The following is a 455260-nucleotide window of genomic DNA, read 5'->3' on the forward strand; positions in this document are numbered from 1 at the left end:
ACCCACAAAGCGCGGGATCATGACCTGGGCCGAAGTCAGACACTCAACCGGCTGAGCCACCCAGGTGCCCCATAGTCCTGTAATGATTTATGCGACCTTGATTGCTCAACTTAGAATCACAGAAATTGTTACATAAGGTGTAGACCCATGCGTGACTCAGGGAATAAAGTTTAACAAGACTTTTTCTGTTTTGAGTGGCTTCAAGTCTCTGCTGTGGAGGTAGGAAAAAGGTGGGGTCTGGACTGAGAGGCACAGACTCGAGAACATTCCAGACCTAGCCCTTCGGTGGCTGGCCAGTAGTAGGTAAAATGGTCAGGTTTGTGAGGCAAGATAGTTGACGCCTGTGATTTTATGCTGTGCTGTGGGCCCAGGCCTATTTGGGTGTAAAGCCAACTTGACTTGGAGGAAAGTCTTCGTTCAGAATCTCTGTATAATGGCTGCACCAGCCTGGAATGTAGCCCCAGAAGCAGGGGATCAGGCCTCCATCATTCACAGGGCAGAATCTGTTTTAAGATACTTGGTGACACTTACTCCCTAGAGCCAAAAATCTCTGTAACTTTCCACTTTGTAGATAGGCTAACCAGCACCAGCTTCCCTTCAGCAGCCGGAGAACCGCTGGGCCAGCCTAAGCTGGAAGGGTGAGCTGAGCAGAAATGGGCCCTGTTTCCAATGACCTCAAACTTGGACTTTCCTGAGGATCCTGGTGCCCGAAAGGGAGGGGGCCCAGGCAGGGGAGAGCCTGGATCTGTCCCCTGAGAGCACTCTGGGGATGACTGGGGCACCTTATACCCCAAGTCACAGAGAAACACCCCCACTGCTCCATTAAATGTGACACATTGAGAGCATGTAAAGCAACCTTGACATTGTGATTCTAAGAAACAGATGAAGGGGCGCCTGGCTGGCTCAGTCAGTAGAGCATGTGACTCTTAATCTCGGGGTTGTAAGTCTAAGTCCCACGTTGGGTGTAGGGATTACTTAAAGAAAAAAAAAAAAAGTGAAGGCATTCCTTTTTGCTTCTTGCTTTCAGAAATAACACTTTAAAAAAAAAATCATGGTGGAAATATGCCACTCTGGCATAAGGATTATTTTGAGCCGAAGGCAAATGAGAATTAACAGATGTGAGGAGGAGCCTTCTAGGAGGTTCCCTTGTGTGACTAAAAGCAGAAACTTTTGAGAAATGAGGACTGTCACAAATCCCCCATTCTGGGAAGGGTTAAGTCCATGAGGAAGACAGAAAGTGGGCGTCGAGATGGGTCTACAAACAAACCTTAGGAAAGAACCTCATCTTCCATTAGTTTCCCACCTATATTTACGTCCCCACAGTGGGCCACCCCTGAAAACCTAACCCCCCTTTCTTTTGCCTTGTCATTTCTCTACAAACTTATTTTTCTTTGTTAAGATGCTATATATATCCCAAGTTCTAATGACCCCTCTGAGTTACCTATCACTGAATTTTCCCACACTGCATGTGTTGATAAACTGTTTCTCTCTTGTTAATCTGTATCAGTTGAATTTTCTTTTTTTTTTTATTATTTATTATTTTTGAGAGAGAAAGAGTGAGAGAGTGTGTGCGTGTCAGACGGGAGGGGCAGAGAGAGGGAGACCAAGGATCCCAAGCGGGTTTGATGTGGGCTTGAACTCACGAACCGTGAGATTGTGACCTGAGCTGAAATCAAGAGTTAGACACTACCCACTGAACCACCCAGGCACCCCTCAGGTGAATTTTCAAGGCCCAGCTAGAGAACTTAGCAGGGTGGAAGAAAAGGATTTTTTTTCTCTCCCAAATGTGATAAAATACATGTAACATAAAGTTTAGCCTTTTAACCATTTTTTTAAATGACTTTTTTTTTTAAGTTTATTTATTTTGAGTGAGACAGAGACAGCACAAGTGGGGGAGGGGGCAGGGACAGAGGGAGAGAGAGAGAGTCCCAAGCAGGCTCTATGCCATCAGTGCAGAGCCCAGCGTGGGGCTCGAACCCACAAAGTCCTGAGATCATGAGTCAAAACCAAGAGTCAGGCGCTTAACCGACTGAGCCACCCAGGTGCCCCAAACCCTTTTTCCCACTTTTAAGTGTACTGCTCTGTGCATTAAGCATATTTACATGGCACAACAGCAGCAACCATCCCTCTCCAGAACTTTTTCATCTTCCCATTAGACAGTAACCCCCGTCCCCCACCGCTTCTGCTCCCCACGGCGCCCCACCCTTGGCAAGGGCCAATGTCATTTCTGTCTCTGTGAATGTGACCACTCTAGGTACCTCACAGGACTGGAATCACAGTGTTTGTCTTCCTATGACTCTCAGTGTTTCTGGACACCAGTGTGTGGGTTCCCACACCGCCCGGTTTTCTGGTTCTCGAGACACCTACCCGGCGTCCTATAATGTCACCCAATTCTAACACCGCCTACCTGGAGTTAGCGTCAGACCCCACAGGTCCAGGCTCAGCCCCACAGGTCTGCCGGCCCCTCCCCCACCTCAGAAGCCAATCCGCTGCAAGGGGAGGTTGTCATCCGTGCTTCTGACCAACTGGCTGTGAATGGGGTTCCCATAACCCCCTCCTCGGGTTCGGTAATCTTCTAGAGGGGCTGGCAGAGCTCAGGAAGGCGGTTTACTAGCTAGACGTTCATCATGAAAGGGTACAAGCTCAGGAAGGCCAGGTAGAAGAGATGCCTAGAGCCCGGGATGGGGGACGGGGTGTGGAACAGCCACCCGCAAACCAGGGGCTCCGCTCTCAGCCCCTCCCCATGTTCGCCAAGCCCGAGGCTCCCCGAATCCCTTCGTCAGGGCTTTTTATGGGGGCTGCGTTTCACAGGCATGATTGATCACGGCATTGGCCATGGTGAGTGACCTCGGCATTGGCCATGGTGAGTGACCTCCGTCTCCAGCCCCTCTCTCCTCCCCCAGGTGGGGGGTGGGGCTGAAAGTACCAACCCTCTAATCACCCTTCGGTTTCCTTGACAACCAGACCCATCTTTACAAAAGTCAGCTCATTAATATACCTCAGGTGTGGTTGAAGGGGGCTTGTTAGGAAAACAACTGGAAAAGGGCTGGTAATTAAAGACATCTTACCACTCTTCGTGCTCCTAAGGGTTTTAGGAGCTCTATGCCAGGAAAAGCATGAAGGCCAAATATATAGTACTTTTACTTTTCTTTTTTTCTTTTTTTTTTTTTTTTTTTTTGAGAGAGAGAGAGCGCAAGTGAGTGAGGGGCAGAGAGAGACAGAGAGTCCCGACATGGGGCTCGAACTCACCAACCGTGAGATCATGACCTGAGCCGAAGTCGGATGCTTAACCCACGGAGCCATTCGGGCCCCCACACATTATCTATTTCTAATTATAAATCACAATATTACAGTCTTCAAGTCTCATCCATGTTGTTGCGTGCGTCGGAATTTTCTTCCTTTTTAAGGCTGATTAGTATTCCATTGTCTGTTTCCACACTTTGTTATTCATTCCAAAAATAACACTTTCAAGTGCACTTACTTTCTTCCTATAAATATTGACTTATATTCAGATGGGTTTCGTAGATGGGGAAAAAAACCCGAAGTTACTTGTTTCCTTCTTGTGTTGATACCCATGTATTAGTTTTTTGTTTTTGTTTTTGTTTTTTTGAAGGGCAGAAAATCGAACCAACAGGATTCTTTTTCCCTTATCTCCTGAAGATTAGTTTACTTTTTACATGTGACTAGAGTAGTGAGTGTATGTATTCAGCAAATACTGCTGATTGGTAAATAAAAGCTGTTGCTCTGTGAGTGACTGAAGTAGCTTATTCGACTCTAGGTAATTGTGCAACGTGTGCCATTTTTAGCCCTGGAGGTTCAAATAGACTTTCAAGTTGTGTGTTCTTGGCCTGGGCAATTTTTGCAAAACCATGCCTTGCTGGACAAGTTGCTTTTTCTGCCGTTCTCATCGTTACGTCTGTGCTCTGAGCTTTGGAGAGCACAGCATTCCAATCGTTCAACCCAGCAAGTTTCTGCTGACCCCGTTTCAACCTGCCCGAGGCAACTGTCGCTTCTACAGCCCGTCTTCAGATGCGTCCAGCTTTGTGGTTCTGAATTTCAGCAAGCACGTCAGACACGTTGACACAGCGACCATTCCGACCATTCCTTAACTTTCTGTTTCTGACTCCAAAATAATCGGTGAGGATGGAGAGGGAGGCAGCCGATGGGCTATGGGGGGTTGACATTTGGGTTCAAATCTTATTTTGTTTTTTCTCCATCGTGGAGACTTGACTTCACCGTTCTTTCAACTTGTCTGAACTTTATTATCTGTAAAGAAAGAATAATGAGACCTCACAGTAGTCTTGCGAGGACTTAGATGATAAAAGGGTAGTACAGTTGCACATTCAATGAACGGTAGCTGTTGTTTCATTCGTGAATGAAAAATATCATGCTTTGCCAAGCAATTGTCTTATATGATGTAACATTTGGTCTGAAGCATAATTCTAGATGATTCTAAATTTCTTGGAAGCTTGGATTTTTAGTGTGTTTTTCATGTGGATATTGGTATATCTGCTACTAGTTGCTGAGAAAGCTGACGTGGTGATGGTTTTATTTCGTAAACAGGTTTTGCTCTTTGAAGGCTAACTTCCAAAATTCGCGAAACCTCTGCTAATCTGTAGATGATACTAACAGCACTTCTTTTTTTTTTTTTTTGTAACGTTTATTTCTTTTTGAGACAGAGAGAGAGACAGAGCATGAACGGCGGAGGGGCAGAGAGAGAGGGAGACACAGAATCGGAAGCAGGCTCCAGGCTCTGAGCCATCAGCCCAGAGCCCGACGCGGGGCTCGAACTCACAGACTGTGAGATCGTGACCTGAGCTGAAGTCGGACGCCTAACCGACCGAGCCACCCGGGGGCCCCTAACAGCACTTCTTAAATAATTTTTTTTTTCTTGGCGGGGGCACCCGGATGGCCCATTTGGTTAAGTGTCCGACTCTCGGTTTCAGCTCAGGTCTCACGGTCTCAAGGTTTTGTGAGTTCAAGCCCCACATCGGGCTCTGCGCTGCCAGGGAGCAGGGAAAGGGGTAACGTTAGGCAGGGAAATGTAAGGGGCCTTCAGGGAGGCAGCTGCAGCTCCAAGTAGGGGGCTGAGGAATCCTCAGCGGCAGCAGAGTTTGGGGAAGAAGAGGAGACGATAAATGTGTTCCGGACCTGCCCGAGCTAGGTGTCATGTGTGAAGCCTCACGAACTTTCTGATGAGGTCCCAATAAAAAGTCAGGGACAGAAATCCTCAGCGGCTACCCAGTGGGGACCCCTCTCACTCTTGAAAGCTTTATCCTTTCCCTCAATAAACTTGATCGCTTTGCTCACTTTCTGTCGTCAGCGAGATTCATTCTTCGACTCCGTGAGACCAGGACCAGCCTCTCTCCCACCCTTCTGTTAACATCAGCGCAGAGCCTGCTGGGGATCCCCCCACCCTCCCTGCCCCTCCCCCACTCACAGTTTCTGTCTCTCTCAAAAGAAATAAACTTTTTAAAAATTAAAAAAAAAAAATTTCCCTTGGGGCACCTGGGTGGCTCAGTTGGTTAAGTATCAGACTTTGGCTCAGGTCGTGATCTCAGGGTTTGTGAGTTCAAGCCCCACATCCGGCTCACTGCTGTCAGCCTGTCAGCGCAGAGCCTGCTTTGATCCTCTGTCCGCCTCTCTCTCTGCCCCTCCCCCGCTCTCTCTTTTCTCTCTCTCTCTCTCCCTCTCAAAAAATAAATAAAACATTTAAAAAATGTGCGGGTAAAAAGATTTGTTTTAGTTTTTAATCACCCGTAATTCCACAATATAGAAATAATTACTGTTATCATTATGTAATATTTTCTTCTGATGTTTCTTAGTTTCATGCATTCTTGTACATAATTGGTACACTGGTTTCATGTCATTATATGATTATTTTCTGTTGTCTTAGTTTGGGTCCCTAAAACAAACTCTAAGACAGGAATCTGAATGTAAAGAAGTTTTTTGGGAGGTGAGCCCAGGAAGCAATGATAATTGAGTGCCAAGTGACACAGGAAAGGGAATGAAGACACGCTATCAAGCACATTTCCGGCATGGGCTACTGGCGTATAATGCTGCTGGGGAACTTTAGGAGACAGTGTGGGACACAAACCTGGGCATTGGGGGTATTTGTTGTGAAAATTAATGCAAGGGAACTTCATTTAGGGTGGAGTTGGAAGGCCGGGGGAGCGCGCGTGCCCCACCACTCCTTGCCAATGGCAGACCCAACAGAAGAGACCCACCTTGCACTGGTACTATTTTATTGCCCCAACAGGAGGAGGAAAGACTTTCCTCCTCCCCCAGCAACAGCCCAGCCAATGAGAAACTGTCACAACTCAGCCAATGAGAAGCTTCTATACTTCTCCCAGTACACTCCAATAGACTTTCGGTTTGCAACAACTCCTCCCAACTCTCCCCCACCCCCTTTCCTCTGTAGGAGAGCTTTCCTCTCCTGTGTTCTGGGGTCTTGCTTTCTAGTATGCTTGAGCCTGGTGGTAATTTTCTGCTCTTCCTGAAGGAACCCATTTTTTCGCTGGTAAAATAATTGGCAGTTTTCTTTTTAAGGTTAACATTACTTGGTGATGAGAGGTGGGATCCAGAGAAGACCCCCAGCAACTTCGGAGGTGAGCCAAATAGGTGGCGCCCCCCACAGATCTAGTTGGGTTCACGCTCTTTCGCCAACCCCGGAGTTGGAGGGTATGTCCTCGCCTGGATTTCGAGCTCCATTCTTTGTATTAGAGCCGTCCAAACTTTATGTGAGATCTGTTTTAAGGCTTGTTCTCTCGGAGAGGACTGATTTGGCCTTCAGTCGGACTCCTTTTTGCCATTGGATTGTTCCTGTTGGAATTGTGCCAGTTTGAACTGCGTTGGTCTTTGGTCCAACTCTTTTTTTTAGGATCAACCTCTGCCTGTTGGAACAGTGCTAGCCTTCTGTCCTACTCTTGTTTGGAACTGGACGGTTCCTCCTGGATCGATGCAGGACTTTGGTCTGATTCCTTCTGGAACCAGGCTGTTCCTGTCGAAATCGTGCTGTTTAGGAATTTTTCTCTTTGATCTAGAGAAAAACCTCCAAGAAATGGGATCCCAGTCATCAAAATATTTTGAGCCCACCTCCCTCCACACCCTCACTCTGGCGTCTGGTTTGATGTTTAAAAACTATGTGGCTTCACATACACATTTATAACTAAATAGACTGACTTAACCAAAAATAATTTAGAACTTCCGTGGCCATTATGGGGAGCTTTTGCTCTCCCAAACTTGTTTTACTCAAAATTTAATTGGAAAGATGCAGCTTCTAGGAGGGAAAAACTGAGATGCCTATTTAAAAAAAATTTTTTTAATGTTTATTTATTTATGAGAGAGACAGAGCATGAGTGGGGGAGGGGCAGAGAGAAAAGGAGACACAGAATTTGAAGCAGGGTCCGGGCTCTGAGCTGTCCACACAGAGCCCAACGGCTGGAACTCACGAACCCTGAGACCTGGACCTGAGTCGAAGTCTGATGCTTAACCAGCTGAGCCACCCAGGCACCCCTGGGATGCCTATTTTAAATGGTTCCTTGAGGCTTCCAAATATTTTCAAATATTCTAAGTTTGTCTCCCTGCAAAATGCTCTTGCTAAGTTAACTTAGACAAACAATTGAAAGGAGTCAAAGTGGTTTCTAGGCCTCTTTCCCCCACTCCCCTATCTTCTTTGTCTGCAACCACTTTGTGGTCGTGCCTGCCTCTGTGTCATTTTCCTCTGTTGTCTCTGCTGAACTTCCCCTTTTCCTTTGTACCTCTCCCACCCCCCTCTCCTTTACCTACTAAAACTGCCTCTTTGAAGTTAACTCTCCTGAGGATCCAAAGAAACCCCAAATTTGTTATGTTCCCTGGACTAAGGCCAAGTTAAGATCCATAGTTAGAGAGTTGTTTTTTTTTTTAATATGTGAAATTTATTGTCAAATTGGTTTCCATACAACACCCAGTGCTCATCCCAAAAGATGCCCTCTTCAATACCCTTCACCCACCCTCCCCTCCCTCCCACCCCCCATCAGCCCTCAGTTTGTTCTCGGTTTTCGAGTTAGAGAGTTTTCTAAAGTAACTGAGGAATCCCATAAATTTGCTGAAGACTTTAGCATAGTTGTTTAAATTTAGCAACTGGCTTCTCAAGATTCATGTTAATTAGTCCACATGCTTGTTGGTGAGGGCCAGACCAAATATTGGATGAAACTAGCCCAGTGGGAACAACCTGAAAGGGATTTATTTAGAGAAACAGACTCCTAACTTTTGGCAGGATGCTAGAATGCTTGCTGGAAATCTCCACTGAGCAATTACAGTAGCTTTTCCTAAGCCTGTTGATTAGAACAAAATTCAGGCTGACACACAAAACCCTGATGAACACATTCATGACTGAAAATCGACTCCAAGTTGTCTCTTAAGAAAGTTCAGGTCTTCCTTTAGAGGTTGAACCCACCAGGCAGCATTTAACTCTGTTTATTAATGGACACAACCCAGATCTTTCTCCTTTAGTTAAAAGGACCAGGTTGGAATGGGAAACTATTCACTAAACATTTAGTTAATTTGGCAAACCAGCTCCCTCACATCCAAATGAAACAACAACAAAAACCCATCTAGTGCCTGCTGTCACTGGAAAGAGCCAGGGCATTGGTAAAAAGATGATTACAAATGTAAGTACTCTAGGCACCTTCAGTTTTCCACTGAGTCCAGTGTGTTTCTAATGCCCAGTATCTGGGCTCTGAGGAGCTTCAGGGCCTCTTCCCAATCCTCCCCTCTAACTGGCCCCAAGAAACTACTCCGGATTGGGAATGACTCTCGAGCCACACTCCATGCCCAACCCTACCGCTATAAAGCAGCCCCTGCCTTGGAGTTACTGAATCAGTTCACATAGCGGGGGTCTCAAACCTCAACGGATTTCTGTCTGAACCCGTTCCCTTTTGTCTGGCCCTTTGAGAGTTATACACCCTTATCCTTGTAGTTCCTCTGCCTCTATTCATTTATTGGGCTAAGATTTCTTAGAAAAGAATCATGCTGGAATTTTCTTTTCCCCAAAGGGGGAATAATGCTAAAATTCGATCATAATCATCAAAATAGCCAACTAGGTAAATTAAATGGTCCTTTGACATCTTTTATTTGTTCTATCTTTAAAAGATATTTTATTTTAAAGTTTATTTATTTTGAGAGAGAGAGAGAGAAAGTGTGTGTGTGTGTGTGTGTGTGTGTGTGTGTGTGCACAAGTGAGGGAGGGGTGGAGAGACAGAATCCCAAGCAGGCTCCACACTGTCAGTACAGAGCCCAATGCAGGGTTTGATCTCACAAGCTGTGAGATCATGACCTAAGCCAAAATCAATAGTTGGACCCAACCGACTGAGCCACCCAGGCACCCCTAAAGATTTTATTTTTAAGTAATCTCTATACCCAATGTGGGGCTCAAACACAACTCTTTTTTTTTTAATTTTTTTTAAAATTTTTTTAAACATTTATTTATTTTTGAGACAGAGAGAGACAGAGCATGAATGGGGGAGGGTCAGAGAGAGAGGGAGACACAGAATCTGAAACAGGCTCCAGGTTCCGAGCTGTCAGCACAGAGCCCGACACGGGGCTCGAACTCACGGACCGCGAGATCATGACCTGAGCCAAAGTCAGCCACTTAACCGACTGAGCCACCCAGGCGCCCCTCAGACACAACTCTTAAATCAAGAGTCACATGCTCTACTGACTGAGCCAGCCAGGTGCCCCTATTTGTTCCATTTTTGATGGCTCTATAGCCGAGTCCAGAGACACGGATTATTTGTTCCTATTGGAACAGGTGCCATCCTCGTTGTGGCAAAATCTTCCACCGATATTTCCCTACCAGTATTGACGATCATTTTGTCAGTAGACCAGTAGTTTATCCTGAAGATAAAGATTTACCAGAATTGAAGCCGGTGACATCTGACAAGACCACTTCCCCAAGATGTCCAGACCAGGCCTGTATACTTTTTTTCTCACTGTTGCTTCTTTCTCTCTCTCTCTCGTGGGAAGACAGTGCCTCTGTCGGCATTTCCCAAGCCCTTGTGAAAGGGGGAAACCTTCTGATTATGGCCTTTAAGAAATAGCCTCCTCGTGATCCTGGGACAAATTAATTTTTCACTTGCTTTTTCTGAAGGGTTAGAAGGTCCAGAATTCACAAAAGTCTTCTTTCATTCGAACTGTTAACTCACTTTGGATTCTTATCCAAATTCATGGTCTCTGAATTTGCAACCCTACAGGCTGTATTATCAATAACATTTTTAGTTCCAAACAGTTATTTTGAGATAACAATACTGTTTTAAGATGTCTTTGACGTTTTAAGATGTTCTGCTCTTTTGCAAAAAGTTCATCAGCTGTTGCTTCCCATTTATACCTGGACTGCTTCTCCCCAGATGGACTTGTGTTCTTCCTTCAGTGTTGTCTTGCAGTATTCACTATTATGCTTTCATGACTGCTTTAAGCAGAGACTTCCAGGAGGCATACATGACTATGGTTTGCCTTCAGAAGGAGAATTTTTCTCCCCTGTCAGAATAAATATTTCAGTTGGCTACTTTCAGCCCTAGAGTCTTGTTTTAGAACCATCCGTCATACAATTTGGAATTATGCTACTTCTTCTGTTTTTACGTATAATTACTTAAGTTTTGTATTTTGTCATCAAACTTTAAAAAAAAATGTACCCTATAAGGGGATGCTGGCTCAACACTTAGAGATGATCTCAAACTCTTATGACCTTGAGAAGATCTAGACTTTAGATGGGAAGTGCCTGAGAGTCCCTCCCTCCAACCCTTCCTTGTTATTCAAATGTGGCCTTAAGTGGTTTCCAACAGCTATGGACTTTGACATAGGACAGGAAAACCAGGAAAGGTCCTTCCTGGCACTGAGGGACAAAACCACTAAATATAAAGAAATTGACTACTGATTAGAGAGGCTTTCAAAGAAAGATCTTGATTAAAAGAGGGAAATGTGAACATTAATAAAAGGAAATTTTGTTTAGAAATGGAGTTGGGAGGACAGGCAGGGGGAGTGCGCATGCCCTATCACTCCTTGTTCATAGCCGACCCCACGAGATGAGACCCACCTTGCACTGGATACTATTTTACTACCCCTTCAGGAGGAAGAAAGGTTTTCCTCTTCCCTTGGCAACAGTCCAGCCAATGAGAAACTGTCACAGATCAGCCAATGAGAAGCCACTGTACTTCTAACTCCCAGTTTACCCTAGTGGACTTTTCCCGTCTAACAGCCCCTCCCAACTTCCCGTTTTTTTCTCTAAACTTTTTCTCCTTTGTTTGGGGGACTTGCCTGCGGTTTTGCTGTAGCTTGCTTGTCCCGGGTTGCAACTCTCTGCTATTCCCAAATAAACTCTTTTTTCCCCCCTGGGGAAATAACTGGCAGTTTTATTTTTAAGGTTAACATCGCACACCAGCTCCTATCCGCCTATTGATTGAAGGCTTCTGGGGAAGAGAGCAGAGGGAGACTTGAATCCCCTGGCATTCCTGGCCTGCCTTGTACTTGGGCAGAGCAGACGGTGGTGATGGAGAAAGCCCTCCCGCAGAGCTGCAGGAAGTCAGGCCCAGGGCTGAAGGGCAGGTGCCGGCAGCATCCACCACACCATGGTATTAAAGACCGGCTGTAGACTAGTCTAGATGGTGGATGAATGCCTTCTCAGGGGTTACACTCCTGGTAATTATTTCTTTTCTGTTCCTCCTAAGGGTAAAATTTCTCAAAGGAGTTCTGGATAATCATTGTCTCCACACCTTCTCATGCCTTTCCTTCTTCAGTACATTTTTTATAGGGTTTCTATCGCCCTCTCTTTGAAATACTGCTTTAATTTACCCAAAACCCAAAACCCCCATCTTGCCAAATCTCATCATTACTCTTCTGTCTTCAATTTACTAGCCTTTCAGAAGCATGGGATCCAGCCTTTTCTTCTAGAAACACTCCCTTTGTGTCTGTGACTACATTTTTGCCCCCATCTGTCTCCTTGGGTGGGTTCTCTACCTGGAAATGTTGGAGAGCCTCAGGGCTTGGTCTTCGGCTTCTCTCGCTTTGTTAATTTTTGGGGTTCTCATCTTATTTCGTTAACAAACATTCTTTTTTTTAACATTTTTTTATTTTTTTATTTTTATTTTTGAGACAGAGAGAGATAGAGCATGAACGGGGTGGGTCAGAGAGAGAGGGAGACACAGAATCCGAAACAGGCTCCAGGCTCTGAGCTGTCAGCACAGAGCCCTACGCGGGGCTCGAACTCACTGGCCATGAGATCGTGACCTGAGCTGAAGTCGGACACTTAGCCGACTGAGCCACCCAGGCGCCCCATCGTTAACAAACATTCTTAAGTAAATCTAGCAAATGTCAACATTAAAAAAGTTTTCTTTTTATGTTTTTATTTTATTTTTGAGAGGGAGAGAGACAGAGTGTGAGTGGGGGAGGGGCAGAGAGCGAGGGAGACAACAGAATCCAAAGCAGGCTCCAGGCTCTGAGCTGTCAGCACAGAGCCTGGCATGGGGCTGGAACCCACAAACCCGTGAGATCATGACCTGAGCTGAAGTCGGATGCTTAACCGACTGAGCCACCCAGGAGCCCCCAGATGTCAACATTTCATATAATCTTGGGATATGTGTACATTTTTAAAGTAACATTTTGGGGATTATTTTTAGTATTCTTGAAATATTTTATATTTAAAGAGGAAAGAGGGGTGCCTGGGTGACTCAGTTGGTTAAGCGTCCAACTCTTGATTTGGGCCCAGGTCATGATCTCACAGTGTGTGGGATCAAGCCCCATGTCAGGCTCCGTGCATGCTGTCAGCATGGAGCCTGCTTGAGATTTTCTCTCTCCCTCTCTCTCTCTCCCTCCCCTGCTTGCATGTGTGCTCTCTCTGCTCTAGCTCTCTCAAAATACATAAACAAACAAACATTAAAAAAAATAAGAGGAAACTTTTACAAATTGTTTAGGAACATGTAAGCCATTTGTAAACCAAAGCACATGATAACATTCACTTCTCCAGCTGTCATTCCTTTTTTTCTTTTATGTTTATTTTTGAAGAGAGACAGAGCATGAGTGGGGGAGGGGCAGAGAGGGAGGGAGACACAGAATCCAAAGCAGGCTCCAGGCTCCAAGCTGTAAGCACAGAGCTGTCAACACAGAGCCTGACGTGGGGCTCCAACCCACAAAACATGAGATCATGACTTGAGCCAAAGTCAGACGCTCAACCGACTGAGCCACCCAGGCTCCCCTTCCAGCTGTCATTCTTCAGGCAATTTCATCTCACAGAGGACAACTGAAGACAAGAGGCACCTAAGTTGCCAAAATTATATGCCCAAACTAATAATTATTCCTAGGAGAGATCCTCAGATCCTTACTTCAAGCCTATTAAACTGTACCTTAAAAATAGTGAAAAGTGAAATATTATTAGAATCAGGAGAAGGAATAAAAATATAAGAAAAACAGACATGAAACTTTAAAGAGTTAAATGGCCATTATTAAGTATATGTAAGGAAATCCATAAACCCCTATCCCTGTGTTTCATTACGCCTTAAGAGTACTGCATCAAATGGCATAATAATATATGCTGGTAATGAGACCAAATAATAACAGTTGTCATTCCGTTTTGCATACCTTAAGGGTAGAAGAGCATTAGCAATACAGTTTAGAAAAGTGCCCTTCAAAATTAACATTTTTTTGTTTTAATATTGAAACCTGATGGACTTCATTTCTGTCATCCACCTTATAATAAAAGCCTTAACCCAAAGATGTGACTCCAAGAATGGGAATCACAGACACAGATTGGAAACCCTGTGAGGGCATGAAACATGCATTTCAGTTAGATGCAGTTTGCTGCTTTCGTACAAACAGCTTCCCCCAGCGGGCAATTGAAAAACTTAATGTTTATTTTTGAGAGAGAGAGACAGAGTGCGAGTGGGGGAGATCAGAGAGCTGGGGAGACACAGAATCCAAAGCAGTCTCCAGGCTCTGAGCTGTCTGCACAGAGCCCAACACGGGGCTGAACTCAGGAACCATGAGATCATGACCTGAGCTGAAGTGGGTCGCCCCCCCCAGAGCGCAATTGAAAGTAGAATAACCAGAGGGGATGAGGGGAAGTCTCTTGTTAGAAAACAAAAAAGAATTCCAAAATTTCTTTATGTATTGAAAGTACTCCAGCTTTTTTTTTTTAAATATATGAAATGTATTGTCAAATTGGTTTCCATACAACTCCAGCTTTTTTTAAATCCCTGAATGTCCTACAATGTATCTGAATATCCAAAATAATGACTGAACATTAATAATATGCAGTGCAAATTCATTTCACAAATGTTTCTTCAAATTCTATTTCTCTTAGTTTAACTGAAGCCATATTTAACAAACAGAAAAAAAAATTAATGAAGAGAAAACAGACCCACTGATTTAAATCGCCAAGGGTTGGGAAGGAGATTATAATGATAACTTCGGTAGTATTTCATAAATCATTATTTTTTTATTTTTTTTAATGTTTATTTATTTTTGAGACAGAGAGAGAGCATGAACGGGGGAGGGGCAGAGAGAGAGGGAGACACAGAATCAGAAGCAGGCTCCAGGCTCTGAGCCATCAGCCCAGAGCCTGATGCAGGGCTTGAACTCTCGGACCGCGAGATTGTGACCTGAGCTGAAGTCCGACACTTAACCGACTGAGCCACCCGGGCGCCTTCATAAATTATTTTTTAAAAATTGACAGGATAAAGGCTATGTCTGGCTTTCTAATTTTCTTTTTTTTTTTTTTTTAAGTTTATTTATTTATTTTGAGAGAGAGAGCATGGGGGAGGGGCAGAGAGAGAGAGAGAGAGAGATTGAGAGAGAATCCCAAGCAGACTTGGTACTGGTAGCACAGAGCCCAATGCAGGGCTCAGTCTCACCAACTGTGAGATCATGACCTGAGCTGAAATCAATCATCAGACACTTAACCAACTTAGCCACCCAATTTTCTTGATTGAGTCAAGGAAAGCTGTATCTCTATCAGATGATGTATAAGTCTGTGAATTTCTCTAAGGGATCATTGGGATACTTTATTAATGTGGAATATTAATCTATAAATTATAAAAAAAACCTCTCCATTTCCTCTATTATTACCCTTCACCTTTTAGATACATAATCTTCACCAGTATTTTATCAGTATTTCATAGACTTTTTCTTTTCTTTTTTTGAACGGAAGGTACAGAGATTTCCTGTACGCCTGGTGCCTGCACATACATAGTTTCCCGCCCCCAACATCCCGAAGTAGAGTGGGTCCATTTGTTACAATTGATTAACCTACACTGAGGCAGTATGGTCAGGCAAAGTCTACAGTTTATAAGAGGGTTCATTCTTGGTGTTGTCAATTCTATGGGTTTGGACAATTCTGTAATGAGGTCTCTATCGTTATGGTGTCATACAGAGCATTTTCACTGTGCTCCACCTATTCACCCCTCCTCCCACCCATCCCCCCGCCCACTGCTCACCACCGATTTTTTAACTATTTCCATAGTTAGCCTTTTTGAGAATGTCATGTAGGTAGACTCATATACTATGTAGCCTTTGCAAATTGGCTTCTTTAACTTAGTAACATGCATTAAAGTTTCCTCCATGTCCTTTCATAGCTTGGTAGCTCATCTCTTTTTAGTGCTAAATAATATTCCATTGTCTGGATGTACCACAGTTGATTTATCCATTCGCTTATTTTTTTTTTTTTAACATTTTTTATTATTTATTTTTGAGACAGAGAGAGACAGAGCATCAACAGGGGAGAGGCAGAGAGAGAGGGAGACACAGAATCTGAAACAGGCTCCAGGCTCTGAGCTGTCAGCACAGAGCCCGACACGGGGCTCGAACTCACGGACCATGAGATCATGACCTGAGCCGAAGTCGGACCCTCAACCGACTGAGCCACCCAGGCGCCCCTCCATTCACTTATTGAAGGACATCTTGGTTGCTTCCAAGTTTGGGCAGTTATGAATAAAGCTGCTGTAAGTATTACACAAATTAAAAAAAGAAATTCTTGTCCTTCAGAATTGCTCAACCAGTTTCTTTCCAATATGTATCCACACCAAACAGAAGAAGCACCTCCCCTGGTCCACTTCATGCTCTCTCCATCTTTGCCTTAATTGCATTATTGCGAGTTGATGTTTGCATATTAATTTTCTTATTTATTTATTTATTTATTTAAAACAATTCAGGAAAATATAATAAAGCACTCAAATGGATCTGTAAACAAGTGCTTTATTTATAGTGCATAACTGGTTGTTTTACAGAAATGAAACAAGTTGGTAGGCAGAGATGGATGGCGACCTTGATATTCAGTTGCTGGATGAAAGTCTGAATTTGAAATAAGAAAAGTGATGGTGTTAGGGTAGCAGAGTAAAGGTTGAGGTTCCATAGGACACACAGATGTGTGCTAGAAAGAGCCTGCCTGTCTGTTTTGATTGACAAGTAAAGACTTAAGTAGTCTGGCTGTTGAAAAATGAAAAATTACACACAGACACCCCAGTTGGTGAAACTTCTGGTCCAGAATTTGGTCTCAGTTTAGAGAGAGTGGTATCACTTACTGGGTACTAGCAAGCTGAAGCACATCGTGTGACTCTGAACTTTGCATAGATACATGACATGGGGTTAAATGTGTCCTTACAGACCAGCTCATTTGAAGAGGTGACATATCAGCTTTCTTAGCAGAGCTCTGGGCTGAAGGCCAGCTGCCCTTTTTCACTTGTTTCTTATCCAAAACTACTGTCTTATCTTGTTTCCTCCTTCTTGTAGACTGTGGGCAGTGGTAAAATACCCATTACCAGGAAGAATCTGGTGAAACCCACTGCAGGAAGTAAAAAAACAAAAAAACAAAAACCCAAAAATCCACCTTAGTCACCAGGGCTCAGGCACAGTCAAATGGTCACATGTTAGGAATCCAGAAAGAATCTACAGTTGAGTCAATAAAAGGTATTAGCCATTAGTGCAATGAAAATGAATCAATATACAAGTCAAATAGCTGGCTGGTCCTGAGTCCATAGATGAGGTGATAGCATGTGTTTACCACAAAAGAGAAGTAAAGGATGAGAAATGGGTAGAGTATAACCCTCTCTGCTATAGTCCCTCACCACGTCTCTGTTGCTTTTATCCCTGCTCCTAAGATACACCTTTTGTGGGTGCCTGGCCGGCTCAGTTAGAAAAGTATCGACTCTTTTTTTTTTTTTTTTAATGTTTATTCATTTTTGAGAGAGAGAGAGAGAGAGAGAGCAGGGGAGGGGCAGAGACAGGGGGAGACACAGAATCCGAAGCAGACTCCAGGCTCTGAGCTGTCAGTACAGAGCCTGATGTGGGGCTCTAACTAACTGGCTGTGAGATCATGACCTGAGCCGAAGTGGGATGCCCAACCGACTGAGCCACCCAGGTGCCCTGAAAAGTGTGTGACTCTTGTTCTTAGGGTTGTGAGTTTAAACCCAACATTGGGTGCAGAGATTACTTAAACATAAAAATTGCTTAAAAATAAAATCTAAAAAAAAAAAAAAAAAAAATAGGCCTTTTGAAAGTTCTGCTTCCATTCTGGTCATGATTCCAAGCTCTCAATACCATTTTATTGGTTCCCCTTGCATGATTGTCCCTTCCCTTACTCCTTCCATGCTGTTTCTTTACATAGATCTGAATCTCTGACCTACATTATTTTCCTTCTCTCTAAAGAACTTCTTTTAACATTTTTTTGCAAGGCAGGTCTACTGGCAAAATAATCCCCCGATTTTTGTTTTCCTGAGAAAAACAAAATTTTTGTTTTCCTGAGAAAAACAAAATTTTTGTTTTTCTGTATTTTTTCTTCACTCCCAAAAGATCATTTTACAGGGTATAGAATTCTAGGTTGTTGTTGTTGTTGTTGTTTCCCTCTGCACTTAAAATTTTCACTCCACTCTCTTGTGTGGTTTCTGAGGAGAAGTTGGACGTAACTCTGATCTTTCTTTTATAGGCAAGGCCTTGTTAAGGTTTGAGTGTTCTGGCATATTTCAAAATGGTTCCTTTCCCCTCCCCCCTGCAGGAAGCCTCTCTGATACCAACTGTGGGAACCTGATAAAGCTCTGGGAAGTAAATGTCACGATATTGTGGGCATCCCTCCGTGACTGGGTTCCCCCGGACTTTTTAACTTTCAGACTTGTTCACACTGAGCCTCCGGCAATTCGTCAGCTACAGTTCAGCTGGTCCCTCCAGGCCAGGGGTCCTGGGGTTCCAGGATTCACCTGTCTGCCTCCTCACTCTTGGGAAAATGGTTGACTGTGAGTCCTTCTCTCTCTTACAGACCTGGGAGGAGTTCTCTTTCTCATTTTTTTTTTTTTTAAAGCTACACTCTCCCCCTAAGTTATACTATATAATGCCATGGATTTTTAATTTTGGAATTTTTGGTGTTTTGCTCCCAGATTTATACAGGCTGGCTCCTTGTTTCAGTTCAAGCCTATCTTCTGAGTAGCATTCCTCACTAGGTAACTTAAATCAGCTGGCCAGCACCTTTAAGCACTCCCTTTCACATCCTATTTTCCTACATTGTCCTCACCAAACCTGAAATTATCTTGTTCGCTAATTTACTTACTTACTGTCTTTTATAGTTTACTGTCTATTTCCCACTATTGACCCTCAGCATTTTGAAGGGAATCTGATGTATGGTAGGTGTTCAAAAAGTACTTGTTTAAAAGTGAGTCATAATTTACTTAAACATTCTGCCTTTGCTTGGCTTTTAGCTGTTTCTAAATCCTATGCTCTGATAAGCATATTTATACATAAAGAAATCTGTACATAAATTATCATCTGTACTTTCCATTTATTTGTTTGTTTGTTCATTTATTTATATTTGAGAGAGAGAGAGAGAGAGAATATCTTAAGCAGGCTCACATTCAGTGAAAAGCCCAAAGTGGGACTCAATCCCACAACCCTGGAATGATGACCTGAGCCAAAATCAAGAGTCACATGCTTAACCAACTGAGTTACTCAGGCGCCCCAGTACTTTTTCCCTTAATAATCCTATAAATGGAATTCCTATAAGTAGAATTACTGAATCAAGAGGATGAATATTTTTAAGGATCTCAAATGTATCTCAAATGTAAGTATTGCCAAATGTTTTCTAAAAAGGCCATTTTAAGGGTTCCTGGGTGGCTTAGCCGGTTAAGCATCAGATTTCAGCTCAGGTCGTGATCTCACAGTTCATGAATTCAAACCCTGCATTGTTAGCACAGAGCCTGCTTCTGATCCTCTGTCTCCCTCTCTCTCTGCCTTCCTCAGCTTTGCATGCTCTCTCTCTCTCTCTCAAAAATAAACATTAAATTTTTTTTTAATTTTTTAAAAATAAAAAAATAAAATAAAAAGGCTATTCTAATTTACCTTTTGCCAATAGTATACTACATACAGTGCCTCTTATGTTTTGCCTTCGTTAACATGGGGTACATTGTTTTTTAAAAAAAAATCTTTGCTAATTTGAAAAATAAAAAACCTTTGCTAGTTTGATAGGTGAGAACAGATGTATTTACATATTTATATTTATTATTTGTATAATTTTGGTATAAGTTACTTTTTACCCATTCTTTTTCTAGATTGCAAGGCTGGAAGTAGGGATTTCATCTTTTTAGGTGTATCTTTTTCTGAAGACATCTTGATCAACTTTTAGCAGTTTCTGGACAACGAATCTCAATAATGGATTGATTTTCCAAACGACTGAAAGCAAAATAACTTGAACTTTTGATATTATTATCACATCTTAAAGGAAGACCAGGTAAAATATAGCGAACCAGGCTTTGTGAATGTTTTAACTATTTAACTCTTTACGATAGCATCATAACGTAGAAATGACTAAGATCCAATGGGAAGTGACACAAGTACTTCATTACTATTAAGGAAGTTCTGAAACCTAAGGATAACCTCTTTTTATGAACTAGAGCATGTTCAAGGTCACTTGTATAGTAACACGAATCTTATTTGCTTGCTTTCTTGAGTGGGAAAGAAATTAGTGGTGTTCGAGCCTATCCATTGATTACAGCAATGCTGTTCACAGAAATATACACTGAGGGGGCACCTGGATGGCCCAGTCTGTTAAGTGTCTGACTTCAGCTCAGGTTATGATCTCACGGTTTGCGGTTTCGAGCCCTGCTTTGAGCTCTGTGCTGATAGTGGACAGTGGACAGATGATAGCTTGGAGCCTGGAGCCTGCTTCAGATCCTGTGTCTCCTCTCTCTGCCTCTCCTCTACTCGTGCTCTCTCATTCTCTCTCAAAACTAAATAGACATTCAAGGAAAAAAAAAGAATGTATTTAAAGAAATATACAGGGGCGCCTGGGTGGCTCGGTCTGTTAAGCGTCGGACTTTGGCTCAGGTCATGATCTCGCGGTCCGTGGGTTCGGGCCCCGCGTCGGGCTCTGTGCTGACAGCTCAGAGCCTGGAGCCTGTTTCAGATTCTGTGTCTCCCTCTCTCTGACCCTCCCCTGTTCATACTCTGTCTCTCTCTGTCTCAAAAAAATAAATAAACATTAAAAAAAAAAAAAAAGAAATATACAGTTGAAGCCACAGCTGTAATTTTATGTTTTTTAGTAGTCACTTTAAAAAGGAACATGTGAAGTTGAAATCAATATTAGCAAGATATTTTTAAACCAGTGTGTCCAAAATACTACCATTACAATATGTAATCAATGTAAAAAGTCACTGAGACATTAACATATATTTTTGTATTGTGTTTGAAATCCAGTGTGTGTTTTTTACCCTTATAGCATATCTCAATTTGGACCACACGCATTTTAAGTCTTCAAAATCCTCATGTGAATAGTGTCGCTCCTTTGAACAACCCAGAGTTTATACTATTTGTTAGGATTTTAAGGGTGCAAGACGATGAATATAATTTTCAGTAATGGGAAGGATATTTCCTTCCCATTTGTCTTCATTTGGGTCCTCATAGTAGTAAGCCGAGATGAGGATTTGAGTGGATGTAGTTTATTTTGGAGGTGATCCCAGGACAACATTTGCAGGGAGTGGAGAAGTGAGACAGAGAAAGGAAGGAAGAAACAAAGGGTGTATTAGCTTGCAAGTTACTGCTTAGGCAGCTGGGCTCCATCCTGCTGGGGAGCACTGGGAGACAATTATTGTAGCTGTAGACAAGGAGATTGGGCATTCATCTACAGCTCCCCATCACTGGTTGAGGGTTGATTACAGGCTTTTGGCTTGCCTTGCGTATGGGCCCAATGTCCTTCCATAGCCAGAAAAAGACCCTTAAGCAGGGAGTTGCAAGTACGCAGTAAGCTGCTGTAGACCTGGAGATGGGCACAGAGGATATGAACTGGAGAGTCCTAGGTCCTGCTACGGAACGTCACACAATCTAAGTAGGGATCCTCTTAGCTTCAGGATCCGCAGAGATCTGTTACCACCAAGACTCTCTCTTGTATTACTCCTCTTGTTCTTCCTTCCTGGAATCGTTCTTGGTACAGTAGGTGTTTACTAAATAGTTGTTGATTGCATGCCTTTCCATTGGGTACCTGCTTTATTCTTTCAGGCCTCTCCACATACATGGGAGACATGGCCACCAGCAGTTATGGGTCATATCTTTACAACTCCCTGATCAGAAAGGAAAGGGAGGTTTTTCCTTTGTAGCTCCAGCAAAAATAAATTCTCAAGAAAGAAAGCCAGTTGGCTGGCTTGGGCCATGAGCCTGTTTCTGGGCCTGCCCCTCTGGCCATGGCCATGGCATATTATGATTGGCTGCTACATTTGAGTCGGTGCCCACCCCTAAGGATATGGAGGTGAAGACTTACTAGAAGGTGTACTGATGGAGCATTTGTGCTCAACCCATTGGAGTACGTTTAAATTGTGAATGCCATTTGTTCCATATGTCTTGGGAGAAAAATGTTTGAAGAATAGCACTGTCTTAGCTGAACCAGCTTAGTACTGCATTATTAGCTCTTATACCTACTGCAGATTTAACACTTGATGCTTTGAATATTTGAGAGGGATCCTGAAGACCATCTAGTAATTTATAGCTTGTAAAGGCACACTATGCATCATGTCTCTGAGGTTTGGGAATAAATCAGGTATAAAAAGATTGAATGTCTCCCTAGATGTTTGCTCTTTGCTCCTCACCAGTCAATGACTGACTTCATTCATGCAGCATATTTTCAGTGTTCGTGCCTGTTATAGCAAATGTCAATGTCACTCCTTTTAATAAAATGCCAGATAATATTTCATTGGATGTAAGACCACATTCTATTTATCCATTCACCAGTGGGTGAGTTGATGGACACTTGGTTCTCACTCCCCCCAACCCCAACACACACCTTTTGGCTTTTATGAGTAGTGCTGCTATGACAATTTTTTTTTAAGTTTATTTATTTATTTTTGAGAGAGAGAGAGAATGAGCAGGGGAGGGGCAGAGAGAGAAGGGGAAGAGGACCTGAAGCGGGCCCTGTGCTGATAGCAGAGAGCCCAATGTGGGGCTCCAACTACAAACTGCAAGATCATGACCTGGGCTGAAGTTGGACGCTTAACCGACTGAGTCACTCAGGTGCCCCTGACATTTGTGTCTAAGTTTTTATTTATTTTTACTTTTAAGATTTTTAGTTTTATGTAATCTCTATACCCAGTGTTGGACTTGAACTTACAACCCTGAGATCAAGAATTGTATGCTCTACTGACTGAGCCAGCAGGTGCCCTTGTGTCTAAGTTTTTATCGTGCAGACATGTTTTCATTTATCTTAGGTAGACAGTGCTGGGGTATGTCGTTGAAAAGACATGACCATCAGTTGACCCATGAGCTTCACCCCAGCCATTGGAGTCTCCTCACCCCCTTCCTTGTCCTCGGAATGTGGGCTCCCACTCCCAGAGGCTGCCCCAAGGACACAGCCTTGAGATAGTGATGTGGTATTGAGAGAATCTGCATGTTATATGTGTCTGAACCTAGTTAAGGCCTCTTCACAGATTTAAGATTTGACTGGTGGGTGTGGGGATCCATTTTTCTTGCTGCCACTCAAGACAAGCTGTATAAAAGTTCACTTTGTTTATGAACACTGCCACCTACCAACTGGAATGGGCTGCCTCTGTCTTCGGTCTCTCCCTGCCCTCCAAGTACAGGGGACAGTTTCAGGTTACACCAGGGGAGCTCTTGGGATGCCTCCAAACCAACAGATACCAGGAGTGGACTTCCTGGGTAAGGTGGTAATTTTGTGGCTGTACCATGTTACGTCCCTGCCAGCAATTTGATTGCTCCACAGCCTGTCCGATACTTACTGCCTATGTAGTTACAGTACTGAACTATTTATTTAAGATCAGTGAACATGTAGGATGCCTGGGTGGCTCAGTAATGATCTGGTGGTTCATGGGTTCGAGCCCCACGTTGGGCTCTGTGCTGACACCTCAGAGCCTGGAGCCTGCTTCAGATTCTGTGTCTCCTGCTCTCTCTGTCCCTCCCCTGCTTACACTTCTGTCTCTCTCTCAAAAATAAATAAACATTAAAAAATATTAAAAAAAAATCAGTAAACATGTGCAGGTAATGCTTTGCATGCTCTGTGCCTGGCCTCGTGGTCATATACTTAAAAGGCATTCACTAAGCATTTGTTAAATGAATGAAAAAAAAAAACCCTTTTATTTATATGTTGCCTTAGGTTTTACAAAGTACAGTTATGAGTTGTGAGGCTCACAATAACTCTGTAGGAAGCAGGAAGAGGGGGGCATATTGATTCCCGTTTTAGACCTGGGGAAAAGAAGGGTCAGGAAGTTTAGGTAATAAGTGAAAAGTCTGTACGCCTGGTCCCCTGGTTCCAAATCTAGTCTTCTCCCTATAATTTAACACTGGTTCTCATAATCCTTCTAAATACCATATTAGTTCATGTACAGGAAATAACGGTAAGAGGTTTCAAAAGATCTTAGTTTGAAAAAAAAAAGGACTCAGCAGAAGCTGAAGGGACAGAGTGTTTTTGGCAGTTTGTAACCAGCTAACTATAATTCTGGGAGTTGTAGGGCTGGAGAGTGGCCTGGGGCAGAGTGACAAGGGAAGTCACTTGACTTCTAACTTTAGAGAGCATGGCCTTCATCTTGACTCAGACCTGCTGGCTGAGCATTTAGGCTGGAAAATGTAGGGAGTTTCAAGAACTATAATCAGGGGAGGGCTGATTATTTAGGTTTATAGATTGCATTATCTGAGAAAGAGCTAACACAGAAAGGGAATAATTGAATAATTATAGTTTTCTTATAATATTGAGACCTAAATATCTTCCTTTTTATAATGGAAATTATCAAACATACATGAAATATCAAGGAGATAGTATAATAAACTCCCATCACCCATCAATTAAACATGGTCAACATTTTGCTATTCTTACACATTTGACTTATAAAAAAATGAATATAGTAAGGCTTTCTTTTTGTTTTGAAGTATACTTATTTATTTTGAGACAGAGAGAAAGAGAGCACAGAGAGGAGAGGGGCAGAGAGAGAAGGAGAGAGAAGGAGAGAGAGGAGAGAGGAGAGAGAATCCCAAGCAAGCTCTGCACTGACAGGGGCTTGAACTCATGAAGGGAGATCACGACCTGAGTGGAAATCAAGAGTCGGACACTTAACTGAGCCACCCAGCTCAGCCCCAAGGCTTTCTTTAAAGGTCATTTCTCTCCTGCTTTACTGAGGTATGAGTGACAATCAAAAAATTGTACAGAAGGTGTACAACTGAGACTTGGTATACATCTACATTATGAAACATTTACAACCAAGCCAATCAACATGTCCATCACCTCACATCTTTTTGTTTAAGTCAAGAGAGACAGAGACAGTGTGAGCGGGGGAGGGGCTGAGAGAGAAGAGAGAGAGAGAATCCCAAGCAGGCTCTGAGATGCCAGCTGCTGAGCCTGACAAGGGGCTCGAACCCATGAACCGTGAGATCATGACGAGCTGAAACCAAGAGTCGGATGCTTAACTGATGGAGCCACCCAGGTAACCCCTCCCATCATCTCACATCTTAACCATTTTTCTTTTTTTCCTAAGAGCACCCAAGATTTGCTCTCTCAGCAAATTTCAAGAACACAGTATACTTGACAGAATAGTATTGTCAACTATAGTCACATTGGTCTACACCAGTTTTCCAACATTTTTCATATTGCATAACTGACATTAAAAATCATTTTTTATTCAAGTATAATTAACACTGGTATTGTATTAGTTTCAGGTGTATATAATGATTCAACAATTCCATACATTACTCAGCGCTAATCATGGTTAAGTATATATATTTTTTTAATATTTTATTTTTGAGAGAGACAGAGCACGAGCGGGGGAGGGGCAGAGAGAGAGAGAGAGGGAGATCCAGAATCTGAAGCGAGCTCCAGGCTCCGAGCTGTCAGCACAGAGTCCGACACCGGGCTCGAACTCACTGACTGTGAGATCATGACCCGAGCTGAAGTTGGAGGCTTAACCGACTGAGTCACCCAGGTGCCTGGCAAGTGTACTCTTAATCCCCTTCACTTATTTCACCCACTCGCCTCCCCTCTGGCAACCAAAGCCATTATCGATAACACCATTTTAGCCAAGGTAAATGGGAAATTATTAAAAAGTAAAGTGATCTTGGGGCACTTGGCTGGCTCAGTCAGTAGAGCTTGGAACTCTTGATCTCCTGTGGTGTATTTGAGTCCCACCTTGGGGGTAGAGTTTACTTAATTAAAAAAAAAAAAAGTGATCTTGCTGTAAGTATTTTGAACTGAAACCTTTGCTTTTTCTTCAATTAGGGTTGAAGGGAAGAGAAGCTGCTGAGCTGGTAAGATGGCCACACAACAACCAAAGACTTAGGAGTGGGAGTCCAAGGTTTTGTTCATCAGGTCCTGCAATCATTCATTCATCCCACCAGCCTATTTGGGCACTTTTCACGCACACTGACCATCACTAGTGGGGCAGCCCATGCTGGACTCTGACTTGAGTCCAAATTGGGTTTCATCATTTATGGACGATGTATAAGTTCTGTCCTTTAGTCTTATCTTTCTCATCTGGAAAACAGGGATAATAAATAACAACACCTTCTTGAATCTGGCCTTGTTAAAGTTAGAAGGGAGTCAAGGCCCCCCTGTAGTGCAACTAACCAGTGTTCTGTAACATGTTCCCTTGGCTACTTTTACTCTGCTGGGCTCCCAGGGCATGATGAATGAAACCATAAGGCCGGCTCTCTCCTCCCTACCGGCCTTTCTCAATCTCAGAGGGCAGCAAAAATCTGCCAAGAGCTCCTTCGTGCAATGCAACAGGTGAGATGGGAAAAGCTTCCCCCAATGACAGCATGCATTCATCTTCAATCCTCTATTACCTTTCTTTAGGTCTTGCAGCTCTACAAAGATAATCTGTGCTAAATCCTGCTGTTGTCTGAGGTCAAACGTTTGGCTCGCAGGCTGGACCACCTGCCCTAGCACCCTTGTTTGGTCCTGATGAGGGCAGCCAGCCCAGAAGGCAGGCGAAAGCCGTCCCGCAGCTCTCAAAGCAGCAGCCCAGGGGGCGCGTCCGAGCCGCGGGGGCGGGCAGAGCCGGCGCCTCCCCTCGGCACCCTCAGCAGGGTGCCGGGGCTGGGAGCCCGAACTTATGCAAAGTTTGCATCCAGGTTTGAGCACGTGGGCGCCTCCGCGCAGGGCCCTGCGGGCCGCGAGCTCGGCCTACCCGCCTTCATCCAACGGCGTCGCCTCGCACCTGCTCGGGGTACGGGCAGCGTGGTCTCCGCCGCCCCCGTCCCGCCGCCTCGCACGCGGCGCGCGGCTCCCGTCTCCCGGCTGCAGCAGCTGCGCGGCCCGGGGGTGGGGGCGGGAACGGGGCGGGCCGCCGGCGCTCTGCTCCCGGAAACGGGTGGTTCTTGGGCTCCCGCCGTGAGGACCCGCGCGGCACAGGAGCTCCGGTATCCCCGCCCGCGTCTCCGGGAGAAGCACGACCCCGCCGGCAAGATGCTGCCCGTGTACCCGGACGTGAAGCCCAACCCGCTGCAGGACGCGAACCTCTGCTCGCGCGTATTCTTCTGGTGAGCGCCCCGCCCGAGCTGCGACATCGCGCCGCCGCCGCGCGCCTGCCTGTCGCTGCCGGCGCCTTCTGGGGCTGGAGGGCAGAGGGTCGCGGCGTGGGAGCTCTTGCAGCCGGCGACGGGAGCACGCGGCTTCCAGCCGCCCGTGGGGCCGCCCCACGCCGGCCGCGTGGTCCCCGTCTGCGCCCCGGCGCCCAGGGCGGGCGCGGGAACAGGGCCGGAGAGGGGTTCTGGGGACCAGGGGATCCCTGCCTTGGTGCTCGCGGCTCTGCCAGCGTCCAGTGCCTGGGAGCAGCAGCAGCAGCAGCAGCAGCAGCAGCAGCAGCAGCAGCAGCAGCAGCGACCGCCGCCGCAGGAGTCGGAGCAGGAGCTGGGGAGGGGGAGAGCCGTAGCTGCCCGGGGAGAATTACTGCCTAGTGGGAGAACCGACTAGACCCTTCCCCCCCTTAGCCCACTTCCCCCGTGCCGCTCAGGGATTCGCACTTCTCATGAGCTAAAGCTGCACCTTTTTCTTCCTAAGCAAGCAGCTTGTGAACAGCTTCCTTTATCTAAACTTAACCGCAGTTTAATTAGTGCCCTGGACCATTGCCATCTCCCCCACGGCGTTCCCACCTCTTCCGATATTCCTTCTGTGACACTGAGCTGCAACTCCACCGGGCTCCCTTGTGTGTTTGTGTGGCTGTGACCATGTCTCTCTCTTCCCCTTCCTCTGTTCCTGTGTGTCTCACACCGTGTCCTGGTATCTAGTTGTGGCATATTTCGTGTGGGTAAAATAACAGCTTTTTTATTTAATAAATGGGAACACTGCTCTTTAACACGTTTTTATCCTGGCCACACAGAGCCACAACTGGAGCATGTCTTTGAACAGCCGCTTTCCTTATTGCAATTATTTCCATTTCCACCTTTGAGGACCGCTCTGGAGATGGGGTCCTTGAAGCCTGTGGTCTCTGGATCTCTAGCCTTTGTAGAAGTGATCCGTGGTCTTAATGCAGGTAGTCTTCTCCAGGCTCCCTATGGACCTAAAATTATTGGAGGGTCCCTGAGCTGGGAGAAAACACAGGGGTGAAAAACGGCTCAGAGAGGTGAAGCTCTTGGCTAGTTTTCCATGTCGTAGCTGGGACTACTAACTAGGTGGGCCTGAACCTTTGGACTTAAATTGCATTTGCATTAGATCTTTTGTTTCTTGACCCCAAACTAACCTGAAGGCTCTAATCTTACCCACATTCTGATAATTTACTCTTTTAAATGGGGTAAGCCTAGGAGATCCCAAGGGGGTGAGTATGCCTACGTTTGTTTTGATTGGTGTATTCACTTTGTGTGGGAACATCTCTTGGCCCTTTGGCCCCTCTGAAGGAAAGAGGACTATGGGTAGAAGAAGAAATTTGGATGTGGGTATGGTCAACAGTGGTGAAGCAGGCAAATGTCTCCTTAACTTCAGGCAGGGCAAGGAATTCTGAAGCACTTTCTGTTTGTGGATTTTTCACGTGAAAATGGGAAGATGAGGATTTTGGATGAAGCTATTTCCAACTTCCTTACTGCAGGGGAAGGAGTGCTTCTCTCTGTTTTACACCTGACAGTCCTGAAGCAGAGGTGAAGTTGCTTGGGATCACACAGCTATTTAGATGTAGAGCAGGATCCCAAAGCAGGCAGTCTGGCTCCTGAGCCTGTGTTTGTAACCGCTGTACTGAGCTGCTTCTGTTTGGACGCTTGTTCTTTTTTTTTTTTTTTAATTTTTTTTTTTTTTAACGTTTATTTATTTTTGAGACAGAGAGAGCATGAACGGGTGAGTGTCAGAGAGGGAGACACAGAATCTGAAACAGGCTCCAGGCTCTGAGCCATCAGCACAGAGCCTGACGCGAGGCTTGAACTCACGGACCGTGAGATCATGACCTGAGCCGAAGTCGGCCACTTAACCGACTGAGCCACCCAGGCGCCCCGGGACACTTGCTCTTAAATACGTGGAGAAGGCTAGTCCATACACACTTTTGGTCTTGCAGGCCGGAGTTTCTTAAAGTTACTGCTGTTGGAGATGAGATGGTGCTTGTGAAAGCTATCACCATGCTTTAGGGCACCTGTCCTCAAAGCCGGGCTCTTAACGGCTTTAGCATCTGCATCACCTGGGAGCTTGTTAGGGATGCAAATTCTCCAGCCCCCATTTCAGACCTGTTCTGTAAATTATGTAGAAACTCGGGGGGGGGGGGGGGTGGGTTTGAAACAGGTGCTGCAGGTGATGCTGATGGAAGGTTGAGCCTGGCTCGCTGCTTGAAGCCACCGCCCCCAGTGGCATTGTTATTCCAGTTTTAAAAAAGGGTTGTGCAAGTCTTTTGAGGTCAGATTGACCGTGATTGCTATCCTACGTTGGTTTATTTACCTTCTGCAATTCTAGGGCTTAAAAAAATTTTTTTTAAGTGTTTATTTAACTTTGTGAAAGAGAGAGATCATGAGCGAGCAGGGGCAGGGAGAGAGGGGGATACAATCCGAAGCAGTCTCCAGGCAGGCTCCAGGCTCTGAGCTGTCAGCACAGAGACTGACGCGGGGCTCAAACTCACATGAGATCATGACCTGAGCCAAAGTCTGATGGTCAACCAATTGAGCCACCCAGGCGCCCCTGCAGTTTTAGAGGTTTTAAAGTCGGAGGCCACCTTAGTGATTTCCATGTGTACCCTTCTGGCTGCAGGTGGGAAAGCTGAAATGAGCCCAGTCAGGGAGTACTGCCTGGAGATAAGGCCCAACTTGTAGAGAAAAGCCCTAGTTTTCAGCTTCTCATTGGATATTTGCTTTTCTTAAATTTCATCTGCTTTCTAAACTTGTGAACTGGTAGCTGTCTATCCAAATGATGCTGATAACTAGCTTTACTGACTTCTATACAAAACCCCCTTACTGGGGTTTTGGTGTTTTCACAGCACACTTTGGTCTTAGAGTCTAGGGGTCATACGTTTGTGGCTATTGGCAGTTGTTGTGGATTTTTGCTTTATTTAAACAATTTTTAAAAAATATTTATTTTTAAGTGAGAGAGGGTGTGCATGCAAGTGGGGGAGGGGCAGAGACAAAGGGAGACCCAGAATCTGAAGCAGGCTCCAGGCTCTGAGCTGTTAGCACAGAGCCTGACGTGGGGCTCCAACCCACAAGCTGTGAGATCATGACCTGAGCTGAAGTTGGACCCTTAACTGACTGAGCCACCCAGGTGCCCCTGTTCTATTTTTTAAGTAGGCTCTGTGCCCACCCAGTGTGGGGCTTGAACTCACAACCCTGAGATCAAGAGTTGCATGCCCTACAGACTGAACCAGCTAGGCATCCCTGTTAGGAATTTTTCAAAAGAATATATATATATATTTTTCTGTTTTTGTAAGAAATTTAAAACTACAGAAAAAGAAAGGAATATGGATGGTTTATTTTACAGAGAGCGTGAGTGGGGGGGGGGGGGGTGGGGGGAGGCGGAGAGAGAATCTTAAGCAGGCTCCTCCGTAGTCAGCATGGAGCCCAACTTGAGGCCCCATCCCATGAGCCTTTTGACCATGAACTGAACTGAAATTAAGGATCCAATACCCAATTGACCGAGCCTCCCAGGTGCCCCTGGATGATTTGTTTTTATTAGCCAAGTATATCTGCTGATGTTTTGGTTGTGTTTTCGTCTTCCTCCTAAAACTCTTGTGCATGTGTCTTTTCTACAAAACCAAGTAGTCCCCCCCCCCCCCCCCCCCAGCCAAATAGTTTTGGATCCTGATTCTTTCTTAATTTCCAATGGTTAACATTTATATATGGGCTTAAATCGTCAAAACAGTATATTTAATGATTGTGGTTTATTCAGTCTTTCACTTGTGTCGAGTACAGTTTATTTCTGATTATGATGCAATGCACGTCCATGTATCTTTGTGCGTCTTTCCTTTTTCTCTATTCCCCGAAGTAGAGTAAGTGGTGAAAGGCAAAATGATTTCTCAGTTTTGGACCAGTTGACCCTCAATATCGGCTTGTGTGCATGTTTCATTGTGAACTTTAAATACCTGAATTAAGGTGCTTAAAAGGTTAAAAATATCAAAGTTTTAATTTGAATTTGATTCATATAGATGGAGCTTTTTTTAAATATCTTTGAATTTGTGTTACATTTTTTCCCATGAGGCATTTATACCTTTTGAAATAACTTATAATAGTGCTTATCATATTTTTTCAGATTTTCATTTGTCTCAATTTAGATCAGAGTTGTTTTTTTTTTTTTTTTTTTTTCCAAATAATCTCTACACTCATTGTGGGGCTCAAACTCACAACCCGGGGATGAAGGGTTGCCTGCTGAACTGACTGAGCCAGCCAGGCACCCCTCCCCTACATAAATTTATGTGTCATTAATCGGGCTTTTCTTTCTGGTTTTTCCTTTTTTTTTTTTCTTTCTTTCTGGTTTTTCCTGTTGCTTCTGTAATAGATCTTTTTTAGATTCTGGCGTCATCTAAATCTCCATAAGCATTTTCTTTCTAATGTTAAAGGCAGCTAGAATTTCCTTTTGTATTTGGTGTAAGAGAGGCCCCATTTTTCCCCAGACAGCCCATTTTCTCATCATGGTTTATTGAATAATTCTTCCTCTTTTCCCATTATTGGAAGTAAATGGTGTGGTGTATCCAGCTGGGCACTAGATCGTCCTGTCCCTCAAGACTCCCTGGACATGTCCCCGGCTCCCCCGCTGCACAGCATCCCTGGGGGTGTGCTCTGCATTTATCCATCCACCCTCCTGCCTGTGGTTAGCAGCTCAGACCTGTCCCCAGAGAATGGGGTTGAGGAGGGTTTGGGCCACCGGAGAATGGCTTACATTCTCACTCCCCTGACACTGGCACAGTCGGTGAACTGTCATCTTGCAAAGTGAATGCTGTTGTGGAGATTGCCACTGGTGCCAGGGTAGACTCTCTGGAGACTTCTCAGAGAAGGCTGAGGATGCGAGGGAAGTGCAGATAATGCTGAGTGCTGTAATGGTTTCTAGAGGTTGGCTGCATTGGGCCCTCAGTGATTGGGAATGCAGACGTGTCATGTATTCATTTAGTTTAGTTTCTTTCCAAACAGTGGCTGTGGTGTATGTTATTAGGTAGCTGATAGTATTTTATTTTTTTTTTTTAAGAGAGAGCATGAGTGGGGTAGGGAGGCAGAGAGAGAGAGAGGATCTGATTTAAAAAAAATATATATAATTTATTGTTAAATTGGCTTACATACAACACCCAGTGCTCATCCCAACAAGTGCCCTCCTCAATGCCCATCACCCATTTCCCCTCTCCCCCCCCGCCCCCCCCATCCACCCTCAGATTGTTCTCTGTACTTAAGAGTCTCTTGTGATTTGCCACCCTCCCTCTCTGTTTGTAACTACTTTTTTCCCCTTCCCTTCCTCCATGGTCTTCTGTTAAGTTTCTCAAGATGCACATATGAGTGAAAACATAAGGATACTGTCTTTGATTTATTTCACTTTGCATAATACCCTCCAGTTTCATCTACACAGTTGCAAATGGCAGGACTTCATTCTTTCTCATTGCCAGGTAGTATTCCATTGTATGTATAAACCACATCTTCTTTATCCACTCATCAGTTGATGGACATTTAGGCTCTTTCCATAGTTTGGCTATTGTTGAAAGCGCTGCTATGAACATTGGGGTGCATGTGCCCCTGTGAATCAGAACTCCTGTATCCTTTGGATAAATTCCTAGTAGTGCTGTTGCTGGGTCGTAGGGTAGTTCTATTTTAAATTTTTGAGGAACCTCCACACTGTTTTCCAGAGAGCTGCACCAGTTTGCATTCCCACCAACAGTGCAAGAGGGTTCCCGTTTCTCCGCATTCTCGCCAACATCTGTTGTTGCCTGAGTTGTTAATGTTAGCCATTCTGACACGTGTGAGGTGTTATCTCAGTGTGGTTTTGATTTGTATTTCCCTGATGAGGAGTGATGTTTAGCATCTTTTCATGTGTCTGTTGGCCATCTGGATGTCTTCTTTGGAGAAGTATCTATTCATGTCTTCTGCCCATTTCTTCACTGGATTACTTGTTTTTCGGGTGTTGAGTTTGGTAAGTACTCTATTGATTTTGGATACTAACCCTTTATCTGATATGTCATTTGCAAATATCTTTTCCCATTCTGTCTGCCTTTTAGTTTTGTTAATTATTTCCTTTGCAGGGCAGAAGCTTTTTATCTTGATGTGGTCCCAATAGTTCATTTTTGCTTTTAATTCCCTTGCCTTTGGAGATGTGTCGAGTAAGAAATTGCTGTGGCTGAGGTCAAAGAGGTGGTTGCCTGCTTTCTCCTCTAGGGTTTTGATGGTTTCCTGTCTCACATTCAGGTCCATTATCCATTTTGAGTTTATTTTTGTGAATGGTATAAGAAAGTGGTCCAGTTTCATTCTTCTGCATGTTTTGCTGACCAATTCTCCCATCACCGACTGTCTTTTTTCCATTGGATACTCTTTCCTGCTTTGTCAAAGATTAGTTGGCCATACATTTGTGGGTCCAATTCTGGGTTCTCTATTCTATTCCATTGGTCTATGTGTCTGTTTTTGAGCCAATACCATGCTGTCTTGATGATTACAGCTTTGTAGTAGAGGCTAAAGTGTGGGATTGCGATGCCTCCTGCTTTGGTTTTCTTCTTCAATTATTTTGGCTATTTGTGTCTTTTGTGGTTCCATACAAATTTTAGGATTGTTCTAGCTTTGAGAAGAATGTTGGTGCAATTTTGATTGGGATTACATTGAACGTGTAGATTGCTTTGGGTATTATTGACATTGTAACGATATTCTTCCCATTCATGAGCATGGAAAGTTTTTCCATTTCTTTGTGTCTACTTCAGTTTCCTTCATAAGCTTTCTATAGTTTTCAGCATACAGATTTTTTACATTATTTGGTTAGGTTTATTCCTAGGTATTTTATAGTTCTTGGTGCAATTGTAAATGAGATCAGTTTCTTTATTTCTCTTTTGCTTCATTACTGCTGTATAGAAATGCAACTGATTTATGTACATTGATTTTTGTACCCTGTGACTTTGCTGAATTTATGTATCAGTTCTAGGAGTCTTGGTGGAGTCTATGGGTTTTTCCATGTAGAGTATCCTGTCTGCGAAAAGTGAAAGTTTGACTTCTTTGCCAGTTTTGATGCCTTTTATTTCATTTTGTTGTCTCATTGCTGATGCTAGGCAGGACTTCCAACACTATATTAAACAACAGTGGTGAGAGCGGACATCCCTGGCATGGTGTCCCTGATCTCACGGGGAAAGCTCTCACTTTTTCCTCATTGAGGATGATATTAGCTGTGGGCTTTTCATAAATTGCTTTTATGATGTTTAAGTATGTTCCTTCTATCCCGACTTTCTTGAGGGTTTTTATTAAGAAAGGATGTTGTATTTTGTCAAATGCTTTTTCTGCATCGATTGACAGGATCATATGGTTCTTTTTTTTTTTTTTTTTTTTTTTTTTAACTTTTACTTATTTTTGAGACAGAGAGACAGAGCATGAACCGGGGAGGGTCAGAGAGAGGCAGACACAGAATCTGAAACAGGCTCCAGGCTCTGAGCTGTCAGCATAGAGCCTGACGTGGGACTTGAACTCACGGACTGCGAGATCATGACCTGAGCTGAAGTCGGCTGCTTAACCAACTCAGCCACCCAGGCAGCCCTCTTTTCTTTTATTAATATGATGTATCACATTGATTGATTTGTGAATGTTGAACCAGCCCTGCAGCCCAGGAATGAATCCCACTTGATCATGGTGAATAATTCTTTTTCTATGCTGTTGAACTCGATTTGTTAGTATCTTATTGAGAATTTTTGCATCCATATTCATCAGGAATATTGGCCTGTAGTTCTCTTTTTTTGTTGGGTCTCTGTCTGGTTTAGGAATCAAAGTAATGCTGGCTTCATAGAATGAGTCTGGAAGTTTTCCTTCCCTTTCTATTTTTTTGGAATAGCTTGAGAAGGATAGGTATTATCTCTGCTTTAAATGTCTGGTAGAATTCACCAGGGAAGCCATCTGGTCCAGGACTCTTTATTTGTTGGGAGATTTTTGATAACTGATTGAATTTCTTCACTGGTTGTGGTCTGTTCAAATTTTCTATTTCTTTCTGTTTGAGATTTGGTAGTGTGTGGGTGTCTAGGAATTTATCCATTTCTTCCAGGTTGTCCAGTTTGTTGGCATCTAATTTTTCATAGTATTCTCCGATAATTGCTTGTATTTCTGAGGGATTGGTTGTGATAAATCCATTTTCATTCGTGATTTTGGGTCCTCAGGAGAGAGAATTTCAAGCATGGAGCCCACCGCATAGCTCAATCCCAAGACCCTGGGATCATGACCTGAGCCAAAGTGAAGAGTCATACACTTAACCTTCTGAGCCACCCAGGCACCCCCCAGAGATGTTTCATTTTAAACTAGGGCTTGGCACCATTTTCAAGATGCCCCCCACTTTTTTTTAAAGATTAAAAAAAATGTTTACTTTTGAGAGAGCACGCACAAGCAGGGGAAGGGGCAGAGAAAGGGGGGTCAGAGGATCCAAGACCGGTTCCCTGCAGAGAGTCTGATGCGGGGGCTTGAACTCAAAAACTATGAGATCATGACTTGAGCTGACGTCAGATGCTTAACCAACTATGCTACCCAGGCACCCCTGAAGGTTTTTTTTTGTTTTTTTGTTTTTTTTTTAAAGTACACTCTACACCTAACATGGGGCTCAAACCCACAACTTGGAGATCATGAGGTGCACGCTCTTCTGACTGAGCCTGTTTGGCATGCTCCCAAAATGCCTCTTAATGTTAATCTTCCGTTGTTTGTTACCAGAAATCCAGATGTTACTGATGGAGGCTGGGTTAGCTTTCCAGGGCCCTTTTTCTGGCCTCAGCCTGTTTGTGTCTTCAGCATTTAGTTTGAGGAGTTTTGGCAAATTTGTACAATAACTACAGCCTGAAGCAAAACACCCTTGTTGAAATTTACTAAGCCCCTGCAGTGAAATAAACAGTGTAACAAAATTTACTAAGTTTATCTCCTATAGCTTAAACTTAATTTTTTTGGGTCTTTATCTCTATAGTTTCTGCATCTGCTCAACATAAAAGGGGTTAACTAGTGTTCATTCAGCTAATTTGCCTTTCTGAGTCCTCCAGGGGATCCCCTCCCTCCTCGCACATCTCCCAGGCTGCACCTGCTCTGTGGGGTGTGGAACCCAGGGTCCTTGTGTGCAACATGAGCCTTTATCCTAAATCTTAACCTGTAACTTTTCAGTGGAGCCAGGACACCCTGTCTGATACCACCAGAATGTCTCTGGGCAGGGGGGGGGTGTTCTTTGTGTGAGCTCTGAGCCTGTGCAAGTATTTTCAATGTTTCTATGCTGATGAATTGTGCAGAAGTGGTTGGCAGTGATGCAGTGGGAAGGTCTAGGCTTTGGAATGGACCCAGCTCTTATCTCTGGCCCTGCAAGTTCTTTGTGGCTGCATGTAAATGAATATCTGAGCCTTAAAATTGGGAGACGGGGATGATCGTTAATGCAGGTCACCTAGAAGTCACCTAGTCCAGAGTTAAAGCCTCAGGTTGTTATGGCCAGGGGGCTCCTAAAGACTGGAATATAAGTTTTAGATCCATTTAAAGATTGATCCAATTATTTTTATTTTAAAAATATTTTTAATCTCTACATGCATCGTGGGGCTTGAATTTGTAATCTCAAGATCAGGAGTTGCATGCTCTACCAACTGAGCCAGCCAGGTGCCCCAAAGATTGATACACCCAAAGAGATTAATTCTTTTATATATATTTATATATTATTATATATTATTATATTATATATATATATTATATATATTAATATATATTATTTATATATATTATGTACATACAGTGACACAACCAAAAGTATAAGTTAGAGAGTAAGACGAATGTTTTTTAGAAGTTAAAACTCACGTTATCTGTTTCAGCAGTATTTTATGAGATGCCCATAAAAATACAGATGAGGAACCTTCCCTTTCTCTAGGTATTCTAGTTCTGATTGGTGTGGGTGGGATTTGGGGATCTACATTTTAAGTTCCTGCTGGGCACTTAGGGGGGTGGAGGATGCTTAGTCCTCCTGAGATGGGTCCATTTAGATAACAATACAGATCGTAACTAACACCTATTGGATGCTTCCTGTGGGCTCAGAATTTTTTGCTCACTGGTTTACGTTTAATGTCCCTGTTAATCCTCAATTGTATAAGACCGTGAATATGTCATACTGGAGGAAATCCAGGCCCAGAGGGGTTATGTAACTTGTCTGGGACCTGTAGCGAGGAGGAGGGGGAAGTCACTGCCCCAACTGGTACCCTGCCCACAGTCCTCAGCACACACAGTGGCCACCTGTTCTCAGGTTCCTGTTTTTGTCTGCCTGCCTTTAGCTCCGACAGGTTAACACTGGTTGACCAAAGAAATAAATGAGTATGCTGACTATCCAGCAGATATTTAAAAGTCATGTTAGTGAGTGAATTTGCTCTTCACAGATGTTCGTCTGTGAAACACATTTTCCTACCCTGTCTCCATCATGCCGTCTCCTGAATTGCCATGTGTTTTCTTGTCCATCCAGTTATTAAGACATGAACCTGTCCATTTTTTTAAAAATTTTTTAAATGTTTATTTTTGGGAGAGAGAGAGAGAGAGAGAGAGAGAGAGAGACAGTGTGTGAGTAGGGGAGGGGCAGAGAGAGAGAAGAAGACACAGAATCTGAAGCAGGCTCCAGGATCTGAACTGTCAGCACAGAGCCCGAAGCAGGGCTCGAACTCATGAGCAGCGAGATCATCACCTGAGCCGAAGTTGGACGCTTAGTCGACTGAGCTGACTGAGCCACCCAGGGGCCCAGAACCTGTCTGTTCTCAAGGACTTTGTCTTCTGACATCAAATCCCATTGATTCAACTTTAGACATGCCCTTTGAGTCCTTCATTCAGCAAGTGTTTCCTGAATGTGAGTGTGTGAGCCCAAGGGAAGGTGGACACCTCTGAGCCTGTATCCCTCTCCTGTTCCAGCCTCAGCTCATGCTCTTGGCTTTTCTTCCTCCCAGCGGATCTTCCTACTTCCAGTCTTTACCCTAAAACAAATCCCTGCCATCCTCCTGCTTAAAAACCTCTGCTACTCCTTACTGCTTTCAAGAACAGTTCTTAAGAGTGGTATTTAGAATTCTTCAGAACCTGCTTTTTGAGTCTCCTCTTCAACAGTTTCTCACTATGAGAGTTTTCTGATGAGGTGAGGCAGATTTTGTAACTATTCTGCCTGTGCAGGTCCCCCAGAGCCAGGATTGGGGTCCTGACTGAAGAGAGGCAGCTGGCTCTCAGTGAACCCCTGGGTTCACAACCAGGGTTGTGGGAGCGGATGGGGGAGAGCAAGGCTGAAGCCTGTGTGGCTTTCCCAGCACCATTGCCCGAGGCACATTTATACAGCACTGAGCCCTGATCCTGGTTACAGTGGAACAGCGCGCCCCATCTGAAGCTAAAAGTGCCTGGGGATAAATCTGACTCTACGACTCCCCTGACCATGGGCAAATGAAGTGGGAATAATCGTCCGCATCCCATAGGGTTGTTGAGAATATGAAATGAACCAGACACTGGTAAACAGAATGGTGTCTGGCAGATAGTGAGCAGTGAATACATATGAAATGGTAGCTATGTTACCTTAGCGTTTGTAACCTAACATTTTTGTTTGTGTATTGCCGTACTTTATTTCCTAGGTAGCGAATCAATGTAAATTTCAGAATCTCATTTCTTACCCAAGGAACATAATCTGGGGCTTGGGGGGAGAGCTGTTGGCATCCTGAAATCAGAATTTTTTAACAGGATTCTGGGTGACTCAGATGCTTAAGGTTTGGGAACCACTTTTCTGAACTCTTTCTCAGCCCTTAAAATCCATCTCTGTTTGAGAGCACAGTGGGAGGCCAGGGGTACTGATTCAGCCCCTTTGTGGTTTAGGTAATTCGTTCAGCCAACATTTGAGTGCCTTTTTCATTGCGGCATTCAAATTCATAAAAATAACATTCCTGTTCTCAAAGCGCTCACACAGTCTTGTCTGTTTAATTCTGTAAATAGTGCTAGTTGCTGAACAAAACAAGCCCCAAATCTTAGTAATTGAGTTAAAAAACAAAACAAGCCACACTTAATCTCATGTTTATAGTCTGTTTGGGGTTGGTGGCAGTGGGGAACCACACTGTACATTTGTTCAGTCGCTGGACTTTTCATGTCTTGTGGCTTGGTCCTTGGGTGCTCTCCATTGAGTCCTCTTTATTCAGCTGGAAAGAAGTTGTATGTGGCTGGTTTCTGTGTTCGTGGCGTGGAAGTGACCTACGTCATTTACACTCACATTTCGTGGGCCAGGTGTCAGTCACCTGGTCACCTCTGACCATAAGGTGGACTGGGAAGTGTGTTCCATGTGTCTAATCACAACACGTCAGGTGTGCGCTGTTGTAGGGCAGAGTTGTGCTCCCATGGTAGCGGTTGCATGAGGAAGGTGGGCGTGTGTGGGACACAGATTTGTGGAAAAGGGGTAGTGTGTCCTGAGAACATCGAGAAGTGTTGTGGATGCCCCTCAGTCATCTTGCCCCTCCCTGCCACCTCGTAGTGTTTGATACAGTCGTTCAAGACCCCTTTTACATCTTAGCCAACCAACTTTCATACTTACCTCTTCTCCCCAGTCTTGTACTGCATGGACTTAGTTTCTCATTCCATTTCCTGGTTCCATGGCCACTTCTCTGCTGGCCTCTTCATGGGGCTAGTTTCTGTCTGCTCTTTTTCCCCAAGCTAGCTCCTGTCTGCCCTACTTCCAATGTCAGGGAATTATATGGTTGGACAGTAGAGTTCTTCACTCATACTCAGTACAGGAATCCCTTCCAGACATTGTGCAGTGGGCAGTGTCTCTTATGCCTTCATACCGAAATACCAGAAATGTTGTATTAAGCCAGTTTTCTTTTGGGCAGTTTCTAACCATCTGTATCTCGTGTGTGTGTGTGTGTGTGTGTGTGTGTGTGTGTGTGTGTGTGTGTGTGAGAGAGAGAGAGAGAGAGAGAGAGAACACAGCACATTGACTCCCCCCCCCCCCCCCTCACATGGTGGCCTTGTGGTATTCAAAGACCACTGTCATGGACCCATTAAATATTTCAGAGAATTGTCTCTAGTTCCTAGGATGCCTTTAAATGGCAGGGTTTTCAGACCCTCTTCCATCTGGTCGAACTGAATGTGCCTTGGTTTATCAATGTCTTTATATTAATGTGGCTTCTAGAACTAGACCTACTATTCTAGGTTTGCCCTGGCCAGAGGTAGTATTTTAACACTTTGACAATTTAACAAATATTTTTGAGTGCTTACTACACTCTAGGTAATGTTCTAGACTAGGGGTTGGCAAACTGTGACCTGTAGGTCACATCCAGCCTACTGTCTGTTTTTGTAAATAAAGTTTTATTGGAATGAGGCTATGCTCATTCATTTGTATATTGTCTGTGGACTACAACAGTGGAGTCAGGTAGTTGCAACAGAGACTGTATGACCTGCAAAGCCTAAAATATCTATTTTTTTATTCCTATTCTATTTCTATCTGTTTCTAGCCATAATTATGATCTAGTTCTTTATAGAAAATGTTTGCCTGTCCCTGGTCCAAATTTTCAGGATATAACAGTGAACAAGATAGGTAACAGTCACTGCCTTCACTTGACTTAAATTCTAGTGGGAGAACAAATAATAAACAAGATAAATAGGTAAAACATAGTAGGTTATAGGTGCTAAGAAGAAAAAATGAGGCAGGGAAAGGGGTCAGGAGTATGTGTATGGGAAAGAGAGGTGGCAGTTTTAGTCAGGGTGGCAAGGGACAGCTTCACAGAGAAGTCCTGCACATTCTGGGGGAGTAGCCAGTGCAAGAGAGGAGGTCTGGAGGGCTCTGTTGGCCATTGGAGGTCTTTGGCTTTACTTGGAGTGAAGTGGGGACCACTGGAGAGTTTTGAGAAGAGACACGACATGGTCTGCTCAGGATTTAGTAAGATTATTCTGGCTGCTGTATTGAGAATAGACTGAAGAGCGCCATGGGCAGAAGCAGGGAGACCGGCAGGAGATTCCATGGTGGTTCAGGCAAGAGGTGAAAGTGGCTTTGACCAGCAGGATGGTGGGAGTGGCGGTGGTGTGGAGTTGGATTCAGGGAAGAGCTTATTCGAAGGTAGAGCTGGGCATCTTGGATATTAGGCTGTGGAACTTGAGAGGAAGAGACAGGCAGCGTTGCCTCTGGGTTCAGCCTGAGCACCTGGAAGGATGGAGTCGTCATGAAATTGAGCTGCTGAAGGCTGCAGGAGGACCGGTTGGAGAAGAGCAGGAGTTTGGTTTTGATCATGTTAAGTTTGAGATGCCTGCTGCACACTTAAGTAGAGAGGTTGAGTAGGCAATTGGTCATGAGTCGGGGCTCAAAGGAAGAAGTCTGGGCTGGAGGTGAAATTTCGGTATTGTGAGCAGTGTGTGCAGTTGGGATATATTGGACACACGGTCAACTGACGTCAGAGTCCCTGGGACTTATCCACACGCAAACCTCTGTTGTATCTCTGTTTAAGTTCATTTTGTTGATGTCAGAGTTCAGCATCTCATTGTTGTCAGTTGGAAGTTCTTTGAAAACTTTTGTAGTCTGAATGCCAGAAAGGGCAAGTCTTGGAACAGTCCTGTGGGTTGTGGCTCATCCACTAATGAACACTGGGGAGTAGATTAAGTTGGCCACAGTTGTTGGGGGAGGTCATGTTATCTGTCTTATGGGAGTCCAGAGGTATTGTATCTACTGGGTAGTCATTCTGAAATCCTACAAAAAAGGAATTGAGGTTAGGTTGGCATGATTTCCCATTTTGTTAAAAAAAAATTATTTTAATAAAAAAGCTTTTAGAAAGCATGTGAGCAAGGAGAGGGACAGAGACAATCTTAAACAGGCTCCATACTCAGCACGGAGCCCGATGAGGGGCTCAATCCCACAACCCTGGGATGATGACCTGAGCCAAAATCAGAGTCGGATGCTCAACCCACTGAGCTACCCAGGTGTCCCATGCATGATTTCCTCTTAATGCAAGCTGGCTCTTGTGAAGTCTTGCTTAAATGTACTTGCAGATGCCTCCTTCAAAAGATTGTGGATGTGTATCATTTCTATTAAGCTTGCTAGTTCTCTTGTGTGGTAAGTTCTTACTAGTTAATACATAGCAGTATCTCAACCCTCACAAAAAATGAATTGCCTGGGCCCTCCGTAGGTAAACTTGAATTATCTCTGGGGGTGGAACCCAGGCATCAGTATTTCAAAAATATTCCCTGTGAGTTTCTGATGGACACTGAAGACCAAGAACCACTGACTGATTAACAGTTTCCCAAAGATCAGTCACCTTTCTGTGCATATTTCCATTTTTCTGGTCAAGGGTCCTGAACTGCTCTCATCCTCAAAGCATGAGATCCTTTGCTGCAGGTTCCTCTCAGAGCATGAGAACTGGTACCATAGGGTGTATTTTCAACCCCATGTGGACTCAGCAAGTGATTGGAGAGGAAGGGGGCTTGGTATATGGAAGTCTTAGAGATACTCCGTTCTTAGATCTTTATCTAACTCCTTGTTGAAGCTGGCCGTGTCCTCCTTTTGCCCAGACAGGACATCCGGGAGCTTGGAATTGAGTCAGGTCTGACTGTTTCCAGAGCACGAGCTTCCGCCTCCATGTTGCTGTGTTTATTTTTTCCTCCTGGTCAGACAAGGATGCCTGGATTGATTGAGTTTAGGAGGGTAATTGAGTGGCTATCCCACATTTGTCAATTAAAAGCTTGTGAATATAAAACTGCCCACTTAGGCGCCTGGGTGGCTCAGTTGAGCGTCCAACTTCAGGTCAGGTCATGATCTGACGGCTCCTGAGTTCCAGCCCTGTGTTGGGCTCTGTGCTGAGAGCTTAGAGCCTGGAGCCTGCTTCAGATTCTGTGTCTCCTCTCTCTCTCTCTCTCTCTCTCTCTCTCTCTCTCTGCCTCTCCACCACTTGCTCTTTTTAAAAAAAAAAAAAAATTTTTTAAAACTACCCACCTAATGAATTTTATTTGCAGATGTTTATTGGTACATTCTATTGGTCAGAAGGTGACTGAGATTGTATGATAAGCCCAATTGACCACCTCTTTTAAAGTCTTCTATTGAAGCCATTCTTCACAAAGTGGCCCGTGTGCGTTTCTGTCTGTCCTTAATGTAAGAATTTGTAGAAGGGAGATTTATTGATGGCCTAAAATTTTAGGCTGGGCCTTCTTCTCAGTGTCACAGAACCAAATGCGGTATTTATGAGAACTCTGAATGTTCATTATACGCTATTTGTTCACCTGTAAAACAGATAAATGTATTTTTATTTTTAATTAGTTAATTTTAAAGTTTATTTTGAGAGAGAGGGAAAGAGACAGCAGGAGTAGGGGGAGGCAGTTGTGGGGGGGGGGCAGAGAGAGGGAGAGAGGGAATGAATGAATCTGAAGCAGGGTTCTGTACTATCAGCGCAAAGCCCAATGCTGAGCTTGAGCTTCCAAAACGTGAGATCATGACCTGAGCTGAAACCAAGAGTCAGATGCTTAACAGACTGAGTTGAGCCACCCAGGTCCCCCCCCCCCCCCCCCCCAGCCCCGACTCCCATTTTAAGTGAATTTTCCGTTACTCGGTTTCCCAGGAGAGAGCATCAGACTAGAGCCAGAGGACCTGGGTGCTAGTCCGTGATCGTGTACTTATTAGTTGTGTGACCTTTGGCAAGACACATAATCATTTCAGGCTTCAGTATTCTCTTCTACAAATTGGGAAAATTAAACTTAATCTCGGTATGTTCTCGAAGTTATGTTTTAAGTATAATAAACGAATAGAATTCTCTACACTTATTTTTCATCCCCACTTGTAGTCTGGCAGGGCAAGTTAGCAGGGAGGTGTTGTGGAAGTGGTATCGTGTGTAATGTCTATCTCCGATGCATGGAGAAGTGACCTGTTCGCAACTGCTCCACAGAGATTAAGATCTATTAAAAAAAACAGCCACAAAGGAGAATATAATTTATACCCAGAACTGGGCAACTAGCTGTGGAAGCACTTTGAAAATTATAAGGTGAGGGGCACCTGGGCGGCTCAGTCTGTTCAGTGTCTGACTTTGGCTCAGGTCATGATCTCAGGTCATGTTCTTGAGTTCGAGCCCCACATCAGACTCTGTGCTGACAGTTCAGAGCCTGGAGACTGCTTTGGATTCTGTGTCTCCCTCTCTCTGCCCCTCTCCTGCTCATGCGTTCTCTCTCTCTCTCTCTCTCAAAAAAATAAAAACATTAAAAAAAGAAAGAAAATTATAAGGTGGTGGTAACTACATCCACCAGAAGTCTTCTAGAAAGCAGTTTCACAGCAGAGCAAAGTGGTTGAAACTGCTCAGGTCCTAGCTTCTGGCACCTGCCTTTCCGTTAATGGTGCCAACACTCTGATCTCCAACCCTGCAGAGCTGTGAGAGACTACATTTTTGTTGTTTAAGTCACCCTGGCTGTGGTATTTTGTTAGGGAGCCCAAGCCGACCGAGGCACCCCACATGCCCCACGGAGATCTTGGTTGGAGTTAGTGCCCCTGGTTGTCATTGATCAGAGCTGTTTTGTTTTGTGGTCATTTGTGCGTTATTACACTGAGTCACTAAGGATTCTGACCCCGCAGCCTTAACCTTCTACTTGACCTGCTTATCATAGACCTGCTGACTCCCAAATTTTGATTCGAATTCAGGTAAAAATCCCCGAAACTTTTCAGACTTGGTGGCCATCCCCTTCAGCCCTTCAGAGTACCTTACTCAGGAGGAGAAGGAGTTCTGTCCCTGGACAGGCAGGCGGGTGTTCCAAGGACCATTCCTGCTCTTGACGTTAGATCACTCACTACTGTTGCTGTTAGTGTCCCAGAACCAGGTTTGTGCATCTGGTGAAGGGCCGTCTAGTGTAAGTTAGGTTCTTTAAGGCGGTGAGATAACTCAGACTCGTGCTCTGAACTTTCTCTCTTACGTCTACATGCAAATTTAACCAAATGGTTTTGCTTCTGGGAAAGCCCCATGCAAGTCCTTCGTGTATCCAGTATTAATATTGGGTAACAGATGGCCCGGTTCGCGGGCAAACCCGGAAGCCTCTTGCCTCTCCCCCTTTTGAATATGATGCATTTTACGGTTTTCCTTGAAACCAGTATCTTGAAGAGAAAATTAGTCCCTCTGAGTAAGCCAAATTAGGATCCTCTCCCTCCTTTCTCCTCTCTCTGTCTCTCTCTGTCTCTCTCTCTCTCTGTCTCTCTGTCTCTCTCTCTCTCTCTCTCTCTCTCTCTCTCTCTCTCTCTCTCCCTTGAGTGGATGTTGGTCATCTCTGCTAGGAGCCGCTCAGAAAGTGAATTGAAGTCTTGCAGGGAAATTCTTTGCGGCTGCCTCATCTGCACGGTTCCTCGCGAGGGCGGGATTCCTTTCCTGTAAGGGGGAGGCACCGGCTCTGAGAAGCTTCCAGGAAGGATGAGGTGCAGCAGGAAGGAATCCCACAGAGCAGCCGACTCACACGCGCTTTTGAAGAGGGAATGAATCGCCTTTGGCTTCTCGGAAGCCCCGTCTCCCCCTCCCCCCCCCCCCCCCAGGGCAGAGCAGAGCGAGAGCAGCGTCGCTACTAAACGTCAGGCCGCGGGGAAGGTGGTGCGTGAGGGGGCGGGGCTCGCCTCGGTCAGATGAAACTCGGACTGGAAAATTTGAGGTGAACCGGAGGCAGGCTGACATGAGCTAGCCCTGGGTCACGCAGACAGAAGGTCTGGTTCAAAGCCATTACGCGGTTTCCTCTCTCACAGCAAATTCCTGGCAAGAATTTCAGGCAAGAGGTGGACGTGAGCGCGGCGCCCTTTGTGCTGAGGGGCCGCCCGCACCAAGCTGGGTGGACACTGTAAAGACGAGGGAGGCTGGCACGTTCTTCCAGGACCCTCGCCCCCAGGCGGGCGGCCTAGTGGCCGCAGCTCCTCCCCGTGGCTCCTGGGGAGCTGGTGGCGGCTGGGGGTCCCATGCCACGCTTCCTGCCCGTTCTGTGCTCCCTTCTTCCTCCCGCCCCGTGTTCCCACCCGTCATGCTCTCTGGAACCATCTCTGCTCCCTCCGCCCCGTCGCATGCTCAGCCCTGTTTACTGGTTTCCACGGAAATCCATCGGCAGTGGGGTTTGGGGATTTTTGGAGATGGAGGTGGAGGAGTATTGGGTGGGCTTTGCCCCGTTCCCCTCCATGTTCTCTCAGTTCCCTTCCCTCTCTGATGTTCCCTCCCACCCCCCCCCCCCCCCCACCCCCCATCGTGGGCACAGCCCTTCTGATCACTCCAGGACTTTGAGCAGTTTTCCATCTTACTGTGTCAGTTCCTGCAGAGCTACCTCAACCGTGATAACGTTTGCCTCCAGCCGAGGAAACAGGCGCAGAGGTTGAATTTTGCGCCCAGAGTAACGCGACTTAGTAAATGGAGCGGACGGGGCTGTGTGGCCAGCTTCAGCGGCAGAAGTCACATGCAGAGGTCCTCGGAGGGCAGAAGAGGGAGAGTTACATTCAGGCGTGGGTTAGCATCAGGAGCTGGTGTGGTGCAGGAATGCCTTCTGGGGACAGGTGGTGCTTGTAAAACTACATGGTGTTTTAGTTTGTGCAGAAATTCTCCTTCCTGTCCTTAAATCCCTAAAAGAAGCGCACCTCCAGAAGCATATTGCATTACAGACAATGACTTCTTTCCCTGGGCTGAGCGATCCCGTGTGGATATTCAGGCCCTGCCTTGACTTCAGACGTGGCCCCTGGCTCCTGATGGATTTTATCAGCCTTGGGTCCGATTGTAGAGAAAAGGGTTTGTGTTCTTTGTTATCCGGGTCTCCTAATAGGCCACCATCCTATGTGTTATTCTGGCATCTTTGTTCTTTAAGGATGTACATGGTTTGGTGTGCCAGCCCTTCTCCTACCCCCGCCCTGGCCACAAAAGGAAAAGAAACCCTACTTTGATTGGGTAGGAAATCAGATTAATAATAACATTTTGACGGCTGAGAAAGTTACAGGGAGAGCGTGTGGTCCTGGAGGCGGCCCTTCACAGACCAGGCTGCAGGAGCGTTGACAGGAACGTCTCATGGGTGGTCCAGTTCGTGCGGGCTGGAGGGACAATACCCAAAGGGTTCTCCCAGGGTGTATGTGAGTCCAGCCGTTGTAGTCAAGCACTTAGCTTCGCAGTGTGAGACAGAGCAAGCTGGACAGGAGGCCACGACCAGGGGTCTGTGCTGAGCTGTCTGGGAACCAGGAAAGTCCCCCAAGGTGACACAGACCTTCACTGTCATGGCTGGCTTGGCTGATCACCTGGTTCCAGAACTTTTGGGTGGGCTGATGCCTGAGGGGCCCTACACTTGGGGTCTGCGGAGCTGATGGAGGCTGAGAAGTGGTGTGTTTCTACTTCACCATGGCCAATTAACTGTGTGTGCTCTTGGCCAGATCCAGTCCGAGCCAGTTTCTGTATTCATCGATGGAACATACTGCTTACTAGTAACTCTGTGGGTGGACAGGAGGGGTCCTGAAGCCCAGCCACTGCTCCCAGATTCCCTCATTCACTCCCTTCTCCAGGACACTACAGGACAATCTTTTCTGACCTCTGCTCAATTAGAGGCAAATGCTTAGTGTTTCGCCCTTTTTCTGTAAGTGCCTTAGACCTTAGGGCTTCCTACTTGCTGTTCTTTTTGCTTGGAACACGCTGACCCTGCTCTCGTCCTTGGGGTCTTGGTCCACGCCTGGCCTCTGAGAGCCCGGCCTCCTCTCCCTAGCCAGCCTAGCCATCCCGTCCTCAGCCACATACATCTCTTTGCTTTATTTTCTGTCTGATCATGGTCATTGTTCTGAACCTCCCTTAGTTTGGTTGTCCCCTGCTTCCCTTCCTGAGTGTGAGCTCTGTAGAAGATGCTATCTGTGGTCTAGAATCTAGAAAAGTGCTTGTCCCGTGGTGGACAAGCACTTAAGACTTCATTTGAATTAGTGAATGTTAAAATTCCTGTTTCTTACAGTCCTGTTGTTGAGATTCCTGGTTTAAAAAAAAAAAAGTGAGTTGGGGGTTGCATTTTATTTTTTAATTTTTAAAAATTTTAATTTTTTAAAAAAATTGTTTTTAATGTTTATTCATTTTTGAGAGAGAGAGCGCAAGCAAGGGAGGGGCAGAGAGAGAGGGAGACACAGAATCCGAAGCAGGCTCCAGGCTCTGAGCTGTCAGCACAGAGCCCGACATGGGGCTTGAACCTACTAACCATGAGATTGTGACCTGAGCTGAAGTCAGACGCTTAACCTGTTGAGCCACCCAGGCGTCCCCCCCCCCCCCCCCCGCCTTTTTAATTAATAAAGTTGTCGCACACATGCTGTGCTTTGAGAGCGTTGGAGGGCTGCTTCTGCAGGGATGAGGGAGGAAGATGTCATTTGGCTCTGGCCTCTTTGGAGGGAGAAAGGAGGTGCATCTCCTCTGCTCCTGGGTTACACAGTTGGGTGCTCACTGTTGTTCTCCACTCTTGCAGGGCGTATGTGGGAGGAGCAGTCTGTCTTCCCTCTGAGTCCCCTTCCTCCTGATGAAGTGCAGGTGACCTTCATGGAGGGATGAGGAGCAGAGGGGCTTGCTAGAGCGACTCGGATTTGCCTGGGAACGGCATTCAGATGGCTGGGGTTGATTTAGGACGGGGGACAGAGGACGGATGGGAACCAGGGGTGACAGGCCGTGTGTAAAGTATCTCCGTGTGGTATTCCCTTCACTTACTGACTAAACCCGCTTGTGTTGTTTTCAGTTGTCTTTTTTTTTTTTCCCACCACTGAATTTTTGTGGTTATAGGAAACGTTTTTCAAAGCGAATGGGAGGAGATCCTAAGATTATTAAGAAAGCTGTTTTAGCATGTCCTGAGATTCCCTATGGAGTTTTCCCTCTTCTGCTTCCTACGGAGTAAGCCCTTTAACAGACCGTGTACAGAGGCTTTTCAAAGGATATTTTTGTTCTTTCTGAATACGCAGCTATTCAAGCTGAGGGTTGGTATGTTTGTAGTTGACCTAATGTTTCAAAGAATGAACTAGTTTAGCTGGAATTTTCCTAAAAGCTGTCCCATTGACATAGTATTGCCTAAATAGAAAAGTGTATGATTTATAATTAGCTTTCCCCCCCCCCCCCCCCTTAACTCTGAATAACAGGCAGAGAGGTTCTTACATTTTAAGTTGGTGTTATCGTTTTTGGACAGCTGTTCTCCATGTTGTGTATAAAATACGGTACACACCGGTCTTCTTTTTTCTGGTCCAATTGTTTTTGCTTGTCAGAAGTGGCCGACGCATTCCGTATTCCAGGTCTGGAATCACTGCTGAGAGTTCTAAACCGATGCCTAGAAGAGAGATGGAAGGGGATAGTCCTGGAGGACTGATTTGGTGTGGAAGAGCAGTTTCAAGTTCAGGGCCAGCCCGAGCAAGCAAGCACCCGGAGACTTTTTGATCACACCTTCACTTCTGCCTTGGGGCTGTGAGAGCCTTGTATGTTTTGTTTATGGACTTTAAGCAATCTGTTATTACCTTGTGGATAATTACCAGAAATATGAAATCATATGTGTTTATTAACCCTTTGCCTTTTCTCCTAAATCTAGGGTGGGGACATTATAAAAATTAAAGGAAAAACTAGGCTCTACTATGTTAATTTGTTATTGTGTTTACTTGAAGTAAAATCTTAGCTGTGTAACCACCTGTCCTTTCCCTCCACACTTCGTACCGTTTGCCAAAAAATAATTTTGGATTGTACGGCAACCCAGGCAAGGGGCTGACGTCTCCATCAGTGTTCCACTGGGGCCTTAAATAATAAAACTCGTTTTGCTGTGTGATGATCTAGAGAGAAATCTGATGGCCAGGCCAGAGGAGAAGGGAGCTTGGGCAGAAATAATAGCCCAAGCAGACACGTTAATAAAATCCTGGCATCAGCTGGAAAAAGCCTGGAGAGAGCAAGAGGGTCTGTGGTGCTAAACCAAGTTCTAGGCCCCCGTTCACTCAGTAGAACAGAAGGACACGCACCAAATACTACCTCTGGATGTGTTGCCTTTAATTTTAACTTTTTGTATTTTTACTGATCTGCTTCAGGGAATTGAAGGCATGACTTTGCCTGATAGGTGGGCCTGAAGAGTCATGACCCCAAGGGAGGGGACAGGCACAAAAGGAAGCAATAACGAGGGATGCCATTCAGGACTTCACACCCGAGCCAAGCTGACAGAGCTTCCGCGAGGCTGGGCGAGCTGGAGCTGCCCCTGAAATTAGGCCCGGGATCCGTGAAGGCTGGAAGAGTCACCAGGAAAAGAAAATGTTTAAGAACCATAACACCACATGCTGTTTGGAGACTTCAGGAAAAAAAAAATGTTGGGAAGTTTTTGGGGAGATTTCCAAATCTAAATGACTTTTGAATTAGAGAAAACTGATGGCAGTAGATACTTCTTCCTGAAGTTTTTGGGCTAAATGTCTGCCTTTCTTTTTTTGAAAGCAGAAAATCAATGAGTTCACACATTGGGTGTATGTGTGTTATTTCTGGGTTAAGTGGAAGGTGTGTAGATTTGTCTAGCATGTGCTGTTCGCTATACCAGGCACTTGGGAGGAAGTGAAAAAAGTAGAAACAGCCTGTGGCCTGGTGGGGCTTCTTGTCAACTCCGAGTAGAGGGGATTGCTCTTGGAGCTCATGTTTGCTTATGGAATTTGTGGAATTTCAAGAGAGGCTGGGCCGGGCACTGCCTGTGAAACGTTGTCTGAGGCACAGGAACGTGGAAAACCTTGTGAGTGTATTTCACCACAAACACCCGATGTGCCCCCTGCTAACGTTCTTCTCAGCTGAACCCTAAGAGCATCTCCCCCAAGGAAGCTCCCTCAGGGGTGTCCTTGACGTTAACCAGCCTGTGCTCTTTGAGTGCGGTCAGTAATTTAGATTTCTGAAAAATTCAGAATTTAGTAATTCAGTAATTTAGATTCAGTAATTTAGATTCAGAAAAAGCCAGATTCTAATGGCTTTTTCTTAGTGGGCAGAGCTTGCTTGGAACTCTTGGGTGGATGGGAGCTTCTTGGCTGTGGGGCATGTTTTCCAGGATTTTGGCTAATGGCGATGGAGGGCAGACAGAGTCCTCTTCCCCTCCTGCAGGTTCGTGTGAAGCCACACCACGCGTAGGCCCGCTGTCTGTCCTGTAAAAAGAAAAGGATGGATAATAAACAAATGAACGAACAAACATTTAAAAAAAATAGGAAAACAACCTAAAGTTTTTGTTAAGTATTTTGAGAGAGGGAGAAAGAGCATGTGTGAGGAGGGGAGGGGCAGAGAGGGAGAGGGAGAATCCCAAGCTGACAGCACAGAGCCTGTTGCGGGGCTCGATCTCACGACCGAGATCATGAGCTGAGCCAAAATCAAGAGTTGGATGCTGAACCGACGGGGCCACTCAGGTGGCCCAAAGTTAAGTAAGCTTGAACTTCAACCCAAGACAGTCCCACTGCGTTCCAGAGCGTCTCAAAGTATCGTTGGGGGTTACTACCAAGTTCTCATCTGCTTCCTGCAAATCCAGGACAAATAGTGGTATTCCAAGGGCTAAGGTGATACAAATATTTGCCGAGGTTTTATAGGCAAACCATTTGTTGATCATCGCTGTGGCCTCGGGGAGTAAACAGTCTCCGTGGGGGTTTCTTTCTCAAGAACAGCGTGGCTGGTGGAGGGACTGTGAACCCAGGGCCCCCATGTGACCTTTGTGCTCTCTCCTCCTAGGCCAGCTACTACGGTTTCCGTGCGGCGGCAGTGACCGTCTTTGCCAATCTCACGGTTGACAGCCCCGTCCTCTGACTCAGGGTAGCAGATACTGTTGTTGATAGAAGCCGGCCAGCCCGTATCACATTGCACACACTAATGTAATCTGTCTGCAGTTGTCTTGGCATTCATTTGCAAGCTGTGCTTTAAGACTGGAGTTAATCATAGGTCTGAGCTGAACTTTGTCACAAGTCAAGAGAGGCAGGCCAGCTGGCTGTTTTCTCGGTTGGGGCTTTTATGCTGTGCTTGCCACTGCTCATGATTTGATCACCGTCTCTGAGGCATCGGAAAGGAGAGCCTCTCCTGCAGGGGGCTCTGCCTAGGACCCTCACTCCTGCAAATGTGGTCCGCAAGCCAGGCCCATTGCCAGCACCTGGTGCTTGGAAATGCAGAGTCTCAGGCCGGGCCCTATTTAGTGAATCAGAATTCGCCTCTTAACAGATCCCACGCGATGCACCTGCGTGAACATAGGCCGGGCTCCTGTCGGTTGAAGCTGGGTTGCTACGTCCTCCAGGTTTGGGTGGGTGGGAAGAGGGGGAGTGTGGAGAGGTGTGTAGAGTTTTAAGGCCTGAGCCCTGCATGTGAGTGGCACGCATTCCCTCCTCTCTGGTGCCACATGGTTGCACCTAACTGTAAGAGGAGGCTAGGAAATAGAGTCAGACCCTGAGCAGGGAATAAGGGGAGAGGGGGAGAGACTCCCAAATGGGCCAGGGAGTGGATTAGGTGGGCTATGCTGTGGGTGTGGTTCATTGCTCAGCAGATGCCCATCTGTGCTTCTGCTGCTCCTTTTCTAGTGCTTTTTCTTTCTTTCCCTTTGTTTTATAAAAGTTTATAGGTAAACTTTTTAAAAGCTTATTTACTTTGAGAGAGAGCACACGAGTGGGTAGGTAGGGGCAGAGGGAGCAGGAGAGAGAATTCCAAGCAGGTGCCGTGCTGTCAGTGCAGAGCCCGATGTGGGGCTCAAACTCCCTGACCTTGAGATCACGACACGAGCCAAGGTCAAGAGTCGGACGCTTAACCGACTGAGCCACCCAGGCGCCCCTCTAGTGCTTTTTCTTTCCTTTCTTTTCCATGCCTTAAATTTGTTTGAGAGCATGGAGGAGAGGGGCAGAAGAAGAGAGAGAGAAAATCTTAAGCAGGCTCCATGGTCAGCAGGGAGCCCGACTCGGGGCTCAATCCCATGACCCTGGGATCATGACTTGAGCCAAAATCAAGAGTCGGACCCTCAACCCACTAAGCCACTCAGGTGCCCCTCTAGTACTTTTTCTTTTAATATTTTTATTTTACTTATTTTCTGAGTGAGAAAGTGCGCCAGCATGCGCTAGCTGGGGAGGGGTGGGGGGAGAGAATCCCAAGCACTGACAGTGCAGAGCCTTATGTGGGGCTCAAACTCATGAACCGTGAGATGATGGCCTGAGCTGCAATCAGGAGTTGGATGCCTAACCCATTAAGTCACCCAGTGCTCTCCTAGTGCTTTTTCTTAGATCACTAGATTAATTAAACTATTTAAAAAGTATATTTACTGATGATTAGAGAAAAACAATACTAATTTTGTTCCTAACTACAAATGACATTGATTTAATAGTTGGATGACTCACTTTTATAGAGAAAATACCCAACATCTAGGACCCACACAGATGGGATTTTCCTCTCGTTTCCCTCTCTCCCTCCTTTTTATGATGGAGAATGACCAGCATATTCTACAGTAGAGGGAACAGTGTAATGAACCCCTGAGTACCATCTATAAGTGTCTGCAGTTTTCAGCTCATGGCCAGTCTTGCCCCTGTTCTGTTCTTGACCTGGATGTTTGTGTCTGTTCTTTTTTTTTTTTTTTTTTTGGTAAGGCTGATGTGTGAACAATTGTGTTATGGGCTGAATTGTGTGCCCCCAGAACTCATGTTGGAACCCCATTGCAGGCCTAGTACCTCAGAAAGTGATGGTATTTAGAGAAGGGGCTTTTAAAGAGGTGATTAAAATGAAGACAGTAGGGTGGGTCCTAATCCAATCTGACTGGTGTCCTTAGAAGAAGAGAAAATTTGGACACACGTAGATGGTGCCTGTACACAGAGGAAAGGCCATGTGAGGATACAAAGGAGGCCATCTGCAAGCCAATGAGAGAGGCTTCGGAGGAAATTAACTCTTCCAGCACCTTGATCTTGGACGTCTAGCCTCCAGAGCTGTGTGAGAAAGTAAATTTCTGTGTGTAAGCCATCTTGTCCGTGGTGTTTTGTTATGCAGCCACAGCAGCATTATATGAATAGTGATGCTGTTTCTTTTTTCTTTCTTTTTTTTTTTTTTTAAGGGAAGGTAGCAAAACCTGCTTTTCTTAATAGGTCACTGTAAACATTCGTTATGTGATTTTCACAAGTATTTCTAGGAAATGGTCAATATATGATTATATGTAACATACACTGTTAAGTTATCCATTGTACCTCTCATTTAACATCAGTTTTGTAAGCTTATGTCATAAAAGAGGCACGGAATATTACACAAAATAAAGGCATAGCTTAGAGAATTATAAGGTTAGCCTCCTTGTAACTACCACCTAAGTTCCAGAATAAGATTTTGCCAGCTTTTCTTTCCCACCTGTCCCCATATCCTGTCCCAGTCACAAGCCCTTTCCGTCCCTCAAAAAGAACTAAAAGTTGCCTTCAAACTCTCCATGGTATTTTTTAAATCTTAATAGGCGTATATTTTTTGTCATAATTTTTTATATTTATATTTTATAAATATATTTATATTATATTTATATATTTTATATTTATATTTATTTTTATATTTATATATTTTTTATATTTATATTTTTTAAATTTAATTTTTAATTTTTTAAAATTTACATCCAAATTAGTTAGCATATAGTGCAATAATGATTTCAGGAGTAGATTCCTTTGTGTCCCTTACCCATTTAGCCCATCCCCCATCCCACAACCCCTCCAGTAACCTCAGTTCTCCATATTTATGAGTCTCTTCTGTTTTATCCCCCTTCCTGTTTTTATAGTATTTTTGTTTCCCTTCCCTTATGTTCATCTGTTTTGTCTCTTAAAGTCCTCATATGAGTGAAGTCATATGATTTTTGTCTTTCTCTGACTAATTTCACTTAGCATAATACCCTCCAGTTCCATCCATGTAGTTGCAAATGGCAAGATTTCATTCTTTTTGATTGCCGAGTAATACTCCATTGTGTGTGTGTGTGTGTGTGTGTGTGTGTGTGTGTGTACACACACACACACACACACACACACCCCACATCATCTTTATCCATTCATCCATCGATGGACATTTGGGCCCTTTCCCTACTTTGGCTATTGTCAATAGTGCTACTATAAACATGGGGGTGCATGTGTCCCTTCGAAACAGCACACCTGTATCCCATGGATAGATGCCTAGTAGTGCAGTTGCTGGGTCTAGGGTAGTTCTATTTGTAGTTTTTTTTTGAGGGCCCTCCATACTGTTTTCCAGAGTGGCTGCACCAGCTTGCAGTCCCATCTTTTGTCGCAATTTTTAAAAAGATTTTCTTTTTGAGTAATCTCTACATGCAGCGTGGGGATCGAACTCACAACGATCCCCGACCCGAGAAAAAGAGTCGCATACTCTACCAACTAAGCCAGCCAGGTGTCCCTGCTTTGTCTTATAAAAACAAACAAACAAAATTATTGTTTTGAGGAGGTAGGGGGAGAGGGGGGGAGAGAGACAATCCAAGGAGGCTCAGTGCTGTCAGCGCAGAGCCCCACATGGGGCTCGATCTCATGAACCATGAGATCATGACCTGAGTGGAAAGCAAGAGCCAGACGCTGAGCTGACTGAGCCAACCAGGCGCCCAAATTCTTTGGATTCTTTAATTCTGAACCATATAATCATTCTTCGTGAAAATACATATTCAACACCTTCTCTGCCCCAGGCACTAGCCTGGGCACTGGGGAGAGAAAGTAATGGGCTTCTTTCACAGGATTTAAAGCTCAGTTTTGTGGAGTAAATTTCTAAAAGTTAAAAAAAAAAAAAAGGATGGTTGGAGGCAAAGGATACTCTGGCTTTGTAGGTTTAGTCACATATTCCTGAATTGTTTTAAAGAAAAATTGGATCAGTTTGAGATATTACAGTCTTGTAAATGTGTCTGTTAACTCATAGCCCAGCCAATATTGGAATGAACCCCCCCACCCCATATATATATTAGAACATACATGTAAAAATTGGGTCTGGCTTGGTACCTTCAATTTATTCTAATTGTGACTCTCGGCAAGGCTGATGGTTTCCCAGCGTGATTTACTGCTGGGTTTTCTGAGCATGTTGGCTGCTTATCTGCAGCAGTAAGGTCGGGTCAGGTTTTCTCCTCAAAGGTGCCCCTGACTTGAATCCTACCTTCTTCGTGGTGGCGTGGCAAAGCCCAGGTGCTCACCTTCCCTCCACCAAGAGTCCTTTCTCCTCATGCATGTTGCTGTTGTCACTTTGCATAGCTGTCTGGAGCCTTAGCCTGGTTCTACCTTGAGCCAGTGGGCAGTAGTGACATGAACTGACAGGAACACCAGGGCCTGGTGTCCTCATTCAGTAGCTGGTCTGCTGGGCAGTGTCCACAATCCCTGCTCTCTGCTCTTCCCTCAGACATCTACGGTTCCTTTCTGGGTTTCCTTGGGCCAGGTTCCCCAGAAGCCTGGGATTTTTGGTCCTAGTTCAGTCATTTAACTGACCTTGATGTTTGATGTCTTAGGCTGGGTTTTCTCTCTGGGGCTCACGGGCTGGGCTGCACCAGATTTTCTAAGGTGTGTTCTCTAACACCCTGTGATTAAAGAATCATTTACCACCCACCTTCATATGACTCTCTTGTCTGGAACCATAATTAAATCTCCATGCAACTCAGACCAAACCAGTGAGGAGAGCTTGTTTAAAATGCAGATTGTCTGGGCACCTGGGTGGCTCAGTTGGTTAAGCGTGCGACTCTTGGTTTCGGCTCGGGTTATGATCTCATGATTTGTGAGATCGAGTCCCGCGTTGGGCTCCACACTGACAGCATGGATCCTGCTTGGGATTCTGCCCCCACCTCTTCTCTCTCTGCCCCTTCCCCTGCTCACGCGTGCAAGCTTGCTCTCAAACTTAATAAAATGCAGAGTCTCTGTTTCTGCCCCAGATCTTGGGAAACAGAACCCCAACGAGTGGGGTCTGAGTTTATTTTTAATAGCTTCTCAGGTGATTTCGTTGTAGGTTAAATGTGGCAACTGCATCCTAGAATTAGAGCATGTGGTCACAAGGCAAAGGGAGGGAGCTTTTACCATATATTCCTGGTCTTTTGCTTCTGGCAGAAGTGTTCACAGTGACAGTGATGGGCTGGTGGGCACCAGGTCTGGGACTATAGTTTTGTATTAACTGAGGTGAGGACGAGGAGACCATGGGGGAAAGAGGCAGAGTGGAGGGGCCAGTGGGGAGCTGACCTTGAGGCCAGAAGGAGCTAAGGAGGTGGTGTCCTGAGACGGGAGCATCTGGTCTTGAGCTCTGGGGAGAGTGTCCCCTGCACGGAAGCTGGCCCCAGCGACCTGGAATTCAGGCAGACCTCACAAGTGAAGGGCGCAACCCTCCATGAGACTGCCCAATTTTCAGACACCTCTCTTCAGTTGCAGGTTCGCAGGGTCCCCAGGCCGCCTTCATTTCTGACCCAACTGGCTACAAAGTCTGTTCCCCAAACCCACTTAGGCTCAGTAATTTGCTACAACATGCAACTCAGGAAAGGGCTGTACTTACAGTGCCAGATTTATTATAGCAAACGGATACAAATTGGAATCAAAGGGAGGGTGAGGTCTGGGACGGTCCCAGACTTGAAGCGTTCTTATCCCTGTGGAGTTGGGACATGTCACTCTTCATTTCATCAGTGTGTGACGGTATTCAGAATACTGCCAACCAGGGAAGTTCCCCCAAGCTTTGGTGTCAGAATTCCTGTTGTGGTTCGATCATGTGAGCATCATCAGTAGACTCACTGATGATGCTATTGATTTCCATCTCCAGCCTCCTCTCACAGAGATTGTCCTGTCACTTACAGGCTCAACCCTCTGGTCACGTGGCTGGTCCTTGGAGCTTTGCTAGTTCCTATCCTGAGTCATCTGTTAGCATAAATTCTTTTGGGGCCACCATGAGTCACCCTTGTTAGCATAAACCATCAGGGCCCATACTCTCGTTGCTTGTAAAATTCCGGGGATTTAGAGGAGCCAGGACAAAGTCCAGGAACTGGGGACAAGCGCCAGCCAAAGTCTTTTTTCCACCCAGCTTTGAGGCATAATTGACAAAACTGTAAGGTATTTAAAGAGTACAGTGTGTTGATTTAATATATGCATACGTTGTGAGAGGAATCTCCCACCCTTTAGTTAATTAACACATCCATCGCCTCATAATTACACCTCCCCCCCCCCCCCCCCCCCCCGCCCCCTTGTTTTAGGGAGAGCATTTGAGTCCTCTCCTGGCAAATTTCCATGATACGGTACCGTGTTATCAACCATAGTCGCCACGTTACACATTAGAGCCCCAGCCCTTACTCATTTCATAGCTGCAAGTATGTATCCTTTTTCTAGTCTTTTTATTCCCCCTCCACCCCCTCACCCACACTTCTGTTTCAATGACTTCAACTTTGTTTTAGATTCTACGTACAAGTCTCTGTGACTTATTTCATGTAGCGTAATGCCCTCCACGTTCATCCATGTTGTCACAAATAACAGGATTTCCTTTTTTAAAAAGGTTGAATAACATTTCATCGTGTGTGTGTATACATAACACGTTTATATATGTACACACAACACCACATCTGATGTGAATACTGTGGTGAACATGGGAGTCCAGATTTCTCTCGGAGGTAATGATGTCATTTCCTTTAGGTGCAGAGGCGGGATTGCCAGATTAGGGGGTGCCTGCATCCTTAGTTGCTTGAGGATCCTCTTTTTCTAGAGTGGCGACACCAGTTTATGGCCCTACCAGTGGTGTATGAGGGTTCCTTTTCCTCCACATTCTCTCCAACACCTGTTACCTCTTTTTTTTTTTTTTTTTTTTTTTTTTGTCTCTTTGGTAGTGGCCATGCTAATAGGTGTGAGGCAATACCTCGTGGTTTTGATTTGCATTTCCCTGATGATGAATGATGTTGGCCATCTTTTCATGTACGAATGAATCTATTGGCCATCTCTATGTCTTCAATAGAAAAAATGTTCAGATCCTTGGCTCATCTTTTATTTACTTAATGTTTTTATTTATTTTTGAGCAGGCATGAGTGGGGGAGGGGCAGAGAGAGAGGGAGACACAATATCTGAAGCAGGCTCCAGGTGCCGAGCCATTAGCACAGAGCCCAGTGCAGGGCTCGAACCCACGAGGTGTGAGATCATGACCTGAGCTGAAGTCGGACGCTTAACCGACCGAGCCATCCAGGCACCCCTCCTCTGCTCATTTAGAAAAAAATATTTTGAGGCGCCTGGGTGGCTCGGTCGGTTAAGCGTCCGACTTCGGCTCAGGTCATGATCTCATGGTCCGTGAGTTCGAGCCCCGCGTCGGGCTCTGTGCTGACTGCTCAGAGCCTGGAGCCTATTTCAGATTCTGTGTCTTCCTCTCTCTCTGCCCCTCCCCTGTTCATGCTCTGTCTCTCTCTGTCTCAAAAATAAATAAACGTTAAAAAAAATTAAAAAAAAATATTTTGGGGGCACCTGGGTGGCTCGGTCGGTTAAGCGTCCGACTTCGGCTCAGGTCACAATCTCACTGTTTGTGAGTTGGAGCCCTGCATGGGGCTCTGTGGTGACACTCAGAGCCTGGAGCCTGCTTCAGATTCTGTGTGTGTGTGTGTCTCTCTCTCTCTCTCTCTCTCTCTTTCTTTCTCTCTCTTTCTCTCTCTCTCTTTCTCTCTCTCTCTTTCTTTCTCTCTCTTTCTCTCTCTCTCTCTCTCTCCCCCTCCCTCCCCCCCTTCCCCGCTCACGCTCTCTCAAAAATAAATAAATGTTAAAAATTAAAAAAGAATTTTTAAGTAATCTCTATATCCAACACGGACTCGAACCCATAACCCCCAGATCAAAAGTTGCGTGTTCCACCGACTAAGCCAGCCAGGCACCCCCTTCTGCTAATTTTTCAATCAAATTATTTCTTTGCTGTTGAGTTGTAGGAGCTCTTTATATATATATTGTATGTTAAACCCTTGTCAGATATGTGATTTGTAAATATTTCCTCCCATTCAGTAAGGTTGCCTTTTCATTTTGTTGATGATTTCCTTTGCTGTGTGGAAACTTTTTTTTTTCTTTATTGAAGTGTGGTTGACATACAGTATTCTTAGTTTCAGGTGTACAACATAGTGATTCAATATTTATATACATTAGGAAGTGATCCAAGTGACCAAGATACATTTATTCAAGTGACTAAGATTTATCCAAATGACTAAGATAAATTTAGCTACCATCTGTCACCATACAAAGTTGTCATATGTTATTAGCTATATCTCCTATAGTATACATTGTGTCCTTGTGTCTTACTTTATGACTGGAAGTTTATATCCTTTTATCCCCTTCCCCTACTTTGCCCATACTCTCATCCCCTCCACTCTGGCAGCAACCATCTGGTTCTCTGTAGCTGTGAGTCTGTTTTGTCTTGTTTTATTTTAGAGAGCACGCTAGAAGGGGAGAGGGGCAGAGGGAGAGAGAGAATCTCAAGCAGGCTTAGTGCAGAGCCTGAAGTGGGGCTCGATCCCAAGACCCTGGGATCATGACCTGAGCTGAAATCAAGAATTGCTGCTCAACTGGCTGAGCCACCCAGGCTGTTTGTGTTTGAGATTCCATGTATACGTGAAATCCTACAGTATTTATCTTTCTCTGACTTATTTCACTTAGCGTAATACCTTCTAAGTCCATCCATCCATGTTATTGCAAAAGAAGCTAAACTAAGACTTTTTTTTTTAACTTTATTTATTTATTTATTTATTTATTTTTGAGACAGAGAGAGACAGAGCATGAAGGGGGGAGGGGCAGAGAGAGAAGGAGACACAGAATCGGAAGCAGGCTCCAGGCTCTGAGCCGTCAGCCCAGAGCCCGACGCGGGGCTCGAACTCACGGACCGCGAGATCGTGACCTGAGCTGAAGTCGGACGCTTAACCGACTGCGCCACCCAGGCGCCCCTAAGACGTTTCGATATAGTCCCACTTGTGTGTTTTTGCTGTGTAAAATTTTCTTTTTTAACATTTATTTTTGAGAGAGGGAGACTGAGCGTGAGTGGGGGAGGGGCAGAGTGAGAGAGGGAGACACAGAATCTGAAGCAGGCTCCAGGCTCTGAGCTGTCAGCACAGAGCCCGATGCGGGGCTCGAACTCACAAACCGTGAGATCATGACCTGAGCCAAAAGTTGGATGCTTAACCCACTGAGTCACCCAGGCACCCCGTTGTGTTTTTGCTTTGTTGCCTTTGCTTTTGGTATCAAATCCAAAGTATTGCTAACACCAGCATCAGGGATCTTACTGTCTATGTTTTCTTCAGGGAGTTTTCTGATTTCAGGTCTTAAAGTCCATCTTTAATCCATTTGAGTTAATTTTTGTGTATAGTGTAAGGTAGTGGTCTAGTTTCATTCTTTTGCATGTGGCTGTCCAGTTTCCCAACACCATTTATTGAGGAAACCATCCTCTCCCCATGGTATATTCTTGCCTCCTTTGTCGTAAATTAATTGACCATATATGTGTGGGTTTATTTTGGGGCTCTCTCTTCTGTTTATGTGTGTATCTGTTTTTATGCCCATACCATACTGTTTTGATTACTGTAGCTTTGTAATAATGTATTTTGAAGTTAGGGAGAGTGATGTCTCCTGTTTTGTTTTTCTTAAGATTGCTTTAGCTACTGGGGGTCTTTTGTGGTTCCATACAAATCTTAGAATTATTTGTTCTGGGGCACCTGGGTGGCTCAGTTGGTTGAGCGTCTGATTCTGGCTCAGGTCATGATCTCATGGCTCTGTGCTGGCCCCTCAGAACCTGGAGCCTGCTTCGGATTCTGTGTCTCCCTCTCTCTCTGCCCCTCCCCTGCTCACACTCTGTGTCTTTCTCTCTCTCTCAAAAAGAAATAAACATTAAAAAAAATTTAAAGTTAATTACTAATCTCTAAAAACTTTCTGACCACCGAGTCTTTGAAGTGATTATCTTCAATAACTTATCAGCAGAAGTCACTCCCATCCACAGTATCATTAGAATACAGCATTGCAGTTGATTTTTGTTTATGTATTACACATCTTACAACTTGCCCGTAGTACCTTTGTGTTGGACTTTCTAATTTTGTAAAACTATATAAAAACCTTATTTTTCTCTGTCTGCTTCCCCACCACTCCAACCTTTGATAGCTGTTAGCCAGTATGGGATGAGCCATCCCTTTCTAGTATCTTCCTTTAAAGGGAATAAATTTAGTGTGTTTTGCTAGAAAGCAGAGTTGCTCACAGATGTAGTTTTTTACATATTTATTAAATATATTATAGAATTGTAAAATATATTTTAGAATATGTTACTGCTATGGTAATTTTAAGGAATTCAGAATAATTGGATACGGAGATGCTTCAGTTTATATTAAATAGGGTATTAAAAAGTTTTTTTAAAGAATGGTGTGAGTTGCAATGTTTTTCTCTTGTTTTGATAGAGTAAATTAGTAATAGGATATTGAATTTTATCTATTAAAAATTTTAATGTTTATTTATTTATTTTTTGAGAGGCAGAGAAAGACAGTATGAGCGGGGAAAGGACAGAGAGAGAGGGAGACACAGAATCTGAAGCAGGCTTCAGGCTCTGAGCTGTCAGCACAGAGCCTGATGTGGGGCTTGAACCCACAAACTGTGAGATCATGACCTGAGCTGAAGTCGGATGCTTAACCGACTGAGCCACCCAGGTGCCCCATAGGATATTGAATTTTAAACTCTGATTTCTGATCATGTGGTTTATCTTTATGGGGGAGTGGCAGTCCCAGAGTTAGGACCAAGCCATGGGAAGTGACATCTGTTAGCTACAGGGGAATAAGGCTGGGAGAGGGACCAGGATCTAGTTTACTTGCATGAAGGAATGTGGCTTATTGCACTGTCTTGATGTTTCTCGCAAATCCAATTCCTGATTGGTTTCCTTGCCTTCCAAAGTCTGTCATCTACAAAGTGGCTTGAAAACTGTATTGGGCGCCTGGAGGGTGAGCTCAGTTGAATAAGTGTCTGACTCTTCGTTTCAGCTCAGGTCATGATCTCACGTTTGTTGAGTATGAGCCCCAAGTCAGGCTCTGGGCTGAGTGGCAGAGCCTGCTTGGGATTCTCTCTCCCTCTCTCTGATGCTTCCCCACTTGCTCACATCCTCTCTCTCTCTCTCTTTCCCCCCTCTCAAATACACTTAAAACAAAAACCTTGTACTCTTTCTGTTTTACGGGATAAAAGATAATGTTCAAATTCTTACATTTGGAGGATAAGACCTTTGGATAGTTACCCCATTACCACACCAAATCCCATGTGGTTTTGAACCTGCTGTCCCTAGGCAATATGTCTTTGCATGTCTGGTTTTGTTTTTCTGGAAAATCCCTCTTTCTCCCTGCTCTCCTCAGTGGGCTCCAAATGATTCTTCTGAACTTGACCCCAGCTTTGTCTCTTCTTGGTAGCCCTCTCTAACCTCCTTTGAGGCTCTCCAGGTTCATACACTTTCCACTCTTCATTGTGCAGATGGCTCCTTGGACTGACCAATGACCAGAATTGGCAGGGCTTGGGCGGCCTTTTGAAAAGGCCGCTAGTGGCTTCTAACTTGGCTTACTCTGATTCAGTCATTGGATGGGGCTTCGATATATTTTGGTCTTGGGTTTAAAATGCTCCAGGCCAAGACTGGGATTTTACTCTTTAGCCAGGGTTGGGACGGTTGGGACTGGTGATATAAGGACCACACAAGAGCTTCCCAATGGTTATGCCAAAACACACTGTACAGCACAGTCTTTTTATTATTACTATTTTTTAATAGAAATATTTTATTATTTTTATTTCTTACGTATTTATTTTGAGAGACCATGTGCGTGTGCACGTGCAATAGGGGAGGGGCAGAGAGAGGGGGAGAGAGAGAGAATATCTGAAGCAAGCTCCCACACGGTCAGTACTCGGGGCTCAAACCCTCTTCCCGTGAGATCATGACCTGAGCTGAAATCAAGAGTCAGACACTTAGCTGACTCAGTACCCAGATGCCCCTGTATGAAACATTCTTAAACTTGGGCATCCTGGAAGAGTTGGTAAGACACAGAGTTGTGACACTCACTGTAGAGTTTGTGATGCATAGTTCTGGGGTCTGCATTTCCAACAAGTTAGGGGATGCTGATGCCGCTGGTCTAGGGATCTCATTTTGAAAATCTTTGCTGTACAGAAGATTGGTCCTTGGCGTGTGGGGTATTGATCTCTTACCCCTATGGAGACCCTGCAGAAAGCCAAGAAGCTGATCTTCTTATAGCTCATGACCACCTCTGCCATGTCCTGCTGTCATTCTTCAATATAAATCCCTCACCGGACTGTGAGTTCCTGGAGGAAATTTGGACCAATGAGTATGAAATGGGTTTATACTGTTACCCTTGTTTCGGTGGCTAAGGGACGACTATGAGTGGCCTGTGGGTACTCTCTGGGGCCAACATTTGAAAGAACGTTTTATGGCTTTTCTAGAAACACAAAAAGCTTGGGACAGTGGTTCTGGCCCAGGGGATTTTGCCATCCAGGCAACGTCTGGAGATGTTTTTGGTTGTCACAACCTGGGGTGGGGAGATGCTCCTGGCATCTTGAGGGTAGAGTCCAGGGATGTTGCTCGTCAGCCCCCTACGACTAAAGCATCCAGCCCAAGATGTCAGGAGTGCTGAGCATACGAACCCCTGCTTTCAGTGGAAGGGTGTTCAAATAATGTAGGGTGGGTCTTTTTTTAAAACATTTTTAGTTTATTTTGAGAGAGAGATAGCACAAGTGGCGGAGGGGCAGAGAGCGAGGGGGAGAGAGAGAATCCCAAGCAGGCTCCATGCTGTCAGCGCAGAGCCTGATACAGGATTTGAACCCATGAAACTCTGAGATCATGACCTGAACCAAAACCAAGAGTGGGACGCTGAACCGACTGAGCCACCCAGGTGCCCAAGGTAGGGTGGGTCTTACTGTGAGATCTGTGTGCCTCTCATTTGTCCCTCCTCCCAGTCCCTGCTCTGGGGTGTCCTTGACCCTGACCACTCCACCTCCCTCCACCCCCTGTCCCCCCCCCCCCCCCCCCCCAGCTCTGCCCAGGTTGGGCCACAGGAGTTTCCAGTGACAGGTTGGCAGAATCTCCAGGGCAAATTAGCCAATGATTAATAATTAGCCACAGGTAGAAGTACTTTAAAATACATTCTTTCAACAACAAATGACTTATTTGAGTGGGGTTAGGGCATTCGTTGAATGATTTACTGACCTCAAATGACCTGCACATTCCCCTTCTCCTACAAGAGCTTAGCCAGGGTCCTAAGAATGTTCTCTGCCCCCACTTCTCAACCAGGGGAGAGTTTTGAGTGACTGACTCCCTATGTGCCAGGCACAGGGAACACCACAGAAGGACTGTCTTGCCCTCATGGAACTCTTGCTCTAGAGGGGAGAGAGATAAATCCACAAAATAAATGGATTTTTTTTTCTCTCTCAACAGATTGTAGTAAGTAGGTAAAGAAGGTTAGAAGAGGGAAATAAAGGAGGGATTCGTATGTGTTTGGTTTTTTAAGAGACGGTAGCCTAGGTTTTGCGGTGGAGGTGGCTGTTAGTTTGGGACCTGGAGGAGAGAAGGCACAGCCGTGGGAGAAAATGGGGAACAACATTTGTTCTCAGCAAAGGGAACAGCAAACAGGACCTGGGAACCACTGAGGCCGGTGCTGGAACACCGAACAGGGATGGGGGTGGGGGACTAGGCTGGAGATGGGGCTGGTGATCCAGGAGGGACCCGGTCATGCATGCCACCTCGGTAGGAAGGAGGTTAGGTGTAATTCTGCTGCGGCAGAACAGCATAGCCTTGTGTTTTTAAGAAATCATTCTGGCGTTTCTGTAGAAAGACAGGGAAACCAAGAGTGCAAGCAGGCAGGTGAGTTAGCAGGCTGCTGCAGCCCCGAGACCCAGTGGGGGGAGCAGAGGTGCCAAAAGTGGATGGGGTCAGGAGGTAGCAGCTACGGGAGTAGTTGGTGGGTTGGCTGAGGGGCAGGGAGGCATCCAGTGACTACCAGGCTTCAGGTTTGAATGGTGGGCTCTTGTTTTGGAGGTTGATATTTACAGAGATGGGGAAGAATGGTTTTGGCGGGGAAATCAGGAGTTCCGCTGTAGACGTTAAAGGGAGCTACCTCTTTGGCATCTGAGAGGAGATGACAAGTGGGCATTTAGCCCTGGGAATCTGGGGTTTGGTGGGAGAGGTCTGACTGCCGGCAGGTGGATGGTATTGGAAGGCAGGGGGTGGATTGCTGTCCCCTAGGGAAAGCACAAGGCTGCACTCCAGGGAGCGGCTTGCAGAGTAAGTAAGAGGATGGCAGGTGCACAGTCACAGGCACTGATGAGCATGGTGGGGTCTGGAAGCCCATCTTTGTATTCATCAGAAGATTGAGAGGAAGGTTCCAGAAGAGATGAGAACCAGAATGTGAATAGCTGGGGTTTGGGGTGCTGTTTGTATTGGGTTTGGAAGCCACTTCCGGTGATGCAGGGAGTTGGGGTGAAGGGAAGCCCCGGAAGAATGACAGTGACAGAGAATGTTGTAGGTGCAGCAGTGATAGCAGGTGCCAGGGGTGTTTACGGCTAGGAGGCATGGACCGGGTATGAGGCTAGAAAACAGAACTGGGATCCTGAAGGGCCATCCTGAGGCTGCAGGAAAAGTTGTGTCCGAGGGGCCAGCCAGGCGTGTGCTAAGAGCAAGGAGCTGAGGGCCCAGGGGGGTTTGCTGGTCACAGGAGAGTTTCCTATGGAGGGCTGGGAGGGAGAGTTGGGGACGGCAGTCAGACTGCTGATGGCAGCTTGGAAGGAGGAACTTCCTTTATGGGGATAAAGTGTCCTCCTTTATGAGGGATGAGGTTTAACAGCTTGGAAGAAAGCATTTGATTAAATGGGCACTCATGGCCAGATCTTCGCAGAAGAGTCCGCATCAGGCGCTCTTGGGCTCAGAGGGGATCTTGGGTGATGACTGACTCCTCAGTCTAGTGGTAGCCATGCTGGCTATACTAACTAGATAGGGTATCACCTGCTGGTTGTCTCCTTGCTGGTTCCAAACAATGGTGATTTAATCCCTTTAAGACCTTGTGAGTTGACTAGCAGGAGTAGGATCTTACTCATGATTCTTCTCACTTCCTGCATTGAACACAATATTTTTTTAAAGAAGGGGATTAGGACAGTAATCCATGCATGATGGTTATATAGTCTCTGTGTTGGTGATGGTGCGGGGGCAAGGGACCCAATAAAGAGATATGGATTAGCTGGTGGGAGTGGAGGAAAATAGGAAGGACAGCTGTGAGCCCTGGAAGCCCCAAAGTCGAGGTCAGGGCCCGCAATATGGGCCCAGGGGTGGAGGGAAGTGGGGTAGTGACCCATTTTGAGATAGCTCACCTGCAGGGTAGGTGTTCCCGTATTGCACTGGCTGGATTCTTGCACTGGATGGATTCCTGGGACATCTGTGCCCAGGCACCATGACATACCAGGCTCTGTGCTTGGGAGTGAGTCCAAGTGGTGTGTGAGTCGTCATTGCCCTGAAGGGCTGACGGTTTGGTGGACTGGAGGAAAACGCACCGCTGTGTTCAGTGCTGTGCAGGAGGCAGGAAGGAGAGAGTAAACTGTGGAGGGAAGGACTGTTGGGGTGGAGCTGGGTTGCTGGACGGCTCAATCCCCAGTGGTCTGGAATTGTTGGCTAAATGTCCCCGGGGAGAAAAGATAAGTCGACATTCAGAGGTCTGTTGTCTCAGGTCTCTGTGTCCAGTCCTTACTTAAGTACCTTTGCCATCAGATGGAAAAGCAAGCTTTTGGCCTTTTCTGGTGTCCACGGGGCTCAGCCTGGCTTTTTGGGATTTGGGCATTGGGAGGGCTGTAGTGAAAGAAAAAGTTTGCTTAATTAACTTCATCTAAGTTATTAGAGCCTTTTTAAGGGGGCCCAAATGTGATTAAGAGCTGTGTCATCATAACTGCTGGTATTTGGTGTGTTTTTTTTAAGAGGGTAGATTTCGTGTTATTTTTATTTACTTATTTAATTTAAATTCAAATTAGTTGACATAGTATAGTGTTGGTTTCAGGAGTAGAATTTAGTGATTCATCACCAGTGCTCATCCCCACAAGTGCCTTCTTTAATGCCCATCTCCCATCTAGACCCTTCCCGCGACTAACCTCCCCTCCAGCAACCCTCAGTTTGTTCTCTGTATTTAAGAGTCTCTCATGGTTTCCCTCTGCTTTTAAAAAAAAAATATTTTAATATTAATTGTATATAATATATAATTATAAATTATATATATTATATAAATATTTAAATTAATTTTTAAATTTATTTTTGAGAGAGAGACCAAGTGTGAGTGGGGGGATGGGCAGAGAGAGAGGGAGACACGGAATCTGAAGCAGCCTCCAGGCTCTGAGCTGTCAGCACAGAAACTGAGCCAGAACTGGGAAATCGTGACCTGAGCGAAAGTCAGACACTTAACTGACTGAGCCACGCAAGTGCCCCTCCCTCTCTGTTTTTATCTGATTTTTCCTTTCCTTCCCCTATGTTCATCTGTTTTGTTTCTTAAATTCCACATAGAAGTGAAATCATCCAGTATTCGTCTTTATCTGACTGACTTATTTCACTTAGCATAATACACTTGTTCCATCCATGTCGTTGCAAATGGCGAGATTTCACTCTTTTTGATGGCAGAGCAGTATTCCAATGTATGTATACACCACATCTTCTTTATCCATTCGTCTGTCAGTGGACATTTGGGCTCTCTCCATAGTTTGGCTGTTGTTGACAGCACTGATATAAACATCGGAGTGCATGTGCCCCTTCGAATCACTACTTTTGTATCCTTTGGATAAATATCTAGTAGTGCAGTCGCTAGTTGGTTAGTTAGTAGGTAGTTCTATTTTAACTTTTTGAGGAACCTCTATACTGTTTTCCAGAGTGGCTGCATGTTGGGTGGGTTTTGTGGTATTGAAAGAAACCCCGGCTGACGCCCTCAGCAGCCTTGGGAGGTGTTCTCCCTGTTTCCCAGAGGCCAGTACTGAGAGATTGTGTGGCTAATTCAAGGTCATACCACCAGAAAGTTAGCAAAGTCTGGAGTTCCTCCGGTGGTACACCTAGCAGAATTTTTTTCTCATTAAATTAAAAAAAAAATTGTGGTAAAATACATGTAACGTAAAGTTTGCCATCTTTTTATTTTTTTAAATATTTATTTATTTGAGAGAGAGGGATAGAACCTGAGTCGGGAGAGGGGCAGAGAGAGAGGGAGAGAGAGAATCCCAAGCAGGCTCTGTGCTGTCAGCATGGAGCCCAATGTGGGGCTTGAACCATGAACTGTGAGATCACGAGCTGAGCCGAAGTCGGAAGCTTAACCGACTGAGCCACCCGGACACCGCCCCACCCCCCTCACCATTTTAAGTGTACAGTTCAGTCGTGTTAAATGCATTCACACTGTTACCTAACAGTTTTCATCTTGCATTGGTGTTTCGTCAAGTGCGAGCTTCCAGTTTCCCCTTCCTCCCCCGGCCCCCCGGCAACCACAGTTCTTTCTGTCTCTCCATATCTGACGACTCTAAGTACCTCCTGTAAGTGGAATCGTAATATTTGTCCCTTGTGACCCCACCATTTTACGTTTCCACTGCTCTGCGCCAGGGTTCCAGTTTCTCCATGTTCTCACCCAACTAGATATTTATTTTCTGACAGTAGCCCTGCTGATATGTGTGAGCTGATGTCTCATGTGGTTTTGATGTCCATTTTCCTAACGAAAAGCATCTTTTTCTCTTCAAAACCAGAATTTTAAAGAGGGCCTTTCAGGGCAGGGTGTCCTCATCTGGGTAAGTTCCACTGCTAATTGCATGAGCGTTTTCTGCAGGGAATAAATGACCCAGTATGTTTCAAGCTGTTTGGTGGTTAAAGCTCACAGATCTGTACTTTTCTCTTGGAAGGAAATTGAGACACCGAGATACTAGGTGACTGGCAAAGGGTCGTGGAGGTGCTGAATTTGTAGAATTGGAGCAGGGGGCAGTCTGGGACCAGAATCCAGCCTTCCAGCTCCTGCACTGGGCTTCTTTGGAGGTACCAGGCTACCAGGGTTAGCAAAATCTGAAGGTCGGTTTCTCTTTTTTGCTTCATGATTCGTAGACATGCATTTATTCAACAACAAATTCTGGAGCACCTCTTTGGTATCCAGTATCATGCTAGGGATAAAGCAATGAATAAGAGAAGTAGAATCTCTACTTTCACAGGCTATTATTGTCTGGCCTCAGAAATTTCCTTACCCTGGTGAATCGGTGAAATGGTGTTCATCGTTAGGCCGTCTCTGCATATTAATTATTGTCATCTAAATAATACATAATGGATTTGCAGAGGTTTTTTTCCTTTTAATCTTTAAAAAAATTTTTTTAAGTTTATTTTGGGAGAGACAGAGCAAGCAGGGGAGGGGCAGAGAGAGGGGTTGAGAGAGATTCCAAGCAAGCTCCTCACTGTCCGCGCAGAGCCCAATGTGGGGCTCGAACTCACGAACTGTGAGATCATGACCTGAGTCAAAGTCGGACACTTAACTGATTGAGCCACCCGGGAGCCTATGTATAGGTTTTTTTTTTTTTTTTTGATCCTCTGTACAGTTATTATTTTTTTGTTTCATAATTAGTAATTCGTAGAGATCATTTGGAATTATACAAGTACCGTGTTCCACATCAGACTTACACCCATGAGTTTTAACTTCATTGGTAATTTCCTAACTCCATGGTTCCTTCTATATTTGCATTCTAGAATGCAAGAGCTTTCTCTTCTCTCGCGTTTCTGTGGCAGTAAGGATTCATGGATTCTTCTGTTACTTAATGGTTTGACTCCTCGCCATTTATTACGTGATGCTGGGAGCATCCCAGATTTGTCTGGTGAGAGCCCTTTGCACAGTCTCCTCTGTCTTTTGGACGCATCTTCGTGATTCCTTGAGTGTAAGGTGTTGTGGGCTCATCTCAAGCTTTCTCTGCCTGTTCTGTGCTCGTGTCAGCCTGTGAAGGGAGGTGCCCTTGTCAGGAAAGCCTGGGACACCGCTCACCTGGGCTCTGCTGCTTTTGCGACAGCCCCGCGGGCATTGTCCCTTTTGCAGCCGGTGTTGTGGTCGGACCAGCCCGTGTGATTCTCGTGGTTGCAAGACGCGTCTCAGCGATAACCATCAGGGAACTTTAGAAATGACAAGGTTTATTACCCATAGGTTCTAGAGAGTGCACGGCATGCCTGGGCATGCACACACCTGGATCTGGGGTTCTGCCTCTACAGAGGTTGGGTAGGGTGCCTGGGGTTTTGCAAGTTCACTCTTTCTTGGTGAACTGAGAGCATAAGTGGGAATAAAGGCATGGGAAAAGCCAGCGGTCAGAGATGGTCAGTTATCTCTGTCATCCTGAGTTTTCTTTACAAAAGAAATTTTTTTTAATGTTCATTTTTGAGAGAGAGAGAGAGAGAGAGAGAGAGAGAGGCACAGCACGAGCAGGGGAGGGGCAGAGAGAGGGAGACACAGAACTGGAGCAGGCTCCAAGCTCTGAGCTGCCAGCACAGAGCCTGATGTGGGGCTCGAACTCATGAACCGTGAGATCTTCTTGACCTGAGCCGAAGTTGGACGCTTGACCGACTGAGCCACCTAGGCACCTCTAATCCTGAGTTTTCTTACAAGAAGAGGGAACTTTATGGGTGGTGTAATGTGGCTCTTGATCCAGTGTGGCTGTCTTTATTTGAGATGGAATGACTCCCAGTGAATGCCTCAGCAATCAGAAGCTTAATGCCAGGCACTTACATGACAATTAGAAAAGCTAATCGTCAGGTGCTTCCGCATATTGCCCAAACCTGGAAATGAGACATTTCTTCAAGGAGACCTGGTTTCTTTAGGGAAGAAAGATACTGAAAAACCCAGGATCTGGGTGCAGGAGGCCAAAAGGCATAAACTTCTAGTTATGAAGTAAGTAAGTCCTGGGGATGTAACGGACGGCATGGTGACTATAGTTAATAATTCTGTATTACGTATTTGGAAGTTGCTAAGAGAGTAGATCTTAAAAGTTCTCATCATAAGGAAAACTATTTTTGTTTTTCCTTATGGTAAAAAAAAACAAAACAAAAACAAAACCCAGAATCTGGGCTCTGGAATGCTTTTTGCTGCTGGAGTGTCAGTGTTCCCAGGGTCTCTCAGTGGATAGAGCTGTGTGTGTGTGCGTGTGCGTGTGTGTGTGTCTACTCACACACACATTTATTTTCCCCTCCATATCTCTATATTTAAAATGTATACTTTCAGGGGCGCCTGGGTGGCTCAGTCAGTTAAGCGTCCAACTCTTAATTTTTTTGGCTCAGGTCATGATCTCACAGTTGCTGAGTTTGAGCCCTGCACTGGGCTCTCTGCTGTCAGCCCAGAGCCTGCTTCATATCCTCTCTTGTCCCCTGCCCTCCCCACTTCGCCCCTACTCATGTTCATGTGCTCTCTCTCTCTCTCTCAAAATTAGACATTTTTTTTTAATGTTTATTTATTTTTCAGACAGAGAGAGACACAGCATGAGCAGGGAAGGGGCAGAGAGAGAGGGAGACACAGAATGTGAAGCAGGCTCCAGGCTCTGAGCTGTCAGCACAGAGCCCGACGCGGGGCTCGAACTCACGAACTGTGAGATCATGACCTGAGCCGAAGTCGGATGCTTAACCGACTGAGCCACCCAGGCGCCCCTAAATAGACATTTAAAAAAAAGTTTAATAAAATGTAAACTTTCAAAAAATTTGAAGTATAGTTGTCACAGGATATTACTTTAGTTTCAGGTGTACAGGTTATGCTGTGCTCACCACAAGCTTGGCGACCATCTGTCACCATACATCACTATGACAACACCACTGACTGGGAGCGCCTGGCTGGCTGAGTGGGTAGAGCATGCAATTCTTGACGTTGGGGTTGTGAGTTTGAGCCCCACGATGGGTGTAGAGATTACTTAAAAATAAAATCCTAGTAAAAAACTCAACACCATTAACTATATTCCCGATGCTGTGCTTTTCATCCGTGTGACTTCCTCATTCTGTAACTGGAAGCCTGAACCTTCAACCCCACCTTTTGCACAGCCCCCTCCCTTCTGGCAACATCAGTTTGTTTTCTGTATTTATGGGTCTGTTTCTGCTCTGCTTTTTGTTTGTTCATTTTGTTTCTAGATTCCACATATAAGTGAAATCGTACAGTATTTGTCTTTTGGAGCCCCCCCCCCCCTTTTTTTTAACAAACCCGATGAATGTAAGTTCTAACAAGACAGATGTGTAATTTGGATCTGTGTCACTCTTCTTTTCTCTTAATTTTTAACAGGTGGCTGAACCCCTTGTTTAAAATCGGTCACAAACGGAGGTTAGAAGAAGATGATATGTATTCGGTGCTTCCAGAAGATCGCTCAAAGCATCTTGGAGAGGAGTTGCAAGGGTAAGCCATGGGCAGGAATGAGCCGGGTGAGGAGGAATGAGAATTTCTAAGTGTGTGTCTCCTGGTTTGGGATGGGTCTGGCCTGAGCTTCCTTTCCTAATGCGGTACACTCACCTCCCCTCAGGCTGTCCCTGGGCTTAGCCTACTTTGGTGGCTGGGGGAAAGCATGTTTCCTGTGCATTTGTGGGGTGGCAGTTGCCAGCAGCAGAGGCCCTGGATGCCAGGATCTGTCCCGGAGACGGTATCACTGGAGGAGGCTGTCTGGACTCAGGTCTGCCTTACTGGCTTGCTCATGGTGCTGTAAATCCAGCAGCGCTTGGCCGTGACTTGTTTCCTGAGACTGGAACTTTCTCCCTCAAGGCATGTTTTTCTGGTGCTTCAGGTTCCGCACCACACATCTTTTAGGAGCCCTGCACACGTTTAGCAGTGCCAGTGAAGCAGCCACAGAGTGCCCTGTGATAAACAGAATGTCCTGTAAACACATAGCTTTTGATTTGTCCGTCCCCCCTCTTCGGCCCTGTAGCCGGGTGTGTGGTTTCTCACTGTTCTTTTGTTTCTCTTGCAGGTACTGGGATAAAGAAGTTTTGAGAGCCGAGAAAGATGCACGGAAGCCTTCCTTAACGAAAGCGATCATAAAGTGTTACTGGAAATCCTACTTAGTTTTGGGAATTTTTACGCTAATGGAGGTAAAACTTCTACACACAGTGTGTTGTTTTCCATTGTGTGCGGATGGGTACACAGATGGCAGCATTGCCGGGGACAGGGGCAGGTGGGTTACGGTCTGACGATAGAACACGTCTGGGAAACATGATGTAGCTCAGCGGTCGTGTTCATCTTCAGAATGGGCAGATACTTAAATGGGCCTCCGGCGGGGGCGGGGTGATACTGTTTTTCTTCTAACCAATCGAAATGCAGTGTTGCGGAAGGCTGGTGCTCTGAAGTTTTATGGCATGTTGGGATATTGCTGGTGCGTGGGAAGGGTTAGAAATGCTAACAGTGATCCTTGACCCAAAGAAGACTCTACAACCTCAAGGAATATGCGTGCTCTCGTTTGGAGGAATTCACTTTGGATAGAGCCCGGGGTAACACAAAGCATTTTACAGGTGCTCAGCGAATAGCAGCTAATTTGACCTGGCCAAATCTGATGAATGCTTTCCCAAGAAGGTATTACTGCCTCCCCCTTCCAGGGGAGCAGAGCCCCGGGGCTCTGTGTGGAGGGTGGAGCCAGCCAGAGCTCCCGAGAACACATGTCTCTCTGGGCTGTTTGCAGAAGGACATGTACTACGAGCCAAAACCCCGTCTGTGGAGGAATTCTGGAGGATTCACACACGACCCATTCTGGTTTCCTGTCCCCGGTTACTGGGGAGGATTGGTGGTTGGAAGGAGGAGCTTTGGTAGCCCGGCACTGCAGTGCACGTAGGAGTGATGTGCGGAGGCAAAGCAAAGGCAGAAAGTCATCAGGTCCTTGACCTCCATTACCCTGAAGCGCCTCTGTCCAGATCCTCCAGTAAGACTGTGTTCTCCTGGACACGGTGTCGGTGAGCCTGTGCCTGTTCTGGGCTGCAGCCTGCTGGAAGCATGCTGCAAACCCACCTGGGTGGCTCGTGCTCTCTGGTACCTCAGTACTGCCTTAGGGACGTTGGTGGCCCTGTGAGTGTTTGTGGGTCGAAGGGATAGAAGTTGTGGTTGCTGGGAAAAGGTTGTTTTATTTTATTAAAAAAAAATTTTTTTTTTAATGTTTATTTATTTATGAGAGAGAGAGAGAGAGAGACAGAGCATGAGCAGGGGAGGGGTAGAGAGAGAATATGAAGCAGGTTCCAGGCTCTGAGTTGTCAGCATAGAGCCTAACGTGGGACTCGAACTCACAAACTGTGAGATCATGACCTGAGCTGAAGTCGGATGATTAACCGACTCAGCCACCCAGGTGCCCCGGGAAAATGTTGTTTTAGATGGAGAAGGGCGCTGACTTGTCCTGAGTGCTGGGCGTGAGATGGGTGGGCTGGTTGGTGTGTATGGGGGAGGGGCAGCTCCCATGTAAAAGGCTCTGTTGTATTGAAGGGCAGTGGGTGTAGGTAGGTGATCTCTGTCCTGTGTAATTGGAGGAAACCACAGGGTCTGTCAGCTGACAGGGGACTGGATGGTCCTGGGAGATTGATGACAAAGGCGGGTTGGCCGGAGGGTGGGGACAAGTATATGGGGCGCCCATCACCACCTAGATACTGCTGTGGCTTGTTAAGGGCAGGGGGGAGATGCAAAGCAGTGGGACTGACAGGGTGGGGGGTGGGGGCGGTTGGTGGGAGAGGGTACAGGAGCTCCTTGGGCAGCCCCAGCTTGTCACTGACCTGTGGACAGGGGTCCCAGTGATGGTGTTTCCATGGGGTCACAGCAAGTCTCAGTTTGAAATACACAGGGTGACAGGTTGGTGTTGTCGTGGCCAGTGTGTGTGCAGGATTTCCTCATCAGATATGGGTGCTGACCTTGCAGAGCATCCAGCTCATGGATTCTGCTTGGCGGGGAGTCCCGCAGCCTCGACGTGGGCCCCGTGTCTGGGTGGGGGTGGGCAGGCACGTGTGTCCTTGGACCTTGGGGCCGGACGGCGTCCCGGAGCAGCCTTCCTCTGCTGCCCTCGGTTCTGTACTTTCCCTTGGTGACAAGTCCTGAAGACGAGGGATCAGAAGGGTGGCCCTTGTGGCTGGGTTTGGACCACGCTCTGGCTTTCCTCACTGTAGTGCGCTGCGGCCGTCTTGGGGTGGGTCGCTAAGCCCCACACGGTGACTGGAACCCATCTCAATATGAGCTGCATCTTTGCTGCGTTTGGGAGAAGAGGTATGAGGTGCAGAGGCCGGGCTTCCCCCTGAGAGGATAGGCCCCACTCTGGTGCAGGGAGCACCGATTACTGAGTCGTTGAGCCTGGGAATACCTACTGCTGGGAGAGCTGGGGGTGCTGGGATGGGGGGCTAGATGAGGGTGCAGCTGGTGAGAGTGCCGGCCTCTTTTAGGACGTTGGTTATCCGGGAGTGGAGTCTGGCAAACGTGGGGCTCATACCCGGTAGTAGTCGCGGTGGTGGTGGGAGGGGCTCATACCCGGTAGTAGTCACGGTGGCGGTGGTGGTAGGGCTCATACCCGGTAGTAGTCATGGCGGCGGTGGTGGTGGAGGTGGTGGGAGGGGCTCATACCCGGTAGTAGTCACGTTGGTGGAGGTGGTGGTAGGGCTCTTACCCAGTAGTAGTCACGCTGGTGGAAGTGGTGGTAGGGCTCATACCCGATAGTAGTCGCGGTGGTGGTGGGAGGGGCTCATACCCGGTAGTAGTCACGGTGGCGGTGGTGGTAGGGCTCATACCCGGTAGTAGTCATGGCGGCGGTGGTGGTGGAGGTGGTGGGAGGGGCTCATACCCGGTAGTAGTCACGTTGGTGGAGGTGGTGGTAGGGCTCTTACCCAGTAGTAGTCACGCTGGTGGAAGTGGTGGTAGGGCTCATACCCGATAGTAGTCGCGGTGGTGGTGGGAGGGGCTCATACCCGGTAGTAGTCATGGTGGCGGTGGTGGTAGGGCTCATACCCGGTAGTAGTCATGGCGGCGGTGGTGGTGGAGGTGGTGGGAGGGGCTCATACCCGGTAGTAGTCACGTTGGTGGAGGTGGTGGTAGGGCTCTTACCTGGTAGTAGTCAACGTTGGTGGAAGTGGTGGGAGGGCTCATACCCGGTAGTAGTCGCGGTGGTGGTGGGAGGGGCTCATACCCGTTAGTAGTCATGGCGGTGGTCGCGGCACTGGTGGTTGCTCAGCCTCAGCACCGGGATTGCTAGTGTCAGCAGCAGCAGCAGGACTCACACTCAGTAGTAGCAGCAGCGGTACTGTTACTGGTAGTATTACTGGTGTTACAGCAGGAGCGGTGAGACTCCCACTCAGGCGCGTTAGCAACAGCGGCAGAGGCTCATACTCTGTAGCAGAAGTTTTCTCACTGGTGGTATTGCTCCTCTTGGTGGCAGCGGAGCGGTAGAGCCTCCCACTCGGCAGTAGTATTAGTAGCAGCGGTGGAGGCTCATACTTGGTGGAAAGGGCAGTAGCAGTAGCAGTTCATACTCAGTGGGAGTCGTACCACTAGGAGCAGTTTCCGCAGGGGCCCACACTCGGTGGTAAGCTGGCTCTGGTAGCATGGGAATGACAAGGACTTGAAACTGTCAGCAACTGCTACAAGCACTTTACATGGAACATTACTTTCATTCTTGTAGCCAGCTCCCACACGGTGGCGAGTATTACTGTTTTCCCCACTGTAGGGCAGAGGACGCACAGCACCAGGTAGTTCTGTGGTGTGCCCGGTGTCCCACAAAGCATAAAGGATGGAGCCGAGACTCAGTCGTGGGTGCTCTAACTTAGGAAACCTGACCGTCTGGACGACTGAAAGCTCATCCGGTGTCGGGAAGGCTTGTTCTGAGGACTTCGACTTCAGGGTCTCAGATGCACACATCTTGAACCTGCCTTAGGCTTAAAAGTAAAAGGCTAAAAACTCCCTGGACAGAAAACGAGATTAGGGGTCGGGTAGAGCTCAGGTGACAGTGTCCCCTGGGAGCTGGAAGTGGCTAGGGTGCCGACACTGGCAGTAGCAGCATGGTGTCTTCAGATCAACCAGGAGCCCTTTAGAAAGCCACCTCTACTCTTTACTGTCCCTAAGTGGATGAGGGTGTGGTTGCCCTGTGCCTAAGTCTTAAACATCCATCTATACTCTTGTTTTGCTTTGCTTTGCTTTGCTCCCCTCGCCTCCCCCTCCCCTCCCCTCGCCTCCCCCTCCCTTTCCCCCTCCTCCCATCTCCTTTTTTCTTCTCTTTACTTCTCTTCTCTTTTCAAGTTTATTTACTTATTTTGAGAGTGTGTGAACAGGAGAAAGGCAGAGAGAGAGAGAGAGAGAGAAAATCCAAAGTGGGCTCCACACTATCAACTCAGAGCCCAATGTAGGGCTCAAACCCACAAACCGTGAGATCATGACCTGAGCCGAAATTGGGAGTCAGACGCTTAACCGACTGAGCCTCCCAGGCGCCCCACATCCATCTACATTCTTGAGACACCATTCTAGATGAGCTCCTGGAGACCGGCCAGCGGGAAGACTGGAGCCTCAGAAGGCACTTGGATGATCTGAGCAGAGGCCGAGTTCTCTGTTGTTACCAGCAGGTACACCTGGCTCCCTGCTGAGAGATGGTGTCTCTGTGAGCCTCCGAGTGGGCGTGCGTTGGTGAGGTTGAGAACCCCGGTCAGTCCCTGGTGTGTGGGCGTGTTCCCACGCACAGGGTGTGCAGCCGGCCTGAGGTAGCGCAGTGACCGTCTGGGGTGGACTCCGTGCCAGCAGCGGACACGTCAGGTGTGGAGTGGACCCGGGCTGCCGCCTGGAGGGCGCTTGCTCCTTCGTGCTGTGATGAGGCCCGTATCTTGGCGGTTTCCCGTATACAATGAGACGGTGGCCTCCGAGCCCGGTGACTAGCTCGCTTCTCACTTCATGTCTTTAAGAGAACACGCGCCAGAGCCCTTACTCCTGTGGCGGGAAGCTCAGGCAGCTCCCGGTGTTAGAGCTCAACCGGAAGTAAACCTTGAGTTCTTTTCTGACAGCGAAAGGAGCCTGAAATCCAACACACATGACCCTGTTTTCCTAGACTTGCCTGGTTGACACACTGCTGTTCTGGAGAAGTTAGAAATGACTTTTGATGATGGAGCTACTAAGGATCTGTTACATTTCAAAATCACTTTCAGGTGCTATTTTGGGTTTTCCGTGACTAAAGGTAGTTATTCAGTTTGATAGGATGAATGTTAGTTTATTATTTTTATTTTTTTACTGTTTATTTTTGAGAGACAGAGACAGACAAAGCGCAAGCGAGGGAGGTGCAGAGAGAGAGGAGGGACACAGTATCCGAAGCAGGCCCCAGGCTCTAAGCTGTCAGCACAGTGCACCCCGAACCCACAGCCCGCGAGATCATGACCTGAGCCGAAGTCACACGCTTCACTGAGCCACCCAGGTGCCCCGGCATGTTAGTTTGATAATAAACTCTATGAAGCAGCTTCTTGTTTTGTGATCTTCTGTGCTGCTTGTTGCTCTTTGTATTTTAGGTCGTGGAAGATCTGAACTCAACCATAGGATTTTTGGAAGAGCTTGAGGCTTGCTGATTATGCATGGTTTCTAAGCGGTGCAGGGTTCCCAGCCAAAGCGTGGGCACGGCCTTTCCCGGGCACTACCGGCAGCACCAGCGGAGAAAGGCAGGGCGTTCGATGCAGGCTAGGGCGAGGCTTTTGAGGTTGGATTTCACAGGAGCGAGAATCTCTGTCCCATGATGATTGAGGAACGATTGTAATGCTCGCAGAAACCGGCTCCGTGCTGATGTTGAACACAGCGTTCTTGCAGGCCAACGCGAACTCGAATGGAACAGCCAGCGAGTTCCCGGCCCGCCTGGTGCCTGTGTGCACCTCCATGGGGACGTGGTGGGGACCGACCAAGTCTCCTTCTGCCCAGAGGAGGAGCCTGAAGCCTCCTCGGGAGCAGGCCTCAGACAGTAGCAGGGACTGCCTCCCCATGCCACCCGGGGCCTTTGCTGTGAGAGGCGTGGTCACTGCCTGTTGTGTTGGTGGGGAGGCCGCACATTGCCGGTGTGCTCCCAGTGCCCCTGCCCTGACAGGGGAAGGGTGCCCGGGGGTTAGGTCTGCTACGTGGGATGCTTGGAAATAGCCCCAGGCGGCTGCCGGCGTTGGCCAAGGCCACTTTTGCTGATTGTGTGTGGTCCAGGTGGAGGCTGTAGGGAGGCGAACGTTTGCCTAAATCTTCAGGCTGGAACTCAGCTGATGGGCAAGAAGTAAACAAAATCCTTTGAATTCCCCAGTGTGGTTTATACCCCAACTTAGGGCTGATTCCAGGAGAGCTGCTCCTGGGTTTTTGCATTTATTTTTTTTAACATTTTTTTAAGTTTTTTTATTTTGAGAGAGAGAGAGAGAGAGAGAGAGAGAGCATGAGCAGGGAGGGGGAGGGAGAGAGAGAATCCCAAGCAGGCTTCGCACTGTCAGCGTGGAGCCCGACTCAGGGCTCGAACTCACACACTGTGAGATCATGACCTGAGCCGAAATCAAGAGTCAGAGGCTTAACCGACTGAGCCACCCAGGCACCCCAGGGCCTTTGCATTTATGTCCTAACTGATCCTTCCAAGAGCCCCTCGCCTCTGCTCAACCCAGGGGGCTGAGGAGTGGCTGTTGGTAGCTGACACGGTGGGTCATGAGTGACCATTAAGGACTGCTTGGCGAAGGCGAGGTGAGGAAGTGGACAGGAGACCTGCTGGGTGCACCTGCTGTGTACCCGCTGCCGGGTCTTGGGTGTGTAGTGTTGTTAGTATCCACAGTGATGACCGCCCCCGAGTCATAAATAAAGGTGATGCTTCTCATGCGTTTTCTTTAAGATGTCAGGGAAGTAGGTGACTGGTTACCGAAAAATTTTTTTAATGTTTATTTAGTTTTGAGAGAGAGAGAGAGACAGAGACAGAGTGCGAGCAGGGGAGGGGCAGAGAGGGAGACACGGAACCGAAGCAGGCTCCAGGCTCCGAGCTGTCAGCACAGAGCCCGACTTGGAGCTCGAACTCATGAGTGGTGAGATCATGACCTGAGCCGAAGTCAGACGCTTAACTGACTGAGCCACCAGGTGCCCCTAAGTGACTTGTGAGTTCGAGTCCTGTGTCGGGCTCTGTGCTGACAGCTCGGAGCCTGGAACCTGCTTCGGATTCTGTGTCTCCCTCTCTCTCTGCCCCTCCCCTACTCATGCTCTGTCTCTCTCTGTTTTTCAAAAGTGAATAAATGTTAAAAAAAAAAAATTAAAAAAAAGTTTCACTCACTTGGAGTCCTTGTTCTCCATTGTCGTTTGTAAGCAGCAATGGATTTTCCAAGCCTGTGTGAAACTAGCCTCTGCCACTAAGAATAGAATAAGTCTCAGGGCACCTGGGTGGCTTAGTCATTTGAGTGTCTGACTTCGGCATAGGTCATTATCTCAGTTTGTCAGTTCAAGCCCGGCATCAGCCTTTGCGCTGACAGCATGGAGCCTGCCTGGGATTCTCATTCTCTCTCTCTCTCTCTCTCTCTCTCTCTCTCTGCCCCTCTCCTGCTTGTGTATATGCTCTTTCTCTCTCAAAAAGTAAACACCAAGAATAGAATAGGACTCTATTCTACAGGACTCCTCTGTAATAAGGGTGATCTTAGTTTATACTTAGTTTATGTTGGTTTTAGGGCACTTTGAGCAGTTGTATCTCATTTAGTTGTGCCTGGATTCCTCTGAAGTAGACAAGGCAGGTATTTCTATGCATCAGGGTACAGGGGCCCAGGAGGGCATGGATGGAGTTAGGGTCATGTGATGTGCAAAATGGCTGACCTGGTTTCTGAAGCAAAGCATTCTGATCGCCAGGCTGGTGGTCTTTGCATTCTGTCCTGACGCCTTCTCCTGCCAGAGCCCCCACCGACAGTGGTCGGAGAGTCAAGAGTAGGTAGGTATGTGGGTTTTGTTTTCTTTGTTTTTTTTTCCCATGACAACAGTTCTGTGCTCCTCTGTCAACTGCTCCATATACTTTTTGTCCCCCCCCCATATACTTTTTAAGAACACTTCAAAAATACAAACATAGAATATGATTGAAGGGTAACAGAATATGCCACCCCAGAATATGCCTCTTTGGCATACAGATTATTTTTGAGAAGCATCAGACAGGAGAGGAGAAGCCCTGAAGACAGAGTAGAAGTTACTCTTGTGTAACAGACAGTTACATTTATAAAGGAAATCTACATCTGTAAGGGTGTCTCCCTCTTTGTGCCAGAAGACAAGACTGGCTCTAAATTACAAGACAGTCTTGTCAATGGAGAAGTCTTTTTTTTTTTTAAATTCATTCATTCATTCATTCATTCATTCGGAGAGAGAATGGGAGCACAGGTAGAGAAGGGGCAGAGAGAGGGAGGGAGGGAGAGAGAATCCCAAGCAGGCTCTGCACTACCAGTCCAGAGCCCGATGGGGGGCTCAAACCCACAAACCATGAAATCCTGACTTGAGCTGAAGCTGGATCCTTAACTGACTGAGCCACCCAGGTGCCTTTGCTTAAGCAATTTTTGATGTTGCTCCTGCTACCTAGAAAGTTTTTATTTGGTTAGTTCAAGTTTGAGAATATATATTTTACCAGTTTTATTTCTTAAGTTGTTGAGGGTGAGGATGTGTGGGAAGGCGTGGGCCATGAGCTGGCCTTACTCATTAGTGAGCCTATTGGTTGGCTGGATTATTAAGTACTATCAGAAAAATCCAGGTGCTTAGGTGGCAGTGACCTGCCTTTATACTCTTTTCGCTGGATTTGTTGCATCTGTCAGTTTTCTCTCTGATGGGTGACTCCGATTATATTTTCCTTTATCCACACCCATGTTAGGCTCAAATGGAGAGCTGAGGAACAGACAACAGTGACTCCCAGACACGATCCTCCATTTTAGGAATGTTTGGGACGGCGGGTGTTTACCGCTCGGCTGCTGGTGGTCGGCTCCAGGGTGTGTGCTGCCCGCCAGGGCTGGGACTGTCCATAAGTACAGTTGGGAGTTTTTGCTTCACTGTGTAAGCCTCCAGATTTTCATCTCTGTAATCACCTAAATGGTCAGTTTTATGGCCCGTTGTGTTTGGGTTGCTTTCTTAAACTCTTAATGCTTCTTGGGATGAATGATTGGGCATGCTGGAAACGTATCAGTGAGCCTTTGTGTTCTTGAGATCTGATTGTCGTCTTTAATAAACAGCATTTCCTTGTAGAAGAGAACTGTCATGATGTCATGAAAGACAAGTCTGTCGGTGAAGCCTGAGAACGTGCGTGTGCATGTGTGTGCGGTGTTGGGGTTTAATGGCACACCCATGTGATGGATGGGAACATCTTTCTATAAATATCCTGAAGGGGTGCTAGTTGGTAGGGAAGAAAATGCATTTTAGTTTTGTTTTGGGATTTGTTTTTTTTGGGTTCCCTTGCCCTTTTGTGCCATGGGTTCCTCGCTTGGGACAGACAGAAAGAAAACCTGTTGGTTATTTGCCATGTCTGGGTTAATAAGGAGAGATTGCTTGAGGGGAAACGCTTGTTTCAAAGTCTAGTGCTTGAAGTATTTCCAAGCTTTTGGCATTAGAGGAAATGATGTTGAGGGCCTGTGTGTTTACTTTTGGTGATGTGATGTGGGCTTGCATTGAGTGTTTGATATTCTTTGATGCCAGGGGAAGGTACCTCATAAGAATGGAAGTAAGGGCACCTGGGTGGCTCAGTCAGTTCAGCATCCGACTTCAGCTCAGGTCATCTCACAGTTTGTGAGTTTGAGCCCCATATTGGTCTCACTGCTGTCAGTGCAGAGCTTGCTTCGGATCCTCTGTCTCCCCCTTTCTCTGCCCCTCTCCCACTCTCTCAAAAGTAAAAGAAACATTAAAAAAAAAAAGTGGAAGTAGGTTGTGGGGTGAAGCGGCCATCTGGCAGGGAGGGGCAACTTTTGCTGTTTCTTTGCCTTTTAGTTTTAGGGAGAAGAATTGCTTTCCCGAAGTCTTAGGAAGGAAGCCCCAGTGCCTCCTCCCTCATTGGTGTAGAATTTTAATTTTTTGCCTCGGGGTGTAAAATAGATGATGGTAAAAATTCTTCAAAACTGGCACCTGCCATGTGTGGCTGATAGGGAACCACTGATGGCATTCTTTTGAGTTTGGCTTGTGCTGTGTTAAACTCCTGACTCCAGGAGGCGGTGCTCAGCTTCACCCCTGCTATGGAGAGCCTGGGAACCTCTCAAGCCTGGTCCTTTTTCTTCCTCCATCAGAAGTTGGAGCATGGACTCCGTTCTCCGGACCTACCGGCATGTGGAGTTTGGGTTGGGAAAGATCGGAGGGTTCCCTCTTTGGAGTGTGTTTGGTTGCAAGGGTGTGCCTCCCACAAGTGAGCCATTCTTGGCTTTGCTTTGGGCTGGGACGTTGAGAGTGCAGGTGAAATCGGTGGGCACGCTGTGAGCTGGGGCTGCCACATGTGTGCACATCCCTTACTCTTTTTTTTTTTTTTTTTTTTTTTTTTGCTACTCTTTTCCTTATTCATTATAGGCCAAGACTTATTTGATAGTTTGCCAAATGCGTTCTGAAACAGTGGTTGTAACATTTATGGAGCATCCACAGTGTACCCAAGCACAATGTACTAAAGCTTTATTGCCTTTGCACTTCAAATTTTGGCTTAAGTTTAAACTATTACTGGCCTGTCTTAAAGAAGAAAATAGTTCTGTTTTGCTTTGAGATTAGTGATGAACGTAGTACTTTGTTAAAGTGCTTTTTTTTTTTTTTTTTTTTTTTTACATGTTAGCAATAAAAGCAAAGCTCGTGTTACGAAAAACTGGTATGACCTGTATTTCTAATGAAGGCTTTTTTTCTTTCCTTTCAGGAAGGCACCAGAGTAATCCAGCCCATATTTTTGGGGAAAATCATTAATTATTTCGAAGACCATGATCCTGCTGATTCTGTGGCTTTGCGCGAAGCCTACGGCTACGCCACGGTGCTGACCGCCTGCACGCTCGTTCTGGCTATACTGCACCACTTATACTTCTATCATGTCCAGTGCGCTGGCATGAGGCTAAGAGTTGCCATGTGCCATATGATTTATCGGAAGGCAAGTGTCATTTGCTATCGTGTGTACCTCACCTGAAGCATCTCGTTGCGGGGGGCGCCTGGGTGCCTCGGTCGGTCAGGTGTCTGACTCTTGATTTCAGCTCAGGTCATGATCTCATGGTTGTTAGATCAAGTCCCACGTCGGGCTTCAGTGTGAAGTCCGCTTAGGATTCTCTCCCTCTTCCTCTGCCCCTCCCCCACTGGCTCTCTTTCTCTCGGGGGCGGGGGGGGGTGGGGAACAAAACATTTTGGGAAAGTTCGTACATTAAAATTTTTGTATATAGCATCATTTCAATATCAGAGAAGCTTGGTACTTACATCAGGCTAGTGTGTGTGTGTGTGTGTGTGTGTGTGTGTGTGTGTGTTTTCCTTTAAGTGAACTTTACTGATATATAATGAAAGTTTTCTATTGGGATCATATCAGGGCTGCCTTTGATAACAGGGCTGCAGGCTGTTGCAAAATACTCTATTTGTAACGGAGTCTAATTAAAAAGTATCTTAATTAATTAAAAAGAATCTAATTAAAAAGTATCAAAAATAAGTATCAAATTGATTTAGGCATGAACAATGTCCAGTGTTTTCACACCCTAAATCTCCTAGTTGTATGTATGGAAATGCTGTTCATTAAAACTTTTATTTACATCAGAATTGTATTTTACGAGTGACCTTCTGTGAAACTGGATCTATAAAATTGAAGCTGAGAGAAAAGATTCTATTTGAGACAGGGAATAATTTTTTAAATGAACCATTTAATCATGTTCCGTCTAATTGTGTTAATTAAAGAAAAACATAAATAGAATCCATGCCAAGCACATTCACTATGTTCCATAGTTGTGGTTGTTTTTAATAGTATTAAAGAAAGTAGTTGGATGTTTGGGATGAAACTTTAAATTTTACATTGTTTTTAGTAATTTGGGAGAGAACTTATAGTTTCATGTGCTTTACGTTGCTTTCCATTCAAATTATTATTTTATGCAGTATTTTCTTCTCCCTTAGTGTAGCAGTTTTAATGACAGGACCTGATTTGATGTGTTCAGTGTTTTTGTATGCAGAAAATGCCATAATCTTCACTATTATGAAGGGAGGGAGGATCTCAGGTGTTTTTACAAAGGAGCTGCCACAGACATACCAGTGACAAGAGCTCAAGGGCTTTGCACAAATTTGATCCCGGATATATCTTTGCCTTGGGCTTTAAAAACAAAACCACAGGGGTGCCTGGGGTGGCTCAGTGGGTGGAGCATCAGCATCTCTGACCTCAGCTTAGGTTAAGTCAAGCCATGATCTTGAGGTTGGTGAGTTCGAGCCCCACATTGGGCTCGCTGCTGTCAGCCTGTCCACACAGAGCCCACTACAGATCCTCTGTCCTCTTCTCTCTGCCCCTCCCCTGCTTGCGTTCTCTCAAAAATAAGTAAGTACGAAAAAATAAAAACACAGACACCTCATTTTAACTGTATTGTATATGTGAAATTTGCTAAGAGAGTAGATCTTGAGTGTTCCCACCACACACACACACACACACACACACACACAATGATAACCGAAGTGATGGATATGTTAATTAGCTTGACTATAGTTCTCATTTCCCAATGTATAGCTATATCAAAATATGACATTGTACACCCTAAATATATAAAATTTTGTTTGAATTTTTTGAGGTTGAAGTAATCTCTACACCCAACATGGGACTCGAACTTATGACCCCAAAATCAAGACCCTCATGTTCTTCCAACAAAGCCAGCCAGGCACCCCAATATATATAATTTATATTAAGTCCTTATTGAAAGATAAAACCAAACCGTTTAAAATATTGCTTCTTGGGGGCACCTGGGTGGCTTAGCCGGTTAAGTGTCCAACTCTTGATTTTGGCTCAGGTCATGATCTCATCATGTTGGGTTGCGTGATCGCGCCCCATGTAGGCCCCTGTGCTGAGCATGGAGCCTGCTTGGGATTCTCTCTCTCCCTCTTCCTCTGTCCCTCCCCCGCTTGCTCTCTCCCTCTCTCGAAGTAAATCAATAAACATTTAAAAAATATTGCTTCTTGAGGCACCTGGGTGGCTCAGTCGGTTGAGTGTCCCAACTTCGGCTCCGGTCATGATCTCACAGTTCATGAGTTCGAGCCCCGCATCGGGCTCTGTGCTGACAGCTCAGAGCCTGGAGCCTGCTTCGGATTCTGTGTCTCCCTCTCTCTCTGCCCCTAACCCACTCACATTCTGTTTCTGTCTCTCTCAAAAATAAATAAACATTAAAAAAAACTAAAAAAATATATTGCTTCTTTTACCTAGTTGCTGCTTATATAGAGCTTCTGTTTCTTGTGAATACTTTCCTTGGCAAAACGCAAGATGTCTCCTCCACGTTCTTCCTTTGAGCAGAGTCTTATTAATCTTGGAATTGTGTGAATCTCAGAGGCCTCTTACTGCCCGTGTTATGACATGTAAACTCCGGGTCCTCTTCTGTGACCTGGAAATGGTAGTAGTGCTTGTATGCTCTAGTCAAGGGGTCTTTGCTCTAGTCAAGCGGTCTTCGTTGCTGTCCCCCCGCCCCCCCCCCCCCATTACTCCATTGTAGTCCATTGTACCATTTAGGAGAAGAATAGTCCGATTTCTCTGTAAATTAGCTAGATTTTTGTTTTTCCAGGTCATGCTTATTAGCTTCCATAAATAAATAGGAAATTCCACTAGGGCTCTACCGTGAAAACCTGCAACATGGAAGTCAGGTTTGAGGTGACATTTCAGTCCAGCAGAGCTCTGCTGCACAGGTTAGTTGTCGTTCACCTGTTTTTCTTCCTCTTCTCACTAACTTTGGAAAGTTACCTTTGGGAAATCTGATCTGACCTGGCACATTTGCTTACCTGGATGTAAACATCTCTCAAAGGTGTTAATTTGCTGGCTTGATTATCCTAAAAGGATTGTCCCCTCACAAAGAGGGTTAAACCAGTAGGCGTAAGCTGAAATTCCAGAAAGGTGGGAAACACCAATTTCTAGAATCCTGCTAGGTGAAGACATAGACATTTCAGCAGCTCTGAAAGCCCTCTGTGAACATTTGTGCCTTAGGCTCAGGCCCCACCTCCTGATCCCCGTCCTGGGAGAACACCAGGTTGGGTGTTGTCACTAGAGTAGCTATAGTTTATAATAGTGAATGGTGTTGAGGGATGTATCGTATATATAAATGACTTGTCATTTGTCTACCTTTGCACAGCTTTGGTACAATTACTCTTTAGGAGCTTTGAGATTTTTTTTTTTAAGATTTTATTTTTAAGCAATCTCTACACCCAGTGTGGGGCTCAAATTCACAACCCTGAGATCAAGAGTTATATAAGCTCAGGAGCAGGCATTGCTTGATTGTGGTAAAATATGCATGACATAAAAACTTCCCATTTTAGCTCTTTATGTGACATTAAGTACATTCACATTGTTGTGTGGCCATCCTCACTATTCATCTCCAGAACTTATCTTCCCAGACTGAAATTCTGTACACACTAAACACTGAACTCCCCAGACCCCTCCCCCACAGCCATCACCTTTTTACTTCCAGTCCCTAACCCTAACCCCTGGTCTAGGTACCTCCTGTAAGTGGATTCATGCAGTATTTGTCATCTTGTGTCTGGCTTATGTCAGATAGCGTAATGTCTTCAAGGTTTATCCGTATTGTCAGAATTTTACTCCTTTTTAAGGCTGGATACTATTCCGTTGTATGGATGTACCACATTTTGTTTCCCCATTCATCTGTCAGCATTTGGGAGATTTGTCTCCATCTCTTGGTGATTGTGGATACTGCTGCTGTGAATGTGGGTCTACAAATACCTCTTCAAGTCTGTACTGGCAGTTCTTTCGGGTACATTCCCAAAAGTGGAATTGCTGGGGTATAGGCTTAATCTTTTTGAGGAACTGCCGTGCTCTCTTCTGCGGTGGCCACATCATTTTACGTTCCCACTTGATCATTGATTTTTCTCTTAAATTTGATTAAATTAAGAGGAGTTTTTATGAACTATGACATGTTGCTTGGATTAGTGTTTCCAGTTGGTGGTCTGTAGAAACAGCCCATGGTGGTCTGTTGAGGTTCCTCAAATTTCTAGGGCATTTTTTTCAGAACTTTGTAGCAAGTCATGGGATTGTGCAACACAGGCTGTGTTTTTGTAAGGTCACCAGATTGGCGTGAAGAACACAGGTTCCTCACCTTAGTGGTGTTTTGAACATTATACTTCATCATTTTAGAAAGTCCCTGCCAGTCACGAGTCATTTTCCCAGCATGGATTGCTATTACCTCTATGGTGGGACTAGTGGTTTACTTACCGTCTTTGTTCTTGGCCAAGACACAGAAAAGCAGGACATGTCCAGCTTCAAATATCAAGGGGCTACTTCCTCAGCTGAGAACACAGGAGGGTAGGTGCCAGGCTGGGGGGAGGATGGTACCTTCAGACGAGGTGTGCACGGATCAGAGGACAGTCTCCAGCCCCGTCACTAGTGGGGATGGATCTCTCATTTGCCAGCCTGACCTTGGCTTCAGGCCCAGGTGGAAGTGAACCTGAATGTTATAGGTCTGTAGTCCTGGGGTGGGCAGGATGGGAGTCTCAGTAATCAAGACGGTCTTGGCCTGTGGTACAGAGAGTTTCTTGTATTGCAAAATGCATATGGCACAGAGGTTTTTACTGAAGATCTTTAGTCCGATTGGCTCTGGGTTTCTTGACTTTGTGTCCCTGTTGGTGGTTGGTTTGCTCTGAATGCCGGGTAAAGCCAGAGCTGGCACTTTTTGAGTTCATGGATGTTGTTTTTTGCTACTTGCTTCCTGGTGCAGACTTCTTACAGAGTTGGATCGGTTTGACCATATTTCTTCTTGTGGCTAAAGTCTTGTCTTCACTTTTTTAGTTACCCCAAAGGATGATTTGTGAGAGTATTTTTCTTCATTTGAACTTCTAGGATGAGCTGATTCCCTGCAAATATCCTGGTTTCCTTTTATCCTCTGTTGTGGATCTGTCTTGCCAGAATTTATATACAGTCAATCCTCATTATTCACAGACCCTGTAGTTTGCAAATTTGCCTACTTGCTAAAATTTATATGTAATCCCCAAATCAGTACTCGAAGCTCTTTCATGGTCATTTGTGGGTATGCACAGAGTTGCTAAAATTTTGAGTCACTAGCTGTCATACTGTAAATAAGTGCCTTTTCACAGTCTATTTATATTTAGTGCCTGTTTTCTGCACTTTTGTCCTTTTTGTTGGTGATTTTGCTGTTTAATATTGTCTCACATAGAGTGTGGAAGTGCTGTCTAGTGTTCCTGAGCACATGAAGGCTGTGATGTGCCTTGTGGAGAAAATATGGCACATACTACAGGAAAATGCCTGTCTTAGATAAGCTTGGTTCAGGTATGAGTTGTGCTTTTGGCGTGAGTCCAATGTTAATGAGTCCACAACGGACAGTAAATATGGTGTCATTAAATAGAAACACACAACATAAGGTTATGTGTGTATTGATGATAAAAATGTTATCAAAGGCTGGCAGGAACCCAAGTCTGTGTTTTCCCAGGAGCAATTAGGATTCACCAATTCATGGTCACAGTGACTTTATAGCACACACCTACCACAGATAAGGAGAGTGGACTACTGACATTTATGCAGTGCATCTCACGGGAAGGACATCTGTAGAGCAATCTTCTATGTAGAGAAATAATTTTACTTACCCCAAGTGTATTTTTAGTGGTATAGCTGTGTTCAGAATTCTGTAATTTGGAGAAAAAGACATGCTTCTTGTATCTATACTACTTAGATCACATAGTCTTTCTCAGTGGACTCTTCCCCTTTCTTCTGATCTTTTCCCTTAAGACCCTCTTCTCTTGACCATTTTACTTCTTCTTTCTAGACCCTTCTCCAGCTCAGCCGTATTGTAAGATCAGCAGTCAGGACAGCAGGCACACTTTATTACAGACTCTTGAGAAGGAAGTAGAAGGGGACCGGCCAGGAGGCAGAGTCAGCTTGCTGACTTCTCCTGAGCAGAGTCTGCAAGAAATGGAGCTGGAGTTAAAAAGCAAAAACCCCGTGCAGCAGAGTGTACTGGTTGTGAGAAGGGAAGGGTCCACCCCACTTGTTCACCTCCCCCTGAATTCACTCTCTACACTGTGCAAAGTTAGTTGGCATCTCAGCCACATGGTGTCATGTCCATAGTTCTCAGACAGAACTTTGTTTTGTTTTTACTTAAAGCTAATTTTGTTTCAGTATAGACACCCTGCGTTTTGCTTTATATTTAGGCTGGATAATACGAGATTGCAGATATTCAACTGTTGAGGGCTTAATAAACAGCAATTTCATATGGCTCAATCCAGTATTTTGGCTATTAGTCTGTGGTTACATTTTCTTTCTGAAAATGTCTAGGGGCTAGCATCCTGAGAATACGGTCAAGAGTGAAACTGCAGTATTAATGGAAATAGAGCATTCCTAAGAAGTATATTTGGTTGGAATTTCTGTTTCTCTTTGTAACATTCTGACAAAATTAGAATGAGGTAGTAATGCATCTTACATTGTTTAACACTTTAAAATCTTTTAAACATATTTCCCCCTCCATTTTCCCCCTTGGATATAAACTTGAGTTGGACCTGTGCATTTTGTGAAAGAAAAGTTCATCTCTAGGGGCGATTTGTCAGTGTTGTAGTTGGCTAGGGAAGAGCAGTGTATCCTCACCAAGACTTGGTATTGTCAGTATTTTTAATTTTAGTTATTCATGGGTATGTGTAATAGTATCTCATTATGGTTTTGGTCTTCACTTCATTGTTGAGTAATGATGCTCAGTATCTTTTTATGTGCTTCTTTGCTGTTCGTGAATCTTCTCTGTGAAGTGTCTATGCAAGCGTTTGCCCCTTCTCTTTTATAGTGGGGTTTTCGTCTTGATGAATTGTGTGAGTTCTGTATATGCAGGAGGCTAGTCGTTTGCCAGATGTATAAATTGCCAACATTTTCTTTCAACCTGTGGCTTGCTTTTTTATTTACCTAATAATATCTTTTAAGGAATGGAAAGTTTTTGATGAAATCCTGTTTATCAGTTTTTGTGGTTTTTTTTTTTTTTTTTTATGGTTATCGTTGCTTGTATTCTGTCTGAGAAACCTTTGTCTGTGTTTTATTCTGGGTGTTTTATGGTTTTAGATTTAGATTTTGGTTTGCATTCATAGTGTATTAATTTTTATATATAATGTAAGGTAAGGGTTGAATTTTATTTAATTTTGATATAAATATTTAGTTTCTGCACAATTTATTGAAAAAATTACCCTTTGGCCCTTTGAATTTAATTGGAAACTTTGTCAAAGATTAAATGACTATATGTGAATCTGTTTCTGGATTCTTATTCTATTCTGTTGATTTATAGGTCTATCCTTTGTCCAAAATGAAATTCTCTTGATTACTGTAGCTTTATAATACATCTTGAAATCAAGTAGTGTAAGCCCCCATCTTGTTCTATTTTGGTTACTTTGGTTATTCTAAGTCTTGTGTTTTCATAGAGGTTTTAGAGTCAAAAGATGCTATTTGGATATACATTGGAATTGCACCAAATTTTGTAGATCATTTAGAGAGAATGGGTGTCTAAATATTAGTTTTCCAAAACATGAGTGTGGTATATCTCTTTAAAAATTTTTTTTAAAATGTGTATTATTTATTTTTGAGAGAGAGAGAGAAGGACAGAGTATGAGCAGGGGAGGGGCAGAGAAAGAGGGAGACACAGAATCTCAAGCAGGCTCCAAGCACAGAGCCTGACTGGGGCTCCAACTCACGAACTGAGATCATGACCTGAGCTGAAGTCGAATGCTTAACCAACTGGGCCACCCAGGCGCCTTGGTGTATCTCTTTATTTAGATGTTCTTTAACTTCTCTTGACCATATCTTATAGTTGTCAGTATTGAGGTCTTTAGATCCTTCATTTAATTTATTCCTTAGTATTTTATGGGTTTTTTGGGTATTATAAATGGTATTTTTAATTTTCATTTTCCACTTCTTATATAGAAGTACAACTGACTACACACATACACATGCGCGCGCACACACACACACATTTTTTGCTTTGTTTCCTGAGACCTTGCTAAGCCCCATTTAATTGTAAATTTTTGGGTAGATTGATTAGGATGTCTATATAGATAATTATGTTGTCTTTGAATAGAGACAATGAGAGCAAGAGATTAAACATTCTCAACTGTGAGAGGCGGTCCATTTTCCTCTTTAGTCATGAAGTTTCTGCATCCTGACTTTTGAAGTCTCTCATTAGCTTTGTTGGCATTTCAAATTGAGTTGTAATTAATTAACCTTCACCACCATACACTGTTGTTACTTATGCTTTAAATATTCATTTCTTCAGAATTTAAAAGAAAAGGAACTATCATTTTTATTTGTCTAATGACCATTGTACTGCTTTTTGTTCCTTCACTGCCAAGTTTCCATTTGGTAGGATTTCTTTTCCACCTGAAAAAAAACATCCTTTAGCATTTCTTAAGAATAGGTCTACAAGTGATGAATTCTCAGTTTTTGTTTATCTAAAAATCTGTTTTTCTCCCTTGTTTCTGAAGGATATGCTGGCTGGATATCGTATTCTGGATTGATAGTTCTTTTATCCCTTTTAAGTATGTTAAGGGTATTGTTCATTGTCATCCGGCCTCCATTGTTTCTGATACGAGTCATTCCTCTTTTGTGTCTTTGTTTTCCTCCTTGTTTCTGTTTTCTCTGGCAGGCTTTAACATTTTATTTTATTTTTTAATTGATTTTTCAGGAGAGTGCTACCTAGGTGTAATTTTCTTTGTATTTATGCCTCTTGGGGTTTGCTGAGCATTTTGATCTTTAATGTGGTTCTTTTTTTTAAAAAGTTGAGAAATATTTGGTGATTATATCTTTTTTTTTTTTTCAGTTTATTTATTTTGAGAGAGAGAGAAAGTGTGAGTGGGGGAGGAGCAGAGAGAGGAGATAGAGAATCCCACGCAGGCTCTATACTGTCAGTGCAGAGCCCGATTCGGGGCTTGAACTCACAAACCATGAGATCATGATGTGAGCCAAAGTTGGATGCTTAACCAACTGAGCTACCCAGGCGCCCCAAGGCCATTATATCTTTTAAAATACTCTCCTCCTCCTCTTTTTTTTTTTTTTTTTTTTAATATTTTATTGTTTTTGAAAGAGAGAGAGAGTGTGAGCACAAGCAGGGGAGGAGCAGAGAGAGAGAGAGAGAGAGACATAGAACCTGAAGCAGGCTTCAGGCTCCGAGCTGTCAGCGCAGAGCCTGATGTGGGGCTTGAACTCACAAACCATGAGATCATGACCCGAGCTGAAGTTGGACACTTAACTGACTTAAGTCAGGCACCCCTAAAATATTCTCTTCTGATCTGTTCTCATTTTTTTCTCTTTCTTTTTAATTTTTCTCTCTGTTCTTCAGATTGGGTAGTTTTCTATTGATCAACCTGACTACTTTTTCTTTTATCTTCAAACTGTTACTAAGCCCAGTTTTTTTTTTTTTTTTCCCCTTCCAGTTTTGTACTTTTCAGTTACAGAACGTCCACTTAGCTCTTTTTTAGAGTTTGTGTTTTTCTGTGGAGAATCTGTTTATTCCTATTTCTTTTCAATTCTTTGAACATACTTCCCTTCAACTCTTTAAACATAAAATTTTAAAAAATCCAATGCCTGGGTCAACTTGGGTTTGTTTTTATTCTTATTTATATATTTTGCTTTTTATTATGAAGACTGCTTTGCTTCTTCCTGTGGGTTACATTTTCCTGTTTTGTTTGTTTGTTTATTTTATTTTTTGCATGTCTAAGACTTAAGATTTATTGGACATCATGAATGCTACGGTATAAGTCTACATTCTGATAGTCTTTGAGAATGTTGAATTTTGCATTAATAGGTCACTTAGTGGCTGATCTCTTTGAACTTGGGTAGGCTTGATTTATGCTTTGTTAAGCTTACATTTTTGGAAATTCTATGGTGTTTTCTCTTAAGCGTCTCCAAGTTGGTGGGTCTCAACCTTCAAGCTCTGTGTCCTTTGTGGGTCCTTGTTAGGCCTCTGTATCTTTTCTTTCTTTCTTTCTTTCTTTCTTTCTTTCTTTCTTTCTTTCTTTCTTTCTTTTTTTTTTTGCCTCTGTATCTTTTCTAGGATGAGTCTAGAGCAAATCTGTTTTGTGGAAGAGATTCTCAACTTCACTACTGCATTTAGGGCTGTGTAATTTTTTATTGGGTGGGGAATGAAGGGAAGCTCATGCGTGTAGGATGTTGAACAGGAACTGTGGCCTCTACCCACTTGATGTCAGCAGCATCTTTCTAGTTGTAACAGCTTGTAAGGTCTTCAGACGTTGCCAGATGCCCCCTGGGGGCAGGGGATTAGGACCAAAATTGCCCCAGTTGAGAATCACTGCTCCAGAGTGGTCTTTAATTCTGAGACCTGTTCTTTCTGGTGTGTCAGCTGCGTACCAGCCTTGTTCATGATACGAAGGTTTCTCCACTCTGGCTGGGCAAGAACTCCAGTGCCCTAACTTGACCTTCGAGTATCCGTGTTCTGCTTGCTATTCTTTGCATCAGCTCTCTGGCGACCTGGGCCTTTGTAGCCCATCCCTCAGCTAAGGCCTTCCAGCAGCACCCCTTCCTCGCCCTGCCCCAGGACTTTGGGGACCCTTTCATTGATCCTCGAAGAATCTGACCTCTGACTCCTCAGCTCAGTGGGGCTGCTGCACTGTTGGACTTGAGCTCACTGCCACGGTTGAAAAATGGTCTCCCGGCTGAGAGCCAAGACAACGGTAGTGTTTACCTCTTGAGTGTTTACCTCTTGAGTGTTTCTTCTCTCAGGGGTCAGTCTTGCACCGCCCGTTATCTGGAGCCTGGAAACATAATTTTGCCCAGTCATGTAGCTGCGTATGGCAGAGGTGGGGGCTGGTCCCCTATCAGTTACTCAGCCATTTGTCAGAGCAGCTGTCTGCTCACGGCTTTTAATAGCTGGATGTTTATGGGCCTTGCAGCTGGGAGCTGTGTGAACACTGCAGGGCACGGTTAGGATCCCCTGGACGACATACCTGTTCAGCTTCCTTGCCGAGCAGATCAAGGGTGAGGCAGACATATGCTAGGCTGTGGGTCACTAAATTCTGTTATGAGTCATCTTTGTGCTTAACAAAAAACCCTCCAACCTGGGCTTAACCCCAGACCTACTCCCTCAGGATTAAGAGAAACCCTGGAAATCTGTATATTTAATCTGCGCCCCAGGGATTCTTACCATTAGGAAAATTGAGGAATCATTGTACTCCAGAAGGTGAAGGAAACGAGGGGCAGGGCAGCAGGGGCAGGGCAGGGCAGCACAGCGGTAGATGGCCCGGGGGTGGGGTGGGTGAGGCAGGGGGAGCCTTCTTGGCACGTGAACAGGCAGCATGAATGTCTCCATTCCTTTCCCCGGGATTTATGCTAGAAACAGGACTTGATACTTAAGTTTTAAAAATCCAGTTTAATTTTTAAATTTTGATGTTGGTTGGGGCGTCTGGGTGGCTCAGTTCATGAAGTGTCCGACTGTAGCTCAGGTCATGATCTCACAGCTCTTGAGTTCATGCCCTGCGTCGGGCTCTGTGCTGACAGCTTGGAGCCTGGAACCTGCTTCAGATTCTGTGTCTGCCCCTCCCTCCCTCACTCATGTGCTCTCTCTTTCTCTCTCAAAAATAAATAAATGTTAAAAAAAAGTTACCAAAAGATTTTTTTTATGTTGTTCTGAAAATGTTTTTATTTCTTTGTTATTTTAAGGTATTTCTGTAGGTTTAGAGTTTTGGTTTTAGACCACGTTTTTCCCAGGTATTCAAAGGTAATCACTTTTGATTGATTTTTTTATTTTTAAGTAATCTCTGTACCCAAGGTGGGCTTGAACTCACAACCCTGAGATCAAGAGTCACATGCTCTGCGGGGCACCTGGGTGGCTCTGTTAAGCTTTCGACTCTTGGTTTCAGCTCAGGTCATGATCTCACAGTTTGTGGGTTTGAGCCCCACGTCTGGCTCTGTGCTGACAGTGCAGAGCCTGCTTAGGATTGTGTCTCTACCCCTCCCCTCCCCCCCCCAAATAAATAAATAAAGTTAAAAGAGTCACATGCTCTAATGACTGAGCCAGCTAGTGCCCCTCATTTTGTTTTTTATTTTTTATCTTTATGCTTTACTTATTTTTGGGGGGTGGAGAGAGGCAGAGAGAGAGAGGGAGACAGAATCTGAGACAGCCTCCAGGCTCTGGCTGTCAGGGCAGAGCCCAACGCAGGGCTTGAACTCACGATCCGTGAGATCATGACCTGAGCCAAAGTGCGATGCTTAACCGACTGAGCCACCCAGGCACCCCTCATTTTGGTTTTTAAATGTTTAGTTGTGGTCAAATACACATGACTTAAAATCGACCACATTTACCATTTTTGAGTGTACAAGTCAGTGGCCTTAAGTACATTCACATCCTTGTGCAGACATCACCACTGTCCACCTCCGGAACTCTTTTCTTCTTGTAAAACTGAAACTCCGTACCCATTAGATCAGTTTCTCATTTCCCTCCCCCCAGCCGCTGGCGACCACCATTCTACTTCCTGTCTCCAGGAAACTGACTGCTTAGGTACCTCATGTGAGTGGAATCGTGCAGGATGGGTCCATGAGTGACTGGCTTATTTCACTTAACACAATGTCTTCAAGGTTAACATCATTTTTTTTTTGAACAGGTGCAAATCCTATATTTACTCAGTGTTCATTGAAACAATGACAGTTCACCCTGATCCTCAGCAGTGGTGATAAACTTTCAGTTGCCTGTGGAGGAAAAGGAAGGCATTTCAAAGAAGACTGTACCCCTCTCTGGTTCCCTGTGCAGAGCAAGCAGCTCTGTCTTGGTTATGTGTTGAAGACCTTGTTTCCTCCCTTCTCCTCCTCTGGGACTCATTAGTTGAACTGACCGGGTTATTTTCTTTGGTATCTCTGAGACTTAGCAGCCGTTGGTACCTGGCTGCTATTGGTTACACCCCTTGCCAGTGAGTAGGAGAGTGTGGAATTGGGTTGAGAGTGTGATGGGTTGCTTTGTGAGGGAGCATTTTCTTGCTCTGTGCACTTTTCCATTAGTCGCTTTGTGTGTACTGGTGATAGATAACAAGGCATTGCTGCTTTTAGTAAGTTTGGTTTTCAAAATGTATGCTGTGAAAGTCATGATTTAGACCGTATCTCCTCTCATTTTTCTCCTGCACGGATTGACTCACTTCCTGAAAACTTCAAGCATGGTGTTTACAAGTGAATGAGTAATGCAACTAGTTTTGTGACCTTACAGAAGTGTGCAGTGTTGCTTAGGTGTGCTGTATATCCAACTTCCTTAAGCTCTGTACTTTGATAAATATAAAACATTAGAGAAAAGGAAAATCCCGTTTGTAAAACACTCTTCATTTTGACGGTAAAATTATGCACCATGGATGAGTTCGTAGAGGGCATATCACTTCCCTCCTGTACTTTTGGTCTGAAGGAAGGCACATGATGAGCAAAATTTAGAAGCTTCTTTATAGACAAAAGAGTTCTAATTCTAAGTATAGTTGCCATAAAAGACTTAGCATATGGGGGCGCCTGGGTGGCTCAGTCAGTTAAACGTCTGACTTGGGCTCGGGCCATGATCTTGTGGTTCGTGGGTTTGAGCCCCACGTCGGGCTCTGTGCTGACAGCTCAGAGCCTGGAGCCTGCTTCGGATTCTGTGCCTCCCTCTCTCTCTGCTTCTCCCCTGCTCATGCGCTCGCTCTCTCTCTCTCTCTCAAAAATAAATGAACATTAAAAACGAATTAAAAAAAGACCTAGTGTATGGCCTCACGTATAAATTTTTAAGACTAAACATGCCACTTTTCAGAAATGTTTATGCTCACATTTTTTGTTATAATTTTTAGAAACAGAAAAGTGTATTAAAAGATATTTTTAAAAGTTGATAGAATTTTTTTCCTTCTATTGGGAATGTACTTCATTTTTATTTTCTCATTAAGATAGTCTCTCCTCTAACCCTAAAGTGCATGTTTGTAAGTGTGTGTGTGTGTGTGTGTGTGTGTGTGTGTGTGTGTGTGTGTGTGTGTGTTGCTTTCCTTTCTCTCCTAGTTACTGGGTTTTTCATGCTCACCGTATTGTTACTTCTTCCTGCTACCCCACCAGCTCACCTTTGGCACAACTCTTTGTGCTGCTCGTCTCTCTCTTCTCCTCTCTTGTTTAGGAAACCAGTCACATGGGGCTTCTCTTTCAAAGCAAGAAATTGGTGATGGAAGGGTGTGAGTTGGGGGGAGTCTTTCATTATCTGGGGACGTGACCTCACTTTGAACATACTACCATAATTAATATAGCCTTACACATTCGGGGACTCATGGCCATTAGGGGTGATGAAGTCAGGGAATGTGGAGTCGGTCTGACCTCAGAGCAAATATCCCAGGCCTCCAAGTGGTTCTTGGGTTCCACAGTGGGGCCCTTGTGCTCAGGTCTTGTGAAGTCTGTACGTGTCTTTCTGGCCTCTGGACTCCAGTAGGTCACCATGGTCGAATGAAAAAGAAAAGGCCAGTGGAGCTAAAAGAAAGCTAAATGCCAAGGCTTGCCGAGAGCTTTCTGTATAGGTGAGCTGGTATGTGTGCCAGCCATGGAAAACCAGGCAGGAAGAGAAATAAAAGGCAGTGGAGCTCTCAGATTATAGACAGCAGCAGCTTGTTGATTTTGTGTGCATCTTGGTTTCCATTTCCTTGAATCTGTTTTCTTCTACAGAACCCCATGGGTTCATGGGGACGGAGAATATTAGGCTATCCCTGGGTCCTCCTCTCAGAAATGGAGTTTAATCTCTAGATTATGTCATCATGAAAGTCGGTGGGGCAGCATACTAAGCAACTCCAGGAAACAATATTGGAAAAACACAGGCAACTTTCTGCTTCAGATGAGCTCAGCATACTCCTCGCACTAGCTTGTTGTGATACCCAGTGTACCTGTAAACCGCATGGCCTGGTAGGCCCAGCTCTGCCGAAGGGCCACAAACCAGGAAGTAAACCCCAAATGCGACAGAGGTGATACAAGTACTTGATTTTTTGTTCTGCAGTTCCTTTAGGTTCTTCCTCAGAGCCAATTTACTGTGATTTTTCCTTAAAACATTACAAAGCTGTATCCTAGTTTGGAAAGAGCGGTAGGTACTGGTGAGATGGTCCACTGAAGGGAAGCCTGGCAGTGGGGAACAGAACGGATTTGTGACGTATGCAAAACTCCAAAGACTTGGCCATTTGGGGCGGTCGGTTGGAAGAGTGTCCTCCACACGTACTGAGGATTATTGACGTTGGGTAGGAGTCAAGTTGGTGATGAGGAATCTGCACCATGAGGAGGTGAACTACAGTTTCTGCTTTGAAGGACAATTAGAGAAGCGATAGTTAGATGTCCATACTTGGGTTTTGTGTTTCATTTGTACTGATGAACATAATTGAGAAAGAAGAAACTGTATTTTTCACATGAATGACGAATATTACTTGATTTATTATGTTTATTTTTTATTTTTTATTTTTAGTTTTTAAATTTACTTTAGAGAGAGGGAGAGAGAGGGAGAGAATCCCAAGCAGGCTCCATGCTGTCAGTGCAGAGCCTGATACAGGGTTGGAACCCATGAAGTGTGAGATTGTGATTTGAGCTGAAATTAAGAGTCACATGCTCAACCGACTGAGCTACCCAGGCACGCGCTTGCTCTATCCTTCCTCCCTTCCCTTCCCTTCCCTTCCCTTCCCTTCCCTCCCCTCCCCTCCCCTCCCCTCCCCTCCCCTCCCTTCCTTCCTTCCTTCCTTTCAAGTATTTATTTATTTATTTTTGGGGGAGAGAGAGAGAGAGAGAGAGAGAGACAGAGAGAGAGAGAGAGAGACAGCATAAGCAGGGGGTGAGGGGCAGAGAGAGAGGGGAACAAAGGATCTGAAGCAGGCTCTGCACACACAGCACAGAGCCCAATTTGAGTCTCGAACTCAGGAACAGTGAGATCATGACCTGAGCTGAAGGCAGATGCTTAACTGACTGAGCCACCCAGGCACCTCACCCCTTGACTTATTTTTAAAAAATTGATGAAAATTAATGTTCTCGCCCAGATTATACGGTTGTCTTACACTCCAGATGTATTTTCACGCCCACCCAGGGAAGGAACCAGCTGTAAATGGATGCGTGCTCACATGTAGTTTGCATTCCGCAGTTGGCAGTGTTGTTTCTAATGGCCACACATATTCTAGCATAACCGATAATTAGATGGTTTTCCAGTTGTTTATATTAACAGATGTAGTGACCAAACCAATTAGATGGTTTTCCAGTTGTTTATATTAACAGATGTCAGTGAATGTGACCAAAGTGAAACCTTTGGAGACATCCTTAATTTTTCAGGGTATATACATCTCAAGGGTTTTGAATGCCAGATTTCCTTCCAGAGTTGGTAACTCTTTACAGTCTCTCTGGTGAAATGAGATGGCCCCACACCCTTGACAAAGATTGGATGTTCTGGTTATTATTATTTTTTTTGTCTTTGCCACACTTCCAGTTTCTAGATGAAAAATTATACTGCTCTGTTCTTTTAATTTACATGTCTGAGTCAGAATGAATTTGAGTATTTGCAAATTTTCATTAGCCATTTGTTTCCCATAGTGAATTTCCTGCACATATTCCTTGTCTCCCTTTTTTAAATTGGTAGACTTTTATAATTCTTAATGATACTAGGTGTTCTTGATTTATTATGATACTATTCTTGGGTCCAGAAGATGGACTGAGACTGCAAATACTGATTGTGGTTTCTTTTGTTTGCCTTCTATTGCTTTTATGGTGGAACTATTTTGTTTTCACAAGGGAAACAAATTTAACCAAATAGTATCCTCTTATAACCTGTCAACTTAAGGAAATGTGGAACCAAAACATTAGCAGAATGATGACGCATTAGTACGCATTAATTTGTACATTGTTTTTCTCTACACCGGCTATGAACTGTTTTTAAACTATAATGCATACAATTTATCAGAAACAAACTTCAGTTTTCTACATTACGAAGAAGAGTGGTAATTTTGCTTCATTAGAAGAAAAAATACAGTGTTCTCTGTGAGGCATGAATATGCTCAGCTTATTTTCTCATCTGCAAAATAAGGGATAATTTTTCCTTTGTAAGGTTGTTTCCTTTTTTTTTTTTGAGAGAGGGTGCAAGTGAGCGAGGGACAGAGAGAGAGAGAATCCCAGGAGGGGCAGAGAGAGAGAGAAGTGGGGCTTACTCAGGTGCCCAAGATCATTTCCTATTCAATTGTCTGGGTTATAGTAGGTGCTCATTAAAAGGTGACTGTTTTTATGATGCTGCTGATTGTAAATGAATATGACAGGGTTTGTGCACTCAGTGAGCCGATAGTTCCAGGGCGGGGGGTGGGGGGCAACACACAGATCTTTGATTACACTAGATGCTCTTCTGGAGGTATGAACAGAGGTGTGTGTGTGTGTGTGTGTGTGTGTGTGTGTGTGTGTGTGTGTGTTCGTTCCTGTTTCTTTGGTCTCAGTCAGAATCTTTGATCATCAATTTTATACCTTTCTTTCTTTTAATGTAAAACATTTAAAGCTAGAAGTTTCCTCTAAGGCTTGCTTACCTGTATCTTTACAGGTTATAATGTGGTATATTTTCACTTTCATTTATTTAAAAATAATTCTGATTTCTCTTATGGGGTCTTCTTTGCCACATAGCTATTTAGAAATATGTTGTTAATTCTCAAATTTTTGGGGTTTTTAGAGCTATCTTAGTGATTTCTAATTTAATTTTTTTGATATCGGAGAACATTCTGCAGAACATTTTTGTGTTTAGACATTTATTGAGATTTATATACCAGCCCCGGCATATAGGGTCTATGTTGAGAAATATCCAACGTGTACTTGAGAAAACTGTCCTGCAATTGTTGGGTGTGGTGTTCCACAAACGTCAGTTAGATTAAGGTGGTTACTAGTGTTGTTCACATCTTCTGTAGCCTTACTCTTTTTTTTTTTTTTTTTGGTCTACTTTTATCAGTTACTGAGAAAGGGATGTTGAGATCTATGATTGTGTGTTTTCTGATTTTTCTCTGTAGTTCTGTTTTTGTCTCATATATGTTGAAACTATAATTTGATCCATACACATTTAGGTGTGGTGAACTGACTTTATCATTATGATATGTTCCTTTTAATCTCTGGTCATATTCCTTGTCTCAAAGTCTGTGTTGTCTTATATTAATAGAGCCACACCGCATTCATTGTACCCGTTGTTTGCATGGCATATCTTTTTTATCCTTTTCACTTTCAACCTGTTCGTGTGTTTAAAGTATATCTCCCTTATACAGCAACTTAGGTCGGTCCTTTATTAATCTGTTGTGACAATTTCTGGCTTTTAATTTTTTTGTTTTTAACGTTTCCTTTTTTTTTTTTTTTTTTTTTTTTTTTTTTTTTTTGAGAGACAGAGAGCATGAGTCGGGGGGAGGGGCAGAGAGAGAGGGAGTCACAGAATTGTAAGCAGGCTCCAGGCTCTGAGCTGTCAGCACAGAGCCGGACGCGGGGCCTGAACTCACAAACCGTGAGATCACGACCTGAGCTGAAGTCCGACGCTTAACTGACTGAGCCACCCAGGTGCCCCTCATCAGATATATTTTAGTATTCCATTTTGATTCCTTTATTGGCTTTTTAGCAGTATCTCTTATGTTTTTAGTGTTGACTTAAGGATTCAAATAGGCTTCTTAGCTTGTCACTGTCTGTATAGTCCTACTGTTGGACTACTTTACCTAAAATGTAAGAAACATGCAACCATAAAACTCTGCTACTCTTCCTCATTCACTGTGCTATTGGTGTGAATGTATTTCACCTCTACATATACCATGGAGTGTTACCATTTTTTGCTTTAAGCAGCCAGTTGTCTTTCAAATAAATTGAAAGGAGATTTTTAATCTTTTATGTCTACCTGCCTTTTTGCCAGTTTGGTTTCTCTTTATTCCTTATGGTACATCTGAGTTTTTAGTCTGTTCGGCACCAGTTCCCTTTAGCTTGAAGACTTTCTTTTATAATTTCTTAAAGTTTTGTTTGGCTGGTGATAAATTCTCAGACTTTATTTGAAGATGTCTTAATTTCACTGTCATCGTTTGAAGTACATTTGTGTTGCTTATAGAATTCAGTTATTGTTTCCAGTCTGTTAGCTCTCGATAGATGTTCCACTGTTTGTGTCCATTGTTTCGGATGTCGGCATCACTTGATTGTTTCTGTGTGTGTAATGTGTTATTTTTCTTGGCTCCTTTCATGACTTTGTCTTACTTTCTGGTTTTTAGCAGTTTGTGATGTGCCTAGGGAAAAGTCTTTTTTTTTTTTTTTTTAATGCTTCTTGGGGTTTGCTAAGATTCTTACGTATGAAAATGAATATTTTCTACCAGACTTGGAAAAATTTCAGCCATTATTCCTTCAAATATTGTTTTCTTCCCAGGGTGCCTGGGTGGCTCAATTGGTTAAGTGTCTGACTATGGATTTTGGCTCAGGTCACGATCTCACAGTTTGGGAGTTTGAGCCCTGCATCAGGCTCTACACTGTCAGTGTGGAGCCTGCTTGGGATTCTCTCTGTCTCCCTCTCTCTCTGCCCCTCCCCTGCTCTCTCTCTTTCAAAAAAAAAAAATTAATAAACTTAAAAAAATTTTTTTTCTTCCCTATTTTGTCATCCTCTTCCAGGACTGCCAATTACATGTGTCTCATTCCTTATTATTGCCCCACTGAACCTTCAAGCTTTTTTTTTTTTCTTCAATTTCTTTCTGTCTTTTCTTCTATTTTTCAGATTGTAATCTAAAAGGGTTGATGAATCTGGGAAGAGATCAGTGGAAATTTTCTGGTACTAAAATTATCTAGTGAATGTTTCATATTGCTCCTTTTTATTTATTTATTTATTTATTTATTTATTTGTTTATTTATTTATTTATTTTTTTAACGTTTATTTATTTTTGAGACAGAGAGAGACAGAGCATGAACAGGGGAGGGGCAGAGAGAGAGGGAGACACAGAATCTGAAACAGGCTCCAGGCTCTGAGCTGTCAGCACAGACCCTGACGCGGGGCTCGAACTCACGGACCATGAGATCGTGACCTGAGCCGAAGTCGGACGCTTAACCGACTGAGCCACCCAGGCGCCCCTGAAGTCGGATTCTTAACCGACCAAGCCACCCAGGCGCCCCCATATTGCTCCTTTTGATAGTGCTCATTTCTCTCCTAAAATTACCCATTCTAATTCCCTTGTTATAACCAGGTTTTCCTTTAAGTCCTTGGACATAATTTATAATAGTTGTTTTCTAGTTCTCATCTCTAATTCCTAAATCTGGATCATGTCAGGCTCTACTTCCATTGCCTGTGTTCTTTCTCCTTGATAATGGGTCGCTTTTTCTTCTTTGCCTGTATAATAACTATTTACTGTGTTGGATACTGTGGGGGATAACATGATAGGGAGTTTTGACTAAAGGGTATTGATTGAGCTTTTTTCTTCTAAGCGATTCCTGACAGGTCAGTCCTGTCAGGAGTGGATCTCTCTATCTACCTGTGTAACTATCCACCTTCCTACTCTAGGTACCTGTGTATCCGTCTAAAATGGTGTTTCCATTTTAGATGAAGTCCAGGTACGTGGCTCTTACTCTAGAGTATGATCTTTATTACTAAGGCATGGCCCTCCTGGTGTCTAAATGGAGTATTTGAGGTGCTTATGAAGATCGTTTTATTCTGGTTGGGCAGAAACTCTGTGACCCCCGGCATGACCTCTGGAGTCTCTCTTGAGCCCACAGCTACCCCCCGCTCCTCTGCTAAATCCCTACAGAAACTTCTGGGGCCTACCCTTCTGCCACCTGGCTTGCAAATTCCAGACATTTCTGCAACTTGAAACAGCTGCCTCTTCCTCCTTGGCACAGGGAAACTACAGTTCTGCTGGCAGATGCCCCCAGGCAGGAAGCCGGCTGTCCCAGGGCTCTGCTCTGGTGTTTCCCTTCTCTCGGCGCACAGGGTCCTGTGGCGCCCGTGGTTCCTGCCTGAAACAGTGGCCTCCTATGTTCCGTCCAGTTTCTTAGATTTACGGGCGGGGGCAAGGGTGGGGGGGTGGGGGCGGGAGTCCGGGACCAACCATTCTTTCAGGGGTGGAGGCAGCCTCCACCCAAGCAGTTTGCTTGGAAGGTGTGTCTTCCTCATTACCAACATTAATGACACTCCACTGTTTTTTTTGTCCTAGTCAGAGTGTGACTGCTTTTCTTTGGACAGATGATTAATTTCTGTGTTGGCTGCAGCGTTGTCCTTAACTTACGTGTCCTTCTGTTCCGGAGCCAGCCTTTGGTCTGTTACTGTACCTGGTCACAGACATAACTGAATGACAAGTTGTCCTGATGGCCCGCTGAGAAGAGCTTGGTCTTTTGCACAAATTGTCATCTGCACCCTCTTACCTGTGGTCCTCATTGTCAGTGACAGTCTGTCCGTGATGATTCTAATTGGGTACAGTAGTCTTGAGAAGTTTTGAAAACGATCAGTCAAAAAAAGTTTTTTTTTACGTTTGCTTATTTTTGAGAGACAGAGCGTGAGTAGAGGAGGGGCAGAGAGAGAGAGGGAGACACAGAATCCAAAGCAGGCTCTAGGCTCCAGGCTCCCGAGCTGTTAGCATAGAGCCCAACGTGGGGCTCGAACTCACGAGCTGTGAGATCATGACCTGAGCTGAAGTTGAATGTGTAACCAGCTGAGCCACCCAGGCTCCCCGAAAATGATCAGTTTTAGAATCAGTTTTATGTGCTATTGACTTACTTTAATTGTTAAAATTAGTTATCATGTATCTACTTCCATAGTGTATCTTCTACATGAGGGATTCACATGTATTTGTATGTAAAATTGGCTTTAAAAATACTTTCAAATGAGCCTTCGATAATTAAGGCACCGAGGTTTATTTCTTCCTGTAGGGGCATTTCTTTCTTTTTTCTTTATAGTTGGGGGGGGGGGGGCTGTATTTTTTGTGACTGATGTACTTATATTTATGTAACACTTTTTATTTTCCAAAGTGTCTTCCCTTATATCTGGCCCTTCCTTTCCATTCACATTCACACAGCCCTAGCACACCGTCTTTTTACCCTTGCCTGGACCATCAGTGGTTCCTAATCCTCCCTTCTTATAAGAGTCTCCTGGCCAGTAACTTCTACAGTTGAATCTTCATAGAGTTGCGTTTCTTGCTCTAATGTAAAAAGACATTTCCTGCTCCATTCTGTTTTCCAGACATTAGCTGCTTTCCATTCTACTTTTCTAGCCGGATTTCAGGTACTCTTTACTCAGCTGCTTCTACATTTCTCTTCCCTGACTGCATGCTGTTCCTTCCAGTCACAGTGTTCTTCCCTTCTCTCCATAGTTTCTCCTCCCCATTGTCCAGGGTCTGTCCTGCCCACAGTGTCACTCAATGGAAACTGTCGCCAGTTCCCTGTGCTGCTGTCGTTACTGTCCATTTCACGCTTGAATTACCGGTGCTTGTCCATATCACGTCCTATCTCTAAACAGGGAACACGCCTCCTCAGTCACCCTATCTACTGGAGCACTTGGTGTCCTCCACGTAGTGGATAAAGAGTATCTGGCATCCCACTCATAGGGACCCTGGGGTCTGTCCAGGCAGCATCTGGGCTTATTTACATTTCCAGAACCAGGAGACTTAAGACCCAGACGTTGCATGCAGAATTAAGGACTGGTTCCAGATTTCTAGCTAGTCCGTCTCCTAATTTCTGTCCTTAGATAGCCTCTTCACTCTCGTAGAATGTGGCTCAAAATTACTTTAGTTGACTCCTGAGGACATATCCTTCCATACTTGGGGCTTGTCCAAACTCATCAAAACTGGTCTGGGGGAGTTGGCTTCTGCCTCCGTTGCTCTCGTTGATCCTCCAGGGACGTGGCTGCCACCACATTAGTCGAAGGCTGACCCCAGGTCCCTAGAGCCCTGCTGTCACAGGTCATCCTGCTCTCCCGACGTCACGCAAGACCCCATAAAAATACACTCCATGTTCCTAGTTCTCTGAGTGTGGCTTAGTATCACTGTAGGAGTATAATTCTCCATTCCCGTCTCTGCCAGGCACTTCGCCTTAGTAACAAGGCCATGGGAAAGACTACTACCGGCCAGATCGTCAATCTGCTGTCCAATGACGTGAACAAGTTTGACCAGGTAAGCTGCCCCTGAGGGGGCCTCTTTCCTTCCCACCGCTTACTCGGTTTAACTTACTGGAGTTTCTGGTGCCGGTTTTGGGTGTAGGCCAGACTTCTGTTGGGGACAAAGACGAGGATACCTTTTATCCGCGTCTCATTTCTTCTGTGTGCAACTTAGCTATGATAATATGTGTGGTCCAGCAGGTAAGAGTTCTGTTTGCTTAATGTGTTTACAGCATACTTACTTGAAGACTTCATAAGCAGACAGCAGTGTTCTCGTCCCGCTTGGTTAAAGGGTCCTAATAGTCCTTCAGGAGTGGGGCTTCTGAGCACACTGTGTTGGTATTGCTGAATTGTCTTCCTCCCTCTCTGGATGTTGACCTTCTGCTGGACAGGGATTGTTCTGGGCCTTCTAGAGTGCTTGCTACATAGGAAGTCTTTGATTAAAAAATGCCACATGGGTGATCCCTAGCCAGAAACAAACTGTTCTTCTGTATCCCACCGTGTTGCATTTACATTTACCTTATGAATATATCACACTTTCTGGGGGATCGTAGCTGCTGGTTGGATCTGTATGGCACTAGACCACTTCTCTTTCAATTATGCATTCATCAAACATGAACTAAGGTTCCTATTCAGTTTCAGGGATGAATAAGGCTTAGTTTCTGCCCTGGGGAAGCACAGCCTATCAGGGAGAGAAATGAGCAAGTAATTACTAGAGAGCATGGTAGGTAGCGTAATACAGGTTTTTGTGAGGTCCTGGGGAGCCCAAGGGAGGTGGGCCCAAGGGAGGTGGGGCTGAATTTTGTAGTAGAGGAAATTTGGGGGAACCCTGGGCCCATGCGTGGGGTAGACAGAATTGAAATCTTCCTTCTTTTTTTGGTTTAATTTTTAACGTTTATTTATTCTGAGAGAGAGAGTGTGCACGTGTGTATATACAAGTGGGGGAGGGGCAGAGAGAAGGAGAGAGAATCCCAAGCAGGCTCCGCACCATCAGAGCAGAGCCTGACACGGGGCTCAAACTCGAGAACTGCGAGATGATGATCTGAGCTGAGATTAAGAGTTGGACGCTTAATGGACTGAGCCACCGGGGCGCCCCTTGAGATCTTCCTTCTAGTACTGGTGGTCGTGTTCTCCCTGGATGTCCCTGAAGCCTTCCCTGTGTCCTGGAACAGCTTCATCTGGGGCGGATACTTGGGATCTTGGCGTTAGCAGGTTTAAAACCCACTGTGATCATTTCTGTGTAGGTTCCTGACTGTTCTTTGAGAGCAGATTGTTTCTGTCCTCACTGGTTTTGTGTTTCTGTAGTCCTAAGAAAGCTTTGTCTTTTTCTTTTAAGGTGACCATATTCTTACACTTTCTGTGGGCAGGGCCACTGCAGGCCATAGCAGTGACTGCCTTGCTCTGGATGGAAATAGGAATATCCTGTCTGGCTGGGATGGCAGTTCTAATTATTCTTCTGCCCTTGCAAAGCTGCATCGGGAAGTTGTTTTCATCACTCCGGTAAGAGAAACACTGGTTCAAAAAATAGGTAATATGTATTTGTTAATATCCATGGTCTGCTCCATGCTTTTTTTTTTTTTTTTAAGTTTATTTTGAGAGTGAGAGAGTATGAGAGAGCAGTGGAAGGGGCAGAGAGAGAGGCAGAGAGAATCTCAAGCAGGCTCTGTGCTGTTAGCACAGAGCCCGACTCGGGGCTCGATCTCAGGAACTGTGAGATCATGACCTGAGCCAAGATCAGGAGTTGGATGCTTAATCAGCTGAGCTACTCAGGCACCCCTGGCCCCTGCTTTTGTTCAAAAGCCAAACAAATGTCTTCTGTGATCTCTCCTTTGTGTTGGCTGTTCAGGCTTGGCCAGTGGAGGCTCCAGCTTTAGGCTGGAAAGGTGAAGACATCCACTGGCTCCTCCTGGCCAGCTTTTTGGGCACTGTGCCTTGTAAGTAGTGTCTTCAAGCAAATTTTACATATGATGATGTTATTTAAACATGTATTAAATAATGCGACAATTTAATTGTCTATTTAGAGGCCCAGTTCTGGCTGCGTATATTTTTGTTACGCTTGTGTTAGAGCTGTTTCCAGGTGTGTATGTGTGTGCCTTGTTTGTAATTCAGCGTGTCCACTAAATTTTATAAGCTCCCCAAGGGCAACGCCAACCTCAGTTATATCTTTATACGTCCCACAGTCCTAGCAGCATACATGAGAGAAAAGTGGCTGGTGATGCAGAGCTTACTGGGGGTGAAGCAGGTGCCAGAGGACTGGGAGAGGGTCACGGTCAAGGTTGTCAGGTGGATGATGATGCGCTATTTGAAGCACATTGAGTTCTTCTGTGTCTTTACCGGTGGTGTTTTCTCTATTTGAAATTTTCTTTCCCCTCTTAGCCATGGAGATATATTCTTTATCCTTTGGGTCCTGTTCCAAAACTGCTGGGACTCTGAAGCTTTTCTTGCTCTCCCCCTCGCCCAGTAGAATCAACAGCTCTTTCTTTTCTGCTCTGAAGCACTTTGTTACCATGTTATTATACTGCAGCCAACTGTATTATTGTTGTTAGATTCAGGCGCCTTTCTGCCTTCCCTACCCACTCATGACCTCCCAGAACAGATGGTTTGTATCTGACTCTGATGTCTTCCTTAGCCAATGTTGTAAGTTCTCCAAAAGACTTCTTGAATTGGGATGAATTGTTGACTTCCTAACTGAAGTCTTTTTCCATTTGTATTTTGAGTAGGAACTGCCTCTGCTGTCTGGGCAGAGTTGCTGTAGGGAAGCATTTGATCCCTGGTCTCTGACTGTGCCAGCTGCTGATAAGCAAAGTGGGGCTGTGATGGCTGTTATTCATCTCTCACGTCTGTCCCCTTAGGAATAAGACTGCGACTTTCACAGACGTCAGGATCAGGACCATGAATGAAGTTATCACTGGCATAAGAATAATAAAAATGTATGCTTGGGAAAAGTCATTTGCAGACCTTGTCACCAGTTTGAGAAGGTAAAGTTTCTGTGTATTTCACATCACGTTTCTATACTTTTCGATCTCCTGCTTTCACCGAATTGTTTGACAAGTCTCAATGAAGTTTTCACATTAAAATGTGAATTTAGGGGCACCTGGGTGGCTCAGTCGGTTAAGTGTCCGACTTCTGCTCAGGTCACAATCTCACGGCTTGTGAGTTCGAGCCCCACGTTGGGCTCTGTGCTGACAGCTCAGAGCCTGGAGCCTGCTTTGGATTTTGTGTCTCCCTCTCTTTCTGCCCCTCCCCCTCTCGCACTCTGTCTCTCTCTCAAAAATAAACATTAAAAAATATATATATATTTTTAAATGTGAACTTAAATACTATACACCCCACCCTGTGCTTCTGCTACTCCAAAAACAAAATTTCAAATGTCTCTTAATACCCCAGATCCCAAACCAGCCATGATGGTAGTATTTGCAAATATGACATTTACACTGACGCTATAATTTGTGCGAATGTAGCACAAATAGGAAAATTATAGAGATTGGGCCAAACTGTCAGAATCACTATGATTCATTCCAGACAGAGACACAGATCCATGGGAACACTGGTCCTTTTTGTGTGGCTTTACGTTTGTAGAATGTTTTCAGTCTGTGAGTTAAATATTTGATCAGTTGTGTGCCCCCCGCCCACGGCCCCTCTCTGACAGCCCTGTGCTTCTGTTCCCTCTTGCACTTACTTCATAGGTACGTCTTCCTCTGCTTCGAGTGCACGCAGCTTCATTCTTCCCTGGCCCCCACCAAGCCCGACCACCCTGGCTCGTCCCCCCAGGTTCCACTCGCACGCGTCCGGCCCCGACTCCACTGTTCTGAGGGAGGCACCTCTTCTCTGTGCACCCACGGGGCCTGCACTCACTGTTTCTGTCCAGTGCACACATTTTGGGTTGCTTAGTCTCTTCTCCTTATGAGTTCATGAGTTCCCGGAGAGGACAGGCTGTGTCTGTCATCAGCAAGGTGCCCAGCACAGGACTTGTGGTCACGCGTGCTTGTTGAGTGAATGTTCAACCTGGTCTGATCGACCCAGAATGTTAACGTGCGACATTACGCCTCTGTTTAGTTAAGGTGAGCGGAGTGGTTCTGAGCGTGTGGTCCTTATGTTGGAGCCTGGAAAGGGGCCACGGGCAACAGGCGCTTGAACAGACGACCTGGACGTTGATGCTTCCTTCAAACCTATATCCTCTCTTTTCCAGGAAGGAAATTTCCAAGATTCTGAGAAGTTCCTACCTCAGAGGAATGAATTTGGCGTCATTTTTCGTTGCAAGCAAAAACATCGTTTTTGTGACTTTCGCCACCTACGTGCTTCTTGGACACGTGATCACAGCCAGCCATGTGTTCGTGGCAGTGACACTGTATGGGGCCGTGCGGTTGACGGTCACCCTTTTTTTCCCCGCGGCCATTGAGAAGGTGTCAGAGGCGGTTGTCAGCATCCGAAGGATCAAGGTTTGGCAACAAATAACCTTGTTTTTTAAAAAAAAAAATTTTTTTTAATGTTTATTTATCTTGGAGGGAGGGAGGAAGAGAAAGAGAGAGAGAGAGAGAGAGAGAGAGAGAGAGAGAGAGAATCCCAAGCAGGCTTCACCTTGCTGTCCATGCAGAGCCCAACAGGGGGTTGGAACTCATGAACATTGAGATCATGACCTGAGTCGAAATCAGGAGTTGGATGCTAACCCGACCGAGCTACCCAGGTGCCCCGAAACACCTGCTTTTAATTTGGTGTCCTCATGCTGTGGTTTAACTTTCTCAGCAGCCAAGCCCGTAGTCATTCCAGAATGTTGTACGTGTTCCCCTCCCTGTCTTCTTGGGGGTGTGCCCTACAGAGAACTAAGTGGCTGATCATTCATGGGGGCAGTGATAGCAGTGGCACAGGGCCTTTGATCACCTGCAGGGTGATGAAGATGTCTGAGGCAGGAGGAAAACGAACAGATCTCCTCTCTTGTGCCAACTCAAATGATTCAGTAGCGACAGTATGCAGTTTTGGGGGAAGAAGATTCCTCTCTAGGTCAGGAAGGAAGGAGCTTGCAGAAGGGCCCTGGCTCCTTGGGTGGGGAGATGGCCTCAGCCTCACCGTTACTTCTCCCTGATTGAAGATGGGTTCTATCCCCCATGGATGCCTGCCTTGTGGTCTCTGAGTAAGTCTTTGGATCTCCACCTTTTGTCCCCTGTCCCCCTGTTTACTTGTTTTCCTGCCTCAGCCCATTTCTGGGAAGGTCTTTCAAATATGTCCCCTGCTTCCTACACCCCCCCCCCCCCCAATACTGCTGCCTCCTTTTCCTAATTAGCTGTCCCTACGTTGCCCAGGGCAAATAATATCACCAAGATGCAGGCCGACGCAGTGGGTGCTCAGGTGTTTGTGTGTTTATAAATAGCTCTAAAATGAAGATAAATACACTCTGCTGACGGGACCTAGGCACGAACTTGAGTGCCTGGGCTTTACAAAAAACCTAGTTTGTTTTGTTCCTGTTCCTCCACAGTGATGGACGTGTAGTAGTATGTTTCTACTGAAGTTCTATGGCTCTGCGTGTGCCTTTTTTTTTTTTTTTTTTTTAGTTTTATCATAAAAGCTGAGATTTTTTTTTATGATGAATTAAAAAAAATTTTTTTTAATGTTTATTTTTGAGAGAGGGAGACAGCGTGGGCAGGGGAGGGGCAGAGAGAGAGGAAGACACAGAATCCAAAGCAGGCTCCAGGCTCTGAGCTGTCAGCACAGAGCCCAATGCAGGGCTTGAACCCACGAACTGTGAGATCATGACCTGAGCTGAAGTTGGACGCTTAACCGACTGAGCCACCCAGAAGCCCCATAGCTGAGATTTTTTATCATGAAATTTCTGTCCTGTAAAAAAATATTACTCATGAGAGAGATCAGTCTTAGGGGGCCAGTTCTGGTCCCCAAGTTTGTCATGCTTCCTCCCAGGGGCTTCCAACAACTTTGTTAAAGTTGTGGCCCATGCATTTCAATAAAATTTCTGTTTTGTAGCATTTGCATCTTGAAAGAGCACATCTAGGAAGATACTTTGGCCACAGTGATGTTCTAAGCATACCTAGAACCTTTCCAGATGCCAGCTTCCCATGCACATTTTGCTGTCATTTTGTGACTGTCGCTGCTGCAGCCAGCGCTTAGTGAGGTCCAGGCACATTGTCTCGGGTCATCCTGACAGCAGTTCGTGAGCACTAGTGTCCCCACTTGACCGGTAAGGACACCGTTCCTGCAGCAAGTGAACCAGTGTGCCCATCCTCACACAGCTTGCACACGATGCACTAGGATTCTTCCCAGACCCTGGTTTCTTACCACTTGTTACGTCACCTCCACTGCCTTCCTAGGACCTTCCGGCACGAGTATTTCCTCACGTGTAGTTTTCATCATCCAGCCTCATTCTGAAGAGACCTGCAGGGGTTCCTGCAGAATCAAAATTTTAAGCTCTGGGTTTAAGCTCAACTGGCCCGTGTTTCCCAGCGCACGACCCTCCATTCTGGCCCCGGATGTGGGGGAGGGGAAGGGCTTGTCTCTGTGATGCACCACATTCATATGCGCTTTAGGGTTTTTGCCCATGCTGTTCATCTCAGGGGGTTGCCTTTTTTTCTGTTCTTGATTTAGGTAAATGCTGCTGAGTCCCCCAGCCCCCCGCAATCTTCCTCCAGCACTTTTTCTCATGCTGACCTCAGGGTTCCATATTAAAAAAATTTTTTTTAAGTTTATTCATTTTGAGAGAGAGAGAGAGACAGATTGAGAGAGAGACAGATTGAGAGAGAGAGAGAGAGAGAGAGAGAAAGAGAGCAAGAGAGTGAGCAGAGAAGGGGCAGAGGGAGAGAGAGAGAATCCCAAGCCCCAGCGTGGGGCTCTATCCCATGACCCCGGGATTATGACCTGAGCCGAAATCAAGAGTCAGGTGCTCAACTGACTGAGTCACCCAGGCTCCCCAAGCTTCCATATATATGTGCAAGGCCAGTACCACACCGTTCAGCATCATGGCATGTGGCTGGTTCTGACTCGACAGGACTATACTAAGCCCCCTGACAGCAGATGATATCTGATAGTTCTTTTGCATAGTGGCTGGCCCATGTTGGGCATCTACTGGGCCTCAGATAAATACTGAATTAGTGGAAGCAACACTAATTCAGAGTCAGTGTAGACTCTGCTGGCCTGGCTTCTGGCCTGGGCTATTAGGTCTTATACATAGTTAGAAGCATCCGTCTTCTTTGGTTAAAAACATTAGTTTTACTGGCCATTGTGTAATAAAGGAAGATGAAAACCATGTGGCTTTATGCTAAAGTGCATCTTGAATCCAAAGGCAATCTAGAGACAGAATGCTCTCTTTGAAGGTCAGTCTTTTCTTTCCTCTTAAGGTCTTCAACTGATTGGGTGAGGCCCACCTACCATCATGGAAGATAATCTGCTTTAAAGCCCACTGATTTAAGTGTCAGTCTCATCTGAAAGGTACTTTCACTGTAACATCCAGACGTGTTTGAGCAAATGACTGTGGCTTAGCCATGTTGACCCATAAAATTAACCATCACACCCACTGGAATCTCCCGTCTCCTCCTTCGAACTCCCCGGATGTGACTTTGTCCTCACTTCCCGCATGTGTGGGATGGATGTATTCTCCTCCCCGATCTCCAGGCTTCTGAAGACAGGCGCGGTGCCTTGTCCATCTTTGCATTCCTCACCGCACATGCTCAGGAGATGTGTCACTGTATTCTCCACGTCTGTGAGATGCTGCAGGCATCCAGCAGTTGAGCGTTGTTTTGTGATACATAAAATCACATAGCATGAAAGGGATCTTGCAGAAGGTTTTGAGGGAGTTGTATCCAAATATTTGGGTGGGACTTTTGATTGCTTTTCTGCTAAAATGCAGCTGAACTGTGTCTGAGGCTGGAAATTCTTCCCATGGAGATGTGTCCAGTAGCATCAAAGGTATGACTTGCTGAGAACTTTGAATTTTCCTGGGTCTGACTTTGTCAAGCCCCTTTGTATCCTGATGAAGCATCTTTGATTTGGGCTGAAAGCCCAAGTCTTCTCTCCTCTGTATAAAGTTTCTGGCAGAAAGGTGGGCCTAGGGATTTAGAGTTTGTTGAACAGAAGTTGTTTTCAGTAGAGGTGGGACCAGTGGCCGAGAAGGTTGGTGAGAAAGGGGTGGTTAGCATGGCAAACTGCTTCATGGTGGCTTTGAAGTAATTATTGAAGTATCTTTTTTTCTTTTAGATCTTAGACTTTTTTCCAACCCGTATGGTTTCTATAACCCCTTAAGAAATTTAGATCTCAAGTACATCAGAATCACCTGGAGGGCTTATGAAAAGTAACTCATGACAGTTTGGGGACTCTGAGTCTCTGGGTCATGCAGGGCCCGAGGTATCTGTGTCCTAGGCAAGTGTGCCTGTGTTACCTGAAAACATGCCACACGTGGGAAACGTTGCCCCAGCTGCGGGAAAAAGCACACAAAGCCAGAATGTGCTTAGCAAAATGTAAAAGATGTCAGGGTCATGTTAAGACTAAAATCAGTGGACGGGAGGAACTAACACCTGTCTTGGTTTGTGCTAGACTTTTGGGGGGCCCATTTAGAAGTCCTTCAGTCACCCCACAAAGTAACTGAGCGCCTACCTCAAGCCTGGGGCTGTGCTAGATGTGTATATACAATGATAAGCAAATGCACAGAAGGCTTGCCTGCTTAGAATTCCTGAAGCATCGAGAGGGAGTTAATAAATGCTGACACAATGACATTCACTGTTAATGTGTGTTTCGTGCCATCAGTCAGTCTTTGGAAGAAAAAGTCTGATGGGATGCCTGGGTGACTCAGTCGGTTAAGTGTCCAACTTCAGCTCAGGTCATGATCTCATGGTCCATGGGTTTGAGCCCCATGTCGGACTCTGTGCTGACAGTTTAGAGCCTGGATGGAGCCTGCTTCTGATTCTGTGTGTCTGTCTCCCCCTCCCCTGCTCATGCTCTATCTCTCAAGAATAAATAAACATTAAATTTTTTTTTCTTTTTTTAAGAAAAAGGCTGAGGTCCTATGAGGTGCTTTGTAGACACTGCTGTAATTTTGGAGGTGGGGCTTCCTGGGAAGGCTGAAGGAGTTCCGTGGAGAGTTACATGTGTGTGTGTGGGGGGGTGGGGGAGATAGGAGGCTGATACTCTGCATTTTTGGGGGGATAGTTATGTGGCAGAAGGTCTTATTAGAAAGCGCTTGGTGCACCAGAAGGAGATCCATGTATTTGACGATGAGGGCGCAGAGAGAGGCCTGAGCAGGGGGCAGAGCACCTTATAGACCACAGGAAGGTTTTTTGCTTTTGCAGAGCTCACTCTGGCTGCAGCCCAGGGACCGGATCCGAGGAGGTCGGGGTGGGGATCTAGTGTAGAGCAGGAAGTGTTCAGAGGCTAATGCAGTCCAGGAACCGGGTGATGTGGTTTGGATTAGGCTGAACTAGACGCAGTGAGATTTGAGAGCCACTCAGGAGCACGTACCTGACACAGGTAATAGGCAGTGAATATAATGGACTGATCCAGTGTTCACTCCTCTTTCCTTCCCTGCCTCTCACGTGTTTTGTGCAGTGAGAGGTAAAAATGGCAGCAGGCGAGGAAGAAAAGATGCGCTGAGGACACTCACCAGGTAGTTAGGACTAGGCGAGGTTTGGCTCGTAGAGGGTCAGAAGCTTGGGAGGTGCCCCGAAGTTTGCTGTGACACTGTCTCCTGCAGCCTGGGACTCAGATGATGTTTGGGAGTCCCAGAGGTAAATGCAGCACACCTCTCCACCTTGAAGGTGGCGCTAGGATCCCCAGCCCTGGCGTAAAGCCAAACGTGGGCTGTAGAGTGTATGTCTTCTTTTCCACACACACTTGTCAGTTTCCTTTTTTTCCACGTACTGAAAATGAAGGATTTACTACGAGGTTATAGGCCCAAGAAGTTCCTTCTATTTTTCTCTTAGTGACATTGAACGAGTCCAATAGGATTATAAAAGATCTTGTCTTAACTTCAAAGCAGTGAAAGTCTTAACGATGTCTACACCCAGTAAAGTGAGGTTATAGTGTTCACAAAGCTGCTTAGGTTTTTGCCTAGCAGCCACTGTGAAGTCAATCTTGTTGGCGTGAGTTCTGACGGCTGATGCTTTCCCGCATGACCTGTTCTGGGTATGCACTTCATGGCTTTAATGGCAATTTAATGTCAGCTTTTTCATCAGCCTGAGCACTCGAGAAAAATCCAGCCAGCACATCTGGCACCTTTGTAAGCCGTTCATGTGTTGAATGGAGCCTCATTTAACCACCGGGAGACTGTGACTCCTTTCTCCACTCAGACCTATTATTTACGGACAAATGCTCAATAGATTTACTTCCTCACTGTGTGCATGGTTTCTCTTTTCTTTCTTTCCTTGAAGGTGCAGAATTTCTATTCTAATATGCACATACTGAATTTTGAATTTTATGTCTTGGTAATATGCTTAAGCTAAAATTTGAGTTTTATTCTGTCTAGACAAGATTTATGACACCTACAGCCTTCTGCTTGTTGCCATCTTAACTCATACTGTGTAAGACTGTAGTGATCTAGTCAGTGATTAGATTCACTCGAACCAGCCGTAGAGTCGGGTTCTTTAGGGGTTATCGTGACATGCTGACCCTTTGCTAGCCTCAGTGTAGGGTTTGAGTTGGGCTGTTCGTAAGTGCGTGAACGGCATAGTCTTCTCCCTCGCCATGACTTAATATCCCTTTGGGGATTCAGAAGTAGGGTGGGCAGTGCCAGCTAGGGCCCTTGTGAGCTGGTTCCCAGGAGGATTAGCATTTGAGATGGGTTAGGAAGGAAGGGTTGGTTCAGTACTCAGAGTATCAAGGTGGAGGGCACTTGGGGAGTGTGAACTTAGGTGCTCATGGGTCACTGAAGGGTTTTAAGCATGGTGGACGTTCTCAGAGGTGTTTCAGTGAGATCATGAGGGAGTGTGGGGCGCCTAGGTGGCTCAGCTGGTTAAGCAACTGACTTCGGCTCAGGCCATGATCTCCTGGTTCATGAGTTAAAGCCCTGCATCAGGGACTCTGCTGTCAGTGTGGAGCCTGCTTCGGATACTCTGTCCCCTTCTCTCTGCCTTTGGCCCACTTACGCTCTCTCACTCTCTTAAAAATGAATAAACGTTAAAAAAAAAAAAATAGGAAGTGGTGTTAGGTTTGACAGTGTTGGGGATGCTGGGGAAGGAATCGGGAGGGTATAGGGAGACAGCAAAAAATTGTGTCGGTGTTGTAAACGATTGGTGGTGAGATTCCAAAATTACGTTGTTTCAAGAGGAATGAAGAATTGGAGGGATCGGAATTCTTGCAGAATAGGCAAGAGTTGCTGTCTGGGTGACTGTGGGAGAGCTGGTGTGGAAGAGAAATCAGGGCCATGCTGGGTTTAAAGCCTGCAAAGGAAAGAGTCCTCAGACCATCGTCTGTCCATTCTGCTTCCCTGTTAGACATGGGCATGGGGCAGAGAGGAAGGTTCTCAGCGAGCCTGGACGAGTGGAAGCATCTGTGAGCAGACCTCGCCTCCCGCAGGCTGCGTCTTTGAGAGAAATGCACAGGAACACGTTTTCCTTTTCCTGCACAGAAGAAACTTTGCATATTCAGCTTTAATCACATTTGTAGCTTTGCAGCAAGATAGATAAGATTTTAATGACTTAAAGAGTGTTTATGGTTTTTGGAGTAGCAGTTGACTTCTGTGTTGTTCTCCTGAAACATTTTCACATGCTTATTTCAGTTGCTTCCTATGTTGGTTAGGATGAGGTTTGCCCGTGGGTCCTAGAATACCCATGTTAAAGCTGCTTACACAGGTAGTTCATTTTTCTTTCCTGAGCAAACCTTCGTGAGGTTGTGTGTCAGTTTGCTAGCGCTGGGGCCGCAAAGTTGCCACAAACTAGGTGGCTCAGAGCGACAGGAATGTGTTGTTTCACGGTTCTGGAGCCAGAAGTCTGAAATCAGGGTGTCCTCAGGGTCGTGATCCCTCTGAAACCTATAAGGGAGAATCCTTCCTTGCCTTCTCTAGTTTCTCGTGTGGCTGGCACACCTTGGCGTTTCTTGGCTTGTGGTTGCCATCACTGTGATCTCTGTCTTGGCTGTTTCCTATCTGTATGTATCTCTCCTCCTCCTTCTCTTCCTCCTCCTCTTTGCCTCTTTCCCTCTCCCTCCTCCCCTCTTCTCCACCTCTTCCGCCTTCTTCTCCTCCTTCTCCTTCTCCTCTTTTCCTCTTCCCCCTCCTTCCTCCCCTCCTCTCTGCCTCCTTCTCCTCCTCCTCCCCACTCCTCCTCCCCACTCCTCCTCCCCACTCCTCCTCCTCTTTGCCTCTTTCCCTCTCCCTTCTCCCCTCCTCTCTGCCTCATTCTCTTCCTCCTTCCCACTCCTCCTCCTTCTCCTCCTCTTTGCCTCTTTCCCTCTCCCTCCTCTCCTCCTCCTCCTCCTCCTCCTCCTTCTTCTTCTCCTTCTCCTCCTCTTTTCCTCTTCCCCCTCCTTCCTCCCCTCTTCTCTGCCTCCTTCTCCTCCTCCTCCCCATTCCTCCTCCTCCTCCTCTTTTCCTCTTCCCCCTCTCTTCTCCCCTCCTCTCCGCCTCCTCTTCCTCCTCCCCACTCCTCCTCCTCCTTCTCCTCCTCTTTACCTCTTTCCCTCTCCCTCCTCCCCTCCTCTCTGCCTCCTTCTCCTCCTCCTCCCCACTCCTCCTCCTCTTTTCCTCTTCCCTTCTCCCTCCTCCCCTCATCTCCACCTCCTTCTCCTTCTCCTTCTCCTCCTCCTCCTCCTCCTCCTCCTCCTCCTCCTCCTCCTCCTCCTCTTTTCCTCTTCCCCTCTCCCTCCTCCCCTCCTCTCCACCTCCTTCTCCACCTCCTTCTCCACCTCCTCCCCACTCCTCCTCCTCCTCCCCTCTTCCTCAACTCTTGTTTTCCTTTAAACATTTTATTTCTGAGTAATCTGTGTGCCCAACGTGGGACTCAAACTCACAGCCCCAAGACTGAGAGCTGCACGGTCCACTGACTGAGCCAGCCAGGCGCCCCATTGTGTCTTCTTATAAGCACACAAGTCATATTGGATTTAGGGGTCACCCTACTCCAGTATGACCTCATCTGAATCAGCCACATCTGCAATGACCCTATTTGCAAATAAAGTCACATAATTGAGGTAACTGGGGTTATGACTTCATCCTGTCTTTCTGGGAGGGCACGATTCACCCCATAAGAAGTTCCATGGCTAGTATGCTGTTCTGTGGCTTTAGAGGCCCAGACGCTTTCCTTCTTGCTTGTGGCCTTGCCCCGAGAGTCATGGGCCAGAGAGGCTTTTTTTTTTTCCAGGAAGCAACCTTATTCCTGCCGGCACCGCTCAGTTGGGTTCGTACCTGAAGAACTGAGCCCCGAACGCCGTGTGGCATAGTTTTTCATACATTTTTTACTTCTTTGTCTCTCATATGTAGTAACATACAAACATGTAGTCTGATTAAGTGGTCTCATGTTACAAGGTCGTGAGGGATGTGGTCACGTATGCATATAACCAGGTTGCCTTGAGGGTTTTTTTTTTTTCCTTTTCTCTTTTTTCTTCTTTTCTGAGGGAGGGGACCCTACCACAGCTTTGGCTAAGCTGCCGACTTCCAAGGCCCAAGCCATTGGGTGGAGGAAGGTTCCTGGGCATGATCACTTTCCACTGGCCTAAACTTAATCACCTGACTCTGCATAGCTCTGTGGGAGGCTGGGAAGAGGGGTCCCTTTCCCAGGCTGCCATGCTCTAAAAACAAGGAGTTTGTTTCCACAGAAGAACGAGAGCAAGTTTTGAGGGCCGTTAACAGTCGCTGCCACACATTCAAAGTTTTGGGGGTAGAGGGGTATTGGTTGTTCATTCTATTTGTACCAGTGTAGCTTTTCCCGTTGAATTATGTCTAGCATTTGCAGAGCAAAACCGAGTTTTCCTGTATATGTGATTGTGTTAGGTTTGTAATGGTTAGCATGACTTGGTTCGATTCAAATTGCACCACCTTGCTGCTATCTGGTGTGGACAAGAGCAGGAAGCGTGGAAAAATACCTTCTCCTGCTGTCGAGAGGGTATTTGCTAAGGAGAAAAGACAAGTGATTATGAAGAGATGCTTGTAAAATATATATATGTGTATATATATATATAATATATATACACATATATATATTATATATATATAAATATTTATAAAATATATAAATAAATGTATTTATTTATATATATAAATTTATATATAAATATATATTTATACTTAAGTAGGCTTCATGCCCAGCGTGGAGCCCAACATGGGGCTTGAACTCATGACCCTGAGATCAGGACCTAAGCTGAGATCAAGAGTCAGATGCTTAACCAACCAGGTGCCCCTAAAATTTTTTTTTTTTTTTTTAGAATGATGACAAGTGATAGCTCATGACAGGAAGGATGCATTGCTGTGATGCGTATGGGGGGAAAAGCAAAGTGTACCCAAGTGCCCAGGGAAAGGGCAAAACAAAGAAATGGACAGAACCACGTTTTTCATTCAGAGTCTCTCTGCCATTGGTTCTGTGTTCCCAGCCTGTCCTTTTGCATCAACTCGATTTCTGGAGGCCTGGGGGTGGCCTTCGTCTGGGTGCCCAGCGTCTCACGTGGTGCTTGGCACATGGTGGGATTAGATAAATATTTATGTAATCATTTCCTACCAACTCCCATGTTTATTGTTAGTAACACAGGAGTAAAACCGTGACAATGTCCAGGTTCTAAATGTGTTCGCTGCTTGGAACTATATTTTCTCTTGAGGGAAGAATCCGTATACTTGTTGAGAAGGTTACAGAGTTAGCTTTGTGAACTCAGAGAGAGAGAGAGAGAGAGAGAGAGAGAGAGAGAGAGAGTGTGTGTGTGTGTGTGTGTGTGTGTGTGTGTGTGTACTATATTATATAATTACATAGTACATACTGTGTTCTGATGTGAGTCCCCCTTGTAAATACAGTTGGTAAAATGATACACAGGCTGCGTAAAATGCTACGTTGCAAATTCCAGGAAAGCAATTATTCTTGCTTATGCTTTGTTCCTACAGCTCAACCAGCCTTTTTCCTTCTTCTGCAGAACTTTCTGTTACTTGACGAGATACCGCAGCGTACTCCTCAGCCGCCATCAGATGGTAAAATGATCGTGCATGTGCAAGACTTCACTGCCTTTTGGGATAAGGTAACAAATCCTCCCTTGCAAGATCACAACTGGTAAAAGACAACCGGGGATGTAGATTTAATAGAGAATTTTGATTTTTTTTTTTTTTTACACACCATATAAAATGTGACTTGCATTGTTTCCTTGAAAGTATATTATAAACATTCTCAAAATCAGGAATAAGGTTTGTAGTTAATGGGGATTAAGTATAAAATCAGCCCAAGGCATATGACATGTTCTTTGTCCCATTGTTAGGAGAACTTTCCAAGTATGATCACGTTGTTTTCGGTGATAAGTTTGCAATGTCCCCATTTACAGGATTGAGCAGACAAGTGATACAGTCCGGAACGGGTTAGCTAACACGTACATCACAAGCTGTTACAGAGGAGAGACTGGGAAATCAGTGTACGTTTTTTACCCTGACGCTATCAGACCATCTCCTTACATATGGAGTGAGGCCCATGACGTGGATATTTCCTATAGGGTAGTGTGAGGGCTCCCGTTCTAAGCTTCTGGAAGGTGCTGGCTACTTTGGGGGCAGGCAGGGGCAGGGAGGAGGCAGCTGGTGGGCACAGTAAGTGCCAGTGATTCCCAGCTTCAGGGTTCTGTGTGGGAAGCTGACAGGTAGGACAGGTGAGGTCACGAAGGTTTTCTGACACTTGGTTGATTTAGGACATTTAGGCAAATGGGAAAAACCCTTCCTACCTTACTGCAGCGGATTCCCTCCTGCTTGGTAATTCTCCACTGGTGCACTTGAAGCACTTCTAGAAAGCCCTGTTCCAGTTCCCTTCTGTGAGTGTTGGGGAGTTAGGTGGTGCACTGAGGTAGTTCCCACACACCCTGTATGATGACCCATCACCACCTTTCTTTTGTATGAACTGTGCAACACTGTAAAATGAGCACTTTTGTTCTTCTTCCCAGAACTTAATCACTTGTTCCCAGACTTTTCCTTCAGCTTTTGCGTTGTAGCACAGAACACCCCCCCCCCCCCCCCCTTGTCCTGTCCTTGCCTGGGGAAGGACTGTGCCTCTCACTGGGGGTGATTAGGGGCCCTAGGGTGAGGGAGGGGCACAGACATTGGGGATTTGGGAAGGAAGCTGAGGCCACCGGGCTGGGAGGCAGAAGGATGTGCGTTTTCGAACCACCCACTAGACAGCTGGGTGGGTAGGTGGGCAAAGGTCTTCGCCCCCACCTGGTTTCGTTCATGAAAGGAATGCGCTCGGTTTCAGTGTCTGAGCTTGGAAGTGTATGGTCCGGTGGGAGCCTCTAAATCGCCGCAGGGCAGGGGTTTTCATCCTGTGATTCACTGCTATGTCCCCAGGGCCTACCCCACGGCTGGGCTGGCTGGGCTGGCGCATTGCATCAGCCTCTACTGAGCCCCAGGGCACGGGGGCCTGAGCACCCCTGAACTGTCACATGCTGCCCCCTTCTGGTCACGCTCGAGCAGTGCCTGACCCTGGAGCCCGGGCCAGGAAGCAGCAACTTGTCTGGCGCTAACAGGAAGCTCTGAGGTGCAGGGAACGGGAAGCCAGTGTCGTTCTGTGGCTTCTTACTTTGTAGATGTAACTGAGTTAAAAAAAAAGAAAATGTAGTCAAGTAGGAACTGGTTCGTTGTTAGACATGAAGAGAGGAGTGGAAAAGCTTAAAAAAATGTTTCTATGTATTGAAATCCACCTTAATGACAGTTTTTATAATTCGCTAAAACCTGGGGCTGGTTTTTTTTGGTGTGCGTGCGTGCTTAAATGTAATTGTCCTTGTTTTAGTATGTACCCATTTTATGGGTACCAATTATTCCAGAGAAGGTTTTCATTTTGAAGATCACACAGACCTTTTATTTCTCCTGCTGTGCCTTTAGCCTTTCTGCCTTGTGTTAACGGTATGTACACATTCCCAGCATAGAGAGAGGTCACGCAGCAGCCCAGCTCTGCACCTGTGCGTGGGAAAGTTCGCTCAGCTGCTTTTGGTTATCCATGGGTTGGATTCTTCCTCCCATCATCCCACGTAGTTGAACTTGCAGGGAATGTTCTGAACAGAAGCTCTGTACGTTTCTCTGCCCTTCACGTATCTATCTGGAGGTTTGTCTTTGAAGAACCCTTTTCTAGAAATGTAGAAGGTAGCAGTGCCTTAGATCAACTCACGGTCAGTTTCCTGTGATCGTGGGAGGACATTTCTCCAACTGTGTTTGCAGAACACTAGCCCCTTACAAGCCTTCTTCAGAAAGGGTTTGGGACTCACACACATTCACGAGATCCTCAGTCCTGGGGCCATGCATGGTCAGGACTCCCAGAAGCATCCCACGGGGAAATGAGGTGGAGATTGTAACAGTGGGAACGAAGCCCACGGTGTCAGCACAGGAGCTCAACGCAGGGCTCGAACCATGAGATCATGACCTGAGCCAAAACCAACAGTCAGACGTTTAACTGACTGAACCACCCAGGTGCCCCATTTATTGAGAGTTTTCTTAACACTAAATCTCCTTATTGTAGAATTTATAGAATGTTTACTTTATCCTTTTCCGTTGTGTTGGATTCTGTGCTGTAGTGCACGCTTCCATGTGTGTTTTTTTTTTTTTTACAGTAAAAGTACTTTGTTGTACCTGTTTACTAGGACAGGTAATGCATGGTACGGGTATAAGACAGACTATTTCTCTGGTCCGTGATACCATATACTAACTTACTTGTTATTTTTGTTGGTGTTAAATTTGAGCTCTGATTACAGCCTTGACCACCACGCACAGGAGCCTTTTTGCCAAGAGTGATCTTACAATGCCAAGTGCCTTCTAGCTTTGTGAGCGTTACTCAGATTCCTTCCTTATTAAACGAGAATGGAGAGGTTACGGGAGATTTCCAGTTACTTAGTAGGAAAGGGCCTGGCATGCCGTGTACTTATACTGCCACCTTGTGGGGGTTAATGGAATAGATGATTAAAACCAAGGGTCATAATGTAAAACTTGAAAACTTCCCATACTGAATATTCTGTTAACTGTATTCTTTTAATATTAGTGTGCACCAAGAAGTTTTCATTTCAAAAGGGTGCCTTATCATTTCTACGACTTAAATTTTGTGGGTGTCTAGAACTGGGTTCACATGCAAATCTGATAAGAGAACAGGTCTTCTGAAAAGCAGCTAGGCCCCAAAGAAATATAGTTGAGGGGTGCCTGGGTGGCTCAGTCGGTTGAGCATCCAACTTTTGATTTTGGTTCAGGTCATGATCTCACAGTGTGTGAGATCAAGCCCTGGGTTGGGCTCTGCGCTGACAGTGTGGAGCCTGCTTGGGATTCTCTGTCCCTTTCTCTCTCTGCCCCTCCCCCTTTGCACTCTCTCTCAAAGTAAATAAACATTAAAACATATATGTATATATATATTTATATTTTTATATTTATATCGTATTTATTTTTATATTTATGTATATATATGTGTGTGTGTATATATATATATGTATATATACATATACATATGTGTGTGTGTATATACACACACACACACACACACACACACACACACACACACACACATATGTATATGTAGAGAGAGAGAGAGTGTGAAAGGGACTCCAGCACATGGTATCTTCAGATAGGAAGGGGGAGAGATGTGGGTTATGTTCACGTATCAGTGACTATTACAGTATTTTCTTTTTGACGTAATTGGTGTTACTTTATTGAAACGTGCCTATTTTTGTGAACTTGAATTTGTAGGCATCAGAAACCCCAACCCTACAAGGCCTTTCCTTTACGGTCAGACCCGGGGAATTGTTAGCTGTGGTCGGACCTGTGGGAGCAGGAAAGGTAAGTCATAGTGCCTTTTGACAGCTCGCTGCCATGCCACATCCCATATTAAATTCTTGGGGTTGGGCTGTGTGTAACACAAGTTTGAATGGGTATATCCAGAATGGCATTTCTCAAAATGTGTTCCATGGAGCATTGGTTCTGCAAGAAGGTCACACGGCCGCATCAATCTGGATCATGTGGTTGTGTTTTTCTTGGTGCTTCAAGTGGCACAGTTCGGAAATGCTTATCTGGAAGATGGATGTCTCTGTGAAGGAAATTCCTTACGTGACTGCTATTTGGGATGGAATGACTAAGAAAATGGAGACTTCTTTTTGTCAGAGCAAATTCTACAGGAGGTCTTGGGGTTGTAAAGGCTCTTCTGGGAAGCTTTAAACATTTCCTTATGTGGCTTACCCAAGTCACGTCCGCACACAGTGGTGAACGTATGGCCACGTGCATGGCACTGTGCTAAGAGCAAAAGACACGGATGTAAGAAGGCTCGGGCTGATTGCCCTCTAGAAGCACCCAGGTCCTGGGGCAAGACAGGTACGCGAAAGGATGATTTTGGCTCAGTTCTGAGCATTCTGTTAGTGGTAGGCACAGAGCCACCACGTCCGTATGTTGTGAAAGACTTGAAGGAGGTGTGTATGTGCACTTAGCCCTATGCATCTGAAACAATAGAATAGGGAATGCTACGCGTAGGATGAATAAATGATCGAGCCATCATTTGATGGGTTTTTGCTTTTTGGTAACCTGACCCCCTTCAGAGTCCCTTTAATCTTTCCTGACGCATCGGATAGATTATTTACACACAGCTTTTCAGAAACGAGGATAGCCGGATGCAGGACCACCTGTGTGAAAACTCAGACAGAGGAAGTGTGTATCATGCTAGCCTCCCCTGTTGGGAATGGCCAGCAGTCCGTCTTTGAGCACAGCGTTTCATCTGGGGGGAAACGCACTCGGGCAGAGCAGCCGGGTATCCTCTGTTTTGTTAGCATTCGAATTTGATTTTAAATTTGTAAAAAATACGTATTTATTTTTGGGAGAGGGGAACAGAGGATACCCTGCGGGCTATGCGCTGACAGGCTGACAGCAGTGAGCCTGAGGCGGGACTCGAACTCACGGACTGCGAGATCATGACCTGAGCCGGAGTCAGCCGCTTAACCGACTGGGCCACCCAGGTGCCCTCCAAGCATTCACATTTTTTATTGCACCTTCCAGGGCTGTACTTGAGTCTGTTTTAAGTGGAAGTGCACTGATGTGTATCAGACCCTGGGGCTGGGGGAGGCGGGATTGGGAATAGCAGCGGCTTGTCTGTGCCCAGTGCTGCTGGCACACACTTGCTTGTTTCCAATCTGTTTCAGTCGTCGCTGTTAAGTGCCCTGCTGGGGGAGCTGCCCCGGAGCCAGGGGCTGGTCAGCGTGCACGGAAAAATCGCCTATGTTTCTCAGCAGCCCTGGGTGTTTGCAGGAACTGTGAGGAGTAATATTTTATTTGGGAAGAAGTATGAAAAGGAACGATACGAGAAAGTCATAAAGGCTTGCGCTTTGAGAAAGGTAAGGACTTTTGAGTTACACACGCTTGAATTTCAAGTAATAATAGTGTTGATTGAAATGACAAGGTTGAGTTCCTTTTTTTTTTTTTTTTGAAAGCTCTTTGGACATTATTTAATGCTTCAAGCTGGTCTTGCGGGCAGATGCACCACATGTAACTGCACAGAGGCACTGCTGTTTTAATCCTGATGTCATGAGGATCACAGGATGCTTCTCTTGTTTTGTGAAGTTTTATTCACTTTGCACTTTTTAAATGGACAGTTATAAAAAAAAAAAGAGTAGCGTAAAGAGCCCTCATGTACCCATCCCCCAGCTTCAACCATGCTCTGCTGGGGGAGGAGGAGGAAGGCTGACCATTCCCCCTGCCCTCTGCCAGCCTCACCCACACCCCGAATTATTCTGATGCAGAACGTAGCCCTCCTGTAGTTCGTCTGCACGTGTTTCCTTCATTATCTCTAAAAGATAAGAAGTCCTCTGAAAAGAAACCATGTTATCACCCTTGAAAAGTGACCACAGGTCCTTAATATCATCACTGTCCTAGTCCACGTGTACATTTCGTTAATTATCTCAGCAGGAAATCTGGTCAGCCATTGGTTTGAGTCAGACCCCACGTAAGGTCTGTACTTTGCTCTTGGCTGATTTATTTCTGGGGTCCCTTTCAGTTTCTAGGTTTCTTCTCCACTTGATTTTTAACTTGCGATTTATTATTTTAAGAAAAGGAAATGCTTTCAAATTTATTTTGAATATTACATCATTGTTTTTGCAGAAAATGGCAAGATGAAATGTTGAACTGTACTTGGGATTTAAATAAAATTGATGAATGAATGATAAAAACTGAACTTACTTGATAGGACAGTATAATTTAGCAAAAAGGAAAACAAAACGGTCCGTAGTGATAAATATTATGTGACTCCCTTTGGGTTATAAAAATCAGTGGATAATGGCGATAAAGGGCTCTCCCTGGGGTCTGCTCGATGCAGGCTGGACATCCGACTGTTCTTTTATACTGTGTGGAAAAGGCCAGGACAGACTTTTAAAGGTATGGAATTGAAGGCTCCCAGCCAGAGTAGTGAGGAAATAGTAATTTTGCTTGAACAATGTCTTGAACATGATAGATTTTATCAGGCGAGTAGCATTTTATGATGTGGACAAAACATAATTGCTTGTTTAATGGGCTTCTATTTCTTTCCCCTGGGTCATTGTTAATGAGAGATTATGTGTTTTCAGAAATGACATCAGGTTAGCAGTGGTGAGCGAGATTTTTTGTTCAATGGTGTATACTGTGTAAGGAGAGGGAGAAAGCAGTGGTGATAACTGCCATTTATTTGGAGTCCACGTGCTAATCACTTTTTTGCCTGTCGTGCGTGCGCCCACCCACCCACCCACCCACGCACACACACATACCAGTTTTTAATCTTTTACCAGTGCTTTTGATGGCATGCACCACCCTCATTTTATAGTTGCTAGAACTGAGGCTTATAGAGATGAAACAATTCACGTAAACATCTGCAGCTCAAGTTCAGATTTTTCATGACCCCAGATTCCATGCTTCAAGTTCAGATTTTTCATGACCCCAGATTCCATGCTTCACGGGGCCATGACGCCTCCCAGCAGAGGGAGTTTATAAGGAAGAGCGATTTTTAAAGTTGGGTAATTGAGGCGGAGACCAGTGGTGACACTGGTGAGAAGCCAGACGCCGAGAGGCAGTGGCCCCAGTAGCCCATCTGCAAGCCTGGTGGGCGAGGGTAGGACGTCAGCTGTGCTCCAGGAACGGTGTCGTGGAGCATTTAGAAAAATGGGGATGATGCAGCAGTTAACATCCAAAGCTGGATTCGAGGATGTCAACTTCGAGCATACAACAGGCATGTACACAGAGTAGCAACAGTTAATTCAGATATAACTGGAGAAGTTCCTTAGGCAGACACCGTCATCAAGTACTTGTGGACGTGGCATGTGATACCATGGGGGTGAGTCTCCTCAACGCAATGACTGCCGGGAGCGAGGAGCTGAAGAGGCCACCGTGTGGCCCATGTACCTTGACGTTGTGCACGTGTGAAGATTACAACCCTAACTGGGTACCAGGAGCTGAAGTTTTCCTTCTCATATTTACACCACTGCCTTTTCAGCTCATAAACTACTAGGTAACCTTATTCGACATAACTACTGTTTAATTTAATTTAATTTATATTTTATATTTTATATATTTTTATTATTTATTTATTTATTTATTTTGAGAGAGAGAGAGAGAGAGAGAAAGAGAGAATGCACACGCAAGTTCTCAAAGGGCAGAGAGAGGGAGAGGGAAAGAGGAGCGGGGCTCACCTGGGCTCTGGCTCACCCAAAGCAGAGTTCATGCTCACCCAGTGTGGGTCTCGAACTCAGGAACCATGAGATCATGACCTGAGCTGAACGAAGTCAGATATTTAACTGATTGAGCCACCCAGGTGCCCAATGTAACTACCCTTTAAATGATTTAAATAGAGGTTCTATGAGCGTCCAAGAAGAAGATTTTTTAAGAGTAATAGAAAAGTACTGAAATTCTGTGTGGCCAAGAACATTCAGATAGATACGTATGTGCTCCAATCAGGAACAGTGTTTTCACATAAGATAGAAAAGGAAAAGTTTTTGCCTTAACTTGCCTCCTTCAACACTGAGCCAGTTGTAAATGATATGTTTAACTCTTGGCCCCTAGCACGAGAAATTATATTCCGTTGCCACAGAGGCTGGGAGAGCATTCCTGAAAAGAGGGACATTAAACTTATTTTAGCCCAAATACATGTCACTTACTAAATAATGAGTAAATTATGTGATTTTTTTTTTTTTTTTTTTTTAATGGGACAATTGAAGAAGGTGGGGTGTGGAGTATGCGATGAACAGAACACAGGCGTTTTCTTTTCACCTTCCTCAAGCTTAACTCCTGATGCCCAGAGCAGACTCCGAAGAGCCAGGCCAGTGCTTGCCTGTTTCTTTGCACGGCCTTGCTTTTCTGGTGATAGCTCAGCCCTGCCTTTCTACTCCCCACATTTGACCATCCCTGGAGAAAAGCACGTGTTGGGACGGTGGCTGCCATTCAGCGTTTTCCCCAGGGACTGATGCCTTTGCCACCGCCACAGGGGACGACTGGACCAGTGTGTGGGCCACCTCTGGGGCACGTGGACTCTGGCGGCAAGGGCCCCTGCAAGGCGGGCTGTGCTGCGATTCTTGTATTCATGGCTCCATGTTGATAAACATGGTCGGTTACCTGTTCTGCGTGACACGGCATGTGGGGTCAGGGCCCCTTGTGCTCCTTCCCTCCTGGACAGAAAAGGAGGCCGGGCGTGAAGATGTAGTGAAGGGTGGAGTCCTGGCCCCAGCCTTGTCACTTCAGACACATCCTGTTACCTGTCTGGGCTTCTCCCGTCTGCTCCGAGTGACGACAGTAGGTCCGAAGATTTCCAAGAAGTTTGGCTGCAGTTCTGAAATGCCATCTATGACTCTGTTTAGTGATTGGTAAGGGCTTTAGGAAACCACAGAACCACCTGATGAGTTACGAGATCTTTTGCTTTTCTCCTCTTGGAACCCATCTGTCAACGGATGGGCATAAGATGGCTACAGAGGGTTGTGGCATCCTGGAATTATGTTGCCCGTAGATACAAAGACTGCATGTGTAGTAGAAAGGCCTTGGCCTTTGGAGAGAGACAGTCTCGAGAATTAACTTGGGATGTTAGTCCATTTCCTTATTAAATGGTGGGCATATGGGACTTCTGTCGAGACTAAGCAGACATGCCGGGTTTTTGAAAAATGGTAGCTAGTCCTTTTCTCTAAATTCGTATATACATATAAGTATAATAGAGATTTCTCCTTACAGCCTCCCCTAAATCTGGAGGGAAAACAAAACAAAAAAGGGCAACATTTCTTATGTTACGTGTATATTACTAACAACTAGATGTGTTACACTAGACCTAATTGAAGTTAACTTAAGTCGTTGAGCAGATAATATTTCTGAAATAAAATAGGAGGATATGAAGTAATCACATTTAGCAACATCCATTGAGACTGATGACATACTCAGAGTGACACTGTAGCAAGTTACAGAGTATAGTTTAGGGAACAGCTGGTTAAGTCCAAGGCCCTGGAGGCAGACAGTTGTGGATTGAGTCTCAGTCTATTTACTAGCTGTGTGATTCGGGTTACAAAGCTTGAGTTTCTTTGTCTATGAAATGGAGATGATCAACCTCATGTGGTGTTTTTTAGGACGAAATGCAATAACTTTCTTAAAGCACCTGATTGCTAGGGACGTAACAAGCATTCTATAAATGTTAGAATAGTGTTGAAGAGATACTGCCTCTTAATAAAAGAGCAGCCAGTTTTGCGTAGAATCACCTCTATAAAATGTGACATGTTAGAAAAGAAGGTATTTGAGTATATAACTTCCATTATTTGAGGTGATGTTTGTTATAGGTGCTCTAATGTAGTACGTTACATAAACCACCAACAAAGATAGTGTCTAACAGAAGATAAGCAACGTATCACATGACATTTGTCTGGCTATTTTACGTTGGAAGACTTTTTAGCATTTTTGGGTAATACATACTTGAAGGTGTAATATTGATAAATTCAAATTTAGTATTTTCTCACATAGGTCACTCGAATTTATAAGACTCTCTGGGGTGCTCACAGGCTTACAGTTTCTTCTATTTACTACATTTCTGCCAGCTTGGACATTTTCTTTTCTGATAACATTGACGGTTGTAGAATGATTATTGTTTTATCTTTAGTTTTTCATCTCTCACTTGAGATCGCTTTTACCTATGACATAGGAAATAAATAAGTACAAAAGGGATCTATAAGGCTAATCAAAATATGGAGACCCTAAGTTTATCGATACTTGTGTGTGTATAGAGAAGTCTTCAAGTCTTAATTTTGATATTATAAGTACACTTTTTGTTTTAAATATACTTTAAAAAATGTCTGTTTATTTTTGAGAGATAAAGAGCACAAGGAGGGAAGAGGCAGAGAGACAGAGAGACAGAGAGACAGAGAGTCCAAAGGAGGCTTGGAGCTGTCAGCACAGAGCCCGACGAGGGGCTCGAACTCATGAACTGTGAGATCATGACCTGAGCCGAAGTCAGACTCTTAACCAACTGAGCCACCCTGGTGCCCTTAAATATACTTTTAAATATATTTTTCAGTAACCACTTGGGGCAGCTTGATGAGGAAGGAAGAGTAAAAGGCTATGAATAGAGACAAACTTCATTCAGATTCCATCCATTCCATTTAACAGCTGGCAGTCCTCAGACTGTTATGTAACCTCATCTCAGTTTCCCCATCTGTGAAGTGGGGCTAATTCTTTGCAGCTTGTGAGGATTAGAGATAATCACTGTCAGACAACCGGGCACCAGGCTTGGTGCATAAATCTTACCCTCTTGGAGCTGGGGGAGATAAACCGTGCATGCGTGTACAAATTATGAAGCAGAATACGGTGGGCCCTTCCTGAGAAATCAGGGTCTTGGGAGTGTAGTAGAAAAAGGGTGAGTTCTGATTCAGGAAGCTCGAGGATGGTTGGGGAGTCGACAGGCCATGATAGGAAGGCCAGTCATGGGAGAAATGTTAGGAACAAAGCCTCGGAACTCAGGCTGTTTGACTCGGGATCCAGCCCTCCTTTGCCCCCCAGGCCTCGAGTCTGGCTCTCCTAGACTGTCAACAGTCTGCTCAGTGGTATTTCTACTGAAGTCTCCACCATTGCCAGAGGGCACTCGACACAGGTTTTGGGCCTGGTGGCATCAGCCCAGCATCGCTGTTTCTTGGCTTTCCTCTAGTCTTGTATGTGTGCTTTTTAGTGAAAACCATTACAGAGGAAAGAGTTGGTTAAATGTCACTGTGATGTAACTAACATTAGAATATCTTCTTCCCACTGGGAGATTGGGAGAATTTGCAATATTATGCTCAACTCGGGCTTTTCTCCTTTAACTGAAACAGAAAAATTATGGTTCGAAAATTAGCCTGACTCAGATTTCACTTCATATTCTTTGAAATGTTGTCCCCACTCCCCTCCGCCATCCCCCCATCTGATGCTTGTCCATAGTTTGCAGAGTCAACAACACACTCAAAATCCTACTACCGGGCTCAGAGAGTGTCCGTTCCGTGTTCCTTAACTGTGCTAAGTGAAAGGGTGGATTTTAAGTGCCTTCTCTAGAAAATGGCTAAGGTTGCTCTGCCACAGTCTGGTGCTATTTTATTTTATTTTATTTATTTTTTTTTTTTTTTAATTTTTAACGTTTTATTTATTTTTGAGACAGGGAGAGACAGAGCATGAACAGGGGAGGGTCAGAGAGAGGGAGACACAGAATCCGAAACAGGCTCCAGGCTCTGAGCTGTCAGCACAGAGCCTCACGCGGGGCTCGAACTCACGGACCGCGAGATCATGACCTGAGCCGAAGTCAGCCGCTTAACCGGCTGAGCCACCCAGGCGCCCCAGTCTGGTGCTATTTTAGAAGGAGAACAAAGCAATATAAAATCAAGGCATAAAAACCTAAGAACACTTTGCAAGGACTGTCAACAGTGACTTGGAGGCCAAGTAAACTGTGTGGGTGGGTGGAGGCTGGGAGCCTATCTCAAAATGGCCCATTGTTTTTAATGGAAAGCAAAAGCAAGCGATGGTGTTGACTTCTGACTTCAGCAAAAAAAAAAAAAACAAACCCGCGTGAAATAGTGGATTTTCATGATTGAGCAGTTGCTGCCTTTCATTTACCGTAATCCACTTAGGCTCTGAGCATGCAGGGAATTCTGGGAGTCTTTGTACGCTGTCAGGGAATGGGTTAGGATGGGGTGCTCTCTCTCCCTTCTCCTTTTGGTGGTGTGCTTGGCATGTTGTGATTCACCCTGAGGGGTCCCACTGTTGGTTTGATCAGAAAATCTGTATCAGCCACGAATAGCAGGTCATGATGATTTGTGTCCTTTTCCTATGTATAGAAGGTGTTTGTCCACGGTTTTGATTGTCACGGCATCCTCGAGCTTAGCCATTCTTGTCTCTCCAGCACATCTTGTAGAAGAGGAAAAAGAGGCTTAGGGAGATCATTGGACATGCTTGTCATGGACATTCCAGCATGCCGCTTGCTTTCTCCCCGATTTGCCAAAGTTAGAGACGAAGAGATGAGGGTTTATCCGTAGAAAGTGTTGCTGTGTATCCTAAGTCTATGCTTGAGAGGTGTGGTAGGTAACCAGCAAACTCCCCCACATTCTGCTTGTCGATGCTAGGACCTGTCTAGTGACAATTACAAGCCATCTAAATAAAGGTTTCTAATACAAGGTAATTAAACCTGTTACCCTGTCCTTTAGGGGATGTTCTTATTACTCCCTTTTTTTTCTCCAGGTACTATGATTGGTTCATTTCTTTCTTTTTTTTTTTTTTAAATATAATTTATTGACAAATTGGTTTCCATACAACATCCAGGGCTCATCCCAACAGTGCCCTCCTCCGTGCCCATCACCCACCTTCCCGTCTTTTCCAACCCCCATCAACCCTCAGTTTGTTCTCAGTGTCCAAGAGTCTCTTATGGTTTGCCTCCCTCCCTCTTTGTAACTTTTTTTTTCCCCCTTTCCCCTCCCCCATGGTCTTCTGTTAAGTTTCTCAAGATCCACCTATGAGTGAAAACATGTGTCTTTCTCTGACTTATTTCACTTAGCATAATACCTTCCAGTTCTATTCATGTTGCTGCAAATGGCCGGATTTCATTCTTTCTCATTGCCAAGTAGTATTCCATTGTGTATATAAACCACAACCTCTTTATCCATTCATCAGTTGATGGACATTTAGGCTCTTTCCTTAATTTGGCTATTGTTGAAAGCGCTGCTATAAACATTGGGGTACATATGCCCCTATGCTTCAGCACTGCTGTATCCCTTGGGCAAATTCCCAGTGGTGCTATTGCTGGGTTGTAGGGTAGATCTGTTTTTAATTTGTTGAGGAACCTCCACACTGTTTTCCAGAGAGGCTGCACCAGTTGGCATTCCCACCAACAGCGCGAGAGGGTTCCCGTTTCCCGTTTCTCCACATCCTCGCCAGCATCTATAGTCTCCTGATTTGTTCATTTTAGCCACTCTGACTGGTGTGAGGTGATATCTGAGTGTGGTTTTGATTTGTATTTCCCTGATGAGGAGTGACGTTTAGCATCTTTTCATGTGTCTGTTGGCCATCTGGATGTCTTCTTTAGAGAAGTATCTATTCATGTTTTCTGCCCATTTCTTCATTGGATTATTTGTTTTTCGGGTGTGGAGTTTGGTGATCTCTTTATAGATTTTGGATACTAGCCCTTTGTCCGATGTGTCATTTGCGAATATCTTTTCCCATTCTGTCTGCCTTTTAGTTTTGTTAATTATTTCCTTTGCAGGGCAGAAGCTTTTTATCTTGATGAGGTCCCAATAGTTCATTTTTGCTTTTAATTCCCTTGCCTTGGGAGATGTGTTGAGTAAGAAATTGCTGCGGCTGAGGTCAAAGAGGTGGTTGCCTGCTTTCTCCTCTAGGGTTTTGATGGTTTCCTGTCTCACATTCAGGTCCTTTATCCATTTTGAGTTTATTTCTTAAATAATATTCATATATAACTTGATAGATTCCCAGATCTTCACAAGAAAGCATGAAGCTTCTTCTTAGCTTTGAGTTCCATCTGGCTTGTGTGGAACAAGCATCTACTTAATTCAGCTGATCACCTCAGTGTCTCTTGAACACTTCCCTTTTGTTTTTCCTTTCCAGACTACTCTTCTCATTTCTTGTACAGATCTCGTGAGTCACTCTATCACCATGCCTTAAATGTGAAGACAAGGGGGCCGCCTGGGTGGCTCATTCGGTTAAGTGTCCGACTCTTGGTTTCGGCTCAGGTCATGATCTCACAGTTTGTGAGACTGAGCCCCGCGTCAGGCTCTGTGCTGTCAGCATTTTTAAAGCGAATAAACCTAAAAAAAAAATGTGACGGGGTGCCTGGGTGGTTCAGTTGTTTAAGTGTCCCAACTTCAGCTCAGGTCATGATCTCATGGTTCACGGGTTCAAGCCCTGCACTGGGCTCTGTGCTGACAGCGGGAAGCCTGCTTGGGATTCTCTCTCCCTCTATCTCTGCCCCTCCCCTGCTTATGGTCTCTAAATAAATAAATAAACAAACAAACTTAAGTAGAAGACAAGGGTCAGGTGTTAGTTAACCTTCTCTGAGGGTGGGAAGCTGAGGTCGAGATCAGCAAACTGGCTGGTTAAGACACACTTGTTCTTTTAGGGGCGCCTGGGTGGCTCAGTCAACTAAGTGTCCGACTTTGGCTCAGGTCATGATCTTATGGTTCGTGAGTCTGAGCCCTGTGTCAGGTTCTGTGCTGACAGCTCAGAGTCTGGAGCTTTCTTTAGATTCTGAGTCTCCCTCTTTCTCTGCCCCTCCCCTGTTCATACTCTCTCTCAAAAATAAGTAAACATTAAACAAATTAAAAAAAACCCCACACTTGTTCTTTGATAAAGGAAGTCCCGTGGCTTTCCAAGTCATGTGTGTGCTGCCAGCTTGCACAAGTAGCCCTTGGCACAGACCTCCAGAGTTGCACGTCCAGCTGCAACCTGATGTCCTCCGTAGGCATCTTGGCTTGCCCATAACCACGATCTCAAGTTGCATCTGCTGTCTTGCCCAGCTCAGTAGCCGGTGAGGCAGTTCTTCCCCTTTCTCACATGGAGGACGATACATCGCTCCTCTTCTGCCACCACGACCCCACCCCTTCATCCACAGGTGTTACAGGCTCGACCTTTGAAATTTGCCCGGAACCTGACCACTGCACTCCATTTCTGCTGTTCTCACTCTGGTTCCAGCCACAGCCTGCTCTCACCTACGTTCTTGCAGAATCCTCCTGATGTGTGCCCTGCCTTCACCGGGTGCCCATACCATCTCTTTTCCACAGAGAGGCAAGAGGGATTTCTCAAAACCCTAAGCCAGGTCATGTCCTCCTCCCCATTTCACTGGGAGTGAAACATGCCCCCCGCCCCTTTACCTCTGCCCTTGCTCTCCCCATTCTTTTCTCATTTTGTTTAGCTCTGCTGGCCTGCCTGCTAGTCCTCCAACACCTTGGGCACCCATCTGCCCTATGGCCTTTGCGCTTGCTTGTTCCTGCACATGGAATGCTTTTCAGTTTCTGCAGGTGCACTTAATCTGTCTGTGAAAGCCCCTCTGATCAGAGACCTTCCTGACCCCCATGTACGATGCACTTCCCCTGCCCCTCTCCCCCTGAGCCGCCTTTGTTTTTCTTCTTAGGACTTGCACTCATGCTAATTTTTCATAGTGTCAGTCTCCCTCCACGGAAACTCAAGGGACTGTCTTCCTACAACCAAATTCATTGTGCCCAGAACAATGCCAGACATACAGTCGATGTTCAATAAAACATCTGTTAAAATGGTGAAATGCATAAATACTGTGGGGAAAAGCTGCCGAATGAAAACAAAAAGCCCTGAGTTTGTTGGAAAGGTTCAGGGTTACAATTTTGTCTCTTTGAAATATCATCTATTGTAGTTGATCCCATGGAGTATGAAGAACCGGTGCTGCAAGTCTAGGACGACAGGAGGATATATTTTACATCGTTTTCTTCTTTGTGTCTCCGTGCAGGATTTGCAGCTTTTGGAGGACGGAGATCTGACCGTGATAGGCGATCGGGGAGCCACACTGAGCGGGGGGCAGAAGGCCCGGGTCAACCTCGCGAGGTAATCGCGGTTCGGTTGCCCTCCCGCGCCTGTGCTGTGTGCGGCTCCCAGGGGCGCCTCACCCGAAACCACCTGCAGCTGCATTGGGGGGGGGGGTGCGCCGTGGGAAGCACGAATCTTGCATTATTACGGCGGCTCTCGGCATGAACGCGACCCGAGTTGTTGCTGAACGCCGTCAGGCCTCGGAGAGGTGGGGGTGTGGGGCGTTCTCCCGGCTGACAGCGCTTTATGTTTCTAGAGCAGTGTACCAGGACGCCGACGTCTACCTCCTGGACGATCCTCTCAGTGCCGTGGATGCGGAAGTGGGCAAGCACTTGTTTGAACTGTGAGTTTGCCTGCTCCGGTCACTTCTGCTAAGAACCGCGTGGGGTTTGGGGAAGAGGGCTCAGGAAAGCCTGGACGCCTCGGTAGACTCTGCTGCTTCTGCTCAGGCGGCCGTCTTTCTCCTCCCTTCCCTCCACAGACGATCCGTTTTAGAGACATTTTCGGGGAACAAGGGGGAAGATGCAGACGGTGCTTACTGCGTCGGGGACGGGGCGGTGAGTGGAGAACAGGCTTTAGGGGGTTAAGAAATAGATGGCAGATTTCCCCTTGCTACTTGTAGGTGATAAACAAGACGTTGTTGGTGGAATAAGAAGGATGCTGGACGGTTTTCTGAATTGAAGAATGGGACTCGGTAACGTGGTGCTTGGCTGCCAGGTTCTTTTCCTTCATCATTTTTGTTGATGGCACATTTAGAAGTGCAGTTTGCTGGTTTGTGCTAATTATCCCGTAGGTTAGGAAGTACTTGGTAAAGTCTAGAATAGTTTAAGAATGACTTACCCCGTATCACAGGATGGTTTCAATAATTGAGTGTTGCTTCATGGATTCTTAAAATTAATAGGTAAGGGCCCCCACATGTAGGGGTAACTTGAATTTGAAACTAGATACCCAGAATCTAGCTTATCTCCTGGCTCTCACTTTGTGTTTCGGGAATTGGTTTTCATCGGCTCTTGCTCAGTCGTGAAACCACTGATGTAAGTACTGGAAGCTAACATACGTGACTGATGCTTCCTGTGGACTGAGTGTAGACTGGCGTATGCAGAAGCATCGTGAGCTCACTCTTGCTAAAACGGCATCCAGATCTACCCCACAGTTAGCTTACTGTTATTAAAGCCGGTGAGCACTTTCAAGTGCATTTCCTGAAGCCCTAATGTGTGCATGGAGGTAGAGGTTCTTGCAAATGATGTTGAAAGTCCAGACCAGGGTGTCGGCCCCTTCGTTTCTCCTGAGACCTCTCTCCGTGACTGGCTGATGGCCACCCCCTTGCTGTGTCCTCACACGGCCCCTCCTCTGTGCACATGCACCCACGGTGTCTTTCTCCTTATGTCCTAATCTCTTCTAAGGACACCAGTCAGATTGGATAAGGACCCGTCATCAAGGCCTCATTTTCACTTAATTACCCCTTGAAGGCCCTGTCACCAAATTCTAAAGTATTGGGGGCTTAAGGCATCAACGTGTGAATTTTGGGGAGGACACAGTTCATTTACAACAAGTCCCAAGTAGCAAAGTAAAGAGATTCTAGCAGAGAGAGCAGTGTGAGGCAGCTCTGGGTTCTGGATACGAGGAGCTGGGACTCCGTGTCCCCTGAGTGTGGGTTCCTGTCATTTCTCCCCTAGAGCGTGTATGTACCAAGTGTTTCGTTTTGGGATGATGACAAGTTCTGGAGATGGGTGGTGGTGATGGTTGCACAACGGTGTGAGTGTCCGTAATGCTGCTGAGCTCTATGCTTAAAGATGGTTAAAATCGTAGATCTTCTATTTATTTTACTGTAATTAAAGAAAAAAAGAAGCATGGCAGCATTGAATTTTTCAGAATGCAGAGAGCCGAGCAGCTGATACCTGACATGGCCTCCAGCTCTTTGATCCGACCTCCTTGCCCATCCCTTCCTGATCGCCACTGGATGAATTTTCCCTTAGGGAAGTGCCTTGTGGCTTGTTAGTGAGTTCGGTGACAGAGTTCCAACCCCCTCCCTCGGTGGCATCAGGAGTAGCCCAGCCTCCCTGTCCCCAGTGCCCCCCCACCCCCGGGCTCACAAATGTGTCTCCCCAACCTGGGTGGGGGGCGGGTATTGCGCACAAGCTCTCTATCGCTGTAAGAACAGTTTCCGCTGGCCATTGAGTTTGTGTCACTTGGGAGGGGAGAAGATGACCTTCTAATTGCCAAGTATCAGTGTGCTTATCACAGAAACTCTCCCAGGTTCTTCTTTGAACCCAGGAGGTATTTATAAAGTCCTCTCGCACCTTTCGGGTTTAATGGCTTTGGATATACACTTGATAGAAGCAAGCTTGTTAAAATTGTTGTTTGCTAATCAGAACCACGTTCTTTGGGGAAACTTAGGGCAGGGAGCACGAATGCAATTTAGGAAATCACTCAGCAGCAGCTGGAGAATGTTCTCAACGAGCTAGAAAATTGGACTGAACAATATACTATGAAAGATGGCGGTTGTGTTGAAGCTCAGAGATGTGAAGTGTTTTGTATTAAAAGTGAATGAGTTACACTTCTACTTGCCATTAGCAGTTTACTTCGGTCGTGAATATATATCCAAGGTTATTAAGGTTTGCGAGTCTTACAACTATATGCTGTAAACATCGACGTGGATTCTGTCACATGTGGAAGGTTGGAGGCCCTCGGGTGAACAGAAGCGCATGTAACCTCTTGGAGCGGTGGATCCTGTCTTATTTTAGAGAGCCCCATATCCCTAGACCCTCACTTCTGCGTAATCAGTTCGAGTCTGTCCTAACTGGATCTGCCCCACTACTGCCTACTCTGTTCACCTTTGCCGCCTCAGGCCTCCACGGACCCCCTTCATGCTCGGGGCGCAGCTCAGCATCTTCAAGTGGCGAAAAAGATTCTTTGCAGTCTGACCCATTTGCATTTCCAGCACTTCCTCACGCAAACTCCCTACTCTGGCCACGCTGGCTCTCGTGCAGTGCCCTGAATGAGCTGTGTCCCTTCCTCCTATCTGCCTGTCTGTACAGATCCTGTTCCTTCTGTCCGGGAGCCTGGGGGCCAGTGCGCCAGGACAAAGAAGATGTCGCTGCCACCTTTCCCTCCCGTTTTTCCAGGGGGTGGCCTGTGCCCTTTCATCTTCCCAGAGCCCTCAGTGGGCTGTACTTGAGCACTGATGAGTCCCCCCTACCCCTGACTCACTGTGAATGCACGAAGGCACCTTTGTGCAGCAGGTTTCTCTCCCAGAGCCGCTGCACCTGCTGTACCTTCTTCCAGGAATGTTTCCCCCAGATATGCTCATGGTCCGTGTGTCCCCTACATCCAAGATTGCAGCCCTCACCTTGCTTTTTCCTTACAGCATACATCACGACCCAAGAGTGCACTTTCTGTATTTATTTAATGTGCCTCCCTCTTCACAGTGTCGTCCGTTTTCTTGACCTGTAGATGTCCTTGGCACTTAGAGTGCGTTGTACCTCAACAGAGGTCTGTCGATTGAATGAATGAGGGTAGTGACTGTCTTATTTGTATCCTCTCTACCATAGTACATGTGCCCTCTTAACACAGCCCTTACACAGGATAAAGGTTAAATAACTTGTTACTGATCCTTCATTTTTTTTTTTTTTTAATGGCATGGCTTGGAAATTTTTACTGTTAAAAATTTGGCAAGTAGAGTATTTTCCTAGAGATTTTGATTAAAAAACATAATTTAGAAAAATTTAGAGCCATCACCTGATAACATCATTGTAATTCTTTATATTTCCTCGTGTTTGGTGGAATGTTAGGAAGAAAACATTTTAAAAGTTTTGCATTGGCCCATCTTGGACGCAGCAACCCATTAGATGTGGTGGTTAACATCTGTCTTCAGGGATTGCCAGCAGGGAATTTTGAATTAAGAAGTAACAGTTCCCTTAAACACGCTAAGCCTGAAGAGGGGTTTACTCGCTCAGGAAACTTAGGAATAAAAGCCACACCAAGACCTTTCAAAGGGGAAACATTAATCCTCCTGGATGTAAAGAATGGAATAATAGTATATATACCTACATCCTGGGGTCTTGCTTCTGATCTCAGGTCCAGTCTCAGAAGTGTCCCCTGAGGACTTTTCTGTCCTGAGTCCAAACCAAAGGGCCACTTGTGGGTTAGGGAAGGTGGAGAATGGACCTAACATTGACTGAGTGGATTAGTGTTCTTAGAACATACCTATGGGTTGTCATCGGCCTTATTTTGAGATGAAGGAACTGAGGTTCAGAGAGAGGTCCGTTAGCTCATCTGACATCTCCAGGCTAGTAAGAGGGATTTGAACTGCAGTCTGGGTGCCTGCAGAACTCTTGATCTGACCTACCTCAGCAGGTTGAGCTGGGGCCCACGTTCCTGAGATTTGCTGTGCAAGGGGCTCTCTCACCCAGAGCATATGCCTAGGGCCCTGCCTCTGGTCAGATGGCCCCGTCTCAGGCTATGTGCTGACCTGGACAGGTTGTGGACCATGGTGGGGTACAGGCTGGAGTGCAGTTCCTAGGGGTGTGCATTTAAAACGAGGAGCACTTTGAGGAGTTACTGTAAAAAACCTACTTGAGTGCTGGTGGGGCTCTTGGCTAAGAGGACTGGTGTGTCCTTTGAGCTGTTGAATGATTTCCACTATGATTTCGGCCCCTTGGATTCTCTTCTTTCGTATTCATATTCAGAAGGTTTTCAGTCCGACTGAAAGATGGTTTAGTGCTCTGGATGGGACTGTGGGGATATTGTAAACACTAATTGAGGACATGCCAGTCTTTGTTTTCTAATTGTATTTAGGAAGTGTGTCTAGAAAGTGTCTAGAAAATGCACTTTGGGAAGGTTACTGAGAATTTAAGATTTTTTTTTTGGTTAATATTACATCATAAATCAATTACCTAGCAAACTAAGAAAAATGTACATTTTTGTATAACTTAGATCCCTCCTTCACCCAGTCATACACAGGGGTGAAACACTAGTATTTTCATTCAGTCCGGTTTTGGAATCTCACTATTGCTCAATTGTTTTTTCACCATGAAATACATAAATAATTGTTAAGCTGAGTTTTAGGGGGGAAAAATGTTAGTTAGCTCTTGGCGTCTCCTTCACTGGACTGCTTTTTGGAATTTCTTAGCAGAACTAGACTCAAGTTGGTGGATAAATTCGAGGACCTCGTTAGGTTCCCAGTGATTTACATTTGTATTTGATTTGTATCTGTATTTATATTGGTTTTTAAACTACAAATCTTTGACTAGTGTGTTGTCTTTGTCTCTATGTGTTTTGAAAATGTGTGTTTTTCAATTTGGAGCACCCCCATTAACGTGGTTTTTGCTTACTGTACCTTTTATATTTATAGGTGTATTTGTCAAACCTTGCACGAGAAGATCACAGTCTTAGTGACTCATCAGTTGCAATACCTAAAAGCTGCAAGTCAGATTCTGATATTGAAAGATGTAAGTAATTTCTAGACATCTGTGGGACTTGCTAGCACTCAGGTGTGTTGAAGGTGAGACCTCCCAGCAGGTCTCTTCTTAGGTTTGTGCCAAACTCCCTCTCCTTCCTTCGTTTTGTACCCTGTCCTGCCCAGAGCTGGTATTCCTGCTTTTAGGCATGAATCCAGACATGTAGAAATGGAACTGTTCCGCTCTAGGCCATATTACCCTAAATATATAAAATTGGTGCCTCAGAGTTCTAAATTATAACTGTTCTAGTAAAATTGCTTGGGATAGTGATGCTGTTTTATTTAGAACTTTTGTTTTCCTCTTCTTCCACGTAAATCAAAGTGTATTATTTGAAAATTAGGGAGACTGAGACATACTTGTTTCTATTTGTCTTCTGCAGTTTAGCCAAAGAGCATCTTCCATTAGTGACAGAAGCGTGGTTGGAAAGCTGAGCGCCCCCGGTCGAGACATGCAGTCCTGCGTGTAGCCAGTTGCTAGTCTCCTGGCATAGGGTTCTATGTGTGCCCCATACGTGTGAGAGCCGGGGCGGTGATAAGTAAAAGTCCCTGCCATCGTGGGGCTTCCATTCTTGTGGGGATAGGGGTAACGTGTGGGGCAGGGGGCGGCGCATACCATGACAGCCTCCCCAGGGAGCTGGTGCCTCAGGGGACCTAAGTGACATGAAGGTGCTGGCCGTGCAGTCACCTGGGGGAGGGGGGTTGAGGCAGGGGGTCCAGCGGTGGGGTCCTAAGGAAGGAACTGACCTGGCATGTTGTAAGAATGTCTGGAAGACCCGTGTGTCTGAGGCACTGTGGGCGAGAGAGTGTGAGGGAGGTGGGCTCAGAGCAGTGGGCGGCTGGCCCGGAAGTGGGTTGGAAGCCATTGGATAGATCAGAGCAGAGGGGTGATGTGGTCTGATGCATGGTTTTAAAAGATCCCTCTTGGGGCACCTGGGTGGCTCAGTCGGCTAAGTGTCTGACTTCGGCTTGGGTCATGATCTCACGGTTCGTGAGTTCAAGCTTTGCATCAGGTTCTGTGCTGACTGCTCAGAGCCTGGAGCCTGCTTCGGATTCTGTGTCTCCCTCTCTCTCTGTCCCACACCTGCTTGCACTCTTTCTCTCTGTCTCTCAAAAATGAATAAAGGTTAAAATAATTTTTAAAAGACCTCTCGATGTTTGCTGGAGGGGCAACAGCAGAAGCAATTAGAAGTCTCAGTAAAGTTCAGAAGACGGAATCATGGGCTCAGATTAGCGTATCAGTTTCTGGAGCTGCCATAACAAATTACCACATACGGCATGGATTAAGTAACAGAAGTCTGTCATCATCACCCTTCTGGAGCCTACCAGTCCAAAATCAAGGTGCTGGCAGGGCCATGCTCTTGTGAAGGCTCTTGTGGGGAATCCTTCATCACCTCTTCCAGCCACTGGTGTTAGCCAGCTGTCCTTGGTGTTCTCGGCTTGCCACTGCAACACCGTGGTCTCTGCCTCTCTTGTCACATGGTGTTCACCGCGTCTGAGTCTTTCCTCTTAGAAGGACGTCGGTCATACTGGATTTGGGGTCCATCCTACTCCAACATGACTTCAGCTTGATCACATCTACAAAGATCCTATTTCAAAATTAGGTCACATTCGTAGGTATCGTGTTTGGGCCTTGAATGTGTCTTTCTGGTGGAGCCATCATTCAACCCCCAAGAGCTAGCATGGGTCCCAGGGTGGAGGTTACTGAGAATTTTCCAGGCTTAGTAGTTGTTTGATGTTTCACTCCTTGGCTTGTTTACCTCTGAGCCTCAGCACCTCGGTCATGAACCCTGGTCTGCTCCAGCTGGCCCTCACTCAGATCCTCACGACATCAGATGAAATTCTGCCCTGAGAAAGATGATGAGAGTGCAGAGTGTCTGCCTCTTGGGAGCAGTTACCTGTGTCGACTCCTGCAGTCCTCTGGGAATAGGACGCTCCGATTCCCCGAACTGGAAAACATTTAGTTTCATGTGCAGAGGGGATGATGGAGTCAGGTAAAACCCCAGTGTTGGTGGGGTTATGAATATAGAACCAACAGCCTATTTAGCCAGAGTCTGGATGTTTCGGGGTCCCCTTACTGTTTTTTTCTGAGGACATTACTCCCAACTTTACTACTGTCAGAGCAAACCGTTTGTCTACCAGTGAGCTCCGCTGGGTGAGTTGTTTATTTTTATTTATTTATTTAAAAAAAAATTTTTTTTTTTTTTAACGTTTATTTATTTTTGAGACAGAGAGAGACAGAGCATGAACGGGGAGGGTCAGAGAGAGGGAGACACAGAATCCGAAACAGGCTCCAGGCTCTGAGCAGTCAGCACAGAGCCCGACGCGGGGCTTGAACTCACAGACAGTGAGATCGTGACCTGAGCTGAAGTCGGACGCTTAACCGACTGAGCCACCCAGGCGCCCCTGAGTTGTTTATTTTTGAGAGACAGAGCGTGAGTGGTGGAGGGGCAGAGAGAGGGAGACACAGAATCCGAAGCAAGCTCCAGGTTCCCAGCTGTCAGCACAGAGCCTGATGTGGAGCTCGAACCTGTGAACTGTGAGATCGTGACCTGAGCCAAAGTCGGATGCTTAACCAACTGAGCCACCTAGGCACCGCTGTCCTATAAAAATTTTAGGATTGTTTGTTATAGCTCTGTGAAGAATGCTGGTGTTATTTTGATCTTTTTGCTGCTTTAAATGCCTGTGGTAGTTACACTTTTTTTTTCTGTTGTTAAAGTTTATTTACTTAATTTTGAGAGGGAGAGAGAGACAGAGAGTGTGTGTGTGTGTGTGTGAGTGGGGGAGTGGCAGAGAGAGAAGGAGAGAGAGAATCCGAAGCAGGCTCTGTGCTCATAGAGTGGAGCCAGATGCAGGCTTGATTGTGCACAGACTGTGAGATCATGACCTGGGCCGAAATCAAGAGTCTGATGCTTAACCGACTGAGCCACGCAGGCACCCCGAGTTACACATTTCTTATATGACCCCCAGCACCTACCATAGGATTTGACTGAGAACGGAATGCTCCATTCTGTGTCCAGTTGAATTGAATGAGATGTGTCAACCAGAATTCCAGACCTAAAGATAATTTTCTTACGAAAATTCTAATGTGAGACCAGTTAAGTATTTTTGATTAGCATTAGTTTAATGTTATCAAATGTAAATGAACCATCAAATTCTTTTATTTTTATTTTAGGGCAAAATGGTGCAGAAGGGGACTTACACTGAGTTTCTGAAATCTGGGGTGGATTTCGGTTCTCTTTTAAAGAAGGAAAATGAGGAGGCTGACCAGAGTCCAGCTCCAGGATCTCCCGCTCTGAAGAATCGGAGCTTCTCGGAGTCTTCTCTTTGGTCTCAGCAGTCTTCCAGGCCCTCACTGAAAGATGGCCGTCCAGAGGGCCAGAATGTGAGTTCTCCTCTTGCAGCACGGCCTGGTTGTGTCTTCTCTTGTGTCCTCATGCATCTTGAGTCCGCTCTGTCTCTGACACCTTCATTTGTCCCAGAGTAGATTCTGAGGTTCCAAGGCCTTGTTGCATGCAATGGGTAGAATTAATGTAGAATGAAGGGAGCAAGCCTGATTAGGGTTCTCCTTTGGGTGTTGGACGGAGGAGGAGCTTGCGGGGCTCAGTAGTGGGTGGACTGCTATAAATTCCTGGGGGTCGGTGGCTCATGCTGCTGGTAGGGCTCTTGAATTTACCATAGGTAAATCTTCCTTGCTCTGGAGGCCCCAGGCTACCCTTTTGCATCCAGACATTTGATTTGAAGTCTCCTCCAACTGAGTCCTGCTGTGGTCCATGTTAAGTCAGCTACTTTTCCTATGTGGTGGAATGTTCTGCTGCTGCATGTGACCTTTTGTATTATTTTGCCCCATTGTCCGATGGTTGGTGAGAGGCCAGAAGTAGCATGTGTGAAGGGTCTGGCACATAGCAGACACTTTAGAGTTAGCTCCCATCTTCCTTTCTTACACAAGTTCAAGAACCACATGGTATCCATCTTTGAAACCATAGAGGCCAGCATACAGCCAAGGACATCTTTTTTTTTTTTTTTTTTTTTTACATTTTATTTATTTTAATTTTTAATTTTATTTATTTTTTTAACTTTACATCCAAATTAGTTAGCATATAGTGCAACAATGATTTCAGGAGTAGACTCTTTAGTGCCCCTTACCCATTTAGCCCATCCCCCTCCCACAACCCCTCCAGTAACCCTCAGTTTGTTCTCCATATTTATGAGTCTCTTCTGTTTTGTCCCCCTCCCTGTTTTTGTATTAGTTTTGTTTCCCTTCCCTTATGTTCATCTGTTTTGTCTCTTAATGTCGTCATATGAGTGAAGTCATGGTTTTTGTCTTTCCCTGACTCACTAATTTCACTTAGTATAATATCCTCTAGTTTGATCCACGTAGTTGCAAGTGGGAAGATTTCATTCTTTTTGATTGCCGAGTAATATTCCATTGTATATGTATACCACATCTTCTTTATCCATTCATCCATCGATGGACATTTGCAGCCAAGGACATCTTTGGCTTATGTGAATCTACAATGCATTCTCAGTTCTCCGGATAGAAGTGCAGAAATATACTAGATCTCCCTTAAAAATATGCACAGGTAGTCCTCAATGTCCAAACTCTCACAGTCCAAATCTAGGGGCCTGGATGATTCTGGTAAGGGTTTGGATTAGTCCCTCACATTCCAGACTGAAGAATCACTCTTTGAAATTCAGGAACCAAAAAAATTCAGACCACGTGTTATCCGTTGCTGTCCAAACTCTCCCTCTTGTTGTTTGAACTCCGTTTACTGTATTTGGATAATATTTTGAGCTCCTACTATGTTTTATGTTCCCATTATTTAGTGGCACAAATAATCTACAGAGATAGCTCCATATCATTTTGTATATTACCGTGGAATAAGCTTCTGCATTTATACTTGAATTGGTTATGTTGTACACGTGCTGGAAATGGTTATGTTCTGCTTCAAACAAAATCACGCAGTAGTGAGTAACCTCGTACAAACAGTGTTTCCTTTTTGCTGATAGATTCCTAGAAGTGGGATGGCTGGGCCCAAGGGTGAACGCATATGTGGTTCATCTAGATACTTCTATACCCTTCTCTGCAGGACATGTACTATTTTGCACTCTCGGCGTGTAAGATGTGTCTGTTTTCTCATGGCTTTGCCAGCGGAGCACACCATTGACCTTTCAAAGTTTTGGGAGTATGGTGTAAAGGTTCATCTCTCGCTGCTTTTTCCCCTTGCCAGACTGAGAATCTACAGGTTACAGTGTCAGAGGAGAGGCGTTCAGAAGGAAAAGTTGGTCTTAAGGCCTACAAGAGTTACCTCACAGCCGGTGCTCACTGGGTCATCATCATTTTCCTTATTCTACTAAACATCGCTGCTCAGGTAAGTAAGGACATTCATTTTGTCTTGTGGCCTCAGCTTGATGTTTACAGTGTGACTCTACTGTATATATTTACGACACTGTTACCGTTATCACTCAGTCCACTTGGATTTGCATTGAAGCATGCTATCTTGGGGAACAAAATAACTTGATGTTTACTGTGTTGTGTGTGCTCTTAGAGAGCTTCTAGAAGAAGAAGGATGTCTTTCAAAGATTTAATTTTTTTTTTTAATGTTTATTTTTGAGAGGGAGAGAGACCGAGCATGAGTGGGTGATGGGCAGAGAGAGAGAGGGAGACACAGAATCTGAAGCAGGCCCCAGGCTCAGAGCTGTCAGCACAGAGCCCGATGCAGGGCTTGAACCTACAAGCCATGAGATCATGACCTGAGCCAAAGTCGGACGCTTAACTGAGTGATCCACCCAGGCGCCCCTCTTTCAAAGATTTTAAAATGTAACATGCACTTACTTGAGGTGTTGTTATCTGGGATGTGGGGTTTGGCTCAGACCTGAGCTGAAAGAATCGTGTCTGATTTCCAGAGCCTTTCAACATTCCTTTTGGGGGAGTGAGAGAGTTGAGGTGCTAGGCGGTGCTTGATATTTATGTTTATTTCTTCGTGCTAGGTTGCCTACGTTCTCCAGGACTGGTGGCTCTCCTATTGGTGAGTTGTTTCCGGTCTGATATGAGGTGCCCCCAAATTGGCAGGCAGCCTCTCTTTCCCACAGAGTCGGGTTTGTTGGGCCTCCTGTCCTAATCCTCCCTTAGTTTCCCTAGAGCAAAAGAGACATTGAAGTTCTTGCTGGTGGAGTGTGACCCTCCCACGGTCTCTTCCCACATCTGACCCTCAGTGTCTATACACAGACAGTTCTGAGAACTGAAAGTGTCACGATGCAAGTTGAATTTGTATAAAGAGGATGTACATGGGGCCCTGCATGCTTGGAATCCTTTCCAGCATAAAACATGTCTCCCAAATTGAGGTTAATTTTTTTCTTTTTGTATTCATCTAAATTCTGTCAATAGCTTAATATTTTTTTTCCCCCTTTTTCACAGGGCAAATGAACAAAGTGCCCTGAATGTCACGGTAAATGGAAAAGAAAATGTCACTGAGAAGCTCGATCTTCACTGGTACTTAGGAATTTATTCAGGTAAAGTTTAATCATTCGGTTTATTATCCGGGAGTCTGAGGTGCTTACAATGAGCCTGTGTGAGTAACTAGGGCTTCCAGGAGTAATTCAGTAATGTCTTAACAGATTAAGAGTCTGAGTCGCATTTACTCTGTGAATTAATTAGAATAATTATTTTTAAAATCTACCAGAAGAAAGAGGTTGAATGAAGACTCTTAATTTGCTCTGTACTGGATTTTGGAAGTTAAACCAGGATTGAGCATTCAGAAAATCAGCCACTGGAAATATGTGGCTATTGTCTATTCTAATAGGTTGCTTTAGCTAAATCTTATATCATTATTTGGATGGGCAAGGGGATTAGAAACGGATCCCCACCCTGTGGTTCGGATTGTTCCAATTCTGTCTGAATAAACCCTGGCTTTTATTGAACTTGGATGAAATCCTCTGGCAGCGAGGTTCCCCCACATAAAAGCATTATTCCCTCACAGGTATGCAAAGCTCCCTTCCCCGTACTGCTCATCTCCTGGGCTTCACTAATGACTTAAGAGACAAGCTGAGCAGGGAAAAATCCAGTGTCTGGGAATTAGGATTCCTTCTCTCTCTTACCTTGAGATCACAATGTTATCGCGTCCCCAACTGTGTGATTAATTTAACATTTGGCTTGCCAGACTAATATTAACACAGCGCTCTGCTTTCACAAGAGTGCTTAGAATATATGTGGCATTACATACTTTTTAAAGGAAATCCTCATCTGAAATTTTAAATATTCTCGCCGGAAACGCTCATACAAGCTTTCCGCAAAGATAGAGCGAGTGATCTTTGTGAAAACCTACTCACTGAAATGTGGTTATTTATTTCGTTGATCACATGCTAAAGAACCCTGAATACATGAGCTGTTTCCCTTCCACACGGGTGGGCCGTGAGAGGCCCGGTGGCAGGGAGGGGGAGGGAGGAGCCGTTCTGCTGCACAGCCAGGCAGGATGGGGGCCTCAGGAAAACGCCTCTGGATGGCGGTTAGGACTCTGAGCAGCTTTCAGAGTGGAGACAACAGTGATGTGTCATGTGAGGGGTAAAAATGGACTTGATGGAGTATTACTCACAGAAGTTATCTCCCAACTCTCTTTAGCATGTGGAGTTCAGGAGATGATAGGAAAATGATGTTGATTTTTATGCCCATCATAGGTACTCATTTATGCCATTGACAAAAAGCTATAATTTAAATCAGTTGTGTTCATTTAAAAAGGCTTTGTGTTTGTATAAAATGCTTGGTGTTGGAGATTAGTTGCTCACCGAGGTTATTTCATGCTAATGTATAATTTGTATTTTCTTGCACTTCCGTTGAGAGATTTTCTACTTGCAACTTAATATGGTATTTTCATATTCTTTAAAGCCACGTGGGCATTTTCTACAAGGAAATGGCATGTCATTTCCCTTGTTCCCTGTTAATTCACATGCTGGTGTGAGAGCATACTGGAAGTTTTAGATTATGAGATGTGTAAATAGGGTAGCAAAACTTGAAATGTGGAGAAGGGAAGATCAACGAGTTTTTGTAATTATCTCTTTTTCTTCTTTGGTTTTAATAGAACTTGTAATTGAATCAGGAAAGCCTAGTATGAAATTATCATTTACACCTGATTTTCTTTTACATACAGTTTTTATTTAATGAGAGAAAAGTAAATGATATACTTCTTTATAAAAGTATCTTGCAAATGCATTGCACTCTTACAGAAGCCACATGTCTTATGACACAGAATTTCATCAACTGCCTGCCATGCTGTGGCTTCGCCAAAGAAAAGGTGGGGATGTTGTGCTCTGAGTGATGTTTCTTTATTTCAGGTTTAACTGTGGCTACTGTGCTTTTTGGCATAGCGAGATCTCTGTTGGTATTCTACGTCCTTGTTAATTCCTCACAAGCTTTGCACAACAAAATGTTTGAATCCATTTTGAGAGCTCCAGTGTTGTTCTTTGACAGAAACCCAATAGGTAAGTCAGACACCAGGTTTCTTTGTAAATCTGCCTCGTTGACACTGTTTGTGTCTGATCACTTTTCAGCATTGAGAATGGAGGAGACACTTGGAAGAAATCGCTGTGTGTGTTGATTCATTGTCCACAAAAAGCTTCACTGACAGTTTTCTACTACCCGACAGAATCTGAATGTGGGGTGCATACGAGCTGCTTTCTTTCTTTCTTTTTTTTTTTTAGTTTTTTTAAATGTTTATTTGTTTTTGGGAGAGAGAGAGAGAGAGAGAGAGAGAGAGACACTGAGTGCTAGTGGGGGAGGGGCAGAGAGCGAGGGAGACACAGAATCTGAAGCAGGCTCCAGGTTCTGAGCTGTCAGCACAGAGCCCGATGTGGGGCTCGAACTCTTGAATCTGGAGATCATGATCTGAGCTGAAGTCAGACGCTTAACTGACTGAGCCACCTAGGCACCCCAGGTGCATGCAAGCTTCTATTCCGATTTACGTGCGTGTGGAAAATAAACAGGTTTAGGAATCTGTTTGTTGTGGGGCATATGAAACACCCTTCGTTGGATGCAGGCGCATTTAAATGTTGTTGACCAGTTGCCAGAACATTGACTGCATCATGTGGCATTAAACTAGGTCATCCTGGACTTGAAGGTGTACCTAAAATTGTAATGAAAAATTAATTAAAACCCAAGATTGAAGTGTACACATCCTCTTCGATAGAAGCTCCTCACTCTAGCTTTAAAGTGGACTTTTGTTTCCATAATTGGAGGCTTTGTGGCACGTCGCACATAAGTTCCTCAACGTGAGCACACCTGGAGGGTGTCTGAGTGGTTGATGCCCCACCCTGAGGTCTTTGACATGTCTTGCTGCTGGGGGTGGCCTCCTGACCTGGGTCCCCAGGAAGAGTTTGTTCATCAACACGTGCTCCCACCGTTCAGGCCCAGGGAGGCTTGGTTGACGCAGGAGAGGATTGAGGGGACCCATCCAGGCAGGGAGGGAGGCTGGAGAGAGCACAGGAGTAGGCTTGGCCTGGCTGTTAACTAGCCGTGTGACCCAGGCCACAGGTGTACATACCGCTGGGCAGGTGACTCTCAAAGCGGGATGTTGTCGTGGTTAGAAGTGTGGACTGTGGATCCGGCTGCCTGGGCTCACACCTGTGCTAGCTGATCATAGTAGCTGGTTATGGTTCTGTGAGTACTCAGGTGCTAGTTACTTAATTTCTCTGTGCCTCAGCATTCTTAGCTGTAAAATGGGGATACTCTTGGTACCTCCCTTATCCAGACAGTGTGGGAATAAAGCAGATCGGTACATTCACACAGCCTAGAGCAGTGCTTGGCCCGTGGTCAGCACCTAATGACTCTTGGCCACAGTGACGCGTGGTGTCTCGGAACTTCCTCACCTGTGAAATGGAAATGCCAGCTGCCTTTCCTGCTTCACAAGGCTGTCGTGAGGGTTAAATAAGACTGTTCAGGAAAGCATTTTGCGCTGTTTATTCAGCACGTTTGTTTAGCGCAGGCCGGGTGCAGAGCACAGGAACGGTGATCTGCAGAGGCCCCGACTCATCTGTAGTCTTGTTACAGCCGCGGTTAGGAGACTGGAGGGCGCACACATCTGACGGCCGGGAAGTTGCTGCACTTTGCCAGTTAATTTGAAAACTGTGGTCATAAAGTTGAGAGCATTAAGTAGGACTGCGTTTCTGTTATCACAGCCTCTGAATGCTCATGGCCACAGTTAACCAGGTTCTTCCTGTTCAAGACCTGTAGGCTTCTCCACATGCTGATTTATTTATTATTCAAGGATTTGGGACCGAGTCTAAATCTTCAAGGTCGCTAATCTTAGAGCCACACACTAGTGTTTATCTTGCTCTCCCCCTCCTGGATCTGTTAACAGGGCTTCTTTTCCTTCAAGAAAATAGAAACCCAAATAAGCACTCCAAAGATAGGCCCAGTTTGTCCAGAATGTTCAGAGGGCATGAATTATTTACTGTTTTTAGTGATAGATTAAAAAAAAATTTTTTTTAATTAGAAAAGTATTTTAAGTGGTAGATTTTAAATTTCCATTTGGATATCATTTTTATAGTTTTTAAACCAATGGGAAGAACACACCAAAGCTGTGCTTCATAGGGAACATCATGGATCGTATATATATTTTAATGGTTCTATAATATTAAAAAAGCAATTCCCCTCTATAGTAGAAGGGTAGGCATACTTCATTTTTTTAAAAGTTTATTGAGAGAGAGAGAGAGGGAGGGAGGGAGGGAGGGAGGTGAGGGGCAGAGAAACAGAGAGGGGGAGAGAAAATCCCAAGCAGGCTCACACTGTCAGCTCAGAGCCCAACACAAGGCTCAAACTCCTGAACCGTGAGATCATGACCTGAGCCGAGACCAAGAGGCAGACATTCAACCAACTGAGTGAGCCAGGCACCCCTAGGCAGACTTGATTTTTACGTTAAACATCTGTGCCCAGTGATCCCACTCCGAGTTACAGAGTGCCCTCCGAGCAGCATGGAGAATCCAGGAAGCATATCATTCTCTTCTCAGTACTTTGTTATCCAGAGCACCTTCTCAGGGAGATGTCAGTAAGTTTCCTAAGAGTTCGTGGTCCTGACAGCATCTTGGAGTTTGGAAAAGAGGGGATGGGAAGGAGGGGAAGGGTGTAGTCTCCTGCAAGTGAGGCCTGGGGTGGCGACGGCATCTGCACACACTATAGCCTGGCTTGGATTTGCAGATGTCTGCCAGGGTTCCCTTCCACAGCCACCTGCAGTTCCCGCTTGTGCTGGAATATTCCCAGTGAACCCAATCCGGATTGTGGAAGTCTCTTTTTACATTTGTTCATGGGTGTTTCCACCCCAGATGGGCTGATTCCCTTTTCCTGCTTCTCCCATTTTGTTGATCAGTGGGAGATCCTTTGACCTTGTGCAGAGAACCAGGCCTTCGGTGAAGGGTCCTGAAACACTGGCTGCCCCTTGCCCTGGCCCAAAAGTCCCAGGTTCTCTGACTTGGATTTAGGGAGAAGGACAAGGTGAACCCGGACAGTGCATGTTCCTTCTTGCTGGCTAAGTCTCTCTGGCTGCTCTTGAAGCACTCCAGAGCTCTGGTTTTTAAGAAGGCGCCATCTTTCCAAGCTTCACGACTAAGTTTCTCTTCATTTTGAACCCATGTATGGTTGCACGGAGTTAACTTATTTGCTTATATAATGCAGTACTGTTTTACCCACTGATTTTTTTCATAACCCAGTCAGTCTTAAACTGGGTAAAATTTCAGTCAGCTAAGTGTGTTGTCTTAGAAGGGCAAAAAGCTACTTTTCTTTTCCTCTTTTTGCCTTCCTTTATTTTTATCCTTCCCTTCTCAGTGTATTTTGGTGACCGTATTGTGTGTCTGTTAAAGGGCTGCACGTTTTCAGCTGCCCCGGCATTTCCTGCACATTCTGATTGCAACAACTTGAGTTGAGTAGTGCCTGTTTAGATGTGGTCTGTGTGTGTTCCTGTACTGAGGGCCACACCTACCTCTTCCATGATCAACATTTGTCTTCTGTCCTTTCTGTTCTATCAGATCTTAATGCGCAGGGAATACAGGGAAGCAATTCAGAAATTAGAAGATTATGTCTATATTCAGCATAAACCATGTTCTCCTGAATTTGTTTTATTTTTTACGTCTGGCACAAGAGGGCAGCATGATCTATATTATTTCAGGGATATACTGTAAGGGCACCTTATTGCAAAAACCTATTTTTTTTTTTTTTTTAATTTAAAGCTTAGAAATTCCATTTTTTATAGCTGGAGTCTTGTGTTTTATAGTATTGGTGCAGAATTTTAAATCATTGCTGTAGTTTATTATGTTTGAGATATTAGACTCTTTATTAAAGAATTATTCGCAGTGTTGTCCCAGAATATCTGGCGTTTCACACAAGGATATGTGGATTTCTAAACTGGAATAGTACTTGGAATGGGTAGCCGCTGACATCTCGACTGGATATATTTTAATCCCTGTGGGCAGAATATGGCCGCCTGTATGACCGGAGTCAAACATGAGTTTAGGGGAAAATATGACCAGGCAGTTTCTTCAGTTCCCTTCCACGCGAGCAGAATGGGTAGAGGTTATCTAGAATTTCACCCTTCACTTTGGAAACAAGATGAGTGGATAGTTGTTCTGTTTCTTCATGCCTAATAACAGTGACCTAACACTTGGCTGAATGAACTGACTGTAATGGATTCCAGATAAATAATTTGTTTATTTGCTTTCAGTGTGTTAATTCGGCTTTAAGAAAGTGGGCCACCGATGTCAGGAGATACTGGTGTTTGTTTATTCTCTCAGGAAAGTGCAAAGTTAATATTGGGTTGTGGCCTTTGTGTTCACCTCACGTGACTGGTTATCCTGCAGTGGTGTGTGTGTGTTCACTTATTTAGGCATCCGGTATAAGATAAGTACAAATGCATATCGTTATTTTTTCCTTACAGATTAAGTTAGGGCCAGAGTACTATAAAAGGAGAAAAGCAAATGGACTAACCTCTTCTTTTGTCAATTTTATTTTTTTCCGATGGAAGTTTCTTGTGCTCATTAACGTATGGAACTGAGAGACATATTTGTGTACCCCCCAATCAAAAATCTGGAATTGCTCAAAGGGATAGGATTTCTTTTCTTTTTTTCCCCTTAATGTTTATTATTTGAGAAAGAGACAGAGGGCAAGCAGGGGAGAGGCAGAGAGAGAGGGAGACACAGAATCGGAAGCAGACTTCAGGTGCCGAGCTGGTCAGCGCAGAGCCCCACGCAGGGCTCGAACCCACAGAGCGCGAGATAATGACCTGAGCTGAAGTCGGCTGCCTAACCGACTGAGCCACCCAGGCACCCCAAAGGGTTAGGATTTCTAATTTGCCCACACGTAGATGACTTCGCACATCTAAACTCCTGAATTGGGATATGCGTGAGTAAGGAGCTGAGGGTTGTGAAGCAGGAGGCTGGGAGAGGTTTGAACTATTGTTTTGTTTCTTCAACCTTGAAAGAGACTCCTCAGCATCCCTTACACGTTGTTCATAAATAACTTGTGGAGAAGTAAAAAGTGAACTGAAAGCACCACGGTGAGCTTTTTGGACTGTCAGAAAAACTTGCTGTACTGTTTATAAAATCAGTTGTCACAGTACTGCTGCCCTGCTAGAAAAAAGAGTCATCAGTAGAGAAGAAAGATAATTGTAGGGAGATCTCTCTGTTTATCCAGTTCAAATGACCACTGGAGTTAGTGCTAAATGCATATTTTTAACAAGTATAATATTTCAGCACCGTCAAAATTACCTCGACGATAATAGGCCTGTGAAATTACAGCTCTGTAAGTTAGGAGGGGAGGTGGCTCTGCTTAGCACAGACTCATCTGTGCCTGTCCACACAAGTGATTCTGCTGAGCAGGTAGCATGTTAGAACAGGAAACACTGGTCCTAAAACTTCTGATTTATGGTAGGTGTTGTTTTGACACAGCATCGAGACGATTTACAAGGCAAGACTTCGTGTTAAAATATTTTACCGGTGTCCTCATTCGTCACCGACATAAATATTCAGGAGTGATGCTGGAAAATTGGGAATGTGCCCATTCATGCCAAATCACTGGCTGTGTTTCCTTTCAAGTGAGATCTGTTGTGTGGATATGGTTAAAAGAAACTATGGTTTTTCTTTCTTGAGAGCAGATGAGCTGTAAGAAATTGGGAGTAAGAATAACATCCATCCTGACAGCTTTCATGTATTCATCTTGCTTAGGTTGCTTTTAATTCTGGCTTAAGTCCTACAGTCTTGTGTTTTTGTTTTTTTTTTTCCCTTTCCTTGCTTGGTGCACATTGTAGAGAACATATTTATATGTACATTAGTTAAAGAGGCTTTTTGTGTTCAAAGGAAGAAGTTAGTCATCATCAGAAAAAGCTTTGTTGCAAAACAGAAACACACATTTCCCCTTTCTTTTTTCCTTGTTAATAATAACAAATGCAAGTGACTATAAAGGGAATAACACAAAAGATTGCATCAATCATAGTGATTCTCAATAGCTACATATAAATATTGTTTTTTCAGGTTTGAATGAAGCAGCTAATAGTTTGAAGTAGGTGTGGTAATTAAATCCTGTCAGGTTGTCACACATTAAAAATAATGTTTTTTCACATAACAATGGTTATATGTACTTAAACTCTTATCATGGTGATATTAAGTCATATTTTATGGGAGTTGCTCATTTACTGCTAATAGTATCATAAAAGCCTTTGTTACGAGTTTAAATAGTTACATAGTTACATATATTTGATTACTATTGTTATTTTGTCAGTAATCTCTATAAGGGTGATTATTATAGCTCTTGTCCAGAGCTGGTAAATATTGCACCATTTTGGTATACATTTTTAATCTACTAGAATGTTCTGATTACTCTTATTCCTGGTTTTTCTCTGTAATAATCCTACATGGAAATACTGACAACTTAGTAACCGAGAAAGCACTGTTTGTGGTTGTCCAATAAAATGTTAATAAGATAAGATTCGGGAAGCTTGTGCCTTGTTCACAGTGGTAGTCATGTAATATCTCGGGAATTTCTAAGTACGACATTTTACTTGTGTTCTTTCATTTCCTAATAGAGTACATATTAAATGATATATGTATCCTAATATGTAAGTTCTCCACTTCACTCTAATATTTGTGGCTATGAGGTTAATACCCCCAAACTCTCGGTTTTTATTGATTTCATATTTGTTGTCTCAACCTTAGCCAACTTGGAGCTAGGCAGTCTTTGGTACTGAGGACTTCACTAGTGTGTCCCACTGTCGGGTGTGAGTGTGCCCAGTAATTTGGCATTACCTTATGGGGTGTGTGATTTACAGTAATTCAGATTACTGTTATTTAAAGGCCCCCCCCCCCATCACACACAGATAATTACTTCAACTTTGTAGCTCTTTGTGACAGTCAGAAAATGCATCAAAGTATCTTTATGAGACAGTTTATTGCTTTTGTACAACCATTTCAAACTGGAATAGTATTTCTGGGTCAGATTTCACACAACTAAATATTGATAAGCATATAGAAAGCATAGTCTTCTGACATGGGGCGGGAGTAGATAGAAATTTGCTGGGTTGAAATCCCCTATGGTTTTGCTAAACGGTTAGTTGTTTCCCCTCAACCATTTGATTTTGGAGCTCTCTTAACGATGCCGTGGTGTGAACTTTGATTTTCATCTTCATCTTCTGTTATCATTTCTTCCCTAACCCCCTTATTTTAAACATTGTTATTTATTTTGATATGAAGAAAATGGAAAAAAAAAACCCCAGATGTTTACAATATTGAGCCTGTGACATTTTCGTTCATATAAGTTTAAAATTTGGTTATGTTTTAAATCACATCTCTATAGTACTTGTCCCAATTGTGGTTAAATTATAATTTAGGTAATTATGTGTTGACTCCCTGTCTCTTCTCTTAGCCTTGGGCTCTCAGACCTCATGGAGCATATCTGTTGTTATTGCAAAAGCCTCTGAAGCCAGGATGGGACACTTTGTAGCTGATTAGTAGTTGTTGGCTGGATAGAAGAGGGGATGGTTTCAGGAGTGTATTTGCATCTCTCTGTGCCACGCCCTTTAAGAACAATGCAACTTGAGAGTGTTGAAATAGAATTAGAGCCTTTTTGTCTTTGCGCTCAGTGTTCACGTTAAATTGAACCCTTCCCTATTTATTTTCCAAAGTAGAGTTTGCAATAGATTATTTATGGTAGTCTTTGTTTCTGGTATGTGATGGCATGAAGAAGAAACCATATACATTGGTTCTTTGGAAGCTGTGGTTCATGGAGCTACGCTCTACAAAGTTCCAGTTTCTGTTACTTACCAGTCAGGGAAAGGAAACCGTCAAATACCCAGTGCATTTCCTTGGGGTTTAGTTGTGCATTGAAGAAAAATGTTAGAACTTACATGGGTTAAATATTTGGTACTTGATAATTTTACCTTATAAACTACATATTCTTAAGAGGTAAAGAAAAATAATTCATTTTATTTACTTAGTGTTTATTTTTTTTATTTAGAGAGAGAGAGCTCAAGTGGGGAGGGGAGGGAGGGGGAGTGGAGAGAGAGAGAATCCCAAGCAGGCCCTGCACTGTCAGTGCACAGAGCCCAGTGTAGGGCTCAAACTGATGAACTGTGAGATCATGACCTGAGCTGAAGTCGGATGCTTAACCGACTGAGCCACCCAGACACCCGCGAATTCATTTATTTTAAAACATCAGTGGACATTTTAAACTGTTACTGAGTGGGGAGTTGAGATGTAGGTTGAGATGTGGCAAAGACCTTGTTCTGCTGCCATGTAGCTTTGGAGTAGCTAGGACGGTCCCTTCACTTCTGGCCTCAGGTTTCACAGGTGAAAAGAGGGAGGCCTTTTCACTCCTCAAGCATTTTTACTGGTCCTCTCCTGGTTGTAAGTTGTGGTCCCCAAGCACTAGGACAAAAAGCCCCTGTTTTCAAGGCATTTGCAAACTGAAATATCTGCAGACAGTGGATTGTTTGTAAAACAAAACAAAAAAACCCATCCAGTATCAGTATTCAATGATTCCATGTAGAAAAGATAGAGACTCAGAGATTTAATGTAGCTGTAGGGCAGGTATCTCAATTCACATGTACACACAACACGCATACACGTAGCCCAGGGGTATATTTCTTTTTCATAAACTGTTTTGTTGGAATTTCAGGACAGATTGTTTCAAAATGAAATCATACCAGTTGGAGAGTGAGAGCGATTTAGGAAACAAAAGAAAGCGATGTATTTGAGATAATGACCTCTAAGCTTATAGCAAACCCTGCCCAGCATCTAAGCAGGGTCTTGATGATACTCACCTATCCTGACCCGTCAGGAACCATCCAGGTGTCAGAGCTCATCTCCACAAAGTGCGTCAGGGAAAGAAGGAAGTCGTCCTTTAATGAGTATCTACACATAACTTCTCTTTGGACTTTTAGAAGTGTGTTACAAATGCTTAGACAGTGGGTAGGACATAAGCAATGGCAGCTTTCTCCCTGAGAATGTTGTCATGACATGAGCCATGATCTGTTGGGTGTTCTCATTCTTGGTAACCAGGATCATCCTTTTAGAAATTTCCCTCTCATTTAGGTGGACACTCTTTAACATCTAGAAAAAAGACAGCAAGGTCCAAACGTTCAAGGACACTTTGAATGGAAGTTCATCTAAACACCATGGTTAAATGGAAAGCTGTCAGAAAATCAAGGTCTTTGCTGGAAATATTTTCCTTTTATTTCTTTTCTACATTTGCATTTTAATAGATTGTATCATGTGGGGAAATATTTCAACCTCTTGAAAACCTGGAAAATCTATTTTGGACTTGTTAGGTGTTTAAAAATCTTCATCCAGACGTTATTCCAAATACAGTCGTGCTCTCCGTGATGGGAAAATCCTGCCTCCAGGTTCGCTGTTGGTTGAAGAATGCTGTAGAGCACTGTGTTGTTAAAAACATCAGCAGAAACCAGTGTGTCAGCTTAAGTCCCTGATTTTAGGATGTTTAAGTCAATACTTAGTTAATGATCTTGATTTGTCTGTAAACTTTATGTGGAGGTTTCAGGAAGTGTTCTTTTGGTTCAGTGACTGTGGTCTCATTCTTTACTCTGTTTGAGGCATAGAATCAAAAGGTATAGAAATTTTGAGAGTGTGCTAAGAAAAACAGTGTACCTGCTTCTTTTTTATAATTTTAATTCCTGTACAGTTGACATACAGTGGTGTTATATTAGTTTCAGGTGTACAATATAGTGAGCACCTACTTCTTTTTGTTGTGCATAAACATTTGAACAGGTACCACAGTGTATGTGGTTTTGTTCTTTAAATATATTTTCTCACATACATAATTCCATATGTCTAGATCACAGCGGTGCTTTGCAACTAAGAATCAGGGATTAATTTTTTTCATTACCTTTAAATATCTAAAAGTAGATTAAGAAGGAAATGGTTGTTTTCTTGTATATAGTCATTTCTTTTAGAACTTTTTTTTTTTTCTTCTTCCTTTAGTGTCAGAATGGCCTGGGCTCATTAAATTAATTTCCTCTGGGAGAACTATAAATTTGTTATTTTAACTTTTTGGAGAATAAGATGGTAGTAACATCTTAAAATTATATCTCATGCTAATGTAAATCTCTATACTCTCCCTCTTAGGATAAAAATGAAAAGGGAGTCAAATGTAGTTGAATGAGTTCTATCAGTAAACTGTATTGTAGACAGAAGTGTTTGTTTTTGGTGCTGGCTTTGAAATGTTGGTCTTGACTTATACTCCTGTATATAAAAGGAAAATAAACCCCTGTTTCAAGATGGTGAGTAATCAGTGTTACTAGAAAATTGTTCTTCAAGATTAAATAGTTGTTGACATAAATAGCCAGAGTAATAAAAGGCAACACCTGTGTAACCCAGACAGTGGTTATCGTACAATCAGGTAACCTGTTTATTAACGAATTGTCAAGTCTTTAGACCAGGTGAATAGATTTGTTATACGTTAGGGAATTCTAAACATTGAATGAAGAAGCTTGAATCCTTGATGCCAAGTGTTCTGACCACTCACATCTTCTTTCACAAAGGAGACATGACAGGAAGGTAATGCTTAAATGATCCGCCTTCAGGTATGTGTTCTTGTCTTGGTTCTTGCTCTGTCAGACTAGCCAAATTTTCTAGATGAGGTTAGGGTTTGAAATTTTAGGTGACAAAATGAGTATCTTGTAGGTTTTGGATAAACATGGAGTACTTCTTTAAAAATAGCCCATCTTTTCTTTCCCCGGAATTCTTAGGTCCCTTTTTAATTTGATGTCAGATGCGAGAGAACTTTGGTTGTCATCAGTAGGTATTTTACAGTGTTAATGGTCAGAGAGTGGGATGGAGGTCAAGGTGCTGGGATGTCCCAGTTCTGTTGGGAGCAGAGCTTTGGAGTAGCTGAGTCAGTCATCATCTCACTGCTACATCAAGGTCCTCTTGACTGAAGCACGATTGCCCTTAAGCAGCACTGAAGACGGGTGAGGTGGGTGTGCATGTTGAGAGAGAGACCTCTCTTCAGTTAGATTGTCACATCAGAATAAGGTTCATATTATTGGATTCCATTAAAGAGATGAAAAATTTTTAATTTGAAAAATGACCAGCAAATAAAGTGACCTTGAATTTGACCAATGTGAATGGATTTCTTGTATTTCCCAGTAGTGGTTTTGAATCAAAGTGTGATTCTGGCTCCATGGTAAAGAGAACAAACTTTGGAATCATCCTTCCTGAATGTGAATCCAAGCTCTGCCACCGACAGACCTTGACTGAGTTACTTAATCTCTGTCTGCTTCAACTCTGTCTGTACACTGGGGATGGTAGTATAGTGGGAGAAAGAAGCTTTTTTATGTGTGTGAGAACTAAGAGGTTCCATATATGTAAAGCATTTAAAACAGTGCCTACCATATAGTGGACATTGATTTTTGACTCTTTAAGTGACATGTTGAAATTTTAGGGGTTTTCACCTCTTTTTTTTAATGTATTTTTTAAATGTTTGTTTATTTTTGAAAGGGAGGGAGACAGAGCATAGGTGGGGGGAGGAGCAGAGAGAGAGGGAGACCCAGAATCTGAAGCAGGCTTCGGGCTCTGAGCTGTCAGCACAGAGCCCAATGCAGGGCTTGAACCCATGAACGCAAGATCATGACCTGAGCTGAAGTCGGGGCTCAACCTACTGAGCCACCCAGGTACCCCATTGCCTCTTTTTTTTTTTTTTAAACGAAATCCAAATGCATATGCTGATTTTGATAAAACAGTGGGGTGGGGGAAAGGGAGGGTATGTTTTCCCAGATGTAAGGAAAAATAGGTAAGTGACCAAGACCAACAAGCCACAACACAACATCATGTTTTTTTGTTGGCTTGTGTTTGTTGTTGTTTTCATCGGGGCCTAGCTCCACTCTGGAGTTCACTTTAATTTAATTTGGTTTCACAAGGGGAGCTCAATTTTGCATGTAAGTACCAAACATCTGGTTTACTTTTTGTTTAAAAATGATATGGTTGAAGTTTATTACAGAAGTCTATTGTGTAATTAAGGAAAGACAGTTTGAAATTTATAAAATAAGTCCTACTTAAATGCAGCATTGGAATCATTCCAGGGAAGTGGGTATACTTCTTGGGAGTAGCAGGAACTTATTATTTTTAAAAATGCTATAACTGGTCAAAATGTAGAGCTTCTATGTATTCACCTTTTTTTCCAAAAAGCATGCAAAATGACAAATTTCACAAGCAAAAGTTAAAGTTGACCTAAGGCAGTTTTAGATTGTCAAGCCTTCACATTTTATTCATGGGATGTTTTTAGAGACATTTTGTGGTTTGTTCACTGCAGTTAATTCTGGGCAGTCCTTCTGCATTTCTATCAGATGGACATTCTACTTCAGAACTTCTTCTTGCACAAAATACAGTTAAAGCAGCTTGGGAAGAAAAGGAGATTCCTGGGTGGTTCTTACAAACTATCGATTATATTTTTAAAGCTGTTAAGGGAATAATAAATCCACAGAACAAATACAGCTCTTCTATATATACTGCCCAGGTAGTGTTAATCAACTGATCATTTAAATGCCAGAAATTTCTGGCTGGCTATAAGGGCACTGAGGTATATGAAGGAATAGTTTGGGGTGGAGAGACCCAAGTGAAGATAGAGTGCTTATTCGTTTAACACCTGTTTGCCAGGTAGCTGTGTTAGTAGTCAGGCAGGGATCACCTAACTAGTTCTGAGTCTTAGTGTTCAGCCTCAGTGACGTCTGAGAGGCCCTCAACGCTGAAACGCAATGGTTCTGTCTTCCTGCAGAACTCACTTACAAATATCTTGATAAAAAAGAGACTTAGAAGTAGGTTGTAAAGACTGATAGGATTTTTATGACTCTAGTTTTCGTACACCCTCGAATGTTTTAGGGATCTGTTCCATGGTAGAGGTTTCATCTGTTGGCAGTTATAATCTAGTTCCTTCGGGATCAGCCCGACTTATGGTAAATTTGGAATATTTCCCTATGTCTTCTCATTTTCTAGCAACATTGTAAATTTGTTTGATAACTTAAACTTACCAAAAGACTGTCCCTTCCATCATCTCATGTCACCTTCAGTAGCAACAAAACAACGAGAAACCTCCACTCTCTGGCGCCTCTGAAGCTTGTACGCTGCATTCCCTTGCCTTCTTGTTCACTCCCGTTGTTATCGTCCTCATTGGTTATTATGTGGAAACCGTAGAGTTACGATGCCTGTAAATGAAAATTAAGAACCAGATTGTTCTAATCGTTAACCAGCACGCAGATTTTAATCAGCATAGAGATTATAACTAAACATGTATTGAGCACCTCTATATGCCAGTGTGCTGGGAATTTTACATAAGGGAACCAGACACTGTATCCTGAACTCCCCATGGGTATTTTCTAAAGATACATCGTCCATTCCTATGCATTGTATTTTACACAGTAATGGTGGCTCTTCAGGTCAAGGTGAAATTGTTTAGCATAGTATTTCCTATGAAATGGATGTGGACATCATACTAATCAGAAACCTTTTTAAAATTGCAGAAAATTTGCATGACCTGGACAGTGCATCACATAATACGGGTGGTATAAGGTATAGGCAATCAGTGGATATATGTGTTTGTATTGATACAGAATTCGAATTTAAGTTACAAATATGAGAATAAGAAATACTTTAAAATTTGTGGTCTTTGGCCTCCTCCTTCTGTGTTTATTCAGCTTTTATGTGCACTTCCTTGCTTTTATCAGTTTGCAGAAAATGAATTCGTTCCAAAATGGGATGGGGGTGGGTGGGTGGATGGATCTTTGATCTGTAGGGAAAGTTAATGTTTCTGAAAACCAGATAATCACTTTAATCTTTTCTTGTGGCCCTAAAGTTTTAAGAGACTTTCACCGGTGCCTTCTCATGACGTACTGTTTATGTTTTTTGGAGACCTGTTTGGCATATAGCACTGCATAAGGTTAAGGTACACGTACAGCATATTGAGGTGATACATTTATAGTGCAGTATGATTGCTGTTGTGGCATTAGCCAACAGCTCTGTCGTCACATGATGATGACTTCTTCTTGTGTCGGGAATAATTAAGGTCTAGTCTCTTAGTAGATTTACTGTTTATAGTATACTTTTGTTGTCTGTAATCACTGTGTATTCTGTCTCTAAGACTTTATTTATCTGTAAGTTGCAAGTGTGTACCCTGAAACAACATCTCTTTCACGCCCCTAGCCCCTGGTAACCACCATTTTACTCACTGCTTTTATGAGTTCAGCATTTTTAGACTCCACATATCAGAGATGTCATAGAGTATTTGTCTTTCTCTGTATGGCTTATCTCACTTGGCAGGATGTCCTCAAGGTCCATTCGTGTCGTTGCAAATGGCAGGATTTCCTTTTTTCTCATGGCTGAATAGTATTCCTGTGTGTGTGTGTGTGTGTGTGTGTGTGTGTGTGTGTGTGTGTGTATGAGAGCGAGAGCGAGAGATCTTCATCGTTGAGAGACAGGTTATTTCCAAACTTTGACTGTTGTGAATAAGGCCGGCATGAGATAGGAGTGCAGATATCCCTACAACAACCTGCTTCATCTCTGTCATGACTGTAAAGTTTTTGTAATTTTATAGCTGATCCCATGTTATGAAAACGTTAGCTCTGAAGTTTATAGTATTTATGTTTACTGATATTTGTAGTTATAGTATTGATACTGTAAGAGACAGTGTGGGATCATGGGATTGTAGTGAGCTCTTCTTTGGCATTGGGGTTCTTAGGGGGAGTGAAAACAACATAGCACTTGATAAGAGCTCTTTTTAATAAAACGAGTCAGAGATAAAGAGTGTTAGTTCTCAAATCTTGTCAGATGTACTGCTGTACATGTACTGCTAACCATTCCAAGATGTCTGCAATCATTTGCATGAAGACATTAACTACCTTGATATAGGCTATATTGGAAATGAAGTTCAATGTATAGTAGGGCTCGTATTGACTATGAGTGGGAAAATAATATGGTTGGAGGTGTTAGTCATTTAGTCATGTAGTGGATGGAGCGGAGATCTGGGAAGTTTCCTGAGGAGAACCACAGCAAAATGACTTCGGTATTGTAGGAATCCCATCCAGCTATCCTATAGATATAAAGAAGCCCGGGGGTGTGGGGTGTAATAGAAGAATGGATAAATTCCCCTGTTGGTCTCTTTCATACAAACCATGCTGCCAGTGTCTGTGGTTCAGTAGCAGACTTATCTTGGGTTTAGAGCTTAAGTTAATAGCAGCCTGGAGCCACGGATGTATCAATCCCAATGAATTGCACTTAAAAACATTTTATTTGGGGTGCCTGGGTGGCCCAGTTGGTTAAGCATCCAACTTCAGCTCAGGTGTTTGATCTTGCCGTTTGTGAGTTCGAGCCCCGCATTGGGCTCTGTGCTGACAGCTCAGAGCCTGGAGCCTGCTCCAGATTCTGTCTCCTCTCTTTGCCCCTCCTCTGCTCAAGCTCTGTCTGTCTGTCTCCCTATCAAAAATAAATAAACATTAAAAAAAATAAGATCCACATTTTAATTACTCATTCAGGCTTTGGTACACAGTTCATTTTTCAGATTCCCCTCCTCTATTCACAAGTCACGGTAGTGGGAAAGGGAGAGATTCTTCCATCATCTCTTATGGCCTGTATCTTTTTTTTTTTTAATGTTTATTTTTGAGAGAGAGAGGAAACAGAGTGTGAGCTGCCAAGGGGTAGAGAGAGAGGGAGACACGGAATCCGAAGCAGGCTCCAGCCTCTGAGCTGTCAGCACAGAGCCTGATGCAGGACTCGAACTCACGGGAGATCGTGACCTGAGCCGAAGTCTGACACTTAACAGACTGAGCCACCCAGGTGCTGCCACCGGCACCCCCCGTATCTTAATTTTTTTGCAGTAACGTAGAATTTTTGCTTTCTTACTTGCTTGCTCTCCACAGAAGTTAAATGATATTTGGAAATTTGCAGGAAAATAGTGTCTAGGAAATCTTACTACCTAGTCTTTAAATGGCTCAATGTTTATAGTGAAGTAGTTTTTTGTGCTCATCAGTTTATCACAAATCGTATAAGGACAGGATCTAATCCTAATTTTAGCCATCTTTTGGGCTTTTGTTGTTGTTGTAAGTTTAGGTGTATGATGTTAACTCGTCACTGTTTCCTTTGCTTCTGGGAGAACCTGTTTCCATTGTCTTTTATGTTTTGATAGTCTTTTTAAAAAGTCAAACGTGGGAATCATTTTCCTGAATAAAGTCTGCCATTTGCCATTGGGGGTGTGGCTGGCTCTCTGGACGATTGAACCAGCTTCTCCTTTGTTGAGTTTCAGTAACATAAGGTTGTGGCCTCTTTACTCCCGTCTTTGCCTGTAAGGTTCTTTTCATATATTGGTTAAAATGTATTAAGGTTTATCGGAATGTCATTAGTCTCCCCCCATCGCCACCCTGTATAGAACGCACTTTGGTCAGAAGCGGTGGTATATGGAGCTCTGTATTCATGGTACATCCTGTGTTCTCTCTCTTTGTACTTCACTTGAGAGGAGTCTTACATTCTTTGACTTCTGAACTTTTTTGTTTTCCTTGTTGGGTTTGAGGACAAATGCAAGGCAAAAGTGCCTGGCTGATAAAAGAATGTGTCTGGACAGAATGTGAGGCAAAGTGAAACCTAGGTGAAAGTGAACTGACCTAGAAAGTCCAAGCGTCAGGAGTAATGTGTTTTGATGTGAGAAAAGAAAAATGCTACATTGGACTCTCCCCCATTCATGTTTCGATGACATCTCACGCATGTGATAGCTCGACCTGTTCAGCCTTGAGCTGCTTGCTGCCTCCAGGTCGTAGTGTCTTGGTAAATTAAAGCTCTCTTACCCCTTTCTGATGAAAATATTAGCAATTTCAGGTTTGTGACTAGTGGATCTATTCAGCTCGAAGGAAACCTTTCAGTGATGAGCAACATGACTTTTCATCTGAGGCCCGTGGAGTCTGTGGCTGCCAGAGAGATTGGGATCCTGGAGTGATTTCGCTTCATTACAAGCCTGTATAGATACTATTTAATGCAAGCAAGTTTCGAATGCTGGTAAGGAACACAGTTAAGGTCATGGTCTGAAAGGACTTTGATGTCCTGCAGAAGCCTGATTTTCCCCTAATATGCATGAAAAACTTGTGCAGTATAGCTCTTAGGAGATGAATATTTGTTCGTGTAGGTTACAATAGCACACGTACCCGGAGAGTGAGGAGAATGGCGGGCGGAATATGCATTTGCAGGGAAAAGGGGGGACGAACTAGTATGTAAAAATTAGCCGTGGAAATCCATAAAGAGCAGGCCAAGAATATTCTGCAAATGTGTCAGCTGGGTTTTACCAGGAACAATGGACAGACACCAGATCCTGCCCAGAAAGAATTTCTGATTTTCTTAAAAGTTAAATGATTTCCTTACAGATTTCAGACCCTCTTCAAGCCTTTTCCTCTTCTATAGAAATTCCTGTTCTCTCCTTAGTTCCTAGATGTTTAAAGTACATATGAAAGGCCATTATTCTGAGTGTGTCTTAACTGTCCACAAACTACCCTGTGCAGTCTTTGGTAGCCTGGATTACTAAGATGGTTTGCCGTTCATTTTATTTACTCGTGCAGGAGAGAAGTTTTAATTCTGTATTAGGTTTTTATACACGTGGCAAATTCCTCGGGCAGCCTATAGCTGGCCATTAGACTATCTGTGTCGCTTCTCGTTTGGAGGCTATAGGAAATCCATGGACTGCCCTGGCCTCTGAGGGAGACTGAACAGAGATAATCCCTCCCGGATGTTGGGGCAACGGTGGAACATGGTGGGCGTATCCATTATGTGTGCTGGTGGGATGTGCTGGGCTGGTGATGATGTGTTACAGTTTTAGGGGTTGACATCCTGCAAGGGAGACACTTGGGAAGGAGAACCCCGAGGCAAGGCTAAGGACGTGGGACCATTCGGAGTGGAGTCAGGAGAGATGGGGCCTGGAGACGGCGAGACAACACTCAGAATCCAGTTTTGGTGGTGGATCATGGAACAGATGAGAATGGGCGTTTCTAGCGCTTCTAGGCCAGGAGGTCAGCCTGGAGGCCATGAAAAGTTTCCATCTGTGTTGCTGCCAGCTTCTTGCCAAGGATGCCATGGCACTTAGGGAAGCACGTGTTGGTGTAGATGTGATTAACCTCCCAGATACTTAGCACCAGGATCTCTTCCTGTGGAGCAGCTGCTGTGATGGGGAGCTATATGGGTATGAACTGAGTGGGGAGATGAATTCAGTGTGGCCCTGCCTGCTCGAGGGTCCTGAAGGTGCAAAGAAGAGAGTTAGAATGCAGAGCAGGATGGATTCTTCTGTTACTTGGTGAGTTGAGACAATATCCAAAGACCCGGCCTGTCTCACAGTAGAGGCAGACTGGAATCATACAGATGTGCCTGTTGTTTCGGAGCGCTCACTGCCCCGTCAACGTCGGGGGGCTCTGGGAGCTGGAAGGATTCTTGACCACCTCCCACACTGGTAGCCCTCATACTTTTGTCTCAGGGCCGTGCTTCTGGGTTGCAGCTGCCACAGGAGTTTAAACATGCTTGTTATTTTGGACTTGACCAGTGGTTATTTTTTTCCCCCTACCTTTTATTGGCATTTGCCTTTGGTGGCCTCTTTTATCATTGCTTTGAGTGGTTGGTGCCAGCTTGTCTCACCATTGGCTTCTGTTCTTGGAATGAGGGTCTCTTGTTTCCAAACAGGGCAAATACTGAAAATGCTGCTTTCTGAACACATTCACTTAACCTTCTACCTGTCTGTTGAGGAACACTTACTGAGCCCTTATCGCAAGTCAGGCATGGTGTCACCAAAAGTTATGTGTCTCCTGCTAGACTCCTGTGCCAGTAGCCAGGTTAGTGTGGCTGTGATTGGCCCTATGGAAGAGGAGGCCCCGGGTGGACTTGGCGAGTGTCCAGGGTGACCTGAGCATGGAGGCGGGACCGGGGGCGGAGTGTGTCTGCAGGCACTGGCTGGAGAATGAGGCAGACTTATCCAGAAGTGGGAAGCGGGAATAGTTGGGGGCGGGGGTGGGCGGCTGGAAACCAGCAAGGAAGCCTGACTTGCGGGTGTGGAGTGAGCGTGGGCTAGAGTGACGGTTCGGCTCAGCAGTACCAGGCCAGGGTTGAGTCGTGCCAGGCGTGCGGAATGTTTTTAACCCCATCTCTAGAGCAATAGACAGTTTTTCTGTTGGGTACAATGCCTGATGGTGTGCATCTCCATGGTTGGCAAAGCTCTGTCTCGCCGGGGACCTTGTGATGGGGTAGGGCAGGATATTCTCGGGATTTTTCTTGTAACTTTGAAGGTATTTTAACATGTCCCAATTTTCGTTACTGAGTCCTGGTTCACATTTCAACCGCATGGTTTGTGCTGTTTGATTTATTTGGTTATAACTTAATTGTGTTGGGTATAACCACTGTAAATCCTGTCTTCTCACTACTAGAGTTCATAGTGCCTCGTGAAGACGTGGAAACTAACATTTGCTGCTCTGCCTTTGACCCAGGAAACTATCGCATGATGACTTCAGATCTGAACTTGGGTACACTAACGACAGATTAGCATATTGCCTATATTTATTTTTATGGTTAGAAATAATGACTAATCTATCATAGATACTTACCTACCAGGGGTTATTTAAAAAGTGAATTACAGTAGAGTTTTGGTTCTGGAATGGCACTTTGTTGAGGAGGAAGCTACACAACATTAGCAGCTCCACTAGACTTAAGCTTTTCTTAAAGTTGTATTCTTGTCAGAGGGGGTTTATTTTGAGGAAAGAATAGGACATTTTTCTGTAAAAGTAAAAATGCTGTTCAGTGGTGTTCCTCCCCCCCCATCCTTCCCTGAAAAAAGTAAAACTTTATAGTGCTTAATCAGGTTTCCAGATGTTTGTATGTATTTATTTATTTGGATATTTATAGTGTTTTCTGTCAAGCAGTTTGCCTCCCTGGGTGCATTCCAGAAATTTTAAAAACATACATGGCAAAGCCACAAAGATCAAAGACCTGTGTCTTATGAACTCTTTACAGCACTTCAGGCCAGTCCCTAGAATGATTTATATTAAAAGAATTGAGTAAGAGCTGTTACCAGCCACATCTTGTTGTGAGGAATGTTTCAGATGGGGACCCAAGAACCTGGTGAGGAACCCGTCCAAATTGGGGTTCTTCACTCTCTCCTGAGTCCAGGGGGCATCTGTCTGAGACCCTCCAACAGTACAAGGACTTCTGTTAGCTCACTGGGGCATCTCTGTCTGGTCTCTTGTATTTCCACATCTTAAACATGGAGATGTTTTGAATATTATTGTATATTAATGGATGTTAATGAATATTATTCTATGTAGAGTTTTTAAAGCTGCCATTAAAAGCATGGGTTTCATTTTCTATATTTTTAAAGTACGTACTATCTACCATCTAAATGGAAAACAGCAAGACTTTTTGTCGTAACCCACTAATGCTGCTGTGACTGATATCTCTGAAAGAGGAAGGGCCTTCAGCAGCTGAGGCCTGACAGAGAAGCAGCCGGAGGCATGACCACGCAGAGGCATTCTTGTCTTCTGAGGAAGAAAGTCTCAAACAGCGGTGGCCTTCTTTGATGGAGTTCTTACCTGGAAGCCGGAAGGATCATGGATTTGGTTTATCCAATCATTGATTAATGTTATAAAAGTAATTGGTAGCTGATCTCGTGCCTCACCTTCTCACTGCACATCTCCCCTTCTGGCGGGGAGTCACAGTGGTGGGGTAGGGGTTGGGGGATAGGTGTGTCAAGTGGCACCTTTGAAGAGAAAGTCTTTCTTACCTTCGGGCCTATCCTGAGTGCTGCATGCAGCCTTCCCAGAGCAGACCATGCGAAGGATAGTCGAGAGCCTCTTACCCTCCACTGCTGGCCCAGCTCTGGGTTTCACCCGCCCAGAAGGATGCAGTCCTTTCCGCACTAGGCCAGGAACCTTTCTACAATAGCAGCGCGCAGTTCTGGTGACGGATGGTGCCGACCCTGTGAGGTGATGTCGGGTCGGGCATCGGGCAGGCTTGCTCCTGGGCACCCCCTGTGACTCCGTCTCCAGGTGTGTGCTTCTCCACCCCTCTTCTCCCCCTGACATGTCAACCACCCTGAGGTTTGAGAGTCGAAAGGACTTTCACTCAGGGTAGGTGAATTGAGCCCGAAGGCCTGCGGGATTCTCTGTTGTCTCCAAGTGAGCGTATTTGGTGAAGAACCCTTTGCTTTTAGTTTGAGGCTGGATCCCCTCTGAGGAATCCTGCCTTGTAATCGGTGACTTTAACAGTATGACTTGGCTTAGGTCCCCGACGCTACCAGTTCATGCTGGGAAAACTTCAGAAATGCTACTGTCTGCTCAAACCATAGTTACCGAGGCATTTTTGTTTTCTAATTTGAGATCTCCTTTCTCAATAATAAAAGCCTTACTGTGCCTGAAGTATTTACAACAATTACTGAACCGTTTTTCCACTTAATGGATGTTGTGTAAATACATCTTGAAAAGTCAATATACCGGCATTTATTTTTATTTTTTAAAATTTAAAAATGTTATTTTTAAGTAATCTCTACACCCAGCATGGGGCTTGAACTCACAACCCCAAGATCAAGAGTCACACACTCTAGCAACTGAGCCAGCCAGACACCCCATGATGAGCCGACATTTAAGTACATTTTGCTAAATGTATTTTAAAACACAGGTTGATTGTTTAACTATAGATGGAAGCTGTTTTCATGACCTAGTGTTCAAAAATCTTTGAATTCTGAAAAATAGTGGGATATTTTTTAAACCTAGCCTTTGTCTTTTTAAAAAATTTTTTTTTAAGAGAGAGCAAGCCTGCAAGTGGAGGGGCAGAAGGGAGGGAGAGAATGAATGAATGAATGAATGAATGAATGAATGACTGTCTATCTGAAGCAGGCTCCGTGTCTAGCATGGAGCCTAATGCGGGGCTCAATCTCCCCGACTGTGAGATCATGACCTGAGCTGAAATTAAGAGTCAGATGTTTAACTGGCTGAGCCAGCCAAGCACCCCAAACATAGCTTTTGTCTTTTTTATCTATGAGGTAAGTAGTGCCTTCAGGCTTCCATTTACCCTCCCATCTCTGCCATTATACATGGTGGGTATGGATAGTTGTCATGCCTAATAAATGAAAAAAACTGAATTGTATATAATTGTCAAAATATTTTTTCTTTCTAACACATGTTTAGAGTGCTAGTAACATCTTGATTTTCTGTATGAGAATTACAGCTGTTACTAGGATTTTACATGATACTGAAATGTAGCGTTCAGGAAAAGAAACCTGGTTGAGGTTGTGAAATTATAATTTCTGTGCTCCCCATTTACTATTTCTGATTCTGACATTATTGTTCTCTTTTACTTTGGATCATATGCACAACATGGAAGCCATGTAAAATGGTGTAATGTTTAGAGTCACGTTGGTGGTGATTGCTAAGTGGTGAGGGAAGAATGTGAACAAATCCCGAGTTCCTTGATCTGATCTCCAGTAACTTCTAAGGCTTATTCAGAGGCTTTTAAACAGTTGCTGCATAAGGGAGAAGATATTTAGCTAATTTTTTTATTGTGATAAAAAACAAATTAGCTAATGATGTTACTTACTGCCTTTTTAAAATACGCATTACAACTGATGCCCTGGGGACACCTGGGTGGCTAAATTGGTTGAGCGTTTGACTCTTGATTTCGGCTCCCGTCATGATCCCAGCATTGTGGGATCGAACTCTGCATTGATTGGATCAAACCCTCTGCTCAGCGCGGAGCCAGCTTAAGATCCTCCCTTCTTCTGCGCTTCACCAGCACGCCTGTGTGCACGCTCTCTCTTTAAAATAAAAAAACAAAACAAGCTGAGGCCGTGTGATGTCTTCCATGCAGTGAACCTCTGGGGACAAGAGTCTCTATCCTGGATTAGTCATTTAGGTCCTGTATCCCATCCTGTCCATCAGTTTCGACATAACCGGACCGATGACACATACGTAAAACCTTGGATTGGGAGTCACTTGTTGTAACTTGTTCTGCAAGTGTTCCACAAGACGAGCAAACACTTCCAATAAATTTTAACTTGATAAACGAGCGATGTCTTGCACTATGAGTAGTATGTGATGACAGATGTCACATGATCACAACTGAGCCACTGCTTGAAATTCGCTTTGATATACGAGTGCTTTGGATTACAGGCATGTTTCAGGAACGAATTATGCTTGCAAACAGGTTTTACGGTATTCTGAAAGAGAGGCCCAAGCATCCCGGGAGCAATCCTTGTGTGGCGGTCCCTTTGGCATTTGGTGCTCCTTCCTCCCCTCTCCAGCCCCTGCCTTTGCTTGGAGGGTCCTTTCCCCTCTTCTGGCCCACTAAGCTTCAAGGCTCTTTTCCATCATTTAAATGATTCTCAGGATCACACTTCCCTCAATATGTGTTTGTGGATACTCTTCCCTAGAATGTTTTGTGGTATTTTTCTTCTTTAAACTCAGGACTAGCCCATCACCACTTTTCTGGATCCAGTGATGTATTTGTCTTTGCTTTTCATTCCAAAAGACATGTGCCCCAGAAGTGCAGAGAATACACACAGTTCACCCTTGTCTTTCATTCAGATCCACTTTTGTTTTATTTTGGTGTTTCCCCTTAGCTTCCTGTTCTTAGGTTATATAAGCTCACAAAAGGCAAAGGCTATTAGCGCTTCTCAGAGGCTCTTAATACTGCCTTTGGGTGTTGTTGACCAACCTAGGTCCTGTTTAGGGTTCTGAGGGGGCTGTCCTTGACTGGAAATTGTAGAGAATGGCAGGTTTTGAGGGACTCCTACTTGTGCTGATTTAGCCACGTCATCCAGTGGGGCTGAACTTTATTTATATTTGATTTTTTGCATCTTGGATGTTTTCTCACGGTGTTGGGAATGGACAAGATGGGGGCACCAAGAATATTTATTTGTGTAACATGCTTTTTGAGAAAGGTAAATGCTGTAGTGTTTTCTAAAGGTCAGCTGGTGCTTTGTGGACTAAAACATTAACACACTCTACACTCTCTCCTCTCCTTCATCCTGAGGTGGGTGGCATTTGTGACTGTTGGGCACCACTCTGCCACCAGCAGGCAGCCTCTCCCTTTGCTCATGTCCACCCTGTGCAACTTCACCCTGCTCTCCTCCCCCTGCGGAGAGCAGGTTCTCCCGTGTTGGGGTCTGGGTGGGACCAGGAGGCTTCTGCATATGTCTCTCGTTTCCTCACCAGGGTCTTGACGGAAGTGGCTGCCACCACAGGTGTCTCCTCTTTGGCCCTGGTGCACTGGTGCTAAGTGTGCACCTGGAGTTAACCATTCTACCAAGGTCACCAGGAGTAGATGAGTGTGACAGAGAGAATGGATTCTGTGGGAAGGATAGCCCTCCAGTTTGAATCCTTTTTTTTTTTTTTTTTAATTAAAAAAAATTGTAAAATATACATAAAATTGACCATCTTAACCATTTTTTAAAGAATTGGCCAACCAGTTTTTAGTCTGTATATTTTTTAATATGTATATTTTTTTTTACTTTTGAGAGAAAACGCACATGCGAGTGGGGGAGGGGCAGAGACAGAGGGGGACAGAGGATCTGAAGTGGGCTCCACGCTGACAGCAGCCAGCCCAGTGCGGGGCTTGAGCTGATGAACTGTGAGATCATGACCGGAGCTGAAGCCAGAGGCTCGACTGACTGAGCTACCCAGGCGCCCCGACCATCTTAACGATTTTAAAGTGCACATTCAGTGACATTAAGTGCATTCATATTGTTGTACTGTGTCACCACCATCCATCTCCAAAATTTTTTCATCTTTCCTTACTGAAACTCTGTCCCCATTAAAGAGTAACTCCCCACGCACACGCCCTTGCCTGTGACAACCACCATTCTGTCTGTTAATGTGATTATTCTAGATACCACATATGAGTAGAATCATATAGCATACATTCTTTTGTGACTGGTTTATTTCATGTAGCATAATATCCTCAAGGTTCATCTATGTTGCAGCATGTGTCAGGACGTCCTTTCTGTAGGCTGAATAACATTCCTGTGTACATACGTGTATGTGTGTGTGCCGCATTGTGTGCTTACTCATCCATTGATGACCACTAGGAACTGCTTCTGTCTCTGGCGATTGTGAATAATGCTGCTGTGAACATGAGCGTACAAGTATTTCTTTAAGACCTTGTTTTTGGTCCTTTTGGGTGTATCTCCAGAAGTGGAATTACTGGGTCATATGGTAGTTCTGTTCAGTTTCTTTAGGAGCTACCATAGTGTTTTTCACAGCGGCTGCATCATTTCACATTCCCACCCAGCAGTGCAAGGGCTCCAGTTTTTCCACATCCTCACCAGCATTTGTTGTTTTATCTTTTTGGGGTGTGTGTGTGTGTGTGTGTGTGTGTGTGTGTGTGTGTGTTTGCTTGTTTGTTTGTTTTGTTGTTTAGTAGCCATCCCATTGGGTGTGAGGTGGTCAGACCCTGTATCTTCTTGAGTAAATCATAGGAGGTGGCTTTGGGCACCAGTGTAGCAAGTGCCAGGTCCCCTGGAACAGTTGGGTAGCACATTCCTGAAAGCAGGCTGGCCATGCGGGTCCCTCGTGCGGCTTCTGTGCTCAGAGTGCAGGCTTCTTTGTTACTAGTCTCCTCCTGTTGCCTTTTCTTGGCACGCTTCCTCCTTTTTAATCCTACACTTGAAAATTAGATCAAACGCGAACCGTGTTTAGATTTATTTACAGTTTCTTAACTCCTTTCCTGTTTTCCTTTTGACAGGACTGGCATAAGAAGTCTTTTTCAAGTAGTAAATTAATTTAGGTGGCAAGCACCCTACCTGAATTTTGTTACATGCTGGCAGTTTAGATAAATGGATATTATAATCTCAGCACATTTCTGCCCAACGCTACTGTGCCGATTTGCAAGAGTCTACAAAAGTGATAATATTCTGTCAGTTTGGGGCCTAGAAGAAGAAGGAGGAAAAAAACAGGTCATATTTTCTTATTTGTATTTATAGGATGCCTGTGGGGAAGCTGGAAATGCCATGTCGCAGTTTACATGCCTAAATACACACGAAGAAAGATAAGGAACTCAAAGACGTTTCTTTGTAGGTAGACGAGAAGAGAGAGGGTCCAGATCAGTGACTGTCAGCCGTGTTGCAGATACATCCTCTGTTGCGACCAAAGGTTTTTTTTTCCCCCCTTAAACTTACCATTTCCTTGAAGAATAGTCTATTTTTAATGACTTCATTGATTTGACGATTGGGTTACAATGTACTTTATTTACTGCTGAAATGTTTCATTCCCGTCAGCACTTAATGTGAATAAATCTACTTTTTGGCACCACTTTGATAGACTGTAAAACTGCTTATATTTGCAGGAAAATTTGTTTTGCCACGGTACGTTTATGTACAGACGCAGTGTGCCTCCCCCCCGCCCCGCAAATCATTCTGTGTCACAGTTGAGCTGAGAAGTAGACACACGCGGGACTCTTTATCATTGTGTGCTATATCTGAGCAGCATAGAACAAATTTTGCGTTTCACGTCAGAGGGATCACAAAAATAGGTTTAATTTTCATAATTAAAGTCAGTTTTTTAGTGCTTTATTTTTTTGCTACTGTGTTAAGACTGCATATTTTGATTTATAGTTTATGTATTTACTGAAGCACTATATAGCATATCCTGCATTCACTGTTATAGTCTGCGTATGAATTTAATATTTTATATCCAACAAGACCCTGTAAAAGTGGATCTTTATTTCCTATTGCCCAGTTTATGAGCAAAGTTGAAGTACATTTTGCTAATAAGTTTTCCATGAAGTTGCTTAACTTTTTCATGAAAACCATGTCATGTATATTTAGCTTTGATTCATTATAATAAATGCAACAGTGGGGGTGGGGAGAAGAGGATATAGATCTTCAAAAAAATTTTATTTTGTGAAACATTACTTTGGAAAGTAAGATGTAGTATATATTCTGTTCTCAGCAGTTAATATTTTAATTTCTTAAATCTTACTTTCAAATGCTTGGTAAAACGAGTGATGACCCAGCATTTAACAAAGCCAGTCTAGGAAACTCCTCTCTGAAGACAGACAAATAGAATCATCGACAGTATCTGCAATATAACACCATAAAGCCCATTTTCAGCCAACTCGGCGATCTCTAATTCAGATCTGAATCAACAATGAAGGGCAAAAATCATGTATTTTAAAAACAGCAGCATTAGTGAGACTATGGAGCACTTGTAATGCTAGTGTAGGCAAAAACCAGCCTACAGAGCTATGTCGTTTTTCTTGATAGTCTCCTTAGGAAGAAATGAACTTGCAGGAAGGTAATAGAGTCCCTCTGAGAAAACGTGATGAGAAGTCTTTGGGAATTATCAACCAAACTTAAAACGGACCTCGGTTTTCACGGGCAGTTGTGTTATAAAGGGATGTTTAATTTAAAGGAACCGAGTTGATAAGGTAGGTGGTGCAGGAAACCAGAAATGTTGACCGCGTTTTTGCTGGCCAGACAAATTGTGTGGATCGAGGGTTTTTATTGCGGGCAGTCCTCTGCCGCTAGCGAAATGGCCAATGCTGGCCTTTCCTTGGGGCTGGAAGGTAGGTTCTGAGTCTGCTGTTCTTTTCCCTGCTTCTCTGCTTCCCAGAGGGGTGGTCAAATGTCCAGCTCTCTCCTTTTTCCCTCTGGAAGAAAAGAGTTGCCTAGCTAGCATGCTGGGACCCCAGGGCTCACGCGCCCATGTGCCTGGGAGCGGCCGCGCACAGTCTGAATCATGCACTTGAGCAGTGTGCTAAGTGAGGAAGGAAAGAATATCACGCACAGAGGGTTGATGTCTTTTTATGGGAGAACAAAAGAGTTTCGATTCTTTCACTTCTGATTCAGCCTGGCCATTGTGTGGCAGAGGGGGTTTAATGAATCATTGTTTAACTAAGCTCCTGCCAAGTATTTGACCATTAAATAGCCTCTAGTGTGTATAGAGTTCTTCTCTGACAGACTCTTATTTGACTGTGATTAATTGGCATTGAATTGTTATTTAATTACACCTCTGCAGAAATCTAAGAACAGTTTGTGTTCTGATTAAGTTATTTGATGTAAAAACACACACGGTGCTGTGGAAGTCAGCTCCATCCTTTCTGCCCCTTGTTGCTGACAGGCCAACTCCTGGGGCTGCTCTCAAAGCCCATGGAATGTCCCTCAGTATCAAAAATCCAAGTAGAGTGTGGGTTTTAATTTTTCTCTTAATATATCAAAGTGTTTTGGGAAGCCCAGACTTTATAGTGTAAGTCTGGAAAGCTTTTCTTTTATGTTAACATTCTTTTTGAGTTTCTTACTGGCCTATGTTAGACATGTTAAGCAGGTGTATTGACTTCCTCAGTTCACAGTTACAATGTGCGTCCCATGGACACGCATGAGATGTCCAGGGGAGAAGACCTCCAGCTGGATGATTGCCAGTGAAGAGGGGAGGGAGAGAAAAGACAGCAGTGGCAGGTTCTGGTTTGGGCGTGTCTATCCTTGGGGAGGAGCTGACAGCAAGAGAGGGGATGAAGTGACCATTGTGGGGAAATAGAGTTTGGAGAGGCGAGAACCTCAAAATACAAGGGTGGTGGTTGTATTTGGGGAATGAGCAGGGTAGCGGGAAAGTAAAGAGATGGATATTACAGGGAAAAATAATTCCACCCCAGCGTACATGCATATTTCAAAGAGAGGGTTATTAGAATGTGAGATGCTACAGAGAAGTCCAGAAGAATGAGGATTGGGGGTAACTGGTTATTGGTTTTAGGGACCGGATGGATGACTGGTTTATACCAGTGTCCTTGTGAACAGGACAGAAGCTGGATGGGAAGGGGGAAGGTACTTGGATAGGTCTTAGTTCCACATGCAAAAAAGACAGTTGTGTGGCTGAGAGGTAGCATGTACCCTAAGCTTTTTGTAACTGGCAAGACAGTAGAATTATAACACGTAGAGCCTTATTTTCAGCTCTGACAACTTTTTCTGAATTGTTAAAAGATGTAATAAAGTAGCTGAAAATGATTCCTTTCCCTTTTTTTAATGGTTTCCCTCCTTCCCTTTTTCCTTCCCTCCCCTCCCTCTCCTCCCTTTCCTTCTTAATTTTTTTCTTTTTCTTTTCTTTTTTTTTTTTTTTAAGACAAAGGTCCATTTACCTTCAACACAGCCCAGCCAGTTTTGTGTAACACCTGTTGGTGGTTCCCGCATATTAAAATGATGTGCCGCAGAGGAGACTTGGGTGTTGGTTGATCTGTCTCCAGCACACCTTCAGTTACTTTACATAGGGTGGGGAGTGGGAGGGCCCATTGTCTTCAAGTTTAGTCACGTTCTCACACCAGACGTTTTGCTGTCCTATTTTTGAGCATTACGTATAACTGGTATGTGTGCTGGAGATGGGAAGAGTTGATTTTGCATGTTGAAGGGTAATTTCCAGTCAGGGTTTTCTCAGCTATCGGATCTCACACTTGCCTTTGTGGAAGAGGGGCTTCTTTGCCAAGGTGAATGCTTCATGAACAGGTATTGCTATCACCACCTCTGTGGAAACACATCTCAGGGGTGAGACGGCTCCATGTTTTTACCCCCTCAGTGCTCATGCCTCTGGAGACAGGAAGTAGACACTGTGCACCCAGCCTTGAATGACAGGGTACCCGGGCCAGGAAAAAATCCTTCCTGGAGACAGAGTTGTGCGTTCCTATGGCAGGAGAAGTCAAGTGATTGGTGGTTTCCTGTTTTCTTAGAATCAGAGGTTCCTAACTGAGCCACTTAACTCCATGGCCCTTTCACTTCCTATAGTTCATGCTTTAGCAATCTTCTGAAATCACGCAGATCTTTTGAGTGGGCATTTTCCAGTGGAAAGGGCTTCATAGCTTTCATCAGACCCATGGTGTTTCAGGTTCCCTGTCTGAGAGATTTTTCTACCTGTTGCTGTCCAATGGTCTGTACATCGCTGACCATATGTGGGCTGTGAGGCCACACTTCTGCGTGATGTATGTGTGAGGTCTGGGGTGAAGGAGTTAGCCTGATCTGTTTTCCAACGTTTTGCTTCTCAATACTTAAGATGTGTAAAATAATGATTACTTTGCAAAGCATTTCTGGATACTGCAACAAAATTGTTTCCCGGGGCAGTTTGTGAGGTATATCGCGCCTTCAAGGTTAATTTCCTAACCATATTTCTCCACATAAATCTCAGTAGGCAGTTTGACTTGCCCCAGGGCCACACAACCGGTTAAGGTTTGGGATGGGGTGGATCTCAAACCCCTGGACTTTGCTGATCGGTCCTGTGTTTTATTAGACTCGGTGTCCTCATTCCATTTTCTCGTTCATTTGCTCCCTTGTTAGTCTTTTCATTCAGCTTACAGTAACTTATGTAATTTAATTTTGAGGTGGAGTTATTTTAAATGATTTACTTTAATTATGGTTAGCCAAGAGAGAATTCCTGGAACTCTTTTAATCGGGACTGATATTCAAAGTGTTTCGCATGTAGTAGAGCAGGCGTTAGCCAGTCAGAATGAGCCTGGTCTGGTCATCACACTTTATACTGGCCCTGCCTGTAACTTTATGGGTTCATCCTTATCAGTAGATACTTAGTAGAGCTTTCCATGTCATTGACATGTTGCCTTGAACTGTCTGGATCTCTGTCACCCTGGGCACGAGTCCTGGCTTGCCTACCTTACAGCTGAGTGTCCTTGAGTTAATTTCTTTCTGTCTCATCTGTAAAATAGGGACTGTATCTTGCATATGGTTTTGAGATGATGTGTAGGGCGTGCTTCACAGTTTCCAGCACTTACTTGGTGCCCAGGTGGTGGTAGTGGGTGGTGGCATTCTAGAAACTAAGCATAGATGAACCAAAACAACCACAGGAGGAAATCCTGACTACATCTGTGATGTGTAGCACAAGGCTCTGGGATGAGTCAGTGTGGGGGGTTGTCTGTGCATATAGAGCCTGGAACAGAATTGGTCCCGGGACATCTTCTGTAGCACTCATCAGACATTTTCCCAGCCTGGGCTGGATATGTAAGACGTCCCTCCATCCTGACTCCACTTCTTCCCCGTGTCAGCACTTCTTCCTTACAGTCGTGGCTTTGAAGAGGCCCTGAAGAAAGAGAGCATTTAGATCTCTTTCTGACCACAGGGAATTTTAACTGCAGGGAAAATCATCTGGATTTTCCCACTCCTGGCACCCAGGCGCTCTCCTATCTCCGCACACCTTAGGTCATGCTCTTCCCATCAACTAGGCAAATATTTGTCTTCCTTTTGCCTGTCCCACCTCTTAGTCCTCACACATGCCATTCCCCCTACCTGGACGAACTCCATTCTCCATCAGCCCCTTCTCTGCCCTCCTTCCATGTTGTCGGGCGGTGACTCCACCATGAAAACTTTGCAGGCTGACCCTATAACTCACATCATCTGGTGACACCCTGTGCTGCTGCCTCCTGCATGCTCCCTGCTCTCTGGGTGTGTGCTCATAGTGTTCTTGGTCACTGCAGACACCGCACTCATGTCTGTGTGTCCTGTTAACCTGCTTCCAAGTTAGATTATAAAATGCCCCGAGAGACACCAAACAGGTTTTAAACCTAAATGGCAAGCAGTGAGTAGGGGTTAAAGATATTTTCCTTGGTTGGCTACCAGCGGGTAGGGTACAGAGTAAGAATGTGGTGACCTGGAGGCAGACTTGAAGGGGTGTATAGAAAACAGATGGTAATACTGCCCTTGGTCTTGAAGACATTGGGATTTTATAAGTCATCTTGTTTGGACAGTCCACCTGCTGTCGTCCAGGGAAAAGAGATGAGAATGATCCCATTAGGCAAAGAAAGAACACACCCATCCTTTTGAAACTCATTCCCCCCAGTCTGTCAAGTTATGTAATAAAACCTTGAGATTAACTATTGTTAGTGTCTTAATTATATGAAAAGGCAGGTGACCACTGGACTTTGGCAATGCAGCATGGTTATTCTAGAAAGGCACATTTTTATACTTTTAAAAAAATAGGTTTGTTTTTGAGAGAGAGAGCATACGTGAGTTGGGGAACTGAAGCAGGCTCTGTGCTGACAGCAGGGCAACAGAAGCAGGGCTAAAACTCAAGAACTGTGAGGTCATGACCTAAGTAGAAAGGCATGTTTTTATATCACTAGAGGAGAACTTGAGATCCCTAGTTGATTTACTGCAGTCCTGATTCTGTCTCAACTCCCATGAGATTTAAAAATCCCAGAACATTAGGTGACAGGCAAACACCGGGCAGACTGGTGTATCCCTTAGGTTTATATACCTGTGGCTTTTCCCTAGTCTTTTTTTTTTTTTTTTTTAATATTTATTTATTTTGAGAGAGAGACAGAGAGCTGAGGAGGGGCAGAGAGAGGGAGAGAGAGAATCCCAAGCAGGTTCCATGCTGTCAGCACAGAGCCCAGTGCTGGACTTGATCTCACAAACCATGAGATCTTGACCTGAGCTGAAACCAAGAGTCAGATGTTTGACTGAGTCATCCAGTGCCCCTTTCCCTGACTCTTTCAACTGCTGCCACTAGGGCGAGCAGGAGACACGCCTTGGACCTGCCCCCAGGACCTCAGTTCATCTTTTCCTAGCATGTAAGCAAGTAGTCAAGGAGGGCAGAGGAAAGCCAGCAACTAGAGGTGCGTTTATCCGGTATTTGCTGTGACGAGGACGAAGGGCCCTCTGAGGAGCTATCCATAGGGAACAGTAGGCTTCTCCCTTGGTGTGGGGTTAAAGTCACCCTCTCAGGCACCTCTTGGGTGCCACATTCAGTGCCTTAAGAAGATGCTGTGGGTTAAGGATACACCTTTTGAAGGCTGCCATTCACATTAAATGCTGTCTCTTGTATGATTTTACCTTTGAGCTCTTAGGGGAAATTCCTGGCTTTATAGAAATTCCGTAAGCTGAGGCCATGGACAGGCCAGCACTTTTTCCTTGGGGCCTTCCCGTACCTGTGCCTTGTGTCCCCTCTGCTGTGTGCATGTTCCTTCTGCCCTTCCTACCTGCTCTCTGCCACCTGCTTCCTCGGCCTCACGTGACGTTCGTCTGCTCCACAGCCATCCCTCTTTCTTCTCTGTCAGCTGCCCCCCACCCACCCCTGTGGACTCCGTCCCCTTCCCCTCTTCTACCTCTGAGACACTGGGTTCCTTCACTTTCTAGTGCTTTCCTGGTGTCAACGTTGGCTTCTGTAAATTGCTGTACCCAAAACTCGTTCTGCAAGTGGAAATTTCAGACACCCTTTGAAGGAGCACAGACAAATTGGTTCAACAACGGCACAAGGAAAGTGACAAGTATGACAAAGCAGACACTTCATGTTGCAACATAAATTTCCCCAGATGGGAAAACACTGCCAAAAAAGACTGTGTGAAATATCGAGCACTTGAAATAAAGAGACGGAAATTTGAAAACAAACGGTTTGTTACTTATAGCAGAAGGACTTGTTTTATGTATTCATTCAGAATATGTTCAAGCGCTTTGTATGTGCTAGGCATCAGGCAGGCCCTGGGGAAACAGCAGTGAATAAAACAGAACCCCCTGTCATATGGATGCCTGTGTTCTAATTTAATTTGTGTGAATAGAAAAAGAGACAAATGGTCTTTAGCTCTTGAAGGTAAAGAAGGGAATTTAGGGGCGCCTGGGGGGGGGGTGCTCTGTCAGTTAAGTGTCTGGCTCTTGCTTTCGGCTCAGGTCGTGATCTCTCAGTTTGTGGGATCAGGCCCCGGGTTGGGTTCTGCGCTGACAGCATGGAGCTTGCTTGGGATTCTCTCCTTTTCTCCCCTCTCTCTGCCCCTCCTCTGATCACAGGTGCACACACACTCTCTTTCTCTCTCAAAATAAAAAATGAACATTTAAAAAAGGAATTTAAAAGGGCAGTAATTACGCTTGTAAAGGTGACAAGGTTATCACGCAGGTTCTTGAGACAGAAGGAACTTTCCAGATTCTTCCTTGTTACTCAGAGAGTGATCCGTGGGCCAGCAGCACCAGCATCACCCGGGAACTGTTAGAAACACAGGATGTCAGGCAGCACCCGTAGCTCTTGAGAATATACGTTTTGACCGGGTCTGTGGGAGATTCGTGTACAGATTAAAGTTTGGGAAGCATTGTTCTGATGAGTGTTGGGCTGTTTCTGATCTGATGCCACTCAGAGACTCATCCGCTCTCAGTGTCCTGGTGAGTTTGCTGACATGTTCATAGCTCAAAGAAGACAAGAGCATCAGTATGATCCCTCGTGACCAAAACGAACCTCTGATTGTGTCCCTTGATTGACATGCAGGAAGAGGCCACTGAGTGGGTTCCAGGTCTCACCATCTGTCTTTAGTGTGAGCTGCTTTCCTGACCTTTATTTTATACATTTGTTTATGTTTTTGTGTAAGAGTCTGTCTTTAAAAAAGAAAAAAGGTTGGAAAGTCACTGGGTTTATGGCATTTTATTAGCAAATCCCGTTTGGGCACCCGCCGGGCACTTGACATTTTGTTATATAGGTCGTGTGTGAAATGTGGTTTCTGTTTACAGAGGGTGTATAGCTTAGCTGTGAATGTAGGACTAATATACTTGAAAAGCAGTTAGACCGCTGAATGGATTTATGAGATATTCCGAGAATATCCCCAGACTCTAGAGGGAATCTGGAAACAAGCTGGAATAGTCTCTCATCAAATAAAGTGTCAGAAAAACTGTGCCTTAGACCGTGAAAATTGCTTATGTCTTTGCTGAGGGCGTATTGAGTGCTATTTCAGGCCCTGCTTGGTTGCGGGGTTGCCGCAGTCCTCGTCACTAAAAGTAAGAGTGGAGGTCAGAGGCAGGCTCTGTACAGCAGCAAAATGTATCGGCTGAAAGCTCTGTAATCTAGAACCATGGTGTGCGGGGGGTGCAGGAGAGTGTCTCAGGTAACCTGAAGCAGCCCCAGAAGACAGCGCTGTGTTTAGAAACCGTCAAACCATCGACGTTCAGAATGTTAATTCTGGGTTGTCAAGAAAAGAGTATTTTATGCTCTGTATCTTTTGTTGGCAAAGACGGGAAATCTGTAGTTCATGTGAAAGAGGTTCTGCTAAAATGATTACAATAAATAAAGCGTTTGTTACCTAAAAGGGTAATTAGGAATTTGAACATTAAACTTTACAAAATCTATCATTTCCCTAATTTTAGTAAGCAAATCTCTCGTTGGACCTATGGTGACAGTTCTAGTCAGGGCGCTTGGGATGACAGGGACGGGGTCCACCCAAGTTCAAAAGTTTGATTGCAAGGAAACAGGCATCCCACTTTCCCAGGAGCTGGGCCCTTTGTCTTGGGGCTCCTGCATGTACCCAGGCCCCTTGGCTTGGGCGAGGAGTCTGTCCCACTTTCCTGCTTCTCTCTCTGGCCTCTAGGTTCTCAGCTAGTCAGTGGCTCAGTCACCCCATGCCCCTTGGGTCTGTTAGCTGTGGCCAGGCCTGTGGCGGGTTCCTGAGAGGGTGGCCCAGGTCTCCTGAGCCTGTCCGATAAAGATGGAGGAGGTCGAGTGACCGGCACATGTCTAGGAGCTGCGTTTGTCAGCAAGGATTTCATGGAGGAGAAAGGGCTGAGAAATTTGGATGGGTGGGACTGAGCAAGGAGGGAGGGCCTTCTTGGCGGGTGAGTGAGAGAGAGGGAAGGCCCCCATGAGAGCAAGAATGCAGCCGGGTGTGATGGATGGGAGGCCAGGAGGGTTCCTCTCTTCTGTCCCTTCTTGGCATCGCTGTTCCTAAAAGCTTTGACAGATTGGATTTGCCAGATAAAAAAATTGAGGATCTCCATCGGACTATTTTAAATGCAAAGTTAGGTCCTGCTAGTAATTTATGTGAGGTAGAGATAAGTCAAAATGACTTAAAAGTTTTCACGCTGGTGTTTGGGCAGAAGTCTAAGGCAAATTTGGAAAAGTTGGACGTGGGGATTTGTGGGTCAACCTCTAAGGCTTCTGTTCAGTTTAGATGTGCCGAATTTAAGATGTTTTGTAGGACACCCAAGTGCCCCAAGGAAGCCCTGGAAGATCAAGGAGTGGAGATAAGATTTGATACGCATAAGCAAACAGGAAGTCATTAGAAGGAAAGTGAGTAGAGTGTAGGAAGAGAACCAGGAAAAGAGAAAGGTGGTCCATGGCTGTGTCCTTAGAAAAAAGTAGACTTTGTCACGTCTCCTTTTTCTGATGTGTGGAAATCCCAGGATGACTTGACAGGAACACCTGCCCCTTATGAAGTGTCACCCTGAGCAAGGCTGGACCGCGTGTCCTCCTCTCTGTCACAAGGAGCTTCATCTGTAGGGATTTGAACATCTCTGTTAGCTTCAAAACCCTTTCTTCAAAGGCCGCCCCTGTCTGTGTGTCCAGATGATGGAAGGGAGCCTGTTTAGGGGCAGCTTGGGGAAGGGTGGGGTGTCTGGAGCTGAGTGAGGTTGGCTTCCGCCTCCTCTGCCACCTCCTTCTTCCAGGCACCTCTGTGCAATCTCAGACTCTTGACAAGACGTGGTTTGGAAATTACTAGCCCTGGTGACCTCTCGTGCCTCCTAAAAGCTCTAAAATCCCCTGTTGATAACTCGGACAACACCCTGCCACATCACAATTGAGAGGGCACCTTCACAAGCACAGTCTCGTTTATCCTGTGGTGCAGTGGAGGCAAGTATTCTCATCTCCTGTTGACAGATGAGGGGTCGTGTGTAAGCGGGCACCGCAGGACTTGCTTAAAGACTGGTGGCTACCGGGTGTCAGAGGACAAGCACTTTGCGTGTTTCCCGCTGACAGTTTCCTGATTCCTGCTGCGCTTTAGGCCATTCCTGCAGCAGCCGCCGTGTCGACGACCTGTTCTGACACCAGAGGTGATGGAAACATTGAGTTCCCAAACTTCCTTAGTTCCCACTCCTGTTCTTGTGCTTGTCTCGGCTGCACTGGTTTGTGCAGAATGATGCAGAAAGTCCATGCTCGTCCTGCTCCCTCATGCCGCACACAAGTTTTCAGCCCGGGGACCGTCTCTGGGCTCCACCGAACGCTCGTCTCCACCCCATCGCGATGCGTTGTACCTGCCAGGTACGGGTCCGTTCTCTCTGCCCTTTTGGAGAGACCGTGGCCTCTCTTGGCCACAGGCTGCTTGCAGGCGCTAGCTCCCCCTTCTCACCGGCCAGCGGTTCTGCTTGTCCTCCCCACCCTACCCTCTACGCTCCACCACACTCATAAGCCGGCCCAGACCCAGCGCTCCTCGTTTCTGACTCCGCAGGGCTATTCAACCAGTGGCCGATTTTTATCCAAATAATTAGTTTCTAGAGTTTTCCATGAAGCTACACATGAGCACTGGAAAGAAGTTCAAATATCCAAGAGCTCCTCGTGAAACACAACTACTTTCACCCTTTAGGTCAGGTGTGGCATGGCCTGATGGGGCCTTCTGTGCCAATGTTCGTGACCACTTTGGTGCCAAAGAATACAGATCAGAAGAAAGGAACTACTGAGGCACCTGGGTGGCTCAGTTGGTTAACCATCCTGACTCCTGGTTTTGGCTCAGGTCACGATCTCGCAGTTTGTGGGTTTGAGCCCCACATCGAGCTCTTTGCTGTTAGTTCAGAGCCTGCTTCAGATCTTTTGTCTCCCTCTCTCTCAGCCCCTCCTTCACACAATCTCTCTGTCTCTCTCAAAAATAAACATTAAAAAAAAAAAAAGAGGGAACTACTGACATACTGTGTAGCATGGATGGACCCAGAAATGTTGGGCTCAGTAAAAGAATTCAGACACAAGAGACAACATACGGTATGATTCCATTTGTATGAAATGTCCCCAAAAGGCAAATTTATAGAGAAAGAAAGTAGATTTAGTTGTTGCTTGAGGCTAGGAGTGGGAACAGGAAGTCATTGTAAATGGCATGAGGGATCTTACTAGGGGAACAAAAATGTTTTCAAGCTAATCTTTGGCGATGGTTGTATTTCTCAGTAACATTACTTAAATTCATTGAATTGTATTCCTGAAACGGGTGAATATTATTTGATGTAAAATATATACCTCAATAAATCTCAATATTTTATGATACCTAAACATGCCTTTTTTTGTTTAAAAAAATAAAAAGAAGTGCCTGTGTGGTTCAGTCATTGAAGCATCCAACTTCAGCTCGGGTCATGATCTCACAGTTCATGGTTCTGTGGTGACAGCTCGGAGCCTGGAGCCTGCTTCAGATTCTGTGTCTCCCTCCCTCTTGCCGCCCTCCTTCCGCTCATGCTGTTTGTCTCTCAAAAATAAATATTAAAAAAAAATTAAAAAGAACACATGAAAAGAATAGGGCCCACATTAGACCTGGGAGCTTCGAAGTTTCACATTATAGTTTGGTTATAAGGAGGCTGAGGTATCCTGGGTATGGCAGAGATGTCAGAACTCCACTGACTAATAGGTGGTTGACTCCACTTCAGACTGTAGAATCCATTCTTAAAATAAGATTCGCTAAAAATTTGTATTTGGACAAGTTTGATGACCTCTTCCATGAGCTCCTGTCTTATGGACAGAACAGTTAGGAGGACTGTGGTTGGTTCTCTGGTGGTGTGGACTTCAAGGGAGGTCTCTGCCCACCCCGCCCTTTGTTCCCAGCCTTTCTCTCCCCTCCCCAACTTACTTCCTTACACAAGTCATACATAGTCACTGTAGAAAAAGAGCACTGATAAAAAAAAATTTAAATTGCACATAATACATTAAACACTTGTTTCAGACTTACTGTTCAAGTTCCTACTTCTCACTTGCTGAATAACCCACATTGAACATATTTGATGCATTTTTTATTCACTCCCTGGAAATGGAATTTCTAGGTCATAAGGGATCCATTCTTTAAAGAAAAAAATTTTTTAATGTTTATTTTATTTTTGAGAGAGAGAGAGAGAGAGTGCAAGCAGGGGAGGGGCAGAGACAGAGGGAGACACAGATTCTGAAGTAGGCTCCATCCAGGCTCTGAGCTGTCAGCACAGAGCCTCACGTTGGGCTTGAACCCACAAACCATGAGATCATGACCTGAGCCGAAGTCAGATGTCTCACCAACAGAGCCACCCAGGCAAGGGATGCACTCTTAAAGTTGTTCATACATACTGCCCAGTTGTTCTCCCGAATTTACCTGTGCAATGTGGATTTTCATTATATGTGAGTCTAAGATGCAATCTGGCCACCAGAGTGGACTGTGCTTGTTGGCCTCAAGATAGGTTATTTATCCTGTGCAGAGTAGGGAAGATGGTGTTATGAGTCTGCCCCAAGGTAATCAAATGATGCCTGAGCTATTGATTTTAATCACGGGCACAAGGCATTCACTGAGACCGGCCATCTGAGTCTGGGCAGGACACGATGGCCAAGATGGGACACTGTGCTGTATGAGGACTAATTGAGGCACCAGGGACTCACTCTGGAAAGGATATGAGTAACTTTCTGCGAGCATTTGAAGGGCTGTCATGTCAAGAGAAATTAGATTCATTCCATGTGGTTCTAAGAGCAGAATAAGCAGAGGGTTGCATGTTCTAGGAAGGCAAGATTCGGTTTAATGTAAGAAAGCCCTGCCTAACAGAATAGAATCTGAAAATGGATTGGGCTCCCCTTCCTTATCATGAATCCCCCTTCCCTCTACATCCCTGGAGATGTTCCAGCAGGCCAGATGCCATTTGGATGCAGAGGCATGGCATGTGTGTGAAGGGAATTCATCATACGGATTTGATTTGGGGACCTTTGAGGAAAGTTTAGAACTATGAGGCCATGAACTTGAAATCACAGCTCTGACTGTAACAGTCTATGGCAGGGCCAGATGAAATAGTCTGCAAACACCATTCGTCCCATTAATTGTTTCTTGGAGCAAGGAAGTAATTTATTGACTCTTCTAATCTCACATTTTCTGGACTCTGCCTCCTGGTGAATGAGAGTTTAGGGTTTTGACAGTCTTTGACATCCAGTTCAGTTCACTTATTGTAGTAGCTGTGTTGGGAGAGTTGGTTTTTCCCAGTTGTTTGTGTTCTCCTTGTATTTTATGCTGTGCGCCAGTCATGGTTCTCTCAGACCCTAAGACTCCTGCTTCTGGTAGAAGGTAAAGGGGATGATTTTTACATATCATTCATCTCTGTTGCTTTTTCATCTTAAAAACAACAACAACAACAACAACTTGAGTATTGGTTTCAGTATTTTTAAAAAATTTTTTTTAACGTTTATTTATTTTTGAGACAGAGACAGAGCATGAACAGGGGAGGGGCAGAGAGAGAGGGAGACACAGAATCCGAAACAGGCTCCAGGCTCTGAGCCGTCAGCACAGAGCCCGACGCGGGGCTCGAACTCACGGACCGCGAGATTGTGACCTGAGCCGAAGCCGGACGCTCAACCGACTGAGCCACCCAGGCACCCCATTGGTTTCAGTATTTTTTAAGCTGAACCATACTTTTGCAGTGTTCTGAGTCCTGACTATGTTGAAAAGCGGTACTTTTCCTTTGAAGAAATTACCAGTGTTTTAAACTGTGTCTTTTAACGTTTTTAGATGTGTGTTTTTCTTATCTTGGTATTGATACTTTGGGAAGTTAAAAAATAACTAGGTAGTCCACAAAATCTGTAAGAATATGTGGGAAATTGCCCGTCTAATTTTAATGTTTCTAAAGCACAACTGGTCAAACAACCACTTAACCTTTGGCCCCTCAAAGTGTGGTCTGGAGAGCAGCAACAAGGGCGTCACCCCCCACCCCGCCAAGTGAGCTAGAAACGCAGAATCTTCAGCTCCAGCCTGAAGCTACTGAATGTGCATTTTAACAGGTTGACCTGACAGTGCCTGGTTGTCAGACTTTCTCAGGAGACTAGCTGTCGATCCTGTGGGTAACAGCAATTCTCTTACCTTGGTGTTTTGTTTTGAGCACCTGATAATGTACCTGGCATTGCGACTAGGTTCTTTCACATGCATGAGCCCATTTAATCCTCAGAATCACCCTCTCAAGGAGGTATTGTTAGAGGCTCAGAAAAGCTGTCACCCAGCCTACCAAAAGTGTCACCATAAGAAGCTGTTTTCTGGAGTCTGTATTTCCTACACCTGAGTCAGGAAAATGGAGGCCTGGGAGTGTCACGGTGGCCTAGTGAAGCCTTCAGTTGTTCCAGCTCTTTGCTTGAGTGACCCTGGGCTTCCCTGCTTCCTGGCAGTGGAGGCTCGGCTGCCAGCCTCTGGCCATTCAGCGTCCAGTTGTAGCTTAGTATGAAGGGCCCGGGAGGAAGTCCCTTCTGACACATCTCCCCTGCAGGCTGGCTTCCTGAAGCCTCCAGTACAAAAGAAGTTCAGGGATCTAGACAAACGCATTTCTCAGGAATTGCTTACACCAAAATAGGCTGTGTGTGTGTGTGTGTGTGTGTGTGTGTGTGTGTGTGTGTGTAGCTTCCATTTCTTTAAAATCTTATCATTTAAAAGACTAGATATTTATTGAAAGTTTGTTCTCACATTCCAGTTCTCAAGCCTTTAGGATGTCCTGTTCTCATGGATTCTGAGAAGGGATATACAATGAGTAATAAGAAACCACCTTTAATCATTAAGCAATATTTCTTCTTTCCTGCCTACGTTCCTCTGGTTGTGTTGGAAATCTAAGAAGGAGTCTGTGTCACACTTGGTGTACCTCAGAAAATAGCGACTTATAATCCTAGTAGAAAACTCACAACCGGGGAATGGCAGGATTCCAACATTTGCCAAAACGTGAGATGCTGTGAACCATCCTGAGGGGGAAAAAAGAGAGGTTATAATTACATCTGTTTAAAAACTACCACTTAGCAAAATTCTGATTACTAAAGCAAAATTAGTATAACAATTGGGGGTCAGTTTATGTATTTTGCAATTGTTTATTTACCAACTCAGCCCCCGAATGGGCATCCTAGATGGCATCTAAAAGGAAGGAATGTTCTAAAATCCACCAACCCTTCCCTGTACCGCTGTAACGTTTTTTTCCCCTCCATTTTATCAAAAGTCGGCCAAATTTCAACTCCCTGCCCACTGCCGTTGGTGGTATTTTTGTTTTTCTTTGGGTATCATCCTGTTTTCTTTTTCTTCACCGCTGACATTGGCTTATTTCGTATGAACGCGTGATACATTAAATACATATACGTTTCAAATGTTTTGACTTGCCTGTGAATCGTTTCTCTTAAAGGGCCGGCCTGGGGAAGTGAGTAATGTCTCGCGTCCTGTTGTTGTAGGAGGGATTTTGAACCGCTTCTCCAAAGACATCGGGCACATGGACGACTTGCTGCCCCTGACGTTTCTGGACTTCATTCAGGTAATGCTGGCAGTGACACTCAAGTTCTCGCATGGGAACTGCAGTTCCTGTTTTTTCCAGTCCTTTCCTTGGGGGCCGTGGGTGGGCCCTTCGGCCTGATGAAGTGGCGTTATCTTCGTAAAGGCCATGGCGGTAAGAGGAAGGTGTGGCTCTGATTCGGAGGCCAAGTTCACATGAGTAATACCCCGGGTGTAGGAGCGGCTACAGAGTCATGTCAAGGTGGGTTCGAAGCAGCTACAAGCTTGGTAAGCGGCTCTCCGTCTGCCTTCCAGGCATCTGGCATGGATCTCACTCGACCGTGAACACATTTCATAATATAGAAACAGTCACCTCGCACGGAAAGATAGCCTAGATTAACTAAATTATGCATTGTATTACCACAAAGGACAAATACTTACTGCACCGTTTTTGGGGGATAAAACCAGGTGTGGTTACTGACAAAGAAAAGATTAGTAATAATAAGGTGAAAATAATACTTCGTTAGCAAGGACAATAGAGAGCAGTTATTGTAGATACAAAGCCTTTAAAGGCAAGTACATTTAAGCCAATAATTTGAGTACAGGATCAGAGTCATCTCAGAAAATGTCCTTCTTGTTTTTCTAGGCAGCTTTTCTTTCACACGCTGATTGTGCTAAGTCTTAAGGTGTGTATGTATATGTGTGTGTTTTAAACCCAGCAATCCTGCAAATACCTTCTCTACAGCATTTGTTTTGTCTGTGAACTTGAGGTTCTGAAGAAGTATGTTGGGTCATCTCATGCCTCATCTGCTTGCTCAGTATTGCTGCACACATGGGATGCTTTTCCTGCTGTTTAATTCTGTCTACTTTTCAGTGATTCAGGCCAGGGGACTTTCTTCTTCATTTCCAAGGGTTTTGTTTTTTGTTTTTTGTTTTTTTAAATGAAGTGCTTTTATCAACAACTGCATGCACATTTTCTAAAATTGCTGCTGCTGTTGCTAATACTTCATGACCTTGTGTTTCACTCTCCTCAGTGGTCTAATGATGAACTCATTGTAAGGCCAGGAAGTAGAAATGCTACCACTGAGGTCTGCAATTATCGCTTCATCCTGATGGTTCCTCCTCCCCGCCCCCAACCGTCCCCCCCTTCCCCACACTTTTTTTTCAATGCCCAGATGCGCTTCCAGTCAAAACTTAGGGATTTTTCTGGAGCCATTGTTATAAAAGGAGCCAGAATTACTTAATTTGGAAAATTAGCTATGTCATAAAAATCAGTAATAGGCCCGAAATGACCACAGGCATTTCTGTGAGTCACAGGGGAAATGGAGCAATGAATATCTGCCTGCAAACAGTGTAGCCAACGAGGAAAGACGTGCGCTATTACTGGTGTGAAGAAAGGAGACTCCGAGGCAGAGTACTTTTACTGCGAAGATCTCTGATTTTTCCTTCCCTCTTCTGCAAGCTTATTGTATAAATGTGCCCTGCTGGGTTTTGCTGTGTAATTTATCCCCAAGAAGCAATCTCTCACTAAAACAGAGTCACATTTTGACAGAGATTGTTTATCGCTTTGAGAAGATCTGGGGAAAGATTCTGTTTCTTTGCAAGTGCAAGTTAAGGCAGAGGCCGAGTTTGTAAAAGCGGGCTGTCCCATTGCGTGCTCAGCACATAGTTGGTCCTCATAATTAGAGTCACCCACCTCTTTCTGAATGATATATGGAGACACAGGAATCGATGCCACCTGAGTTCATTATAAAACATTCTGAGCAGCCTCAGAAAATTCTAATCTCGTTGTACTTCTCTTTAACCAGAGAGACAAGGGCCTTTTTATTATCTGCTCACTTAATCTTGGTGAGACTTATCCTGGTGGAATACCAGTAGTCCCGATTAGCTGATTTCTTGACTCTAATAGCAGAGGTAAATCTCGATGTTATTGTCTCCAAGAAAGGAGTTTTGTCTAAAGGATAACTCAGTTATCAATTATGATAAAGATCTATTGTCACTTGTTTTGTTTGCAGGTGTCTTTAATAAGGCTTCCCATAATCCCTTCAGGAAGAAATATTTTCTCCTTTTAAAAATAGTATTAGCTAAATATAAAAGCTCTGATCCCTGCCATTGTTGTTGATTCTTTGAGGGACATTTCCCAACATTCATTGTTTAAATGGTTGTCAGGAGGAATCAAGGGAAACTTCATAAACAATGCAGTAACTGGTTCATCTTACTTTGTGTGCAGAGGCCTTTCTCCAAAGGATTTGCATGCGATGAGCAGACTTTTGACTGAGGTATCACTAGGATCATTTTGAAGTATTTGGGCCCGTTGCTATATTAGCAAGCGAAGATTTTTTTTTTTTTATTAAAGCCACAAAAATGAATTTAACCTGCCCTCAAATAAAGGCCAACAAAAATAAAAATGTAAATTGATTACTTTTTTTTTTTTAAGTTGGTTAGGACTCTGTAAGGATAAAAACAACCCAGTGGTGTTCTGAGACTCTTAATGGAATCATGTAAAGTTAAAATAAACACTATTAGGGTAAGCACATAGAATGAAAACTAATTTTCCAAATCAAATACATTATATTCAATTCATTTTCCCCAATCAACCAAATGTTTAAAACCTGTTAGTTATAACAGCAATCTTCTGGAAATTAATTAGAAGCCTATTAGCTCTGCTAGCTGAGCCGAATGAAGAGGGTTGCTTGTTACATTTCTAAATAGGCTCCTGAATTAAAAGCAAAGCAAGGTCAAAATGACAATCAGTTTGACTCACCTCGTGGCGTTGCTTAAGTAGTTTATCTGGTTTTTGTTTGGCCTTTCTCAGGTGGGTGACAGTTTTTTAAAGGAAATTTTACCTACGTTGACTCAGTCCTCTGAGAAATTTAAAAGTTTTAAGTATTAGGGAAAACATACAGGTTATCACGAATATTACCTGTGTGAACAGTGGCACCTTCCCAATTGCATGGGAATCTAAAAGGGAAACAACTTTCAGACCTCTTTAGAAACTCTTCTAAAGAGTTTCATTAGCCTCTTTCGGAACTGAGATACTAGAACGTTGCCTTGTTGCCTTTGTTTCTGATGTCAGTAGCAGAATCAGCTCCTGGCACCGGGAAGCCCCCCCCCCCCCCCCTGGTTTTAATGTCTCACATCTGGTTCTTTGGGTAAAAATGTTCTGACTGTGGCAGCCCCGGGGAAGCTCACAGAAGCTCACAGATCCTGAGTCTTTCCGAATGTAACAGGTGAGTTTAATTGAAACGGTTGAGTTTTAAAAGGATTGGGAATTTCCTTGTCAAGAAGTTCCCCTTGGTATTATCTTGCAGGAGATGTGGGCCTTCCCAGTCTGCATATCCTCTACATCAGGTATTCCGGAGCCAGAAAGAACTTGGCAGGATTTACATAGTAACGAATAGAACGCAAACTGAAATCTAAAACTGAGATACCTTCCTGAATAGGGAGTTAAGCTTTCCACTTATCAGAATATTCAGATTAAGACTGTCTTGTGCAGTGTGTGTGTGTGTTTCCCCCTTACTAAAGATACGTATATGATCATGCATTTTTTGGAGAGTTAAAATCAAATCAATATAGAAATAATGTGATTACAGGTATCCATGTGAGCTTTTTAATCCATATTACGCATGTTTGATTGCTTTTTCTGTAAGACAATGATAGTTTTGTTGGTTTTGTAAGCAAGAGTTCAGAAATGTGAACCATTGGGTTAGAACTTCATTGTTTTTCCAATGGAGTCTGATGCTGAGAAACTGGGGAGAGACGGGAGAACAGAACCTTCCATTTGAGCCGTGGTGGCTGGAGTCAGTAATACTCTGTAGAAGCAGGTCAGAAATCAGGGGCAGATTTTATTACCCGTGAGATAAGACAATTCTGTTTAAAACCTGAGTATATTTGCTGACCAGGTAGAGCTTATCAACAAAAGATTTATATTTGTGTAAATATTTGTAGGGTTTTGTTTATTTTTTTATTTTTTGTTTTGTTTTGTTTGGATAGTTAGCTGTTCCTAATCCAGCTCGTGGGAGACTGTGACGCCTTGGATTTTGAAATTGTATGTCATTTCCTGTTGTCCTGTGTTAGAGTGGGGTTCCTGTGTGGGATTTGGGAGCCCGAACTGACCTGGGCACGGAACAGTAGTGAATGAAGAAAGTTCGATTGTCGACCTTCTATTTTGGAAGGCTGGGCCAGAAGTGAGGTAAATTTCTGAGTACATTGTAGGAAATAAATGATTCCTACAATCCAAAATAACAGCAGTCTGCAGGTTACCTCAGGGTTGCCCTGGGCTTATCAGATAAGTTAGCCAATGGCTGGCAGGGCACATCTGGCTTACCAGTGTTGTTCAGACACGTTTTGTTTATTCGCTTTCATGAAAATTGTAACAGCTTTGAGTATTAACGATATTTTTAAAACCAAGTAATCTATCAAGCCAGATATAGTTCTTCACATGTTAAAACTACATGTCTTTACAAAAATAGGGATCAAAATACAAATAGTGTCAAGATCTTCATCTAGACCTCAGACATGACAAATCAATGATGAATAGGACTTTGGCCTTCAAAACGTGATGTATTTGGGTAAACAAAAGCATAGAGGTAGTGATTAAAATGTCCATTTTTGAGTGTTTGGCTGACTTCCTAATGCCATAGCACAAATACCAGCAGCATAAATCTAGTCTTTAATTTTCTTTTTCTTTCTTTCTTTCTTTCTTTCTTTCTTTCTTTCTTTCTTATTAGAGAATGCAAACTGGAAGCAGGGCAGAGGGATGGAATGAGAGAGAGGGAGAGAGGGAGAGAATCTTAAGCAGGCTCCACACTCAGCACAGAGCCTGATGTAGGGCTCAGTCCCATGACCTTGGGATCATGACTTGAGCTGAAATCAAGAGTTGGATGCTCAACTGACTGAGCCACCCAGGTGCCCCTAGTCTTTAATTTTCTTAAAACAATGATTAATTAATAAAGGTACCAAGAAAATATGTAATATTTTTAATATTCTAATAACATTTAAGTTTTAATTAATGACAAATTAATTTTTAATGATTTTGAATACACAGGTGTAATATTTGTGCAGATCTGTTGTTTTGTGAACATATGTGCAACTAGATACATAATGGAGAATCTTGACTGTTTGTCCCAAAAGGGAAACATTGTTTCTTACTATGTGTCTGTGGTGTGCAGATTTGTAATGCTACCATATTTTCTCATTCCTGTAACATGTCTTCCTTTTTGTTTTCTCCACCCCATCTTTTATTGAGCTCCTACCATGTGCTGACAAAGATGGAATCTGTGTCTGCCTTCATTTGGCCAGCACTTCCCATGTTCAACATGCCATGCACCTGCTGGGCTTGGTTGTGGAACTGAATGACATTTAATTCCTGTCCTCCAGGGTCACCTGAGTGGCTTAGTTAAATGTCCGACTTCGGCTCAGGTCATCACCTCACGGTTCGTGAGTTCAAACCCCACATCATGCTCTCTGCTGTGAACATGGAGCCCACTTCAGATCCTCTGTCCCCCTCTCCCTTTACCCCCCTCCCACCCCCCCACGCTTGCTCACTCTTGCTCTCTCTCAAAAATAAAACTTCAAAAAAAAAAAAAAACCGTTTAATTCCTGTCTTCCATGAGGCACATTCTCTTGGGAGAGACCGAAGGTCAGCAGTTACAATGCTGTGTGACCTTATAAAAGGAGGGAGACTGTGTAGGAGAGAGGATAAAGCTCTAGAGTGAGACCAGTCTGATTTCCAGTCCTTGTCTGCAATTTTCAGTTCACTTATCTTAGGAAGAGTTCTGGGACATCCAGGTGGGGGCATCCTGCAGATAGTTGGGGGTGTGAGCCTGGTGTTTAAGATCTGGCATGAATAGAGCCTGTGTATTCTTCTCTGAGCAGGTCATTGATGGGGGGGTGGGGGGGTGGGTGGATAAGATTGCCCAGAGAGAGTGAAGCATTTTTAAGGGCCAAGACCAGAACCTTACGGAAACCTTAATACTTAAAGAGAAAGGCAGAGAAGAGAACGCAGACAGACGAGACACAGAATGAACAGTGAGGGAGAAAGAAGGAAAATTGGTGCTGGAAAACCAAAAGAAGACAGGTGTGTTCAGTGCAAAGGAGGAGGTGAGGAAGCAGAAAGCAGTCAGTTGGATTTGACGATTAGGAGTCCAAGGAGCAGCTGGAGGAGGTTCAGGATAGAAGGAGGCCAGATTGCAAAGGCTGTAAGTCAGAGGAGAGGAAGTTGACATAAGAGCAAGCTGTTTTTGAAGGAGTTTGCTCAGTGTTGCTAGGTTGTTTGGGTTTTATGGCTTATGTGGGTGCTATGGGGGGTAGTGTATCTCTTCATCCCAACATCCCCCCCCCCCCCCACATCCCACTGATAACCAGGGGTTAGATTCGAGGTCTTGAGATACAGAGGTGAGTAGGCGTGAGGCCCTGCCCTCATGGCTCTCCTCCAGCCCTCCCCAACCCCCACCCCCACCCCCAGGAGAGGGAGCTGTCCAAAAATTCATCCTTGGCTGAGTTTGGAATGCTAATTTTGCCGAGTGCCTCAGAGGAAGTCCCGGGAGGCAAGCTGTTAGGTCCGGGAGCTCACCTGAGCTTTCAGGAAGTGACCCTCCATCAGAGAGGAAGAGGCTCCTGTGGGTGGTGGAGCAGGAAATGCTTCTGGAAGTGAGTGCCCATGTGGGACCTGAGCCTGAGCTCAGGAAGAGATAGGAGCTGGAAGGTAGTTGCTTAGCTTTGTTTGAAAGGATAAAGTTAGTGCCAAGGGTGTTCGACTCCTTTCTGACAGTTCTGTTCATCCTTGGTATATTTGATAAGCCTTGAGAGATACTTGATCATTTTAATAACTTTTATTATTTTAAAGTGTTTATTCTGTATCCTTTTCCTCAGCTAGTTCCTTCTCACTCCCTTAAATGAGATCTTAATTTAACATTTTGTAGTTATAAAAAAGACCCATCTTTGATTGTTTTCTTCTGTCTTTGCCTCATGAATATGCCTCATGAATACTGTGATACATAGATTAACCTGCCCGTGGTCTTCTGAGATAAGCAGGTACCTTTGTTCTTTGCTTTCAGATGCCAGTGTATTTGCTTATTTCAGAACTTCATGTATTTTCTTCTCTGAACCAAAGACTCTAATATGTCATAGAAGGGTAAGACCCCTCAAGAGATAACTGGATTTCATTTTCCTCTAAGACGGGCCATGCCCAACGTGGGAACAGGGGTTCACACCCTTTCCTCACACCGCAGTGCTGTCTCGGAATATATATCTGAATAGGTTTGTTTTGCTTTGTTTGCTGGTGATTTGTATGACAGCGGAGCTCAGGCCTAGAGAGTACGATTCCCATCTCCTAGGTATTAAGTTTAATCTCTCTACAACTCCTGGAAGGGAATTCTACATGCCTGCCAGGAGGACTATTGATGCTCTTCTATGTGTTACATATACACCTTGGATGCAACCTCAAATAGACCGTCTTCATTCTTCACAGACCATCAAAAGTCTCTTCTTCCTATTAGCGAAGCTTTCCTTGGGCACTTTGTTCTGCAATAAAACTATCCCTATCCCCTCTGAAGAAGCTGGGATCCTCGAACCGTGGCCGAGTGCAGTGCTGAGCAAATTGCATTACGACCTCACTTCCACTTTGTCAGTTAGTACTTCCTGTGTACCAGGCACTTTTCTAGGCACTGGTGTGTAGAGGAGTGAATCGGGCATTGGCTTCCAGGAGTTTACATTCCACTGCAAAAGACAGATGGTAAACAGTTAAGTTTATAAGGCAATTATAATAATCTCCTAGTGCATTAAGGAATGGGAAGTCTTTGCAGGTGACTTCCGGGACTGTTGGGACATGGTGAGCAAGGAAGTGGTGATGTTTGAGTTTGGAAAATATGAAGGAAACAGCCATGCAGAAAAGACCTGGAAGCAGATGGGCAGAGTGTGTGCTCAGGAAAAGAAACATGTGCAGATGCTCAAGATGGGAGCAAAGTGGCATGTTCCCAGGTAAAGAGAAAGCCAGGCAGTGAACAGAGTGGAGACGTAGGCAAGAGGGCACTTGAGACCTAGGCAGAACTGGACTCCATAGGTTAAGAGGTTCGGGTTCTCTTCTGGATGCAACGGGAAACCACTGGAATATTATAAACAGAGGAGGGACATCGTGCTCATACTTCAAAATTGAAAAAAATGTATATTTGATGCTAATCATGAGGCTCAAATATTTTTTCTAATGTTTTAAGTCATCAAAATATGCATAATCCCTTAAAGGCAAGGCTCTAAGGCTGTATTTCATGGCATTCTCTCATGCTCAGCACAGCTTCAGGAACTGAGGCAGATCAGCACTTTGTATTTCATTCAAGTCATGAAAACTGTATTGAGTTATTCCCCAAATAGGAAAGTGGTTCTCTGTAGTCAGCGTGGACCTCTTATCTTTCCAGCAGCCTACCCTTTTTAGGGCAGTGGCTCTCAAGCACCAGGTTGCCCCTAGCTGAGGTAACATGGAAAAAAGAAAAAGGATGGTGTAGGATTCCTCCCCACCCTGCAAAGCTGAATTTTCTGTTTTTCTCTTTCGGACATTTTGTTTTTTAAATATAGTCGAGTGGCTCTTAGCCAGAAGGTGTAAAGTCAGTACAAAAGGTGATAGGTAGTCCAAATGACCTGGAAATAACATTAATCCTAGCTAATGTTTAGAGACTCCTTCCTGGGTGCCCAAACTTGTTTCAGATCTTTTATTTGTATAATCTGTCATCTTTCTGGCAACTCCATGAGTTATGTACAGTTATTGTGCTGTTCTCACAGATGAGGGAAATGAGGCCCAGAGGAGTTACATAATTCGTCCAGGATCACACATCTAGTAAGCGATCACTTTGAGGCTTTTATTTTTATATTATTGAGTTATACTCGTTTATGTTCATGAAGGAGAAGCAGAGTTCCCCTTCCTGTGTTTTGATCACATCAGACTCTTCTCAATGAGGGAGATTCCAGGTGGAATCTCTAATAATAATTAAATTATTTGTCATCTGGTGCCTATGCTGCCTCTTCAACAAAAGTCGTAAAAGTGCTCATGTAATGTGATCCCATGGTATTTGAGATGTAAATCTTTTGAAATTGTGGTGCTGGCCTTCTCTCTCTCTCTCTCTCTCTCTCTCTCTCTCTCTTTTCTATCTTTAGCACATGTGAACAAGAGCCAGAGAGAATCTTAAGCAGGCTCCATGCTCTGTGTGGAGTCTGACACGGGGCTCGATCCCATGACCCTGGGATCATGACCTGAGCTGAAATCAAGAGTTAGATGCTCAACCAACTGAGCTGCCCAGGCGCCCCTCTTTTTTCTTTAGAATTAAAGATGGACAAATCACTTTCCTCCTTCATGAATGCTTTTTCAAATTTTTGCTGGTTGTAAAATCCAGACTGAGAGCTGCTATTTTCAAGAACTTTATTCCTTAGCTAATGATAAACCTGATTTCAAATACAAGTATAGGAGAAGTTGTGACTATGTTTTAGGTGTGAGCATCATGAAGTAGAAGATACAATATTTACACATTTTAATGCACATTTGTTTGGGTTGTGATATACGTAGCTCTGGAGTACTGTTATGTAAACCAGGAAAAGTAATCGGCTATGATGAAAACAAGGGAGCATTTCTTAAGATTTTGTTGAAAAACAGAAGCTTAACTTTACATTAAAACAGTGAACAACAGGTGATTTTATACTGTGCTAGTACTAGGGGTTAGAAATACATTCCTTATAGACAATGACACAAATCTAGTTAAAAGTTAAGTTGTTAAATTTAAACACTAGAAGTGTATACACTGAATGTAATAAGTTTATCATTTACATGTAAAAAATAAATACTTTATAGTTAATTTAACCGAATGTCCAAGTAGCAAATTTACATTTTGAATACTTAAGGATCTAAACTCTCAATTTTAAGATTTGATAATGGAGGCAATAGCATTCTCTTCTGTGAAGATAAGAGTTCTGGTCTACTTGATTTCAGGCAACAGAGCTTGTCTATGCTTTATCTGGTGTGTGTACGTGTGTAAATATAAATGCACATATACCCTCAAGGAGCAGTCATGTTATTGATTAGCAACCCTTTCAAATCAAGTAGCTGGATGTACATCTTAAACTGTAAGGCAAGGAAAATAATGTTTGTGGTTGTAACAGAGGGTTTTATGTAGGGCTCTCTATGAATCATGGTCTGCAGTTTAAGGGAACCTGGAAAACTTGTCTGAGGAATTTATATTTGAACCTGTGAACCCTTGGCCCCATACAAAGTCTTTGAGCAGGAAAGTGGCCGCTCACCATGTAATTCTAAGGGCGACAAGGACATCTTTCTCCTTTGAACATGTTATTCCCATTTGGTGGATTTTACTGAAGATCAACAAGGGTGATAATGTGGTTCGTGTTGTTGCATGTTCGGGAGGTTGCCTATGAATTGTGCCCTTGGCTACTTCCTGGAAAGGATCTTAATGTTTCAGATTTCGGTCTCCTTTTTGTGGTCTTTTGCAAAAGGCTTTGTGGCAGAAGGCTTCCTCCTCCTCCCGCCTTGCTGGTTCCAGCCAGCATCTGTACTGGTGTCTCAGGACGGGCAGCGGGCGACCTTGTTCCATGCCGACCTTCCGTGAGGCTTCCCTGGGCTTCTGGCTCTGCTTCTCCCATTTCAGTTCAGTGCGCTGGGATGCCAGGACCCCAGGTTGCCTGGAAGCCTGACGGTGTTACATGATCTGATTTATTCTATGAGGCTTTCTCCTTTCAGGAGAATTACGGATGAAGTTAGCAAAACATGCATTGAGTGAAGCTGGAAAGTTAAGACATTAACTCTAAACCTGTCCTTGAACCTCCGGAGGTAAATACTAGTCCTTAGTCATTTTTTAATTTCTTCGCTAAGGAATGCTGTAGAAAGGATGGCAGAGTCAGCCACCGTTCTTGGTGTTCAATCCATTCCTCCTTTTTCTCCGATTCCTGCATTTCATGCTCCTCTCCATCCCACTGTAAGATGAGCTTCTAGTGGCTGTCTCTGGGGTACGCACTCTCTCCGCTCCATTCTTTGGCCTTCTCTTTTGCCAGAGTCTGTTGTGATTCTTCCTAGACTTGTTCCTGTTCCTTACCCATGTTGTCATCTCATAATGACAGTACTTACTGTGTGAACTGATAAGTAGGAATGCCAAGTGGAGTGCTTTGGGAAGGCTTAATAAAAGGCTCCGCTTAAAAAAAAATGGCTTTAAGTAATTAGGTATGGATGAGACAAGTGACTGCGGGGGAGGGAGTTGGAGAAATACAGGAGGAATCTGTGCTGAGAGCCTCACAAAGTGTCTTCGAAGTCCTAGGTGATGCATTATGGGTGTGAGTTTTGTAAGAAAGACCTTGAGACACTCCAACACCAGATCTGTACATGCTTTTATTTTTTTTTAATTTTTATTTTTTTAAATTTTTTTAATATTTATTTTTGAGAGAGAGAGACAGCATGAGCAGGGGAGCGGCAGAGAGAGGAGACACAGAATCCGAAGCAGGCTCCAGGCTCTGAGCTGTCAGCACAGAGCCCCATGCGGGGCTTGAACCCACGAACCGTGAGATCATGACCTGAGCCAAAGTCGGACGCTTAACCGACTGAGCCACCCAGGCGCCCCTGTACGTGATTTTAAATTCAACCAAAACTTTAAGATTTTGTATTATTTATTTCTGAATTGGCCAACTATTAGTTCAGATTGTAGTACTTAGGACCTCTCTGTAACCCTGCCTGGGAAAGTTGGGGATGGCTTCCCGGTGATCCTGAGCCTCGTGTAGGGGAGAAGCCAGTGATCCCTGAGCCTCATGTAGGGGAGAAGCAGGCACCAACGACAGGAAGTCCAAGAGAGCCTAGGAAGTTTGCAAGGACACCATAATGTGAAGTTTGAGATCGGGCATCAGAGGGGATAAAGATGGATAGGTATAGAGGAGGCAGATCACAGGGAGACTCATGTCTCCAGTGCAGGGATTTGGATTTGGAATGTTGGTAGAAAGCCATGGAGAGGGAGGAAGACACCACAAGAATAGTGGGTTTGGCCAAGTTTCTATTTGGGATATCCAGGTAGTGATGCCAAGTGTGGCTGGTGAAAACCCTTTGATTTTTTTTTTTTTTCAACATTTATTCATTTTTTGAGTGATAGAGCATAAGCAGGGGGGTGGTGGGGGGGTGGAGAGAGAGAGAGAGAGACAGAGTGCAAGTAGGGGAGGGGCAGAAAGAGAGGGAGACACAGAATCCAAAGCAGGCTCCAGGCTCTGAGCTGTCAGCACAGAGCCCAATGTAGAGCTCGAACTCATGAACTGGGTGATCATGACCTGAGCTGAAGTTGGACACTTACCGACTGAGCCACCCAGGCGCCCTAAAACCCTTTGATTCTGATTAGTGGGTCCACACTGTGGAAGAGTCCCTCGCCTCAGAGATGTCATTCATAAGCCCATATCCCAGCAGAGAGCAGTCATGGGTCTGTGTGTCATTATGTATGCCAGCTCTTATAGCTACCAGGTATGTTGCCTGTCCGGTCAGATTATGGTGGATGGCCAAGTCGGAGCCACTCGCAGTTCCAAAGGAAGAAGGAAGGCAGCATAAAAAAACAGACCTCTGTATCTGTTTAGTGTGATCCTACCTGAGGTTGTAAGAACCCTGCAAATGTTTTTTTTTGCCAGTGCTCTTGGTTCTGTAGGAAATGCTTTTGGGCACCTGGGTGGCTCAGTATTAAGCACCCACCTTTGACTCATGTTGTGATCTCATGGTTCATGGGTTCGAGCCCTGTGTCGGGCTCTGTGCTGACAGCTCAGAGCCTGGAGCTTGCTTCAGATTCTGTCTCTTCTTCTCTCTGCCCCTGCCTCCCCCCCCCCCCCCCGCCCCGCCACCCCGCCCCGGCCCACAAATAAACATTAAAAAAAAAAAAAAGAAAAAAGAAAAAGAAAATATTCATGTTTTAATGGTGTGAGGGTTGAGCGTGCTTCTGTAAATTTTTTTTTATAGATTCAAAAATTTTTTCTCAATGTTTATTTTTGAGAGAGAGAGTGTGAGTGGGGCTCAAATTCATGAACAGTGAGATCACTACCTGAACTTAAGTTGGACACTTAACCACCTGAGCCACCCAGGCTTTTTGAGAGAGCATGAGCGGGGGAGGGGCAGAAGAGAAGGAGACACAATCTGAAGCAGGCTCCAGGCTCTGTCATCACAGAACCTGGCGCTGGGCTCGAACTCGCAAACCGTGAGATCATGACCGAGCCGAAGTCGAACATTTAACCGACTGAGCCACCCATGTACCCCGAGTGTGCTCCTGTAAATGTGATTATGTGTTCATGGGCATCACTTATAATGTAACTAGCTTTAAAATGTCGTGGAGGGGTTATGGTGGGAGCCCTCCCAATCCCCGCAGTCTGCCTTTCTGAGTTTGATCCCTGCTCTGCCTCTTCCCGTTCTGCCTCACAGAGCCACACATTCTTTATCTGTAGGAGAGAGAAAAATGGCACACTTCATAAGGGTTGTTGTGAAGACAAAATTAAATCATTTTAATAAAATTCTTAGCATAACATCTGCATGTTAAGTATTGCATAATGGGTAGTTATTTTTAAAGCACTACATACCTTTTTAAGTGGGAGGAAGAGTTTGGTAATAGCATTATATTGCATCAAAAGAACTGTCACCGAGTTGTCAGGCCCATAAATAACCACCACATGAGTTTTTTCACAGATATTCTAAGTTTGATATCCCCGAAAGTTTTTAATAGATATTTTTACATGTAGACTCATGGGATCAAATTCCGTTACTCTCAGAATAGACTGTGAAGCACTGAATATTTCATAGTAACGAACTTAATGCAGTTTTTGAAACTCTCAGATAATATTTGAGTAAGGAGTCTCATTTATTTAGAGTTCTTGACATTAACAATTATCACCTCCCAGAAGTCTTCCTACTAGCGAAGCAAGTGAAAACAAAGGTAGGACGTGGAAGTTTTAGGCATTTTTGTCTTTTTTTTTTTTTTTTTTTTGAAACGTGGGACTCGTTGAGCATGTGAACTTGCACACAGCTGCCCTCAGCAAAATGCCGTAATTTATTGAGGAAAACTGAATTGCAAAACCTTTCTTCCCCACACACCCCTCATCCAAAAAAAAAGAAAAAAAAAATCAACAGCTTGACTGAGCTTAAGTAACTGACTTTTCATATCCTTTCATGGAGCACAAAGGGCTAATCCTGAGGCTACTTGAGCCACCAATGCAGACAGTGGTGGGGACCACCATGGAACGTGTCATTCCCTCCTCACCACACACAAAACACATTGACTGCGGCTTTATGAAGTGAAAATGCCCGAGAAAAAAGAAAATGTGAAGGAGGTGTCCACAGTCATTTCTTTCCAGAGGGGGAGCAGGAATGAAAAAGCTGCCGCATCTGGGTATTGAGAACAAAGCGAGCCGAAGACTTGGGGACAATAGGTTGGGTCGCTGGCTTTTATAGAAGCAAAAGAGTGGAACTGCCTTTACTTGTCTCAGTACCACTGACCCTTGCATTGCATTGTGCGGAGATGTCAGGGAAAGTGTGTAGAAAGCATTCCAGCCTCTTTCAGCAAACAATGACTTTGTCATTTTGAGATTTCTATGGTGTGTTGACCCCTTCCCCCCCACTCCCGCCCTCAAATCCCATTGGACAAAGGAGATTGTTAGTTAGGCCACCTTGCCCTCATTTAGAAGATCTCTGTTTTACCGACTCTTTAAAAGTAAACCCATCCATTTTAACTGATGCACACAGTTGCTTTCACGCTTTTAAAATCAATGAAAAGCGTTTTAGCCAGAGCCGTTGGAAGGTTGGAATATCCCGTGAAAATGCCAGGCCCAGAGATAATGATTCATGCAAATGGCCAAGTTAAAGTGGGTTTCCTTGCTAATAGGAGGGAGAATTGGTGATATGAGTTACTGGAAATATTTACAAACACTTGACCCTTGGGGTTGTGAGATCAGGGTGGTAGGATTCACACAAGCCCACTCATATGATTCCTTTACCTGTCTTTTTTTAATGAAAGACAAGACGGTTGGTTTTCCCCCCCACCGCCCAACACAATGGTTAGCACAATTAGAAAAGCAGCACCGTCAACATCAGCGTAGTGACAGTTAATCACCGGGGACCCTCCCAGGCTGGCAACCAGTGTTCCAATTTGTCTGTCCCAGCATGTGTGCTCCAATGATAATGTTTGTAGTTTAACAAGAAGCTAATTAAGACCTAAAAAAAAAAATAATAAACATCTCATTTTTATCAAGCATGGTGGTACTGTGCAGAGCATAGAACTTTACATTATGGCGTTATTGGATGACGTCCATTGCAAAACAGTGGCCACTCACGGGGCTTTCTCACCTTGCCACCTTGCACTGTTAGGGATGATTAAATGGACAGTCGTTGCTAGGGAGAGGAAAATGGCTAAATATTTACTTAGTTGGAGGACCTTTAGAGTCCCCATAGGCTGTTCTTTGTTACATTCACTCAGTTCTGGCTACTTCAGGAGTTTTCTTTATAAGATGAGCAAGAAAGGGACAGGCTGGAGAACTTCAGTTTTAGTAAAATCTCACACTTGCCATTTTATGTATGGATTTCTTTCTCAAATCTGATGTGGAACCTGATAATTATAATTTATACTGTCTTCTGCTTGTGAGTTTCATGACTCACTTGTCTCTTGGAGCTCTTTCTTTTGGGTTCTTTGATTTAGTGTTCTTTGATCGTCATTGGCATTGAGTCATGAAGCAGATAAGAACATCTCTGGCATTGGTGCTAAGGGGCAGCCCTCTATGGCAGATATGCCAGATGTGGTTCAGGAGCCATGCTTTGTCTGAGGCCTGCAGGCTGGTTACCATTACCCCTTGCAGGTGCCCCCCTCCCCTCCCGCCACAGCGCACCAAAGGAGATCACCATGTGCCATTGTGGCTGTGTATTTACATGTTGCCAACACCTGCCTGAGCATGACCAAAGGAATGGGAGAGGAATTGTGGTGTCATGATCTTCTATTTAGCCTGTTGATATTTTTATTGAGGTACAGTTTACATACAATAAACTAGGGTTTGGTTTATTTGGTTTTTTTTTTTTTTTTTTTTTTTTGGTAGTTTGGTGAATTTTGATAATTGTATATCTGTGACGATTAACCAAAACAGGATGTTGTGGAGCGTTCTCATCACCTCAGAAAGTCTCTCTTGTCCTTTGTCATTCATTTCCACACCCCACACCTTTCCCAGATTTCCAGTGACATAGAATCAGTATTTTTATTTTGGGGGCTACTTATGTATAAATGGAATCAATGTAGTACATGTTTTTCTGTGGCTGCTGCCTTTTTTTTTCAGCATCTTTTTGGGGATTCATCCAGTTGCATGTTGAATGATTCATTTTTTTTTTTCCCTGCGTGATATTCCATTGAGTGAAGATTTCACAATTTCTGTAGCCCCTACTTGATGAACATTTGGGTTGTTGAGTTTTTAGCAGTGAACCTTCTTGTACACGTGTTGATATAGACATGTGTTTTCATTTATTTTAGATCAAATACCTAGAAATGAAATTGCTAGGTCATAAGGTCGGTGTATATTAACTTTAAAAAATTTTAAAGGTTTTCAAGATACTTGCAACATGTACTCACCAGCAGTATGGAGGTTCTAGCTGCTGTCCATCTTTACAACAGTTAGTATTATCAGTCTTTTTGGTTTTAGCCCTTCTAGTAGAGATTGGTCTCATTGGGGTTTGAATTTATATTTCCCTGATGCTTAATGACACTGAGCTCCTTTTCATGCATGCTAATTGGCTAGTCACATATCTTCTTTTTGTGAAATATTGGTTCAGATCACTTGCTGATTTTTAAACTTAAACAAAAATTTTATTGTTGATTTAAAGGAGTTTATATGTATATATATATATATATATATATTTTAATTTTTTTAGTGTTTATTTGTTTTTGAGAGACAGAGACAGAGCGTGAGCAGGGGAGGGGCAGAGAGAGAGAGAGGCACAGAATCTGAAACAGGCTCCAGGCTTCAAGCTGTACAAAGCCTGATGCAGGGCTCGAACCCATGAACTGTGAGATCATGACCTGAGCCAAAGTCGGATGCCTAGCCAACTGAGGCACCCAGATGCCCGTATATGTATATATTTCTTAATACTAGTTTTTAAAAATAATACTAGTTTAATACTCGGCCTTTGTGAATCTTTTCTTACAGTCTGTGGCTTGCCTCTTTTTTAATGAAGAGCAAGTTTTAATTTTGTTGAAGTGAAATGTTTGCTTCCCCCCTCATCTCTTGTAGTCCATGTTTTTTGTGTCCTAAGAAGTCTTTGTGGGATGTGAAGATACTTACTTGTTCTACCTCTTAAAAAATTGAGCCATTTCTATTAACTTTTTGTATGGAATGCAGTTGATTGTTGTTGTTGTTATTTTCCCCAGTTATTCTATTCACATTTGTTAAAGACTTTTTGTGCATTTAACTGCCTTGGCACCTTGGTTAAAAATCTTTTTGACTATATGTGAGCAAGTCTGTGTCTATTTTGTTTCACTGATCTGTTTATCTGTCTTCACACCCACATGGTGGTTGTGGTTATTGTGCATTTTGGTAAGACTTGAAACTTAGTAACTTTGTACTGCTTTGTCAAGATTGTGTCGATCATACCAGATCCTTTACTTGACTATGTACATTTTAGAAGCCTTTCAATTTGTTTTTTATAAAAGCCTGCTGGGATTTTGATATTACCTTTTAGCTGTAGATCGATTTGAGAAGTCGGTGATTCTTAACTGTATTGCATCTTTCAGTTATGAATGTGATCTACCTCTCCACTTATTCAGGTCTTCTTTAACTTTAGAAGTTTTTTGTATAAACATTTTGCACTCCTTTGGTTAAATACATTCCCTGAGTATTTAATGTTTTTTTACATCTACTTATGAGATTGTTTTTAATATCATTTTCCACTTGCTTGTTTCTAGTATACAGAAATAAAGTTGATTTATGTATATTGATCTTGTGTCATTGAACTTGTGAGCTCAATTTGCAGTTGCTGGAGTTGGTGGGTTTTTTGTTGTTGTTGTTGTTGTTGTTGTTGTTCTGTAGAATTTTCTACATACACAATCTTGTCAGCTGTTCATAATGATAGTTTTATCTCTTTATTTACAATATAAGACTTGTATTATCTTTTCTTAACTTAGAGGGTTAGAGCTTCCAGTACAGTGTTGAAGTGATGAGAGGGGTACCTGGGTGGCTCAGTCAGTTAAGCATTCGACTTTGGCTCAGGTCATGATCTCATGGCCCTTGAGTTTGAGCCCCACATCAGGCTCTATGCTGACAAGCTCAGAGCCTGGAGCCTGCTTCAGATTCTGTCTCCCTCTCTCTCTGCCCCCTTCCCTGATTACATTCTCTCTCAAAAATAAACAAACATTTAAAAAAATTTAAAAACAAGAAATGATGAGATAAGATATACTCTTGGGGCACGCTCAGTGGGTTGAACCTCCAGCTCGTGATTTCAGCTCAGGTCATGATCTCACGGTTCTGGGATTGAGCCCACGTTGGGCTCAGCGCTGACAGCACGGAGCCGGCTTAGAATTCTCCCTCTCTCTCTCTGTCCCTCCCCTGCTCGTGCTCTCTGTCTCTCTGTCTCTCTCTCTCTCTCTCTCAAAATACATAAACACTTAAAAAAGGTATTCTCATACTCTTAAAGCAAAATCCTTCAATATTTTTCCATTAAAAATAATGTTAATTGCAATTTGGGGGTTAGATATCTGGATCAAATTTTAATTTTTTTTAAATTCTGGATTTGGTGAGAATTTTTACTTTTTTATCAAGAACAGGTGTTGAATATTGACAAATATTTTTTCTACATCTCTTCAGATATATGATTATTCACCTTTTACCCTTTTAACAGGATATATTCTACTGATTGATATTTGCAGATTAAATTAATCTTGTATTCCTGGAATAAATTCCACTTGGTCATGTGATCACATTTTTTTTTTTTTAATGTATCACTACTGTGGATTTGTTGATACTTTGTCAAGAATTTTTTATCTGTTGTTCATGAAGGATACTGGCCAATAATTTGCTTTTTCCCAAAATGTTTTGTCAGCCTTTGGTATCAGAGTTATGCTGGCCATGTAAAAAGAAATGGGAAGTATTTAATAGTCAGTTTTGGGTATCTGCTTGACTAGGCTACTGTCCCCAGTTATTCAGTCAAAAAGTAATCTGAGTGTTGCTGTGTATGTATTTTGTGGATGTGATTGGAATCCATAATCAGTTGACTTTAAGGAAGATTATTGTAGTTCATCTGTGTGGGCCTGATTTAGTTGAAAGGTTGCAGGAGCCAAGGCTTCCCCAAAGAAAAAGAAATTCTACCTGTGGATAACACCGTCTTCTACCCAAGAGTTCCAACCTGCCTTTCTAACCACCTGTCCTGTGGATTTTGGGCTTGCCTACACCAGTTTGATTGTGACATTATTATCCTTTTTATATTGTTAGGTTGAGTTTATTGGTATGTTGTTTAGTGTTCTCTTTCTTTTAATGTCTTTTTGTAGTTTTTATATCATAATGATACTGGAGTCAAATTCTGTGGAAGAATTTGGCATAACTTCTTTGCACAATCTTCTTGTGAAGCCATCTGGGCCTAAAACTTCTGTGTAAAGTTTTAAAATTATGGATTCAAATTTTTAAATTGATATAGAATTCTTCGGATTTTCTATTTCTTCTTATGTCAGTCTTTGTATATCAGTTTTCAAGCAATTTGTTCTCTGCATTAAAATTTTTAAATGTTTGTGGCGCCTGGGTGGCCCAGTCAGTTAAACGTCTGACTTTGGCTCTCAAGAAGAAACGTCTGTCTCTCTCTCTCTCTCTCTCTCAAAAATAAATAAGCATTAAAAAACATTAGAAAATTTTTAAATGTTTGTCATATGCTCTTTTTAGTGCCCGTGCTGTGTTATCCCCTTTTAATTCATGATAATGGTAGTTTTTCTTCTCTTTTGACCAGTCTTGGTAGGAGTTTGTTAATTTCATTTGTACTTTGAAAGAATCAAGCTTTGGGTTTGTTGATTTTTCTCCTTGGAAGTTGGTTTTCTGTCTCATTAATGTTTACTATTCTCTTCATTTTTTCTATATACTTCAGTTTAATATGGTTTTTTTAAGATGTGTTTTTAAACCCTTGACTTTTAACCTTTCTTCCTTTTTTTCTTTAATGAGGCTTTATGTTTTTAGAGCAGTTTCAGGTTCACAGCAAATTATAAGAGGAAGGTAGAGACTTCCCATGTATCCCCTGTAGTCCTTCTTTAAAAAAAAAATTAAAGGTAAAAATGTATTTCTAAACACAGCTTTAGTTGCAGACCTCAAATTTTAATATTAGCAGATTTTTATTTTATGTCAAGATACTTTCTAATTTTATTGTAATTTCTTTGAACTAGATATTAGAGAAGTATATTACTAAATTTCCAAATGTTTAGTGATTTTCTGGTTACCTTTTGGGTATGAGTTTTTGTTTTGTTTTTTTGTTAAATCCACTTAGGTCAAAATGTATTCTGTATAATTTCTGGCCCTTGAAGTTTGTTGATATTTGCTTTCTAGCATAGAGTATATATTCAGTTGAAAAGGATGTATTGTGCAGCTATTGGCTGCAGTATTTTACATTTCTTAATTAGATCAAGTTTGTTCATCACGTTTTCATAGCTTCTGTATTTTTATTTTTATCTTCTAATCTATCAGTTATTGAGATAAGTGGGTTAAAATCCCCCACTATGATTATGGATTTGTCTGTTTCTCCTGGGTTCTTTCAGATTTTGCTTTCTACATTTTGGAGCTGTGTTATTAAGTTTATATACATTTAGATTTTTTTAATGTCTTATAGATAAATTGGCCAATTCTTCTTTTGAAATGTTTTCCTTTATTTTTAGGAACGCTTCCTAACTTAAAAATTTCTGTTTAGTGTGGTATAGATAGTCCAGCTTTCTTTGCGTTAGTGTTTTTCATAGGGTACCCTTTTCCAACCTTGTCTTTCTTCCTTTATTTTTAAGGTATGCCTTTTTTTAATTTTATTTTTTATTTTTTAAAATTTACATCCAAATTAGCTAGTATACAGTGAAGCAATGATTTCAGTAGATTCCTTAATGCCCCTTACCCATTTAGCCCATCCCCCCCCCACAACCCCTCCAGCAACCCTCTGTTTGTTCTCCATATTTATGAGTCTCTTCTGTTTTGTCCCCCTCCCTGTTTTTATATTATTTTTGTTTCCCTTCCCTTATGTTCATCTGTTTTGTGTCTTAAAGTCCTCATATGAGTGAAGTCATATGATTTTTGTCTTTCTCTAATTTCACTTAGCATAGTATCCTCCAGTTCCATCCACATAGTTGCAAATGGCAAGATTTCATTCTTTTTGATTGCCGTGTAATACTCCATTTTGTGTGTGTGTGTGTGTACACACACACACCCCACATCTTCTTTATCCATTCATCCATCGATGGACATTTGGGCTCTTTCCCTACTTTGGCTATTGTTGATAGTGCTGCTGTAAACATGGGGGTGCATGTGTCCCTTCAAAACAGCACACCTGTATCCCATGGATAAATGCCTAGTAGTGCAGTTGCTGGGTCATAGGGTAGTTCTATTTTTAGTTTTTTGAGGAACCTCCATACTGTTTTCCAGAATGGCTGCACCAGCTTGCATTCCCATAAGGTGTGCCTTTTAAAAGTAGCATATGGGTGGACTCCAGCCTTGAATTTCAAAATAAGCTCTAACACTGAGAAAAGGGAAAAGGAAGCTATTGATCCGTGAGATATGCTGAACATAAAAAAAAAAAAAAAGGGAATAAGAGTCGTGTCTCCCTAATGATTTCTTTTGTGTTGGCTAACAAATTGTAAGCCTAATACCCCCATGCACTCTTCAAGTGGAGTTAGCAACGACTCAGGAGTAAGGGCTAACTGAAGGATACACACTTCCCAGAGCTAGACTGGATATAAAAAGATCCGAGGCCAACAAATGGAGGGTGGAAAGAGTGATTAGTAGATCTCAAGGAAAGGACAAGTTTCAAAAAGTTTAATCTTTTTAAAAAATTTTTTTTAAATGTTTGTTTAGTTTTGAGAGAGAAAGAGACAGAGCATGAGCAGGGGAAGGGCAGAGAGAAAGGGAGACACAGAATCCGAAGCAGGCTCCAGGCTCTGAGCTGTCGACACACAGCCCGACGCAGGGCGTGAACTCACGAACTGTGAGATCATGACCTGAGCCGAAGTTGGACGCTTAACCGACTGAGCCACCCAGGCTCCCCTGAAAAGTTTAATCTTAAAGAGAGTTTGTTTAGATATCTTTGTATAAATAAGACACACCAACATTCCATAAAGTTCTGATATAACAGAGCCAAATGAGTTGGGTGAAGTCAAGAGACAGGTGACAAAGGAGGGATCTGGGAGCCAGAGCTGATGTCTGAACTCCCTGAAGCATGCAAGGTGCCATGTCAGCATGTCACTTACACCTGCAGACTTAATGCTAACTGTAGGTCAGTATTGAGGTTTAGGAGCTTACATTTAAGAGCTTTCCATGTTTTTCCCTTTGCTTTTATTTATCCTATAATTGAAGAGTAACGAGTATGTGATGGGAATTACATTTTAGTTCTTAATACTTTGAGTTTTGTATAGCCTGTTCAAAATTTTACTGCCTCCACAAGAATCTTGTATTAGCCAGCAGCACAATCTATGTGATAGTCATTTCATTGAAAGGTTTTTTTTTTTATCTCATACGTTTCCAGAATAAATAGGTAGAAGAATCTCTCCTACACCCACATCAGTAAACAGCTTACTGATTAAAAACTAGGCATCATTTTTTTTCCTCTCTCTAAATCAGAAGAAAATCTTGCCGTGTTTTCTTGCCAAGAAGTGAATCTTGCTTTGTTTATTGCACGTAAGCCCTATCTTCTGCAAAATCAGTAATCGTTTAAGGCAATCTGGACGATTTGTACTTATCAGAACTTGGAACAGAATTTTTAAGAGTCTGACTGACAGCAGAATTCAAAGCTTTGAAATTCCTTTGAGGTGTTAGTAGTTTTAATGATCCTGATTTTATTTTTTAATACTGTAAACAAGTAATAAAAGTACTGTCTACTGACTAAGTGGCCTTATGATTAAATACACATTTCACTTTGTGCCTAAGAGAAGTCTGAGCACAAGCAAGAGTTCAAATAAGAATGGGGTGAGCCAGAAGTATGGATGACATATTTATTTGCATAAAATAAGAAGAATACATTTTTACTGTTGTTTATAGAAAACATGTTCCTTGGCACAAGCTTCACAAAGACAAGCAGGAACAGAATCCCATTGAATTAAGTTTAAAGGAAATTGTGGGTAGATACCTAGGAGTTCCTACAGGGCTGTAAGCATTTGGGTAGTTAAATGTCAAACAGACAAACCAGTCCTCTATTTAATACTGCTTGTGAAAGAAATATGCTAAAATCTGTAAGATTAGGGATACAGTATTAATTCTAGAGGAAAACACGACCTGGGGAAATGCTTTGTTTTCACCACCATCCCAATATACATATGTGGCATGTAGAATAATCTCATTTAGGGTCTTTGGGTTTTGTGTATTTATATTAAAGTTAAATTTGGCTTTTTCCTTCCTTCCCCCAAATCAGTTTGCTTTCTGGGCTTAGACTTCATCTTATGAATCTTTTTTATTTAAGCAGTATTTCTTAAATCAACATGTGTTTTGTGTGTTCTATTAGCAAACATTTTTAGGACCTTTTTACTGATCAGCTCTGCTCTGTGCACCGAGCAGGTTTTTATTTCCATAGGAGCTGGGAATCTAGACTGAGCACCTCCTGGGGAAGACCAGCTACAACCACAAGAAACCCAACCAAACTAGAAAATGCAAATGAAAGGGAAAATGTAAAATGGGAATACATTTAGGAATAAATTTTTTGAAGGATGAATCTTTATATGAGATGCTGTATCATTCAGATATTGTAGGCTTGGGGACACAGTGACTCTGAATTATCTAACTTAGGGCAAATCACTAAACTTCTCTGAGCATCAGTGAGCATCAGCTTCATTCTTTAAATTTTTTAATATTTATTTTTGAGAGAGAGAGAGGGAGAGACTGAGCATGCCCCTGGGAGGAGCAGAGAGATAGGGGGATAAGAATCCAAAGCAGGCTCCAGGCTCTGAACTGTCAGCACAGAGCCTGATGCGGGGCTCGAACTCACGAACCACAAGGTCATGACCTGAGCCGAAGTCGAACGCTCAACTGACTGAGCCACCCAGGCACCCCACATGAGCTTCACTCTTTGTGTGTGGAGGTGATAATCCCTCCCACTCAGATTGAAAGTGAGGATGGAATTACTGAAGAGGTGGGACACAAGGCAGCCTCACGAGATGTTATCCACTATTGGTATGGGGGAGGGGGGCAGTTGTACCTGTCTTTGGTTGTGAACAAGATACAGGGATTTTCTTCAGTGTAATGAGGGAATTTGCCATAGGCGCTAGCAACCAAGCAGTGACATTTTTCTCAAGATTTGTAACTGGGCAATTTTTCAAACAAAGCAGTTAACATTTTCCGTAAGAATTATTTTATTTTATGGCTTCTATAAGCGACATTAACAATTCATTTAGATACCCCTGTGGTTTAATCAGAAAGAGTGGCTCACAGGACAGCTTCCTTTGTAAGGGAGAGAGGTGCTCATCCTTTCCGTAAGTGATGGTGACAGGGCCCTCCTGGCATCTGAACTAGCATGCTTGCTTGCCAGGAAGGCCAACCTGGAGTGGATACAGCTGAATTTCCTGGGATTCACTAGTGCACAAAATGTAGCTTTTGTATTTCCCTTGATATCGACATCAGTTCATGATGCATGAAATAGAAAATGTCACGATGGACTTCTTTGTCCCTATTGAATAATCTGGCGTTTGCTTTGGTGGTGTTGATTCGGAGGCCCAGCACAGTTTTCCTTACTCTCCCAGAAGTGCCGAGCAATTTCAGGGCAGGAAGTCTTCACTAAGAAGTGAGGCTTGGGGTGCCTGGGTGGCTCAGTTGGTCGAGCGTCCGACTTTGGCTCAGGTCATGATCTCGCAGTCCGTGAGTTCGAGCCCAGCGTCGGGCTCTGTGTTGACAGCTTGGATCCTGTAACCAGCTTTGGATTCTGTGTCTCCCTCTCTTTCTGTCCCTCCCCCCACTCATGCTCTGTCTCTGTGTCATAAATAAACAAACATTAAAAAAAAAAAAGAAGTGAGCCTTGAAACACTAAAAGAATCCAGAATAAGAAAAGAAACATCTCAAAAAATGTTGAGTTGCTTCCACTATCCTGAGGTTATCAGTCTTTGGGAGACCCTCAGGTGGGGTAAAAAAGGAGAGGACAGAAAATGTAGTAGGCATGAGGTTTATCGGTCATCTTATATTCAAACAAAATAGACCTCAGATATGATGGCTAAAGAAGAGCCACAGCCACTTTGGCATATGTGACATCATTACCACATCCAGGAAACAGTAACACTTGCCCTGGTGTCCCTGGATAGTCCTAAGCTGTGTCAGTGGTTAGAGTGAGACACGTCTCAGGCTCCAGCTTCATGATATTTTTAAGACACTTTAGGCCCATAAATCTGTCAACGCACTGTTCCTTCTCTTCTGGCTGCTGGCATCTAGAGCATACTGAAAGGTAATAATAATGGTACTTAAGGTTTCTTTTTGTTAAGCATGGACTGCTAAGCACTTTATATAATTATCTCACGTAATTCCTACTACCTTCCGACATCTTTTTGTGGTAGTGGGTAGCCCAGTTTTCACTAAGACAAGATGGTGGGCTGTGTTCCCTTCCCTGTTAATATTAGAGAGGGTTGGTCTTAGACCCTGTTGGATAGCACGGTGCTAGGCTAATGCTATTGCCCTCCAGGTCTGGATTGACGTTCTCTGTAAGCTGCAGAATTACTCCCGATTAAGCAAAATCAACATGTTCTCTCAAGTGAAGGACTTTTATTCAAGGATTGTTTGCATTTGTTCACGTGGGTTTAATTTTTTTTTTTAATGTTTTTTATTTATTTTTGAGACAGAGAGAGACAGAGCATGAACGGGGGAGGGGCAGAGAGAGAGGGAGACACAGAATCGGAAGCAGGCTCCAGGCTCTGAGCCATCAGCCCAGAGCCCGACGCGGGGCTCGAACTCATGGACCGTGAGATCGTGACCTGAGCTGAAGTCGGCCGCTTAACCGACTGAGCCACCCAGGTGCCCCTGTTCACGTGGGTTTATAGATTTTGGATTGACTTCCTAATGAGTATGTTCCAGTTGGGATACAAGCATATCAAAAAAACAATTACCCTTAGATCTTGGGTGTCAAGGCTTGGGTCAGGTGCTTCTGGGTCAACATGTTTCTTGCTGTATATTTATATCATTGTCTCTTTGTGCCTTAGTGCAACAGAGGTACAGAAGCACTGGCCGTGGGGGTGGGTCATCCAATATAGGTTTGGAATCCAATCATTTGGGCAGAATTTGTGTACATACTTTGGAATTCCTGAGAATGTGGAAGAAAGAAATGAGACTGGCTTTAAGGAGGGGATGGGTGTTTGTTTTGCACCAGCATCTTCTGTGTCCCCTTTCGGAATGTTAGCTTTTTTGCTTACTGTTTTTGTCCTTGCCAACTTCCATAAAGAGTTTGCTGGCATGGGCACCTGGCTGGCTCAGTTGGTAGAGCATGTGACTCTTGATCTTGGGCGTTTGAGTTTGAGCGCCACGTTGGGCAGAGAGATTACTTTAAAAAAAAAGAGAGAGAGTTTTCTGGCAGTAAAAGATTCACATGTGTATATACATGAATACATATAAATGTAAAATCAAACATTGTGTATGTTTTTACAGTACAGTATAACATCTAATTCACTGTTCAGCTGGCCATAGCATGACCTGCAAGTAGAAATAAAACTCTTATAGAAAGCCTTTTTGAATTACTTCAGAATTTGGGGACATCAGATCTGAAAGCCCTAACCTAACCTGGGAGTTTCTGAGAGCATCAGTTACGGGTCTTTAATGAGCGCCAAGAAGATGGCTCCAGTGGAGCCCCGTGTTTGGAGCTTACCTCTGCTGCCCAGGTAATCTGCCGGGCCGGCTTAGCCACAGAAGGCCCCCACCTTCGGGAGAGCCGGGTAGTTGAAACTGGTGAATATTGTTCAATCAAGTGATGTTAGTCTGCTCAAAAATTGTAAATTTTAATATTTTCATAACCTTTCAGATTTTTTTTTTCTTGACAACTAACAGTGGTAAGCCTAGTGGTCACTTAAGGGCAGACATAGAAGGGTCTAAAAGGACCCTTCCTCTTGGCTTCCTAATTAGTATAGAAGAGTGGGATGCATCAGTTAACCCAGTAGCTGTGAGAAATTGGCCAGCTGTAGATGTAAAAGGAGAGAGGTGCACAGCCTGCTTTCTCCACTTACTATTGGACTTTGTTCCTTCAGAATTCCATGCCTCTTCACCCTGGGTTTTGTATGGACACCGCAGTAGAGACTGGGGGAAACAGAACGCTTGGGTCTACATCAAAATAATGCAGTTTTGATTCACTGGGGCTCCTGCCCACAGATTCACAGTTCTAGACGTTTCCTCCTTCCTCCACTCTTCTCCTGCCTGCACGAAGCACCTTTCACAGGCACCATTCCTGGCTTTCTCCATCACACAGTAACTTCCTGGGAGAACTTGGGACCACCACTTAACCTGCCAGCTTTCACAATCCTTATCTGTAAATGGAAATGACAGTTCCTTCTTTGCTCATTCACAAGCTGGTTGTGATGAAGCTCTGAGAAAACTGACTTGGAATAACTGTGAGATGATAACATGTGTCTCCCTCAGGCATTGCCCTGCTAATCCTTCCCTTGGAGATGCGCCCGGGGCCCGCTGCCCTGGCTGGCACAGTGGGGAAGGCACTGGACAGGCGCCTTCTGAGAGGACACGGAACAACCTATGTTAATGTGGGCAGGCACCTTGACCTTTGCAGCCCGACTTCCTCTTGGGCAGTGTTTCCATCAGCTGTGATTACTACTGCAAGTTATTCATTGCCGCTCTTTCTGTTTGTTAAACCAGCCTGTGAAATTTGGTTGTAAGTTGAAGAACCTTCCGGAAACTATTCATATATTCTTCCCTGTATTTCCACAGCCCCCTGTGCCTCGTGCATATAGTCCTGGGTTTATATCCACCTGAATTCACAAACTTTGGAGTTCACATGCCATGTGAATGTGCTCATTCCCACCATCCGATGAGCCCACTGTCCTAGCAGGCAGATGCAAAAATATGTTGATTGCACTCATGTCACCTGAAGTTGTACACCATGATACCATTTTTTTCCTGATAAAAGTGGATACTTAAATCAGCATCATCCAGGTGACTTGGGTTTCTATTCTGCCTGCTCTTTTTAGCCCAGTATCATTTCCCAACATAAAATCACCTCACAAGATGAGGTCATGATTGAACATTCATAGAACTCGGTACGCTACCTGTGTACAGCCCATACCTGACACAGGGCACTTGCTGTTGTTGTCATCATTAGCCTTTGAGATAGATATTTTAAATATCCTAATGATAGAAAATTGCCTATCCAGATGATAAAATTGATTGTTGTTCTGGCAATAAAACATTTTTTGTCGTATTTTTTATTTGAAATACTTATTTTAGAAACAGGATAGCCTGGCCTGTAAAAATGGGAGCATCAAGACAGCCTGATCCTTTTTTAAATCGAAGTATAGTTGACACGCAATGTACACAATGACACTCACGCATGCAACATAGTGATTCTACCACTCTTCGTAACACTGTGCTCACGGCGTGTGTGGCTGCCATCTGTCCGCATGCAACACAGTTTAGTAACAGTACCATTGACCGTATTCCCTATGCTCTACCTTTCATCTGACTTATTCGTCCCATAACTGGAAGCCTGTATCTCCCACTCCCCTTCACCCAATTTGCTCATCCCTCACCCCCCTCCCCTTTGGCAACCATCAGTTCTGCAGTTGTGGGTCTGTTTCTGCTTTTTGCTTGTTTTGTTTTTAGATTCCATATGTAAGTGAAATCATATGGTATTTGTTTGTCTCTGACTTTATTTCCCTTAGCGTAATGCCCTCTGGGTTCATCCGTGTTGTCGCAAATGGCACGATCTCGGTCTTTTTTATTCAGTTATCTGTTGATGGACGCGTGGGTTGCTTCCATATTGTGGCTGTCGTAAATAATGCTGCAGTAAACATAGGGCTGCACATATCTTCTCGAATTAGTGTTTTTCTTTTCTGTGGGTAAATACCCAGTAGTGATATTATTTATTTATTTATTAAAATTTTTTTTAACGTTTATTTATTTTTGAGACAGAGAGAGAGCATGAACGGGGGAGGGTCAGAGAGAGAGGGAGACACAGAATCTGAAACAGGCTCCAGGCTCTGAGCTGTCAGCACAGAGCCCGACGCGGGGCTCGAACTCACCGACCGCGAGATCATGACCTGAGCTGAAGTCGGACGTTTAACCGACTGAGCCACCCAGGCGCCCCAGTACCCAGTAGTGATATTTCTGAATCACGTGGTATTTCTATTGTTCTATTTTTCCAGAACGTGCATACTGTTTTCCACAGTGGCTGTACCAATTTACATTCCCACCAATGGTGCATGAGAGTTCCCTTTTCTCCACATGCTCACCAACACTTGTTATTTCTTGTCTTACTGATACTAGCCATTCTGTGGCAGAAGATGATCTCTCATTGTGGGTTTTGATTTGCATTTCCCTGATGATGAGTGATGTCAGGCATCTTTTCATGTGTCTGTTGGCCCAGATAATAAAACTTAAAAAAAAGATTTTGGACTTTGTGTTTCCTTATTTTTAAAACTCTTCATAAGATTTCTAAGAAATCCCAGAAATTTGTTTCCCTTCTTTTGTCCTTTTTTAGCCACGCTGATAAACTCTGAAATTCCTTAAGCAAGGTCTTTAGAGGAAAAAATTCAAGACAAATTAGGGGGCTCAAATAAGTCAAGAATTTTTTTCCGGAAGGATAAAAAGTTGGCATTACATTGAGGGCAAGCTTAAATATATCATGATGGCTAATGATGTAGGCTTCTATGACTAATGCTTTGCAGTCTTCATCAAGTTGCTTTTCCCCTGCCTGTGCTTCAGGGTCTCCATGTGGAAAGGGAGATAATACTAGTATTGGATAGGGCCATTCCGAGGATTAAATGAGTTAGTACACGCAAAGTACTTAATGGGTAGCACTGTACACAGTGAGCACTCGGTAAATGTTAACTGTGGATAGAAAGCCAAGAAAGAGGAATCCTCACTTTCAAAGGTAAATACTTAAATTTCTCCCTCCCTTTCTGACCACTGAATTTGTAATTAGCCACTTCTTTATCCCTACATGTATAGTTGAATCTCCCGAATTTCTCATCTATGATTTCTGCTTGCTGATTTCCCTGGTAATATCCACTGACTCATGATAGTTTGGATTCAAGTCTTATTCTCTCTGAGTCTCAAACTTTCTCATCTGTTAAATAGGGAGGATTATAATGCCTATCTCCTAGGGCTACTGAGTGTATCAAAAGAACTAATATCTAGAAAATTCTTATTGTCTTTGGTACATCACGATTAGGTGTATAAATATCATCAGGACCACTTGTAAAATTCTATTATATCTTTGGAAACCATGCCCTGCCATTCCAACAAGTCTTTGGAAGAAAGGAGTTGAATCCTAACAAAACAACCCTTTAAAGTCTATGTTGGAAGAGAATTCTTGGTAAGAAGGCCTTTTTATCTCTTTTCCCTATTTCAGACATTTCTGCAAGTCTGTGGTGTGGTGGCTGTTGCAGTGGCGGTGATTCCTTGGGTCGCGATACCTCTGATTCCCTTTGGCATCATTTTCTTTGTTCTTCGGCGATATTTCTTAGAAACATCGAGGGATGTCAAACGCCTGGAATCTACAAGTGAGTACAGAGGTTCTCAGGTTGCACTGGCGATGTGGGCTCACTTCCGTTTATGCTGTAATTAAGGAGACCCCTGAAATTGTGCAGGCTCTCTCTTCCAGAATTTTTTCCAAGCTCATGTTAAATAATCGAATATTATGGCCACCATGAGTCAGAGTGGCCCTTAGGGCACATGGAGCTAGTGGCCTGCCAGGCCGCTTTGCAGGGTAGCACAAGGAAGAAACAGAGGATATACGTGTAGTGATGCTCCACTGGAATGTGAGCACTGTGAGGACAGGGGCCATTTCTGTCTTACTCATGACATGCTTCCTAACGTAGAGCAGGCACTCAGGTAATTTTTTTAAAGAAATATTTCATGTTGGAAATATTTTGGAAATACAGAAGGAAAATAATGGAATTTTTCTTTCCTTGAAGGTTCTGGAAATGACAAAGAAAGGGAAAGATTAGGGAAAGGAGCGGAGGTGTCGGGAAATATACTCGTATGTCAGAAGTGATACATTTGAAAAACAGATTACTATCACATACTCAAAAAATGGCAAATAAGGTACAGCTGGTAAATATTTTGTAAAGATAAACAATTGTGTTCAGTGTTACTCTTTATTATCACCAGTGTTTGCTGTCATGCCACACTGTTTGAAGCTTTCCCCCCGCTCAGGCTGTTCCTATAAATGGATCCTGGATGTAATTCCCTTAGGAGGACCCAGGCGAGGGTTCTGTTCAGTATGCATTTAGTTTGTTCTCCATTCAGCTTCCTGGTTTTGGAATAATGGGAAAACATGGGTAATCACAGAAGATGAAATAGTTCAGAGCTTATCTCATTAATGCACAAAAGTATGTCGTTATTAGTAAGACAAATCATAAGGAGAGTAGATTGTTATATTTAAAAAAAGAAAGAAGGAATAAAGATGGTAGCCAAAACATAAAGAAGTAAGATATTTGTATCAGAAACTGCAACCCTGTGGATAGTTACTGCAAATTAATACCAGCTTAGCTTCCTGAAAGCCAGACTAAGAAGAGAAACCTATTGGGTCTCATGGTTGTCTGGAAAAATACAAGTTCATCGGGACAGAAGAGATTTTTTTTTGTTATGGCATGTGTGTGTGTATTTCTTGTTTTTTTTTTTTTTAATTTAAATTTTTTTTTAATTAGGGAAAGAGAAAGACACACACACACACATTGAGTGCAAGTAGGGGAGGGGCAGAGAGAGAGGGAGACACAGAATCGGAAGCAGGTTCCAGGTTCCTGGCTCCTAGCTGTCTGGACAGAGCCCAACATAGGGCTTGAACCCATGAGTGGTGAGATCATGAGATCATGACCTGAGCCAAAGTTGGGCGCTTAACTGACTGAGCCACCCAGGCGCCCCATGTGTTTCTTTTTTTTTTTTTTTTAAGAGTTTATTTTTGAGACAGAAAGAGAGAGAGAGAGAGAGAGACACACACACACACACACACACACACACACACACACACACACAGCATGAGTGGGGGAGGGGCGGAGAGAGAGAGGGAGACACAGAATCTGTAACAGGTTCCAGGTTCTGAGCTGCAGCACGGAGCCCAATGCGGGGCTCAAACTTGGGAATGGCAAGATCATGACCTAGGCTGAAGTTGGATGCTCAACCAACTGAGCCATCCAGGTGCCCCCCATTTGTTTCTTTTTTAATAATATATTTTTGAGAGACATTTGTCATAAGCATTTGCATAAAGGATAATGGGCATCGATTTTATAAGAGCTATAGGAAAACTTCTCAGTCGTCAGAGAACCAGCTGACCTCCTGTGAGGTGTGGTTTTGTGAGGCATTGCCTTGGGGCGGCAGGCAGTGTAGTCCCAACGTGTGTGGGCCGTCCTGTCTCTCAACAGGTTACTGTGGCGGAGCTTGGAGAAGGCGGAGGAATAAAGGATGAACTCCAGCCCGTCTTTTGTGGAGCCAACAAGGCTCCAGACATTTTATAAGTGGAGGCCGCTCATGAAATGGAGTCTGTCGACTTCAGTCAGTCTTGTTGCAAAGAAGGTCTCTGGTTTATTTAAAACGAGGTCTCTGGAAGAAGGTGGAGATTTTTGTCTGGGACAAGGGCCATTCCCCATCCATGCGGAAATGGAGAGGAGGAAGGGGACCTCGTGAGGCTTTTTTCAAGAAACAGTATAGGATTTTCCCAGTGCTTAATCTGGAGATTTTGAGAACTTTAGCATGACCCCTAGGGTATTTGGGAATATTGTGAACATTCCTGCACCCCAGTAGGCTGTGACAATACTTTAAATACAGATATTCCTTCTTCCTCACTCCCAGATAACCAAATGTGGTGGTCAGTTGATTAGAACTGTTTGTTGTCATCTGTCTGGCTTGTGGGTCTGTGCCATAAATAGCAATTCTATTGTTTTCTTTAAGCAGTGATAGTATTTCTTGAGGCCATCGCTGGAGCCACCAGGAAAAAGGAGGACAAAAAAAGGATACCTGATTGCTCTGACTATAAGGCATAAATCTGCTTCATCCTTGTGCTTTGAAAGGACTCTGAAGGTCCTGAGGATTATTTTCAGATCCTATTGCCTAGCTGCCTCTGAAACCTCAGGCTGGCATTTAAACTACCTTACTGACAAATATGCAGTTGATTGTAATGAGTTTCCATTTTTGCAAAAGTGAGCATGGTAGCATCGTTCAGGCAAATCAGGATCTGCTTGACCGGTTAGCAATGTCTGAGTTATGCAGCCACATCCAAATTCCATGTGTAAGGGTACTGTGATCAATTAGCAGTGTCTGCCATGGGCATCGCTGGGGAGAGTTAAATGTGTGCCACGTGTTTCAGACCATTGACTGACTCTCGATTCTGCTGTTGTAAGTTCTCATGATGGGTTTCCAGGGACTGTTCAACTGAAGGTGCTTAATCTGTATGATAATGGATAAGGCTATTGGATATTCACTAAGTTTGATTTTGGGGTTTTCTTTCTTCTTCTTCTTCTTTTTTTAATGTTTGTTTTTGAGAGAGAGGGAGAGAGAGAATCCCAAGTAGGCTCTGTGCTTGTCAGCACAGAGCCTAATGCGGGGCTTGAACTCACAAACTGTGAGATCGTGACCTGAGCCAAAATCAAACACCGGACACTTAACCATCTGAGTCACCCAGGCGCCCTGATTTTGGGGTTTTCTAATCGTAAACTACAAAGTCTGGAGAAAACTGCATTTAGTCACACATTGGCATCTTTAACCTGATTATTTTCTGTCTGAGACACTGTGGCAATGATTAAAAGCACAACCTTGGGAATGAGAGTTCGGTCTGACCCCCCAGTTCTACCACTTGGGTTAATTTACTTCATCTTGGCCAGTGCTCTTAATCCTTCTGCCTGTTTTTCCCTCTAAGATATAGCAACACCTGCCCTGTGGGACTCTTGCAAGGGTCTTGTGAGTTGATGCCTGTAAAGTGTTCCCTGGCCACTCGGAAAGGTGCTAGAACCTTGAACGTGAGGGAATTAAGAACATAACAACCAGCAGGCCTCACATAATGTAAATGATAAGCCATAGCATGGCTGTCAGGTCCTTGAAGCAGCTACTGCCTTCTCCCTCTTGGGGAAGGGTCTGTCCCAAAGAGTCCTCAGGGTCATGGGACACACAGTCGTCAGTCTTGTGTCCGTTTTGCAAAACGTAAGGTTGCATTTGCCTGTGACTGCTGGCTAACACCATGGGTGCTACAGGGATCTACTTCAGGATAGCCAGCTCGATCCTTGTGGGGAAAAAGGCATTACATTGGGCAAGAGAACATACCAGAGCCTTGGCACTCTGTTTCCCTCTGTGCCAGTTAATTTTCTTTGCAGACCCTCCAACTCACTCATCCTGGCATCCCACTCAGTCCTAAGTAGGGTGTGAGAGAGACAGGATAGCTTTTCTCAGGGGCAGATTCCTGCTGTACCCCTGGAACTCTTGGGTGTGAGGTAAAGTTAGTGGTGGGGTCTCTGGGTTCACTGGTTTTCAAAGCTGGGCGACCCCTGATTTCTAAAGTCAACCCCACTCTGAAACCCTGCCAGAGAAAATCAACTGCAACCTTGATCTCCTGACGAGGGACATGGGTGGGGGTGGCCACGCTGAAGCATTTCACTCAAGGACTCTCCCTGAGTCAGCAGCCACATCTCCTTCCTTCTTAGAAACGTTTTCTGTGATGAAACTGTTTATATCACACCGTTTGCTCAAGAAATAAGAACATGGTTCTAGTGAGTTCTTGGTGTTTCCTGGAGCTGGACTGTAAGTACTTTCTTGATAGGAACTCTGGAACTTTGCTGAGTCATCCCGGGAAGCACCCTGTTTCCACATTGACCACGTCTTGGGGGACAGACTGGGACATGTGCTGAGAAGTGCAGAAAAGGCCTATTCGGAGCTTGCAGCCTTTCTTCTTTGGGGCGTGAACTCAGTCCCCTTATGTTCATATTACTGCCTTAAAAGTACAAACTTAAAGGAAGCTAAAATGAATAAAGGCTAAAGATGACTCAGTATAAATGAAGGGAGAGAGCGGTGTGGGTGCTAGATCACAAACATACGACTGGATGGTCAAAACCACCACCGAGTCACTTAAGGCTCTTTGCCAGAAGTAGATACAGGGGGAAATGTTAGGTCATGCCTCGGTTCAGAGAAGGTCTTTTTCCTTAAAGGAGCATCACAGGCACGGGCCCCTAACAGTTAATGTCCTTAGTCAATATCTCAGGAAAGAGGTCCGCAATGGAGGAGGTGGACAGCAGGCCCGCAGCCCAGGGTGTCCCATCTTCTCTGAGCCCCACTGTCTTTTGTGGGGAAGCCTGCCTCCTCCTTGCCTGAGGAGCCGTGGACACTAAGCTCCAGGAGGAGGTTCTGTGTCCGCACATTTGTGCCCAGCATCCCTGTCCCCCATACATGCGGTGCCCATGTGACTGAACTGTCACACACAGACAGGCGTTCAGATGCCAGGCTAAGGATCAGTCTCTGAAATAAGTTTGAGTTTTTCTCTGAATTGTTTCTGTCCGTCATTTTATAAAACTTCTGTAGCATCTCAGGAGATAAGTGATCTGCCCTTCCCCTGAACACCCAGGTGTTTTCCCAACAAGTCTTCTCTAGGAGGTGCGCAGGTAATAAAGTGATAAGTCAAGTATTACCTGCTGATACAGCACAAATTGTTACTCATCCCAGACAGAGGCCACAGACTCACAGTCCTGCCCCTGACAACAGCTGGTCATGGCCTTATTTATGGTGGGGGATGCAAGCCGGACGTGACCATCCCTGCCCAACACCTCCCTGGTGGGCAGGAGCCAGCCCCTGGTGCTGACACACAGGGTGCTCTTAGAGGAGATGGCAGGGAAACAGATGGCTGGTCACATGACCTCAGTCCCCAAGCCCGCATGAAGTTACTCAAAAGAGAATGGCCGCTAAGTCCATGGTCAGGTTCTGAAAGAGTTATGTCACTGTCACGCAGTGACCTCCACAGGCCAGGTGTCCAGCAGGGGAGTTGCCTCCAGCCAAAGTCAAAGCTATTCAAAGACCTCGTGTCTGCACAGGCCCCGTGGGTGCAAGGGCACTGCAATACCTGCGTTCTCTGTCACCCAGAAAGAGATTCTTGACGCAGGAGCGGGACTGGCTGTTCACCGAACTTCTCACCAACCTGTTACCATTTCAGGGACATACTGACTAGATCCCAGTCCTTCATAGTCACAGGTGGAGCAAACCATGATTCCGTGTGGTGAGAACTGTAGCAGAATTCAGTGTAAGAACGTTAGCGACTCAAAAATTCCTGAACAGAATTTCCTCCCAGAAGGCTGTCAGGGAAGAGTTCTGGAGGAAGGCCATATTGGAGGAAGACCTTGGACAAATGAGTTAGCAAAGAAAGAATTTAGTTATTTAAATCTAGCCATGATTTGAATTTTGTCAAAGATAGGTTCGAAGAGAAACTTGTGTTTTCGGGTCGTTAAAGGGAAGCGCGGTGTGACCAGGAGTTTGAGGGCTGACATGTTTGTTCCTCTCCAGGAGGGGCATCGTCCCTTCTCCCCTGGGCAGCCCGTCCAGAAGCTCTGGGTGTGCCATTGAGTGGGATGTGCGGCCACACAGCACGAGAGGCAGGTGCTCTCCTCAGTCCCGCCTCACTGACTTTCTGTCTGCCTCCCCAGCACGGAGCCCGGTGTTTTCCCACTTATCGTCGTCTCTCCAGGGACTTTGGACCATCCGGGCATATGAAGCTGAAGAGAGGTTCCAGGAACTGTTTGACGCACACCAGGATTTGCATTCAGGTCTGTGAGTTTCTGGAAATGGTTTCAAAGAACGGTATATGCCCCCTCTCTTGGCCTTGCTGGGCAGCACCTCTCTGTCTGTCTTGCCACCAGCCCAGCCCCACATCCTTCCTCAGCATGTCTTTGTCCTCTCCCCTGGGCCATGACTCCTCTCAGAATCCCCTGTGTGTTCCCCCTTCCCCCTGTCACACCACTGCTTCCCCGTCCCCCCCTACCCCCAGTGGCTTGCATTGTCCTTCCATCACTTTCTGTCCTTTTAGGGCAGGAGTCAATGGACTTTTTTTTGTTAAGGGTCCAGATAGGAAACATTTTAGGCTTTGTGTACCATATTATCTATTATAGCAATTCAGCGTTGCTATTGTAACAGGAACACATAGCCGAACATAGTATATCAGCAAATGACCATGGCTGTGTTCAAATAAAACTTTATTTACAAAAACAGGTGGTGGGCCATGTTTGGCCTACAGGCTATAGTTTGCCAACTCTTATTTTGAGAGCATTCAGGGTGACAGAAGTTGCTGAGGAAATCAGTTTCCTGATTGTCAGATTTGCTACCTACTTGATGTGGGAACTTTTAGCAAGATGATCCTTGAGATACTGGCTCCTAAGGAATAAACACTGTGTGCAGGACCCCATAGTAGGTATGGAAAGTACTGAAAACAGAGTGGAGGTTTTGCTGTCTGTTATCAGCTGGGAACAGTAAACCACGTGAGAGGATAAGCTTCATGTTGAGCCTGGCACTCTAAGAAAGGTACTGATGAGCCCATTTTTCCGAGGTTTTTATTATCCTATTTCTACTTATAACCTCTGAGTTGAATTTTCCTTTTCTTTTTTTTAAAGTTTATTTTAACTTATAGAGTGAGCAAGTGTGAGTGGGGGTGGGGCAGAGAGAGAGGGAGAGAGAATCCCAAGTAGGCTCCACACTGTCAGTACAGACCCTGCTGTGGGGCTCAGTCCCACGAACTATGAGATCGTGACCTGAGCTGAGATCAAGAGTTGGACGCCTTAACCGACTGAGCCACCCAGGCGCCCCTTGGTTGAATTTTTCAATGCATGCCTCCCACAAAGCCACTGTACCAATTCCTGCCTGTACCATACATTGCTTTGTGTCAGAAGTTGGCTTTCCGGAACCTTCTGGTTCCTTAGGTGTGCAGCTTTGCTCTCCATGAGAAAAAATTCTCGTGTAGCTCAACCGGGCAAAGTGTTCTCCCGCATTCAAAGTAATTAACATGGCTTTTCGACTTACTCATTTTGCTTATTATGCTTCACAAACCCAGAGGCATGGTTCTTGTTTCTGACTACGTCCCGATGGTTCGCCGTGCGTCTGGATGCCATCTGCGCCATCTTTGTCATTGTCGTTGCCTTTGGGTCCCTGATTCTGGCAAAAAGTAAGTACAGATGTGAATAACTATTTGTGGTATGATTACAATTTATAGCTGCGTTTACAGTTACTAAATTAAACCCTACCACCTTGTCCAATACCATATACTGTCTTGTTCTAACGGATCGCATTAAAGCATTCGCGGTGTGTCGGGCCGGGTGTGATTTTGCTGTGTGGTCTGTGTAGAGTGCTTATTTGGACCCTGATGAGTTTCTTTTATCTTTGCATAGGTTGAGGACCATGTGAGTGTAGCAGCTAACTTTTTGTATTTTCCTGGGGAAGTGTCTGGAGAATATGGAGAGAACCAAGTTTTCCGTTAAGTGTTTTGTCCAGCTTAGGGCTTTAGGTTTTAACTTGAGCTACTGGGATCTCTTGGGCATACAAGCCTGGTACACTGGGTTGAGAAAGCCATTCAGCAGGAGAGAATGCTATGCTCCCCACCAGGTGGGCACCACATGAGCAGGTGTTGGTGTGCAGGGGGTGAATTCGCTACCCCTGACTATTCCATTGTGACAACACTGAATCATAGTATTAATAATGGAACAGTGAGAGTAGTATTTTAGATTTCAAGGCTGGCTCTCAGAACCCATTGCCTTGTTTTTAGTGGTTTCTAACTGTGGTCGCATTGGATGTAGAATGTGAAATTACGTAATGATTCTTGAAACAGTAATGCCAAAAGTCTGAATAATGACATTGTTTGTCACCTATGCAATACTGTCAGGTGTTTGTCAGTCCTGTTGGAGTTCATAAACTCACTTAACAGTCTTTCTGAATTTATAGTGTTGTTTTTTTTTTTTTATTGTCTTATGGTCTTAGTCATCAGATAGTAAAAGTATAACTATTACTATCATCATGTGTCAAGTATTTATGTATTACAAAGGAGTCGTTTTGGTAGAGTGAGAGGAGGACCTGTACTCGGGATTAAGAATGGGACTGATTTGATTCCCCTTCTCCTTCCTATTTTAGCTTTAGATGCCGGGCAGGTTGGCCTGGCGTTGTCCTACGCCCTGACACTCATGGGGATGTTCCAGTGGTGCGTCAGGCAGAGCGCCGAAGTGGAGAATATGGTAATGTTTATCTTTACGTTCTTAGCCTTTTCAAGTCTCCCTGCCATTAAAGGGCATGAAAGCACTTCTTATGTAAAATATTAAAACTGTTATTTTTACATCGGAGCTAACCAAGTTTTTCAGATCCTTCTTCCATCTGTTTAAAGTTAGTGTAAAATAAAATATACACATCTTTTCCTCAGTCTTCTGTGTGCTATGTCAGCGGGTTTTAGATTCACCGCAAGCTGTCTTCAAATGTAATAAATGTTCTCTCTGTAGGAGGGAGGTTCTGAAGTCCTGGAGAGGATATAAGCTAATTTCTTAGAGGCCTATTTATTTTTGCTTCTTAATGGGTAATTCCTCATTCCTGATAAAAGAATTCAGTATTTTGAGGCGGTTCGTTTAATTAATAGGTATCTCCCTTTGCGTGCCTACCCTCCCTCTGCCTCATTTTAGCATTTATTCTCGTATGTTGTTGAGCACCTGAATTTGCTAATGTCCCTTCTTTCTGGTAGGGTAAGCTCCTTCTCAGAATGTGCTAGGCAAAGGTGTCAAGATGGTTGTTCAGGAGGCCTTAGTAAGTAAATTCTTTCCTCTTTGGAATAGTTGCACCTTCTCCTGAAGGGAAATGAGAAGAGAAATGAAAGAGAAATCTTTCCAGCGTGCTCTTCTAACAGAGTAGAAAGTGACTGATCATGAAAATGAGATTTAAAAAAAAATTTTTATTTATTTATTTTGAGAGAGAGAGAGAGAGAGAGCATGAGTAGGGGAAGGGCAGAGAGAGAGGGAGAGAGAGAATCCCAAGCAGGCTCCGTGCTGGCAGCCTAGAGCCTGACATGGGGCTCGAACTCATGAACTGTGAGACCGTGACCTGAGCCAAAATCAAGAGTCGGACGCTCAACCGACTGAACCACCCAGGCACCCCTAAAATGAGTTTGACGGGGGCGCCTGGGTGGCGCAGTTGGTTGAACGTCCGACTTTTGATTTCGGCTCAGGTGTCAATGATCCCAGGGTCATGGGATCGAGACCCATGTTGGGCTCTGAACTCAGTGTGGAGCCTGCTTAATATTGTCTCCCTCTCTCAGCTTGTTCCCTCTCCCTCCCTCCCCCTCTCCCTCCCCCTCCCCCTCCCCTCTCTCTCTCTCTCTCTCTCTCAAAAAAAAAAAAAAAGTTTTTTTTGATGACTTAGGCAGTTCAACTCCCCTGAAACAGATGGCTCTTCTGTAGCAAGATTGCAGATGGTTGGCCACAAGTGTTCCTTTCTTTGACAAAATCCTTGGTTTTTTTGTTCAGGTGTGAAAAGTGGAAAAATAAAATCTTAGGATTTACTTCTCTAATTCTTGTAGTTTCAATGTAATGCTGAAGGAAGTAGCCATAAGTGAAAGTGTTACAAGACTATGAACAGGTGTGTAAATTGCATCAGTCCTCATCAGATGCCTTCTTTGTGGGTATTGGCACCTGAGATATACTTAACTAGCTAGTATCAAAGAGCATTTCATTTTACAGTCTCTTAACATGGATGAGAACCTCCCTTCCTAACCCATGTGATGTCCTGTGTCTTTCAGATGATTTCAGTAGAAAGGGTGATTGAATATACAGACCTTGAGAAAGAAGCCCCTTGGGAATATCAGAACCACCCTCCGCCGACCTGGCCCCAAGAAGGCATGATTGTCTTTGATAATGTTAACTTCACATACAGTTTAGACGGGCCTCTGGTGTTGAAGCACATGACAGCGCTCATTAAACCAAGGGAGAAGGTTTGTTTAAACCATCTTGCCTCTTGACAATTTCAGTTACAGATTTAACCCTTCATCCACCTGCAGGCTTTCTGGTCACGTGTCAGGGGGACTCCTTGTGTCTCTGTGGGTATAAATTAGATTGGATGATCTTACTGGTAAATCTTGCCTGGAAACTGACCACGGAACGGGGATGCCAGCATTACTTTGCCTCGTGTTGTGAGCTGCCTCATGGTGCTTGGTGGGCTGAGCCAGGACACTCTCTGAAATCTGATTCTTCGTGCCTGAGACTTGGGAGCTCCTCGTCACTCGCACTTCAGTTTCTGGTTCCCACCTATTCTTACTGCTTTGTATTTCTCACATCCTCCTCTTCCTTCCCGTGGTGGTCTCTGTTTACGGCCCTCCGTCCCTGTCCGTTTCCAGACTTGCCCTCCTATAAGCAACCCCCCCGTCCTTCCACCCATAGAGTGCTTCTTTCTGGCACACAGATCTGATCCCTATGGGGCCCCCGGTAGCTCCCAGCCTGGACAAGCTGGTGCTGGAGCCGTATCGAGGCCCAAGTCCACTGGAGCTGGGGCTGCAGGCCAGCTCTCAGCCACCAGAGAAGAGCCCGGAATCTGTGACCCAGTCAGGGCTCAAGAGCCAGAGCCCCCAGCGGGAGGCAGTAAAGGGCTCAGAGACTTGCTTGAAGTTGATGAGAGGCAACCCAAGGGGACAGGGGATGATACACGGAGAACAGACTTGCCAGCGTCTAAGTCTGCCAGCAGTGAGACTTGGGTCCCTCGTCCCAGACCAGATTGGGCTCTTGAAGAAGCAGTGAAACCAGAATAGACAAGGCCATAGGAAGCTCTTTCCCCACCTACCTCTCCAGCCTCAACTCCTAACATGAGCAGTGCCCCCAAATGAGTACTGTGTAGGTTTTTCCATTGCACCCTGGCCCCCCGGCCCCCCTGTCCCCAGCATGCGCACACTGCCCCTCTGCCTCAAGAGACCCTTCCCTTCTGTCACTTGGCTGGTGAAAGTCTCATTTTCAGTCACTTCTAATGCATCTGCCTCTGTGAGACCCTCAATTCTTCCACATCTTACATATGGTTTTTAAAATGTTTATTATTTTGAGAGCGCGTGCGGACAGGGGAGGGGCAGAGAGAGAGGGAGACAGAGAATCCCAAGCAGCTTCTGTGCCGTCAGCACGAAGCCTGATGCAGGGCTTGAACTCACAAACCGTGAGATCATGACCTGAGCTGAAATAAAGAGTCGATGCTCAACCGGCTGAGCCACCTAGGCGCCCCTGAAGATCACGGGCATAGCACACCTGACTTTCTAGCAGCATTATGGATGCCTGGAGTGGAAGCACTGCACGTTCTTCATCAGTGGATGGGTGGATAAGCAAATGTGGTCCGTCCACACAGTGGGGTATTCCAGCCTTAACAAGGAAGCAAATTCTGACACGGCAAGAACGGCGAGGACATTATGCTAAATGAAATCAGCTCGAGGGCAAAATAGGACAGAGCCTGTGATGTGAGATTCCTAGCCTGCTCCGATCCACAGACACAAATAGTAGAGAGATGAGTGCCAGGGGCTTCGGGGGCAGTCAGTGGGCAGTTAGTGTTTCATGGTGACAGAGTTTGAGTTTTGCAAGGCAAGAAGAAATCTGGAGATTGCACGACCGTGTGAGTGTATGTAACACCCCTGAACTGTACACCTAAGAAATGGGCTGGTAAATTTTATGTTCTGTGCATTTTACCACAAAAACATAAAATTAAAGCATAAAAGGTAACACTTGCAGCCTGCTGTGCCATTTGGGGTCTGTGTCTCACAGTACCCTGAGGCTGCTTAAGGCCAGGGAGCATCCTATTTTCATCTTTCTTCCCCCAGAAAACGGCATCCTGCAGGGCACACAGTGGGTGCTGAGGGTCTGCTGGCTGGGACGGGAGGGAGTAACGTGCAGGTGTGAAGCAACCAGTATCAAAAACATACTTCCCAGCCAGCTCCTGCAAGCAACCCCACACCTAGATGTGTTAGATATCTGAAGAACTATTCTTTCAAGCTCCTTCTACCACAGACCCGTTGAGTGGACTGTAGCCATAATGTGATGATTATACCCTTGCGACACGGAAGAAGAAATGTTGAACTTAATGCCCAAATGATACCCAGGGAGCAGCTGTAGTAAATCACATGGCAAAAGCTGGCTCCTGATTATTTCCGGCCTTAATGCAGGTGAGGAGAGGGCTACTGTGCCGGGAAACGTTAACTGTAGCTCATGATGAAGTTCTGTCCCTGTGAGCACCGTCAGGGATGTTTGCTTGCTCACAGTGTGCCCATCAGATGGCATGTTCTAAACATAATTCTGTTAATCTGCATGCGTCTTAAATTTCTCTTGAAGCCGTAAATTATGAATCACCTAAGAAACTGTAGTACAACTTAGAAACATAACAGATTTGTATTTTTCGGTCTTTACCCCCAAATCATAGGATTCTCTGAGATTCTCAATGTTGGGGGTAGGGATCGAATTTGGAGATAGTTACAATAATGCCAATAACTTTTGTGTCTTGGTCCACTGGTGGTGTCGCCTTCAGCTCCGTTTATGTCATTGGTGATCATATCCAGGCTGCAGAGTCACGAAGTGACTTCACTGCCTGTGTAGGTCCCAGGTCTCGTTTCCTCCCCACCCACCCCAGCATTTAGGGACACCACCGCCCCCGTCCTTTGGGGTTGCATTTGATCGGGAGAGGCTGTTGTGGGGTCGACGATGTGGGAATGTGCCAACACAGCAGAAGCAGTGCTTTATTCTTCCAGCTTTTTCCTGTACTGTCCAGATTCCCCGGAGTTCTAATGAACAGGAAAACGTAATAGGTAGTAAACAGGTTTCTAATTAATGGAAGAAATAACAAGTAAAAATGAAGAGCCCAAATGAGGTAAATAGCACCCGAGGCTTCCTGGTTAGATTCTAAACACTGGCTGCATTTTTCATTTAGATGATTTTGTGGTTGATTTGATCATTTTAAAGAGTACTGGGCCATTTTAAAGCATTTTCCAGCTCTAGAAGTAGATTGATTTTGGTTTGTTATTTTTTTTTCTTGCTCAGACCTATTACTTGGATAATACATTTTTACAGATGTGTACTAGACCTTGCTATAACGTGCAAAAATATTAGTTTCCTACATTTTCTCCTTTTTTACATAATATTTTTTCAAGAACCCCTTCCCTCACTCCAGCTTGCCTCCCTTCCCCTGCTGACTTCTTAATTTCTTGCTATCCAGGCTGTGGTACCTGTGTCACCTGGGAGCTTCTTGGAAATGCTGACTCTCAGGCCCACCCAGACCTCTTGTCTCTGAATTGCCTTGGAACAAGGCACCACCCTGGTAAAGTCCTCTCTCCCACAGGCAGTTGTGGATGACTCTAACTCATGATTTCTAGGAAATATCCTTTGACAGTTTGAAATTGGGCTCATGAATTATCCCACCCCCTGTGACTGAGCATGACACTCTAGAAAGTTCTATGCTACCACCCTGCTGATTTATTTACTTTTCTATTCTGCAAGTCATGAATTTACATTAGAATTTAATTCTGTATGACTCCAGGTTTAAGCATGCATTTGCCTTTTCAGTGTAGTCTGGCTGCCTCATAGACAACATTCCTTTTTCTCTGTGGCTTCCCCATATCCTCCTACAGGGATTTGGGTCTAGAGTCGGAGACAGCCCAGTGTAGCAATATATCTAAGGCCCTTTCACCACCCAGTGGGATGAAAAATTAGCCTCACTGCCCCAAGCAGGGCACTAGGTCTGTCTGGCCTGTTGGCCAGGTGCTCTGTGTTCTTCTCCTAGCTTCAGCCGTAGGTGCCTGTTCTTCCTGTTGACAACTAGCCCACCTGACGACAGGTACCACCTCTTTGCTCAGAGCTGTGGGCTCTTTTGTCCACTCACCACAGTATATTCCCCTGTATCCACATCATGCTGTAAATATCAGGTGATGGGATCTGTGGGGTAGGCCAGTTCCTTGCTGGCTGCCACACCTCTCCCCACTTTCTTCGGGCCAGGCAGAGGGACATAACGAGGTGCCAGGCCATCCACGTGATGAAGAGGCCATCAGCAGAATGGACAAGGAACAGGCAGAACTGGGTTTGAGTCTGTCCTGCCCCGTTTGGACTCTGTTACTTCAGGCAGGCTAATTAACCTTACTAAGCCTCTGTCTTCTCTTCTGCAAAATGAAAGTCATAGGTCCTCTAGGGTTGTGCACCTCCAATGAGATGAGACACCCAGCACCAAAACCAGCACAAAACAAATGCTCAGACGACGATCGTGTAGAATGGCCATAACCAGTTTTGATGTGTAAGTTGTTGTCTGCAACAACTGAAAATGAGGGCATGGCCATTTGAGTTAGTATTTATGGTTATAGGATCTGTTTGCCACGTCTGTCTTCTCTGTCCGGCTTATCCTGTACCTCAACACTATGGCGATAGATTTTCCATAAGTTTCTCCATCCTGACTTAAACGCCTCAATTCTGTACAAAATGCCCATTTGGCACAGGACACCGCATGCAATACAAAGAATACAAAGCTGAATCCATTTCAGATCCCAGTAGAAGAAAGTCCAGTGGAAGAAAGAAGGTTGTATAAAAATGGCTACTAAATAAGCTAGAAGGCGGTCAGAGTTTTTATCGAAGTTTAGAAAAAGATGACCTACCTCTTCTGGGTGGGAGGAGCCCACATGAAGGAACAGGAGGAGCATTTCCGAGGTATTAGGCACTTGAGGTAGACTTGGTGACATGTGGGTAGGATCTCAGCAGGTGGAAAGCATGGGAAGGGCGTTTGGGCTGGTGGGACCAGCGTAAGCAGAGGCGTGATGCCTTGATCCAGCGAGTGAAGAGCATTTGAGGGAATGAATTACCAGGTGTGTAGTACACACTCTCACATTTAATCTTCACGACCTTCCGGGTCACCCCAAGGGAGCTGACTCGTGGAGGTTAAGGACGGAGAGTCAGTTGGGACACTCCCGTGGCAGGGACTTCCTGGGACCGCATGACAGGCAGGGAGCTGCCCTGTAGAAGCTCATTCTGAGAGGAGGGCACCCGTGATCCACGGTGGGAAGAGGCAGGGGAGAGGGAGTCAGTAGCCACCCTGTTCCCCTAGCAGGTCGTAATGGCGAAAGTGAGTCCGCTGTTTGGAATCAGACTGATGTGGATTAAAACAAAGCTGTCACGCCCAGGTGCGTGAATGCACAGAGAAAACAGGTGGGGGCCAAAACTGGTGTCCTGTTTCTGGAGGGTAGTTTGGCAGTACTTGACAGCCTCCTTTGAAAGTGTTTATACCTGTTTCTCAGCAATTCCACATCTGAGAGTTTATCTCAAGGAAGTAATTAGGGCTGTTTTCAGAGATTTGGCTTCAAGGATATTTAACACAGAGTTACTACTTATAATCGCAAAATATTGGACACAGCCTGAATGTCCCCAAATGGAGGGTTTGTTAAATAAATGATCGCATATATGGTAGTATTATATGGCCGTTAAAATATTTTCTTGAAATACTAAGTGAAAACAGATTACTGTAATATGTTCACATTAATCTCATTTTGTGTAAATATACGAGTTTGTATCTTAACATATGCATGCACTTAATTCCAGAAAGAAAATACATCCTCTAAAGAATGGTTTTAAATCAAAGTGTTAGGGTTATGACTAGTATTTATTAAGTTTCTGCATTCATTTGCACTGATTATGGTCAAGAAAAGAGTTTTGTTTTCTAAAAGGTAATGCAGAGGTCCCTGGGTGGCTCAGTCAGTTGAATGTCCGACCCTTGATTTTGGCTCAGGTCATGATCCCAAGGTCCTGGGATCAAGCCCCACATCTGGCGCCTGGAGCCTCCTTAAGATTCTCCCTCTGTCTCTCCTTCTGCCCCTCTCCCCTGCTCGCGTGCACGCTCTCTCAAAAAAACTAAATCAAGGTAACACAGCCTTGTACTCAGGTCAGGGACTGAATCATAAAACGTTGTGGAGGTAGCATCTTTAGGGCTTGATACCATGCGGGACTAGGAGAAAGCTGGAAAAGGAAGGTGAATGTGTTGAGCCCATGAGCCCAGGAAAGAAGTCATGAGATTAAAATGGAGAAGTTGGAAAAAGCAGCTATTTTGAGTGGGAAATTGTGTGTTAATCATGTTGCGTTTGATCTAGAAGAGATCTCCATTGAGAACATGGAGAAATACACAGAAGCCATGTTATGTCTAGACTAGTATACTAGGACCTACCCATGTGTAGAAAATGACTCCTCTGTGAAATATAAATTAGGACCTACCGTAAGGGACAAAATGGCTATAAAGATTATAAAATTTGGTGAAGCCACTTTCCTTGTGTTTATCTCTTATTTGATCTAGAAAGAGAACTTGATGTAGATTTGATCTAGAAGTGTCTAACGTGCTGGTGTGGTTGTCAGGAACCAGCCTCAGCCTAGTTGGGAAAACATATGGGGATAGTTGCAAATCAGCTAAAGTAAGAGTATCTTCAAGTATTTCTTTGGTTTTGAGAATGTAAACTAACTGATATTGGTGATATTCTCCGTGGGAAGTTTCCTCTTATGTAATACACCTCTTATGTAATACAACCCCTTGGTGAACTGTGAAAGACACAGGCTATGGTTTGATGACTGGAGAGTAGAGGGAAATAGCCAGAACCAGGTTTTCTTTGAATTTCCTGTTTGTTTTTACCCTCACTTGAGTTTGGAGACCACAGACCTGTGGTTGTGGGCAGGCCTCTGCCCCCCTCTCATATCCCAGCCCTTTACCAAAAGTCTACAAATGTTCCAGTTTGCACAGATGGATCAGTTTTAGTTGTGATGATAGCACGGGAGCATCCACACGTTCTCAGAGACACAATTCTTGCCTGTATCTTGATACATGTTGATTTACATTTGAGAACACGGAGAAATACACAGAAGCACACAGAAGCCGTGTGTGTCTAGACTAGTATACTAGGACCTACCCATGTTCAGAAAATGACCCATCTGTGAAATATAAACTAGGACCTACTGTAAGGTATAAAGTGGCTATGAAGATTATAAAATTTGGTGAAGCCACTTTTCCTAACGTTTATCTCTATAAAAGTAGACTCGCTCTTGAAATGCCATCAATGATCGTTGTGTAAGTTAAGCTTTAAAACTTGGGAAGTACTCAAATGAGATAATATGTAAAGTTCCCAGCATAGAATCAGTGCTCAGAAAGTTATTCTCTGTTGAAAGTTGTGAGTTTTAAAAATTTACAAATGTTTGAAAGCCTGTCCTGTGCCCTTCATTGATTCCAGATACCTAGATGAGATGATATCATCTCTTGGGAAGCTCCCACCAGGGAATTTGTAGTTGGGCAAGCTCTTTGGTTTAAAAAAAAAAAAAAAAAAAAACCAAAAACACAACAGTTTCTGCATACAGGTTTAAATGCACACAGCTGAAAACCAATTTTGTGCAATACAGTTTTGTTCCTGACCGGCATTTTACCTGTTTTATATTGATTCTTTGATCTTATTGTCAGTGTATTTAATTTCCTTGTGCATTGGTTCTAATAACCAGACTGATACTGGACACGTATTTTTCCTAAGGGGGTAATTGTGAGTATTAATTACTTTGTAAAATGCCTTTTGAACTGCTCAGATGAAACGCCCCATATAAATAGCAAATGTTATTTGTGTTGTTGTTGTCGATGATGATCTCATTATGGGTATTTCAGCTACTGGCTACTGTTTTTTAACACACTGAGACTTGCATTTTAAAACGTTAAGATGTTTCCTTTTGAGACAGAATGTAATCAGGTGTTTAATAGCCAGAAATGATTTGGTTGTTCTACCAAAGAATAATTATATCACCTCTTATGTAATAGAATTCTGGGAAAATGATTACCTGTTTATGTATTGCTTCTGACTTGTTGACAAACTATAAAATTATCCAAGAAATTCTCAAGGTTCAAAATAACCAGACACTAGGAATAAAGCTAATTTTGAAACTTACTTATCAACCACTTAGTAGATAGCTGGGTTTTCACTGCTGGCAGGCTGATTGTGCTATTTTTAACTTTTCTTTAGACCAGTGGATCTCAACCAGGGGCAGTTTCCCCACCCACCGAAGGGACACAAGGGACATTTGTTAATGTCTGACATTTTCGGTTGCCACAATCAAGGGGTGCTTTTGGTATCTAGTAGGTAGAGCGCAGGGATAGCGACAAACATTTTACAATGTACAGGACAGCTCTCTACAACAAAGAATAATCCAGCCCAAAATGTCAACAGTGCCAAAGTTGAGAAACTCTTGGACTACATTCAATATAGAACTTCCTTAATCTGTCTTCAACAACCAGAGTTTCTCCTGATACATTGTGTTTTGTGACTTCTTAATCCCTCCTGGATCTCTTTACAGGTTGGCATTGTGGGAAGAACAGGAGCTGGAAAAAGTTCCCTCATCTCGGCCCTTTTTAGATTGTCAGAACCAGAAGGTAAAATTTGGATTGATAAGATCTTGACAACTGAAATTGGGCTCCACGACTTAAGGAAGAAAATGTCCATCATACCTCAGGTATACAAGTCAGAGCATCCTCACATGTCCTTTTTATAAGAGAACCTAAGTTTAATTGCTTTTACTTTTATTCCTTTTTTTTTTTTTTTTTAAGTTGAAGGATTGATCCTTTTGCCCCAATAGAACATATTTTTAACAGCAAGTATTTTCATCGGATACCAGGTTTTGTTTTTGGGCGCGTGCACGTGCATGTGTGTGTGATTTAATAACTTACCCGGTAAAATGTCTGGACTCTAACTTCCCCAAGTACCCCAGAGTTATCCACTGATAACCACATGATTCTGAAAAGAAAATGATGAATGATTGGTTTAGCTCCTGAGAGGCTTCTGTAGGGAAATGTGGATTTTAAATGTTTTAGTGGTAGACTTTTGCTGTAGGAAATGTAACTTCTCAAAGGTAATTCTCCCCATGGAGGGCTTTCTGTGAAACTGGTGGGCTTTGAGAATTACTGTGTATATGGATGCTTTGGGAAGACTTAGAATCTAGCCATTAGTAAATGATTGTAACCAGGAAGCAGTAGAGAATAGAAAAATACAGGACAAGGAATCCCATGTCTCTGGACCTCAGGTTTCTCTCCCACAAAAGGCATCTCCTGGAGCCGTTGTGAGGACTGGGTCAGCGGCTGTGGAGTGCTGCTCGCAGACCCAGGACCTGGCTGCTGTGATGATGGAGGGTGCAGTTGGCCGTCTCTTTCTGGGCTTTGATTCTGTTCCCTTATTCTGCTTCTTAATAGAAGTATGACTTTCAGGAAATGTTTTAGTGATTGGATAATGCACAGTAGAAGCACCTTTCATTCCTTGTGGTCCATCATTTCAGTTTCAGTAAAAATTCAGAAGGTATTGGGAGCCTGGCTGGCTCAGTCAGTTGAGCATCTGACTTTGGCTCAGGTCACTATCTTGCCATCAGCGTGTTTGAGCCCTGCATCAGGCTCTGTGCTGACAGCTTGGAGCCTGCTTCAGATTCTGTGTCTCCCTCTCTCTGCCCCTCCCCTACTCATGCATGTGCATGCACACTCTCTTTCTCTCAAACATTAAAAAAAAAATTTTTTTTAAATCAGGATACTCCTTTCAGAACCACAATGAGATGCTATCTCATCCCCAATAGTCACTACTATCAATAAAACGGAAAACACTGGGGCACCTGGCTGGCTCAGTAGAGCATGTGACTCTTAATCTTCGGGTCATATGTTCAAGCTCCACCTTGGGTATAGAGATTACTTAAAAAAAAAAAAAAAAAAAAAAGGGAGAGAGGGAGGGAAGGGAAAGAAAACACCAAGTGCTTGGAAGTTAGTGGGAGAATTTGAACCCTTGTTCATTGCTTGTGTAGGTATAAAATGAGGCCACTGTGGGAAACAGAACAGAGTTTCCTTAAAAATATAAAAATAGGATCACATAGGAATGATCATATAGAATGATCTTATCCTATTACCAACTCCACCTCTGATTTTGTAGCCAAAATCATCGAAAACAAATTCTAAGAGGTACTTGTACACCCATATTCATAGTAGTGGTATTCACAAGAGCGAAAATGTGTAAGTGGTCCAGATGTCCTTAGGTAGGTGAGTGGAGAAAGTGTGGTGTGTTCACACAGTGGACTATTATCCGGCCTGCAAAAGGAAGGAAATTCCGACATGAGCTAAGGCATAGATGAACTTTGACATTGTGCCAAGTGAAGGAAACCAGTCACAAAAGGACAAATACCCTAGGATTCCACTCCCATGAAGTACTTAAGCAGTCAGTTTCCTGGAGACAGGAAGTAGAATGGTGGTCGCCAGGGGCTAGAGGGAGGGATGGAGAGTTAGTGTTTAATGGGTACAGAGTTTGGAATTATAAAGAAGAATTGTGGACCTAGATGGTGGTGATGGCTACACAGTGATGTGAATGCATTTTAATACCACTGAATTGGTCACTTAAAAATGATTAAAGTGGTAAATTTTGTGTTATGTGTACTTTAGCACAATTAAAAACTTTTTAATAACTCTCCTATCCCTGATGCTTCTATGCTTTTTCTTTTTTTTTAATTGAAGAATAATTGACATACAGTATTAGATTCAGGTGTATAACACTGTGACTTGGTACTTACATACATTATGAATGGTCCTCACGGTACATCTGGTGACCTTTTTTCCACCTGTCACCTTGTCATCATCTTCATCTACTTTATCCATTCGTAAAAAAGAAATTTGTTTTTTAAAATATCCCTTTCAGGAAAAATGAAAAGAAATTTGCAGCACTTTCAACCCCTGTATTTAAAGATTTCCTCTGGCTGTTAGATTCATGACTTCGTGACTACAGTAGAAAGTAAAGGAGTTGAAATTCCCAAGTTTTGTATTTCGGTTGTACCTATCTCTGAAATGGGCCAAATGAGATTAGTGAGCAGAAACAATGGGCGTGCCTGTAAAGTACTTTCATGTCCTTGGATGAAAGGACCTAGGAACACGTCCCGTGTTATTTTTAATGCTTCTTAATAAGAAATGGTTGTATGCTTGTGTACATAAAAGAACTGTATAAATAAAGAAATAACGTTGGATGTTTCTTGGCTCTGCCAGTAATGTTTTGGAAGCACATCTGAGCAAAGACTAAATACACCTTGACATCACCACAGGTTTTGGTCCTCTTCCATAACTTCCCACCCTAGTTTGGAGCATGCTGTAGGTGCATACTCCGGAGAGCATGCTTACAAAACAGTACTAAGCTTTGTACCCATGGAGATAATGATCACCAACCATTGTAAACACACAACCTTTCATTTTTCACTTCGTGTGCCTTTGTCTCTAAGGGGCAATGTTTGTTGATTAAAGAGAGTCTAGAGAGACCATGTAATGTGTAAAGGGTCCCAGGATATCTTCTAGGAGGCAGCCAGGATAGAATCTTTAAGATCACATGACCCACATTTTTATTCCGGCCCAGTCTCTGGACTGTGTGAGTGACCCTGATGACATCACTTGGCCTCCGAGCTCCAGCGTCCTCGTCCTTGAGCCAGGTCTAGTAATTGCTGCCTCACAGATTTGTCATGAAGATTTAACCGGATGAGAAAATGTCTGTGGCCCAATGCCTTGCTCTTAGAAATGCTTGGGAAATAGTAACTATTTTTACTAAGGATCAGGGCACTAGCCTTTTGGGTGTTCTGGTTACTTACATAAAAGTAGTAACAGGTTCTGGAAGGACTTTGCTCTTTAATTTCTATTTATGTTTTTGTGATCCTTGGTGATTTCCTTTACATCTGTTGCTTATCACACAAACCAGATTATTTCTATAAACTTAAAAGAGTGAAACAAAAGTGTGCACAATAAGAATTCGAGGGTAAAGTGTAACAGAAACCTATCAGCGTTCTTCTCACAAGGAGCAAGAGAGACATCACTTTGTTTTCTGGCCTCCCTCCCACCTGCTCTTTCCCGACCCCCGCTCTGTACCCCACTGATACGCTGCAGTGCCCCCTGAAGACCCTGGCATCCTTTCTCCACTCCCCCCACATGTTCGCTTTTTTCTAGCTCTTCCGGAGGCTGTGTCTCCAATTTCTATTGCTCCTGTGCTTGTTTTCATCCCAGATGAGTTACACAAGTGTGAATAACTCCTAGTATTTGTGGAATCCTTCACATATTTGAGCCTCTTTCCCTACTGTCTCCGCCTTCATCCTCACAATTATATGGTTATCTTCATCTGACCCATTTAAAAATTGAGGCACAGTGAGTTTAACCCACTTTACGAGCATGTGGCAGAGCCAGGGTTCCTGTTTATGTCAAGGACGTTCTCGGGCAGCTAACCGCTCCTCCAGGGACCAAAGCACATTGGTGACTGCAGTCCCCCCTACAACTGCTGTGTATCACAGTTCCGCGGGCACACCCATGCAGACACAAATATTCCACAAAACACGATTACTCTTAGTGCTCTGCACTCTACTTGCTATTATATCCATTCTGTTCTAGTTCATAGAAAAGACAAAATGGTCATGAGGCACAGAATTGATTTCATGATCCGTTGGCTGCACCTGCAGTTTGAAAACCACGTTCCCTCACTGTCCCCTGCTTGGCTGGGCTCCTGATACATGGTAGCCCCATACCTCGAGCCCTGGTGGTGGTCCTGATTCTCACAGCAGCCCTACAGGGTTAGCCCTGTTTTCCAGTAAGGAAACAAAGGCTGCTGGATACAGTTAACTCAAGGCACACTCAGCACTAAAAGAAAATCAATTTAGGAAAAGGGGTTAATTCCCTTATGTGTCATGGGCTAGCGTCAGGAGAAGATACTCGAAATCTTACCTTGCTAGAGCTGAGAGCCCTTTCTCTTGACAGTGTGACTGGCTGCAGAGGTGGGAACAGCTGTTGGCCTGGTCCCTTGAAGGACGACTTCCACCACTCTTCCCACCAAAATGAATAGGAAACCGTTTCCTTGTGTCTCAACACCCTGATTTAGGGAACTAGGGAGTTTGGAGCTGTCTCTGCAGAGCAGAATGAAGGCATGTTGCTTGGAGTTCCCAGTTTAGGTGAGCCAGGTCGGCGCCCTGTTCCTTGGCTCTGTCTCCCTGTGATCCTGGCTGCAGCGGTGAGCTTCCGTGGCGGCCCCGCGCTGCCAGGCTCGTCTCAGTCATTGCTGACCACGCCATCAGAGATCAGAACTGGGACAGGTGTGATAGCAGCCAGGGCCGTGGTGGGAACGGGAGGCAAGGGAGCGGTGGGGATAGTTGGGGGCCAGTCCCGCAGGGAACTTGGGAAAACACTGTATTCTTTGAATGTACTCCTTGATTTGTACAATTTATGGAGGAAGTAAAACATGAAAGTGCTTTCTAAATAATTTTACAAACAGAATGGGTAGCTAAAATAGACACTTCCTTTGCGCTCCTTTGTGCTTCCTTTGCGTCTTTAAATAGTTAAACGCATTCCCCAAAGAGAATAGCAAGATGAGATTATATTTAGGGAATAACTTACTTATCTGAAAGGATCTGGAAAAACGGATTTCAAAACTTTTTTGGATGGATTCTCTACATCTAAGGCCCCTTTCCTTTTGGCACCAAGAAAATGTTTTCAGTTGAAAAGTGATTCCATGCAAATTCATTATTTACGATTGCACCCCAAGGGTTGGCACAGATCAACAGCTATCATCTTCATCATGATTAAACAGATTCACTTTTTATATTTAATAGACTTTTTAAAATCAAAGCAAAACCTAGATATTTTTTAAGCAGTCCACTGTGCTCCTTTGGTATTTCTATTCCCTGGGTTATCCTCAGTGTGTTGGAAAAGGCTAAGCGAAGCTGTCCCTTTAAGACTTCTTCGTTATTACCTGGTTTTCTTTTCTCTCTTTTTTTTTTCTTCCCTTGTTGAGAACAAAACTCAGAGAGAGAGAAGAGGTGGGTATGCTGTTACTAGTAAAGAAATACAACTGGATTCTAGCCTAATGGAGTCGGCCTTTTGTTTCTGACACTGAAGTCTTCATTAAAGCCCTTGGAACTGCTCCCCAGAGCTCCTGACCTTTCTGTATCGAAAGAGGACTTTACACGACTTAAATTCTTTTTCCTTTGTCGGCAAACAATGTTCTTTTCTTCTGAATATGGATGATGATCGGTTCATTCAGGGGCTACAGGATTTAAAAAAAGAAAAAAAAAAAGGAAATCAAGATTTAAAGCTACTTCAGGTGATTGTCTCATTCTTGCAACTGGGAGACGAGCTGCCCTTAATAAAGGTCCTTGGCTCAGCAATGAAAATGTAGCTCTCAGGACGCATGGAACCAGCAGCCGCTCTGGAGGATATATTTTAGTAGAGGGCGGTTTCCTGGTTGGGGGCTGGAGTGATTAGGGTACAGTAAAGTGTTGTGCTTTCTCTGCCTGGTTTGTAACCACTTGTATGGTTTTTGTCTTGGACCAGGGTCGTTTTAAGCTTCTGAAGGTTAGTGGGTAGGGTTTCTTTTTGGGATAATGAGAGGTTTGTCTTCCAGTAGCATACACAAAAGGGCTAACAAGACCGTGGTTCTCAGTCTCCCCGTTGTGTTGAGGGATTATCAATTTACTACGCCAAAAGCTTTGATTCAGAGGTGGCCATTTTGGGTCACATGGCTGATACGAACTTGTGGTATGTTTGTAACAAAGGAAAAAATTGCTGAACGTGGCACAAAAGATAAAAAGAAAAAAAAAAGTCAACTTGAAACTGATAAAAAAAAAACAAACAAACAAACCAGGTTTGATACTAATGTTTCAGTTAAAATATTACCCCAAACAAAAACATTGGTTTACCTAACCATAGCATGCCAGCTAACTCTTATTAAATGAGGTTTAATTGTGTACCTTCAGAAAAATATATACTTAGGCTAATACATTTAGTGTATATGTTTACATGAAGGTTGTATGTCCTACCATAAATCTCTGCACTGAAATGTTCTGCCTGCAAACATTTTTTACAACACTTATTCATTATAAGATTAGTTTATTAACTTCAATTGCTTGGAGGTGGGTACTTTAAATAACAGTATCTATCAGAAATGATAATTAATTTGACCCTTATCTGCTCTTGCAGTGTGTGTCTCCTATGAATACTTTTATCACCTTTTGAAGATAATATAGTGGTTTCTTACTTGGCAAGTGGATAAAAGCGGACTAGATAGAAACCAAAACGAGCACCATGCATAAAGCACACGGGCATAGTAAAACAGACACTGTTAACAAATTGCCTGCTGCTTTTAAAGAAAAAGGCAGCTTCATTCAGCTAATCTTTTAATAAATCATTCTCTTCATTCAAGTTTTGATCGAAATTGTGCTCATTTTGAAATACATCTTTGGCATGTCATAACAGAAAAAAATATTCTAGTTTACTGAACTACTTTGTTCTAATAGCTGCTAACTAAACATGAGCAGTCGCCTACTGTATCCCTTTAGATTGACTGTATGGATTTAAGTGGGGACCCTTCTTGCATTGGGAAATGCTGAAAATGTAACTTTTTCTATTTATGATAGCAGTGACTTGCTGATAATTAGCAGGGCCTCCTTAAGGCCTACAGATAGCTGAGGTCTCTGTCTAAAACTCAGCATAAAGCTGCTGCAGGCTCAGCATCAGAGTGAGCAACTTCGATCTCGGCAACAAATCCCACATTAGTGCCCCAGTCTTTGGAGAGATGGATCCATTTCAGGAACTTTCCCAAAGAGAAAAAGGTGAAGGGGGTGACGAGAGGGACCCTTCCTGTTAATGAAGTAGGCGATCGAACTTTAAACGTGTGCTCCTGTGCCTGTCCTGTTGAACCACCCAAACCGTGGCTCCCAAATGGGCAGATACAGGGCCTTTTCATCATTTCACAAAGGAAGAAAGGTCTGTCTTTTAACAACAAGGCAGTTTTTTGATAGATGAGCTTAGGTAACACTTCCATAGAGTGTACTTTGAAAGCCAGGTGGACACTTTATCCTAGACTTCTTACCGGATGTGCATTTGCGCTGTGACAGGCACATGAAGGCCAACAGGTCATGTAAACCTGGATAGGCTCGAGGTTGCTGTGAGCAGAGACCACCTCCCACTTCTTTCACTGGCTTGAAGCCCATCCCTTAGCCTGTTCTCTTTCAGCCCCTTCATCTCCTTAACCACCAGTCCTCAGAGTCTCTCAGCTTGGGCCCCAGAGTGGATACTGCCCATGGTTCAGAGCCTTGGCGGGACGGGGCAGAGCATCAGGAAGTGAGGAAGGTTGGGTAGCAGCCCTTCCCCATCTGGCCCTGTCGTTTTTATAAACCTCAGAGAATCAGCTGAAGGAGGAGATGCATTGGCCTTGATGGACTCTTTGAGTTGATAATTACAAAGTAAGATCAAGTAGAGTCTGAAGAATTTCTGAAGTAGGATGAATGAAGAATTTAAAATCCCAAATAGAATGATGATTATTCCCCTGACAAGGAACTCTTACTGTTGCTTAAATTGTTGTTCAGTCTTTGGTCCTAAGTTCGGTAGTTTTAGGGGAGACTATTTATTTATTTATGACAGTGAAAATTTTCTTTTATGAAGCTTTGCATATAAAATCGTGCCCCAAAATTAAAATAGTAGAAAGATAAAATAAGTATTGCAGTAGATAATAGGAAAAAGGGTGCTGTATTGGGTTGAATTGTGGTTCCTCCAAAGATACGTCCCAAGTCCTAACCCCTGGTACCGTGGTCTTTGGACGTGTAATTAAGTGAAGGATCTCAAGATTGACTGGGTGATGCGTATATCCCGTGATAAGTGTCCTTATAAGAAGAGGAGAGAAACACAGATGCAGCAGGGAGAAGGCTTATGAGAAAGTTAAGGGTGACTTTTAACTGGGGTCTTGGGATCGTGCAGTTCAGTAATTTATTTTTGAAACGTTGAATGACCAGTGATTTTTCAGTGCTTTTGGGCATATTGGCCACTTAACTTTATAAAAATGATGTGTCCTTTTTAAATGTCTTTCAATATTTGGAATTTGCCTTTAGGCATGCACATTTTTTGGTGGCCCACGTCTCTGTCTTCTGCATCCATTTGTCCCTCCTCAGTCTTAAAATTGAGACCATAGGAAAAGACGGTCCAGGAGGCTCTCTGAGTGTCATTCTTCTTCGCGGCTTGAGAAAAGTTTACCTCCTTAGTCTTCTCAGGCTTTTGAGAAGAGAGGAGGAATAGTCCAGCCCCAAGGTCAGGCAAGGCAGGCAAGATTTGAGGCTGGCGATTCCCTCGAGCCGTGCTTGGATGCCTGTGGAAGAGTCCAGTCTTCTCTGATTCCCCCATCTGTGTGCATCTCGGTGCTGTACCACCTCTAGTGTCTGCTGTCCGTGTTCTTACGGCCTGGGTTATCAGAGCCTTCCAGAAGAAAACGTTAATGGCCTACCTAAGGTTATGCACCAGATTCTCTCCTGAAACCCAGAAGGAGGCATATATTGCAAGAGTAATTTAATTGTGGCTCCTCCTGAAGCACATGAATAGGAAGAGCTATTTAAATTAAAATCATTTTATTATGACGCACGTCACAATGGGTTTCAGGTTATCCTCCCCTTGCAGTTAATAACGAGGTTCTGTGAGGCATGTAATCCTGATGCACAGACAAGATAATGTGGGGATTAGCTGATGCAAAACCATAGGCATCTCCTCGAGAATAAAGGCGCCACTGGGCCCATTAGTTTACATTCTCTTTGGACAAAAAACAGGATGTCCCCTTTGCACATGGGGACAGATTCCCAATCCAAGAAAACTGTTCTAAAGAAGGAGGAAATATCCTGGCTTCTTCATCAGTGCAAATGGGAACATACTTGAGAGTTTGCTTTGAGTCACAAACGTCAACTAATCGTCCTGTTGGTGTTTTCCAGTGTCACACCAGGATTGATAATAAACTCACATCTCTTGATATAAAGCCCCTCAAATAATTATATCCTTGTTTTTCCTGTTTAAGCAGATATTACTAGGAAAGCATTTTCAAAAACCAAACCTTCATTTCTCTTCTTCAGTTTCTTCTTAAGACGACACACTTCAGCAGTTTCTTCTCTTAGTGTTCAGTGGTCCGGAAGACACTGGGGGTTAAACTTTGTAGGATGGAAAATTAATAGATATATTATTTTGTAAACAGGCATCTGCAACCTTCGTGTTAATGATTATAGTGAATTCTGGTTTTTATATTTTAATTCTGTTTTGGAATTTAGCATCGAAATAAAATGAAAAGAGGCTACAGTAGTAACATTCACTATTCTGTAATATTTAGGAACCTGTTTTATTCACTGGAACAATGAGGAAAAATCTGGATCCCTTTAATGAACATACAGACGAGGAACTGTGGAGTGCCTTAACAGAGGTAACTTATAAAATGCAATTATTTTAAACTTGTTACCATCAGTATATATGTACGTACTTCTGGAACATTGCAGGTAGTTACTGGGAACTTAACTGGTTTAACTGACTGTCGACCACCCAGGAGAACATTGATGACGTGGATATACTTAAAATGTATGTATTGATGATGATGCGAACCAAAAATGAAGTGTCTCATGTTTTCACAGTTAACTTTCTTCCTAGAATGCAAAGCAACTAGATACGTATCTTACTTGTCTTCAGCAAAGCTTGAGGTTATATTTATGGATTCAAGTTTTGGTGGCCAGTTAGCCTGCAACGTATATTTCACTTCTCTGTTCTTAGGGGGCACCCACTAAATAGAGACAATCATGGTTTTTCATTATTAACTGAAAGATAAATGAGCTCATCCTAATGAAATGCTTTGAAGTTTTATAAGAAAGTGTTTGTAAAGGTAAATAATACAGCTAGAATGTGTAATAATTATTTTTGACAAATGTGTCATTTTAATGCTACCGAGTAAATGTAGGTAACAGGACCCCAGAACTTTTGCTAAGTTTTTATACCGGTATATTCATCTCTAGAGGATTTTCTATTATTTGTGCAGTGTTCCCATTTGGACCATCTCTTTGAAATTCCCTGCCCTTGCATGGAAGGGCATGGAAGGATATTGGCTGTTAAGATGCTGTTGGTTTGTATATTTTAACACTAATCGTTCTGTGTATTTGCCCTCATTCTACAATTGATTCCAAGCTCCCGGAAGTCAGAAACCACATCATACTTCCAAATCTTAGACTTCTAATCCCTCATGGGACCTAGCTCAGTCTTTTGCTTTTAAAAAGTCAGCCCTTAAGGGGCACCTGGGTGGTTCCATCAGTTCAGTGTCCAACTCTTGATTTTGGCTCAGGTCACGATCTCACAACTGTGTGCTAACACCGTGGAGCCTGCTTGAGATTCTCTCTCCCTTTCACTCTGCTCCTTTCCTGTTCTCTCCCTCTCTCTAAAAAATAAATAAATAAACATTTAAAAAGTACCTAATAAATAGGTACTAAATATTTGATCTTTTCTTTTTGGGAACGTGTGGCTTATTTCTTTTTAAAAAAAAATTGCACAGATCCCAGTGACTGATCACTCACGTTGTGGCAGTTTTGCCTCAGTGTGTTTGTCATTTAGTGCCACCCTTCCAGGGAACACTCTGAAATCTTTCAGTTTATAGGTGAGCTGTGACTGTGAGCGGGGAGAGTTGGAAGCTCGACGGTTTCCTGCCAGTAATTCTGGTTTCTGAAGGCATGTCAGTGCTGAGTCTTTACACACCCACCCTGCTTTCCAGTAACTGAAGGGATTTTATTTGCCTAAATTGGGCCGGATACTTCACCTTGTCCTTCCTACTTGAAAGCACTTGATCTCTGATTTCAGTTAAGTTTGTGAGTCTTTCTCCAGTGAAATTCTAGAAGAGGAGGTGTGTAGAACAGCAGTTAGCCATCAAACCTAGGGAAAAATAGGACGATCCACTGCTCTTGAACTCCTGTGATAAATTTAATGGTGTAATTGTGGCACACCTTAATAAAACAGGAATTACTGGCAAATCATTTTTCTCTTTGTTTCAGAGCTTGAGATCTCTCCTCATAGATTCCCAGATAGTAAAATTACTCTAGAAACACATTGTCCCAGGACCATGAAGAAATGTTAATTAGGAGACAAACCATATAAAATCTTAGAACTTTGATCATCACTTGTATTTCATCTTCTTTCTTCTGCCAAAATTAAAATAAAATTTAGTAGCCTGCTAGAATTCTAAAAGTGATGTGTTGCAAGTGGTAATGGTAAAATTTACCTTTATTTTCAACTGCATTTGGAACTTCCTATAAATAGGAATAAACATGATGGTTTAACAAAGTGAAGTGAGTGGTTTTCGTGTGTTGCTTATGCAGCTGACCTCATTGCTTCGGCACTACCTCTCAGAGTGAGAAGTCATGCCGGAGTTGTATTGCTCTAGGAATTGTTTCTTCGTGACGTGTGTATGTTTTTCAATGAAAGGTTTGGCAGATTTTCTTAAAACTTGGATATATCATTGTATTTTACAGTATGATTCCAGCTGTTTCAAGCATATATAGATTCTGGAACATGTACCTGATAAAGGCACCAAAACATAAACCTTGCTTATTTGGGGAGTAATGATAAGTGATTTTTTTTCTTTTCCTCTTTGACTTTTCTGCATTCTCCAGATTTTCTCTCATGCACCTTATTGCTTTTATCATCTGGATCATACTCCTGGCAGATGAAATGCAATAGACCTTTTCACAGTCATTGTAAGGGTTTCATGAGCCTGCTCAGGGAGGTTGGGATCATTCTGTAGTAGGTCAGGGACTCTTCACCTGGATTCCTTAGAATCTCCAGGCCTTTACACTATGGAATAAGAATCTTCCCTAAAAATTGTACCCATGGTGTAGTGTATGTGCATTTACCTGGAGAGACGCCATACAGAGGATTCAGCATACAAGTCTAATGCCATTCAGATTCTTCTGGATTTATCCTATTCAGTCTACCCATCGTCTCCGTGGCTTGCTGCATCCCTTTACATCTGAACCTGAGCATCATAACCAGTCCTGCTCTTTAACAGATGGCAGGAGACCTGGTATCTTTGGCAGCTCCCTATAAGGTGGACTGAACACCCTGGTCAGCTGGTCTACAAGTGATGCCAAACTGGAAACTGGAACCCAAGTTCACAGGGTCGGCTTGAGAGCCAGTAAGAGAGCACTACTATTTTCTCTTCTTTAAGAACTTGAATTAAAAGGAAAAGATGCTTTTTTTTTTTTTTTTTTTTTTTTTTTTTAAGTCTTCTTAGCTGTGTTTTCTCCTCCTCTCTGGATGAGTTGGGTGTTCAGAAGGGAGACAGTTGGCCATCTCATCCAGGCTCTTTTTTCATATATTGACAAATAGCCATAAACCAAAGAAAGTTCATTAGAAATTAGTAGCAGTAAGGGCACTTGCAAAGCACCAGCAGTTCCTAAATGTAAGTAATGACTAGAAATGAAGCAGTTTATTAGTCAAGGGGCAAAAGATCATACCAGATAAAACTCAGAAATTCAGCGGTATGTTACTTCTTTAAAAAAAAAAAAAACAAAAAACCAGCTTTAATACTGGGATATGCGACCAAGAATATGGTACATTGGGGCACCTGGGTGGCTCATTTGGTTAAGCATCCATCTCTTGATTTCGGCTCAGGTCATGATCTCACGGTTCATGGGTTCAAGCCCTGTGTCAGGTTCTTCATTGATGGTGTGGAGCCTGCTTGGCATTCTGTCTCCCTCTCTCTCTGCCCCTCCCTTACGCTCTCTCGCTCTCTCTGTCTCTGTCTCTCTCTCTCTCTCTCTCTCTTTCAAAATAAAGGAACAAACATTAAAAAAATTTTTTTAAAAAGAACATGGTACATCATGTCAGAACTGTGGAGAAACCGTCTAGTTACATTCAACACTGATGGTATCTCTCTTAGAATACAGGTACATCTCATTATACAGGAAGCCAAGACCAAGAACTCTGAGCATCAGCAGTGTATACATGGGGAAATGTAATTCAGCTCTTGCTTTCCTGACATGTTGCATTTGCAGTTTCCCCTGGGCCATGTATTTTGGTCAATGGGCTCCCCCTTTACTTCATTTACTCTTGGCTTTCTTCTAGCAAAAGCCCTTGTCCACCTGTTGACTGCATTTCAGTGTCTCTCTTCTCTTTCTAGCCCGCATCAGCCTTTCTTCTTTGAAAAGTCAGAAAGTTCCACGGAACGTGGAGATCATTGACATCTGTGTTAACCTCCTGTGAGGGTGCTGGCACCTGGTGGATTCAGTACACATAGTATATGATGATAGAAATGGATGTCTTATAAATTCAGTGTATTATTTTCAATTTTGCTGTAATTAATTATTTTCCTAAGCTTAAAAATCTGAAGTACTCTATACTAAGATAAGTCATTTTGAATACCATTATTTGACCTGTTTTCCTTAAACTATAATTTTTTTAATTAAATGCTTTGTACATTTTAAAATATTTCTTAATATTTATTTTTGAGAGAGAGAGACAGAGCATGAGTAAAGGAGAGGCAGAGAGAGAAGGAGACACAGAATCCGAAGCAGGCTCCAGGCTCTGAGTTGTCAATACAGAGCCTGACGCGAGGCTTGAACTCATAAAAACTGTGAGATCATGACCTGAGCCGAAGTTGGATGCTTAACCAACTGAGCCACCCAAGCGCCCCATATGCTTTGTACGTTTTAAAGTACAACGTTATGATATCTTGAAGGTACATAGTTGTAAAGAATACATTTCTTTTACAGTGACACTTAGTAAGAAAATAGTATTGTATAGATAATCTATATGGATATATTTTCCAATTTTTATAGGAACACATGTCACAAAATGGGATACACTTGTGGCTTCATTCACACATCCAAAAAGTACCCTTCAAGAGAGCTTTTTAGAGAGGCATCCTTATAGATTCTAGAACCCCTCCAGTCATTAAAAGAGACAGTAACTCTCTTGGAGTAAATCTCAGGAAGAAGATGGAAAATAAAACCAATGCATATGTAGCCAAGTTTCTGTGCTGATATAGGTGAAGAAGAAAAATAAAGCAGAACATGAAGGGATGGTAACTGACCACATTATGGATAGATGATACCTATTGATCTCTTAGTTTGTATCAAACACTGTTGGAAACCCTACACATACGGACTCATTTTCTATTCCAACGTTAGAAGGTAGACACCTTTGGAATTATTACAGTTTTATTTAAAGGTCAAGAAGTTAAGATAGAGAAAGTTCAGGAACTTGCCCAGTTGTCAGTACTCATGCCTAGGCAGTCTGTCTTCAAGGTCCCAATTTTTTATTTAAAAAATTTCAGGGGCACCTGGGTGGCTCAGTCAGTTAAGCATCCAACTCTTGATTTTGGCTCAGGTCATGACGTCACAGTTCATGAGATCAAGCCCCATGTCACTGACAGCACAGAGCCTGCTCGAGATTCTCTTTCTCAAAAATAAACAAACTTCCCCACTCGTGTGCGCACTTTCTCTCAATAATAACCTTTAAAATAAAATAAAAAATGTTAAATCACAAGAAAGTAGAAGTAATAGTATCATGAACACACATGTACCCTTCACCTAGATTCACTGGTTAATATATTGCCACATTTGCTTCCTCTTTTCTGCAGTCTCTGTGGTGCTCAACTGGTGGAAAACAAATTGCAGAAATTTTCATTATAAGTTGCAATTCACCCTTAGATACATAAATATATACCTTATAAGATTAAGGACATCCTCCTACATAATCCTTATCTCACTCAAATGGAACGGTAATATTCTACTATCAGATAGGTTTTCAGATTCTCCAGTTGTAACTCCCACTTCCTGTGTTCTGCCTCTCTCGCCTTTTTCTCGGTTCTAGTACTTAATTACAACTTGAATGTGTGAAAACACTACAGAGGGCCTTCATGTTTGTATCATTCTTATAATCAACCCTGATTCATAAATGAAGAAATGTGTGTCTCAGAAAAGCCTGTTTTCTGGGAAACCTGTTTATTCTTCTTCAGGCAGATACGGACAACCCAAAGGAGGATCAAAAACCAGACTAGTGGTGAGCTGTCATCAGAGTCAGGAGCAAGCATGAGGTTCTATCTTCGAAGTCAGGCTTATACCAGTATTACAAAAGTCAGCTCAGAAGGCAGAGCTGATAAAAGCCTTGGTCAGTTCCATCACCTGGGCTATAGATTGATGAATGGGTGTCATAAAAAGAATCACCCATGAGCCCTCCTACTTGTAGTGGAAGAGGTTGACTAAAGGGACATCTTCCACTTCATAATTTTCAGTGCAAGGACTGGCCCCCACCACCCAGATCTTCCTCTTTAGATTTTATTTACCTTTCATGCTAATGCTGGGTACCAATACTGTATTTAATCCTAACTCACATTGCCCATTTCTGGGGATTGGACTTTGATCAAAAGCACAATAATCCCATTCACAGAAGTACTTTCAGCATTTAGGATGTTGTAAAAACACTGCTCACTCACCCTTGTGTTTTGTCATTTGACATTGTAGTTCTGTGTCCCTGCTTATTGGCCATCACCCTTTCATCCGTTGGTCTCTTAATTTGAAACGTATTTATTCTCTGTTCTTTAACTCCCTAGTGGAGCCTGAGTTTAGTCTTGTTCTATAAAATTTTCCCAAACGAGTATTCATTGAGCTGAGCTCTACCACTGTGTGGTTTCAGTTTATCTTTGGTGTTTAAAAATAAAAGTTTGTTTTTTGGAACTTACAGTTTTATGAAGATAGATTAATATAAGCACTATCTAAACTCATAGTCTGGGGGAAATAAGATGTGATGTTGTGCCCTATTTTTCATGAGTTTTCATTCACTGCAGAACATTTACGAGATTGAAGTAAATGAACTTGACTGGTCTAGCAGAATGGATTAAATTTGGGAAAGAGCCATCCCCCAAATAGGTTCCAGGTTTGCTAATATATGAGCTGTGGTTTGCCATTGTTTAATTTTTTTTTTTAACTTTAAAACCTTCCAAAATGGTAAAGTGCTGACAAGATTATACCTTTAGAGAACCTTGCTTCTTGCAATAATTAAAATTTTTTTTTCTTCTCTTTAGTGTACTAACTCCTATACAAAATGTATTTTGGGAAGCTTGACTCAACCGTAACAATCCTTTTAACTTTTTTAAATGTTTAGACTACATTGAGAAAAATGCCTTCATTTTTTGAGCGATTTCCTTAATTAATCCCAAGGGGGAGGTTCCTTGTGGGCATCATGTGGCAGGGATGGGGGACACTGAGATGATTTCTTTTCACGAACTTTATTGAGAAATAATTTTATATGCCAGAAAATTCCCTCATTATAAGTGTGATTCAGTGATTTTGGTAAATTTGTAGTTAATCATCATAGCAGTCCAGTGTTAGGACATTTCTGTCACCATCCCAAAATTCCCTCTTCTCTGTTTACAGTTAACCCTCTGCCCCAAGCAACCACTGTTTTTTGCTTTTTGTCTTTGTAAATTCCTACTGTTACCTTTTATCTAAAAATTATGAAGGAGCATTATTAATTATTCCGTATTTTACTTTGAGAATAGCATTATTTAACATAGTACATATTTCTCAATGCATGAACAGATGATGCCTGCTGATGGCAACAGAGAAGAGTCTTGATTCCCATTAAGCTTGTGCTCCTGGGGCACCTGAGTGGCTCAGTCGGTTGGGCTTCTGACTCTTGGTTTCAGCACAGGTCATGATCTCACAGTTTGTGAGTTTGAAACAGTAGGAAGCCTGCTTGGGATTCTCTCTGTCTCTGCTCCTCTCTCTGTCTCTACCTGCTTGCGGGTTCGTTCTCTCTCTCTCTCTCTCTCTCTCTCTCTCTCAAAATAAATAAACCTAAATTTTTTTTAAATAAAACAAAATAATTAAAAATAAACAGGGGCACCTGGGTGGCTCAGACAGTTAGCATCCGACTTCAGCTCAGGTCATGATCTCACAGTCTGTGAGTTCGAGCCCCGTGTCGGGCTCTGTGCTGACAGCTCAGAGCCTGGAGCCTGCTTTAGATTCTGTGTCTCCCTCTCTTTCTGCCCCTCCCCTGCTCATGCTCTGTCTCTCTCTGTCTCAAAAATAAATAAAAACATTAAAAAATTTTTTAAAAAAATCCATGTGCTCCTAAGTCAGAGAATAGTTCTGGCCTGAGTTGACACAACCATCTTTAAGTAGACAGTAATTAGAAGTAACTCTCCCATTCACGTGACTGGACATGTAAGATGTGTAGGAAGAACTAGAACTTCAGAGCTCTTGTGTCTGGTGGGCTTGTCTATCTCATTACTACTTCGTTTAGGAAGAAGTCCTTTCTGCATCCACAGGTGCAGCTTAAAGAATGCATCGAAGATCTTCCTGGCAAATTGGACACCCAATTAGCAGAATCAGGATCGAACTTCAGTGTCGGACAGAGGCAGTTGGTGTGCCTCGCGAGAGCCATCCTCAGGAAAAATCGAATATTGATCATTGATGAAGCAACGGCGAATGTGGATGTGAGGTACAGAACCGGGGTCCATGAACCTTGGAATCCAAACTTTAAATGTGGTAAATGGGAAACATTTAATGATGCTGAGAAATGTTTCCAGGTACTCTCTTTGTCCCAAAGATATCATTGGTAATGTTAATTTTGGAAAGCAGGAAGAAACCAAAAAGAAGTTATACGGTGATAACGATATTATTAGGCATCCTAAGACAGCTAGATTTCCTCAGTGCTACCCTTGATAGTTTCAAGCAAGTGGAGGGAAGCATATTTAACATCGTCATATGCAAAACAGGAAACTTCTGAATAGGTTTTCTTATACTCAGTTTTTTAAGAACTATCTCATGTTTTTGATTTTTAAAAACATTATGAAAATGTCATGATTGTTTTAGGGCTTAAGTCTGCTTCTCCTGTCTTTACTGAACTAAATCCAACTTTTTTGGTTCCAGAACTGACGAGTTAATACAAAAAAAAATCCGTGAGAAATTTGCCCAGTGCACTGTGCTGACCATTGCACATAGGTTGAACACCATTATTGACAGCGACAAGATAATGGTAAGACCCTCACCTGTGACTTTTCAGTTTTTTCCATTTATGTTCAGTTTTTCAGCTTAACCTTCCTTATACAACCTGATAGAAACCTCTAATAAGTTCATTTTCTGTTAATTTTTCCTCTCATTCCTGATAGTGACTCAGGTACTTAACTGTACCTTCATAATGTGCTATTAAATAAACTAATGATTTCATATTTGCATATTAAAAGTTTATTTGAATTGTTCTTTTCCTTTAACATGGCCAACCATGAAAATCTTTCAAATTCAAGATCTGGCCTCTTCTTACAGAGGGGTAAAATAGTACTTCTCACCATGTCACAGTTGTTTCAGTATTTTGGATTCTCTTAATCAAAAAGTTACCGTTTCATTTAGGCTGCCAGGATGTTATTGGGTAAATTGCAGAATTTCTTGTCTGTCGGGATGTTCACAAGATGCACTGACAAAGGGGAGTCTATGAGGGGAGAAGCCGTAGTCAGAAACACAAAGTATTTCAACAGAAAGGATTTAACGTAGGAATTGGAAAGCTGGAAAAGTGGAAGAGAAAAACTGGGGTAGTGATTTTAGGAAGCAGGTACTGAGCCCCAAGACAGATCTCTAGACCTGAGAACTCAGAAGAAAGACCCTAAAGACTCATGCTCAGACCTCCAAGGAGAGTCACTGCCCAGCCACTGGTTACATTTGTGAGGGACTACAATGAGACTAGTTCTCAATGTGTGTTCTAATGGAAGAAGCGGGGGTGGTGCCAGGTCCCGGGCCCCAGGTGATGTTGCAGGAGCAACATAGGCCATGGTGACCATTTGCTCTGTGTCTCACCTTCAACACCCCCTTCCCCAAGTGCCCCCTGCTAGTGGAACCCAACAGAGCACCAGCTGGCCAAAGCTCTCTGGAATGTGGTTTGAAGAAAACAAATGAGAGTGTAGGAAAAATGGTGGATCTGGGGCTGAGACTAGGTGACCAAGCAGCAGGTCTCTTACACAGCACAGCCAGGGACTACACACAAGGCAGGCTTCAAGCTTTGGTCTCTGGAAATCTGTCCAGTATCTGCCAGGTTTGATTGGCTTTTTCTTTTTCTTTCTTAGTAATTCAGTCCTTCCTTCCTTTTCTTTTATCCTCCCTCCCTTTTCTCTCACCCTATCCTATGTTTTTTCTTCTCTTTTCCCTCTTTTGCTTGCTCAGTTTCAGTTATCTTAGGATGTGGTTTTATGAAATGATAAGGAGGCCATGCCTCAAAGGAAAACCCTTTGGCTACAAATAAGCCCAAGGAATGCACGTATTATTTTCAGGGTAATTCCCAGTCCATGGCAACAGGCTGATTTTCACCTGTCTCATGGATGCTGACCGTTGTTACCAGACACCACAGTATCTGGTGGTGCTTTGATTAGTGGTGAGGAAGTAAATAAAGAAGGCCTACACAGCGTGTGAGAGGCAACAGATAGGGTTAACCAAGTTTTTGATGATCTGTACTAAACAGGTTAGTAATCAGTAATAAGCAGTAATATCCAAGCTTCCTTACGTCCAGTGAAAACAGAGATGTCCCTTTTGACTCTTTGGGCAGTTTCTGGAATATTCCCTCCCACCCCGTTTCACATGCATTGTCAGACGGGATCATCAGTGGGGGCAGTGAGAAGATAACCGGACTCTCCACAGTGAAGCGGTGCCTTCAGCCTTGGCGCTCCCCAGGCCTAGACATTGTGCAGGAATGAGCTCCGACGAGGTTGACAACAGGAGCTGGGTGTTCCCAACCAAAGGGATGCTGTAGGCTTCGGGCAGCATGGCTGGTGTGGACTAGGACACCTAGAACTAGGAAGCAAGCCACTCCAGCAGACTTTTGTGAGTGACCATGTGACATTCCATGATGGCGGGACAGTGACTCTTAGATTCCAGAAACGTTGTGTGGCATTGGTAGCATCCTTATTCCTTCCGTTTGAATGGAAACTGGAAAAATAACCTTTGATTTCTACTTGCTACCTGTCACTTTGTTCTTGTCTCTCGGCTTTGTATTTCACAGATGGTCCCCAGAAGCCTCCTTTTTCCGCAATAAGTGAATGATGCTAGAATTTTCCCTGTTTGAAGTGCTTTACCAGGCTTTGGTTGCAGTAGCAGAAAGCTGGCTTAATCTCCAGCTCAGTGAAGAGCACCTTCACATCAAACCTTTGCTCCTAAATGTACCGTATAGATTTATTTCAAGGTTTTGGTATTACAACATTTTGGTGGTAGTAGCTTCTTTTTATCATCTCATTCTTAGAAATACTGCCACCTTGGGATGCGGGATCGTTTAGGGAAACAGCAGAGAAGGACAGAATTTGACAGACTCGTCAGCTGGTCATTCCTAAATCTTGTTTTTGGTCATTCCTAAGCCTTACCCATTTGCATTACCCATCAGCATTTGACCCACACATGTGAGCTTGAGTATCCCCTTAACCAGTGCGCCTCATTGCCGTTAGCAAAGTATGTCTGTGTGTTTAATGCTTCCCTTATGAGTATCTCCTGATAAATTTCAAGAAGCTTAGGTTTTTCTCTCTGGGCCAGGGGTCTTTGTCCAAATCCTTAATGTGGTTTTGCAAAGCAGTTTACAGCCCCTCCCATCCTTTTGAACCTGGCCCTGCTGTGTTCTCTTTCTTTCCTTAAAGAGAGAGTTAAAATCGCTTATTAAAACTGTCGTTTGTCTTTTGGTTCAGCTGGATGTTGGTGGCTTAGACTAAGGCGCCAGCAGTGGAAATGGTGAGATGGTTGGATTAAGAGCAGGTAAATGACGATGTGATGGGTGGAGCCTGGGGTGTGAGGGAAGGGGCCTGAGATTTGGAGGAGTTGGGGAGACTGAGGGAGAAGTCAGTTTGGAGACAGGAAGCACAGGGTTCCTTTTAGAGTCTGTGACCATTGCTGGGAAGGACCTTACTTTCCATGGTGGGCTCTGCGTGTTCCTGTGGGGCTGCTGCTCCCACTCCCAGCTCCAGTGATGAGGGACTTCAGTCCAGGCCCCCCCCCCACTCCCGCTGAGAGCTTGTCAGGGACATCGCGGGCAGGTGAACTTGGCCACCTGCTTACATCTTGGTCAGAACTGGTTTTGGTTTGCTGACTCTTTTGACAGGGAATGGCAGGATCAGACCTCAGGGGATCCAAGTGGCACGCATTCTCTCGTTCATCGTCAGGGAATCGTCCTCTGTGTTCCATCCACTCCAGGGAGAAGCCTTCTGTTTTATTCTAGAACTTCTGATTACTAGTTGGCTTTTAGTCTAGCAAAACACCATAAATAATGTTCCTTCTTGAACCTTTGATTTTTGGAGCAATCTTTTTTTTTTCTTGCTGGTTTTAGAAATACCCATTTCCTTTCCAAAAGCAAGTGATCATCTGTTCTGTTATTCTGAAAGCTTTAGGGACATAAAGATGAGTCACTCAGTGGCAAGGCCTCCTGCTCCAGAGGGTGGCGGTCGCTCACGGAGGGGCTGGGGAAGTGACGGATGCTAATGAAGGGCATAACCACAGCCTTGTCATCGTAAAGTCGTGTAATTGCACGCGCTCACGGTGTAATAATTACATTTTGTTGCACTGGTGAATACTTCTGCACAAAGACGTATGGATATGGTTTTGTTTACTGTAAGTAAATCAAACAAAAGGCTTGTTGGGAAACAACTGTGACCTAATTAATAGCTTTGTTTATGTGTTGGCTCTCCAAAGGGATTTACCCAGTTTTGGTTCATTAAGCGCCATTAATGTGTTAGGCTTAGAATTCTATTTTACAAAGATGTTCTCTCAATTTTAACTTTATTAAACATGATGTAGTCATAATGACAGCTAATTTAATCTTCCTCATTTGCTCAGTTGCCACAAAACAGTGGAGCAAGACAGACAAATTAGAAATCCTCTTTCTCCTAATACTCACCACTGTCTCTGCGTTAAAGACAGCTCTTCCCTGTAGTTTTAGGATTAGCTGGTTACTTGTGACCTGCCGTCTCTTCAGCCAGTGGCACAGCGTTTTTCTCTCGTCTCTGTGTCCCCTCAGTCCTCACTGCACCCCCGGATTCTCCCTGGTAGCAGCAGCGAAGGAAACACCAGCAGACATACAGCTGGTGCAACAACACTGCGTCTCTGCTCAGCATTTTCGCTCCCAGGACTTAGGGGGTCTGGAGAAGGAAAGCCGGGGCTGAGAAACCCAGATTCCACCTCTCTGCTTATGGGCCACCTTACAGTTTTCTAATCTTTACCTCTCATCCTAAACTCAAGCCTCTTTTCAGTAGAGTTTTCCCCAGAGAAATCAAACCCACACACTGCTGTAGCATACCCACCTGGGAGAGCACAAACACACCTCAGGCTACCTGGAGTTTTATTTAAATTCAATTTTTCACCTTCATGGAACTTTTGATAAGCCTGTATCTCAGAACGTCACAGAAGAGAAAAGCTCCTTAAAAAAAATACACCAGGAGATTTCCACTCATGTTTTCAGAGGGAAAAATAACTAACATGAAGGTTGAAAGCACAATCCGGAAGAAGAAATACTTTGGGAAAGGAGGTGTGTGCTTCCATACAATAGCAGGAATTTGGGGAGCCGCTGTGGCAGTCGCTGTGACCTGGCCTTCATCTTCCCCAAGTCACAATGACCATTTCAAGACCTAAGAGAGGGTTTTGAGTAACACTTGCCACCGTATCTTATCACAGAGAACCTCACAGCCATCCACCTTACCGGTGAGGGACCCAACCCAACTCCCAAGCTTGGAGAACTGTCCCTATGCCCCTTTGTCTCCAGGCCACCAAAAGCAGATGTCTGAAACTCAGATCTTCCCACTCTGCTTGCTGTTAAGTGGGATCTGCCTCTGTTGCTTATTGCCGATCGAAAACTTCCAGGCATCTCTTTCCTGTTGTCAGGTTTCTTCCACCCTGCCCTGCACACCCCCTCCACACCCGCCTCTCCCTGCAGCCACCCCACCATCACTGATACAGCATCCTGGTGTTTAAAATGGATTAGATTATTTTGCAATGGGTCCATTTAATTTTTATATCTAGGACAGCTCCCTGCCATATCTGCAGATACACAGGCCTGATAAGCACATCTTCATGGAGTTTATGTAACTGACTGACTCATCCAATATAATGGATTTTTCTTTAACCAGCGAGAGCACGCGAGTGATTTGAGGTTGGTGTTCCTGGAGAGATCCCGGCACCATAGGATTGCTCTCACACCAGTTTGAATGTGTGGTTTCATTTGTAGTTTAACTTGGGTTATAGGGGGCACAGCAGGAGATCACAGGAGCCTTACAGTTACGGAAGATGTTAAAGATAAAAACTCAAAATTATACCTGTTTTTCTGTACATAAAGAAAATTTGGAGGGGCGCCTGTGTGGCTCAGTCGGTTAAGCGTCCGACTCTTGATTTTGGCTCAGGTCATGATCTCAAGGTTCGTGAGATCTCCTGAGGTCTAGCCCCGTGTTGGGCTCTGCACTGACAGTGTGGAGCCGGCTTGGAATTCTCTGTCTCCTTCTCTCCCTGTCCCTCCCGTGCTTGTGTGTGAGCATGTGTGTGCTTGCTCGCTCTCTCAAACTAAATAAACATTTTTTAAAAATTGGAGTTGCTTTGTGTGCAGTTATCATAAAAGACCTGGAATCTTTGCTCAAACCAGTAAATGTAAAGGCAAAATGTATACAGTTCTGTTCCAGGACTTTTCTCAGTCTGCGCCCCGAGGGGCTCTGTAGCGCCTGGCCTGAGTCCTGGCGGCTCCACACTCTTGTTTCTGCCAGTGCTTTTTTTTTTTTTCTTCTTCCAGTATAGACACTGGCAGTCTTTCTTCTCTCTCTTAGTATAGGCTCCCGAATGTCAGGGGCTGTGGCTTAAATCTCTTTTGCCTCTTCTCCAGCATCTGTCATGATGACATGAATGCACTTAAGTATGCCATAAATGTTTGCTGAACAAATTCAGGAATTAATGAAAGTTTACTTATTTTCCTCAAATGTGTTTTTGCCACATATTACTTGTTCTTTATTAATCCTGAAAGTTTAATAAAATTGGTTTTCTTTTTTTGTGAGTGTCTACCAGGCACACAGTAAATAATGTGAGCCCCAAGTATAATAAAAATGCAGTGGGGAATGTTTACATTTATAGGCATATTTTCTTAAGTTATACAAAGTTAATGTAAGGTATTATACATATAGAAAGGTATCTTAGAAAATTGAAGTTAGGGGCGCCTGGGTGGCTCAGTCGGTTAAGCATCCAATTTCAGCTCTGGTCATGATCTCACAGCTCATGAGTTCAAGCCCCACATTGGGGGTCTGTGCCAACAGCTCAGAGCCTGGAGCCTGCTTCGGATTCTGTGTCTGTCTATCCACCCCTCCCATATTCACGCTCTCTCTCTCTCTCTCTCTCTCTCTCTCTCATAAACATTAGGGAAAAAAAAAGAAAATTGAAGTTAAAATTCTCATCTCCCTTATATTGTATCTGATAATAAGTAATCTAAATGTCTTTCTCTGGGAACGCACATGGAAAGAATAGGGGTTCGGACCTGTGTTTGAATCCCACTTCCGCCATCTACTGATTCTGTAGCCTCAGCTAAGTTACTTAACACTTCTGCACCCTCAGTCTTCGTCTCTGTCTGTGAATTTCTGGACAGAATGTATCTTGCTCATCTTTGAATCTCCTATTCTTAAAACAGTGCTTTGATATTAGGTGTCAGTATTTCCTGGATGGATGGATGGGAGAATGGAGGTTAAGAAGGAAAAAATGATAAATAGGTGGTGGGTGGCAGGGAGGGAGGGAGGAAGGGAGGAAGGACATTATGTACCCTATATACCTTGAGAATTAACAGCAATGTCTACAAAGCATGTAGTACAATGAGTGTTCAATCCACAGCTATTTTCTTCTTTTCCAAATTCAAAAGACCACGATTTTAGTTACGAGGTGACTTTCTAAAATATTATCTTAAGGTAGTCATTCTTTGTTAAATTGCATTTATATTTAATACTCGTAAGGCTCAAAGTATTTTGACCAAAATAAATCTTTTGGTCATTTATATTGTTAACTCTATTGCTTTTTAAGAGCATTAATTTTTTTCTGGCTCTGCCTTTTCAGACACTGGTCAATTCTGAGAACTGCTCATCTAGTGGCATTTGTGTGTTTTCAGACGGTAGGAGAGAAAATGGAAAAATGTGCTGTTCATTCAAATTTGAATAAAGTAGGAAGTTGGACAAGGACAAAATATCAGTAAATAGTTTCATTCCATTAAAAATTGCATACAGTCTTGATAGTTGGAGAACTCCTTTTCCACCAGCTCTGGTGATTTTTAAAAGTTGTTGCTTTTGCAGAATATCAGGTTCTTCATTGTATGAAGTAATTTGATTCGCTTATTTACTTAGTCTTCAGCATGAGAGAAACCTGTATTTTAAAATTGGTTTTTTTCTTCTTCTTCAACATCAGGAGGAGTGGCTATGGTCTGTAATGCTATGCTTAAGTAAAATTACACATTTGGGGCATCTAAATTGGATGCCAAATTATAGGACGTTTTAATTATTATGTGGATGTGACAGATTCAATTACTCTTGAACTCTTTTGAGAAAACTGCCCTTAGCAGTGATTCACAGTAGTAAACACAAGATTAACAGGAAAATGCCCGTTATGAGACTTAATAAATGTTTCCGATTAAACACCACGGGACAGAATTAACTGCAATACCTAGATGTGGACAAACAGCCCGTGTCCGGCTTAAGAGTTTCAGCATATTCCCTTAAGATAAATTTACTCTGAATACAGCCTAAATGAAGAACTTAGCACCACTTAACATCAGAACTGTTTTCCTAGGTACATCATCTGGGCCAATGGTTTCAGACTCTTTTCTTCCCTCCCAAACCATTAACCAGAGCTACTAATAAGTAGAAATGCAGAGTTAAGAGCCCCTTCCTCTCCCTTTCAATTTCCAATTAGTGGACATATTAATGAGCAATAAAATGGCTTGAAAGGCAGGCAGCCGAAGAAAGAGAAAAGGAAGCAGGAAAGATACTTGTGCAAACAGATACTCAGATCCTCTACAATTGAGATTGGGCTGCCCCCATGTGCTGTGCAGGCCATGATCGCTGGAATTTGGAGCTCAATTTCTTAATTACTTCTTTAGTCTTATCCAGAGAGAAAATTGGATTTCTAGAGATTTCTTCTGTGCAGAGCAATTATGCTAAAGCTGCTTAGGGAGCAGCTCTTTTAGCCAGCCTTTCACTCCCAGAATAATAAGCTCCCACCAAAGCCAACTTCAGGGCGCACCTTAATCTCGCTGACGGGTATTTTGTCCCCTCTTACCAGCTGACATATTCCAGGACCCTAAAGAAATTCCAGAAGCATTTACTCCTTTTCCAGATATTGCTCAGATTCTGTCAGACCAGCTTAGCAGCTAATTTGCTCTCAGGTCCCTGCCATCTGGCCTGGATGACATCACCCTACTTTTTCATAAATTGAGTTTGATTTTCCTAAATCAAGAAATTTCCCAACTCTGAATGTATGTATAAATAACCCTCAAAGCTCAGAGTCTGAGAGCTAAAAGCACTAATAACAACCCCAAAAGCCTTTGGCAGAATATAAAACGCCACAGGACTGCTGAGTGCCCATAATCATAGTCTAAAACTTTCATTTTCTTCCTTTCCTATAACATTATAATAATAAAAGGTCGGGCTAGGCCTTTGTCTGCCTAGTAAAACAGGGTAATCAAACCGTTTAAACACCAGGCAGGCCTACCACCCAAATGGATTCTCTCTATTCTCCTTCTCCGGCCCCTTTCCGAAATATTGTCTGGCTTATAATATGTTACTGCAAAACATTGTGTGCTAATGGGTTTCTTTCTGCTGATTAACAGGTTTTGGATTCAGGAAGACTGAAAGAATATGATGAACCGTATGTTTTGCTGCAGAATGAAGAGAGCCTGTTTTACAAGATGGTGCAGCAGCTGGGCCAGGCAGAAGCCGCTGCCCTCATCGAAACAGCAAAACAGGTAAGCGGGCCGTGAGGAGCGGTAATTAAAGCTCATCTCAGCCCTTCACTCCTCGCAATCTGGCACGAGGGGTGCTCTAACAAGCACCCTGTGCCCTTCTCAATTATAAGCCTTCGGAGACAACGCTTCACGACTGGGTCTTAACAACACGTCCCAGGTTGAAGTCAGGTCTGCTGAGAATGGGCAGAATCGGTGGGGGAGTGGGGGTGCCCCAGGTGCGCATGCTCGCGTGCGCAGGCACGTGGGGGCGCTGCGGGGCGCAAGCACCTGTGCCCAAGAGGAGCGAGAGATCCAGTTCTAGAGAGATGTCACATGTTGAACTCCATGCTTTCAGATTCTCATGTGGCACAGAACTTCCACATTTTGCAGGCCTGTTACATTTCATTCTAATCGGCGCTCACATTTGAGTTGCAAATACGGTCAAGGCACATCCAGGAAATTTTGAGAGTTTTTAGAAAAAAAGAATGTGGGATGTTGTCCATTGGGTCTAGAAATATCTAGCAGGGAAATGTGTAGGTTGCTTTTCTGTTTTATAATTTGCAAAGAAAACCACATGATACACTTCTTGCCCAGGTTTCTCCCTAATTCGTGGTGGTTTAGAAGAAGGCCTAGTTACCCCCTTGTGCTTCCTCTGCCTTCTAGATGATGAAACGGTCATTGGGATGATCAAGAATCTATGTTACCTTGGGGCTCCAGGCTCATGCTCTCTCGCTCGCTCTCCCAAAAATAAACATTAAAATTAAAAAAAAAAAAAAGAATCTCTGCCACCTTAACGCTATAGTCTGAGTGGTGCTTGGAGATGTACAAAGCATTTTCACAGAGATGATGTGTGTGCAAGTACTAAGCACTATACATGGTGCTGATGTTCAGTGAATAACATTCAGAGTCGGGGGTGGGAGGGAGGGGAGGGTGGATGATGGGTGTTGAAGAGGGCATCTTTTGGGATGAGCACTGGGTATTGTATGGAAACCAATTTGACAATAAATTTCATATATTAAGAAAATAAATTTAAAAAAAATTCAGATTATCTGGTATCTTTCCAATAAGTAATGTATTTTCTCATTCTACACGTGTGATGTGAAAACTGCGGCCTGGCTTAAGGGACTTAGCCAATGTCCTGCAGCCACCTGTAACTCTTTCTGATACAAGGTGGGAGTTGGCTTGATGGAAGGAAGAAAGGGAAGTCAGGTGTTCTTGCCCCTTGAGGTGTGTGGTTGGGATGGCATGGGATCAGTAGTCTTGAAGCTCCCCATCAGAACTATTTCTCCCTGGGCATTATAATCATAGGTGCGTTTTTCTGTTCATCCTTTTCTGCATTTCCCAGATTTTCACTGCAAGAGAAAATTACTTGTGTAATATCTTAAGTATCTATTAAAGACAACAGGAGAAAATCTGTCCCAGTATCTAACAGCCCTTGTGTGTGAGAGATTTATCCAAAACACAGCTTAAGTTCTCTTCTGTCACTGTTTCGTCTCATCCCTCCAACTCAGAAATAAAGAGCTGTAACTGCCACCGTTCGTAGAACACTTCTTCAAATGCTGCTTCATCCTCAAAAACCGTTCGGTAAATGTGTATGTGTGCCCGCAGTATCGTGCTGGGGACTAACAAACACGTCAGAAGTATTTCTTTGATATCCCCAGTATAATAAATCCAAGAGCTGAGAAGAGCAGAGATGCTCCGTTTATGTGCTGAGCAATTTGGAGGTACGGGATGAGGCTCTGACACTCATCGTGTGTGATGTAGGTTCTCTTGTCTTGGTGCCGGTGTAAGAGGCTGGGTATCTGAAGGGCGCCTGCGTGGCTCAGTCGGTTAAGCATCCGACTTCAGCTCAGGTCATGATCCCACAGTTCGTGGGTTCCAGCCTCACATTGGGCTCTGTGCTGACAGCCTGGAGCCTGCTTTGGATTCTGTGTCTCCTTCTCTCTCTGCCCCTCCCCACTTGCACTGTCTGTCTCTCAAAAATAAACATTAAAAAAAAAAAAAAGGCTGAGACTTTGAGAGGGGAAGGAAATTGCTCAGAGTCACACAGCTGGCTGGATAATTGGCAGAATCAGAGTTTACACCCAGGGTCAGGGATGAGGAAATCTGAATTCTGAACTTTTCATAAGTACTTCCATTGTACATGAATGTAGAGAAGCCAGTGTACTGCTTTCAGGGCTGAAATGCAGAGACTTTCACCAACTGGATGTCTCCCAGTCGGTGCTTCTTCCCTCGGAAGACCCAGGCAGTCAGTCATTGGGGATCCCCTGTATAATCTGCTCGTAAAACAGCCAGGAATCTTACAAACCCCTTTGTTCTCTGACCTCAGGCATTTCACATCAAACAGATGTGTCCCCACCTACGTGTCAAAGCCTCCGTTTTAAAAATCTGTTATCATTGTGTATCATCAAGGCGTTGAGTAATGACAAATAAATCACAGATGGGTCCAGATAACAGAAGATGGTATAGTTCAACACCCTCTTTTTACAAATAGGAAGCTAAGGCCCCTTAGAAGTAAGGTGGTCCTATATATAGATAACTTACGTTAGCTCTCATTTGCAGCAGACACAGAATTAGACATCTGCTCTTTTAAGAAATGTTTTAACCAAGTGTGACATACGTACAGAAATGCTCAGAGGTTGCAATTAGAAACCTTGGGATTCCTGGTCCTGTAATCTTGCACCTAACATAGCAATATTAACGGTGCTACATTCGTATAGCTCTGTATCATTTATCTTACGTGGTTCTCACATGTGTGAGTTCACTTAATCCTCCTGGTGGTTCTTTCTTATCCCACTTCATGGACAAGGAGACTGGATTGAGGACTCACCTAAGGTCACAGAGCTGGTCAGTGGAGAGCAGAGGGCTAATTGCTGGGTGAAGCTGAGAGTTGCTGTGGTCCACATGTCCAATTTCAAAACCCTGCTCCTTTTCTCATGTGGAATCCAATGTGGGGCCAGGTTTACATAATGGCAGCACATCCCTCTGGGATCTCAGAGGCTCAGGTCACCTCTCTGGAAAGACGTAAGGAAATACGTATCCCAGTTGAGTATCTTCTTGACATTACTTCTGTACATGCTTGGACGTCTTAGAGCAGGCTGTCAGATTGTCAACTTTTTAAATGTGCAGCCATCAAATATCAAAGCATCACTGAGAATGATGACAGTAGGAAGATGGGTGTAAGTTAACAAGCTTTCGGCTCCTGACAGGTTGGAATTCGTTTCTTTGAAAAGAAAATGCAACATCTAGAAAAAGGTACTTCCACGTCAACGTTGTCTTGACCACATAGTTGTTTCTCTTCAAATGTTGGTATAGGCAAGCGTAATTACTCTCGTTGACCCTCAGAGATGATCTGTGGAATGGTAGAGAAGTACTTTTTAGGTACATAAAGCGGGGAGGTGCGTTAGTCTTCTAGGGGCTACCCCATCAAAGTATACAGAATAGGTGTCTTAAAACCACAGCAATTTGTTCCTCACGGTTCTGGAAGCTGGAGTTTTGAAATCAAGGTATCGACAGGGTTGGTTTCCTCTGAAATATCGCTCCTTGGCTTGTCGATGACCATCTTCTTTGTCTTAGTGTGGTCTGCCCTCTGTGTGTGCCTGAGTGCTAAACTCCTCATACAAGGGCACCAGTCAGATTAGATTAGGACCCACCTCTGTGACCTCATTTTAACTTAACTGACCCTATCTCCACATACAATCACATTCTGAGACACTGAGGGCTTAGGACTTCAACATACAAATCTCGAGGGGACACAGTTCAGCCCATAACCGAGGTGAATCTTGTCATTCATTCTCCTCCATGATGAAGCAGACCTAATTGAGGTTTTTTGGAGTTCCTTTGTTCCCAGTATATAACAGGTGCCATTTTATCTATTGGTGAAATCACCAGCTGTAACCCCAAAGTTAGGAAATCCTGATAATCCTATGTTCTAGGAGCCTGGACCAGTTTGAATTGGTAGAAACGCTTAGCAGCCCCATGGCCCCGTATGTCTCCTGAGGTCTCTGAGCTGCCCTTGCCTCACTTGTGCTGGGGTTACAGCAAGGCCTAGCTACAAGGATCAGATGAGACACTGTATGCTTACCTGCTTTGAAGAATGCCGAGACTTTTACAAATACAAGAGTTTTCCCTCTCAACAACGAAAGGGGATTGGTTTTTTAAAGGCTGTGGATTGAACCATTACCTCCCTAAAATAACAAATGAAGTACCCAAAGTTCTCCTAGGTAAGCTTTAGAGACTCTAAATTTGTTTTTAGTAATAAGTTTTTTTTAACAGATGATATAAACTAATGCTATAAAACTCAAAAACTTCACAGTTTTTTTAAAATGATTGTTTTAGCTTATAAATAAAAGGTAAGTCATCCACCCACTCTTCAGGACAGAGCCCTGACACCTGTGTTGACCCTTCTGCTGATATAGCCCATTTGTCAACACAGACTTGTGCATATATACTTTCTGTTTTGTGAGCACAAGTGACAGCTGTTTCTTACTTCTTTCAGTTAATGTATCTCATATTATATCAATGCATATAATTATCTTTTTTTTAAAGTTGATTTGTTTTGAGAAAGAGAGAGCACAAGTGGGGGAAGAACAGAGAGAAAGAGAGAGAGAATCTCACGGAGGCCCCGATGTGGGGCTTGAACTTCCAAACCGTGAGATCATGACCTGAGCCAAAATCAAGAGTCAGATGCTTAACCGACTGAGCCACCCAGGCGCCCTGGTTATGTCATTCTTTTTAATGGCTACATAGTATTTATGCTTTCTCCACTCTCTTCTCCCCATTTTTTCCTTCTAATTAAGTTGTTACAGTTTAGTTTTCTTTTCCCAAAGAATGAGCTGGTAGATTTACTTACTGATTCTTGTACTCTGTGTTCCAGTTTATCACTTTCTGCTTTTATATGTGTTAATACCGTCTTTGGTTTATTTTATTGTGGTTTCTTGAATGCATTTGTTTTCATTCGTTCTTGTTCATTAATATAAATATTTTAAGGCAGTCAACTTTTCTCAGAAGACTGTTCTAGCTATATGCTATGTTATACGCTACTGGGTTCTGGTATGCAGTGCTTTTGTCATAGTTAAGTTTTCAAATACAAATCTAAAGTTTTGTTTTCTTTTTTGTTTTCTTTTTTTTTTTTTTTTTTAATTTTTTAGAGAGAGACAGAGCATGAGTGGGGGAGGAGCAGAGAGAGAGAGAGAGGGAGACACAGAATTCAAAGCAGGCTTCAGGCTCTGAGCTGTCAGCACAGAGCCCAATGTGGGGCTTGAACCCATGAACTGTGAGATCATGACCTGAGTCGAAGTTGGACACTTAACCGACTGACCACCCAGGCGCCCCTAAAATTTTATTTTCAATTTTCTCTTTGGTTCAAAAATTGAGAAAGGGGCCTTTAAAACTTCCTGGTGGTGGGGTTTTGGTTTTTTTTTTATGTTTTCTAGTTTACTCATCAGTGTTGATTTGCATTGCCTTGTGATCATAGAGTTGTCTATGCTGTTTCCCCCCAGAAACAGTATTTGTTAATACTTTTCTTGTGTTCTAGTGCATAGTCAACTTTTGTGAATGTTTTTCACGTGTTTAAAAAGATGGATTAGTGTTTATTTACAGTATAGCATTTAATGACTTTTAATTAGATTTACTTTAGTAATTATTTAGATCTTCTCCTTATTTTGGTCCATTTGATGTGACACATTATGTTAGTCTTATATTATTACAACCTTTCACTTTGTAGTTCTTGTCATTTTTGCTTTGCTTGTCATTTTGGTTTTTAATTTTTATGTTCTCATTTTTTATTCCACAGATATTCTTGACTTGGGTCTTCACTGTGAATTATATTTTCTTCTATTTTAAAGTGCTTTTCTTTCTTGGCTTCATTTAATGCACCTGGCCCTGAATGCAGGCAAGCTGATTCAAAATTCCAGTTGAGTCTCCTGCTTTTCCCTTTGTTTTCATTCACCTGGTATATCTTAGTCTTTTAGTATCAGATTACAGAAATATTTCCTGTAAATGGCATATAGTTCAGTTAGCTCTGAGATTTAATCTTAGTCCTCCTTTTTTTAACAGATGAGTTTAGTCCATTTACATTTATTGAGAATCACCATACTTCTATTATGTTTTCAGCTTTTAGTGTTCCTTTTTTTTTAACCTTTTAATTAGTATGTATTTTTTTTAAGACTAAAAAAAATTAATTGATCTCTACCCAACATGAGGCTGGAACACAACCCCAAGATCAAGAGTCTCAATCTCTACTGACTAAGCCAGCCAGGTGCCTCTATTTATTTTTCTTTGCTCATTGTTTTATGTGTGTACCTTTCATTTCTCCTGGGAACACTTTATTATTATTGATTCCCCATTATGAACAATGACAACATCTCTTCCCTCTCTCCCTGTGCTCCCACCAGATTTTTGTTGTTTAGTTTTCCTTATACTGTTTACTGTCAAATCTTTAAAAATACTTAAGCTTTTTTATTTTACTTGCTTACTTGTTTTTTTTTTTTAATTTTTTTTAACGTTTATTTATTTTTGAGACAAAGAGAGACAGAACATGAATGGGGGAGGGTCAGAGAGAGAAGGAGACATAGAATCTGAAACAGGCTCCAGGCTCTGAGCTGTCAGCACAGAGCCCAATGTGGGGCTCGAACTCACGGACCGCGAGATCATGACCTGAGCCACAGTCAGATGCTCAACCGACTGAGCCACCCAGGCGCCCCATTGCTTACTTGTTTTAAATGCTACTTTCTCTCTTAGTTAGCTAAACTCTGTCTTCTAGTATGTTGTTTTTCAGACTTTGGGTTGTGATCCGGTTGTGGAGTTATGAAATCTGTTTCATCAGTCATGACCTGCATGTATTAAGAAATGAGGTAGAGGGGCGCCTAAGTGGCTCAGTCGGTTGAGCATCCAACTCTTGATTTGGGCTCATATCATGATCCCAGGGCCGTGAGATTAAGGCCAGCATTGGGTTCCATGCTGAACTGAGTGTGGAGCCTGCTTAAGATCCCTCTTTCTCCCTCTGTCCCTCTCCCCCTCTCCCCCTTTCATACTCTCTAAAATAAAAAAATAAAAGTAAAAAAATGAGAAAAGAATGGAATGGAAAGAAAAGAACAGTGTAACTGTCATAGTGATAGTAAATATTTCTTGGGTCTGTACTGAGTCTCAATGTAGTATGAAATGTACTTACTCCTGATCTCATGGTTTGTGAGATCAGGCCCTGTGTTGGGTTCTACTTGGGATTCTCTCTGTCTCCTCTCTGTCCTTCTCCTGTTCATGTGCACACACGTGCTCACTTGTGCATGTGCTCGCTCTCAAAATAAACGTTAAAAAAAAAAATGTACTTACTACTGTGGGTGACAGTCAAAACAAAAGGTTGGAAAACAGTGCTCTGTACCATCTTAAAGGAGGGTTCGTTGGAGTTAGAATCCCCCTGACTTAACTGTGTGTGTGTGTGTATATGTATATGTATATGTATATGTATATGTATATGTATATGTATATGTATGTGTGTGTGTGTGTGTGTGTGTGTATATACACACACACACATATATATATTTGTACATATACATATATAATTTGCTGCACCTCTAATTTAAATGCTTTGGCTATAGGGGCGCCTGGGTGGCGCAGTCGGTTAAGCGTCCGACTTCGGCCGGGTCACGATCTCACGGTCCGTGAGTTCGAGCCCCGCGTCAGGCTCTGGGCTGATGGCTCAGAGCCTGGAGCCTGTTTCCGATTCTGTGTCTCCCTCTCTCTCTGTCCCTCCCCCATTCATGCTCTGTCTCTCTCTGTCCCACAAATAAATAAAAAAACGTTGAAAAAAAAAAAAATTTAAATGCTTTGGCTATAAAATTCTTGGGTCCCACTTTCTTTCACTTAGTATGCTATAAACTTTGCTCTAAGGGTTCTCTCATTGTTTATTCATATGGAGCGGTCAAGTTAGACTTAACTTGATCTTCTTTCCTGAAGCCCAAAGGACTCTTTCTCAATTTTGAAGGCTGTTAGTTTTTCCTAGGGTATGATGTACCCTTTTGTTCCCTAGCTTTACGTCTTTTATTTCTGGAAGTTACTGGAATTATAGCTTTGAAGTTCTCTTTCTTTGATTGGAGTCTCCTCTTTACACATATCTATCATGTATATGTTGTTTGTTCTTTATGTTATAAAGCTATTTTCTCCTTGATCCTTTTTAATTATTTTATTTTTTTAATGATTTTATTTTTGAGAGAGAGAGAGAGACAGAGACAGAGCACGAGCTGGGGAGGGGCAGAGAGAGAGGGAGACACAGAATCCGAAGCAGGCTCCAGGCTCCGAGCTGCCAGAGCCCGACGTGAGGCTCAAACTCGTGAACTGTGAGATCATGATCTGAGCTGAAGTCTAGATGCTTAACTGACGGAGCTACCCAGGCACCCCTTTAATTCTTTATTAACTTCTAATTATGCTTGCTTTCTCAATTCTGTCCCCTGCGTCTCATCCTGTTTCTCCAGTGGTTGCTGAACTACTCTGTGCTGCGTTCACACAGCTGCCCTTTCTGTGATGCTTCCCTGTTCTCCTCCATTCCAGTCGTGGCCCCAGTCAGCTCCTGCTTCATCGTCTCGTGTTGCTGTGCCACATTTCCAAACGTTCAAATTTCTGTTGTCCACAGGTTGATTGTTCTGTATTTTCTTTGAGTGTATTACATTATATTTTTTTCACAATTTCCGTTTGTTCAGTGAGTATTTATTTGACATGTGGTTATCTTGTTCCTTTTCCTCACTGTGTATTTTACAGATCCTGTACTACTACTATAATGTTGTTGGTTGTTGTTGTTGTTGTTATTCCTACCACTCATCTTTGAATTAAGTGAGTTTTTCCTAGACTGTATTTTTATAGGATGATGGTGGCTAGGGCATTATTTCAGGCTAAAGGGAATTCTGTCTGCTTAACGTAGAAGTTCCTTATGACAGAGGGAGAGAGAGAGAGTGAGTGTGTGTGTGTGTGTGTGTGTGTATAAGCAAGAGAGAGAAATTGAAGATGCGTGTTCATTTAGCCTGTCCTCCTCCCTAGCCTGCTGAGATGGGCAGTTACTTGCATGTCAGTATCTCCCTTCTCCTAGGGCCTCATCAGTGTATATGCTTCAGGCAAAGATGGGGATTCTGTACATTCCTCATTGACTCACCTTAGAATTTGCCAGTTAGTTGGACAACTGTGCTCTCCCATGATTGCTGAGATCTCCGCTAGCTACTTCCTCTCTGTCTTACCACAGCCCCACTGGATCCAGTTGCATATGGCAGCCCATCCGGATATCTTGCCATTTGGGATTTCAGATGAGTCCTGATTTCATTAAAGATGGGCTTCTTTTTTATCTCGCGGTATCCTTGCTGTTTAGGGTGATTTCTGAGACGATTAAGGGGAGGGAAAAATCCATTTCTGTTATCTTAAAAGCAGAGGTCTTCTCTAACTCTCCGGTACTCTTTAACCTCAACAACAGACCTGCCAACGTGTACCTAACCAGAGTTAGCCCTGCCGTAAAGATGAGTTTGAGAGTTACCAAAATTGAGCTAGGGCCGTACAGTTTAGTGAGAGTGAACTGGCAAGAGTCTGGAGCCAGAAATCACCATATTGAACCAATGTAAATGAAAGGTCACTTGCTGGCCTTCACTCATGCATGGGCAGCTTTTATTGCTCTGTTGCTTTTAGTAAGATCTAATTCCGTGATGGTTGCTTTATTGACAAGCCAGCGTCCATTACTACACCTTGTTTGAGCCTCCGTTAGAGCAACTGTAATGAACCAGACCCAAGAGAAAGAGGGGAAGAGGGACAAGAAGCCCAGTACTCACTGGGCATACGGTCTGCTTGCCCTGATCTTTAACTTATATGGTATTGTTCCTTTTAACCTTCACAACTGTATTAAACTGGCATTATTGCCCCTTATAACAAATGGAGGAATTGACACCCAAGAGCCCAAGTGTCTGCTCAAAGTCAACAGTTAGCGAATATCAACTGTCATAGGCGTTTTTTTTGTTTTTTTTTTAAGTTTATTTCTTTTGAGTGGGAGGGAGGCAGAGAGAGAGAGAGAATCCCAATCAGGCTCCACACTGTCAGCGTGTGTCAGTGTGTCACTGTCAGCCCAGCGTGGGGCTTGAACCCACAGACCATGAGATCACCACCTGAGCCGAAATCAAGAGCCGCTTAACCGACCGAGCCACCCAAGTGCCCCCTTTCGTAGTCTGTTAACTGTCTTTCTGCCTCCCCGGTGACCATATTCACCGAATTAAAGGTGTCTCAGCTCCAACTCAGGGGTTCTGTAAAGATAAAACCAAAACAGCCACAAAGGGCCTCCCAGCTGTTTTGTTTTCATCATTTAAGCGGGTGATGCTGCTACCTTCTGTGACCGAGGAGCCACTTCTCGGAGTGGCTTCGTAATCACACCCACCACTTCACTTCAGTCTGCAGTTTGTAGCCAGTAATTAGTTCCTATGAGGTAAGTCACTGTCTCACCTGACAGGTGAGGCCGCCGGTATGGAGAGGACTTGAGTGATTTCTCCAGGGTCAACAGTGAGTCCCAGGAAGAGCGGATGGAGATGGACCTCCCCATCCTAGGCTGAGCCTACGGCACGGGGACCCGTCACCCAACTGCTTTCATAACCCGCACCCTTCATAACCCGGGAAGAGGAGGGCTCCTCTCTCGCGTGTGCTGTTAGCTGCAGTGTATTCCCGGCCGTGTCAACACAGGAGAAGAAGGGTCAAATCAAGGATTTTATACACAGGAAGCTCGCTTTCAGGATTTAGTTTTAGGTGTCTCAGACTACGAAGCTAAGACCATTTCAGTGAAGCATTGCCAATAATGACTTTCCTGTATAAAAAATTACATTCAGAGGGTGATAGGGAAAGGAATTGGCTTTTTTGGAGAGGACTACCAAGCAGTAGAAAATGAAAAGGTACTTTTATTCTTCTGGTTGTTTTTAGTTTCAACAAGATACCTCTTTTTTGGGAGTGTATAAATCTATAACTGTACAAAATATTGATAGCTTTAAATTAAAAAAATTTTTTTTAATTAACACCCCCCAAAGGTATTTTTTTTAAATACTTGTGTTATAATGGAAATAACTTCAGATTTCACCCAGTGAAGTCCAAACGTTCTTGGAGAAGGCCTCACTTTACTCCTTCAGTGACATTTTAATATACAGTATTTCATATGTAATGTTAGTTTTGGAGTAGCAAGTCTGTAAGCAATAAGAGAAAAAGAAAGTACACTTAATCTGAAGGTAGATGTCCCAGCAATTTTCCTTTTTGTATGTGAAGCCCCTTCTCTCCCATGATAACTTTGTTGATAGCATCCACACATATATTTGGAGCCAGGTGTTGTAAAATAGATCCGGAATCGTGTGACTTAAGAGACCCAGCTCATGACACGTGTCAGCCTCAGATAGATGGTACATTTTCTGTTTTAAAGACTCAAACAAAACTTTTCACATTCTTCTTTGGGAAAAAAAAAAAAATTACATTTGAAGTCCTTTTTCACCGAAACACATTTTGAGATAAGAGCTCACAAGTCTTGACATTATTTCATTTTGTTACGCGCATCTGTCAAGGAACCGAGATATGATACAGCTACTAAAAACCGATGATTGTGGAACAGAGAAACTTGACAGCATTTCATTCCCTTTATGTTCTGATTATACATTTATCAGAAAACCTGTATCTCTTCTAGTTCAGCTAGAAATTGGTAGAATTCAAGAACTCAAAGGCCTGGCAAAGAACTGTCCTATTATTTGGTATCATCTTACATTTTAGAGAAGATGCTTGGTTGAGTCATTGTTAAAGCTTTTGCTTCTCTTTTCATTATTGTGGCCCACTATCCACAGATCACATTTCTATAGGCCCTATAACTGCTCTGCCGCACAAATTAAACGCGGGGATATTTCATACATATACGCCAGCGTTTCAATGCTTGTCAATCAGAGTTTATAAAATATAGGGATTACAACCTGATATTAACATCCAAATCTATTGTGCTCATTTTATGTGTGAAAATGAGAAACCCTCGTGCAGACGCTATATTCCCCAGCCTTTGTCACCCTGTTTTTAATTTATCTCCAGGTTTTGAGTCAGTAAAATGATTTTGCTTTATCAATTTAATGTAGTGATAAAACATATCTACGAATCAGAACGATCAGAACCAAAGTGGATCTACAGGTTGTTTGACATTAAGCCCCCGCCCTGCTGAGGGCATTAATAGGGCTGCTTTCTTCACAGAAGGAATATATCACTGTTGTGGGTTTGTTTGTTTTTTTATGGTATTGTTTTTATTTTCATTATTTTTTTAAGTCTATTTATTTTGAGAGAGAGAGCATGTACACGAGCAGGGAAGGGCAGAGAGAGAAGGAGAGAGAGAATCCCAAGCAGGCTCCATACTGTCAGCGTGACAGAGCCTGACACAGGGCTCGAACGCAGGAACCGTGAGATCGTGACCCGAGCCGAAACCGAGAGAAGGACGCTCAATCGACTGAGTCACCCAGGCAACCTGTCCCCTGTTTTTTAAAATTTTACTCTAGTCGTGATGTGATTCACTTCACGTGAAGAAATAGACATGGAAATGCATTGACCTGGGGAGGAGGGCTTGAAAACCTCTAAACGTGTTCTTTTTATACCTTTTTTGTTGTTGTTCTTTTTTTACAGGTGTACTTCAAAAGGAACTATCCAGCTCTTACTCACAATGGCCATGTGGCTCTGAACGCTTCCAACGGACAGCCCTCAGCCTTTACGATTTTTGAAACAGCACTGTGATTGCACCACGGCATCAAGTCTATTCCAGAGGCATTTTTCTAATAGTTTTTGTACTGGGTCAGTTCTCTTGTACTTTTTTTACACTAGCAAAAAATATTTACACGTGCAAGGTGTTTATTTGGAGTGCCCCTCCAACTTCACCCAACGATTTCAAACTCTAGCAGGATGATTTACTATTTTTTTATTTATATGCTGTATTTTTTTTTTTTTTTTTTTTTTTTTCTTATCCAAATCACAGGTGCAGGACACCACTAAAAGCTGTCTACCAGGTTTGGTGCCTTAAGAGACTTCAGAGCCAAAGCTCATTTTGTAAGGCCTAAGACAAAGTTGTCACAGACTTTTTTCTTTCTTTCTTTTTTTTTTTTTTACTGGCCCAAATTCTATATAACTTTCCAGTTACATCAGGGATTCTATTTACTTGAAGACTGTGTGAAGTTGCCATTTTGTCTCGCCACTTTTTTTTTTTTTTTTAACGTAACTAGGATCCATTACTTCTCCCTAAAGGCCTCTGGTTGAAATAGTACAGCTAAATCTAATAGGAAAAACCAAAAATAAACTTTATCTTAAGTGACATTATAGTAGATAGAGTCTACCCCCCTCTAAAAAAGATACATGCTTAAAATACAGGAGGGTAGTATTTAATTATATGTTCTGAAAGGCAAGGAAGAGAAAATAATGCTTCCTCAGAATTGGAGCCATGGCCATGTAGGTGATTTGATAATGAAGGACACAAATGTGATCATCGATCATCTTCTAGATTTGCAGGACTCTGACATGGTAACTGCCGTCATTATGGAGATCGTTTCAAAAAAGACCAAAACACGAGCTGTAATTCTGGACTACAGCATAGGAGTCTCATTTGAATTCCTGGTTTACTAATAACGGACGGACTATTGACTATAAGCCTTTTGGCTTAGCGTTTATTGAAATCCCGTCTCCACTGTGTGTACGAGCTCTCCTGACTTGGTGAGAAAAACCGAAAATCATCACAAACAGTGGCTGTGATTGTGCAGTGTACTCTCAGGCTGTATCCAGCAGGCTCCCTTTTATGAACCTGCCCAGGTTCTTTTCCCTTGGACCACTAATAGCACTTTGTTTAAGTCTCTCTGATGAGTGAGTCAGCAAACCACTGTACTTCCTAAGGCCTGCTGCACTTTATTTGAACCACGGGTCTTTAGTTTTTCTTGACGGTGGCTGTGGTATGTGAGTTCAGATTGCTAGAGGTTTTACTGTTGTGGTTTTAAGTTGGACTCTCGTGACCTCAAGAATAAGGTGTAACCACCCTCAAGTTGCATACATTCATATTTATGCTCTCATATTGTAGATTTTCAGACTCTTTAAAGAAACAAATGGTTTGTAGCGTCAAGCCTTAAAAAGCACTCAAGGCAAACTACACAAAATTTGAGTGCAGTAGCTATTTGACTCTTTGTATTTAGAAATAATATGGTTAATGTTTAGTTCAGTAAGCCAGTAAGTTAATAGTCATGGATAGTATTTCATGACACTGAAATGGCAACAGTGATAGTTATGAGGCTTGTTGAAACAATGGGAGACACTGCAAATGTGTATATGCTTATTTGGTCTTTAGAGGTTAAGGACAGTTTAAAAAAAAAACGTTTCTATTTTATTTCTATTTCAGTGTCATCATAGAATTTTTTTAATGAAACAAAATTCAGTTGAAATAAATGACCGTTTTCATCTCCATTCAGAGATCTGTGTTTTGTTCTTGGAGGGATTACTGACTCGTGTTCTTGCTGTTGAAAGCCCACAAGTTTTCCAGAGATCGAAAAATAGCTTCATTATCAACTGGTTCTCTCAGCTAACTAGACGTAGCACGTATTCTAAGTACACAGGTGGGTTTCAGGCGGCCCTTGAGGCAAGCCTAGGTGTACTCTCACCCAGGAAGGGAGACCGTATTAGCTTATGCCCTAGGCTGGAACAAGTATTAAATTGTTGAGGTTTTTGTTGTTTGAAGGTGACTTTGCACTGAACTCACAGGAAACATTTATTGCTGCTACATTAAAACACTGTAGAACACGGGTTCTCAAAGTGTGGTTCCCTGGACCAGCAGCATCAGCATCACCTGGGAACTTGTCAGAAATGCACGTTCTTGTGTCTCATCCCAGATCTACCGAATCAGAAACTGTGGTGCTGTGGACCAGTAATCTGTGTCTTAACAAGGCCTACGGATGGTTCTGATTGAAAAACCAGTGCTGAAGAACATCAAGTACTCCTAGAGCTCATTAAGAAAAACACAGAAAGCCCAATTAGAGAAATGGACAAGAGACTTAAATAGGCACTTTGCAAAAGAGAATATCCAAGTGACCAATAATTGGAAAAGTGCTTACTCTTATTGGTTACCAGGGAAATGCAAATTAAGACCACAGTGACATAGCACAAAACACCCATGAGCACAGCTAAAATTTAAAAGACTACCGATAGGGTGCCACTGGAGCAATGGGAACTCTCATATAAAAGTGTGTATAAAAAAGGTGTATCTTGAAAAAACTTGGGAAAACACTTTGATGGCATTTACTCAAGCTGCATACCCTGTGATCCACACACGTGTGCTCCAAGAGATGTGTTTGAGGACGTTCCTGGAAGTACAATTCCTAGTAGCCCCAAAGTGGAAATAATGCCCATCAACAGCAAAAAGAGAATAAACTGATGCGATAAAATACTCCACACCAACTAAAGCAATTAAATTACATCAGTGACACAGGTGAACCTCAGAAATTTAAGCCTGCCCCAAAACAATATAACTCCATTTACACAAAGTTCCAACATAGTTTATACTGTTTAAAGCCTAACAGTTGCTTTGGGAAGGCAGAAGATGTTGGTAATTGGGAGAAGTAAAAAGGGAGCTTCTAGGGTATTTCTTTCTGTTCTTTTTTTTTTTTTTTTTTTGGCCACGTGGTGGTTAGATCAGTATTGGGTTCTTCATTTATTTTTTGCACTCTTCTGTTACATGTGCCATTTTGCAATTCAAAAAGGAAAATTCTCAGCCTTGTTTTTCTTTTAGAATATCATTCAAATCCAGTAGCTAACCTGCATCTGGGAAATTACTTATGCTGAGTGCTTAGGATAAGAGACTGTTGACACCTTGTCCTGTGGCCCATAGCTAATGGCCTCATTTAAAGCTCTTGGTACATGAGAGGTCAGGGTCTATATTTTCTGTGGCTAATTAATAAGCTAAACCTCACTTCATCTCCAATTTCAGGGGAAATAAAAAAAAAGGAACTGTAAGATTTTTCTGGGTTCTTTTTTAAAAACCACTTTATTGAGGTATGATTGACATAAAAACTGTACATATTGAATGTGTACAACTTGATGAGTTTGGAGATAAGTCTACACTCTTAAAGACATCACCACAGTCTATGCCATAGGTGGCTTACCCATCGCTTCCGAAAGTTTCCTAACACCATAAGTGGTTGCTGCCTGAACTTATGAAGGAACTATTTCAATCAATTCAATGCAGTGAATTAGACTTGTTAAGAATTGTGATAATTTGGTTAGGTAATGATAAACTTAGCTGGTTACCCTGTCCCTGTGTGAGCTGATGAAAATCTGTTGTTTGTTGGTTTTTGTTTTTACGGAGGGTTTGACTAAAGATACCTGAGTATTTTGTTTCCTATCTAATTCTGAAGTTTAATCATGTTCAGAATCTTATGCCTTGAAGTGTGTGAAATTTAGCACCTGAATGTGTAAAGTCACTTTCCACAATTGTGTTTTGGAGGGTTTTCGAGATACATCTTTACCCTAGAAAACTTAGGGCATTCAAGACACCACTTCTCAAGAATAAATTGTAAAATCCCTCTAATGTAGTTCAGGGAATGGTTTAACTTACAGTTGACTAAAAGGAAAGACATCTTTCACTTGGAATGAGGAAAACTAAGAAAGTTCAAATTAACACAACAAAAATCCTAAAAGCCATGTTAATGGTTAACCCATGTTTAGTGACAGAGTGAATTCTCAAAAGATCTTTCATTGAAAATTGATTGTGTGTCCATAAAAGGAAATTATATTCTCCATCAGAAAGTTATAAGACCACATCATTCCACAAGTACAGGCTGAAAAATAGTCATAGGTTTTCTCAAAAATTGCAATAAATTCGTGGATTCGCTTCCACAAAATATGTGTTTTATTAGGTGTTTTGATCCTTATCAAATTGAGTATTTTAAAGGATAACCACATTCACACACAAAGTCTTTCTTTACATTTTGTATTTTATTTGGGAATTTAGAAGTAAATGTTAAAGTATATATATATATATATATATATATATATATATATATATATATATATATAAAACCAATAATTTTCACTCCTTTCTTGTTGAACAAGAAACATTAACTCTCATGCGGCACCTGGGTGGCTCAGTCAGTTAAGTGTCTGACTCTTGATCTCAGCTTAGGTCTTGATCTCGGGGGTCATGAGTTCAAGCCCCGAGTTGGGCTCCACACTAGGTGTGAAATCTATGTAAATAAATAAATAAATAAATAAATAAATAAATAAATAAATCCCAAAAATCTAATCAAGTACTGGAGTCTCTTTTGATACATGTTGCACTTTGGTTCTCCGATACAGAAGGTGCTAGGGCAGTAAATTAGCACCATCCTTGACAAAGATGGGATATGGTCACCCTGTAGCCAGGTGGCCTTACTTACATGCTTGGGTTTCTCAGCCTCTCTGAACCTCAGCTGCTTCATCTGTAAAGTGGATGTGTTTCCTGCCCTTGTATAGTTGCTTGGGTTGGGGTGATTGTTGGGCCAAGAGCATCCAAAGAAACAGGCTGGACTCATTGACCTTGTATAAGAAGAGGGTCCCCTCTTCCACCGAGAGAGGAGAGCAAGGTAGGTGTGGATGAAGATAGGTTTGTAGACTGTATGTAGAAGGTATATTTGAGGAGGTCCTCATCTGATGGCCTAAAACGAACTTCTTACTTCACATATAATTGAAAGGAAACCAGCACAAGCTCTGGAGACAGTCTTCCAGGTTCAAATACTGTCTTGTCTGCACGTTGGCAGTCTGGGTTTGGATAGGAGTTCTGCCTGCTCGTTGTGGGATCTCACGGTCAGGAAACAACATGCTATGCTTCAATTCCTTGGTAAAATTGGAGATGGTACATTTCTCAGAGGGCTCTTGCAAAGGCTTAACTATGTGACACAGTGTGTGGTCTGTGGACTAGTGCCAGTCCACGAACTGTTTGCAACCAAGAATTTCAAGAAAACTAGAAGTACTTTAGCCATTTGACTTCGCCGTGACATCGGAACTCAGGATCTGTGGAATCTTGTCCGACAGGCTAGAGAACAATTTGGTGAACTTCCATGGTGAGGAGTGTGTGACCCGAGCTATACACTAGCTGTGAGCAGTAGAATCTTGTATTTGTTTGCAATGGACTGAAAATTTAAATTAGTAAAACTGATTTTTTTTTTTTTTTTTTTTTTTTTTTTTAGTAAAACTGGTTCTTAATCCCAGACAGCTGAGAAGCATTGCTTTAGAACAATGCTGAATATGTAGTTAGCTCTCAATAAATATTGGCCTGTTTATTAATTGTTACCATATCATGCAAAAATTATTCCATGATATTTATGTTTAAAATTTGACCTCCTAGGCTTTCAAAAGGTTCTACTCTACATTTGGAATATTTAATAACACTAAAAAGTTAAAAATAAATTCTTGCTCAAAGCTAAGAGTTTTTTCCTTAGTCTAAAAAGATATTTAAAATTTTTTTTTCAACGTTTTTTATTTATTTTTGGGACAGAGAGAAACAGAGAATGAACGGGGGAGGGGCAGAGAGAGAGGGAGACACAGAATCGGAAACAGGCTCCAGGCTCCGAGCCATCAGCCCAGAGCCTGACGCGGGGCTTGAACTCACGGACCGCGAGATCGTGACCTGGCTGAAGTCGGACGCTTAACCGACTGCGCCACCCAGGCGCCCCTAAAAAGATATTTTAAAAAATAACACTGTGCTTGTGTTTATACCCACTATATCCTTGAATCTACAGCATGGGCTTGGAGAAGGTACCCGGGGACACACCAGGCCACTTGAAAAATCCTTTGAAGAACTTAAGGTTTTATGTGTAAGCTGTTGATTTCTCTTCAAAAACAGAATATGGATTAACTGAGCTTTTGCTTTTTAAATCTAATGTTGCTAAGGAAAATAACCTCATTTCCCCCAAAAAACTAAAACAGCAGTCTGTGTTGAAAAACAGTTACAAACATATGATTTATTTGATTTTAGAACTTAAAAATAACATTAATAAAAGGAATAACATGTCCCAGCCCTATAAGACCTCCATGTATACTCCTGGCCCATCTAACTTGCCTTGGGGGTCAACATTGGGATTGTAAGATTTTTTTAAGAAGAACCAAGATCAAGACGTAGATACACTACGAATGTTTTACAGAAAGCTTACATTGGATGGTTCTAAGTTCAGTCTTTCATTCAGCAAGCATACTCCTAAAACTCGCCAACTCAATTATCCATCCCAATAGATGGAAGTTTTGGGTGTTCCAAAACAGTGTTTGATCCAAAAGCTAATCGTATTTAATTTTGGAGGGCATTACGTGAAAAACATTTTTTAAATTAAATTTTGCAAGCTACCTAGACAAAAATTAAAATGAGTCTCTGTGAGACAGAGTTTATATCATGTTAAGAGTGCTATAAGAAAGGAACAGTCCACAGAGGATTGAGGATTTTTAAAGTTAAGTTTTATAACACCATGGCTTTTTAAAAGTCCATGAGTCCAAACTGATTCTAATAAGATAGGTGATAGGTAGATAAAAGGGAAAGCTCTTTTTCGCAGTGAAATACCAACTAATAGATGTAGGAGGATGGACAGAAAAAGTACCACGTTGCAGCCATCACTGTCAGAAATCAGACAAAGCCCAACATTGGCTGATAAGTGAATATAGGGTGAATGGGTTTTTTTGCGGAAAGGGGTAGGGCATTTTCATGGACTGAAAATATCTTCCCAGACGAATTGGTTCACAAGGGAGGAATTGTATCTTTTTAAAGTGGAAAAATCTGGCAGGCACCACCCTAACCACGTGATCAGAGTTAACATTACTAGTAATGGACCAAGTGACACCCTTGTCTCTGGGTGGGTGAGGCAGTGATGACAAGGCATCATTTCTGTGGTATTTCTGCCTCTCCACAAAAGAAAACACAAGTATAACCTAAATCAAATCAACAGACAGACAAACCCAAATTGAGGACATTTGACAAAACAACTGGCCTGTGCTCTTTATTTTTTTAATTTTTTTTGAAGTGATCTGTACACGCAACGTGGGGCTTGAACTCACAACCCTGAGATCGAGAGTTGCATGCTCCACTGACAGAGCCAGCCAGGTGCCCCTGGCCTGTATGCTAAAAATGTCAAAGACAATTAAAGGTTGAGAAAGTATTTCATATTTAAGCGGAAACTGCAAAGATATGACGAATGCATTGTGTGATCCTGGATTTAAAAAAGTTTCAATAAGGACAGTACTGTGATAAATGGTAAAACTGGAATGAGAACTGCATAGTAGATAATAGCGTATCAATATTAAATATCCTGAATTGATTCATACCATGGTTACTTAAGAGAATGTCCTTATTCTCAAGAAATACACACTGATGTATTTAGCAGTAAAGGGTTATGGGGTCTGTAACTTAACTTTCAAACGGTTCAGTAAAAAGGATTATATATAAGATATATTATACTGTATTATATATTTATGTTATATCATCCTGGATCAGAAATGATATGTCTATGTATCTATGTTTCTCGAAAGGGAGAAAGCAAATTAGTTAAAAATGTGAATTCCACGGGATTCATTGTACTATTACTGCAACTTTTATGTAGATACAATTTTTTTTTCAAAATAAAAAGTTAAAACAACAACAACAACAAAACAAAAACAAAAAACCTTCCCCCAGCTCAACCACAAAGTGAAATCTCCACATTCGGATAAGCAAGAGTTGGCTCTAAGCGGTCCATAAAAAACACCAAAATCCAGCTTGAAGTGAAAGCCCACCTTCCCCGCAGTCAAGGTGCCCCCCACTAACCAAATTATTTTTCACGTAGGCAGGATACAGCATTCTGTGACGTTTTAAGGATACAGTGATGTCAAAGGCAGACTCACTGATGGGCCAAATTTCCAGGACTGTCATGCCCTCCACTGTTGGAGGGGGCGGCCGCCTGTGGGAGCCCCCTGAGTTCCGAGTGGCCGTTCTGTCAATAACAGAAGAGCAATTAGGAGTGGATGCCCGGGACCTGCACGGACAGTTGCGACACAAAGTGCTCTTCATTGCCATTCAACAGAAGCACTGTGGATGATTCCAAACCATGTGTCCTGGCGTAAATTCATTTTTTCCAGAAGGCTCTCTGTCTCCTGTGATACGTAGATATTTCTATCTGGAGTTGTACCAGTCAAGCTTATTCTGGTCTGCATTTTCTTGATCTGAAAATAAACTAACTCCTTTTCGTTAGTTTTCTTGAAGATCTGGTTTAACTGATCTGATTCTGCCACCAGTGAACTCGATAAGAAAATGTCCTTGCTATGCTGACACTACTTGTAAATGTAGTAACCGAAGCCAACACACGTACACACAAGAGAAGGATATTCACTCTAGAATTCCTTTCCTTCAAATAGAAAACCATTTTCAAGAAAGTTCACTTTGGCAATTTGAAATCATGCTGAGAAATAAGGATGTCTGATTTCACAAAACAGATGAACATCTCTGGTCACTTTACAGTCCAATGGAAATTTGATTTCTCTTACTAAATATTTATAGTTTTTCTTCAATAAAATATTCTTTCCAAAGATAATTTAATGATATCAGTAAATACTCGTTATTTAATATGAAATGAGAAACATTATCTAATTGATAACACTTTTGTGAAGCACATTTGTATCTTTAAAACTCTGAAATTAAAAATAAAACTGAAATCAAATAATCAAAATGTTAACAATAGATATTTCTGACTGGTTTATTATCGCTGATTTTTATTTTCATTTTTTATTTTTGTCCTCCAAATTACCCTCAATATGGGTTAATTTTAAGGTACAGAAATTCTGTAAAGAGAAGCCTTAGTGCCTCTTACAGTTAAGATAGCGAGTTTATATTTTATTTATGAATAATGTCTTACTGTCCACACAGATGCTCCTAGCTTCAATATCTTTACATCAGATACTCCGTTAGCTCATGAGTTGTATGGCTTCCTTAGAAACATTTTGTACCATGGTCTACATATCTTTCCGGTGTTCTCCTTCTCTAGCAACATCTGGCCAGTTTGAAAATTCCAACGTATTCCCATAAAAGTACAGGTCACGTGAATACTAGACTTCATTTGCATTGGGAAACAATTTTTGAGCGACACTTTTAGGACAGATAGCCATCCATTTCTAAAACCATGAAGTCTTTTTTATAAAGACATAAATGTCACCGTGAAAGGGGTAAGGAGAAAACCAAGTTAACGGTGATGAACTCAACCTATTTTGTCAATGCAACATCCAAACGGCAAAAATAATGGTCTGCCATGTTTCACATCTAGGTTTTACTGACATTTTGGCTTCTAAATTACACAATGGGTCTAAATTTGCTACCACATGTCTTGTGGGGAGGCACCTAAAATCAAATTATCGGGCAAAGAGAAATGTTTAGGCAAACTTCCCCAAGAAACTTGGCGTTTCCCCATATTGCAATAATGTTCGAGCTTTTGATTTATATGTTTCAGGGCAAAAATGTGGACGATGACTAGGAACCTAAGACAATGACTTGTTTTGGTGGAATTCGGACTTTCAAGTCTTTCTCAAGCAGGGGGGCTCCAGGGGAGAGGATGGGTAAGTAGACTGTATCAACAAGCCAGCTCAGCCATAAGGTCCGTGGCTGGACATCAACAAGTGCCATCAGTGAAGAAGGACAGGTTACCTGTCTGTAGGTAGCTTTGGGTTCTCTTCATTGCTTTCTCAGCTTTGTTCCCTCTCCCACTAAGTAGAACATGATTCCAGCTTAAAGAGTTTCCTGACGATTGATCTTTGGATAGAGATAGTACAGCCTTTTTGAGAACTAGTTCTGTATTGAAGTCAGCAGTAGCCACCCCTTACCTAACAAAGATATCACCATATTGATTTCATTGGTGCCTGGAGCCTGCCTTCAAAGCTAGGTTTTTGAGAAGGTAGACCAGGTGCCCACCCATGTACTGGGATTGAAGGAGGCCTGGGAAAATCCTCCACCCAAAAGATGTTTTCCATGGATGCTTGAAGGGCCATCATCGGTGATTCATTTTATGGATACCTTGTGCTCTTTCTTTGAGGTCCTTTTAAAAAATGAGATCCTGTATTCTAGTGAAGGTGTTAAATGTGAAGTCACGAATACTTTAAGGTGAGTTGACCATATTGCTTTCTCCCTAATAGAAGAAGCAATGGATATACCACACATGATTTTGAGGAAGTGATGTTTGTGACTCACCTGGAAGGGAAGGGCTCATCCTTAGGAAACATGACAGAAACTTCACCAATAAAGATATTTCAACAATCATGTTGCATAATGTCAAACACAATGAGGAAATTGCCAACATCCTATATAACACATAAGCGACTGAATTCGGCTTCACTGTGTGTAGCCGGATTGGACCACCACCTACCTGCCCGTCTTGCCTATTAAGCTGAATTATCCCTCAAATCCACTCTGGGTCAAAGTTGGTTCAAGGATCTTGTAGGATTTGAGTTCGAATTCATCATTTTGGGGAGAAGGAACATGAGAAACCAGGCTTGCTTAGTAAAGGGAGGTCTTTGCCTCCCTAAGGTGCCAAGGGAGGTTTTGAGGGCAGCAATCCTCTTTTATCAGAGCCTGGCTACACATGGCTTCTGGACCATACTAGAATAATCAGTGTCAGGTGAAAGAATGAATGGCTTTCATACTGAGTACTAGTTGAACAAGTTGAACCTTGTTTCAGGCAAACAACTGTCACCTGCATCTCAACATCAAAAAAATTCAAGATGTAGTTCAAACTTTTAGATCACTATTGGAGATATGTATTTATATACTAAGTGTGCTATTTATATCAATCATTTCTCTGTGGTTTTTTTTTTTTTTTTCTGCCTTAATGTAGAAAGTGTCTACTCCTGGCAGGACCCATTCCTACTATTTTCCAGCCCAGAGCAAGAGAACAAATGGAGGCCCACATATCTCATGTCTAGATAGGTAAGGCTACAATCGCGCTAACAAAACGTTCAATAAAATATGTTTTGTCCTTCCACCTTGATAATCCTTCAGAACCACCTGGAAGGCCTCAGTCACATTTGGAATTCTTGGGTTCTCAGGGTTCTGGGCTGAAATGTGGAAGTGGGGAGAGCTGGCCCATGCCCACAGCCCACACCTGGGAAAGCCTCATCTGCACAAGTGAGGACACCCCAGATGGCACAGGCAATTCTGCCCACCCATCCCTCCCCTGGCAAATAGGCCTCCCAGGCCCAGGGCTACTCTCACACCAGTGCTGTCTGATGATGTAACCCTTTCAAGGATGGACGCCGGCAATAGGGCCACACAGGGCTTCCTTCAAGTGGGCGGGAGCCATTGGGGGTGGGGCCATTCCAGCATCCTGGCTGCCCTGAGTGGTCTAGACCAGTGCTTCTGGATCTTTAATGTGTGTAAAATCCACTTGGGAATCTTGCTAACATGTTATAGATCAGACAGCAGAGCCTGCATTGCACATGCTTCCGGGTGATGCTGAGGCTGCTGGCTTGTGGACCACACCGGGGTAGCGAGCCCCGGAGGGAACGGGCCCTGGGTGGCTGTGTCCCCTTGGCTCTCAAGACGCTTCATCCCATGGGGACTGGCCATGTCAGCACCAGATGCCTTTTGCCCGGTCTAAGGGTGGTTCTGGCCCCTTGTTTGCCCGTGTTCCCATTGCATCAATGGGCTCTGTTCCCACAGTGCGGGGCCCTGGTCCTCCCCCAGCTCTGCCACCACCACCTTTGATCTCCCACCCACTCTCCCCAAATGGAGTTTCTCTTGGCTCCTTTCCCTGCAGTGTTCCACTCCTTCCCCCGCTTTTCTCTTACGCCACACAACAAATGTAAAAATAACATTTCAAAAATGTTGAAAATTAATGCTGATGAAATCGTGTTTTTGTTTTCTTGGGAGGTAAGCAGGCAGTAACAACCCTACATGCAGTCTCTCCAGGGCCTAGCTATGATTTGGTAACAATATCATATCTGCTCACTCATTGCCTGAAATCACGAGTTCCAAACCTAAACGCTTGCTGGATTAGAGCAGACTGGATTTTCTTCCCCTATTTTTATTTTGACAAGGCTGCAAAAGCTATCTCCCCATCTAATGGGATCGAATAGGCTGCTAAAAATAACTCCTGCAAGTTTGTGTTACAAATGGGAAACTCCTCTCCCCATTCCTGCCTGTTACTCCGAGGAAGCTTAATCCTTAGACTTGTGTTCAAGTATTTGCACTGGTTTGTGTTCTTTTCTTCTTCCGAGGCTGTTTTTCTCTATTTGCCTGAGTTATTTGAACAGGTGGCTTTGCACAACCTATGCTAATGTGAGGCTTTTGTCTGCTTTGAGATTGCACAGGGAGTCGTTTATGGGAGAAATGTTTCTTTCTTGCTACACGATTCACACCTGTTCTGAGAATCACCCTGCGCTAACTAGAATACCACGCCGGAGAGGTCTTCCTCCAACTGGTCCCCGGCCCGGGAAAGCAGAGGCACTGCTGACCGCAAGGAGGCACGAAGCCACCTTTTTCTCTTTTCTCGCGCACGTGACAAGCAGCCAAGGGCCGTGTTGTGTGGCGTTGTGTGGCTTGGGGTTGGGTGTCCCCCTCCCCCCTCGCTCTGTCCGGACGTTGAGCGGACAGTAGGGATCCCTGCTGCGAAGGTTGGGGAGGGGGGCCCTCGCCGGACGTGGCCAATGTCGTGGCGCAGGTGGGCGCACGAGGCCTCCGGGGAGCCGCGGCACACCGTGGCCGGCGGCCTGAGCGCGGCGCCGGGGTCCCTTTGTCCGGGGCCACCTCGGGCGAGAGCATCGGGCGCGGGCCCGGAGCCGCGTCTGGCGGCCGATCACAGGCGGGCGCCCGGGGACGCTCGGCGCGCGCGCTCCCTGGCCGCAGATCACAGGCGCCCGCCCGGTCCGGGAGCCCGCCTGCTGCCTGGAACGCGATCACAGGCCGCGCCTCCGGGCCCCGGGGGCGGGGAGGGGCGCGGCACGGGCCCGGGGGAGGGCGGCCGCGGGCGCGTTCCCACGGGGAGGTCCGGGGCTGCGCGAGGGCTTCTCCGGGATCCCCCGCAGGGGGTCCTCCGCCTCTGCCGGTGGGAAGGCGGCGCGGCGCGGCGCGGCGCGGGGCGGGGTGGGGGGGGAGCAGCCCTCCCGCGGCTGGGGCCAAAGGGAGGCCGCTAAGGGGTCCCAAGAAAGGCTGTGTAGACGCACCGCGATCACTGCCTTGCGATAGCCACCTAGTCAGGGGCGCGCTCGGGATGGGCTTTTCTAGAACGTTTTTTGAGGAAACTGCATTCTTAGTTCCCTGGCCATAAGAAAAGAAAGAATGAAGTGAGGGGGCGGGCAGGCTGGGAAATAGTTTAAACAAAAGTGGGTGTGATGATGCCCAGTTGGTTCACCTAGCTCTCCACTCCTCACCTTTGCGCTGTAGGTGGGCTCCCGAGCTGCCTTTCCTACTTCACCGGTGGGTGGGTGGGTGGGTGTGTGTGTGTGTGTGTGTGTGTTGGGTGTGTGTGTGTGTGTGTGTGTGTGTGTGTGTGTGTTGCGGGGAGGGCAGGGGAAGTGCCTAGCCCTCTTCATCTCTATTGATGACCCATATACCTACCTTGACCGTCAGGTCCCTTATCCCTACAGGAGGCCTATGAAAGCTGGCATCTGGTGCATGAAGGTAGGGGTTCCCATCCAATGGACAAAGGCCACAGGAACTGTTGACAGGTAATCCCCGGATGCATATGCTCACCAAACATTACCTGTAAATGAAACCAAATGAATGTCCAGAAAATAGTGCTGTTTTCAAATTTATGGAGGGGTTCAGACTAATAAATTATTTTAGGGGCACCTGGCTGGCTCCGTGGGTTAAGTGTTGGACTGCGGCTCAGGTCGTGATCTCATGGTTTCGTGGGTTTTAGCCCCGCGTTGGGCTCTGTGCTGACAGCTAAGAGCCTGGAGCCTGCTTCAGGTTCCGTGTTTCCGTCTCTCTCTGCCCTTCCCCTGCTCATGCCCTGTCTCTCAAAAATGAATAAACGTTAAAAAAATTATTTTAAAGTGTTACCGAATTCAGGGTAGCACTCCTCAGGAGGCATTTGCCACAGCAACAGAGCACAGCCGTGCAACTCAGTGTGCTGCTGGTAGGTGGCATCGTGGCTACCTTCTGGGTATCCAGCCACACCTGCCCCGTTGAGTGGCAGCCTCTTATAACTGTTTTGGGTTGGCCCAAGCCAGTGGTTCACAAGCCTGGCTATACATTAGAATCGCCTGGGAAGGATCTCTGATGCCCAGAAACTCCAATAGCAACTGGATGGCAATCCCTGGAGTGTGGGGTGACTCTCACGTGCAGTGGCATTGACAGTCACTGGTACAAACCATCAGAGGACCCTCATCCCTTTGCCACAATGATTGGTTCAGAGATGGGTAGTGGCCTGAGGCCCACGCCAGTCAGCGTCTGATGAAGTGAGCGGCTGGGACGAAATACGGGGAACCAGAAAGAATATAAGCAAAAATACGGAAATATGAAATGCAGTGTATACAAGAGTAAGAGGTTCACACGCCAGAAGCACAGAGGGTACGTTATGGAAGGTGGTGGATGATGAGGTTGGAAGATGAGTTTAAGCGGTTATTATTAAAGAGTTCTAACTGGCATAGCATATGGATTTACTTTACAGGGGGAAAGAGAGCAAAAATTATTCTTAAGCCTAAAAATTACATGATCAGATTTGGTTCTTGGGAAGGTAATTTTGGTGTCACTGTGGAGTAGGGATCTAGATGGAGAGAGATGAGGGCCCATAAATTAACCAGATGGACGTGGTGTCTGGGGAAGAAATGCCCAGGACTGGGGGAGTTACAAGACATTCCAGAAACAGAGGGTTTCCATATCACTTGAGAGATGAGATCTTGGTATAGAATTCTTCTTACTTACCTTTGTCACAGTGGCCAATAATGTTTTCTAAGGAGGAGACACCGGAGGAGGGAAGGAAATTTTCCAAACTTGAAAAACAAAGCAAAACTGCAGAACAACATGAAAAATTATAACACCCTGTCAGAACATTATCAGGAGCTCAAAAAAATCACAGATTAAATGCAAGAAATTATCAAAATTTCACGGATAGGCCTTTTAAAAGTGGGTTTATTGAGGTCAACTTTATATAACATAAAATTCACCCATTTTAAATGCGCAGTTTCATGAGTTTTGAAATGTGTGTAGTCACATAACCAGCACCATAAGCAATATATGTAACGTGTCCATCACCCCTAAAAGTTCTCTGTGTCCCTTGGAAGTCAAGTCCCTTCATACGCCTCCAGCTCTTGGCAACCACTGATCAGGTTTCAATCCCTACAGCGTTGCCTTTTCCAGAATATCAGATAAATGGAAGCGTACCGTTTATAGCCTTTTGAATCTGGCTTCGTTCACTTAGCAGAGTGCTTTTGAAATGCATCCAGGTGATGGCATTTATCAAGAGCTGGTTCTTTCTTATGGCTGGGTAATATTCCATGGCACGTATATATCACCATCTGTTTCTCCATTCGCCAGTTGATGGACATTTGGGTTGTGTAGTGGGCTCAAGAACCTGTGAAAATTACTTCATGTGGCAAAAGATGTGATTGGGTTAAGGATCAAGAGGAGGGCTTTGTCCTGGATTATGTGGATGGGCCCTGAGGGCCAACTCCTATGTCTTCATAAGGGAGGGGCGGGGGGCGTTTGGAGGTAGACCCGTGGAGGAGAGCAACAAGAGAGAGGCAGCCACAAGCCAGGGAACACCAGAAGCTGGAAGCACCAGAAGCTGGAAGATGAAGGATTCTCTGCCAGAGCCTCCCGAGAGGGAGAGCCGTTCTGCCTGCACCTTGACGTTGGACTTCTGGCCTGCAGATCTGTAAGAGAATAAAGTTCCGTCGTGTTAAGCAGTGAATGAGAATTCCAGCTTCCCCACATCCTCACCAACACCTAGTAACGTCAGGCGTTTTTTAATACAAGTCCAGACTTGAGGTCTAGCATATAATAAAGTCAATTTTAAAAACTTTTATTCGCCATTCTAATGGGTATATAGTAGTATCTCATTTGGTCTTAGTTCACGTGTCTTTCCTGGCTAGCGATGTTGAACACGTTTGCCTCTCTTTATTTCTTTGGCGAGAGGTCTGTTCAAATCTTTTGCTCAAGTTTTACTGGATCTTCTTTTTATTATTGAAAATTTATGTGCCTTTAATATACGCTATTACTGATAATAACTTATACAAATGCAACTTTATATTATTGAACCACTATATGACAAACCATGTAAAGAATAAAATAAACGTCTTTCAGTTTATACTTTGTATTATACTATACTGAATAGACTTTTAATGAACTCTATTTTATGTCTCTTTATCAGGTATTAACATTTGGAACAATGGGGCTGAGTCAGAACTTCGTATCAGGTGCAACATCAAGTCTATTCATTTATTTTATTTTTGTTGGAGCGCAGAGGGTGTTGTAGCAAAGGGAAGAAGAACACAGATGGCATGTTTTGCAATATTTGGGTATCTTTGCAATGGGCTCCTCCAAAAATCATTAATTATTTCATCTTGGAGAGCTCACCTTCCAGTTTTTCAGGATCCGGAGGCTGAAATTATTCATCTTCACTCTGAACTATTCAACTGTTTGTTTGTTCAAGTCCGTAAGATCGGCTTCTTGTTAAAACTGCCTTCTCTCGGATACATCGATGAGAAAAGGTGAATGGGATAAATGTTCTAACACATAATGAGCATTGAATACTGTCACAATTGTGTGCTGCGATTATAGGATTCCTAACAGGCTGCTAATTATTGACTAGACAGCATGCCGCCGTAAGTTAGCAAATATACTCGCTGCAGATCCACAGGAACCCTACATGAATGTGCATCAGGTGACCTTACTTTCTGGTCTCCCGGGTGTGTTGTGCCATTTTTAAAGGTAGGCTATCTGAATTTGATATTGATCATATATATGGAATTTTTTGCGTAGCATTTTTTAAAAGAATTGCCCATTAAGGAGCAAACCGGTACCAAGCAGATCCACATCCATTATTTCACAGAATTTTATCTAAACTCGCAATCAGTTGAGGTCAAACTTTAGCAAGTGTAAATGTCCCCTGGGGAAGGAGTTTGTGACGGCACAATCCTCAGCAGGAATCCTGATTCATTTGGTCTGGATAGGGCCTCCCCATTCTGTCCAACAACTTCTAAAGGTTTATCAAGCTTTGAGAAAACACATGCAGCCCTCAATTGTCTCAAAACGAGCATTGTTAAATTTTCTGATGGGGTTTCTTCAGGGGTACAGGGATACAGGGGTGGGAATTCAAAAAATTATAGTCTAGTAACAAGCAGGGGGGGAAATACATACATCAAGAACCATGTAACAACAAAAAATCTCTTCCTTCCTCCCTTCCTTCTTTCCTTTTTCTCTTCCTTCCTTCCTTCCTTCCTTCCTTCCTTCCTTCTTTCTTTTTCTTTCTTTTCTTTCTTTTCTTTTCTTTTCTTTTCTTTTCTTTTCTTTTCTTTTCTTTTCTTTTTTCTTTCAAGTGCAGCAATACTGTGTACATATCAGCACTGGGTACGAATTACAAACCCTAGGGTAAGTTGGAGCCATGCTGTCCTGGAGGGAGAAGAGCCCAGTTCCTTGTCCTTAATGCCCACAAATGGCCTGTGCATGACCTTCTCAGATCCAATGGAAAGGAGCACTCGGGGGTCCCCAACCAGTCGACGTGGGTCTCTCGAGGCTGTGTTGGTTGTCTGGTACAGTGGGTCCTATCCTGGGGTTCATCGGGACTCCTCGAAGGGAGGGCAGGGCAGCACGTAGCTGCCTCTCCCTTCCCGTCCTCCATCTTGTGAAACAGGGAAATCCCCACTGATCTCAGAAGGGTTGGAAAACCCCAGGGCTGGATGCATTCAAAGGCATTTCAGTTTTACAATTCAGTATTATCTATAATGTAAAACTCAACTCAGATAACATTTTGGTTAGAGGAGACTGAGAGAAAAGGGAAAGAAATACAGTATTATTAATAAAGGCGGCAGACAGAGAGATGAAAACAAAATGATTTTGCTTCGTGATTCTGTCACCCCCTTCTGTTTGCTGTCGTAGGCAGAATTCTAAGACATTCCCCCAAATTCCTGGCCCCTGGTGTAAACACATATTTTCCTAGTTATTCAATAAAACTCCAACCTAGGTGTTGCTGTGAAGGGATTTTGCAGATGTAATTAATCCCAAATCAACTGACTTAAAGAGAGGGATATCAATGGGTAGGCCCGACCTCAGGATCTGGAAGTCAGAAAGAGGGAAGTCAGAGAAATTGGAAGCGTGACCGAGAGGGGGCCGGGTCGTGTGTCATGGTGTGCAGGTTGCCTCTGACAGCCAGCAAGGAAACGGGATCCTCAGTCCTACGACGCAAGGGACTGGATTCTGCCTTGAACAATCTCCATGAACTTGGAGGCAGTTTCTCCTAGAGTCTCCAGACAAGAACTCAGCCTGGCTGACACCTTTATTAATGCTGCCACACCAGACCTCTGACCTACAGATCACTGTGAGCTAATCAATGGGTGTTGTTTTAAGCCACTTAAGTTAGTGGCAAGTTGCTAAGCGGCAATAGAAAACATTGCAATACACACAATGTCTCTCTGTATCTCGTAGTATAGACATCCTTGTTTTTGTCAAGAATCCTCACCAGGAAGATTAGAAGTTTTATAATTCGTTGATCCCTAAATCTGTTGCCTTTTAGGGAATTTAAAAAGCTTAAAACCCACATCATTATTTTACAACTTCATTCATGATTAGGGGTCTCAAATTTGCCTTGCTCTTAGGATGACCTTAAGCCAAATTCCTCTCTCCATTCTCTCTCTCTCTCTTTTTACGTTTATTTATTCATTTTTGAGAGAGAGAGACAGAGAGAGCACGTGAGAGAGGGGAAGCGAATACCAAGCAGGACCTTGCTGGTAGCCCGGAGCCCAATGCAGGGCTCAAACCCATGAACTGTGAAATCATGACTTGAGCTGAAACTCAGACACTTAACCAACCGAGCTACCCAGCGCTCCTCCTTTCTGTCTTATTTTAGCTTTCCTTCTTTCCACTAAATAGCCTTTAATAGCAAATTTATCAAAGTCTGGGGTAATTTTATTTGGCTAGTCACTTGTACACAATGCATTATTTCAGCTACTGTGGAAAAGGATAAATGGCTGTGAAATGTGGAAAGTGAACTGTTGCCAATGGCCAGCAAACAACGGAGAGGAGGTGCCGCTTGCCTTTACAAGCCACGTTGTAGAAACACGTTTAAGTGGCAAGCGACATGACAGAGAATTGTGCACAAGCTGCGACTTTGATTAAAACCAGGTCAAAATGGACGCACCGGTTCTGTGACCTTGAGCAAGTTACTCAACCTTTGCTGACACTGGATTATAACTTCAATTTCTAGGGTTGTGGTGATGACATAAGATCATATATGCAGCCTATAGTAGTTGCTCGATGAATGACAGGTTATTAAAGGTTAAACATTTTATTTTTTTTATTTAAAAAAATTTTTTTTGAAGTAGGTTGAACTTTTATTTTTTAATTAAAAAATTTCATTTTAATTCTAGTTAATATACAATATTATAATAGTTTCAGGTGTACAACATAGTGATTCTACAATACCATACATCGTCTGGTGCTCATTATGGCCGCTGTACTCCTTAATCCCCCTCACCTACTTCGCCCATCCCCCCACCTACCTCTTCTCTGGTAACCATCAGTTTGTTCCCTGTAATTAAGAGTGTTTCTTGATTTGTTTTTCTCTCTCTCTTTTTTTTCTCCTTGTTCACTGTTTTGTTTCTTAAGATCCACATATGCGTGAAATCATATTGTATTTGTCTTTCTTTAGCTGACTTATTTCACTTAGTATTATACTCTCTGGATCCATCCATGTTGTTGCAAATGCCGAGCTTTCATTCTTTTTCAATGGCTGAATAATATTTCATTACATCTATCTATCTATCTATCTATCTATCTACCTTCCTTATCCATTCTTCAGTTGATGGGGCTGAGCTGCTTCCATAATTTGGCTATTGTAAATAATGCTCCTATAAACGTTGAGGTGCATGTATCCCTTTGAAATAGTAGTTTTGTATTCTTTGGGCAAATACCCAATAGTGCAATTGCTGGATTGTAGGGTGATCTTATTTTTACTTTTTGAGGAATCTCCACACTGTTTTCCACAGCAGCTGCACCAGGTTGCATTTCTACCAAGAGTACACAAGAATTCCTTTTTCTCCATGTCCTTCCCGGCATCGGTTGTTTCTTGTGTTGTTGATTTCAGCCATTCTGACAGGTGTGAGGTGATATCTCATTGTAGTTTTGATATGCATTTCCCTGAGGATGAGTAATGTTAAGCATCTTCATGTGTCATCTGGATGTCTTCTTTGGAAAAATGTCTGTTCCTGTCTTCTGACCATTTTTAAATTGGATTATTTGTTTTTTGGGTGTTGCGTTTTATTATTTTTTTTCAATATATGAAATTTATTGTCAAATTGGTTTCCATACAACACCCAGTGCTCATCCCAAAAGGTGCCCTCCTCAATACCCATCACCCACCCTCCCCTCCCTCCCACCCCCCATCAACCCTCAGTTTGTTCTCAGTTGTTAATAGTCTCTTATGCTTTGGCTCTCTTCCACTCTAACCTCTTTTTTTTTTTTTCCTTCCCCTCCCCCATGGGTTTCTGTTAAGTTTCTCAGGATCCACATAAGAGTGAAAACGTATGGTATCTGTCTTTCTCTGTATGGCTTATTTTACTTAGCATCACACTCTCCAGTTCCATCCACGTTGCTACAAAGGGCCATATTTCATTCTTTCTCATTGCCACGTAGTATTCCATTGTGTATATAAACCACAATTTCTTTATCCATTCATCAGTAGGTTAAACATTTTAAAGCTGCCAGTTTATGTTGTCTGCAAGCCAGTTTGCTCGTCATCGTCACCTATGGAACTTAAAGGGTCTGCTCATTATCTCAGACCTCCTCAGTCCGAGTCCCCAGGTGCATGCATGGCCCAGGCATCTTGAATTTTTAAAAGCTGGTCAAAACAGTTTTGTCAGTGGTGCTGTCCATGGGCTAGCCCACCAGCAGCACATTTTGCGACAGGACGGAGCTCTGCTGTCAAAAGGAACTGGAAATGATGTGCTTCTGCTCATAGGAGTTTAGCTTTCTTTTTGCACTGGGGTTGTTTGAAAGCTAGTCGTGATAAAGAAACCAGGCTGTGTGGAAATATGGCTGATTCTAGGGCTGGGGCAGGGAAGGCGCAACACAAGCCTGGAGCATCTTGAATTAGCAGAAGGTAAGGAAGTGCTCCAAAACAAAACATTGGGGCCACTTAAAAGGGACACGAGCCAACCTAAAAGAGCTCTGAGTGGCCAAACCTGGGACAATTTGAGTAATAAATACTGGATTATAACCCAAGGCATAAAATAAATATCCATGAGTCCATATTGATATGAGAGAATAATCGAATAACTAAGTAAGTAGGGAGAAGAGGTAAATATACTGTACAGAAGAATTCCAAATAGTTTGTGTAGATATCTCCCCTTAAGCAGAGGGAGCTTCTTTCCCTGGGTGTGGACTGTGCTTAGTGACTACATGTAATGGGGTGTCCTGGATGGGCCCTGAACAGCAAAGGGACATTAGGAAAAATGTTGCCTCCTTGTTTGTGACAGGTATACCATAGGAAGGTAAGATATTAAAATAGGGAAACTGAGTCAGTGCAACTTTTCTGTAAGTCTAAACGTATTCTCAAATAAAAGTTTAAAAAAGGAAACAAAAACACCTGGTTATGGGGCACATGGGTGGCTCAGTTGGTTGAGTGTCCGACTCTTGATTTCGGCTCAGGTCATGATCTCACGGTTTATGAGATCGAGCCCTGCATCAGGGTCTGTGCTGACAGTGTGGAGCCTGCTTCGGATTCTCTCTTTCCCTCTCTCTGTCTCTCTGTCTCTCTCTCTCTGTCCCTCTTCTGGGCCCAAGTTCTTTCTGTCTCTCTCAAAGTAAATCAATAAATTTACCAAAAACAAAAAACAAAAAAACCTGGTCATAAAAATGGATGTGTTCATTATATAAAGCCTGAGGCTATAGGACATTATAGCTGCCATGAAAAAAGTCAGGCCATGGTCAACTAAATTTAGCATCTATTAGGTGTAAAATACAGACACTTTTATTATTGTTTTATTAGAAGTTCTATCTTTTTAAAAAAATTATTTATTTATTTTCAGAGGGAGTGAGAGCATGAGCCGGGGAGGGGCTGAGAGAGAGGGAGAGAGAGAATCGCAAACAGGCTCGGTGTAGCCTCCCTGCATGAGATTAAGATGGGGCTCAATCTTACCTACTGTAAGATCATGACCTGAGCTGAAATCAAGAATTGGACGTTTCACCGACTGAGCCACCCAGGTGCCCCATAAGTTCTACCTTTTTAAAAAACACAATGCAGTTCAATGTTTATTTTTATTTTACAGAAATTGGTTAGCTTTTATCGACAAATATTTATTGACTTTTACCAATGTGCATTACGTAGTTTCTGGGCTTATCATTGTTTCTGGCCTCACTCCTTCCTCTTGGATTTCTTTTTCTTCCTGTGAAGTATTTTATTTACTTTCATTCATTGAAGATGCAGGGGGAGTGTTATGGACTGAGGGTTTGTGTACACCCAGAATTCATATGTTGAAGCCCTAACTCCCAATGTCATACTCATAGGAGGAGCCTGTGAGAGATGATTACAATTATCTGAGGTCTTGAGGATAGAGTCCTCATGATGGGATTAGTGCCCTTATAAGAAGACACCAGGGGGGCACCTGGGTGGCTCAGTCAGTTAAGCTTCCAATTCTTGATTTTGGCTCAAGTCATGATCTCACCATTGGTGAAATTGAGCTCCATGTCGATCTCACAAGGGAAAGCTGCATGGAGCCTGCTTGGGATACTCTCTCTCTCTCTCTCTCTCTCTCTCTCTCTCTCTTTCTGTCTCTCTCTCCCTCTCTCTCTTCCCCTCCCCTACTTGCACTTATGTGTGCATATATGCACACACATTCTTTCTCTCTCAAAATAAATAAACTTAAGAAAAAAAAAAAAAAAACAGAAGAGACCAGGGAATGTCCTTTCTCTTTCTGCCATCATGTGAGACTATGGCAGGAAGAGAGCCATCTGCAAGTCAAAAAGAGGGTATTCATCAGGACCTGAATCAGCTGGCATATTAGGTTTTTTTTTTTTAACATTTATTTATTATTGAGAGACAGAGAGAGACAGACCATTAGCAGGGAGGGGCAGAGAGAGAGAGGGAGACACAGAATTTGAAGCAGGTTCTAGGCTCTGAGCTGTCAGCACAGAGCCCAATGCGAGGCTCAAACCCACAAACCAAGAGATCATGACCTGAGCCGAAGTCAGACACTTAACCGACTGAGCCACCCAGGCGCCCCCCTTTTTTTAATTAAAAAAAATTTTTAAGTAATTTCTATACCCAATGTAGGGCTCAAAATTATGACCCCAAGATCAAAAGTCACATACCCTTCTGATTGAGCCAGCCAGGCACCCCTCAGCTGGTATGTTGATCTTGTGAAAACTGAGAAATGAATGTTCTGTTTAAACCACTCAGTCTAAAGTATTTTGTTATAGTAGACAAAAGAGATTTAGAGTAGTAAACTTTCTGACTTATTGTACATCTGGGGGAAAAGATTTTTGCCCATCCCCTCCCCATGCCCATATCAGCACTTGCACCACTGTTGATGATAGTTTATCTGGGTATAGAATTATATATGACAATTATTTCCCTTTATCATTTAAGAAGTATTACCTCATCATTGTCTCCTGGCATCCAGTCTTCTTGGTGAAAAGTCCACTTTAATTTTAATTGTTTTTACTTTGTAAGTAATCTGTCTTTTCTTAATGATAGCTTTTATTATTCTTTTTTTTAAGTTTATTTATTTTGAGAGAGAGAGCAAATATAAGTGGGAGGGGCAGAGATAAAGAGAGAGCAAGAGAATCCCAAGCAGGCTCCACACTGTCAGCTCAGAACCTGACAAGGGACTCCATCTCACAAACTGTGAGATCATGACCTGAGCTGAAATCGAGTTGGACACTTAACTGACTGAGCCACCCAGGTCCCCTTATGATTCTTATCTTTGATGATATGTCATTGTGTTATATTTTAAATTTATTTAATTTATTATTTTTTTATTATAAGTGTACTTTTTCATCCCCATCCCCTATTTCACCCAACCCTCCCCCCCCCACCTACCTCCCCTCTGGTAACCATCAGTTTGTTCTCTATAGTTAAGAGTCTGTTTCTTGATTTCTCTCTCTCTCTCCCTCTTTTTTTCCTTTGCTCATTTGTTTTGTTTCTTAAATTCCATATATGAGTGAAATCATATGGCATTTGTCTTTCTCTGACTGAATCATTTTGCATAACATAATACTCTCTAGCTCCATCCATGTCATTGCAAATGGCAAGATTTCATTCTTTTTTATGGCTAAATAATATTCTATTGTGTATGTATATCACATCTGCTTTATCCACTCATCTATTGATAGACACTTGGATGATTCCATAGTTTGACTTTTATAAATAATGCTGCAATAAACATAGGGATGCATGTATCCCTTTGAATTAGTGTTTTTGTATTTTTTGGGTAAATATCCAATAGTACGATTACTGGATTGTGGGGTAGTTCTGTTTTTAACTTTTTGAGGAATCTCATCCTGTTTTCCACAGTGGCTGCACTAGTTTGCATTCCCAACAATAGTACAAGAGGGTTCCTTTCTCTCCACATCTTCTCCAATGCTTGTTTCTTGTGTTTTTTTTTTTTTAAATTTTAACCATCCTGACAACTGTGATGTAATATCTCATTGTAGTTTTGATTTACGTTTCCCTGATGAGTGATGTTGAGCATCTTTTCATGTGTCTGTTGGCCATCTGGATGTTTTCTTCAGAGAAATGTCTATTTATGTCTTCTGCCCATTTTAATTCTATTATTTGGTTTTTGGGTATTAAGTTGTCCCAGTTCTTTATATATTTTGGGTACTAACCCTTCGTTGGATATGTCATTTGCAGGTATCTTCTCCCATTCACTAGGTTGCCTTTTAGTTCTGTTGATTATTTCCTTTGCTGAGCAGAAGCTTTTTATTTTGATGTAGTCCCAATAGTTTATTTTTGCTTTTATTTCCCTTAGCCTCAGGAGACATAACTAGAAAAATGTTGCTGTGGCCGATGTCAGAGAAATTACTGCCTGTGCTCTCTTCATGGATTTTTATGGTTTCGGGTTTCACAGTTAGGTCTTAAATCCATTTTGAGTTTATTTTTGTGTATGGTGAAAGAAAGTGGCCCAGTTTCACGTTACAATATTTTAAAATGTGGATTCACGTCGCTTGGAGTTAAGTCACAGTAAGCAGGCTTCACAATAGACCAACCACATCTTAAGATCTGTTAATGATCTTGGTGTCTGTGGTGATTATTCTCCATTTGACACTTTTCATCTTCATCCATTCTCTTCTTCTCTGTCCTGCTTCGAAAAAAAAAACAAAACACTCTTGGGCTGCTTTGAGGGCTGACCTCCAGTTGGTTTGGCCAGTGGGAATCTTCATCAGAAGACTGATGGGCCAGAAAAGTGAGAAATGGAGGTTAGAGCTTCCTTTTCCCTTCCTGCTTCGGGGAAGCATGTCTGGTAGTATCTGCGTCCCCACCCATGACTATAGCTCTTCCTCCCAAACCCGCCCCCCACTGGGCACAGACACTACCTCTCCCCCTGCACCAGCAGTGTGGTTCTAACAGCTTCCCATCGTTGCCCTTCTCTAGGCCTCATTGTCACGAGATCACCCCACCCCAGCATCTTTGTAGAATTTGGAGGGGCTGGCAGCAAAGATTTTCTCCAGCACCACTCCCTCACAGCTGTAGAAATGTAAGATATAATTTCATTCATTCATTCATTCGCTCACTCATCCACACGTAAGCATTGTGCTGGGCACTGCTACAGACCCAATGACAGACATAAAACATGTCTCACAGGCCCCATACATATGTCATCATCTGTCTCTCCACCTCATCTCTCCCTTCCTCCTAGCCGGCATCCTGCTAACATCATGGTGTCTGTTGTCTTCTTATAGTGACGCTCCTTACGTTACTTAACTGGTGCTTCCTTACCTGGCACTTCTTACCTTAGTGCTCCTCCTCCTCCTCCATCTCTTCAATTCTTATTTAGCCTCCAAAATTCATCCATGCGACAGTTCTTCCAGGAAGCCTTCACCAAGTCTCTGGTCTTCTTCACATTTCTCTGTTTCAGGATTATTCTCAGAGTACTTGGTATAAAATATACCAGATACTGTGCTAAGCCTTTACATGCATTGTTTCCTGGATCCTCAAAACAGCCGTATGAGGGTGATACTATTATACCCCCATGTCACAGATTAGGAAAGTAAACCTCAGCTTGTTTAAATGCCAAGTCCAAGTTCACACAGCCAGTAAGTAGTGGAGCTGGGATCCTAACCCACGCGGTATGACTTCAAAGACCATCATGTAAAACCCCTTCACATTTAGCAAACACTAACAATCTGTTATAATTCTTGGGTTTTTTTTCTACTTGTTTCCACCACTCAATGACAATCTAAGGACATTATTTTACTCACCCATGCTCTTCTGGTGACTGCCACAATGTTAGGGAAAGAATGAAATCATTCTCAATCTCAAAACCTACAGAAAGACCAACTCTATATTCCCTAATGCTTATACTTGCTTTGGAGAAATTTGCAATGTGGTGAGGCCTGGGAGCGGCTTACATTCCAGAATCGACTTTAAAAAAAATGATTCTTAATCACTGCTAAAATATGCTCAAAGAACTTTTGGCTTTTCTGTCAAGAGATTTTCTTTCCTGTGGATTTTTGCAGCAAAGTTAAGATTGTACATGAAATGATGTAAGAAATGACAGGTGCTTGTGCCGCTAATTTTATGTTTTTTTTTTATCCCCAGAACCAGACCTTGAACATTTAAATAGCCCAGTAGCATGTAATGGAATAGTAACCATGGTAATGGAGTGGGGGATGGGAAGGTGGAGCTTTGGGCTTCTGGGCATCTTCATGAGTTGTCTCACCCATAAAAGCGACTCTGGTACATTGGGTCCACATGGGTCTTTCAGGGTAGCCTCCCGTTTCTCAGTCAAGAGCAAGACGTGCTTATGTAGAAACACTTACTATAATATATGATGGCTCTCTGGATTACTCTAATTCTTTGCAGGGCATGAGTTTTAGTGTCATATAGATCTGCATTGAATTTCGGTCCTACAATTTACTAAAGTGACTTTGAACAAGTTATTTAACCTCTGTGATAGAGTTTCCTCATCTGTAACCTAGAGATACTCCCTAAATCTATGACTATCAACTTTCTTATATGCATTAATATGACCACACCAGCCATTAGAAAAGAATGAAATACTTCTGGAACATTTACTAGGGCTCTCCTGCCTGCCTCAAGCCCTCTGTGCTTTCCCGTCACCCAGCTGTCTTGGTTTCTCCCATAAGACCTCCCTTCTTCAGATGTCCTCATGATCCAGTAAATAAGGGGTTAATGCCCAGTGCAGTATGGGCTTCCAGATCCTGTTCCAGGTATGTAGGGGCCTTCCCACATTTGTTCTGATTCACAGGTGACTGTGTAAATATTTTGACTATCATCCTACCTAGAAGGGATTGTTGAGTAGATAAAATGTATCATTTATAAAGCTCTTTGCACAGTTCTTAACACTTAGTAAATACACAGCGTATGATATTTATAGTGAAGATTTATTTTCTCTTCTGGCCTCACATCTATTACCTCTTCTCTGGACACAGACCGTATTTTCATGTTTTCCATGCATAACCCCCCTGGATGTGGGATGGCAGTAGCATACGAACATGCCTGGCCAATCAAAACATTTCATCTCTCCTACCCACGATGGTTGGTATAAGAATGGGGACATGACCCAAAGTGGATTCAATGAGCCGTGCTTAGCTTAGAGCAACACACGAGGAAGAATTTGGAGTGGTTGCCAAGTATCCCCTAAAGCCCCTTCCAACTCTAAGAATTTATGTTATAAAACACCCAGTTGATGCTGATAAGAGTCATAGTCGACATTAAGAAGTGAAAGACTGCAATCTGAGTATTATGAGTACCTGCATCCAGCAATGCCTGTGTGCAATTCTGAGTTTTTCAGGAAGATTAATAAATTTCCTATCCCCCCTTTTTTGTTTAAATAAATTTAAGTGGGTATTTTGATGCTCACTGAAAGAGTCCTATAGCAGTGGCTTAATACTATGATTGTTTGGCAAACATATAGTAAGTACCTGCCCTGTGCCATTATTCTGGCTTCTGTTTTCATCCTCTGTGAGACTCGGTTCCCTTCAGCCACCCATCACATCTAGCATCTGGCCTCCTGGAGGATGAAGACATCGGTGCCTGTTTGCCACTGACACTTTGCTTCCTTTTAAGACTCCCAAAGAAAGATCTTTCTGCCCTACATTTTGTTACTTATCCAAGCTCTATCAATGAACTAATGATGTGCTCTTCATTGAGGCTGTGAAATCTCCTAAAGCAAAGGCCACGTTTTATAAATATTTATTGCTCCCTGTAAGCAATGTGTTTCCCCAACGCGAGTGAGTGATAGATGCTGGCCAACCCTCTTTAAAGTCAAATAAAATGGAGAAATATGCATTGTTTGTGATCAAGTAAGACTGTCACTACACTGATTTGCCCAGTTGACTAGTGACTTCTGGGCACTTAAAGTCTGATGCCCTAAGAGTCATTGGAACCCTTGTATCGACCTCTGATTCAGTAATAGATCTGGCCAAACTCACTGGTCTCTGAAATGTCTCTTTCCCTTGCTTTTGGCCTTGTTAGTAACTAAATCAGGTCAAGTTTGTGGCTTTCCAATCAGTTCTGCCATGGCCCGAACAACCCAAACCAACTGACTGTGGGAACTGTACTTATTATGTGACTAAATGGAAAATTATTGTGCTCACTTTTTTTTCAGGTCACACCCTCTACCCATTGGGCATTTGAGCACAGAGTTACAATGCAGATTCTCTTGGCAAGCCTCCAATTGAGCTTTCTGGAACTTCTCTTTCCAACCATTCATACAGGTGAGGCCTGCCCTCTCGGCACATCCAGAGGGGAAATTTTAAGAAATGTCCCTGCTGAATCCTTTCTGGAAAAAATGAAGTTGCACAATTCTTTCAGAAAGTAGTTCCCTGGGGAGCTATTGTTTTCCAGAGCCTACTCAGATTCCCTGGAGTTGCACTAGGGAATAAGTTTGTATGATTACCGTGCAGGACCCTTGGTCCATTTTTCTGTGCATCTAGGCAGAGAACAGATCTATGACACATTCTTTTCTTTCTTTCTTTTTTTTTTTTAGAAGACAAGTGTTTAAGTTTATTTATTTATTTTTGAGAGAGAGAGAAAGCGTGAGGGAGGGAGGGGCAGAGAGAGAGGGAAAGAGAGAGAATCTCAAGCAGGCTCCACATTGTCAGCACAGAGCCCCATGTGGAGCTCGAACCCACAAGCCACGAGATCATGACCTGAGCTGAAGTCTGACACTTAACTGACTGAGCCGCCCAGGCACCCCCGTGACACATTCTTCATGCAGAAACTTTTCTTATTCCACAGAAGGGCCCTGCCAGGAACGCTTTCATTCAGCAGGACCCAACTTCAGGCATTTGATTTGATTTGATTTGATTTGATTACAACTTACTACTATCAGTCGAGTATTTTGCAAAAGAGACTTCGGTTTGGAAAGAACTCAGAGATTACTTGGTGACCACACCAAACTTCTCCTCCTAGGTCTTCCCAAAGTGGGTAGATTACACAGACAAAAGTGAATCTGATGAGCAGCCCTGAGTGGCCCTTCGTTCTCTATGGAAAATATGCAAAGAGGCTCTTTTATAATACAAGGGAGTGAACCCAAAAAGATTACACATAGTAAGTTTTTCACAGACTAACCTGAAAACCGGGGACTTCTCGGCTGAAGTGCATCAGGGGAGGGAAATTGGAATAAAATACCGAGTACAAGAAAGGCCAACAGAGTCATGTTCAAAACCACATGGGAACTGCACTGACAAATACAGAACACATAATAAGATATTCCACATGAACATTTGAAGTATATCAACATAGGTATCTAAATTCCCTAATTACTGTGTTCAAAGGAGCAAATATTAAGGTACCACAGCTATCTACCAAGTATTTACTTTGGAGATAAATTTTTCCATGCTTGCTTTTAATCCTTAGGCAGTTTTTTTTTTTTTTTTTGAGAAAAAAATATCAGATGAAATTCCCAGCCACTTCTAATTATGCAAAAGAAGAAAACGAGATGCCTTTCTTAATATAAAGAAGAAACATTACAGTGGACTCCATGTTACTTTGATGGGTCTTTCTGTGTGAAGTTTTTGGTGATGCAATTTTGACACGTAACTTCCTACAGATAAAGGTCTATAAGATCTCTCTCTTCAGGAAGCACTTTGGTGACGATTGACCAAAAGAGCCAGAGAAAGTGGGCAGATCTATGGAGTAAGCTCATTCATTCGTTATTCATTCATTCCTATATAGAGGACTTAAACTGATAAGCCAATGAGCTAATAATCTAAGTCACTCATCTTTCAGTTTCCAGGGACTTGGTGGGTAAGTATAAAACAGGAATTGGGCTTTGAGACAGAGGGTCATTTCTGATCATTAAATAGAATTAGCCTATCTCGGAGGACTTCCAAAGAAAACAGTATACAGCGTGGAAGCCACAGGTTTGGTAAAGCATCCCAGGGTTCCTCAATCCCAGCTATACAAAAGGATTACCTGAGGGGCTTCCAAGAAACTAGACAATTCCCCACCCCCCAAAGAATCTGGCTTAGTGGTTCAGGGGTCAACTGGGTATCAATTGCTTCTAAAAAGCTCTCCGAGTGAATCTGCTGTGTAGCCAGGATTAAGAACCACTGAGCCAAAGACCATTTAGAACATTCAATAAGGGAGCAAAATTGGTAGGTCTAACTCCAAGAATCCACTTAATTAAATACATTTTATTTTTATTTAACATTTATATATTTTTTGGGAGACAGAGACAGAGCATGAGCAGGGGAGGTGCAGAGAGAGGGAGACAACAGAATCGGAAGCAGGCTCCAGGCTCTGAGCTGTCAGCACAGAGCTCGACATGGGGCTCAAGCTCACGAACTGTGAGATCATGACCTGAGCCGAAGTTGGTCGCTTAATCGACTGAGCCACCCAGGCGCCCCAATTAAATACATTTTAGATGGGACTTTCAGGATTCTGGAGGTTTTAAAATCTCTGTGGTAGAGAGGCAAAGAACAATATAGGAAGCAGGAAAAACTGGGTTTGATGACTGGTTCTACCTCTAATTGGCACTGTGCTTGAACAAGATACTTCTTTAAGACTGTATTGCCTGAAAAATAGGAGTAATACTTCATGAGTTTTTTTTTTTTTTTTTTTGAGGAAATCAAATTGTCATCATAATGTCTAGCATGGTACCTAGTTCTTAGCAAGTGTGGGAGGTTGAAAAATGATCCCCCAAAAGATATCCATGTCAAATTCCTAGAACTGGCAGATCTTACCTTTTCTGAAAACAGGGTCTTTTCTGATGTGATTCGGGATCTTGAGATGAGATCATCGTGGGTTTTCCAGGTAGGCCCTAAATCCTATGCCAAGTGTCCTCATGAGAGAGGCAGAGGGAGGTTTGAGACAGACACACGGAGGAGACACCCAAGAGGAGAAGGGTCACATGAAGACAGAGGCAGGATTGGAGTAATGTGGTCACAAGCCAAGGAGCACCAAGGACTGTGGAAGCCACCAGAAAAGAGAGAGGGAAGGCGTGGACGGGATTCTCCCTCACAGTCCCCAGAAGGAATCAGCCCTGCCCACGCCTTGGTTTTGGATGTCTGGCCTCCAGAACTGTCAGAGAATGAATTTCCATCATTTGAAGCCACCACATTTGTGCTGTTTTTCTCCGGCAGCCCTAACAAATGAATAGAGTAAAAAGTCAATGAGTGCTGGGGCGCCTGGGTGGCTCAGTTGGTTGAGCGTCCGACTTCGGCTCAGGTCATGATCTCACGATCTGTGAGTTTGAGCCCCGTGTCAGGCTCTGCGCCTGACCGCTCAGAGCCTGGAGCCTGTTTCGGATTCTGTGTCTCCCTCTCTCTCTGACCCTCCCCCGTTCATGCTTTGGCTCTCTCTGTCTCAAAAAAAAATAAACGTTAAAAAAAATTAAAAAAAAAAGTCAATGAGTGCTGACTTGCTTCATGATTAGGACAGAAGAGGAAGCTCTAGAAAAGAAGCATTTGGCATCATTTTCAGGCAGAAGCCAAGCCCTTCTATGGAGAGTCTAAAGATGTTTCTAGAGCAGAACAAACACTGAAATACGAAGAACAAACCATACACTCGAAAAGCTGGAGTAGTAGGGGTGCTAGCAGTCTTCCTCTGGGCTTTCTTTCACAGGGAGCCCAGGATGGGACGCATGACCCACCACGAAATGCCCGTATGTCCCCGCCAGCGTGGCTGAAGACTATACCAAGTGATGGCAAGGATGTGGACCCACTGGAGCTCTCGTACACTGCTCTGGGTACCTAAAAGGGAAAATGGTGTTTTCTTCAAAAGGTATAAACCTATGCCTAACATGTAACCTCGCCACCTCGCCCTGAGGCATTTACCCAAGAGAAATGGAAACATATGTCCACACAAAGACTCATTCGTACTGAGTTTTCATAGCAGCTTTACTGGAATACCCCCCAAATGGAAACAACCCCAATGTCCATCAACTGGTGAACAAACAATGAAATACTAATTACCAATAAAAAGGAACCATCTACAGATGCCTTTAACAACTTGAATGAATATCAAAACCATTATTGGGAGTTAAATAAAACAGATACGAAAGAGTATATACTGTATTATTCCGCTGATAACAAATGTTTGGAAAATGAAAGGTAATCTATAATAACAGAAAGCAGATGAACACTGGGCAACCAGTGAAGTGCGGAGAGGTGTTGGGGGAGGGGGGAGGCCAGAAGGGATGGAAAGCAAAGAAACACGAAGGATCTTTTGTAGTGATGGAAAGTTAGGGTCTTGTTAGCAGTTGTGATTTCATGGGTCTATAAGTTTCTGAAAACTCTTCAAAGTGCAGATTTTAAGAATGTGCAGTTCATTTCCGGTGAACTATGCCTCAATAATGTTGTTAGAAAAGAAATGTTAGCATCCACCTCGGGGAGAGCAAGGGGGCCAAGTGAAAGGCCGTTGGGAATCCAACACTGGAGAGAACGTGGAAGGTCTGAACGGCATGACGGAAGAGACGGTGTTCTGGATCCAGTGTCAGCAGAGGGGTAGGGAAAGCGGACTGCTTCAGAAGGTTTCATGGTAACTATTTAAATGAGTAACCAAGCGATGTGAGGAGCACAGGAGTTCCCCTTTCAGTCAGGCCCTCATTTCTCAGGATCCGGAGCCTGTCTGCACAACGCTCAAGTCTGCTCCCTGGTGCTTGGGCAGAATTCTAGTTATGGGTTTGTCTTCTCTGGGAGAAATGCCCTCTCCGGCTCCTGTTCAATACGCCTGTCTTCCAGGGCACACGCTGAGTGTGGGGTCCCGAGTCATTCTCTAGACTCCTGGGCCAGCCCCCGCTCCCTGAAAAAAGCCCACTAGCGCCCTCATTTCAACTTCCCGAGTAGATGGCTTGTACTCTCTGCTTGAGTGTTTATTCTGCTCCAGAAAACATCTTTAGACCCATGGTAAAAGGACTTTGCCTTAGTCGTCTTTGAACAAAGCAGAACAGTTTTTACTTTTCCACTTTAAACCAGGATATGTGGGGCCCCTGGGTGGCTCAGTCGGTTAGGCATCCGACTGTGGCTCAGGTCATGATCTCACGGTTGGTGGGTTCGAGCCCTGCGTCAGGCTCTGCAGTGACAGTGAGGAGCCTGCTTGGGATTCTCTCTCTCTCCCCCTCGCTCTCTGCCCTTCCAGCCCGTTTTCACGAGCGCCCTCTCCCTCTCCATCTCTCTCAAAATAAATAAATAAACTTAAGAAAATTGTCATTATACTACATACACAGCTTTATTTCCTGCTCCTTTTTTTCTTTAAAAATCATTACCTTTTGGCCACTTTTCTGTGTTATTACTTGGCCTTCGTAAATATTATCTTTAATGGCTGCGTAATATTTCATTGAGTGGCTATGCCATCGTTAACCATGGCCCTATTAGCAGAGAGTTTGGAAAACAATTAGATGGGGATTTCACACAGACAGATTTCACTCAAGATATTAAAGGAGGAGGCCTGATGGGTGAAAGATCCCTTGACCCGAAGTAGGTCTCAGACTTTGCTTCAAGCTGACTTCTTAGCCGGTAACCTTAGCTTATGTCATTACTTCACCACAGCCTCTTGCTTGCTCAGCCATAAGTCCTACATCCATGTAGCTGTTTATGGTTCCTTCTAGCTTTACGACTCTGGGATTCTGTGGGGCACCTGTCTGACTCAGTCACTGGAACATGAGACTCTTATTCTCAGGATTGTGAGTTCAAGTCCCATGTTGGGTATAGAGATTACTTAAAACCTTGAAAAAAAAATATTCTGGGACTCTGTGATCTACTCCACTAAAATGCCTGATTTGACCACCCAGGTTTCTTACCCATCTGTTCATTCTTCATATTTTCTATGGATTTGAACTGAAGTCATTTGAGTGCAATAGGCCCTCAAGAAACCTTCACTTTAACAGACCTCAGTGGGAGGAAAACCAATTTATTTTAATTCCTTCATTTATAGAAATAAGTATTTTGAAAGAGCCGACCTGTTTTCTACACATTCACTCAGGATAGTTCTAATTTATTTCATGTCACATCATTGAGAATGCCCAAAATTAACATGAGTTTCAATGTCAACAGTGGTCTAGAAATCAGGAAACACACAAGACCAGGTGGGCAAGGACATGGTAAAAATACACATCTTACTAATATCTACAATTGAAATGAATCTTCAGGCTTGGAAAGGCTCCTCTGAATTACACGGAGCTCACTGGATTTGTCCCATACGTAACAACTAACAACTTTAAATTTGCAAGATTGTACGCCTCCAAAAATAATAGGAGAGACTCCTGCCTGGCTGGCTGGAGCCCGATAAACAACTCCATTAATTAAAAGGTGCAAGTCATTAGCATATGTTACTACTGTTACTATGTACTTCTCTCTAATGTAACTTACATTTGTGCTTCTTTTGACCCTTAAAACAAACCCCAGCAGTTTCTATTTTGTATTTACTGAATAGCATTATTATAGAGTAAGGTAATCTCTTTATGTCTATTGGAGGACGAATCCAGCCTTAATAATTTAATCACCACTTGTAGAAATTTAAGATGCAGAGTCACGTTTCAAAAGCAAAAACATTAGTGCTTAGAAATATGAAATCAGTGTATACAAATGACTATTTAACCAATATTCCCAAGTGATATTGTTATATGCTGGTTAACAACTTCACCTAGAATATCACATAGTGGTTAGCGCATTAACAACAGAAAAGCATACAGGAAAATATAACAGATACAAAATGATGGCACATCCTTGGTGGTCCTCCACAGAAAACAGTGAAGGATGGTGGGAAACAAAGTAAAAATATAATTTCCCCAACTGTCTTACAATTTTTAATAAAACATTTTAGCCAACTGTTTTCCTAAAATGGAACTAAATTTTAGTATAAAAATACCTGCTTTCAGTCCTCATTTTGGTGTTTTTTCCTTTGTTTTCTTTTTTAATTGTTTATTTATTTATTATTTTGAGAAAGAATGCATGATCAGGGAGAGGCAGAGAGAGAGAGAGAGAGAGAGAGAGGATCCCCAGCAGGCTCCGCCCTGTCAGTGCAGAGCCCCATGCGGGGCTCAGTCTCATGAAACATGAGATCATGACCTGAGCCGAAATCAAGAGTCGGACGCTTACCTGATTGAACCATCCAGGCACCCCATTTTGTTTTTTTATGAAAGGTAGAAGCTTTGGAAAATTGAGCTCATTAGATTACTATGAAAGTCGGTGTACTTTCTCTCAATCCTGCAAATTATTTTAGATTAGCAGAATCCTAAGAAGATCACCAGTTCATATCTTATAGAAGTTCACCACACTTTAAAGAAGAGCCTTCTTAACTTTGCCAACTGAGTTTTACTTTATAAAGAAAATTACATTTGAATTGGTTTAAATGACCAGAAACAGTGAAAGTCTATTGATTTTTCAAGATAAAAAAATGTTCCAGCTGCTCTGTGGGCTTGGAAATGTCTTCATTTACCATAAAAATGCATGGTATGTCTCCTTCATTTACTGAAGATACCTTAGGGTAGGAATTCATTCAATCAGGAGAGCCATTGATCAATACGGAAGTGGATAACCCATTCATTCAGTTCATTCATTTAATATATGTATGAAGTGTTTCCTACGTGCCCATACATTGGAGGAAAATACTAATTATCAATTCTTAGATCACAATCAGATGCTCCTGAAGAGTCACCGTAAAGTCTTCATGGACACACCCCCTCCGAATTTTAATTCTCAAAAATAATTCTAGCAATTGCTTGCACACACCTAACATATCCCTCCATCTATGTCCTCAGTCATTGTTTACAGAGAGTCTCCCACGTGCAAAAGGCTGTGGCAGACTCACACATAAATAAAATCAATCCCCTACCATCCAAGTGCTTACCACCTGGCAGGCAAGGGAGACAACGTTACCAATAACAACAGTCCTGGAGGGTAGAAAGGGCTAAGTGTGTATGAGGATCTGCCGAAGCTCAGAGGAGGAAGAAATTACTTCTGTTCGGGGAATGGGGTATAATTACTTGTTAGATTTTCTTTCTTCCCTGATGTAGTCTAAGCTCTGTGAAATCAGGGCATGGGTGTGCCTGTCTTAGTTGAATCCTCAAGAAGGAATGCATACCTGATACATACTAGGTGTGCAAAAATATTTGTCTAATGAATGAAATGACTTGGCATTTGACTTAGGTTGTAAAAGATTAGGATTCGGTTACATGGACAAAGGAGGTGGTAGGGGGCATTCCTGATGAGGGCAGTGTGAATTGGAGGGGAAGTGCAGGTGCATAGCACAGCTTTACATTTCCAGGTTGAATTAGTCAGGGTAATTAACATGAGGTGCTGCAGTAGAAAAATCCCAATTCTCAAAGGCTTAATACAATAATGTTTTATTTCTCTCTCAGGTCAGCACTTAACGCGGGTTGGGCAGCCCTCCCTCCTTATTTTGCAGCTCCACCATGTGGAATACATGGCCTCCAAGGTTGCCATAGAGGGGAAACAAAGGGATGGAGGGGACGTGCAGGTGCCTCGAGCAGGTGCCTTGGCCTTTGCTCACGGTCAATTAGAACTAATCCTGTGGCCAATCTAACTGCAAGGGAGGCTGGGAATGTGGGGCAAGAAAGAGAATATTTGGCGAGCACTATCTCTCTGCCACTTAAGTCTATGTTTATTGTATATCACCTGTGTGTGTTTTCATTTGTATAATTTTCATTTGCCCCCATTTCCTCTAGGCTTTTCCAGATCACAGATGAAAACCTCTTACTTCCTTTGTCACTCCCATAGACTAAAGGTAAGTGCTGTATCCTATCTAGCTGCTTAATAAATGCTGCTGATAGTAATGATTACATTCAAGTCTCACACTGTGCACATGAATAATCCGAATTTTATTCATAAATACAAGAGATGGAGTGTAATCATTTATTTGATTATAATGTATTTGAATTGGAAATTTGAGGTTAAGAGGTTTTCATTTTGAGCTAACCAAAAAGGAGACTTCTGCCTAATGTTTCTAACTATTCAAGCTTTCTGTGCCTCAGTTTCCTCATCTGAGAAATGGGATTATGAGACTCATTGATAAGATTCTTTGTTTCCTCCAATAACCCTAATGCTCTGATCAAGGATGAACCACATAAGGATTAAATACTTGACTTTCATACATTACACATAATTACACATGTATGTTACATGTGTGAAAGCAATTGCTAGAATTATTTTTGAGAATTAAAATTCAGAGGGGGTGTGTCCAGGAAGGCTTTACAGCAGGAAGGTGTAATGGGCACCTTGTATGTGGTCTTTGATGTGTTCCTAACATTTATTTCTTTAATTTTGTTTTTTTGTTTCCTGTGAGAATGGAAAAGGAGTTGGGATTAGTCAGAAGAGTAGTGGGTGAATGTTTGATTGAGAAGGAAATAAAACAGGGGGGAGTTGGGTAAAGATTGCGATGAATTTTAAACTAAAAAAAAAATGGGAATAGGTCAAGCTGAATTCATTCTGGATTTGAATTAGGCATAATTTAGCCGAGCATCAGAAAAAACGTGTACAAATAAACAAAACCTCGTGTGAATTCTTTGAAAATGCTAGGGTCTTGGACTCAGGGCAAATTTGTAGTTAAGAAGAAATCTTGGTGGCAAATACCCTCTGGCCGTCAGGCATGGGACTATTTCTCTCCATCAGTCTTTCTCCACCCTCAGGGCGAAGATACAGTGGGCTCCCAACCCCAGGGATTCTGATTCTGTAGGTCTGGTGTGGGACCTGAGAATCTGCATTTATAACATATGCTATTGATGCTGCTGGCCTGAGGGCTAAACTTTGTGAACCACTGTTTTAGCTCCTTCTTTGTGAAGATGACTCAAGGAGGGAGAGGAGGAGAAGCCACAGCCCATCAATGTCTCTGGGCATCACACCCTACTTGGCTGGGTAAGATCACACTCCACGGGCTGGGGTAGCATCCACTCAGCACATCTTGCTAATTTAATTTCTGGAATGGAAATGGGATCAGGGGGAGGACGGATATTTGCATCGCTTGCAGACAGAGTCAATTGAGGCGATCATTTTAGGTTCCAGTTCTTTCACAGAATTTGAGGTCTGAGAGGGAGGTTACAAATGCTTTGAGAGGAAATACATTGTGAGAGAGGCAACCTAAACTCAGTTTATTCCATTTGGTTTGTCAGTGGAGTGAGGGATATTATAGCTACATACGGGTCTCATGGTCAACACAGCACTTGCATTGACCAGGTCAACATTCTGTAGGACAGTGATTTTTTTTTTTTAATTTTTTAAAGCTTATTTATTTATTTATTTTGAGAGAGACAGAGAATGCAAGCGGGGTAGGGGCAGAGAGAGAGAGGGAGAGAGAAAACCCCAAGCAGGGTCCACCTTGTCAGCGCAGAACCCGATGTGGGGCTTGAACTCATGAACAGGGAGATCACGACCTGAGCCGAAACCAAGAGTCAGACACTGAAATGACTGAGCCACCCAGGCGCCCCTGTAGGGCAGTGATTTAAAACATAGCTTGATGTAAGTTTTGTAAAACTCATATAGAGACTCTTTCATGTGTCCAAATCAAAAATACCTGGATCGGAAGGGACAAGTTAGTAGCTGAGATAAGTTTGTCCAAGGGAGCTTGTCGAAGTCAGTCTCTCAGATAGCTAAACCAGAAAAAAGAATCTCCAAATTGCTAATTCAGTCACTGTGCACAGAGGAATCTTTCGTCTTGTGTATAAGTGAGTCTCCTTTTACTATAAACAAATAGCAACTACTTAGTAATTTTTATTAATAGAGTTTCTGTACATACAATACTACTTTCAAGTCTGATATCATATTACACAAGTGCCTTGTAAAGTAGGTAATAAATGCTCAAATTATAAGGAATGTAGAAATGCTAAGGCAGCCTTGCAAATTGGCATGAAAATAAATCAGGCCGTACAAAGTTTTAATCACCTTTCCACACACTAGGAGTTTCACATGGAATAAAATAATAAAAACTGTAGCATTTTTTACCTGCCTGGCACAAGTTGCTACTCTCTAAGGGTTTAGTGGGCACATGTTCAGAAGCTAGGCAAGAGCGCATTGCCACAGATTAGTTTCTTAGGGAGAAAGTAAAGGTTGAGCCCATGTCTCTCCCCCACCCCCCTCCCGCCGGAGCTATTGTGGATATTAACTGGTCTAACACCGTGCCTATAACTTCCTTCTCTAGGCTGTACAAGAAACTTACTGGCAAAGAGGATATTTCAATAGAATCCTGAGAAATATTCAGGGCAAGATTCCAAACTCCACGCATGGTTGGGCTTTTAGAAACACTGCTTATTGGTGATGATTCTTAAGCACAGTGCCTCTGACTTTCCATCTTTGTTCTGATCTTCCAGGGAATTAGAGGACACACACACACACACACACACACACACACACTCCTTCATTCTTCAGTATAGGCATATATCTGGATTGGGCAAAGACTTCTTACCCTTACTTTAAGGGAATCACAGTCCATAATTAATGCAAGTGATTCTTTCACAGAAATTCTATGAGGTTCTTGGCACCTGGCCCTTGAACAATACTTCCTGTCCACTAATTTCCTTCTTCACACCCGCCTCTAGACCTGACTTTACCAGTCTTGCGTATTTGTCTTGAACTGCTGGGTCCCGCCATACCTTGCTTTAAGCCCAGTAACCCTGCAATTCCTATAAAAAGTTTGGCAGTCATGCCCCACTTCTCAGCAAGACTTAATAACAGTGATCTTCAGGAAGGTCTCATAATACTAGGTCATCATTATTTGTATAATATATGCTATTAAGAATTATCACAAATAATGGAAACTAAACTGCACTTGTAAAAATAAAGAAACAAAGTACACGCTGTGGTGTGGCCGTCCAGAATGATTCTCCCAGGCACAGGGGTGAATTAGTTAAGGGTGAAATGAGTGTAATGAAAAACCTATAGTCAAGTTTCACTTGTGTGTTGCAAGCAGTAGTTTGGGTTTGTTGAACTTTGCTTTGGTTTTTACCCACTGATACTTAAATATTATATTATGACATTTTAAGTAGATGATATCTTAATAAACTGCACCCATATGCATAACACTCTGGCCAGTCGACATTATCCAATTTCCCGAGAATAAGAGAATAGTGGATGGCAGGGGTGCAAAAAGGCAATCTGAGTAGTCATGAGGAAAAAACCCCAGATTTCTGAACTACAAGATGAGAAGCATCAGAATACAGCCACGGGACAAGTTTCACCAATAATATTAATCATGGCCGCCACTCACGGAGTGCTACCCAAGGACCATTTTGTGGTTGAGGAAACAGAGGTATAGAATAGATGGCTTGTCTGAGGTCACATAGTCATTGGTGGAGCCGAGGTATGAGCACAGGTCTGAATCTGAAGCTTTGCTGTTAATCCACAGCACTGTGCTCTCTCTCCGTAGAAAAATGAAAATCCAGTCTCTGGAAGCCAGGGGGTTGGTGCAATGGTGACTGGGCTGCCCCTCTCTTCTGCTACAGGTTTCAGGCCAATGTCCCGACCCTCCTGGCCACACAAAAGCCCAACCAGGGACTCAATGCTCTGTGTGTCAGCAAAGGAATTTGAGAGGTTTTCCACAGTTTTTCTCGGAGTATCTCCTTACCGCTGCCCTACCAATTTGAAAGATGGGATCTCCACTCGCTAGGGCTAGCCCTCAATTAAGGGTTAGAGAAAAGAGAGACATGCCAGTCTCGGCCACCGCTGCCTGTCAGACAGGCTTAGTCACCCTATAAAGGCTGGTGGTGAGAACGCGCTAATGCTCTGATGGCGTTACAAGGCTCGGGACGGGGTTCACAGAAGTGATCTTTGTTCTCATCAACCAAAGAAAGAACAGAAAGGAGTTCTAGTTTGTTCAAATTCCTGCTGTCCCCAAAGCTGTATCTCAAGCATATTGACATGGAGGGCTAGGACCGGCCTTGTCAAGATACTTGGAGGGTTACTCAAGCCCTGAGGTGATGCTCAAACCAGACTTCTTTGGGGAGAGGCTGGCAGAGAATATGGAATAAGGCTAACCTCAGGTGCTCCCTCCAACTCCACATGTCTCCTGTTCACTGCCGAGGAGAACTGCAAACATGGAGCAGATTTCCGCATGCTAGGCCCATGGGGTGGGGGCGGGGGGTTGCAGTAGACCCTGGATGCTTCCTTTCTTCTTTTGCAATAATGCAGAAAGCTATGTAATAGCTAAATACTCTCAGGAGCACTCCGGCCCTGCCCAACGTTACCTGGCCAAGATAGCATGATTCACCCTGGCTGAGGTAGCATCAGGTGTAAAGGGTCAGTGGCCCCCCCAGACTCCCACTTTCGGGAATGCCCTGCCCTCCAACACTGGCTGCTTACACTCCTTCATTTCTCCGACTCCAGGACGTCTTATGGATGCTTTACGGTGAAGCTAATGCTAACTGAAGGAATGCCCCTTGTATTTTCCTACAAAATCCCCAGCACTTATTACCTCTCCAGTCACCATCGGAAGTGCTTACCATTCTTTTTGCACTGATTCGTCATCAAGGTTGGCAGAAGCACCTTTTTTGCCTTTTATGAATGAACTCATCCTCCTCCTGTCCTACCTTAGACGTCCTTAGATGCCTTATAACTCATTGCCAGGCTTCCACCATCAATTGTACCAAAGATGTCCCTCTTTGACTAGCCCTTTGATTGTGCTCCTGCCTCCTCAGAACCTGTCAGAAGACTTTTATTTTCTACTCTCAGCAAATGACACTTAGGATCACAGGCCCTTCACTCAAGCTGGTTATCATTACGCATCCATTGCTTGCTTTTTTCTCCCATCTGTTAGTACCAAACACCCTGCCTTCATGAAATCCTATTCTTTATTTTAAAAACAGTTAAATCAATAAATAGGATAAGAAATAGCTCTTCTCTATAGCAGAATGCTGATTAATAAACGAGGGAGGAATGCTTGAAGTAGAAAATTACCACTTGGCAAACACCACAGTAATAACTATTGTAGGCAAGAATCAAGGGTGGATAATAAAATTAATGGGCATAAGTATAATGAGAAACAGAATATTTGCACAATCTCAGTGTTTTCCCATAAGAAGCTCATTCATTACAAAGGGAAAATGGTAGCCATTCTGTGGAGAAACTCAGGTGCCACCAGAACCAAATGATGAAAATGAACGCCACCCAGAATGAGACACGCTGACATTATGTGCTTGATAGGGGCACAACACGCTTCCGTGGAATTCTTGCCAAAAGAGGACACAATGCAAATCTAATCAAGAGGATACATCAGAAAGGTTCCAACTGAGGAATATTCTAGAAAATAATGGGGCAGTGCTCTTCAGAAGTGCCAAGGTCATGAAAGGCAAAGAAAGACTGATGAGCAGATTCAGATTACAAGTAAGGAAACATGACAACTAAATACATGTGTGGTCCTGTATTGTATCCTAGATCAGACAATGGCTGTTAATGGAACAGTTGGTGAAATCTGAATGTCTGTAGACCAGTTAATAGTATGGCAACCATGTTAACTTTCTGGTTTCGATCATTGTTCTGTGGTTATGTAGGATGTTAACCTATGAAGATGAGTGAATGTATACAATGGAATATTACTCAACCATCAAAATTATGAAATCTTGCCATTTGCAATGACATAGATGGAGTTAGAGTGTATTATGCCAAGCGAAACAACTCAGTCAGAGAAAGACAAATACCATAGGATTTCACTCACTTGGAATTTAAGAAACAAAACAGATGAACATAGGAGAAAGAAAAAAAGAGGGAGGCAAGCCATAAGAAAGACTCTTAACTATAGAGAACAAACCAAGGGTCAATGGAAGAAGGTAGGTGGGAGGATGGTCTAAATGGGTGATGGGTATGAAGGGGGCCACTTGTTGTAATGAGCACTGGGTGTTCTATGTAACTGAGGAATCACTAAATCCTACTCCTGAAACCAACATTACACTATATGTTAACGAACTAGAATTTAAGTAAAAACCTGAAACAGGAACAAAACAATTTTTTAATGAAGAAAGATTTAGTGAAAGACGTAGGAATTGTTTTGCTGTATTTGCAACTTTTTTTGGAAGTCAGAAATTATTGACGATTAAAGGTTAAACATGTTTTTAAACTTTCTCTAACAACCAATTTAAGTGTGATTTCCCTAAAACCTGCTATGTAAACTTTAGGCAGTCAGATCACATGCACAACCACTGTGGCAGAGTGTACATTCAGGCTTGCTAGTGAGTGAAGAGCTATTAGTTCGACAAACATTTATTGAGCACCTACTATGCCCCAGTACTCACATTAGGTACTGGGACTTCATGGTTGAGTGCATTCAGTTATGCTTATATGCCCTGTTTCGCTGCTTATACGGAAAACTCCTAAAAGATTAAATTAGTATTTCTTTGTACGTTTCCACAAGATGCCTGGAACAGTGCCATTTACATAGGAGCCCTTTGGTAAAAACATCTTCAATAACTGGATGGCTATTTCTGTTACTCCTTTCTGCCCGTAAACATGGAGGGTTGGTTACCAACTGATCTCATTGCCCACTTAAAGGCAGGCTCTACCCGGCCGTCTCCCTGTATCAAGCTGTCCTGGCTGTTTCTCTGTACCGTAAGCCTCAGGTTTTAGCCGTGTTTCCACCAGTGTCTTCTTTTTGCTCTCTCTTTCTGCTGATAGTTCCGTGGGAGCACGTCTTTGTCCCTGTGATACCAGGGGCTGTGGAAACACCGACGAAAAGATTTGCCGCAACCGTTGGCAAATCGCTTGACCTTGTGCCTCCTTTGCTCAGCCTCTAAAATGGGAATCCTGATAAACATTTGTCAAGGGCTGTGACATCCTTCTTTCCCAAGTCGAAGTGCAAATTATCGCTAATTAAGAGCTACTTGAGTGAGTCTGCTCCTGGGGAAAGGCAGGCCTGTTTTGACCGTTCAGTCAGAGAAAGCTTCTTGTGCTTGAGATGCTTTTAGTCACGCTTTCTCCTGGGTAAATCATAGCTGGCAAAAGGCTTGTTTGTTCCTAAGAAAATGTATCCGGAAAGGAAACAAAATCATATCCCAGAACCCCACCTTGGCAACTGCTCTCTTTCAAAGGATCAAAATCCTCAGGATACATTGAGTATATTATACCTATGCCTCTAGCAATTTTATGGTAGTCTGGAAAACATAAATAGGAATAAAGATCAGCTATTTTTGAACAATACAGGAATACATTTGTCATCTTCCAGATTCAATTGCAAAGAAAAGATGTGCCATTCTAAGGGCATTTGGGGCGAAGAGACCAGTACCCCCTCCTGCCTTTCTTTCCTAATGCTGAATCTGCCCTTGCGATGAAGTCTGCTGTTTGTAGGAAAGCCAGTCTGTTTATTGCACACCTGCACCCCTCAAGCCATAATTCTCAATGGCATTTTAGCGCCTCTGTTATTGTCTATACTAGAGGGCTCAGTGTGCAAATACAAATCTGCTACTTCATATGGGATGTTTTATAGAAGGGTCCCGGTATTGACAGCTTAGGAATAGTTAACTAGTGCCTTAACCGAGATTGGTATGGAATCGCACATCCTAAGCAAACAGGCGAGGGTTTGGAATGAAGAAGGGTACACATTTTCGAACAGCTTGTCAACTACTGTGCTTATGGCAGCTGCAGCAAGACCTGCACGGAGACTAAAACAAGCCAGAAGACACAGGCAAGCATGCATACGATGATCGCATTGTTGCCGTGTGCCAGAATTCAAAGCAGGCAGGGGCACGTTACTGTGGTGGGAAAGCTATCTGTTACCATTCCGAATACACATTCAAAGATGAGCATTTCAGGAGATGTAACAGAAAAGGGAAAATCCAAAGATTTTGTGACTCAGGAAGGGCACAGAGAGAGGACTCCCTAAGGACTGGAAACTAAATAGAAATATGCATGCTGTGGCTGCCGATAATAGAGACTCAGGCTGTGAGAGTGGGCTAGCTAGTTTAGATGGACGGCATTCAGCATATTCAGTATGGGCAAGAGTGATAGAAAAATAATCTGTTTAACACCCCTGGTGGAGGCCGAGGTGCTACAGATGCGGCTGGATACAGGATCAGCAGTATCCCTCATCATATGGCAGGAATGTGGAATATCCCTCAGACGTGTTAAATTGATGGAGACAGACCAGCTAAGGATGCATATTTAAGAAAAGAAAAAAAAAGAGAATCTCCTTAAGTAACTGTAAAAAAACATCAGGATCTAGCATCAGATACATACGCCCAGTAGAATGCTGGCTCCAAACATTTTGTTCCCGTGAATAACTCCTTAAAATTCAGCTAAGCTGGCACTATTTTAGCATAATTCACTCACCCCCACCGACCAATCGACAAATAGCTGGACAGCCAAGCAGCTTTTGAACATGGATCTGAAATATCCTAAATAGAGTGGACACAGGATTTTAAGCTGACTGAAAATAAACATGGTTCCATTGGGGGCACAGATTGTATATTATGCCATCTGGCCCGAAATAAAAAAAATTACTTGAAGAATTAAAGGTCGCTCTAAAAGGTCTCACGGGAAATGGAGAGTTGAACTTTTTCTTTCCGTTAATAAAGCTTGATAATGCTATCATTTGTCTGTCGGAGCAGATCTTGGAACTTTTAAGTGGAAAATCTGACAGCTCAACGTGGAACCCAGACTGGTTTCCTTGCAGAGGTAGGGAGGTTATCGGGAACACTGCTGCCGGCATTGAGCTCCAGCACTCCCTAGCTATCTGGCTGTGGAGTATTTGGGGCATTTCGCTGCATCTCAGGTGCCTTGTCTCCATCTGCAAATCGAAGAAAACGCCAGTGGACCGTCCCACCTCTTAATGGTGTGAAAGCCAAAGTGCAAGAACATCTGTAGAAGAAGCACTTGGTAAATTGCAAAACACCGTACAAATGAAGAGCTTCCATGAAAACACCCTTAGGTTGAAAGAAAACACGTAGCTTCGGATGGACGTTGAAAAAAGACTACAGTGGTTTTGGAAGCCTCTACAGCGTGAAGCTGCACAACAGTGATTAAGAACCAACCTACAAAGTAACCTTCACGGTGCACGCAACTTCATGCAGAAGGCTCACAGGAGGGAAATGTAACTGGCAAGAAAACTTTAGAGAAGAGAATAAACATTTTAAAACTTTTATTACATTTAAATAAATTAAATAAATAAATTACATTTATTACTTAAAACATTTTAAAACATTTTTATGTCTTTAACGCCTTACAAACTTAATGTGAATCATTAATAGTCTGCCTTCCTTTCACACTGTCTATGAGATATTTGACTCTCCTTAACAGACTGTGCGTTCATTCTGCACAACAGAAGGTTGGAAAGTCATCACAGTTGATTCTTTCAGTTGAGTTGATTCCAGCTTCCCCAGAAAGGGAAACAATGAAGTTTTAAGAAGCTCAGTATTTATTCACTCAGGGCCCTGACATCACTCACTGCTCCACCAATCAATGTGCAGTAGAGAAATTTCCCAAAGCAGTGGTTGCTCAGGTTCCAAAGATTCATTTGTATGTTTCTAGAGTCTGGTAATTAAACTGCAAAGATCCCTTCTGTCCCAAGGATGCTTCTTGACATTCAGAAAGTGATTATAAAGAAAATTTGGTTAGTAGCTGTGGGGTTGTATCAAAGGTGCAATTGGTTAGAAACTGTAAAGATTCTGCTGTTTTCATTCTCACTGAGTTCCTGTTGCTGGAGTGGCTTAATTAGAAAAAACCCAATCTTTAACATAGGAGAATAATACACAGAGAGCCTGGGTCTAGCTTGAGGACACAAATTCTTCAGAACAGACCACTTCTGGACAAGGACCTCTGTGATAGGTATCTATGGAGAAAAGGATACATTCTGGCCCTGTTTCTATACCATTAATTCAAGTGAAAAAAATCACATGAGAGGAAGGTGCTTGGGAATCAGTTCACTAACAATAATGAAAGGACAATCATCATACTGGGACTTCATCAACTGTAAGAATTGATATTTAAACATAAACTAAGAGTTAATAGTTAATAGACGTACCTACATTTATGTAACACCTTGCAGTTTATAAAGTGATTTCACATAGCTCAGTGGATTCTCATGTGGAGGAAGACAGGCCTGGGAGGACTGACACAGATTCAAAATCCTCTCCTACTAAATAGCTGCATGGCATGAGCAAGACATTTAACATCTCTGAGCTTCAGTTTCCTCATCTGTGAGAAGGTGATACTATTAGCCTTGGATGCCATTTTGTGGGCTAATGTTTCTAATACCCCCCAGAACAGGTGTAGGTGTTAATTTTCCTCTCCGTATATGAAAGTTGATGAGTTTAGACAGCCTTTTGGAACTGAACTTGAATGAATCAATGGGCAAAACTCTACTGGGAGTTTTGGTGGTTTCATTGACCAAACAGACAGTACAGTCCTAAAGCAAAGCATAGAGTTAGCACCCCGGACAAATTATGAATGGCTTTTTCTCTCTTCGAGCAATGCACTAATGGCAGACATTAATTTTAATGAATGCAGTGCAAGCTCATTTGGGAAGGGTCTGTAACCCAAAGCTCGATCAGTGGCTGGAGCCAGTCAGTGCCCAATAAACGTTGTTGAACACATGAATGAATAAATGCCTCCCAAATCCTGATATCTTTTCTCCTCCCTACTCTTTTTGGCCAGTTTTGGACATTCCTATAATTTACACCCATAGCTTTAAAATATTTTTTTCCCATGGGTTTTTTTTTCACTTCCTTGCAAGAAGTCGAGAGATCTCCCTCATCTAGACCCACCATGAACTGGTTGGCTACTTAATTTTTTGTAGCTGTTCTCAGTCCAGAACAACTGTTCTCTACAGATGAGCATTCCGCTTGGTCCCCTGCCCTTGGGAGCTTCAAGGGATGGGATTCCCTCTGTAGAGTTTCTGGCATGATCAGATGGACTCTCTCCTTCCTCTGGTTCATGCCACAGACACAGTCCTTCCTTGGTGGAGACCTGGCCCAGGTGGTTGCTGGTCAGACCAACTTTTGATTCAGCACTGTTTCACCAGGAGAATCATTTGGGCTTGTTTTCTCAGTTAACTGTAACAGTTACACGGGGGAGTGACAGCTCCTTTAATGCCACTTCTTATTTCCCACAGTTCAATTTTAAAAATCAAGGGAAAGTGATATTTGTATGTCAAACGTACTCATGTCCCTGGTTGTTTTTGACATGTACTTCAGGGATGGAGTTGGGGGAGGGGAGGATAGGACACTAGTAAAGGAATTAAGTCTTATAGCAACCTCTTTCACTGATTGCCACCCAGTATCAAACCGGAAGAAATGACCATTTATTTTTTGTTTAATTTTTTTAATGTTTATTTATTTTTGAGACAGAGAGAGACAGAGCATGAACAGGGGAGGGACAGAGAGAGAGGGAGACACAGAATCTGAAACAAGCTCCAGGCTCTGAGCTGTCAGCACAGAGCCCGACGCGGGGCTCGAACTCGCGGACCGTGAGATTGTGACCTGAGCCGAAGTTGACCGCTTAACCGACCAAGCCACCCAGGCGCCCCAAGAAATGACCATTTAAACAATAGAACATAATTTCAAAAAAATCAAGAACCTGTAGAGTGATAATAGGAAATCTTCAGTTTTTCAGTGCTAATAGCCTGTCTTCAGTATGAGAAGATTTCAGTACAATTCACTAGACGTCAGAAAGATGGAGGAACGTAAACCTGGGTTTTTGCCACGTCATAGGACACAGGTCAGGCCGTTAGTATTTTAAAGGGGTTTTGTATTTATCATTTCATTTACATGTTTTGTCATAGGTCTGAGTTTACAGGTGTCGCTGCTTTGCACACATTTTCAGATTGAGAAAATGCAAAGCGACAGCCTCTTGACATTCTACCTTCCTGGCTGTGCGTGAAAGGGTTCCTTGAAAAATCAACACCTGAAAAAACCAATTGGCCCAGGCATTTTTAGAGCAAAGATCAGAACAAGCGTCGCTTTTTCTTTTCTTTTCCCTTTGAGGTTTGCATAGGATTCAATAATTTAAAATTGACAAAGGTGCTGCCTCATAGACCCAATGATACCACGGCCTTTGGGGTTTTGGAAAAAAGCAAATAGAAGGAAACTTTTCCCTAAAATGTAGGCTTGCAAAAGAGGAATCAATGTGTAGTCAAAAGATGCTCTGCATAAAACCCCGCCAGAAGTCTCAGCATCGTGATCAGTTAAGGATAATAATTTTAAATATATTTGAAAGGTCATAGCTCATCTTAAGGCCAGTACCTGGTAATTGAGAAGTTGCAGAATTCACTGTCTTTAAACCATCCTTGCCAGTATAGTTCAGATGAGCCCTAAGGAAGTTATTCTAGCCAGTTGGAGAAGAAATGCATGTATTTAAAACACACTAAGTATTGTTATGCAGCCGGTCACTGCATATTTCAACGAAATAAAATGCTTTCAGAAACTGCCTGAACCATGCCTGGGGTTCTGCCTAGCATGGTGTCTGATGCTCAGTAAATAGCTAATGAATGAAATAAGTCTTTGCTAATCTTGATTTTAAAAAAGAAAAGAAAAGAAAAGCGAAAGAAAGAAAGAAAGAAAGAAAGAAAGAAAGAAAGAAAGAAAAAGAAAGACAGAAAGAAACTAAAGCCTACAGAGCTGTTACACCTCTGAGCCAGTGGAAATCCACAGGGCAAACGAAAGGGTCTCCATGTGGGGCCCTGACCGTGCTGTGGGCTAAAGAGGCTGGTACTTAAGGTTGAAGAGGCCAAACGCACGGAGCCAGCAGGTTACCCTGTTGCCTGCTCAGAGCTCCGGCTGACCTAAAGTAACACTCGTCAGCTCAAGTTCAGAATCTGTGAGCAAGGGCTGGGTGCGGGATAGAATTTCCACCTCAGTTTTTGGCCGGCACAACTGACTTTTGTACATTCCACTCCGGGACTCCTCCCCGAGCCCCGAGCTTTGTGCAGACTCTTCTTAAGTTACCCGGAGTTGGAGCAAAAGGGTATCTCAGACGGGGCTGAGATGATTTCCCTGCTTAGGCGCTCTCAGTTTCCTTTCTTTTCTCCCCCTCTCCCTTCCTCCCCGGGGAAGTGAAATGCTGAGAAGGAAATTCTAGGGTGACGCTGCGGGTCGCGGACTGCAGAGCCGCAGAGCTGAGGTTTGACGACGCCTGTGTGCGGGCCGCGGCGCGGGCGCTCCCGGGCGCCGGGGCGGCAGGGCGGCCAGGCCGGGGTGCAGAGCCGCCCTCGGGCACACGCGGCGGCCGCGGCGGCCGCCAGCTCGGTGCGGAGACCACGGGGCTGTGGAACGCGACGCGCGGGCGAAGCGAGCAAAGCCCCCGCCTGGCGCTAGAACCCGAGCGAGCCGCGCGCACCCCGCGCCGCCCCCATCCCTTTCCGCGCGCCCGGGGGTTCCGGGACCTGGCTCGGGCGCTCCGCCGGGGTCCCCCCTTTTCTCCTGGGGAGGGGACAACCTCTCTCCTCTTAGGACTCGACGATTTAAAGCCGCTCCCAGCTCGCTTCTGCTTTCAGACGGCGGTCCCCCTCGTTGTAGCCCCCCCCCCACTGCAAAGCGCTCGGGAACCCCCACCCCCACCCCCGCGAGAGGCCCCGCGGTGCTGGGGGAGGACAGAAGGGGGAGCCAGGGACCGTGCCCAAACCCAGCAGAGGGCCCAGGGTGGAGGTGAGGGTGGGGGATCGGGGCCTGCAAAGTCCCCCTGCCCCCGTGCAGCGTGGAGGGACCAAAGGGAGAGAAGAAAAGGATATGACCGTCTGCTTTCGACCCCAAACTTCAGGATCGGCCCCGCGTGCAGCTACGACTGCTTGCAGGGAGGCCGAGGGCGCGAAGGGCGCCCGGGCCGCGAGCCCGCGGAGACCTTGGCCGGGGCTCGGCCCCCGGCGCCACCTTCCGCGGCCGCGCCTGGCCCATTAGGCGCCACGCCGCGTCGTCCCCGCAGCCCTACACTTTGTGGGGCCCGCCCTGGGGGAAGCGCAGTGTCATCCGCCTGCGGGGAGCCGCCGAAGGACAGAGCGCTCGGCCGCCCGGCGCCCCAGCCTCGGCCGCGCAGCCCGGGCTGGGCGCCCGCAGCGCAGGCCGAGCGGCCACCCGGCGCGGGCGTCTGCGGGGCTTCGGTTGCTGGTCCCCTGCTGCTGCTCGCGCGGGGTGCGAGAGCCAGGCCGAGCCATCCGCGCCCCCCGCCGCCCACCCCCCGGGAGCCCTCGGGGCCTGGGACCAGCAGGGGGAGAGACCTGTTGAAAACTCTTGACGCCAACTTGAAAGACAATCAAATCGCCCGAGCAAAAACCCTCTCTCCAATTTGATATTTTTGAAATGTCATAAAAGCTGCACTGCAGCAAGATTGCTGCTCCCTTAAATGGGCCAGTAATTTCCAGCTCTCTCCCACAAATTCCGCCAACCGAGGATTTCAATGTAAAGCAATTCAAATAAGTAAAAACCACTTTATTGCTGTTCGAAAATTCGCATGCATTTATTCTGCTTAAAATTTGATATAGGGCATTTTTTTTTTTGTATTCTCATTTATCGCTTGCCAAGAAATAATTAAGAATAGGAGCTCGAAGATTAATTTTAAATAAAAAATCTTCTCAAATGAAAATGTCAGGTCATAAAAATTCCTTTTAAATCATAACAGCATATAAATCTTTGAAATTAACCATGTAATTACAATGTCTATCAACTTTTACCTTGAGCTTTGAGCCTCTCTTTTTAATCTTCCATTCTTTTTTAATGAATAGCTATTTTGAAATTAAAAAGTACTGTTCATTACACATGCCCCACTATAATAGGGTTTTTATCATATTTGCTCTATGTAAAAATACTTGCTACTTTGTAATTATTCACACGCCGATCCTTTCCTATATTGAGTAGAAAATAAAAAATGAAATAGAAGTCAAAGGTGCTTTAGAGCTGAATGATTTACACAATTCATTAAGGACGGTGATTTTTCAGTTAGCATCAGATTAAATGGTTACTTACTCTCAAATAGCCCTTGGGGAGTTGAATTGCTGGGTAGCAAACAGATTAAAGTTTGCATTGAAAGAAAAATTGAATTCAGAGGTAATCAATAGCATAATAGGGGCAGTGAGTGGTGCCTGCTGACTGAAATGAAATTACCATATTTTTAATCTTAATTTTCCACTCTGTTTATCTGACAGTGTGGATGTGCAATCCAAACAGATAATGAGAGAGTGGGATATTGACACTGCTGTCCTCTGGAGTGCTTGTTTTCAGTGATTAAATGCTGTGATCTGTGATTACTTTGTGCAAGGATGTCGGGGCTGCTGGCCAGAACCATGGGAGGGGCACTCACTCACAGCAGCTGAAGCTCCCGGCTCTCCCAGGTCCTAATGTCTGAAATCATTTTCCACTGGCAGTATTGAAAAATAAAGATTACCTATTTATGTATCTACTTCGGCTGCACAAATTACAATAATTAATCCCATTATTGTTGTTGTCCTGACTCAAAAATGTTTAATTAGATCAATATGTGGTGAACCTTCTCTGTAAGTTTCGTATTAATGAGCCAACAAACTTGCTTCTTATGAGAAGATGTGAGTTATAAGTGCAAAACGCTGGAAAACTTTGAAGGGAAACTGTATTATCGTTAGAGAGGCAGTACAGAGAAGGAAACCAGGGGCATTGTTGCAGGCATCCAGCCCCAGTGGCTGTAATTATATAACAAGCTGTGATAATTTTTAAAAATGCAAATAGTCTTCTCTGGGTGTTGGGAGAAAGTCCTCTTGTACATTTAATTAAATTAATACCTCTAGCCAAATAACAAAGATACCCAATCACAAAAATTTAAAGTCATATAAAACCTACATTCTCTGAATTTATCGTCTTGTGATGTCGAAATGCATCTTGTCGTCAGGGTAGTTCTGAAAAATACCCTGCATTGAAAGTGTTATTCCATTTTTGCAATGAGGAAATTTACAATGCTTCACATTAGACAACATATTATGGATGCATCATTTGAATTTGAATTCCCTTAATCCTGCTGTGGGAATAGATTTACAATAGATGGTGGCTATCTCCCATCTACACCAACGATGTGCAATGTATAGCCTACTTCTGCTTCCACTGGGTAGAGCCTGCGTGTGTTTGGAGAATTTGGTAATTATGCACAGCTAATTAATTTATCCTCCCTTTATTCATATGTGGACACAAATAAAAAGACGTGAAGAGAAAGAGTGACGGGCGGCATTGGCTATCTGATAATAGATTATTACACAGCATTTACTTCTCCGAATTAGAGAGCAGTCACAACAAAAAAGTGATAGTGTCATGCCTCATTCAATCATTCCTTAACTTCGGGTGATGTACAGTCTTTAATCCCTAATGCACATAACTTTATTTTTTTTCGCAGGCATTTCTGATAGGCACAACCCTCTGCTAGCAGAAAGAGATCGCTAGGCTAGGCTCGTACTCAGAAGTGAAGAGTGCAAAATAACTGGAAAGAAGGTGAGTGAGTGCCACGGCTGGCTGTGAATTCCAGTTTGTTGACTCCCTGATCCTCATCCCTCAGGAACATCCCCTTCTCCCAAGGGGCAGGTGGTTAAGATTGGAAAATTTTAATAAATTAACATTTTAACCCTCACGTGGCCACAGGCATGTCCGTCTGCTCTTGTAAGCGTGTATTTACTGGGTGAAGCATCTGGGGAGGCATCCATGCTGGTGGATACTGACCAAGGACTGTTGCCGAGTTTCAGATTTGAAGCACAGACGAAAGAAATCCCCTCCTTTATATGAATCCGCAATGAGAATTGCACATCTCGGTTTTACCGCTTGCTTTAGATATGCCATATGCTGTGGTATTTTGTAAATCGCTCTAAAGAAAGGTGACATTAGATCCACACAATAAATGACTATCGTCGAATCCCCGTGAATCTATACAGCTGTGCTGGAATGAGCTTAAAATTTTTGCTTAGAGTCTTTTTAAAAAATCACAAAAAGATGTATCAAGCAGATTAACAGTTTGGACCGATTCTTTTACACAGAGTTTTAGTACCATTTTGACAATTTATTCAGTATTCAGAAAAATCCATAAACTTGAATATAAACTACATACAGTCCTGTCTTCATTACAACAAACTCATCCAATTTTTTGATAACTTGTATTGTGTCCTTTAAAAATTTTTTATCAATACTTAACCATGCTGATTCTTATAGCCATGGAATATGGCTGATACATACCCATTGACATGGAAAGTAGTCAAAGTGCTATTTGAACTTTTTTCCCCTATCTCTTGACTACCTCTATAATCCAACTGAAACCTAGGTTTTCTAAGGATACAAAAGCTTCCCTCTACCCCTCTACCTGCAGTCACCATTGGAAGTTTATTGAGCTTTAGAGCACACAAAGAGAGTGAGAAAATCCAAACCAATCTCTTTCCTTTCACTTTCTAAATCCTGACATGGTCCATCACCTTTTCAAAATAGTGAGCTGGCCTTCCCCAAAAAGGAGAAAGGAAACACAATCTAATGGAAAACAATAGCAGAAGGATAATCTAATCTTTAAATAAGGAGACATGTTTCTGAAAGCTTAAGTAGAGTGAGTTCCACGCTGATGTCACCTTCTCCTGAAAAATGCCAGCTCTCCAGGGGGTGAAGAGGGAAATATTAATGCCATTAATCCATTGTCCCCAAATTCCCCCTAAATAGATGGGATTTGAGGGAAGGCTCTAGGTCACAAGTGGAAGTATTCACGGAAAACAAATGGTCTGCCCCTGATTGGCGTTTGGTTCGTGCAACCATTAACGAGCTAGTCCTGGGAAACCTGAATGTTCCAACAAAACACACACACGAACGAATAGCTATTCCGCTATTCCTTCCTGTAGGTGACCCAAGCCTTCCTTCTGATGTTAGCTTCTTATGACCCGGAGAAGAAAGAAAGCGTGCTTGTCACAAACGCTGGTAAGGAAAGTCCATTCTGGGGGCACTGCTGGGTTGACTGAGGTCTCCTGTGCATTCGGTGTTAAGGCAGCAAACTCCAAAATGGGTGTCTTCAATGGACAGTGTCTTTACGGGACCCGGCATGACAACGCCAAATAGTCTCATGATTTTTTTTTCACCCGTATAAATCAGAGATCTTTTGATTTATCTTTGAAGCCTGTACGCCGTTGGGGCATTAGGCACAATCTTGTCGGCAGGAACCGAGAAAATAAAGCTACCCATGATGCAAAAGGGGGTGGTGACAATTTCTGTCGAGTGAAGGGGAGGAAGAGGCAGTGAGCTTCATAAAACCCACTTGGGGACACAGGTGGCCTATTCATTGCTCTGTCTCCAGTCTCTAGCACAGTGCCTGCCACGTGGTAGACATGAATTACCTGCCCGATGGATGAATATACGGGAAGAGCAAAAGTTCGACAACTGCCAGATTTGGTTTTAAGTACCGTTAGTGACCCATACCTGGAATGCGTAAGTTATCGTCAAAGGCCAGTATTCGCAGGGCTGGGCGCTCCCTAGCTGTACTCTGTCTGCCTGTTTGTTGCCCCACTAAGTCACTTGGACAATAGAAGTGGTGGCCTAGCAAGTGAAATAGCTTGTGCGAAGGCAGCTTATACAGCCCCTACTGCTCAGATACTCAGTGAAGGACAACCCATCACCTTCCAGACACTCTTGGTTCCAGCTGCTAGCCCGCGTGTGTTCGGGCTCCACCTCCTCACCACATTGTTCTGCTGTCACACTTCAGATTTGTCCCTCCCTCTCCCCTTTCAGAAGATGAGCTCCTTGAAGACAAGAACCAAGTCGTACCTTGGTTTCCTCTCTCCTTGGCACAGCGAGTCCTCCCTATGTGTCTACTGAAGGAATTAAAACAAGGCTGTGGGGCATGCTGGCAAAATCGTATTTTGAGATCTTCCTGGTTAAGCAAAATAACGATAAAGATCATCCCGTAGTGGGGCGCCTGGGTGGCTCAGTCGATTAAGCGGCCGACTTCGGCTTAGGTCACGATCTCGCGGTCCGTGAGTTCGAGCCCCGCGTCGGGCTCTGTGCTGACAGCTCAGAGCCTGGAGACTGTTTCAGATTCTGTGTCTCCCTCTCTCTCTGCCCCTCCCCCCGTTCATGTTCTGTCTCTCTCTGTCTCAAAAATAAATAAACGTTAAAAAAAAAAATTAAAAAAAAAAAAAGATCATCCCGTAGAGAGTTTAAGTCTGAATTCTGCCTCCGCCTCACGGTCCTCTGGGGAAGGCGCTTAGTAACCAGGGCCCCTTTAGGTCATCTGTGTAGCAGAAAACGTGGTTCTAGGTAGCTTGCAGCTTTAGAATTCTACGAGTTCAAGCTACTTCTCGTAAAAAAAAAATGTAGCCCCTGACTAGATTTGTTCACAAACTGAACCTGTTTGGAGGCCGCAGTAACTACAGGTGAAAGTGGAATTTTCTAAATCACCTCTCCCGCCTCATTCCGTGTAGAGAAGACTTGGAATAAAAGAAAAGCTTTCTTTGGAAAGAAATCATGACAAATCATGATTTGTCATGATTTCTTCCATCCCTGCAGGAAAGCCACAGGAAAAACAGGTTTTCTCTATAGAAACACAACTACAACATACACCTTCAGGAATGGCCTCACGTTTAAGTGCCTGTGAATAAAGCATTTCCTTTGATTTTGCTCTAACCAAGACCCTCCCACAGCCATGAGGCCTGTCTTCTTTCAGCCAGAGAAAACTCACAGCTTAAAGGCAGACAGAAGCCCATTCTACTGTTACCGGCTGTAAGTTTTGTGGTGGCCAGCCTCCAACATGGCCTGCAGTAATCCCTCCCCGCTGGTCTTCATGTCTTTGTGTCAGCCTCTCCCACTGTCCCACACTGTACAGAATTGTCTGTGTGATCAACAGAATACAGAGAAGCGATGATATGCCACTTCCCAAACTCAGTTATAAAAGACTATGGCTTCAGACCTGGGCTCTTATTCTCTCTCTCTCTCTCGTCCCTTGCCCTAGTGGAAGCCAGTTGCCATGGGATGAAGACATTCAGGCAAACAGTGGAGAGGCCCATGATAAGGCAGAAAACTGAAATCCCTGCTAACAGCTGGTGAGGACCTGGGGCCCACCTATTGGTGGCCCCCATGAGTGGGTTTGGAAGTAGACATTTTCCCAGTCAAGCCTTCAGATAAAACAGTGGCCCTGCTCAACAGCTTGACTACAACACTCCTTCCCAGTGAGCTGCTCCTAGATTTCTGCCCACAGAAGCTGCGAGATCATATATATTTGTTATTTTAAGCTGCTCTGTTTTGGTGTCATTTGTCACGCAGTAAAACCAGTTCTCAAAATACAGATATCAAGAAGCTGACTTCAGCCTCATGCAATATCGGTTGTACATCTTCAGGAATCCTTTTTATTTTTAATGAACCTTTTCTGCCTGCCTTAGTAGATGTGAGGGCCAACGTTTCTAAGCTGTGAAATCTATATTAATGATATCCTAAGTTGTGGCGGTGGCCCTGTCTTGTTTTTAAAGTTTGGGGCAAAATGTCTTCTGGATACTATTATGCCTCTAATATTTCAGTTTGTGGACTGCTTTTCTGGGACCTATATTTGCAAAATATCAGAGGTTTGATCTGGGTCAATAACTATTTCTCTGGTCATAATTTTAAAACTTATGCATGTATCAAAAAATTATACATGTATCCAATACACTTACAGTTTGCACGAGAACAGAAGAAACCATAAGATATTCGTGACCACCAGTTCATTTTGTACCACATTTTGAAAATCAGGGTAATGGACGCATATGGGACCAGAGGAGATGCTAAAAGCAAGATGTGACTATAAGTGCCATCGTTGATTTTATCTAGGAGACTACTTTTCCTTTTAAATTCTCCCCCACATTACAACATGGTAAATATTTATAAGCAGAAGCACGCAACTGGTTTGGGGTTCTGATAGAACAACTATAATACATCTGTCCAGAGTAGAGAACTAGAAATAAATTCTAGTTCGAATAGAAGATATTTCCCTTATCAGCTTAACCTGAATATTCAACAATAGCTGTGAATTTATGACAACACTAATAACGACTGTTTACTGACAACCTATGTGATGTACACACACATTTGCACATCTAATCCAGACCTTCCTTTAGACCGAATTTGAGTAAGAGGTATTCTTCTCCCATTGTATGGGTGAGGTCTTGAGGCTGAGGGGATTTAAATAGTTTGCCCAGGCCGTGCAGCGCGTGCTAATGGACAGAGGACGCAAAGCCAGGCGTTTCAGGGTCCAAGGTTCATGTTCTTAGTACGATGCTGTATTGCCTTCCTATATCAGTTTATTTAATTTTAGTAACAACAATGTGGTAGCAACTGTTGAATTCTTTAGTATAGATGTATAGCAAATCCATAACCACCACTACCAACAAAAAACCCTCATGCTCCGGAAGATTTTCTATTACATTCAAGGTGAGAAAAGGAGCACCTACTTACTGAGAAGATGCTCAGAAGAGACCAGGGAAAGGGTGATGGTTCCTAGCTTCTGAACCCTCCTCCCCGCACGACAGAGGAGAAGGATGCTTTATGGACACACTTTCCTCACGTGCCTGCATTCTGTTGCCACCTCCCGAGTTTCAGAGCTGGCCCTTTGTCTCAGAGTACCACTTCCTTTGCAGTTTTCCTATTGAGGGTAAATATGATTTTCATACATTTCTGAGTCTTCAGTGCCAACCTTTAAAAAAATCTATACACATAAAATTAGATTTTTTTTTTCCAGGGGAGAAGGCCATATATGTTATTCATCTTCCCCTGGAGTCTGAGCTCTAGTCTTTTGGTTTTCTAGTTAGGATTCAAATCAGGCAGCTTCGTCAGAGAATTTCCGGGCGACAAGGGCCCTGGCGCTGGGCAGTGTTTGTTGGTCGGACTTTGAGGGGAATGGGTAGAAAGGAAGACGGCAAAGCTGACTAATACTCCTGATTACGGAGGATGCATGTTAACGTCTCGGGACTCCGCTGTGTCTGTGGCCGTGCTGCCCTGCTTTGCATCACCACTGAAATGCAGAGAGGAGCTATCCAGCTCATGGCTCCTTCCGAAAACGAAGTTCCTGACCATTTATTAAAGTACATCCTAAATAGGGGCACCTATGACTCATCAGCTTTAATAACAACAGCTTGTCTTATAAAACTCGTAGAAAAACGGACACATAGGTAGTCAGTGCTTTGGGTGTTTTGTGTCACCGTGTGTGTGTGTGTGTGTGTGTGTGCATGTGCTCACCTGCTGTTGTTTAGAAAGTGCTGCAAATTCACTGCATAAATAATGTGCTTCTCAAGTGTTTCTTTTTCCTTCATATTACAGTGAACTGCCCCATTTTGAGGATGATTTGCTACGATATTACTGCCACTGCGGTGTGTAAATATCACTGGCAGATTGAGAGCAGAAATATTTTTCAAATAACTGTGCCTGGATCCTGTCTCTATAAGGTAACTATCTCAGACTTCTTAGGTTCACTTCCTTTATTTCCTAAATTCTTATTTTTTTTGTTGCTTTCTTCTCTTAAGCTAGATGTTTCTTCATAACTTCATGCCACTATCTTCATGTTAAAGATAGAGAATAACCTTTTATTCAAGATTATCCCATAGCATAGATTTGTACTGTCCTGATTGATGAGCTGTGTACCTGGACAAAACACAGTGTATATCTGCTTTATCCGCCACTGCTCCAAGATAAAAGTGGTCCCAGGGTAATCATCACCAACAATCGCTAAGAAAAAACGTATATTACCTTGACTCGGTAACTTTTACAATAGCCACGACATTAAAATAGAAAAGTTAAATCAATGACTTATAAGTAGATTAAGTGGGTATTAGAATACACCTTTGGTAATTTCTGGTTTTGTAAGGAGATTTTGTTTCCATTTGCCTTGTTTTGGAGAGCTTTAGACAAAGTGTACCTATTTGATTTAGTTATTAGAACAGCTGATGCAATTTAAAACACATTAAAATACAGTTTTGATTTATTTTTTGGTTGCCGTGACCATGTAGACTATTGTAAAATCTCTCTCCTATGTTTTAGGATACTAATATTCTACTCTCCTTATAGAAATTTATAGCTTACATTAATGAATTAATAGGTAATGAATATAGTTTCAACCACAGGTCCCCAGATACTGTTGAAAGCACATCCCAGTAATTAAGGAAATCTGAGTGGGTACCCCCAACTATGCATGTTTATTTATAAAGTATACACATGTACTGCTTCAGGCAATCAATATCGCTAGGGCTTAGTTTCTTTCTTATGTTTTAGGTTAAGAAATATCAGTTATATTTCTCTTCCTATCACCCCAAAGGATTATTTTCGGCATATGCCATTTTTTTTTTTTTTTAAATTTTTTTTTCAACGTTTTTTATTTTATTTTTGGGACAGAGAGAGACAGAGCATGAACTGGGGAGGGGCAGAGAGAGAGGGAGACACAGAATCAGAAACAGGCTCCAGGCTCCGAGCCATCAGCCCAGAGCCTGACGCGGGGCTCGAACTCACAGACCGCGAGATCGTGACCTGGCTGAAGTCGGACGCTTAACCGACTGCGCCACCCAGGCGCCCCGGCATATGCCATTTTGAAGATGACTAACATGAAACATTATAGAGTTGCTACTTTCAAGTGGAGATTTTTTTCCCCTTTATTTAACATTTTCTTTACCATTCATGTACTTATGTTACATATATAGTGTTTTAACTGTGATTTCTGGTGTTAATGTAGTTTTATTGCAATGTAAATGCAAACGAGGACCCCAGCGTTAAGACCAAAGTGTAATCCAGTCCTATGATCTGAAGCACAGTGATGCAGCTCGTATCATCAGAATGTTTGTTTCTATAAGGTTGGTGTTACGGGAGAAGGATGATAGCATCAGTATGGTCAACTATCTGAAAGTCTATGAGAAAGAGGCTCCTGTGTGTTCTCTTTCCAGAAAGACTATTTAGAACCTAGTGGAAGTTACTGGGAGGCAAATTTTGCTCACTGGACATTTTAATGGGTTGATCTATTGGCAATACAGGCTGCCCTATGGCAGACCGCTGATCTCTGATGAAATGAATTCCCCATCTCAGGGGCCATTTAAGTAGGGGTTGGAGCTGTTGGAAAGATGTAGAGGGATTCCTGCATAACAGGGAAGTCACATGATAGTCTATGACGTGCCTTTCAATTCTTAAGTACTGTGATTTTATAATAATCAGAGAACAATTATTCTGAAGGCTTTGGGATCCCTCTGCCACAAAAAGACACATTGACGGTGCTCCAAAGTGTGAAGGTTACACAGGACGCAGAGGATGAAGGGAGGTCCAACTCTAGAACTACAAGAAGAAATCCAACTTCAGTGGGGCACAGGGATAGTTGGGAGCATCAGTCATGAAGCATTATATGATGTGAGTTTGGGAAGTCTCTTTCCTTAGAGATCTTACAGAGGGAATAAAAAATTATCCCTCTGGGAAGATCTGAACTTAACTAAGTCAAGGGGAAGCTGATCTTACAAAGTCCCTTTGGTTTCTCTGTTTTTATGGGTTATTACGACCATCTGCTATGGCTAATCAACTAAAACCTCGAAAGGAAAAAGAGAAGAAAATTTCCATTAAAGAACAGAGGAGAAAGTGTCATTTTAATGCTTTTCCTTTGACTTGATTCCTTCGGTTATGAGAAATTTACTATGAGTCAGTGGGCAGAAGCAGACGAATCATGCGTTATCTTTTTAAGAAATAATGAAATATGATGTTGTGTCATTTCTCACAGATCCAGAACTAAAGGCTGTGTGTGGGTTTCTGGTCTCTGAAGTATCTTACGAAAAATAAACCCACTGGAAAATAAAGATGAAAGTTCCATCACAAAGGCATGAGAACCCGGAGTCTTCTTTCCGGGTGATAAACAGGACAGCATCCCAGTGAAATAGTTACACTTATTGAGAGTTTCTGGGAGCAGAAATCAATGCTGTTGCTTACAGGGCAGGTGCAGTGCAAATAAAGCCCCTCAGTTCTGTCCCGGGCTCAGAAAGGCATGAGATCATGCAGTTCACACAGGCTGCCAGAAAGCTGCCAGCTCGACCCATCTGGAGGCCACTGTCACGATAAAGTCCCCAAAGGAGCGGGTGCCTGGCTCTTCTGCCTTGCCTACTCTGCTCACAACTTCCTTCCTCAGCACAGGCCAGGGAAGAGCAGACATCCTCTTTTTCAGGGCCACTGGCTGTTACAAGACTCGGATAATGGGGAAAGTGCCAGTTGTACCAACTGGACGGTCAGTGTTAACTGTTGTCATGCTCTAATGATTTGTAGTCAAAGTTGGGGTAACTTGATCCACAAATGAAAACCTGTATGTCTAATGTGCGCGATGAAGAGGGGAAGCTAAGTCAAGACTTTGCACCCAATTATGACTTAAATACTAAGGACAAGCCAAGTAATGACTTAAATCGTGCGTTCTTTAACATGTTGCCTGGAATATTTTGTTAATCCTTAATTTGCTACAAACCACAAATATTGCCTTAATTTGTGCATGTATTTGGTTTCTGCTTGTATTTATTTACTTTTTAATTTTTTTTTAACATTTATCATTTTAGAGAGACAGAAAGTGAGCAGGGGAGAAGCAGAGAGAGAGAGAGAGAGAGAGAGACAGAGAGAGAGGGAGAGAGGGAGACACAGAATCCCAAGCTGACTCCAGGCTCTGAGCTATCAGCACAGAGCCTGACGTGGGGCTCGAACTCACCAGCCGTGAGATCATGACCTGAGCTGAAGTTGGACGTTTAAGTGACTGAGCTACCCAGGCGCCCCTGGTTTCTGATTGTATTTAAAATAAATCCCTTATGTTATGTGAATATAATTATATTAAATTAGTCGATTTCAAAGTTTCTAAGGTAGAGCTGTTTTTGATTTAGAGTTTTAGTGGGCTCTCACATTGCAATGAGAACAAACATAGAGAAAGTAATAGTCAATTCCATGATTTGTCTTATCCATAACTTTGAACATTTTAAAATTCTGGGCTTACTGGTGTGCTTTTAAAGTCTAATCGAGCTGGACAAGTTTTTGCCAATTATTGAGGGATTGTAATGTCTTAAGCAAGAACTGAGCTGAACTTGACCTTTGTATAGCCTTGAAGAAATACTTGAGGCAAACCAGATGAATCGGGCCAGGGGACCCAGAGTCGGACAAGTATAGTGAAATTTAGTCGTGCCAACCAAACTCATGACAGACTGATGTATAAACCAGAAGTAATGAGGCTAGAGGTTCAGAGGTAGGGCTGCATTCGTGCCCCTGGGTCACACTCAGCCTCCTTGGACAAGACCATTGTCTCCTGCCTCTTCTGTGTTCACTCTCAAAGAGTAGGCTTATGTCCAATTTCTGGGGGCATCTTATCTCTTTTAGATAATGAGTGATTATTGTTAACAGTGATGCATCTAGTGTGAGCATTATCCAAAGAGAAAATCATCACTAGTCATTTTTCAAAACAGATAAATTTTTCATATTATAAAATCCACCCATCGTAAGTATACAGTCAATGATTTTGGGTAAAGCAGGGTTGTGCAAACATCACTACAAACCACTGGTAGAATATTTCCATCACTCCATGAAGATAACCTTGGGTGTTTGCTCCTGCTCCCCTGCCTACTCCCCCAAGTCCCAGGCAACCACTGATCTATATTTTCTTGATGGATTTTCCTTTTGGGGAAATTTCATACAATGGTAACCAATACGCATGCAGTCTTTCACGTTTGGTTTCTTTTACTTAGTATAATGTTTTTGACGTTCATCAGTGTGGTAGCATGTATTAGTACTCTTTCCTTTTTATTGCTGAATGATACTTCATTGCAAGACTGTGTCACATTCACCACCGATATTTATGTCGTTTCCACTTTTTGGCTACTATGAATCATGTTGCTATAAGCATTTCTACACAAGTCTTTGTAGGGACACATGTTTTCACTTCTGTCGGGAAGATACCTGAAGGTGGAATTGTTAGGTCATATGACAAATTTATGTGTAACTTTTAATGAGATTGTCAAACTGCTTTCCAAAGTGGTTGTGTACTATCTTACATTTTCACGAGCAATGTATAAGCATTCCAATTTCTCGCCATCCTCACCAAAACCCGAATGCCCTTCGGGGTACAGCCATGCTAGCTCTCAGAGTCATTTAATGTGCATTAGCTCATCTAACATGAGGGCTGACGGGCTCAGGGGCCATAAACACCACGCCCAGGGCCACCCCGATGGCAGACAGTGCTCAGTGCTCAGCCTACTCCGTTGCATTTTGGCCAGTTTAAGAAAGAATAAGTGGAGTCATCAGGTTTCCAAGGGAAGAGAGTAAGGGAAAAGGCTCATCCTGAGCAACCAGCCTACCTGCCTTGAGAATTTCTCCTCTCTCACTTCAACACCTCATAGTCCCCCTGATTCTAAACCTGGGCCTGGACCCCTCCCTCTTCTTTACCCCACTAACTGGCCGAAGCGGGTTGATTCCTCTTCTGTGAAGCCTTGTGCATCTTTTTCTGTCTGTATCTACAGACAGATCCTGCTGTCTGGATGCCCTCATTGGAATCGTCTCTCTACCGCCAGTCCCCTGCCCACTCTGATCCCAGGCTGTTCCACTCTCTCCATGGGATGAAGGCGTCCTCCGCGACTGGCACACAGGCTGGCTGTCACCTCTTCAGGCTCATGGTCCCTCTCCCTGCCCAAGCATCCTCTGCTCCCAACAAAAATGTCTCCAAACATTGACAAATATCCCTGCTGGGTGTGGGTCTCAGAATCTCCCCTGGTTCAGAACCACTGCTTAGCTAGCGGTTAACATGTCCCACTGCAGAACTCGTGACACCGGATTAGCATAATCTCCTCAAGCCCTGGGCCTGGCTTGTAGCAAATGCTCCGAAAGTTTGGATTCGTGCTTTCAGAGAAGTGAAGACTGAGAACTTTAGACTCAGGCCGGCCTTCTGTCTCTTGTCTTGCACTGCCCTGTGTGGGAGGCTGGGAAGTTATCTGACCTCCCCTAGCCCTGGTTTCTTCATTGTAAATGGGGTAATCATGCTATTATTAGGCTTATGGTTCAGATTACATGACGTCGTTATTTGTAAAGACCTTATCCAGTTTGGGGTGGAGAGAAAACATTAACAAACGGTCCTGTAAACTATATTCTCCACCTGCTTGACAGCAGAGGCCCCATGTCATTCCTTTTCCGTTAATGGGGCCGGGCACACTGCCCCACACAGAACACTTGTTCAGTGTACCTTTTCGGATGGGGCTACAGTGATATGTAAAGATGTTTGTACACAGGGTTTTCAGGATGCAGAGAGGAGTCAGGCGAACAGAAATAGTTGAAGGTGAAGAAATGGATGGGGAGAAAACTGCCAGCAGATGGCCTCTTCCTGCTTTATCTTCCTTGCTCTGGCTTTTCTCTCATTATCTGATCCCTGTGTGACTTTAAGCAACTTCTGGAGAGAAAGAAAATAGAAACCAGCAGCTGAACTAGATGCAGAACAAGCTGGGTGATACAAGGTGCCTTTTACTCAAAGTCAAGTGTGTATATGTTTTCCTTTCCCTAGGAGATCACAGCCTGCCTGAACGGGGGGTGGGAGGGGCTTGTTTAGGTAAATCTCCTTTTTCCAAAACCCTAGTTCTGGACAAAGATGATCAGGAGATGAATAAACGCATGTCGGATGTTGAGAAACCCACCATTGAGTAGAGCATGTATTTCACGGAGCTTTTTGGTTTGTGTTAAGTTACCGGCAATGATTTGTGGCACACTTTGGTCACACATCTATTGTACTTACGGTTGGCAACAGGACTGGCTAGAGACAGAGTCAGAATTTGGGGCTTTGAGACAGCTAACTGGGTCAGCTCCCACAGAACTAGCTTTTGCTAGTTACTTTTTACTGGTAAGAAAAGAATCCTATTCACTGACATCAGTGCTAACAGACCAACTTAATGGGCAACAGTAAAACCAGAGTACAAATAAGAAAACTAAATGGAGACCCACCGAAAGGTGGAGGTGGGGAAGAAAGAAGCAATTGATGTTTTAAGATAATTTTTCTCAAAGTGTGGTCTTTGGACAACCTGCCTGAGAATCACCTGAGGAGGACAGTGTGCTTTTTAAAAAATACAGTTTCCCGGGCACACATGAGACCTATGGGATTAGAATTTGTTGGGAAAGACCTCTTCACTCTTTTTTTTAAAAATTACTTTTTAATGTTTATTTATTTTTGAGAGAGAGAGAGAGAGAGAGAGAGCACGAGCTGGGGAGGGTCAGAGGGAGAGGGAGATTCAGAATCTGAAGCAGGTTCCAGGCTCTGAGCTGTCAGCACAGAGCCAGACGCGGGGCTCGAACTCACAAACTGTGAGATCATGACCTGAGCCAGAGTCGAACGCTTAACTGACTGAGCCACCCAGGTGCCCCTCCACTCTTTTTTTTTTTTTTTTTTAATTCACACTAAAATTTGAGAAACATTGCTCCAAAGAAAAGAGAATTTAATGTACACAGTCAGCTTCTACCAACAGCCTTATTCTTCTTGCTTAATGACACTGGGTGGATTCACTGTTCTCAGAGTATTTCATAAGGTCTTAGGAGACAGGACAGTGGTGTTAGACAAAGAGCGGTGGTTTGCACTTAGACCTGGGAACTGGTCCTGTCAGTCTGCCTTGGGCCAATCCAGCCTCTTTGGTCTGCAGACTCCTCACCTGCCATTGGAGGCGATCCAGATGTTCCCCGATGGCCCCAGGGTTCAATGAGGCTGTGGTCTTCAAAGCCCTCTCTGTTGTTTTATAAACATTAGAATAGCAGCTGTTTATATCGCATGACTCGAGGTCAGGTACTGTGCTGAACACTTTACATACACTAACTCATTTAATCCCTCTCCACAACCCTATGAGGCAGGCTAACCCCAGTGTACGGATAGTAAAAGTGAGGTGCAGAGAGGGTAGGCAACTGTTCAAGATTAAACAGCTAAATGAAGAACCGAAAAGTTTATTTTACACGGGAAATTATTATTTCTTTTTTTAAATTTTTTGGTTTTATTTTTATTAAAAATTTTTTTTTAATTTTAATTGAAAAAATTTTTTTACTGTTTATTTATTTTTGAGAGACAAGAGTGCTAATGGGTGAGGGGCAGAGAGGGAGGGAGACACAGAATCTGAAGCAGGCTGCAGGCTCTGAGCTGTCAGCACAGAGCCCGACACGGGGCTCGAACTCACAAGCGGTGAAATCATGACCTGAGCTGAAGTCAGACACTTAACCGACTGAGCCACCCAGGCGCTCCCTTTTTTTTTTTTTTTCTTAATTTTTTTTTAATGTTTATTTATTTTTGAGAGACATAGTGCAGGAAAATTATTTCTACACTCAGAAATTTTTTTTCTCTATTCAAAATCGTAGAACAGGGAATCAGGAGAACTGAAATCTAACCAGAGCTGCTGTTACTACTTATATGACTATGCTGGTCACTAAACTCCCTGGCTCTCATTTCTTGTTCAGTGAAATGACATTCCAGAACATTCTAGGGTCCCTTCTAAAATCTTTCTATATTTTCAGCACCAATCTTCCTCACTCTATTTGGTATACCTATTATGTTAAAACAAACAAACAAACAAACAAACAAACAAACTCAGTATGCACCAAAGGATGATTATCATTACAGATTTGCTTCAGAATTAAAGTACTTTAAATTCCTACTTTAAAATGTCCATATAAGTTAACTTCCTTTAAACAGAGACATAAATGTTTTAAAGGTAGGTATTCTATTTCCAAGGGTTTATTCATTTAATAAATTATTTAAATTAATTTTTCTTCATGTGCCTGGTGAAAAATGAGGGTGCCCTGCCCTGGACACCTCATGTACCAAAAAGAAGCTTCCAGAAATGGCGAAGAGCTCCACTAATCCAGCTGCAGTTAGTTCTTCCTGTTTTAAAATGAGGCGAGAGCTTATACAGCTATTCATATCGCTGTGAAAATTTCATCTGTTTTTACAGATGAGTTTTCCCAATGGGTGATATAGAATCCTATAAGTAAGCACACCCCAAATGTTTCCTTTTCATAATTATCTAAAGCACAGACGAGTCTTGAAAAGACAATTGTATAGCTTCTTGTGTTGCTTCATGGGCTTTAAGTGCCCACAAAGAGGATTCCTTATGCTTTAATTTCTCTTTATTTTTCTGACTGCAAAGACCCTTGGGGTAAGTGCCAGCCCCACAATCCCGCCGTTATATGGTGACTGTCAGCCTGCTCCAATGATGCTTCCTGTTCACTAGGCCCCCTTTCATCTGACCACAATGTCCTGGCTTTGTGGCAATTCTTAGTCAACGCCCATCTCTTCACTAGCCTGTGAATGGTATTAAATGGTGTTTATGCTAGCTATTGTGGCCTTTTGTGGGGTTTGTCTAATTCACAGAGAAAAGTCTGCTTTTGTGCTCCAAGACCAGCTACGTCATGGCACGCCATGTGCCTTCTGATGGGACCCAGTCCTGCTGAGTGATAACATTGCAGGCCTGAGCTCCTTTGCAACACAATCCCGCATTCTTAGCGCAGTCAATACGCTCACAGGCAGACTGGTTTACTCTTTTTATTAAGAGGTAGGGGAAGATAAAGCACAAACAAATACCAGATCCTGAAACAAAACAGAAACGAGGCGTAAGTTCAACTGATTTGCAACTTACTCAGCCGGCCAAGAAGTGAGAAAGCAAGTGGAAAGGAAATCACAGATTTATTCTATTAGCAACCAGACGCGACAGGTGTACCCACCGTGGCAGCAAACACTTCGCGTTTCAGGAGTAAGATTGCATTATGGTTTCAAGGTATTGTTTAAAATGACACTTAATACCAGAGTCACTACTCCACCGGGCTTTTTCTAAAGTGCTCACAAAAGAGAAAGGATATAGTATTGATGATTACATTATCCTCTGGTTCAAGAGTCTTTGCAGGGCAGGTATGTTGCTATGTCTTGAAAGGGCTTTTGATGTAAGAAGATCATTACCGGGCTCGGTGGTAATTGATCCTCAGCAGCCCTGGCTTTTGGTGCCGTGGTTTATTTCATCCTGTTGCGCTGCGTAATCCGTTTTCCAGCTATCTACAATCTTTTTTATACTCCTAATGGTGGCTTACATTTTAGTTTATTATTTTTTTTCCTTTGAGAAGAGAAGTGCTTTTCCGACAAAAAGAGTCAGGTGCATAGAAAGGGAAAGACCTTACCGTTAGCTGATGGTACATATCTTTCGGTATAGAGAACGTGTTTCTGAATTGTGGGTCCGGCTTGTTTTCCTCATGTCTTTCCACTCTCTGACATAAAAATCAACCCTATGTAAAACCGAACCCAGGCACAAAGAAGGAAAAAGAAACCAGGAGCCATAGCTTAAAAATGTCACAGAATCCAGTTTTTTGGCAAAGAGAGTGCAAACCATATCATTACACTGAAAAATATAACCCAAATGAGATGATTTTAATTCCTGTTTTACATTCTGAAAACATAGTTATTTTCTCTAATGAGAAAACTAAAGGGGAAAGAGTAAAATTCCCCATCCCGTGTCCAGTCCAAGAAAATCAAGAGATCTGGAGGTTTTTTCCTAAGATGACATGGGTTTCATGTCAACCCATGAAAACCCACGCCCTCTGGCTCAGGTGACAAATACTTATTATGCCTACTACGAATCTAGCATGGGGCTAGATGCTGTGGTAGGTTTCCAAGAAGGCGGATTCGAAGTCTCCTGGGAGAAAGTAACATTCTAAAGAAACCCAGGATAATTCAGTCCTAGGGAGGCAGGGTGATGGCGAGCCCAGGTCTGGGGCCAGGGCAGCCAGCGGGAGGCAGAATACCAGGAACACAACTGTATGCCATTCATCCCTGTGTCTTCAGGCCTTTGCGCAGGGGATGACATATGACAGGTGCTAAGTAAGCATTGGCCTCATTTAGATAGGCCTGTGTTGGAAGGATTAAAAAAATACTTAAATAGGGAAGGGAGAGAGGGGTCCTTACAATGCCTGGAGACAGAAATGGACTTCCAGGGGTAGGACCTGAGGCTCGAGCAGGGCAGATGTGAGGAGTGCCTTTTCCTGAGAGCGGCTTATTGGTTGGGAAAGGCAACGGCAATGTGAGTAGTGGAGCACTGAGTCACAGAGCAGGGAGCACATGAACACATGAGTGAGGTCATCCCTCACTGGTGACCAGCCAAAACTGGCGTGAGGTGGTCGTTCATCTGAGTCAGGCACCTCGCTGACCAGAATGAGCAGAGGACAGGGGATGCCTCAGAAGGAAGTGAAGTAAGTCTTGGAAGCAGGGAGGGGTAGGCATTCAGACTCAGCAAAAACAGTTCGCACTTGAGGAAGTGGGTCTTCATCCATTTATTCATACGTTTATCATTTGCACAATACCTATACATACCGTGCGGACCGTTATATTTAGGCGAAACACTGTACGAGGGTCTCTAGAAGATTTCAGGAAAATTGGGGAATCATGTATAATGGCATGCTTTGGTCTCTATCCCGGAACTATTTCAATCTCCACAGCTGGGGCTACTCAGCCGTCACATGAGGGCTCACCCCCCTTCGTAGCTGAAGGGACAGGACATCTGCGTCCACAGCATGACCTCAGCGGTGCTGCCGGTCTTTGACTCCTTCACTCCTTCGCTTATTCATTCATCATATACCTATTGAGCCACAAATATGTACCTGGCACGATTTGAAAAATCAGTGGAACATTGTTTCTAGCTCTGAGGGGCTCATGGTCTAGTGCAGCAGTCAGACATTAAGACTAATTAATACTAATAATTACTAATATAATCCTTATGTGGAAGGAGCTTTTAGAACACAGAGAAGGAGGTGCCTATCTCTGCATGGAGAGGCCTGGGAAGACTTCACACAGATGTGTGAGCCAGGTCTGGAGGAAGGACTGATAGAGCGCCATGGATAAAGGGGGGGAGAACGTTCCAGGCAGAGGGGACAGCAGGTGTAATGAGAGGGCCATGTGTTCAGGAACTGCAGCTGTCTGGTGTGACCAGGGTAGGATAGGGGATGACATTGGCAGAAACAGGCTGGGTCAAGAGCATGAGGGTCTTGGTTTCATTGAACTCTACTTTCAAAAGTTAGTTTCTTGCTTCTTGCCATGTGACCAAGCTCCCCTTTTGATCTCTTCCTTAGTTCGTTTGTTTACTAACCCAATTCCCACCTCCCCCTCTGGAGAACCTACCTGTGGCCAAACCCCTCCTCACCTCAGATGCAGCTACTTCTTTCCTAAACCTCTGCCAGCCGTCTCCAATCACTTTCTCCTGACCGAAGCTACCCCACCTTTCCCAGGTGCAAGATCTTAGGTTCTTCAGAATGGAAGGAATTTTGAAAGAGTATTGGACCAGTGGTTTTTCATCTTTTCTCCCCCTGCCTTAGCAGACATGATGGATGTTCTCGTGCAAGACATACTTCCAAGGGTGCACTCATATCCTTGGCTGCAGCTTATATAAGAGAGCTTGAAACCAACCGTGTCCCTCTCTTTCCCATTCAGCCAATGCTTAATGGGATACTGGTAATTGAAGGTGACATTATTATAGGACTAACATTGAAGCTGCAAACCTGGTTCTGTTTAACATGTAACAAATGCCCTGTGACTGATTTTATATCCGATCTCAACCAGTGCTTGACCTCTCTTACGACACCCCTGGACCTCACTTGAATATTCTTGATGACCTAAATCTCACTCATCAGGCAATCATTCAATCTGTGGACAGCTCCAAATAGTAGAGAATTCTTTCTTAAACAGAGTAGATGTTTCCCTTTCTGTGACTGCACTGTCTCAGTCCCACTCTCTGTGATTACAAAGGATAAGTAAAATCATGCTTCCATATCATAGTCCTTTAAATATCTAAAGGTGATTACCCACTCTCCAGTAACATATTTTTTTTTTCTGGCTTCAATATCCCAATGACATGGTTTCCATTCTTGGAGGAACTGCATTTTGTCAACGTATCTCTTAAAATATGACACTCAGAACTAAAACAGTTCTCTCAGCTCAGGCATACCAGCAAAACATACATCTGGGACTCTTACTGTTTTTATTCTGGGTGAAATATTTCTATTAATGCAATTCAAGATCTCATTAGCTCTTCTGGCAATTCTGTCTATTGGCCAGTATTGCAAGTTTCATTAAATGAAACCCCCTCAACAATTTTATTTGAATTGCCAATGGCTCAGGTGTCTCTCATCTTATAATTGGTCCAACATTTTTTTAAACCTCATTGCAGAACTTTACATTTGTCCCTATTAAATTTCATCTTATTAGTTTTGCTGATTGTTCCAAGCTGTCAAAGTCAATTTGAATATGTATCTGACATCAAGCATATTAACATCCATCCAACTTTGTGCCATTACTAAATCTAGAAAGGATACCCGTTGTATTCTAATTCAAGTATTTAATCAAAAAATCGAACAGGATGGAACTAAATACGGAAACTAGTTATATGCCACTAGGTAACATCTTCTTTTAGGTTGCATGGATCTCGATTAATATTAACAGAATAAAATATTTTAACCAGTTGTGAATCCACCAATCCATAATGTCCTCTGTCCCACTTGGCCATAGATACATCATGAATCATATTTTTGAAATAGTATTATTTTGAAAGCCAAAATATGTAACTCATTTGGAATAAAATTCTTTTGGAAATATAAATTGAAATTTTAGCCCATTTGAGTTCAATGCACCCTGATATAGAGAAAAGGCCTTTGAGATTCTCAGTAAGTGAATCAGTAAAAACAGAAAGTATAAAGTGAAAAAATGAGAGCTATGTTAAATGTTCACATAGAAAAAAATCTTAAAGACAAAAAATAAGTAAAAAACTGGGTCAACTACCTGGAACATAAATGACAAAGGGTTAATTTCATTAATGTACAAAGAGCTCATATAAGTTAATAAAAAAAAATGAATAACCCAAAAGAAAATGGGCAAAGGACAAGAACAGGCAGTTCACTCACGCACACAGACGCACACGGTCAATTAACAAAGAAAGAAATGTTCGGTCACACTCACAATTAAAGAGTTGGAAATTAAAATACTAAACGAGATGCCATTCCTCATCTATCAGCTTGATAAAGATAAAAAACTCTGGATGTATGCAGTGCCATTAAGGGCATGTGGAGAAAAGCCCTCTCATATTATAAATTGTAAATTGGTAAGACCTCTGTGGAAAGCAATTTGAAATTATCAATCAAGATTTAAAATACACATACTTTGGGGCATCTGGGTGGCACAGTCGGTAGAGCCTCTGACTCTTGGTTTTGGCTTAGGTCATGATCTTGTGGGTTTGATCTCCACATCTGGCTCCATGCTGACAGCGTGGGGCCTGCTTAGGACTCTCTTTCTCTCCCTCTCTGTCTGCCACTCCCCTGTTCACACTGTCTCTGAAAATAGTAAATAAACTTTAAAATACACATACCTTTGGATCCCATAATTTTGCTTCTAGGATTTTATCCTACAAATATGTCCAGAAGGTACGAAGGTGTAAAGTATATATGTATCCATAAGGTACAAAGAAGTAGAAAAGTCATAGAGGATGGATGGGATCTACCTCTTGTCAGATGTGTGACCTTTGGCAAGCCAGTGCCCTCCTCTGCGAACCTGGGATGATAATATGATCTGATAAGTGGAATGTTATGAGGAATAAATGAACTCTTTAAAACAGCATCAACCACATTGTAAGTGCTATATATATTTGCTTTTTTTACTGCTATCATTTACTTACTTCATCATGTACTGTTTTTAGTGTCTGTCTCTGCCCATAGAATATGAGCTCTACAAGGAATTTGTTCTTTTGTCATTTTTGTTCACTGAAGAACCCCAAGGGCCTGGAACTTGACAGCTGGTAGACATACAACAAATACGTCCTGACTGATGCTGGCTATCATCCCACGACTGCACTGTTCATGAAGATCAACCAACTCCTCATGCTCTACTCCTTGACCACTGAGAGCCCTCGGGTTTCTTTTTCAAGAAAATACTGAGCAGCCGGGGAAAAATTCTACTTACCAAGTGATTACATTTTCTTGAAAACTTATTCTGGCTATGACTCAGCCTCAGGAGCTTGGTTGGTGTGAATATACCCTGGGTGAGCTAATAAAATCAAAGCCCTGAAAATGCAAAGTTGAGGTCCCAACCCTGAATCCATGCTCCCCTGGGGACTGGGACGAGGAAAAGGGCAGTGCAGATGTGGAGAAGTGGACAGCTGACGATGGGAGGCACTCTAGGGTATTTGAAGAAGGGCATGCGGGTGGCTGTGCTTTAGGATGATTGACCTGGCTGGGCTGCGTCTAAAAGGAGCAGTCAGAGCTAACTTAGTGGTCCCCTGTCATGTTCTTCTTGGGCAGCTCCAGGTTCAAAGAAGCTCCACGCAGCTCTGCAGGTGGGTTCAACCCAGACACATGGCTCTCAGTCTGCAAACATCATGTCTTCACTGCACAGCCTGCCCTCATCGAGAAGGGTGTCTCCAGTCTTTCCAAGAACATGACACATGACAAAGTTAGGACAGGACTGTAGACTCTCCAAGCTCCCTATTGTACATGACATGGTTTAAAGAATCAGAGTTTTCCTGAAAGAGGTAAGTTAACCTTGACTTGCAGAGTATTTGGACAGTCACAAAAAGCCATGGTAAGCAATAATTGTTCTGCTGGGACTTTACAATATCAAAATCAGACATTGATGTCTGTCCACCCCATGCATTCCCCTCCCTCTGTGTGCAAGAATTGATTTCCACTAGTTGAAATTCACACAATAAAGGAAACTTTTGTTTTCAATTCTGCTGATGAGAGAGACAATTATATGCGACCTCCTCATTGATTGACTGTGCTGTTTTCTTAGATTTACTTCTTGGGAGAATCATTAAACATAAGAGAAAATGATTTGTTTCCATCGATCGGATGATGTGTCCATCTGACAGCCCTGGTTTTTATATTAAAGTTATTATGTCATTAATGTAATTTGCAGAATCAAGAAGAAATCACTCAGGTTCTGATTGTATTGCTGGTTATGTTTTTTTTCAAATAAATAAAAACTTTTTAAAGGAGATAAATCTGGTGACAACAATAATAGATGAAGAGGCCAACTGCTCACTTCATAAATCACCACAAGCTTAAGGAAACTTGGTTACTTAAGTGCTGAGTGCTGCAAAGCTAGGTTTCTCAAAATGTCCATTTTCATATTGTGAAATTCTTAGGATCGCTGCTAATTGCAAGTACTTAGGAAAGATGACTTCCCATTATTAAATTCCTTTCTCATTCTCATGGCTGTCTCACTGCTTAAGGTTAGTAAGTTACATGGAGCGTGGTAAAGCCGGGTTTGATTCGGGTTTCCCCAAGTCTCCTCTGAACTGCGTGTGTTCGTGTCAGTTGGGGAGATTGCGTGACTATGTCATTCTCAGTAACTTTTCTCTCCCCCGGCAACGACTGCCAAGAAATTAATTATGACAAGCAAGGAAGCACTGATGCCTTGTGGTCTGGCCCTGGCTGACTGCAAAACTCCAACCGCTGGGTGTTGAAATTAAGTGATCCTTGGAATTTTCTAGAAAAAAAAATTGATATCGACAGGTGCAATTTGTGGGCCCTCTTTCCCCATTGGTTTTGAAGGGTCTTATCTACCACTTCTAGTGCTACTTTTGGAGCACAGGGCTAGTCGTGCATATTTTTCTGACGTATGACAGGTGCCCAAAAAAGATCCTCTTTTCTTTTTACCATGGAGGCCAGCCTGGTTTCGTGGGCATGACTACCCTCCAGTTAGAAGGTCCTGGCACTTGGTTTAATGTGCTGCAGTTGCTGTCTTGAAACTCTTAATAAATTTTGAACAACAGGTTATGCATTTTCATCTTGCACTAGGCCTGCAAATTATGTAGCCTGTCCTGAGTGGAGGGCTAATACGTGGCGTTTGTATGTGCTAAAGTGATCCTGTTGATTGAATAAGCACAGCCCATTAGCACAAACCAACGTCTGAGTATGGAATGACCTCCTCTCCCATACTGTGAATTTCTTTTGTTTCCCCTCCTTTCCTTTTTGCAGTAATGGAAAGATGCCTGTGACAACTATTCATACCTTTAAGGAGGGATGAGAGCTTACATTCTGAAGACTGAGTCTTCCGACAGTGGGTACAAAAACCCTTAAGTAAAGGCAGATTATTCTAGGAGAATGAATGGGGAGCTTTTGAGTTTTTCTGCTAAGCAGTACATGCAGTTTTGTTGTGTTAAGTATTTTATCATTATTAATATGTGAAACAAGTATTATAGAGTGAAATAGCTTTTTGTGTTTGAATCTCCCAAGAACATATACCAAGAGAACCTACCCTGTTTTCAATAATGTAAAATAAACATGGCATCTATCTATTACGCGGATAAGAAGACATAGTCTACAAAATGATGCTCAGTGTCACTAATATCAGGGAAATGCAAATTAAAACCACAATAAGATACCACCTCATACCTTTTAGGATGGCCATTATAAAAAACCCAGAAAATAAGTGTTGTAAGAAATATGGAGAGAGTAAAGCCCTTGTGCTCTGTTGGTGGGAATGTAAATTGGTGTAGCCTCTATGAAAACAATATGGAGGTTCCTCAACAAATGAAAAACAGAACCACCCTACTATGAAGCAATCCCTCTTCTGGGTATTTATCCCATAGAATTGGATCAGGGTCTCACACAGGGATTTGCAGTCCTATGTTCCCTGTAGCGTGATTTATAATTACTAAGGGGTAGAAACGACCCAAATATCCATGATGGATGGATGAAGGGATAAAGAAATGTGCTACATATGCTACACTATGAATGAACTTGGAGGGCACTATGCTAAGTGAACTAAGCCCGTCACAGAAGGACAGAATTTGTCCCCATAGAAGGACAAATTCTACAAGATTCTACTTTTATGAGGTGTCTGAAACAGTCGGCCTCATCGGAACAGAGAGGAGAATGGCTGGTCGAGGGGGAGCTGTGGAGCTGCAGTTCAGTGGGTATAAAGTCTCAGTCATGCAAGATGGAACAGTTCTAGAGATCGGCTGTACAGTATCGTGTGCAGAGTTAACACTATACCGCATATTTAAGATTCTGTCAAGAGGGTAGATCTCATGCCATATGCTTTCTTAAATCACAATGAAAAAAAGGAAACAGTTCCTGTCACCAAAGTCCATGTAAGCTGTGCCCATGTTTCCACTCGTCAGTTTTTTTTTGTGATATATACCCTGATGCCTCTGTCTCCTCAACGCTATCAACATTCACATGCTTAGTGAGTTAGTCTAGACAACTTTAGTTTCAATTGGCTTAAGTTTACTTTATTCAGAGGACAGGGGTTATATGCAATTATGTCTCAAAACGGATGGGGCTACTAGGTATCCTTACTGGGCATGCTCCTGTTCCTGAGGAAGTTCTGTATTTTTCTGCAGGTGGGAATGTGAGCTTTCCTTTAACTTAATTGGCTATTAGAGGTATTTGTATTTGCCTTTGACCTGCTTCCAACAACCAAGAGAGAAGTGATGATTTCTTGCTGTTCTCGACGTCACATCTGGTAGTAACCGTCATCCTGGGACCCACGCTGATTTCAGGCTGCCCCTGTGTCCCAGTATCTCCTGAGCTGTGGGAGGTATCATGAAAGGACTAGCCTGGACCAGGTTCAGCAGATGGAGTCTAACACTTTGCTAAGATCCTTTAAAATATAGAGTGACGTTAGCAATTGCCTCATGACATGATTCCTGTTCGTTGATTTACATAGACTTCCGCTTACATATTTCATAATAAAAATAATCTACATTTAGAGTTCTTAGTTTTGCTCACATGCGTGGTAGATTGCAAAGGATGCCCCCACTGCCCACCATGTCACTTTGTGTGACCCTTCCATTCCAAAACTGGGCTCGGCCAAGTGACTAATTTGGCCCGTGGGATGGCAGCTGACGTGATACAGGCAGAAACTTGAAAGGCACCTTGAACTATTTGGCCTGGTCACTCTTGCCCTCTCTGTCATCTCCATGAGAAGGACGTGCCTGGGCTAGCCTGCAGGTTGATGAACTGGGCCACCTTGGATCGGCCAACCGCCGGCTGACCTCCACACATGCAAACAAGCCCGGCCCAACCCGGCAAATGTACTCACCACCCTGCAGCCAGGCCTCTGCCGAGTGCGGCCAGACCCGCTTCACCTCAGAGTCTCATGAGCTGAATGGATGCGTACTCTTATATCTATTGAAGTGTTATGATTGTTGTGTAGCATTATTGTTATAACAAATTAGTTGTGTAGCGTGACTGTGGCAACAGACAACCGATTGATGTGTTCTTATGTTGGCAGGCTGCACGCTTCTATTCCTGGAGACCAGGAAGGATGTGGAAAATGATCACCTAAAACGTCTCCTGTGAATGTAAGACGGTCAGCGGGAGAGACTGACATCACCAGGCGGGACAGAATAATCAGAAAGGTGGAGAAAAACCCCTCTGGAAGTAGAAGTGTAGGAAAGGTGTCAAAATGATAGTTGAGAACCCACGTAAGGGTGGCAAATGTGTCCCTGTCATCTTCGTGGCTCCAGAATCTAGCAGAGAGTGAGGCACTAAGAGGGAAGGAATCAGTAAATGACGGTGGAGTGGAGTGGAACATTTACTCTTCTCCTTTATTTGCTATTTAGCACATCTCAGTTCAGGTCTACAAAAATCCAGAGCTGCCTGGATCTGCATAGATGTTTCCTGAAGCATGTCATTTCCTTTGGGGGGTGGCTGAACAATTGGTTGTTGAAACATTTAAAAATCACGAATTCAGATTTGGTGTAAGTCAGCTTTTGATTTCTCTCTACTGAACAAATCCATTTGAAAGAGATTATGTGAAATAATAGTACAACTGTTATTCCAGAGCAAATATTTAAAATATTTTAGAGAACAAATGGTTTTATTCACTCTTACTTCCAAGACAGGCATATGTATCTATTTTTAGCATTTGGTGACTTTGAGCCAGTGTTTAGTTAATTCTAAATATTAAAATATAGTTTACACCTGAGAAACAATTAACTTCATTCAAAAAGCTGTTTTCTCGTGTTTTTTTTTAAGTTTATTTATTTATTTTGAGAGAGATAGGCACAGTGTGAGTGGGGGAGGGGCAGAGAGGGAGGGAGACAGAGAATCCCAAACAGGCTCCGTGCTGCCTGTGCAGAGCCCCCACTGCAGGGCTCGATCCCATGACCCTGGATCTGAGCTGAAATCAAGAGTCGGATGCCTAACCAGCTGAACCACCCGGGCACCCCTCAAAAGGCTGTTTAATTAAAAAAATAAACTAGTCTGATTTTATTTTCAGCACATACAATTTACTGACATTTTATTATTGCTAAAAAAACAAAACAAAACATTTAATCACGGAACTCTCTTGCTCAGTTTGAAAGAGTTTTGCTTTGTTTTTCAAAGAGTTTAATTTGGAAATCTTAAATTTTCCAGAAAATGCTATCCTGCCTTGAACCATCACCAGGTGGGAATGTTATTGCAATGATCTTGGTGGGTTATTTCCCCCCATCTGAAAGTACAAAAATGGATTTTGTAAAATGTTTAAAAACATTACATGAAATCACCTTTTCACCATTTTGTCCCATCTGCAACTTGTCATTTCTTGTCTTTCTTTTAAGACAGAAGTTGCTGTGGAGGACTCAGAAATTCCAGAATGTCCTGGAACATTCCAATAGACCAGCATTCAACAAAGCTTTAACCGGTAACTTCTATACCTGTACTTGAGACAGATGGATGAACTTGACCCATTCAGCTAGCCTCCATGTTATTTCCAGTGAATCTGGCTTCTTCCCTTCCCTTAGTGGCTCAATTGATGACCTCAGGCAAACTTTGTCTTCAAAGAGTCAAATAGTAAATATTTTTGGTCTTTTGGGCCATACAGTTTCTACTCAGCTCTACCATTTCAGTGCAAAAGCAGCCTTAGATGATGTGTAAACGAATGAACGATGCTTGTGTTCCAATAAAGCTTTATGGACGCTGAAACGTACATGTTATGTAATGTTTACAGGTCACAAAATCTAATACTCCTTTAGATTAAAAAAAAGTCATTTAAAACCATAAAAACTGTTCTTAGCTCACAGGCCATACAAAAACAAGTGGTGGGCTGGATTTGGCCCATGGCCGAGATGTGTCAGCCCCTGACCTTAGGTTAACTAGGCTGATGGACCGGGCACAACGGGGTGCCTCAATTAAGAGTGCACATACTGAACCCAAGCTTGAATCTCAGCTCTGTCTTTTCCCATCCGTATGACCTTGGGCTAGTTTCTTTATGTAAAAAAAAAAAAAAAAAAGAAATCTTAATAACAATGTTCTGAGGATTGGACGCATTCATGGAGCTATCACACTTGGTACCTAGCAAAGTACCATATGCCTGCGAGCTGTTTTGGTTCTCATTGTTACTTACCACAGTGGGCAATGGTTTATTTCAGAATATACAGAAGAACTAGGCTGACCCCGTGGAATCAGAAGCGTTGATTCTCATTGGACCCACTTGCCCTAGATTTGAGATTCTTTTTGCTCTGGCAGCTGGCACATGGTTCATGTTCATGCTTCTGCAGGTGCAGCCAGATGTTGAAATTCCCAAATAAAGCCATAGCGTTTTCCCTGACCTATTATTTTTAAAGCATTTGTCATAGTTAACCAATGTTAACGTCGCAAAAAAAAATCCTGTCTCTTTATGAGGAAGAAATACTTAAATACATACACTAACCCAAATTTTGAAATGTTGATCCTTAAAAGGAATCTTGATTTTTTTTCCTCTTAGATCTTCCCTCTCCAGGTAATATTAATAAGGCATGTGGCAAATACTATTGGAAAATAAGCACTTACAATTTATATTTAATTGCTAAAATGACACCCAGAGTATCTTGTTCTCATGTGTTTTTATTAATACTCAGAATGGTTAAAAACTTAATTTAGATTATTGCGTTGACTTTGCTACCAAGAGGAATGTCCATGGCCTCTTTCTTGATCATAGCACAGTGAGGATACCCTATTTGTATCTTGTCGTCTGTCTTGGGCTTCTTCCTTATTAAAATTTTATCCATCAGTAAAATGAAAAAGAACATGGAAGTAACTTTGAAATCAGGCCACACAGCCAACACCGCCAAACACAGGGGCCCTGACCACAGACTGCACTCCCCCAGGCCTGGCTCAACAGCCTGTGACAAGGTGACCTGGGCTGCAGGTTATATGTGATTCCTGGCACCCTTTGCAAGTCCCTGGGCACTTAGCAGGGATGCCACTCGAGGCAGCTTTTCAGACTCGAGAGAGACAGTGAAGCTCTTAGGGACTGGTCCGGCCTCTGCTTTGATTACCAGCACCCTCCTCCTATATTCCCCCACAAAAAAACCCAGAAAAAAATCATTTCACAGTTATTATTGTCATTACTGTTATTATTTAACAACACTGACCTTGACACCATGGTGCGTCATGACTCTGCCTGACAGCCCCTACCCTAAACAAGCAAAGTCTAAGATGCTCCTGTCCTGAGTTTGAACAGTGACAAATGAGGTTGTTTCAAAGACAGCGCCTTTAGCCTTGTGGCTTCTCTCTCTATGGCTGGCTTAGCATCATAACAGCGGTCGTGTTGCATTCAAAGCTCATGATAGAAGAGAACCTATTGAAAATTTTTATTATTTACAGGAAAGGAAATATGCTCAGTTTATGTAAACTATGCTAAATTAGCGTACCATAGGCTAATAATTATGTTTTCAATAATAGAACCTTCAATCTTTAATAAGTCTTAAACTAAGCTATTTATGTTACATAATGTCAAGTGGCAGAACTCTTTTGATAATAAATGGACAATAGGTTGAGGAAGTAATGTCACAGTTTACTATATACTCAGCAGTACATTCATCCACGGATAAATTTATTCCCAAATATGCTTTCTTGGTTCATAAAAATTCTAGTCAAAAACAACTAACCAACAAAACTCAGCCCCTGTCCCCCGATCCAAAATAATGAGGCTTTAAAAATGTATGCTCAGAATTTAAGCATTAATTTTGTGTACTAATTTGTACTCATTTTGTTTCAGTATTTTAATAGGGAAAAACACGTCTGGAAAGTCTGTAGCTTCAATATAAATTCAGCACGAGAGAAATGAGGGGCAGGAATGACTCTTTAGAGCCTGGTGTGAAACTGCAGAGTCTTGAGTTTCCTGGCGTTGGCAAAGATCCTTTAACTTCCTGAACAGCTAGGAAAATTGTTGCTTCTGTTAAATATGCTCTTTGAATGTCAAAATACCGGATTATGAGATGAGATTTTATTAGCATGGGCACTAATTCGAAATGGTATTAAACTTCTACTCTTACCTATAAGGCTTGTTCAACATGGGAAAAAATTAAAAAAGAGAATTATAACAATCACATAGCTACTTGAAAAGGGAAGGCTAACTATAATATGCACATAATTGAGGAAAAATTATTTTGTCTGTTCTAAATTGTCTGGGTAACTACCTTAATTATCTACCTCAGGGTGCCAGCATGGCGTCTGTCCTGAGGTGGCTATAAATCCCAGATTTTAGGAAAGGTAACTCCAGAATGCATTAGCACTAGGGAGGGTAATTCTGGGGCCAGGATTTATGGGAGCGGTGATTGACTTCATCGCTGACTTCCTGGCCCAAGGGGAAATAACCCTACACCTTTTTGGAGTAGGGAGGTATTGAGATTGCTTTGAGGGCAATTAACCTAATTTCTTTTCAAATATAAAGTATTGTCTCACCTCTGAATGTGCAATTGTGCCTCCAAGTGCAAGATTCACATTTAACACAGGCCCCATTGTGCTGCCCCAAACCATTTGTCCGATCTACACAACGCAAAATATCCTTGCCAGGGGGATGGGGCACGGAGCACATTTCAGGCGTCTAGATACTGCTAAGGCACTGGCTTTAACCCAAACTGACCTTATTTTGGGTTAGGTTGGTTGGTGACGTGTGGCCACAGCGCTCTTCTGACAGTTACTGGGGGTGGGAGGGGGGAGGGAAGAGGAGGTTCTGGGCAGAGACAAGGATGAGCTGGTCCCCAGTTCTTCAAAGATCTTTCTTTGGCTGTTTGCTTTGCAATTTCAGAAATCTCTCCCGGCATAAAAACTGAAGAGTACACACAAAAGAAAAAAAAAAAAAAGGAACAGAAACAAACCGGCTCCTGTCATCTCTGTTGATTTTTCACTTAGTAGACTTCTTTATGGATTAAAAAACTTTTTTTTTTCCGGCTTCTTGTAAAGCAATGTTCATTGGAGCTTAGCCAATAGATGGTATCATTCCTTCCAGAGTCTATGCTATGGGCGGCCTATGGAAAGCATATCTGCTCAAGGCATTCATGCAAATTATTACTTACTGCCCTATATGCTCATAAATTAATAGCTTCTCTGTGGATGAAAAACAGAAATTAGACAACCATTAAGGTTGAACAATGTTTAAAGAATATTAAATATTAATATATGAAATGAAAAAATACTGTGAGTGATATCAGTAGATATGCCAGAAGCATAACAAGCCAAACCTAAGAATGCAAATAATAAAAACATGTTTTCAGCTAGATATTCTGGATGGTTTAGTATTCAAATTAAAGTTGATTTTTTTTTCCTTTTCAGTTAAAAACAAAACAGTATTTACAGCCGGTGTACTATATGAGTATTCATTTTCATACTCAGAACAAAAATGAATTTAAGGCAAATAAATGAATAAGGAGGTCCGGGCTCTTTCGGTCATTGTGCTTATGAGAATTTTCTTTGCACTATTGAAAATGCATCCCATGAATATTTAGAAAAGCAGTTTTTATCAGTCTACAGTGTATTTTTTTATTCCCAGTATTAATAAATAATTGTCAAGTTGGCATGTCGTATCCTGAGGATTTTGTCTGTCAAACGCTTTAAAATTGGGATGGAAATTGGCAGAAGTATCTTTTGGGTGATAGGGATGGAAAGAAGCATTACTCTCTAGGGGAACAGGCGTGGCCACTGGTCTTTGTAACAAGAAATTTAGGATAAAAGTTTTCATGACTTGGAGTACCTGGCTGACTCAGTCTGGTAGAACATGCGACCTTTTTTTTTTTTTTATATTAAAATATTCTTATTTATTTTTGGGAGACAGAGCATGAGCAGGGGAGGGGCAGAGAGAGAGGGAGACACAGAATCCAAAGCAGGCTCCAAGCTCCGAGCTGTCAGCACAGAGCCCGACGCAGGGCTCGAACTCAAGAGCAGTTGAGATCATGACCTGAGCCCAAGTCGGACGCTCAACTGACTGAGCCATCCAGGCACTCCCAGAGCATGTGACTCTTGATCTCAGGATCATTAGTTCAAGCCCCACTTTGGGCATGGAGCCTACTTAAAAAAAAAAACAAAAAACTCATGACTAGAAGCCTACTCTTAAAATTCACTATGCTCCCATTAGACAGATTTAAGGTCAGAAGTATTAATCCTGCACCGGTGATCAGTGTTCTGCCCCTACTTTGAATTAGATGTGAGGTTTTAGGCAAGGGAACCTCTCCAGGTCCCTTCCTCATTGATTACATAGGGCTAATAAGGCAAACTGTATGGATATCACAGAGGTCCTGGGTTTGGTTGGCCAGATAAGATAAAACCCGAATAAACACTATAACACATTCAGTCAGTCCATATTTTATTTATGCAGCCAGGCATTCGGGCAGTCACTGGGGGTTCAAACCTGAATGATCAAAAAGTGCTGGCAAACATGTTCATATCATAACATCTCTTGCACAGCAACTAATCTCATCCTCAAAACGACCTCATTAAGTAGATACCTCAAATGACTCCTTTTTACAGATGATGAAACCGGAGCACAGAGAGGTTAAGTAACTCATCCAAGGTAGCACAGCTAGTGAGTGGCAGAGCTGGGACGTGATGCCAGATAGCCAACCCCAGAGTCCAAACTCATCAGTACCCTACACTGACCCTAAGACGGCCTCACTCCTCCAGGCCCTCAGGGTCTTAGAGCAGACCATTGTAAAACAGCATGGGATGCACTAAGAGCCCTATGGCCCAGGAACCATGGAAACGTGGGGAGGGGTGGCTAACCCAGCTTGGAGTGTACCTGGGTGTGTTGTGCACCCTGGCAGTTAGGTTGACACAGGCTGTGGAGGGCTTCCTAAAGTAAGTGAGACCTCAGCTGAGTCCTTTTTAAAAAATTAATTAATTATTAAAAATGTTTATTTTTGAGAAAGAGAGAGAGAGGGTGTGTGTGGTGAGCAAGGGAGGCACAGAAAGAAAGGGAGACAGAGGATCCGACGCGGGGCTCGAACCCATGAACCGTGAGATCATGACCTGAGCCAAAGTCAGACGCTTAACTGACTGAGCCACCCGGTTTCCAGACTTTGCCATCTTTTTTTTTTTTTTTTTTTTTAATTTTTAAAAAATGTTTTATTTATTTTTGACAGAGACAGAGAGACAGAGCACAAGTGGGGAGGGGCAGAGAGAGAAGGAGACAGAATCCAAAGCAGGCTCCAGGCTCTGAGCTGTCAGCACAGAGCCCGACGTGGGGCTTGAACTCACAGACCACAAGATCATGACCTGAGCTGAAGTCGGACGCTCAACCGACTGAGCCACCCAGGCGCCCCCAGACCTTGCTGAGTCTTAAGGGATGAGCAGTGGGGCAGGAAGGGTTTTTCAGCTGAGATCACAAGAGCAAAGGCCCAAAGGCCGGAATCCACATTGAATGTGTGGGTTCACAAAGCTGCAGCCGGACAGATGAGGCTGGAGGGTGGCTGGGGTCCAGGTCTCAGGGAACCCTGCGTGCCAGGCTCAGGAGGCATCAGGGGACTCCACGAGGATAACGATGGAGACCAGCGGTAACATCCGGCTGCAGAAACAAGGCAGGACAGAAGTGGAGACAGCAGTGCAGGTGATGGCAGGGCATCCTGCGGCAGGAGCGATTGGTAAGGAGGGATCCTATATTCCAGCGCTTTTCAAACCCTGATGTGCGAAAGATTCAATGAAGGCACTTGTGAAAAATGCAGGTTCTGACGGAGGAGGCCGAGTGGCCCCTGAGATGGCAGCTTTTCCACAAGCTCCCAGCTGACGCCCAGCTTCCCATTCGGACCTCTCTCCGAGAAGCAAGGCCACTGGGAGTGTACGGAGCTTGGAAAGGTAATTCTCTGTTCGCTAAGAAACCCCTCAGAGATACCCCAGAGCACAGGTGGAAGCTGGTGCATCCCAGGGCAGCAGCAGAAGATGCTATGAAGTGTAATCTCAGCCAGGGATTGGGCTAGTTTGATTAAGGCTGCTGACCTCCTTTTTCCTGAGAAAAACACATGTGGTCCTCTGCTAGGCATTTGGGTTCCCCCAACCCCCAAGACCTGCTTCCAGCCTCTTCCTTTATTTTCTAGAAAAGTGGGATTAAGGGATTAAGGAGGGCGGTGCAGTGGACAGAGAGCCTATGGCATGGAGTCCAGACCCTTTTAAAATTTCTTATTTGTTTGCTCTATTAGGCCAGACCTTTCCCAAACTGCTTTGTTGAATGTATGTATTTATAAAAAGGCAAGGCAATAAAAATCACCTTGGCGTTGAAACATACATAGCATCTTTTTAGGTAAGTCAAGGTACACCCGGAGAGGTCACAAAAGGAGAACTGGAAAACCCTAAGTTCGAGCTTCTGTGAGCTTGCATTTGTGGGAGGTGTCCTCTCAAAGATATTCGGGGGGGGGGAGACACAATTTTGGGGTTCTCATGATGCTTTGAGAACATCACATTGTCATGGGGTTTGGGGGAGTCACAACTCTTTTTTTTTTTAGTTTATTTTGAGAGAGAGAGAGAGAGGGAGAAAGATAATGAGTGGGGGAGAGGGGCAGAGAGAGAGGGAAAGAGAGGATCCCAAGCAGGCTCTGCACGATCAGTGCAGAGCCCAATGTGGGGCTCTAACTCACCCACCCGTGAGAGCATGGCCTGAGCGGATGCTTAACTGACTGAGTCACCCAGGAGCCCCTGGGGCCACAACTCTTGACGCCTGCCACTGAAACTCAATCTCCTTGAACAGCAGGGTGCCCAGAGAGCAGGAACCCAAGGCCTCGTAGATGTCGGGATCACCCTGAATTCTGCCCCTCGTTTTCCCTTCTTCCATCCCCAAGAGAAGTGAGGGTGTGGCCGAAATTAGTTCCAGTAATCTCCGAACAAAGAGCTCTCCTCAAAGCAAGGAAGAAAAGAAGGGACACACCAACTCGGGGTTCATACTAAATTAACCTTCATGTGGGGTGAAATGAAGTGCAGTAGCAGAGAAGTGACAGTCAACGTCCGAAGGACACCATGGAAATTGTTACTTTGGATTTAGTTCATTGGACAAATGAACTTTCACAGGTGCCCTGCGCATTCCTGCACCTCACAGGCGAGCAGTTCCGGGTCGCTCCAGGCACCGGCAGATCCCAGAGGGCTGAGCTCCAATCACTCTTTAATGACTTACTTTCTTAGCATCACTCCCTCAATTTAAGATGAAAAGCTTATATTTTACATACATTTTCCATTGTGCAAGGACCAAATATGCATTCTGAAAACTTTGGGGAAAATATCCGAGGGGAGAGACAGCATCAATTTTCAATTTTATTTTTATATCGAGGACTTTTTCTAGTCTCAAGTTGTGGACATTTGGGAATGTGTGAAATTGCAGGAAAAAAATAGCCGAATCTGTTGCCTAAAGGCAGCAGGGCTGATTCAGGGCAATTCACTCTCTGGTCTCTTTGCTCGGAATTTATATGGCACCCATCGCCTCTTAAATGCTTCCTAAACAATTGTGACAGGAGGCTAAAAAGGGAAGAGTTACAGAGTAGATTCAGGAAATCATTTCAGGACACAGAGGCTGTGACTATTTATTCAAGGGGGGTGAGTGGTGGGATTCAACTCCACCTCCCAATGGGGGGAGTAACAAAGAATTTGCCACCATGTTTAATTCTACCACTGGGTGCAGTCTTGGGTGAGGTGATTCCCGGTGACATTGGGGAATACCCAATGAGGGATGCAGCTGTCAGTCCTCAGTAGCTGACCTTCCCAGGACTGGGGGTTGTGTGTGCCAGTTCTAGAGAGGGTATCTGCTGATGAACCACAGGGTCCACTGCAGGAGCAATGATGCACATTCCCCAGAATTAGCCCCAAAGGGTAATCAACATTAGATTGTATTTTGGGGAGGAAAAAAGTTTGACAAGAGTTTCATCTAAGCGACTTCCCTACTATCGTTCCACAAGGGGGCTTGAAAGCCTAGGATGCAAAGTAGGTGTGGCCAGAAGTCAGCAGAGTCAACAATAACACAGGATCACCCTTCAAGTCTATGGCTTCAAGGATGGGAAGATGTCTATTGAATGAACTCTAACAGAACTTGTGCTAAAGCCCTTGATATGGAAGATCTACAGGCAAAAAAAAAAAAAGGAAAAAAGGAATTCTGGGTCTCTGTGTCCTTGGAAAATTTATGGTGCCCTTTAAAATCATGGACTATTAGAGTTAGAGCTGAGAGATATTGGTGACCATTGAGCCCCGTTTCCATTTTGCAGAAGAGAAAATACGATCCAGGGTGGGAAACAACGTATCTAAGCTCCAACAGCCGGGTGATGCTGAGCAGGTCCAGAACCTGATTGCCTGACTTCCAGCCTGGTTCTCTTTCTTACTCCAAGTCACTTTCACGGAGGAATTCCTCTGGCAGGCATCTGGCAGTCTCCCATGTGCTTCAAGGAACCTGGGCTAGGGCTGGCCCAGGATCTAGAATTTCTGACATACGACTTTTTTTTTTTAAATGTTTATTTATTTTTGAGAGAAAGAGACAGAGTGTGAGTGGAGGAGGGGCAGAGAGAGAGGGAGACACAGAATCTGAAGCAGGCTCCAGGTCGGCCTGGCTCGAACTCAACGTGACCTGAGCCGAAGTCGAATGTTTAACCGACTGAGCCACCCAGGTGCCCCATGACATACAACTTTGACAACAGGCATCAAAAATGTACAAGGATTCTGTTATTAAAAAAAAATTGAAAATGGGGTGCCTGGGTGGTTCAGTTGGTTGACTCTTGATTTCGGCTCAGGTCATGATCCCAGGGTCATAGGATCGAGCCCCCAGTGGGGCTCTGTGCTGAGTGTGGAGCCTGCTTAAGATTCTCTCTCTCTCTCTCTCTCTCTCTCTCTCTTTCTGTCCCTCTCCCTTGATTGCTCACGTGTTCAAAAAGGTAGAAAAAAATTAAAAATGATTCCTCTAGGAAAAAGTACAAACTTTTGTGTGTTTATCTTTTTTTTTTTTTTTAAGTCTGCACACCCATGTAACAGCACCTAATGAAAAGATTGGAATTTCTGGTTTTTGTTGTTTGCTTTAGAGTCAGGCCAGTCCAACAGAGAATGCAACTTCTGAATCTCTTAAGTGCAAGGCTCTTTGCCACGGGCTCTTAGGACTAAAAAACTGAGCAATATAGAGTCCCTGCTCTCAGAGAACTTACCATCTAATCACAGTTATGTGAAGTGAGCCCCACAAGGGTCCTTGAAAGTCGTTTTTAGCTGCTCACAGATAGTGGGGGACCACTAAAGATTTCAGACCATGGGAGTATTATGATTAGATCACTACCTCTTTAGGAAGATGTTAGGGGCTGTTTCAATGGTCTGGATGATCACAAAGAGCCTGAAGCTCTGGGGTTAGGCAAAAGGGGCACCTTTATTAGGATGTCAGAGGATTAATGGGAAGAGTCCCAGATATAGTTTTTCTTTAATCACATAGCAGGGCGCACAGAACCGACTCGTTTATAAACAACATTGACGAGGCAATGCTGCAGAAGGCAGAGTCGTCATGTGACTCGCAGATCGGTGATTCCACCTTAGGTTAACTAAATGGGTCTCTCTTGTCTAGCAGATGCCTAATAAGCAGGCTCACCTTTCAGGGACAAATGAAAACACAGATACAAATTAACGGGCAAAAAAGGGCCTCAATCGTCTGTCTGTGTTGCTTTACAAACAGCTCAGCAAAAGCATCCCGGTGAGCTCCAATCACTCCATTTTCCCTTTTTCTTTTCTCTCATTACAGTCATTATTGGTCACAAAAGGCTGCTCTCACAAAACAAGGAGTGATTATAATTTAATGCATCCTTTCTGAAACCTGCCGGGGAAATGAAAGCAGGGAGCTACCTGGGGAGGATGGGACCGGGAAATGGGTTGAGCGCAAGGGAGGCAATAGCTTTAGGTGCTAATTGTCTGGCACATCCCAGGCGTCTGACCAGGGCTGACCTTGGGGTGGGACAGTCGAACTCACTTCCTTTGCAAACTGAGTCCCGGTGCGGTGGTTTTGGAGGTAGGGGATCTCAGATGGAGTCCCCTGGGCATCTCAGGAGTCTGGTGTTGTTCCTAGACCCTAAGGACAGCCCAGAAATGCCCGTCCGTGTCACCCGGCATCCAAAGTCAGCTCCGGGCCAGGCAGGTATGCTGTCTGTTGGCGTCCACTCATGGGGGGCACGACAGCAGTCTAAAACATTTTCTGCTGGCATTAGCATGTGGCCTCGCAAAGCACCAAGCATTCCATTTGGAGTGAATTCTGTTTCTGTCACTGTCTACGACTCCCTCTATCACCACCCTCCCAAGGAACCTGAGGTCAGAGCCAAAGGATAATAAAAACCCAAATCATTGAAATGAAAGATACCCCTTCGACAACTGAAATAAATGCTCTTCTAACGGTCATCAATGAGATATATAGCTTTTTGCAAAGACCCCAGATCTGCAGGGCCATTATGGTAGCCACCAGCCACTTGTGGCTATTTAAATGTAAATTAATTTAAATTAAATGAAATGTTCAATTCTCTTCTTTGGTCACACTTCTCAGTTTCAAGTACTCACTGGGCCTGCATGGCTAGTGGCTACCCTATCGGACAGCCCCAAACCTCAGTGCATACAGAATAGTAAAATAATTTAGACGTAATGAGTTTGGGGTATTTACTACCTTTATTTCTACTATAACACTTGACATGTTTATGGAATTTAATTTTTAAATGATGATGAGGCTTGACAACCAGCTCATGAGATTCCTGAAAATAAAACAATCAACCCCACCAAGCCAGTAAAAACCGGCTCCCGCACACCACTGCCACTTTTCCACCAGAGCAGAAGGTTCTGTTGGACAATAATGCCTCAAACAAGGCCCTGACTTGCTAATGTGAAGATAGCAAGAGCTGGGGTGAGAAGGAGACACCCACCCCCACACTGGTAGCAAAGATAAAAGACTTTGCAGGTCGAAACCGCCCCATGGGTCCTTCCCTCTCTCAGACCTAAACCGAATTCCTTGCCACTTCTTTGCAGAAGGGAACATACACTTAATTGCTTTAGAATGTATCATCATCCTCTCCGATGCTTTGCGACACTCTCTCGCCCGTCCTCTGGCACGCTCCATAAACCTCTTCCTTCCTTTCCTCTCTTCCTCCGACCGTAAACCTATTTTTTTTCTAACGTCATCATCACAGTCAGGCCCGAGGCCCGTGATTATCCAAGTCGCCGTCCAATTCACCAGCATCCCTGGTGTTTTGCATAGAATTCAGGACAATGCTGCAGGCTGAAACCTCACCAGAAATTTATACAACGCCATAATGTTCTTCTGATTCCCCAGGCATTCTTCCCTCGACTGGAGCCTGGGATCCGTTTGCTTTCTCCAGATACCAACGCTTGTTTCTCTGGGTCAGAGAATTCAGAGTGAGGTTTGTTTCAGAATAGAATGAGCACACAGAAGAGTCTTTCTTGTCGGCAAACCCAAGACAGAAGCTTCTTTTCTTTTCTCCAAGAAGAATATGCTCGAGAGAATATTCACAGGAGGTGATGCCAGTGAGTTTCGTTTTTATTTTGGCTGAAACCAGCAAGCGACATTTGGGTCTCGAAGTTGAGTGTTTCCAAGGAGTACAGCCAGGGTGGGGGCCCGTGGTTCTAGAGTGAAACTTCTCAATGCTCACTGTGCAGCAGAAAACCCCGAAGAGCTTTTACAAAAGGCCAGAGCCCTGATCCCACGCTCAGAGAGCCTCATTCCCGTGGTCTGGGCCGGGCACCAGTGTTTTTAAAAAATTATTTTTGAATTGTGAGAAAACACACATAAAATAAAATTGACCATATTAGCCAATTTTAAATATTTATTTATTTTGAGAGAGAGAGAGAGAGAGAGACTGTGTGTGTGTGTGTGTGTGTGTGTGCATCTGCGGAATGGGTAGAGAGAGAGAGGAAGAGAGAGAATTCCAATGTGGGGCTTGAATCATGACCTGAGCTGAAACCAAGAGTCAGACGCTTAACTGACTGAGCCGCCCAGGTGCCCCTGTGTTAGCCATTTTTAAAAATTTTTCAATGTTTTTATTTATTTTTGAGACAGAGAGAGACAGAGCATGAGCAGGGGAGGGGCAGAGAGAAAGGGAGACACAGAACCCAAAGCAGGCTCCAGGCTCCAAGCTGTCAGCATAAAGCCCGACGTGGGGCTCGAACTCACAGACCGTGAGATCATGACCTGAGCCGATGTTGGACGCGTAACCGGTTGGGCCACCCAGGTGCCATTTTTAAGTGTTCAGTTCAGTGACATTAAGTACAGTGGCCTGGTCCCGCAGCCACGACCACCATCCTTTTCCAGAACTCATCTTGCAGAACTGAGGCTCCATTCCCATTAAACAGTAACTTCTCTTTCACCTCTCCTCCCAGTCCCGTGGCTGTCTCTGTGCATTTGACTACTTTGATACCTCACGTAAGTGGAATCATACGGTATTTGTCCTTTTGTGTCTAGCTTGTTTCATTTAGCCTAATGTTCTCAAAGTTCACCCACGTTGCAGCGTGTGTCAGAATTTCCTTTGCTTTTCAAGCTGAGTAATATTCAGTCGTACGGATATGCCACGTTTCGTGTGTCCGCTCATCTATTGATGGACACTTAGGTTACTTCCCCCGTTTGGCTGTTGTGGATGATGCTGCAGTGGACAGGGGTGTACAATTACCTCTCTGAGATCCTGTTTCCAATTCTTCTGTATACGTACCTGAGTGGACTGGCTGGAACACGTAGTTTGATTTTTTGAGGAAGAGCCTCCATGTGTTGTCAATAGAGGCTGTACCATTTTCCATTCCCACCAAAAGGGTGCAAGGGACTCGATTTCTCCACGTCCTCACCAACGCTTGTTCTTTTCTGTTTGCTCCTTTATTTGTTTGTTGGTACCCATCTTAATGGGTATCTCGCTGTGGTTTTGCATTTTTTAAAAAGTGCGGTGATTCTAATGCGTGTGAATGAGAATCATGGCTCGAGAGAGGCTTTGGACACGCGGTAGGTGGGGACTTCTGGGCTGACATGGTGGGCTCACTGCACCCTCTAGAGAGACCGGAAGAAGGAGACTTGGCTTTGGCACCTGATGGTTCCATGTGAACTTCGGGCCAATCACTTGGCTCCCTCTATCTGCTTCCCTGTTTGTAAACAGGCGAGAACCCCCTCTTTGACCACTGTTGTAATTATTACCTGGCAAATAACTGCAATGACATGTTGGAATTTTTACAAATTTGGAACATCACACCTGCTCTCTCGCTGAAACTGAGAGAGAAAACTGAGCCCTAACAAGAATAAGGAGTTTTTCTGAAGGTTTTATTTAATGTGTCAAGCCATCTAAATTAAAATCTGGCTTCTGATGGCACTTGGCTTCATGCCATCCTCTCCTCTTATCCGTGATTCCCCAGAGGGAAAGGAAGGAGGAATGGGTGAGTCCCTTCACTTTTCATCCTTGCAGGGATATAAACAACTCCGAATAGTCTGAGCACCTGCTCAAGGTCATGTTTTTTTGTTTGGTTTGGTTTGGTTTTTCAAGACCATGTTTAAATTAAAGCTAGGGGTACCTGGGTGGCTCAGTCGGTTGAGCGTAGGACTTGGGATCTCATGGTTTGTGGGTTTGAGCCCTGCATCCAGCTCAATGCTATCAGCACAGAGGTCACTTCTGGTCCACTGTGCCCCTCTCTCTCTGCCCCTCCTCTGCCCTCTCTCTCTCTCTCTCTCTCTCAAAAATAAAATAAAACTTAAAAATAAATTAATTAATTAATTAAAGCTAACATCCCTGAAGAAATCACACTCCAGAAACAGATGGCCAGGCTTCCGCCAACCTGTAGAAGGTGGGCTAAGTGTTTACCTTAACACAAAAGGAAACATCATCTTTACCATCGTTCTTTATATCAGCAATAATGCCATGTTAGTTTTCTCTCCTATTTGCTTTTTTTTCAAAGCATTCCCATGGGCATGATCACACTGGATCCTCATGACATCCCTGTGGAGTAGGTGTGTTAGAGGGAATCCACCCATTCTGCAGATGCGACCTTAGAGGTGAGGAAAGCCGCCGTCACGCATGCAGGTGAAAATATGTTATTGCGGCTCTCCGAGGTGAGCAATTTCTTATTAAGAAAGGCCTTAAGCCGGAGCAGAGTCCTTTCGTTTGAAACGATTTTTTGAACCTGCCAAGTTGCATGTTTCAAAATCGAACTTTCTGTAGCACTGCCCGGGCAGAGCCTCTCTGTTTCCGTACTGGTCAAGGGTTGGAGCACTGAGGCTTGCCATAATCCTCTGAGAGATTAACCACATGAATTTCCCCCTGGGTTATATTAGATGCTAAACATTTAACATGTGGTCATAAATAGGAAGTTACACACCGAAACGAACATTTAATAATGATCAGAACCACCTAAGGATGTGCGGACACTGAGGGGTTCGAAATTAAATCTAAGTGGCACCAAAAAGCAAAGCCAGGGACGCCCAAAAACCTCTTGCGTAGACAAAAGTACTTGGAATGAATTCACTGAGATTCTCTCTCCTTGCCCTCGCAAGACCTACGGCTAACTCGTCACGGGCGCTCACAAGAAGGGCCTGTGATAGTTCTCAGCTCCGGGAAGAAACTGGTAAGAGCCAATGGACCAGCTTTCTAGTCGAAGGACTTTGAGATTATGGTTTGGAGATTGTTTTAATGTCTCATCATGCAGAATCATAATCTTAACAATAATGCTGATTATAAGACCCACATGCAGGGTTGTTCTGAGGCTTACGTGAGAAACGCTTAGGAAGTGTGTGTAGCGCTGTGCCCAGCGTGGGATAAGGGCTGGTAAATGCTATTGATATTGAACTGCATGCCACATCTCCTCGATGAGGCTACATTTTCTCTTCTTTTTTAAAAAAAATTTTTTAATGTTTATTTTTGAGAGACAGAGCATGAGAGGGGGAGGGGCAGAGAGAGAGAGGGAGACACAGAATCCGAAGCAGGCTCCAGGCTCCGAGCTGTCAGCACAGAGCTCAATGCGGGGCTCGAACCCACGGACCGCGAGATCGTGACCTGAGCTGAAGTCGGACACTTAACCCACCGAGCCACCTGGGCGCCCCTTTTCTTTTCTTTTTTAATGTTTATGTATTTATTTTGAGAGAGAGTGAGCAGGGGAGGGGCAGAGAGCAAGGGAGAGAGAGAATCTCCATCAGGCTCCGTGCTGCCAGCGCAGACCCCGATGTGGGGCTTGATCCCATGAACTGTGAGATCGTGACCTATGAGAAATCAAGACGTTTAACTGGCTGAGCCACCCAGATGCCCCGAGGCTGCATTTTCTTAAGACCAGAACAAGAGCTTACACCTCTGCATCCCACGGAACCCAGAAACAGTGGCTCCTCAAAAGGTACTCTCAAGGAACAGACATTGCCTCCATCATTAGAAGGAGAAGCCAGGGATCCGGACAAAAATGGTCGGTGGCACACCTACGGTGACCTAGCTGTAATGTTTGACCCTGTCTGGACCTACCTGGCGGAGCTAGCAGGAAACTAGACGAAGCAAAGACCCCTCAAAGTGCTTGGACAGTAAAAGGGCTATTTAAGTATTGTGAAGAAGAAAATAACAATAAGAACAACACTCTCTACCCACTGCCCTCACCTGCTGAAGATACCCGCCGAGCCCCTGTGGGGCGCTGACTCAGTTCTGCGCCCAATCCAGTGAGGTGGGATCCATCAACGTCCCCATTTGGCTGCTGATAATAATTACTACATGTCAGTATTAATTCATTTAATCTTATCAACAGCACTTGGCGGTAATGACTCTTCCTTTTTCTAAATGGATCTTCGGGGGTATAATTAGCACACAATAAACTGCATAAAATAAAGTGATTGTAACTCGATAAGTTTTGACATTTGTACCTGTGAAACCATGGTCACCATCAAGATAGTGACCGTATTCATCACTCCACCAAAAGTTTTCTTGTGCCTTTTAAAAACTCCCCCTCTGTAGGGTGCCTGGGTGGCTCAGTCTGTTGAGGATCCGACTTTGGCTCAGGTCATGATCTCATGGTTCGTGAGTCAAGCCCCGCATCGGTTCTGTGCTGACAGTTCAGAGCCTGGAGCCTGCTTTTGGATTCTGTGCTTTCTTCTGTCTCTGCCTCTCCTCTGCTCATGCTCTGTCTCTGTTTCTCTCTCTCTCTGTCTCTCTCAAGAATAAATAAAAAACATTAAAAAATGTAAAAAAATAAAAAAGAAATTCCCCCTGTGCATCAAAGGATCATAAAGGAATGTCACGAACAACTCTACGCCCTCCTATTTGATAACATAAATAAATAAAGATCCCCCCCCTCTGGTCCCTCTGACCCCCAACTGATGAGGTGCTTTGTGTCATGCATATATTAGTTTGCATGTTCTAGAATTTTATATAAATCAAGTTATACCCTGTGCACTCTTACTTGGCAAAATTAAGTTATAACTATCCATGTTGTAGTATGTGTCAAAAGTCATTGTTTTGGTTGCTGAGGATTATCCCATCGCTTAGGTATTCCACAGTTTTTTTGTTCATCTGCCTGCTGATGGACATTTGGATTATTTCCAGTTCTCGATGACTACAAATAAACTTGCTCAGAATATGTGGGTACGAGTTTTTCTAAGGACATATGTCTCTATTTCTCTTGGACAAATTCCTAGGAGAAGCATGGCTGGGTCAGAGGATACCCTGTATGTTTAACCTTTTATGAAACTTTCTAAATGTTTTCCTAAGTGGTTGCACTATTTTACCTTCTCACCAGCTGTGTGTGAGAGTTCTACCTCTTGCACATTATTGTGAACGTTGGTATGATCAATTGAAATTTTTAGTCATTGTATTAGGGAGCAGTGGTATTTCGAGGTAGTTTTGGTTTGCTTACGTCTTCTTTGGTGAGGTGTTTCTTTAAATAACAGGCCATTTTTTCAAAAAGGGTGGTAATATCAGTGGTCTAACATAGGTATTTACATGTGTTGGCATTTCTCCAAAAAACAAGAACACAAGGCGAGAGTAAAAGAGTGTGGAAAGAACTTAATCTTCTTTTGATCAAGTGAAAATGTAATAGATCCTGAGCCAACAATTATTCTTGGGATAGACTTGTTTGATGCTCTAAATTCATCAAAGTAAAAACCAGATTTTTTAAAAAACATCTACCTCAGTCTTTTGAAATAGAGGGATTGATTTCTAATGGACATCAAAACTGGAACATGTTGTCTTAAACTGACAGAATATTCTGGCTGGAATGGGTCTCAGTGGTGATTAAATCCAGGAGTTATGAATCATTTTGTGCTCACCACACAGTTTCTGGTTATTCTACTTAAGGGAACTGAATGAGTTAAAGACACGAAGAAGACAGTAGTAATTGTAACTATAATCCCAGCTACAGAATATCAGTGTCTTACCAGGTGCGTAAAGAGATCCACACGTGTGGTCAGCCTTCATTCCTGGATTAGTGACTGAAAAGAGCCCCAGATAGTCCACATACTCATGAGACAGAGTTCTCACAGACTGAAGAAACATGTGATTTTCTTTGATGGTGGCTTGTTGTTACCTAACGTGTTTACCAGTTACTTGCAGAGAGCAGCCCTCCACTGTTTTATCACGTGACCCATTTGGCACAACATAGCCCAAGAGAGACGCTGTGAAATGTGAATTGTTACCAAAGTTCAATTGTCACAGTAATTGAAATTTGGTGGCTTACCAAGGTGCCTCTGCCAATTCCTGGGAGCCAGTCAGTCTAAACTTCCCTTCTCTGGATATGGCCTTGACTGGGGTCTCACTCTCAGATAAACCAGAATGGGATTGCCTATCTCTACATGTCCAGGGCGGTGTCCTTTCTGTCGCATCTGCCTTTTTCTGCCTCAGTTAAATGCAGTAGTTATTTACAGAAAAGGACGAGTTATAGTTATTATATATATATATATATATATATATATATAAACTAAATTCATAGATGAAACAACTTTATTTCACATTAACAGCGACTGATATACTTAGGCTCCCAGAATCTCAAGAAAATACGATTAGAATTCTTAGATTTCTTCCTACTCATTTCCTTCATATTCTACATCATATCCATGGCCATCATCCCTGTATGGAAATGACTGACTTTAAAATCACAAATGACCTACTTCTTGGCAAGTTTCATGGCCTTTTCTCAGTTCTAAGGTTCTTCTCATGCTCTGTAGCCCTTCATGCTTTGTTTCCTTCATACTAAATCCACGTGCACATTAGGCTTCTTTGATCTGAACTTTCTGGGTACTCTTGACTCTAACTTTCCTCCACTCCATTGTCTTCTTACCCTCTCCATCAATCATTGACGTTTCCTATTTCTCTGGTTTATATTCTCTCTCTATTCTTTTGTGTCTGTATATCTTTAATGAATCATTTGTTTGTATAAAACCAGTGTTTGTTTATCTTTGAGACAGAGTGTGTGAGTGGGTTAGGGACAGAGAGAGAAGGACAGAGGATTTGATGCAGCCTCTTCACTGACAGCACAGAGCCCAATGCCGGGCTCGATTGAACCCACGAACCATGAGATCATGACCTGAGCTGAAGTCGGGTGCTTAACTGACTGAGCCACCTGGGTGCCCCAGAATCGTTTGTCTTCTAACTCTTTCAACCCTCACATTATTGAGATTACTTCGGAATCCATGGGAAGCTCTTTCAATGAAAAGACTCTCCTCTTTCTTCAATTCTAGAAGTTCTTTCCTCCTGGAACTTTTGTCAGACCTGAAATTGGAGCTCTTCAATCTACCTTCCTCATCCTTTGGTTTCTCTTATATTTTTCATCTCCTTGTCCCTGCGTATTTTATTTTTGGTGGTTTCTTCAGTTGAAATGACAATGTTGACAAACTTCTGGAGGCTGCATGTGGATTGGTATGAGAGCCAGCAACCCCTGGAGGCTGTATCTTAGGATGGGGGGTGGTAAACACTTTTCATTCCTTCCGGGAACTCCATCGGGGTCTCGCAGTGGAGATCTAGAAAGATCTCATGGCTCTGGCAGGGGAGGGGAAGAGTACTCCTGGTGAAATACAATAGTTCTCCCATATTCGTGGTTTTGCTTTCCATGGTCTCATTACCCACAGTCAACCTCAGTCGGGAAGACAAAAAGTCAGAAGGAAAATAGCAGCCCCGTGCTACTTTGCGACGCCTGTGTCCTTCACCTCACTTCATCTCGTCCAGTCGGCATTTTATCATCTCCCAACATCACCAGAAGAAGGGTGAGTGTAGCACAATAAGATGTTTTGAGAGAGAGGTCACATTTATATACCTCTTATTATAGTACATTGTTGTCCTTGTTCTACTTTATTATTAGCTCTTATTGTTACTCTCTTACTGTGCCTAATTTATAAATTAAACTTTGTCATAGGTATGTTTGTATGGGAAAAACACAGTACATCTGGGGTTCAGTGTTATCTATGGCTTCAGGCATGCCCTGGGGGTCTTGGAACATACCGCCCATGGATGAGGGGGTCTACTATACATGTAGGACATTCTCTGTGGAGTAAAAGACTTTCCCAGAGCCTCATCCCAGCTGTGCTGACAGCTCAGAGCCTGGAGCCTGCTTCAGATTCTGTCTCTCTGTCTCTCTCTCTCTGCGCCCCCCCCCCCCGCTTGTGCTCTGTCTCTCTCTCTCCCTCTCAAAGATAAACATTAAAAAAAAAATTTAAAAAGGGGGGGGAGCTGAGAAACACTTGTAAAAGTCATAATCCAGAGGCACAGTTTCCCTAAAAGACCGAGATTAATCATTAAATTTATAGAACACTTGGGCACCTGGGTGGCTCAGTTGGTTAAGACACTGACTCTTGGTTCCAGCTCAGGTCACGATCTCATGGTTTGTGAGTTCGAGCACTGCGTTGGGCTTGGCAGCTGGTGGGGTGGGGGTGTGGAGGCCTGCTTGGGATTCTGTCTCTCCTCTTTTTCTGCCCCTCCCCCTCTGTCTATCTCTCAAAAAGAAAGTTTATAGTATGCTTTTCTTCCCCCACATCTGACTGCTATACCAAGACAATTCTGATGCAGGGCAAGACTTATGTCATCCGTTGTTAAGCCTTATTATGAAGTTATAGAAATTAAGAGGGGGAAATATTAGTGTAAGGATGGATAGATGAATCAGTGGCAAGGATGCAGAATCCAGAAACAGAGAGGTAAATGTAGGACTTTACACCTGGGTGTTGAGACAGTTGGTTTTCCACATGAAAAAACGGGTAGTCTGGTTCCTATTTCACCCCATACGTTACAAACCTCAGATGTATTAACAACCTGAATCTGAAAAATGGCTACATAGTAAATTGTAGAAAAATAATTTTATGACCGCAAGACAGAAGAGGATTTGTCCACTAAGATATGAAACCAAAAATCGTGAGAAAAACATGACAAAGCTGACTACGTAAAAGTTAAAACCTCTACATGGCAAAAAAACGTCACAAGAAAAGTCAGAAACTGAAATAAACGATTTTCAACATACATACAAGGCAAATAATTAGTATGCTGAACACATAAAGAACTTGCATGAATTGATGTTAAAAAGAGAAACTACTGAAATATTAGAAATTGGGCTGAGGATATGATCAGGGCATTCACCTGAATGTCCAACTGAAGTGTACTTATTTTTATGTTTTTAAAAACGTGTATTATTTGAGTTGACACAAGATGCCTTAGTCTCAGCTGTAAAACCTGGTGACTCAGCATCGCTACGCATTTTGCTGTGCTCCCCACCAGCAGCTACCATCCATCACCACACAACACTATTACAACGTCACTGACTGTATTCCCTCTGCTGTGCCTTTTATGAGGTGTCTTTCTTTCTTTCTTTCTTTTATTTTTTTTTGTTAACATTTATCCATTTTTCAAGAGACAGAGAGAAACAGAGTGTGAGCCGAGGAGGGGCACAGAGAGAGGGAGACACAGACTGAATCAGAAGCAGGCTCCAGGCGCTGAGATGTCAGCATAGAGATCGACCTGGGGCTTGAACCCACGAACTGTGAGATCATGACCTGAATTGAAGGAGGACGCTTAGCCGACTAAGCCACCCAGGCTCCTTTGAGGTGTATTTCTCAATTTCCAAATGTTTCAGGATTTTGTAGTTAACTTCTTGTGAGTTTTAGCTCTTCACGACTGTTGTCAGAGAACATACTCTCTGTATGTTCTACATATATCAATACACCAATTATCTGACATTTTCCAAGACTTGATTTGTGGCTCAGCATAAATGACTTATTTAAATGCAGCACTTAGATTAGGATATTCTATATTAATGCAAGCTCACAAAATAGTTTATGCTCTTCTCTTTGTACTTTTCTTTCTATTTGCCGTTTTGCTCAGAGCGTCAGGATCCCCTGAGATGACTGTGAGCATTCTGTCACATGCAGTGGAAACACTGGGAACCTGGCTGGAGTTGGAATTTTGGCTCAGCGACTCATGAAAAGTTCTCAAACACATTCATCTCTCTGTGCTTTCTTCTTCTTAAAAATGTTTACAAAAATCTTTCATGAGGGATTAAGGGTGGAATTGGAATTAAAATATGCAAAAATGCTAAACCATTTTAAGGACAATTGTGGGACTATAATTTCCCCCAGATATCTTAAATGTATATAAACAGGTTGTTCACTCCCATGCTCATAATGCCTTCTAGATTATTAATACGATGACTCAATTTGTTAGAATAAAATACCAATTTGAGCATGTACTTAAATAACACTGTCCAACGAAAACAAACAAACAAACAAACAAACACATATCTTCTATGGCTGCAATTGTGGATCCTTGAAAGGTATTTCTTCTTTGTGGAATTAATTCTAGAAAAATACCAGGAAAGCTCCAAGAGGGGGAAAACTCTCCAAAGAAAATGAAAGAAAAAAAAGGAGGCCATTCTTTGATATTGACATCTTAAGTCAGAAATTGTTACTGAAGGGGCGCCTGGGTGGCTCAGTCCGACTGGTTGAGCGTCTGACTTCTGCTCAGGTCAGGATCTCACAGTTGGTGGGTTCGAGCCCCGCTTCAGGCTCTATGCTGAAAGCTCAGAGCCTGGAGCCTACTTCGGATTCTGGGTCTCCCTCTCTCTCTCTGCCTCTCCCATGCTCATGCTCTGTCTCCATCTCTCAATAATAAATTTAAAAAAACGTTAAAAAAAAAAAAGAAATTGTTACTGGAAGCATCAATAAAAATTTCCCAAGTGAAAGACAAATGAAATGAATAGCTGTCAAAAGTCAAAACCCACTTACGTGAATATCGGGAATACAGGTAGCAGCGTTTGGCTGGCAAATCTCTGGGATGTAAAACAGTGAACGTAGAAATCCTTGGGATAATGTAGATCTCATTCAAGATGAATCACCCTGGAATTTGTACGTAAGCTGGGAGCGGATCCTGCCAATTGTGGAACACGGTGTGAGGCCCTTTGAATAAAGGACAGATGCTTTGCAACAAGCTTTTCACAACTTAGAAAGGAAGTAGTTCGTGGGTACAAAAGGAGGCCACTAAGATATTCTCTTACGATATCTTTGTTTCAAATTTAAAAAAAAAGCAAAATATCTGAGCAAGTGACTGGTAAATATGAGAAGTTATTATTTAGAAAAGTGTTTCATCAAATTATTACAAATTCCTAAGTCCTACCCAGAAAAAGATGTCTTCAGTCATCTTTATTTTAAAGGTTGATTTGCTCTGACCGACTTTTAGGTATTGTTGGCTGAATTTTGTCACTGTATCTTTAACCGTGCATTTTTTTTAAAAAGGATGTTGCTATGTTGGACGCCATCCTGCCTAAACCATTTGTTCAGGATGCTACCTATGTTTCTTTCCTTATTGCTGGGCATTCTGCATAACAGTTTTACAGTTTGATCTTTTCTTTTCTTTTCTTTTCCTTTCTTTTCCAGAGAGAGACAGAGTGTGACCAGGGGTAGAGGGGCAGAGGGAGGGAGAGAGAGAGAGAGAGAGAGAGAGAGAGAGAGAGAATCTTAAGCAGGCTTCATGCTCAGCAAGGAGCCCAACAAGGGGCTCAATCCCATGATGCTGGGATCATGACCTGAGCCCAAATTAAGAGTCAGACGTTCAACTAACTGAGCCACCCAGGTGCCCCAGATGTTTCTTTTCAATGATAATCAAATATACTGTAAAATTAAAATAGCTCAGAAAGAGAAAAATGGTAGAAGAATTATATTGTCACCTAGCACACAGCAGGCATTATATGCCAAATTTTAAAAAAGAGTCTGTGTTGTGGCAATCAGCATATCTTACATATTACAGGGTTGCAATAATCTTTTCAGCAAAATAGCACCTTGCTTTGATGTTGCTAATTGGAATTTAAAATTTTTTATTATATTTGACTTATAATGAGACCATTAGCATTAGGAAGTTATGTTTTTTTTTAATTTTCTGTTTATTTAGTGAGTGAGAGAGAGAGAGAGAGAACTCAAGTGCATGCACGACCAGGGGAGGGGCAGAAAGAGAGAGAGAGAATCCCAAGCAGGGTCTGTGCTGAAAGACTGGGGCCCTATCCCATGAACCCCGAGATCATGACCTGAGCCCAAATTAAGAGTCAGATGCTTAACTGACTAAGCCATCCAGGGGCCCCTAGTTATATGCTTGCATATTTTTAAGTAATATTATTAGTCAAACTTTAAGTCAACCATTGATGATATAGTTTTCCCCTTAAAAGAAGTGTCTTCATATTTAAGCTTGAAAAGTACTAATCTAAATTCCTCTTCAACAAGCTGATGTATTTTTGTTGACCTGTACAATGGCAGTCAGTCAAGAAAATATGGCTGCCTAGGTTCTAGCTAGAAGAAGGCATTATTTATTGGATGATTTAGTCACCTGACTCTTTCGCTCTACTGGGGGTGCCTGTGATGTGACCTTCACTCCATGGAGGCCCCAGGAGTCAAACGTCAAAGTAAGTTTTTGTCAGCTGGTTATAGTTGTCTTCTGACTCTAGTCCCTGCTTCCTGCAGGTGGTTCCTCTGTCTATATGGGTCCAGGTAACCCACTGTCTTCGTTGGTTGCATGGTTTCAGAGACTTTTTTTGGTATGAGGTTGTTTTTTCCTTTTTTTTTTCCTTGTTTTTTTTTTTTAAGATTTTAAAAAATATTTATTTATTTCTAAGAGAAAGGGAGACAGAGCATGAGCAGGGAAGGAGCAGAGAGAGAAGGAGAGACAGAATCCCAAGCAGGCTCCAGGCTCTGAGCTGTCGGGACAGAGGCCGATTCGGGGCTCAAACCCACAAAGTGTGAGATCACGCCCTGAGCCGAAGTCAGACTCCTAACCGACTGAGCCACCCAGGGGCCCCGAGGTTGTCTTTTTCAAGGGAAAAAATATCAGATCTCTTTTTTGAAACATAATTGTACTTTTAATGGTGAAATATATAATATATAATCACATAGATACCATAAATTCAGTAATACTGTCAAATGGATCTTAGAATTTTAATCATTACAATAGCATTTACAGGGTTTTTACAAACAGCCCTTATGTGCATGAATGCTGCTGATTCAGTCTCCTGAGAAGGGTTGGTGTGCCTAAGGATGCAAAGACCACCTGAAGTAATTCGTGGTCCACCAAGGGCGCAAGGCCACCCGTTGGAACCACTGCTGTGGTTGTTACCACTCATAGTTTCAACGAAGAAAATAAGCTCTCACCAGAGCAGACAATCACGGGACTTCTTGGCATTGTTAACAGCTACCAGAAGGGCAGCTCCAACAGGTAGGGGAATAACTGACAGTTGAAATGACTTCTTGTAGGTCACGTGAGTTGTGTTTTTATGTGTGTGTGTGTGTGTGTGTGTGTGTGTACGTACATACATATATATATATATAGCAGATATATACATATGTTAAATTAATATATGTAAGTATATAAATATAATAAATAAATATATACGTTTTACATTCTACCATCATTCAGCTGCAGACCTGGGACAGAAAGATTTTTTTTTCGGCAAGGCTTCGACAGATTTCCTTATTTCTGAAGCAGACACTAAGAGAGAGGACTTCAGGAAGCAGAAAACAAATTATTCATTAAAAAGAAACCCTCTTCTCCTCTCCAGTGTTACTGCCCTACAACGTACAACAAACAAAACTCAGGGTGGTGACATGATCTTTAAAAACTTTCTTGGGCTAGAAGAGGCAGCCAACTTTAGTAAAGTGGCTGAATTCCAGAGCGTTGACTGTTGTCAACCGAAAGAGTGAAAATGTTATCACCTGGGTAAGCCCCGATGACTGAGGCACTGATGAAACGTTCAGAAGCAAATCCAAACAGTCACACCCACGTTTCAAGCAGCAGGGAAACCAGGTGAGACCAGTGTCTGAGAGAGGGCCCACTTTCTCCCCTTCTTTGGCAGCCGAGTAGAAAGAAGGAAGAATTGCATTAAAATGTAATGTTTGTCAATGGCTGTGATTAAAAAAAAAAAAAAAGGGAGAAGCAGCAGGAAGGAAGGGGGACCTTCCCAGCCCGTGGCTGGCAAAGGTATGCAGCTATCTGAATGCATTGGCGCTGCGAGGGGCTGATTAGTTTGGAAGGCTGCCTACAGGTTAGCAGGCCTCATTTCAAATCTCTGACAGCAATATGTGTCGTTTCACGTTCCATCCTCACTCCTCATGTTCAACACAAACCGGGGTCACTCTATATATGGAAATCACTGTCTTCAGGGCAAAAAAATTAAAACAGGTGAGATTGCCGCTTTAACCTCACTGGCCTCAGAAAATATGTTTTAGTCTGATACATTATACTAGTAGGAATTATTTATCAAGAAGATACAAGCTTGATATTTCAGAAATAATGAGATGTTCTGGTTTTGCAGCTGAAATTTTATGGTCCACAGAGCATCAGCTATGAATCCAGGGGAATGAAGTAAACTTGCAATGAATGATACACACCATGCAGCCAAAGAAAAATGGCCGTGGACAGGGTAATATGAAAGTTATAACACAGCACAAAGCTTTCTAGAGCCAAAGTTCCTTTGTTGCTAAGAGGGGAAATAATATTTTTAGGAAAGATACAAAAAGGTCCACACATAAAAATCTTTCAGACTTTCCTCCCTGCTATTTTATGTGGCAGATGTCCTACAGGACGAAGAAACGGTCATAAACATTACAGTCTATGGTTTACCTGAAATATTAAAAAGCTCACACAGCAAAATAATCTGAAAAGCCTCACGACCTGTAATCGTGTAATGCGAAAGCTGTAGCAAGAATAACTTGTAGACACGGCAATTAGAAAATGAATAAAATATATGACGGTGCTTTTTAGAAATGTGGATTCTGCGTATATGTTTCTTGGTCAGATGGCTGTAGTGACGATAGGCCGTTTGTCATACTTTATTTCCAGGACTTAAAAGGACCCCACCCCTCCTAGGAAATAACAGGAAAACACTAATGTAAAAAGGATGGTAACAAGCAGACATCCACCAGACGGTCTGGCACGGACAGTTCTTAGGTATCCTTCCCTACTCTGCTTCCAAATTCAGGTCTTTCCTGGTTCTAGAGCCATGGCCCAAGGTCGCTGAGACCACTCACAGTTCAACAGCACACAAAGTCAGGACTTGCTGCCCCTTCCCACTCCCGCCCCTCCCACCGCCTCCAAAGCCCGGCAATTTAAAGCATCAACTGGAGACTCCAGCCCCTTTGGGATATTTAGCCAACAAGTCTAATCATGAGGGCTCTTGGTCCCAGCACACAGCTTCACAATGCATGCTTCTCGGCACAGAATCTTAGAAAATAAACATCAATAATTTAGAACCCTTTGCAAACATAATTACCCAAAGTACCAGGTTTTAAATCAGCTTCTTAGAGACCTGTGCATTTTCCCTGTCAGTCAAGGTCACCAAAAAGCATTAATTAAATGCTTCAGGGTACGAGTTGCTGCGTTAGGCTGTGTGGAGGGTATCAAACAAAAGAATCTCTGTGCGTCTCATTTTCTCAGCTGTGAAAACTTGTACTTCTCAGAGATGTTATGAGAAACGAGTGAATATATGCTGAGCACTCCAGACAGGGCCTGGCACATTATGTGCAATAGAGTAGAAAGCCTTGTTAGGTATGGTCACTTCCCTATTCTGACAAAAATGGTTAGTTGTCCCCAGTATCTGTTCTTTCTTAGTAACAAAGTACCTGGTTTTTAACTGGCCACATGGAATCAGGACAATTTTTCCCAACCTCCTTTGCGTCTAAGTGTGGCCACGTGTTGAGCCAATGGCTTATAGAAGTATCACTTACAATAGGTGCTTTTAAAGGGTTCCTTACTTCTTTCTGCTGTCTAGAAAGTGGCTGTGATGGCTGGAGCTCAAGCAGCCATTTTGGACCATCAGGGGAAAGCAACAGGTTTGAGTAAAGGAGTACACACAAGGAGTCTGGGACCATGCCAACTTTACAAAATTGCTTTACTAGCCCTGGACTTCCTACCTCTGGGGTTCTTCATATTGGAGAAATAAAGTTCTATTTTGTTTAAGCCACTGTTACTTTGGGTTTAGATCACATGCAGAAAAACCCTTTTGAGATTAAATGTTCTCTAAAATTTTTAAGTGGAAAAGCAGCTTGCTGGAGAGGGCATCAGAGTGCTATGCCTACCTGTTGTGGCAGATACTGCAAAACGATAAGGCCCTGGCTGAGACAGACATTTGTGTGTTCGTACATAAAACAATATTTAACACGCCAGGCATTTGTAAGTTGAGAATTCCTGGATTTCATTTTAACCTTTCCTTCCTTAAAAAAAAATTGATGGTCATGAACCTTGTATTCACCTGGTGGGAGTCCTAATCCTGTACAATGAGTGTGGGGCTATACGGGGATAGCAAGCTTTAAGAAACATTGAAACCATTTCTCTTGCAGAAAACATTCTTTTTGACTGCATAAAGAGGTAGAAGTGTGTGGTTCATCAATGACCACTGCACAGTTCGAGGATAACCCGGATATATTTTAATCACAAATTTTCACACTGTACTTTGGATTGCCAGATGTTTTCCACACTGCAAGAAACTTGACTTAAAGATGCTTAAAGTTGTGTCATATATTATTTGCATGTATCCTCTTGGAATTTTAATGGTGATCCCTTACATCTTAGATTTTGCATTTGATCGTGCAGGGTTTTTTTCAACATGTTATTTAAAAAATAAGTCATATTTTGCCTCCTGCTACAGGTACGAGGGGCAGCTTATCTAATACCTACCGGACGTCCATCTTTGCTTCCTTGTTAACTGCAATTTTATTTGGGAAACAAATTATTTTTTTGTCCCCCAATTATTGATTTGTCCCCGAATTAAGGGACATGTTTCCATTTCCCAGATCCTGAGAAGATACGAGTGGCCACATGACACAGTCTGTCCAACTAGGAGTGAGTGCATATCTGATGGGGAAAGGGCGAGAAGTCTAGCTTTTTCTTGCCTCAATTGTTAATGCGGTGTCCAGAGCTGTAGGATCCATTGCCTCAGGTGACAAGCATGAAGAGAAAAGCCCGCATCCTACAGAGGGTAAAACAGAAAGGCACGGAGTCTGGTTTTCTCAGAACATCAGTTAAAAGATGAACAAGCGTCTTCAATTGTCTACCTCCAAACTTCTGTTCATGGACAAAAAATAGCCCTCCACCGTTAACTGGATTTTCGTTACTTATGGCCGAAGACATTTCTAACTGATATACTCTGAAGCAAATGAAACAAATATGAAAAGAGCCCCCAAATTCCATTTTTAAATCACTCCACACTCAAGATGTGTACCAGTGAACATTTTTAATGATTTTAGTAGCAGATTTTGAACTTAACACATGTATTTCTGCTCCCACTCCCAGATCCCAATAAATTAAAGAAATGTTTAAGAATTTAAATGTTTATTTATTTTTGAGAGAGAGAGAGAGAGAGAGAGAGAGAGAGAGAGAGAAAGTGGGGGAGGGGCAGAGAGCGAGAGGGAGACAGAGAATCCCAGGCAGGCTCTGAGCTGTCAGCACAGAGCCCGATGCAGGACTTGAACTCATGAGTTGTGAGTTCTCAACCAAAACCAAGAGTCAGACACTTAACTGACTGAGCTACCCAGGTGCTTCAAGAAATTTTTTAAGAGTGTAATCCCAAGCAATGAAGAGAAACTGAAGGGGCTCCTAAGTGGATGAAAGATTGAAAATATTTCTGGACGAAAGAGTGAGTGGAAAATACCGACCGAGATTTAAAGCAGAGGAGGCTGCTGTCTGCAACATACACGGAAGACATAACAGCAAGGAGAGAGGAACCAACCTGGTAGAATCTTGGGGCGACGTCATACCTGAGTGAGGCATTTACAAAAGAGGGCCGTTGTGAGAGGGGTGATTTGCAGGGAATTAATTATTGGTATGTACTCACTTTCCTCGAGAAGTCCCCCAGCTGACAAACACTGCCCATCCACATCGAATCCCCACAAACCTTCTCATGGCCTCATTTTTAAAAATGAAGTCAATCAAGAATCGCTAGACATTTGAAAGAGGTTTAACAAGCCGAAGATAAACAGAAAAACTGATCAGAAGAAGACAGAAGAGAAATGCACTCAGAAAACAAGCAACGTGTCATAAAAAGAAACAGAGAGGTCTTGAGAATTAAACTCTTGAGTGTTGAAATGAAAATACTGACTGGACATTTGAAGGACACTTGGAGAACAAAAAATCGAAGAAGAAAAAAGGTAACACCAAATTCTGAAACAAGAAATGTAAGAGAAAGAATAAGGATATGGGGCACTAATTCCGAGGAGCCGACATACAGCTAATAAGAGTTCCAAAAAAAGAAAGTACAGATAAATTGGAGGTGAGGAAATTAGCAAAACAATAATAAGGACAAATCAGAGAAATTTCCTGGAGCTAAGAGAGACACAAATCTTCAAATTGAAAGGGACTACTGAGTACTAAATAGGCTGCTTAAAAAATTCCCACACTTAAACAATCATTATAAAATTGCAGGATGGGAAGAATAATAGCATATATTTAAAAGTTCTAGTGAGAACGAAATAGACTCCTTACAAAAAACCAACAATTAAACTATCATCAGACTTATCAGCAGTCTGGAGGCTCAGAGACCCTGGGCAGTGCCTTCAAAGAAAAAAAGCATTTTAATGCACTTATGTATCCAGCCAGAGGAGAGCAGACCCATAAAAACTTGTGATTTATTTTTCATACACTCTTCTTTGGGAAATTATTTGAGGATATAGTCCAGTAAAATGAGAGAGTAAGCCCAAAAAAAGAAGACGTGGGGTGCAGGCAACTGTAGACTAATCCAGAAAAGCAAAGAAAGGAAGTTCCAGGAAGACGTCATTCAAGAGGCTTAGAAAGTAATCAATCCAGACTCATGCAGGTGGATGAAGGCTTCCCTGAAGAAGGTCTAGGGGATGAAGGGATTCCATTGGATGGCAGATAAATTGAAACTTTGGAAGAGCTTGAGGATTTACTGAAGGTACAGAATGCAAGAGATAAAATGACACTGAAAATTTCAGGGGAGAAAAAAAACATATAAGCAAGCAAGGGTCCCAATTTGAAGGAATCGCTCCTGACTAGCAAAGAAAATCAGTTGATTTGTAAAAAGAAAAAAGAAAAGAAACAAAAAACAACCCAACCAACCAAACAAAAAAACAAAAACAAAAACAAAACAAAGAGAATAAAATTGAATTCAAGTAATGGATAGAATGAGTAAAAAGCTTGAAAAATATTAAGAATATTTTATGAATGGAAGTGATTCTTCTCTCAACTAGAAACAAGAGTCAGTCAGAATCTCATGGAAAATCAAAAAGCTGTGCAAAGCCTGATGGGACTCCAAAGCAAATAGGACTATAGCAAACTTTTCAATAAATAATGGAGTTTAATAAAGATGATTCTATTCTGGGCACTTGGGTGGCTCAGTCAGTTAAGCGTCTGACTTCGGCTCGGGTCATTATGTCACGGTTTGTGGGTTCGAGCCCTGCGTCCGGCTCTGTGCTGACCGCTCAGAGCCTGAAACCTGCTTCTGATTCTGTGTCCACCTCTCTTTCTGTTCCTCCCCCCCTCATGCTCTGTCTCTGTCTCTGTGTCTCTCAAAAATAAATAAACGTTGAAAAAAAATTAAAAACAGAAAATGATGATTCCATTTTGACAGTGGAATGGGGGTCATCACTTCAGAACTATAGAGAAGGAAATACAGTTATATCCCAACACTTGAATCTGCAGTAAATACTATTCACGTACTGACCTTGGTTTTTTTTGGCCATTTTGATTTTGAAAAACATAGTGCGACTAACAGAAATTAGGAAGTAAACGTCGGGGAGGAGAGCTGGGGAGAAGCATAGGGGATCTGATGTTCTCACCTTACACACCTGGGAGTTCAAATGTACTGTCTCTGGTTGACAGAATGAGAATGTGAATTGAAGCATATTTGGTAATTTACAAAGGCAAACAGAAAAAATAAAATATGGTGCTAGTAAAACAAGGACAGTAGGGGTTTAAGTGAAGCTAAATCTGCTTAAATGGTAAAGAATTGAAAGTAGGGACTGTTTGACCCCCCTCCCCCTCACCATGCTGGGAGGTAGCTGGGGTGGGGAGAGTTGGTCAAGGAACTATTTTTCCACTATAAGCTATTTCTACTATTCACTTTTTTTTTAGTCGTATGCATGTATTACTTTTATTTTAATTAAAATTCTTTCCACATAGAAATTTGCCACAGGAATTGAAACAGATTATCATATCAATTTAAATGAACTTAAAGCAATAGATTATTTGCTATAAAAATATTTTCATTGATTGAGGGTGTTTCCCCAAGGGGAATGAATATTATTTCAAAGAAATCAACTTCTTCATAAAGAATATTTTTCAATAGTAACGCTATCCAACTTTTAATGACTTAATTTTAAAAAGGAGATTTCTCATTGTTGGCTGGATTCAAAGCACTGGGAGTACAACCTGGAGATTTCCCAAAAGGAAACCATCTCTTTAGATGTTTGGGTCTTTCTTACATGGTTTCAGAAGGAATCTGTTGGCCAAAAGATTTGGTCTCCCCCAAATCTAAGTATACCATTAGGTAACACAAAACTAAATTAAATGTAAATAATTCTTGCTTTAAGGCAATCAGCCTTGCGTGTGAGTTTAAAACTTGCAAATGTTCTTTGCTTTAGAAGAGTGTGGAAAGAAACCTAACTTTCTCTAGAATTCTCTCTCGCGCCGTCCTCTAGCCTTCATTACCTGGCAAGCACCTAGTCATATTTCAGGATTCGGCTCACCTAATCTTGATGTCACAATCCCTTTGCAGTCTCACTCTACCCTATACATACGTCTGTCACCGTGTTGTTTACACATTTGTCCTACCAAGAAGTAGACAGAAAGCACTTGTGAGATTCTTCATTTCCAGATCTCCTAGCCATGTTTCTATATCCCCGTTATATGTCACTCTTGTACCACTTAGTGACAGTAGCCCAGTTAATAGTCTGTGGATGGATACAGAAATCCCCTGTTCTGTCTGGAACTATATTTGACTTGTTTCGCGTATCCCAAATACTCAATGCATTTGTTATTTTTTAAAAAAATGCATTAGTAGAGGGGCGCCTGGGTGGCTTGGTCAGTTAAGCGTCCGACTTCGGCTCAGGTCATGATCTCATGGTCCGTGAGTTCGAGCCCCGCGTCAGGCTCTGTGCTGACAGCTCAGAGCCTGGAGCCCATTTCGGATTCTGTGTCTCCCTCTCTCTCTGCTCCTCCCCTATTCATGCTCTGTCTCTCTCTGTCTCAAAAATAAATAAATGTTTAAAAAAATTTAAAAAAAATGCATTAGTAGAAAAAGGTGTGGCTACCAAAGGGGCAGAGGGAGAAAAGAGAAGTGTTAAGTTGTCAACTAGGGGCACTGCCTAGACAGCATTTTCACATTACCTTCTATTCCCTACTTTCCCCTCTTCCATTATTTTCTCATTTCCCTTCTTCCTTATTTCCCATCTAATTCCGCAAATGGATTGGAAGCAATGCATAATAAGACGTATATAACGTAAAACAGAAATGGCAAGAGTACGACAATTTTACCACAACCAGGAAATGTATATCCCTTTATTCTACAAATATTTATTGATCACCCCACATTCCAGACAACGGGTTTGGCATCAGGGACAAAAAGATGTATGACCCGGATCACATGGAGATTACATTCTAGTGGAACAAAATTCTTTCACTAATTAAATGGCAAATTTGGTTCTAAAACTTCAAAGCACAAAGAAAAAGGACAACACTTTAGAATAAGCTCTTTCCGTTTTGTATGATAAAATGTTTGGGAAAGACTAGTTCCCTCAGCCATGTACATCAAGAAGATTAAGTGAGAAAGTGCATATGACATGAAAGCATAGATAAATGTTAGTTATTACATAAAATATGTTAAATAGGGGCACCTGGGTGGCTCAGTCGGTTGAGCGTCTGACTTCAGCTCAGGTCATCATCTCACAGCTCGTGAGTTCGAGCCCTGCATCAGGCTCTGTGCTGACAGCTCAGAGCCTGGAGCCTGCTTCGGATTCTGTGTCTCTCTCTCTCTCTGCCCCTAACCCACTTGCATTCTGTCTCTGTCTCTCTCAAAAGTAAATAAACATTAAAAAAAATTTTTAAAAACATGTTAAATAATGTTTCAGCAATAGTTTTGCTGAGTATATTGAAGTATACTTCATAAAGACCCAATGGCTGGGTATAATGTAAACCTCTGAGAGCTTAGCTGTAGCTCTTGGGAAAGGGGAGGGAGACCCCAATTGACTGACGTTAGGTCTCTACCACTCTCATGAAACGAGGACTTAAAATAAAAATTAAGCTTATAGAGAAAATAAAATTCAATGCATTCCTAAGTTTGTGGACTGAATCGTCCTGATACATGTCGGGGCTGGTTTGGGATTGCTGAGGATCCTTGTACAGTACATCACTATCCGCACCGGGGACTGATTATAAACCCTAGAATTAGAGCCAGGTCACTTGAACAATGGCCCTGCAGTGAAGAAGAATTGGAAAACAGAGACAATTTGGACTCTTGGAACTCACTTCTGGGGAACCATTCTGAGACAGAGTTTGCAAGAATACTAAGGGGGTTATAAACTTTTGGGTAAAGACACAGTTTGGTCAGTAGATGAAAAGAAGAGAATGTATGTGTTAAGCCCTTCTAGAATTCGGTGACAGCATTGAGATCGTGGATTCCAAGGACTATGCCTAGAAAACGAGCATCACCACTGTAATAGAATTTGACTCCATGTTTTGTTTGACTGCTGGCAGCTTTTAAATCTCACTCCTTCTATCTCTCTCTCCCACATCTGGAAAAGCTGATGAGACAGTATGGGTGCACTCTCCTTTGGTGCTGGCAAGAAGTCACATTACAAAGTGGAACACTTGCCCCATCCCCAAACTACTATAACCCCCCCAAGTCAGTCTCCTTTCCCTTCTCTCTTAAGAACTCCCAAACCACTGTAGGGGCCAGAAAAAAGAAACAACAACAAGAAAATAAAATTCAATCCAATGAGCAAATGGGCAGCAGAATAAAAGGGAAAAAATAACAATCAAACATATTTAGAAAACATAAAATAAGATGGCATGAGTAAGCCCAAATATATCAGTAATCACAATAAATATGGAGGAATCAACTTTCTCTGTTACTTGAAAGGAATTTTCAGAGTAAAAAAAACCATAATCTTGTTCTATGTTATTTATTAAAAGTACATCTTTTAAACAATAAATGGGAGTGCCTGGGTGGCTCAGTGTGTTAAGCATCCAACTTGGGTTCAGGTCATGATCTCACAGGTCATGAGTTTGAGTCCCTCATGAGTCGGGTGAGCTCAAACCCTGCTTTGGGCTCTGCACTGACAGCGCGGAGCCTGTGTGTGATTCTCTCTCTCTCTGCCCCTGACCTACTTGGGCCCCCCCCCCTCAAAAAATAAAGAAAAATAAACAATAAATGAAGGAGTTGAAAGTAAATTTTGTGGCAAAATATATAATAGACAAATAGAAGAAAAATAAAATGATGTAGCAATACGTCAGATCAAATCAAATTCAATGTGAAGCATTAAATGGAAGAAAGAAAGAAAGATGCTTCATATGGTATAAGTACAATCAACCAAAAGATGGAATGACCTTAAATCTTTTTGGTATCAAATGATACATCTTCCAAACGTATAAGTCAAAAACTGGTAGAAATATAGGGAGAAGTATGACAAATTCACATTCATTATGGGATTTTTCTGAGAAAATCCATTCGTGACTTGAGCATAAGACTGATACCCGGTTTTATACAGGATTTGGGGAAGAAGGGTGATGTTCAGCGATTGGTGGGTTTTTCCCAAAATGGAGGTGTTTAGAAATTGCTTGACCTTTAGCTATGACAGTATGGGTGGATACTCTGGTGAGACTGTTGCTGATTGATAAGAAATGTGTCCATTAAAAAATGTTTTTATCTTTATTTATTTTTTATTTACATTTTTTAAGGTTTATTTAGAGAGAAAGAAAGAGAGGAAGAGAGCATGAGTAGGGGAGTGGCAGAGAGACACAGAGAGCGAGAATCCCAAGCAGGCTTCGCACTGTCAGCGTGGAGCCCGACACGGGGCTCAAACTCACAAATGGTGAGATTAAGACCTGAGCTGAAATCAAGAGGTGGAAGCCCAGCCGACTGGGCCACCCAGTTGCCCCCGCGCTTTAAATGTTTATTTATATTTGAGAAAGAGAGAGAGAGAGAGAGAGAGAGAGAGGATGAGTGGGAGAGGAGACAGAATTTGAAGCAGGCTCCAGGCTCTGAGCTGTCAGCACAGAGCCTGACGTGGGGTTCGAACTCATGAGCTGTGAGACCATGACCTGAGCTGAAGTCAGACGCTTAACTGACTCAGCCACCTAGACACCCTGTTTTAATTTTAATTTTAATTTTAATTTTAATTTTAATTTTAATTTTTGAGAGAGAGTGAGCATGTAAGCAGGGGAGAGGGTTAGAGGGAGAGGGAGTGAGAATCTCAAGCAGGCTCCACGCTCAGCAGACTCGATCCCACAAGGTGAGATCACGACCTGAGCAGGAATCAAGAGTCACAGACACTTAACTGACTGAGCGCCCCAGAAATGTGTCCATTAGAGTGAAGCTGTTGTTGAGACACTGATTTTCAGAAGCCCCTTTACTGATGCAAAATTGTGATCAATCAATTAGGATATGTGTAAACCCAGTTCTGGTGCTTTTTGCTATCAATCCAAGGAAGACATTATTAAGGTTAATGGAAGTGACATTGTGAAAATGGAAAGGCATAGCAACAGAGAGAACCCGGCTGAGACAGAATCAATGGGGTGTGATTAGATAGGAAAGCAGGAGTTGAAGAGGACTCTGTGATTCCAAGTACCAGTGGCTGCACAAGAGACATGGACAGTCAGAAGGATGAGATGATATGGAGAAGAAGACAGATTCTCCTTCATGAAAAGTGTGGGAGACGAGCCACGGGCCACGCCGCTATCAGGCCTAGTGATTGGGAGTGAGATCTCGCCAGTGCATGTGTGTGTGTGCGTGTGAGAGTGTGTGTGAGCACACACATGCATGTGTGTGTAGGAGTTTTCCGTACTAAACTGACAGTTGAATAACAAGAGTCAGTGTGTGAGTAGAGAGCTTCAGATAGAACTTTGGGGACCTATGTTTAGGGGGTAAGGAAAGAAAGCAGAGTCATACAAAGACATGGGAGGAACTTGAGAAACTTAAGAGGAGACCCAGGGAAGTGTATCAGAGGCAAAACCTAAAAAGAAGGTAGGAAGTGTCAGTGATGTCAAAGGCTGTAGCAAGATGGACTAACGTGAAGATAGGTATGTGGGGACTGGGTCATTTGAATAGGAGATCATCTTCATGAGATCGTCTAGGGGGATAAAGCCCAAATGCAAGGTTGAAGAGACATAAGGAGAAATGAAATGCAAGTGTAAGATACCTTCTAAAGACAGCGGTGGAAGTAAAATCGCAGTAGGACAGAAGTGTCGGGGAAAAGATTTTTGGAACGGAGTAGGCAGAGCCAGGGAAAAGGGAGAGATTGAAGATGCTAGAAAAAGAGAATGCAAAGTTGGTAGAGAAGATTTCTGGAGGTGGTAGGAGGTGTGTTGTATTCTTTTTTTTTTTTAACGTTTATTTATTTTTGAGACAGAGAGAGACAGAGCATGAATGGGGGAGGGGCAGAGAGAGAGGGAGACACAGAATCGGAAGCAGGCTCCAGGCTCCGAGCCATCAGCCCAGAGCCCAACGCGGGGCTCGAACTCACGGACCGCGAGATCGTGACCTGAGCTGAAGTTGGACGCTTAACCGACTGAGCCACCCAGGCGCCCCGGAGGCGTGTTGTATTCTAAAGGGGGAAGGGCACCTCTTCTCCAGAAAAGAGTGAATGAAGCATTTCTAACGATGTAGACATAAAGGCAGAGGTACAGATGAGGGAAATTAAGGAACTTGGAATCGAGTGGTGTTGATTTCCTCTGTGATAGGTGAATTTACGCAGAAAGAGTCATGAGGTGAAGGCCAAATTCTAAGTTCAGAGAGAAATGGCTTAAGGATAGAAATGCAATTAGAACCGAATTACAAGAAGAGCTCAAAGGGTTATCAGCTACGAAGCCAGAGTGAATGGGTATAGAAAATGTGGTATCTACACACAATAGAATAATACTTGGCTTTGAAAAAGAAGGCCATCCTGCCATTCGTCACTACGTGGCTGGACCTGGAGGACATTATGGTGAGTGAGTCAGACACAGAAAGACAAATACCGTATGACCCCATTTTTATGTGGGATCTAAGATGGTCAAATACGTACAAGCGGAGAGCAGAACAGGGGTTGTCAGGGGAGGAGGAGAGGGGGAGTGTCGGTCAAGGGGTACAGAGTTTCCGTTACGCAGAGGAACAAATTCTGGAGATCTGATGGGTAGCATGGCGATTATCAGTGATAATATCATACCGTGTACTTGAAATTTGCTCAGAGGGTAAATCCTAAGTGTTCTCATCTCATAAAAAGAAAAATGGCAACTGTGTGAGCTGATGGCCATGTTAATTAGCTTACCGGTAGTGATTGTTTCACAATGTGTGCATATATCACATCAGGAAGTTGTACATCTTAATATATACAATAAAAAATAAGAGTATTAAGAGCAGTATTAGTGGCAGATGACATTGTATAGATTGTACTGTCTCATCTGAAAACCTCAGCAGTCTGGATGAGATCAGGCTGGAAACAGGGAAGGTGGACCTGCCCAGCAGAAGGTCAAGGTGAAGGAGGTTTTGGGGGGTGAAAGGGAGACTATTGCAGAGACCGATCAAGGAGTCAAACAGGGTAGGCATCAGGGGTGAGGCCAAGGAAGGCAGATATTCTGGCAGAATGGAGAGGGACTGAGGGACTAGGTGAATGGGTACAGACAACATGGAGGGACCCGGCTGTGGTGATGAAGGGGAAGCACTGAGTTCAAGATCTCGGGGATGGGACAAACTGACCTGAGTCGAGGTCCTCTGCGTGGTAACATCGTGAGCATTGGAAACCCTTTGGAGTGGAAGGTTGCAGCGTTGAGATGATGAGCCAACACGATGCCCACGTGTTGCAGAGAAGGCTTGTCAGTGAGGGGGAGGATGTCACCAACAATGAGGAGAGCATAGGACAGGAGAGGAAGATGAGCCAGGGCCGACAGAGAGATTGTCTAAAAGATCAATAATGACTGTGATGTGGACAGAGAGGAGACATCGGTGAGCGGTGGTGATAGAAACCCACAGGAGACCAGCCTCTGGTCAGAGAGTAGAGCCTCGCACTGGTTCCTGCAGGAATCTTTGTGGATGCCTCTCTTCTACTGAGTTCACAGGCCAATGAGAATGAAGAGTGCTGGGGCTTCGGGGGCTTGCCCCCGAGTTAGTGTCTAAAACCCATCTCCCTCATTGGCGTCCTATTGCATATGGCTATTCAGTCAGAGCTTCATTTGCCTGAAGCCCAACACAGAGGTTTCTGCCTTTGCTAAAAAGCCTCGCAGGGAGGTTGCACATAATCAGTCACTAAACATAATCATTCACACTGACTGCCCATGGATCTTTGATAGGATGCAATGGAAACAGCACGCGGGGCACGCTGGGCACGAAAGGATAGAGGGTGGAACGCCTCCCGAGGAGGAAAGGGATGCAAAGGGGAAGGCAGTATGAAGTCAGGCCCAGTTGCCTGGCCTGGAAAAGCAGGTTTTGCAGGGCTTAGGAAGAGCAGGTGCCATGCAGAGGCTGAGTGCAAGGATGCTTGGGATTGGACTTTGGAGAGCTTGGTATCTTACGGTGATACCAGAATCAGTCCCTTGTATTTATAATACTGGCTTAGGATGCCACTACTTGAGACGGCCGTAGATGGCCTGCATCTTCAATTGCATATGGCAGCACTCTCCAATAGAGATAGAATTCAAGTCACACAGGTGAACCACCTATGCCGTTTAAAATTTTCTAATAGAGGGATGCGTGGGCGGCTCAGTCGGTTAGGCTTCTGACTTCGGCTCAGGTCATGATCTCACGGTTTGTGAGTTCGAGCCCCGCACCGGGCTCACTGCTATCAGCACAGAGCCAGCTTCAGATCCTCTGTCCCTCCCCTGCTCTCTCTCTCTCTCTCTCTCTGGTGTGCGTTCTCTCTCAAAAATAAACATTAAAAAAAAAGAGTAAAATGAAACAGGGGCAATTAATTTTGATAATATATTCTATTTAACCCAGTATAACCAAAATATCATTTCAACACGTAATCAAACTTTAAAAAGTGCTGAGGTATTTCATACTTTTTTATTGTACTATCTCTTTGAAATCTAGTATGCACTTTATACTCATAGCACATCGCAATTTGGACTGGCCACTGTTCGAGCGCTCAGTAGCCCCATGTGGCTGGTGGCTACCGTGTTGGGTGGCCCAGGTATGTGTTTTAAGACTCACCTGTGTCAAAGGGGCAGTAAGGATAACATGTGTTTTAGGATATTACGAAGGGGCAGAGATTAATGAAGGCTGATCGTGTCAGGCTGGGTGATTCTTTATGGAATTTAGGATGGGGCTTAAAATCTGGATGGGGAGCAGGGAGACGAGAATGGGCCATTTCAAGGCAAAATGCCTTCGGGAATATTGAGATATGGGAGAGAAGGGAAGAGTAGAAAGCTCCACCATCTAAGGAGAATGGGAGGAGAGAGAACAAGGATCGACCCAGTGTGCGATTGCGGGAAGCAGCACATCACTGCCAGACATCCTTACAATTGTCACCTCTCTGGGTGTGGTTCCCCTGCCCAAATATCACACCAAAGTCCCCTCCCTCTGTCTCCCCATTGTGACTATACACAGCAAGGCCGGCCTGAATTGCATTTATAAAATGTTGATTATCTAGAACTGGCTTTTAAACGTTCAGATTTGTCCTTCACTCCACAGCTTTTGATCCTGCACCCAGCAGCATTTTACGAGGGTCTGGGGGTGGGGGTGCTGGTGGGGGGACGGAAAGAAAATGTCCTCACAAAACAAAAACAGTATTTTCAGAATTGCACTCTGCTGCTTTCAGACTGTTTCCATCAACCCTCTTATTCATTTTGATTTATTTCTATCCATAAGCAGACTAACGCTTCTCTATGCTTTTATTGTTCTTCAAGAATAGGCCTTCTGTTGGAGGAAAATAATGTCTCTACGACCACCACTTTGCTCAATGCAGATCTTCATTAATCTGCAGCCACAGAACAGACTTTTAGCAGCGAGCACTTGGATGGGAATTGAATTTGATATTGCATTATGGTTCTGGGGCGTTTCACAATAGACTGTGTTCTTTTCTGTGTCTGAGCACAATCAGAGAGACCCAATTAAATAATTTGGTGCAATAATGGAGAACAAAGGAGTATGAGGGCTTAAAGTGAGGGCTTCAGCATTTGTATTCTCTCTTTTCTGTATCATGTTAATTAATTTGCCTCAAAACCAAATGAAAGGACACAATATGGAAGACCATCGCTCATCGACAACATGTAGACACTTTAAATGCAGATACCAAGCCAAATGGACTCTTAAGGAAAGGCCAGCGCACTACTGGGCTAGGGCTGCTGTAGTAGAGCACACCCAACTCGGGGGCTTAAAACAGCACAAATGACTCCTTCAGAGTTCTGGAGGCCAGAAGTCCCAAATCAAGGTGCTAAGCAGGGCCATGCTCCCCCTGAGACTCTGGGGAGAGTCCTTCCTCGCCTCTCCCAGCTTCTGGTGGAGCAGTCGATCCTTGGCATTCCTTGCTTCTAGCTACAGCACTCAGTCCCTGCCTCCACGGTCACCTGGCCTTCTTCCTGGGTGTCCCTGCCTTCACCTGGCATTTTCCTCTCTTTGTAAGGACACCGGTCATATTGGATTAGGGCCCATACTAATGATCTCATCTTTATTTGATTACTTCTGCAAAGACCCTATTTCCAAATGAGGTCACATTCACAGGCGAACGTGGGGTTAAGACTTCAACACGTCTTTTGGTGAGGACACAGTTGACCCCATAACAGGCAGTCTCTGAATTTTCAGGTAAAAAGTGAAGTGTTTTTTTTTTTTAAAGGAAGGAAAGGAGGGGAGAGAGTGAAGAGAGAGGGAGGCAGAGGATCCAAAGTGGGCTCTGCACGGTAGCAGTGAGCCCGATGTGGGGCTCAAACTCACAAACCGTGAGATCATGCCCTGAGCTGAAGTTGGACCCTTAACTGACTGGACCACCCAGGCGCCCCTGAATTTTTACTCATGCTCATGCTGAATGATTCCCTGCTTGGTTCAAGTGACAGTCTTTGCTGCTTGTGCTGTTGAGAAGACCAAGCCCTGGAGCAGCACAATAGTATTTTCTAGTAAATAATGTGACTTTAAAATATAACCAGGGATGTGAAAATGAACACTGTCCCAGAGGACAGTGACCTGGTCAGACCCAGACTTTGTAGAGCTGCTATCAAATACTTCCAACAAAAGTACCCTGGGAACTTTAACTCTAAAAGTTGACTTTTTCTAAGGCTGTTTTGGGCACCTAAAAATGAGTATTGTCATTGCAATGGGTCTCCAGTGCCAGGAGAGCTAGGTAGGAGAGTTTCATCTTTTTTAAAAAATTTATTTATTTTTGAGAGAGACAGAAAGAGAGAGAGAGGGCGCACAAGTGGGGGAGGGGCAGAGAGCGAGGGAGAGAGAATTCCAAGCAGGCTCTGTGCTGTCAGAGCAGAGCCTAATGCGGGGCTCGCTCTCACGACTGTGAGATCATGACCTGAGCCAAAATCAAGAGTTGCACGCTTAACCGACTGAGCCACCCAGGTGCCCCACAAATTTCATCTTGCTGCATTCATTGGCTCTGTTATTGATCAGAGGTACAACATACCCTTCTGCAAACTTTGTCCTGGGTTTCTGCTGAATAGCATAAAATATACACCTAACAAAGGATGGCACTAAATGAGCATGGATTTAGTTACGTGATGTAAGTATGTCTGTCGTCATGTACTAAGCAGTACATTGGTCTAACTTCCCTCCCTCCTGTCTCAGACCTGAATAGATGACACCTCTTTGTTCAGGCCACTCCACAAGTGCATATAGCTAAAACTTAGTTAACTTAATGGTCATCATTTCTGTTGTCAGCAAAGGAGAAATGATCATTAAATTGGAGGTAAGTGAACATATTCATTAGATAGCCCGGCAGTAAAGGGATCCAGTTGGGATTTATCAGGTAAAGCTGTAGCTTAGAGCTCGCAGGGTCTTGGGTTCATGCAGGTTCACCTCTCAGGGGGATCCAGTTCTAGTTATGTTATAAAAGAAAAGGGCAGCAGGGGAGGGGTTACGTGGTTCCAGATGGAGTCTCACGCCTGTGACCCAGACACAAGAAATAGCACATTAGATCTTGGAAGGACGAAGTGGGGAAGGCGGGCGCTGGCTCTTGCCTGGACCCCTGGGTCATTTCCAGTGGCTGGCCCGGCCCTGATTTGGGATTTGGTTCTAGCCCGCTTTGAAGTTCAGCTCGGGTGCTGGGGCCAAGAGAGTAGAAAGCTGAGGAAGACTGGAGAGGCAAAGCCGAAGTCTTCGGGGACAGACCCAGACCTGCATTCGGGCAGCTCCTCACACATGTTCCGTAACGGGTAACCTGGACAGGCTATTTAGTACCCCTGAGTCTAAGTTTCTTCATCTGTAAAATGGGATTCATAGACCATTCAGTGGGATGATATGTGTACCCAAGCGGATCATAACTGCCCCGTAAATATTAAGTTTTCCAAGATTACCCCTCCGAGGGTCACCAGCGGCTGTCAAGCTGCCGGCCCTTCCTTGCTCATTTTAGAGGACTTCCCTCGAGCGACGCTTCCAAACATTCGTACATCATGGTGCACACGAAGATGAAAATATTGGCGCAGCACCCTGGAGTAAACACATGATACTGCTCGCAGGCCACCCTGTGGGCTGAGGTCCAGGCAGCAGTATATTTCAGGAGGGCCCCAGGAGAGTCTAATGTGTTGCCCAGAGCGATGTCGACTGAAGGTGCGTGGAATGAGGACAGGTCCTGAAACTCTGGGCAAGACGTGATTTTGTAGAAGTCAAAGGATTCAGGTTCAAATAGTGTATAGGGAACAGAAGTCCCAGAAGTTATTTTGAAAACTGATTTAGTATTTTTTGGCATTTATTAAATTGTGGTAAAATGTAAGGTTCACCTCTTTAGCCATTTTCAGCGTACAATTTAGTGGCATTAAGAACCTTCACAGTGGTTTGCAACCACCACCACTCTCCATTTCCGGAACTGTATCATCACCCAACACAGAAACTCTATACCTATTAAATAGTAACTCCCCACGCCTCCCCACTCCAGCCCTTGGCAACTACCATTCTACTGTCTGTCTGTACGAATTAATCATTCTAGGCACCTCGTGTAGTAGAATCATACAGCATTTGTCCTTTTGTGTCTGCCTTAGTTCCCTTAGCACAATGTCCTCATGGTTCACTCATGTTGTGGCACTGCAGTCCTTTTAAGGGCAGAGTAATACTCCATGGCGTGTGTATACAGCACTTTGCTCACTCATTCACTCATTGATAGACCTTTGAGTTGCTACCACCGTTGATTATTGTGGATAATGCTCCTATGAACACTGGTGTGTAAATATTGTCTGGGTTTCTGCGGCGCCTGGGTGGCTCAGTCGGTTGGGCGGCCAACTTCGGCTCAGGTCATGATCTCGCGGTCCGTGAGTTCTAGCCCCGCGTCGGGCTCTGTGCTGACAGCTCAGAGCCTGGAGCCTGCTTCAGATTCTGTGTCTCCCTCTCTCTGACCCTCCCCTGTTCATGCTCTGTCTCTCCCTGTCTCAAAAATAAATAAACGTTAAAAAAAAATTAAAAAAAAATATTGTCTGGGTTTCTGCTTTCAATTCTTCTGGATATATGCCTGGGAGTGAAATTGCTGGATCATATGGCAATTCTCTGTCTTGATTTCAGAGGACCCGCCGGGTGGTTGTCCACAGCACCTGCACTTACGCTCCCAGCCCTGCGTGGAGGTCTTGATTTCTCCGTGTCTTTGTTAATAGCCACCTTGATGGATGTGAAGTGGTATCTCATTGTGGTTTGGATTTGTATCTATTTAGTTTTAGTGCTCACAATAATCCTCTGAGGTGAGCATTACCAGCCCCTGGCTTTAGTGATATGGGAACTGAGTCAACAAACCTGTCCAAGGTGACTTAGACAGTGGAATGACAGGACCAGGCTATGTAACCGCGTCATCTACAATGGAAGTGCCTGTGTAAAGAAATTCTGTGGGTGACTTTTCCATAGAGAAAAACCTTTTGTTAAGTAGACATGATGCTTTCATCTTTTTCTAGGTCCCGATGGTCCTAATTTGCTTAAATTGAGGTCACCCTGCCTTGTACCACCAGTGGGCTTTAAATTTCTGCAGCCTTTCTTTTTTGGTTTTTCTAAATGTTTATTTATTTTTGACAGAGAGAGAGAGAGAGAGAGAGAGAGAGAGAGCGCATGAGTAGCGGAGGGGCAGAGAGAGAGGAAGACAGAGAATTTGAAGCAGGCTCCAGGCTCAGAGCTGTCAGCACAGAGCCTGATGTGGAGCTCGAACCCATGAACCATGGGATCATGACCCGAGCCAAAGTCAGACACTTTAACGACTGAGCCACCCAGACGCCCCTGCAGCCTTTCTTAAAATATGGTAGTACTGGGTGCCTGGGTGGCTCAGTTGGGTAAGCATCTGACTTCAGTTCAGGTCATGATCTCACGGTTTGTGGGTTCGAGCCCCACCTGGGGCTCTCTGCTGGCAGTGTGGAGCCTGCTTGGGATGCTCTCTCTTTCTCCCTCTCTCTCTGCCCTGTCCGTGCTGTCTCCCTCTTTCTCTCAAAATAAATAAATAAACTTAAAAAAAATATGGCAGAGCTGTGCTTCCGTCAGAGAATCCTTCTATTTTTTTATTCCCCACATGTCACCAAGAATTTTGTTAGTATTACTGAGGGCCGCCATGACGGCCTTCAAGAACAGGGACTTCTATCACTGTCACAGCTGGACTCCAGGAGACACGCCTGTGAGGCCCCCGATAACAGGTGCCGCATCCTGACAACACCCCAGTAGTTAACTCACCCTCCGCTGCAGGGGCAGGAGGGGAGTCTGGAGGCAGGGAGGCCAGGACTCACGACTGCTCCTCAGGGTCCCCCAAGAGAGAAGGTGTAGGGCACATTCTTTCCTCCCACCTGCAATGAATGCATCCTGGAGAAATTCTTTGTAGTTAAAAGCGTCATGTAATAAAATACCTGTATACTTCGTATATTCACATTTTGGAAAATATACCAACAGGACGAAAGCCACTTTGGAATCCATCAGCGGAAGACCTTTTTAGATTGCAAGGTGATTGTTGTGGAAAACCCTGCCTTGGTGTGTGTGGGTGGTGGAGAAGTTCCTCCTGTTCCCATGCTACGCTGGTTTGAGCGGAGAGAGAGAACCCCATCCCCCACAACCGGCTGTACTCAGGTCCGCTGGGAGGGGTGGGTTGTGCTGCCCATTCGAAGCCAGAGAGCTTCCCGAATAGAGGCTGTTATTCATCCTTGATCCCGAGAGTCCCAGGGGAGCCAGAAAATCATTAAAAAAAAACTTTACCCTAACGGTAGGAAGATAGGCAGAAGTTGCGGGACGGTGGAAGCTGGGAGCAGAACTGGAGGAGCTTAGAACCTTCTGTTTTCCCGGAGAGGTCATACTCTCTGTTCTCATCTTGTTTTACAAGCTGTTAGAGCAGAGCCTGGGTGGCTCAGTCAGTTGAGCGTCTGACTTCGGCTCAGGTCAACTCTCACGGTTCATGAGTTCAAGCCCCGTATCGGGCTCTCTGCTGTCAGGTGCAGAGCCTGCTTCAGATGCTCTGTCCCCTGTCTCTGTCTCCCCTCTCTCAAATACCTCATATTTCAAATGAATCGTAGGATACAACCCCTTTCTAGTGCTTCCCTCCCAACACACTCATCCAAACGGGTATTTCTTAAGCTGCTCAAAGCCCGACCGGGAGTGTGTTCAACTTGCTAAGATCACTGGGACCACAGCCTTCTGGATTCTGCTCCCAGGACGGTTGGGTGAGTCTGTGGTGCAGGTACATGGGCGGCCACACCAGGGCCCCACTGGCTGAGTGACTTTTTCTGAGGTGAGTTACTTACTCTGTCACGTGATGCCACAGATCGGTAACTCTGCTTGCGACCCGTCAGCCATCGTTGGAACCAGCCATTGTTACTTTGCTAGCCCATTGGGAGGGCTTGCGAGTTTTCTTTATTAGTGCCGTCCATTCTGGTGGCTCCTCAGGGCCGGAATTGAAATAAACGAGGCGTGCTGTTGTTACATTACGTTTTTGATTCCTTCAAAGAGGAGGGAGACAGATGAAGGCAGAATAAACAGTTTGCTCGGGTCTCCTTAAATGCCCACAATAAGTTGCCAGAGACCGGAGGTGGGGTGAGGGGGGACAGGAGGGGGAGAACGGAGGCACAATCTGCATTTCCTCATATTCTCAATTAATTCAGCCTAAAAGTATCACTCTTATTCAGCAGCAGTTAAAATAGGCTGTGATGAGAGCATGACAATTTCCAGCTAAACTAGAGGATAATTAGAAATGCCCTGTAGCAGGCAAGTCAGTGCTTCAATTTATTTGCTGTTTATTACCGAGTCCCTGCCCCTCGGGTGTAATGACTGTAAAACCTCGCCGGCAGCTTCCCTGGGTTTGATTTAGTGCCGTAAATGGTGCTCAGAGAGTAGATTAAGCTGGAATGTGATCAAACCTTATTTGCAATCCGATTATACAAACTGCTCCTTGCACTGACCAGATTGAAGTAATTTCCCTATAGAAACGTTACACTCACTTTGGTGTAAAAATGATTAACATTCCCTGACTGTAGGTCAGCCTTTCACTTCTACTGTAATTCTTTATCAGGCAACATGCCCATCTTTCTCTTAGGTTTGTCGCGTTCGTGTACTGTGTGGTATTTAACCAAGGCATAGCATCTCGGCCAATTTAAAAAAAAAAAATTATAAGTAACCTCTCAGGCTTATGGTGATGAATGATTACAATAAATAAACACTCAGAAAGACGCAGATTAAGAGCATATTTCCTTCCGGCTTGATTGTTGAACATTATTGACACACTTAATGATCTAGTGGAGAACGCTCATGGACCTCCACGGAGATCTCCATATCCTTTTGGAAAGGGCTATCGAGGTCCTTGGAAGCAAGCGGTCCACGGGCAGGGCTTTAACTGCAGAAGGGTGTGATTTGGGGACCAGTGTTAATCTCTGAGCCACCCTTCAAAAAGTATTTAAACACCAATGGCTACTACTAATCCTTCCTCTTTTAAATAATCATCCACGTAGGGTGTCTGGGTCCCCAGGAGTCTCTCCTCCACCTCCCTTTACCGTATCAGGATTTCTGGATGTGAATACAGTTTTCATACAATTAGCCTCTGGTAATGAAATGCAACCAACTCCATGCTGAACACTGAATGCAGACCCTAGGCTCCTCACATATTTTTGTGACAATCAAAGGAAATACTTGAGTCTGAAATTCATTATCATAGCCTAACTCCCATACCCGCAATAACATGTTTTGTTGTACAACATATTTAAGCTGATTTTCTTCAGACATTTTCGGCCTTAACCCTTTAATAACCATGCACTCTATAAATACGTTCTTGGGCTTCAGCTAGATAATTGAAAAATGCCAGGACAGCAGAGGTTAATTATCTTGGGGAGTATTTCTGAGCGATTTAAAAACTTGCAGATGGCATTAAATGAAAGGGCCACGTTTAGATAAATTCTTTGTAGAGCATTTTTGGGGGAAATGTAAATGGTGCATCAATTACACCCAAAGTCGGTGCAGATTGGAGGAGAGAACTGTTTTTCTGTATTTTCTCCCTGCTCCAAAAGACTTTATTTCTCGAAGTCAGGAACCTTCAGGGTAACAAAACCATCGCAATTTTTAACGGGATTGCTAATTTTCTTTGGAATTTACAATCTGCAGGCTATGTGGGCAATAACGTCAGACAGCTGGACCCAAAGCTTCAGAAGCAGGTTTGTACATTGTTTTCTTTCTGGGAATCAGGGAACATTTGGAAGGCAGGAAGTACAATACCATGCAACTGAATCTGACCTTTCCCAAACGGCGTGTATGTGCATGGGTGTACGTAACAGGCAGAGTTTATATTAGCCACCGAGAGTCAGCAAATCAATGACAAGGAACGCCTTCTCGATTTCCCATCTCCTTCTCATAGCAACGATTTGTTAATGAATTAGAAATGAATTAATAATTCAGAAGTTAGGTCTGCTAAAAGGCATTCTAAAATCTGTTCTTCGCTTTATTGGCTATAAAAATAATACTATTGTAAAGTCTGAGAAATCACTCGAAATTAAAACCCACTGGAAGAACCTATTAACACTCCACAAACAAAATGAACCCTGCCTGGTGGCTTTTAGAAATGACAACAACAGCAAGTAAGCAAACAGCCCTGACCTCAAACAAACCTCTGAGCGACCACCTCTGTCCACTTACATTTGGGGTCTGACACGCAGAACATGTGGGAGAGACATCAAGTCACACTTGAGCAGCTATTGCCATGGCCCCCTGCTGCAGAACACCTGCACCCCCAAACTGCAGCAGCCCCGGGTGCACAGGGCGGCCAGCTGTCTTCTCCCGCAGTCGTTGGTGTGAACAAGGATTGGGAGCCCAGGATGCCTTGTAAACCTAGTCTTGTGGCAGAAACAGTCTGGTGGCAGACCGGGGAGGTTAGGGCGGTTCTCTGTGCACCTGCAGCTTTTGGGGAGAGACAGGGAAGGCGACGCTGCCTGGTGAGCCGGTGTCCACGCACAGTGGACCTGACCTGAGCTTGGAGGGGTGGGGCTTGGGGCAGCCAGCCTGCCCGGAAACACAGAGATGTCGTGCCCAGGTAGCCTGGGATGGAGATTTGCAGCTGTCCAGAGAACCAACCGATGCACTTGGACAGCTAGACTCCCCTCTCTTGCCCTGTTCTTGTCTCACCGAGCCTTCTCAATAGTCTTCTTTGAATGACCAGGTTCTTTTTGTGTGTGACACTCTTAGAGCCCGTAACCTTTCCTAATGTGAAATCCGCAGAATAAGAATTTGTAAAAGCTGGTGAAGAAAATCACGCATTATCAAGGAGAATCCGGGGGACGTGGTTCTTAATGCCTCATTTCAGGGCCACTCCGAATACTTGAAATGTTTCCTGGATGTTTATTCTTAAATTACCCCACCTTGAGGGAAAATGCAAGGTTGGGACAAGACGTGAAATTTATCTCAAATGTGACAGCTCCAAAACTATCTTATGAGTAATGCTTTGTTGGCATAAATAAAATATTTTCACATTGAATATAAAGGACAGGGTCTGTTTCTACTTCTGCCCCATGTCCCAGAGGCCTTCCTGTTTCATGTTATGCATTTTTTACAAAGCGTGCTGACTGGCTAATTTTGCAGTGCCATGTATAAAATAAGTAGCATATGTATTGTTTCCAACCTATAAAGTCCAGTACTCAAATGTCATAAAAATCACGGATTTGGGAAACATCCACATAATAGTATTTAGTTTCTGATTTTTCATACTATCCAACTAAGAAAACAGATCAGAGGTTGTGATCCGTTGAAGTGACTTAGATGTTGCTATTGGAAGATGGCTTCTTATAACTAAACCTTTAAAAATAATTACCGGGTTAAAAAGAGGAATTATTCTGAAAATACACGAAGTTGGGCACCATCTTATATGTATTATAAAATTAGAATTTGACCCTACTGTCTTTGCCCTCCAGCGGTACTCTGATATAATCATCCAAACAATATTCTAGGGACTGCTTTCACTTTTCAAAACAACTCCTGTCTGCCTGTCCCTGAACTTGACGGGACAACGGCATACCCTGAACATAACCATTCACAAGGTTCCTCGCAAGCCCCGAGAGGTACACAGAACGTACACCTGCTCAACCCCTCTAAATGTTTCAGACCTGTGACTTTTGCAGATGACCCTCCTTCCTCTCTGATGGCCAGTGACACTAGAACAAGTATAAATTATTTTTTGAAACAGTTTCCAATTATGTGAGACATTTAATTTTTGGTTCTAGTGCCCATTCATCCCTGAATAAAAGTAGGCCGACTTATTATACAAAAGAAAACTGATTTTCCAGAAACAAAACAAAACAAAAATAGAGGAACAGGACTTTTTCTCTCTGTCTCTCTCTCTCCCTCGCTCTCTCTCTTTGCCTCCTCCTTTCCTTCTTTCTCTGTTCTTCCCTCCATCCCTATCTGAACCTATCTGGATATGTGTTAAGTCTGCTACACATAAAACAAAACTTTGTAAAACAGTAGATGACAGGAATAAAAAGAATAGGAAGATCCAGGCAAGTGTTTTAGTGTCAAAGGCTTAGGAAGTGTAAGGAGAAATAAAGGTAGGGTCCAAGGTGCTATTTCTGCAAAGGCTTTTGCACACACACTCTGGAGCCCTCTGGCAGAAGTCAGCAGTGTGGATGAACCGCAGAACACAACTACTTAACTGGTACAGAAATTCGAGCCCACGTTTTCTGGCTTTCCTGCACATTATTTGTGATGATGGCTGTTCAAACTAGCATCATGGGTGTCTTTTCTTAAAAACAACAGAGGCTGTGTAATGTGGACATCTGTATAACGTCATGAAATGTAGGTGACACAGAGCAACTAAAAGTACACTCATTTCTTCCAGACCTTTTGTCCACATCGAATCTGGGCCTGTGAGGCTTAGTTTGAACTTGCAATTTTCCACATGGCTTTTCCTCGGCCACACCTCCAGTTCCTCGTCTGCTCTGCTACAGGTTTAATCCTCCCTGGTACCGGTGCGTACATGAGGGATATGCATGTATCTTTCGCTCTAATTCTGTGGCTCTTTTGAATATCTCTGCAACCGTCACATTTTCATCCTGCAGTGGAATCAAAGTGATGGCTTTGAATGATGACATTGCTAGACCTAACGGTTGTTCGAATGAAAATCCGGTGTCTCTTCGTGGTTTTGACCACTGTTGGGAGGACACCATGATGATATTAGCTACATCTGTGGCAGATTTCTGCTTGGGTTTTGGAGATACTTTGGTCATAATGTTACCAATGGGGAAATGGCGATGTCAGAAGCCGTGCCAGGAATCACACCCAGGCATCGTCCTGATTTGTTCTGTTTGTTTAATGTACCCTCTTTAGTAACCAGGACATCTCAGGACTTCCTGATGCTGTTGCTAATGGGCTCGCTTGGCAAGCTGGGATAAAATTCAATTTTGGAATTTGGGTGATAGGCATCAGATGATATGGCACATACAGCATACCACTTAAAAATTGAGGGCCGACTTCCTAATAAGCACTGTGCCATCTATTTTGGAACATGCCTTGCATACAGCTTCATGGAGGTATTTGCCAGGCAGAGGTACAAGAACTCTAGTTGATTTTCAATTAGGTTGGAGTGATTTGATACTAACGGGAGAGAAGGCTTGGGCCCCATCCTGTCGTAGCCTGCCCTCCGGGACAGCCTGGCCTGCCATCCTTCTCGACACTGGCATTTTGTGCCTTTCCGGGGTCTCCTCTCTAGGGGCAGCGGCAAAGGGAAGTCGCCGAGGAGGCTGCACAGATGGGGAAACGCATCTCCCAATTGGAACAGCCCTGGGCTGGCTCCAAAGGCCGAAAGATGCTGCTAACGGTCCTCCCAGATGCAGCTGCAGCTGGGGGTGGACAGCCTGGTACTTGCCGTGCTGTGTTAACTGCCAGGACGGGCCGGCCAGCTGCTGCCCAGCAACGCAGAGCCACGGAAGGACTGAAAACACCTCCCCTCACCCACATTTCTGCAGAGTACTTACCTAAGTCCTTCCTGCCGGCGGCTTCCTCAAGACACAGCAGCAGCCTCCCCCGCTTCCCCTGGTCCCTGAACTGCCTGGCCAAGGGACACACGTGCCCTTGCTCCCAGGCCAGCATTTGATCCCCAGCCCCAAATCCTGCAAGTCTGTCCAAATGCTACCGAAAGCAGAAAAGTCACGAAATATATTCGGGTCCAACTTATTTCATGCAGGCAAAGTCCAGAAGGGTTCTTGAGGTTTATCTAAGCTACCACTCTTATTTTCCAGAAGGGAAAATTGGGCCCATTGAACTAACTGGGTCAGAAGGCACAGTACTGGTTTGTGTCAGAAGCAGGTCTGGCATCCGTGTCTCCCGATCCTTATGATTTGCTTTTTTCCCCGAGGAAAGCTTGGCAATTTGGTTCGCAGGGTATTTCTCTGCCTCTAGACACTGAACCTCATGAGAACACCTACCCCTTCATCATCTAACATGGGGTCAGTTATTCAGAAGGGATTTGTAACATCCCCCTAAATGCTGGACACTTTGTGGCATGTTGACCCCACAGCTGTGGCCAAGGCCGGCACTGTCCCTGCCTGCACCAAGCCCACACCCTATAATAGCTTTTCAATAAAGAATTTTTCAACAAAAGAATATAGATTACTTTTTTTTTTTTTAACCTGCCTACGGTATGGGAAAACTACCATATTTTGGTATTGGCTGACCCATTGGCAAAATAAAAGCAAAACTAAACTTGAAGTGGAAAATATTTAAATCCATTGGTTTAATCTAGTCTGTCCTTAGTTCTTTTTAGAAATTGTTGGTGGGACGCCTGGGGTGGGTCAGTCGGTTAAGCGTCTGAATTCAGCTCAGGTCATGATCTCGTGGCCCGTGAGTTCAAGCCCTATGTTAGACTCCGCACTGACAGCTCAGAGTTTGGAGCCTGCTTTGGATTCTGTGTCTCCCTCTCTCTCTGCCCCTTCCCAGCTTGCACTCTGTCTCTGGCTGTCTCTCTCTCTCTCAGAAACGAAATAAACATTAAAAAAAAAAAGAAATTGATGGTGATGTGCCGTCAAGCAACACTATATAACAAAAGACCGTTGTAACTGGTTTTTATTTTTATTTATTTTATTTATTTATTTTTTTTTTTTGAGAGAGAGACAGGTTGCAAGTGAGCGAGGGCAAGAGTGAGAGGAAGAGAGCGAGAGGAGGAGAGAAGCGGGGCTCAAGCTCGCTCAGTGTGGAACTTGAACTCACGAACCATGAGACCATGACATGAGCCAAAGTCAGACGCTTAACGACTGAGCCACCCAGGCACCCTATAACTGGTTTTTAAATGTTTATTATTGAACTCGATTGTTTTTAGAATTATATTGTTTTTCAGCTACTATAGCATTCCTCTGTAATGAAGGTTGCTGACTGCTGGATAAAGGCAGCCTGAGATTAAGAATAAAAATAATTAAATGTGGGTAGACGGGAGAGCTGGATGTCCTTTGCTGCATTCAGTAATAGTGCTGAGTTTCATTCAGTAGGTCCTGTCTGTTAATGGCTATGTCCAGGGCAAATGAGGTGCCTACGTGTATCTATAGGGTCAGGCTCAAAGTCCCATGGTCTTCTTCGTGCAGTCTATTTCCTCCACCAAGAGCAGGAACTGGATTGGCGGGAGCCCAGCATGATTGGCTGTGGTTGGAAATGGGGCACAGGGAGCGGGCCATATCTGCATGTTCGTGTGATAAGTGCATACAGGCTTTGTACACAGTGTCCTTTAAAACAAGATGTGTATCTCTATTTGGATGGGGTTGGGAACATAAAACAGAAGAGCAGAGGCACCCTACAATCCTTCAATCTAGCCAGGGACATAGCCCTACTGTGCTTGAGCGTATTCCAAAGACTTCTAGATAATTTACTGCATTAAACACAGAGGTGATGGCTTCTCCCTTTTCATATGAAAAATTTAAGGGTATATTTCATGATTGTTCCTTATTTACGTAATGGACTTACAATGGATATCTGGAATTGACTCAAAGGAAATCATTAAGGAGACATCTGTCCTACAAAGCTTTTCTTCTGGTGTTCCAGGTGCCCAGTGCCCCTAAGGGGTCTGCCCCAACTTCAGTTGGAGTGGCCTGTTCCTCCTCAGGCCCAGTGGCAGCTAGCTAATCTGAGACAATCTGTTGTGTTAATGGGGAAGGTGGTGATAGCAGAATGCTGATGAGGAAGTGCATCAGAAGGAATCCTCCCTCTGGCTAGCACACTTACCCCTGGAGAAGGCTGTCCAGAGCCAAAACTCTCATTAGAAGACGTTACTCTAATGGGGGTTATTTCTGGGACCGGGACTAGATATCCTCAGTCTTCAAATCACACCCCAAAGATAGCTGCAAACTCTTTAATGCATGTATGGAGCAGACGAATCACTCTGATGAAGGTAGATAACACGCATGCGTGTACGTGTGTTTCTTTAGAAGATACGGCTGACAAGTTTTTATGTTTAAAATCAGCTTGTAAGGTAATCCTATTCTCGCAGGCTTTGATGGGATTCGCCTCTGTTTGCGGAACTGGGGAGAGAACCTTCTGGGTCTCCCTCCATATACCGATGCAAAGTTCAAGCCTTTGTCATCATGGTCCTTCTATAAGGCAAGGTGGTTGGAAGAGAGGAGCTCCTGGCATCAGTAGCCATTTCCTCCAGGAAAGTGGGGCAGAGGAATCACTCCCTGTTTTCTGGAACTTGTCCCTGCTCCAGCTTGCTCTTCCACTTAACACCCAGGGTCAAGGTGTTTTGGGGGCTTCACATGGAATGAAGCCAGATGACACATTCATCGGCAGAGCCATGGAGTATGTGTTTAGGGAAGCAGCCACCCTTCCTCTGCGACCACAAGCACAGCAGAGCCCACTTCTCACTGTCAAGTAGGCTGTTATGGCCTTGAATGCCCTGTACCCTTTTCCATAGAGCTTAATGTATTGGCTAGCTAGCCCCAGGGGAAATGACTCTAAAAAGTGGGTTTGCGAGCTTTTCCATTAGGAGTGCATTCTCCAAGTAAGTTACTTAGGAAACTGCCAACTTGTCTTTAGGCTTGTTTTATAAATTTCTGAGAAGAAACAGCTGTCTGTATTCTCTCTGTCCAAAATGCAAAAGCAAATGGTCTTACAAAGAGAGACTTCTATGGGCAAGTAAATTGCACACTGCAATTTGGGGCAGCGTTTTCTTGTATTTCTGCGAATTCTCTGCGTTCTCAGATAAATTGCAGAACCTTGAAATTATGGGGAAATAGAAAATTGCATGAATCAACTTTTCCCTGTAAGGTGAATTTTAAAATACCCATCACAGTCTAAGCAAGCCAGGTGAAAACCTCCAGTGAAGTATTTAAAAGACTTATTGTAGTCCATCTAAGAGATGCTGGAGGTCATTATCCAGGGATAAAGAACACATTTAATAAATAATTACAATTGTCTTCTCCCTGGAATTACAGATGTCGTGCCCATATGAGCCCCTTCTCCCATTTTATCCTTGCTGAGTTATCATTGCTGACTGAAATATTCCTTATATGAGAACACCATATAAAAATGCTCAATCATTTCTTTAAACAACATCAGAAAAGCTTAAAATTACCATCATAGTCTGACCCTGCATTCAGCTCCTACAAATACATGCAGAAAAGCATACAGATTGCGAGTGTCCAGTTTGATGGATTTCTACAAAGTGAAAACACCCATGTAACTATCAGATCAAAAAAGAGAATGTTACTGGAACCTTATGCCTTCTCAGTCATTACTTGCCGAAAGTACCCGCTGTTCTGACCCCTACCACCATAACGCATTGGTTTTGTACATTTTTGAACTTCACGTAAGTGGAGTCATACAATATGGCTTATTTCACTTAGCCCTAAGTTTGTGAGATTCATTCATATTGTATCGTGTGGCTGTGGTTAATTTTCACCAGTTTATTATGCTAATAAATCACAATTCATTTATGCATTTTACTGTTGATGAATGCTGATGTATTTCCAACTGCATTTTCAACTTTTGGAATAGTGTTGCATGAACCTTACAAAGCATTCTTTCTGCACATGCATGTACACATTTCCACTGGGTGCATTCCTAGGAGTGGAATTGCCGGATCATGAATTATGCATACAACCAGCTTTAGTAGATACCGTCTAACAATTTCCCCAAGTGCTAAACCAGTTGACATTTTCTCCACAAGTGCATGGGAGTTCTGGCTGTTCTACATCCAAGCTCCACATTCCAAATTCTCCATTTTGAAACCAGTTGTCATTCCGGTGGGATATGTATATAGTATCACAGTGTGGTTTTAATTTTTATTTCCCTGATGGATAATGAGGTTGATCCGCTTAGATGTTTATTTTAGCCCTGGGGCTCTTTTTATTTTGTGAAGAGCTTATTGAAGTCTTTTATCCATTTTGTAGAAATTTGAGTTGGCCTTTTTTATATATATATAGATTTGAAAGAGCTCTTTATATATTCTGACTATAAGTCTTTTGTCAAATATATTCATTGGAAATATTTTCTCTTCACTCTTAGAATGGGTGTCTTCAGATGAGCCATAGTTCTTAATTTGAACGAGGTCCAAACTATTAATATTTTTTTATGTTTCATTTAAGAAAACGATACCTTTCCAAAACCAAGATACTCTTCTAAGCTCTCTTCTAGTACTTTTATTGTTTTAATTCTTTTCATTTATATCTAAAATCAACTTGAATGGACATGATGTGTATGGCGTGAGGTAGTTAACTCTCAAGATTCCATTTTTCTGTGTAGCTATTCAGTCAATTTGAATTCTACGTACTCTTGGCTTATTGGCTTTGTGGCTTCACTTCTAGCTTTGTCCACTTCCCAGGCAGTCACTCTTCTACTTTGAACTCTTTTCTTTCTGCTTTACATTTAAACTCCCTGCAAGAGGCTCTACCAACCACCGCCCCTGTGTTAAACCCATCATTTGGGCAGATTTTTGTTCTCAGGTGGAAAGTGTTTCCATAGTTGTGACAAATGAACCATAGGAATGTAAGATGTTAACAACAGAGGAAACTGGATGAGGAGTGAGTGGGAATTCTTTGTACTCTCTCGGCAATTTTTTTGGTAAATCTGGAACTATCCTAAAATCAGAAACTTGTTCAAAAATTCTGCCTCTCTAAAAGAGGTCACAAGAATCGAGCCAGCATCTGAGTACAAGTTTGTCCTTGTTTAATTGTTCCGCAGTTAAAAGACTTGAAGCTAAAGTTGGATGTTCATCTATTTTTAAAACTTGTTTTCTTCCCCAATGAAGGATGCCCATTTACAGAAGCGACAAGCAAAGAGCAGGTGTTTGGCTCCCCTATACAGGAAATGCTGGTCAAATCTTAATATGTGGTATGGAATTAAACCTCTGGACACATAGGATCATTGATTTGGGACCATGTTCCCACTGTATTGCTTAATCACCATCATGACTCCATTCAGCAGCCATGATTAAGAAACCCTGTGGCATTGGCAATAGTAGTGAAGAAGTGGTTTCTTCCCACAGCCATCCTGAGTTAGAGATTTATCTGAACCATGGCCTGCAGCTTTCTTATCAAAGTATAATTCTAGACAGCTAGTTCTGATAATGCTCAGGATCCTGACACAACTGCTTTCTCCAGTAGTTAATAAGGATTTCATGCAGCAACTTAATGTTTATTAAGTCCTTATATTGTGGTAAGCATTGGCCTATATCTTAAGTGTCCAATCACAGAGCATGTCAAGGATGGCCAAGACACAAGGATGGCCAAGATACTGAGGATGACTACATTGTAATGTTGTTTTGCTCCCTAAGTATCTCGAACGTACCATGTCGTAAAAACACTCAGTGGGGAGACATCAATGCTATGGGAATGACTGTGCCATGCAGTGGGAAGAGGAGGGGCTTTGGTGTTGGATGGATCTGGGTTTTAGTCCTAGCTCTTAGTAACTAGTTCTAGTCCCAGTAACTTGGGCAAGTTACTTAAACCCTCTGAGTCTTGGCTGTCCTAGCTGGAAATGTGTGTCCTAATATCTCCCTGGGAATACTGTTGTCTGGATTGGAGAGGGGATTTGATACGTCAGATACATCATAACCTTTTAGGAAGCTGTTCTTTAAGAGTATTTACCGATAGACCATGAACTGTGTTAGGAGTTTATGTAGATGACTAAAGCATAACTGTTAAAAAAACAGTGAGTGTCTTCTTTAAGAGTTTCCAATTTAGTAGTGCACAAGAATAATGACCAATCAGTGAACTCAGTAGAGAACGCAACTAGCTCTGAGTGGCTACTCAGTGCCACCTTGAAGTAAGTCACTGCCATTACAGTGGGCATAACTAACGGCTGGGGAACTATAGTAGAACATTATCACCCGCTAATAACTGAACACGGTTTCAGTTATTTGAGCAAAGAGCTGCCATCATAGACTCATGGCCCTGGGACAATGGGCCCAAGATGGGTGGCTGGTATAAAGAGATGCCTGAACTTCACCCCAAAAGATGTGTCCTAAAATAGACACTGTCTCTTGCTGCTGCCTCTCATGCACTGAAAGGAAGGAGATGAGGAAAAGGGCATGGTTTGAGTGTGTGTGCGTGCGTGTGTGTGTGTGTATGATAATTTATTCATTCATTCCTTCAACAAATATGTATCAGGCTCCTTTCATGCATCTTGCACTGAACTAGATAATGGGTATTCATTTGCAATCAATACACTGATCAGGCCAGACAATGTCTGTTGTGCTGTTAATAAATAGACAGACAGTAAGAAGTGTTATGAAAATTGCCTAAGATGAACTGTACCTGGCTTAAAGATTTTCTGATATCTAGCTCTCACTGTGTAACTGAAAGGATACTGAGCAAATATTGACTGAGTATCTCCCAGTCATGAATCGAGAATGAATGGGTGTGGATAATGGTGCCCACTGAATAGATTGGTTGAACCCCCTGAATGAATGGGCCTTCCCTGAAGGCTATGGAATTTGATGGAAACCGAAATGGACTGAGAGTCCAAAAGGATATTTAACATGCTGCCCATTTGCCATATTAGAGCCAGGCTTCCAAAGCTAAAGCACCAGGAACAGTTGAATAAATCATTCAGACTACTTTACTTTCTCTCAGCCCTCGGCTCGTCTCTCTCGTGCCCTCTTTCCTCCTGAGCCACAATCACTTTTGCTTAAATTGCTTAGAAAAACTGCCCAACTTTTCCATTTCCTTTGACTACAGAAGTGTGGTCCGTCAGACTTAACCAGTTTCTAGAACAATTTCTTTTGCCTGTTCCCTCAATAAATGCTAATCCGGCTCAACTATTCTATATCATACATTAGTGTTTGGGGCAACTAAACTCTAGGTAGAAATCTGAGGTCACAATCAAACTTTAAGTTAATAATGTTGTTTTTTTATATGGAAAATAAATATTAGTCTATGAAAGTTAGTTCTGATAAACCATTAGTCACTAGTTACAGGAAATCATCCCAGATTTTGTTACAGTAGTATTTTCACACACACACACACACACACACATGCACACACACACAAATGTAGAAGCAATATGTCTTTTCTCAAATAGTTACTGATATATTACTTTGCTTCTTTAGAATATCAACTAGCCTTGTGTAGCGATTTTATGATACATATTTTTCATAAGCATTTAATAAACCATGGTTAAGAGTTTTGGATATGCACAGTTTGGTTATTAGAGGAAAAAAACCTGGCTTCTAGTCTTTAAGCAACTCAACTTCAGTCCCCACATTATGATGACCAAGTCCTTTTATAACCACAAAGTTCTATTATTTCTAACACATGGCAACCTGCTAAAAATTAAGTTGAGTTACCTAGAATAAAATCTGACAGAGCTCTTCAAAAAAAGCCATAGGAAAAAGAAAAAATCATGTTTGCTATAAATCAATTTAGGAAGTCTAACATAGCCCAAAAATTTCAAAAAATTTACTCATAACTCTTACATATTTGTAATATATCATTACATTTTGTGTTAATTATTATAGCTAAAATTGCATAGAACCGTTCCGTAGAGTAATGTTACATTTGTGAAGGGAATAATTATTTTAAACGGTTACTTCGCCAAGATGCAACACAAACTTTTTTAAAAAGGTATGAAGAACTTTATTTAATAAGAAGAAACTCCAGGCAATGAGAATGTGCACATAAAAACTAAGATCAATTGTATTCTCATCACATAACATTTCACTGGTTTCGGTTCAAATGCCTAATGCTATTATGAGTCACCAAAGCAAATATTGTTTTATTGCAATGTCTGCATAATAACACTCTTAATTATCTTCATTCCAATGACTTTTAAATTGTTGGTTTCCTTCCAGTATTTTCCAGGCCACTTTGGTCTCAACTTCTTAAATTCTCATAGATTATAAAACTTCTCCAAGAAATATAGAAAGCAAAAATTAACATTTTTTTAAATCATGTAAGTGAGATGGAGACATATATATATGAATTTTTTGATTCTTACAGCCATTGTTTTCTAAATTCTTACTCAAGCACCATAATCCGATGATATTGCTAGAAGTGCCTGTTCAGACACAAATGTGGCTGCTTTACACGTTTGTAAGTGTGTGTAAAACACAGAGACTCATCGGCTGTCTCAAAACTGCCCCACTTGTAGGTAAACTTATAATGTCTCGTGTCAAGTAATCATTTTTTCTTCAAAGAAATCCAGGTCCCAACAGACTTGTTAAAATTAGTGTGGCACATTCAAAGAGCTCTCCAGCAGAAGAAAGCGGATGGAACCGTTCTCTATTTCTGAGTGCCGTAAAATAGGAAGAACACGGGATTTCGATTTTAAGCAATAGCGAAAGAATTCTTCTAGCATGCCAAGAATGAATGAACTAATGTCTAATTATTTTAATGCAATATAGAGAGCAACAGGGAGGAGGCACTGGACAGTAATTTTGTTGTGAATTATGTACATGTTTGAGGGGGAGGATTGGAGCACATAGTGGGGAGTAGAAGGTATGCATGACTAGATACAATGCATGAGAAGAAGGTCCTGGAGAGTGTGCACCTGAAGCCAAGACATACATCTCCATTGCTTTCCCTCTTCAGTGAACTTCCAGGGTGCTTGTAGAGCCCTCGGGAGGCCATACCGGTGCAGAGGGCTCCTCCCTGGTGGCCTGGGGAGTGGACAGCCAGGCCGGCTGGGCTGTCTGGCTGCCACAGCCTGTCCTATCTTTGGGATTTGGTGGGAAGGAGGTGGCAGGCTGCTAGAAGAAGTGGAGTCCTGCTTCACCCGGGCCAAACCCTGAAGAGAATGAGGGTACGGGAGGGTCCACTTAACCAGTTCTCTCCTGGTGGGCCCCAAAGATATGTAAATGGCCATACCTTTAAAAATCATATCTGAAAAAGGAAGCTGTCCTCTGTTTCTATCTCAGCTAACTGCACCCAGCCCAGCTCCCCCAGACTTGTGTCCTTAACGATTTTTCCAGGGTATTCATTCATAGCTGTTTTATAGGAGCACACTTGTTTACATATTTGTTTCCCTGCATCACTGTGAGGCCCTTAAGGCTGGAGATGGTCTTTCTATTGTAATAGACAGTTTAGGAGATGTGTGTGTATGCACATATATAAACAATTTTTCTTATCTGGGATGATGATGATGATGATGGTATAAATAATGATGTTAACATATACTTATTACTTTCTATGATTCAGACACTGGGTGAGTATTTTCTAAATATCTCATCTACTTCAACTATTATTGTTCTTATTTTAGAGATGAGGAGATGAGTAGAGGTTAGGGAATTTCACCAAGGTCACACTCATGCAGTGGCAGAGCCGAGATTCACACGGAATCACTTTCAGCAAGGTGGGGGCTTTCTTCTACAGCCCTCCTGTAATTTCTCATGCACCCCCAGGAGCCTCCAAATCCAATGCCGTGATGCTATTGGACAGGACGATCTCACTCGATCGTCAGATTGATGACTTCCTATCTTACAGGAAGACAAGATGATGACTTCCTGTCTTACAGGAAGACAAGATGATGACTTCCTGTCTTACGGGAAGACGAGACTTGTCTTCCAGAGCTAAGTGCAGATGCCTAGTCCTCTTGTAGAGGGCACTTTAAGAGAGACACCAGTGACGGGCAGCCAGACTCTGGGGTCAGCCCCACTCCCTCCACGGACCTTCTCTGACCAGTGGTGGGACTGCATGTGTGCGTATGTATGCATTTATATCTTCCCTGGTTTCCAGAGGGATCCTAGGCAATTTAAGGGGAATAATTCTAACAATATAGCAAAATAAAAAGTGTATTTAGATAAGAAATAAAAAATTTGGAGTTAGGGATAAGGCTAATATAATAACCCGTATTTTAAAATTCTGTGTACCGCCTAACGTGGGCCTTAGATTTGGCTCTAATCCCGACCTGTGACATGATTCACAGTGTCCATAGTAAAACCCAGCCATTTCTGACACTGAGAGCAGGGGGAAGAAATTCTACCTAGGAAAATTGTTTTCTGTGTAGTATAATGGACAATATCCTCACCAATATCCTCACAATAGACACAGCACGAGTCTCATCACGATCTTTCTTTTATTCAGTGATTGAATAAAAGGCCATTTTCTATGCTTCACAGTTCTGCCAAGAAAATGCCTACTGGCAGCACCGAGATTCCTGTTAGGAAGGAGGAAATGCAATCTGTTCTGACACCCCCCCCCCAAATGAACAACGGGCCTCACATTTCTGCTCCCTCCGGTCTGATCCTGCACATGAACTTACCTGGGTGTCTGGGGCCACTGAGGCTGTGGGCTTACCCATCCCTCCCACCTAAGGGGGCTGCACAAGGCTCTTGGGCTTGAATGGGCCCCTTCCCTTCTCAGCAGCTGGTCTTGGGATGGGGGTGAGTCGCTGTCCACAGAGAAGCACCCCACTCCCTGATTCTGTCATCTCGCTGCCCTACTGATAACCAAGAGAGCTGGGACCAAAGCAGCTTAATGGCTTAAGGCACCAGAGTCCCTACAGATGAGTCTGCAAGACCTCAATTTATTTTGCTTCGCTATCTTCAGAACGATGGGCTGTCCTGCTCTGCTGAAATGCGGCTTCTATTTGGGCCACTTCATCCTCCCTCCCTAAATTCATTTTCACTTCAAGCTTTTTAGTGGTGTGTAGCAGGCTTAGAATCAGATGACTGGGGGTCCCATCCTGGTATTGCCACTCCCCTTGTCCCTCTGTGGAATATGGTGGCCTTAACTCCTCCCTCCTGGATTTAACACGCTTGGGTATTAAATGATGCTACGTGGGTAGAAACAACCAGCACAACTCCTGGCGCAGAGTGGGGGCCCAAGGCACATTTTTTGAAAGGGAAACTTTGAGAATGCGTATTTCTCCTCTCATCCCAGCACAGCTGCAAGCTCCCAACACAATGTACACACAAGATTGATGCCATTTCACTGGGATATTTGCCAGCAAGTTCCGGCTATGGATATACCTGATGAGAGCTCGAAGGACAACAGGCAAAGGGCATGAAAATCATTTGCCATAAAATAGTCTCTGAGAATAGAATCTGGGTGCACTTGCCTTTTTTTGTGGCCTGATTTTCAAACCCTCACTATATTAAATTGTGAGGTCAAGAGGAAGAACAGTGTCACAATTAAAATTATAGTTCAAGTTGCTACTATTAAGTTATTAACTTTTATATTTTAAAATTATAGAATAAATATAGCCTTGAAACTACCTAACCCACAGCACTGTACTTCAAAGGCAAATCTATGGGAAAGGCCACACTAAGGATCATTTTTATTGGTTTTATATACCCCAAACTTTTATAAACACATTTAATATTATAACTTAACGAGCCGAAACCAAACAACTGAACACACTATAAAAACAGCCCTCTCTCCCCGGAAACCAATATTAACATCATGTATGTGTATGGATAAGTTTAACATTTTAAAATAAAAAATTACTAAACCCTAAAAGCTGGTATTTCTCACTTTTAAATTGGCAGTAGATTGTGATTTAGTTTTCCTGAGTGGAAACTGGCTCAGCTTTTAACCTTTGAAAGCTTCATATTTCAATATAATAAATGCAAACTAGGTTAAACCTGAGGTGTTTTTATTCTCTTATTAGAATCTTTGTTAACTACAAAATATAGGGCTGCCATTATGTTTTCATTAAAGCAAGTATTAAAAAAATTTTTTTTGATGTTTATTTTTGAGAGAGAGAGAGACAGGGTACGAGTGGGGCAGGGGCACAGAGAGAGGGAAACACAGAATCTGAAGCAGGTTCCAGGCTCTGAGCTGTTAGCACAGAGCCCAACGTAGGGCTTGAACTCACGAACCATGAGATCATGACCTGAGCTGAAGTTGGATGCAGCATCCCAGTACTGCAGATGGGAAAACTGAGGTTCCAAAAAATTAAGTGACTTACCCATACATTTTTGGATATATCTTGAAGGTAGACCCAATGGGACTTCTAAAAGGATTTGATGTGGATGTGCAAAAAGGGGGAATCAGGGTGGCTTCTGATTTTGGGGTTGAGCAACAGGAAGAATGGAGTTGCTGTCCTTGGAATAAATGACTGAATGGGATCAAAATAGGAAGAAAGATGTTGAATTGAAGACACACTTGAAAAGCCTTAAAAACTGATGGAGACAATGGTCCCTCTGTGAGTGGAACTGAATTAATAAAGTCTAAACATCTTGTCCTGAGTAGTTGGGAGACATGAATAAGACGGAATGGTGCAACAAAAGTCATCATTATTCTAAACAACCCCTGCAAATGGTTGGAAGTTGTATTCAGGAAACATTGCAATGTCGCCGGTAGCGTTGTCTTTAAATGGAAGGATAACAAGATTGGTATCTGTTCTATGCGCTAAGATACTATCGCAGTTGCTAACACTTGGTGATTTCCTTCATCCTGATTTGGAAAGATACCCATGACTGACAACTGCCATGCTTCCATGTGAAGTCTCTATTTCTTTAAGGAAAAAAAATACGTGTGTATTTTCTTTTATCATTACAATGAAGAGAAAGCAAGGAACTAGCAAGACCCTAGACCCCAAGATACATGACTTTTCCCAGAGAGGTAGTCTCCATCTCTGTGCTCATCTGGGTTAAGACTAACTAACCCATTCTCAGAGCCAGCTGATTAATCAAGTGCCTCATATTTGATAACCTACCGTCTCCCTTCCATTTCTGTGTAATTATGTTTCTTTAATGTTTTACGTTGCATGACTTTACCTTGTAAATAGTTCTATAATGAATGCTATAATTAGTTTAATAGCACTTTGACTACATTATATTTAAGGGTGTGCCCTCCTGCGTCTTTTGGAGCCATGCCAAGGAGCCTTTGTGTAAAGGTACACTTGTCAGATGCCCCCACAACAGATTAATTGAGGGGCCGGAGCATGAGGAAGGGGCGTAACCTTGTAATACAATTTAAAATACTTATCAAAGATGTAGTACTTCTCTCTGAGATACATCACCAACGGACTCCCAGGTTACATAAGGCAAACCAAGGGGTCCTTGGCAAGGCCCATGTTGCCCTGTTCTCATTGGAGACCTAAAGAAGGAGCTCAGTGGGAAGTTTGAGCCTCCCACAAATTAAGCTACAGGATATCCTCTCCCCCTTCAACCGGAAAGGGGTCTCCGGTTCGTTCTGTCATGGCTTTCCGGGTCCCTGGGATAAACAATTCCCATTTCCATCCCTGGCAGGAGAGGTCTGTGATGGTGCTGGAGAAATGCAGGCTAGGGAGAAGTTGAGTTTATTTTAGCAAAGCTCTCTTAAAAACTTCAGTGCAAAGCTGCACAGGTTCACAGATATCATGCTGGTAGAGCAGTTTTCCCTTTGGGGCATGTTCTAGAAGGAATTGCTGGAAGGAAATCCTCATGAATGTCCAAATTCAATAGATCGGCCAGCCATTACTCAGGTTTATCTCTCACATGTCAGCCCATCATTACCTCTGAATTTGCCCCTTGATAAAATCTGTTTGGGTGGTGATATGTTTTCACCTAAGGAGATATTCTGATTTAAACACACATCTTCCTGTAAATCACCGTATCTTCACTTTTATGGTTTCCATGGTGCCCTATTTACAGTCTAAACTTTGAAATAAATTCACCCACTTAAGAATGGACTGTCTAGCATATGAAATCTATTTGGCATAAATGCCACTCACGGAGGAAGTGAGCCTCTCCCTATGGTTTCGTCTGGTCAAAACTGGCAAATAAGTCTTCTGGGTCAGACTTTGCCTTTGGAGGCCTTAAACTTTTCAGATTTCACTTTAGTAATCTTGTGGCTATCATAGGAGAGGTGGTGTGGGCTTCCGTACAAGAACCAGACAGAGACTTTGAAAACTGAAGTCTATCTAGTGACTCATTCATTCATCCACTCATTCATATATATGTGTATTCATTCAACACATATTTATTGAATGTCCCCAGTGCCAGCAAGGGGGGTTAGCAGACCCCCAGTCCCACCCCCCGATTGCCCTCAGAGGACTTCCAGTGCGGTGAAGTAAAGAGTCACATAATCTCATCAACTTTTGACATCTATAGAATAGAAATAATATTTATTTGCTATCAACCAAGAAACACTTTTAAGTGAACAAAATGTGTTTTTGCTTCCTGCAGCTTCTTCTTTCTGAACCCTCCAATCTTTTCTGGCCTAAGGTAGGTCCTGATATCTGTGCAAGTTATATGGTCATTAAACTCAATCAGTCAAAGTCACAGCTTGAGTTACAAAGATGTATTAATAAAAAACATTACCATATGATTATTAAAACAAGAACCATAAAAGCTAGCCCTCTGGCACTCAATTTTGCTCATACACATCGCAGCTTGAAGTAAATTGTTAAAAGTTAACAATATTGAAAAATTAGTAATGTTGCGATTTAAATATAATTAAAAAAAAATCTGGTACTAAATGTCCTTGGGTGATAGCACCCAAAAGGAACAGTGCACACCTACTCAGAGCTTTTAAAGGACATAATAGCTCAATAAGCTCTATTGGCAAAACAGATCAATTAAAGTTGTAAAGCGTGTCTTTGGGAAGTTAGATGCAGCATTCTTTGAGAATCTGTTTTTTACAAAAATGGATACAATGAGCGGTGAAGTTCCGAGTCCCCACTGCCAAATTTTGCTTAGACTGCCCACAGCCCTGTGATTTGTGTGCCGATGCCCTTTACGGTAGAGAAGGGCCTCTTTCTCTCATAACCACCTGAAGTGTGGGGGTTGGGGGATGGTGATATTTATTTAACAAGGTACTTTAAAACAAAGTAATAGTTGTTATTGTCAAAATATAATATAGGCAAATACAGAATGAAAACAAAAAGTGAAAATTTCCTACCTTGTCCTCACTGGTCTCACTCCAACTCACCAAGACCACTCCTAGCTGTTTGTGTCCTTCCAGGACTTAGTGAATACAAGAAAAATAGGATAATGAAATTTAAAATACCTAAGGATATATATGAAAGAAAGCAAAACCTTCCACACCCTTCATATTTTAGGTTCATTTGCTAAAGGGAGCCATTTTTTTTTTTTTTTTTTAGTTTATTTTGAGAAACAGAGAGACACAGCTGGGAAGGGACAGAGAGAAGGAGAGACAGAACCCCAACCAGCCTCCACACCATCGGTGCAGAGCCTGATGTGGGGCTAGAACTCACAAACCTTGAGATCATGACCTGAGCTGAGATCAAGAGTCAGAGGCTTAGCCGACTGCACCACCCAGGCACCTCTAAGGGGAACCACTCTTAACTACTTTTCTTTAATATTTCTCCTAGAGGTTACCTCCATATATCTAGATATTTTGTTCATACCCGTGTTTCTTGTCAACTGTAAGTTGTACCAAGTGACTGAGAACAGAGAGCTCACCCTAACTACTCTCTCTTCTCTTGCTCTGTCTTCCTTCCCAATGTCATGTTCATTTTTAGTCCTACTGGTTAATTTTGTCTATTAAAATAATATACTTAATCATCTGTTTGACCCACTGGCTTTAGTCTTAATGTCTTCACTTCCTACCATGTGATTTGAAGAAATTTGAGCCCTTACGTGTCCCTCCATCTTTCTGCCTCTGCATCAACAACTTTCATGACTTTCTCATTATGTTATTTCACAATAATGAAGCCTGGCTTTTCCTTTAGTGTATTTGAAAAATTCAAAACCAACAACCACTATTATCATCTACCCATCTACTGAATTTAAAAATTTCGGTCGTCATAGTTTTAATGACTCTTCTCTGTTCCTTGTGTTCTTTTTTTTTCTGAGCATCTTAATGTTTTTAGCTAAATGGATGTAATATCTTTTCAAAACTCTAAATAGAATTTCTGAAGTGTCTCTTACCTTTGCCAAATAAGTTCTGAGATTGATTGTTGCCTTTTCCTGCCTTGTTCCTTCTTTCTGGTGCCATAACATTGAATGTTTATTGTTCATTGTCTGGTGGTCCTTCATTGTTAAGTGTCTGTCCGCCAAAATCTGCTCTGCTTCTTCCTGGTTCATGGCTAGACTTTATTTCCCAGGTGTGCTTGCAGTTAGGTGTTTTGTCCAAGGTAATGAGCCCCCATCTGGTGGATGCTTTCAGAGCATGACCGTGACCACGACTCCTCCTTTCCCTCTTTCTCTCTTTCTGCAGGCTGGAGAGACCCTAGACACTGTGGGTTGATGATGGCTGAGCTGCCCTCCTGAAATGATTCAAGAGGCGGCTGCTGGATAGTGAGATGAACTTTGATGGTTCTCAAGTCATTGAATGTTCCGCATCTCGCATCTCGTTACAGCTTGTGTGTCTTGGGTAGCTTCTAGTTGTCAGCACTCCTGTTTTCCCTCCAGCCCTCTCTCCCTAGAAGAAAGGACTGACTGTAAGAAATGTGTGTGCCTTTGGGGCATGCTGCCTGGCAGGCTCCCTTTAGGGTGTCTTGGCTGGAAGGGAGCTAAATCTCTTTCTTATGCCAACACAAAGAGGTCTTAACTCTGGGTACCCACAGCCACCCTCGGTTTCCTAGATCTCCCCAAGCAATATTTTCTTACCCTTGATGGGTTGCAAGGGCCTCATCCTGATTGGTTGGAAGGCAACTCAGGCAGCTCACTGGTGCTTTTTGGATCCTGCTCGTAAATGGGGCCATATCCTGGCTGCATCCTGGCTCTGCTCTGCAAGGGAAGGGGTTTAACAATAGCAGCCAACAGAAAGTGCCCCCAATGAACCATGTTTTTTGCTTGTGGGTCCTTCCCGTGGACGCTAACTGTCTCACTCCTGTTCCCAATTTTCCAGAAACTCATCACTTTTTCTGGTCTGATGTTTCTTCTTCCTTTTCTTTTCTCTCAAGTTCAGTTGTGCCTTTTTGTTCTTCTTTGTTGTCATCACAATGGTGTTCGGGGAGAAAGGAGAGAAAACTTTTATATTTAGTCTGCCGACTTGTGTGTAGAAGCCAGAACTCATTTTTAGAAATACAGAGAACTTTATGTGGAGAAGGAATTAGGATTCCACTCTTCTCACTGAGATCTTGAAAATTAGTATTTATGGAGCAAATTGTTCTGTAATCTTACCCATTGGATGGTAGTAGTAATAAGTACCCCCAAGTGCCCCACGCTTCACTGGCCTCTACATACAAATATGGCCACCTCAACATAAATATCCAAGTTCAGGAACCTCTAAATCCTGACTTGCACATGTAGGGAAACCCAGTTCCATGGTGTTTACTCTCTTCAAAACATTTCTACTAATTTGCAAGAGGTGTTTTACATGTTTTCTTGAATCAGTATAGTTGTTTTCTGCCAAGCCAGGGCTTTGCTCCTGCTGGCCCTGACCAAACAACACGACTGCTACCTCGGGGCTCTTACGGGGGGAATTCAGACCCTCCTGGCTGGGCCACTTTGCTGCTAGTGCCAGTTGAGCTGGCATTTCACCACCTCCTTAGAGGGGACACCTGCCAATTCATGTTGGCCAGCAATGATCTTGTGAAGTTGGAAAGCAAACATTCCTTCCTTCTCTGTTGTTCTCAATTAGAAGGGGTATCTCTCACAGCAGGGTTGCTTTAGCCTTAGAATTTTAAGAGAATTTTCAGGAACGGCTATTTTCTCTAACATAAACCAACAGTGGAACTTCTCCATTAGCACAGGTTGCCATCTTGGTGCCAATTTGCTTTAAGATTCAACATTTGGCTAATGGTGTTCTTGACCCTCGTGGTGCTGGGACTGCTGGGCGGTCTCCTATGAAGGGAGAGGGCAGACACTCCTTGTTCAGTTAATTTTTGATTGAAAAGGGGGAGGTCAGATGGGCGGTAGGGACCTCAGAGTGGAGACTTGGGCCCAAGGCACTCACGGCTTTAGTGAAGAAACTCTTCCAATTCACAGGAATGACAGTTAATTCATGGCAGCAACATGTACAGAATCCCAGCCCCTCTTTAGTTCTTAGGGTCTGTTTGTTGCTCAACTTGGCTCGTTCTGAGCCTCTCCTTTCTCTTGCACAGAAACTAGCTCTGTCACCCACCCTTCTCCCAAACCGTCAGTGCTGATTTGTCTTACACCAACTGCATGTGGAGTTCAAGGGTCCCTCCATCTCCCAAAAGAACCTCCCCTGACTCCCAGGTGAGCCAGCAAATGGAAACAGATTCTGAGGAAGGTGGCGTCACACGTAGGTTCCTTAGGCTTGAAAGGAAGTTCTCTTTTTACAGACATCATTTATCCGTTCTCTTGTTATCATTTATATATTACCAACTTTCCTTGACTCTGTGGGATAACTGAACCATAAAGCAGCTCTCAAATATCAGGAGAGCCCACTAGTAGCCAGACAGAAAGAGCTTTATTACATAAAGTGCTCCCACCTGGGCTATGAACAGGGAAATGTCTAGAATCTAAGCCTGTGCACGAATTTCCATATTGGAGCCACTATTTTCTCCATGTGGTATGGGGTTCAGGGTCAGGTGCTCTCTCCTGGGAATCAGAGTACCTAGGCTCTTTAGTAGCCAAAGACCATCCCAATAAACAGCCAGGATCCAAGGTCTGCCACACCCCCTGGGATCTTCCATTTTCAGGGAACACCCACCTCTTTCCTATTACAGTGAACGGTAAGATATCAGAATAGAAGCTACTTCCAGTGCTAGCTCTGCCAAGCTCACTCACAACGTCGAGAGTTTCATGCAGTCTTTTCAGATCTCCATGTCTTCATCAATAAACTGATGGACTTGAACTAGATCACTGGTTTTCATCTCTTAAGCTACAAACCCTTTCTTCAGACAAAATCATTTGTGGAAGCCCCAAGTACAAAGCATATAAAAGCACAAGACTCCAGGTGAAATCAGAGTGGGGATCCTGGAGGTTGCTAGCTTCCCTTCCTTCCTTGACACTGTGGGGGTCCCTAAGCACCCCCAGGCATGCTCTAGAATGTGTTTGAGGTCCCTTATAGCTTTAACATTCTATGATCTCAGATAATAGTAGGGAAACTTTCTTGGCTCTGGAGAACGAGTGGCAAGCAGAAATGCCCTGGGATTTTGTTTGAGGTTACTTAGCCCGGTGCTCGGAATTGCATGCAGAGCCCCAGAGGAGGGCCTGCTGTACTCCACTTATAACCCTGTCTTAACTAACTACATCTACAAAGACGCGCTTTCCAAATAAGGTTACATTCTACGGTGCTGGCGGTTACCTGTCAACATATGGATGAAGAAGGGAGGGGGTGATGGGCTGGGGGTGGGGAAGAGATGATCCAACTCATAACATTCTGTTACCTGGAACAAATCATTTCACCCCTCAATAGCTTAATACCTGTGACTCTGGGTTGTGGTGAGATGAGACAGGTAAAGTGCTTACTTAGCATAGCAAGCTTTCAGTAAGTATTAGCTGGTTTTGGTTTCATTCCCAGTACTTTTTTTAGAGAGTCCCTCTTGGATTTGTTTTGTTGCACCTGTATATGGGGTCCACGTCCCTAGGGGACCATCTGGAGTGACTTCCCAGACCCTCAGATAATTTCTTTGATAATCGTTACCTTATGGTTGCATGAAAACACACCTATTATTTTTTTTTTTGTCTCCTTATCCAGATTCAAAAAATGATATTTGTGTTCTACTCCCAGCTGAGCTTTGAATGGGTAACTGCATGAAAATGGTAAATATAATACGGCTCAGTATTTGGCTAAAACCCACACACAGAGCAAGGTGGGGGGAAAGCCGGGTCCCTCTCACTCAGCCTTTTGAGTTTTCTAGAATTTCTGGGCTTGATTGCTTTGTTACGTCTTGTTTTGTTATGATTCGTTTTTTTCTTTTTATATATCCTTCCCACATGGGAACACACAGAAGTATGTCACCCAGGTCTATGCTCCCAGCATATGTGATTCTTTTTGCTGCCTTGATGGGCCATAATCCTACACATGCTGTCATTCTGTGCCGTGTGTGTGACATCCTCACTTTTTGCGATTTCGTACCCACCTCTTTTTCAGAGGATAAGTGTATTTGAGCATACATCCAGAGTTCTGATATCCAACATAAAGAAAAGCATTCCAGTGTTTGTTATAAGCCTAATCCGAGATGTCTTCCTTGCGGACTGGGAGGAAGACAGGGTAAGTAGGCATGGCTATTTGACAAATAGGTTTCCGATTGCACGACGCTCATCTCTGGGCTTTTATAAATCAGTCTGACGTGGGGTTCTTTCTGCCTGTGTGTGTGTATTTGTCATTCCTGCCAGAGGAACAAAAATGAGTCAAGCAGACATGACTTCTTCTGTATTTGGAAAGCAGTGAATGGATCCTTGTAAAATAACCTCATGTCGAACTTCCTTGCTTAGGGTTATGGCTATAAATGTGCCATATGGACTAGTAGATTCTTTTTAAGAACAAGGGAATAAGTTGAAACTTTAAAATAAGATGAGAGGCGCCTGGGTGGCTCAGACTGTTAAGTGTCTGACTTAGGCTCAGGTCATGATCTCGCAGTCCGTGAGTTCGAGCCCCATGTCGGGCTCTGTACTGACAGCGCAGAGCCTGGAGCCTGCTTTGGACTCTGTGTCTCCCTCTCTCTCTGTGCCTCTGTCACTCATGCTCTGTCTCTCTCTCAAAAATAAGTAAACGTTAAAAAACCTTTTTAAAGATGATAATAATATGTGGTGTGTTTATTCTCTTAGCACACAGAAAAGCCCCATCAAATTCTCATTTTATTTGAGGTTTTCTACATATGGTGAGATTCAAGAGATTTCAGTAGAGTTGGTTTGTGCTCATACTTTTTGGCAAAAATTAAATGTGATTTCTTCCTTTTCCCAGTTTTAATGAGATATAATAGACATACAGCTTTTTTTCCTTCTGGATAAATCACACATTATTCAAAATAAGCATGAAAAAGATAATAATTCAAATGGAAAGTGAAGTCAGTGAGAGGAAAGAGAGGCCCTGGGAACATATCTGAGAATATACAGCACAGATGCAGGAGAAGGGGGAAAAATCACGAAAAAAAAAGATTTGTATTTAAACTTCTTTAAGGGGGGCTAGAATGAGAATAAGAAACTGTAATAAAAATTTTATAAATCATTCCTCTCGTTCAAAAGTGTCACAAAGTGTTGTTTTAAGACGATATCTTTATCCAATAATTTTTAAAAAAATAGCGGAAAAAGATAGCCTTGGGGGAATTACAGTTGCCCTCCAAATGCCTGCTTCTCTAAACACTTACTCTGATCAGTACAGAAAACACAAAGACCATCTAAATCCTATAGAAAGTCATTGCTTTGGGAACATTACTGACACTTGAACATCTGTTCTGAGAGGAGCGGAAGTCCAGAGTTGTGGGGGTTACTGAGTTCTAGGATCTCAATACGTATATGAACAGAAGTGATAATCCATTCATGATACGTATAATATCTAATTTTCATAACATGCATATTATGTATAATATCTAATTTTGATCTTTCGTATTCACTTGCAACCTTTCCTCTGGAGCATCAGACGTTACGGAGAATACCGAGTCCGTGTGCGTGATACCACAACGTACATCTGCCAAATAACTCAGATGTGTGACAGAGTGTTTATTTTTGAACAGAAAAAAGTCTCCACCTTGCACGTTTAGGGCATCCTGACGTCCACCCGCCATTGATGAATAGGTCCAAACACAAGGACTTCAGCTGCATATCGCACTGTTTCGCCAGATGCTGACTTCATATTCACTGTTGCCATTACAGATAATGAGTTTCCCCCCATTCGAATACTTTCATTTAAAACATGTACAATATCCTCCGTAACCTTCAGCCACACTGTGCTTACTGAACTAAAGCCTTCTATTTCCTTCTGAATAGAAACGCCTCCTGCCCAGACCTTGTGCGGCTAGGGATTTGAGTGCAATAGACAATTTCAAAGACTGCTCTTTCTCCTTAACAATTGGTGCATTAGGCTAAAATGTTCACACGAATGCAATAGCAACAGAAGGGGTTCGCGGCGTTGTGACAAGGCCCTTCTTTTACCTGGGTCTGGAGCATGATGAATGAGCATTAGCAGAATATTCTTCTGGCCCTTAGGTTTACCTTGGTCTTCTCACAGAATTCAAATTGACATTATACTCACATTTCTATGGTATTTATTACCGTGGTCATGATGTGAGGGCTTTTTCAACATGAATAGTATAAAAGAGGAAGCATATGACTGCAAAGAGACATTATTGCACGGGGGGGGGGGGGGGGGTGTATAAACAAATGAGAAGAATGGACGGCATGCTCATAATAGAAATTGAAACCTCCTTATTTTGTCCCGATTGTCTACCCTTCCTTTTTAAACAACCTTCCTTTTTTCTAGCTATCAATACAAAGTTCTTTTTGGTAAAATGAAGTGCATTCATGCTGCTTGAAAGAAGCTTTTAAAGTTGATCTGTGCCCACACAAAAGAGAGGCAGTGCTGGGTCCGACCAGTTGAGGAAGCAAACTTGGTCAATGTTCATTACTCATGGCTCGACACGCCAGCCTCCATATCGTTTTGTAAAGGATCAGATAAACTTTCCTCGTGATAAACAACTGAAATAATTTTTCTTAGCTGTCAGCTCCCTTTCTCCCTTTCCCAGCCTGTTCCCACACTCTTCCCTGCTCGTAAAAGCAGCCGAGCGCAGCTCTTTGGTCTGATAAATGGGCTCCTTTCAACTGGTGGCAGGCTTCAGGAAAAAGAGATAATCCTGGATAATGTGGACACAGTTTTCATTTCATGTCACCCAATTAAACTGCAATTATCCGGAGTGCAACAGCAGAAAAACTGGAAAGAATGGCTGGAGAATGAGGCGCGGAGGCTCCCTGGGATTCTTTATACCACGCGCATCAGCCTAGATTTGTTCTGTTCTGATAATAAAGTGCCGGCCTAAGCACTCAGCCACACAAAACCGTGGCCAGACCAGCTGTATCCTGTAGTTGCACATGAAATGCTCCCACAAATTCTGAGAAATAGCAGTTCAAGTCCCAGTTGCTTTTTTATTCAAGTATTTGCATCCAAAGCCAAGCTCTGCACGCAACCACGCATCATCCCCTTCTCGGCACCCCGGTGTAGATGTGCCTTTCCACAGACAGAGCCGGGAGCATCTCAGACAAGGACAGAATACCTTCCCCCTCTAGGACGGTCTCAGCACCATATGAAATATCATCCTGAGAACCAATCATGAAACAGTAAGAGAGTATGAATAACTCTGTTATTACAAACTCGTTTCATAAATCATGTAGAACTGTATTAGTCTCAGGTCTGAATAGATGTAAAAATTTCGATGAACAGCTGGCTCATCAGTTAGGAGGTTTTCCTTTCATTTAAAAGTGATGATATTTAGCCCGGCAAAGAACTACAACTATGGGATGGGAAGTGGATACAGGGAGCCAACCTCTTACATTTACAAATTACGCCTTTTTTCAGATTTTTCCAGTAGTCTAAAACATTGGACCTTCAGTGGAGGAAATTTAAAAAAACAAACAAACAAACCTTAAGGGTGAGGCTTTCATGTAAATAATTGTGGCCCTACCTGTAACCACAGTTGAGAGATTAGTAACGGTAGAAGTCACTGGGGGAAAAACAATGCAACAGAATGAAAATGACCTTTGAGAGTGACATTGTCAGAATACAGCACGATAAACTAAGACAGGTTCCAAACTCACAAACTTCCAACTAAAATTTTCATTACCGATAACATAAATCTTTGGATTTATTAATACCTTCCTCAAATAAACTGTACAAGTTTACCAGCTGGTCTATTTAGTGATGGATCAACTACTTTAATCTTAGAAAGTGATTCTCTCGTGTGCCGTTTGGCTTTCCATCTCTTCTTCCTTCCTCTGTTTGAAATGGATCCCGCCTTAATCTTTTCCAGAATAGCCATCTGTGGCTCCTAAAGGTGGTAAATGTGACAGAAGAGTCACTCAAAGTCGGTTTTAGCCAGAATGGCTTATGTGAGTGTGGCTGTCACAGAGCCTGGGGCCCCGCCCATATCCTCGGGCTCTGGCCCCACAGGGATTCAAATCCTTCTCTCTTGGCCCGTCAGAAGCTCAGGGCGCTCTCTTACCCCAGACCCTCAAACAGATGTGGAAGAGCACGCTCTTGCCATCACACAGGAAACATGTAAAACATTGGAGAATTGTTGAGATAAATTTGAATATTGATCATTGTTCAATAATCATAAATGCAACAGTAATCCCAATGATGATACTAACACGAAGCAGCATGTATGTGCCTTTCATCCAGGCTCAAAGCCCTAGAGGAATCCAGGCCAGGATCCCATCCTGTGTAGCTTTATGGGAGAACCCACACAATTACAATAACATAATGACACTGTGATAATAATAATAATAATACCTTATGTTTATCTACTGCCTATCTCTGGGAAACCTAAAGCAATTTAGAGATGTTAATCTAATTAAACTCCAGGTCCCTGTCAGACAAGGAGGGGGCTGGGATTTTTTAATTCAAATGCTGTTTAGGAAATGATGGGAATGCTAGCATCTACCACCTCCCTCCCTCCTGGGTATTTGTGAACATAAAGAAAAAAAGATAGGTTAGATTTAAATCTTCCAGCTACACGGAAGAACAATGATAATAGTAGAATATAATAATACTGTTTAGATCACTTTTCATCTGATATACTTGTCTTTCAAATTATGGGTTGAATTCATATCCTGTCTTTGTTCATGAGAGATTTTCACACCGCTCCAACACATGGGAGATAAGGTGGTTATGTTCTAGGGGAGACAGCCATCCCCTCCTGCTGAAAAACCTCCCACAATTCCTTCCGCCGTTCCTCCCAGGGCAGAATTTCAACTTCCTGAGGACATCCTTCTAGACATTTCACAGAAGTAGATTATACAAACCCAGATCCTTTGAAACATTGAATTCAGAATATTAGAAAATACTAATAAAGGGGCCCCAGGGTCACTCAGTCGGTCGAGCTTCTGACTCTTGGTTTCAGCTCAGATCACAATCTCAGCATCGAGCCCCCCCCCCGCCCCCCCCCTTCAGGCTCCGCACTGACAGGGCGGAACCTGCTTGGGATTCTCTCTCTCCCTCTCGCTGTCTCTTTTCTGCTTTCGTGTGTGCATGTGCACGCTTTCTCTCTCTCTCAAAATAAACAAATAAACTTTAAAAAAATTTTAAAATTCTAATCACAGTGAAACTGCTTTTGGTTTAACCTGGTTCTACTCAGATTAAATAAATTGGCTAAGTATAAAGTAACTCCCTTAAAATACTATACATTAAATAGGCAAACTCAGTGTAAAGAGAATTTATGTGGGACCCTTTCCCTTCCACTGAGTCAGTGGGCCCCTGACTTTAAAAGGGAGAGTGAGCTCAGCCCTCTGGCTCCTGCTGTCCCCGAAGGAGTGCCCTGGAAGAATGCAGATGAAGTAGGACACCTGTTCTGTGTGTGTGTGTGTGTGTGTGTGTGTGTGTGTGTGTGTTTCAGGAGACAGAGGGTGAGGGCATCCTGGGCAACTTTCCAAACCTTGTGCAGCTGCTTAACAAATCCACTTCCACCTGAGGGCTGGAAGCTGGAAGAGGTAGAAAGCTGGGTTTTGATCCATTTGCCAAAAAATGTGAGCTGGTGCCATGAAGCTTGCGGGGATCAGAGAAAGAGGATCCTGGTCTCCTCTGCTCCCCACCATGGGCCTGAATCAGGAGGAGGAAGCAGACCCAAGAGCACAGTCATGTCGTTACATGTTTCTACTCTGCTTCCTACAGCTACTTGACCATTGGCATGGTATTTAACCTCTCCAGACCTCAGTTTCTTTACCTGTAAAGGGGAGGTCATAAGCCCTTCTTATGAGATAGCTCTAAGAATTAAATGGGATGAGGGGCACCTCAGTGGCTGAGTCGGTTATGCACCTGACTCTTGGTTTCCACTCAGGTCATGATCTCACGGTTTGCGGGATCGAGCCCCGCATTAGGCTCTGCACTGACAGCACGGAGCCTGCTTGGGATTCTCTCCCCCCTCCCCCACTCACACACACACTTTCTTTCTCTCAAAGTAAATACTGGGGGGGGGGGGGAGAATTAAATGGGATGAAACATGTAAAATGCATAGTCCTGACACATTCAAGTACGGACCAATAATAGCTATGGCTATTATTAGTGGACTATATTTGTGGTAGCGAATGTCCACTGATGCTGGACTGGTCAAATGAACTATGTAAAGCCATACCACAAGAGTTAGATATTAAACTGGAATAAAGAACGTTTCAATATACTGCTGTGGGGTGGTTGGTAGCTATACTGTTGAGGTTACAGTGGTGATAAGTGTAGGAAGTATGCCATTTACCAGAGAAGTGGAGACTTGCATTTTGTGTGTATATTTATATGGTTTTTAAAGCAATGGCAGACGGGGGCGCCTGGGTGGCTCTGTCGGTTAAGCGTCCAGCTTCGGTTCAGGTCATGATCTCATGTTCCATGGGTTCAAACCCCACAACGGGCTCTATACTGACAGCTCAGAGCCCAGAGCCTGCTTCAGATTCTGTGTCTTTCTCTCTCTCTTTCCCTCTTCCACTCACGCTCTGTCTCTCTCTCACTCTCTCTCTCAAAAATAAACATTAAAAAACTTATAAAAACATAAAAATTTGATTAAAGCAATGGCACAAAACAGAAATGGAGAAAGCTGGGGGAATACGGACTGGGGAATGAGCTCCTGTTCATGCTTTGGATTGTTACCAAGAGGTCTTTCAGTTCTGTGCCTCTAATCTGTTGCTGATGTTGTCATCTTTGTCATCTGTTTCAGAAGAAGGAACTTGAGTTTACAACCTTAGCGACTGTAATGCTTTGCAAGTTGGGGGACACCCCAAGTTTTCTGCTACCCACTACGACAATAGCCTTAAGAGGGAGTGTTGTCTTCAATAGTTGTCAACTCCCGGATTTTCCTGTTGGAGGGTAATTGGTGAACCATCTCTCTCCCAGACTTTGCATTGATGATTTCCATCTGGCTCCTAATTTCTTCTTTTCGATGTCCTTGGGCAAATGTGAAATATTCCCTGCAGCTTTTGGCAGCCTTGAGTCTAGAGCAGGGGTCAGCAAATTACTGACCAAGTAATTCATTGCCTACTTTTCGTTACTACGTTCAGTATCTCCTCTTTTATATGGTTAAAATCTACCATAAACAAGGTTTTTCTTAAAGAATAAAATGGGAGCCGTCGAAGGCACACATACACAAAATCTAGATTGCAGAAAAGTAGCGCTAGTGAAAAGGCATATTTTCTATCAGTTATAGTTTTAAATGCTTGTATTAGAAGGAACCAAAGGCTGAGAATTAAAGGCATAAGAATCCAATTTAAGTTAGAAAAGTAATAGTAAAATTATCCCACCCTCCCAAAGTGGAAGGAAGTATATGGTAAAGGTAAGAGCAAAAATTAATGAAAACAAGGATCAACAAAGCCAAAAGTTGGTTCTTTGGAAAGACTAATAAAATTGACAGACCTCTGGTAGAATTATTCAAGGAAAAGAGAAAGAAGGTACAAGTTAAAAATATTAGGACTGAAAGGGGGACATAACTAGATGTAAGAAGAAATTCCGAAGAACATAAGAGAATACTAAGAACAATTTTATCAACATATTTGAAAACTTGGATGTGATTGTATACATCTTTCAAAAATGTAACTTAGAATATCTGACTCAAAGAGACTAGAAAGGGCAAAATGTCCTACAATTATTAAAGAATATGAATAGTAACTTAAGGCTTTTTTCCCACACAGAAACATCGAGTCCAGATAATTTTTTTTTTTTTTTTAGAGATAGAAAGAGAGCAGGGAAGAGGGACAGAAGAGGTAGAGAGAGAATCTTAAGCAGGCTCCATGCTCAGTGGGGAGCCCAACACAGGGCTGATCCCCTGACCCTGGGATCATGACCTGAGCTGAAATTGAGTGGGACACTCAACTGACTGATCCACCCAGGTGCCCCAGATAATTTTTGTGAATTGAATTACACCAGTCTTTCCAGTAACAGGTTTCATTTCAATTTTAAACCAATTTTTCCAGGGAAAAGGCAAGAGGAACTACTGTCCAATTTGTCTGATTAGGCTAGTAGACTTTATTTTTATTATTATTTTTTTAAAGTTTATTTATTTTTGAGAGAGAGACAGAGACAGAGTGTGAGCAGGGGAGGGGAAGAGAGAGAGAGAGAGAGACAGAGACAGAGACAGAGACAGAGAGACAGAATCTGAAGCAGGCTGCAGGCTCTGAGCTGTCTGCACAAAGCCTGTCACGGGGCTTGAACCCACAAACTGTGAGATCATGACCTGAGCTGAAGTCGGACACTTCACCACTTAAGCCACCCAGGCACCCCTAGGCTAGAAGACTTTAAATTAAAAACTTGAATAAGATTAGTATAAAAAATGAAAGTCACTAACCTGTCTCACTTATAAACACAGATGAAAATCCTACACAATACAAATACATTATGGATAAATTGAATTTGACCCCCAAATGTGCAATTGATTTAACATAGAAATTTCATTATTGAAATTATTCTCATTATAGCTTTGAAAATAACAAAATACCCATTCATGCTAAAGGGTGGGGAAAAAATCTTAGTCAAATAAGAATATAAGAAAACTTCCAATATCTTACAAAAGGATCCTCATAAAAGGTCTCTGTCAAAAACCTATCATGAACATTTTTTATAAGAGCAAAATATTTAAAACATCTTTAAAAGTAGAAACAAGAGAAGGAAGGTAATTATTACTATTTAAACTCAACACTCAACATTTACTAGAGGCCCTAACCAGAGCTATAAGACAAGGTAAAGAAATAAAATTTTAAAAAGATGGAAAGAGAAGAAATAAAGCTCTCACTAATGATATGATTCCATACATAGAAAACTCAAAAGGATCTACAGATTGCTAGAACTAATAAGGGCATTTATGGAGGGGCTGTATATAAGATCAAACATTTTTAATGCCTTTTAATAACTTGGTAACTCTAATTAGAAACCCTAATTTAAAAAAATGCCACATCACTTACAATAATAAGAAATAGAGAAAATCTATTAAAAATGTATAAAACTTAAATAGATAAATGGTAAGATGTATTATATTCATAGGTAGGAAGAGTTCAAGATCATGAATATATCAATTCTCTAAGTTAATCTAGAGAACTGCTCCTAAAATCTATATAGAATAACAAAGAGCCAGGAGCAGCTAAAATCCTTCTGAAGAACAGTATTCTCGGGGGGGGGGGGGGGGGGTGGTGGAATTTTCCTACCTGACTTATTAAGACTTAAAGTTACAGTAATTAAGACAGTAATGGAATAGAACAGAGATAGGAAAAAAAAAACCCACCAATGCAACTGAATAAAGGATCCTTTAGAAACAACCTCACATCTATATGAAAACTAGATGTGGTACACAGATCAATAGAAAAATGAAGGAAATAGTCACTAAATAGTCAATTAATAAACTACTAAGAAATTGGACCTCTATTTTATGCCATGCACAAAAATAAATGTTATATAGATTAGATGTTAAATACAAAACTTTAATGTTATCAGAATAAAATATAAAACACCTTTATGATCTTAAGGAGCAGAAGAATTTGTTTTGAAAGAAATGAAAAGCACTCATCAAGAATAGAAAAAGACTTACAAATTGGGCTACATTAAAATTAAGTTCTAGTCATTTAATTGTAAAGAAAGTGAAAACGGAAGCCACTAACCAGGGAGTGGGGAGAGGTAAGCTATTTGTAGCATATTTATCAAAAAAAAAGGAATTAATAAGGGCACCTGGCTGGCTCAGTTGGTTAAGCGTCCAACTCTTGATGTCAGCTCAAGTCATGATCTTGTGGTTGGTGAATTCCAGCCCCGCGTGGGGCTCTGTGCTGACAGCTCAGAGCCTGGACCCTGCTTCAGATTCTATGTCTCCCTCTCTCTCTGCTCCTCCCCTGCTTGCATGTGTTGTCTCTCTTTCTCTCAAAATAAATAATAACAAATAAATTTTAAGAAAGGAATTAATAACTTGAATTTATAAAGAACTTTTGAAATGGTGAATAAATACAAAGACGACTCTTCCTTACTTGTAATAAGGGAAACACAAATTAAGAACACAATGAGATACTATTTTGTAACTGTTGGGTTGGCAAAATAAAAAAGTTGACAATGCCTAGCATTTCTGAGGAAGTAGAACAATGTGAAAGAGGTAAAGATTCAAAAAACATTTTGGAAAACAAGGTAGTATTATTTTTGTAAAGTTGACTAGGCATGAGCTTTATGACCCAGTTCTAATCTTAGGTATATGCCCTAAAGAAAATGTGTATATACCCTGGAAAAAAGATGCTTCAGGAGAAATGTACAAGAATGTTCACAGCAGCCCTGTTTGTAAAGATGGATGAATAAATGGATAGAAAAATAGATAGATAGACAGATAAACAGATAGATAGACACAAAGCATGCAAATGTTCTTGAAAGAGAAAAGAAATAAATTATGATATATTCCCATGGTGGATACTATACTGCAGAGAGGTTGAATAAGCTACAACTACGAATTCCAACATGAATGAAATCTTACAAATATAATGGCGAGGATAAAACCAAGTAGCAGAAGATAGCACAGAGTTTGATATTATTTTCTAAATCTCAAAAACAACCAAACTTTTAAAATGTATTCTTTATGCACTCATATCAATCAAGACAAGCAAGGGAATGATGGCTACAAAACTAAGAATTATCATTGCCTCTGGATGGGGAAGAGGAACGTGGTCAGAATTCCATTTCTTGGGTTGGGTGGATTTCACAGGTGTTTATTGTATTTGTGGATTTGCATTACACATATTCTTTCATACATATTGAATATTACATATTAAATTTTTTTTAAATGTCTATTTATTTTTGAGAGACAGAGCATGAGCAGGGGAGGGGCAGAGAGAGAGGGAGACATAGAATCTGAAGCAGGCTCTGGATTCTGACCTGTCAGCACAGAGCCCGACGTGTGGCTGGAACTTAGGAGCCCTGAGATCATGACCTGAGCTGAAGTCAGACGCTCAACTGACTGAGCCACCCAGGCTTCCTGAACATTACATAATTTAAACATTGTTTAAAAGCTGAAAGGAAAGGATTACTTTTATATATCATTTATACTTTTTAATATAATTTTACGTAATTTTATTTTCAAAAATCACTTTAACATTTTAACCTGTTGTTTGTATTGTCATTTGTATTGGTAGTAGGAAGAAGAGAAAGAAGGAGTGAGGAAGAGGAGGGGAGAAAGAACAAAGAGACTCCAAGAGGACCTGGAAAATGAAATGGACAGAGCCAGGAGCATGCACGGGGTGAGGGAGTGAGTGTCCCACTCCCCGAGGCAGCGGAAAGGAAGAGGCACGGAAGGATAGTTCTGTTTGTCTGTCGTAGTCAGAGACAATTTGGCCCTAGTCCAGAGTGGGAGGAAATGGAAGGTCCTTCAAACAGAGAGAGGAAAACATGGTTTTTACTCTTCCCACTATTTACACTTCCCCCTCTTCCTAATTCTCTAGGTCTTAAAGGCGTCTGTCTTCTCAGTCCTTGTCATACTTTCCCAACGTGCATAATAATCCGTCTCTTGTAACAGTGCTCAAGTTTATGTACTGTACATTCCTGAAGGTAGAGATAATGTGTTTCATTCATCCTTATCCTTAGTCCTGAATCTGACACATTGAGGGAAATAGTAAAGTAATTAAATCATAAATAAACAGCTCTGGAATGGGCAAATGGAAAGCGATACGTAACTGACCCTTTATATTTGTATCCATTATTAAGTTCAGTGTTTCCAACTTGGGAAAGGCAAACTAAGCTGAATTTTTGCAAACAAGATCATTATGTAACATTTTACAATATGATTTTAGATCCCATAATCACATCCTCCACGGTCCAGACACCAACAGCTTTGAAATGAACTGCCAAACTATCCTAAATTTGTCAGAAATTTCATGCATGTGGTTGAAAGGAAAGCTGTGTTATCACCATCCAAAGTGCCAAAAAAGAGATTTTTTTCACACGTTTTTGTGATTTTTTGAAAAAGTTTTAAGTTGTGATTTTTTTTTTTTTATAACTAGATGCCTTGCTAGGCGCAAAGTGAGAGTTAATAACCTGGATTTCTCTAAGATAGTAATAATATTGACCAAGAGTTCCTGCCTCTCTTAACCCTGACATAAAATACTTTAAGCTGAAGAAGCATATTAAAACACATTTTGGAAAACAGTCTAGGGAGGTGTTAATTTTTCTAATAGCAGATTTATAGTAAAAGCCTGGAAGCCCAGATTTATTTCCACCCAGTCCAACAGCGAATAATTTTGAATTAAAAATGTATTCAAATAAAAAGGTAGATTGGCATTGCAATGCAACAGAATGGAAAGGACATTGGGATGTTGGCTCTTATTCTAGCCCTGTCTCTAACTGGCTGTGTAACTACTAATAAGTCGTTCAAATTCTCTGGGTCTCAGCTTCTTGATATAGAATATAAAGAGATTGAACAAGCACATCCGTACTTATCAATACCTGGCTTCAAATAATCAAAATAAAGTGTGCTGCAAAATTTCGTTTTGCGTACGTGGTCAGCCCAACGCCTGTGGAAGAATCTGTTCCAGGTTTGCTCGTGTCTGAAAACGTGGTCATCCATTCTGCTTTGTTTTGTTTTGTTGTTTTTTCTCAGTAGGACCAAGGGTCAATTTTCATTCTTCTACCGTAGCGAGCACTTCCAAAGGCAGAGACTCAAGAGGTTTGTGTTGGTGGAGAACCCTTGCAGGCACTTATGGCCCCCCTCACTGCTGCCCTGCTGGCCCCCCAGGATATGGACTCCATGGCTGTGAAGGCAGAGACGCTCTCTGGACTGTTCTGGGCAGGAAACTGGCTGCCAGAAGTGCTTAAGAAGGCATTTTCCACAATAGCCACCCCATCCTGAGAACAGGGACACTTCCAGCTTTCATTAATTTGAATGCAGCAACTATGTGAAGTTTACATTTTGGAGTGTTTATGTTTTCCCTGAAAGAGCTGTTGGAGCACAGAATCCCCATTCTATCGCCACAGACAAAAGAGGAGAGGGCTGAGGACATTGTTTAAAATCTTGTGCCTGTGCTATGAAGAATTTGTATACTAAAGAGCCCTTCCCTGGCCGTCAATTTGCTTCTGTCCCTTAAGGGAAAGGAATATTAAAGTCCTTTCTAGCACTTTTGAATTTTTTATTTGCGTAGAGAAATGAGTGTCACTTGTCTTTCTAATGGTTTGATCTTTCAGTCCTGGTGGGACTGTGGGGTGAGGGGCAGGAGGGAGGACGCAATCCGACTTTGAGACTCCAAATCTCTAACCTCTGCCTCCTGATGTTCACTGTCAGTCACTTTAATGGTCAAAGGAATGTCACAATTAATTTTAATTACCCCATCCATGTATTTATTGACCATTCACAATATGTTAGCACCGCCCAGGGTTCTGGGTTACAATAATAAGCGAAGAGCTGCCCCTTAAAGAACCGACAATCTACTGAAGGAAAATGACAAGTAGAGAGAAAATTACAATAAAATGTGGTAAATTCAAAGATGTGTGTGTGTATGTGTGTGTAAAATATGTATATTCTGAATTTCTCCTGTGAGTCATGAAGAAGTTTTGAATAAATGGAAAGACACACTCTCCTCTGGTAAGATTCCTCATTCTAAATAAATCCATCCTCCCTTAATTCATCTCTAAACTTATCATAATCCAACTTAAAAGACCAGCAGGATTTTTAAAAAACTTTTTCTCAGTGTTTATTTTTTTAAGAGACAGAGTGCGAGTGGGGGAGGGGCAGAGAGAGGAGACAGAATCTGAAGCAGGCTCCGGGCTCTGAGCTGTCGGCACAGAGCCCAACACCGGGCTCAAACCCATCAGCCAGATCATGACATAAGTCAAAGCTGGCCGCTTAACTGACTGAGCCACCCAGGTGCCCCTTAGCAGGATTTTTTAAAAAACTAATTAAGCTATTTCCAAGTATCATATAGAAAGTAAATGTTTAAAATTAAAAAAAAAATTTTTTTAATTAAAAAAAATTTAATGTTTATTTTTGAGAGAGAGACAGAGCATGAGCAGGGGAGGGGCAGAGAGAGAGGGGGACACAGAATCCAAAGCAGGCTCCAGGCTCTGAGCTGTCAGCACAGAGACTGATGCAGGGCTCAAACTCACGAATCATGATCATGACCCAAGCCGAAGTTGGACACTCAACTGACTGAGCCACCCAGGTGCCCCTAGAAAGTAAATGTTTAAAAATACTCAAGAAAACCTTAAAATGTTTAATAAGGAAGAGGGACAAGTCCTACAAGATATTGAAATATATTATCAAGCTACTATAATTGGTATGAATACACAAAGCAATGGACCAGAACAAAGTCTGGAAAGAGACTCAAAGACACGTGGAGCGTTGGTATAAGATAAGGTGACATTCGAAGCAGTAGGGAAAAGATGATCAATTTGTTATCATTCACAGATTTGGCAGATACGCAATTCCAGTACAAAGCTCATGTCAGCTCTTTCACTGGCTGAGACTTGACGTGGTTTTACTAAACTGGTAGATGCTTTTGGATTAGTAAGCTCTTGTACGCTCTAGCAGTTTGGATGGAAAACGGTCCCCAGCTGGCAAAGACTTTAGTTTATGTCATATTGAGTTAGTCTTCTTCTACAGATTGGATTTTTCCAAATTAAAAGTGATTATTGCATTTCTTCTTAATCGGTTTATAGTTTGTAAATGATCATAAATGTCTCTAGTGTGAAAGGATTACTTTCAGTTATTTTTCATATAATACATGAACTAGAAAGCTAAATTTAAGTCTTTCCCATTTGATCTCAAAGAGTGGTTGGAATCTGTAAAAATATTTGACCCACTGAGATATCTATACATATACTTAGTTTCAAATGCGCCAGAAATTATGTAAAATGTTGTAGATCCAGCACTGGAATTACTAGTTGCTCTGACTCTAGTAAAAATTAAAATCAATGGCACCAAAGATTATATAATAAAATTTGACAGTTCTGTGTGAGAGAACAGCCTTCCATCTGGCTTGTGGTGAGGCAAGCTGGTGGTAAATGGACAAAAATGTCAAGAGCCATTTCCCCAGTCGATGATATCTAACAGTCATGGCTGTAGGTCCACTGTATATATAGATTGTCATGGGATAGTTACAGTTTCTGAATCATACACACACAGGTAATTTTTTACTAAGGCTGAGTCTATCCGAGCGACAACAAATAACAGCGTATTGATAATTGTCAATGGGATTTGCAGAGATTCTAGTGATGGCCCCGTCTACACGACTGTCACGATAGCACCAGTCCTTCCTGGATCTCAGGAAGACGATACAGCACGACAAAAAGAAAAAGAAGAACAATTTTAAAGTCAGCAGGAATTGGGATCATTTTCTGGTGCTGACGCCTGACTATTTGACTACCTTTATTACACAGGTAATTCACATTTTCCTAACCGCAAACATGGGAATACCTTCCCGGCTCGGTTGCTGTAAGAACTAAATGAGAGACTGTATTTATGACGGAACAATAATTTTGAAATGGTAACTACTGGTAAGTCACTCACAGGAACCTTACTTCTGCTCATCGTTCCCATAACCTCCAACACTATAGCCCTGAGGGTGAGGCTCACTGCCTCCTGGAGGCCAAATGAAAAGCAGATGATTGCCTTCTGACTCCCAGAACAGATGCTGCAAACCCAGAGCACAGTTTCCCTGTTCCTCACCCTCACCCACTGTGTATTTTTTTAAAATTTTCCCTTTCATCCCCAGATGAAAATTATACAGAATCTTCAGGTTGAATGTGTTTTAGCAGTATACCTAGGATTCTATAAAATAGCTGATTACAAACTTTTCTTGTAGCTCCGTTTGACACGTGGGAAAGATGAGTGGCATGGCCAAAGAAGATGGAAAGGCGAGGCACGGAAGAGAATTAGGAAAAAAAAAAGGGTAAAAAAATTGATTTGAAAGTGAATCTTGTGTGTCTATTCCATGAGCAGTTACAAGTCCATACTCAATTGCAAACCAGACATTCTCATTTGGTTACATATTTGTCTTTTGGAGAAAGCAGCTAAGCTCTGGATGGCTATATTCCCATTGGAGCCACTTGAGCCCAAATGGTATCTTCTTGGAGTGTTTAGTCTCCTAATCTCACCTGTTGCTAAGACTTTTTCCAATTATCAGTGTAAATTTGACTAGAATTCATCGTGCTGTACCTTTTATACAAGAAGTCAAATAATTACTTATATGAGAAAAAAGAGAAAGTTAATAAGTTACTGTATGTTATCTAACATTCTTGTAATCTTTTTGTAATATATACATGTATCTAATCATCACATTGTACACCTTAAACTTTCATGTACTATACATCAATAATATGCGCAGAAAGCTGGGAATAAATAAATAATTCACTGGCTAGCCTGATAAATAATAGAGAAAAGGCACAAGTAACCAAATTAGGAATAAGAATGGGTGAATCACCTCCAGATGCTGAGAAAATTAGAGAATTATGACAAAATGCTTTGAAAAGTATTTAAATTTGGTTTTAAAATTTTTTTTCTTTTTTAGAAAGAGAGAGTGTGCGAGTG

At 43.3% G+C, this 455260-nt stretch overlaps 1 protein-coding gene and 2 long non-coding RNA genes across 6 annotated transcripts; 2 read left to right on the forward strand and 1 right to left on the reverse strand.

Moving 5' to 3' along the window:
• Positions 1-2685: 2685 nt before the first annotated feature.
• On the forward strand, positions 2686-286759 carry ABCC4 (ATP binding cassette subfamily C member 4 (PEL blood group)). Of its 4 annotated transcripts, none has more exons than XM_081794994.1 (35): positions 2686-2838; positions 6550-6608; positions 19554-19732; positions 25706-25734; positions 26282-26967; positions 73171-73281; positions 73847-73967; positions 84692-84916; positions 107956-108045; positions 109366-109529; positions 110882-111007; positions 112219-112468; positions 123066-123167; positions 126841-126930; positions 128277-128468; positions 139064-139158; positions 139397-139483; positions 144494-144590; positions 147771-147980; positions 149827-149967; positions 150587-150624; positions 151014-151108; positions 152924-153070; positions 195184-195263; positions 225942-226092; positions 232204-232323; positions 233601-233711; positions 234671-234771; positions 236316-236507; positions 244876-245031; positions 254694-254783; positions 262665-262837; positions 263269-263374; positions 272246-272326; positions 284948-286759. In XM_081794994.1, exons 5-35 carry the CDS (start codon positions 26390-26392, stop codon positions 285053-285055), a joined length of 4428 nt encoding a protein of 1475 aa, XP_081651120.1. In that variant the 5' UTR covers positions 2686-2838; positions 6550-6608; positions 19554-19732; positions 25706-25734; positions 26282-26389; the 3' UTR covers positions 285056-286759. The 4 variants fall into 4 exon arrangements, with proteins under 4 accessions (XP_081651120.1, XP_078288563.2, XP_060492829.3 ...); XM_078432437.2 differs by having other exon boundaries at positions 147843-147980; positions 272192-272326; XM_060636844.3 differs by having other exon boundaries at positions 2687-2838; positions 272192-272326.
• On the reverse strand, positions 40924-49228 carry LOC132681916 (uncharacterized). The gene is made up of 2 exons (XR_009611315.3): positions 49116-49228; positions 40924-41728 (listed from the first exon to the last, which is right to left on the reverse strand). It is a non-coding gene; the product is annotated as an uncharacterized LOC132681916 (long non-coding RNA).
• A 12135-nt stretch (positions 286760-298894) lies between the features above and the next one.
• On the forward strand, positions 298895-314375 carry LOC132680264 (uncharacterized). Its single transcript, XR_009610596.2, has 3 exons — positions 298895-298987; positions 301636-301975; positions 314273-314375. It is a non-coding gene; the product is annotated as an uncharacterized LOC132680264 (long non-coding RNA).
• Positions 314376-455260: the final 140885 nt, after the last annotated feature.

This window comes from Panthera onca, chromosome A1 (assembly GCF_046562875.1).
Source record: "Panthera onca isolate mPanOnc1 chromosome A1, mPanOnc1 haplotype 2, whole genome shotgun sequence".
Classification (NCBI taxonomy): domain Eukaryota; kingdom Metazoa; phylum Chordata; class Mammalia; order Carnivora; family Felidae; genus Panthera; species Panthera onca.

What these genes read in the sequence shown, in the direction of transcription:
- ABCC4 (XM_060636844.3), top strand. Translation starts at nt 26,390, where the DNA reads ATGAGGGCAGCCAGCCCAGAAGGCAGGCGAAAGCCGTCCCGCAGCTCT. An exon ending in TCAGCATCCGAAGGATCAAG is followed by an intron (nt 112,469 to 123,065) that starts GTTTGGCAACAA and finishes CTTCTTCTGCAG; the next exon opens with AACTTTCTGTTACTTGACGA. An exon ending in AGGCTTGCGCTTTGAGAAAG is followed by an intron (nt 128,469 to 139,063) that starts GTAAGGACTTTT and finishes GTCTCCGTGCAG; the next exon opens with GATTTGCAGCTTTTGGAGGA.